General features: G+C 34.0%; 66 protein-coding genes, 4 long non-coding RNA genes, 4 other non-coding genes and 2 pseudogenes across 129 annotated transcripts; 38 read left to right on the top strand and 38 right to left on the bottom strand.

The window, feature by feature from the left end:
- Positions 1-8,633: 8,633 nt before the first annotated feature.
- On the bottom strand, positions 8,634-9,491 carry LOC107174317 (protein FAR-RED IMPAIRED RESPONSE 1-like). The gene has a single exon (XM_052439339.1). It carries the CDS (start codon positions 9,489-9,491, stop codon positions 8,634-8,636), a length of 858 nt encoding a protein of 285 aa, XP_052295299.1.
- A 19,984-nt stretch (positions 9,492-29,475) lies between these two features.
- On the bottom strand, positions 29,476-33,112 carry LOC102628762 (zinc finger CCCH domain-containing protein 11-like). Its single transcript, XM_052440232.1, has 8 exons — positions 32,719-33,112; positions 31,955-32,039; positions 31,675-31,815; positions 31,479-31,567; positions 30,522-30,710; positions 30,253-30,383; positions 30,073-30,175; positions 29,476-29,932 (listed from the first exon to the last, which is right to left on the bottom strand). The coding sequence occupies exons 1-8, from the start codon at positions 32,884-32,886 to the stop codon at positions 29,747-29,749; spliced, it is 1,092 nt and encodes a 363-aa protein (XP_052296192.1). The 5' UTR covers positions 32,887-33,112; the 3' UTR covers positions 29,476-29,746.
- A 973-nt stretch (positions 33,113-34,085) lies between these two features.
- Positions 34,086-37,580, top strand: LOC102628567 (uncharacterized protein YKR070W-like). Of its 2 annotated transcripts, none has more exons than XM_015532678.3 (12): positions 34,086-34,274; positions 34,354-34,457; positions 34,692-34,727; positions 34,950-35,023; positions 35,153-35,193; positions 35,533-35,604; positions 35,713-35,905; positions 36,247-36,342; positions 36,591-36,658; positions 36,898-37,079; positions 37,200-37,283; positions 37,398-37,580. In XM_015532678.3, exons 1-11 carry the CDS (start codon positions 34,156-34,158, stop codon positions 37,253-37,255), a joined length of 1,041 nt encoding a protein of 346 aa, XP_015388164.1. In that variant the 5' UTR covers positions 34,086-34,155; the 3' UTR covers positions 37,256-37,283; positions 37,398-37,580. The 2 variants fall into 2 exon arrangements, with proteins under 2 accessions (XP_015388164.1, XP_006485952.1); XM_006485889.4 differs by having other exon boundaries at positions 34,088-34,274; positions 36,898-37,090.
- Positions 37,581-38,512: 932 nt separating this feature from the next.
- LOC102628270 (BTB/POZ domain-containing protein At3g56230-like) lies at positions 38,513-40,761 on the bottom strand. The gene is made up of 3 exons (XM_006485888.4): positions 40,561-40,761; positions 39,953-40,156; positions 38,513-39,536 (listed from the first exon to the last, which is right to left on the bottom strand). The coding sequence occupies exons 1-3, from the start codon at positions 40,561-40,563 to the stop codon at positions 39,096-39,098; spliced, it is 648 nt and encodes a 215-aa protein (XP_006485951.1). The 5' UTR covers positions 40,564-40,761; the 3' UTR covers positions 38,513-39,095.
- Positions 40,762-41,289: 528 nt separating this feature from the next.
- Positions 41,290-46,118, top strand: LOC102629036 (uncharacterized protein YKR070W-like; annotated as a pseudogene).
- A 368-nt stretch (positions 46,119-46,486) lies between these two features.
- LOC102628862 (50S ribosomal protein L10, chloroplastic) lies at positions 46,487-48,367 on the bottom strand. Of its 3 annotated transcripts, none has more exons than XM_006485892.4 (2): positions 47,501-48,367; positions 46,487-46,837 (listed from the first exon to the last, which is right to left on the bottom strand). In XM_006485892.4, exon 1 carries the CDS (start codon positions 48,179-48,181, stop codon positions 47,519-47,521), a length of 663 nt encoding a protein of 220 aa, XP_006485955.1. In that variant the 5' UTR covers positions 48,182-48,367; the 3' UTR covers positions 46,487-46,837; positions 47,501-47,518. The 3 variants fall into 3 exon arrangements, with proteins under 3 accessions (XP_006485955.1, XP_006485953.1, XP_006485954.1); XM_006485890.4 differs by having other exon boundaries at positions 46,487-46,825; positions 47,501-48,366; XM_006485891.4 differs by lacking the exon at positions 46,487-46,837 and adding an exon at positions 46,844-46,983 and having other exon boundaries at positions 47,501-48,366.
- Positions 48,368-50,498: 2,131 nt separating this feature from the next.
- On the bottom strand, positions 50,499-54,142 carry LOC102629492 (leucine aminopeptidase). The gene is made up of 5 exons (XM_006485893.4): positions 53,102-54,142; positions 52,557-52,785; positions 51,883-52,116; positions 51,473-51,799; positions 50,499-50,959 (listed from the first exon to the last, which is right to left on the bottom strand). The coding sequence occupies exons 1-5, from the start codon at positions 53,872-53,874 to the stop codon at positions 50,660-50,662; spliced, it is 1,863 nt and encodes a 620-aa protein (XP_006485956.2). The 5' UTR covers positions 53,875-54,142; the 3' UTR covers positions 50,499-50,659.
- Positions 54,143-64,871: 10,729 nt separating this feature from the next.
- On the top strand, positions 64,872-68,857 carry LOC102629779 (protein TONNEAU 1a). Its single transcript, XM_006485894.4, has 8 exons — positions 64,872-65,139; positions 65,620-65,752; positions 66,509-66,597; positions 66,698-66,820; positions 67,574-67,701; positions 67,834-67,859; positions 67,942-68,101; positions 68,628-68,857. The coding sequence occupies exons 1-8, from the start codon at positions 65,053-65,055 to the stop codon at positions 68,677-68,679; spliced, it is 798 nt and encodes a 265-aa protein (XP_006485957.1). The 5' UTR covers positions 64,872-65,052; the 3' UTR covers positions 68,680-68,857.
- Positions 68,858-69,387: 530 nt separating this feature from the next.
- Positions 69,388-72,731, top strand: LOC102630068 (probable adenylate kinase 6, chloroplastic). The gene is made up of 4 exons (XM_006485895.3): positions 69,388-70,247; positions 70,980-71,120; positions 71,743-72,015; positions 72,290-72,731. The coding sequence occupies exons 1-4, from the start codon at positions 69,885-69,887 to the stop codon at positions 72,431-72,433; spliced, it is 921 nt and encodes a 306-aa protein (XP_006485958.1). The 5' UTR covers positions 69,388-69,884; the 3' UTR covers positions 72,434-72,731.
- Positions 72,732-92,152: 19,421 nt separating this feature from the next.
- Positions 92,153-105,427, top strand: LOC102630875 (two-component response regulator-like APRR3). 6 transcript variants are annotated; one of them, XM_025101492.2, is made up of 10 exons: positions 92,153-92,362; positions 93,498-94,002; positions 99,527-99,688; positions 99,800-99,933; positions 100,236-100,397; positions 103,168-103,255; positions 103,358-103,386; positions 103,495-103,811; positions 103,896-104,667; positions 104,867-105,427. In XM_025101492.2, the coding sequence occupies exons 2-10, from the start codon at positions 93,636-93,638 to the stop codon at positions 104,972-104,974; spliced, it is 2,139 nt and encodes a 712-aa protein (XP_024957260.1). In that variant the 5' UTR covers positions 92,153-92,362; positions 93,498-93,635; the 3' UTR covers positions 104,975-105,427. The 6 variants fall into 6 exon arrangements, with proteins under 6 accessions (XP_024957260.1, XP_015388187.1, XP_006485963.1 ...); XM_006485900.4 differs by having other exon boundaries at positions 92,154-92,362; positions 103,072-103,255; XM_015532701.3 differs by having other exon boundaries at positions 103,072-103,255; positions 103,358-103,811; positions 104,872-105,427.
- Positions 105,428-106,392: 965 nt separating this feature from the next.
- On the bottom strand, positions 106,393-108,474 carry LOC102630370 (elongator complex protein 6). Its single transcript, XM_015532702.3, has 5 exons — positions 108,171-108,474; positions 107,910-107,982; positions 107,377-107,582; positions 107,113-107,259; positions 106,393-106,865 (listed from the first exon to the last, which is right to left on the bottom strand). Exons 1-5 carry the CDS (start codon positions 108,402-108,404, stop codon positions 106,743-106,745), a joined length of 783 nt encoding a protein of 260 aa, XP_015388188.1. The 5' UTR covers positions 108,405-108,474; the 3' UTR covers positions 106,393-106,742.
- Positions 108,475-112,409: 3,935 nt separating this feature from the next.
- Positions 112,410-116,716, top strand: LOC102606674 (probable serine/threonine-protein kinase PBL7). Its single transcript, XM_006485901.4, has 5 exons — positions 112,410-112,618; positions 113,641-113,834; positions 114,578-114,767; positions 115,316-115,707; positions 116,034-116,716. Exons 1-5 carry the CDS (start codon positions 112,528-112,530, stop codon positions 116,295-116,297), a joined length of 1,131 nt encoding a protein of 376 aa, XP_006485964.1. The 5' UTR covers positions 112,410-112,527; the 3' UTR covers positions 116,298-116,716.
- Positions 116,717-117,109: 393 nt separating this feature from the next.
- LOC102606977 (uncharacterized) lies at positions 117,110-126,313 on the bottom strand. Of its 2 annotated transcripts, none has more exons than XM_006485902.4 (18): positions 125,915-126,313; positions 125,056-125,125; positions 124,059-124,682; positions 123,776-123,961; positions 123,545-123,658; positions 122,636-122,694; positions 122,223-122,289; positions 122,036-122,087; positions 121,843-121,935; positions 121,590-121,673; positions 121,052-121,476; positions 120,746-120,807; positions 119,487-119,556; positions 119,174-119,254; positions 118,969-119,070; positions 118,299-118,423; positions 117,817-117,934; positions 117,110-117,584 (listed from the first exon to the last, which is right to left on the bottom strand). In XM_006485902.4, the coding sequence occupies exons 1-18, from the start codon at positions 125,977-125,979 to the stop codon at positions 117,381-117,383; spliced, it is 2,601 nt and encodes an 866-aa protein (XP_006485965.1). In that variant the 5' UTR covers positions 125,980-126,313; the 3' UTR covers positions 117,110-117,380. The 2 variants fall into 2 exon arrangements, with proteins under 2 accessions (XP_006485965.1, XP_015388167.1); XM_015532681.3 differs by lacking the exon at positions 125,915-126,313 and adding an exon at positions 125,304-125,872.
- A 5,588-nt stretch (positions 126,314-131,901) lies between these two features.
- On the top strand, positions 131,902-134,918 carry LOC102607269 (hypothetical protein). Its single transcript, XM_006485903.4, has 7 exons — positions 131,902-132,573; positions 132,840-132,937; positions 133,031-133,081; positions 133,182-133,295; positions 133,823-133,879; positions 134,009-134,094; positions 134,217-134,918. Exons 1-7 carry the CDS (start codon positions 132,024-132,026, stop codon positions 134,335-134,337), a joined length of 1,077 nt encoding a protein of 358 aa, XP_006485966.1. The 5' UTR covers positions 131,902-132,023; the 3' UTR covers positions 134,338-134,918.
- A 282-nt stretch (positions 134,919-135,200) lies between these two features.
- LOC102607762 (glutathione S-transferase L3) lies at positions 135,201-137,881 on the bottom strand. Its single transcript, XM_006485905.3, has 10 exons — positions 137,599-137,881; positions 137,426-137,500; positions 137,270-137,330; positions 136,767-136,853; positions 136,465-136,563; positions 136,293-136,392; positions 136,132-136,208; positions 135,792-135,899; positions 135,575-135,655; positions 135,201-135,464 (listed from the first exon to the last, which is right to left on the bottom strand). Exons 1-10 carry the CDS (start codon positions 137,793-137,795, stop codon positions 135,453-135,455), a joined length of 897 nt encoding a protein of 298 aa, XP_006485968.1. The 5' UTR covers positions 137,796-137,881; the 3' UTR covers positions 135,201-135,452.
- A 2,875-nt stretch (positions 137,882-140,756) lies between these two features.
- On the bottom strand, positions 140,757-144,805 carry LOC102608068 (probable protein phosphatase 2C 38). 3 transcript variants are annotated; one of them, XM_015532736.3, is made up of 5 exons: positions 144,305-144,805; positions 143,330-143,831; positions 142,492-142,874; positions 141,643-141,879; positions 140,757-141,206 (listed from the first exon to the last, which is right to left on the bottom strand). In XM_015532736.3, the coding sequence occupies exons 2-5, from the start codon at positions 143,652-143,654 to the stop codon at positions 140,976-140,978; spliced, it is 1,176 nt and encodes a 391-aa protein (XP_015388222.1). In that variant the 5' UTR covers positions 143,655-143,831; positions 144,305-144,805; the 3' UTR covers positions 140,757-140,975. The 3 variants fall into 3 exon arrangements, with proteins under 3 accessions (XP_015388222.1, XP_015388223.1, XP_006485969.1); XM_015532737.3 differs by having other exon boundaries at positions 143,330-143,821; positions 144,305-144,804; XM_006485906.4 differs by having other exon boundaries at positions 142,492-142,859; positions 144,305-144,794.
- Positions 144,806-145,947: 1,142 nt separating this feature from the next.
- LOC102609030 (deaminated glutathione amidase, chloroplastic/cytosolic-like) lies at positions 145,948-150,482 on the top strand. Of its 2 annotated transcripts, none has more exons than XR_371457.3 (9): positions 145,948-146,320; positions 146,643-146,779; positions 146,893-147,021; positions 147,756-147,814; positions 148,984-149,096; positions 149,178-149,270; positions 149,485-149,652; positions 149,737-149,819; positions 149,922-150,482. XR_371457.3 is itself a non-coding variant. In XM_006485910.4 (9 exons), the coding sequence occupies exons 1-9, from the start codon at positions 146,225-146,227 to the stop codon at positions 149,961-149,963; spliced, it is 858 nt and encodes a 285-aa protein (XP_006485973.1). In that variant the 5' UTR covers positions 145,948-146,224; the 3' UTR covers positions 149,964-150,482. The 2 variants fall into 2 exon arrangements, 1 of the variants encoding a protein (XP_006485973.1); XM_006485910.4 differs by having other exon boundaries at positions 149,485-149,590.
- Positions 150,483-152,431: 1,949 nt separating this feature from the next.
- LOC102608740 (deaminated glutathione amidase, chloroplastic/cytosolic-like) lies at positions 152,432-156,156 on the top strand. The gene is made up of 9 exons (XM_006485909.4): positions 152,432-152,722; positions 153,102-153,238; positions 153,520-153,648; positions 154,379-154,437; positions 154,925-155,037; positions 155,119-155,211; positions 155,430-155,532; positions 155,673-155,755; positions 155,857-156,156. Exons 1-9 carry the CDS (start codon positions 152,462-152,464, stop codon positions 155,896-155,898), a joined length of 1,020 nt encoding a protein of 339 aa, XP_006485972.1. The 5' UTR covers positions 152,432-152,461; the 3' UTR covers positions 155,899-156,156.
- A 1,332-nt stretch (positions 156,157-157,488) lies between these two features.
- LOC102609587 (uncharacterized) lies at positions 157,489-163,457 on the bottom strand. Of its 3 annotated transcripts, none has more exons than XM_006485912.4 (5): positions 163,295-163,457; positions 161,147-161,628; positions 159,007-160,990; positions 158,599-158,805; positions 157,489-158,052 (listed from the first exon to the last, which is right to left on the bottom strand). In XM_006485912.4, exons 2-5 carry the CDS (start codon positions 161,521-161,523, stop codon positions 157,735-157,737), a joined length of 2,886 nt encoding a protein of 961 aa, XP_006485975.1. In that variant the 5' UTR covers positions 161,524-161,628; positions 163,295-163,457; the 3' UTR covers positions 157,489-157,734. The 3 variants fall into 3 exon arrangements, with proteins under 3 accessions (XP_006485975.1, XP_006485976.1, XP_024957256.1); XM_006485913.4 differs by lacking the exon at positions 163,295-163,457 and adding an exon at positions 163,030-163,188; XM_025101488.2 differs by lacking the exon at positions 163,295-163,457 and adding an exon at positions 162,948-163,022.
- A 4,712-nt stretch (positions 163,458-168,169) lies between these two features.
- LOC102610102 (protein MAEA homolog) lies at positions 168,170-171,876 on the top strand. Of its 2 annotated transcripts, XM_006485914.4 has the most exons (7): positions 168,171-168,657; positions 168,972-169,166; positions 169,516-169,638; positions 170,229-170,414; positions 170,883-171,016; positions 171,240-171,426; positions 171,498-171,876. In XM_006485914.4, exons 1-7 carry the CDS (start codon positions 168,334-168,336, stop codon positions 171,597-171,599), a joined length of 1,251 nt encoding a protein of 416 aa, XP_006485977.1. In that variant the 5' UTR covers positions 168,171-168,333; the 3' UTR covers positions 171,600-171,876. The 2 variants fall into 2 exon arrangements, with proteins under 2 accessions (XP_006485978.1, XP_006485977.1); XM_006485915.4 differs by lacking the exon at positions 168,972-169,166 and having other exon boundaries at positions 168,170-168,657.
- A 627-nt stretch (positions 171,877-172,503) lies between these two features.
- LOC102610618 (serine/arginine-rich splicing factor RS2Z33-like) lies at positions 172,504-175,851 on the bottom strand. Of its 3 annotated transcripts, none has more exons than XM_006485917.3 (7): positions 175,712-175,851; positions 175,170-175,281; positions 174,407-174,446; positions 174,112-174,207; positions 173,772-173,968; positions 173,604-173,687; positions 172,504-173,091 (listed from the first exon to the last, which is right to left on the bottom strand). In XM_006485917.3, exons 2-7 carry the CDS (start codon positions 175,274-175,276, stop codon positions 172,677-172,679), a joined length of 939 nt encoding a protein of 312 aa, XP_006485980.1. In that variant the 5' UTR covers positions 175,277-175,281; positions 175,712-175,851; the 3' UTR covers positions 172,504-172,676. The 3 variants fall into 3 exon arrangements, with proteins under 3 accessions (XP_006485980.1, XP_006485981.1, XP_006485982.1); XM_006485918.4 differs by having other exon boundaries at positions 173,604-173,684; XM_006485919.3 differs by having other exon boundaries at positions 174,407-174,654; positions 175,712-175,749.
- A 549-nt stretch (positions 175,852-176,400) lies between these two features.
- Positions 176,401-188,736, bottom strand: LOC102611704 (fructose-bisphosphate aldolase-lysine N-methyltransferase, chloroplastic). Of its 10 annotated transcripts, none has more exons than XM_006485921.4 (15): positions 188,482-188,736; positions 187,862-187,974; positions 187,373-187,436; positions 187,138-187,248; positions 186,898-186,957; positions 186,381-186,488; positions 186,183-186,252; positions 185,413-185,478; positions 185,248-185,315; positions 184,899-184,934; positions 179,117-179,200; positions 178,668-178,801; positions 177,944-178,032; positions 177,676-177,824; positions 176,401-177,126 (listed from the first exon to the last, which is right to left on the bottom strand). In XM_006485921.4, the coding sequence occupies exons 1-15, from the start codon at positions 188,581-188,583 to the stop codon at positions 176,983-176,985; spliced, it is 1,398 nt and encodes a 465-aa protein (XP_006485984.1). In that variant the 5' UTR covers positions 188,584-188,736; the 3' UTR covers positions 176,401-176,982. The 10 variants fall into 10 exon arrangements, with proteins under 10 accessions (XP_006485984.1, XP_052295387.1, XP_006485985.1 ...); XM_052439427.1 differs by having other exon boundaries at positions 186,393-186,488; XM_006485922.4 differs by having other exon boundaries at positions 185,248-185,328; positions 185,438-185,478; positions 188,482-188,735.
- A 3,044-nt stretch (positions 188,737-191,780) lies between these two features.
- LOC102613001 (uncharacterized) lies at positions 191,781-197,500 on the top strand. Its single transcript, XM_006485927.4, has 4 exons — positions 191,781-191,961; positions 192,811-192,889; positions 192,972-195,511; positions 195,616-197,500. The coding sequence occupies exons 2-4, from the start codon at positions 192,866-192,868 to the stop codon at positions 196,976-196,978; spliced, it is 3,927 nt and encodes a 1,308-aa protein (XP_006485990.1). The 5' UTR covers positions 191,781-191,961; positions 192,811-192,865; the 3' UTR covers positions 196,979-197,500.
- A 9,691-nt stretch (positions 197,501-207,191) lies between these two features.
- LOC102613299 (uncharacterized) lies at positions 207,192-209,405 on the top strand. The gene is made up of 3 exons (XR_008054304.1): positions 207,192-207,458; positions 208,770-208,830; positions 208,930-209,405. It is a non-coding gene; the product is annotated as an uncharacterized LOC102613299 (long non-coding RNA).
- Positions 209,406-210,040: 635 nt separating this feature from the next.
- On the bottom strand, positions 210,041-214,575 carry LOC102613487 (protein FAR1-RELATED SEQUENCE 5-like). Of its 2 annotated transcripts, XM_052440219.1 has the most exons (6): positions 213,575-214,575; positions 210,850-212,947; positions 210,697-210,771; positions 210,552-210,617; positions 210,402-210,470; positions 210,041-210,304 (listed from the first exon to the last, which is right to left on the bottom strand). In XM_052440219.1, exons 2-3 carry the CDS (start codon positions 212,183-212,185, stop codon positions 210,731-210,733), a joined length of 1,377 nt encoding a protein of 458 aa, XP_052296179.1. In that variant the 5' UTR covers positions 212,186-212,947; positions 213,575-214,575; the 3' UTR covers positions 210,041-210,304; positions 210,402-210,470; positions 210,552-210,617; positions 210,697-210,730. The 2 variants fall into 2 exon arrangements, with proteins under 2 accessions (XP_052296179.1, XP_052296180.1); XM_052440220.1 differs by lacking the exon at positions 210,552-210,617.
- On the bottom strand, positions 212,307-212,852 carry LOC112498920 (protein FAR1-RELATED SEQUENCE 4-like). Its single transcript, XM_052439338.1, has one exon. It carries the CDS (start codon positions 212,850-212,852, stop codon positions 212,307-212,309), a length of 546 nt encoding a protein of 181 aa, XP_052295298.1.
- A 2,328-nt stretch (positions 214,576-216,903) lies between the features above and the next one.
- Positions 216,904-226,425, top strand: LOC102613780 (SAC3 family protein A). 2 transcript variants are annotated; one of them, XM_006485929.4, is made up of 14 exons: positions 216,905-217,325; positions 217,444-217,530; positions 218,252-219,112; positions 220,372-220,806; positions 221,866-221,967; positions 222,688-222,785; positions 222,968-223,145; positions 223,335-223,829; positions 223,942-224,082; positions 224,191-224,250; positions 224,644-224,774; positions 225,203-225,336; positions 225,445-225,680; positions 225,891-226,425. In XM_006485929.4, exons 2-14 carry the CDS (start codon positions 217,456-217,458, stop codon positions 225,999-226,001), a joined length of 3,057 nt encoding a protein of 1,018 aa, XP_006485992.1. In that variant the 5' UTR covers positions 216,905-217,325; positions 217,444-217,455; the 3' UTR covers positions 226,002-226,425. The 2 variants fall into 2 exon arrangements, with proteins under 2 accessions (XP_052295447.1, XP_006485992.1); XM_052439487.1 differs by lacking the exon at positions 224,191-224,250 and having other exon boundaries at positions 216,904-217,325.
- Positions 226,426-228,779: 2,354 nt separating this feature from the next.
- On the bottom strand, positions 228,780-229,551 carry LOC102614085 (hypothetical protein). The gene has a single exon (XM_006485930.4). The coding sequence runs from the start codon at positions 229,493-229,495 to the stop codon at positions 228,908-228,910; it is 588 nt and encodes a 195-aa protein (XP_006485993.1). The 5' UTR covers positions 229,496-229,551; the 3' UTR covers positions 228,780-228,907.
- A 5,041-nt stretch (positions 229,552-234,592) lies between these two features.
- On the bottom strand, positions 234,593-237,235 carry LOC102614367 (ABC transporter G family member 6-like). The gene has a single exon (XM_006485931.4). The coding sequence runs from the start codon at positions 236,993-236,995 to the stop codon at positions 234,737-234,739; it is 2,259 nt and encodes a 752-aa protein (XP_006485994.1). The 5' UTR covers positions 236,996-237,235; the 3' UTR covers positions 234,593-234,736.
- A 5,929-nt stretch (positions 237,236-243,164) lies between these two features.
- LOC102614658 (protein RDM16) lies at positions 243,165-247,318 on the bottom strand. 3 transcript variants are annotated; one of them, XM_025101489.2, is made up of 7 exons: positions 246,643-246,833; positions 246,334-246,420; positions 246,133-246,256; positions 245,663-246,043; positions 245,368-245,562; positions 245,119-245,279; positions 243,165-244,356 (listed from the first exon to the last, which is right to left on the bottom strand). In XM_025101489.2, exons 1-7 carry the CDS (start codon positions 246,684-246,686, stop codon positions 243,480-243,482), a joined length of 1,869 nt encoding a protein of 622 aa, XP_024957257.1. In that variant the 5' UTR covers positions 246,687-246,833; the 3' UTR covers positions 243,165-243,479. The 3 variants fall into 3 exon arrangements, with proteins under 3 accessions (XP_024957257.1, XP_052295731.1, XP_006485995.2); XM_052439771.1 differs by having other exon boundaries at positions 246,133-246,251; positions 246,643-246,704; XM_006485932.3 differs by having other exon boundaries at positions 246,133-246,420; positions 246,643-247,318.
- Positions 247,319-248,593: 1,275 nt separating this feature from the next.
- Positions 248,594-251,900, bottom strand: LOC102614958 (receptor-like protein kinase HERK 1). 2 transcript variants are annotated; one of them, XM_006485934.4, is made up of 2 exons: positions 251,673-251,900; positions 248,594-251,390 (listed from the first exon to the last, which is right to left on the bottom strand). In XM_006485934.4, exon 2 carries the CDS (start codon positions 251,344-251,346, stop codon positions 248,884-248,886), a length of 2,463 nt encoding a protein of 820 aa, XP_006485997.1. In that variant the 5' UTR covers positions 251,347-251,390; positions 251,673-251,900; the 3' UTR covers positions 248,594-248,883. The 2 variants fall into 2 exon arrangements, with proteins under 2 accessions (XP_006485997.1, XP_006485996.1); XM_006485933.4 differs by having other exon boundaries at positions 251,608-251,899.
- Positions 251,901-253,627: 1,727 nt separating this feature from the next.
- Positions 253,628-255,374, bottom strand: LOC112498921 (probable LRR receptor-like serine/threonine-protein kinase At1g51860). Its single transcript, XM_052440339.1, has 3 exons — positions 255,151-255,374; positions 254,423-254,960; positions 253,628-254,329 (listed from the first exon to the last, which is right to left on the bottom strand). Exons 1-3 carry the CDS (start codon positions 255,209-255,211, stop codon positions 253,750-253,752), a joined length of 1,179 nt encoding a protein of 392 aa, XP_052296299.1. The 5' UTR covers positions 255,212-255,374; the 3' UTR covers positions 253,628-253,749.
- A 102-nt stretch (positions 255,375-255,476) lies between these two features.
- On the bottom strand, positions 255,477-257,841 carry CHI (chalcone--flavonone isomerase-like). Its single transcript, NM_001288937.1, has 4 exons — positions 257,719-257,841; positions 257,443-257,601; positions 255,972-256,192; positions 255,477-255,885 (listed from the first exon to the last, which is right to left on the bottom strand). Exons 1-4 carry the CDS (start codon positions 257,822-257,824, stop codon positions 255,703-255,705), a joined length of 669 nt encoding a protein of 222 aa, NP_001275866.1. The 5' UTR covers positions 257,825-257,841; the 3' UTR covers positions 255,477-255,702.
- A 4,138-nt stretch (positions 257,842-261,979) lies between these two features.
- Positions 261,980-270,592, top strand: LOC102615746 (COP1-interactive protein 1). The gene is made up of 18 exons (XM_006485936.4): positions 261,980-262,409; positions 262,996-263,217; positions 263,319-263,414; positions 263,761-263,813; positions 264,142-264,238; positions 264,612-264,685; positions 264,837-264,954; positions 266,102-266,212; positions 266,461-266,537; positions 267,224-267,290; positions 267,944-268,009; positions 268,621-268,728; positions 268,852-268,982; positions 269,153-269,219; positions 269,334-269,401; positions 269,474-269,567; positions 269,772-269,842; positions 269,956-270,592. Exons 1-18 carry the CDS (start codon positions 262,257-262,259, stop codon positions 270,335-270,337), a joined length of 2,055 nt encoding a protein of 684 aa, XP_006485999.1. The 5' UTR covers positions 261,980-262,256; the 3' UTR covers positions 270,338-270,592.
- A 2,540-nt stretch (positions 270,593-273,132) lies between these two features.
- Positions 273,133-274,558, top strand: LOC102616044 (probable membrane-associated kinase regulator 4). The gene has a single exon (XM_006485937.4). The coding sequence runs from the start codon at positions 273,279-273,281 to the stop codon at positions 274,374-274,376; it is 1,098 nt and encodes a 365-aa protein (XP_006486000.1). The 5' UTR covers positions 273,133-273,278; the 3' UTR covers positions 274,377-274,558.
- A 3,187-nt stretch (positions 274,559-277,745) lies between these two features.
- LOC107177993 (uncharacterized) lies at positions 277,746-279,660 on the top strand. The gene is made up of 2 exons (XR_001508872.3): positions 277,746-278,472; positions 279,348-279,660. It is a non-coding gene; the product is annotated as an uncharacterized LOC107177993 (long non-coding RNA).
- A 1,935-nt stretch (positions 279,661-281,595) lies between these two features.
- On the bottom strand, positions 281,596-285,665 carry LOC102616518 (ankyrin repeat-containing protein ITN1). Its single transcript, XM_006485938.3, has 4 exons — positions 285,411-285,665; positions 284,443-284,952; positions 283,536-283,945; positions 281,596-282,944 (listed from the first exon to the last, which is right to left on the bottom strand). The coding sequence occupies exons 1-4, from the start codon at positions 285,430-285,432 to the stop codon at positions 282,111-282,113; spliced, it is 1,776 nt and encodes a 591-aa protein (XP_006486001.1). The 5' UTR covers positions 285,433-285,665; the 3' UTR covers positions 281,596-282,110.
- A 1,210-nt stretch (positions 285,666-286,875) lies between these two features.
- On the bottom strand, positions 286,876-286,991 carry LOC112499092 (U5 spliceosomal RNA). The gene has a single exon (XR_003066618.1). It is a non-coding gene; the product is annotated as a U5 spliceosomal RNA (small nuclear RNA).
- A 489-nt stretch (positions 286,992-287,480) lies between these two features.
- LOC127901916 (uncharacterized) lies at positions 287,481-288,581 on the bottom strand. The gene is made up of 2 exons (XR_008054242.1): positions 288,375-288,581; positions 287,481-287,843 (listed from the first exon to the last, which is right to left on the bottom strand). It is a non-coding gene; the product is annotated as an uncharacterized LOC127901916 (long non-coding RNA).
- Positions 288,582-294,957: 6,376 nt separating this feature from the next.
- On the bottom strand, positions 294,958-296,931 carry LOC102616815 (3-ketoacyl-CoA synthase 19). Its single transcript, XM_006485939.4, has one exon. The coding sequence runs from the start codon at positions 296,597-296,599 to the stop codon at positions 295,217-295,219; it is 1,383 nt and encodes a 460-aa protein (XP_006486002.1). The 5' UTR covers positions 296,600-296,931; the 3' UTR covers positions 294,958-295,216.
- A 2,875-nt stretch (positions 296,932-299,806) lies between these two features.
- LOC102617115 (probable pectate lyase 4) lies at positions 299,807-303,593 on the top strand. 5 transcript variants are annotated; one of them, XM_006485941.4, is made up of 5 exons: positions 299,807-300,727; positions 301,148-301,499; positions 301,592-301,802; positions 301,926-301,994; positions 302,635-303,034. In XM_006485941.4, exons 1-5 carry the CDS (start codon positions 300,601-300,603, stop codon positions 302,686-302,688), a joined length of 813 nt encoding a protein of 270 aa, XP_006486004.1. In that variant the 5' UTR covers positions 299,807-300,600; the 3' UTR covers positions 302,689-303,034. The 5 variants fall into 5 exon arrangements, with proteins under 5 accessions (XP_006486004.1, XP_024957276.1, XP_006486003.1 ...); XM_025101508.2 differs by having other exon boundaries at positions 299,810-300,727; positions 302,598-303,034; XM_006485940.4 differs by lacking the exon at positions 302,635-303,034 and adding an exon at positions 303,120-303,593 and having other exon boundaries at positions 299,811-300,727.
- A 128-nt stretch (positions 303,594-303,721) lies between these two features.
- On the bottom strand, positions 303,722-305,943 carry LOC102618164 (exocyst complex component EXO70H1-like). The gene has a single exon (XM_006485945.4). It carries the CDS (start codon positions 305,717-305,719, stop codon positions 303,806-303,808), a length of 1,914 nt encoding a protein of 637 aa, XP_006486008.1. The 5' UTR covers positions 305,720-305,943; the 3' UTR covers positions 303,722-303,805.
- Positions 305,944-314,699: 8,756 nt separating this feature from the next.
- Positions 314,700-316,522, bottom strand: LOC102618448 (60S ribosomal protein L35). Its single transcript, XM_006485946.4, has 4 exons — positions 316,357-316,522; positions 316,103-316,238; positions 315,369-315,525; positions 314,700-314,989 (listed from the first exon to the last, which is right to left on the bottom strand). Exons 1-4 carry the CDS (start codon positions 316,358-316,360, stop codon positions 314,915-314,917), a joined length of 372 nt encoding a protein of 123 aa, XP_006486009.1. The 5' UTR covers positions 316,361-316,522; the 3' UTR covers positions 314,700-314,914.
- Positions 316,523-332,733: 16,211 nt separating this feature from the next.
- On the top strand, positions 332,734-336,049 carry LOC102618728 (caffeoylshikimate esterase-like). Its single transcript, XM_006485947.4, has 8 exons — positions 332,734-333,055; positions 333,172-333,207; positions 333,318-333,444; positions 333,571-333,717; positions 333,855-333,985; positions 335,094-335,231; positions 335,324-335,422; positions 335,536-336,049. The coding sequence occupies exons 1-8, from the start codon at positions 333,053-333,055 to the stop codon at positions 335,809-335,811; spliced, it is 957 nt and encodes a 318-aa protein (XP_006486010.1). The 5' UTR covers positions 332,734-333,052; the 3' UTR covers positions 335,812-336,049.
- A 1,111-nt stretch (positions 336,050-337,160) lies between these two features.
- Positions 337,161-340,051, top strand: LOC102629608 (caffeoylshikimate esterase-like). Its single transcript, XM_025100795.2, has 8 exons — positions 337,161-337,217; positions 338,378-338,443; positions 338,535-338,661; positions 338,747-338,893; positions 338,983-339,113; positions 339,235-339,372; positions 339,466-339,564; positions 339,659-340,051. Exons 1-8 carry the CDS (start codon positions 337,161-337,163, stop codon positions 339,887-339,889), a joined length of 996 nt encoding a protein of 331 aa, XP_024956563.1. The 3' UTR covers positions 339,890-340,051.
- Positions 340,052-340,168: 117 nt separating this feature from the next.
- On the bottom strand, positions 340,169-344,659 carry LOC102619030 (spliceosome-associated protein 130 A). The gene is made up of 3 exons (XM_006485948.4): positions 341,522-344,659; positions 340,792-341,283; positions 340,169-340,521 (listed from the first exon to the last, which is right to left on the bottom strand). The coding sequence occupies exons 1-3, from the start codon at positions 344,531-344,533 to the stop codon at positions 340,384-340,386; spliced, it is 3,642 nt and encodes a 1,213-aa protein (XP_006486011.1). The 5' UTR covers positions 344,534-344,659; the 3' UTR covers positions 340,169-340,383.
- Positions 344,660-347,545: 2,886 nt separating this feature from the next.
- Positions 347,546-348,280, top strand: LOC112498922 (dirigent protein 25-like). Its single transcript, XM_025100796.1, has one exon. It carries the CDS (start codon positions 347,546-347,548, stop codon positions 348,278-348,280), a length of 735 nt encoding a protein of 244 aa, XP_024956564.1.
- A 1,088-nt stretch (positions 348,281-349,368) lies between these two features.
- LOC102629890 (dirigent protein 9) lies at positions 349,369-350,946 on the top strand. The gene has a single exon (XM_006486431.3). The coding sequence runs from the start codon at positions 349,389-349,391 to the stop codon at positions 350,682-350,684; it is 1,296 nt and encodes a 431-aa protein (XP_006486494.2). The 5' UTR covers positions 349,369-349,388; the 3' UTR covers positions 350,685-350,946.
- Positions 350,947-351,958: 1,012 nt separating this feature from the next.
- On the bottom strand, positions 351,959-353,083 carry LOC102619332 (dirigent protein 25-like). The gene has a single exon (XM_006485949.4). The coding sequence runs from the start codon at positions 353,018-353,020 to the stop codon at positions 352,121-352,123; it is 900 nt and encodes a 299-aa protein (XP_006486012.2). The 5' UTR covers positions 353,021-353,083; the 3' UTR covers positions 351,959-352,120.
- A 9,399-nt stretch (positions 353,084-362,482) lies between these two features.
- On the top strand, positions 362,483-368,169 carry LOC102619621 (proline--tRNA ligase, cytoplasmic-like). 2 transcript variants are annotated; one of them, XM_006485950.4, is made up of 13 exons: positions 362,483-362,626; positions 362,977-363,055; positions 363,177-363,262; positions 363,905-363,997; positions 364,164-364,280; positions 364,833-365,020; positions 365,470-365,536; positions 365,856-365,978; positions 366,096-366,248; positions 366,451-366,735; positions 366,880-367,098; positions 367,470-367,563; positions 367,786-368,169. In XM_006485950.4, exons 2-13 carry the CDS (start codon positions 362,992-362,994, stop codon positions 367,848-367,850), a joined length of 1,554 nt encoding a protein of 517 aa, XP_006486013.1. In that variant the 5' UTR covers positions 362,483-362,626; positions 362,977-362,991; the 3' UTR covers positions 367,851-368,169. The 2 variants fall into 2 exon arrangements, with proteins under 2 accessions (XP_006486013.1, XP_006486014.1); XM_006485951.3 differs by lacking the exon at positions 362,483-362,626 and adding an exon at positions 362,749-362,833.
- A 1,717-nt stretch (positions 368,170-369,886) lies between these two features.
- On the top strand, positions 369,887-371,704 carry LOC112499013 (BTB/POZ domain-containing protein At3g56230-like). The gene is made up of 3 exons (XM_052439751.1): positions 369,887-370,003; positions 370,230-370,445; positions 370,895-371,704. The coding sequence occupies exons 2-3, from the start codon at positions 370,272-370,274 to the stop codon at positions 371,333-371,335; spliced, it is 615 nt and encodes a 204-aa protein (XP_052295711.1). The 5' UTR covers positions 369,887-370,003; positions 370,230-370,271; the 3' UTR covers positions 371,336-371,704.
- Positions 371,705-375,908: 4,204 nt separating this feature from the next.
- Positions 375,909-377,159, bottom strand: LOC127901761 (uncharacterized). The gene has a single exon (XM_052439337.1). It carries the CDS (start codon positions 377,157-377,159, stop codon positions 375,909-375,911), a length of 1,251 nt encoding a protein of 416 aa, XP_052295297.1.
- Positions 377,160-382,149: 4,990 nt separating this feature from the next.
- LOC102620103 (uncharacterized) lies at positions 382,150-387,455 on the bottom strand. 3 transcript variants are annotated; one of them, XM_006485954.4, is made up of 5 exons: positions 386,881-387,455; positions 386,035-386,123; positions 384,296-385,889; positions 383,292-383,478; positions 382,150-383,190 (listed from the first exon to the last, which is right to left on the bottom strand). In XM_006485954.4, exons 3-5 carry the CDS (start codon positions 385,826-385,828, stop codon positions 382,550-382,552), a joined length of 2,361 nt encoding a protein of 786 aa, XP_006486017.1. In that variant the 5' UTR covers positions 385,829-385,889; positions 386,035-386,123; positions 386,881-387,455; the 3' UTR covers positions 382,150-382,549. The 3 variants fall into 3 exon arrangements, with proteins under 3 accessions (XP_006486017.1, XP_006486015.1, XP_052295710.1); XM_006485952.4 differs by having other exon boundaries at positions 384,296-385,871; XM_052439750.1 differs by having other exon boundaries at positions 384,296-385,851.
- Positions 387,456-393,444: 5,989 nt separating this feature from the next.
- LOC107178001 (uncharacterized) lies at positions 393,445-395,625 on the bottom strand. The gene has a single exon (XM_052439336.1). It carries the CDS (start codon positions 395,623-395,625, stop codon positions 393,445-393,447), a length of 2,181 nt encoding a protein of 726 aa, XP_052295296.1.
- Positions 395,626-398,422: 2,797 nt separating this feature from the next.
- LOC102620936 (glutathione S-transferase DHAR2-like) lies at positions 398,423-401,413 on the top strand. Its single transcript, XM_006485956.2, has 6 exons — positions 398,423-398,620; positions 398,734-398,824; positions 399,342-399,485; positions 399,995-400,112; positions 400,213-400,356; positions 401,089-401,413. Exons 1-6 carry the CDS (start codon positions 398,563-398,565, stop codon positions 401,173-401,175), a joined length of 642 nt encoding a protein of 213 aa, XP_006486019.1. The 5' UTR covers positions 398,423-398,562; the 3' UTR covers positions 401,176-401,413.
- A 2,201-nt stretch (positions 401,414-403,614) lies between these two features.
- LOC127901760 (protein FAR1-RELATED SEQUENCE 5-like) lies at positions 403,615-406,493 on the top strand. Its single transcript, XM_052439335.1, has 2 exons — positions 403,615-403,837; positions 405,247-406,493. The coding sequence occupies exon 2, from the start codon at positions 405,468-405,470 to the stop codon at positions 406,491-406,493; it is 1,026 nt and encodes a 341-aa protein (XP_052295295.1). The 5' UTR covers positions 403,615-403,837; positions 405,247-405,467.
- Positions 406,494-406,597: 104 nt separating this feature from the next.
- LOC107178002 (protein FAR-RED ELONGATED HYPOCOTYL 3-like) lies at positions 406,598-407,805 on the top strand. The gene is made up of 3 exons (XM_052439334.1): positions 406,598-407,386; positions 407,536-407,616; positions 407,731-407,805. The coding sequence occupies exons 1-3, from the start codon at positions 406,598-406,600 to the stop codon at positions 407,803-407,805; spliced, it is 945 nt and encodes a 314-aa protein (XP_052295294.1).
- A 17,763-nt stretch (positions 407,806-425,568) lies between these two features.
- Positions 425,569-427,725, bottom strand: LOC102621417 (uncharacterized). The gene is made up of 3 exons (XM_006485957.3): positions 427,253-427,725; positions 427,025-427,130; positions 425,569-426,282 (listed from the first exon to the last, which is right to left on the bottom strand). The coding sequence occupies exons 1-3, from the start codon at positions 427,283-427,285 to the stop codon at positions 426,134-426,136; spliced, it is 288 nt and encodes a 95-aa protein (XP_006486020.1). The 5' UTR covers positions 427,286-427,725; the 3' UTR covers positions 425,569-426,133.
- A 6,186-nt stretch (positions 427,726-433,911) lies between these two features.
- LOC112499124 (U12 minor spliceosomal RNA) lies at positions 433,912-434,069 on the bottom strand. The gene has a single exon (XR_003066647.1). It is a non-coding gene; the product is annotated as a U12 minor spliceosomal RNA (small nuclear RNA).
- A 194-nt stretch (positions 434,070-434,263) lies between these two features.
- On the bottom strand, positions 434,264-442,356 carry LOC102621705 (probable sulfate transporter 4.2). The gene is made up of 17 exons (XM_006485958.4): positions 441,859-442,356; positions 440,705-440,753; positions 440,140-440,341; positions 439,391-439,559; positions 439,069-439,134; positions 438,880-438,987; positions 438,419-438,526; positions 438,261-438,326; positions 437,561-437,621; positions 437,285-437,412; positions 436,841-436,882; positions 436,413-436,529; positions 436,268-436,319; positions 435,538-435,676; positions 435,294-435,382; positions 434,939-435,015; positions 434,264-434,854 (listed from the first exon to the last, which is right to left on the bottom strand). Exons 1-17 carry the CDS (start codon positions 442,180-442,182, stop codon positions 434,537-434,539), a joined length of 2,115 nt encoding a protein of 704 aa, XP_006486021.1. The 5' UTR covers positions 442,183-442,356; the 3' UTR covers positions 434,264-434,536.
- Positions 442,357-445,008: 2,652 nt separating this feature from the next.
- Positions 445,009-449,173, bottom strand: LOC102622183 (metal tolerance protein 11). Of its 2 annotated transcripts, none has more exons than XM_006485959.4 (6): positions 448,641-449,173; positions 447,576-447,685; positions 447,235-447,480; positions 446,366-446,446; positions 445,999-446,232; positions 445,009-445,530 (listed from the first exon to the last, which is right to left on the bottom strand). In XM_006485959.4, exons 1-6 carry the CDS (start codon positions 448,804-448,806, stop codon positions 445,183-445,185), a joined length of 1,185 nt encoding a protein of 394 aa, XP_006486022.1. In that variant the 5' UTR covers positions 448,807-449,173; the 3' UTR covers positions 445,009-445,182. The 2 variants fall into 2 exon arrangements, with proteins under 2 accessions (XP_006486022.1, XP_024956976.1); XM_025101208.2 differs by lacking the exon at positions 448,641-449,173 and adding an exon at positions 448,215-448,353.
- Positions 449,174-452,776: 3,603 nt separating this feature from the next.
- TRNAH-GUG (transfer RNA histidin (anticodon GUG)) lies at positions 452,777-452,848 on the bottom strand. The gene has a single exon. It is a non-coding gene; the product is annotated as a tRNA-His (tRNA).
- Positions 452,849-454,029: 1,181 nt separating this feature from the next.
- On the top strand, positions 454,030-459,884 carry LOC102622485 (beta-hexosaminidase 1). Its single transcript, XM_006485960.4, has 15 exons — positions 454,030-454,600; positions 454,699-454,782; positions 455,085-455,120; positions 455,266-455,377; positions 455,474-455,544; positions 455,653-455,783; positions 456,310-456,326; positions 456,423-456,471; positions 456,890-456,990; positions 457,251-457,310; positions 457,391-457,424; positions 458,177-458,275; positions 458,587-458,646; positions 458,738-458,988; positions 459,390-459,884. Exons 1-15 carry the CDS (start codon positions 454,223-454,225, stop codon positions 459,563-459,565), a joined length of 1,659 nt encoding a protein of 552 aa, XP_006486023.1. The 5' UTR covers positions 454,030-454,222; the 3' UTR covers positions 459,566-459,884.
- A 150-nt stretch (positions 459,885-460,034) lies between these two features.
- On the top strand, positions 460,035-460,106 carry TRNAM-CAU (transfer RNA methionine (anticodon CAU)). The gene has a single exon. It is a non-coding gene; the product is annotated as a tRNA-Met (tRNA).
- A 4,385-nt stretch (positions 460,107-464,491) lies between these two features.
- On the top strand, positions 464,492-470,104 carry LOC102622782 (protein-tyrosine-phosphatase MKP1). 2 transcript variants are annotated; one of them, XM_006485961.4, is made up of 4 exons: positions 464,492-464,659; positions 465,036-467,830; positions 469,040-469,220; positions 469,909-470,104. In XM_006485961.4, the coding sequence occupies exons 2-3, from the start codon at positions 465,377-465,379 to the stop codon at positions 469,094-469,096; spliced, it is 2,511 nt and encodes an 836-aa protein (XP_006486024.1). In that variant the 5' UTR covers positions 464,492-464,659; positions 465,036-465,376; the 3' UTR covers positions 469,097-469,220; positions 469,909-470,104. The 2 variants fall into 2 exon arrangements, with proteins under 2 accessions (XP_006486024.1, XP_052295578.1); XM_052439618.1 differs by having other exon boundaries at positions 464,508-464,663.
- Positions 470,105-479,063: 8,959 nt separating this feature from the next.
- Positions 479,064-480,068, top strand: LOC102623092 (SKP1-like protein 1). The gene has a single exon (XM_006485962.3). It carries the CDS (start codon positions 479,379-479,381, stop codon positions 479,859-479,861), a length of 483 nt encoding a protein of 160 aa, XP_006486025.1. The 5' UTR covers positions 479,064-479,378; the 3' UTR covers positions 479,862-480,068.
- A 490-nt stretch (positions 480,069-480,558) lies between these two features.
- On the top strand, positions 480,559-481,939 carry LOC107178004 (hypothetical protein). The gene is made up of 2 exons (XM_015532622.2): positions 480,559-481,257; positions 481,559-481,939. The coding sequence occupies exons 1-2, from the start codon at positions 480,613-480,615 to the stop codon at positions 481,625-481,627; spliced, it is 714 nt and encodes a 237-aa protein (XP_015388108.1). The 5' UTR covers positions 480,559-480,612; the 3' UTR covers positions 481,628-481,939.
- Positions 481,940-482,983: 1,044 nt separating this feature from the next.
- Positions 482,984-484,058, top strand: LOC102623362 (SKP1-like protein 1A; annotated as a pseudogene).
- Positions 484,059-485,009: 951 nt separating this feature from the next.
- LOC102623666 (uncharacterized) lies at positions 485,010-486,780 on the bottom strand. 3 transcript variants are annotated; one of them, XM_006485965.4, is made up of 2 exons: positions 486,021-486,780; positions 485,010-485,177 (listed from the first exon to the last, which is right to left on the bottom strand). In XM_006485965.4, exon 1 carries the CDS (start codon positions 486,716-486,718, stop codon positions 486,071-486,073), a length of 648 nt encoding a protein of 215 aa, XP_006486028.1. In that variant the 5' UTR covers positions 486,719-486,780; the 3' UTR covers positions 485,010-485,177; positions 486,021-486,070. The 3 variants fall into 3 exon arrangements, with proteins under 3 accessions (XP_006486028.1, XP_006486027.1, XP_006486026.1); XM_006485964.4 differs by having other exon boundaries at positions 485,010-485,174; XM_006485963.4 differs by having other exon boundaries at positions 485,010-485,211; positions 486,021-486,779.
- A 4,887-nt stretch (positions 486,781-491,667) lies between these two features.
- On the top strand, positions 491,668-492,975 carry LOC102624804 (uncharacterized). The gene is made up of 2 exons (XM_006485966.4): positions 491,668-492,423; positions 492,531-492,975. The coding sequence occupies exons 1-2, from the start codon at positions 491,770-491,772 to the stop codon at positions 492,606-492,608; spliced, it is 732 nt and encodes a 243-aa protein (XP_006486029.1). The 5' UTR covers positions 491,668-491,769; the 3' UTR covers positions 492,609-492,975.
- A 2,672-nt stretch (positions 492,976-495,647) lies between these two features.
- Positions 495,648-511,963, top strand: LOC102625559 (uncharacterized). 10 transcript variants are annotated; one of them, XM_052439805.1, is made up of 4 exons: positions 495,648-495,795; positions 507,448-507,773; positions 507,931-507,990; positions 508,128-508,391. In XM_052439805.1, the coding sequence occupies exons 1-4, from the start codon at positions 495,712-495,714 to the stop codon at positions 508,141-508,143; spliced, it is 486 nt and encodes a 161-aa protein (XP_052295765.1). In that variant the 5' UTR covers positions 495,648-495,711; the 3' UTR covers positions 508,144-508,391. The 10 variants fall into 10 exon arrangements, with proteins under 10 accessions (XP_052295765.1, XP_052295760.1, XP_052295759.1 ...); XM_052439802.1 differs by lacking the exon at positions 495,648-495,795 and adding exons at positions 506,270-506,409; positions 506,793-506,969 and having other exon boundaries at positions 507,353-507,990; XM_006485969.4 differs by lacking the exon at positions 495,648-495,795 and adding exons at positions 506,271-506,409; positions 506,797-506,969 and having other exon boundaries at positions 507,353-507,990.
- On the bottom strand, positions 495,706-539,554 carry LOC127901815 (uncharacterized). 2 transcript variants are annotated; one of them, XR_008054171.1, is made up of 2 exons: positions 539,529-539,554; positions 495,706-496,041 (listed from the first exon to the last, which is right to left on the bottom strand). It is a non-coding gene; the product is annotated as an uncharacterized LOC127901815 (long non-coding RNA). The 2 variants fall into 2 exon arrangements; XR_008054170.1 differs by lacking the exon at positions 539,529-539,554 and adding an exon at positions 507,701-507,726.
- LOC102626127 (uncharacterized) lies at positions 530,169-531,445 on the top strand. Its single transcript, XM_006485971.4, has 2 exons — positions 530,169-530,987; positions 531,147-531,445. The coding sequence occupies exons 1-2, from the start codon at positions 530,367-530,369 to the stop codon at positions 531,240-531,242; spliced, it is 717 nt and encodes a 238-aa protein (XP_006486034.1). The 5' UTR covers positions 530,169-530,366; the 3' UTR covers positions 531,243-531,445.
- Positions 539,555-543,505: 3,951 nt separating the features above from the next.
- On the top strand, positions 543,506-545,297 carry LOC112498923 (uncharacterized). Its single transcript, XM_025100797.2, has 3 exons — positions 543,506-543,925; positions 544,550-544,725; positions 545,291-545,297. The coding sequence occupies exons 1-3, from the start codon at positions 543,506-543,508 to the stop codon at positions 545,295-545,297; spliced, it is 603 nt and encodes a 200-aa protein (XP_024956565.2).
- A 5,061-nt stretch (positions 545,298-550,358) lies between these two features.
- On the top strand, positions 550,359-551,973 carry LOC102626722 (uncharacterized). Its single transcript, XM_006485972.4, has 2 exons — positions 550,359-551,422; positions 551,571-551,973. Exons 1-2 carry the CDS (start codon positions 550,799-550,801, stop codon positions 551,703-551,705), a joined length of 759 nt encoding a protein of 252 aa, XP_006486035.1. The 5' UTR covers positions 550,359-550,798; the 3' UTR covers positions 551,706-551,973.
- A 10,883-nt stretch (positions 551,974-562,856) lies between these two features.
- LOC102627007 (two-component response regulator ARR10-like) lies at positions 562,857-566,306 on the top strand. Of its 4 annotated transcripts, XM_025101589.2 has the most exons (6): positions 563,300-563,446; positions 563,777-563,823; positions 563,927-564,079; positions 564,254-564,592; positions 564,694-564,770; positions 564,909-566,306. In XM_025101589.2, exons 3-6 carry the CDS (start codon positions 563,962-563,964, stop codon positions 566,097-566,099), a joined length of 1,725 nt encoding a protein of 574 aa, XP_024957357.1. In that variant the 5' UTR covers positions 563,300-563,446; positions 563,777-563,823; positions 563,927-563,961; the 3' UTR covers positions 566,100-566,306. The 4 variants fall into 4 exon arrangements, with proteins under 4 accessions (XP_006486037.1, XP_006486036.1, XP_024957357.1 ...); XM_006485974.3 differs by lacking the exon at positions 563,777-563,823 and having other exon boundaries at positions 562,857-563,446; positions 564,694-564,755; XM_006485973.3 differs by lacking the exon at positions 563,777-563,823 and having other exon boundaries at positions 562,857-563,446.
- The last annotated feature ends 1,259 nt before the right edge of the window (positions 566,307-567,565 follow it).

The raw sequence follows: 567,565 nt of genomic DNA, 5'->3' as shown, positions 1-567,565 counted from the left end.
TTGTTTAGAGACTAATAAAATAATAATTTTCTCCAATATTTCAAGATCACTGTCATAATAACTTAAATTATTATGACTCGTGTATTGTTAGATGATGATGATGATGATAATGATAATAATAATCTCGTGTGACACACATTGGACAATGAATTGTAGTATTTAAACTTTTTATATTAGTATTAATAAGATATAAATATATTGTCTAATGCATTAAACAACATAAGTATCTTATGCTTATGTCAGCATTCTAACTAACAGAAGTTGATTTCGTTTGTGAAAGATTTGATTATACCTCATTACTATTAACCTAATTTTTAATAATAGTAGTACATAAGGAAATGCATCTGGCTAGTAGGGAGTAGCTCTTCATTTTTAATAAATTATACAAACACCTAGGCTTCGTTTTGAGAGACGAGATGAGGAGGAATTAGATTAATTTGTGGGATTGCTATTAAAGTCCCACGTTTGGATTTGCTTATTGGTTTTAGATTACTTGTCCAATGATAAAATTTAAATTCAGAGTTCATGAGATACGTTCTCTCATGAGCAAAAACGAATTAATTTTTACCAAATTACTTGCACGACGGTTTGAGTTTGGATTGATAAGCTCTTTCAACGCAAACGAATTAATTAATTAATTAATTACTTGCAGGCTCGGTGAATCCGGTTATTGCCCTTCTCCTTAAAACCCCCCGTGGCACGATTTTATTAATTAAGTTTGTCATTTCTTTTTTTGTTAGATATTAAATTAAAAAAAAAAAAAACATACCGTAGCAAGACACAAATTTCTAATCTCATTTTCAGTCTAATAAAAAATACTGGAATCTTTTTAATCTTGTAGAATAATATGAAGAGTCGACTTCTTTCCTAAGTCCTAACTATTGAATTGAGTTACTAAGGACTTGTTTGTTAAATGTTTAAAGTTTAAAATTTTATTAATTTCGAATTATTTTTTATTTTTTTTAATTTATGTATGATTTTCAAACATTTATATTTTAATAGAAAAAGTACACATTTATTATACTTATCTGAATAGAAAAAGGTTTGAATGAGAAATAAATATTATATTTCAAAAATATCTTTATAAAATATATTTATTTCCTAAATAATAAAACCTAATCTTTTTTTTGTTTGATTTATAAGGACATAAATATCAAATAACCATGTTTAAGATTATTTATTTATTTATTTATTTATGAAAACAAACAAGATGTGACTTATTGGTTTAATTCTCTAATATTTCATTGATTCTTGAGAATACCAGAATAAAGGAACATCCTAAATTTAGGTTGATTCGAAAGAATATCATGAACCTGAAGGGTTAAGACTTGTTGATTTCACGGAATGTCGATAATTAATTAAACTCGAAAACTCACACAGAGCTTGGATAAGTAAAAATATTATTGAACTTAAACATAAAGTTTATTTCAAGAAATGATCAAATAACAAACAACCAAAGGCTACTTGTAAAAGATACAAAAAACACTTATTTATGATAATTACGACTTATTCTAATTTGACTAGAAAATTATTTTAATAAGATTTACATCTAAACTAAGAATACAACCTAAGTAAGCTATACCTAAACAATGAAAATCTAAATATATAAACCGAATTAAACTAAAATACATGCTAATTAAAATATTATAAAATTTCTATCTATCTTCAATTTCTTATTGTGCATCACTTTTATTCAGACAAAAACAAAATTAAATCATTTCAGATTTCAGACCTAAAAAAAAATTAAGAGTGTGAATCTATACAGCTAACAATCGGTGACCATTGATTTTGTTATATCCTGGCTCAAAGGGGGAACAAAAATTAGAGGATTTTTACGTCATTTATTGAAATGTAGTTGAAAATGAACAATAAAATAAAGAAAAATCAAAATAGGGGTGTGATGAGAAAAAGTGGGGGCGGCTGAATGCAGCTAAACGCTAAAACTAGGTTTCGAATTCCCAAATACTCGAACGCCTAACCCATCGACCGACCCACAGCGTTGAGCCGCCCCACACCACCACGAAGACAGCCGGCAGCCGTGCCAAGCCGCGCCACACTACCGTTCCTCACTCCCTCTAAATTCAAATATCATGGTAGGTATTATTTTCTAATCTAGTTTGTTGATTAAAATTTCATGGTAGTGATCTCAAGTTTTATGGTATATTCTGATTTTTTACTCTATAAAATAAATAGATGTTTGTTACAATGCCTCTAGTTATGACATGTAATTTTACGCTATTAGTACATCAACTTATCAATTCATATATGCAAATATTTATAATAATTTTCCTCCAATATAATATATTTTATTCTGAAGTATATTAAAAGTTATATTTTTCTGATCACATATATATATATATATATATATATATATGTGTGTGTGTTTTCCTTCTCTAATACATTGAAAATTACAATTTTTTTATCTGTTATTTATTGAGGTATGTGCTTTTTATTAGGGATCATTTGGCTCAAGTCTCACAAAGGCTACGAGGCCTTCGAATCAAAACTTTCTACTCCGGAGGCCATAAAAAAAGCATTGATCGATGTTGATGTCAGCATCATTGGGGTGCAAGCGGCATTGGAAAGACGACACTGGTGAAGAAGGTCGCGAGGCAAGCTATGGAAGACAAGCTCGACTTCTACGAAATTTGGAGACTCTCAGATATACTCAAGAGCATTCGAAGGGGTTCAAAGACCTAACAAAATACCTCTCACAGACCTCCATCAAGTACCCGATTTCATACTTTTGGCCTGCACGATATAATGTACGCGAGTGCTTCTCCAGCTTCTCCTTAGGCAAGCTCCCTGTGTAGAGAAAATCTAAAAGAGTCTTAACCTCTTTGCGAGTCTCGCGAAGCGTTCGTGTTCCATCCGAGAACTTATTTATTACTTTCTTGAAGTAGTTTGATCTTGCAGACTACATAACACATACAAACAATATCATTTTAGCAAATACATATAGGTCTAAACACAACGTATATATATATACTAAAACCAACCACAAGAGAAGAAGGAGGGGGGGGGGGGGGGGGGATCATCCTATCCTGCAAGCTTGTGCATTTTGTCAATCTAGAACAAGTACCAAAATTTGCTAAAATGTTTTCTGGGATTTAAAGAGTTAGAAAAAAAAAATTAATTGATTGAATTGAATTTAAATTGATTCTTAAATGCAATCCCAGTAAAAAGAGAGATTTTATTAGAATAAAAAATGGCGCTGATAGCTCCACGCAAAATGATAGCCATAAGACCAAAACCATTTATCAACTATGGCCATCACCGAATTCCTCGAAATTTTGATAAGGCATAAACAAACTGACGATAAAGCCTTCAAAAAACTGCAGCAAAAATGTCAGAAGAAGAATTACACGCAAGAACAAGATAATTGGTACATTTCACACAAAAAAAATCAAACATATACACTTTGGCGAAGAAAATCAAACAAAATATGAGTGTTCTCCTAATGTTGACACTCTTCAAACTTGCCTTACATATTATTGTTGGACTCTTGGATCAAGCAATTTTTCTAATATGATGATAATATCAGAGACAAGGGTCTCAAATTCAATTGTTCCTTGTGGTGGAAACTCTTTCGATTTAATCTTTAATTTTCTGGCTCACTTTCGAGCTCTTATCTTTCCATCCATCTACAAGTTTCTATTAAGTCCTAGACCATATTTCATGTGAGGGTTCTAGCTATTCGATTTTCTTAATAGATATTTGTCCCAAGCGTGAGGGTGGTCTGAAACTTTTAAGCTAAATAGTTGCTTTAACAGATACCATTCACAAACTGATTCAGACAACTCAATACTGATTGATAACATGACAAAATATATTAACGTAAACAAAATTGTGAAACTATTATTTCGTTTAATAGAAAGTACAAACAACAGATACCATTCACAAACTGATTCTCATATTCTTAGTTTTATGACATAGAAATATGAAATTTTCATGATGATAAACTCTCGAAAATTTTTGTGCTGCGTGCAATGACTACATAAACCTATTTTGTTGGATACCGATCACGTAAAGTTGATGAGACCTATACTTATTTGTTAGGAAAATGATAAACAAACTCAATGAAAACAAAGGGATGACAGAAACGCAAGTTTGAATTGCTGTTTCACTCGTTTCAAGCGTTGATTTTTGCTTCTTTTAATATTCCATGGACCCCACAAGAAATAAAAAAAAAAAGAGTTTGCTTCGTTTTACTCCCCCTCCCTTTTGCACAGACTCCCTAATCCCTAACCACTCATTTTACTCCCCCTCCATTGAGTTTGCTTCATTACCAAACATGAGTTTGCTTCGTTTTATCTCCATTGAGTTTGCTTCATTACCAGACATGAGTTTGCTTCGTTTTACTCCCCCTTTTACACACACTCCCCTCCATTGAGCAGGCTTCGTTCGTTACCAGCCCTTTTTTTTTTCTCGCCCAGCCCTAGATCTAGAACGGACATGATCGCCCAGCCCAGATCTACTACGACGTCGCTGTTTTGGAGACGTGTAGTTGTTGCTTGCTGCATCTGTAAGCATTTCTTTTTAATTTTTTTTATTTTTTTATGTCATGGATGATGAAATTTTGAGATTGACAGTGTTAGCATTTCTTTCGTAAGCTTTTTTTTTTAATTTTATAATTATAACTTTTTTTCTTGCACGATCGGACAAAGATGATAAGAAAAAGATAAATAATTGAAAATATTGTATTAAAAAAATTGGAAACATGGGTGAGTTGTTGTTGGTGGTGTTGGATTTGATTTTGTTTGCGTGTGTGAATGTGTACCGTAGCTCACATGGTATGGCCTCGTGTTCATTTAATTCGTTGCTTCAATGCTTCTTCTTCTTCTTCAGAGACACTGAACGTCATAGCCTCAGCCTCTGGTTTTCATTCTCACTCGTCTTCATAGATACTAACAGGGCATTTATTACTGCTCACTGCTCTGTTTTTGAGTCTCGACTATGTGAAAATTCATTTATTTGGTTATTATTGATCGTTGAGTTCCGACTTTGGATCTATGCACTTGGGTTTTCAAAAGGTTAACCAGATTTGCTTTTAAGTTATTTCATTTTTTTGTTTTTAACTCAGATCGGAATTTGTTTGCTGGATGTTGATGGTTTAGTTTGACAACCAAGATACTGTAGTTGCCAGTGGATTAAGATGATTTGTTTGTTGGATATTCATTTTCTCATTTTTTTGGTCTGAATTTGTTTGCTGGATATGTTTGCTGGATATTCATTTTCTCGTTTTCTTTTGGTGCAAGTTGCTGTGATCTGTCTCACTTACAGTTGCAGAAATTAGTTTCTTGGTTGATGCTGGCCTTCGTGCTTTGCTGTGAAGCTCCCATTCTTTTTCAGAAGGTTAAAATGTTACTCTTTTTTCCCTCCTGGTTTTGAAATTTTCTCTTATTGTTAGCAGTTGAAATTCTTAGCATAAAAGTCTAGAATATTGATCTAAATTTTTCCAATGTAGAATTCAAATGCCTACTCAAAGCTGTTATGTTGTTTTCAAAGGACGAAAGTCGGGAATATACAATTCTTGGCCTGAATGTCAGATGCAAGTAAATGGATTCAGAGGGAATTCTTATAAATCTTATACATCTTTGTTGGATGCCGAAATAGCCTACAATGATTACATAAAAAAGGCATGAAAAATTACCAGAGACATCCAATATGTTAGAAACTACAAAATTTCTTGTGGAAACACTCGAAAAGGGGGTGCAAACTGAAGTGCAAACTGAAGTGCCTACATGTGACAAAACTGTGCAAACTGATAACACAAGAAATGATTGTATTATTCTACCTATATTATCCATTGTATGTTGTATTTTAGGGATAATCGTTGCTATATGTATTTTGCATAAATGAAATTGTATCCCGTGTAATGTATAAATTTAAATATTTTAAATTAAATGATTGTTGTGTATGAATTGTTCCCACGGTTTCAAATTTCCTAAGTTTTTCCTCATTTGCTTGAATTGATGCTTCATGCAAAATATATAGTGTGACTTTTTGACTTTTTGACTTAATCAAATTAATTACCCCGGCTTAAAGGAAAGCGCGTGGATGAAACCTATCTAGGCTAGCAAATCTTTTAATCTCTTTAAATTATCTAATAAAACAGCGAGGCCACAACTATAGCAAAATTAAATAGAACAAAAGATGAAGAAAGATAAGAAATTGTATGAATTGAAAAGATTATTACCTAATTAACCTAACCTTTAAAGAGCTTATATATTGCCATGCAAACATATATACAGTTGAACTTTGCCAATTGGCATATATGCATGAACCATGTACTAACAATCAATTCAAAATTATTAAGTAAGGTATATATTAAAATAGACAGTGGTAAGAGCATATACATACATCCACGCTCCCTCTTTTAATCTGGTAAATGCATGCAAGTGACGATCAATTATCAGTAGGTAAAATTTCACCATCACAATCACATGCAACTATAGTATTATTAAGAGGAAAAATTATTACCTTAAACAATTCTAACATAATTTCAAAAATTAAAAGTTCAATTTAACACAACATTATTTCATCACTACAATTTCAAAGATTTAATGTCAAATCTAACATAATTTTAAAAATTTAAAGTTCAATTTAACACAACATTATTTCATCACTACAATTTAGAGCCAAAATACAAATCAAGTATCATCATTGTTATCTTTATTACGCTGCTGCTGCTGTAGTAACTGTTGGAAATTCTCACTTTGAGATCCTTGATAAGTCATCGAAGGAGAAGAATAATGCAACTGCGAAGTATACGGTGGGATTGGTTGCTATAATACATAAAAATAAACATCATATTACATTACAGAAATATTAAAATATATGTATTCATTAACGATTTGTAAACAACAACTTACTGTATGCCAATTATAAGGAAATGGCTGATAAATGTTGCTTCCACCGAATTGGGATTGGTACATAGGTACCTAATCAAATAATAAAATATATGTAAAATTCATATAAAAACCTTAAAACTAAAATTTAAATAATTTAATTCTTACATTATAATAGCCCATAGTGTCGCATTGGTTGAGATTTCCGTACATAGTACTTCCTTCTTGTAGCGTCTACATATGCGCAATCTTATACTTAATTACATATCCTCGAAATAAAAGAAAATTTTAAACGCATCAATTCACAAAATTTACCGTGGCTATGTTGCTCCCTTGTGTGGAGATTTCATTAGGCACATCATAAGATGATGGGGCAGTTTGTTGTAAATCCTACAAGATTATTAAAGACAATTAAACTAAGACCAAATTAATTATAAAATAGATATTTGTTTTTAATCATACCTTATTTTTTTGTGCGGACTTGTTCTTTTGAACGGATTTCTTTCGAATCGAAGATTCTTTCCTCAGGCAAGGTGGACGACCTTTACGACGTGTCACTACTGGATCATTTAGTGCAAGTTGAATATTGTTGCTGCCACAACTTACTTCGCCAATAACAGTTCTTTCCACACTCTCACTGTTAATTTGTTTGTTGCTGCTACAACTTGCTCCACCAGTATTAGTTTTTCCCACACTTTCACAACGAATTTGCTTAGGCAGATCATTCATTGCTTTCTCAATCCAATCCAACACCGTTTTATAGCTATTTTCATCATCAGAGGCTACGTCTGCAACCTCACTGAAAGCGTTACACATTTTTTCATATCTTTCTTGTTGGATGGTTAAATTTTGCACACCATAACAAACTTTCAGCTTACTATAACATCTCCTCACATCTTTTCTCCACCTTGATAAAATGTATCTTTCTGGAAGTAATTCAATTGAGTTACGTATCAGCACTGCAAGGGCATGTCTGCAAAGAATCCCCCTAAACTGGAATTTTGAACATATACAAGTAACTTTACACTCAACTTCTTCAAAAACAACCTCAAAGAAGCCTTTCCGACCTTGCCCAAATGATTCAATTATTTGATATATTGATCCCACAGAATCCGAGATATCACAATACATCAGAGCAGTCAATTCTTCTTGAAATTCTTTAAACTTGGAAATGGTGTACACTTATTCAACTTGCCTCTCCATCTCATATCTTGACACGCATGGTGTCCTTTTACTGAAACACTTGGCATCTGCTTGCCATTCTAATTCAGCTTTCCTCCTCAATGCATTTTCATATTGCTTTACAAACTGTTTCAGATTTGTTTTTGAGTTAACAAATCCATCGAAAAATGCATTCATACTTTCATTTCGCTGAGTTGTTGACATTCCTGCCCAAAAATAGCCTTTTAAATAGCATGGGACCCAACGATGCCTCTCTTCGTACAAACCATTTAACCAATCATTATCCCACAAATCATATTCTGTAATCATGCAATGCCAAGCTTCCTCAAACGCATCAGAATTCAGTGAATCATATACAACAGAGAGCAGGGAAGATATAATACCTTCACGTTCTTTGAAAGCCCCTAACTTCTCAGGCACCTTCTTCATTATGTGCCATAAACACCATCGGTGCCTAGTAGTAGGAAAAACATTTTCAATTGCCTTTTGCATTGCCCTGTCTTGATCTGTAATAATACCAAGGGGAGGAGAATCAGACATGCATGATAGCCACGCCTCAAATAACCACGTAAATGTCTCTGTATCCTCGCGTTAAATCAATCAGCATCTTAACAAAATAGACTGTCCATGGTGATTAACTCCAACAAAGGGCGCAAATGGCATGTCATACTTGTTGGTCAGATATGTAGTGTCAAATGTGATGACATCTCCAAAATATTTGTAAGCTGCCATACTCCGCGAATCTGCCCAAAACACATTCTTTAATCGATCCTCTTCATCTAAATCAATGCTAAAAAAAAATCCATTACATTCTGCTTGCTTTTTCTGGAAGTACTTTAAAAGTGCCATAGCATCTCCTTCCTCAAGTTGTAATCGTCTTGTTTTGTCAACAAAATTTCTACAATCTTTTTCTAAGAATGGCACATTTTCATATCCACCAGCTCCAACAATAATAGAATTGAAATTTTGGGCTATTCTAATTCCTGCACAATCATTCATTTCAATTCGCTTTTTAGCGCTTGTACTAATTCTGCGATTGCATGAGAAATACCTAGCTTTGTTTGGATTCAATCCATGGTTGTGCTGAAGATTTAAAGTTCGAAGAACCCATTTTCCATCTTCATTTAAACAACCTCCAATTTTTGCATCACAACCATTTTTCACATTCGGTTTCGGCTTCAATGCATTAGTAGATTTACTTTCTGACTTGCCGCTACGCCCACATGCAAATGTCGCATATTTTACAATTCCATCGGTCCCCTTCTTAGTACTTCGAACCTTCACAGGAAACCCCTCTTGTTTACCATAAGCTTTGTAAAATGCAAACATTTCTTCATGATTATCAAATAACATTCCAAGAGCTGGGTCACATTTGTTCGGTTCCACAATTTCATTTACATCGTTAGCTCTTGTTTCTTGCAACTCTTCAAATGCATGCTCATTTTCCAAATACTCCATTTCTACAAAATAATTAACATTTGTATTAAGAAACTTATATAACATTTTGTCCAGTAACGAAAATTCCTAACAATTTAAATAAATAAAACACATCCACAAATTTTTATAATTTATTCCATTATCTCCAACAATTTAAATTATAAAATCCTAACAACTTAAATATATAAAACACATCCGGAAATTGTTATAATTTATTCCATTATCTCCAACAATTTAAATTATAAAATCCTAACAACTTAAATATATAAAACACATTCGGAAATTGTTATAATTTATTTCATTATTTTCAGCAATTTAAATTTAAAAAAATCCTAACATATATAAAACACAGTTAGAAATTGTTATAATTTATTGTATTATTTCCAGTCATTTAAATTAAGAAAAATCCTAACATATATAAAACACATTCAAATATTGTTATAATTTATTTCATTATTTCCAACCATTTAAATTTAAAAAATCCTAACATATATAAAACACATTAAAAAATTATTATAATCTATTCCATTATTTCCAGCCATTTAAATTAAAAAAATCATAACAATTCATAACAATTTAAATATATAAAAAATAAAAATCTACGAATTTTTGCAATTTAAATTAAATATTCTAACCATTTAAACATCTCTCACCTCTATTTATAGATCTAGATCTAATTTATTCCTTGTGATAACTGAGATGCACAGACAAAATTTGTGAGATGCTGAGACGGAATTTGTGAGATGCAGAGACTGGAACTCGTTTGAATTTTGGCTTCCTGAACACAAAGAACTCTCGTACTCAAATGAGAGAAATTCACATACTCAAATGAGAGAAATGGAGAGAGACTATAGAACTAAAAAGTAATCTCTCTTTCATTTATTTTCGTTACTTTTCTTTATTTCTTTTGATTATTTTATTCTTTAAATTCAAAAAGTAACAGACAAAGGGACAAAAGCTGCTTCATTCACGTGCCCATTTTTGGTTTCCATTAATCCCACATGGCAATTTTTTTCTGTCGTCCTTTTGTCTTCATTTCGTTCAAATAGTAGAACTCTATTTGTTAACTCTTCAAAATTTGAGTAAAAGAAACTTTCTGTGAGCTTTTCAAAGTTGAGTATGAATAATTTCAAATGATTTTAACGTTTTGGGTAATAATAAAATTTACATGCTTTTTTCCAAATTAATAAATTTTGTGTGGACTATACCTTGACCTTAAAATGAAGAGCCTATCATTATCAACAAGGAGTAGAATAGTACAACTTCACCTTAGGCCGGCATTTAATTCTCCATTATAAAATGTTGACAATTAGCTATTTCTTGTATTTGAATTTTAGTTTTTTTTTTTGAGAAGAAAATAGACTTTCCATTAAGTAAAATTTTCAAAAATACAAACAGTATCATCCGGGTAAGAGTCCATGCAAACATTAGACGTTTCACTCTTAAGGGCATACTTAGCCAATCTATGAGCTAGTTCATTAGTGAATCTAGGGATGTGTTGAAAGGTAACCTTGTGAAAGTCACCTCTCATATCTTGAACTGTTGATATCACTAGCAAATTTCTGTTTTGCTCCCTTTCTTATGGTTGACCAAATCAGCAACCTCTTGACAGTCTGTCTTAATGATAATTGATGTCAATTGAGCTTCTTTGGCCACTTGAAGTCCCAGTTCTACAATCTCTGCTTCTGCAAACCGCACATCCCAGCTTAGTCGTGATGGTTTAACTGCAGCTGCCACCACTCTTCCTTTATCATCCTTAATAACAGCCCGCAAGCTATTTCTTGTGTTTGAATTTTAGTTTACCTCAATATTGTTAAGGTGTTTGTTAGTTTGAACTTAATTGACTTTCATACTTTTAATTTCATTATTAGACCTAATGTTAGTGTGGTTTTTCTAATATTATATTCAACACATATATTATTTAGTTTAACAATCACCATATTTTTATAGATGTGATGGAATTATATGGATAGCAAATTACATTTCTAGTTCCAAGAGTTATGATAATTTTTGTTTTCAGTGGTGCTCTTTATATTTGAATTAATTCATAAAAATTGACTAAAGTTTTTGTTTAATTTGGTGCAGAGTTTTTGTTTCCTTTTACTTAATCTGGTAAATAGGTAGTCATATAAAAAAAAAATTAATGTCCAGGGGTAAAATTATACTTTAAATCACTAATATGATATAAAGGGGTATAATTGTCTTTTAATTTTTAAATTAACATTTTCACTAACTTTTTTAATGGAATTTGGACCAATGCACACTCTCTCTTTCTTGATTTCGGATAACAATCTTAATAAAATATTTTATAACCTATATCTCTGCAATTTCAAAATTGAGAAAAAAGCTTAAGATAAACAAATATTTACTTGTGAAAAAAGGACTACTTTAGCTATTATGAAATAGATTTATGTCGCGTTTACTAAACTGAAATAAGAATGAGCTGGAATCAGAATGCGCAAAAATAAGAATGGTCTGGAATGAGAATCATAATAAGTTGTTTACTTGAACTATAGAAATCAGAATTGGAACGAGTTGCATTGTCATTAATGTATTTACTTTATCTTGGAATTTTGATCGAAATGAATTAGATTGTTATAAACTACTAAAAAGTCCTCAATAATAATGACAATAATATTAATTAAAATAATAAATTTTAATAATAAATAAATTTTAATAATGATAATATTAATAAAAATAATTGTTTGGGGGGAGAAGTAGAAGACCAAATAAAAATGTCACGTGTCAATATAGGGTTTATAGCTAAAGCCAATCAAAAGGATGTTGGACTACACTAGGTACCTCAGGTGCTCTAAGGGGTACCCAGGGTATGTCAATGAATGGTAAAAATGTTAGAAAAATATTATAAAAAATGTTAGGAGATCAAAGAGACATTATCCAAAAAAAAAATTAGTTGATTCTCCAGCAAAAAAATAAGGAATTAACGAGGAAATATTGTGCTGAAAAAGAAGAGACAACGAACTGTCATGCTCGCAGACAAGCTAAAAGGTTGTTATCAGGATAGATGAGACCACCTGTCCTCTCTTGCCATGCTTGCAAATCCCTAACAACTTTAGTAGAGGTACGCGAGACCACCCCTTTATGCCTAACACGTGATTATACCTCAAACTTGTGCTCCAAGCATATTTTAAATACCCAAGTAGGACACGTGTGAAGGATTAAAATATCTCTGATATGACAGTAAGGAACGATAATAAAATAACGTTAGGTGGCACGACAGTCGAGGTACATCTTATTAAATGCTCAAGTTTAATTTTTATCGTAACAACCAATACACACACCATAAGGGCTGAGGTTTCTTCCACCTCTAGCCACCATTACTGAGAGCTTGCAAGCTCTCTAACCTGAGATAACCTAACTATAAATTGAGCGTTGGAGTGTGGTCGCCGGCCACCCCAGCTCCACCTCTGACCTTTTTCTTGTTGTCTTGCAGGTTTAAGGCGACTTGTCAAGTTTTCTGCATCGAATTTAAACCTCTCAGTATATCCACCACCCTTTCATTCTTTCTTCATTCCTTGAAAACCAAAACAGTTCATACACCCCGAACAAGCGAGACACCCTACATCCCAACAAAAATAAATTCATTGTTCTTAGTTTAGCTTTGTGGTTTTCACTCACACACCCAAAAATCAACTAAAAAAAATAATGATATTAATTAATAATAATTAAAATAATAAATTTAATAATAATAATAAAATAATAAAAGTTAATAAAATTTTAACAATATTAATACTAATAAAATAATATATTTAAAAACATTAATAATAATAATAATAAAGGACCTATTTGCAAATAATTCAAATTTTCTAGGTATTTTCATAAATTCCGTAAGAATCAAAATACAAAAATGACAAAAGTTGATTAAGGGCAATTTGGAAATTATAAAAATTTAATGGGGGTAAAATAACAAATATAGGGAATTAGAGATTGATTCCTAAGTAAAATAGAAATGAAGAGAACCCAAATCCTACAAGATGGAATGTGAATGAACTACTACATGCCTTTGGTTGAGTCCTCTGGCAACAATACCAAAGCATTTTGGAAAACTTCCTAGAAAAATGACAAGCCTTCCAAACCAGCTCATGTATGGGAAGAAAGTTCCTTTGGCAACAACACTAAAGCATTCTGGAGAAGTGGATTGTTGCTCAACCCATGGAATCATGAGGAAATGGGATTGCCCTCTAAGTCTTATTGGGCCAGCCCAACATTCCTTGCTAGATGAAGATGAATGTTGTCCACCAGTGCAAGCCTTCTAAACCAGCTTATGTATGAAAAGAAAGACAGTTCAGTGAAGCTCAGCATCACTACCCATCTTTAAAGAAAGAAGTGCTAGCAGTATAAAATTTAATCAAGAAGTTCCATCAGCCACATAGTTGATTACCTAAAAATTACTGGATTTGCTTTAGAGAGGGTTATGAGTGTTGTACAGGGGCTACACTTTTCAATCCACAACCAAACATAGACCAAATCCATGAGTTTGTCTTCCAACCCACTTTATTCTTTCATTATGTCATTGATGAAGACACAAATTGGGAATATTATGTGATTTGTGATGCTATGCCACGAGCATATTATTCCTTCTGGTTACTCCTCAACATGTACCTCATGGCTATTATATTCCAACCTCATGTCATCCATAAAAGCCGAAGATACAACTATGGAAGGTGGTTCGATAGACTATTTGCTCCAATATATGAAGATCCCCTCATATTGAAGCTAATCAATGGGTATCAAATATCTCAAACTACTATAATCATAGTAAAGTTGAGAGATATTTGGGGACGAGACAAACCACTTATGGTTCGAGTTGTAGATCATGATCACACCAAAGACGACCATCATGCAATATGGAATGGATGCTTACACACAAGACCAGCATTGGGAGAAGTCTACAACATGTGGCCCCTGTACAACATTTATAGTATTCTCTCACCAAATACCATGACTACACCAAATTCACCATTACTTTGCACAGTATCAATCAAGGCAGTGAGAGCAATCTGCTTATTGTCTGAATACTTGGGTGAAATCTTGTAGGAGGTATTATCTCTCCTTGAGGACAGGCATAAGACAGTGTTTGTAGTGCCACATGGACACTATGAATGGAACGTATGATCATTAGCATCTGTTTGCAGAATGAGGTGTCAAATAAATTTTGGTCTAGAGAAAAATGGTGCACTAATACTTTAAAGAAACCAAGGGACTCTCTGGTAGTGTATTGGATCATCGAGTTCTGGACTCATTAGACCCTCTAAGCCTCATTGGGTCTGCCCAACATTCATTTTCATGCAGCCATTCTGAGATCATTGAAAAGCTCCTTGCAACCAGGGTTTTCTTTTCTTATTGTGGAACTTCTTCGAATAGTGCTGTGCAGATATTCCAAACAAATTTCGGTCTAGAGAAAAATACTTTGTCTCGCTCCCGTACAAAGAAGCTCAAGACCAGTCATGACAATCTCTCAAACATGTACTGTGTGATGTAATGTAAAGTAGTGATGAGTGGTTGGCAGAAGCGACAAATGCAATAAAAGAACTAAAGCAAAAGTGTCAGCCACGTCCACAACAAAATTATAGAAGACCAGAAAATATGTGCTCTCAAAACTAGGTTATTTGGTCAAGAGATACATAGAACATATTTCTTTGAAAGGTGTGGTGCTCTATTTTTAGGCCAAGGAGAGTCGTGTGTATGTTGGGCTTAAAACGTTGTAATGTGCGAAAGCTTGAAAAATACTACATAGGAAGGGTTGGTTTGTGTAGGTCAAGAGTGAAGTTTGGTTCCATTTGAACAACTACATATGCCCTTGGTTGAGTCCTACCTTAACTACTGATTGAAGGAAAGCATCATATGTCTTGCTTGCATGCACCACGAAGATCTACCTTGGGAATAAATCTCCTATTCCCCATTCCTAAATTTGGATGGGGCCCACGATTCTAATTCTGATTCATGTCTCTATTTTGCGAAGTAAACATTGTCAATGATTCCAATTCTAGATTCCAATTTCTTAATCCGTGGAGTAAACACTGCCTTAATACTTACTTTACATTAGGTTAATAAAATTTGTATGGATAAGAGAGCATGATAGAGTTCTTATCATTCTGCTCAAAATAAGTCACAACCCGCTTAATTCATAAACGATTTTTTAAATTAATTTTTGCATCAATTTGCTTATAAAAAAAATTGCATTAATTTGAGACTCAAATTATTAAACAGATTTAATTGAAGAATGACCAGTCTGAAGTTGTAAGAACATTTGTTCTTTCAAACTTTTACATACTCTCATTACCATTCTTAACTTTGAACCTCCACGCTTGGGGACTGACCTTTACTTCGATGGTAAAGTCGAATTAAAGATTCATGTTCTTTCTCCGAGTACTAGAACAAGCTTGAAATTAGTTAATCCATTCTGAACCTCGGAATCAATGATTACAAATACGCATTACAGCAATCATGGTCACCAATATTGAAAGCATGTTATCCAAAATCAAGAAAGAGTATGTGTCCAATATATCAATCCTTGGCACGCTACCATTGCGGTGCCTTCCAGGCTATGTTTCTTCACCTCACAACACTAATCCGAATGACTTCGATGCCCAAAAATGGCACGTTGGCCTCAACAACTTAGCCAAGATTCACCACAATCAGCTCAAGCTTGTGCTTTTTCAAGCATTACCACAACATGAGTCTTTACCAGATACTTCTTGTATGCTGACTATTACAATGTTTTCATGTAACTTCTTTGAAACAACAGCTCCAATGACCCCTAAAACTTTGTTTCAAGAAGATGGGTTTAATCTCACTCGCGAGGCAAACGAGTACATCGTTGGAAAGCTCATCAGTCAGAAGAACTTCATTTAGCTAGAGTTTTTTGTTCCGATAGTACTTGTTTATTTACTATTAATGTGCGGTATATTTAAAGGTATAATTGTTAAAGAAAACAAACTATAATTATGAAATAAAATTAATAGTTTATTGAAAATATAATTTTTAAATAATAATTTTGACAAAAATAGTAAGGATAATATAAAATTTTCATTATATGAGTGGTGAATCAATTGAACTTATCTTCTAAGCCATAACAACTAATATTTACCATATATTTGAGTATTGTACCTTTTAAGTAACAATTGCCTAAGCTCAATGCCAAATAGGACCTTCCTTGAACAAGCTGATATATCAACTATTGATTTAACTTGCTGCTAAAGAACCAAAACAACATTACTTTGTTTAGAACGGGCAAAATGGGTCACTAGTCGTGTTCGTGTTGTGTCGAATTTAGATCAACTCAAACATAATCCGTTTAATAATCGTGTCAAAATATTAAGACTATAACCTAACATAGAAAATAAACAACTTACTTAATAAGTTGCTTAATAATTGTATATTTAACAAGATTTACATAAAACATTTGCACGCCCTCATTTTTTTTTTCATGTGGATAGGCTTTTAAACCATGGGGTCTAAGAGAGTTATTTTTTAACTCTCTTAAACTGCACGATTTCAGAGCATGTCCGCATAAAAAAATGCGAACATCCGTACCCCTACACTCTACACATACAAGTCTATCAATATTTTACACATTTACATTATTCAAGTTCTAAATCTATATGGAATTTTATAAATGAAACACCATATATATGTTTATTCTTCCAAAAATAAAAAATAAAAAAGAAGGAAGAAGAAAGGATCATGTCCAATATCTGAGTTTTAATGATAAGAATTTACAAATTGATTTAGAATAGAAAATATAGTCATGTCATTAATCGGGTAAATATGTTAAGAATTTAAATCCTAATATGAATCTTAAAAAAAAATAATTGTATCGACTTGAACTCAGTCTATTTAATAATCGTGTCAAATTTAATTATTTATACTCATTTATTCGTGTCGTGTTCGTATTAGATAATTAAGTCTTGTCAAATTTTACCATTTTTAGTTCTGCTGATTGTGTTTTCAGATTCGAAATAACATCTCAAGATTTTAGCACAATTTCTTTTTGGCAATTAAGAGATGTGATTAAGGCAATATTTTCAAAATGGTTATGTTGTGGTGATGGCCATCGGGCCTGACCAGCCACTTGTGCGGGCTGGACTTTTTCCAAGCTTGGATTTAAAAAATAATAATTTTTAAATATTTATTAATGTTATAAAGACTAAATTTTTAAATGTTTATATTAATTTTTGGAGTGTGCCATAATATTTAATTCGTAAACGGATGCATTTAAAATTAAAAATGAGTGTAGTAATTAGAAGGATAAATACTCAATTAATGCTTATATTTTGAACTTAGTAACCATATAGTCCTTACATATTTTGAAAAATTACTTCAAGACACCCTTACTCTTAAGCATGTTGTACTCTTACCCTTATTTATTTTTTACAATAATACACTTGTTACAATATTCTTGAAATTAATTTATCATCTACTGAAAAAGCTAATGAGCAAATTAACTAATGATTATTTATTAATAAATTAATCAATAAATATCCTTCTAAAAGAACTAGTATTTTTGGTGCCCTTGCAACAATCTTGCTAATTTAAATTTTTTAAATTAATTAATACCAGTCAACTTTAAACAATATTTAATACCCTTACAACAATCTTACTAATAATTATTTGTAAACAAATTAATTTACAAAATTAATCTTAAAAATAAAATAATAACAACAAAATTTATATTAATTTTTATTTTACTTTTAAGGCTGATTTGACAAATTAATATTTTATTTTCTTTCATTAATATCCCCAAGAATATTGTTGCAAGAGTATTATTGTAAAAATAAAGAAAAAGTGAGGGTAAGAATATAATACATTTAACAGTAATAGTGTCTTGAGGTACTTTTAAAAATATAAGGACTAAACGGATACTTAAGTCAAAATATAGAGGCAAAATTAGTATTTATCCTAATTAAAATTCAAACAAAAAAATTAATACTAATAATTGGGCTTAAAAATTATTCTGACCTTCTCACGATTGGCCATGCTAAATTCAATTAGGTTCGAGCTTTTGTTAATTTGAAAAATAATCTAATATCAAGTAACATCAACTTAATTTATTTTTGGGGTACAAGCAACCGAGTGGTTTTTAGGGTGCATTTGGGATTAAAGTGTTGTAGCTTAAAAGCTACAGCTGCTATGGAAAAAAAAAACTGTAAATATGAAACAAAAGTTAATAATATATAGTAAATATAAAATTTAAATAATAATTTTGATAAAATTATTAAAGATATAATAGATTTTCCATTATACAAGTAAAAAATCATATCGACATAGCTTCTAAGTTACAGCAGTTAGTGTTTACCAAACACTTTAATGTTGTAACTTTTAAGTTACAGCTGACCAACCTCAATTCCAAACACATAATTAGTCTCTTTACTTAGATAGCCACCAGGCTTAACCTTTAAAAAAGTTATATTTAACATTTGTTAAACTTTCTACTTGTTACTTATTATTTTTTTCTTTTAAAGTAGCATTTCTTTTCATTTTTACTATAAGTTTATTTAAGGGTTTTATTTTTCTTATTTTTGGAACTGGACGATTACTAAGAATATATATAACAATTGTAATTATTAGGTTGATATTTGAGGCTAATTTATTTCCATAATTTGAGGAAGCCAAGAATTGAAAGTTTGTCCCAGTCTCAAATCTTATAATGGCCAACAACTTCCAACATGTTTTTTTATACTGACCCGAAATCACCTCTCCTTCTCTAAATCGAAAAGTAAAAGCCAAATATAGACATTACAACATTGCTCACAGCACTATAAAAAGCCCAACATATTTTGTACGATGTCATCATCATCATCACTGTCCATTTTCTTGCACAATATTTCCATTCAAGACTCAAGATGGCATGCATGAAAATCTCAGTTGGCATTCTCGCATTGTTGCTTGTGACTTTCGTTCTCAGCAGCGATGCTAAAAATCCTGCCGATGCTTCGGAATTGATTAGGAAAAAGCAGTACTTGTCTCCTCGTAGCTCTGTTGATGGTTCTGCTCCTGATGAATCCGGCAACCCACGTCACGTTGGGGTGTCTTCAAGACCTGAAACTCCTGATCCTTCTTCAGATTATTCATCATCACCATCACCGTCACCGTCACCGTCACCATCATCATACTAAATTGTTATACAAGTTCAATTTATGGTAATGGTATCGAAGTTCTTTATTGTATTGGAAGAGAATGGATGGTGAGACATGTAATAAATGAGCTCTCAAGTTTGTTAACTTGTGATTGAAGAAATCTAAGAATTTGTTTATGCTCTTATTCTGACTTTGATACATATATATGTATATTTGTGCATGGCTTGTATTCGTTGCATCCTCTTTAGTATGGGATTTGCTTTTCTCAACCATTTAATTGTTTTAAAGTGCGTGTACACACACACACACACACACACACACACACACACACACAAAGTTTCTAAAAATTTTAAACCATGGGGTTGACTGTTGAGCAATCACTTGGCCAAAATCAAGAACTATGCGTACGCTATTAAATAGAAATTAGAAATGGACAATTTTTTTAGTTATTTAATTGTATGTGAAGAATCATGATCTTATGCATCCCTGGGGGTTTGGTCGAATGGGTATTAAGTAATTTCATTTAGTTGAACTATTCGAATTCGAATCTTGGAAGAAGTAGGGATTAAATTTTACTTTGAACTTTATCTCCCACTATTTACCACTTTAATGTTATATAAAGAATCCTGATCATATCTTAACACATGAATTGAAATTGTCTATTTTGCTTCTTCATGAATTCCAATTGTTTCCTTTGCTTCCTTTCCAATTAGTGCCTGCTAATACATGCATGTGTGGTCTTCTTTTAATAAATGGAATTTGTATTATTCAATAATATATGTAATTCTTTATTTTAAGGGAAAAAAAAAAAAGACGGAGGTCCCAAGATTTAGTTAGATAGTTACATAGATCACCTTAATTTCGCAATTAATAACAGAGGTTCCTTTCTTGATTGTCATTTTCTTCAGCAAATTTTAAGAAAGCAATAGAGGGCCCTCAAAATGCCATGGGAATAAATACATTCAACTTCACACTTATGAAGCTGGCCATTTTAAAAGAATTTTCTGTATCAAAATTTATGTCTCGGTAACATCGTTCAACCATACAGTTCCGTTTTTAAATTGAAAAATAGCATATATGATGATGCTCCTCATCGTTAGTCTGGACCATTTAATGAAAGAAGCACCCAAGGTTTCGAATTAATTTGGTGGCCCAAAGGGTAAAAGAATTTGGAAGTGGCATTATATTAGAGCATCTCTAAAAAAAAATTTAAATAAATTTTTTTTTTCTTATTTGAAGAGGTTTATCAGTATTTAAAATTCTAAAAAACACTTTAATTAAAATTTTTCAAACAATAAATTATTCTCTCTCTTTAATTTTGTAGAGTTACTTTCTCTATTTTCAATTTACATTTTATTGAAAAAAAAAGAGAGAAGTATTTTAATCACCATTTATTTAAAAAAAAATAGTTATTTGATCAAAATAATATTAACTTATTTATATTTGAAAAGTCTTTTGAAAAATAATATATTTTTTCACTCTCTTTTTTAACACATAAATAAATAAATAGATATTTAAATAATAAAATTAATAGAGTCGTTTAGAGATGCTCCGGTCTTAGCATTGGCCCACTGTCTAGTTTCTAGTTTCTAGAATTCCAACTAAAACTTTAAGATTTATGAGGTCCAAATGCTTTTGTCACATCTCACATGCATTGACTGGTCTTGGAATGGAGTCCATCAAATTCTGTAACTTTAATGCTGTGTTTACTTTCTGGAGTGGGAGTGAGGAGTGTGGATTCCTCCCACTCCAGTGTTTACTTCACTAAATTGGGGATGAATTGGGAATCTCACTCCATGGGCCCCACCAATTTTTGGAGTGGGGAGTGGGAGTGAAACTCCCATTGGGGGAGGTGGGAATGAGAATCCACTACCACCTCTCCCTTTTCGACCCTTTTTTTAATAATTTAATTCAATTTAATGTTTTATAATTAATAAAATAAAATAAAATAATATTATATTTATTTGAATAATATTATTATATTTAACTAAATAATAATTTGCATTGATTCTAAGTTAAAATTATTTAAAAATAATATTATTATATTAATAGAGAATTAATAAATATAATATTATTATATTAATAGAGAATTAATAAATATAATATTATTATATTAATAGAGAATTAATAAATATAATATTATTATATTTATTTTAAAAATAATAGTACTATATTTATTTAATATTAATAATTAATAATAATAAATAGTTTATTCTAAGAAAATATTAATTTTGTACTAAATAATATTATATTATTATTTTATATAATAATAAATTTAATATAATTATATTAAATAAAATAAAATAATGTTTCATTTTATATTAAAATTAAAATTAATAAAAAAAATGTGATGTTCATAATTAAGAATATTAATAATTATTATAAATTTACAAATATAATAAAATAAATATTTATTCATTAAATATATTTTTTATTAGCTTTGTAATTAAAAACTATAATTCTTTAAATAAGGATAAAATTGTAATTTGAAATTATTTACTCCCAATCCAAGACAAAGTAAACACATAAATTGGATTCTGATCTTCATTCCATGCTTCCATTCCAGTGTAAGTAAACAACTTACTCTCACTCTCACTCCATACTCCCAATCCTAAGATTTCCACTTCTCAAAATTCCTACTCTAATCCAAAAAGTAAACACTACCTTAAAGACTTCCAATGGCTTTAGACTTTAAAAGTTTTAGCCACCTTCTCTCTCTCTTTTCAGTTTTGTATTCCAAAACCACCTCATATTTGTCAAATGGGCCTTTGTCGGCATTACAATTATTTGTGGAACGTTTTCACATAGCAAAGGCTAAGCTTGATGGTAAGAAAATTAATAAAATTAGTTTCATTGAATAGAGACTAATTGGCTGTGTGTGTGGTGTATAAATGAGAATGAGTAGGCAATTTTTCTAGTGAAACAGGCGACCTTGACTCTCTTTTCTAATAAACATTAAAAAAAAAAAAAAAGTTGGGGTGGCTTAGGATAATCAAGTTTCCAATTTAAAAAACAAAATCTTTTAAATGAAATGACTCATCCTATATCTTACTCTATGTGTCACTCATTGTCTAACTAACATGGGATAACTCGACTACTCAATAATCTATCCTCGAATAAAACTCAGCCGGTTTGGAAGCAGCACCTGCCCCGGTCCATAAGTTAGACATTGAGTACACCACATTCCGGTTTGGCTTTGATACTTAATTATTGTCAGTGAAGGTATCAAATTTGTATTCTATCCATACTATCAACTCTTGAATGTGAATATCTTCTAGACTTTTGACTGTAGCTTTTTTCCATAATTCCTACTGTGAGAGTGAGATGAGATGCTGCCAATAGCAAAAGTTCACAGAATGCCCTTGAAGCCATTATAATGTCCATATTAGTTGAATAAACGTTACAGCTGGATGTACAAGTCTTTGACAGAGAAAAGATTATAATATTTGGCAGGTTATTAGAATTTTAAGCTGTGTTCACACTTTGTAAAAGCCTTTGACCAATCCGGATAATTCTTATAAATAAATCCCACCAGAGTCACCTATCTTACTTAAAGTCCTTGTTTCGTTTCAGTGACTTTTGAAGTTTCCTTTTAATACTTTTCCTTCTCTTTAGAAACAGAGGACTCTGTTTCTAAACTTTCAAAGACAATGGAAAATGAAAGTGAAAATACGCCAGAAAGGCCTGAGATTAGAGTTCCTCCAAGGAGAGGTCTAATTAAAACCAAAATTTTTGCAGGATTAGTGAAGAAAGTAAAGGCTGCAGTTATGTTATTTGGACAAGGCAAAAAGAAAGAAGAAGCTGGAACTGCCTCATCAACTACACCAATTCAAAATGCTTATACCTCTGAAGGACATTCAGATTCCTGATCCAGTTGAAGAAGTAACATCGAGGGGTTTATTTCTGGAAGGAGATTGTCATATAGCATAAGTTGCATTGTTACTAATCGTTATAGGGAGTCTGTTTTGGCTTGTGTGCTCCTTTTTTTTTCTTTTTCTTTTTTTTTAATAATGTGAGATATTCATCTTTCATTGTCGAATTTGCTTGATTTTTCCAAGTCTTAGAATGGGGTCTGTATTGGGGTAATGGTGATCAAAAGTGTTGCAAGAACCTATCACTTGCTTTCATTGTGTTGCATAATGTACAGTGCATTTGGGGGAAAAAATAAAAACCTATGTTGCTTTTCAGTATTCTTTTGACAATACATAACCCAAAAAAAACTATTATTCAATTCTGAATATGATTATATTCTTATAGTTCTATTAATTCTTTTTTCCTTTAATCTCTTTTCTGTTTGTGTTTGTGCTGCCTTGCAGAATTACAAGTATCAAAGAATCTTCCCTACTTGGGCCGACCAATGAGAAATGTTGTGTGTTGTATATGCACCATATCAATCGATGTTATGTTGTGATAATTTTGGAAATGGTATAAAGTTTACGAAAGCAAAGGTGGTGGCCGGTGGGTGTGATTGGTTTTTTGTTGCAAGTTCTTTTCAATTTGATTTTAGGTCTCAAAGGCGATTACACTTTCATGATCTGAATACTGTTGCGGTTTGAAAAAGGAAAATGCCCATGATTTGAAGTAACTGTATAGAGATTCTAGTGGAATGCTTTCTCGTTACTCCCACATATTGATCACTTGTTACAAGATATTTGGGTTGGTAATTTATCATAATTACCTTTTGATTTGCCTTTGATTTTGAGGGCCAGCTTTTCCAATGATTCCATGTTAGTGTTTGGATTTATCTTTGATATCCATAACAGTGTGAACACTTTTTTTTTTTTAATACTGTTATACAGGACTGTAGGTATTACAATTAATATTTACAAACAGATTCTACAATTGAGACCTTCATCGTGGCATGTACTCCTCTGAAGCGCTGCCCAAATTCTTCAAACCCTCTCAAATATTCGAAGACTGTCCACTCTACTCCCATTTTGTGAGGAATAGAATAGCTCCACTCAATTATTTGATAATCGAGGAAGGATTGTAAATAAGCCCCATAAATACTTTCATGGAGGCTCGAACTTTTGCACTCATTATTCTAAGTGTAAGGGCTCTCCCACTGGACCAAAGGCCCATTGGTTAACAGTGTGAACACTTTGATAGAAAATGAAAAAAATGATTCACTACTATTATTAAAATGTTTTCTAGTAGTACTATGATTAGAAGTGATTCTAGACAAAGCCGCTTTAAAAACACTGTTTGAAACTCAACCTGTGTAGACAGTACGAAACACTAAATCAGTGAATCTCATAGGGCTCTGTGTCCCCAGCAACCTTAAACCATAAATTAACAGCAAGTGAATCAAATTCTTCGCGAATAGAATGCTACATATATATGTGATTCATGAGCCAAAGCAAATACCAAACATCCCTTAAACAATATCTGAAACTAGGTCATTTTGCCAGCTTTGGTGCCTTTTGTTTGATACTTTGATTATATTAGTCTGCACACAAATCCATGTTTCTTTTTGAAACTCCTAGCTTTTCACACACACACCCACACACACTTTATTGAATTTTAGTGAGAGAGTTGGCTCATATGCTAAGCCAAAGATGTCCTAAAGGCTAAAAGGGCCCCCACTAAAGATATATATAAGACCCCCACCATCTCACCTCTCTTTAGATACCACCTTCACTACTAGCTTTTCTTCATCTCCTCCTCCTCCTACTGATTCTTCACTTACTAAAAAATTTCAGTTAAGAGGTATGGAAAGCAATCAAATCAAGCAAGTGAAAAAAGGGAAAGTTAACTCACTCCCACCAAAGAGGGGGCAAATTAAAGTTAAAATAATTACAGAGTTGGTGGAGACAGTGGTGAATATAGCAGGCAAGCCTGGTAAAAAGAATGAAAGAGGTGGTGAGCATAGGGGGCAAGCAAGTGGTTACTCTTCTGACGATGAGAAAAATTAACCATGTTGAGAAGCTGAGTTGAGGGTTTCACCGCTACCCCTATAATTACTATTTCCTTTTTTGTTTTCCAAGTTTTTGTAAAAGTATATATATATATATATATGTATGCTTCAATGCAAATGAAGCTGGTTTCTTAGCCTTTTCGGTCCTGCGTTTGCATCATTTAAGCACTTGATGTTTTTTATATTATACATGTATCGAATTGAACATTTATCTTTAAATTTGCCCTTCGATCTTGAAGATTCTGCTGATTAATACAGTTTCTCCGCACAAGGAGAGAAAGAAAGAGGCGTGGTCGGAATAGAAATTGACCTACGTGAGACAAAACTTTGCAGAATAGACATCTGTCTGCATACAAGACAAATGTCAAAAATCTACAAGTAGCTTCTGCCTCTCGTGTTTTTTTTCTCGCTTATCTCAACAGTGGATTACACTGGCCTACAGCACAAGTGCTTCAGTGTCAAAAGTGCGACAGTATCTCTTATTCTGATATGATTCTAATGGACCCATTAGCCTTTCATTGAGGTTAACTTTATAGGTCATCTTTTCAGCAACCATGCATCACATCCCAAATTAACAATAATAATAATAAAAAGCCGTAGGGAGATATTTGATCATGTGCTACCAAAAATTGCAGGAATATGTGATCAAAAGTGCTAAATACTAGATACCCTTGATTGTTAATTATTATTTTCTAATTTTACATAGCAAAGTAGCAAAGCCTGAAGCCTGAAGGGTCTTAAGATATGTGTTAACATCATAGCTTTTCAAGTGGCCTAATGCAATGTATGTGTATCAAATATTATTTTTCCCCTCAAATGATTAATCCCATGTCAATTTCACTGCTTCTCGTCAATATTCCCTTAAAAGCTCACGTTTCCTTTTGCTCTTAAAATGATGTCCTATTTTTCAGTAATCCCATTTCAAAATCTCTCAATAATGATTTGGTTAGATATTGGCTGTCAAATATTTGAAAATTAGTTGAGCCAATCCAGTAAGAACCAATACCTCTTACTCTCTGTCATGTTCAAAAAGAAAAAAAGAAAAAAAGCAATTTGGCCTTTCACTTCCGGAAAACCATCAAATGAAGAAAGAATCAACAAAATTTCCAACGAAAGAGTTTGATTTTGACCAATCCTCCTCCGGTTCTCAAGTTGGATATCGAGTCAATATGTAATAATAATATAATCTTTTTGAGGGGTCCATTTCCTTCTGTTTCTTTCATGGGCAAAATTCAATTCTTCTCTTTATGACTGAAAGCAGAAAAGCATTTGGTATATCAGTAAATATATTTTTATTTCCCAAACGAGTGGGACTTATGCAGACATATTATAGTGTGTAAGCTTTGACCAAAGTGCCTCGTTAACTGGACTTGTGAGTGCACATATGTCTTCTACTAAAATAAATTATTATGAACCTGATGCGGCTGCTATTGCATGCGCAAATTGGGCAACTTGTCACCGAATCTTCTTTAACTCACACTGTAGTCTTGACATCATCTTGCTTGTATCATCCTGCTTGGTCATATCGCGTATCCTATGCTGTGCTTCACCCTTCATCTGCATTGGCAACCATCTGGAAACAATAATCAGCTGCTGATTATCATATGATCATGATCATGATCACCAAGATAAGATCATGATCATGATCATACGTCAGTTGGCAGTTGCTGCATATGCTTCAAATCTTTCTTCAATGACCGTGTCGAGATATAAATTAAATTAACCCCCTTGATTTTGTTTTGTCAAAAGGGTATATTTACATTGAACCCCCCCAATCTCCGTTGAAAGTTATTTAATATTTTATTATTTTGAGCATATCATAAATTAAAGTATACGAACAAAAAACTTAAGAGGGAGAATAACCCAAAAAGAAAAGAAAAAAGAAAAAACAACTTCTAAAAATTTAAATAGAATTTTCCAATAGGCAGTGGAAGAATTGGGAAACTATTGAAATAGTCATCGTTCATTATTTAAATTATGAGCATAATTTAAATAGATAAATATGAATATTATGACTATTGCAAGTTAATTTATAGTAAATTACTTCAAGTTTCTAGGGTATGTTAAGTGTTGACTCTTCAAAATCAAAAGGTGCTGTGCGTCACAATGGACTAATTGAATTACATTGATGTTGATTTGAATGGACTACTTTTTTTTTTGAGAGGTTACATGAACCTCAAGCTTAGGACATTATCTTAATCTAAACTGTCTCTTTAATTATTAATTAATCTCCTAAGTTTAAATTGTTTATTAGCCTGTGCATCTCCACGTCCAACTTTGTATAATAATATCATTAACTACATATGTGCAAAGGATATTGAATCATTGTATCAGTCAATATTCAACATCAAATTGGAAACTTGGAAACTTTTGTAAGAGTCAAAATTGAAGAGTCAACATGTTCCACACCACATCCCCATGGGCCATGGGGGATCCTTTGTACGTAATTATCAATGGAGTTAAACCACCAACCATAAATAAAATCTAAAGTAAATTCTTTCACAGCCTCACATCACATGGCATGTCTAATTGACTAGAATTCTATAGGTAAGTGGCAATTGAGGCTTACCCAGTGTTGGCATCATGTGGTCAACAGTCAACAAAACCCATCCTTTCTTTTATTTATTTCTAACATCTAACATCACGTGCACAAAAAAGAAAAAAAAAAAAAAGATGAACTGTATATAAAGTTACATAAATCATCTACTGTAAACTTGAATAATGAACAATAATTGAAGCCACTTCCCATATATTCTTCTCCTCTTAAAATGCATGTGTGAAAATCAATGGCATGCAGCATGGCTTGCATAAGTAGAATGGCGCTCAATCCATAAAAGGACCAATCATTATCGAAGGAAAAATCACTGGCGTGCCAAATGGCTTGGACTTCAAAATTGCGAAAATAAGGGGTTATTGAAGGGGATAAGGATTAGGGACTCAGTTAAGTTTTTTTTATGAGCATCAAATCAACGATCAAGATTTGTTCACTCAAATCTTGATCGTTAATTTAGTGCTCAGCCCAAGTTTAGATAAGCATCAAATACATCCTACTCCATTTGAGCGACTCGCCAAATTCAATTCCAAACCGATTTGAGGTGTTATGTTAAGAATTAAAAGAACTTAGATGAACCATAACACAGTATGTCGCATGTGTTCCTTTTTTTGTTATTGATAATTAGTATTTTACTATTGATAACTAGAGCTGACAAAATAGGTCACCGAGTCATGTTTGTATCGTGTCAGTTTCGTATCATGATAAATTTAGTTCAACCCAAATATAACTCATTTAATTATCATATTAAAATATTGAGATCTAAACCTGATATGTAAAATAAATGGGTTACCTAATAATCCACTTAATACCTATATATTTATCAAAATTTATATTAAACATTAGCAATAGATGGATTATCCAATAATCCCCTTAAGACCTATATCTTTATCAAAATTTATATTAAACATTAGCTTTTCTCTCTCTCTCACACACACACACACATGTACATACAACATAATATTACACATTTACACTATTAAAATTTTAAATCTATATAAAATTTTATTAAAACACTGTACATATGTCCACCCTTCAAATAAAAAAAGAAAAAAAATCATATTCAATATTTAAATTTTAATAACAAGAACCTAAAAATTAATTTAAAATAGAAAATATAATCACGTTATTAGTTGAATAAATGGGTCAACAATTTTAAATCTAACCCAACACAAAAAAAGAAAAAAAATTATGCTCACCCAAACCTAACCCATTAATAATCATGTCAAATTTGACGATTCATACCCATTTATTTGTGTTGTGTTCGTGTTGGGTAATCGAGTCGTATCAAATTTTGCTTGCTCTACTAATAACAACTTTCACATTGTATTTGCAACTTTTTTTTTTTCTACTACCAATTATGAAAAACTTGTTAGAAAAACAGTGACAGAAACATAACAAATATATGATGCAGCATAAGCTGACCCCAGATAACAATTCAACAAATCCATATCTTCCAAAGTTCAATTTCAGCAAACGATGATTCAACTAATCTTCTCACAACATCATTGCCAAGCCATCAAAATGAAAACCGCAAAAATCACATTTCAAGCACAAAACAAGTGCACATGATACAAAATTGAATCTTGAGTTAAAACATGGGTTATTTCAATTGATGACAGTCGATCAGAAAGCCAAACACATGCTCTCTTAATCCCTTGATAGATTTATGGTGGTTTGCCAGAAAGACTCTAATACCTTGCTCCCTCTAAGATGAAGCCTCGATACCTGGCTCACAGATTTGAATAGACGTTCTTGACAAACTTGCTTCGAGCTCATTTAACTCATCCAAGTCCAGTTCGTCGTCATCATCGTCATCAGGAAGGATCTCTTCGGAATCAGCCACTGCACCACTGGAATTGCTTGGTCCTGATGTAGCTGATTCATCCTTACCCTAAAGTTTCATGCAAGAGACACGACGATATATGAATGTAAATAAGCAATTCTACAAAGTTTTTCTTGCACCAAATGCCAAGATGAGCTGAAATCAAAACCACCAAAAGAGGCACAAAATTTAGATAGTAGACCAATTACCTTCTGTTCATTACTCTCAGCTTCTTCTTCTCTGTGGTATTCTTCAAATGCCTCAGCATCATCCACAAACAAGCTTGCATTTGATAGAAACAACTCACGGCCACTAAAATAAATGAAAAATCAAATTAATAGAATTTTAAATGATAATAATGGGAAAAAGTAAGATAAGCAAAACATTACCTCATACGGTCATTCTTGGCCCTCTCAGCTTGTTGCGCAGCCAAACCTGCATTTCTTTCTTCCATCTTTTTCTTCTTCCATTGCATAAACAACTCAGTAGTCATTGGTGTTGTTGACTTTAATTTTCCACGCTGAATTTTAGAGCAGATGTTCCATTATAAAAAGTATTAAGTTAGAAAAATAAATGATTGTGATTATGAAAAATATGTTCCTCAGGAAAGACTTGATACCAAAGCGAAATTTAACAAAACGAAAAGAAAGATCATAACCTGATCTTCAATCTCATCTTCAATAGGAAGCCTATCAGACTCTTCTTCAAGAAGTGCTTTCATTTGAGATTTTAAGATGTATCCTGGAGGAAGAGCGTGTCTGTAATGGCATTCTTTGCCACCATTTGGACAAACCCAAAACCAACCATACTGCTTTTTTTCCACCGCTTCAAGAAAGTATTTGCAAACCTGTATATGAGTTCACAACAATCAACAAATACAGACGTTTGATATATAAATCACTTTCATAAATGCTTAAACACAAACCCAAGTAGAAATTAGTGTTGGATAATCAGATAAAACAAAGGCGCTGCCTTTGTCAACGAGAGCCAATGATTGCTTTCCAACAACATAGAATATCTTAAAGATCATGACATTGATTTCATTAAGGAAAAAAAAAAAAACAAAGAAATTTTCCCGTCCCTGCCTGCATTTCATCATTTTGCAATTTCACCAATAAATAACATAATTATTTTAAAATTTCATGTCTTCTTTCCTGCCCTTCTCTACCAATCCATGGAGAGAGAGAGAGAGTTTCTACTCCATGCCTCGTGTAAATTATCTCTCCACTCCTACTAACAAAGAATTCAAGTAACATCCTGTAAAATTCGCAAATTCAACTCTCTCTCAATGTGTGATTAAAGGAATTGTTTGAAAACTTCTTATGATCATAAATCCAAACAGGAAGATTTGCATAGAGGGAGTCAAAAGATTTGACGGAAGGCAAAAGCATTATAAGGTTTGTAGCCACCCTAAATACTTAACCAGTTACGGCTAAATCTATTAGTCATAAGCTGTAACACTAGCCCACACCTCAATATGAATGCCAGGTTTGTACCAAAAGATAAAAGCACGAATAAACTACAAAAAATAAATTATTTACAAACAGATAGAGAGTCCAACTGTAAAATCAACATCATATAGGAAGAAAAGATTCAAAAGAATGGAATAACATACAATCTCAGTTGGTTTATTCTGGTTATACTCCATCTTTTTTGACTCAACAACCTTCTCCAGTGTCTCCTGGTCCCAATCCTCCATTGTTTCTTCAAACAACAAACCCAGGAAAAAGTCAAAATCACATTTATCTTCAAATTAAAGAATAAAAAAAATGAATTCAAAAACTGCAAGCACCTAAAAAATATAAACTTACCTCCATCACGCTTATCACTGTAAATATCTATCTTTTCACCCTTTCTCTGAATATTCAAATCATGCGAGAACTTGCATTTGAAACCCTTCTGACACTGTCCTGCCTTGAAAAACTCACATAGAATAGACTTGGGATCCACACCTGTAAAAAAATCCCACTTTCTAAGACTGCAAACATACCAACCAATATGCAACCACAAGTTTACTTATCAATAAACAATAAACCCCCCCCCCCCCCAAAACAAAAAAAAAAGAACTAATTATATGTAAATCATACATACCAACCGGTACTTTTGGTTGAGTAACAGCAACTTTGAACAAATCATTCAGCTCCTTCTCTCTTGCTTTCTCTTCCTCTTTCTTTTTCTGTTTATGAAGCAAGGCACAATGTGATTACATGATGTGCGATTACTAAATTAAAAGTTTTAGTTATTTTAACATTAATATTCATGAGTCGCTCTCTACAACCCGATTCCAGAGGTAGAACTATAGTCCACCTTAGTTCTGCAGGAATGCCTCCGCCTACTGCCTAAGCTAATGATTGCCGCAATATTGCAGCCACCCATTCACAACGTAACTCTCTTGGAATGCTTTATTATATCAATCTCAATTCTCAAATAGGATACATTTGTAACCATTGTGTGCTTCTGCTTAATTCTGAAAGCACAAGTAAATCATTTGGTAAACAACCACTTTTGCCAGGCAACTAATAATTTCATTCCACAGAAACTGTGGATTCAAGAACCCAACACCTTAATCCTAAGCATACCCTTTAAATATTTTGTTAATAAATTTACAATTATTCTTGCCTCAACAGCAAAGAACAAACCAAATGCTACCAATTAACAAAACCTCTAACAATTTCCTAGTAAACATTTGAGTAAAACTACAACTATAATCTAAACTACACAAACTCAGTTCATAGAAACTGACATCACATAACAAATATTTAATTTTTTTCTCTACATTACAATAATTTTATCAAAACTACAAATTATCAAATTGAGCTAAATTATCAATTTTTTTTTAAAAAAAAGAATGAGACCTTGACGGCGACTTTAGTCGGGTCGGGTCTGGGCTCAACCGATTGTTTGAGACTTTGAACGTATTTCTGAACATTTTTGCTCTTATTCTTGTTCTTCAGTCCGAACGTTTTATCTTCGACCACTTTCTGTTTCTTCGCTAAGTCGGCTTTTGACTGCTTCGGCGGCATCGTTTTTATTCGATTCAAAAAAAAAAAATTATTCACACTCCAATAAATTTGATTGGTTAAATTAAAATAACTCCGGGAGGATTGAAAAAAAAAAAAAATTGGCGTCCAAAATTGTATTTTTATATATTCTTTTCCCTCACTCTTCACAGAGTGAAAAGGGCATTAAGCGGATTTATGAGAGTGGTTTTGAATAAGGGTTTCTGATTTTCCGAAGGGATTTGCTGAGCGAGCGAACACGTTTAAGAAGGGTGTTTTTTTTTTCCCGGAATGACGAATTCGTCCTCGGTCGTTCACATCTTGGACGACGACATGTCGTTTATTACTTACGGGACTTCCGTTCTGAAAATTTCCCAAGGCGGGCTAGCTAATGGGTAATTTACAAATTCATCTTTCTAGTTTGCTAAAGTAACGAATATACCACTCGTCTCTAATTCCACTTTGGCAGACGTGGAATAATTTAAGGGCAACGTCATTATAATTATTGTTGCAATTATAAATCCATTTGTACAAAATGATGTGAAATTTTTTTTCATTGCCATATATTTCACAACATCATCAAAAGAATTTGTTAATAACAAATCAATTATCATTAAGTTATAGGTTGTTATTAAAAAAAATAATGGTTGTGGGATGATATAACTTAAGTAATATTTTTTAGAATAAAATAAAAATTATGAAAAAATGTATGGGCTAAAATAAAAATTTACATCTAAAAAAAAGATATAATTCTATAAAATTTATAGAATGAGTCTACGCAAGATAAGAACCGACTCTGCAACATCTACATCGAGAATTTAAGTATTGTATACGTTATTAGTCTATTCTTTATATTTTTATAGAGTAATAACAACTCTAAAGTTTCATAAAAATTCTATCCCCATGTTGAGACTGTGATTGTTTGATTTAAGTTATTTGTAAATTATAAAAAACTAATAAAAAAATAAATGTCACATCACTTAAAAAAGAAAAAAAATAAATATTAGCTGGAAACTGGAAAGCATATAGTATTATTGAGTAAAATTGGATGCAGAAATGAAACTGAGACAAACTGCAAAATTTAGACTTAATTGTTACTTCTGTAAACCACGGAGGCTAATTTGGTAATTCCAGTGGGAAAACGTTTACTTTGTCATACGACCGCGCGTGAACAGAAACGACCTGCCGTTTATAAACGATATAAGACCTGGCAACAGACAACACGACTACTCCGTTTCATCATTTCATAACCACGAACGCACTCTTGGCGCAAAATCACAGAGCCGGAGTAAAATGAGATTCCAAACGACAGCGTATAGAATTTCTCGGTTCAGAAACAAAGCTCCGTTCTTGTTTCAATCGAGTCAAGCCTCCCATTCATTGTGTCAGCTTCAACCAGAGCTCAAAAAACGGTGCGTTTCAAGTTCAAATTTTTTTAGTATATTTTGATTTAATTTGAAGCTTTTAAGTTCGATTGATATCATTTAGCAGGTGCTCTTTTGGAATTGCATTTGACATAGACGGAGTTGTACTTCGCGGCCGTGTTCCCATTGGCGGCTCGCCTCAAGCTTTGAGAAGATTGTACGGCCATTCTGGTATTAATTTTTACACGTACTCGCTGTGCTTGCTGTTTGAAATTTTGAATATTTATTTTGTCATAATTATGTTAAATGTGCTAAAAAATTTGTTTGAAATTTACAGAAAGTTGAGTGATGTTTAGTGATTTATTATGACGGTTTGAACGATTTACATGAATCTGCTGTCAATAACAAGAACTGTGAATTATGTAGTTTCAAGCATTCGTATGACGGTATATATGTTTTGTGCAGGTGCTTTGAAGGTTCCCTTTTTGTTCTTGACAAATGGTGAGCCATTTTATTGATCTCTCTCCCCCCCCCCCCCCCCCCCCAAATTATCATTTTTTCTGTATTGAATTATTTATGAACGAAATGAACCAAAAACCAATTGGAAAATAAGATAAATAAGATGCCATATGTCGAGGAATGCGTAGATTGTCAGGAGAACTCACCAACATATAATACACACTTAGCTACAAATTGACTATAATTATACTTCGACTTGAATAGGAGGTGGCATCCCAGAATCTAGACGAGCCTCAGAATTAAGTGAACTTCTTGGAGTTAATATTTTACCTTCTCAGGTAGTGTTTTGATATTTTATATTCTTGTGATATGGCGTCAATGTGAGAATTTACTTCCTGTTGTGTTATCTATGTACATCGCCTGACTGATGGAAAATTTGGCATAGTCATCTTTATGTCCTGTTGCAGGTTTTACAGGGTCACTCGCCTTTTAAGAATCTGTTGAAGAGGTATATGTACATGTGTTTATATTTTAAGCTGATACTTCCTACATAAGCATATAGGATTAATATAAATACTATATATCTGTGCTGGTGCACGTGCGTGTTAGATCAAACAATCACAGTTTATAGAGAAACAACTCTTCATCAAATAGATAGCCGAGGTCCTTGTTAGTTAAATTTGGTATGAAGAAATAGGCTTGAGACTTAAGAAATTTATTCATATGTTTACAGTTCTTCTCTTTATCATAATGAACTTCTTAGTTTTTTGTTCTTTTTATTGTTTCACATAATATTTAACTATTTTTATCATCTTATGTTTATGGTCAATTGTTATTCTTACTTCAGATTCGAGAATGAGCTCATTATTGCAACTGGCAAAGGAGAACCTGCATTGGTGATGTCAGAGTATGGTTTCAAGTAGGGCCTCTCTCATTCATGTGTTAATGTGGTGTTGACTATTCATTGTCAGGTTTTATTAGTTTGCAGATTGTATTACAAGATTTTTCTCTTTTATTTTCATGGCAGAAAAGTTCTCTCTTTGGATGAGTATGCATCTTACTTTGAGAACATTGATCCTGTATCTCAATATAAGAGATGGACAACAGGGCAAGTATCTAATAGGAATAGTCACTCACCGCCAGGATATAATATTTCTTCTGAAAGAGTGAAGGGAGCTTTTGTTGTCAGTGATCCTGTAGATTGGGGAAGAGATATTCAGGTATTATCTCATTCTGTTTGTATTCATGCTTGTTAGGCCAGTTAATTCATCTATGTAATTCCATGCAGAAGTTCCTGGGAATTACCCCTTCATGATTATTAGGTTTCGTTGATTTAATTCTGAATTAAAGTATTATTTTTAATATGCCATCAACTATGAATTTTATGAATGTTGTGTCGATCTTTTCTATGTTGGAGACTGAAAATGCATAAAAAGATATCATCTGAGAAAATTTTTGTGGCCATGTCTCCTGTGCTATATTTCATCCTAGTGAATATGAACATAATGTTGATCTTTTATATCCCTTCAAAAGCTCTTAGCTGATCTATCAATGGTGATAGGTTCTCTGTGATATCTTAAGATCCAGGGGTCTTCCTGGACAAGCAAATGGACAGCAACCACCTTTATATTTTGCTGCTGATGATCTTGAATACCAGGTTGGTTGTTGTGCTTCTTTATGGATGATCTTAAATCTCGGCAGAGGTCATAGCTTGATTCATTGGATCTGTAGTTTGAAACTCCAATACTAGTAATCTAGTAGTTTCTTCTGAATTTTATGGATCTTAGCTCAAGCATTCTCTTCACTGAGTTCTAGAAAAATAGGATTTAATTGTTTTCATTGTTCTTGCTTCTTATATTAGCTCAAAAGGTGACAATTGCCTGATCACATGAAGATATAATACAGGCTGCATTCCCTTCTGAACGCCTTGGAATGGGTGCTTTTAGAATTGCTCTTGAAAGCGTCTTCAATAGGTAATTTGACTCTTTCATGTCATTTAAATTGTTTGAAGTCTCTGGCTCTGCATTTATATGTTGCACCTGACTAAATGTCAAATTACACTGATCCGCTGTTTAGATGGCACAAGTCTTATTGAATTGAGCTTATAGAACTTTTTTTCCCCCCTCCCCCTTGTCTGCTTAATACTCATACACAACGAGAACCTTCACCATCCTTACAGTGAAAAGCTTTAATCTTTGGCGGCGCTTTGCAGAATCCACCATTCTCCGCTGGAGTATGTGTCATATGGGAAACCAAATCCTTTTGTTTTTAGGAACGCCGAAGCCATATTAAGCCAGTTTCTGCCATCCTATGTTGATGACAATGGAGATGCAGGATCACATTCTTTCAGAACCCTTTATATGATCGGTGACAATCCCATGGTTGATGTCGAAGGTGCAAAACAGGTTGTTATAGTTGTCAATTCCAATTGATTGTGTGCTTGCTTACCGTTGTTGACCTTTTAAACAATCTTTTATTCTGGCTTATTATGGAATGTTGCCTTTCAATTGGCAGGCAGGACATCCTTGGTTTTCTATCTTGACAAGGACCGGTGTTTTCAAGGGAGTTGATAACCACGCAGAGTTTCCAGCCAATCTGGTGAGTTGAGAGTGATCTTTTTATATATTTCTCTAATGATCAGATTGTTTGTATTATGGAGGATTTTTTCAAGCTTTATTTCATTTATCGTAAGACATGCTTTGCCGTGAGCAGGTCGTTGATACAGTTGAAGAGGCGGTGGAATATATTCTGACAAGGGAGCTTATTTCATAGTATTGAGAACTTTCCACTTGACAGTTGTCATTTTTTTGACATTTTGTGATTCCAATTGTAAAAACATACACAGCACATAGCAATTGGAGAATGCATCCTGAGAAATTTGGCGCGAAACATCAACTAGTGTAAATGTAAGCACCAGTAAGTATGGCAATTATCAGACGGCAAAACTCCGTGACCCAGATAGATCGTGCCCACAAAATTTACAATCCTCATTCAGAAATGAAATTTAACGAAAATAAATAAAGCAAAGCTGCCCATCCCCGACTCCATGAGTCATTTTCTTTTCAAAATAGACAAAGCCATCTTGTAAAAGCCACAGATAGAGAACAATTGGAAAAATGATTGTTGTTGATGACCTAGTATTCACACATGAGCCTTAGCATTCAGCAAGTGTCGAGCCGCAATTGGGAGCCGCAACAAACTGAATTTTTCACTTCAACCTGAACAAAAAGCTAATTTTTTTATGGATGTTGTTGGATCAGAGAAGAAAAATTATTGACACCAGTGAAGCTGATAACACTTAATCTCTTTTATCTCACCTATTCTATTTGAGCCGCTAGATTACAAGACTTTCAATCCAACGGCAGCTGTCAAAATAAGGGGGTTGCTTATCACCATGACAGACATAATAATCTAATACACCAAAATAGTAACAACACAACTTTATGATAATCCATAAATACTAATATTAAAAACAAACTAATCCAATATTTGTTTGCCATATTTTCCTCGTCCTTCAATTCTTCTCCAATAAAAAATTCTTCGATATTGCTTAATTTTAGGGTTTGCAAAATTTGTTTGCAATTTACATTTTGTTTTCTTTTATTATTATTATTATTTCATTTCATTTTAACTTTTTCAAGTTATGAAATCTTTTTCATAAGCCCTTAACCAAGTCCATTCACAGCGGGCGTAAGAAATTTAGGCCCACTCAGAGGGCCTCAAAATGCAGGCCGGACTTAAAACCCTTGGAGTTCAGAAGGGCCCTTGATCATCACACCACGGTGGTTATTACAAATCGCATTCATACAAGCAGTTGCAGTGGGACATGACATAAATACATCTATTATTTGTTGTTCTCCACTTTAAATAAAATTTCATTACAACTTACAAACAAAAAAACAACATCACACACAACACAGATCAAAACACAATAATCCGTTACAATAAATAATTGTAAGCATGAGAAGAACTTGTGCTTGATACACCTGATAACAAGATACAGCATCCAAACAGCATGCAAATGATTCGAGCCCCATTCCGGCATCACTTTGCTCTTTTTAAATAGTATCCACCCCACCGTTGGTCTTTCAAACCAGTACCAAGACAAATCCACTACAATGATTGAGCTGCACCCATCTTAACTTTCCAGATCTGTAACACTAAGACGACAAATGCTAAAGGAGAATGCTTATTCACTGAAAAGAAACACCAAAACAGACCATAACCATCACAAATCAGGATCTGGATAGAACACCTATCCCCACACCTGGAGGAGGAAAAATGACCATCACAGATCAAGATCTAGATAAAACAACCATCCTCACTCTGAAAGACAATTAATTGTTAATAAGACCAAGACAAGAATACAAACTTAGGTCATTATTCAATCCATTAACATCACACAAATCCTCATTTCTCCCACCCTAAAGATCTTTTGCTGTTCAAAAGTTCCCTTGTAATCAGCACGCTCAAATCCGGATACTTGGATGTAAAGTCTTCAAATTCTTTAGTGAAAGCTATGCGGTACATGTTTTTTACAATTACCCCCAATGCAGCAGCCATCAAAGCTTGACTTCTACGAACATCAGCGATACTCAGATACTCAAGAGCATTTGAAGGGTTCACAGACCTAAGAAAATACCTCTCACAGATCTCCATCAAGTACCCGATTTCATACTTTTGGGATGCACGATATAATGTACACGAGTGCTTCTCCAGCTTCTCCTCAGGCAAGCTCCCTGTGTAGAGAAAATCTAGAAGAGCCTTAAGCTCTTCGCTACTCTCAGGGAGCTTCCGAGTACCATCCGACAACTTATTTACAGATTTCTTGAAGTAGTTTGATCTTGCAGCCTACATAACACATACAAACAATATCATTTTAGAAAATATATATAGGTCTAAGACAATGTGTATATATATACACACTAAAACCAACCACAAAGGGGGGGAAATCATCCTATCCTGCAAGCATATGCATTTTGTTAATCTAGAACAATGTGCAAAAATTTGCTAAAAAGAAAATGCTCAACTCGGTGCTTGGATGTGCATTAGAGTTGGAAATTTCGAAGTCCAGATTCCTATGTTATATGGACATGGACAATGTTGCTCACCTTATGATCAGGTGGCATTGACTAGTCATACCATAATTTCAACACTGGTAACAAAATTGTGCTGTGTGCTCAATTGCTTATCATATAGTGATTGAAGTTGCTAACTAGCTATGAATATATAAAAGAGAAATATTAAAGAGAGAGAGAGAGATTTACGAGTAAGGCTTTGTGTGCAGGAACAGGAGGCTGTTTATCATCAGAAAAGAGTAGCATGTCATAGGGTGTCCGCTCTCTGAATAAAGCATCAAATTCACCAAGGAAGTCAATTTTCTTCTCCTTCATCATCTCCTCATCACCATCATCTTCTTGGTCTTTCATATCACAAAACCATGCTGATGTCTTTCCAAACGGCTGAGGGTCCTAACAAAAGGATAAACATACATCAACGTATACATAGGGTTTGATTTGAAATGTGAATCAGTCAATTATGATTTTTGCTGCTCGCGATGGTAAATTTCCTGATTATAATCATGTTCAGTTATAGCCGGGCAAAAAAAAAAATAAAACAGTAACAATCCTAGTGATAAGTCAATTTTGAACTTTTACAAACTGTATATCCATTATCCTAACTAACAGTGTAAGCAAGAACAGAAACGAACAATATTATTGAACCAAGGCAGCAAAATAATTGAGTGGAATCGTAACAAGCATCATCTTCTATTCTAATTCTAATTCTATAGCGAGCAAATTCAGAATTAATAGTCCGCGAAATTTGAAAATAATACCACGAAATTTTAATAAAAAAGTAGACCAGAAAATAAGACCATGATATTTGAATTTAGGGGAACAGTGGCGTGGCGTGGCTCAAATGCCGGCAGTCTTCCTGGTGGCGAGAGGCGGCTGTCGTCGCGTTGTTTGTTGGCGGTGATTCGGTCGATGGGTTTGGGCGGTTGTGAGTATTCGGGAATTTGGGAAATTAGGAGGTGTCGTTGTTGAGTTGCTCCTTTATATACATTTTCTCGCCTTAGATCCCTATTCTGATTTTTGTTTATTTTATTATTTATCTTCAAATTTTTTTTTAAAAAAAGAGGAATTTATCTTCGTCTTAAATTACTATACATAACTGCATCTTTCCAATATTTTTTTAAAAAATACTTAAATTATTATATATGACGTAAAAATCCTCTAAACTTTCTTTATCTTTTGATTAGGGAGCAGCAATATAACAACAGCTGTACTCTACTCTAGCTTTTGTCTTTTCTACTGTTAACAGCCATTAAATTTCATGGAGAACCCTACACTCATCTTTTTTTTTTTTGGTTATTTTTATACATATTATATAATTTTCTATCTAAATCCTTCATACTGTTAAGATTAAGTGTTCACCACAAAGGATACTTGTGTCCATACCACACTGGAAGAATATACATAACATGACATGTTAACTTTAATGAAAAAGGTTATCATTTTATTAATGATCTTAAGTTCAATCGTACCTCACAAATAAGACACATAGAAGTCTCAAACCTCATGATTCAATTTTATACAATAACATGTCAGGTTGATGACTTGCCAGCTGCAAATAACGTTTCTTCTCAACTGCAATCAAATTCGGATCAATTCGATTTGATCCAATCCGATTTAAATATATGTGGATCGGATTTGGATTGATCGTCAAATCTGATCGGACAGAAAATTTACAATCCAGTTGGATTTGATTCGGATAGGATTGGATTCGAATCAATTTGATCGGATCGGATGTGATCGGATTGGATCACATTGTGCCTTACACGTACTCGCTGTGCTTGCTGTTTGAAAATTTGAAAATTTATTTTTTCATAATTATGTTAAATGTGCTAAAAAAATTGTTTGAAATTTACAGAAAGTTGAGTGTTGTTTAGTGATTTATTATGACGGTTTGAACGATTTACATGAATCTATTGTCAATAACAAGAACTGTGAATTATGTAGTTTAAGAAAATTTAAGTGCTTAGTTTCTGGTTCAAGCATTCATATGACTGTATATATGTTTTGTGCAGGTGCTTTGAAGGATCCCTTCTTGTTCTTGAGTGTATATATGGTGAGCCATTTTATTGATCTCGTTCATTCCCCCCCCACCCAACCTTAATTTTATCATTTTTTTTCTGTATTGAATTATTTATGAACGAAATGAACCAAAAACCAATCGGGAAATAAGATAAATAAGATGCCATATGTCTAGGAATGCGTAGATTGTCAGGAGAACTCACCAAAATATAATGCACATTTAGCTACAAATTGACTATAATTATCCTTCGACTTGAATAGGAGGTGGCATCCCAGAATCTAGACGAGCCTCAGAATTAAGTGAACTTCTTGGAGTTAATATTTTACCTTCTCAGGTAGTGTTTTGATATTTTATATTCTTGTGATATGGCGTCAATGTGAGAATTTACTTCCTGTTGTGTTATCTATGTACATCGCCTGACTGATGGAAAATTTGGCATAGTCATCTTTATGTCCTGTTGCAGGTTTTACAGGGTCACTCGCCTTTTAAGAATCTGTTGAAGAGGTATATGTACATGTGTTTATATTTTAAGTTGATACTTCCTACATAAGCATATAGGATTAATATAAATACTATATATATGTGCCGGCGCACGTGCATGTTAGATCGAACAATCACAGTTTATAGAGAAACAACTCTTCATCCAATAGATAGCTGAGGTCCTTGTTAGTTAAATTTGGTATGAAGAAATAGGCTTAATACTTAAGAAATTTATTCATATGTTTACAATTCTTCTCTTTATCATGATGAACTTCTTAGTTTTTTGCTCTTTTTATTGTTTCCCATAATATTTAACTATTTTTATCATGTTGTGTTTATGGGCAATTGTTATTCTTACTTCAGATTCGAGAATGAGCTCATTATTGCAACTGGAAAAGGAGAACCTGCTTGGGTGATGTCAGAGTATGGTTTCAAGTAGGGCCTCTCTCATTCATGTGTTTATCTGGTGTTGACTATTCATTGTCAGGTTTTATTATTTTGCAAATTGTATTACAAGATTTTTCTTTTTTTATTTTCGTGGCAGAAATGTTCTCTCCTTGGATGAGCATGCATCTTACTTTGAGAACATTGATCCCGTATCTCAATATAAGAGATGGACAACAAGGCAGATATCTAATAGGAATAGTCACTCACTGCCAGTATATAATATTTCTTCTGAAGGAGTGAAGGGAGCTTTTGTCGTCAGTGATCCTGTAGATTGGGGAAGAGTTATTCAGGTATTATCTCATTCTGTTTGTATTCATGCTTGTTGAGCCAGTTAATTCATCTATGCATTCCATGCAGAAGTTCCTGGGTATTACCCCCTCAAGATTATTAGCTTTTGTTGATTTAATTCAGTATTAAAGTATTATTTTTCATATGCCATCAACTATGAATTTTATGAATGTTGTATCGATCTGTTCTGTGTTGGAGACTAAAAATGCATAAAAAGATGTCATCTGAGAAAATTTTTGTGGTCATGTCTCCTGTGCTATATATTTCATCCTGGTGCATACGACCATAATGTTGATCTTTTATATCCCTCCAAAAGCTCTTAACTGATCTATCAATGGTGATAGGTTCTCTGTGATATCTTATGATCCAGGGGTCTTCCCGGACAACCAAATGGACAGCAACCACCTTTATATTTTGCTGCTGATGATCTTGAATACCAGGGTGGTTGTTGTGCTTATTTATGGATGATCTTAAATCTCTGCGGAGGTCATAGCTTGATTCATTGGATCTGTAGTTTGAAACTCCAATACTATTAATCTTAGTAGTTTCTTCTGAATTTTATGGATCTTAGCTCAAGCATACTCTTCACTGAGATCTAAAAAAATAGGATTTAATTGTTTTCATTGTTCTTGCTTCTTATATTAGCTCAAAACGTGACAATTGCCTGATCACATGAAGATATAATACAGGCTGCCTTCCCTACTGAACGCCTTGGAATGGGTGCTTTTAGAATTGCTCTTGAAAGTGTCTTCAATAGGTAATTTGACTCTTTCATGTCATTTAAATTGTTTGAAGTCTCTGGCTCTGCATTTATATGTTGCACCTGACTAAATGTCAAATTACACTGATCCGCTGTTTAGATGGCACAAGTCTTATTGAATTGAGCTTATAGAACTTGATTTTTTTCCCCCCTTCTCTGCTTAATACTCATACACAACGAGAACCTTCACCATCCTTACAGTGAAAAGCTTTAATTTTTGGCGGCGCTTTGCAGAATCCACTGTTAACATATATGTTTTCATAATGTTGATTTTGATGATAACAAACAAGATTAAGAATGATTAATCTTTTAAGCTCAAATTATTTTTTATATATTTCAAATAAATCATTATTTTCATATTATAAATGTTTTATATTTAATGAAAAAATGATTTTATGAAAAATGATTGTTTAAATACATGAAATGTTTGTCATCATTAAAAAGGGAGAGATTGTTAACATATATGTTTCCATAATATTGATTTTGATGATAACAAATAAGATTAAAAATGATTAATCTTTTAAGCTCAAACTATTTAATATTCTTTTTAAATAAATCATTATTTTCACATTATAAATGTTTCATATTTAATGGAAAAAGGATTTTATGAAATTGGTTGTTTTTCAAAGTTTATGGTTTAATTGAAAGAATTTTGAAAACTTTAAAATAAACAAGTAGTGCTTGAAATTTCGGATTTGGACCTATTTGAAATTATTTAAATGTTTTTGGGCTATTTTATAATTTCATAAAATTTGGGCGAAGTCATAATTTCAGAAAGTTGTGGGATTGATAAAGCATTATTTAAAATTCTGAAATTGGACCTATTTGCAAACTTTTATAACATTTTGGGTCATACTATAGTTTTATAAAGCTTTGGGGTCAAACTATAAATTTCGAAAAATATTTTACTGTAGCAGTTACTGTAGCAAGCGGCTTACCGGATACTGATAAACGGTAGGCCGAATTCGGGGCAGTACGCACCAGAACGAAAACGGCTTACCGGATTCCGAATCCGGCAAGCCGGTTAGGCAAAATTTTGAATTTTGCCTTAACGGTAACATAAATCCGGCTTACCGGATTCCATAAAACGGCAAACCGGATAGCCCTGAATGTGAGTAACGGCTAGTTTTCGAGCTCAAGCTATAAGAACTCAAATCCAACTCATTTTGAAGCTCTCCAACAATCTCCAACAAGCAAGAACAAGTGCACACAACATATATTGAGCTTCAACTTCGTGAATCATCATTCATTAAATCATCTTTGTTCTTCAATTTGTATATTCACTCTTAAAGAGAGATTTATTGTTGTATTTATCATTTCTCACCAATTTGTGAGTGTACAAGTGTGGGAAACACTTGGGGTGAAGAGATTGGGGATATAATCTCTTGTTGTAAAGGTTAATTGACACCTTGGAAGTCAATTGTAAACATTTGAAGCCTTGGGAGGATTGGATAGTGAAATCCTCAAGCCGGGTGAGCTTGGAGGCGTGGACGTAGGCGGGGATAGCCGAACCACGTAAAAATCCTTGTATTCGTTTTCTCTTCCCTTACTCTTTTAATATTGTGTTTCATTGAATTTATTGTTTTCGAATTAATTAAGGCATTAGATTGAATTGTTGTGTGGTTTGCTTAGGATAATTTTTAAAATTCCAATTCACCCCCCCTCTTGGGTTGCCTAGCCAGTATTTCATCCACCATTGTCCGCTGGAGTATGTGTCATATGGGAAACCAAATCCTTTTGTTTTTAGGAACCCCGAAGCCATATTAAGCCAGTTTCTGCCATCCTATGTTGATGACAATGGAGATGCAGGATCACATTCTTTCAGAACCCTTTATATGATCGGTGACAATCCCATGGTTGATGTCAAAGGTGCAAAACAGGCTGTTATAGTTGTCAATTCCAATTGATTGTGTGCTTGCTTACCGTTGTTGACCTTTTAAACAATCTTTTATTCTGGCTTATTACGGAATGTTGCCTTTCAATTTGCAGGCAGGACATCCTTGGTTTTCTATCTTGACGAGACAGGCGTTTTCAAGGGAGTTGATAACCACGCAGAGTTTCCAGCCGATCTTGTGAGTTGAGACTGATCTTTTTAAATATTTCTCTAATGATCAGATTGTCTGTATATGGAGGATTTCAAGCTTTATTTCATTTATCGTAAGAGATGCTTTGCTGTGAACAGGTCGTTGATACAGTTGAAGAGGCGGTGGAATATATTCTGCCAAGGGAGCTTATTTCTTAGTATTGAGAACTTTCCACTTGACAGTTGTCATTTTTTTTGACATTTTGTGATTCTATTTGTAAAAACATACACAGCACATAGCAATTGGAGAATTCATCCTGAGAAATTTGGCGTGAAACATCAACCAGTGTAACCGTAAGCACCAGTAAGTACGGTAATTATTAGACGGCAGAATTCCGTGACCCAAATAGATCGCGCCCACAAAATTTACAATCCTCATTCAGAACTGAAATTTAACGGAAAATAAATTAAGCAAAGCTGCTCATCCCCAACTCCATGAATCATTTTCTTTTCAAAATAGACAAAGCCATCTTGTACAAGCCACAGACACAGAACAATTGGAAAAACGATTATTGTTGATGATCTAATATTCACAGCATCCAGCAAGACAAGTGCCGAGTGGCAAAGCCATTCAAGTCCATTTTATAGAAACGTCAGAGGAATTCGAGCATGCTTAACGAGAGAAAATTGGTGAAGGGTACGGTGTAAAAGAAAAAGTAATGATTGCCAATGACGAGTTCCATAACGTACAAATCTGAATATACAGATGCATAATGACAATCTTGGAGACTGCAAATCAACATAGTTCCTTCTTTTCTGCTTGCAAATGTTTTAATTCTACAAATACCGGGCAGCAGAGACATGACATACTGACTTAACACAAAAATATCTTCCCACCACAATAGTTATATTATGCTCTTCGGTGCCACTCTAATACTCCAATCAACATGAAAAGACCATGAGTCTCCTAGTAATTGACCAGTTGGAAAGAGGTAGCTCATTGATGCATATGCGGAAAAACTTGACCCTCCATCACGGAAAGACCTAGCATTACAACTGATATCATTAAGTGAACTCCATAAATTTGCAATAAAGTTTCCGAATGAGAAGACTTCAAATTTTACTCTATTTCATAGCTTCCTTTGCCCAAAAATAAATTCAGTCCAAATCACATGGAAATCAAAATTTTCTGCTGCATCAACCTAGATTAACAAAAGGGGTTTCCAGTTATACTTGCAGCAGCCTTACAAAAAGCTTGAAAAACCCAACAACACTAAGGTCGCAACATGCAACTTTAACAATTTCAAAATAAACTATGAAAACAAACTTCCAAGGTTACAAAAATAACAAACAAACAACTCAAACAAGACAATTAAGAAATACCTAACCAACTTTACGTGAAATTTGTTAATGAGCCTGAGACAAGAACCGATTAACTCTATGCTTTTGAGATCAAAAACCAGATCAACCAAAACGAAGGAATCATTAACAATTAACTTGCAATGCATTTCCAAACTGCTTTAAATTCTACACAATTGGCAATTAAACAACTTGCTTATATTCTCTAGATTTCCAAAACAACCCCCAAAAGAGCCCATGTAAGCATAATCGTATGGGATCCCCTATCTTAGAATTTGCCTAATCGTATTACTACAACAACATATTCAAATGAAAAATATAAATAAAACAAAGGAGCCTTAAATCAAAAGGCAAACTTACGATCACTCAAATCATTCACTATTGCCCACTCTCATCCTCCAACTTCTTCGCATACGCCTTCAAAACCATCAGCAAATCTCTAGCCGGAGCCTGCAAAGTCCCCACCAATCCAATAGCCGGCCCCTGCAATGCCCCCAACAACTTAGCATAAATCTCAGCTCTCGTGGGCATACTCTCCAAAGCTTTAAAATCACCAGGCGCATAAAACTTGCCTTCAAAAACCGCCCCAGCAAAATCATTTTCTTCCAATTTCTTCTCTTTCTGAAAGTTCCTGTACGGCTTAATAGCCGCAGGAATCTCCTCAGTGTGAACGAAAAGCCAAGCATTCATTCCACTCATGCAAGGCTTCAGAGCTTCCCATTGGGTCCCTTCAATGGCTTTATAGACAAGAGTGTTTTTAGCCACAATAAGCTTAGTGTTTTCTGGCAATGACCGTCTCAAATCTTGAAATTGCTTAACAGTGAAGCCTTTGTACTTGATAGCAGCAATTAAATGGCAATTTTCGAGATGGGTTTTGACAGTGTCAACTGTTTCTTCTTTCTTGGTCCTGGAAATGGCGGCCCTGATGTGGGTTGGTGGTGGTTTGCTGCGTTTTGAAGGGTGGAAATGGAAAAGTGGGTTAGTGCTTGGTTTTAGGGTTAGGTTTTGAGAGGAAGATAAAGAAAGGAGAGAAACTTCCATGGTGGAATTGAAAAAAAATAGAGGCTGCGGGAGAAGGATAAGTGCAGATCAGCAGACCAGAGGCTCAGCTGTCCTGTTTCTTGGAGGGCTTATCTTATCATTCTGATGCGTATATCAGTGTTAGTGAAAGAACAACCAATTTTCCGTTACATTTAACATTCCCCCCATTCTCCCAAAAAAAAAAATCACCCAATCTCAAATTGAATTAAGAATTTATTTGATGATGAAGGGCTGTGAGTAGCTGCTAACCATCCAGTGAAAATTTATGATCATTTAGTGAATATTATTAATTTATTATATTTATATAAGCCTTAGAACTTCTTTGTTAAACATTAGAAATTTAAAAATTAATTTTTAATGTCTATTTAAATTTATTTGTTTATTTTTTAAGTTATGTTTAATTTTCAGATATTTATATCTAAATAGAAAAAATAAACTTCTATAACTTGTATCTAAATAAGAAAATGTCTGAATATAAAATAAGAGTAATGATACAGCCACAAACTCTTGTACAAACTGATGTGGCATGATAAGATTGGTTGAATTAAATATCACTTGGCCCACATGATTTGTTTTTATTAATTTATATTTTCATTCAACCAATGAATTAATGCCACGTCAGTTTGTATAAAATAAGTTTGTCCAAGAGTTTGTGGCTGTATCATTACTCATAAAATAAATATTATATCCTAAAGATGTATCTATTAAACACACTTATTTCTTAAGCTATAAAACTTTAGTCCCTTTATTCGTTTCGACTTATAAGGAAATAAATGTCGAATAATTATATTTAAGATTTTTCTAACTCATAAAAATAAATAAGATGCTACTTATATTTAAATATTAAAAAAATAAATATGCCATTCAAACATTTGAATTTTAACCATTCAGATTTTAACTAAATTTAGATCTATTCAATTTTTTTTTAAAAAAATGCTGCATTAAGATATAGGTTTTTGTTTATAAATTAAAAAAAAAAGTTACGGGATTCTAGTTGTGGCAGTTATTAAAATGCCAACAATTAACTGTGGGCAATAGTTTCCAATTGGGCTTACCAGTAGCATTTACTTTTCGGATTGGATTGAAAATCCTAAAAAGTAAGAATCATGATATTGAGAGTGTAGAGTGGGAGTTAGAGTAAATTATTTACTTACATTGGAAAGAGAATATAAAATATTAATTATATTTCTATTTATGTGTTTATTTTTACTTGGATTGAGAGTGAATTGTTTCAAATTACAATTTTATCTTTAATTAAAGAATTGTACTTTTTATTTTAATTATAAAGTGAATAAAAAAATATATTTGCAGAATAAACTATTTATTTTATTACTAATTTTAATTATATAAATTAATAATTATTATTAATATTTGAATTATGTAAATCATAATTTTTTATTAATTTGAATTTTAATTATGTAAATTAATTTTTTTTATAAGAGCAACACATGAAATATTATTAATAATATAGTACAAAATTAATATTTTCTCATAATAAACTATTTATCATTATTAATTATTAACATTAAATAGATTTAATACTATTAAAATTAAATAAATATATAGTAATATTATTAATCCTCTATGAATATAATAATTTTTTTAAAACAATTTTAATTTAGATTAAATAAATAATTATTTTAACTAAATATGGTAATATTATATCTAAATAAGTTTAATAATATTCTCTTTAATAAATGTAATATTATTTAAATAAATATAATATTATTATTTTTAAGGAATTGTAACATTATTTTATTTTAATAAATATAATTATATTATATTTAATAAAGAAAATGTCAAAAAAATAAGATACGAGAATCCCACTCCAAACTTAAAAAATGAATAAAACTCACGTAATGAGATTCTTACTCCACCCCTTAAATAAGTAAACACTAGAGTGAGGAATTAATACTTCTCACTCTCACTTTAATAAATAAACACAACATAAATGTATCTTTTTATAATTCAAGAAAAACATTTCAGATATATTTTATTTTGTTGATAGTGTTTGAAGAGGAAAAAAAAAACTTTTGAAACTTCAAAGATAAATGCAACAATCTAACAAATAAATTAGTTAATTTTAACCTGAGGAGGTTTTAGAAAATCAATTTTATGTGTAAGTATCTCATTTATCTTTTCAACAATATTCTTTTTAACTATTTTAACAGCTGGAATAATACGAGTAATTATAAATTATTAAAGAAGTGGTAAAAACAATTTGTGCCCAGTAAAAGTGTCAACTTACTAGTAGTAAGAGTACATATTTGAAAATGGAGGAGAGTTCAGAAAGATCAAGTAGACAAAAGAATCAAACTTCCGAGCGTAAATATTTCCATAATCATTATTGGACAAGCCATATCAGCACACCATATCCCAAACATCTGATATATCCATAATCAGCAGTGATGATGAGTTATGCGTTTAGTCTACTGAATTAAACACATCACATGTTTGGTTCAAAACTAGGTTAGATCTTTACACGCCGTGCTTGGCAAAGATGGATTCAACAACTCCTTGAGCTATCGGGTGATAGGAATCACGAGCTTCAGCAAACACTCTCTTAGCCAAGATCTTCTCTTCATCCTTGCCAGCTCCTTGTACGAGAGCAATGTAAAGGGGACGAAGATACTTCATTCTCCCGACCTCCTTCAAAGTTTTCTCCACCTCACCATAGTAGTCTTTGCAGCTTGATGAAATGGCCAGTTGGAGAAATGCCACTTTCACTTCATAATCCTTTGATTCTGATAGCCTATATCGCTCATCCAAGGCTAAAACCTGCGTGATTAACCAAAATGATTAACATTACAGCAATTCGACAAAGGGCAGTCCATATTTTTTTATTCTTGGATACCTTCTCAATTACAAGGGATGATGAGGTTTGCAACTTGCAAATTTAAAGTTGGGTAAAGATATCAAAGGAAACAAAACCCAAAGAGAGGGGGAAAAAAAAAAGTAATTAAAACCCACTGGAAAAGTAAGGACTGAGGCTAACAATTTAAAGAAGTGGACAGTTATAAACTGCCGCCAAAAGCTTATTTAGTCACTCAGATCAACTCACCAAATGCACAACTACGTCAGCAAGCTCACCAAAACTCTTTAAGTTCTCAGAAGTTAAAAATTAAGTGAGCGACTTTCTAACATTCAAAATTGAGGTGCATGCTCAAATGAGACAATGCAGTGGATAATAAATCAGGTCCTATTTCGTAAATGAATTATAAATCTTACAAAAAAGTTCTCAGAAATGAGAAAACAAAAAGAGAAATGAACTCTTAAAAGCAGCTGCAGTACCTGAGAAGCTTCAGCAGATTTTGGCAGGTTCTCCAAATAGAGCTCCCATTCCTGCCCTTGCCAATCAGCAACTTCATCTTCCTTTGGTATCTTTCCAAGCTTAAATTCATTTGCCAATGATACAATTTTTGAATATAAACTGGAAACTGGTTCGTAGGCATCTGGAGGGATGCCAGTACCCTCAGTCCACAATTCTAAATCAATTTGTTTCTCTATTCCAGGGACATTTTCTTTCAGGAAGTTAAGAAATGTTTCAGTATCAATTGATTTGAACTTAAAAGTGGCAATATACTTTTTGATGAATTCATCAAATGCAGGCCTTCCAATCTAAGCATCAAACAGGAAACACATGTTAAAACACTCTTTATAACATATTAACTAGTGTTTGAGCGATATACAAATTAACAAACCTGTCGCTCAATGCGCCACAGAAATTGGAAACCTTTCTCATATGGAACTTGGGAATAAACATCATCCGGGTCCAACCCTTCTTGATTGGTTTTGAGCTTTGTGCACTCCAAGTTGTCCTTAAACCTCTCCATTTCTTCATTCAAACCTCTCCAACCAATCCCAATATTCAACACAGCCCTGTCCTCCCCTTGGACAACCTCGACAATTCTCCTCTCCGCATAAGTTGTGAAACCCTATGACCACAGATTAAAACTTCAGACAATTCAAAAATAACAAATAGCTCTCCCCATGCAGACTAGAACAAATAATAAATCCCAACATAATGTGAGTTTATAAAAATAAAAGCAAGTTACAAAATAACAAATCGCCATTCAATCCAATTCTTTTTCCCTCTGAAACCTCCTTGGTCAACCTATTCATCAAATACACACACACACACAAAATTTATAGATCTACAAATTTGTAGCTTTGGAAACAAAATACACCAATTAATCATTTTATTCATATTTAGTCAGATTGCACTTTGCCTATAAGATCAAAGCAGAAAATAGATAACCTCAAAAAATTTACCTACTCATTTAGACAAACATTTTCAAAGTCGCACACTTTAACAATGAAAATGTATAAAATCTAGCTTTGAGTTAGAATTACGGATATAAAGCAGAAAAGATACCTCATTCAACCAAAAATGCTCGTTGTTCTTGTTAGTTATCAAATTTCCTGTCCAACTATGCGCAAGCTCGTGGGCCACAACCTGTGCCCCACTTGCATCACCCTTGATCACAGTTGGCGTCAAGAACACCATCCTTGGATTCTCCATCCCGCCATACGGAAAACTTGGAGGCAACACCAACAAATCAAACCTCTCCCAATCATAATCCCCAAACAATCTCTCCCCTTGCCTAAAAAGTCAAAACAATTTAACAGCTTCACCATCAGAAAACCAAAATTAAAAAAAAATTAATAATAATAATATTATTATTATTATTATAATACACACATACATACATTTATACATTAGTACGTACGTATACATATATGTGTGTGTGTGAGAGAGAGAGACAAAAGAATAAACTAAAGACAAAAAATAAATAAATCGCAATACTACACATACAAAATAGTTAAAATAATAAATAAGAAAAAGAAAGTATTTATCATATAATGTCACATGCACATCAGATTATAAATGCACGAATGTAAATGAAAGTAATCATTTACCTTATCATCTCCTCAGTGCCGGCGAATTCCCGCGCCGCCGCGTCTAGTATGGAGGGAACAGACTCAGCGTAAACCCTAGTCCTGGGCCCCACTTCACGAAACCCTAACTCACCCACAGCAAAAGCAAACAAATAAGGCGGCACAGGCTGATTCATCTCGAATTCTTCAACGACACGGCCATCGGCACACCACAACGATTCGTAGTCGAAATCAAAACAGCTACTTCCAAACGCCTTCGTCTCGCCGGCAACAGGCGGGCGGCGATCCTCGTGTCTCGCGGCCATGACGGCGGACAGCTGGCGGGGGATGTTGATCAAGGCCTTGTAACGAACACGCGCCGCGGGGGTGTCCTGGCACGGGAACACCGACCGCGCGTGAATCGCCTGGCACTGTGTGTAGACGAAGGGGTGGAGTTTGTTGAAGGTCTGCGGCGGGGAGAGCCACTGGAGGGCGGAGGAAGACGGGGAGGTGGAGAAGACGATGAGTACAGAGGAGTGATCGGAGAGAGTGACGATGAGGTGGCGGCCTTTGATTGGGTCGTCGGTTGGGGAGAGAGTGAAGGGGAGTTGGGTTAGGGTTTGGGGGTCGAGTACTTGGTGGATGGTGAGGGAGCGGGTGTCCAGTGAGAGAGGGCCGGCGTGTGGGGAGGCGAGGGTAAGGATGGCGGCGGCGTGGATGGTGGATGAAGAGAAGTCGAAGTAGAGAGAGAGGGAGATGTGTGTGGTCAGCGGGTGAGTTGACTCGGTGAACGAGTGCGGGTCGATCGGTGCCATTGTTGTTATGGTGGAAATTGAGTTAACCCGGTCAGTGAGGGAGGACTGAGTGAGTGTTTTCTCGGGGGTTGATTGTTTGAGAGAGGAGATTGGAATTTAAGGAATCATGAACTTGGTGGGGGAATTTAAAACGAATTTCAAAAAGAAAAATAAGGGAATTGGTGCTTTGTGTTTTTTTTTTTTTTTTTTTAATTTATCTCTTTTGGAGGGAGAATCGAAGCAAGTTATTATCAACTGTTTAAGGAATAAGAAAACCTATGTAGTTCTGGCTTTTAAAAAATAGCCATGCAGTTAGTGTCCCCATATTCTGACTCATCGAATCAACGGTATTTATTTAATTTTTTAAAATGTTTTTTTTATTGTTGTTTAAATTATTTTAAAGTAGAGTTTTAAAGAATTAAGTAACGCATTTTGCTTCTATTAACTAGAACTTAAATTTTAGATTTTTTAGAATAAGTGCTTATTTGTCATGGCTTATCTAATAGAATTATAAGTACTTATTTAATCTCACAAATTTTTATTAAATTTTTTGTTGTTATTTGGTCGATTTTTTAGTAGAACTTTTAAAGTGTAAATAAATTATTTTATTTATACTAGCAAAAGTTTAAATTTAAAATTTTTGAGAGTAGAGGTTGAAATTTTTTTCTTAAATGTTAAAATATTTTCTACTTATTTGACAATATTATTTTATTCTTTTCATAACATAATTTTTTAAAAATTACCTATTAAAGTAATTTTATAATTTATTAATAAAAATTTTCATTGACAAACAAACAATTAAATTTTTTTAGGTAAAATCTCTACTTAAATAAGTTCTCCTTAAAAAACTATAGCAAATGGAGACTAAATTATAGCATAATTTATTTTAAAAAATTAATAGTCTAAAATACTCATTATTTTTTTTTACATTCTTATTTTATTCTTTTATAGCATAATTTTAAAAGCTTCCTTAGTAAAATAATTTTTAACTTTTAATAAAAGGTTTCACTAGCAACTATAGAATTATTATTATTATTTTGTAAAAGCTTGTTTATAAAAACTCCACTTGAATAAATTACATTTGAAAAACTATACTTAACAAAACCTATACTCGAAGCAATTCTTTTTTTTTTTTTTTTCATAATGGTTACGATCCATGTAAATATTTGTAATATATATGATTTATTGGAGCTCTAAATTTATACATATTTATTGTCACTTTCATTAAAGAAGAAAACTCTCAAAGTGGTGTACGAATACTAGTATGCTGGCACCACCCTTTCATCTCTCACCGCCGCCCATTTCATACCAATTCCTTATTGCTAGCCCTTATTTCTAACCATCACATACAACTAATCTAGTTACTGATAATCGGAATCATAAAGCACCATCGCTGCTAATTTGTTGTTTCCAACCAAATAGCTATCCTAAAGGATAAACCACCACCGCTATCGAGCTTACTGCTTCCAAGCCATCTAGATCTATCCATCGCTTCCCTTTTTCCAAGCAACAGTTCCTAAACTAGAGGCTTCTGGACAGGGAGGGATTTTCCCACTCCCTTTCCTGTTGGCATTATATTGTTTCTGTTTTTTCTTTAATTTTTTCTTATTTTTTTTTCCTATCCTTTTTCCTCTAATTTTCTTTCTTATAATGTTTATTTTGTTTTGTTATATTTGTTGTTGAATGTTAGTTGGTTATATTTTTATGGTTCCTTTTTTCGCTCTGAGAGGTGTTTTTGATGACTATTGATGGTGCCAACCTAGTGATTCGATTTGGGAGGGTACACAAATGTTGGAGGTTTTATTTGGCTTTCATGGTGGCGCGTCGAGTATTCCAATAATCGATGACGGGGGCTTGTCATGGGTTTATTTGGGAAATGACCTTAGGATCAACATGTGGTGGTTTTTGTTCTTGTTTTTAGTTTTTTGTTGTTATAATAATGTCACTGGTCACTAGATGGAGCTTAAATCTAGTGACTTTGTTGGGTTGTAATAGCTTTTCTTTAGTCTATTTGAATAATGATTTCACCTTAAAAACATGAGTTGAATAGTTAGACCAGCATAATTTTCTTATTAAGCTATGAGACCTACTGTGAAATTACTTTTCATTTGAAATTTAAAATTAAAGTTTGTAGTGAATAAGGCTAGAGCCTTAGGGCCTGTTTGGTATTATTTTTAAATTTGTATTTTCTGAGAATAAAAATAAAAATAAAAATAGTGTTTGACAGTTGCCGTATTTCGAATTTAAATATACGTATGATATCATTTTCTGTATCCTATATTTTAAAATTGAAAACAGTAATATGAGTTTGGTAGACACAGTTAAAAATTATAAAAACAGAGAATATGCGTTTGGTAATGTTTTTTTTTTTCAAAAACATTTTTTACTAATCATTTACATTATATTTATAGTCATAAAATAATTATTTAGCTAATACATACACAAATACAACAAAATAATTTAAACAAATTTATTATAAAAAAATTACATTATGATAAAGTTTAAGCATTAACATTAATTAAAAAAAGTTTGACATTGTCATTGTTTTTATACCATATAATTAAGATATATATTACAACACATGATTTAAACAAAATAATTATAAAAAATTACATGATAGACATTATGCATTACGTATGTAATCATGCCACATAAAAGCTGCAATTCCATTTCTTGTAGCATTCATCTCTGCGACACTTGCTGGAGATAAATCAATATTAGTAAGTGGCCTACTAGTGTCTCCTTCATCATTGGTAACCAAATCTTGCACATCAAAGTCCCCAAATAACCTATCACTTGCATTTTCTCGTCGAATAAAATTATGTAAAACGCAACATGCAATTGGAATTAGATGTTGCTTACGTAAACTATAATTATGCATATCCCTTAAAATTGAAAATCACGCTTTTAAAACATCAAAACATCGCTCAATTACATTACGCAATGATGAATGTCTATAATTAAACAATTCTTGGGGATCTCTAGGTGCTCGGCCTGATCCTCTATAATCACGTAAATGATATCTCTCACTTCTATATGGTGTCAAAAATCCCTTCATATTTATGTATCCAGAATCCACAACGTAGTAATATCCTAAAATATAGAAACAATAAAACATAACTTAATTAAAAAATAAAAGCCAAAGATATTATAACACACACACACACACACACACACATATATATATCAATATTCTTACCTTCTTCTGGAAGTGAAAACCCATATTCTGGTCTATTTAAGGCATCCATAAACACCCTGGAGTCATTGGCGGTACCTTCCCAGCTCGTATATACAAATGTAAATATCATGTCAAAAGAACGTGCACACATGATATTTTGAGTCACTTAAGTCTTTTTATCTCGATATGATATCTATTTCTATGCTGGTGACCTGCAGCAATGTGGGTTCCATCAATTGCACCAATACACTTATGTGAAAATATGAATTAATAATTTATTAACTAAATGTTAATGTCCATTAATATTGAAGTAACATGTATTGAATTTCTTACCTCAAAATATGGAAAAAAAATTGGATTGTTTCCAATCTCTAATGGCGTTTCCCCTTGAGGCTTTGGTTTTATAATGTGATTTACCAAGTAACAAAATGCTTTTAACACACGCTTAAAGTGTGTAAACACAGTTTCCACTGAACGTTGAAAACGCTCAAATACAACCCGCACAACACCACCATGGGACAATATATACAAGCACATTGCTACAGCCTCCTTGATACAAACATGTCTATCATTCTCTAATAATTGTAAATGTTCAAGTGTATAACATAATCGAATAAAAACTTCTTTATCCATTCGAAACATGTTATATATCCTGTTCGGATGACCATTTAACAACTCTTGAACAAATTCAATGCCAGACAATTGTCCTGTATAGCATTGCCTTCTAATAGCACGCTGTTGTTTCTCATAAATTTTTATAGCAATTGCTACCTCTAAAACAACTTCTTCAATATCTGTTAAACTGTCAATATTTTCATCTTCATTGTTGTTATTGTTCATTTTTTTTATCTGATAAAAAAAATTCTAGATTATATTTCAAGTATATGATAATTGAGCTAAAAAAATAAAAAGTTCAACTCACAAAAATAAAATAAAATAAAGTTCAACAAACACATTTCAAACTCATAAAAATAACATAAAGTTCGACAAATAAAAGTATTACAAAGTCCAAACTATAAAATAAACAAGCACACAATTCACAACCAATAACATCCAAATAACATCCAAGTTAATCACATTATATCTTAAAGAACAAACTATAAACTAGTTAACCAATATTTTTTTCTATGCTCAGGCATGCTCAGAAATGCTTTCCTCCACTCAATATTGGGCACTAGCTTATCCATCAATTTGTTGTATGTATCTCCATCAATGTCTCCCAATTTCTTCACAGCTTCAATAGACTCTTCAATAGACTACTTTTCAACACATTGAGAAGCCGACTCCGCACTTTTGCACTTAACCATCTTCATTCTAGCATTCATCACTGAACTAGCCATTTTAAAGTAACTGTCAAACTCACTCTTATTTTTTTTACCACGCTCAATTGAAGCTGCAATTGGCCGACGAGACCTTTTTTCTGTCCTAGTCTCGGAAAGAGGTTACATTGAATCGTCATCCTCAATATCAACATGAACTCCATGACCAAGAAAATTCTCTTCCAATTCATGATCCTCATCCGAGGACAATGGAACTTGGCTAGAGGAAAAATGCAAATGGCCAGAAGCTGTGGTGGTGTTGAATATCTCCCCTAAGGTTTGGTAGTACTCTAATCATTTTTTACGATATGCCTTCACTCCAGGCACTCTTTGTGGAAAAAAAATAAGTGTATAAAACCAAAAAATAATACTTTAATTTTATACGAAACTATTTAATATAATGTGAATATAATTTTACCTTAATATATTCAGCTCAAACAGCTTCCGATGCTGTGACCGTATTTGAAATAGGATCACAGCCAAAACCAGTATGAGCTACTAAGTCAGAAAACTCTCGATGTTTTTTGTGCAACCTATTAAACTTGGACTTAAATTGCCCTGCATTGAATCTTTTTTGGGATTGTTCAAATAACTCATCACTTATAGTGGTCCAAATTTTCTTAGTAAAGGTTGATGTTTGTAAATCACCCTTTTTAACATGGTCATGCACTATACGAATAAAAGCATTTTCGGTCCGGCTAGACCAATCGGCCTTATCCTCAACATCAACATCATGTGGATCCATATCTTGAAAAATTAAAAAAAATAACGCATATCAAATATTAATCAAATTCAACATAACCTGAAAGTAATTTCAGCAACATGTCATAGATTAGAAGCTGAATGTTACTCGAAAGATCATGGTGTGTATGTGCATGTCAGCATGTTTGTGTAGAAAAAGACAGCTTTCAAATGTGCAATGTTATTCCAAATTTGAAAATCCAAACATGTGCATGTGATTAGCTATTATCATAAGTTGAAAATGAAACAAGCCTATAAATTTTAATTTTAGCATTGCATATTACCTTTTTCTTAATCAATAAATTCCATTTTAAGACATTGACCTACACAATTCTTTCCAACTTTTGCTCAAACTCTAAACATCAATGTCAGTTTGCTCAACAATCCCACCACTTTATTAATGGAGAAAAATGGAAAATTGAAGAAACCTTATTACAAGCCCCATCCCAAATTCTAATAATCACAACTTCATAAAATGAATTAAAAAAAAAATCAAAGTAATTGCTTGTAATTAATTAATGACCGATTGAAAAGGGAATCTTGATAATGACCTATGAGCACTGCTCCCCCATTATGGCGTTATGCATCCAAAAACAAGAACATTATAATGCTCTTCATCTTTAAAATCTTCACTTAAAACCAGAGCATAAACTGGAAAACAAGATGATCAAGAAAACATTTTATAGAACGAGCTAAAGTTTTGCTTGGAAATTTTTTATGTAAAAACATCATCTACAAAATCACCTAAAATTGCTTCCCTAAGAAAACACTCATCAAGTGCTTATCAAAAAAGCGCTTTTGACCATGCCAAAAAGCACTCCCAAACATATTAGAAAACATGTCACTTGGAATGAACACATATCAAGCAACGAACGCACTCAAAATTGCCCAATTAATTTGTCAAAAAAACTAATTGAACATAGCAACATCCGATTTGTCTAATTGAACATGATATGGGTCCAAGCTAAACAAAAAGAATCACACTCAAAATTCACCCAAATAGAAAAAATAAAGAAATATACCAACAAGAGATGGAGCAAAGATGGCACCGAGTGAGTGGTTGCAGCAATCGAGTAGATTTCAGCAGACGATGCAGCAGATTGCAGCAAGCGCGCGTAGCTGGAGCAAAGACCAAGTGAAGAAAGCAGCTGCAACAGCCGAGATCAAGCAGCAGTAACGACAGACTTGAAGAGCAGCAACTAATTTGGGGTACATAGAGAGACAAATCAGTGATGGCAAACCGAGTCAGAGAGAGAGAAATGTGCTATAGATCTGGAGAAAGAGGAAGAAGAGAGAGAGACAGATCGGTGACGGCAGACCGAGTTAGAGAGAGAGATGTGCTGTTGATATGGAGAAAGAGGAAGAAGAGAATGATAACGAGAGGGGAGAGTTGAGATCATGGACTTTAGGAGCTGTTGATGAAGAGAAACGAGGCAAGGAAAATATTTGAGATTTGTTCTAGAGTTTGTTCTTTAGTCTAAATCGTAAATTCATTTGAAAACACCTTCAACACGTTTTCAACTTTACAACAAGGAAACTGAATCCGAATTCTTTATTTTATAATCCATTTTTGAGTTAAGCCCACCAAACGTGTTTTTCAATTGTATTTATAAAACAAGAATGAAAATAAAGGTTTGAAAACAGTACCAAACAAGCCCTTAGGTTCTTCTAAGTTTTGTATTTAAGCCTATTCAAATATTGTATCTCTCAATTTTATGAAGTATTAGTGGTTGCTTATTTTATATATAAAAAAAAAAACTTAGAAACTTATTATCTATCTGAGGGAAGATTAAGGCATGCTCGATACCAGTTTTTAGCCATTGTTTTCATTTTTGTTTTCATAATACATATACAATACATGTTTATTGGGTTGAATTTAAAAAATAGATTACAAAACATGAAATTCAGATTCACTTCTATAACTAATAAAGTGAAAAATATGTTAAACATATTCTCCATCTATTACAAACATAAACTCAAAAATAAAATAAAAAAACAATACCTAAAAGCTCGTTAACTCCTTATCTTAATCTTTATCTCTTCATCAACAACTCTCTTTCTCTCTTCTCATCTCTCCCGATCTAGTTATAGTAACGTTCCCCCCCCCCCTTCTCTCCCTCCCTCCCTCCATCCCTCCATCCCTCCCTCTTTATCTTCATCTGACAACACACTCTCCCCTTATCTCTCCCGATCTATTCTCTCTCGGTGTACCAATTGTTGTACTCTGTCTCTGCCACCGCTGTTACTTCATCTTAGCCGCTGCTGTTGTTCCGTCTTCATCGTAGTCGTTGCTACTCTATCCCGGCTGCCTCGACTGTTGCTGCTCTCTTGGCTGCGTCTCTTGGTCGTATTAAGAACATATATCAAAATTATATATATTCTACTACAAATTGACCAATTCAAATTAAGAACAATCTCGTGTCAAAATTTTTTAACTCATTTTTTCAAGGCACAACAAGGAATTTATAATCAATGCTATTTTATTATAACCAATTAATCAAATTGGCAAAATGAGTTTCTATTTTTTTGTTCCCAAGCTACAAACTATTTAAGTGATTTCGATTAAAAGTAAAGCTTTGAAATCTCTATTTCTCTCTAACAAGAAAATCCAAATTTTGCCTGAATCATTTTTATTAGTGTTAAAAATTGTATGTTTATTAAGGGATAAAAATGTTATTTTGTGCTATTAATATAATTTATATTTGTAATTGTCTAACATATTGTGAATTTCTAATTATTTTTCTAAATATTTGATTTTGTGTATTTTTGTGTGTTTATTAGGTAAAAATAATAATTTCATGCAAATTGAGGCTCCAAACAAATGTATGGATGTCAAATTTGGAATACGGAAGTTCGAGAAATTGTCATTGTTGAGGAGGAGCCGAGACGTTTGTTGTAAATTTTTATATTTTTACCATGGTAAATGTGGTAATTATAAAATTATAAGTTTTTATCATGTTAGATATGGTAATTGTTAGTGGAATTTGTTGGATATACTTGTGTGGATTAAGTTAGATTTATGTTTTATTAGTGAGATTATTATTGGGACAAATGTAAGGGTAAGATCTAATTAGATTTTTTTTATTTGTGTGGTGTAGATTTACCATGTATTAGTATAAATAGAGAGGGGGTGAACACACCTCTTCACACCTTCTCTTCTCTTCTTTCCCCCCAATTTTTTCTTTTCATATTTCTTTGTAATATATTTTCAATCAATAAATTAGTTTTATTTCAATTTTCAAATTACTTTTTTTTAATTATTTTTTTTTCAATTTTAATAATTTCCTTTATTTCAAAAATGTTTAACTAAATATTTATAGTTAAGGGAAAGTGAAATTTTTAGTAAAAAAATATGGTTAAATCAAATTCTATTTTTAATTTTATAAATTAAATTATTTTCTATTTAATTTTATCCATATTTTATATTTTGAAATTTTGATTTAGTGTAGACAAAAATGGAAATTTGGCACAATAAATTCTTAACATCTTAGTATAAAATATGGAAAATTGGTATTTTGATTTAGTGTAGACAAATTAAGTTTTGGCACATTAAATTCTTAATCCACAATAAAATAAATGGGAAAATAATTTTAATTTATACAATTAATCTTTTGGGAAATAAAATAAAAATAAAAAGAATTTGTTAAATTGTATTTATTACCAAGAGTGGATCCATAACCCTAACTAATTCAATTTTATACTTTTTCTTAAGTAAATTACATATTTATAAATTTTATTTTTATTTGGATAAACTTAAGTAAACAAATTAAATTCTTTTTCTGTGGATCGACCTTGGACTCACTGAGATATATTATAATTAAGCACTCTTATATCTGGGAGAAAATCAAACACTTTTAAGTCATGTCAATTTTCTCTCTGATAAAATGACATTTTTAGAGTGACAGTTGACAACAAACTCAAAATGTGCATCATCAACAAAATGGAATTTGCAATGAAACCACTACCATGGCAATGACAATGGTAAGACAACAATATCATATTTACATGCTCTAAAAAATAATTACTCAAATTACTTAAAAATTTACTCAAATTAGTTAAACAATTACTTTTTAACTATAAGTATGATTTAAATGTTTAGTGAAAACTATTTTTGAAAACAATACTACTGAAAACATATTATCTGTTTTTATCATTTTTAGTTATGTCTATCGAATGCATATTACTGTTTTCAGTTTTAAAATATAGGATATAGAAAATGACACCAAATGCATACTGAAATTCAAAATATAGCAACTGCAAAACACGATTTCATTCTCATTTCCGTTTTTAAAAAAATACAAATTCATAAACAATACCGAACATGCCCTAACTTGTTCCATTTGGTAATTTCACAAGAAATAAAATTGAAATTTTGGAAATGGGGGTACAAAAGGCTCTATAAGATTATGAAAGGAGAACCCAGTTGCAGTGTTTCCCAAGTGGGTCAAGCTTTAACAATTCAACGACTCTGTTGAGCTCTATTCACTATTGGCGTTAACATCCCTCGAAATCTCTTTTAAAACCCCCTTTTTATTGAAATCACTGAAATAACCTAATACAAATTAATTAATTTCTTATTTTAATGAAATTTTAATTATAGTTAGATAAATTATGCTTCTAACATATTTTTCACACCTACTCCCATCAGGCAACAACGATTCTGCATAACCTACTTAAGCATACATATTGATATATTATGTCAGTAAAGACTTAGTGGAGAAAATTATAAGAGTTTAGAGTTATGAAGATTGAAAATATATATAAGAAAAAATTTAAGATAAATATAATGTTTTATGATTAGTATGCAATTTGAAAAGAAATTTTTTTGGATAAAATTATATGAGTAGATATTTAATTTTAATATATAGATTTATATTTTATCAATTAAACAAATGTATTTTAGGAAATAATATTCAAAAAGGGGTGTTATAAGAATTTTAGGGTGTAAAAGGCTCCACTCTACAAAAAAAAAATCCAATTGATAATTGAGAAAGTAAATAGAATTAAGTATTTTTGACAAAAATATTACATAAATCTTTTTCATTTTTTTAGCACTTAGAATATCTTATTGATGTTATAATTTTAGTTATATATATTAAAATTTTTAACTAAGTGTCTATGATAGGGCATGTTTTGAGTTTTTATTGGCGGGGCTGTATTCTGAATCTGATAATCTCGTTAAAATTGAACGTCGATAAGTATCTTGTTGCACACCAATTCAATAAAAATAAATATGGATCTCTATTAGAAGTTTGTATTCATTTTCTCATATCAACTGTCGGAGGCCTATTAAAAAAAAACACTTGAAAACATATGGTAAACAGAGGTGAGACTTGTGCCTACACCCAAGAAAATACATTTACTCACCCATATTTTTGGAATGGAGAATACTATTAAGTTTATGAGAACCCAAAATAATTTAATTCATAGGTCTAATTAAGTGTCTTAAAGGTACTGTATTTCCTTGTTCGAGCTCTTTTAGATAGTTAAATTTTATTAATTTTAATTGAATTTCTGAACACATGAAATTACTCCAGGCCGGGGCGTACGTAGACGTGGCTAAGGTTACCATAGCGAAATAGACAATCAATAGTAAGGAAAGACAGTGACCGCGACCGCGGTCTGTAAGGGAAGATAGCTCAATTCTCAAAGGCTCAAAACATTATCTATTAATTTAATCCCAGCGAAATTCGAATTTTAAAAACAGTGGACCCACAACTCAACGGCGCAGATCCTACCTACAAAACCATCAAGGGGACCCCACTATTTCACCAACAAAAAAAAAACCCATAATTACACCCATCTCCTTTGCCGGAGAGTAATTTTACAAACAGAGCACCTCTCTGTAGTACTTCGTTGGTTTCTCCTCTATCAAAGTCTCAATTTCTCGTACACAAACAGCGGAAGCAAAAACTGAGAGAGAGAGAGAGAGAGAGAGAGAGAGAGAGAGCTTATTCAAAAATGGACGATTATACGCGAGAAATGATGGACCTCAAAACCCTAGTCACCAGAACGCTAGAGAAGAAAGGTGTCCTCGCTAAGATCCGGGTACGAATTTATCCAACTACCCCTTTTATCTTCTTCATTTCCCCTTAGTTATCGCGAATAATTGATTTAGAAAAAAGTGAAGAAATTCGAAATTAGTTCAGCTTCTGTTTTACGTCGGATCTGGTGCAATGCAGTAATTTTGATTTTTTTATTTTTATTTTTGTGCGTGTTTTAGATCTTATCTGCGTCGTGTGGTTAATTTTCTTAATAGGAAATTGAAGAGAAATTGGGGCTTTTGAAGTTAAAGTTAGATGGATTTATGGCTAGTTGGTGTTATCTTGAAGATCATAACTCTAACTAGATTGATGGGGTTATGCCCAAAATTTTAATTTTTTCGCTTCAATTTTCAGATAATTAAAGCTCATTTGAATTTTTGGGGTTTTCTTGCTGTTCGGTGAATATTGCTAATTGTAGCAAAGTCTTTCCCTTTAATTCAATTTTTGTGCCTTTTTAACTGACTCAAATCGGTCTGTTTCCTAGGCTGAACTCAGGGCCAGTGTCTTTGAGGCAATTGAAGAGGAGGATCGCGTAATTGAGAAAGATGAAGGTCTGCCTCCTGCATTATTGGGTAGCTGCAATGATCGTGCCAAACAACTTCATGCCTCTCCTTCAGGTCACCTCGTTAAAATGAATATTGGTCTCTATATTTCACAGTTGAAAGAGTTTCCCTTCTTAGGCTGGGAATTATTCTCTGCTCTTATTGGTTTGCTGTTTGTTTGGGTTTCTGGTTACTAATATTCTTTTTAATTTAGTGTTTAAACCTTCATTTCCTTTGTTGCATTCATTAGTAGGCTGGTTATGGGCCACCTCCAGAGTAACTTAGTATACCTTGAATGATAAAGATAAGATTAACAAATCAGTTTCGCCTTTCCTTTTATTAGTCCCCCCCCCCCCCCCCAAAAAAAAGAAAAAGAAAAAGAAAAAAGAAGCAAATTTAGATACTAAAATTATTTTTGTTGAAATTTTCTGTTTTCAAGAGTCTAGTGTCTTTGAGTACAACTAGAACTGATGATCTTGTGGACTGCTCTGATTCTTATAGCCATGTTCTTCTGGATGTTACTTCAGTATCAAGAATATTAGTATTATTGAGGCTTCACCAACTGCATTAGACAAGTATCTAACTAGATTGTACTTCTTTGACATGTCTAATGCTCTTTCATGTCAGTTCTCCATTGATTTTGTTTGTACTTAGCATTAAATAATTTAAATTGTTGTTAAAGCACTTAAATATTGCAGTGGTTATTTATATATATGAGCATGCGTGCTTCTGTGCAGTTATGATGTTGAGAGTGCATCAAGATCTTATTTCTTTTTTACATCTTCCTGCCATTGTCTAATTTTCTTTGCATATATGACTTTCGAAGTGCAGGAAGGCTGCTAACTGCTTTAATATGTGAGTACTTAGACTGGGCTCAACTAAACCACACAATGAAAGTATATCTGCCAGAGTGTAATTTGGTAATTAAGTAACTTTCAATCTATAGACTTAATTACGCTTACTTTTTAACAATAAGTTCTTGTTAAGTTGCTTATGTTTGGTTGATTGGTCACATTGCAGCAAAAAGATGCTTGGAAAGCTGAATTGAAAGAGTTTAGTAGCAAGAATGGTTACGATCTTAATAAAAATGGTGATAGTGCTCCTTTGCTGTTGGATGTTCTTGAAGGATTCTTGAAGTTTGAGGTATGGTATCAGATCCTTTTCTTGTTCTAGATTCTCCAAGCTTCAGATATCATGGAACTTGTCCTGAAATTTGAAGCCTTACATTATGATGGTATCTTTATCATTTGGGTTTCATTTACTCATTGGATTGGTTTCATCTACACGTTATATGTGCTATGTGCCTCTTGATTACTGTATGAATATGTGTTGTTTTTTATAAAAGCGTGTTCGGTTTGAGTTTGAGATATTATGCTGAGCAGTAAATGCTTTCTGTTCTAGTGAAATGCTGCAAACATTGCTGAGTGCAAAATTTGAGGCTGGCCATATGCTATATATTACCCTGTTAAAATTTTGTTATAACTCTGGAAGTATGGTAGTTGGGTTAGCAGACTCATTAGATAATAAGAAACCTTCACTATTTGCCTGTTCTTGCATTTTATATTGCTTGTTTTCATGTTATGAAAATCCAGGGAAATAAAGCTCCTTCTACGTTTTTTCACAAAGTTTAGTTGGAATGTTACATATGATTCGAAGCTTGTTTTAAAATTTTTCACAAAGTTTAGTTGGAATGTATTATATATGATTTCCCTCTAGAGCAGGTGTGGCTTTGTAGAACTGCAATGTTTAGACTGCATGCAAGCATGAATTATAATGAATAATATCTTGTTATGGGATTATGACCTATGCCATGTTATCTTACTTCATAATGAGATCTTTTCCACTTTTCGAGTATTTCCTTGCAATAAGGCGTGAATAAACATTATGTTTTCGCAGAATTCCTCCCAAGCAAGGATTACTGGAAGGAGACAACCTGACTCCGAGTCCATGTCCCATTTTGAGTCAAGGAACGCACGGAGACCTTCGTCCTCTTCTGTTGCTGGGGGCTTACCTCCATTGGGAAGGTGCTGGACAAAACCTCTCCTTTTCCCATTTTTTCATTTCTTTTACTTTTGTTTTTCAGTTTTTCCCTCTTTTTAATGCCTTTTATATGTGTATAATTGACATGTTTTGTTTTGTTGGAACACATCTAATAGGCCGATTCCTGCTTCCCAGGCTTCTGGTAAATTCTTAATTTTAGTGTATTATCTGTTCTATATTCTGGTTGCTTGCTGTTTATTAATGTAATTCTTTTTGCCTCTTAGATAGGAGAGCAGCAGGGTCTTCCATGTCTGCTTACAGGAAAGATGAGTACAATTGGAGATATGACAGCGATGAGCTTTCAGATGATGTAGTCCGAGCATCAGCTGCATTGGAAAACCTTCAGTTGGACAGAAAAGCTCGAAACCTAACTACGTCTTGGCGGTATGTATTTCACTCACTCTGATCCAAAATTTTCATTCTGATATTATTTATTTATTTAATTAATCGTTAGTTCTTCCAGGGCTGTGAGCTTAAGGATCTTCTGACAGATAGTTTAGCGTAGTCTTGCTAGCAGGGTTAGTTTCACAAGTTGAATTGCTCCATTTGCTTGCTACCACACAGGCAAGGCTCATGAAAGTGCATAGGTGTAGCTTATATGGGTTGCAGGTCTTTATAGGTTTACTTTTTAAAGTGGATTTTGTAATATTCGTGGCCTGTAATCGCTAACTTGTAGCGAAATCCTAACCTTAGGGCAAGGAGGTGGTTGGGTTTAGATGCCCTATCAAGATGGTTCTCCAGTTGGTGTCGTAATTTAACATCAGTGCTACCATCTGCTTGCTTTCTTATATATGGTTTCCTTGTCTGTTTTGTCCATGATAACCTCAACAATTATTGATCATTATATGTTTTTGCAAGGGTTCGACATAAACTTTTTTTTTTTAATTTTCAAGCGGGATTTTGGTTGCAGGCATGCTGGTGATGGAATGAGTGACGATGATGGGCGGCCCGATCATATGTAGCCAAAGAATGCCCGTTGTACTACCGCACGTGTAGTTTAGTGTGTATTTTTAATCTTCAGTTATCAATGTTTTGTAACCATCAAATCAAATGAGGGTAGTATTGTTTGTAAGGGTTTTTTTTTTTTTTCTAACACATTTTCTGATGTGATTTAGTTGTTTTATCTGGGCTTTCGCTGTGTTTTTTGTCTTTTCCTCACCCCCCCCCCCCCACCCCCACACACACACACAAAAAAACACGCCCACACCCACACCCGAACCCGACCCACCATCTGATCTGGGATCGTTAATTAAAAATCGATGATTGTTCCCTTTTAAGTCCTGATTTGATTTATAAATTGTTCTAAAAGGTTTGATTGGAAGAACAGATGGGATGGAAAATTCACCCAGCTCATTCATTGATATGTTTCACTTCATTGATTGATAGATAGCATCTGTAATTTGACCTGGTAAATGATAAGATTATCAACTGTTGATTTCTTTTTGTAGTAAGTACCCGTAGGGTGTTTGCAGCACCTGTCACAATTTTTGTTATTAGTAACAATTTTCATTCTTCTTTTAGGTTGTACCAACAAGCGTAAGACAAAAAAGATGTGATGTTGTTACCAATAACCTTAACCAAAAAATGCGAATGTGACGGGGGTAGGCGATAGCCGATGCCTAAGTTGATGTAGGCGGATTCATTCGGTATGGAGTCAGCCAGCTGGGCCGAAAGATGAACGAATATTCACTGGGAATATTGTTGGCTGCTGATTGCCCTTTGACTCACGCACTACTATAATTAGCGGATTTCACACCGTTGTGGCCTTCGACAAATGACTTGTACAAACGTAGTCAATGAGCCTTGCCCTAACCAAAAGCTTGCGTTGAAAGTACAGAACAGAAGCTGTCAAGTTGAGAAGAAAGAATCAAAGAAAGAAGATCCTCTAGAACAAATTGGAAATTGAAAAATTAAAGCGCTCGTGGGCAAATTCAAACGTCGATTTCGATTCACGTGTCTCTACTCCGCTCCTCGCTCGAAGGACCCAAGGCCAAAATACCAAAAAACTTAAAATAAATAAATAAATAAAAATCAAACCAGAGACCTTCAAAATTTCAAATCCAAACCGAAGCTTCCTCTTCTGGGTCAAGAAGAGACCCATTCAAAATCACCGCCATCTCTCTCTCTCTCTCTCTTTCTCTCTCTCTCTCACAGTGGAGAATACGACATGTCGGTATTAAGCCGTGTTTGGAGAGCGAGAGGCTCTACGGCGGCGACGACAACGACGACGTCTTTGCAGACACTAATATTCCTGTCTCGTGCGCTCTCAACTTCTTGTGAAAATACCGGAATCGACCCCAAAGCAAAAGCAGGAGCAGCGGCGGCGCTGCCGCTTAATAATAATAATAGTAAGAAGAAGAAAGAGGGGAAGGGCGAGGGCAAACATGTCCAGTGGGTTTTTCTGGGCTGCCCAGGCGTGGGCAAAGGTACTTATGCTTCTAGGCTGTCGAATTTGTTGGGAGTTCCTCACATCGCCACCGGTGATCTCGTTCGCGACGAGCTCGCTTCCTCGGGCCCACTCTCCTCTCAGGTCTCTTTCTCCCAATTGAGTTAGTTATTTGATTATGTGCAAGTTCTTCACAAATGAAATGATATATTCCAATTGACACAAAAAAAAAAAAGATTGACTGAAATTGCTAATCATAATTCAATTTAGTTAGTTAAAGTTGTTGGAGCTTCTAAACTTAGAGGGAAGGTAGGTCCCGAGTAAGGCAATCCTTGGCACTGCAGTTTTAAGTTAAAGTAAGCTGAAATAAAAGTTAAGTTAATAATGTGCAGTAAATATTGTTTTTAAGTAATAATTTTGACAAAAATAATTAAGATATCATAAGTTTTTATTTTAATTAGTTGGGAATCAAATTGATTTTGCTTTCAAGCCATATTAATTCTTGTTTATCAAAAAAAAAAAATTTAGTGCGATACCTTTTAAGCTTCAGTTGCCGAACCTTACTAAACAGGACCCAAGTGTCTTAGCTAAACCTAAAATCTAACCTGGCTTTAATAAATGTGAAATTTAGCTCCTACAATCCAAAATGATAATTTCAACTTCATTTTAGCACTATCTGTAGGATGCATTGTGTATTTAGTGGACCAATAAAATCTTTAGGCTATGTATAATGTGATTAAACCGTATCTTTGCATGGCAATGATGGATTGAGTTGATGCTTTTCAGGTTCAAAAACCAGCAATTTGAGGTTCCATGCTGTTTTTCATTTTCTTTTCTGGGTTCTGTTAACATGTATTTATTCTTCCTGTTTTGCAGCTCGATGAGATTGTTAGTCAGGGAAAGTTAGTTTCTGATGAAATTATAATAAATTTATTGTCCAAGCGTCTTGAAGCTGGAGAAGCTAAGGGTGAAGCTGGGTTTATTCTTGATGGTTTTCCTCGAACTGTAAGACAGGCGGTCGGTACTTCCTGGGATCAACTTCTGAGATATTGAAAATTAACTTGTCTATCTATATGCTAGTTTGCTGAATATAGTTTAAATGTCAAGAACTGACTGACAAAAATTGCAAATGAGTGATTTTTCTGCTAATATATGGATGCTGTGGTCAAATTAATCAATTGCAACACTTAATTGTCTGTCTTCAAGTAAACAAATACAAAAATATTCCCGATGTACTGCTATCGGCACTATTTTTCCCACAATTATTCGCTAATTTTAATGGCTGCGCCAGTAACTGTGTTGTAATGTACTGTTCAATTGTCTTCATATTTTCCTTAATTGTTTGTTAGCAACAAGTTAAGTAGGCTTAAAGTGGCTTCATCTAAACCTAAAACTTTGGTGGTATTATAGGAAAAATACATATATTTAGTCAACATATCCTGAATTCTGTGGATGCCATGAAGTAAACCTTTGGATTATTGAACATGCTTGACTAGTAACTTCTGATGGTAAAACACCATTGGCCAAGGCATATTAGATTTTGGAAATATCATTCTCTAGTCCCATTGTTTCTTCCCTTTTTGTGCCTCCGAGATCCAACCTGTATATATTTGTTTGTGTTTTGGTTGTTTCCTCCCAGGAAATATTGGAGGGAGTGACTGACATTGACTTGGTGATTAACCTAAAGCTTCGAGAGGAGGCATTGCTTGCAAAATGCCTCGGAAGAAGAATATGTAGTGAATGTGGAGGAAACTACAACGTTGCCTGTATTGACATCAAGGGTGAAAATGGGAACCCTGGAATGTACATGGGTCCACTTCTTCCCCCACCACATTGTGCATCAAAGCTTATCACTCGTTCTGATGACAAAGAAGAAGTTGTTAGAGAGCGACTTCGCATATATAATGAGAAGGTATTCTCCAATCTCCATTGTTCCATGATGCTTTTTAGTTCTTCATTCTTTAGGGATGTACTTGAATATTACTTAAGGCCACTTTTATGTATTCCAACATTTTGAAATATGCGCTATTAAGGCTAGACAACTAAACTATATAAGAGATGTCTTTCCGTTTACTTTTAATGTGCGATGCACTTAGCTACATGGCACATTTTCGATCAGAATATTAAGTAATCTACATTTTTGGTTCAATGGGTAACATGCTTGGTGAATTATCTGGAACCTGCAGAGTCGACCTGTGGAGGAGTTCTACCGTAGACGTGGCAAGCTATTAGAGTTTGATCTTCCAGGTGGAATTCCAGAATCATGGCCGAAGTTGCTTCAAGCTCTAAATCTTGAAGATCCCGAGGATAAGCAGTCTGCGGCAGCATGAGTTTTTAGAATTCTGTACTATATTATTTACAAGGTAAACTAGATCATTCTTTGCATGTATGGGATGTGCATGCGTATTTATTTTATGATTTGAAAGAGCAAAAAGAACATTTATTTGCAATAAGTGGAAAGAATTCTGCTTGTTTATGCGTAATCTCCCTTTTGGGGATCTCTAGATTACAGGGTATGATGTAATAGAGCAAAGATGATGTCTTGTTATTGTTGGTAATGATATCTTGGCTGACAGAGCTTTAGCTCGTTCATTTTATGTATGGAAAGTATTTATAGTTCCCATCCAATTGTTGTATATTTTGATTTTGAATCTGTGTATAAGGTGATTGTTGTAAGATTCCATATGCAGCAACGGATTAAAGAGAGTTTTTTGTTTGGTATCAAAATACCTCTTTGTTAACTTGTTATATAATTATACGAATCCTGAGAATGTGGAGTTTTCGGATGAAAGTACGGGGAAATTTTACACATTGCCTGTACATCAATTCTTCCTTTTAGGAGTATTCTTAGAAAAAGAAGGGGCTTCTTTTTCTATTGATGATTCAGTTTCATGGTTATGGTTTCACTTCTGCTCTTGAATATACAAGTCCATTTGGGTTTCTAGGCTAATTATATTGCTACTTCTGTATGTATCATGGTTCTCGTGCGGCTATTTACTGTCACCACCGCTGTCTATAAAATCTAATGAGGTTTCATGCTGTTGGTGGACTTGTAGTGCTAGCGAAGCTAGATGAACTCTTTTCCTTTTGCAGCCTCAAATGGTTGAAGTATGGATCAAGTTAATTCCATTAGTCATTGAGCTGCCAGTGGTGATGAAGAAAAGATTAGGTATTTCAGAGAACACATTGCCCTTTTTCTAACTCCTAAGATGGTGAAAAGCTGAAATGATTGAATGTTTATTTAAGTCTATCTCTTGTTAATGTGAACCTGAATCATTGATTAAATTTGGTAGAAATCTCGGAAATAAAATAAGAGCACTGTCTTTGCAAACAAGATATTTAGTCTCATTGATTTTTTTTTTTAAAAAAAAAACAAACAAACAATTTTTTCTCCCGGGTTCAGTTTGGGCCCAAATAGGGAATTAAGGGTGTTGTTGTCTAAATGGTGTTAATTAAAGTGAGATATTTACATGAATGAATTTTTAGCTGTATTCTTGGAATTGTTATTTATTAAGTGTAATTTGTAAGTGTAGTATGGCATGATTCTCCGAAGCATATAATAATCTTTTTTTTTTTCAAATGAATTTTTTAAGAAATTATTATATGAAAATTTCATATCTTGGTCACATTTCTTAAGCTTCTGCCATACAAGATATTTGATTCTGTAGAATGACTACTGATAAAGCTTGTCGGTCGCAGCACCCACATTCTCTTTTGAAAGCTCAATTATACTCTTAAAATTTATTGTTTCTAATTCGGAATTTATGATATATTATGTAATGTACATAAATATGATTAGCGAGGGAAAAAAAAAAAACTTGAGAGTGTAACTAAAAATTTAAGATTTGTAAAAGATATCTAAACATTGGTCGCATCTTTGACATGCCGGTCAATTCTAGCAAAGCAGAATCATCTTTCAGCCTAACGTTAGGTGGCCGGATAATTCGGCCATTGTGATATTTTTCTACAGTAAGGCAGAGCCACTGAAGGGAGCCGGAAAATGGCATGTCAAATTTGTCATCGGAAGAAAAATGGTGAGGTGGGTGGTGTGTTTCTCATTTGAGAGTTAGCATTCTGTCTATCACAATCATAAATGTTGAAATTGGGCCAACCGGCATGAGAGAAACGAGAGGGACTCCTCCTCATTTTTGGCTTTTATATATGTGATGTATAAAAATTTCCAAAATGGGAGCTTGATTTGATAATGACATGCACAAGGGCTAGGAGAGTAGGAGTAGAACAGCTGCATATATATGAGACAAAAGTCGGCTTCTCCATTTTGCTTTTCATTACAACAACAAGAAGAGGTTGTTTGTTTTTAGGTTTGAAGACTTAATATGATTCAATTTTAAATTATTCATGGAAAATATTAAAGTCGCAAATTTTTGGTATTAGATTATTTTCTACAAATTGACGTGACGAAATAATCTTGATTGGATGAAAACACAAAATAACTTTGGTAAATTGTGTGAGTCATGTGTTATTTTCATCTAATCATTGTTGTTATATGTGTGTATCAATTTGTAAAAATAATTTATGCTGTGTGTTTGTGACTTTAGCATTACTATATTTACAAGTGTGTGTGAAATCATTAATATTTATGTTTGTATTAGATGTTATAAATGATACAAATAACCATATTATTCATATTTATATTTTTAAATGCATTCTTACTTCAAACTACTAAAAGAAGGAAACTATATAAAATTACTTTTAGAAAAATATTTAAACACCTCATAAACTATTTCGTCTTAAAATATTACTTATTTGATGCATTAGTAATCTACATGAAACAAAAAATGCTTCCTAAAAAGGTTTTGCTGCTTCTTGTTTGTTGTGCTTTTGGATTTTGCTTTTTTTTTTATAACATTAAAAAAATTTGAATAAAAAGTCAGGGACTTATTAGCCCTTATTCACTCTCTAAAACTTAAAACAACTTGAATTTTGAGTGAAGCAAAACATCAAGAGCATAATTAAGACCATTTCTATTGTTGAAAGTTTTGAAACAAGATATTATTTGTCGAAGTTTAAAATACGATGCCAATATATAGTCCAAATTAAAAAAAAAAAACCCGAATCAATTAGGGTATATTTGGTAACTTTTTAATTAGTATTTTTGGCTCTTATTTTAAAAAGGAGAATGATGTTTTTGATGTGATGTTTTTAAAATGAAAATTTATTTGGTGGTTTGTTTTCAAAACAGAATATGAAAATAAAAACACAAAAATATATTTGGTTGTCTGTCTGAAAATGTAAAATAATAAAAATGTGTTTGGTTATTTTTCTGAAAATATAAAATTTTATAGAATTTTTTATAAAATAATTTTCTTCAATTTCTATACATTTTATATTTTGTTATTATGATTTTAATCAAAATGAAATCAAATTTCATACGGCAATAATAATTTTTAAAAAACTCTCTCATAATTTATTAAGTTTAAAAATTAAAATAAAATGAAAAAGTAAAATAATATATGTAGCATATAACAAAAAAAATTCATACTACAATTATATTTATTATAGACATTTAAGTAGTTCATTTGTGCTAATTATATTTTACAACCTAAAATATAAAGAATATAAGGGTACAAAATATTTGCATCCAAAGCATGCCTAAATATCTACATCTATCCCTTTCAACATGAAAGTTGTCACCTACAAATAAAGCAAAAAAAAAAAAAATAGCTATATGATATTTAATAATAACAACAATAATAATAATAATCATAGGATAAGAAACTCAAATATAATAGAAAATCATATAAAATTTTAATGAACAATAAAAAAATCATAAAAGAAAAAAGAAAGTAACTTGATCTTGGCTACATTTGAAGATAGGGGTGGGCAAACCCAATCCAACCTAATTGATCCAACCCAACCCAATTTAATTTTGACCGGTTGAGTGGATTATTATGAATTAATTGGGTCAATTTTTTCGAACCCAATCAATAATTGAGTTGGATTGGATCAATTATGATGAACCCATGTAACCCAACCCAACCCATATAAATAATAATAACAAGAAGAAGAAGATAATTTTCAATTGCAAAATTCTAAAAATTGAAACGACTAATCTATAATTTTAACCTCTTTTTATTTATTTTTTTATAAAAGAGATTATTTTGTTCTTATATCTACTGCTCACTATTTTGTTCTTGTATCTACTGCTCTAGACTCTAATTCCAAAACTAAGGTACTTTTCTGTTTTGTTCATTTTATATTCTTTTAGTTTTCTTTATCAAATACTAGATAGTGAATAAAATTTTCATAATATAATATTTTTATATTTAATTTCAATAAGTTTTATTTCAACTTCCATATCTTTTTTTTTATTTATTTTTTTAATATTAATTTAACTTTAAATTTTCAACCCAAATCAACCTAACCTAACCCAACCCAACTTGATAATTTAAGGGTTGGATTGAATTGGATTGAATATATTTATTTAATTGGGTTGGGTTGAGTTTATCTCAACCCATTCAATAATAAGTTGGGTTAGGTTTTTGCAAACCCTATCCAACTCAATCCATACCCACCCCTAGTTGAAGAGATAAAAGACTCTGAGTTTTTACAATTGAAGAAAAAAAAAGATAGAAATAAGGGTCCCTCTATGATGCTGTAATTATTTTACAGCATTAATAGTGTAAGCAATATTAACCATTAGATTTAATCAATAGTGTACATTATATTTATTAATAAAAAAATAACATAACCGGTTAACAGGGGTGAACTGTTGGATCGTGGAGTTGGTAGAAGTATGCGAAATTTCAATGACGACCCCTAGAGTTATAAAAATTCCCACATGTTTCACTTGAATAACATATTTCGTTTAATAACACAAAATTCAATCAAATATATGATTTCAATGAAATATATGAACATGCATATGAAACCCACATTCATAGAAATGTTTCATTAGACTTTTAAAGTTTATCTTACCTATGTATCCTAAACCATTCATGATCAACTTTTCGTAATTTTATTAAATAGAAATTTCAAGCAAAACAAGAAAGAGTGACAATATGTAATTAATTTGAAGATTTAATGTAAAACTCACAATTGTTAAAATAGTGCTTAAATTATGTCATTAATGTTATAAGATAATTTGATTATCATGTAACCAAACTAATTTCAAAATTTATTTTGAAAGCATGCAAAACTAATTTCAAAATCTATTTTGAGAGCATGCAAATGGATGTAGTCTCTACTATGTGATTTTTTTATTCTAATTTATGGCCATGGAAGAGAATTGGAAGATCCATATTTGTCCAATAGTGAAATATAAATAATAGCCCGTCAATTTCTCATGTAGTATATTTCATTGGCTTATTAGCTTACAAAACTATATGAAAGTGTTAAAAATTGGACTACTGCATGAAATATCATGTGATATATTTCATTTGACCTTAGATTAATTAAATGCCTATAAATGGTTTACAACATTAATCTAAAAATTAATTTTCACTGATATTTATATGTGACATATCAATTCATAATATATCAGGGTAATTACGATTTTAATTTCCCTTCTATTAATAAATAGGGGTAGATAGAAGTACTCAATATGTGTGTGTGGGTATCAATTCATGTCTTAATGAATACAAGAAAAATCACATCTACTAACTTAACATATGTCTTATATGTCTTTCTATAATAGTTTTTGTAAAATATATTTTATTTGCTATACTTTGGAAGACATGCAGTATATTATTTTATAATTCGTTTTGTAATTTACAGAAAACGTGTTTAACATGTTTTAACTTTTATTACTATCAAATAGATTCTGTTTAATACATTTTATAATTTGATTTAAGGTTTAGGCTCACCAAACATATATTACACCTGTACTATTAAAATGAAAATGAAAATAGGGGCTACAAAATGATACTGAACATACCTTAAGTTACTTGGAGTGTCAGTTTAGAAATAAGTATCACTGTAGGCTTAAATTTATGGAACAACTTTTCAAGACTGTTGGTCTTCCTCCATTAGCTTAATTTAGGTCTATATTTCTATTTTTTTAAATGGTGCAAGATGATGATGATGATGAAATTGTGCTATCTGTAATGATGCACCTTCGTATTCAATAAGAACCATATGCATATTCAACAGTGAAAATATGATAACTCTATCGTAATTTGATCATATTACAATACAATTGATTACTAAAAAACGTCTTTATATTTTTTATTACATTTTACATTAAAGTTGTGGCACATTATAAATGCAAAGCTTAATGTTTAATAACATAACACTTCAACAAAATCAACATCTTAAGTATGATGTATGATATAGAATATTGAAATAGTTATACCTAACACTCACAACAATTTATAAAAATTTATAGTGTTTTATTTACAATATCTTTTCTAATTATATATGTATTAATATCTATCTTAAAGTCAAATTTTAATCCATCGGAATAGATTAATAATAACTTAACATTAAAAAAATTCATTATACATGTTATTTTATTAATTATACTTATTTTAATATTTTATTTGTATCATATGATATTTATTATTATTTTTATCCTATTACTATATGTATATTTATTTAGGTTGTGTAAATCAAAACGTATAATAGTCATTTATGAAAATTAAGGGGTTTGTATTACCATTTATGAAACTAAGTGGATCTATATGACTATTTGAGCAAACCTTGGGATGTGTGTGGCTTTTTCTCAAATTAATATTAATTTAAAATTAAAAAAATATTTACCAACAACTTGTAGACTACGTGCTACATTTTCATTAATTATTTAATTATTCATTATATTAAATGGACGATTGAGATTAAAATACTTAAAACTAATGGTCCACATTAATCCCACTATCAATGCTGTAAAAATACATACAGTATCATAAAGAAATCCTAGAAATAATAATTACAGTTAAAGAGATAAGATAGAAGTAAATGGTTATAGGAGAAAGAATTGTTAATTAACTAAAAGTGGTTGGGACAGGGCACTACCTTTTTCCATAATCATTTTTATTTGTTCTCCAATTTTTTTTATTAACAAAAGTCAATAACGCCAAATTGGCATTCTTGACTTTTGTTCACAGAAGTAAAAGAACAAAAACATTTTATTCTTAGAATTTTAATGACTTTACCAAACATGTTTTTGTGTTTTTTTATTTAAATAACAAAAATTACCCAAAAAAGTTTACCAAACGTAGCCTTAATAACTACAGTTTAATTATTATTATTTTTTTTCAATCAAATCAGCAATCATTATATATGCATGAGATGGTATGTCATCAATGAATTTATATTTATTGGAAGTTTCCCCACTTCGTCATTTGTTTAGACACAAAAATTTAAATTTTTTGGTAGATTAAAAAGCATTTCTCGCTCTTTATACATTCGATATATGCGCCTTTCCTACTTGTACATGCATGTTTATACTCCGCTCAATGTGCTTTTTGGGAAGTGCTTTTAACTTAGCATCTTTAGGCTTGCTTTCCAAGTGTGTAGACATGCAGTGTTTAGTATCATGAGGAAAAGAATTCACAGTTGCTATTACATGCATTTATGATGCAACCGAAAAAAAAAATCTCTAATTAGTATTCACAATTATGCTTTTAATTTTACGTGAAAATTAGAAAGAATGCAAAACTAAGAAATTGAGATGCACTGTATAATAATTAAAATGTTATATTGGGGGAGGATCAACTAGATTTGGAAATTTACAAAAATAACCTAAATTGTTTTTGTAATTTTCACAATTGACCCTCCAAAAACTTTTCCTATCATAATTAGCCGCAACTTTTATTTTCCCTCTTTATCAAACCAAACGCAACCTTACGGCAAAAAGCAACGGCAAATAACGACGGCAAACGGTAAAATGAACTCCGATCAAATACAGTTGAATCCATCAGGATCCAACACCAATCCGACACGATTCTAACAAAGTGAAATATAGTCAACTTGATTTCATGTGATGAGAGAATTTCAGTGCGATTGTATGTAGGTGCGATAGGCACCTGTCGCACTGAATTTGTGCGACAAGCAACCTGTCGCAAAAATTTAGTGCGACAGACACTTGTCGCACCAAGAGAATTTGGTGCGATAGGCTACCTGTCGCATCAACTTCACGTTAAAAAAAAATTGTAGCTTGGTGCGACAGGCGCGCGCGACAGACCCGCCTATTGCTCAAATCATGTGCGATATGTGCGCTGTCACACCTGATCAAGCACGATGCCTCCCGGCACCAAGCTCGCGCCAACTTCAATCTTCACCTATGCATCACACCAACAACTTCACCCATGCCATCAATGTCATAAACACTTCAATTTTCACTCACCATCACCAACACAACAAGAAAACCACAACATAAAATAAGAATATAAAATAAAACATTCTTCAAAATCTAGGGTTTTTAAATTAACCTTTGATTTTAGATCTTGACTGAAATTTTGGTGATGTTGGCTGCCGAGGATGGACTCCGGGAAGCCGCCGGCAATGAGTAACCACCTTGGGAGAGAAATCGTTAGTTAGAGAGAGAGAGAGAGAGAGAGAGAGAGAGGAAGCTTGGTGAGAATGAGAGGGGTATTTTTGGCACTTGAGAGGGTTTTTGGCTAATGTTGATAGAAAAAAGTTTAGAGGGTTAAATGTGAAAATTACAAAAGTTTTTAGGTTATTTTTATAAATTTCCCACTAGATTTCTGTTAAGTTGACCCATGTTAATTTAAAAACAGGCCATACATGAATATAAAATATATATATATATATATATATATATATATATATATATATAGAGGATGGATGACCAGATTTTAGTGGTTAGATGTGATGTGGACTCGACTATATGAAATGAAAATAAATTTGTTGATGTTGTCCCAATTGACAGAAAATTCATCCAAATGGATTATTAATTAAATTATGTCGTCCCTCATTGACTATGAAAGAAGTGGTACATGGTATGTTACATACTATCAGGTCACTTTACGTATAAAGTTAATTTTTTGAATTGCATACTTAAATTATGTCCTAACTAGGTCTAACCCCAACAATCTTAACTCTCCATAGTTTATAGATGTATGTGCAAATGTGACACTTTTTTTTGAATTAATAAATATGACATTGGATATAACCAAAAAAAAAAATTACTTTTACTAAAGTTGGGGAAGTTGTAATTCATCATATAACAAATTTTGTACATGTACTTAATAACATTATTAAAGAAAGGGTCCAGCTACTTTGTCACGGTAATAAGTAATCATTTTATTTGTCATTTACAAAAACCGTCGTTGAATTGAAAGTCTTTGTAATCCAGCGGCTCAAATAGAATAGGTGAGATAAAAGAGATTAAGTGCTACCGGCTTTACCAATGTCAATACTTTTTCTTCTCTAATCCAACAAATTCTATTAAAAAAACTAGCTTTTGTTCAGGTTGAACTGAAAAATTCAATTTGTTGCTCCCAATTAGCATCAATTGTGTTCTTGAATTTACTTGCTTGAAAATCTCATGTTACTTTAAAGTTCCTTCAAACCCAATTTCGTGAATTTTAGTTTGAAAGAAATTAGGGTTGTATTTGAGAATAACATTAGTAAATGGAATGCCGTCATTTATCAACAATGAAGGAAAACGTGAATCGACCCTTTTTTGCATAATTGTACCCAACCGGAAGGGGATTTTGTCAAGATCCCATTGTAAGTGTAGAGATGCAAGAATGTGTAATGTGAAATTGAGGTACATTGTCCCAAAGAATTGCGTACTTAGGGGTTCATTATTGTGAATGTGAAATTTTTTTTTGTTGGATAGATTTCAGTATGCATGTTGAAGTGTGTCATGGCAACCGTTGAAATAGGTTTAGCTATCTTTACTATCTAAGTTATCCTGGTTATGTTGAAATAGATTGTAGAGTATAGATAATATAGCAATTATCAGTAAATAGATGGAATTTTAGTTGGTAATGATTATATGATATGTAATAATTAAGTTTGAAGTGAGTGGCCTGAAGCCATAAAAAAAGACAGTAAAACTTTAATGCAGGAATGGAATTGGAGACAATTCGTAAACGGAAGACATGTGATTCAGATAATTGTGAATGGTAAAGGATAGAAGGGACACAAAGTAGTTATGGATATATGAGTTTTTTGTGAGTTTGTGAAAAAAAACCCAAAAATTGCATCGATCAATTTTTTTTTTAACATACAAGATTGAACTTGTTTTTGCTAAACGAGATGTTTTCGTTGAAATCTTTAAATGTTCAATGGGGAATCTATACATCGGATGAAGGCAAAGGATAAAAGGGCATGCAAAGCCAGACATCTCTGTTGGAGTACAACCTTAACATTCCCAACAACAGCAGTTGAGACGATTCAATTAGTAAGTGGGATTACTTGTCCCAATTACCATAGTGTAAAACAAATGTAGTCATTTTGGTTTATTTTTCTATGTAGGCATTAAAACTGGTTTCAACAATATCAATAACCCCACTTATTATATCACTAAGATGTAGTTATGTTGGTTTGTTTATCTATGCAAGCTTTTAAAACTAGTTTTACCGATCTCAATAACCTCACTAACTATATCACTACCTTCTTATATGATTGATTTCATCTTCAATGCATGCTAATATTGTTTTGGCTTAAGTGCACAACCTTATCTCGTACACTTCAATTCGATGGTGATGTTGCTTATTTCCTAGGGATCTGCCATTGTCAGCAAAATTTAAGATTCCTTTTGTGTTGGATATTGCAAATGCCTGAGGTATGGATAACATTTTTGTTTGTTGTATCATGGGAATTCAATGTGGTATGTACTCTTAAATTTTGTATGTTTTCATATCATAATAACAATTTATGTATTGCCAAGAATATTGTGTCCAGATTTAATGCTTATATCAACCTTGACATTAGTCCATGTTAAACTTTTTCTTAGTCTACATTGCTCATGAATCCCAATGGTACTTGGGTTAATAAACTAATTATATCGTGTGGACAATTGTTAGGATTTGATATTATTGAGCTATAACATTATTTGTGATTGTTTCCTTGTTTCAAGCATTTTCTACTTTCAGGTTGTGCGTATGCACTAAATTACTATTGACATAATTGTTTTTGTAAGTGTACTTGAATGATCAAACTCCTTTTACCTTATGTGTTGTTGCAGAGACCTCATAGTGGGTTATTTTAGAACGTTTTTCCCTCTAATATTTCGATAATCATTTTCTAAGTCTCCAATATTTGATTGGTCATTTGTGAGAGGCTTTTCCATTATCTACAAATGATTCTTCATTACATTATAAGTATGGAGAAAGAAATGAGAAAAAAATATAATGGGTAAAAACATTAAGAAAGAGAGCAGAATAGTAAATTAAAATATATTATTATACTAGCAAATTACTTGACAACATTTATTAGAACTGAGTAACAGAGCGAACAAAATCTCTTAATGAAAATGGGGGCACCTTTTAAAGGTAATTTGACGATCTAATAAAAAGAAAAAGATAAAAAAAAAAGAGATAAGTTAATGTAACGGTGCCAACAACATAAAGATGCACCATTCTAAATAGTTTAACATCATAAACATATTCGGAAATTGAGATGCTAATCAATCTTTTCTTTTAGCCCACAAGTCAAAAGTGTCTAATTAAAATAAAGAATATCATTTGTGAATCTGTCACTTGCTTCTTTTGCTTGCTGTTGCAAGTTTCCTTCTCTACTGATGCTTGGCTACTTTATAATCTACAATTTCAGGGGATAAGGATGGATCAAGCACACAATTCTCACTTCTGTAAATAGTTGCTTGTAATTGCCACTAACTCTACAATCCACCTTCTAAAAATTCCTTCAATTTTTGCTACTGCTTTTATTAACATATTGATGTGTTCATAATTTATCTATTATTTTAATACTTCTTTAACTTAATTTTAGGTTAAATTATATCTTATTATATTAATTTTATCTTAATTTTTATATTTTGTTATTTTAGGTACAATATGGGATTAAAGAGGAATAAAATTGGAATATTCAGGAGGAAATCACCTTGAAGGAATTAAAAAGGGAAAGAAATAAAGAGAATTAATTGGAACAAGTCACAAAGGATCTAATTTAATTAATCATTAAGCATGCTTGTACGTGGGGCAGCATTTGAAGAATTAGTTTTCAAAGAAAATATGGCTTGCACGTGAACTTGGGCCTTTTGATTTAGAAATATAATGGCCTAAGATTGTAAAGGTGGGGTCGGCAATTTTAATCCTTTTCATTTAAGGATTTAAGAAGCCACAACATTATAAAAGGGCAAAGCCAAACGGAAGCAAATAAGGAGAAAGGCAGCCGCACAAGGAGAATGATAAGAGCCAAGAGAAAATAAAGAGAAGAGCAGCAGCCGCAAGTTTGGAGCAAAACCGAGAGCAGCAGGAATAATTTGGAGCAGGAGGAAGATGCATTAATTCTTAAGTTTTTCTTTTCCTCTTCTCTATTATCCTGTTTGAATGTTTTTAATTAAATTTATGGATTCTCTTTATATTCCCATGAACTAATTTATTTTACTAGGGCTACGATGTAGCCTAACTATGAAGATTTAATTCCATAAATCTATGTTATTTTTAATTAATTATTCTATGATTGAGTGTTCATTATTGTGCTTAATGCTTTTAAATATCTGGCCAATATTTGAATGATTTGAGGATACATAATGAGACCGAGAAGAGATTTATGTATTTTTGCTCTGTGCAATGGATACCATGAATTGAACGAAAGACAGAGATGTGCCAACGTGATTCGTGCAGTTTTATCTAAGAATTTCCATAGAACTTAATGAATCTTTGCATATTTAAATTCACATAGAGATATAGTGGGTTGATATGTGGAGATATTTTTGATATTACTCGAGAGAGGATATTGAATAAATTAGGGAAATTCACTGTCAACATGGGTAATAAACTTTAATAGCATAGATGGAGGATTAAATTAGATTGGTTATGGTGAAATCGAATGTCCTAGTGTTTTAATCTCTTGGTGATTTCTATTACTGCATGCGTCTTCATTTAATTTTTAATATTTTATTTTATTTAACTTTAATCTAAATTCGCCTAATCGGTTGTTCAAATAAAGCAGGGTTAGAATAATTTCGGTAACTAATAGGATATACAATTTCTGTGGGACGATACTCTACTCTTCATTATATTACTTGTGCCGACTAGTACACTTGCTAATTTACGCAACACATATCATCAGTAATATATTTGTCCAAATAGTGCTTTAGCAGCTTAAAGCATTCCTCTTCACCAGGCAAAGGGAATTCCAAGACTTTAACATTATGATGTGCCACAACTGAATCAACATCACCACTACAATTAGTGTTGAGCTTTACTCATGTATGTTTTGAATAAAAAAAGATGTCATTCAAAGTCACATCAACATATCCTCAGCTTCAACATGTAAATCTCACACATATGTATGAAAACAATACATGTGCAAATCTTCAAGTAAGAATTTTGTGATTTACCTAGCCGTGTAAATCCCTTTTGCAAGAGCAGTTGCTCCCTCAACATCAACAACCAGCTTATTTTGCTCAGTTAATATGGCTCGTAAACCCCCTGCACAAGGCACATACATACAAAGCAACAACCTTGTTTGTAATAACATTTGGTGACATCATAACAACATTAAGCATAGTATAACATATGTTCTCATTAAGCTAAAATATTGGAATATATTTTTTAGCAGTAGAACGGTATCGATTAGTAGAAGTGCAGGTGATAACATATATAATTATGTTTAAAGAAGGAGTGGGGTCGAGGGTGTGGGTTGTTAAAACAACAAGGTACCTAAGTAATTATTTGAAACCTTGTCTAATAAGAAATTACGCTATCAAACTAAAATCAATTAGGAGTTATTGTAATACCATAAAAACATTGGTTGTAAACATATCAATTATTTAAGCTTTCTTCACTTAAATTGATAACCCTAATATGATCAAAAGTAGTATTTATGGTAGCAATACGTTTTCCTCTTTCTGCATTTGCATGATCTACTTGCATTATCCTGATACACATCTTCGGCAAGCTTATACTTCTACCATTACTATCACCCTGATTGTTTCACGTTCTATCTTAGCCTTTGCCCTCTCTATCTTTCACTTTTGTGCTTTAACTTGTTCTTCGGTAGCTCATCCAACTTGCTCCTGCCTTATTAATGACTCTTCTTACTTTTTTTTTTCAACCTCTTCGTTTATAGCTCTATGATATTCATTATTAGCCTGTAACAAGTGCCAGTCAGATTTACAAACATGTCTGTAATAAAAATTACTAAGCCAACCCCAAAATATAAATGAAAACTTTGCAAATTAGTTCTTTCTCCAATCCAAAATGTTAGCATCCAATTAAAAAGAAAAATTAGTCTTAGCTTCAATAAACAAACAAACAAGAAGAGACAAAACAAGAAGATACCTTTTTGGCATTTACAACACACACATATTCGAAAGATAAAATAAGTAGAACTCCATGTAGGCTTCCTAATTTATGAAGAGACAAAACAAACAAAACTAGCTGCAAATGCTTATTAAAAATTTACAAGGGATTAAAATAGTAAAAATAATTTCTAATGAAAGAAAATTTCATTCACTCATTCTCCTCCTTCAAAGTTAAAAGTGCACGGTATGCACATTCCATGGCAAAAATTCTTCAACTTCACATGAAGAGATATTATTAATAACCTCACGAACAATCATCTATCATATATATATATATATATATAAGCACAATTATGTCGATCAAGATTTAGAAGTGACAAAATGAAACATCATTTTCAATATCACCTTCAAAATAAAATCGAAACTTTTTTTTATAATCAAGGATATGGTTCATGACGCATTGATATCTTTTCAAGGCATTTTATTGGTGCGTACAGTGAGTGTGGTCTCAAATTCAATTAAGAGTAGAGCTATTGGCACTCCTCCAAACTCCTTATAAAACACATTTTACTTGTATTTACAATTTTAACGTTAAAATTGAATTACATTTCCTCCACTTGTCTCGTTCTCAATTTTCATTCATAGAGTGAAAACAAATTTTGTTAAATTGATTTTTGAAATAATAATTTTGTTAAAAACAGTAAATATATATATTATACATTTTTCATAATATATATAGCAAGCAACATCTACATAATTCCAAATCCATGAGCATGCGAGTTGATATCACTGCATTTTTCTAACATTTAAGGCATACGAGCTATATCATAGTTTTATTATTACTATTGTAATTTTTTAAATAAACCTACGTGAAAAAAGGAAACTTTAGTGTAAAGATAACATAATAGCCTAGTTAGGGGAAGAAAATGACTGAATGATTTGTCTCTTAGAAGAAAAATACAGCTAACTTAAGGAAAAAAAATAGTGTTAAACCTATGCTGAAAGGAAAATACAATGTGAATGCTTTATTAGTCAAACCTATATACATAACTAGAAAAAACCATTAGCACCATGCGAGAAAAATCTCATAGTCCTGGCACGATGCACAATTTGATAGAAGCTCAAGGACTTGTCTTATTAAAAAAAGAAGTCCTATATAAAAAAGGTTAGTTAATGAGGTGGGGGTAAACTCAAATTTATAATATTAATTCAATAATTAAATTATTCTTGATTAATGTGAGATAATTTTTTTTTTTTAACAATCTGATCAGGTGCATTACAATCTAAATATCTAGTATTCCTGTCATTGGTAAGGTAGCTAGTGTGAGTCATTTGTGCATGACTTTATCTTTAATAACATATATAACCATATGAGTTTAACTCGCACTAAAAAATTAACTACCTTCACGAATTGAGGATTACCCCAACTTTATATTATTAGCCTGGAACTATTTTCAATTGTTGTGGGATATTTTCATGATAATTTAACCAAAGTAAAAAGCAATATGTCATTAGAATTAGAATGATATAATTTGAATATTTTCATATATATATATATATATATAATCATTCTCTAATGTAGATGTCTTCATTTTTTTTTCATACAGACACACTTTTAAGCTGTGTGATTTAATAGAGTCGGTTTTTAATGTTATTAAACTGCATTGCTTAACATCGTGTCCACATTAAAAAAAATGAGGGCAACTTCACCTGAGAATAATTATATAAATATACGTAGAGAGAGAGAGAGAGAGAGAGAGAGAGAGAGAGCATTCCACTTTGTTAAATTGAGGATGCCAACAAAAAATAAAAAATGTAAATTTTAATAAACTAACAGACAAAAAAATAGCTTTTAATATATTGAAATCTATATTTTTTTTATTTTAGTGAAATTCTCACTTTATTAAAATAAGGATGTCCTCACTAAACAAGGTCTCTATCCCCCCCCCCCCCTTTTTATATATATATTGTTGATCTAGTGTAGGATCTTAAACTTTACTAAAATTCGGGAACTATTAAATCATATGATTTAATCGTATAATATTATTATACTCTTAAACCATGTGTTTTGGTAACTTTCACATTCATTATATTATTAAACCATACGATTCAATAATTTTTCTAAACCTTAACAAATTCAATATCTTATATACACACACCCGCACGCACCACACATACGCACTTTTTTATATCGAAAGTCCAACTAAAATTAATGTTTAGTTGTCAATGAAATTCACGATGACTTTGAAAATTCCAAATTTGAACTACTTGTCGCAATAAGTTTTCGTAACAAGAAAATGACACCCCTACAAATAGAACAAAAATTATCAAAAGCAGATCGGAATGGATAAAGCTCAAGTGGCTATAATTGGAGATTCCAAAGAAGAAAAATAAAAAAAGATAAAGGGGGAATCAACACTTTTCGGCGCTTACCTCTTAGTAGATGTTTAAAGAGAGAAAAAAAATGAAGAACTGAAAAACCAAGGCCACAAATAGTGCATGAGATGCAACATGCAAGGGTTAACGTTTGAGCAATAAAGTAAAATCACTTTAAAGAAGCAAAGTCACAAATTGTTGAACTTTATGCCATTTCGACCTTTTTTTCCTTTCTTTTTTTTTTTAATCAATTTGAAGAATCAAATTGAGAGGTGAAAATATGAGAAACATGGCCACTCTTATGACTTCAGATTGCAGTTGCGAATGTACCACAAATTGGAAGAAACTAGAACACGTAAGGAATCGAATTTTATGGAAGCATGCATGATAGAAATTTGGCTCAATTAACCTTTTCTTTTTCTCTTCTTTTTTGAAATAATGATAGATTTTGAGGAAATAGTTGCAATATTATGTGCGAATATGTTAATTGCTGGTTTATCAACCGACCCACGTGAACAAAGTTTGAATCTCATACCTCTTATTTCCACCTGATAAATTTCATTCAATTAACCTTTTTCGTTTTTTGAAATAATCTTAAGTTTTGAGGAAATGACCCACAAAATTATATCCGCACATGATAATTGTTGGTTTATCTCCCTACCCATCTGAGCGAAGTTTAAATTTCAAATCTTTTATTTTCACTCAAGAGATTTTATCAACTGAATTAATTAGCATGCACAATAGCTAATCTTTTTTTTTTAATGATTTCACACCTCCAACCAGTGGAGTAGCCAAAAAAATCATATCACTAGGAGTAAATTTTATGATCGATATAAAATATGAATAAGAAAACATAAAACAGAAATCAAACTTTTTTATTATATATGTGTGTATGAATATTTCCATATAACTTTTAAAATTTAAAATTTTAGTACATTTTGAACCTACATTTGCTTATACCAAGTGCTGTTGTGCAGGAGCACTGTCGAATCAAGCTTGAAACTACATTTGCTTCTTTTATACTTACAAAAGTTTGAGTTATCAAAAGTATTCAATTGTCCAATTTAGAATTCTGGGAAAATTATAATTAATGATATTATACTATTACACCATATGATTTAATATTTTTTTCTGAATTTTAATAAAGTCTAAGATTATGAACTATAAGTTATTAAAATAAGGGATAAGCTAAAAAATAAAAAAAACATATATTTTAATATAATACATGACAAAATACACTACATTAGAGTATGTTCATATATATACATAGCTTCTCAGTCTCAAATGCTTAAATGTAAATTTGGTGCGAGTCACTATTACACCACATGGTGTTATAATATTTTTTTTCCAATTAACTATTACAATTTTTTCGATTAAGTGTCAATACAAATTGTATTAGTGCTTGTTTGGTATGATTTATTTAAGAGGCATAAGTGCTTATTTAATCGCATAAGCACTTTTTAAAATTTTTATAGTGTTTGGTTATTTTTTTTAGTAGAATTTTTTCAGCTTAAATAAGTTAATTTACCTCTACTAGCAAAAACTCAAAATTTGAGCTTTTGGGAGTAGAGGTTAGAAAGCTTTTCCAAAAAATATATAATATAAAAAATATCACACAGTTTAATGGTTCAAAAGTACTTTTTTTTATTGACAACCAAACACCTAATGACTTTTTGTTCAAAAGCTCTATTGGTATAAGCTCTACTGCTATAAGCTCTACTGTTATAAGCTTTATTTAATAAATTGTACCAAACGGAGCCTTAGTATATAATGAGAGCCCTATCGTCACTTAGTATCATTCCATCATTTATAATACAATAAAAATATGTTAGCAACTTATTCTCCATCTCTTTCCTATTTTCTCTCACTTTCTTTGTTTCTCATTAATCAAATACCCCTTTGAAAATAAATAGTAATATATAGGATGTTTATTAAAACATTTTTGTCTTTTTCGTTTTGCAAAAAGTCCTTGTTTAAGACGCATTTCAAAGTCATAAATTTGTAAAACTTTTTTAAAAATTTAGATGACGATGGAAAATCACATATTAAACACCAATGATTGTCTTTTACTGATTATTATTACTCAAAATCATATTGCCGTAGATGAAAAGTACATTCACAACTAACCGAACCACATTCGAGACATTTTGAAGATCATAATTTTTTCCTTACACATTCTTTTACCATCTATATCATTGCAAAACGTTGGACCAATTTATAGACCAATATCACGGCTAGCCAACCTTGATCCAAAATTATCAAATTTTTCAGTTTTTTTTTTTTTTTTTTTTGTGTCTAAAGAGAATATTTTTCTCTATATATTTTTCCTCCTGAATTTTTGTTATTTACCAAATACCGAAAGAAATGTGTAAATTGGTATTTGATAATGAAATCCATTAATCCCATAAAGTGAAAATATTGTATGAACTATTGTATGATGAATGATAAGCCTACAAAAGTTGCCTCTAGGAGTTTCTAGTCTCGCTGTTGTATCCCTTAAAGTTAAAGGAGCACGTGATAGCTACCGTTTATCAAACAAGATGACAAGAGGATATATATTGTGATCGAATTTTTATTTATTTATTTATTTATCATTTTCAAACATTTTCTTTCTCTAATAAATCATTCATTTGTCAACTAAGAGGATGTTATGATGGAATTTTTACTTCATTTATTATCTTGTTAATTCAAGTGAGAGTTGAACTCTTTTTAGTTTTAAATTAAACTAAAAATGTATTGTTAAAAAAAAATGTATTAAAAAAATTATAAGGAAAAAATTTCTTCCTAATACTCATGTTATTTCATTATCATTACTAATAAGATTGAGCAATACTATTCATTAGAATTTTTTTTTTTTAAAAAAAAAGAGAATTTCAACATAAAATACCAACGCAAGAGAATCCGGGTCACCCGCAATTTGACCCGGTTCGAATAAGTCAAGCGTCAGCGAAGATATTCTTTTCGCCGCGTGGCGACACTGTTGAACGTTATTTGACTGCCGTCAATCTCCGTCCACGTGATCTAAACCATGTTTTGCGTGGGGCTCATGCTGAGGTTGAGCGAAAACGACACCGTACTCTTTCCGTCTAATAAATCTAGTCTGGGCATCTTTAACTCCTCAAAGATTGCGCCACGTGTATCATTGGAGGATCGCCAAAATCCGTTACAAATTGTTCAGAGTCCAGCTTTAGATCCTCCGTCCAACTCATCAGAATTTTTCCTACGTGGCGTATCCGGTGTCACTACTTCACGCATTCACTTTTCCACGCCAGCAATTCGGGTGGCTGATACCTTTTTTTTTGGGGGGGCATACACCATTTTTTCCTTTAAACAATTGCTCGTCGTTTCTCAACCAGCGAAGCAAATTTTTTTTTTCTCTGTAATAATTATTATTTAAAAAAAAACCCTAAAAATAGAAAATGGCTTAAATTCCTGTTCGCATTTCGGATTTCTCTACTCTGAATTTGATCTTTTGACTGTTGGTAATTGAATCGAGCTCGTATGAATTGCAGAAGAGGTAAAGTTTTGTTCGTTTATTAATTTTGATTATTTTGTTTCGGCTTGTTTGATTGCCGAGAAAATTGAGAAGAAAACTTCATTTTTGAATTTCGCGGGCAATGATTTCCTCGCACAATGCGTTTTGATGAAAAATTAAATACATTGGAGTTCTAGTTTCCTTTGTTTCTACCATGAGACTTTCGAATTAAGCAAAAATCATTCTACCATCACTGAGTTGATTGGTTTGCTTTTAATAAAGCCAAATCACTCAAATTTAGTAATATTTTTTCTTCCTTTTTGGTCTCGGTTCCTTTTTCTGCAACTGAGTTAAAGACTAATTTGAATTTTGTTGACTCAATTGGTAATTTATTGCTGTTGAAGTCTTTTTGTTTATTTATATAAGAAATAAAGAGAAAATAAATATCCAACGTTATGTTCGGTAGTATTTTGGTTTCCAAGAACGTAAGTTCTTATTCTTGCTGAATTTTGCATTCCAAATGCGGTAAATTTGTTTAAATATTAAGCCATGTCTTTCTTTCTTTATGTATATGCATACTTCCTTGTTTAAATTTGAAGCCATATCTTTCTTTGGTTCTTTTTATTTTTTTATTTTTTTCAATTAACTCCCTTTGATTATCATGGAATCATTTTAATGGTTTGTTGTTGCGTTATTTATGCTTGCTGAGAAAATCAGGTGGTAAAAGATGTTATATCTCATAGTTGATGTTGTTTTTAGCTTTCAAAGAAAATAAATAGATTACTTTAGTTAGGCCAATTACTTAATCAGCATTTTTTTTATTAGTTTTATTTTCGTGGGTCTGAAAAAAATTAACGGTTTCTGCACATTTAATCAGCAAGTGATTCATGTCTATGTCTCTCTGAGAAATCTAAATTTTAATTTTACAAGGTAGATAAAATTATAGATTTTGATATGGACACCTGCATCTAGATTAGTGTTCTTCAAATGGTTAAGACTGTCGGATGAATGCTAGGCATGCAGTATTTAATTTTTCTATTATCTTGCTCACAGAAAATAAGTGGCTGGGTCAAGTTTTTGTTTGTTTGTTTTGTTTTAGTTTGAATGCACAGGGCTTTTTTCCGTTGTGATTTGGGTTTGAAATAATATCTGAAATTCCATATGTCTTCTTCTGTAGGACTTTGTTAGGTTCTCCTCTAATAAGTTGATATCATAAAGGAAACAGTATGTACAAGCTCTCTTGTGGAATAGAGGTGGTTTTCTCACCGACTCTGTCAAGTGCTTTCCACATTATTGGTCTTTTTGAATCTGGTTGATGGGGATAGTTCAAATGAACGGTAATGGCCCTGTGTCCAATGGGTTGGCAGAATTAAATCATCATATGCGAGATGACCATAAGCAAATAAGGGATGGGGTCACAGGGGAAGGGCAGGGGCTTTCAGAGGAAGATGAGTCACGAATTAATGAGGATGGGGAAGATGTCAATAATGGCTGGGTGGATGAAGTTCAGGCCCAGGCTCAGACAATGGCTGCCCTGCAGGGACAGCAGTCGCAGCCTGAGAGGCCTCTGGTTTGCTGGGAGAGGTTTTTACCGCTTAGATCTCTCAAGGTTCTACTGGTGGAAAGCGATGATTCAACTCGCCGAGTTGTCTGTGCATTACTTCGAAATTGTGGCTATGAAGGTCAGCACCTTTCCTGGTATAGAATTATCTGTATTTATCATTTAAAAACTGTAACTTATCCGGTTTTGCTCTGAATGTTAAAGTGGATAAAAATGATGTTTTTGCATGCTTTGCTCAGAGTTGAACTGGTTTTCGAATAGTGTTGTTCTTTGCTGTAGAGCTTGTTTTAATTGTTTCTTAATTCCTTAAGGGTGTTTACTTCTTGGATTGGGGAATTGGAATGATTAATTGTGTTTACGGCTGAAAACAATAAGGAATGGGAATGAATTTTGGGTGGGGCCCACAAATTTGGGAATGAGGAAGGGGAATAAATTACCAGTTTTACCTTAAAGAAAATTAGATATTCATTGAAAAATAATAATGACATTAATATTATTAATATTATTATTATAATAATTATTATTAGTAGTAGTAATGATAATAATAATAACAACAACATCAACAACAGCAGCAGCAACTAGTTTGTTCTAAAATTATAGTATTACGCTCAATATTGTAATACAACTCATTCCAATTGCTATTTCTACAACTCAAGTATAACAATTTATTTTGATTCTCATTTCCCATTTCGATTCCAATCCATTTCGATTCCAATCCATTTCGATTCTAATTCATTCTGATTCATTGCAAGTAAATGCATCATAACCGTATTTAAATTTTTGTACCTGTTTAGTTCATTTCTAGGTGGACTTCCTTTGTTCTCCCACAGAAAGGCAGCCTTTCTGTGCCGATATCTTTTATTCTTTCACAAGACTGCTGCATTTATGTTCTTATACAATATTTGATCCTTGGACGTGGTGGTTTGGATAAGCCTATGCTGACAGTTCTCTGAGTTTGTTAAAATACTCTCTCAAAGTTCTTTTTGCTACACTTCTGATAAACAGGGGTTGGGGGCAGAATTGGTATAAAAGTTAGGATCTAATAATGTCCACAGTGATGAGTTTAATGACCTTGTTCTTTTTCTTGAAAACGTTCATGAAGTAATTGTCATTACTACATTTTAGAGTGAAATATGATTTTTGACAGCGGATAAGTAGTAGTGTTACTTTTCTTTACTTAAGAAACATAAATCTCACTGTTTAAGTTTGTTTTGATTATAGAAGTTTGACTTTGTTAATGCTTGATTGCAGGCTTGTCATGAATCAATCCAAAAAGCTCTGAGTCTCAAATTTCCAATTTCTTCTACCAGATTCTTAGAAGCATGTTTAGCTGCACAATTAGGCTCTTTGCATTCTTCAATAGCTTATTCACATCCATTGTTTTGTTAGGGCTAAGATAAATGTGCCTTTTTTTTGGTGTGGGGCTGTTTGTCCATGAAAATAGACAGGAGAACAATCTATATAATGCTGAACATCTTTTTTGTGGTAAGATATAAGAAGTGTTTTATGTTTTAAATATTTTTTTATATCAATTAGATGTTTCCTTGATCATTGTTCTTGTATTCTGTTTGAACTTTTTTTAAAATAAATTTTAAGAGTGAGGTACTTCTTGGTTTTTGTTTTATTTATTTTTCTCATGGTTTATCTTGTGTATTTTCTTTGCCCATGAGTGTTATCTGTTTGTACAAAGATTTCATTAGTTATCAAAAGGTAAAAAGGGGAGAACGTTTATTTTTTATCTTTTCTAAAAGTCATCTTAGCGATACACAAACATATGTTTCAGTAAGATTATAAATACAATTTGTAAAATTTGAAATTAATAGTTTCCTTGATCATTGTTTTGTATTCTTTTTTATTTATTTTTAAATAAATTTAAAGAGTGAGGTACTTCTTGGTTTTTGTTTTGTTTATTTTTCTTATGGTTTATCTTTTGTATTTTCTCTGCACGTGAGTGGTATCTGTTTGTACAAAGATTTCATTAGTTATCAAAAGATAAAAAGGGGAGCACTTTTGTTTTTTTATCTTTTTCTAAAAGTCATCGTAACGATACACAAACATATGTTTCAGTAAGATTATGAATACAATTTGTAAAATTTGAAATTAATAGGTTCCATAATAATATATACATTTGTAAGTTACCTTTGTGATATGCTGTGAGAATATTTTTGTTCAGATTTCGGATCTAGTACTGATCTTTGTTGCTGACCTTTTAATAATCTTCTGTCATCTATGCATTTATATATGGTTAAGATTTAGTTACCTATATATTTTTATTCAGTAACTACCAATCACAACTTTTTCAAAGTCCAAATAGAATCAGATTAGCATTTAATCTAAATTATTGTGTTCAAATATGTATGACTAGCCTAAGCTAAAAACCATTTCTATTCTTTTTGGCATGCTGATCCTTTTAAGCCAAAAAGGAACGAGAGTTTTCGTATTCTTAAACCTGGATCTTAATAATCGAGAGAGAACTGGATAGAGTTAGTATTTAGCCTTTACTTTTGTTTCTCTAAAGTAGTGAATGTGAGAAGAAGAAGAAAATTCTTTTAAATCTCCTCAATTATTGCTCTCAAGACTAAAGTTCAGATAAGAGTGTTTGTTGAATTTGAAAGAGTGGTAGGCCAAAGCTCTGGAAGATTGTTACTGCATTTGGAGAGCTGTGAAAATATCACTGGGAAGGAGATTAGTGATGTAGCATTCTAAGAAGAACCATCTATGTTTATTATGAATTTTAGTCTTAGAAGATTCAAATCCGATCATGATGGTAGACCAAATGGTGAAGAGACGAGAAAAGGTTTATGGGAGCATGCTGGTACTTTTCCCCTAGATGTCCTTTTCTCTCTAAGAACCAAGATTTTGGGAGGAAAGGGAAGCTCTATAAATAAGGGATCTCAAGCAATGCAAGGGAGTTCTTCTTAACTTATCATGGGCAAATTCGAAGTTATGGTGCGGAAAAATGTGTTTGATCGAGTGAAAATGGGGATATAAAAGATGGTTAATGGTAAAAGATTTTGGCGCTAGCAAAAATTTTTAAGATAATCTAAGGACAAAGTTTCGTTCCTTTCTAGAGATAAATTTTTCTTTGGTTGTAACTTCATAAATGGGCAGCAAATCCAACTACTTTTTTTAAGGATAAAAGAACTGGAGGGATTAGAGAATTGAACAACCTAAAATCTTTTCTCAATAATGATAGATTGATTGATGTCTTGAGAAGCAAAAATTAGGGTAAGGTTGGGAATCATGAAGATTTTCTCTAGAAACATCTAAGACATAGAGAGCAATAAAGAAAGGGGGTTATAAGAGATGTTTGAAATAAGTTGGCCCAAATGTTACTTTGATTCAAAAGATTGAGGGAGAATCCTTTGATAGGATAGATGTTGGCTGCATTTGGAGTTCTAAATATAAGGAAGTGCAGTTCCTTGCCTGCTTGGCGAAGGTCAAGAGTCTTGGTTGTGGTTTGGAATACCAAATCGGTGGTGTTGTTAGATTGTGCAAAGGTGACTTCTCAATTTCCATTGTAATTTAGACCTGTGAAAGTGTATGATAGTGGTTAATTGGATTTTATGGTCCATGTAGACATAGGAAAGGCTTACATTTTGGGGAGAATTGGTAGATCCTTTTGGCTTCTGTTGTCCTTATGATGTTAGTGTTGATTTTAACTTTATCAGATTTATGTTAAAGAGATCTAATGGAGGTAGGGAGGGCACTTTTATGAAAAACATCAACTACTTTCTTAGGGTCATCAATCTAAAGATCCTTTTCCATTCAATACACATTTTACTTAGTCTAATTTAAGGAATAAGGTTTTCCTCACATAACAAAGCATGGGTTTGTTTAGTGTTTGATAGCATATTAAGGTTTAGGTTGGATGCAGTGAAGAAAGAGATGCAAAAGTAACAGAGAACATACCAGAAACTTATGATAGACTTCTAACTTTCTCAAATATCTTTAACCTCTACTTATAACGATTGTCGATTCTCAGGGACTTGTAAGATGACTTCTACGTGCCTTTAAAAAGATATTTTGGAAAGATATGATGACCTTATGCTTGTACTACTTTGGGCCTTAGAATTATTCAGGGTGGAAAGACTTGTTGAAAAAATGTTCTCTTCATTCTGTGCTTTTCTCAACTTGATTGTCCCCCTAATGATATAGGCTATTGTATACATTTTCTTCTAGAGTCTTCCTAAACAGATCTTTTCAATTAGGTATTTGTTTAGATGGATAAATATATTTCTTTGACTGTCTTTCTTTTAATTATAAACAGATTTCATTCATTAGTTATGCTTCCTCTTTCTCAGAAAAAGGAAAGATACTCCTTTGCTTGTATTCCTTATTCTATCTCCTCTTCCTTGATTTTGTTTCCTTTTATTAATAGTTCTTACAAAAACGCTTTCTCTAAGATTGATTGATGGTGATTCTAAATAACTTTTCCATCATACAACTGTTATTTTAGATTGTCCTAATTGGTGTATACGTTGTGATAGAAAGGGAAATCAATTCATCATTTTTTGTGAACTTGTGATTTGGCGTATTGTTTGTGAGTAAATTCTTGTGCGTAGTGGAGTTAGCTTGAGGTTTTGCCTGAATTAGCTTTTCATATTCTTAGTGTAGATGTTGGATGATTCCAAAATATGAGAAGGTGTTAAATTTTATAGAGATGTGCAATGAAAGCACTGCTATTGGCGATATAAAGAAAAAGAAATAAGATAATTTTCTTGGAAAAAGATGAGTTTGTAATACTTTGGACGAGTGAGTGTGTGTTAGTTCAATTGGTAAAACCTCTCGGGGTGGTACAATAGGTATGGGGTTCAAATTCTACTCACATGGGTGAGGAAGAGATTTGGTTGCCATCAAAAGATATTTTTTAGAAAAGGAATAAATACTTTGGATGAGAATAATATATTTCACCTCACCTAGCGATATAGATCCATTTTGTTTAAAAGAATTTTTAGAAGCTTTTTCTTTTAGAGGTTGAGATCCTTTTCTTCATTTTTCAATGAATGGTTTTGTTTTCCTTATTAAGGTGTTGTGAGCAAAGGATGGACGACAGCTCCCCTTTTTCATTATTTTGTATGATTTTTCTCTCATCAAATGGATTCATGTATGATTGTCTTTAAAACTGTATGATCTCTATTGTAACTATTACTGCAATTGTTAGTTTGCTAGGTGGTAAGAGTTGGGACAAGGTTCATTCAAGGGACAAACTATTTGTGATTTTGAAATAGCGTGATTTACATTATTATTTGACAAACTGGAATATGGGATTTAGTTTATTTGCAATCAAGGACAAAAATTCTTCTTGATACGTAATGAAACCTACTGTTAAACCTCAAATTTTGAGTGAATTACATTAACATCCTTGATGTCTTTATGAAGTATACCATTCCACCCTTGATGTCTTTATGAAGTCTAGTCTTCCACCCTCTCGTGCATAACCAGTTAGCAAGCTCATGACTCAGTACTGTAATACATAAATATCACTACATTTGTTATGTTTAAAAATTCATTGCTGATCTTACGGCATTTATTTTTAATGCCAATGCAGTTACTTAGAACACACTTTACTCGTTATTGTTGTTCTTTCATATTTATTTTGCTTTTTTAACTTATGAACTTATCAGATATTTCAATCATGGCAGTTATTGCTGTAGAAAATGGCCTTCAAGCATGGAAAATTTTAGAAGATCTGATGGATCAAATTGATCTTGTCTTAACTGAGGTACTCATGCCTTGCTTATCAGGCATTGGCCTTCTACGCAAGATTATGAACCACAAAACTTGCAAGAATATTCCAGTGATTAGTGAGTATATTTCTTATGCTTTTGCTTCTGTTTCAAATTAACATTGTTTTTCTGCTGTTTCTTTTAAAGATTGATACTTTTAACTGCTTCACTGATGGAGTTTTTTTGCAGTGATGTCATCTCATGATTCTATGAGTATCGTCTTTAAGTGTTTGTCCAAGGGTGCAGTTTACTTTTTAGTGAAGCCTATTCGAAAGAATGAGCTTCAAAATCTATGGCAGCATGTTTGGAGGAAATACCACAGCGTGAGTTGCTAATTGTTATTCCACTTTATGTATGAAACTGTACCATGGACCAATTTTGGACTCTAAACTTCAGGTCTGATCTGATATGAACATTCTTCTTAATTGATGAGTTGTCCAAACTAAGAAAAAGCATTCATTTTTGCTTGGATTGATGCTATCGACACATATTTCAACTTGGTATTTTGGATAATTCTTTGTTTTTGATGTTATCATCGTTTATTTACCATAACATTGATATAGGACCACATAGAAAGTGCAAAAGTTTGTCTTCCGTTTGTATTCACTGTTCGTCCTTTCATTAGTCTAGTGGTAGTGGAAGTGAAAGTTGTATAATGACTCAAAAATCCACCAAGTCAAAAAGTGCTGAAGGGTCAGATAACAACTCTGGCAGCAATGACGAGGACGATAAAGGAAGCATTGGTTTGAATATTCAGGATGGAAGTGACAATGGAAGTGGCACCCAGGTATTATATGTTTAATGTTTTTGTGATCTTTCATTTGCATGTTTATTAGCATCTTTCCAAACGTATAGGTTGTACTTTAGTTATGTTATCTTACTTCTCTTCATGTTGCTTTCAATTTTCCAAAAATGACATGATCTTTTTCCTAGTCTAATTTAGCAAACAGTAGCATTTTAACTTATTTATTCTTGGCTGCCTGAGTTTTTCTATCTGTATGCGTATATTTACATAATTGAGCTAAGGAACTAAATAGGAATTGGATTGTTTGGTTCATTCCCCTTAAAGTTTGTGGAACTTTTATCTTTTCATGGTATATTATAAAGAATTCATGTGATGCGTGTAGCATAGGAATCCAAGTCTTGGTTATCTATTTTACGAAATTTTTATTTTTAAAATCTTAGGATGAGTTAGATTTGGTTTTCTCTTTTAAAATTGAGTTGCTTTTTCATATATTATATTTCCATATGGCCACCATAATTTTACAGATCTTGATGTATTTTCTCTGCGGTTATTAAAACTCATTTTGAACTGCTTTTAGCTTTCTTCGATGGGAAACAACTAAAAATTTTAATGAATAAATAGAAAGAAAAGGATTATAAAAGTGAACCAGAGGTCCGCAATTTAAAATCTTCCCCATTGTGAAGAAATTAAAAACAATATAAAATTTAATCTCTTCGTAAATAAGCCTAAACATGGGACAAAAAAGAAAGCAAAAAACTCTGAAAGGACACTGAAAGGACAAAACTAACTCAAGATAGTATTCCACTCAAGCTAGCTAGATGATAAGAAACGAAGAATCTTCAAATTCTATTTCTTGTAAGAAACTTAAATCTTCCCCATTGAGAAGAAATTAAAAACAATATAAATTTTCATCTCTCGGTAAAAGAGCCTAAACATGAGGCCAAAAAAAAAAAAAATAAAGCAAATAAAAGCACGAAATTGTCTCTAGATTATTAGTTCCCAGTCAATCTAGCTAGATGATAAAGAATGAAGAATTTTGAAAATCCCAAGAAAGCAAAGCACATCGAGAAGTAAAGAAATGAATCCTCCATCGATATTTTCCTATTTTCCTCCACAAAAGTGCAGTTATTTCTTTCTTGCCATCACCCACAAGAGAGCTACAAATACACAAAGTTTTAGCCTTACTATTATATTTATACATTGCAAGAAGCTAAAGTTGGAAAAAAAGAAGTTTAGTTAAAAGTGCATAATTTAGCCCACAACCAAGAGGCAACAGCACAATGAAGAGGTGGTGGTTGGTTTCTTTATTCTTTCTCCTCATAAACCACCATGGAGGGGAAAGACACATCTAAGATTTCCTTCACATATCTCCTCAACATTAGTTTTCCTGGAGCTTTTCAAGCAAAGATTAATGTTAAGGAGGAACATTGGCTTGGAAAGCCATTCTAAATTGTTTGAAATCACTAGTAGAGTTGCTTCGCCAACCAAAAAATGTGTAACTTATAAGAAAGATTACCTGAGGAATCTTATTCCAAATACTGTTATCATCCTTAACCCTCATCAATGATAGAAGAGTCCATTAAATCTATAAGAACAGTGTGCACTTGACTTGCTAGTTTATTGAAATTTCACTTCAAATTGAAATTTGTACTACGGTTGCCCCCAGGGGCTTTCAAGCCTCTTTATTTTGCTAGCCACCCGGGTATGACTTTGAGGGAGGTAGAATTTAAAAGTTATATTTGGGCTTTGGCCAACCTCTTATCTTTTTAGAAAATAAGAAACCAAAAAAAAAAAAACTTACTCCAGTTCAAAGGGATCAATGACCATTCTATAGTTAATAGACACATTCTTGGAATGACATAATCCATACAAATGAGGAAATCACTCGCAAAGAGAGACGTCTAACGCAAATGTCTTCCCAAAATCAAATTTTCCCACCATGTCCCACTGGCCATCTGATACGACTTTGAAGAAATGAGATGTTCTTTGAGATGGCTTTCTATGGACCTCTATTAGATCTGAATTGGCTTCCTATGGACCTCTATTAGATCTGAATTGAACCAATATTGAGTCCCATTCATTGGAATGAAGTCCATATTTGCTTCTAATAACCTTATACCAAAGAGATACCTTATAATGGGAACCTCTATAGCAATTTACCTAGTGAGGCCTACTTCTCTTCTCTATGTTTCCAGTTCTAGTCACTTCTTTTCCTCAGTTTTGTAACCTTATCCTGTTTAAGAATATGAATTCCATTGTCTTCTCCATGAATATTTTATTAAAGTCCCTCATCAATTTCTCTAATCTTTGAGCAACCTTACTAGCAATCTTGAATAGACAGAAAATTAACTTGGTAAGGATGACAAAACCAAGTGAATCAAAATAATTTTGTTCCCTCTTGAACATAAGCACTCTTTCAACCTCTGAGCTTTTGTCAAATTTTTCTAACACCAGGTCAGAAAAGCTCAAGGATCTTGGGTTATCTCCTAGTGAGAGACCTATTTTAGAGGTCGACTCCCCAATGAGAATCCAACATTAATGGCAAACGATTGGACCTTGTCCCTTTATAAATGAACTGAAGAGACAACCCTTATATATATTAACCAAAACTTATGTATAATCTAAACTACCACACCATGGTTTTAGTCGCAAAACAATAATAATTCTAGTGTGTTAAGTTATAAAGTGGATGCATACTTACATTCTGCTTTTGCAGAGCTCATGGACGAAGAGGGCAGTAGAAGTTGACTGCCCCAAAGCAATGTCACCGTGGGAACAGTTAGCTGACCCTCCTGATAGCACTTGTGCGCAGGTTATTCACTCAAGGCCTGAAGCATGTGGAAACAGCTGGGTACCCATGACAGCAACAAAGGAGTGCAAAGGGTGGGATGATGAACTTGGTATGCACAGTTCTATTTGTGATTGAACTCTCACTGTGATATATCTCCTTTCATCCTCTTTTGTTCCCTTTGATTGAGATTGTAGTGAATTCCAATCTTTAGGAAATGTTGAAACGGACAAAGACTTGAAGGTAGGAGTACCTAGAATTTCAAATTTGCAGCTTGAACAGCCTACTGAAAATGGACCTAACACAATAGCAAGTAGCAACAAAGTGAAGTCTTCTGAAATTAATTCTCAGAAAGATGATGAGCCACAACAGACAAAAAAGCTGGAGCTCAACAGTGAGAAGCTGAATGCTGGTCTGAGAAAACAAGCTGCTGATATAGCAGGTGTCATCACTAATGGTAACGATTCTCCTATTGAGAGTGTAGTTTTTGACACCCCAAACGGTCTCTTCAAGGTCTCTGGAACGAAAGAAAAGCTCATCTATGACCATAATGAAATACCTTCCCTTGAGCTTAGTTTGAAGAGGTCGAGAGAAGATGGAGATACTGGAACCCATCGACATGACCGAAATGTTTTGAGGCATTCGGACCTGCACTCGGCTTTTTCAAGGTATAAGGAAATCCTGGATGTTAATAATATTATCTTTGTATGATAGAAACTCCAAATTTGACAGTTGAAGTTTCATGTCTGCAGATATAAATCTGCTTCAACTGCTAATCAGGCTTCCACAGGGAATGTAGGTAGCTGTTCTCCACTTGATAATAGTTCTGAGGCAGCAAAAACAAATTCAATACAAAACTGTCAATCAAATCTAAGCAGCACACCCCCCAGTCAGCATTCCAATGTCAGTAATAATAACAGTGACGTGGGTTTAACTACCAATGCTTCTTCCACCAATCCGACAGTTTTCAGTGACAAACCAGCACCTAACTCTACGATCAAAAGTCTCCTTCCATCTTCTGCCACCCAACCAGCACAGCCTATACAAGGTAAAGTTGATGGTGCAGTAGGCAGCATGGCCCAAGAGAGAGGCGTAAACCAGCAAGTCCAAGTGCAGCATCATCACCACCATTACCACCACTGCCACCACCACGTCCATAATGTGCCCCAGCAGCAACTGGCCAACCATGATATGTTGTTGAAAAAAATGGCGGCAAAAGCTCCCAATAATGGGTCATCCAATATCGTGAGTGCTCCCATTGAAGGCAATGCTGGTAATCACAGTTTGAATGGGAGCACCTCAGGAAGTAACCACGGAAGCAATGGACAGAGTGGGAGCTGCACTGCTTTGAATGCTGAAGTAGAAAATGTTGAAAGTGACAATGGGGTACCCATGAAAGGCAAACCTGCTGGTGGTGTAGGATATGGTAGCACAAGTGGAGTCATCAAAAACCGTTTTGCACAAAGAGAGGCTGCTCTGAACAAATTTCGTCAGAAGAGGAAACAGAGATGCTTTGAAAAGAAGGTAACTGGAATTTACTTTAAAATTGGCAACCATGAAGGAAATAATTTCTCCTTGCAAATATCAGAACTTCACTGACATGATCAAAATTGGTTTAATTTGTGAAGTCACGTATCTTGCTTTTGCATTATGTAACAGATCATGTTTACTGACAATTATTTATGAGAAATGGGAAGAAACATGTTCTTATCATTTGTTGCAGGTCAGATATCAGAGCAGGAAGAAGCTGGCAGAGCAAAGACCAAGAGTTCGAGGACAATTTGTTCAACAGGGGCCACTTGAAAATAAAGGCAACAGCACAGTTAGCTAACACCAACTTGACAGGGCGTGTGGATCTTTGTACATGAGAATAGCAAGTAGCAGCAAGTGTGGATAGGGGAGGGAGCATAAATCATCTATGGTGCAGAAAATTAGCTCAACTGCGTTTAAAGATGTTTCTGAAAAGACGCCCTTAACTGTACTTTATAATTTCAGACTATGAGGCTACCATTCTACCAGAACTACTATGCCTCCACAGAACCGGACCTTTAATAGGGTAGCCTTTTTGAATAAAAATTCTGCAATTCGGTGTGTGACTCAATTATTTCAAAACCATTCATCATGAGCAGATGCTTGGAAGACGTCATTTTCATCTCTCCAGCTCTTCTTAAGATGTTTGTGTGCAATTTTTGTTCCTTTTTTCTTCTGTTTTTGAATTCTTCCGCTTGATTGGTTTTCGAGGTAACTTGTCTAATAGACATCGGTCAAGTGCACAACTTTTTATCAGATATCGTCTTGAAATCTACAGTGATGAGCATGTGGCTGAAGATTCTTTATGTACAGTGTGCCTATATGGAAGATATAAGGATGAAGGATAAACAGTCCTTCAGGTTAAAAAAAATTGCAATACTATTGTTATAATGTATCTTGCTGCTGCGACCGGTATCATTCAAGTTTGAATGATGTTCTAAATGCAGCAATACAGGATTTCACACTGGAGATCACTCAATTATCCTCACCAATCTACAAAAGGAGAAGATCCGAACTGATCATATTTAGTTGGAAGATGCTTTCAGGAAGAAATTCTTTCAAGAAAAATATTGCATGCCAAGTAAAATTAACAGGAGCAACAATGGAAAGAAACTTTGCATGCGATAACCAAAATGAAGATAAGTTCTCACATTAGAGAGAAGCATACCTTGGCTTCAATGGCAAGTCATCACCATCAAATCACATAAGCAGCTTGCTGAATGCCAGCGAAAAGAACAAATTGAGGAATTGGCAAATGTCTTTTCTTACTGTTGATCTTTTCACCATTTTTCGCACATAAATAAAAGGTAGTAGTTTTTACGTGCATGTTACAATGCTTTCATTTTCCCGTTCTCTAAGTTTCTTGAGCATGGTGACAATGCAAAACTAATTTGAGCCACACAAAACTGAATCGAATTGGTGGTGGTCAACAGTCAGCTTGTATAACATGCCCGAGGAACGGGGTCCACCAAGGCATCGCTTTAATGACGTGGCAGAACTTTACACAACTTTTATGTCTTGGCCGATGTTATTGGATGCCTTTTGCAAGTCATTGTCTACGGGGATAAGCTTACAGTTCGGTCGCATGCATCATCCTAACAGTGCCGTTAACCACAGCGAGAGAGACCAAAACATTTGCTTTCCACGTGGCAACGAGAGATTCATCATATACACCCAATGAAGCAATCGAAAAACTTTCCGTTTTAAACAATGCTGTGCTTACCGAATCCCCACAATTATGACGTTCATCTATTCCATAAGACGGCAACAAATAATTTTCAAATTATAAAATTCATCATCCATTCAATAAATGGGTGACACATAAAGTATTCAAATTCCAAAACCCAAGCCTGCCATTAACACGGTAAGTTCTTCTGAACGATATCTCTTTTCACTACTATAACCCTTATCAATAGATATCACAAGCTTCTTCCTCCACAAAACAACATAAAGCCGCGTATAAAAAGGTTAGTGACCATGAAATTTCTGATTCCACAGACAGTAACTACATATCTGCCTATGGATCTGTATTAATCCATTTTCCATTGAGCATTGGAATTGTATGATTCTCAGACGCGGCTCCCAGGATAGAAATATTCAACACTGTTTTCCTTGACCTTGTAGTGAAAATTATGTATCTTGTTGCCTGAGCTCCCTAACCTGTGAGAAGTTCCCTTGTTTAAAACCGTCAACTGCAAGACAGAAATGTTATCGGAGTCTATGAAAAAATAAACAAATGCAGATTACAAAATATAAAACTGTAGCTGGGAAAATGTATATGCCTTCTCAAAATCAACATAAGACAATAGAATGTACTCATTCAATAGATTTTAATTTTTAACCGTGAACTAGGTATGAAACACCAGTAAACACTAATTTTCACAAGCTAAATTAATTTTTCTTCGTTCATTGAGAGCTAAAGTAATCAGACAACCACACCTGTCCATGCACATCAGTTGCCAAACCAGTGCTCAAAGGCTCTGCCTTAACCAAGATGTCCGCAAGATACTCCATCTGTAATATAAGTGTAGGCCTCTCCATACTTGAATAAATATCCTCATGATTAAGCATGATTAACGAACAATCCTGTGCCAGGAATAAAGTAAGAATAGAGAATAAGCAAAAAAGTAGCAGCACTTGACAAAATGAGAGTAAGCATGGGAATAAGTAAAAAAGCAGAAAATAGCTGCAACTATGCCTTACAAATTCGGATGTCAAAGAGTGGCAGTAATGCAGGAAGTCCAAGACATAATCAGATCCACCATTTGCAGCCACCTCCACGAGAGAAATATCATCCATCATAATAGTAACGTAGTCCTTCTTATCTCCCGGTAAGCCACATATAGTTTTCAGTATTTTCTCATACAGCAAAACAAGTCCACCTTCACTGGATTTTCCTTTATCTACATCTAATCATTCATCAACAGAAACGGAGATTCTGGTGAGATAAAATCACTTCAAAAATATTAGTCTTTCTTCTAAGTCCTATCACTTTGAAAACTCAGTCTGATAAATATCAAAAGATATTTTCTAAAAAAACTGATCAATATACTAAAAAACTCGTCTGCATTATACTAAACCTATGCTACCAACAACTACAACTATACCATGTTTTTCATATTAAAACAGGTTTATGAATTGTAAATGGCAGCAATTAACGCGATTCAACGAAAATAAAAACAACATAAACACGAACGTTAAGGTCCAGAAAGAACAATTTTACCTGATTTTCTCACCTGGGCACCGCAGCATAAGCATGTCAAAGAAAATGAATCTCTTGTTATCCCTTTGTGTCACTAGATTGCATCCCTAAGACACCACCATAAGCAAATAACATAAATGCCATTCACTAAAAAGTTTCACAACTCCATGCACTAGAGAATACCGATTAATAAGATTTAACATTCCTAGTACACGCGGGATTTAAGAGAAATTTCACAAACTAAAAAAGGAAAAAAAAAAACGGATTTTTAGACATCAAATGATAGAGAAATTACGAGTTTACGCAGGATTCGATCATAGTGAGAGAAAGGGTTGGCGAAGGCGACGAAGATGATAACATTTGATGAAGTCGGAGAGAGAGAGCGTTTTACGAGCTGGTGAAGCACGAACGAGCCGCTTGTCTCGACGCAGTCCTCGATTAACACAACTCGGCCGCTGAGTGGCCACGGCTCGCTCGGCCCGTCGAGCCCTAAAGCTCTGTCAAGGAGATTCAAATATTGATTCTCCATCTACGAGTGAGAGTGAATGTGAAATAGGGTTTAGGGTTTTCGATTTGGGAATTGGATGAGTTCAATTTATGTCTTTTATATTAATTTTATGGATGGCTAGTCGTTTGTTAATCGACGGCATCAGTGACGAGAAGCGTATATTTGTAATTTATGAAGGACTCGTCGTTTAGTATCTATATAGATAGACGCCATTGCGTTTATTTATGAATAAGTCCTTAACTACAAAATGACCAAATTATCCTCAGGGTTTTTGAAAAATTTAAAGCATTTTCCTTAAAGATATTTTGAGTGTAGCCTAATTAATTAATCAAATACAAATTAAGAATTATGAGAACATGCAACGCATTCAATTGGATGCTATGGAAATGAAGTTTTGGCATTTTTGAGAAATATTTGGCTGCCCCTACAGCTGTTTTATTTTATATATAGTTTTGTATACATGTGTACAAATTTTAAATACACCAAATTAAAAAAAAAAATTAAGAAAGAAAGAAAGAAAGAGTCTAGACCCTAGAGTCTATAATTGTTTGTTTTGTTGGATATTAGAGCCGCATCCCTTTGGCACCAGCTGGCACTCGCACCATCATTTTGTCTTTGAAAAGCCAAAATACATGGGATACATTTATCATATGATTGATTGATGATATATATATATATATATATAAATAAACAAATCTAACTATTATAAGTTGGATAAAATATATATATGTATATAATCGAGTCAATCGACGATTGAAATGGTGCGGGTGCCAGCTGGTTTGCTTTTATACACTAACCAAAACTTTTTTTATTTTATTTTATTTTATTTTATTTTATTTAATCAACTTATAATAGTTAGATTTGTTTATTGAGCCAACATTAACAACATATCTTTATCATTTTAATTTTTTTTTTCTTCTAAGCCATCTTTAGTAATAAGAGAAAGTGAAAATTATGAGATTTGTAAGTAATGAGAAATATAAGTAGATGACAAAAAATAGCGAGCAAATGGTAAGATAATATTTTAAAAAATAAATGTCTACAAAAAGTGATAAGCTTATCTCATTATAAAAAATTATTATTAGTAAACTATAAATTTTAATTATGACGATAAAGGTTCGAGTCTTTATATTCTGTAAGATTAATTTTCTTTTAAATATTTAAAAGTATATCCAATTTGTAAATGTAAAAGATTTCAATATTTTTATTTTACTATAAATATTAATTGATTATATTGAAATAGAAAAAAAAAACATTCAAGTTAGTTTTATATTTATTTATAGATTATGTTCAAACAAAATAAAGAGACCAAATTACAATCGATGATATTGGTAACCCTCTCTTCTAATAGAAAAATTAGGTTTGAGTTGGATTATTAACTATTACAACTTATCAAATGCAAGCAAATGGTAAGATAATACTAGAAAAGAAAAAAATAAATGTTAAAAAAAAGTGATGAGCTTATCTCATTATAAAAAATTATTATTAGTAAACTATAAATTTTAATTATGACGATAAAGGTTCTAGTCTTTATATTCTGTAAGATTAATTTTCTTTTAAATATTTAAAAGTATATCCAATTTGTAAATTTAAAAGATTTCAATATTTTTATTTTACTACAATTATTAATCGATTATATTGAAATGGAAAAAAAAAATTCAAGTTAGTTATATCTTTATTTATAGATTATGTTCAAACAAAATAAAGAGACAAAATTACATCGATGATATTGGTAACCCTCTCTTCTAATAGAAAAATTAAATTTGAGTTGGGTTATTAACTATTACAACTCATCAAATGTAAGCCACCATTAATGAAGACTTACCTTGTCAAAAATTAATAATTTATAAAATGATAAAAACTAGGGAACCACTACTCGTCGGTGTAGCTCTAATCTTAAAATCCTTAACATAATTCATTAGGTCAAAATATTTTTTTTAAAAATGTAGTAGGTTGTTAATTGGGCCCCACATATAGACAGGTGCACCATTCTTTGGTGTAACCGACAAGTACTCTAGATTCTCTTACTAAAAGCTATGTAATTGAAAATGCTAAAATGACGTTAAATTACGGCTTTTGCCGTTTTGCGTTTTACAAACATTTATGAAAAATATTTTTATTCCAATAAATTAAATTTTAATTAATATCCCCTTAAAACACGGATTGACGAAAACGGCTCTTTCAAAAGCCTCGATTTTACCGCCCAAAGGGGCAGCCAAAATAGGTTCTTTTCGCAATTCCAAATAATTATTTTAACCCAATTCTTAATTAAAAATAAAAAGATCCCTAGACATATTAAAATTAAATTGTTTAAATTAATTTTTTTAGTGTCACAGTAATATATTAATTTTCTTTAAATACAATTCATATTCATTCTTTAATACATTATAATTATTTAATAGTGTCATATTATTTATGATATAAATTTTATATTTTAATTTTGTAAGAATATATTAGTGATTTACTCCGTCCAGATTCATTGTATAATTGAATTTGAGATTAATGTTAAGGCAAGATTTGTTGGTTTTATTTATTTATTTTATTTCTAAAGCATATTCTTAATTTGGGCACTTTTCTTGAACGGTCTTAAGGTAAAATGGTATGTGAAAAGACAGATCTAGCCCCTAGTCTTTAGAACCAAGTGACGTGACGCCCGAGTGGAAGGCATTGTTCAGACAATTTTGATGCTTGGTTCGTAATAAAGGAATTTTCAGCAGACAAAACAAAAATTTATGTCTTTGGTATTGTACTTTCACGTATTTATGAATTTACCCCATTAACATGCGATTTTATGATATTTCATCTCTATTACTATCACTTGAAATCTTTGTTCTATTTAACCCTTCACATTTATAAGGATACCTTAATCATAGGAAGAGTGATTGAAATTGCATTTAGTATGAGTTGGACGTTTTAAATTCTGGGCAATAAATTAAAAATATTATAAAAATCTAGTGATATCCCAAATTAAATTACTCATTATGTCATAAAAAATTTAAAAGCAAATCATATTCATAATAAGAAGAAATTTTTTTTATAAGATGATAAAATATGATCTCTCGTTAAAAATAATAAGTAAAACAAGCCTTTACTAAAATTAAAAGAAGTTAGAAAATATGATTTAGTAGTTATTTGATTCAAAGAGTTGAAAATATATGTGCGGGTTTGTGGTTGTACCGCTGTAGTAAGATTACTTTCATGTTTTTAATGCGGATATCATTAAAAGACAAGAAAAATAAATAAATTTTAATATATTAAAAGACAAAAAATGGTATTTAAAGAATAATTTTTTCATCCTTTCGTGCAATAGAGTTGTGCAATTTTTGTCTTCTAGTGATATTTACATTTTAAAATCATACAAACGTTTCTCTTAGATGAATTGCACATTCAATAATCGATATCCATATTATATATGCAAGATTATTTTATTTAAAAATTAATAATAGCAAGGATATAAAGCTAATTATGATTTGTAAATGAAATGATTGTAAAAAATCATGCATTAGACCAATAGTTGTTTCATTAAATTATGTGAGTTAATTTTAAATTATTGTAATATCTTGTATAAATCTAGATATGATAAGCCGATGTATATTATAAAAATTAAATTGAATTATATTCAAAATAAAAACCATCATAAACTGAGTACTCAATTTGACTTATTTTTTGTTAAAATCAAATGAAACACTAATTGAAAGCATTAACTATTATAATGAAATTAAATGAAACACTAATTAAAAATATTATATATTATAACCATCGCAAATTTTTGTTATTTGTCCCAAAATTTTAATTATATATGTCAAAAATTTCATTGTACAAATAATTGTACCTTTCTAACAAAAAAATTAACAAACAATTTGTGACAAATAACAAAAACTTGTGACTATTATAATTTACAAAAAGAGGCAAATACAAAAATACAAACAGTTTAAGGTAGTAAATATAATTTTCCAAGACACAAGGACAGAACTGCAAATGAAAAGATATATACTAGAATAAGCCATCTGTAAGAAATTTAACAAACATACACACTCTCTCTCTCTCTCTCTCTTTATGTCCAAAGTGGGTGTTTGGTCTGCCTTTGTTCTCTCTTCGTAGGTGATACTGTTTTAAAGGTTTAGAGAGAAATTTATAATAAGCCATGGGTTGGTTTCCATGTGCTGGAAAATCAAGCAAAAATGCTAAGAAGAAGCATCATAACAAGCCTATTGATCAGATCCCATCAACTTCTGGTAATTATTTTTCTTTCTTTCTTTTTTTCATCAACAAGACTGAGCTAAATTTTATAGACGCCTTTACCCATCTTTTTTTATTTTTTATTTTCCAAATTTTCACTCTGTAACCCACTAATGTTTATGTCTTTTATGTAGTTCTTTGTCATGCATTTGTATCATATGGACATGCCACAGGTTCTTAATGTGTGTGTGTGTGTGTGTGTGTGTTAAGTGAATGTTTTGATCAGAGTTTTCTGGGATTGGAATAATGTTTTGATCTACTGTGTACATATTGTGGATGTGATTTAAAAAAAAATGTTATTAATTGATTCTGGTTTAATTATTGTTTAAGCCATCTGGGTATGTTTCCTAGTCTTATTGTGCCTAGGTAATGATTATTTTCTGGACATTTTCTAATTGTTGTGATTAGGATTTGTCTTGGGCATTTTAATTAGTTTATAAGTTGTAATTCTTTGGACACTTGTTGATGAAGCTGACTTCTGTTTGTTTTCTGTTAATTTCGGAGCAAAGAAGCTGGGCATGTTATTTATTTATTTATTTATTTTTTCGTGTGTCAATTCAACTCTTTTTTAATTGTTGCCTGTTTCATACTTTGGAAACCTGCATATCCCAAAGCCAAAGAGCTAGTTCTAAGTCAAGACAATAGGTTTAATTAATATTTGTTGTGCAACAGCGCAATTAGTTTACCTTGGGAAGTTAATATAGTCTTCTCTGTTCAGAAATTTTTTTTCTTTTAAATAAATGGCTTTTATGGAAGCACAATGTGGTATTAATTATGGATATTGCTTTTGTTTTGAGTAATAAAAAAGATCCAAGCTGCAAGCCTTCTTGGCCGTTTTTGTCTTTTGTGATTCTTGTTTGTTCATAAGCCTTTAATGATGGCGTAGTAACATTTCCTTTATGATGCAAGTGGATAAAACTTTTTAGCTTTGCTGACTCATTGGTGCTTTATTTTTGGGCATAACTGCATAATCTGTTTGGTATTATTAATTACAGTTTTTGTTCTCTCGTTGCTTTAGAAAAATTGAAGGTGAATTCTACTGTGGATGTAAAGAAGGAGGCCTCTAAGGATGGAGGATCTGATCATATTGCGGCACATACATTTACATTTCGTGAATTGGCAGCAGTAACAAAGAATTTCAGGGCAGATTGTCTGTTGGGTGAAGGAGGATTTGGCCGGGTATACAAAGGAAGACTGGAGAGTACTAATCAGGTTCGTTAACTTTATAAGAGTTTAATGGTTCCAAAAAATGTTTTACACAGTTATACTAGTTTATCTATCATCCTCTCTGTCGTGCTCCAGGTTATCTCGCCGTGCTTCTTTTATTCTGGATGGTAATTTGTATGTGATCCAAATTATGTGCATTTAAACTTACTGCTTATATTTCAACTCTCAGTAAACTTTTTACCGAAACCTCATTTATATCCTCTGCCAACTCTATTCTTCTCCTGCTCTTGTCAACTCCACCAAGGGTATATTGTCTAATATAATTTTTGAATGTTAATGGTTAATGTATCCAAACATGCTATGTTTACATGGAATTCCCAAGCAGATTCTTCATCTTAAATACAAAATGGTAAGAGTACAGATAGCTAAGATTATGAATGACGTCCAAATCAGCATTCAATTTTCATGTTTAACTTTTCAATATATCAATATACAAATGACTGTAAAATGTTGTGCCAGGTTTGAGAGGCTCACAAATCACAGAAAGGGGAATACTTAAGATCCCAATTATGAATTATTCATATTTTTTGCTAGAATAGAGAGAACTGAGGTTCTGTTTTTAATGTAGTAAAAACTTTGATAAGCTCAAAACTTACACGGTTAGTTTCTCTCAATAGAAAGAGTTTTAATTGATATTATTTATGTAGCATTTAATGTTTTTTAAATGATTTAACCGTATGATATAGTCTTGTGGTAAGACATAAACGATGTTGTTTGCTTTGCCATAGGTTGTAGCTATCAAGCAACTTGATCGTAATGGACTACAAGGGAACAGGGAATTCCTTGTCGAAGTGCTGATGTTAAGTCTACTTCACCATCCCAATCTTGTAAACTTAATTGGCTATTGTGCCGATGGGGATCAGAGACTGTTGGTCTATGAATACATGCCATTGGGATCATTGGAAGACCATCTACATGGTATGTATAGCATTAAGTCTCATTCATTTGGTAGTAAGAAGTACTGTTATTTGCATGTCCATATTTGTGGACTAGCATTTGGGCCTCTAAAAGTGTCTCATTCCACATAAATTTGGCGTTGCCTCGAAAAAGGTTTTAGCACAAGAATTACTATTTCTTTAAAAGGTTTCCATGGTTAAAGAAATCCTGCAGGTAAAATTTTTTTCAATCAATCTGATTTTATTGTCACGCTACACTTACAACGTTTGATACTCTTTTATATTAATAATCCAGTATTACAAAATGAATTGTGGTAAATTATAAAACAGATGATCCAGTTTTATCCAGTTCTAGTTCTATGCGTAGGAATTACAGGTAGCAATCAGTTGCCAATACTGCTGTTAAAAACAACACATTACAGTATATGATTCTTAAAAATTCATTCTAGTAATCTGAGGCAGAGGTCATAGAATCTATTTGCTTATTTCGTGATTCTGCTTTATCCAAGCTTCCATATGGCATCTTTTCCCCAATTCAGCAACTTCTCTTGTTGCTTGTTTGTGTCTCAGACCTACCACCAGATAAGAAACGATTGGACTGGACTACAAGAATGAGAATAGCTGCAGGTGCTGCAAAAGGCTTGGAGTATTTGCATGACAAAGCTAATCCCCCTGTTATATACCGCGATTTGAAATGCTCAAACATTTTACTTGGGGAAGGTTATCATCCAAAGCTATCTGATTTTGGTTTAGCTAAATTGGGTCCTGTTGGGGATAAGACTCATGTATCTACTAGAGTGATGGGAACGTATGGATATTGTGCACCAGAGTATGCTATGACTGGTCAGCTTACTCTGAAATCTGATGTTTATAGCTTTGGAGTTGTTCTTCTAGAGATTATTACCGGTAGAAAAGCCATTGACAATACAAGGGCTGCTGGAGAACACAATCTAGTTGCATGGGTAACAGTTCTGTCTTTTCTCTAATGACTTTGTTTTTGACATCATCTCTTATGAGACTGAAATAAATTCAATAAAATTCATGAATCGACAACCTATTGTAGTAAACTAACTTGCATCTTTTCCCTCTGTCACGAGAGGCACCAACAGCATTGTTTATCCTCTTCAGTGGTGAAGTTTGTGTAGTCAAATTACTTATAAATGTTTCTCCCTAGTAGATACCTTTTCTTGGCTAGCAGAATTTCCACAATGCATGAAAGTAGCGGTAGAGGAAGTAATTTGTTTCCCAAATATACGAATCCTTCGATAAAGTTGTTTTGATGTTGCAGGCCCGGCCCTTGTTTAAAGATAGGAGGAAATTCTCACAGATGGCTGACCCAACACTTCAAGGCCAATATCCAGTGAGGGGATTATATCAAGCTCTAGCTGTTGCTGCAATGTGTGTTCAGGAACAGCCTAATATGCGGCCGCTCATAGCTGATGTAGTCACCGCCCTTACCTATCTTGCTTGTCAAAAGTATGATCCTGAATCCCAGCCTGTCCAGAGCTCACGCACAGGCTCTTCAACTCCAAGAATCCGAAGGGAACAGTGAAGCAGTGAAACAGAATTATGCAATAGACTGGAATCGCACTAAGCCCATCACAAAAAACTGTTTCTATGCAGTTCGTGGCAGCACCACTCCAGGATGTTTTCTCTAAATGGGTATTTGTAGAGGTCCTTGCATTGAAGGTCGGCATTATACAGCTTTTAACTGTGCATGAGATGGTGCCTGCTTATCAAATTTTGCATTACTTCCAGATAGCAGGTTGAATGTTCAAACCCCCAGTGTGTGGCTAGGAGGGTGTTTTTTTTTTTTTTTCCTTGCCCCCCTTTCTTTGTTCCTTTCGCTTTCTAGCTCATTCTCTTGTCATATTTCCCAACAAATTCTTTTTGTATGTACTATTGACATTGGAGCTCTGTATCTAAATTCCTTCTACAAAGAAACCGGCTCTCGTTTAAGGAGTATAAATATATGTTTGTTGGTGTAGATGCCAACATATATATATATATATATATATATATGTTGGTAATTTATCAAGTGGTCGCCCCTTCTTTTTGACTTTAACTGGCGTGCACTTTCTTCTATTAGATGCAAGTACTACGTATGATTTATATATATGGGTTTAAAATTTAGATCAGACTCCTCCGATGTTTTGCCTAAAGAAGAACAAACAAAACATCAGAATAATTCTTTAAATCGTTCTTGGGCCTACATTTTTTGGGCCCGGGCCAAGACTGGCCAGACACGCAAACCTTATGGGCCTTAGTAAAACGACCGTGCCATTGTGGCACCTTCATACGGATGAGAGGTTAATAAGGTAACATAGGGACTGTACATATTGATATGAAAAATAAGAGAAAAGATTGTACAATTGCTTTACTATTGAACTCTTGTATTTTCTTACATTTTCTGCTCACCTAAAAACTATTTTTATTGCTACTTAACGAACAAAGGAACAATAAATGGATATGAACTTTATATTTGTTCACTAGTCAAAAATTACAGGCAAACACACTATTTCCTACGCTCAACCTCAGCTTTCACAGGAATATATCTACCAGGGCAATAAAATATAAGAATTGGGCCCGACGGCGGACATATGTGGATGCATCATTATAATAGACCTGTGTTTATCTACTCTTGTACTTCAACACCATCTGTTCCTTTCTGCTCGGTGGTGCTTGGAGTCGGTGCCCCGTTCAGAGGCTCGGTCCTTGGACCCTGTGTCTCGTTTGGTGCCTTGGTGCTTGGTGTATCATTCACAGACCTGGTACTTGGACTCTGTGCCTCGTTCACAGGCTTGACATCTGCTGGCCCATCAGTGCTATTAGCTTTTCCCTGTTGTATCCAATCAAATTTCAATCAGTTAAAAAACATGTAATAAGCCAAGGACATACGTTAAAAATGAGCAATATTTACCCTTTCATATGTTGAATCAATTTAAATGAACTAGCGCCATTATAATCTACTCTATCAATGGTCAGCAAGCCCATCCAGCACCATGAAATCGCATGCAACAATGTACTACAGCAGAGTAACAAATGCTATAGGCAGCATAAGAAAAACACACCTTATTACGGTCACGCCAACCAAGTCCAAATGGTCTAGCAAGTAAACTAATCTTTCTTCCAGGCACTTCTTGTGTGGGTTCTTGATTGCTCCGTGCTGATGAATCTGGATGTGGTGATCTACAAAGCACACTTGTAATTATTAGAAGACAGCTTTCAACCATAGAGGCAATATTCATGTATTACATTAAATGCCTGTAAACCAGTAATCTGCACTTTGTAAGTGAGCATCTTTCTGACATTTTGATCTCCGGGAAGCAAGGTTGGGGGTTTTGATATAAAGAGATCAAACAATTAAGATGTAAAAATAGGGAATGGCAAATTATAAAGGTAAGTAACAAAATACCATTGCAAATCATCAAATAGAATATAGAATATGATAAGAAGAAATATAAGGGATAGTGATGAGTTAAGTTTTGACAAGAAGAATAGAACTCCAGCAAGGCAAAAACAGTCAAGATACGGGAAAAGATTGATTACACACCGTGGAGAAGGCTGTGCTTTGATTTGGCCGGATTGGTATTGCAAGGTAGCTTCCAACATTGATTCAGCCATAACCACTCTCTTCTCCATTTCAGCAAGTGAAGCAATGGCCTCTTCATATTTTTCCTGCACAAATATATATTTTGTATCAGAAGGTTTTCTAATCTGCCAAGGAGACTAAAACATATCTACAAAATATTGCAAACAGCTTATATCAAAGCTGCAGTGCCATTAACTAGTTCACTAAATCATGTGAATGTTATTTCTATCAACCCACATGAAAACAAAACCACAATAGGTTGTGTCCAAAGAATATTTCAGAATGAGATCATGTTACAAGAAGCCAGCTAGATCAAGAGAGTTATTTCAGCTAGTACAACAAAGACAGATATGCCCAGTAAACAGCACTAAAGAAAGACTTGACTGTTTTTAACATTCAGTACAAGAAAGCAAAAGAAAGAGAGATAAATTATATTAAAAAGAATGACAGACCACAAAAGTAAAATGATGGATGGTAGAGAGTGTACAGAGCTGTAAAGCTCTTTGCTAATAGATATGACTCTGCATATTAGAATATAGCTGAATAGGATTCATATTGCGAACCCCAGATAAAAAATTTAACTGCTTTCCATCAAATAGCAAAGTCAGGATCTCCAAAAATAAAGAAATACCTGAAGCACTTGAGCAGCATATCTTTGAGCTGCTGCATCTTGTTCAGCAAATCTGCGAGCATCTTCTGTTACCTTTTGCTCTTGCTCTACCCGCATCAAGACCTTAAAAATTTTGAACCAGTCTCTAAATTATCATGACAGAACAGTCGCCAGATAAGTTTATTCTTCTTCAAGTAGACATTCTAAAGTGGACCAAAAACAATACCTGGATCATGGCACTTTCTTGTTCCTGTTTGTCAGCAAGGATCCTCCGAAGCTCAGAAACCTCCTGTTCTAACTGCTCAACCTGTTGATGACAAGAAGAAATTAAGTGTGCGATATAAATGTCTGATGGAAACTACCTACTAGATGGAAACTGTCTTAATGTGACTAATTTATACCAAATACATGAAATTATAACAACTGATTTAACTAATAAAAACACAATTACGATATCCAACCCCTCATCACAATACATGCATATATACGAGCAAGCAAGCACAAGTACTCCCACATGGATGCACAGGCATTGGACATACCCTCGCGCTTAATTGACGCCGATTATCCTGCTTGACCATCTCCATCAAAGCTGTCTCCAGCTCCTCAGCTCTGACAAAAAGTGGAAAGATACAAGAACATTAGTGATGTAAAACTAGAAACACTAATCTTGAATGATTTAAGAACAAAAGTATTCCGCTAATGAAAATTAAAGCAACTGCTAGATCAAATTCCAGTGACTGAAGAAACATTAGGGGACTGTTCTTTGTTACTAGAATAGAATGTCATCTAACGCAATAATCACTAGTCTTCTTGTTCAAGATTTTTTATACTCAGGATACATCGAGATGTCTGAATTTAAACTAAGTATAAGTACTTCTAATTGATGAGGTTGTTGAACTTTTTGAACTCGCAACTGCTACCTTATAATCTGCAACAGATTATGGTGTCCCCTCTTTCATTCCATAGAACACTCCATTACAGGCAGCAGCCACATGAAAGAAAGAGACAAGGGGAAAGGATTTGAAGGACAATAGTCAACTGGAACATATTTAACTGAAGGAAATCCATAATTCATTTGCAACAACTATTTCGTTCCAGATTGCACTAGTTTGAGGAGAAGAGAGTTTTTTTAACCCACTTTCAGCTGAAAAGAACGTGGAATGTAAGAATTCTGTTTCCTTACAAAGTGAATATCAAAGATTCAGGTAACCTTTATGCTGGGGCATCCAAATAGAATATCCTAGCTAGAGTGGAAGAATAAACAACTTTCATAGGGCTGATAACAGACTGCAGATGCAAATCATCAGGAGTTACCCATCTTTCACTCATTTTCCATCTCCAGGTTTTAACTCAATTTCAGCTGCAAAGTACTTGGGACTAAAAGAATTCCATTTCCTTATAGAGTGACTATCAAAGACTGAGTGATATAGAATATCTTAGCGGGCAAAGAGAATAAACGAGTTTCATGTGGCCAATTGCATACAAATACATATGCAGACCAAGGCAAAATTTCTTAGAAACTTGGTTTTGAATTGTGAAGAACTTGTACAACAGATCATATCGATTGAAGTATACAACAATGAACAGCTATCATATGAACAATTATCTGAGAATAGACAGGTATAGCAGCAACCATCAAAACAGAAGAACCTATGCACTCAATATATTGTCAGCCTCTGTACAAGGTTTCTGTTCCTTTTCTCCTTTTATTTTCACGAGAAACATAAACAAAGTATATAATGACTGGAGTGTACTTGCATCAATACAGGTTCTCATACAGCATTTAGAAGGCACCAACCTAAGTAAAGCAGATCTTTTCTCCTCCAGCAACCTGCATAATTCGACCTTTAACCATACCACCTGCAAGTAGAATGTAGACCAAGTATTACAAATCAGTGTATATTGTAATAGAAGCACTTTAGTTTACCATCTAATGCCAGCTATAAATGTACTGATCTCAGCTCAAAATTGTGTGTATCATATGGTATGTTATACTAAAACATCCTTCGCAGGTATTAGGACATGAATAATGGGATGTTTGATCTCATAACTCTAAAATGATGAAGATATTATGCTCAAAAGTAGGAGAAAGCATATAACAAACCTGCTCTTGAAGATCTGGAACCGAATCTATCTCCCCATCTCCTGTTAGGCTAATAAGAACCTCATCTGCATTTGTGGATCCAGATTCTGAACGAGATAGATTACCATTTGTCTGTGGATCATCCAGTTGTACTCCTTTATTTGGATCTATCAGCATTGATTTAGGGTCTTGCTTAAAATTATATAGTTTAGATGCTAGTCCCTGAGAATCCTTCCGAGCTAGAAGGCCCTTTGATCTTTCCTCAACAGCAGCTATTACAGCCGGTCGATGCTTGTTCCTCAACTCCTTTAATCTGTTTTCATTCACATTTTGGTAACCCATGCAAGCAGTCAATACAAGCTGACTGCTATCAAAAGTTGAGCCAGCCAGAGTCTGTAGCAAAGTAACTGCATCTCCAGCATCCTTAGTTGTAACTAATGCAGGGCCTACAAGAAACTGAGTGAAAGTAAGTTTCATAAAGTAAACTGGCCAAAAGGTTTCTGTTCATGTTTCATAGCACATGATATGATCCAAAAACTTGGAAGCTTTTACCCAGTACCATATAATTCCATCAAAGCAAGTGCGGTTCTGAAAAGCATGACCCTGTTTCCTTCAAAAAGAAGCACGTCCCAGATGCGAAGAACTGCAAAAGGGGGGAGTCCATCAGATTATATGGAAGAATGAACTTGCTAAAGTACAGCGATGCGAACTACATTACCAACATGCAAAAGTTAAACCAAGCCACATTTTTTTTTAAATTCCAATTTTATGATGAAAGGTTAATTCATGAAAGATACAGCATAAAACCTGACCACTTTCCCAGGGAAGCATGTTCATGAAAATAGAAAGGAACCACGGACCAGTAACCCATGCCACCTGTACTCCAAGGTAATCGAGATGATTGACTGCACCAGGTATTAGCGTGATGTCAGAAAACAACCATCCACTTTCATAAATAGAGAGTGCTTGAGAATATGCAAGAACAATGATAAAAGATAAACAAACCCAATTTAGGAAATCTCTCGCGCACCAACTCCTCAAAAACTAATTGGTCAACCTGACAAATAAAAAGATTCATCAGATACCCATCGGTAATTGAGTGATTTCTTCCACCTCATTAATGTTTTCTTTGAGGAAAAAGCACAAATACAGAAAACGGCTAAAAGGTAAATGGAGTCATTGGAAATGTTACCTGAGATTCTATCATTTCCTCCGAGTAATAGCCATCAAAATAGTCGTCAAGAATGCCCATCAGCGCCCTAAAAATTTTACAATAAATTAGAATCAGTTGAAGGCAATAATGAATTTATTTATCAGTTCAAAATCTTTCTTACCAACTGGTAAAAAATTTATAAAAAAAAGGGAATACTCATGATTTATGAACTTATAATTATAAGTTCAGTCCATATCAGATCATACAAGGATGTTGTTATTATTATTTTAGAAAAGCATATACAATAAAACAGCCGCTGCTATAAATATGATCCTAGGAATGCAAAAAACAAAAGAGAGGGAAATTTAGCATAACATCATCTATACTTCCAGCAAGAGACCAAAGAAGTTAATGATAAATTGAATATATATAAATGAAGTTCCTGAACCTACCAGAAGGCATTTTCTTCAGGCATCAGAAGTAGCAGCAAGGCAGCAAAGAAATTCATGGCCTGCACACAAAGAGAATAATTAGCTAGATAGTTACCAACAGTTTATTATAATGATTACACAGAACGCTTCTGAAGTAAAAAAGTTTTGTTACTGCACCAACTAAAGTAATTTTAAATTATTGTAAATGAAGAAATTTCCTTTAGCAGAATATAGAAGCTTCATGTCACATTGAAATCTTCAATTCATAATTCAAATTTTCAAATTTTCATAAAAGGAGCTGCACATCACTAATGATTATAATTTAAAAACATGTGGCTGCTATTTACTAACATCAATGATAAAGAACCAATACAAGCCTTGATTGGGATTTGCTAGTGCACACAACTGGGTCAGACAATCTCAAACAAGCTTCCACGTTTCAGAAAAAACCAGATACAAATATACTTAAATTCCATTAAGTCGTGCAATAAATCCCTTGTGATATGTATTCAACTTTACCAAGTGATATAATAAGCCTATTACTTGCTAGTGAACCACATCAATTGAAAAAACCCTCTTTACCAGCTAGTGCATGAACCGTATGTAAACTTTTTTTTTATAAGAAACGGTAATAACTTTATTTCTATTAAAAAGCCATAAAAAAGCACATATATACTTCATTTTATTCATTTCTCATGTCATGAAAATTAGGTAAAATTCAAATTACTTCAATTTTAATTTCAATTTCACCCTCAAAAAAAAAAATTGAATTAAAGTTGTCAGCATCATGCATGAGGTACACAATAAGAAGAAGCAATATCTTGCAAGTATCACAAAATTATAGAATGATTCCTTTCCCGTCTGGCCAATGACATTGAAAAACCATAAGCATGACATAAGGAAACACAATACCACTAGAAAACAAAATACCTGACAGTACCCAACAGAGGGATTATGACGAGCATAAGCTGTGAGTAACCGTCTCAAAGCATTTCTACCATCATTATCTAGAGCAGGATGACCCGGGAATGTTCGAGGCAAATCCTGCATTCGTATCCAATATGAAAGTTAGGGCAGTGGGGAGCCAGTATGGATAGTTTCAAATTAATGAACACAGCATGAAAGAACTGAATATACTGGGCACAGAAATTAGATATTGACCTTCTCAATTTGCCCCTTCCATTTCTCTGGCAGACATACAGAATCTTTGGTTGAGCTCTTGCTGTCGTTGTCGGACTGCGAGCTATGTTGTTCCATGTTATTGCCAAAATTACTTTCTGCAGAAAGTAGATCTTGATAGTACTTGTCCACTCGACGCGCCCTCACACCCACAAAGGCTTGCCAAAGCTGAGATTGTAAGAATCGAACAGTTAAAAAAATTATCATCTGAACCTAAACTTCACTGGAGGTAAGAGAGAGAGAGGACCAAAAGTACAATACATACCTCTCCTCGAAGTGCCATGGGCAGTCCCCCACGAACAAGGACCTCCAACTCTTCTTTCCAAGGGAATAAAGACTGTAGGGTAGTGGCATCAATGGCAACAGCGCCAGTGACAGAGGCACTCACACTATCATGTGAAGGACTATCTTGAGTCGGGTCTGACTTCTCCACATCATAAAACTCATCATCAGAATCCTCCTCTGAAGCTCCCTTCAAGGACTTAGACTCGTCGGAAGGAGGTGATGGCTTCCCTCTTCCAGTCTGTTCACCTTTGGGAATACTTCCTTTCTTCTTTACACGAACACTCATCATGTCTTCAATGGCACGGAGTGATGGTCTAATCTCAGACCATATTATAATCCTATGAGTTTTTTTCTCAGTGGTTGACAATATCTCCTCCTTTTCCGTGGCATTTTCAGAAGAACTATCTGAGCCAGGCTTCTTGACACTTGAATCGTCTACCTCAATAACCTTCTCCAGACTATCACCCACCTCCTCCCCCTTAGCTTCTGTGCGCAATGCGTTGTTATTTCCCTCTGTAGATAAACCATTTATAGGCAATTGAGCTGACTCAGATTGCCTTTCTAAGAAACTATTCCACCTATCTGATCTTTCTTCCTCTTCCTCCTAATATCATGCATTAAAAGCAAAAAATCAGTTATTTTCTTCTCAAAAATACAATTTTCTGAAAATTCAATTTGGTTTCTGAACAACAGGAGAAAATTATACTTTGCAATCAGAAACTCCCATCAAATATGACTCATTAAAACCAAATGGTTCACTCCCGTGTGCAAACATGTAATTGGTCTGCAACCCTCTGATGTTTTTCATTTTTTCGTTCATCAAACAAATCATTCACCCATTATTTCAAAGACCAAAATAAACATATCACTTGGAAATTTCTTTTCCGGTCTCTTCATCAAGAACGTCTCGACAATCAACAGAGACAATAAGATCATGAACTTGAAAACAACTACGTTAGAGTTGGAATGAAGAAAACCTTGTAAATATTAGCATACTCTCGGTATCTTTGTACATGCTGAGGTCTCACTGCAAATCCATAAACATCCCTGTCAAAACCAAAATAAATTTCTATTAAATCCCAAATTCAAAGAACCTTCTCATTGACAACATAACACTTCATGCTAAAATATTAATCAAATACTCATAACAGCATCAAGAAACCCAAACCATCAATGACAAGCCGAACAACAGAAAAGTTTTAAAACAGCAGCCAACACAAATTACCTGTCATCCGCCTCCAAAGATTGCTGATTCACAGTAGACAACAACATATTCCACTCAAAACCACAATTCTATTTCCCCAATCACTCGCCATTGCATAATACATTCACTTAAACTCAAGTTCACAATGAGAGCACCACATTTTCCACCCAAAAACCTAAATTAATCCTAATAAAATCCAATCAAATCGTGACCAATTCAAATCCAGATCAATCACCAGAAAGGGAGGGGGGGTTCTAATCAAGATTTCTCCAAGAATTGCACATTAAATGAGAATTCGTAAATGCGCGCATAATGCATCAATATGAACACAGTTGCGTATAAATCAACGTGATCGACGCATTTGAAATTTATTTTTTTAACTTACAAAAAGCGAATCCAATTCGGAAACGCAAAATCTGTCGCAAATTTTCAATAATTAAGCACGAATCAAAGTCAAAACAGTCAAAATCATCACATCACAGGATGACACGAACACGTAGCGATCGACCTGCGTGCTAAAACTAAAATAAATGCTTTGGAGATAAATAAATGAAAAATGAGAAAGAGGAGGGGGAGGACACGTGGCGAGAGGAGGTACTAGGTAGTACGGGAAAGGAGAAGAAGGATAATACCGCTTGTGTTCGAAAGCAAGGAGAGGGTGGTTAATGGCATTGGAATTGGAGGCAGCCGTCTTCATAGTCGTACTACGTGGATCGATTCGATTGGAGCGTGTGGTTGGAGTTCGTTGACGCGATGGATTGATGGATGGTGTAAGAGAGATCTCGCTCCCTTGATTTTCTGCAACTGAATTGAGAGAGAGAGAGAGAGAGAGATGGCTTGGTCTTGGACTCTTGGAGGCCTCGCTCTTCGAACTTGGTACAGATAGTGAAGACGAGAGAGTGATGTGGAAGGTGGTCACGTGGAAAGAGCGTGATTAGCGTTGCATTATTACATGATTCGGTGGATTCTTAGCACGGAGTTCCAAAATGGGGAAGAGCAAGAAGACGGAGTTTATAGTAAAGCACATTATTTTATTTTTCTTTTCTTTTCTTTTCTTTTTTTTTTCTTAACAGAAAAGAAAGAGATTGGATGATAAAATAATTATTACTATTTTCTTTTCTTTTTTTTCTTTTTTTTTTTAAACAATGTATTACTAGGACGGGACCAAGCCAGACAGTCTGTGTTCGTCATATCAATGATGTTGTCGTTGTGGCAAGTTGGTAGACACAATAAAGTTAAAGTTATATATGCATTTGACTTCAATTATAAAAAAAAAAAAACCAAAGGAACGATACAGTTAAAAATTCTATTATATAAATTATTTTATACAAATTAATATAACATTATATGAGTGATTGAATGAAATTATCACATATCTCACATAATTTATTTTTATTCAACTAATCATGTAATATTTGATTGATTTATACAAAAAATAGTTTAATCAATAGTTCGTAAATATGACATTATTATTAAATTAAAGAAAATAAAAAATATTACTCAAAATTTAAAAATATATTGAAAATTTTATGAGTGGCGAGGTATAACATATTGTACTATAATTGAACCTTTAAATAGATAGTTTTCACATCTGTTCTCAAATTTAGTGAAAAGAGATTCAATTTACTTTAATATGATGTGAGTGATTTTTTTTAATAGTTTAAATAAAGTATATTTTTTCTTAAAATATTTAAAATTTATTTTTAAGCTACTTTTATCATCGTTATATCAAGTAATAATAGTAACGGTGTAAACATTAAAAAAACAAATAAAGAAAGCCATTTTTAATAGTGATTAACAAGGTCGTCCACGAGACTATTAGTAAGTAATTCAAAATTTTCCAATTTTCATACAAAACTTAGGAGGAAAAATAAAATGTTAACGGCAGCAGGTGAAAGTATATATGGTCATTTTGTCATTCCATTAGTGTCGGCAAGGCCATTGAAAATGAAATTAAAAGGATACAAGAATTAATGAATGGATAATGATGCGTCTTTTTTATCATGCCCTTAGCCCCAGAATAAAAATATATAAACGGGTTAATTTTGTCCTGCCCCCAACTGTTTCAACATTTTTTGCCACGCATTCATATATTTCGAAAATACTCACTTCACACCCAATTTCGTTAATTTGACCGTTATGTTTAACGGAGCTATTTAAAATTTAAGTAAATATCCGAAATACCCCTTATCTTGAATTAGAGAAAAATAAAATGAGATAAAATATTAATTTAATAATTAATGTTTACATTAAAAAATTTTATTTAAAGACAATTAATAATAATTTCATTAATTAAATTATCAAATAAATTTAATTTATCATCATCAAATAATATTTAGGATATGAATTTTCAAATTTATCTTTTGACCGTTAGAATAAACGGTCAAATTAACAGAATTGGGTGTGGAGTGAGTATTTTCAAAACATATAGATGCGTGGCGAAAAATGTTGAAACAGTTGAATGTAGGACAAAATTAACCCTATATAAAAACCACCATGCCTCTTCATTACCCTCGCCATATCCATGAGCTGAACCCTAAACACGTAGGCCCACGTGTACATTATTATGACTAGACATTCAAAAGTTGTACCTTTTTGTCACCAAGTCACGACCTATCTTTCTTCAGAAATAAAAAATAAAAATCACGCCTATTTGACCAGTTAAAAGAAAAGAAAAGAAAAGAGAAAAAAAAATTGCACTTTTAAGATTTGCTCACGTCGGTGGTCATTCCCACTGTTTTTAAAGATGGATATTTCAAATTTATTTTATTAATGAATTTCATTTAGTCAGATGAAAATAAAAACTTTATTATTAATACACTATAATGTACAACAAAATTAGTGTACGGTGTATAATATTACCATCGTCGCCCCTTTGTCCAATTTGAGAGAAGAGTAGAGGTGGCTCTTTTCCTCGATGTTTTGTAAATGTTTTAACGTTTTACTTATAAGGTGGATACGAATCAATGTCAAATAATAATAAGATTATATAATATTATTATAATTCAATTTTTTTTCGTTAAGTGAATCCCTCTATTATAAACAAAAGCCACTTGTAATTGACACGTGGGGTGTTCAGATGTGGATTTAAAGTTTTTAAGCACTCAAAGAAAGTGTTAAGCACAAGTTGAATCATTAATACAATAACCTTCATCTTCATTCTACAATTAAGTTTGTTGTTTTGTGAAGACATTGAGATTTTTTTTTTTTTTTCACTTTGACGTGGCAACATTTTTCCACTAGTACTTAACTATACAAGTTATTCTTGTATTAAAAAAGAGTGTCTAAAGAGGCTATATATTGGGACCAATAATTCTTTAATTAATTTGGTTGACACCTCTTCTTTATTCTTAATGTAGTATACAGTATACACATAACCGACAAACCTATTTTAATAATCATATACATAACTGATAAACCCATTTTCATAATTAATCTATTGTTTTAAGCTTAATATAGAAAGACGACCAAAGTCTAAATTAAATTTTTAACTTCTATCTCCCTAAGATTTAAACTTGAATGGGCAAACAAAGAAACTGCTTGAAGATTATTAAGCCAAACCCGTGAAGTCAGGGAAGATAAAATAATGTCTAATAAAGTAAAGTCGAGAAATATAAGGATATATCAATACTCTCTTCTTCTTATTATTTTTTTGTAGATGTGACTAAGTAAAGTGCATAAATTATATTGTAAATTCTATGGATGGTAAAACCCAGTTCCTGCCTGGGTATGGCAATTCCCGGACTCTGTCTGGATATAATTTTTAGACACTCAAGTTGGATTTTTTATCTTAGATTTTTATGCCTACATTTTATGTTTTATAATATTATTTCTGTATATTTTTTTTATAATTTATTTTAATGATATTAGACATGAAAATATTAATTTTAAATGTTTAAAGTTAATATAATTATTTAAAATAGTATATATTTTATGATTTTTAATAAAATATGAGTTATGAGTAGGACCCGGGTTTATCAACTATCAATTGACACTTAGAACTAACTTGGTCTCATCCTCCAACTGAGTATTGCCTGGTCTGTAGGGATGATAATTTTTCCTGTTGGAGGATCCCATTCCGTTTGGGACGGGATTGAGACATATTTTTGTCCCAAAAAAAAAAATAAAGGGACCGAAATCGAACATTTTTTTTAATCTCATTTGCATAAACAGGACGGGACTAGGATTGACAAATCTTGTTCCATCTCATCTGATTGCCAGCTTTGTTGGTTTGGTCTATTACTATATTATTGAATTATTAGATATTTTAACACGACTGAAGTTAGTTACTGTCTAAATTTATAATTTTTGAAGCGTAAATCTTAATATTAATGTGCAATGAAAGCAAATGGGCAATTAAAAAAATTAGTATAAAATTCTATTCGAACATGCATGTAGTCGGAATAAAACTATTATTTGATTACATTCAAGATTTTTGCTACATTAAATTATGATGATTTTATCTCATTTGCATATACGGTACGGGATTTGCCCCGTCCTGTCCTATTGCCAACCCTACTAATATGGTCTCAGTCTAGTTGGGCAAGTATTTTTTAGACTTCTAAATTCATTATATTTTTTGTTATTCCTAACAGTAACAACAATTCTATGGTATTTTATGTACAATTTATGTATTTTATCATGTATCTTAAGAGAACTTTTTTTTTGACAACTAATATTTCATCATATATTTACATCGTACAATCAGATAACTAACAATAATTAGTGATATTTACAATCAGAAAAACAACTAGGATTACAATATTACATTAAAGCCTATAAAGTACTTATCTAGATAAATAAGCCTCATAAATATTTGAGGAATATATCTCTTCACTCGTATTTTGTAAGAGAGAAAAATTACAAATTAACTCCACTCAATGATACTTAATTGAGGGAGAATTTGAATTTATAAGGACTCAAATATGAAAGCAAGCGGTCCACCACTTGGCTAAAGGGCGAGTGGTTGTATTTTAGGAGAGCTTGTTATAGTAACTAAATGAAAATTTTATTATGAAAACTTTTTATATGTAGGGGCAGCTATAGTACATGCATGTATCTCATGCATGCATAAAAAAATTAATGCTAGATTAAATGGAGTGAATCCAATGGCTGAGATTCATCTTAGTGTTAAATAATAAAAATATTTGCAAGAAATGGAAACCTGTAAAACTGGTAACTTGAAACTTTGGACCAATAAATATGACATACATACCATTAATCTTGATATTAGGACCATTAAACTTGAAACCAAAGTAACTTAAAACTTTAGGCAATGAACATGAAACTTGGGTTCATTAACTTGAAATCCTGAAAATCATGCAATTAATGGACCAATAAACACGAAACACCTAGCATTAACTTGATATTAGGATCATTAAATTTGAAACCAAAGGAACTTGAAACTTAGACAATGAACGTGAAACTTGGGATTATTAACTTGCAACCCTGAAAATCCTGCAATTAGTGGACCAATAAACATGAAATACCTAATGTTAACTTGATATTGAGACCATTAAACTTGAAACCAAAAGAACTTGAAACTTAAGACAATGAACATGAAACTTAAGATCATTAACTTGCAACCCTGAAAATCCTGCAATTAATGGACCAATAAACACGAAACACTTATTGTTAACTTAATATTAGAACCATTAAACTTCAAACCAAATGAACTTGAAACTTAGGACAATGAACATGAAACTTGGAATCATTAACTTGCAACCCTGAAAATCCTGCAATTAATGGACCAATAAATACAAAACACCTATCATTAACTTGATATTGAGGCCATTAAACTTAAAACCAAAGGAACTTGAAATTAAGGGCAATAGACATGAAACTTGGAATCATTAACTTGCAACCCAGGAAATCCTGCAATTAATGGACAAATAAACAATAAACACGAAACACCTATCATTAACTTGATATTGGAACCATTAAACTTAAAACTAAAGGAATTTGAAACTGAGGGTAATGAACATGAAACTTGAGATTATTAACTTGCAACCCTGAAAATCGTGCAATTAATATACCAATAAACACGAAACACCTATTGTTAACTTGACACTGGGACCATTAAATTTAAAGTCAAATGAACTTAAAACTAAGGACAATGAATATGAAACTTGGAATCATTAACTCACAACCCTAAAATCGTGCAATTAGTGGACCAATAAATATGAAACACCTATCGTTAACTTGACACTGGGATCATTAAACTTGAAACTGTAGAAACTTGAAACTAATGGCAATGAGCGTGAAACTTGAGATCATTAACTTGTAATTCTAAAAATCATGCAATTAATGTATTAATAAATATAAAACACCTACCATTAACTTGATATTAATTCCATTACACTTAAAAGTAATTTTTTATTGTTATCTGACTTTTATTATTAAAATAATTATTATTTTATTTATTTATTATATTATTTCATAATTTTTTAATGGTGCTCCAAGTATTTTTTTTTTTTTAAATGTTTTGCTGCCAAATGGCTGCCAAACAATGGGAATCTTTTTTTAATTTTTTTTATTCCTTGCATGTATGTGATACATGCATGTATTATAGCAAAGGCCTTTATATGTTAGCTGGATGCACAGTGTAGCTCATACATCACGAATCAAAATGAAACCATCAATCACACAATTCCAAATCGCGAAATCAGGCCATTCCAATTCTCCGTTATAATTACAAAACAAACCAAAGAAAGCCCCCTCTTACCAAACCGACGCACCATCATGCCCATGATGATGTCGATGCCAGCTCTTAAATTAACAATGGCAGCTTCGCTCTCCGCTACCCCATACAAACAACTCGTTTTTCGCCACATCACCACCCGTAAAATATCTTCTCCAAAACTCTCCCCCTCTCCCTTTACCTCTCCCTCCGGGTGCAGGATACCCCCGTGCGCACTCCCCGTCCCTTCCCCCTCCGCGCACGTTAGCCCGCAACCCCGTAACAGCCTTAGCCTAAGCCTTCCCTTCTCTGGCTTCCGCTACCGTAGCCCCAAACTATATCTCTCTTCTCGCACCGGTGACACCACCACTCGATCCTCGACGAATAAAGCCGAAGTTACCGGGTCGGATCCGGAATCTCCTTCGGATCCCGGGTCGGGTCTCGTCGCTGACATGGATCATCAGGACAATGCTAAGGCCGTTAATGGCGGTTGGTATTGCGATCAAACGCCGTCACCATCAATTCAGCAACACCAACCGTCTAATAAGATTCTCACTTTGCCTACAATCTTAACGCTCGGCCGCGTAGCTGCCGTTCCGCTTCTCATTTGCAGTACGTTTCCCGTTTCGTGCTTTCTTTAATGTCGTTTTAATGAATCGATATTGATTAATAATATTTGTTTGTTGTATTATTTATTAATAAAATTCACAAAGAAACATGTGATTGATAATGCAACTCCAAGTAATTTCTATTTATGAATCCTTTAGTCACTGCAAAATGGTGATGTTTTTGAAATTTCGTTGTACGGCATAGTGTGATAACAATGACGTGATAGGCCTTGCTGCATTGATACTTATATAAGAACGATTTCTTCGTAGCTTTTTACGTGGATAGTTGGTGGGGGAGGACAGCGACAACGAGTATTTTTATTGCTGCAGCAGTCACAGATTGGCTCGATGGCTACATTGCTCGAAAGGTACACGCAAATTGGTCTTTTTATGCAAAATTAATGTAAGGTGTTTTGAGTTGTTTTAGATGAGTAATTTCAGTGCCATGATTGGTATGTCAGATGAGATTAGGCTCTACCTTTGGTGCATTTTTGGATCCAGTAGCCGATAAGGTATGGTCTTTTGAGCCAGTTGTGTTTATAAAGGATTTTTGGTTAAGTTGTGATAACCATTCAAGAATTCTTCTCTGATTTTAGTAACTTTTGAATACAGCTTATGGTTGCTGCTACATTGGTTCTACTGTGTACGAAACCTTTGGAATTGCCGGTGTTTGGGCAAGTGCCTTGGTTACTGACTGTACCTGCAATTGCAATTATTGGTAGAGAGGTAATGTATGTTATGGCTTATTTGTTGTTATCTCCATAGGCGTAAATGCTTATACCATGTGGTATAGTTAAGATGCATGTACTAGTTTTGGTAACTTAATGGATGTTAGGATTAGGCATGCATTTGTGTGTCATCATTCAAAGTTTGAGTGCTATTCTTTTATACTCTGTTTAATATTGATGCCCTAAACTCATCTTTGTCGCTTCCTTTTGGCGATTGATCCCTGAAGTCTCAATGTTGGTTCAATTTTAGTGGTTATGGTTGCATAGAAGAATGTGGTCTGTGTATTCAGTATTATTAATTTGCAGTAATGATCATTGTGTCCCTCATTCCTCTTGCAGCTTTTGGAAATTCACGATAACCCTTGTCGGTCTGTGTCTCTCTATATGCATGTGCCTCTATGCGGGTGCATGATTGTCTGTGGCGTGTGAGCATGCATGTGATACAATTATCTAATTTCTGCTATTTTATGGAAATCATGTGCGACACCACTCTATGTGTCTGACAAATCAGTTCCGTTTTCATAGATAACAATGTCTGCAGTCAGAGAATGGGCTGCTTCTCAGAATACTAGGCTTTTAGAGGTTTGTGCTTCCTCTCAGCACACTACTCTTACATTTCTAGGCTAATCTAAAACCTTTTTATCCTTCTTTAGCAAATGGTTGATTAGTAGCCATGAATAATGATAATGTCTATATTGGTGTCTCCTGCAGGCTGTCGCTGTAAATAACCTTGGCAAGTGGAAAACTGCAACACAGATGATTGCACTAACCATCCTTCTCACTACTCGAGATAGCAGGTTCATATTCTCCTTTTACGATTGACATGAAAGAGAATCCTCCAAAAATGATTTTCTTGATTTATGCTTTAAAGTTTCTTCATCTATATTTATTTCTTTCTTTTTCATTTTTTATTTTGCAGTATTGGAGGGCCATGGATTCTAGTATGTTCTGGAGTTGTTTTGCTTTATATCTCAGCAGGGCTTTCCGTATGGTCTTTAGTTGTGTATATGGGGAAGATATCGAAAGTATTGCTCAAGTAGTTCCATCAACCATCTGCTTTATGTTTGCAGACATATACTCGCCTAGAGTTTGTGCAGTTTGGCCTTGGTATTTCTAACCTTCTTTATTCTTGTCTTCACCCATTGAAGCAGAGTTCTTCAGATATGCAGATTAAGGGGGAGTCCTCCTTTTCCGAGTTAGGGCAGTTTTAAATAGCTGTAATTTGAGTTAACTTTGAGGAAGTGGTCACTGTCTGTGTTTCAGGGTGTCTTCAAAATCCCAACTTCCCTCTTTCAGGCTGTTCACCTGTCTCCTCTAATTTTTCTTTGATCTGATCCAATGGTTGGCTTCATCAATGAAGACAGTTTTGGAGACCTCTGAAATGTCCACTCCACGGCTGGATACTGACATTGAAAATGTGGCGCAAGAGTTCAAGGGATTTTGTTGTTGTTGTTGTTGAAATTTAGGAAGTATAAATATAAATTACTAGACCATTAAGCTAACAATTTTGGATTTATCTGTCGGATTGATTGGCAGTCGTTACTGTCGATAGGTTTTCCTCAATGGTATACAGTTTCATACTATCATTATATACAAATTCAAGGCTGATTATGATCCTCTACCGACTCTATCTCCAATTTTTTTTTTTTTTTACTTTATTTCGGCAGATTATTTACAGAATTCTAGAAATGAATATTACAAAAGCTAGATTTGATTCATTGAGATTTTTTAGATTTAATTGCATCAGGGCTATCAAATTACAAGTCTGAAATATAAACAGAGTCGAAGGTTTCTGTTAGCCCTAGAATTATTTACCTGGAGATGTCGGTTTTTGTCTCTGAAATTTTTGTGTTTTAAAACTTAGAAAACTTGTTTGGTTAAACGATGATTCAGAAACTGTTAATAAAGAAAATTAACTACAGTCATAATATAATGCAACATTTTCTGCACTGTAGTGTTGATTGATATACTAAATTACACGGTTCTTTTGCATAATTCTACAACTAGCTTTTCTGAAAATACATTGCAAGATCACCTATAATAACACTAGTAATAATCCACGCTTGAATTGAAAAGAATCTTGGAGCCACTGTAAGAACACGACGGCACGACTGATTATGCAATTTTGAGACAGATGAGAGTGAATAGCCGCAATTCAGATCTTAGCCTGCAGAAGTAGCGAATTTGGAAATAAGTTGGTTACTTTTTTCATCTACAAGTCTAGAACCATTTTAGAGCATCCAAATCTCATTTCATAATGTAATAAATAGGGAGTACCGCAAATCTTTTCTTGTAGGTTTCAACAAGCTCCTTAGGATCACGGCGGGTTTGATTGAAAGCCTCATTCTTGTTCATCTCCTACAGAGCATTTCAATTAACAATATGAGATATCAGTAAAAGATTATAACAGATTTCATTTACATTATTTCCATATGTTAACTATTACTTAATAAAATATTTGGCTATTCAATACATTTAAGCAAATTCGTTATACCTCAATCCAAGTAGCCAGTTTAGGCCTCCCTGCAGTGATGTCATACTTCTTTACTTCAAGTAAGAAAGGCAGATATCTTTCAATGAATGGAGCATAAGCTATATCTGCCTATAAACAAAAATCAAGCACAAATTAAATTTATTCTACCTTTAAAGTAATCAATAAATCTAGTAATGCAAAAAAGAATGGATTGCTGAAACTGCAGTGAAGTCTATCCTATTCTATATTGCATGAGGAGCTTACCACTGTGGTCTAGCTTTCCATGCTTTATGAATATAGGAATCAGTAAATGGCAAAAAGCTAGCAAAAGTGCCACAATGGGTATAGGATTTTCACTTACTAGGCTGAACTGGCCCAGAAGAAAAGGCCCATCATTGAACTTGGAGAGAGCCGTTTCAAAATAATCAAATGCAGTACCTAATACAGTTTTCCAATGTGTTACATGGGCTTAAGTTAGAATTTTTTTAAAAAAAATTCTATAGTAGTAAGTGAGAAACTCACTGGCTTCATTTCCATCTCCTTGGACCGAAGAACGCACGGTTTTATTGAATGTGTCAGTGTAGGAAAACAACTCTTCTGAAAATTCTCTCTTGGCAGGATCCTATGAAGCAAAAGTTATGCATTTGAAATAAAAATGCTGGAGACAAGCAATAATGTTCTCTTTAAATCTTACATCAGGGAAAAGAGAAGGCCCTTCGAAGTGACTGTCAATGTATTTCATCAAATTGAGACTCTCTCCTTTAACTTCATTATTATGTTCCAATGACGGCACCTGCATAAAGCATCAAATAAATGAATACAGAGAAGAAAAATGAAGCACTTGACAAGATTATCATGAAAATCAAATTAAGTTCGCAATTACTCTTGAGCAATTTCAATGCTAATCAAACAAAGTCATTAATTTCCCCACCATGATTTCCATGTTACAACCAAGGAACTCTCTGCTCTAGCATATTGCATTCCCATTAATCTCACCTTGTTCGCCGGATAGACTTTCTCCTTGTACCAATCAGGTCTGTTTTGCAAATCAATAGGAACCAATTTAATCTTCTCCTGCAATCCCTGCTTCCCACAAATCACAACAAAGAAATTCAGAATCCTTAGTTTCCAATGAAATTTTTTTATCTACTAAAGCCCTTAATTGCCAATTTAATCAACCTTGATGAATAGAAATGCCTATTCTTGTTTATCAGAACAAACTGCTGTAGTGTTCAAGCCCACCATCATTTTTTTTTCCGATTATTATTAGAGACATAATCAACTAAAATCTTCATTCAGCTTAAAGTCCTTCGACTATTCAACAGAGTTCCAGTTCAGTTGCCAATGTTACTACAAAGCAAAAACATGACTAACATACTAAAACCAGCAACATTTCCCTCCTTTGTCTTTATTTTTACTCAGTAACCAAAAGCATAATAACGATCCCAAAATCAATATACACCAGATAATTACTTAGCAATAGAAAATATACAAATCACCTTACAGTTCCTCGTAATCCACACACGCTGTGCATATGGACACGTGTACGATATATACAACCTTCAACTCAAAAAGGAAAAATTTTTTTTTTACAAAAGCATCAGCGCAATTAAAAAAAATAACGCAAATTTTTATTTTATTGTAAAGAACTGTACCTTGTGGTTCCGTCAAATAATGGAGGGGGTTCTGAAGTAGAATCAAGAGCTGGTGGCAAAACTTCTTTCACAACACTACCCCAAAAAAAATAAAAATAAAAAAAAAGATTCAACAGCTATAACCCAATTCTAATTTTCTATTTTAAGCACCAAAATCACATAAATTGAGTTACTTGGAAGCCATTGTCGCTGATACACAAGCAGCTATGGCATTCTTGTTCCGTAGGACAGAGGAGAGCGTGTTGTGATAATGCAAGCAAAGATTGGTTTGAGAAAATTTTCTGATATGGGGCAGCTTCGATGCTGTATTGGAGGAGAAGGAAGGCGAGAAAATGAGTGAAAGTGCATCAGCACAATTGCTTGTTGCCATTTTTGTGTTGGGTTTCAAGCCTTATGAACTTTGATGGTCGCCACCTCGCTTTGCCGTCATCCGAAATAAGGGGTACTATTCGTAAATGACACGTGTTAATTATTGATTTCTCACAATATGATTAATTTTATTAATTTTCACTTTATAATGTATTTTGGGTGCTTGGTAACTTACATTAACTCAATACTTACGAGATTTTCATAAATGACACGTGTTAATTATTGATTTCTTACAATATGATTAATTCTATTAATCCCACGAACTCTTGGATCAAAATACATTATAATTAAACTAATTGAGATTAAACTTTAAATGTTTAATTATTCTTGTTATTTTGGCTAATAAATTAATATAAAAACTTATATTTAATTGATAACATATAAAAATTATTAATTTTTATCAATAAATAATAATACTATCATATAAATTAGAAACTCCATGAGTTTAAATCCATAAAAACTTAGGTCTATCAAGAGTCCAAATTCATTTAATAATACCGTCTATGAAGTAGAATTTAAAATTTTGCACCGGTGAAAATGACTAAATGAGGTCCCCCTCTCATTTTATTAAGAGAAAAAACTTATGGGGAACCAAAGTAGGAGAGTCCTTCAATAAGATTAGATGTCCAATTTATGTTCTTTATTTAGTATCATTTTTTCTAGGGACAAAAGATTTAGCATCATTTTGTTAAGAGAAAATTCTGAAGTGTAATTGTCCCCTTTTTTTTACCAAATGAAGTATTGGCGAAAATGGAGGCGCAAAAATTGGAAAAAAAAAATCAAAATCGTAATATATTAGTTATAGTTCAATCCACGTAAATAGTAGATGGGTCCAGCTATGTATTTTTTTAAAAAAAAAAAATTATATTAGACATTGTTTAAATTACAAATTATATTATATGAGACTACATCTAATATTTATAATCAAATAATTATTGAGAATAGTTTATAGTAAATCTTATATAGTGTTGTCCAGAATTTTTTACATTATTTAATATTTGAAAAACATCAACTCCACTCACATTTCGAAATAAAAAATATTACCTTTACTCAAATTTAAAGAAAAAATTAAATCGCACTTTTGTGAGGGTTCAAACCACTAATAGTGCGTTTACTTCATGTAATGTGAATGAGTTGGAATGAGAATGGACTGTGAATGAGTTGAAATGAGAATGAACTAGAAATGGGAATGAGCTGAAATGAGAATAAGGAATGTGAATGAGATTTTAATGTTTACTCGACAAAAATAAATGAGAATTAGAATGTGCTGGAATGTTATTGATGTGTTTACTTAGCAAAATAAATGGGAACGAGGAATGAGAATGATAATCAATTTACCAAAATACCCATAATATTAATAATTAATAAAAATAATTAATTTATCATTATTGTTGTTATTATTATTATTATTATTTATTAATATTATCATTATTAACAGTTATTACTATTATTATTCTTATTATTAAATTTATTAACTTTATTATTTTAGTTACTATTAATTGTTGTTATTATTATTTTTATTAATATTATCATTATTAACATTTATTATTATTATTAATTTTATTTTTTTAATTAATATCATTTTTATAATAATATTTATACATGTATCTAGATAATGAAAATTACATTATTATTATTAATATTATTATTAACTTTATTATTTTAGTCATTATCATTATTGTTATTATTATTTTTATTAACAACAACAACAACAATAATGATAATATTGTTAATAATAATAAATTAATTATTTTTATTAATTATTATTTTTCATTAATTTTCTTGTTAATAATGATAATATTAATAAAAATAATTAATAATAACTAAAATAATAAAGTTAATAAAATTTAATAATAATAATAATAATAATAATTATGAATGACATTTAAAATAATAAAATTAATTGTGATTTGAATTAGAATAATTTACGAAATATGAAAAAATTATAGAGATACAAAAGTAAACATATATTTCATTCACATTCTCTCATTTTCATTCCCAACCTCCCACGAGAATAAGATTTTTATTCCTTATTCTCAAATTGTGTGAGACACACATTTTATTCCCATTACCAAATTATATTTTACTAAGTAAACATAAATTTTATTCTCATTTCCTAAACCCTCAAGTAAACACACCAAAACATAACTGGACCCAAACTACTCAAATTTGCCCTTGTGGATTTGGTCTAGCTATGTTCCTACAGTGGTAACATACATTTTTTTTTTGTTGTCTATTTCTGGGTTAATTATGCTGCAATCCATTCTTAAGAAAGTAAAGATCGATGGAACTTTTCGAATAGTAGTTAAAAGATAGTCCGATTGATTGACCTTTTACTATGTAACAAAGCTAAGGGTATTTTATCTTGCTGTAAATTGACATCCAATATGCTTCCATCGACAAATGATGAATAAAAATAAGTACAAATAAATAAATTGAAGAAAATTGATCTAAAAATATGATTCACACAGCAATGCAGATTCTTCTTTTTATCTAGACTCAAGTTTCAAAAGCCATTATTAAATCAATATTGTGCCTTTTTCATTTCCAACTCTTTTCAGCATTTCATGTAACCATTGCCAAAGAACAAGCACAATGTGCAATCGCTGCGAAGAATGGCAATTAAAGCAAATGTAAATGAAAATTTTGAGAGTTGCCAACTGCAGAAATTAAAGAAAAAAAAAACTCAAAATCAGAGAGCCAGAGCCAGTATCTGGAACAAAAATTACAGCATGATGTAGTTAGGTTTGAAACTACATGTTATAATTGTTCATTTTGAACTGTTCAAAACAGTTTGAAGAGATGCCATTACCATCCTTGCTCTCATGTCATCTTCTGAGGCAGTATAAAGCTATGACAACAAAGTAAGCCAAGATCCACATGTATTCTTAACGAAACAGGTTAGCGTAAGATCAAAGTTCCCAGTAGTAGCTTTTCAATCAACATGTCAAACAATGGCAAATTTCGACAAAGAATATTTTTTTAAGCGTTATCATCTGTCTAACAAATGTCTAAAATGTCCCTTATGGCATAACGAAAATAAGTTTTCAGACTGCGTGGCTATACATTAATTCTTTACATAAATCATTCTTTAATGGGAAAAAAAGAAAGAAAGAAAATTGCTCTTAATACAAATGAAGAATATAGAGATGAAGTAAGAGATACTTTCGAACCTCTTGAACTATGTGATGGCACTCCCACATATACCACCTCCTCCTCTAACCGAAATCAAGGGGCCATCCCAGGAGCTGCGACTGATCAGATAAGAATCAAGGAACAAAATAATCACTGTGATGTCATCATGAAAATGTCTCCTCACCCCACGATCAATTTTCTTCAAATCTGAGTAACGCATTTCTCTCTTTTTTGCTGCTTCATGAAGTGCAGCTTTTACAAGCTTCCTTGCAACACCCTGCACAAACATAGACACATTAGCACACATTTAGTTGCTTCTAAGTGATCATGATTCAACTTGATTTACAACCATTTCAATTGGGAACATGATACAGTACCACACTGTTCTAGAAAATACAAGCACTTCTACGAGAAACTTACACAACCAGCTTTCTGAGACAAGTAACCATATCAGACATCGCCGAAAAACAGTTAAGTAGTTGCACACATCATTAACACAAAAACAATCACCTTCAAATTTGTTTACCAGGAACAGCAAAAATGGAAATAGGCTACAAATTCTTATTACGTCACAAACTCAAAAAACAAAAGTGGATACTTGTTCTAAGAAGATTATCACCCATCCTGCCCCAACATTGACGCTAACTACACCCATTATAACAATAACTGGCAGAAATACACATGTAACTTGAAACTGTAAATAGAAACCCTACATTACGTGGACAGTTGTGGACAATGTCAACTGCCTCCTGATTGCTTAGGTGCTCCCATAGGCCATCTGATGCAAATATGAGAAACTGGTCTTCAGGGTAAAGTCTTTGCACTGATACCGTTGGCTCAGCTAGAAGGATTGGCTTATGGAAGGGCTCTGGCAATCTAAACTTGGGCAAAAGAGGCTCTCTGTTAAATTCTGCCTTCTTCAGATAGGCATCACCAATGGATCTTGAAATCTGCACAAATAAGAAAGGTCTGTCAACAGAGTAACTCACTATTTGGGCATGCGATCATCATGATAGTAATCCAGTATTTCGATGGGAAACTTATTCTGATGAATGCATCTGAAAAGACAACAAAAGAGTACTTAAAACATTTGAAGAAATTTAAGAATTTTGTTGTGGACAACTCATTTAAAAAGTCCAAATACTGCAGCTTCAGTGATATTGGGAAGAAAGGACTTGGGATCAATCTCAGTTTCATCTCCTCACAAGTAATAAAGCATTTAACTGAGATGAACTGAAACATAGACAACATAAGAAAAAATCTAGAGAGGAAAGAATGCATATCCAGAAATATATAGCAGTGTCACAAAATCACCTGAAAGTTTTCAGAAACTTATAGGAAATGGAAGTAATTAACAATTTATTAGTGATAAGATATTGAACTACCTCTGATGAAAAAACAGGTAGCATTCTCCTGATAAAAGAGTTACAAACAAGTCAAAAAGTACTCATTCAATGAAAACATATGCTATACAAAGATAGGCTTCAGAAATACAGAGAAGAAAATGGTGGTAAACAATCAAATATACAACACAAATAAATCAGAAAGCCTCATATAGTCACCTGTATGATACCCTTCACACGCCAAACTTTGTGCTTCAGAACAACAATCTGTGGATCATCGGGATGCAATGCACGCAGTTCCTCTCTCACAAATTCCATACTTGCATTATGCTCAGATGATAACTGAACAGCTTTGACCTCTTTAACATCATTTTCCATTCTTCCTAACACCACCCGAGAATCACCTGCGTTTGCAATGTATAGCAGTCCACTACAGATTATCCCTACCAAACAACATGACCCAGCAGAGGCAATCTGTGGTTTATTTAGCCATTGGTTCCTCACAAGAGAAAGGAATTCCTCTTCGGTTTCCAGAAATGCTCTAGTGATAACATCAGCAGATATCCCACAACTTTCAGATGTGAACTCTGCACCATGAATAGCTGTCAAAAGTCAGTACACATGTGCACCAGCAGCCTAAATATTTGGAATCAAAGCTATGGGAGGAAAAAAATTAATTGATCTTAGAAAAGAACAGACTAAAACTAAATATCAGTGCACAATTGATGGTCAAAAACACATTTACTTATTTTGTCAGTTTTCCACCGACTGTGATACTCAGTTTTCAATTACAGCATGGCAGGCACATAACACATTTGGTGCTAAAGTTTTTGTTGTTTATGCCCAAGGAATTTTGAAAAAAACACAAACACCTGTATATTTGCATTTATGACTCTAAAAGGTATGCAATAGAAGAATGAAATAATAAAACAATTAATTTACCAGACTGATGTAATGTGGTATCACAAAGACTCAATAATGTACTAGCAACTTCCATGAACCGAAACAGTACACTGAACAAACGTTCCTACATTGAGCAAGAGGGAGGAAAGCATACTCTTGATATTGTCAAAAAGGTGGTCATTCACAAATCGAGCAGCTTCTGGACCTCCATGGCCATCATAAATTCCAACAAAAGTCCCCTGAGGGCCTGATTCTAGGGAGCTCAATGGCCCAGATTCTAACTGGCTACAGTCTTCTAACTGATTATTTGCTTGAACTACTGCCATTGAGAATTCCCCACTGACATGATGTCCTGAATCCTTGTACCACAACAATCCATCAACTCTACCATTGTCTTCCCCATCGCTATTAGAATTTTCACCCTCAGTAGATGGCTTCCAACAGGGTGAAACAATTTTCATAAAAGTTGCCGATACCATAGCTCACATATTATCATCCAAATGATCCAGCAATCGAATTATTCATGAAATCAACATTAACAACTCGAAAAAAACCTGGTATCTCTTCTGATATCTTCCCAATGTTTAAAGACGCAACAGAAGTCTCAAAAGTCAAACACACATTGATAGATGCAGACAACATTAATCTGCAAAGGCCTCGAAAGTAAAACAATCATCACGCATAATACAAAAACATGACATCATCAGTCTATATATGTACTCTATTTTAAACAAGTTGATGAATACATATCAAAAAAAAAAAAAAAAAAAAAAAGAAAGGAAAAGAAAAGGAAAAAGAAGTTGAGCATAAACTTGATTGCAAACATTGAAATGCAATTACAGATTAAAAAATGAAATGGGTGTCTCCAGAAGACGCTTTATATGGAATTTAAACCAAAATCAAAATCCATAGACCATTAATCTCTAAAGATAAATACTTCAACTACACAAATGGATTCAACATAATAATAAAAATGCAGGTATCATTAATCTGCAACACAATACGAAAATTAATTTTCAAACTAGAAAGTCAAAATGTAAAAGATTAAGTCAAATAATTAATGTGCGTGTCATCAAATGTCATAATATGAACTCAAAAACAACAGAAATTACGATATTTTCTAACATACCTTGTCAATCCTAAAGTGGGAAAATTGTATGATCCTCCAATTTATATCTTCAACACAAAAGAGACCATCATTTGATTACGACTAAAACAAGAGCAACAAATAAACAAAAAAATCTAAAACCAAAAAAAAAAGGGAAAATGAAATCTGTCTTATCAAAAGGGCAGATCTAGAAAACAGAGATAATTATAAAAAAAATTTAAAAAATTGCGAAGCTGTGACTGATTGGTTCTATTGTTTTACAGACAAAAGAAAAACAAAGACTATGCAACAAGAAATCTTGGGCCTTGAGACACCCATGAATTTGATTCGATAAAAGATTTTATTGGCATTTTCTTTTGCTGGAAATTTTTTTTTTTTTTGGGTTCTGAATTTTTCTAATTTATTGGCTGGGGTTTTGACTTTGACCTTTAACAAACCAAAATTTTAGGCAAGCTTTGCTCCCCCTCCTCTCTCCTTAATATAGTAAAAATAAAAGGTTTTCCCTCTTTCCTATTGAGAAAAAATAAATTTATTAATTGAAAAAAAAAACATAAATAAAGTCGGGAGTGATTTTGCTGTTTGCGACAACAATGTTGTGGAATAATCTAATAGCTTATACGCGTAGTCTCCATTCTCCCAACGTGGATTAATTTTAGTTTCCTTTCCCTACATTTTTGCCTTTCATTTTCTTGTAGCGTAAAGTGCCTTATTAATCTTGTTCTCCACGAGAAAAAAAAAAAAAAAAGGCCATGTAAAAATTAAATAATTTTCAACAACATATTTTAAGGTAAAAATTGAATAGATGAATCGCGTATCTGATGAGTAACTTTATCTATAATCTATCATACGGTGATAGACACATGAAATGATGGTACGATTATTTATATATATTGTTAAATGTATAGGTTAATTATTACTTATAAAATTAATAATATAAATAAAAGTAAAGTATTGTGATTATGTAACAACCTCTTCATGAAGTTGAACATAAAAATTATATATGCCACATTTATTTATATATTTTAAGAGACGAGTGGGAATCTCTCTCTTATTTTAAAAATGAGTGGAGCTTATAGAGTGAGATTTCTATCCGTATGAGAGAATAGAGGAGCGTGGATTGCTTCCATTCTGATGTTTACTTATATATTTTAAGGAAGAAGTGTGAGTTCATTCCATAGACTCTATCTATTTTTGGGGTAGGGAGTGAGATTCTCACTCTCATCTCTTCTTTTTTTATCTTTATTTAATTAAACTTAATATAATATAATTTAATAAAATAAAATATATAATATCAAATTTATTTATATAATATTATTATATTTTTTAATATTAATAATTAATAATAATAAATAATTTATGATAAGAAAATATTATTTTTAGGATATTATTAGTAATAATATTTTATTTGTGTTGTTCTTATTAATAATTTTTAATTTTACATAATTAAAATTAATAAAAAATTATGATTTATATAATTAATAATATTATTAATTATTATTAATTTATAAATATAAAAAAATAAATATTTTATTTTTAAAATTTATATTAATTTTATTATTAAAAATTATAATTCTTTAAATAATAATAAAACTATAATTTAAAATTATTTACTCCTAAAGTAAACATATAAATCGAAACTTCAATTCCTCCTCAAAATTCAAAGGTCAAAGGTCAAGAAATGGAAATGCAAGCTTGAGGGGTCATCTCGTTTACCAGACAAAATAGTAGGCCCTTGAAAGCAACTGCATTTCTTCGATGGCAAAACGACATGTCATTTCGTTTCCACTTCTCGGCTTCACACTCAAGCGCAGCAGCACTCGCTCAGTAAAATCAGATTCTCGTCAGCTCACCAGCATCACGAGCACTTAAGCTGCAACGTGCTCAACTTCGTCAAACTCGGTGACAGTGAAGTCAAGTCCCGGCGAGTTCGAGTCGGTCATCATGGCAGGCGCTCACTCGGTACGGGTCGCTGTCGCTCAGATGACGTCGATCAACGATCTCGCCACCAATTTCGCTACCTGCTCTCGCCTCGTCAAAGTAATTGAAAGGGAAAAAAAAATGCATTCACTTCGAATTGCTTATAAAAATTTCGATTTTGTTTTTCGGAATTGCAACTTAATATCACTCAAGTGTTCCAGCTTGCCGCTTTACCTCTCGTTCGAATCTTTTTTTTTTTTGGAATAATTTTTAATATGAAAAAGTTCATTTTGTGCCTTATATCATCTCATTAGTTTCTGAATTCACCATTTAGAGCAGACTCGTGAAATAAAAACTGTTTATTATATTCCAACTTTGATTATGTATTTATTTTTGGTGTATGGTTTTATTTAACTAATTTTTAGAGTTTCCTTATCCAAAGGAAGCAGCTTCTGCTGGGACAAAACTTCTCTGCTTTCCTGAAAACTTCTCCTATGTGGGTGACAAGGATGCAGACAATATTAAAATTGCAGAACCTTTAGATGGACCAATAATGCAAGGATACTGCTCTCTAGCTAGGTGGCTTTTCGTTTCTTCACCATTTTAAATTCCTTAAAGAAATCCTTGTTTCAGCTCCGTCTGAAACTATTGAATGTTTCTGCTTATTGACCTTCTTGTATTGTCAATTGCAGAGAGTCCAGCATGTGGCTGTCGCTTGGAGGCTTCCAAGAAAAGGGATCTGATGACGCCCACTTGTGTAATACACATGTTCTGCTAGATGACGCTGGGAACATTAGAAGCACTTATAGGAAAATACACTTGTAAGATTGTCAACTTTTATATTTTCTTGAGATAATTGCAGTTGGTGGCAAAATTTATTTTGCTTATATTTTTTTCTGCTTCTGCATTGCGTCTACTAAAAAAATAGCATATTTCTGCTTCATATTGTGTCTATAGTTTACCTGCAACTTCATGGGATTTTTAGCTCAGTGAGTTTTTTGGATTCCGAGGACTATTATAAATATTTCTTTCAAACTTTAGAAACCATCTTCCTACCAAAAATGCACTGACATTCCCCTTCCAAATATGTGGTGTGGTGTTTCCCTTTTCTTTGGCAGTTTGTTTCTGGAAGATGGCCTTATCTGTGAAGTGAATAGAACTATGCCCAATTTCTTAAGTTAAGACTTTGTTTGCCGTGCTTGGCCCTCTTGCTATAGAAGGTATGCAAATGAGAGGAGTTTTCTTGTTAAAAGAACAGTCAACCAGTTGATAACAAATAAGAGAGTGAGACAGATGATGGAATTGTTGTGAGATTTTAATCTTACTCATAGGAAAAAGGTTAACAGAAGCCTTACAGGCATGCTAGGACATACTACCCTCCCTTCTTAGAAGATACTGGCCTTCTCCCATGTCTTATTCAGGGAAACAACAAGCTTGACTCTCAAAGAGAATGTGGCAGAATTGCTTCCCTTTTACTACTTCTTTGATCTTAGTGTGCCATGTTTATTATTCTTTCTTGGATGTGTTATGTCTCTCGGTGTTTATTTATCTGAAGGTTTGATGTGGACATTCCTGGTGCAAGGTCATACAAGGAAAGTAGTTTTACAAAGGCAGGTATACTGATCATCTTTATGTCTATACTTGTTGGCACTGACATACAAGGGTAGAACCAGGTCTTTTCACCATTTTGGGCGAAAATATAAATTTATTGTAAATATGTGTGAATGAGTATAAAGGAGTTAAAAACACATATATTAAGCAACGCGACATTAAAACTCTTAGTAAAATACATATATTTAATAAAAAAAATGATGACAATGCAACAAAATGTTTATTATGTAAAATTATAAAAATTGCACGATAAAAAAATTATCTATGAAATTCTTTTTTTTTTTAATTGATAAGGAACCTGACATATTTGAATAATTTTATATAATGAAAAAGAAAAAGAGAAAATATAATTGTGAAGGAAATAAACCATAAAATTATGAAAATATTGCTAATTGTTATTGTATGTCTATTTTGCTACTTCCTTATACTAGTGACATTTTTATTGACATACTCTTCTTTCAATTAGACCAAACCATGACATTTTTTATCGTAAGTTAAAGCAGTAATAACATTTTAGCCCCTAATGATTTCAATTTTTTTAAAATAAATACATTATTTTATCATTTTATAAAATAAGTCTCTAACTCCATTTTGAAAAAGAAAAGGTTGAATTTGGGACATACTTGAAAATAAAATAAAACCTCTATTAGTATATGAAAAATTGTATAAACTTAAGGGATATTTGTGAAATTTTCCTGCCTAGCCCATGCGTAGGTCCGCCTCTGCTCACATATCCTGACATCCCAATAGCCAGAGTACCATTTTTCCCCCTACAGCAAGCATATTGTATGCTCTTCTGTGTGTGATATACCTTTTAGTTTTGTAATCAAACAGTTTGTTCCCATAAGTTGTTGGGTTTATGCCGTTAATTATTGGTTTGCCACGCTTTTGTTAGAAAGTTTTGAGTAAATACTTTGACATTAGCATCTCTGCATCTGCAAGCTTGCAGACTTCTGATATGAATGAAAAGGGAGAAGGAAAACCAGTTTTTCGATTGATGAGTTCATTGTGTTTTCTGATTGATCTGGAAATGTTACGATCTCTTACTGTGTTCCATGCTTTTTGGTTTGGCTGAGAAAGAACACATTTGTGTTTGTATGGTTGGCCAACTTGAATGAATGAGATGTACTGTAATCAGCAGAAACATCATTCTAAATAGGTAGTATTTTCAGGTAAGGATATTGTTGAAATAGACAGCCCCGTTGGACGTTTGGATCCTACAGTTTGCTATGATTTGAGATTTCCAGAACTTTATCAGCAACTTAGGTTCCAACATGAAGCTCAGGTACAAGTGGATTTCTTGATATCTTGGTATAGTTGTTTTTTAAGCATCTAAATATTTGTCTGACTTCATTACATTATGTAGGTTCTATTGGTACCTTCAGCTTTCTCAAAAGTAACTAGTCAGGCGCACTGGGAGATTCTTCTTCGTGCACGTGCCATTGAGACTCAATGTTTTGTATGCAATCTATTTCACCTCAGCTTATCAAAATCAAGCTTTACTTCAAACTACAGTATTTTGGGCACATTCCATAATCCATGTCACCTCAATTTATATAAACTTACAAATTTTTGAATAGTTGCAGCTCACATCAAAGTTCACTTTATTAGCCATCTTCTTTGCTCGTGTTTTGTGGCACCTTTTTTGGTATGATATATGAATGCTTTTTCAGGTAATAGCTGCTGCTGCACAAGCTGGAAAGCATAATGATAAGACGGAGAGTTATGGTGACTTGTTGATAATTGACCCATGGGGAACAGTTGTTGGTCGATTACCTGGTGAGAACTGGCTAATTATTCCTAACATCTCCTAGTAAAAACTTAACCAAGAACTTGATAAGGTAAATTTTGTTAATTCTTTAGTATATATGCTGGAAGCTTTAGTAACATTAATTTCAAAATCTGCCCTTGTTTTCCCTTTTCAGATCGACTATCAACAGGTATTGCTATTGCTGATATCGATTTCTCATTGATAGATTCAGTGAGAGCAAAGATGCCAATTGCCAAGGTGTGTTATAATCTGAATTTGTAAGTGACCTGTTGAAAGGCAGAATGTAGTTGTATATGGTATTTCTTGATGCATAACATTCAAACCAATTTCCTGTCTCAGCATCGGAAACCAATTGATTTCTGGAAATCTGCTTCCCTGTGATTACAAAAGATGATCTAATCCCCTATTCCAAGATGGTATGTCTAAGCCACACCAAAGTCCTGTAGTTGAAAGGAGCAATGTGCCACTCAAGTTTTCCATCAAAGGAGGCTAAATTGGCGAGCTATGGTACACTCACTAATGACCCGCCCAATAAAAGGTGCACTCAGTAGCCGGGGCGTGCTCAGCAATAGGCCACCTAATACATTAACAAGACATGGTGCACTCAACGGCGAATAGCCCAAATCCACAAATCAAAGTGAGCCAGCCAGCCCTGATTCTAAAATTCTCTGCAACACTCACATTTTGTAAATATCTAGATAATTCTACACTAGTATATACTCTAGAATTTAGTAGATTTTTGGGCAAGTTGCGTGAATGGCCCTAGACCAAGGCAAGCCTTCTTATAAATAGGGTATGACACTTGCCATTTTGCACACCATATCAAGTACAAGCAACTCAAGTATACTTGCAAAGCTCTCTTATATTCTTTGTTTTGAGTAATAAAATTTTCTTTGACTATATTGCTCTATTTTCTCTCTAGCTTTCTCGCAAGCAACAAACTTGCCTAATAAGATTTCTCTCTTCAGTAGACATAATGTGTAAAATTTATGAACATGGGAGTTGATCACAATAAGAGAGATGACAGAAATAAATTGTTGGGAGAATTTAATCTTATTCAATGGAAAAAGGTTAGCGGGCATGCTAGCCTCCCTCCTTCCATGTCTTATTAGGGGAAACAACAAACCTGACTCCTAGAAAATGTGGCAGAATTGCTTGCTTGTTACTAAAGGATGGCAAAAATTCCCACGGGGACGGATACCCTCGGGGATTTTTCCCATTCGGGGAGGGTATATGGATAATTTCATACCCAATTTCTTATTCGGGGAAGGGATGGAGAAATTTTTTTACCCAATTTCTTATTCGAGAAGGGGACGGGGATGAGGTGGAATCCCCATCCCCTACCCATTTCTCCATTTTAATTTTTATTTTTATTTTTTAAAATTACTAGTAAATAAATAATAAATTTAAATAATAAAATTATAAATATTGGTAAAAATAAAAAATATCAAAATATTTATATTATTAAACTTTTAGGCCTAATTAACTAATTAAAGTCCTAAATTTTTATTTAGGACATTAAAAAAACTGGGTAAATTCTATTAGCCCAAAAATTTTGTTTTAATTTTAATATTCATTAAATGTTTTAACTTAAATCTATTTTTTATTTATTTTTAGATGTTATAATTGCCCACAATGAATCACAATTTTAATATCTAATTTAATCTAATCTAATCTAATTTAATATAATATTTGCTCTTGATTTGCTCCGACTTAACTATTGTGCTGTAAAGGGAATAGTCCATATTTATAAAGTGCCATGCCACCATTGAAAAAGTTAATTTTGAATCTAAATTCGATTTTATTTGTAACAATTTTATATTAGACTATTAATTTATTCATGATAGTTTGTAAAAGAAGTTTGTATCCCTTACATGCTACGTTACTTACTAATTTAATGTATGTGACTTTTATAATGGATATTAATGTAAGATATATTTCAAACTTTACTTTTATTTGAATTTTTTATTTTAATATGATTAACTCAAAATCAAAAACAAAAAATGTATTAATTATTCGGGGATCGGTGACCCCTGGGGATCCGCTGTTATTATTCGGGAAGGGGATGTGGATTCTCTCAAGTAATTCTAATGGGGACGGAGAGGGGACAGAGACATACGCAAAATATCATGGATGGGTACGGGGAGATTGGTCCCCTCCCCTCCCCTCCCCATTGCCATCCATGCTTGTTACTATTTCCTTAATCTTAGTGTGCCGTGTTATTTATTATTTCTTGTTGTTCTGTGCCATAATTGACTTATTAAAGATAGTTCTAGTAGATTTGTGATAATATTAATAAAATTCTGATTATAATATATCAGTTTATTAAAAAAATAATAAACATGGAAAAAAAATAAAGAAACTTCAAGAAAAAAATTTAGTGGGTGACTTTATTTATTATGTATTGATTGGTTAGACCTGAAATTAATTGTAAAACTCCTTACATTTCGTGTTAAATGCGTTGATTAAATAAATAATGTCACGTCATAATATCATTTCCTAAAATATTACCCTTAATAATAATAATAATAATAATAAAAGTATCTTGATTCATTTGGATTAAGTTGAACATAAAATATATATAGAAATATATTAAAAATATAATTTTTTATTTTATAAATTCATTGTTATTTGTTTAACTTACTCTATGTCATGCATCACACAAATGCACTTGATAGGTCAAAGAAAATAAAAAATTGTTGACGAACGTCAAAGGTAAAGAGAATAAAAGTAAAAAACACGGATCGATATGTAAATTATTAATTAAATATTTGGAAATGTACAAAATAAACATAATATCAGGGTCTAAGTTACCATGACAAAAGTCACAAAACAATGGCCCTTTGAAAGCAACTGCATTTCTCTAATAGCAAAACGACATGTCATTTCGTTTCCACGTCGCACACAGCACTCCGCTCGGTAAAATCAGATCATCTTCAACTCACCAGCAACACCACAAGCACATATTGGCAAAGCGCTGCGGCTCAACTTCCTCGAACTCAGTGTCAGTAAAGTCACGTGCCGGAGAGTTAGACTCAGTCACCATGGCAGGCGCTAGCTCAGTCCGAGTCGCCGTTGCTCAGATGACGTCGATCAACGACCTCGCCGCCAATTTCGCTACCTGCTCTCGCCTCGTCAAAGTAATCGAAAATATATATATATATATATATACACATTCATTCGCTTCGAATTATTTATAAAAGTTTCGATTTTATTTTTCGGAATTGCAACTTAATATCACTTAAGTGTTTCAGCTTGCTGCTTTACCTCTCGTTAGAATCCATTTTTTTCTTTTTCGGATAATTTTTAATATGGAAAACTTCATATTGTGCCTTATGTCATCTTATTAGATTCAGAATATACCATTTAGAGCAGTTATATCATCTCATTAGATTCAGAATATACCATTTAGTGCAGACTTGTGAAATAAAAACTTTTTATTGTATTCCGACTTTGATTTTGTAGTTATATTTGGTGTATGGTTTATTCAACTAATTTTTGGAGTTTGTATATCCAAAGGAAGCAGCTTCTGCTGGGGCAAAACTGCTGTGCCTTCCCGAAAATTTCTCTTACGTCGGTGACAAGGATGGGGACAGTCTTAAAGTTGCCGAAACTTTAGATGGGCCAATAATGCAAGGATACTGCTCTCTAGCTAGGTGGCTTTTTGTTCCTTCTTCATTTTTGTTAGTTGAGAAATTCTCTGTTTCAGTTCAATCTCCTCTGTTAAATAATTGGACGTCCCAATTTTTCACTTCCTTGGTTGATCAGTCACCTTTGCTAATTTATGTTCACTTTTTCTGATATCACCCTTTTTTTTTTTATATTTGAAATCATGCTGTTACACGGGGTCACTTGTTATGGCGTTATTTGTTGGATGCCTATGCTTGGCAAGGCCTTTTTATTCCTCTTGTTGACTTTCTTGCTTTATCCACTGCAGAGAGTCCCGCGTGTGGCTGTCGCTTGGTGGCTTCCAAGAAAAGGGATCTGATGATGCACACTTGTGTAACACACATGTTCTGGTAGATGACGCTGGGAACATTAGAAGCACATATAGGAAAATGCACTTGTAAGATAGTCGACTTTGGGTTTAATTGAGATCGTTGCAATTGGTGATAAAATTTCTTCTTCTTACATTTTCTTTGCTTCTGTAACCCATCTACTAAATATAGCACGTTTCCCTTTCAAATTTTGTTTATAGTTTACATGCAACTTTACAGGATTTTTTGCTTACTGACTTTTCCGCATTCCTAGGAATGATATACCTTGATCAGGTACTTAAGATAATTGCTTAAAAGGGATAGATAAACCATCTTCCTAACAAAAATGTCCTGACATTCCACTCCCTCCCCAAATTTGTGGTATTTTCCCTCTTTCTATTGATTTTTTTTTTAATATTTTTCCTGAAAGAGGGTCTTATATGTGAAGTGAATAGAACTATACCCCATTTCTTATTGCTGTGCTTGGCCCTCTTGCTATAGATTGTTATGCAAATGAGAGGAATTTTCTCGTTAAAAGATCAGTCAACCAGTTGATCACAATCAGAGAGATTACCCATTAAATTGTGGGGAGATTTTAAACTTACTCAAAGGGAAAAGATTACCAGAAGCCTTACATGCACAATAGGACAAATATGCAGCAGAGTTGCTTCCCTTTTACTATTTCCTTGATCTAAATGTGCCATGTTAATTATTCTTTCTTGGTTGTATTATGCTTATCTATGTTTATTTATTTCTCCTTATCATGGTATAAGACCATCAGTTTGATAGTTTGAACAAAATTTTCCCTTGTTTTTGAAGGTTTGATGTGGACATTCCTGGTGGAAGGTCATACAAGGAAAGTAGTTTTACGGAGGCAGGTAAGTTGTTCACCTATACGTCTAATCGGAAATACTAAGTATATTCGCCGGCACTCACATATCCTGACATCCCAATAGCGACTTTTGTCCAACAAGCATACTGTACCTTCTTCTGTGCGTCATATACCATTTAGTTTTGTAATCCAAGATTCTGTTCTCATAAACTGTTGGCTTGATGCTGTTATATATTTGATTTGCTACGATTTGTTAGAAAGTTTTAAGTAAATACTTTGACACTGTCTCTGTAACTGCAAGCTTGCCAACTTATGAAAGAAAAGGGTGAAAGGAAACTGGTTTTGCGATTGATGAATTCAATATTTTGTATTTTCTGGTTGATCTTGAAATGTTATGATGTTGTACTTGGGGTTGTGTTCCCTGCTTTTTGGCTGAGAAAGAACATATTTGCACTTGCATGGTTGGCCAACTTGAATGAATTAGATGTTCTCTAGTCAGCATAAACATCAGTTTAAATAGGTAATATTTTCAGGAAAGGATATTGTTGCAGTAGACAGCCCGGTTGGACGTTTGGGTCCAACAGTTTGCTATGATCTGAGATTTCCAGAACTTTATCAGCAACTTAGGTTCCAACATGAAGCTCAGGTACAAGTGGATTTCTTAACATCTGGGTTTAGTTGTTTTTTCAGCATCTAAATATTTGTCTGACTTCATTACATTATCTAGGTTCTATTGGTGCCTTCAGCTTTCACAAAAGTAACTGGTCAGGCACATTGGGAGATTCTTCTTCGTGCACGTGCTATTGAGACTCAATGTTATGTATGGAATCTATTTTCTGCTTACCAAAATCAAGCTTTACTTCAAACTAAATTGTTTTGGCCACATTCCACAATCTGCCTCTCCTCAATTTATATAAATATACAAATTTTTGAATAGTTGCAGCGCACATCAAAGTTCATTTTTTATTAACCCATCTTATTAGCTATCTTATGTTTTGTGGCGCCTTTTTTGGAATGACAAGATGAATGTATTATCAGGTGATAGCTGCTGCTCAAGCTGGAAAGCATAACGATAAGAGGGAGAGTTATGGTGACTCATTGATAATTGACCCATGGGGAACAGTTATTGGTCGACTACCTGGTGAGAACGGGCTAACTATTCCAAACATATCTTAGTAAAAACTTGGCTATGAACTTGATAAGTTTTGGTGATAATTCAGTATATATGCTGGAAACTTTAGTAACATTACTTTCAAAATCTGCCTTCGTTTCCCTTTTCAGATCGACTATCAACAGGTATTGCTGTTGCTGATATTGATTTCTCATTGATAGATTCAGTGAGAGCAAAGATGCCAATTGCTAAGGTGAGCCGTAATCTAAATGTGTAACCTGTAGAAAGGCAGAATGTAGTTGTAACGGTATTTCTTTATGTATGCATAACATTCAATCCAATTTCCTGTCTCAGCATCGGAAATCAATTGATTTCTGGAAGTCTGCTTCTCTGTGATTTCAAAAGATGATTTCAATCCCCTTGTTGCCCAGACCAGACGGTATGTCAAAGCCATGCCAAATTTGTCATGTAGTTGAAAGGAGCAATGCTACCCCTTCTCTTTTGCCTCAAGGGGAAGAATTCTTTTATGTATAATAAGTTCCTAAAGTTGAAAATTTGACGCAGTATAGGAAATTTGGATGTACTTATTATATTCACAATGTTGTTATATTCCAGCTCCCTGTAAATTGATATTAATTACTTTAACTTCACCAACCACAATGTGCAAGATACATGAATATGGGAGTTTATTTGATACACTAGTTTGAAAAAAACAAACAATTTGTGATCATAATTTCATTCTGGAGGTTTTACAAAGACTAAAAAGACAACAGGAAATACAGAGGCAACGTTGACAATAATCAGAATTGTGCATACTTGAAGTACAGTAAATTAATTAACAATTTAGCAGAACTCATCTGGCAGATAAAGCAAAGTATATGTCTGCAGAACTCTGCAATTACATTAGCTTGGAGTAGATCATCACTCTCTGTAAGCAGTTGAAAGATGCACAATCTTTTATTTTAAAAGAAGTGAGCATCTTGCCTTTTCTGAAAAGCAACCCATGGACGTTGCTGCAATTTGCCTTTGCAGAATAGAATCTAAAACTAAAGAAGCTGCAACAGCTTTACTATAAATGTATGCAGCAAATGGAAACCAAGTAACAACAGCCAAGAAAACAACGCTAAAATTCCCATTGAAGAAAGATCAAATTCTGATAAATTTCATATTATTCGTCAACATCATTTCTCCCCAAGCAGAAGCAAACCAACCCACAAACCATGCAGGCCAAGCTTCCCAAGGAAACTGCACGTACTGAATACAGATTGAGACAACATGTGCACCTTCTGCGGAAACCACAGATCGTATAAGCGTTAGATTCAGTGACTCAGCAGGAGACTTGATCATAATCAAACATTTAAAGGATCCCAAGTTGTTATATGGTCCAAAAGAGAAAAACTGGTGGGTTCCAAAGATGCAGCAGAAGCAGCTTTGAGGCAAGAGGAGCACGCATGAAGCGAAGTGTGAGTGCTTTGCATCTTAAAAGAGTTGGATCAGACGAATGGAGGCCTGGTTGGGCTAAGGTTCTTCACCAAGAAGAGAGTGGGAGACCAGTGCCTGTTTCTTAACTTCATATTTCAGATCTTTTGTGCCTGAAAATGTGTGGTATGGCTTTGATTATTGTCATTCTAATATTGGTTTTATGCCTCATGTTGCAACTTTTGGTGAAGAGAACTAGTCTTGTGCCAATTTGAAAGATTGATAATATTAATGGCATAGTAAGCCTTCCCAATACTGTGTTATGTCATCCATTATTCATTAGAGAATCCCAATTTTTTATGTTCTTTCGCGCTATGATTAAGGATATATAAATTTTGCAAAGTATGCATTACCATTTCCAATTTGCATAATCACACAATTTTTTTAACCTAGCTGGTCATTCCTAATACTCAGCTTTTCTTTGCAAAAAATCAAACGTAATCGAATTACAAAAGAGAAAAAAGAGATTCAAAAAATGGGAAAGGAGAGACACAGAAGAGACGAACACAATTGCAAACTTGGAACTATATGGATCATATCAGACAGTAACTGATTACATACAATTTATAAGAACTGCTGTGTTCTGAAAGAATCATGGTGTTGGACTGCTGGTGTATTCCTTTACACTCCCTGTTCATCATCTTTTTACTAGAATAGGAAAAAAAAAGATAAAAGAAAATGATAAAAAAGAAAATGATAAAAAAGAAAATAGCCACCTCAAGAACACATTCAAAAGTATTTAGTGCCCGGCAATCATTTCAGCAGAAATTCTTGCATATTATCTGGGCTGGCAAGGAGATCAAACGGTTTGCTGCCTATGGTGTCTTTGAGTATTGTAATTTGACCTTCTTTCAGAAGAAGGTCTTCGTCCAGGACTTCTATCTTTTTCTTCAATACGTTAACCTCCGAGTTCAGTAACATATTCTTCTCACTGTATTGTTTCACTTCCTCCCACATCATGTCTCTCTCCTCTGAAACTTTAGGCAGTATCCCCTTCATGATTTTTAATTCCTTTGCAGAATCTTGGAGGTCTATTTGAAGCTGGTTTATGCTCTCGTCCTTCTTCAACATCTGCTAGAAACAAATAAGTTTGAGAATGGCACAATGTAGATTTCAGCGGTCAGTGAAATAAAGACATTTTGGAAATAGAAGTTCACATGCCCCAATCAAAACATGTACAGCAATTCTGTTACCTGCATCATCAAAAATAACTGAAAGTTTCAAACATCTATAAGAATTCTATACACCCCCCCTGCAAACTTTTAGTACCACTGAACTTTATAACCTACAATTTATATTCAGCACCATTGACCTGACTTTATCCACATTTCAACAAGCCACAACATACAATAGCATCCCTGTATTTAGGTTAAGATATACGCCAATCTAGTCATATTGCAGAACTACATATTAGCGAATTAAAGCACAATGTAAGTGTGTAACTTTAAAAGTGCTAGAAAGTTAATTCACAGAGAATCATATCCCACAGTTGAAGTAAACCTACCAGATAAATTCTCAAGTATTAACATATGTTCAAGTGAACACACAAAGACACAGAGACATGCCATCAACGATGTTGAAGTTCAAAATTTCAGTGGTCAAAATGATAAAGGTTACCTGTAGCTCAAGATCCTTCAACTTATGGGTGACACAAGAAAGGTTGTCCAGGGCATTTTGGACTTCACATCGGAGAATGTCGTTACCTCTAACAGCTGTTGCAAGTTCAGCTTGCAACTGCTCGACTTCCAGCTCTTTAGAGTACAGCTTCTCTCGCAGTAGACTTGTTAATAAAGTTTCTGCTTTGAGCTCAGATCTCATAATTTCCTACGCAAGGAAAAAGAAAACATCAATGATCTGATTAACATCAGATCTCATAATTGCCTTAATATTATAAATTATGGAATAGAGTGCAAGCTGAACTTAATGAACATATTTGAAGGTAATAAAAGACTGAAAATGATTCATCAGCATCCTTGATTCACGAAAACCAAATTTAAAGACAGATTTCAAGATTTCAGAACTTACCCCTGCAGTCTGATCATTTAGCTTCCCAGACAAATTGACATCCTCATGCAGTGACTGGGATTTTGAAGCAACCAAACTTGACTTCTCATGCAGCAATGCAGACATAGTCTGTAGACTCGTTATTAGGCTTTCAATTTTACGCTTAAATCCCTGAACCTTCATGTCAGATTCAATGATGAATTGACCATCTAAACCATTTTTGATAAATTCTATACCCTGCTTGGTTTCCGAAAGTTGGCCTGCTTTCCCCTTGATAAATTCCAGCAGCTGAGAACATAATTGCGTGCTCTCATTTAGCATCGATATTCCTTGATTTTGCAAGCAGCATATACGAGTCCACAATTCTTTATCTAGCTTCATGGTTAAAGCAGCACTTTCTTTCCCATTGCCTTTTAAGCGGTTTAACAAGCTTATATTCTCATGCCTAAGAGAATCAACCTCAACCCTATAAGATTCGATCTCCCTTCTCAATGACAGTTCTACTCCTGTTAACCTCATTTGCTCCCTTTGCAACAAGGCCACATGCTTATCATACTTATCCAATGCTGGCTTCTTCTCAATTTGATCACTAAATCCATCTCGCAATCCAGCAATTGTCTTCTCTTGTTCACTGCATGTTCTTAGCAATCTTGTGATAGATTTTTGCAAATCCTTACACTCCATCTCCTTCTCTTCAAAATTTCTTTTAATGCAATATAAATCAGCTTCAGCTGCTCTAAACTTCTCCCCTAATTCAGAAAGATTTTGTCTTAGATCTCCATTCTCTTCAGTATACTGTTCAGCCCTTCTTGTCAGGTCCTTAAGTTGTTGCTCGGAATGTGTTATCATGCTTCTGCTCTCTGCTTCCCTCTCATTAAAAGTAGAGACTTCCCTCTGGAGGGAGACATTCTGCTCCGCTAGCTCTCTAACCCGCTCCCGAAGCCTCTGCTCTTCCATTTGATATTTCTCAAGCTTGAATGACCAGTCACTTGACCTTCTGTCCAACTCCTTCTCCAATCCTGATTGCAACTCAACCTTTTCCCTTTCTAGTCTTCTTGTTCTTGACTCCAGATCTGCCTTCACCATCCTAAGTTCTTCCTTTGCAGAAGCTCTTTCTACAATTCTTGACTGCAGAAGACCAGAAACCTCAAGTGCCAAACTCATCTTCTCCTCAGTTAAAATTCTAATGGTCTGAATCATTGCTGGCACGTCAAACCCAGTATCATGAAGAAAAGTTTCATGCTCGAGTTCTTCAGAAAGAACCATGACCCTCCCTTCAGCTTCTTTAGACCTTCTCCGTAATTCCACATCTTCATCCTCCTCAGTTTCAATTGAGTTCAAACCTTCACAATGATCCCCATAGAAATAGTTTTGCTTCTGCAGACCTGATAAATCATCCTTCTCACATCCATTCTTAACAGTTTCAAAGGGATCATCTAATGAATAACTTTTTCGAGCAATCACATCTGAATTTGAATCAGAATATCTATTTGTTGAACCACAATAGATGTCTTCAATGGTGATTGGTATATCCTGGTCAACATCCTTTGAACTTGATCTGGGAAGAACATAGGTCTGGGCTAATCTTTCAACCACATTCTTTGCAAGACTGCGAGGTGATTCATGGCCAAATCCATTCTCTACCCAATCCCTAGATGAGAAACGGAGACGGGTCCCTTTGGCTTCCCTAAACGAATGAGACTTTGGTTTACCTTTGACACTGTCCACTGGTGAAGTGGGAGCTGTATACTGAACTCGTGGGGGGAGCCTCCCACCGCCGTTTCCATTCCCATTTCCAATATAGTTTCTCTGAGAGGAACTGTTTGTGGGCCTGCTTCTTTCCTGATGCTGTTCTCCATCAATGTAGCGGTCCAAAATCTTAGTCGAGACATTACTAGACGAACCAGAAGAACATGACCTCTCCGATCCATAAGCATTTGAAATAGATGTCACTTCAAATCGCTTTTCCCTGCATTGCCTCTCTGGAGTGGGAGCCCTACTTTGTCTAGCATAGCCGTAAATGGGCAAAATGAGACTCAGGAAGTGATTTCAATAGAAATTGGGAAATACAAGTTATGTACATAATTTCTAATCAGTTTTATAAGAGGACACTGTAACAACAAATTCTTACTGTTAAAAAGACATATATCAAATGCCTTACCGAGATGAACGATTGCATTGCTGATGTCGAGCACTAGTAGAACTACTAGAAGGAGATATACTTTGATCACCAGAGCAAGAGAAGTTCTTTTGGTCAAGCCCATCTACAAGAAATGCTGCTGATGACAATGAGCGACACCTTCTAAGACTTGAACTGCTATTGCAGCCCTGGCTATCAGATATTTGCTTCCTGGACTTGGAAAACAGGCCCCTGGGGCTGCGAAAATTGTTCTCAGACTTGTCATCAGCTTGATGTTTCACTCCATAACCACTTCGCAGTGGGTTCTCCCAGTAAATTTCTTTCTCTGTTGATGGTGGAGAAACTGAGTTGTTGTTTCCACTGTTAGAGGAAGATCTGAAAAAGAATAGCTTCTTCATTTGTAATCTTCAAAAACAACTGCTAGCTATAGTTCATGAAGATATAAAGTTTTCTCAATCTTGATCTGTTATAACAAGTTCTGGAAGTGATGGGATCTCACTAACCTGAAATTAAAATACAACCAAATGAAATTAAAAAATAGGAGGAAAGGACAATAGCATAATCAAACATGATTAAAATCACTTAAGAAAGAGAACAAGTAAAAGGCAAATAAAGAAAAATAGATTTTGGTTTTTATACCAGTACATACAGCTCATATCAAGTTCATTACATTGAGCTTAAAAATCTAATTGAATGACAGGGAAGCATGCAACAATGTGATAATAATTATGAAAGGAACCTGAAGAACATTAAGTTTTCCAATAGAGAATCAAGTTGCCGTTAATATCTCGGTTCAAAGAAGAAACCCCCAGAAATAAAAGTCATATCAAGCTAAATTAAGTATCAAAAGTTTGAAACAATAAATAAATGGCAATATTTGCCAAGCAGAAAAGCTATCAACCTCATGCTTGTGATTGATAAACCGGAAAAATTATTAAATCACAAATATACAGATCCAAATAGATGAAATTGATAGGTGTTAAAAGTGTCTATACATAATCAAGAAGTTATATCCCTTTGTCAAGTGAAAATGGAAAAGGAAAAAAAAAAAAAAGAATCATGAGTAAATAATAGAGTAACTCAATGTACTTTCTGTGAGAATCATATTTCTTATAATTTTTTTCTTTTTCAAAAAAATATAATAAATAATGTATTGCAGGTTTTACTTTAAAAAAAAAAATCAATAACAGAGCAAAGCTTTCAGACCTCCGATAGCTTTAGTAACTCTACTCTTTCCCAGCAGCTAGTTCAACAAATAAACTAAAAATACAGTTAAAATATTATAAAAAAATAGAAATATTTTATAAAAACATGCATGTCAGAGCTTCTGTTACGATCCAATCTTTACACAGAACCCATAAAAGATTAAATTGTTGCGAAAGACCACATTACCCTCATCATTTTCATCAGTTTCTTAAACCCTAAAACCCCCTTTTTTTTTAATCAGTATCAGACAACCACAAGCAAAAGTAATAAACAAACAAACAAATTAAAACACTTTTAACAACGTCACAATCTGACATAAAAAGGAAAAAAGGATGATTATCACAAACATTTTATAATTCATCATTGTCAAGACAACAGAATGTATATGATGATATGAAGCTACAAATATTGCCAAGAAAACAAGGGGAAAAAAATTAAACACCAATTGAATTACTAAAGTTTTGATCTTTTTAAATAATTCTAATAAAAAATAAAAAAAAGGATAGTTGGTTTCCTGTTTGGCTGCTCAGAAACTGAAAGAAATGAAAATTCCCAAACGCTATCTGTTTGGTTGCTTAGAAAATCTAATAAAAACAGATACTTTTTTTTTTTTTACCATTTCCTACAGAATTTTCTTGGCAACCAAACAGGCTTCAATAAAAAGATAAAGATGATGAAAGAAAGAGAGAGTAACTCACAAAATTTCTTTCCTTCTCAAACGGTCAAAAAATTTCGCTTCACTTACTAAAGATAATGAATTAACAAGTGATTGAAGAATCACATGAATTTCGTTTTTTAAAATTTAAATTATGGAATTATTAATTTACCATTAACGGTCAGATACAGTCTTTAACAATATTCGAAATTTAAAAAAATAATAATTAAAATCCAACTCATCAAACCGAAATTCAAGGGAAATTACATTAATTGAAGACAGTGAAGAGTGAGTATGAAAAATCTTACTCAGTCTTCGAACTAACGGCGTCAAAAGCCGGCGGCTGGACAGTAACGGCGGATATGCTGCCGTCAAGCGGAATTTTTGGAGAGTGTGTGAGGAGTGTGAAGAATGTTTTATGTGTGCTTTGGAGAGGCAAAATTAGTAGTCTAATGATGAGTCTTGAGAGTTTCCTTTGGTGTTCTTGCAAAATGAAGAAATATGTGAGGGTAATTTCGTCCAATAATGTGCTTTTTAAATTTTTCGTTGCGCGGATGGAGCGGGGGGTAGCGAGGTGCGATTTAGTGCAGTCGAGTGTAGGGGATTTTCAGTGGGTCCCAAGTTCGGGAAAGAGCGGTAGCGTGGGTCCAATATTCCACTTTGATTAACGATTGTCAAAAATTGAAATTTCATGGTCCCATGATTTTTTTTTTCTTGGGATGAAATTCAAAGTAATTTCAGAAATTCGATTTCGGAACTTTGATTATTCAACCATTTTTGTTGCTTTTGATTAGTAAACCTAAATACTATACAATTGACCTATGTAGATAGATAATGATTCTTAGAACGCAAACTAAGGAGTAATACAACAGTAAATAGGATTTAAATTTAGAGATAACTTTTTTTTTTGTCGTCGTTTTAGAAAACTAATTGGTAGTTATTAGATTATAATATATATTAGAAATTGAATTTGAATTTTAACCCTAAATTCTTGTCAATAACCTCTTAGTCAGTGACTGTTTGATATGTCTTATCTACTAATCATGAGTGCTTATTTAATCTTATAAGTTCTTATCAAAATTTTTATTGATATTTGATTATTTTTTAAGTAGAGTTTTCAAATACAAGTCATTTTGGTTTTACTAGCAAAAGTTTAAATTTTGGATTTTTATAAATATAAGTTGATTTTTTAAAAAAATATTAAATTATCTAAAATATTATTTATTAATTTGACAATCTTATTTTATTGTTTTTATAATATAACTTTAAAAAAATTACTTATTAAAGTAATTTTATAATTTTTAATAAAAACTCTCACTGACAATCAACACAATTAAATTTTTTTGAGTAAAAACTCTATTAACAAAATTTCTCTTTAAGTAAGCTCTACTTAAAAAGTTATACTGAACGGAACCTTAGATTGTTTAGCATCTCCTCTCTTTAATTCTAAAAAGAAGGGTTGATTGTTTACCAATAATTGTGGCAACATTTTTTTTCATTTTTCATCCTGAACTTTAGTGGGCTCCAACTATATATTGAATTTTGATTGAATATTAATTTACGTGTGACAGAAGATTATTAAAATCAGCACTTGATCCTAGATAAGACACGTCTCATTTTCTCCTGAAAATTATGCTATTTTCATGATGTACAAAAAAAAAAAAAGTGGTGGCATTTTGTCTATTAATCGATGACAAATAATCATATGTGCTATGCAAGACAATAAATAGAGAAAAATTTACACGGGATATTCGCAATGAGACCATCTAATAAATGTACAACACGTATATTAATTTTTACTTTTCTCTCTATTATAATTGATGTATTTTAAAACGAATGTATATATGTTAAGATATTATTGAATCGTATGAATTGATGTCCGGGTTACATAAGTTTTTCTCTAAAAATTTTTTTTTTCACTTTTAATTTTTATGAAAGGTCAAAGGAGCCGGGCTCTTTAGCTCAGTATGACATTGTCCCTAGTCGCTTCTTGTAATCATGAGCACGGCCGATTGACAACTTTGAGTGATAGTTGCTTTTCCGCAAGCACTTGGTGAGCAAAGCAAATAGCTAGTACAATTGCCAGTGTTGCAGCCGCTTCTCAATCCATTTTGTGTAGACGAAAAAGCACTTTGATAAAAGCAAAAGCACACCAAAAAAAAAAGGAGCAACATGCATGTCGCCGCCATTTTCATAGCTTTTTAATCTTGTCTAACAATGAGCACATGCTTTCGTAAATCCTACTTATCCTCTAGAAACAGTGACTGTTTTGGTGAAGTCAACATCTGATAACATCGTTGAATAAGGCATGTATATGTTAAAGCAGTAAAGTTAGAGATGCCAAAATATAAAAAGAAAATGTCTAGAACTTGGGGGGTTTAAATGTAACACTTTTAAACTTTTCGTGTCCAAAGTAGAAAAATACTCTTTTTAAGTTACACAACTCTATTTGAAATATTATTTATAGTGGGCCGTGGGCCTTGGGGCTGCGGCCTTGTATGCCTTGTGGTAGCTGTGTTAATAATTATTTAATCTTGTCCAGTGACACGACACAATTCAATAATCTATTTGATACCTATTTAACATAATTTATATCAAATTTTGCACACTCATTTATCACAAATTACACTCTTTTATATTTCTAAATAATATTATGTATTGATATCATAAAAAATGCTACATCATATAAATGTTAATCTTTTATAAAAGTAGAAAATAAAAAGAGAATCATATTTAATATTTGAGTTTTAATAACAAGATTTTGCAAATTAAATTAGAATTGAAAACATAATTATAATTTAAATTCTACAAATATGAATTATTTGTGGTTAACTATTTAATAATCATGTCATTAATCGAGTAAATTAGTCAAGAAATTGAATGTAACTTGACACAAATCAAACCCGTTTAATAATTGTGTCAATTTTCATGATCCAAACCTATTTATTCGTGTCGTGTTCATGTCGGATAAACGAGTCATATCAAATTTTAATAATCATGTTATTAATAATGTAAATTAGCCAAGAAATTGAATCTAATTTGACACAAAAAAAAATCACGTGGACCCAAACAAACCCATTTGATAATTGTAACAATTTTCATGATCCAAAGTTTTAAAATTATTTACTCGCATCGTGTTCATATCGGATAAACAAATCATGTCAAATTTTACTAGTTGAAGATCAAAACACACATAATCTCTATTACAATAAATAGTTGTGGAGACTAATAAAATGTTTCGAGCTCCATTCGGAGTATCCCACTATCCCTTTCATCTTTTGAAATATTCTCCACAATCACAGGTTGAAAATAAATCTACTGTAATGATTGATCTGCACTATGTAACTTTTAAGATCTAGACTTGGTAAATTACAAATTTGAAAGAAGAATGCATATTCATTAAAAAGAAACACGATTACACCATGACTTTCGCAAATCCAGGAGCGGAGGCTTACGGAGACCCGAGGAGACTACGGCACCTGCAAACTTTTTTTAAAAAAATTTGAGTTTTTAAATGAAATATTATTTATAAACTTTATTTATATGATAAAATTATAGTTTTGAATTTTGTAAAATAAAGTCGAAGATCCCTCGAGATCTACTCCCAACTCTGCCCCTGCAGAAATTAAAAAAAAATAAATGGAGCAAGAATTTTTGTATGTCCCCAAAATCAAAAAAGGATGACGTCGGAAAGGTATTTTAGTTATCCGAGGGAAATAAAAAAAAAAAAAAAATCAGTCACATATCCAAATCTTGATGAACAAATATCCTCACGCTACAAGAAAAGTAATTGTTAACCAGACCATGATAAAAGTAAAAACACTGTTTCATCGATCAATGCATTAACATCGACAATATCATTTTAGCAAATGCATATATATATTTTAACAAAAATTTTATATAGAGGTGTTCTTGTCATATTTGTATTTTGTCTTATTTAAATTAATATAGATACAATCCATTTACTAGAGTAGATTTTATTTTTTAAAGTTCAGATTTCTACATAATACAAATATGGACAATGATGCACACCTTATATATATGATGAGCGGCCTTGTCAAGAGGCGTTAACTAGTTGTACCATAACTTTAATACTAGTTGCAAAATTGTGTGACGTGTGCGCTCAATTGCTCACCTTATACTGATGGAAGTTGTTTAATGTTTACTAGCTATTAATAAATAAAGGAGAAGTAGTATTAAAGAGAGAGAGACGATCGCAAGTAAGGCTTTATGTACAGGCACGGTTGGCCCGTCATCTTGAGCAATGAGTAGTAAGTACATCGTGGGGAGTTTGGTCTCTGAATGAAGCACCAACTCCACCGAGTAATGCAATTCTCTTATCATCCATCACCTCATCACCTTCTTTGGTCTTTCATTCCAAACCATTTTGTGCAAATTATGTGTCATAACTAGAACCAATGAGTAGAATCGTAACAAGCATCATCTATTCTAATTTCGTAGAGTGCATATTAGTTTCAGAATATACCTTGAAATTTGAAAATAATACTATGAAGTTTTGATTAATGTACGAGATTAAAGAATAATACCTGAATTCAAAAGGACTGGTGGCGTGGCGCGGCTACTGGTTGTCTTCGTGATGACGTGGGGCGGTTGTCGTCGTGCTCGTTATTGGCGGCTTGCCGCTTTGAGTCGGTCGACGGCTTTGGGGTAACTTTAGTTGCATTTTACGTAAAGAGTAGCGCTATACATGCCTCAACTTTGCTCTCAGAAGACCCTTATTTTGATTTTGGTTTATTTCATTATTTACCTCTTAAAAATTATTTATTTGACATTTTCCTTTTTATTTTGATTTTGTTTTTGTTTTTGTTTTTGAAACATATTTTGGTTAAAAACATTATTTCGTATGACATTATTTTTTTAATTTTTTAATTTAACAAATCTAAAGCCAAAACAAATATTTAATTTGTGTTGTCTCAATCAATAGGAAAAAAATTAAGTAAATTAAGCAAATTTAACAGTTCACTAATGTCATTGTAAATAAAATAAGTCAATGAAATTATAGAATGTTATTTCCCATAATAATAATTGAAGGTTGTATTTTTTCAACTAAATACAGTATTTTTATTTTTGTTTAAAATAAATCCAAAACAAAAAGAAAGCGCTCTATCCAAGTACACTTTTTGACAGAAAGCATATATAAATCTCGTGTAGCACAGGAACTGCCAGACAACCCCCCCCACCGAATTCCCAAACGACGCCGTTTGTCTCCTGAATTCTAATTTCTTTCTCAATCAGCAACTTGAAAGTTCTCTCCCTTACACTTCACTCTTTCTGGAAAAAAAAAAATCCCCAAATCTCAGCAAAAATTCATCGAATTTTACTCGCAATGGAAATGGATTCGCTCCCAAACGGAAACTCAGCCGCCGCCTCTCCACCGCAGAACCCCACCCCAGCCGCCGCAGGTGGCATGACGCCGTTTCCGAAACTGACTCAATTAACCGAAGCTCTAAAACTCGAGCACCAATTTCTAAGAGTTCCCTTCGAGCACTACAAGAAGACTATACGAACCGACCACCGTGCCGTCGAGAAAGAAATTACGTCCGTTATTTCCAACGTCGCTGACGTTTCCGATTCCGAAAACTTCTCCAAAGACGACGCCGTAAATCACCTCACCTCTCTCGTTTCAAGACTCCAAGGGCTCAAACGCAAGGTCAGTTTCCTAATTAGATTCAAAAACAATATAATTCGATAATTGAATTGTTTAAGCAATTATATCAGTTAATTGAAGGTGATTTGGTTACATTGATTAGTGAATTAGCAAATGACTAGAAATTTAAGATTGAAAAATCATAATTTTATAGTATAATAAAATCTAATCGAAATCCTTTCACTAAATAGATTATTATTTATTGATTTTGAACTATCTTTATCCAATTATCAACTGATCAAATCGACGTAAATTGATGAATAAGGCATACAAGTTCATACTTGCTCAGTGATTGAAATGTATTTGGATCCTCTCAGCTGGAAGAGGGAAGTCGAACAGAGCATTTGCAGGCACAGAAATGCCGGGCTCGACTCAATCACTTAGAATCCGCGGATGCTGAAAATTTAGCAGAATGGAATAACACACGAGTGAAACGGATTCTTGTAGACTACATGTTGCGGATGTCATATTATGAAACTGCTGAGAAGTTGGCTGAAAGTAGTAATATACAGGTTATATTACATGCTTGTCCCTTTTGCAAGCTGCTTGTGTGCAGATATCTTTTTTTTTTTTTTTTGACTGGATTTGTGATATTTCGAACTTATTTTTACTCGAAACTGAAAATTCCCATCATATTATAATTAACACCAATCAGAGGTTTTGGGGTTTGATCTATTTTCCAGCATAGGTAGGATAGATCTCTTGTTTGTCTCATCTGTAAATGAGTTTTGGTATTTTCTATTTGCATGGGTCAGAAATCTGATCAAAGGTACTGCAGTATGACTTAATTGATTATGTTTGTATATGGTATCATTGGTTATATCTTGTGTGCTGGCATCTAAATTGATCTTCGCATGCCAGGATCTTGTTGATATTGAGGTATTCCAAGAAGCAAAAAAGGTTATTGATGCTCTTCAAAATAAGGAGGTAGCCCCTGCTTTAGCCTGGTGTTCTGATAATAAATCAAGGTTGAAGAAGTCTAAGGTACCTGCTGCAATTTTTTGGTTCATAATTGTCGTATAAAAGAGCTTCTCAAATAGAAGTATCCGTTCTTCAAATCTTTTTCATATTGGCTGCTGATTCTTGAAATCACAGGATAGAGAACTCAACTCGTTATCATTTGACTTTTATAACATGTTTGATTAATAGCTGTATATGATTATTCCATTATGAGATAAGAATTGAAACAAAGAGCATTATTTGGATTGGAAACCTTCTTTCCTCACTGCAAGTTTTATCATGTCTTATGCATGGTGCATTAGATGTCATATAAATTTAGCCTAGAGAGGTGGAATTTTGAATGGCGCAAGACGTGAAAGGTTAAAAGTATTCTCAGAGACAATGAAAAACTTCGCAGAGCTATATTCTTGAGGTTTTTTATGAAATGATTGAACTTTGATTTCTGTTAAATCTTTGGTTAATTGTAGTAATGCCAAAATGATGAAAAAATACACATAACTCTATTCTTTAGGTTGTTTATGAAAAGATGAAGCTTTGATTTCTGTTAAATCTTTTGCTAATTGTAGCAATACTGATTATCAAACGTACCTCTTTTAAAATTCTTTTTGTGGCAGAGCAAATTTGAATTTCAGTTGAGACTGCAAGAGTTCATAGAGTTAGTAAGAGGCGAAAACAACTTGCGTGCCATTACATATGCTCGAAAGTACCTTGCACCATGGGGAGCTACCCATATGAAAGAATTGCAGCGGGTTATGGCAACCTTGGCTTTTAAGAGTAATACTGAGTGCACCACATACAAGGTGAATTTTATCTCTAGGAATAAATCTTCTTTGTGTGCTGCATGCACATGATTATACTGTATCATGATACTTGGTCAATGTTTTGTCTCTTAAGATAAACTTGCCACTACTCTGTTTTGCTTATCTAGTTTTGATCTCTGGTCTTGCTATGAAGGAGTTGTCCTTCCTTTCTCACTTATAGCTTCTCCCCAATATGAAGGCTGGCATATAGTACAATAACTTCAGACTCTGTTTAATACCAATCTGAAAATTCTTGTTTGCTCATACATGCATTTGTTCATGCATATATGAATAAATGCCTAAGTATGTACTTGCCTACATAAATAAAGTGGTTTTTTAACTAATTCACAGAGATTATCAGACTTCCATTCCTTGATAACTCTGTGGATGTTCTTGTTTTTATTTTGCTGGCCTACAGTTATGGGTTAGACTGGTATACTTAATTGCTTTCTGTTCTTTTGCTTCCAGGCTTTGTTTGAACCAAAGCAATGGGATTTCTTGGTCGACCAATTTAAACAGGAATTCTGCAAGTTATATGGCATGACACTAGAGCCATTATTAAATATTTATCTGCAAGCTGGCTTATCTGCCCTAAACACTCCGTATCCTTATTCTGTGATATGTGAATATTTCTGTTGGTTGCATCTTTAACGTTAATAAGGTAGTTAGCAGCGTAAGTGTTGTTACAATCAGAGTAAGTTATAAATCTAGGAGGCATACCTACTTAAAGGACACTATACCAATCATTGAACCATGTAGCTTTGTGCTCAAGTTAAATCATAAATCATCTTAAACATCTATGTACATTGCCTTGACATGATTTAGATACTGTTATGAAGATGATTGTACCAAGGAGGACCCCCTGTCACAGGAGAGCTTCCGAAAGCTAGCATCACCATTGCCATACTCTAAGCAGCATCACTCGAAGCTTGTTTGCTACATAACTAAAGAGCTAATGGACACAGAGAACCCACCTCAAGTCTTGCCTAATGGCTATGTTTATAGCACTAAGGTTTGCATTTTTCTGGTTATAATTATGTAAGCTTATAGTCATCGATCTAACATATTTCTCTGGTGTGGCAGGCTCTTGAAGAAATGGCCAAGAAAAACAATGGTAAAATAACCTGTCCTAGGACAGGCTTGGTATGCAATTATTCGGATTTGGTTAAGGCCTATATATCATAGATCGGCAGTCCCAGGAATCTTCATAAATTAAAGAGCCTTGAATGTTGTCTGGATTCCCTAAGCTTAACTGTGGATACCTCTTGCCTGAAAGAACTTTCACTCGGGTAAGTCTTCTGACACCTTGGTGTTGGTGTTGGAGACTTGCCGTTTGTAAATACGCTAAACCAAAAGCAATTTCCTTTCAATGTGTTTGTCTGTTATGCAAGCAAACAAATAAAATGAACAGCTTTAATTTGGTAGCTGCTGAAATGAGCATTGATTTTTTGTATAGTGATCACTCTGATGTTGCTTCTTGACCTGCTTGTGGTGTTTTAGTTTATTAACACACTAGATGCCGTCTCCTTTGATGTTAGCTTACCCTGCATTGATAAATTACACCGTGGTGCTTACTTGCCATCAGAATAGTTTAGTGGTCTATTCTAGGGCGAGTTGGACTCTGCAGTCAATTGAATAACCCACTATTCCTCTAGACCCTTCAAGCTGCTGCCTATTTCATTTTTAGTTGCATGATCGTAGGATAGGTGTAGTAAGTGCGTTTCGATGATGGTGATACAGGAAACACTCTTATTTGAGAAAACGATAAAACAGTTCTGCAATATCAGGTAAGACTATTGACTGAAATAGATCCACCACTACTTTAGACTTGGATGTTAAAATAACTGTCAATGGGTCGAATTTTACTTCGGTACTAGTGTATTACTAGAACAGAGTAATTGCCTATTAGATCAATGATGACAGTCGTACAATTTTCCCATCTTCACTGTCCCTAAGAGTCCCAGTGGCCACAGAAGTTCCATCACACATTATGACAATCAAGTGTCTCCGGCATAAGTTTTCTTCTGAGAATAGAAACTACTGCATACTAGAGCAGCAGTCATCAAAATGGGATCTTATGCTTCCCAAATTGCAAATAAACCAACATGAATTTACGAACAGTTCCAACATAATAAAAAATTAAAATCTCAAGCAAGTTCATAAAAATATTCAAATTTAAAACTCTAAATACAAAACAGTACTTAATAATTTGTTCCAAACAACTTCTGAGGAGTCGATCACAACATGAAACCTAACCCGCACTTAATTTGATTCGCTGCCTCTAGGGTCCCCATGATTATCATCATCATCAATTGGGCTCCTATCATCCCTAGGGACTGGACTAAGGCTGCGGCTGCGGCTTCGGCTGCGGCCATTCTCTTCGGGAGGGCTCCTGTAATTCCTATCCTCAGGGCCATCGGCATCGTCTACAGGGCTTCTGCTCTTTCCCCTTGGACTGCCACTGTACTCTGATCCATTAGCCTGCCTCCGGTCCCTTGGGGATGGGCTACGTTGATCTTGTGGACTTCTTTCATCTGGGGTTGGACTACGCTTCCTACCTTTAGATGATGGTGGTGAATTTCTGCGACGCTTAGGGCTCCTACTGTCTCGGGGGCTCCTTGTTCTTCTCTCAAAACGTTCAACACTCCTATCTCTCTTGACAGGCGATCGTGATCGGCTGAAAAATTGCAAATTGATACAATGAGTAAATAAATAAAATTAAACAAGAAACAGTAAACAGTAACAAAAATTCAAAAAAGAGAGCTCACAACTTCCAAGTTTTACCATGCATAGGGTATTTTTAATCATAATTAAATTGGAAAAACACAAAAAGCAGTATAAAAATTCAAGACTTGAAGAATCAGTAGCACACTAGCTTAGAAAAGCTAAATTTTTCAGTAACAAAAATTCAAAAAAGGGAGCTCACAACTTCAAGTTTTACCATGCATAGGGTATTTTTAATCATATTTAAATTGGAAAAACACAAAAAGCAGTATAAAAATTCAAGACTTGAAGAATCAGTAGCACACTAGCTTAGAAAAGCTAAATTTTTCAGCTGGCTTTTGTTGTGGTGGGACCTCCTGTAAATTCAACACTCAAAAGAAAAGAATAAGCAAACTGCAACTGTTTCATCACTTGTTGATCTATATAAAAGGAGAATAATCTCATTACAAATAAGGGATGATATACCTGTCGCTGCGGCCTCTACTGTAACTACGGCTCCTGCTTCTACCACGACGAGGACTTGGAGAACGTGAATAACTCCGAGGCCTCCTGAACCATAATTGTTTTCTGTATAAGCTAAAAAATGTGCATGAAGAAAGCAAATTTTCATACTGCAGGTGGACATACACATACCTTAACTTCTTTGGACTGTTTTGACAATTTCGTTCTATGTGGCCTCGTTCACCACAGCGATAACACTTATTCTTCCAGTCTCCAGCCTTGCAGTCTCGAGCCCAATGGCCATCAATCCCACAATTGAAGCAGCGCCCAGATCCAGGAGGAGGGCCTCGACCAAGATACTCACGAGATCCACCAGGACCACGTGGCCCCTATGCGAAAGAAAACACTGTCAGCATTTACAAAACCCATAATGAGGTGAGACATTTTAATACTTTCTCTTATTTCACTTCCAATGTACTCCTACACCAAACACTTTGCAGTTCTCTTAAAAAAAAAGGCTTAAAATAACTACCCCTCTTGCAAATTCCACAATGATACGGCTTCCATCAACATCCCGACCATTTAAGCTATATCTTGCATCGTCAGCATCACGAGGGTCGCTAAATTCCTGTTTTTAAGGGCCAGAGAAAAGAAAACGAAGGACAAGATCATATTTGCATGACACATGAATTGGGCCCAAAAAAAAGAAATAGAAAAAAACACAAATGCATAGTCTTATGTGTATACACTTTGTGAGGATGTGTGCATGTGGGCATGTGCTCATGCGCGAGTGAGAAAGAAAGATAAAAGGAGGAAGAAATACGTACAACAAAGGCGAAGTCACGCTTCATATCCACATCGCGAATTCTGCGTAAACAGGTGCCAGAAACAGTAAGGCCATCATGACACAAGTATCGATGGGTTGATACTTCGCCCCTCACAGATGAACTAAACACCACTTTGAGATTGTTGCCATTTCGATAAAAACAGGCATTAACACTATAGAAAGACTCGCCAAATCCACCAAGGTCAACCTCTCACCATAGACCTCCAGGTTAGGCAAAAGCCCAGAAACCTTCAACAAGATCATTCAAGTTAAACCACACAAGACACGTGGAGGGCTGCAGCTTTCTCACACATATATTGAAATGATATTGAATGTCAAGCACTTAAAGAGCTTGGCAAAGGCTTTATTGGCTTCCAGGCACAACTTATTGCCACTAAACCCCAGAACCTAAGTCAAGGACCATTAAATTTACGCACATAAGACCAGAAAAGACCCTATTAGAAGACCAATTTATATATACTTTTTTGGCCATACATTGTAAAGAATAGTGCAACAAAAATTATGAAGAAAATACACATCACTAACTATCATACAGGAGCCCAAAGCGCCAACAAAACATAAAACAAAGAAAAATTTGAACTGTAAGGCACTCTATGGAAGAACACCAAAAAAAAATAAAAAAAATAAAAGAAAATTAAACTTGGTAGTTTGGTACAGACAGTGAATACAAGCTGCCACGTTATGGACTCACTCCAATCCAAAATTACATGAATAAAAACCAAATTAAAGAACTATCAAATTACCTCCCATATCTGCTGAAGATCTCCTCAAGATCACGTGATCTTGTCCGTGAAGCCAAGCGTCCAACATAGAGACGCGTACCACCGTACCGGTCATCATAACGAGGCATTTTTTCTGCATTAAATTATATCAAATCATACTCAATTACTACCTAGCCAATTCACACAAAAACAAACACAAACACAGCCACTTTCACAATTTAATAACGCCCTCAAACAAGTATTATATCACCTAATAGATAGGTTCATATGCTGATCTAAAAATTCAGGAATTCTAGAATAATTAAAGGTACAAATAATTTCACAGTCAATCAGCTTTTATAGACTCAATTAAATCCTCGTAAACAATTTCACATATAGCTGTTAACGAACCCTGAAAACCGAAAAAAACATGAAGAAATAATTAAATATTTAATCTTGAAACAAATCAAGTAATAAAAGTAGATAATCGATCAAAGAAGATTGGGTATAGCACCGAACGAACTGTAGTTAAAACGAATGAGAGAGAGAGAGAGAGAGAGAGAGAGAGAGAGAGAGAGGCGCACCTGCTGAGGGCGAGAGAGTTAAGAAGAAGAAACCCTAGATTTCGATTCGAATGCGGGCAGCTTCTCTCTCTCCTTGATTTATAGTGAAATGATGGAGCGGAGCGATCGGTGTGTGAAGGATAAGTCAAATTATTCTTACCATTAATGCCCCTTCAATTTGGTCCTCACTACGTTGTGGACCCAACAGGGGCTGGGGCAGATTTCTATGTGCCTCTTTGATGCTGTATTTTTTATAATTTGACTTTTAAAATTTTGACAAAAATTTATATGGTAATTTTATGCAATTCGATATTACGAATTAAAGTAAAAAAGTAGCATTAAAAAAAAAATTTCTAGTTAAAATAGCTCAACCCTACACATTAATTAAAAAAAAAATACACACAAGAGTGAAAATAACAGATTGGTGAGCATAAAGATAAGGATCCCTCTAAGTTACATGCATGTACCTTACAACCTTCTCACATGAATAGTGAGTGGACCCACATCATTCACTATTCATGTGAGAGGGGCGTAAGGTACATGCATGTAACTTAACATTAACCTAAAAATAAATAAAATTAGTTCAAAAAATTGTGTGAGAAAACTTGCATAAATAATTCATATACATGTGACACTTGTCTCACATTTTAGTATTACACTATGTCTGCCAAAATAACTGATATAAAATGCACTCACCTAAGTTCAATTAATAAAAAGTAACTGAATGAGATTTTACTTTATCATCCAAACTTTAAAAAAATATATATCAATATAGGAACATCCATACAAGCAACATTGATTATTTTGTTGTCACTCCCTCACTTTTATCATTCGGTAGAAGTTTGTATTTTTTATTTTCCATGGCTAAAATTTGGATGTTCAAATTGAGAAAACGGCTCGAAAATCATCCGACCAAACCTCTAGGCCGTGCAAGCAATTTGTATGCTTACTATGCAACAAGTATTTCGAAGATTGTTTAACTTGAGAAGGAAGTGCGACAAAAGAACATCAACAGATCCTTCTTGTTCTTCATAAAGTTGAATAGGGGCATTTGCTTCCTCAACGAAATAGATGAACCCACTCAAGAATGCAGAACTAGAAGAGCAAAGATAAGACTCTCACTTTCCGCATTTGCCAACCATCACTAGCGTGGGCACTTGTTTATATTCTGCTTGCAGTTTTAATCAGATTCCTGCCTATCAGTATCTGACAACATAGAAATACAACACTCTTCCTTTTGCCTTTGCTCCTGTGGATATGCAATCAGTTTATCATCAGCAATCATGGCCTGCTCATGCCAAGGTTGCACAGTAATTCTCCAGCCATGCAGAAGCAGATTTGAGGATCCGAAGTTCACCAATAAGGAGATCTCGAGCCATTTGCTTCCGAAAAGCAAGTCTTTTACAAATTGAAGGAGAAGTAACAGGCTCCAGCAACTGTGTGATGTGAACACACTAAACATCTCAGAAGTCAAAAGAAATGAAACAATGTTTTCACAAAGACAGGCAAAACTTTATTCCATTCGCTTTTTAATTTATTTGGTGCAAGAGAGATCCTACCAAAATTTTGTTAATATTCTCTCTGCAACTTCACCACACAAATGAACATAACTACTATTAATCAGATAGGTTTTATCTTATTTCTGGTATAATAAGAATCATATATATTCATTGGTTTAATATGTCCACCTTGTACCTCTTCATATATCACAATTACTAATCACGATAACTCATTTAACACATCTACCCATTTTTAGAAAGTAGTATGACACCTTAAAAAATTTGATAACAGTTGTACAAATCATGTTGAATGCCTGTGTCAAATCATATGTTGAAAATTCCAGGAGAATTAGTAGCAAATTATCTCCCTTTGGTTCATAATAAACTTTGTGGTAAGACAATAGAGTTTAATTCTCCAAATTGTTTACTGAAATTAGAAAAAGTAGCCTCAACCAATGAATCAGTTAAAATTTGTGCAGTACCTACCTCAATAGAAGCACTATATTCCTTGGTTAATTGAATGATATGTGATAATAAGATCTGATGTGCTAGGATCTCTTGGCAGCTGTTTCGGAAAGGACGCCGGGCTAAGCGGCCATCATTTTGTGCAGCTTCCGTGGCCAAATCACACAGTTCTGAATATTTTACAACCAAGAAACAGTAAGTGGAGAGTTGCATGGCCTAAGAGAAATACCAGTTCTAGTTCTGAAAGATATTAAACTACATATAACAAAAGTATTAAGATTTAAGTAACCTTGAGGGGAAGTGCAACATAAAACACGAGCAAACGCACGTAGTGATTGTGGAAGACCCTTCCCTCTACCTCTAGCAGATCTGACTTCCCTATTGAATAATGAAGTCATCAGAGAAGAAAATTTACAGCGATGACATGGTTAGCCAAGACATGGTTAGCCAAGGCACATCCCATTGCGGCATTGATGAAGATATAAGAAATCTAGAAAACTCAGAATGACCTGGGCATTAATAATATAGGTTTATAAATTTACTACTTTAACACAATTGAAAAAAAAGGTAGTTATTAGAAGATCTTGCAGAAGGATAAAGTTGTAAGCCTTTTAAATGACCTCATGAAATGCAGAATTAAAAGAAGTATTAAGACCATCATGTACATCCAGTCATCAAAGGAACATCCTAAGCAGGATTCTAAATGATATCCCAGTGGCCCCCTTCACAATGTGTCAACGTAGATGCTTCCCAATATGTTATTTGAGTTGACTTTTCCCAAATTAAGGTCTTTCGCAAACTTTGTAGCATCAGTCCAGTGCAAATCTTCAGTAGTACGTAGCAGCACACCTCATGGGCACTTCAGACACGGTAAATCGAAAACTCTTCCCTTTTTTTTAACCCCATTTTTTCCCTCAACTAAAGCTCTACTATATTTCTATGCAACTTAGTTTCATTAATATGTAATCTGAATATCAAATAAACTTATACAGAACAAAGTACTAGCTACCAACTTGATTGTGAAAGAATCATTGGAAGACTTGAAGCCATTGACATCTCTGGCTCTTGGCAGGCAATGACTTTGCAAAACTTCCAACTTCACTTCAAGTAGAGGATCGTGATCAGGTACTTTTATCTGGATCTGAACCTGGCAGTTTGTGAACATCATTTGATAAAGCTTACACCCAGAGTAACATGCATAAAACAAGCCTTTAGACACATCTGTATATCCCATGCATACACAGTAATGCATAGCAAATGCGAAGAGAGACTAAAAGATGCAATAAAGGCAATCAGTACTTAAAAAAAAAGGGGCTAAAGAACCACCTGCTCTTAATCAAACAAAGAGGTACCAGATAATATTGGTAGATAAGTATGGCTTGCAAGCAAAACCATCTGGTTTGTATAATAACCATTCCTTTTGCAAACAGGAACCAAAGCAAAACTGAAACTCAAAACTAACCTCATCGTGGCTGTTGTATGGAAGGGAAAAACCAAAATCCAATAGCAAGGTTGAATTTGAGAATTTTCCATATGTTATCCATACCTGGACAAGTGTACCAAGTGAACTTCACAATTATGACATGGATCAAAGGTTTAAACCCCAGAGCATCACTTTACACATTTTAATGGATATTTTCTCTACACTGAAACATGTATAAAAAGTGTGTACGTGCCATTTCCCACAATCTATGTAGGGACTTCACAAACTGTCTGTTGAAAATAAAGATTCAAAGTTAGGATTTATTTGTAATCTAGGCTATTTTAGGAATAAGTTAAATTATAATGGGAAGATTCATTAGGATTCTTTCCAGATTTTGTTTCCTATTATTTAGGAAAGGATAGATGTAGTCTCCTATTTTCTCTCCTATTTTGCTGTATATATTCCCTGTACATACTGTTCTGGAGTGTAAGAAAAAGAGGAACCAATTCATAGTTTTCTTCATGGTATCAGAGCTAGGCTCTAAACCCTAGTTCTCCTATCAGCCGCCATTTCCTTCTTCTCCTCTACCACCTTTTTTTTTTTTCAACAGTATCCACCTTTCTTCCTCTCCCATCAGTTGTATTCTCTGTAGCAAAATACGGGATGGCTTCCTCATCATCCTCCGTTACAGTATCACAGTCTAAAGGAAACGTGGAGACTGCAACTCATGGTGGAATTGATTCTTCACCGATCTTAATTACCAGTCATAAATTGAACGGCCACAATTATCTCCAGTGGTCACAATCTGTCATGATGTTCATATGTGGCAAGGGTAAGGATGAATATCTCACGGGTGAGGCGGCCATGCCAGAGGTGTCAGACCCTAGTTTCAAAAGGTGGAAATCAGAGAACAACATGATCATGTCATGGCTTATCAATTCCATGAACAATGATATTGGTGAGAATTTTCTTCTGTTTGGGACTGCAAAGGACATATGGGATGCTGCAAAGGAAACCTATTCTAGCTCTGAGAACACATCAGAGTTATTCCAGATTGAAACCATCCTCCATGACTTCCGCCAAGGAGAACAATCTGTCACTCAGTACTTTAATACTCTGACTAGGCATTGGCAACACCTTGATCTATTTGAAACATACCCTTGGAAGTGCACCGACGATACAACCTTATACAAGAAGATTGTGGAACAGAAGAGAACGTTTAAATTTCTCCTCGGACTCAATAAAGATCTTGATCAGGTTAGGAGCCGTGTGCTCGGGACAAAGCCTCTACCACGCCCTCGTGAAGCCTTTTCTGAAGTTAGGCGTGAAGAAAGTAGGAAAAAGGTGATGATGGGGTCATCAGAACCAACACTGGACGCCTCTGCACTTGCTGCCCGTGCATCCAACTCTATAGGGGTTAGTGAAAATCGTACAAAGAAAGAAAGACCATGGTGCGATCACTGTCGTAAGGCAGGCCACTATAAGGAGAGTTGCTGGAAAATTTATGGCAAACCTGCTGATTGGAAACCTCGTTCCAAAGGTGACCCTGAATCTCGTGCTCATGCAGCATCCACCACGGACAATCAGGCCGTACCCGAGCCAAATCCATTCAGCAAGGAGCAAATGGAGATTCTTCAAAAGCTTTTCGATCAAGCCACTTTGAACTCCAATGCAGGGACAAGTCTAGTGGCTCAGAAAGAGACTCATTCAGCATTTGCAGCCACTAATGGAACAAGCAAACCCTGGATAATTGACACTGGTGCTTCTGATCACATGACTGGAGATGCCTCAATGTTGCAGGATTATAAAGCTAGCATCAACAGCACTTCAGTTCGGATCGCAGATGGCTCTCACACAAAAATAGCAGGGACAGGTTCTATCAGACTCACTAAGGAGTTACACCTTAATTCTGTACTTTATGTGCCTAATTTGGCTTGCAATTTACTTTCAATCAGTAAATTCACTCATGATCAGAATTGTGTAACTAAATTCTATCCAAATATGTGTGTTTTTCAGGACTTGGATTCGGGGAAGACGATTGGCAGTGCTGAGCTATGTTCTGGACTCTATCTACTCAAAAGCGATCAATCCTCCTTCATAAAAGATTCGAGAGCAAACTGTGCCAAGTCCAATAATCTGTCAACTAGTTATCCTCACTCTATTGTTAGTCCAAATGTCAATAACGATAGTGAAATTGTTCTGTTACACTATCGATTAGGTCATCCTAGTTTCATGTATCTCGCAAAAATTTTTCCCAATCTATTCATCAATAAAAACCCTTTATCCTTTCATTGTGAAATTTGTCAATTTGCAAAACATACTCGAAATGTCTATTCAAGTGTTAAGTATAAGCCTTCTCGTCCATTTGCTTTAATTCACAGTGATGTGTGGGGTCCCTCAAGAATTAAAAATGTTTCTGGGGCTCGCTGGTTTTTGTCATTTGTGGATGATCATACTCGTCTCACTTGGGTGTTTCTCATGAAAAACAAATCCGAAGTTAGTCAAATCTTCCAAAACTTTAACGCCATGATTCAAACCCAATTCAATACAAAAATCCAAGTCCTTAAAACCGACAATGCCAAGGAATATTTCAAAGACTCCCTCAACTCATATCTTCTCCATCACGGCATTCTTCACATCAGTTCTTGTGTTGACACCCCGCAACAAAATGGGGTCGCTGAACGCAAAAACAGACACCTTCTTGAAGTGGCTCGCTGTCTTTTGTTCTCATCTCATGTTCCTAATTTTTTCTGGGGTGAAGCTGTTCTCACTGCAGCCTACTTAATCAACCGAATGCCTTCTAGAGTCTTGGGGTTTCATTGCCCAAGAAAAGTTCTTCTCAATTTCTTTCCACACACTAGGATTGTTTCAGCAGATTTACCACAAAAAATATTCGGTTGCACAGCATATGTCCATGTTCACTCTCAACACAGGACTAAACTTGATTCCCGATCTCTCAAGTGTATATTTTTAGGCTATTCTCCACATAAAAAAGGATACAAATGCTATTCTCCTCACACCAGAAAAATATACATTTCCAGAGATGTAACATTTGTTGAAAACCTGCCTTTCTATTCCAAAACTGCTGTTCAGGGAGAGAGTACGAGCGAACATCAGCCTTGGGAATCTTCTTGGCAATCTTGGCTGGAAACCCCTCATGAAAACCCTCATAACTCAACCACCACACATGATCAATCTATCCAACAGCCACAATCAGCAATCCTCCCAACATCTTCACAACCTTTTGAGTCATCTGAGTCCTCCCAACCACAATCAGCCGAGTCACCCCGTCATCCATCAGCTCATCAACTACAGCCTCTAATCTCACCTCGTCCACAGCTTGCTGTTGATAATCTCAATGTTTATAGGAGGAGAAGAACTAGAGAGCAGATAGAGCACGGAACTCAGCCACATGTCCAAGAAACTGAACCAAATCTAAGCTCTTGTGAAGACAACACAGGTATGGATAGTCTTGCCTCGGTTGAGTTCATGGTTCCAAGTGTTGATGATTCTAATAAATCAATTGCAGAAAGAAAGGGGGTTCGAAGTTGCACCACTCATCCAATTGCCAAATATGTCTCATATGATGGTTTGTCCTCATCATACCGAGCCTTTGTTTCTTCTTTAGATAATCTACATGTTCCCAACAATATACAAGAGGCTCTCGGTCATCCTGAGTGGAAGAGAGCTGTTCATGAAGAAATACATGCTCTTGAGAAAAATGATACATGGGCTATAATAGATCTTCCTGCAGGGAAACGACCAGTTGGATGTAAGTGGATTTTTACTGTTAAATACAAGGCAGATGGAAGTGTTGAGAGGCTCAAAGCTCGTCTTGTAGCTAAAGGGTTCACACAGTCATATGGGATTGATTATCTTGAAACCTTTGCTCCAGTTGCGAAGCTCAACACCATCAGAATCTTGCTCTCCTTAGCAGTAAATCTAGATTGGTACTTATACCAACTAGATATAAAAAATGCGTTTCTCAATGGCGATCTTGAAGAAGAAGTGTTTATGGAAGTTCCCCAGGGTCTTGATCTGAAACTTACTGGAAATAAAGTGTGCAAGCTCAAGAAATCTTTGTATGGGCTTAAACAATCCCCTCGAGCATGGTTTGATAGATTTGCGAAGGCAGTTGTGAGACTTGGTTACACTCAGTGTCAGGCAGATCACACTCTATTCCTCCGAACATCACAAGCAAAGAAGATCTCTCTCCTAATCGTATATGTTGATGACATCATTCTCTCAGGAAATGATGAGGAAGAACTGCAGAAGTTGAAGAAACAGCTAGCTCAGGAATTTGAAGTTAAAGATCTAGGGAATCTGAAATATTTTCTTGGGATGGAGGTGGCAAGATCTAGAAAGGGAATTGTTGTCTCCCAGAGGAAATACACCCTGGACCTACTAAAGGAGACTGGTATGATTGGGTGCAAACCAGTAGATACTCCTATGGATCCCTACAAGAAACTAGGCTCAGTTGAGAATAGTGTCCCAGTCAATAGGGAGAGATATCAAAGGCTGGTTGGTCGTTTAATCTATCTCTCACATACTCGTCCGGACATAGGCTTTGCTGTTAGTGCTGTGAGCCAATTCATGCACAATCCTACAGAGGAACACATGGATGCAGTCTTTAGAATTTTGAAGTATCTAAAGATGACACCTGGAAAAGGATTGTTTTTCAAGAAATCATAATATAGGAATATTGAGATCTACTCCGATGCAGACTGGGCTGGAGACGTCACAAATAGAAGATCAACATCTGCTTACTGTTCCTATGTTTGGGGAAATCTAGTAACCTGGAGGAGTAAGAAACAATCAGTTGTAGCTAGGAGTAGTGCAGAAGCAGAGTTCAGAGCTTTGGCAAATGGAATCTGTGAAGGAATTTGGATAAAGCGTGTACTCAAGGAACTCGGTGTGTGCAGCCCTTCATCCATTCTAATGAGGTGTGACAATCAAGCAGCAATCAGCATCGCAAAAAACCCAGTGCATCATGATCGAACCAAACATGTCGAGATTGATAGGCACTTCATCTCAGAGAAGGTCACTAGTGGAAGTGTGGAACTAAAGTACATTCCAACTAGACAACAAATTGCAGACATCCTTACTAAAGCACTGCCAAGACCTAACTTTGAAGACTTAAGTAACAAGCTGGGTTTGTATGATATACACACACCAGCTTGAGGGGGAGTGTTGAAAATAAAGATTCAAAGTTAGGATTTATTTGTAATCTAGGCTATTTTAGGAATAAGTTAAATTATAATGGGAAGATTCATTAGGATTCTTTCCAGATTTTGTTTCCTATTATTTAGGAAAGGATAGATGTAGTCTCCTATTTTCTCTCCTATTTTGCTGTATATATTCCCTGTACATACTGTTCTGGAGTGTAAGAAAAAGAGGAACCAATTCATAGTTTTCTTCACTGTCCAAGGACATAACATATATATATATATATATTCTTGAATCAATAACAAATATAAATATTTTTAAGCAGCAATTTCTATCTGCATACAACGATTAGATATGCAGATGCCAACCTTTAAGATGAAAGAAAAGCCATTGATGAGCCACTAAACATCAAAATTATTAATCAATGTAAAGAAAAAATTTTCAGGCTCTTGTGTTAACCAGATGGCCACATAAATGTTTACAGCTATATCCAGACAACACTAGAAGGCAGACAAGCAGGGGAAAAAAAAAACACAAGAAACTGAGTATACACATCTAATACACACATATAAACAGAAGAAACAGAAGTAAGTTCCGGAGAGTAATCATAAAATTATTTTAATAGAAGAAAAGAATCATCAAAACTGCATATGACCTCTTCTTTAGGAGCATAATCTCTATCTGCAATAACCTGCACTGACAAATTCAAAGAATTAATATTAGAAATAGACATTTCCTTCAAGCCTACCAAATTTTACAAAATTACCTACAATAATGAAGACTTCCTACTTTATTAGGAGCAGAAATAAGAGCAATGGTTAATGAGAACAAGCATCTTGTCCAGACCTATTCTGTTTTAAGTTTTAAATCAAGCTTTCCTATTGATTTTAAAAATAAAGAACAATTTATCAAACATTAGAGACCATATAGAACAGAGTTCTATTCTACTATTTGTCTCCTTCATTACAGAGCTGGAAAAACTAAGAGAAAAAGAGAGAATATACCTCTGACAATTGTTTATCCTCATCATGCAACACAACTGCTTCTGAAAGCCCATCGTGATTCAAAAAATCTGCAAATGGAATCTATAAAATAATTTAATAATTCTAAGAATTGAGCAAAATAAGGAAAAAAGAATACAAATGAAGTGAACATCGAAAGTTCTATACAGATGGCATTTTTATAATATGATACCAGTGATTCCCCTTTTGTGCTTCTCCATGCTCGAGACTCGACTGGTACATTCACACCAAACTAATCAAGATAACTTATTATATTTTTAGATTCAAGAGTTTATTTTTAATTCAGGAGTTCAGATTACAAACCAGAAATATAGGAAAATAAAGATAAAAGCAAGTAGAACTTCTAACACAATAAGCTATAAAATAAAAAACAATAAAAAATAGTCAATTCCAAAAATTTTTGCATATCATTTGCAAAGTGAACAGATTATTCCATAAAGTTAGAATCTGAAACAGTATAGGATTTTCAAGCTGCAAGAAACTAAAGTGGTATCACATATTATGCTATCAAACTTTCTTCAGTTACCGGTTATTTACAAAAGGATGGAGGATTTAGATGCAAATTATTGGCAGTGGTTTCACAACAGCCTCAAATCTCATAACAGTGACTTATGTATGAAAAGAAAAGAGTGAACCAAGATGCATTATATTCTATCAATATTATAGAGGTTGATAACTTCAGTAGCAAACTGAATGCGTAAACACATAAAAATTATCATATGAGACAAAGCCAGATCGATATTTCAATATATTGTCCATTTTTATGACAGAGTAGATTCATGGTAAAATTTTGACATTGAAGAAGAAGAAAATAGCCTCCAAATAGATTCAGGAAGGTAGCCTCCTTTTTTCAAATTGGAAGCTGACAATAACTCAAGAAGATAACAACAGATTATGATTCAAATAGAATTGCTAACCTAAAGCATATGCATGCATGAAATCCTTCAGTTTGATATGATCAAAAACTTCAGGGAAGCATTCAAGAGCCTGAAATTGTAAAGATACCGTATCATAATTGCAAATTCCAAGGGAAAAAAGCAATTAAAACTATAATATCAATCAAACTACTATACATATGAGTTATAATTATTCCAGTGGAGAACATATGTACTCACTGGTTTAGTTACCAGAAATTCACTTTCGATTTGATCTTTTTTTGTAACTGTTTCTTCAAATAATGAGCTAGGACAAATCAAATCTAACTCATCTTTGCTCCAAAATATCTGCAAAGATTTGGTAGCAAGCGTTTAGCTTATCTTGTGAACTACTTTCTTCAGTACTTAAAACCATATATCAGATACATGAAAGGGTAATTTTGCAAAGATCTTTTTGTACAATGCATAAAAGTTTGGTTTTCTGACAGAAAAGAAGAAAGATGATGGTTAGAACAAATTGTTGAGTCAAGTAGCCTTTAAAAGACAAACAGTTTTGTATGTGTAAATCAGAAATTAAGCAGCATTAACTACCATACTCTTTAAAACTTAACATTTTCAATAATATTATACATATAAGAGGAATAATTATCAAAATTCATTGTCTTATATTTATTGGTGCTTCAATAGTCAAAATGTTTGTGGCTTATCAATATTAAAGGAAAGAAACATTCATAAATTTATAAGAAAAGAAAATTACTGTGTTATGCATCTCCTCCAGCTGAGGAAGTCTGCTAATGTAAGGGGCCCATTCTGAATCCTGCCTCATAAGAAAAGTAAATAAGTCATTCAGTTTCAGATTTTCTCGCATTTCACTGTATAAGCTGAAAAAAGCTAAACAAAACAAACCACATCCTAACCTCAAGCAGATATGCAAAATAATGAAAATTGCAGAATTATTCATCAATAACTTTTTTCAAATCAAGATGGATAATATTACCTTACCCATTTTCTGTTCAAATAAAATGACAATAGCAAGCTTAGCAACATTGCTGATTTCATCATCTAACAAAGATTTGATCTTCGGATGGAGATTATCTGGGGTTAATTGCTGAAATCAAGTAAGAAATACATAAATAACAGTTTAAAATGCTGACTACTTTGAACTACACTTTAGAAAGTAGGTTAAGGACATCAAAGACTAGTTTGGGATAAGTTTAGCAAGAGAAGCATACTGCAGCATAAGGAACTTTCAATATACAATCTCCAGTTCGAAGCTTCTCAGAAGCAAACAGTGATCTGCATTCAGATTCAAACATTAATAATAATAAATATAAAATTAGAAAAGGAAGAAAGGAAAAATGACTTAGCATATGCCAATGAGATGACAAAAGCACGAGAAAGGAGGAAGAACAAACACACACTCATTGTCATAATCATGAAACAATCAGACTCAAGGCTTCTTTAAATTTTCTCCTGTTCAATTATAAACAACCTATCCTAGGAACAAAATAAAAAGGTGATATGCCCCACTAACCACAAAAATGGTGTTTGAGAACTTCCTTAACTTCCATTACACACTGAAAGCACCTCAAATTAAAACTAAACAGTGAACAGACATTTGGATCTTCGGAACTATGCTACCATGTTCCAATTTAAATAAAAGTTATAAGCAGGCATAATTATGACTTATGAGTATTTGCAACAAAGAAGTGTATAACAACCTCCCGTATACAGATTTCCCAATTGAAAGCACTGATAAAATCTCAACCCCAGCTTTTCTCTCCAACCATGGCAAAAAATCACCATCATATTCGTCATCTATGGAATGCAATACCTGACAAAAATCTCATAAATTAACGGGTAAATAAAACGCAACAACTTACCTAAAGTGAGATCATTTAACAGTTAACAATCATCACCGCATTCCTCATCAATGGACGTTAACTCGTAAGTATCTATTATATGTTTATGCTGTTTCCTTTTCTTTCACAGAATCGATGAAAAAAATAATTGAAAAAATTGTTCAATTACACTTACCTCACACTATTTTCGAGCTAAATAAAAAACTTATCAGGAGAGAGTTTAGCTAACATGAGCTTGGATCCTAAATCAAAATTTAATAGAGTTCGCATTTATGTACGTACGTTGCTATGTGTTTATGCGTACGACGTCAAGGTTTTTCAAGTGAAAACGAAAAATACAAAGCCCAAACATGGCTGCATGCAATTTAAAGCTAACAAAACAACATGTAACGTGATGATTTAAATTCTCTTTTCTTTTCTTGCATTTCCTCAGCAACCAAACAGAAAGGAAGTAAGATAGTTCTGTGAATTCAGCTAACCTTGGATTCAGATGAGGATGAGAAAGTGAGTTTGGCCTTGGCACAGTGGGGGCGTCGATGTCGAAAGCACCATGCGCCTGTGAGTCTAGCACCTACTAGCATTTGCAGAGAATAGTTAATTGACTGATGCGAGGCTTAGGACTTCGTACTATATCCAGATTCCAGCGTCCGCACAAAAATTAAAAATGTTCATAAAACGAATATGAGCACTTTGCCATGAGCTCTTGCGCTTTTTTAAAACGAAGTAGTCCAAATAAATAAATAAATAGAACTTCTACATTATAGATTGCCTTAGATTGTACAATGTATAAAATATACTCTACTATGCTTGTTAAGGGGTGAAGCCCAATTCTGTGCATATGGGCTGACAGAAGAAAGTTTGAAACCAAATAAATGAATACAGATGTTTGCCCGGGTCAAACCCCAAACTTGAGAAAACGATGCCGTTTTAAGAATTAATTTTTGTTAAGATAAATGAGCTACTTTCTTCACGCAACGATGCCGTTTTGAGGATCAATTTTTGGCTTTAACTTCATCCAATAGGATAGAAGCAAAGAAAACATGAATTAGGCCAAGACAAAAACTTGATGCTTTAATTCAATAAACAAAAATAATAAAAATTAAAGCAAATAATTTTGTCTTTTAGTTCCAGGAATGAAGTTCATCACCACACCAACAATACAAACTCTTCATCTCAAGCACTTGAATTAGTCAAATGTCTTTGAGAAGAAATATCATAAAGCACACATGAGGACGTCTTGAAACTTATCAGCAAACCTTCAATTTTATTATTCGGCGTAGCTCACTTGAGAAATTTCAAATTATTGCCTGTGCTCATTCGCTCTTATCCTGATTTGGTTTGTGAATTAGATGAAGAAGGTCGAAGTATATTTCACATTGCAGTTATGCACCGTCATGCATAGACTTTCAAACTAATATATTTCTCATTAAGATTTTATTTGTCAAAAATCTTAGCCAGCACAGCACCGCTGCAGCGACAATGGCGACAACAATGAGTTTCTTGTTGAGACCCCTCTGCATATCCACAATGCTCTCAAAATACCAACTCCGTAAACCCCACCTCACTTCTATCCCCAACCGTCGGCTCTTCTTCTCTCATAATTTCTCCTCTCTGGCTCTCACACACACAACAGTCACTACTAAAGCCTTCACCCCAACTCTCTCTTCCCCACAACCGCAGGACCAACAAGAAGAGCAAGAGAATTGGTCCTCAACTTGTACTTGAGGACCAATTTAACGGTGCGTTTTTGCTTAATAGCACGGTGCGTTTAGTTCGGGTTTGACCCGGGGCAAACATCATTTTCCAAATGAATAAGGTGATAAGATCTTTAGGTATTTGTTTTTTATCTGAAATTTAAATAGATCTAAATTAATATGAATTCTTAGTAGAGCTGAATATTTGAATCTAAATCACATATTTATTTTTTATCTGAATAGCTAAAAATAAATATTAGGTTGTTTTCTTTTTTAATTTAAAATTTTTAAAAACTAATATTTTTACATTTATACACTTACAAATTATAATGTTAAACAAATAATAAACATCTCAAAGAATATAAATAAGGTAACAAATTATCATAACATAAATTATATTCAACTGAGTACAACTCTTTAATATTTTATATCAGATATATTAACCAATTTTATTATAGTTTGTGATGTTTTTATATGAAAAATATTCATAAAAAATTATGAAGATAAATAATGCTAATTTGAACCAAATAAAAAGATAAAAATAATTATAGTGTAGCACTATATATTATCACAAGTTATATACAAAAGGGTAATAATGGTAATTACTAAGTTTTATTAGCTAAAGATGAAAATTAATTAATTAAATAGGGATATTTTGAAAAATATCTTTTAATGATAGCATTCAAACTTTTTATATTAAGTAAAAAGCTATAAAAAATTAACTTAATGACTTAATTGCTGAAAATTTTCATTAAGTTGAAAAAACAAACATCCCCTAACTCAACTAATAAATTATTAAATCAAAAATTTTATTTTTACTGTTGAGAAATTCAACATTCAAGTAACCATGAAAGGTTAATTCATGTGAGAGATTCTAAGTCATATTAAAACAATTTTAATCTATATTAAGGTAACAATGAGGGCAATACAATAAGAGACGATATACTAAATAATGCCGCATTTATTAAATGATATTAATAGTCCCATTTGGTACCGCTGCTCCGAATTTATATTTCTCCTCAAATATTAGTGTGGGACAACTGAATATGAGTGATATATCATTCAGCTGCTGGATGGTCAAATAAAAAATTACTCAAATAATTTAAGCTAAGAAAAGTGTAGAATTGTTGATTTATATGGATGATAGGTTAAAAAAGTTTTAGCACAAGTAAATTAGTCAATTAGAATTTCAAACTTGTAATAAGACAAAAAAAATAAAAATAGAAAAAACAAAAAGCAAAGCAGTGGCCAGTGAGATGATGACGGACTTGAGCCTTATCACAAATAGGATAAGAAACTCAAACCCAATATGAGGCAATGGATTTTAAGCCCACTATACCAGTGCCTCACCAAGGCAATTTGGCCAATGAATTAAACTATTAGCACCGCTCAACTGACCTTATAAATCCACGTTCATATTTAAGGACAAATATTTAGCTTGTTCCAATCGTCTTGTGGTGAAAAGAATCTTAAGTGTGAGAAAATAATTACAAATTAAAAGATTTTATATAAACAGAAAGCATAGTTTATTTAGATAAAGGTATTTTTGATATGAAGTGAAGTATAATTGAAATAGGGGTTTTTGAGTTGGCTTGTTCAAAGGGTTCTAATGGTCCTACTCCCAAAAGAGATAACCCAAAAACGATTAACAAGGGACTTTAGCTTCTAGTTTTCCAAATAATCCATCTTAAGTTTAATAAATACAAAATTCAAGGACCTTAATGAAATCCAAAAAGTAAATCCAATCATGCGTGCGTTTTTGCTTTTGCCTTTCGCTATCTACGAAACGAAACGAACCGAACCAAACCAAAGGAAAGTAGAGGCAGCTACGTAACCTCTTTCGCTTCCACTAAGAAGCAAAGCCAAAGCCACACCGCGTGGGACCCACCTCACATGAAAGATTCTGACTACGGGACAAGTGTTCACACGTGTCGAGAAATTAGTTGATTGTTTGGTGGGGCAAAACACGATAAAAGAAAAGACTCCACCGAAGCGCGCACAGCACGACGCAACACAACACGACACAAACACAGACCAAAAAGTCAATCAAATTGCCCATCAAAATCAATTTACTCTATAAAATAACACTACCAAAGCCATTATTTGAGTGCCCATTTGCAGAGTCCTAACCCTAAAGCAATTCAAAGCTCATACGCTAATCAGATTCTCTCTCTCTCTCTCTCACTCTGTCATTGTAGTAGTTTCCTTCAACCGAGCGCGAAATTTCCTAATTTTGCCCAGTTTTCTCCTATAACGCTCTCTCAGGTAATTTTCCCATTCAGATTTTATCTAAGCAGTCTTTGTATTCACCGATCATTTTGGAGTATTATTACTTATCGATTTTGGTAAGTTTTTGTTTGGTCACCGTTGCGTGTTCTCTTTTTATTTTCTTTTAGTAGTTTCCAGTAAATGTTTCATTTTTTCTGGTTTTCTTTATTCAATTTAATTTCATTTAATCTGATTGATTCCAGTTTCCTTGAAAAAATAAAATTTAATATGTGTTTTAGGTCAATTGGCTGTGGAACTTCACTTCAAATTTTTAGAGTTGTTGTGGATGTTTGTTTTCTTTGCAAATTTTATGTTATTGTCTTGTGTTCTGATCTGGATTTGTGTTCAAGTTTTATGATTAACCACTTTGTTTTTATATTCAACAGCGTTGACCAGTAGTAGTTTAAAGTTAATTAGCATTTAATGATAGACACTTAAAAGGGATTGATTGCTGTCTTGGATAAATTCCGATCACATCTTATTCATTTGGACCATTAGGTATCATTTACTGGATATTAATTGTGAATTTTCTACCGAGTGTTGTTAGTGATGACACTTTTGCCTTAATCGTGTTTTTTTAACTCTTTTCGATAAGTGGGTATATATTTCTTTTTGAATTTGAGTGGTTTGTTCGAGCAATTTATGGAAAAAAAAAAGAAAAAATTGGCTTTATTCCTTTTGTGCATGGGTGCTTACTAACTGTTATTACATACTTGAGTTTGGTTAGGGTCTGTTTGAAACTGCCTAATCTTAAGTGCAAGCAGTACTTGTTCAATTATTCTGTTTATATCCTTTTTTTAAAAAAATGGATGGGATTTGAAAGTTGGCCTTTAATTTGTGTTCCAGGACTTGATTTTTGATATAAAAGCAAGACGTTTATACCCATAGCATGTTATGAAGTATGCCAGTTTCTGGAAATGAAGAGGTGTTCCTTCTTCCGTAGAAATTAGTGCTGAGTGGATTACAGAACTAAATATGTTTACTGATAATTAATTTTCTCTCACTAGATTGCGTTGAAACCAGTTGCCAGAATGTCTAGTAATTATGCTGCAGGTGTTCCTATCAAGAAAAGAAGATTTCCAATAATCAGACCTCCTTCTCCCACCCCTGAAGAACAATCTTCAATACCATTGGGAAATGAGTCGGTGCAAAAAGAAGATTCCAGCCAGTCTCAGGGGTCAGTTTTATCAAATGCTATTATTCCAGAAAGTTCACCTGCTTTATCCGATGCCAAAAAGGATTCTCTACACGAAAAAGTCAAAGGTAATACTGATGAAACCAATGTTAACATGGTTGAGAGCATTGCTAGCAGTGTCAGAGTCAAGGTTGAAGATCCAAGCCCTACTATAGCGCACCCTGCTTCTAGGGCTGATATTGACGGCAATGAGAAGCTTGTGGCTGCCCAGAAAATTGCAAAAACTGAGTTGAACTTATCACCTGGTGGAACTCCTGCACTTAACACAAGGGAGGATGTATCTAGTGAAGGAAAGGTGGAGAGAGAGAGTGATTCAAAACTATCAAAAACTTCTGGAATTACTGAGTTGTCATTAGGTATAAATGAACATCTATTTTCAAGTATGGTAGGTCAAAATGGTGCAGGCAGTTGTCGGTATAAAGAGAAGGGAGAGCCAGTTTTGTTGAGTTTGTCTTCGAGCAAGGGTGAAAGTAGTAATCAGTGGAAAAGTAATACTTTTGAGTTGAACACTGGTGGTGCTAATAAGTGTACCAACAGATCCAATTGGGACTTGAACACGACCATGGATGCATGGGATGGTTTCACGGTTGATCGAGTTTCAGGTCAAAAAGTTGCGGGTGGGTTTAATTCAATTACTGGCACACGTGATATAAAGCCTTTGATTTCCTCCGTTGGGATGGTTGGTGGTAGCATTGGTTCAGGAAAGCAAATCCTTGGAGAGAGTGAGAGCAGATCCAATGCTGCCACACTGCCTGATCTGTCTAGCTACCATTGCAATTCTGAGGATAGTCTTCATTTAGGGCTCAGTCCACCCTCTCTTCTATCAAACGTCAATGAAAAGCCTTCCAGATCATCAGCTCTGCTGAATTCGGGTGGCAATATTTCTGACTCGTGCTTGCGCCAAGCATTTGTGCTGAGTGGCAATTTGAGCAAGGTTAACATTAAGACAGTCAAATCAGAACCTCAAGATGAGAGCACCAAACATGATTTTAAGGGTGCTACAGCTATTCCTAAGGAAATAGATTTTAGAGCAGTGAAATCTGAATTAGTTGAGAGATGCAATCCTGAAGCCTTGAAGCCTTCAACTAGCACCGTGAGATCAGTTGATTCGAGGTCCATAAAACCTGAACCCGTTCATGAGGGTATGCAGGAAACACTCAAGAAAATAGAGGGGACATCAAACCATTTGGGTAAAATGATGCTAAATGGTCAGAATATTATAGTAAAAACTACTAGCTCTGCTGACTTGTCTATAAGCAGTGGTGATCTATCAAACAGTTTAGGTCATCCTTCAAGCAATGAGAGATCTCAGTGTAGTGAGGAGGTGCCTCAGGATAAAGATGAAAGTGCTAAGTTGCTTGCTACAGATACAATGTCTGCATCTGTGGGTCATGATATTAATGAAGCAAATGTTTCTGGAATTGTAGATTCTACAATAGCTGAAGACAAAATTGTCGATGATCCTGGACAATGCAGATTGAAAAATACGAATGTGGGCCCCACTCCCCCTGATTCAATGGGAAATGGTGAGGGTTCAGCAAGTGATGATGAAAAAATAAATCTGTCAGGTGATATGCTCGAAGAAGATTCTTATGGTTCTGATTATGAGTCTGACGGTAATCTTGATTTAGGAACAGCTATGGATACAGAACAAGATGGGATCAGAGAGGAAGACTTTGAAGATGGTGAAGTTCGAGAACCACTGGCTGATACTACTATGGAGGAACCCACTTGTGAAAAAAGAGAAGTAGAGCCGTTTAATAGTGATGATTCTCATAAAGAACAAATGAGTTATGTGGGACTTCCAAGTGATGATCATCCCACATCATCTTATGTTGAGAATAAAGACAGCAAGACAGAAGAGCCCAGTGAAGCAAATTACAATATTGTAAACAAATTTTCTGAAACAGCTCATGATGAGAAGAAGCCAAATGAGGATGCAGATGATAAAGATCATGTTTTGCAAGAATCACAGGCAGTTGAGATGCCAACCAATGGAGTTGCAAATTGCCCAAGGAGTGAGGAGACTGAACAGTCAACTGATCAAGCTCCAGGTTCGAGCCAAGGAAATTCGGCGACTGTTGTTCAAGGATCGGATGAGGATACTAAAAACACTGATGTAATTGATAAGAACATTTCAGCTTTGCCCAAGGTGGAAACATCTTCGAATGTTGATGATGCAACTAAGGATGCCAACAGTGGAGGTCAAAAGAGCCGTATAATAAACTTGCGAGCTTCAATTTCATCCTCTCCTGGTGAAACAAGGACTATTTCGGCCAGATCTTTGCCAGCTAGGGCTGGAAGGGTACCTGATGTGGCACTCGAGGAGGATAAATTATGTCCCAGAGGGAGGTGATTATTATTATTATTTTATGTTCCCCCTTGTTTTCGTTGTTCCTTTTTTACATTGAGTGATGAGTTATTGTCTTATTCTTGTTTTGGACTCCGTTTTGCAGAGATGAAATCTACACTGGTGATTCCCGTAAATTGTCAAGAGATAGGCATCAAGATCAATCATCTAGAAACTCTAGATTTAATTTTATGCGTGGCAGAGGGAGAATTTCCAGTAGGATAGACACTGTGCGTGGTAATTGGGATTCTGAACGAGACTTTGCTCCTGAATTTTATAATGGTCCGGCAGAGTTTCGTATTCCCAGGCACAAATACGCATCGCAGACTGATATTGAATTTAATAGCTATAATGGTGGGCTCAGTGGTGCTTTTGCAGGTACTTGTAGGGGAGGGAGGAAGCCTTTGAACGATGGGGCGCCAGTTTTTCGTCCAAGGAGGCGATCCCCAGGAGGGAGAGGGGGGCCTCCTGTACGTGGCATTGAAATGGATATGGTTCACAGAATTCCAAGAAATATTAGCCCAAGTAGATGCATTGGCGAAGGTAGTTCTGAATTGGTTGGATTGAGGCATGGTGAGGAGTTCATGAGGGGTTTACCTAATGACAACTCAAATCCCATATATGCACACCCCCAAGCTTCATTTGAGGGAATAGACAGTCAGTTTGTCCGAAGTAACAGGAATTTCTTATCCGTACAAAGAAGGGGCCTTCCCAGAATTCGTTCAAAATCTCCAGTTGCTTCTAGGACTCACGCACCTCGTACATGGTCTCCTCGGAGAAGATCCCCGGATGGTTTTGGTGGACATTCTGAGTTTCCCAACCAAAGATCTCCTCCAATGTTTAGGATGGAGAGGATGAGGTCTCCTGATCGTTCTTGTTTCCCTGCAGAAATGGTAGTTAGAAGGCATGGTTCTCCGTATATGTCTAGACAATCTAATGAGTTGAGGGATATGGATTCTGGTCGAGATCTTGGTCATCCAAGGTCTGTCATTCCTGATCGGAGTCCATCCGGAAGGGTATTACTCAGAAACCCTAGGGGACTTGACATGTTGGATCCCCGTGAAAGGACAGCTAATGATGATTTTTTTGGTAGACCCATGCGTTCTGGCCGATATCAGGAGCTTGGTGCTGATGGAACTAATGAGGAGAGAAGAAGATTGAGTGAGAGACGGGGACCTGTCCGTCCTTTTAGGCCTCCTTTTAATGGTGCCGAGGGCGAGGATTTTCATTTAAATGCAGAAAATGGCCCTAGGCCTTTTAGGTTCCATCCAGAGGATGATTCAGATTTTCACAATAGAGGTAATCTGAGGGAAAGAGAATTTGATAGAAGGATTAAGAATCCACCTGGGAATGCACCTAGGAGAACCAGAAACATTGAAGAGCAGGAACAGAATTTTAGGCATCCTGGGCATTTATGGCGTGATGAAAGGTTTGATGACATGTCAAGGATAAAGAGGAAAAGATTTTGAAGTGACATGCTATGAGTAAGGATGCTGGACACATACTAGGAGACAATAAATTATGGTAATTTCTAGCCCTCAGGATATTGTATTCCCCAAACCTCAAGACAAGATGCTGTTCATTTTTCATCTCAGATAAGTTGTGAGAGCAATCAAATACATCTACTTGCATTGGTCCAGGACTGGATGGCTGCAGTGAGTTATTGCATGTATATATAGTTTGTTTCTTCTAGTCCCATGGTGGCTAATGATTTCTTGAAACTTAGTTCTGGTACTTATTCTACAATTTCGGATTTCAACTGCAGTTCTTTAAGTCTCATTTGAGGAAGTTCTGTATTTGTCATAAACTATGGTGGCACATTATATATGTTAAGGGTCATTTGCTGCGGTCAGCATCTGTAAATCTTCAGTGGATATCGTTCTTAACTCCAATATTGCATCTTGTCTTGGCTGGCAGAACATGTATGCTGGAGGAATTATTGAAACTTTGAACTAATTTGTGAGCCATCAATAAAGTCAAATTGCCTAGTATTCGCTATGCTTCTTGACATTCTTATTATCGTGTTGTTCATGAACCTTCCAATTTCTGCTTTTGAGGTATGCTTATACTCATTTCCGAATGTGAGGAGAGAGAATACAGTTATGGCACCAAGCTTTCATAAAGTAATTTTCTTATGATCTATCTTCATAATCAGTAAGAATTTGCTGGCTTAAATATGGATTGTACATATTTCTTAACTGGTGTCTTTGTTGAATTTGCACGATGTTTGGTGGCTGAGGTGCAGCATATCAAATCTTCCGTGTTTTTCTTTTGCCATAAGTGGTGGTGCTTAAGCATTTTCATCCAACTTTTTCTCTGTATTTGAGGCTTTTGGTCATATGATTTAGTTTATGGAAGGTCTATGAACTCCAAAGATGTAATTGGTGAGTGGTTGTTTCCTGAGTAGACTGTTCTCTTGCATTTCCCGGATTCTTGAATCATGGTTGCCACATATTACTTGTACTGAAGTTCCGGTCGTCAGTGCTGATGATTTCTGTGCTTTCTGGAGCTGTATGGTCTTGCACTAACCGATAATCAAGTCTTGTCCTGATTTTGTATGTTGCAAGTATAGTCAGAATGGTTTCTGTTTTCAGATGCCTATGTGAATGGATTACTGGGAACTCTGGTGTGACCCTTTTTTCAATTTATATGTGGATATGCACCTGAGATAGACTGGAAGACTAACTCTGAAGATACTAGTGATCTGAGCAATTCGAATGAAGGTACTGCATTGGCAATGCATAAAGTGGCTGCTATGGATGAGGTAGTGAACCTTCCCCTTGCTGGGCTTGAGAGTCATTGTAGACATAATGGATAGTCTCTTTTTGGTGCTAGAGAAATGATGGTTGCACGATTGCTCAGCATGGAACATGCAGCAATTGCTAAGTGTTCCTGCTAAGCATGGAACGCGCAGAAAATCAGAGGTGGTATGAACTTGATGGGGATCAATAAGTCTATTACTATTACAGTTGTCGATTGATTCTGTATGAGATATTCTTGTTATTTTCCTGAGATAATCTTTGAGCATAGTAAAAACTCAAAGCTACTCCATGGTAGCTACTGATAATGGTTGGTAGTTTAAATCAAAGCTGGTTTTTTTAAATCATTGGCGAAATCGTTGACTTTCTTGTTAGGGATTAGTTTTTCATTTTGCCATTGAGAGGAAATTAGGTAAACAGTGGAGGAGCAGTAGAGGATCGGGTCTCAGGAATCAGGATGGTTTGAACTTCTTTGAAGTGAAAAAGGTGTCAACTTAAACCTATTATCATCTAATAAACTACAGCAGTAAGAATCAAGTTGACTCTTTCACATCTATAGTGAATCTTCGCATCCCATTTTTCCCTTCGTTTCAATTGATGTGAAAGTTTGCACAGTTCGAGTTAGCCTGGAGCAAGGCCGATCCAAAGTTCCGCTCTTCCCTCCTTAGTGAAAGAACTGTAATTGTATACCAATTTGATTGGTGTATGGTTTCGACAACAATAATTTGAATTTCTTATGATTTTTTTAATTGAAATCTTGATTGCTTTTCCTTGATCTCCTTTCATGCTCGTGTCACGGAAAATTCCAGCACAATTGAGTCATCATGAAGATCATTACCATTTTTCGCAAGCCAATCTAATATTTTAGGTGCTGGGACTCGTTGCTTTTTGTGGACGAAATGTAAGTCCTTGTGCTTACTTGTCATTTAACTGGTCCAACTTGAGCATGAATCATTTAAAAACATCTCACTTTACAGCTCATATGACGCTGATTTTACACAATGCAGTTAAAATCAATCCTCATATATTACCAAGCAAAATAACAGAGAATCTATGAGTAAATTTCATTACATAATTAATTTGTCAAAATTTTAATAACAGGCTGAATGTATAGAGATCTAAATCTACAAATCTATGCATGAGAGAATCATAAACGTAAAACAACGTTTACTCTACGACCCAACATGGGAATAGTCGAGAAAAATCAGTAAGTTATCTCCTACTTTTCTTCTAATCCGGCGGGTGTTGCTGATACAATTGAAAAACCAAACCACTCGCTTAGGCTTACAAGTGAACAAGAAATACATAATCCAACAGGGCGAAATCTACGACGGCAACTGGTTGCATGTAGCCCAAACTTACGGCCAGGAAGGTTGCCAATGTCCTGACATTTTACAAACAAAATATGATAAGAGATTACAATACACATTGTTTCCTTCGGCGTTGCCTCATTTGCTTTGCTTCTTCACTTCACTATGGAGGGTAACTCCCATTCCTGTCAATGTGTAACATTATACAGGTTTTTTCAATGATACCTTCGCATAAAAGTGCCCTTCTCTTCTGACTTCATAGATAGACAACTACGTTAACTTTCTTCTGATTACCCAAAAACAAGGTATTGAATAAGCTTGATAAAGGGGATAGAATTTATAGTTCATCAGTCAGATTTATATAACTTCTAGTCTAAATAGTTATTATGTTTATGTTCAGCAAATTTCATATACAAGGGACACACACCCTGCTCCATTGCATTGCACATACTTCTAGGAAGATATTGAAGGAGAATTCATTAGCAAGACTGACCATAAAGATTCTAAAAGAGTCCCATCATCTACTTTCTCGTTAACAAATAACATAAGCTTATAGACAGCACAAATTCCCTTTACGTTTCATAGATAATTTCAGAAAATTGAAAGAATAGACTGCAACGCCAAAACTAGAATATTGCCTTTAGGACTTGGCAACCGACCACCATCAAAAATAGCATAAAAGTTCAGCAAATTGATGCAATTATCTGGTAGCCCTATTCCATCGAACAAGAATTGGACAGTAACAGAATAAGATAATCACAGTGACAACTAAGTGAAGTTCCAGTTTTCTTATGATATTACGACATCAACAAAGTTCCCAAATGCCTTAACACATACACGACTACTCAATGTAATACAATGTATAGAACAAACAAACCACTAAAAAACTGCACTCAACTGAACCATGTTCCTAACTCTTCAGTTGACATCCCCTTGTAGTTTGTGTACGCATGTTTCCCTTTCACTACATAATAAGCTACATTAATATGTTACACTGCAACTTCTGTAATTACACTGTTAATGCAGAGGCAGATTTTTAGCTATAAAGAAGCATAACAATATTGGAAATTTGGAAAAGGAAATTGAATCATTAATATGGGACACGGTGAAGGATCGTGAGCATTAATGTGTAGGGGCATCGTTATCATGCAGTTGATATTGGAGGGTGCTGCTGTCAATGATCAGAGTCTTGGCAAGGATTCATCAAAGAGATACATAGTTGGTAATTGCAAGAACATTTATTTTTCTGGCCAGGAATCCAAAAAACAATAGTATAACTCGTAGAAGAACAACTGCACACGCTACACAAATCAAAGCACAATACTACATTACCGTAATTAGTTGTGCCCATCACAGGAACCGGAGCACGCCGCTCCTCACCGCCAAGAAACAGCACCCGTTCCTATGGAGGCACACCTAGTACCGAAACGAATCTACTGCAACGATTAATCTACACATACTAGGAGAACCAGAAACATCGAAGAGCAGGAAGGGAAGTTTAGGCATCCTGGGCACGTATGCCGTGATGAAGGGTTTGATGACATGTCAAGAATAAAGAGGAGAAGATTTTGAAGCGGCAAATGCTATGAACAAGGAAGCTGGACACATACTAGGAGACAATAAATTATGGTAATTTCCAGCCCTATCAGGATATTGTATTCCCCCAAACCCCAAGACAAGATGCTGTTCATTTTTCATCTCAGACAAATTGTGATAGGTCCCAATAAAAAACGTTCAACAATGGCTAAGTTTATATTGTTCTACTTACGGTGAGAACGACCAAGAATAGTACTTTGAGATAATTTTCTGTATAATCTTTTTATTAATTGTTGGAGCTTATTTGTAGTAGTTAATACAAACACTACTAAGGATTTGTAGCCACAATTCACTGTTAAAATCAATTTAAATAACTGAGCAATCTTAAATAACAAACTAGAAACAGAAATAGAATCCCACTTAATTTGATTCTCCACACGATCCGCAACGTGGCTTGACATGGTAATTTCCTTGCCTTGCTCCAACAAACAACTACTCTTTAATCCATACGTAAATCAGTCTGGCATGGTATTGCATGCAACATGCATGACCGCATGCATGGCTCGTATATGTAGTTAAACTTATGAACCTTTGTTGACCTCCGTGGCTCCCTTTCCTTATCAATACCCTCCCCTTGAAGTGGACCCTTGTCCTCAAGGGTCATGTGTGGAAATTGTTGCTGTAGCAATGCCGTGTCTTCCCAGGTTGTTCTCCTTTGTCTTCTTCTCCAAGTAGTTCCTCTGCAACTTCTTCACAAGTGATCTCGTTGGTGTTGTTGTAGCTCTCGAGAAGTAGAAATTGAGGCCCTTGACATTTATGACCCGTAGTGAACCGTTCGTTGTAAGTGAAACACAGTCCCTGTGCTCGTCGTCGTTGCATTTCATCCCTTGGTAATCTTTTGATAGGTGCGGTTGGTGGTGCTCGAGTAGGTGACGGTGCGCGGTTGGAGGGTGGTTGCCACAAGAATTTCTTTTGTCTTGATAGTTAATCATCCTTCATGCGGGCCAAGCTGATTGTTTCCTTCAGTGTTCTTGGTTTGAACATGCGAATTTCCTCGAATATCTCTGGCTTTAATCCTCCCATGAATGTACCCACAAGGGCTTTCTGTGTCCAGCCATGAACTCGGTTGCCAAGCCTTTCAAATTTCCTTTGGTAATCACGAAGGGAACCTGTTTGTCTCACTCTAGACAAGGCTTCATCAAAATCTTCACATTCTGTAGGACCAAAACGAGCCCAAAGTTCTTCTGTAAAAATTTTCCATGTCACCACTCGTTCTTCTTCGCGGTAAGCTTGTCGTAGCCATTGCCACCATTGGTTGGCTTCTCCCTCAAGGTGGAAGGATGCTAACGATACTTTCTGGTCATCCGTTGTGTCTTGGTATTCGAAGAACTGCGTCACTCGATTAAACCACTCGGTTGGATCATCTCCAGAGTAGCGTGGAAATTCTAATTTCGGCATTCTGGATGAAAGGTGTTGTCGTCCACCTTCATTCTTCTCATGGTTTGGGCGTGATGAGTCAATTTGATCATGAGTACTGTGACTTGATGCTCCTTTGGATGCCATAATTGTTTCGGTCAATTTGTTGAGTGTTTCTTCCAAGTGTTGTAACTTGCTACTCATTCCAATCTCCATTCGTTGCAAGCCATCCTGCAAACTGCCAAGTTCAGCTTCCAAGAGTTTGATTCTCTCTTTGTTAGTTGCCATTGTTAACCCCGCTCTGATACCAATTGATAGGTCCCAATAAAAAACGTTCAACAATGGCAAAGTTTACGTTGTTCTACTTACGGTGAGAACGACCAAGAATAGTACTTTGAGATAATTTTCTGCATAATCCTTTTATTAATTGCTGGAGCTTATTTATAGTAGTTAATACAAACACTACTAAGGATTTGTAGCCACAATTCACGGCTAAAATCAATTTAAATAACTGAGCAATCTTAAATAACAAACTAGAAACAGAAATAGAATCCCACTTAATTTGATTCTCCACACGATCCGCAACGTGGCTTGACGTGGTAATTTCCTTGCCTTGCTCCAACAAACAACTACTCTAAAATCCATATGTAAATAAGTCTGGCATGGTATTGCATGCAACATGCATGACCGCATGCATGGCTCGTATATGTAGTTAAACTTATGAACCTTTGTTGACCTCCGTGGCTCCCTTTCCTTATCAAATTGTGAGAGCAATAACAAAGACATCTACTTGCAATGGTCCAGGACTGGATGTCTGCAGTGAGTTATCATGTATATATAGTTTGTTTTCTCTAGTCCCATGATGGCTAATGATTTCTTGAAACTTAGCTCTGGTACTTATTCTACAATTTCGGATTTCAACTGCAGTTCTTTAAGTACCATTTGAGGAAGTTCTGTATTTGTCATAAATTACGGTGGCACATTATGTATGTTAAGGGTCATTTACTGCAGTCAGCATCTGTAAATCTTCAGTGGATATCCTTCTAACTCCAATGTTGCATTTAGTCTTGGCTGGCGGAACATGTATGCTGGAGGAACTATTGAAACTTTGAACTAATTTGTGAGATATCAATAAAGTCAAATTGCCTAGTATTCGCTATGCTTCTTGACATTCTTATTATCGTGTTGTTCATGAACCTTCCAATTTCTGCATTCGAGGTATGCTTATACTCATTTCCGAATGTGAGGAGAGAGAAAATAGCTATGGCACCGAGCTTTCATAAAATAATTTTCTTATGGTCTATCTTCATAATCGGTTAGAATTTGCAGGCTTACATGTAGATTGTATATATTTCTTGAGTGGTGTCTCTGTTGAATTTGCATGATGTCTGGTGGTTGGGGTGCAACATATGAAATCTTCCATGTTTTTCTTTTGCCATAAGTGGTGGTGCTTAAGCATTTTCACCCAACTTTTTCTCTGTATTTGAGGCTTTTGGTGATATGATTTAGTTTCTGGAAGGGCTATGAACTCCAAATATGGTAATTGGTGAGAAGTTGTTTCCTGAGTAGACTGTTCTCTTATATTTCCTGGATTCTGGAATCATGGTTGTCATATATTACTTGTACTGAAGGTCCAGTTGTCAATGCTGATGATTTCTATGCTTTCTGGAGCTGTATGGTCATGCAATAACCGATAATCAAGTCTTGTCCTGATATTGTATTTTGGAAGTATTGTGGTCAAAGTGGTTTCTTCTTTCAGATGCGTAAGTGAGTGGATTGCGGGCTACTTTCCTTCGATCTAGGAACTCTGGGATGACCCCTTTTTCATTTTATATGTGGAGATGGACCTGAGATAGACTAGAAGACTAACTCTGAATATACTAGTGATCTGATTAAGGAAAACGAAGGTACTTTCACTGGCAACACATAAGGTGGCTGCTATGGAGGAGCTAACGAACCTTTTCCTTGCTGAACTTGAGAAACGTTGTATTGTCTCTTTTCGGTGGTAGTGAAATGATGGTTGCACGATTGCAAAGCCTGGAAGATGCAGAAAAGCAGAGGCGCTACAAACTTGATGAATTGAAATCTGCTGAGAGACACTCAAGTTCCGGAAGGTATTCAAGTGATCGGAAAGAGATAAATATTGAACCAGAGTCGATTAGATTGTCAGTTCTGGAAGGAGTGGTGCAGAACTAGGAGATAGAGTTGGAGAAATTCTAGAATAGCTCTAAGGTACTATATTAGTCATACAGGAAGCAAATGTGACATGTGTATCCTAGAATTCCTTGGTAGAGTCGACCTTATGATTATGATATCCTCATACTTCCATCGGATTCCTATAGTGTGTGGATCACCATTATGTTATTTCCGCATCTTATACTTTCTTCTGTTTTCGCTGGGTTTATGAATGTGTTGGAAGCTTGGCAATGCTTGTAAATGAGTTTGGTGTTTATGAGTAATAGAATGAATAGATGTCAATCCCTTCATCACAGCAAGATCAATTCAAGCCTTGAGTTACGCACGTAGTTTATGGCTTAACCATTGTAATTTATATATTCACGGGATTCTTGATTTATTCTTTCCTTAACTAATGTACAAGACATGTATATATTCCTTCACTGTGAAATGAATAGTAAGCAACTTTCTTACAAACATTTGCATCAGTTAATTTTTTCTTAATGAGTTTGATGTAAATTAATAATACTGTTCGATCTTTAAGTTTTTAACGAATTAAAGACAAATATTTTACTGAATTCATATTCTTTTTCAGCATTAATTGTAGAAATTATTGAATTATATTTGTTATTATTGGTATCAAATAATAATAATAATAATTTGGTGCCAAAATAAATTTAAAATATTTCAATTCACGCCCGATTAAATTTGAATTCCTACCAAATTAAAATACTTATTATTTTAGATGATTACTATTTAATTAAATATTTAATTTTATATGATAAATTGAAGTCATGCCTAGACAATATTATTAAATTTTACTTTTAGAATGCTTTTTCAAAACTTATATTGTCCTCATTACCCATTTCATTATTTACCTTTTTTTTTCTTTATACCCAATAAAATATTCCTATTATCTAAATTTTTTTATTAACTTTTATTTCCTTTCATAATCTGATTTAATATGTGTTTGTTCTTAACTTCAATGCGCAAATTAAATTTTTTTCCCGAACCCATGAAAGCTTGTGGATTAAATAAAGTGAAGATCAGAAAGTAAATTTTAAGCAAATACTTTGATTTTCTTTGGTTTTGAATGCTAATGAAACATGTTTGGGCTCACATATTTTGGGGATTAAGGAATAGGGACTTGATTTTCATAGGGGGTTGGAGATTAAGTTCCCATCCTTTGAATTGCCCTTACCCCCTGTTAAATTTTTATAATTTCTAAATTGCCCTCGATTAGTTTATGTCATTTTTGTATTTTGGTCCCTACAAATTTACAAAAATACCTAAAAATTTTGCATATTTGAAAATAAGTCATTCATTATTTATTATTAGTAATATAACAACAACAACAACAATAATAAAATTTATTATTATTATTATAGATATAAAAAATACAAAGTACAACAATTAACAAAGGGTATTTTAGTAATTTACTATCAAGATAATGAAATAAAGAGCTTCTCTGAGAGCTTGTGTTGAATAGTAATTTGAAATGATATCTATTATTTTTAGATACTAGTTTGTGTTTTTTTTTATGGACTTGTGTATTTTATAATTAAATTTGAAATTTTTTTGTTGGATTGATGTCAAAATTTTAATTTTTCGTTCACATTGATTAAATTTAGAATTAAGTATATTATGTGGAATTTTAGGTTATTATTGTAATTTTTTATATTGAACATTTGTGATTTTAAATATGAAAACTCACAAAAAAATCCATCGGTACCCGGTACCATTACGAGTTTTGTAATTATCAAAACCCATAGTAGGTGGGTTTTCTCAAAACCTGCAGCGGGATGCGGATGACTTTAGTAATTTATGTTGTGTGTGGAATGCGAAATAAAGCACACCAAATAATTATAGAAAAATAAAAGACACAAGAATTACGTAGTTCGACAATATGTCTACGTCCACGGGAGTAAGAGAAAAATAATTGTATTATTAACAATTATTTGAGTACAAATTTGAGTAAAGAAATCTCACTTTTCCAGAACCCAAATATACATAATACTCACACACACACACTCTCCAATTGCTGACACTTTCAAAACTCTCAAAAGCTTAGAAACTTATAAGTTTAACAAATTTTTGGGATGCTTAACAAATGAAAAACTCCCTCTATTTATAAAAAGTATTTTGCACTATTACAAATTCGGCGCTCACCAATAATTTATCAAATTGTCAAAGTTGTTGTAAATTTGTCAAACTGTCACATGCTTCACCAACTCATTTGGCTTCATTTTCCATGATTCCATCCACATGCTTCCAACATTGCGGCTAGAAGGTTATGCATGTCAAAAAGTTATTTTGACTTTTCAACAATTTAAATTTGAGAAATGCTAAACGTCGGGAATGCTGAGAAAACGCTGAGAGAAACGGCAGCTTGTGCTGTCGTTTCGTGTTCTCTCAGCTCCCCACTGAGAAAACTCCTGCCCACGTGAAAAAAGACTTTAACTTTAAGTTACTTTTGTCAAAAGCTGTCATTGGCCCCACATTCCATCACTTTTGCCAAGTGATGTCTTCCCCCACGTGAATGTCTTTGTTCTCTCCTTGCTCATGACTAAGCAAAGCTACATTTGAGTTCTCCTTAAGCTAAAGTCTCAGCGTTGCTCCTTCACTCGGTTCATTTCTCTTTCGTTGTCCTTCACATCACAAACCATAACTTCAGCTCATCCAATCAGTGAATCAGTGGCCATTTCTTCAGCTCGTTCATTTTCCGATCTAGATCTTAAAGCAACACCCAGTTGGTAATTATCTCAGCTTAAAGAATAATTTTTTATTTGTTTATTATTTTTTGTTATATCATAATAATAGATATATACCTGCATTTATTAATTAAATGATAATGTGTTTAATTTAGAATTCTTTAGAAATTTTTTTATTTAAATGATATGTTTGATTTAGAATTTTTTAATTTAAATTTTGTTTGAACATAGAATTATTTTTAATTTAAATTGTGTTTGATTTATAATTTATTTAATTTAAATTGTTAGAACTTTAATAGATTAAATTATTACTGCAAAAATTTATAATAATTTATTCTTAATTTAATTGTTGTTTCCACATTGAATTTATTTATTTAAATTGTGTTCGATTTATCATTTTTTATTTAAAATGTGTTCGATTTATTTTTTATTTAAATTGTATTCGATATATTTTTTTATTTAAATTTTGCTTGTATTATTTTGTAAAAGGTTGCGAGCACGCTTACTGGTTTGGTCTAATCAAATCTCTCACCTTTTTGTTGTGTTATTCGGAATGGAATTTATGCATCACGAATTCTGTTATTATGCCCTATCTTCCTGTGAAGATTACTTATTAGCGCCTTTCATAAGTTAAGAGTGTTTAGGAACATCTGAAATAGGCCTTGGATTCGAGGTCACAAATCTTAACTTTCTTGCTGTTACTATAGCTCTTCTCTCTCTCTCTCACCCTTCGTACTCGTCATATGTGTGTATTTATGTATCTAGTATTTAAATCATTTTAGTGGATGATAGAAGAATTTGCAATCAAAATAAATTTTCAGTGAATAAATAAATCAAAATAAATTAAGTTAAATGCAGTTAGAATTGAGAAAATATGATTTATGTAAGCATATATGGAGTGTGGACTTGGCTTTGATGCAAGTATATGTTTAAGTTGAGCTTAGGCCCTGTAGTTGTTAGTTGTTGAATAATTCTCTGGTCAAGCATCATGATGAGTGTTTATTGGAGTTTCTCTGCTATAATACTGTGTCTGTTGCATATGTAACTTTGATAGAGCTTGCCTTGGGGGCATTCTTTGAATTGTTTTCTTCTTCGGTAATCGATGCTGCAATATTTGATGATGGTAAATGAGTATCAGCATGTAGTATGTACACACGAGTGAAGTATGCTTTTAGTTTTGTTTGTTTTGGAACTGTGACATATATGAAGGCTCGTTGATCATCTTCATATTATAGGTTAGAGTTCTATGCAGGACTATGAGTTAATATGTGGGGTTTTCGGCTTACCATCTCTTGTATGATTAATGGACGTTTATGGTAGCATTAATGGACGTTCTTTCTTTGTTCTGTGCAGTGCAACTTGCATCCTTCGATGGGCCTCGTATGTTAGGAATCCAACCTGCCCTTGATGGCAGGTAACAATCACTAAACCCTTTGAAGTTGTTTTGTTGGTATATGTATTGCACATGTTGAAAATAATTTTGTTGGTAATAATTTTTTGTTTTTTGTGGCAGTTAAAGTAGTGTAATTAACAATGTCATCTAGCACAAATGAAAGTCGAAATTCACTGCAAGTATGTAATGAATGCGGTGGTCAAATAGAGTTGTTCACATCACATACTACAAAAAATCCAAATCGCAAATTTTGGAAATGTAGAGTATGTAAAAACTTTCAATGGGCAGAAGATCGTAAGTTTAGTAATGAGAAGATTGACTTGTTAGTGGAAGAAGTTAGAAAGTTAACATTGGAAATTGAGCGTTTATCCGATAAATTTCGATTATTGCATAAAGAACTTGAGCATACGCAACTTCGAAGTAAATATGGACTGAGTTAGTATTTCATTAAAATGTTTATGATTATTGTGTTATGCTTTATATTAAAGTTTTATTTATAAGTTGTTTTAATTTGTACAATTATTTATTTTGTATGGTTTGTAGACATATATAATTGTACTGTTCCTCTAAATATAAGATTCAAGTTATTGTTATAAGTTTTTTATTGCCATTATTGTATTGATTTATGTCATGGAAAATTGCATATAGTATCCTCATGGAACCCAATAATAATAATAATAATAATAATAAAGATTGAAAATGAAAGAATTAATTATATGATGACGATACCAAAAAGCAAGATGGTTATAATTAAGTATATGGCCACGAACATGAATGAACTGCTTCAAGTTTTGATGTAAAGCAAAAGCATGCTCGCTTTAATTTGGTCATCGTATATAAAATCAAGACTGATTTTAATTACAATTTGAAATTGCCTACAACATGAATAATGATTCTGTCAAATTTGAGGTAAATTTATGTTCTTAAATGTTAATATGCACTTGGGAGCTGCTGTAGGTGTGCCGGAAGTGGGTGGTGCTTGGTCTACATATATTAATGGCCATATATATGCATCTCTTTAGTGGCCAGAAACTTACCCACCAAATTAATATTGGCATGCCGACATATCAAAAAAACTTTATAACAATGCATTAATAAATTGTTTGGGTTTGCTCTTTAATTCTATGTGCCAAATAAGATACCTAACAAGTAAATACAAATTTTATAGTTGTAATGTATGTGACACACACACACACATATATCCAGACAAATTCAAATCATAACAAAAATATCCTTGAAATTGTCTATATTTGCCCGTACTTAATGTCAACAACAACAACTCCATAAAGATGGTTCACTTGTCAAGAAGCAATTTAGAAAAAAAAAAGTATTGTAATTAGTTTGATTTAACCAAATTCAAACATCAATCACATCCATTGTTGTTTTCATTATGTTGTTGATGTAGCAAATGTTGGAAACTTCCACTTTCAGATCCTTCGTATGTCATCGAATGAGAAGGATAATGTGGTTGCAAAGCATACGGCGGGAGTGGTTGCTGTAATACATGAAAATTTAAAACCTGATATAAGATTTTTGAAATTAAAAAATATAAGTGTAGACTAACAAATTGTGATTTTTAGATAAAAGCTTACTTGTTGCCAATTATAAGGAAATGGTTGATAAATATTGTGCACACCACCTTGAGTAGGGTATATAGGTACCTACACAAATGAAAAAAAAATATATGTATAATCGACATTAAAAATTAAAAATTACAATTTCTTCACGAATTAAATTATTACATTATAGTAGCCTGAAGTCCTATATTGGTTGAAATTTGTATTAACAGCACTTTGTTCCTGTGATGTCTATATATGTTCAACAATATTGTTAGTTATGTATATTTAAAATAAAAGAAAACTTGAACATAAAAATTCATAAACTTACCACACCCACGTTGCTCTGCTGTGTGGAGAATTGATTAGGCACTTGAGAAGATAATGATGCATCTTCTTCTAAATCCTATAATTATAACAACCAATTTAACATAAAAATTCAACAAGTAAATTTAATAAAATTTAACATAAAAAACCAACCAACCATATTTCTTTCTGCAGTTTTTTTTCTTTTGGGTCGATTTCTTTCGAATTATAGATTCCTTCCTCAAAGAAGGAGGACGACCTTTATGGTGAGTTGCTACTGGATCATTGATTACATGTTCAATATTGTTGCTGCTGCAACTTCCTTCGCCTATATCAGTCGTTGGTGAAATAGTCGTTTCGACACTTGCACACCGAATTTGCTTGGGCAAGTCTTTCAGTGCCTTATTAATCCAATCCAATACAGATTTGTAACTACTTTCATCATCAGCAGCTATGTCTGCAACCTCACTGAAAGCATTACACATTTTGTCATACATCTCCTGCTGAATTGTCAAATGCTGCCCATCGTAACTAACTTTCACCTTGCTGTAAGATCTCATCACATCTCTTCTCCACCTTGCCAAAATGTACATTTCCGGAAGTACTTCAACACCGTTACGTATCAACACTGTAAGGGCATGTCTACAAAGAATTCCCCGAAATTGAAACTTTGAACAGATACAGTTAACTTCACGGACGGCTTCTTCAAAAACAACCTCAAAATTTTTGTTCTTATCTTGCCCAAATGATTCACTGATTTCATATATTGATCCCACACAATTAATTGTGTCACAATACATCAGTGCAGTTAATTCTTGTTGGAATTCTTTAAACTTAGAAATAGTATACACCTCTTCAACTTGCTTTTCCATCTCATATCTTGATACACAAGGAGTTTTTTTGCTGAAACACTTGGCATCTGCTTGCCATTCTAATTCAACTTTCCTTCTCAATGCATTTTCGTACTGCTTCACAAATTGCTTCAAATTTGTTTTTGCGTTAACAAATCCATCAAAAAATGCATTCATGCTTTCACTTCGTTGAGTTGTTGACATTCCTGCCCAAAAGCAGTCGTTCAAATAACATGGAACCCAACGATACCACTCCTCATATAAACCGTTCAACCAATCATTATCCCATAAATTATACACCGTCATCATGTCATGCCAAGCCTCATCAAACATATTCGGACTCAGTGAATCATAAACAGCAGAAAGCAACGAAGAAATAATACCTTCACGTTCTTTAAAAGCTCTTAACTTCTCAAGTACCTTCTTCATTATATGCCACAAACACCATCGATGCCTAGTCGTAGGAAAAACATTTGTGATTGCCTTTTGCATTGCTTTGTCTTGGTCTGTAATGATACCAATGGGAGGAGAATTAGACATGCATGATAGCCATGCCTCAAATAACCACGTAAATGTCTCGGTATCCTCGTGTGAAATCAATCCACATCCTAACAAAATAGACTGACCATGATGATTAACTCCAACAAAAGGAGCGAATGGCATGTCATACTTGTTGGTGAGATATGTGGTGTCAAATGTGATGACGTCTCCAAAATATTTCTAAGCAGCCCTACTCCTCCGATCTACCCAAAATACATTCCTTAATCGATCATGCTCATCCAAATCAATACTGAAAAAAAAAACCATTGCATTCTGCTTGCTTGTTTTGGAAGTACTTTAGAATTGCCATAGCATCTCCTTCTCGAAGTTGTAATCGCCTACCTTTGTCAACAAGATTTCTACAATCTTTTTTTAGAAATGACACGTTTTCATATGCACCAGCTTCAACAACAATAGAATTGAAATTCTTGGCAATGTTAATTCCTGCACAATCATTCATTTCAATACGCTTTCTTGCACTTGCACTAATGTTGCGGTTACAAGGAAAATATCTAGCTTTGTCCGGACTCAATCCATGATTGTGTTCAAGGTTTAAAGTTCGAAGAATCCATTTTCCATCTTCATTTACACAACCTCCAATTCTAGCATCACAACCAGTTTTTGCAATAGGTTTTGGCTTCAGTACATCAGTAGATTTAGTTTCTGACTTGCCACTACGACTACATGCAAACGTCGCGTACCTTATAATTCCATCGCTCCATTTCTTACTAGTTAACTTTTTAATAGGAAACCCTTTTTGTTTACCATAGGCTTTGTAAAATTGCCACATTTCCTCATGGCTATCAAATAACATCCCAAGAGTCGGCTCATATTTTTCCGATTACGCATCTTCGACTCCATCTTCATGTTCCAAATTATCCATTTCTACAAAATAATTAATATTCGTATTAAGCAAAATGTAAGATCAATTTATACAAACACCATCCAGCAATAATTTAATCCATTAAAATTCTAAAAATTAAAAAAATGATAAATCGAACACAATTTAAATAAAAAATAATAAATCGAACACAATTTAAATAAAAAAATAAATCGAACACAATTTAAATAAAAAATAAATCGAACACAATTTAAATAAAAAAATAAATCGAATACAATTTAAATAAAAAATAAATCGAACACATTTTAAATAAAAAATGATAAATCGAACACAATTTAAATAAATAAATTCAATGTGGAAACAACAATTAAATTAAGAATAAATTATTATAAATTTTTGCAGTAATAATTTAATCCATTAAAGTTCTAACAATTTAAATTAAATAAATTATAAATCAAACACAATTTAAATTAAAAATAATTCTATGTTCAAACAAAATTTAAATTAAAAAATTCTAAATCAAACATATCATTTAAATAAAAAAATTTCTAAAAAATTCTAAATTAAACACATTATCATTTAATTAATAAATGCAAGTATATATCTATTATTATGATATAACAAAAAATAATAAACAAATAAAAAATTATTCTTTAAGCTGAAATAATTACCAACTGGGTGTTGCTTTAAGATCTAGATCGGAAAATGAACGAGCTGAAGAAATGGCCACTGATTCACTGATTGGATGAGCTAAAGTTATGGTTTGTGATGTGAAGGACAACGAAAGAGAAATGAACCGAGTGAAGGAGCAACGCTGAGACTTTAGCTTAAGGAGAACTCAAATGTAGCTTTGCTTAGTCATGAGCAAGGAGAGAACAAAGACATTCACGTGGGGGAAGACATCACTTGGCAAAAGTGATGGAATGTGGGGCCAATGACAGCTTTTGACAAAAGTAACTTAAAGTTAAAGTCCTTTTTCACGTGGATTCTCAGTGGGGAGCTGAGAGAACACGAAACGACAGCACAAGCTGCCGTTTCTCTCAGCGTTCTCTCAGCATTCCCGACGTTTAGCATTTCTCTTTAAATTTTGTATGGGTACGAGTTTGGTAATAAAATCCTGCTGCGAGTATTGTCCATTGCGATCCCAATGCCTAAGTATTCTTCTGGCATCCATAAAACATGCTCTTTTAATCTGCATTTGTGTGACTCTTCTGTTGGCACCCATAAACATCCCCTTGTAATCAGCACACTCAAATGAGGAAACTCAGATGCAGATTCTTCATATTTATCAGAGAAAACTAACTCCTCCACTTTTTTGACAATGAAGTTAAGGGCAGCATCCCTCAATTCATCAAGTTGATAATTATATCCGATTCTCAGAAAATCAATAGCATTTGATGACTGAAAATCACGAGCATTTGATGACTGGAAAGACGCAGGCATATGGTGCAAGCAAACCTCACGCAAGTACTCAATTTCATAATTATCTCCTGCAGCAAATAATCCAACCACGTGTTTCTGCAGCTTCTCCCTAGGCAAGCTCCCTGTGTAAAGAAAATCTACAAGAGCCTTAAGCACTTCACCTTCCTCGGCGACTTCCATTGTAGTCATTCCACCAGTTGACGAAATCGGCAAAAGTTTTCCATCTAGACAGTCCTTCAAGATGCTTGATCTCGCAGCCTACATAACACACAACAGCAATATCAATTCATCAAATACATTAAGGCTTTAGCACAATTTTATATAGAGGTGTCAATTTGTAACGTCGTGACTTATTTAAACTAACATGGATACGACCCATTTATTAGAGTTGATGACTTCAAGGTCTAAGTTTCTACGTAATACAGATGGGGACAATAATGCACATCTTATAACGAGCAATATTGTCACAAGGGGTTGACTAGTTATACAATAACTTCGACACTAGTTACAAACTGTGCTGCGTACGTGCTCAATTTCTCACCATATTGTGATTGAAGTTGTTTTCTAGCTATTAATATATAAAAGAGAAATGTTATCTTCAGGAATGAGTTGTTTGTTCCCTGAATGAGGCATGAAATCCACCGAGGAATGCAATTCTCTTATTATTCATCGCCATTGCAGATTCTGATGTAGGGATCGGGAACACCGCAACAAAAGCGGGAGTTTCGGTAGCGCTAGTTCTTGTTTAGGTAGTGTTAGATTACTTCTTGTTCATTACGATCAGCATACCATTAACACTATACGCGGTTTGTTCGTGCGTCTGGTTCGAAGTTGTTCACCGGTTTTGTCTTTTGATGATTTAGCTTCTTCCGAACGCTTTCCCGGCTGTTAACTAAGTGAAAAGTGATCGACAGTTTGCACGTTTTTCATCAAATGTTAGTCTTTCAATTGTCTAATAATTGAAATGGCAAGAAATCATGAGAAAATTTGCCTTTTTGTGTAGCCCCTCAGGTAATTATTAAGATTTGAGATCTTCTTTGGCTGCATGCATGCATGGGGTTATTAGTTAAAGTAGCCACTTAGGGATCCACAAACATGGCATCTTTGGTTTAATTTACTGTAGTTGTTAGGGTTTTTATGGGCGGCTAAAAGCAATTAAAGTGACACCGGAACCCAGAGAAGCTATAAGTCATTTCTCACATAGTGAATAAAAGATTGAATTAATTATTTCTTAGCTGTAGAATAGTGTCAAATTCGTTTTTGAGTCAAAATAATCTACCACAGGTTACTTTTTCTTATTTTATTAAGATATTGTTAATGATAGAGACCTAATATGCATCCATTAAAAGAATCAAAGTATAGTTGTAACTGTTGTATTTTCTCATGTTAATTTTGGAAGCTCAAAATATAGTTAAATTAATGAAGAAATCTTAGTTGAGCTGTTAAATTAATGAATTCAAATTGTTATTTGTGAGATAACGGTGGATTCCATCATATTAAATTTGAATTTATCTACAAGATTCTCTATCGCTTAAGTGACAAACTTAGAATGAATTATCTGATTATATACATCCACAGAATACTTTTATGAAATTTATCATCACGTCTCATAAAATATGAGAACACGTTAGCACACCACCATTCAATTGTATGTCGTTGCATACTCTTATTTCTAAATTCAAAATCATCATTAAGACATTGTGTAGATTACGTTAGTACACAATTTGACAGTCTCGTGTTGATGTGTGCTAACTTCAAGGTATGAATAGCACCATCAACAATAATAAAAATCCCAACATTATTATTGTATCTTCTAAAAAAAAAAAATATTACTATTGTATGAAACAGAGTTTAAAAAAATTAATAAAACCTTCCTTATCGTTAAAATTATTTTTAAAAAAAAAGACGTGACTACCGTATCCTATATTTTAAGCCCTTCAAATGATAAGATTTTAATTGATAAATATCTGGCACTATTAATACTATGAGGTATGAGAATTGTAATTGAAACTCTTTTTTTCTATTGTATTAAATCATCTGGTATCCGAATACTATATTGGGTGTCAACTAATTTAGATTCGAGTTGGGTAGGACCACTAGAACGGCAAAACTTTCCTAACAAATATTTAACGCAGCTGCATTCCCAATCATCGAACCGGCAAAACTCTCCTAACAAATATTTATGTGCTTGTTGGTTAATTGAAACTCTTTTGATATTATTGTTGTGGCTTTTATGTGTTCATTGTGTCTCTACTTCACTTAATTTTTTAGGTTAAGTGGTTCACTAATATGGTAATTCAGGTCAATGCCTCATTTTTTTTTCCCCTCAAATACATCTTTTAAACTTTCTTTAGACTTCATAATTTGATGAATTTTAAACTCGTAACTTGCTCTATTTTCTCATTGGAACACTTGTGTAATTGTTCGCCCTTTTTAGCAATTTTATGTACGGAGAGATGATGGTCTGATTTTCAAATTAATGCTAAAAAACTTCGTAAAAATAAATAAAGCGCTCATTATTTTTATTTATGTACTTGCGGGCGCTTAAAAATAATAATAATAAGGGCTTATTTTTTAGTTTCTTTAACAACAACAAAACCCGGTTTGTTTACCCGAGTACAAAATTATCTTCGCCTACCGCCGACGTAGCCAAACGCAACCCAACAGCAAACATACAACTCTTCTGTCCGATAGCGATACAAAAATTTTATTTATTTGCGTTTTTATTTTTATTTAATTTTAATTAATGTTTATTGCCGATTTTCTCTTTCAAATCGGCCGTTTCTTTTCTCGTCATCTCGCTCTCTCTTGACTCTCTTCTACTTCTTTCTTCGTTCACTATTTCTTTTTTGGCTTTTGAGTTAATTAAATTTCACTAATAATATTAGCAAATTCTTTTTTTTTTTAATTCCATTTTTTTTATTATTTTATGCACTCGATCTTGCAAACAAAGCTTCTCCTGCTCCTTCGTTTCGATCCGCGTGTTTCGTTTTTTCGAAGGTTAGATATTTCCCAGCTTCCTGATTATTCTAATTAGGGTTTTATGCTATTTTGTTTTAGTAATTAATTAACTTGAATTTGTTGCCGATTATACTCTCAACTCTGATTATATAATTAGGAGGCTTAGGTGATGATGATGATGAATCAGAATCAACAAGGCAGCACTCAGAACATAGCATCTTCAGTGGACCCCAATTCGGTCGAGGTAATTTTTTATGGATTTAAATTTAATTAAATGGGTTGTTGATATTTAGCATTGGCTGTAATGAATTGGATTTTTAGGCATCTGATATTTAGTAGGATCAAAGTTTGTTTGATTGAATTATGAATTTATTAGAATTGGATTATAATGCATTTTTGTGGATGTGATGAATTGGGTTTGAGGTTTTTGTCTTTGTCTTGCAAGTTTGAGGCTCTGTTGCTGTATGTTTGGAAGGAAAAGTGGTTTAGTTTGGTGAAGTGAATTGATTTGGATTTATAGTCAGCATTTGTGGTTGGGTTGAGTTAGGAAGTTTTGATTGTATGGAAAGTTTTTTCGTACCCTAGCGATCTTATATTATAGTACTGATTAAGTGATTGTAAACACATGGTTTTTATCTTAGACAAGTTTTCGTTTCAGTTGGGATCAGAGAATCTAATGTTAACATAAGGGTGATGGTTGCATATGCTGTAATCTGTGTGGATTTATGTTTAGGCAGAAGCCTTGTCGTATAGTGGTCTCAATTGATTGTTCAGAAACCATTTTCCGTTTTATGTTGGCTACTTGGATTACTAAGCTTGTTATTTTGTTGTTTCTTTTCATTATGTGTCAGGTACTTTTAAAACTCTTATGAAATCTGCTATTGGCTGAATTTCTTCCATTTGAAATTGTATTTTGGTTGAAATTTGCACTTTTATTTGTTTAACATTTTCTTTTTTGTTTTCAGAATCGATATGTTGTTGATGCAAGTCAATCGCAAGCATCTTCATATTTCCCCTCAACAACTGGATCAGGAGCAGTTTCATGGGTCACACATGGGGTGAATAATCAATCCACAGAGAATGGAAATCTTTCGAATGCCAGTTATCATCATGAACAGCACACTGAATCACATGTGAAAAGTCTTCAAGATGGACTCAATGCGACATCCCTCACAAGTTCATCAAATTTAGGAACAACCAATGTTGCACAAGATTACAGTGGCTACACTTCATACCCCAATTCTAGTGATCCTTATGCTTATGGAAGCACAGCATACCCAGGTTACTATAGCAGCTATCAGCAGCAGCCTAACCATTCATATCCTCAGCCTGTAGGAGCATATCAAAATTCAGGTGCTCCTTATCAGCCTATTTCTTCGTTTCAGAATTCAGGGTCTTATGTTGGGCCTGCAAGTTATTCGGCCACTTATTACAGTCCTGGTGATTATCAGACAGCTGGAGGTTACCCAAGTAGCGGTTACAGTCATCAGACCACCTCATGGAATGAAGGCAACTACACAAATTATACTTCTCATCAATATTCAAACTACACTTCAGACACGAGTGGCGCTTATAGTTCTGGCACTGCACCTGCAACTTCACTGCAGTATCAACAACAGTATAAACAATGGGCAGATTATTATAGTCAAACAGAAGTTAGTTGTGCTCCCGGGACAGAAAACTTATCGGTTGCTAGTACATCTAATCAGGTGTTACAACCTCCTGGTGTTACAGCTGGATATCCTACTGCACACAGCCAGCCTGCTCCTATTTACCACCAGTCTTGGCAGCAGGACTCCAGTTCATCTCATGTGTCTTCATTGCAGGTTTGAACTACCATTCATATGAGCTGTAGAAGTAATTTGACCTTGTGCACTGCCATAAGGAGTTTCTTTATTATGATAATTATATTTATATTTTGGGACAATGTGAACTGATGAAATAAACATAAAAATTTGGGTATATGACTACTATTGATGATAGATCATATTTTGAATCTATGGTATGATTCTATCTTTTTCTTTTTCTTTGATTGTTCTATCTTAATATGGGTACCATTAGCATTTTCATATTTCTTTGTGCTTTTCCCCTCCGCCTTTCTTCCTCCTTTAATATGTGCTTTCGGATAGGGCACTTTGGTTGAAGACCTATTTCTCTTCAAAATGTTAATATCACTTCTTCATTAAACTTTCTCTTTTTGTTTTTCCCTTGCTTTTTCTAATCATTTCATTTGGAGCTTATGCGTTTATATTCCCTTTATCAAAATATATATATTTATATATTTGTATATATGTTTTTTAAAGGAAATGATAGAATCATGTTAAGATTATTGTAATAAAACAATGGTGTAAGAGATTTGGATGTACAGCAGTGCGATAAAAATATCCGGCTATTGAGGTGAACTTTTGATGGCTGCAAGAATTTATAGGCTGCTTAAGCGATAAATGTGCTTTTTCACTGAATGGCTAGCCAGTGGTGGGGTACGGAATATTTGTGGTATATGATAGAGTAGACGACAATGGTAAAACTTATGCTGTATGAAAGAGCTAATTGTATCAGTAGTAGAAATGGTCTATTATTATAATTATTTCACGCAAAGTAAATGTTAAATTCTATGGTTGCTGCATATATATGCTGAATAAGTGAGGGTATGCATGATGCTGGTAGTCTCATATTCTTGTGCGTCATATGATTACAATGACTATATTTTCCATGAGGAGAGGTCGGGATTGTGGATCTCTCTTTCAGTGTAATGTCAACCATTTGGAGATGAATGTAACCAACCCATATGAGATGTATGGCACATGTTATGTAAACCTTATTCATCACATATGTGTTCTTGAGTTTGATAAACGTTTGTTGATCAGACTTATTTTCATTCAGTTTTGTTGAAGATTTTTTAGGAATGTCCCCCAATTAGTTAAACAATTTCGCAATTGATTTGATATATCTCTGAAATTAGAAGGCAACAATATTCAATCTCAACTAATGTATATTTGAATTATTGTCCTTGTTTAGTATTTTAATGGACAATTGGATTGGTTAGATAGACTAAATTGTCATCATAATGCGTTTTCCTTTTCAGCCGGCTGCAACAAGTAATGGTTCTCACGATAGTTATTGGAAACATGGGACTCCAAGTTTTCAAAATCGTCAAGTCAGTCCTGTACAACCACACTATTCTAAGCCTTTGGAACAAAAAACTTCTTACAATAACTTTCAGGATCAACACAAAGCTGCATGCCCTCAGGGGCCCAGTTCGCAGTATGCTATTGGTCAACAGATGGCCCCTAGTTATCAATCGCCGCCTGTGCAAACTTCTCCACAGTTAGATAATCGAAGGGTAAGCAAACTGCAGATTCCAACTAATCCTAGAATTGCTTCAAATTTGGCCTTAGGTTTACCAAAAACCGATAAGGATAGCTCTACAGCCAATGCAGCAGCAAAACCGGCTTATATCGGTGTTTCACTTGCAAAGTCAAACGAAAAGGTTGTGTCTCATGCTGATTCTAGGGTTGAGGTAAGACTCATATTTTGGTTATTTTCTTGCTCCTCCTAACTAACAGTCACAAAATATTTTTCAATGTTGGCTTTGGAGTGTGAAATGAGCCTTGAATACATGTGCATTTTGGCTCTTGTTATGGTTAACTTTTTGGAAGCATTGAGTTCACTGTTGCTTTATTTGTCTAAATTTGTGCAACTTGATTATCAACTGCTGATGTATTTTTATTCATTTTGTTATACTTCAATTGAATCACTTGTGGCTACTTTTTTTTTTCTTTAATAATCGGTATTTAGTTCTTAATTTGTAATAAGTTGAAATTCAACGGTTGGGACTCACAGGTAGTTAAATTATTAGTTACTTCCAGAACTTGTGGAAGCCAAAAAGGGCTGTTAGCAAGTAGAAATGACATGTTGCCACAAGTTTTCTGTGAATTACTTGTGTTATTATTTTGGGTTAATTTTTCCAAACACCCATTAAAATAGACATATTTCACACACCCAGAATTACAGAGAATAGGCTATCAGTTTTAAATCCCCAATCCATTAAATTTTGTTATTAGCAACCGCAGAAGAGCAAATACAACTTTGGACATTTGAATAAATTAAATTACAAAAAAACCCTATAATGACATAAAATTTAAAAATAAAAACAAATTAAACCCTAAAACCAATCAAGCCCTAAGAGACTAAGAGGAGGTGGCAATGTGTTGATGTAAAATACATCAATTTAGTGGATTTGTGGAAAACATTAACCCTATTATTTCTATGGAGATAAGTTTTGTATGCATGCAGTACACTGTCAAACATATGGTTTGAGTTTTCTGGCATAAACATCAATTTGATAGTTAGAGATCATTTTTTCAGACTGACTGGGATACCAGAATGTTTATCTGATGTTTCAGTCAGAGGCCTTCTGGAAATCCAAGTGAAATCTGTTTGTATCAGGCATTTCTCATCCTTTGCTTTTCATAATACAATTATGTTGGGCAGTTTTTCATATTGTCCTTTTTGATGAAATCGATGATTTATGATTGCTGGTTCATGCAGCAATTGATGACTTTATTCTTGCTTGCAGCCTGGTACCTTTCCCAAGTCACTATGTGGTTATGTTGAAAGAGCTTTGGCTCGCTGTAAGGGTGATGCAGAAATAGCAGCTTCCCAAGCTGTGATGGGGGAGGTGAGTCTTCTTCTAATTTAAACTTAACTCCATTTTTGGTGACCCTGAAGAACCAGAAACATGCTAACTCAGAAAGCTTTTTGAGGAAGCAGTTGTTCAGTTATAAGCACAATGTTGTGAACTCCATCGCCCCAATAATTCTTTTGGCCTGATTTTAATTTTGTTGTTGATCATTTTGGGTTGAAGGATAACTGCAGATATTACAAGTAGAAAGATATTGACTTTCAAAAAGAAAAACTTCTTAGGAAGATAGCGACAGTCAAAAAGAAAATAATGAGAATAATGTGTCAGAGTTTTGAGAAGCATTATTAATTGAAAAAAGAGTTTAGAAATGACAAATTCTGTAATCTACAACCAGTAACCTGTAGTTATGATGAGAAACTGTAGTGTGCATCGATGATACTTTATTTTAAGATATATAATGATTAATTAAAGGCAGATGCTATATAAGAATGTGTGCACTCATAGGAAATTCTAAAATACCTCAAATTTTTGTCATCCATTCTTCATCATTATGTTGTACAGAGATGGAATCTTGTAAAAGCTGTGGTAAGTGAAGCATTTTGCTTTTGAGTTGGCTTCCTTCTTGTTTTGATGGGCTTGTCATAACTTTTTATTCATGGATGCGTACATATCTATTTGTGTTTGTTGTACTTCACTGTCATTCACTGATATCTAAATTTAATAACATTATCCAGATTTTCCCTTTTCTTGTTTCAGATTATTAAAAAAGCAAATTCTGATGGAACACTGTTCTCACGAGACTGGGATGTGGAGCCTCTTTTTCCTAAGCCTACTACAGAAGCAGTCACTAAGGAGTATGTGCTTTCTTATCTGCCCTCTCCCATCCCCAAGTTAAAAATTGCTTCTTTTAGCTTGAACATTGAGATTAACATCTTGCTTTCTCTTGACCTCTTTTGGCTGCTGCATTATAAAAGTGTGCTGCTATTAAACTTAGTGATCTGTTTTTTATTTGGATATATTATTTGCCCTGCTGCAGTTTACCAACTTCAACTCCTCTTTCTGCATTATCAAAGAATAAGAGAAGTCCAAGTAGACGAACCAAAAGCAGATGGGAGCCTTTACCAGAGGAGAAACCGATTGACAAATTAGCTTCTTCCACTAATGAAATTGTAAAATTTAGTGGCTGGATCCATGCCAATGAAAAGGATAGAAAGGTATCACTTGATTCACCTCTGATTTTTTGGTGTGGAGTGTGGACTTCGTATGACAATAGTGTGAGAACTCCTTTGTTGTCGTTCAGCGCAAAGAAGGAAAAAAAGAAAAGAGGATGTCAATGTCACTGTGTACTTGCATATATTTGTGTTTGACTCTAATTTGATTCATTTTAATTGAATTTACTGCAGCATATAAGCGGCAGCGTGAGCAAGGAGGATAGGCTAAATAATATTAAGTTTCACCTATCAGAGCAGAAATCTGCGAGTAAAAGTTTCCAGAGGCCAGTTAAGAGGCAGCGTCTTTCTGCTGATGGTTTTAAAACTGAAGACAATGGTGACGCATCAAGTGATAGTGATAAGGAACAGAGTTTAACTTCGTATTATTCTGGTGCAATAGCGTTGGCTAATTCACCAGAGGAAAGAATGAGACGTGAAAATCGCTCTAAGCGTTTCGACAGAGGACAAGGGAATCGATCAGAAACTAACCGCTTCAAAGGAAAAAATGCTGGTACTGGAAACTTGTATGTGAGGAGGGCAAGTGCCTTGTTAATTAGTAAAAGCTTTGATGATGGTGGCAGCAGGGCTGTAGAAGACATTGACTGGGATGCACTGACTGTTAAAGGGACCTGCCAGGAAATTGAGAAACGTTATCTGCGCCTTACTTCTGCACCTGATCCTTCCACTGTAATAACATTATCTTCTTTTTATTGTTGGTTTTCTAGGCATTCTGAATTGAACCAAAGTTTATTATTGATGAATCACTGATAATATTTGTGTCATGTGTTTTTCCCCTCAGGTGAGACCAGAAGAAGTGCTAGAAAAAGCTCTGCAAATGGTTCAGAACTCTCAGAAGAACTATCTTTATAAATGTGATCAGTTGAAATCTATTCGTCAAGATTTGACTGTGCAACGAATACGAAATCAGCTAACGGCTAAGGTATATATGAATACCTGCATGTATTCTTCTCATCCCCTCTGGTATTCTTAGTACTATGATAATTTTATTTTCAATATTTATACTGTGTCTCATATGATTCCCTTTCAGGTTTATGAAACTCATGCTCGATTGGCAATAGAAAATGGGGACTTACCTGAATACAATCAGGTTGTTGCCGTACTGTTGCTCTAAATTTTCTTCTTCGTGTGCCTTTTTTCTGTTTTGCAGCTACAAAATATAATTATATAATAATAATCTCAACTTTACACAGGAAGATGTGCTACAACATATCTGGAATTTTCTATTTTTCTGCTGAAATTATTATACTAGTTATTAGCTGTTATTCTTCACAGAGTAGAATCTCAATTCATGTATTTGGATGGTGGTTTAGAAGTCCCCTTCCTAGAAATATATTTAAAAAAGAAAAAAAGAAAAAAAAGATGGTCATTGATTTGTTTTGCAGGAACATTTGCCAGTTGTGAAAATGTGGAACTTTTAATGAAAAGTTTTCATATTTACATAGGATCATCGTTGTCTTGACTTTGGTTCGTTTTGATTCAGTGCCAATCACAGTTAAAAATCCTTTATGCTGAAGGAATTGAGGGATGCTGTATGGAGTTTTCTGCTTACCACTTACTCTGTGTTATCCTGCACTCCAACAATAAGAGAGAGCTCTTATCATTAATGTCAAGGTTAGCATCATATTCACTAATGTCACAAGAAGACTGCTTCTATTGATGTTATTATGTTTGCTATCTTGCCTGATTCCATATATGTATTATGTGGTTTTGCAATCAATAATTGTTTGTTAATTCCATCTTTAGAATGGAATGGCTTTTTTTTTTTTCATCTTTTTAATAATTATCTGAGACTTGGATCCATCTCTCTGCAGAAGTCTCTTTATGTTCAACTTGTATCCACTGTTCATGTGCATTTTGTTATGAGGTCAAAGTCAAAGTTACTCTGTAACTTTTTTGAATAGTTTGTTGATTGTTAAATGTAATTGTTCTTTTATTCTGGCATGCATGCATCAACTGCTTGTCACGTGCGGAGTTAAAAATAATAGAAGATTGTGTTGAGTTCAATGCTAATATGAAATCTCAATTTGTTAAATTGCCAGATTATCAGATAAGGCAAAGCAAGATAAAGCTGTTAAACATGCTCTAGCAGTTCGTGCTGCTGTCTCTTCAGGAAATTACATTATGTTCTTCAGACTATACAAGACGGCTCCTAACTTGAACACCTGCCTTATGGGTGTGTATATATCACTGAGATATATTCAGCTTTGTGTGTATATCTTGTGGTCAATTATATGAGAAGGCTAAAGTGTTATCATTTACTTAATTTTTGTCCTCCTTGCAGATCTGTATGTAGAAAAGATGCGATTTAAGGCTGTGAGTTGCATGTCCCGGTCATATCGCCCTACGGTACCCGTTTCATATGTTGCTCAAGTTCTAGGCTTCACAGGTGTGTCACCAACAAATGAAGAATGTGAAGAGAGGGACTCAGACGGACTAGAGGAGTGTGTGGAATGGTTAAAGGCACATGGCGCATCCCTCGTCACTGATGCTAATGGAGAGGTGCAACTTGATGCAAAGGTACACTTAATCCAGCCTTACTATAACTAGATGAAAAAAATTTCAAGCCCACCAAAATAGGTTGGCATAAACTTATAATAAGTTGGCAGTCTCTGTTGATGATCCCAAAATAGAAGTTATATGTTGCTTTTGGGTGTGCGTGGCCTTCTTTCTCTTGCTTTTGTTGTTTTTCTGGCTGTGAATTAAAGATGTGCTTATCTTTACATGTAGGCATCGTCATCTACTCTGTTTATGCCAGAACCAGAAGATGCCGTGTCCCATGGCGATGCCAATCTTGCAGTTAATGACTTTTTGGCGCGGGCATCCTCTCAGCCGAGTTGATTGTAGTTAAGTCTTTGTGACAGCGCTGGTAAGAAAAGAATGAACATTAATGCTGCCCACAATATTCTGATCTAGCCGAAAGGTCAGGGAATGTTGTCCCAACTGGCTGGAACCTGCGGGGTGGATTTGTTTGTAACTTTTAGGGAAGGTATAGATCGCAGAGCTGTATATTGAAAAATACTAAAAACTAGAATCCAGAATCCCCTTCTATGAATGGCAGGGAAGGGGCCTGATCCAGCATTTGTAGCAATTGAGTAGATTCCATTTTTTGGATGTGGAATTCTTTTCTTTTTGACGTAACACTGTCACACTAATGTACTCAAGCAAGATGAAAATAAGCTAAGTTGATCTGTATGTTTTAGAGATATGATTAATTGCTAAGAAATTTTTAAGGTCCAATTTGAAGTCGGTTCGTTTCTTCGTTTGCCTTGTCTCATCTTTACATACTAGTGCCGTGTAACCTCTTCGACATCTTTCATATGCAGTGAAATTTTGATTGGTAAATTAACAGCATTGAGATTATGGAAAATTCAAATTTATTATTCTGATTAATATTAAGATATTAATAAATTAATAATTATCAATTTATCAATAAATTAGTAATTAATTAATTTATAAAGATAATATACGTTCATAATAGAAATTTTTATGAAATATAAACATCATATAATTAGAGAATTTAGTGGTTCTTTCAAATTGTGTGATATGATTTAGATTTGATCTTAATCAGTCACTTTGGTTGAATTGTATGGCGAGATTATGATTACATCATAGCTCACCAAATATGAATTTTCTATAGATAATATATTAAGCTCCCCTCTCTCTTATTTTTCATAATATAAAAATAAAACAATGATTTCTTATTCAAAAGGGGTGAAGAAAACAACTATACCAATAAAATGAATAAATTATTATACCAATATAAAAAAAAGAAAGATATATCATAGATATTTAGCTTCAAATTAATTAATTTATGTATTAATTAGGTTTTAAAAAATAAGATTTCTAAAAAAAAATTATGTAATAAACTTATCAAATTATTGATATTAATTTAACGAGGTTGTTCTATAATTAGGGCCATTAGCCCATTAACTTTGGACTTCGTTTAACATAAAAAAAAATTCTACGATCATGGAGTCTTTCTTCAAAGGTTATCTCTCTCTGAAAGAGAACTCAGAATGAAAGTTAGTAGCCCTCAGGGCAACGAAATCGCTCTAAATTGGGCGCTTTATAATATGAGTTATTTATGAGAGTTGGTAAGTCATTATAAGCAGCAGGAGTAGTAGGTGATTAAGGAATTAATAGAGCAGTAGTTAAAATCAGGGCCTCATGGAAACAGAGGAACTGATTCGTAAGTGCAAAGCAATCACACTCGAAGAAGACAAGACGAGTAGAGTTGCCATTGGCGAAATTATGAAAGGCAAAGGGAAAAAGCTAGTAGCCGGATGTTTGCTGGGGAAAGTTTTGCATCCAAGAGGAGTTCAACAGAGAGGGGCTTAAGTCTGCGCTGCGGCAAGTTTGGAGAACAGCTGAGGGATTCAGAGTTGAAAGCCTGGGAAGCAAAACATTCGTGTTCAAATTTGCCTCCGAAGCAGATAAGAGACGAGTTCTCTCTGGAGGTCCTTGGCATTTTGAACGCGCATTGATAGTTCTAAAAGAACCGAGTGGCATAGGAGAAATAACAAAGCAAGTATTTACGCACTCAGCCTTTTGGGTGCAATTACATAATATTCCAGTCGGATGCATGGAGCAAGAAACGGTAAGAATGCTGGGGGGAACCATTGGTACTGTGGAAGATATTGATGCAGATGAAGAAGGGGAGTGCATTGGCCAATACGCAAGAGTACGAATCTCAATCGATATCACACAACCATTGAAAAAGATAATCTATGTGGAGCAGGAAGGGGAAGAGGACATCCCGATCCCAGTGGTATATGAGAGGCTATCAGATTTCTGCTTCTGCTGTGGCCGGATAGGGCACCCATATAAGGAGTGTGATAAGTACGAAGGGCAGCCAAAGGATAAACTCGCCTATGGAGTGTGGATGCAGGCAGTCCATTTGTACGGGAGACCCAAAGCCAACAGAAGTCATGAAAAAGGGCAAAAGGCTACCGGTACATCATCCAACCACTCAACAAAGACGGGGTACAAAGACCAAAGGAGTAATTCACCGGCTAAACCTCAACAGATCTCCCCATGGAACATGGCCGACGTAACCGGAACAGATCTAAGCACGAACCAAGACGATGAACACGTGGCAGTTACTCAGGGCGGCATTCAGAAGGAGGTAGGTGAAGATCAATTAATGCCTAGTTCGATAGAATCAAGAGAGCAGCCAATAGGCTGCAGAAAGTTATCTGTGACAGCTGTCAATTAGAAACAATTCAGAATGCAGAATGGAGAAGCGGGAAGAGCAGGTGAAAAAAGGAGGGAATGTGAAAACTTAACCAGGTAAAGAAATTTGGCCATTGTGGGTTTGGAGCAAAAGCGGGAGCCCAAGAGAGTGGAGAAGAGGACGAAGGTGTGGATAATGGGCCAGAGGTAGTTTGCTTAAAGCCCAAAGGAAAGAATTGGAAGCGCCAAGCCCGGATTAAAAGTGGAAAAAATGGATCGAAACTGGAAACATGTCTTTGTAAAAGGCCGAGGCATGACAAATTGACAATAATGGGTTAAGCCCATATAAAAAAAAAAAATTCTTGTGACTTTGGTTATTGCGTTATATATAAATAGAGATTTTAATCCTCAATAAGTCATATATCTAAGTAATTCCCACCCTCATTTTCACTTGCCAAAACATTTTTTTCTCATTTAAAAAATTCACCCAATATAACATTAACGAAAAAGAACAAACAATAGCCAAAAAAAAAACTCAATTTTAAATGATTACATTTTTTTCCCACTAAAATTTATTTCTTTTCAACAGCCGATTCCGGCCACACACTTACCCTCTCTTTCTCATACTTAACAAACAAAGCACTCACCGCCGCCACAAAATAAACCTGAATCAACACAATAGCCGGCGTGTGATAATTTATCACCCCTTTTCCTGTCGCCAGCTCCACCGCCACCAGCGCCGTTAACCCCAAAATCGCAATCCGCCCATTGATCCTCTCGCTATACGAGCTGAACCCAAAATCCACTTTCAACCCGCCCGACATCGGCTCATTTAGTGGTACCGGCGGCAGGTACATCGATGACCCCGATTTCGCCGTCGACCCTTTTTTGGATTTTCGGGCTTCGGCTTTCTTACCGGTTCCGCTCCGGTATCGGATTCGAAGTTTGGATAGGCGGTTCTCGAACTTGTCGTCCGGGTCGGGTTGGCTTGTTTCCGGTTCTGCTGGGGTTTCGGAATCGGTGGCGCGTGTGGTGAATGTGGAGGTGTAGGTGTACGTGGAGGGTTTATGCCCGTGGGGGTCTAAGAGTGGGGGGGCGCGTGATGAGGGGAATGGGTTTGTGGAGAATTGGAGAGAAGAAGAAGCTGATATGGAAGCCATTTTTGTGTCTGTTCTGTTTTTTCAGTTAGATAAGGTTCTTTTTTTTCCTTTTGAAAGAAAATATTTCTATTTCAAAAATATGCATAATTTATAGTCCTTAAATAATTTTATTATGGGGCTGTGATCTGTCTACGTGGCAGTAATCAGTGGCGGGTGGGGATTGGGCTCGATTTGATGACGATTCTTTCTAGCAAATGTTGATTTTGAGTAGGTGCATTGAACACGGCCCAATTCACCCAATTAGCGAAATTAGCTGTAATTGGTCTATTAACGACATTTAGGTAGAGTTTATTTTTTGAAATGGAGCGTCAATCCTAAGGAGTGAGAATTGTAAAATTGAAAGTGTAAAGTGAGAGCAAAAATAGAGTATCTACTTAGACTGTAATAAAAGTGTGGATTGTTGATTAGAATCCAAAAAATATGTTTATTTTATCTTAAATTAGGAGTGAATTGTCATAAATGATAATTCTACTCTTATGTAAAGAGTATGTAGCTTTTAATTAGAAAATTAATAAGAAAATAAATTTGTATAATAACTTATTTATTTATTATTAATTTTAATTGTATGAAATAATAATAATTTTAATACTTTTAATGAGGTAAAAATAAAAATTTTCATGAATTTTATTCTAATTATTTAAAACTAAAAGTTCTTGATTATTCATATGTAACTTTTTAGATTAGTAAAAGGGCATTTTTGGAAATCAAAAGAGTGAGAAGTGGAATTCTCACCTCCACGGATGAGATCCATAGAGTGGGATTCTCACTCCCACTCTTAAATGAGCATATAAACACTCGAATGAGAAGACTTCACATTCCTCTCTCCCACTTCAATAAGTAACACACCCTTAGCCTTTAAGTAATTGGAGTTAAATAAAAAATTTAGGAAACAAATAAAAAAGAAAATGTTTGTTCTAAAAAGAGTACAAAATCTATAATAGATTAAAATTATCATTGCACCACCTTTGTTTTGTTTTTTGTTCATCCAACTACCACAAAATTCTAATATATTATTTGCACCACATTTCTTTTTAAATTTGTATCAATTAGCCACTTTTGCACTAACACCATTAAAAAATTTAAATGAAATGATAATTTTACCCTTAAATAAATTAAAAAAGCATTTTATTTTATAAAAACTTTGAAAAATAAAAAAATTATAATTATAAAAATAATTACCAAATTTTGGGATTTATTTCTTTAATAAATAGATGCAGTTTTTTAATAAAATTTTGAAAAATTATAATTTTTTAATAAAATAAATATTAAAATTTTACAAAATCTAAATTTAATAAAAATTAGCTGAGCACTTCTATTTGAATTTTTTTTATTAAATTTAGGGGTATTTTTATAATTATAATTTTTTTATTTTTCAAATCTCTTATAAGATAAAATGATCTTTTAATTTATTTAGGTCAAAATTTTCATTTCATTTTAATTATTTAACGGTGTTGGTGCAAAAGTGGCTAATTAATACAAATTAAAAAAGAAATGTGGTGCAAAAAACATGTTAGAATTTTACGGTGGTTGGATGAACATAAAACAAAATAGAGGTGGTGCAGTGATAATTTTCCATTAAAAAAATTTCTTATAATGAATCTTTTTTATATATAATAAAAAAAACTTTTTGACCTATACTGATACTATGCTATGTTCTTGTACTAATTATAGTACATCTATCACTAGTGAGAGAATATTTATGAATGGATCAAGAATAAATGTAAGGAAAACAAGATATTATGAGCAGAACATAATTAACATGAATTCAGGATAGTTAGTAATTTAATTTATTCGATATTTTTTTATAAATGGTTATAGATACATTACATTCACTCGTATTTATTCTTACTTAAAAAAATATAGTAAACATACGAATTACTTTTCATTTCTTCCAAAAGAAATGATAAAAATATACCTATTATATTTTTGAGGACGATATTGAGATATTTGGATTGAAGAAGAGTTTATTATATGAGGTCGGGAAAATTGATGAACTAATTACAACCTTTTCTTTGTATTGCAAAATACAAATTTAATGTGCAAGATATTCATTTGTTAGAGTTAAACCCAAGTATTCTTTCAATATTTTTTTTCCCTAAATCAAAGCCCAAGTCACTCTTGAACTTTTTAACCTTATTTTTACAATGGGAAATTTGTGAAGACCTTATACAGCAATTCTAGTCTGAAAACTTCAATGGTATTCTCTTTCAATGACAAGAAACAAACAAACAAAATTTCTGGCATATATATGGAAGTAAATATTTCAAAAACTTTCTGGTTATATGCAAGAAAATATTTTCTTACTAATGCACATAATAGACTCAAATTGAACTATATAAACATAACCCGATTGTATGCTGAGTAGCCTCTTTCTTTCTTTCTTTTCTTTTTTTTTTTATTTTATTTTTAAGCCAAACCAATTAAACATATTTATTGAGAATTGAACTCTTTAACTTTTGGCTTCCACTGTAAAAGGCCAAAGTCTCGAACCAGCGGGAGTATCTGTAGAGGTAATAGTGTTATTCTTATTAATTGAATCATATAAACCTCAAAATTCAACCTAGCGAGTTTTTTTTTTTTTTTTAAATTAATAACCTAGAACACATTACTACCCTTTTGTGTACGAGTTAATATCAACTGAAAATACTAGTTACCCAATTTTTTTTTTTTATTTTGTGTAAACGTGTGTGGTGTAACTGGTGTTTTTATTTTTCTCTTCAACACGAATCATCAAAATGAGCACCCCTCTTGCTTCTAAACTTGTAGTCATTTCCGGATATGGTTTCACTCTAACTCTCCAAGGCCTCAAGTTCTGGCAAAAGATTTCAGAAATGGAGTATTCTTCTATATCTAATCTTTACTCTTCTTGTTGCGACACCCGATGGCCTTAAGATATGGCAACTTTGTCAAAATCTGGTATTTCGTGCACATTTTCAAGAGGCTTTTAGCGAGCAAGAATGGAAAATCTTGTAACTTGACCAATTTGCAATTATGGGTGCTACAATCCGAAGCCTTAAGATATTGCTCAAAAGTCTTTGAAATTTTAGCTAATATTAATGGCTGCAGCTCGCAAGTAAATGGACACGACGAGCACATGCATGCCAAAGAAGAGGAAGACACGGCAATTGATTTGAACTTTGATTTTCGGGCCTATGCGTGGCTGTAAGCTTTTATTTTCTACATGAAACCAAATTTTGTACATGTCTTTTCATACAACAAAATAATCTTACCAAAAACAATATTATTAACGTATACAAGTTAAGTTTCGTCGAGTATCATGCTTGAGACTCTTGTATATACAATATTTCATTTTCATCTTTTTCCCTTTGAAAACCAAGATTTGAGTGTAACAATAGCAAATAGAAAAGATACTGAAAATAATTATTGATTTGTTGAACATATGCGGTGAAATTTAAATCCTAATGTTTCTTAAAATGGGCTTAATGACAAACTTAAATACAACATTAATAATTTGAAACTAATGAAAACATGCACTTTAAGAAATCAAATTACTTTTGTTACTTATAATAATATTTGGTTGTTTGAACTAAAAAAAAATTATGCATCTTAAAGATCATATATATAGAGTCATTATCTAATAAAGGATCCCTTAATTTATTAAGTTAAGAAATATTAAACTAAAAAGATAATCAAAACACACATTTGAATGCAATACATTTGTTATGTAGTGTATTGGAGTGTGTGTCTTTCTTATTTTTAACTTATTCTTAACTTAATTCCTTCATTCCAACACACACACACATGCATGTATATGTATGTACGTATAGTCATTCTCTAATGAAAACATCCTTAGTTTATTAAAATAAGAATATCATTAAAATATTAAAAAAAAAACAAATTTTAATATATTAAAAATTATATTTTTTTAACTATTTAATGACATTCTCATTTTAATATGGTGAGGATAGCTCACTATACATATATGGGATGTTATGCTGATTAAAGCAATGATTTTAGCTTGTCAGAGCTGAATCTCGTGAAAACTTATCAAATATATGTGATGATAATTAATAATGATGGAGAGTAGCTGCTTTTGGTTCAACCACACGAGTTAATGAAAACTGAAAAGCCGAAAAAAGTACACGTAACAATGAAAACACATGCAATGCCTGTGTTTCATAATATATGGCCATTTTGAGTGATCAACTGAGCCAAGAAATCTGCTACCAAACTTTGTGAATGAATGAGCTACAACGGCATAATCGTGTACAATTTTATAACTTAAAAGAGTTTCCCATATAGACTCTTCAGGTATTTAACAATAACAATAAATTAATTGATTGTGTCAAAATTATTTGACCATCTAAAAGAATCATTATCTTCATTCTTCATTCTTCAGCTTATTAAGAACTTTATATATATATAACATTGATTCAAATGCAATATTTTTTTTTCTTTTAACATATTGGAGTTTGTTCTTTTAGTATATTAGAATTTATGTTTTTTTTTTCTTGTCTTTTAACTTTGTCCTCGTAAATTTTTCATACCTAAACATGACTATATATGTGTGTGTATAAAATTCTTTATTCTAATCCCTATATGGTTTCTAATATACAGTATAATTTTATAATATATTCCATATTCAAGAAATTAGGTGATTTCTATTTACATAATCATCTTGTTTAACTAAATTTATTACTTTACTAATTTATTTTTTTATTTATTAGTAGCATCCTCACTTTATTAAAATGAGCATAACCTTATCAAAGAATTATACATATCTTAACACATGCAACTGGGTGCAAATGCAAACAATCAAACAATTAATGAAACATTATTGAACAACATTTGACCTTACAAAATAAACAATAAGAAACAAGATAAGTCAAAGTTAGGCTAACTCTATACGTATTTTTACATAATCACTCACTCATAAGAAGCAAAACAAGTAGGTGTTAGTTAGGTATAGCTTTTCCTCAAATATATATACCATCTGCATATTAAGTTTCTCGATTTTCAAAACTATTAATGGATCAACAATAAGTTTCATTCAATTCATACAAATTCTTCAAAAAATAAAAATTAACATTGAATGAATGAGTAAGTATTTAATCATGAACAGAATATATCTTATCAACATACAGAAAGATTATCACAGTAATTAAAAATATAACAGTTTTACAGCGGAATTAGTCCATACTCAAAATTATTTATAAAAAAAAATTGCACACAACAGAAAATTTTACATGAAGGCCACTTAAGATTTTTCAGTGTAATTAATTACCTTCTCTTATTTTTGCTGCCAAGCAACAAAGAGAAGTAAAAGAGAAACCTGAAGAAGAATCCCCAGGCCACCGTGATCCACAAGCAACTCCACTTGCTCAATTGATTAACGGCTTCCTTGTCCAATATATCTACGCCGGTGGTCAAGCACGTGGACGTCGTAATCCTCATGTTCAATGTCCTGCTCAATGTCTCCAACAACCTCACTTTCATGGCAGTCGGGACAGCCGCGAGCGGTGTGTTGTCGAAAATCTGAACACCGCGGACGAAGCACTTTACCGGGTTACCAAACTCACTCTGCAACACGGCTTCATAAGGGTACTTAACCAGTGACAAGTAGTGGAACCAAATCCAATAGGGCGGGATTCGGTCCCGGGTGATGAAGAAGCCACTGAACAGCAAGAAGTAGGCTAAAATGGCCACAACGATAGTGTAGCCCAGCATAACGTGAGGAACGACACCGGATAGGAACGTAACGAAAGAGTTACCAGCCCAAAACGAAGCGAACATCATCAAGAAGTAGAAAAAGAAGCCACCGTCGAGACCCACAGCCCAGAAAGTTATGGCCGAGAATGCAAACGAGAGGAAGACAAGAGCCGGAAGTGATGTCAACGTGTGAGATAGGACATAAGAGGACCTCCGGTAGGCGTTGTGAGCTGTCTCTCTCATGAAAATGTAACGCTCTTGGAGGAAAACCGGGAGGGCGTCGGCACACGTGTAGAAAGTTGTTGACATGGCGAATGCGAAGAACCCTAGTCGTTCTTGAACCCCTTTAGGGGAGCTGTCGAGCTGCCAAAAGATGGTGGCTAGGATGAACCCGGTGACTATGACCGCTCCAGCTCGGATGCCGAACAGCTCCGGCATCCGACGCGAATTTGTGACGGATCTTTGAGACAACACAACCATCTCTTTCCATGCGGGATTGGCAAAATTTGGCACCATTGACGTGGGGCTGCTGGCGTCATTGTTTGTTGCGCCGGACACTAACTTGCCTCTTGATATACTCGCACTTATGGCTTCTTTTAGCGACAGGCCTTGTGAGTCCGAGTGCGCGTTCGTGTTTCTTGATTGCTTCATATTCTGCCACGTTTTGTTGAACTCGACCAGGCTCTTGGTCCCACCGGGCGACCCCTCGAGTTCTCGTATCAAGTCTAGGGCAAACTCGGTCCGGTTCTCGTTCTCGGGTATCGGGTGGCCGAACTCGTCGAAGAAGTGGGGCAGGTTCATCGGGGAGCCGCTGTAGACGGTCTGCCCACGGGATAAGAATATCATCCGGTCTAACAACCCGAGAATACGGTAACTCGGCTGGTGGATCGACATAATTACGATACTGCCACTCTGAGCGATTCTCTGCAGCACCTTCACGACCATGTAAGCACTCGTGGAGTCCAACCCCGAGGTTGGCTCGTCGAGGAACAACAAGATTGGGTCGTGAATTATGTCGATTCCAATCGAGACACGACGTCGTTCGCCGCCCGACACTCCCCTGTGTCCTTCGTCTCCTATAACTGTCTTTGCCGCGTTCCTTAAGCCGAGCTGATCGATCAGAGCTTGGACGCGAATCTTCTTCTTCGACTTCGACAGTGTACGTGGCAGCCGAAACTCGGCAGCGAACATCAGCGTCTCCTCGACGGTGAGCATCGGGAACAGAAGGTCGTCTTGCATGACGTAAGCTGATATCACCTTCAGCATCCTCGACTCCAACACTTCGCCGTTTAGCTTGATGGTACCTTTCAAGCTCTCTTTCGCTATACGATTCGCCAGCGCGTCGATTAGAGTCGACTTCCCGGAGCCGCTAGCCCCAAGGACCGCCATGATTTCTCCGTCGCGCGCCTCGCCGGAGATGTCGTTCAACAGAGTCTTTGTTTTGGAGAACAAGTTCTCGCCTGGAACGGGATCCGTCGCTGTGACGGCGCCGAGGGGATGAGGTTGACGGCGGAACACTGCGGGGAGAGTGATGGACTTGCGGCGAGCTTTGACGCTGTAAGTCAGGTTGTTGAAGGACAAAACGAAAGGCAGTGATCTTGTTTCGACGCTGCTTGTGTCGCTGACGTCGAGAATCTGATGGACCGGAGTCTCGTCGCCGGTTTGCTCCTTCCGTACGTCCCCGACTCGCTTGAGCAACTGGCCGAGCGTGGGCGACACGCCGGATGCGGATCGCGTGATGTGGGTCAGCTCCATTGAGTTTGTACTGAAGAACGGTAAAGTGTCTCTTGCGGGCGATGTATTATTCTCCGCAACAACGCGATTAGACATTTTGTGATTTGTGAATTTAGAAACTTTTTCAAGTATTTATAGGAGATAACGATTAACGGCGGTGATTGACGTTAACGGCGTGATTGCATGTGTTACCCTGGTTTATAGGGGAGGCTGTTGTTGTTTGTGAGGGGTTAACGGCATTTCTCACGAGACGGGTAGTGGTGAATGATACGGTGGCGTTTCGTAGAGGAAATTGAAGAGAAAGGGCTGTGTATTTGTGTTTTGTTGGGGTTTGTGGGACTTTGTGTATGTATATATAGAAATGAATGTATAAATGTAAAAAGCTGAGTTTTAGTTTTAGGGTTTTAAGGGGTATTATATTTCAATTGAAAATTATTTTTAATTACTTATTAGAAATTAATTTTACTGTTGTATGGATAGAAAGGTGAGAGAATGGTCACCTAAATCTCCTAATTTTGTATCATGCCTATACGTCTTTTTGTTTCTTGGAGAAGAGAAGAGTAAAAGTGGGGCACGTGGGTAGACGCGATTGATTCTGTTATTGACACGTGGCGAAATGGGGCTGTTTGAACTTTTGATTTCATGAAATTAGGTTGGACGTTGATCTACTGTGTGGGCTGTGGCGTAGCTTGCTTGGTTTTAGCGTAGTTCACTAAAAATTGCCGTCTCTATTTCAGTTTCATGGCATAAATTATTATAATTATCTGCGATAATAACACATCTATTATTTATTTGTGCAAGTTATCACATTCACTTAAAATCTTTTTTCTCCTCAATCTAGATTTAGGTTGATAGCATTATTATGTACAAATATATGTTTAAAATATCAAATTCGTTAATATCATGCTTTGAAAACACAAACTAATTGGAACAGAAACTTCTATTAGAATAAAATAGGAGTAGAAGTAGCTTTAGTCCATAAGAAAGTTTCTTGGGCAGTTGCATTTATTGGAGCTTGAAGGATTTTCATAAATAATTAATTAATAATACAATAAAATCAATAGGCTATTTATGGAGTGATTAAATTTAAATTCTTAATGTGGACTTTCAAGGGCCTACATTGTCATGCAGGTTACGGTTGGGAACTTAGCTGCTTTAATTAAAATTATTTGAATAATGGTGATAAATTAAATTCAATGTGGTACCGGTTGTTCAATTGTTCTTGCAAGTAATCTCTTTTTTTCTGTTTTAGGGTTTTCTTTGGGTCATCAAGTTTGGAATTGCTCATATTCTACGGTGAATTTCTTATATATGCAACTTAGCTTGAGCCATGAGTATATAAACTTGCAAATAATTAGGATTATACAAGTAATTACAAGTCAAAGTTTGTAATTAATTGACAAAAAAATGGTTGCAAATTTTTCCCTCCACGAAATTTGAAAAGCTCTTAAATAGCTACCAAAAACACCATAATAAAAGTCCATAAGTTTATCAATTTACGGTATATACATGTAATGCAAGACAGCAGCGTTTCTGTAAAATTAATCAAACAAAGGGTTGCTTACCCATAAAAGCATGATTTAGGAAAAAAAAATCAATTTTAATTACTTTGACACCATCAAGTCTTTTAGTTAAGGAAGTTATAGATTTCTTGTTTGGTAAATTAACCACCGATGCTTTAATCTTTTCCAAACAAAGGATTGATAGTTTTATTACACCAACATTTTTGTTCTTTTGTTCTATAAAATTCAAGAAGCATAAGAAAATCAGTTTCCCTTGTTGTAATTAAACAAAATTTATCCCATTTAGTTCCATCAAAACTTTATACAAACTTAAAAGTGACAATGCGGTACTAAAGTTTGAAAGAGCAATATAATGAGAAAAATGGTAAAGTTAGAGCCAATAATTAATACTTTATCAAACTATTTCGTTGCCAAGTTGATTTATTCAAGGACTCATGAGGATGTGAATTTACCAGCCTTACCATAAATAATAAAATCGACAATTCTTGTTTCTTAATGTCTTATACTTGTTTTCTGGTAATTTGGATAGGTATAATTAAGATATCAAGAGTTATATATACATTAATAGTGCGTTTACTTCCCGGATTGGGAAATCGGAATCCATAATCGGAATGATTGACAGTGTTTACTTCGCAAAATAGAGTCGAGAATCGGAATCAGAATCGCGAGGCCCACCACAATTTGGGAATAAGGAATGGGAGACCATTCCCAAGGGGAGGTGGGAATGAGTCTCCCATTCCCGAGAATGACAATTTTGCCCTCCCCCAAAATTGAAAATGCCCATATTGTCCTCATTTATAATTAATTAATATATTATTATAAATAATTAATTAATATATTATAATTAATTAATATATTGTTAACAATAATTATTAATAATTATAGTTTTTGAATAAATAATCACAATAATTCATATATTATGATTATAATTAATTCATTTATTATTATTAATTATTATATTAATTAATCTATTAATATATTACTAACACTAATTATTAGTAATGATAAATAATCAAAATAATTAATATATTATTAATAATTAATTAATATACAACTATAATAATTATATTAATAATTAATTAATATAATTGTTACTGATAATTAATATATTAATATATTATTAACAATAATTATTAATAATTATATTTTCTTATAAATAATCACAATAATTTATTATATTATTAATAATTAACTAATTAATTAATATACTACTATAATTACTATTAATATAATTATTATAACTGGTTAAAATATTATTAATTAATTAATTAATATAATTGTTACTGTTATTTAATATATTATTAACAATAATTATTAATAATTATAATTAATCAATTAATATATAATTTTAATAATTATTAATATAATTATTTTAATTAATTCATATATTATTATTAATTAGTTAATATACTATTATAATAATTATTAATATAATTATGACTATTAATTAATATATTATTATATTATTAACAATAATGTATTAATAATTATAGTTGTTGAATAAATAATCACAATAATTAATATATTTTAATAATTATTATTAATATAATTATTATAATTAATTAGTATATCATTATAATTAATTAATTAAATTTTTTTTACAATTAATTAATATATTAATATATTATTCACAATAATTATTAATAATAATAGTTTTTGAATAATTAATCACAATAATTAATATATTTTTATAATAATAATAATTATTATTATAATTAATTAGTATATCATTATAATTAATTAATTAAAATTTTGTAATTAATTAATATATTATTCACAATAATTAATAATAATAATAATTTTTGAATAAATAATGACTATAATTAAAATATAAAATAATAATTATGATAATAATTCATTAAGTACTTTTTGGTAATTTGTTACATTCTAACTCATTCCGATTCTAATTCCAAAATAAAATAAACACATCAATGAGATTTTAGCCCATTCCGATTCCGATTACTATAGGTCAAGTAAACAACTTATTCTAATTCTCATTTCCCTTTCTCATTCTGATTCCAACTCATTCCGATTACTGACAAGTAAACGCAGCATAAGGGTGTCTTTGACACATTTATTATAATTGCATTATAAATATTATATTACGCTATATTTAACTATGTTGTAATGAAATAATATACTAGTTGCCCGAATATGAACACTCACATGCTTCTTTGGAGAAGTCAAGGCTAGGTAGCTGAAAATATTAAATGCCGTTTCCCTCGGTGTGAAAGCACTCATTTATTCACTGAAAGTGAGTCGATAACAAAGATCTAACTCATTTAATAAAGATATCTTTTGTCAATTTTAAACTTTTGATTTGAATGTTTGTGTCGAGTTATTTATACATCCCAAGTGGAGCTCGAGTATATACATCATGGATACCTTTGATGAATATGCTAATTGAAAGTATCAATCTTAACGTCTACTATGAACTAACTATCAATCTTAATGTCTACTATGGACTAACTTTTAATCCACTACTACATTTTAATGAAATTTATTTTGTTTCTTTGTTTAAATGATAACGATGACGATAATGCTGTGGATCCAACAAATATTTATAAGCTATAACCTTTGCCTATTGTGTTTGAAAATTAGCCCAATATAATTATTCTCAATCAATGTGAGATTTTTATGCATAACATCTATAATACGTGTAGATGAATCTTTTTGCCTAGTCTGAAGATAGTATCTTAAATCAATGTGAAACTTTGTAGGAAAATCAAAAGGTAGTATGAATCCTCCCTCGTACATCCAGTGCTTGTGTTAGCCTTTTTATATACCATATAGAAATTCATTGTCAAATTTATTTTTAAAAGTTAAAACTTATAAGTTACAAGCTATATTGTCACGCACTTAACCCATGAATTATTCGCAGTTGATGTGATTATCATCTCAACGTCCGTTTCATCCAATATATTTCTATATATACTAGTATAAGCATGAGTCTTCTTCTACTACCGTAGAAGCTTGAATGAATTTTTCTCTTTAACTGATTCTTTGTGCATATTAAAAAGTGATTGGTCCAAACTAATGTTTACGAAAAATCGGGGACGAGAGTGGCAGTTGAGGTCCAAAATAATTTTATCCAGGCTGAAGGTTTTATATAATATAAGTGATCAGATTGGCTAACCAAACTAGTATGGCAAGCTATGAAGAAAAACGTTGTAAAACTTTGAACGTTAAATTAAATGTGACAATGAAAGTATGAAACTATTAATTGAAAAGGTTATCTTGTTAAACTATCTTTGCGACGAGTGAGGTAACCAAGAAAGCACTTAAGTAGATAAGCACTTTTGGCAGATAATAGACTCTTCTTGGTAGTTCATGTTAGATAGACGACCATCTCCTCACCGACTTGTAAGCTAACTCACACCTGTATTTGGGGGCTGTGAGTGAGTCAAAATTGAAAAGTCTCGAAGTCAAAACAGAAAATGGTACATGAAATCATAAATCATGTGCATGTGACTTGCATGGACATCGGCTTATGAGGGCATATGGGCCCATCTCATCACTTGTAAGCTGTTTAGTCAAAATTTGCCTCTTTTATTTGAATTTCTAAAGATAAGAGACTGTTTTTGATTGCTGTCCTTGCCGAAAAGTTAATTTACGTAGAACTTAGAACTCACAAATGGACTTGTCACATTTGTGGGCAAGGAAAAATAAGCTCAAATTTTCCTTTGATTGCTGTTGCGGTTGTCATTGTAACTTTCTGTTACAGAATTTTCTTTTTGTCCATACTGTATTAACTTGACTAAATTTAAGAACCCACTTCGGAATGCACCTAAAAATCATACCAGTTTTTAAAGAAATGAGTTAGATATTATGGAATAGTTCTAGAGAAACTTATAATTCAATTTATCCCAACCAATAAGTTGATTTTCATGATGCTAAAAGATAAGATAGGATCTGAAAATTTTTGCAAGTAATTGATTTTTTCACCAAGAGTAACATGGTCTCATATCTCTGTCGAGAAGCTGGAGCAAGGGTACTATAAATTAACTACAGAAAGCAAAGACTTCCGTAGTATGTTGTACGTGTAACGTGAAGTGATGTAATTGTAGCCTAACAGATAACATGGAGCTAATCATGTCTTATTTTTCGGATGGTTACCAGGTCATCCCTTAAAGACTAAATCTCACAACATCTCACTTTATGTTGGTCATTAATTTCTTTTAGATTATCTCAAGTCATGGAACCTCTGGTCAAACATTTTAGATCATCACACATACATGTGAGAGCAAGGGTAACCAAGCCCATAATGTGTAACAAGTGTTAAACAGAATAATAGTTGACACTTCAAAAGGATTATTCTTGAACATGACATGTTCCAACCTGTAGAGGGTTCTTGAACAAGAGCTTCACTGCAGGTGATGATACTGATCAAAATCCCCTCTCCAGTCTCCACCCACATAAATAGAAATTGAACTTCATCTCTTTTATATTAATTTAAGAGGTCCACTAATAGGAATCAAACTAATTAGCACACATAAAAATCCCCTACTAAATTTTTTAAAAAAGGTTTTATAACCAAAATTATGACAAGAGTGAGGCACTATGAAACTGTTTTTAAGATATTATAATACAATCATAATTCTATCGAAAAAAATTGCTCAGGTGAAAACTACCCAACTCAGAGTTGGTTCTATCTATGGCAGACTAGTAGCAAAGGATATCAATGTAAGTGGAACAACAATACAATGGCAGAAACAAGACAAAACCCAAAAAGGGGGAAAAAATGGCATAATGTACTATTATAAAAATACCATTCATTCTAAATCCACGCAGTTGATGGCCATTTCAGTCTACACCCATGAAAACTAACAAAATGATCCAGATTCTTCATGGGACTAATTTACAGATCTAATCCACATGATTAACTAATAAAAACCAGCATTTCCAAGTGACTTAGGGTTGAAACACCAAATCCATTTTATGCGGAAAATAAAAAGAAAAAAAATCATCACCAAATAAATTCTCGCATCAATGCAGCTGAAATCTTGCCAAAATATCTCTTGATGTCCATGAGGCACATTCCAAAAAGCAGCATCGCTTTAAATTTCATCATTGAAGTTGACAGCGAGATCCCAGTAATGTGCAACGCCGGCATCAGCAAAAACCTTCTTGGCAGCAGCTTCAGTCATGCACTCATGCACAAAAAACCTGTTAAAACTCGGTCTTGCGACATTACCCTGCCACACCAGCACACACTTGTTGACAGGTTTATCAGTAGTCTCATCTTCATCTTCATCCTCTTCTTTTACAGCTTTAGCCCAGTCTATGCGCCTAAGCATAAGCTTCCCATATCTCTTAATGGATTTGCTTCCACCTTCAACAACCACAACATTAATTCCCTCACATATCACAGCACATCCAGTTAAACGGTTCTCATGGGCATTGACATCCACTTTAAAGCGGGTCTTCGGGTGGGAAAGGTCATTGATCTTGTAAACTGAAACAATTGTCTCCACTGAACTAGGGTCATCAAATAACTTTCTTTCTTTTTTCTCTCGGCGCTCCGCAGGAGTGAGCTTGCGAGCAATATTCCTGTCAATATGAGCTTGTTCACGCTCAGCAGCAGCGCTACGAATCTCTTTTTCCAGTCTTGTGGGATCCTGGGTTGCTTCAGAGCCAAGGACCTTCATCAAATTGCTCATTTTTACTTTAGGTTTAGGAGGTTCAATCAGGCCTTGTCTTATCATCTCCTGTCTATCTTTTTCCCTGGCCAGACGCCTCTGTGTACGGAGTTTCTTCTGCTCTTTCTTGGTTAGCTTTAGCGGTTGAGGTGGAGGGGGAGCTGGCTCAGCAGGAGGCTCAATAGGACGGGGATGTTCAACATAGATAGTGATCTTCTCCCTCTTTAATTTATCTTCAATTGTAACATCATCAGATATGTCAGCATAAGAACCAGTAAGCAACAAAGGTGCATCCCTGAAATTCAGTAAAACATTCATAATCAGACTCCTAAGAGGAGCATTTCATATACATAATACAAAATTTGGAGGTGGCAAAGAAGAAAGGATAGAGAGTACAAACAAGAACGACTTTCCCCTTGGTTCATATAAAACTAAAACCTTGATTTTAGACATCAAGAAACTATGGTTAGATGTTATAGCCATAATTACACCAAATCCCATTCCACTTTCCAAACATTAGTCTGTTTCTAAAGTTTAACAGAAATAAGTCCAGGACAGTTCTTATTATATAATCCTCTGCTACAAGTGCTCATCTCAAACAACCATTTATTCCCATTACTGGTAGGTGATTCTAACAAGGCAACACTCCAGGATTGATATCTCTAGTTGTTTATCTTTGGTTTCGCACATCCCCCTCACCATCCTCACCAGGATTGTTACTACAGCCTACTGCCTATCTAAAAAGTTTCTGTACGTCAAAGTATCTGTGAACCAAATTTGTTCAACTCTACAATGTCTCAAAATCCTTTGGTACGTGCGTCTTGTTAAAAAAATGAGGACCATAGCCCATTCATATAATCTAATAATCAGGAAACCTGTAATTAAAAAACAAGAGGTTGTAAGGGGGATTTGAACCTCTTGACCTCTTGGTTAGAAACCACAAATCATATTGTTGCATCCACCCCATGGATTTACCAAGTACACTATACTAAAGAATAACACTTATTCAATAAAACATTCAACATTTTACTCCAAAAATAAAAGCATATCAACTTACCACCACTCTATTTCAGGAATTGGGTCCTTAGGTTTTTCCTTGGTAATGACTCTTTCGGCTACCTCTATCAAATTCGGATTTATATCAGTCCCTCCTTTAGCTTTAGCTAACTGTGCTTGCTTTGCCTGTCGCTCTTTTGCTCCCGCTTCTCCAAATTGACTCTGTGACAAACAAATGGAATGCATATATGAAATAAATAAGAAATGATCTAATAAGGGAAAAGAGCAGGAAAAAGTGCAGAAAAATTACCTTGACCCTAAGTATCTCAGCCTCTTTTGACCATTTTCCTTCCTCTACAAACTGGAAAGTCATCCGTTTGGGTCTCAAAAGCTTACTTTTATTTATACCCATCCTTGGGTCAAAATGAGGATTCACATTTGGATCCACTTCCAGCTCAGGTTTAAGAATCTGAAATGCATCTTTCTTTTGCTTGTTGATGTTGACCTGGAAAGTTTAGATGAATCAGCTTAAAAGCACTAACAAGATCAAACCACCCAAATAAGTTCACTATAAGATAATTGTTTTCAAATGTCAGAAAGCAAACCTTCAGAGTACTTAGGTTGCTTGGTTTAGTCCTGTTCACTACATTTCCATGCTCATCTATTTCCCTACCAAGTGCATCCACACGAAGAACAGGAGCCTTGGTAGGCTTCTGAGGCACGGCAGCATCCACCGGCGGCTGTCCAGGAAAACAGTTTATAATAGGAGCAAATTCAGGGTCCTGACGAAATCCCATCTTAGCAGCAAGTTCCTGAGCCCTTTTAACAGCTTCAATATTGGTAATATTAGCAAGGCCGGGAAAAGCAGGCACTGAACTTGTAGGTGGCTGAACAGAAGCTGCTGCCGCAGCCGCAGCCGCATCAGAAGCAGTAGCTGCCGGTCCCTGAACTTTTCCACTACCATCTGAACTTGACCCCTTGCTCAACTGCATAAACAAAAATAAAACCACTTAATGGATGATAAAAATAAATACAGCTGAAAAACACAAAAATTCTTCACAACAAAGATTCTTACCGTTGGTATCTTCTTCAATTTTTCTGACAATTCCTTCTGCATTTGTAAAGCTTTCTTAGCTTTTGCTAAAGCATCTAGTGATAGACTTCCACTTTTCCCAGCAGCTGAAGATGTCCCATCTGTACTAGATTTTCCATGAACCTCATGAGACCTGGTAATACTAACTCCCTTATTTTCATTTGTGGTAGAAATTGAAGATACCTTAGTAGGAAAGGGAGGATGACCGGCAGCCATAGTAGTATCAGGCGAAGTCCTCGATGCCATAGTAATTGATTCAACAGCGGCACCCTGTTAATAAACAACAAGTCAATTGACAACAGCACGAGCTTGGATATGTGAAAATTAACAAATGTGCTACACATGTATCCAAATCATGACAGAAGCCCTAAGGTACACTTCATGTAGAGTAGAGCAATAATTCACTACATAGCACAGTGAACTACACAGGAGATAAATCATTAAGTAGAAAATATCAACAATTAAATTAGAATTTGAAAAAAAAAAACTCACATTAGAATTTGCAGAGCCGCCGGCATTGGTAGAATCATGGCCATTGACTTCTTGCTTCAAATAAATCTCAGAAACATTGGCATTACCGGAAATACCCCCGTCATCCTCTTCTTCTTTTACGAAATTGTCCTCGAACCTTCTCTTCTTCTCCCTCTTCTCATCCAAAACCCTAGCATTCTTCTTCTCTCCTCTCTCCTCACTCTCGTCCCTCGCTTTCCTCTTCTTCTTAACCTCGCTCGCCACGTCATCACCATCGTCAAATTCCTCGCGCTTCACTTCGCGAGATCTATCTCGGTCGCGCCTGGAATCGCGCTCTTCGTGGGATTTTTCGCGCTTAAAATCTCGGTCACGCTCGCGATCGTCGTGCGACTTCTCGCGCTTGAAATCTCGTTCGTCGATCGATTTCTCGCGGTCGCGGGATCTCTCTCGTTCGTCGCGCCTAGAAGATTTGTGATCCGACGATCGGTGGTGGTGATGGTCACGGTGTTTATCGTCTCTGTCTCTGTGTCGATGCCTGTGTTCTCCATCACGGTCACGGTGGTGGTCATGTGAGCGTTTGGAGGATTTGTCTTTATCCATGGCTAGGGTTTTTGTCTCCAGAGGTTTCCTATTCGAGATAGAGAGTGCGTCACACAGAAATAGTTGAGGCGAGAATGAATGATTGGAATATCGCATCATCGAACAGTGCTGTGGATTCACGGTTTGTTTTGTTGAACCGGGCGGTTTGGTCGTAGCGAGGCAACCGTGACCTCATTAACATCACCATGGAAATTTTGTGCTAGCGTATTTATTTTGTCAAAAGGATTTTTTTTTTCTTTTTTGTATTTAAAAAAAAAAGTGATTTCTTTAGTTTACGTTTAATTTTTCTTAAGAAATAAGTTGATGCACATTTCAAATTCAATTATGATGTATCACATAGTTGAGTTGGCATCTACGTGGCACAAGGGATTGGTTGAAAAGTATAAGTAAATAATAAAATTCTTACAATTTATTATACGGCATTTAAAAATTATAGTTAAAATGGAAATCTTAAATTAATGGCAAATAATCTAGAGAGAAAAATAATTTATTTGGTTTAAAATTTCATTGAATGGAATATACCATTTTTTTTTTAATCCGGGTGATGACCCTTCATCCAAAAAATACACACCATCGCCAAAAAACAATTAGTCTAGAATGAACTCCGAATTTTAATTAATTTTAATGAAAACGTTAGTTTTTATAATTTAGATAGAAATGTCATTGCCAATCATGGAAAGAAAACTTAAAAAGAAATTCATATGCAGTCAAACTCGTACGCTAAGTATTTTCTTTTTCTTGAAGCTTTTGAAACTATTATTTATTTTACTTTAGAGTTTAGGGCTATTTTCCTTTAACTATCACAGAAATTGTAAAATATTAAACGAATACAAGAATTATTGGTCTATTATTTTCCTATAAAATCTTTCATTTCACTACATTTTTATCAACACTGTTAGTCCGATACTAATGTCGTGCTGACATTATAGAGGCAAAAATGATCTTGCAATCAAAACCAATATAAAATTATAAAACATACTTTAAATTTACAAAGGCAATATAGTTAATATTGGATTTAAATACAGCCACAACTCATTCATCAAAGAAAAAAATTCAGCCAATTGGTAGTCGCACGCCGACGCTGACACTGACGATGCCTTCAATCCCAACTGACAGCTTGAGTTTAACAGTTGAAGGATAAGAACCCTTTAGTTTATAACGTTTAGTTGAAATAATAAAATCAGATTTTGAAGGTGAAAACATTCTTAATGTTGATTGGCGAGAGACTATTCATGTGCTTCTCCATATAGCCTTGCCAATGCCAACTGCTTCAAGCTTGAAGCACTTGTAAACGAGGCTTTTTGCAAAACCGCTTAGTGTATGGCATAAACGTTCTGCTAGTGGGAAAACAACTCTGCCCAATCTCACTCCAGAATTTCAATGGCTTTTTCTTTGTTAAGCTTACATTTCATATGTGAACAGGCAGTGCTGGGATCAAAACTCAAAAGCCAGCAGTGATGATAAATTACACAAACACAAAAGCAGGCGAACAATGCAGTATTTTGTGTATGCTCTAGAACACTAGATTAAACAAACACATTGCAAAAGCTTTGCATACCGAGAAATCAGCTGATATGCTTCATACATACAAGCAAAGGTACATGACTTTGAATCCGAGCCCGTACAATATGTGTGAAACAACTCTTGAATACACGAGGTTCATTACATCTCCCTCATTTCCTCTCTCACCATTTGGGCAAAAACTTTACTCATTGAAACGCCAGCAAGGTCACCTACACTTGCCGTACTAAATTCTGTGTTTGATAGGCCGGTTTGCGAATGCGAGTGATTATTTGGTGAAGATGTCTCACCTTTAGGACTGGATTTTCCTTCATCTCCTTGGAGCTGAAGTGCATACTCCAAGTTCCACAAGACATCTCCCATTGAAGGCCGATCAATGCCACATTGTGCTAAGCATTTCTCAGCTATCTCAACAAACTTATTCAAGGAGTCCGGTTTTATTTGACCAGTGAGGGTAGGATCTACAATGTCCTCCAGTTGTCCTGTCTCTTGGCACTTCATTGCCCATTCGACCAAATTCACCTTTTCTCGCGGAAGTGATGGATCAATAACAGGTCTCCCACACAGGATTTCAAACATAACCACCCCAAATGAGTACACATCTGATTTTTCAGTCAGTTGTTGCTTTGTCAAGTACTCTGGATCAAGATATCCAAAGCTGCCCTTCACTGCTGTGCTGACATGAGTCTGATCAAGGTCAGGGCCAATTTTTGAGAGCCCAAAATCAGCAACCTTGGCCATGAGATTTTCATCTAGTAGAATGTTAGCAGACTTGACATCACGGTGAATAATTGCCTTTGTCGAGCCAGTATGAAGATAGTGAAGTCCTCTGGCAGCTCCAATGCATATCTCCAGCCTTTTTCTCCAGCTTAAGCTGGGAAAATTTGAGGCATACAGATGGTCCTTGAGAGTACCGTTTTCCATGTACTCATAGATTATAATCATCTCGTTCCGTTCATCACAGTACCCAATCAAAGATACCAAATGACGGTGACGAAACTGAGACAGCATTTCAATTTCAGTCCTGAATTCTGCAAGACCCTGATGTGATTGAGTACCTCCCCTCTTCACTGCCACCTTCGTCTCATCTCTCAAAACTCCCCTGTAGACCTTCCCAAAACCGCCAATCCCAATCACCAAACTTTCACTAAAATTATCAGTAGCCTCTTGGATTGCCACAAAAGGGAAGCGATACCCAATTTTTGAGCTGGAAAAGATGGCAGAAATATGACCTTCTTTCACGGCAAATTGCTCGTCTGCTTTCAAATGACCGCGTGCTAGCCTATTTCTTCTTCTGCACAACAGTACGAGAACCAAAGCCAAACCAACAGAGATACAAGACCCAGAAGCAACGCCCACTATAAGACCGACTCTTGTCTTGGAACTTTTAGGTGAAGTGGATTCGGCGACATCAAAGTCTCCCCTAGAATTGTTTATCTTCATGATCTCCAACCCATTAAGAATGGCATTTGGGAAAGCGTCAACCAAAGTAGAGCGACCAATACTTACATGGAGTTTGGGGTTATCACTTTCTCTCGTGATGAAATCCATGTAATAAGGGTTGCCAGCAGCATATGAAGGTAGCTTATGAAGATCAAAATCCAGTTGTGCAGACCTTGAATTGATATAAACATTGAACGCAAGCGACGAAATATTGTTAAAATATATATCACAAAAGTGAAACCGGACTAGAAATTCAAAACCAGGATCCACATCGAAGTTCCATGTGACATTTACATTAGAATTAGGATCAGAACCAGAGTTCACTATGGTGGCAGTGCCGTAGACATCACGGGGGGCAATATTCTCAGTTACGGAGTCAGTGAAATTGACAATTGAGGTATTCGACACAAACATTACTAGATTACTGTGTTTCAAATATGCATCATCAGAAACCCAACGCCGCCACAAAACATCATTTTGTGGAGGCACATCCTTACCACCCATATTAACCCTTGCAACAGTCTCTAAGGCCTGCCTCTGTAGACTTTGGTTACCAGTACTACTACCTTGAGGGTCAATGGTTTTAGCACTTTGTGGAATGAGCTCATCAGGAAGCGAAATTACTTCCAAAGCATTTATGAAGGCGAATGAATTAGCAAAGGGTGTAAAACTGAGAACAAGCCTATCAGAAGCTATGTTCAACGAGTACTCCTTGACTGAAGAACCCTCTTGTGATTGGTAATCTTTGATAAGGGTAAAGCTTTGAGAAGAAACAGAGAACTTTGCAGTACTCATGTTGTAGGTTTCATGAACAAATGGGAAGAAATGAAGGCGAATAAAGTGCCTCGCTTGTTTTTTGATCGAAAACGAGTAATTGGACGGTCCAGTGAATATTCTAGCAGTGTGATACAAACGCGAATAGTTGCCAGATGAAATAGAATTCAAGCTAGCATTGATCGAAATGTTTTGTGGGGATGACAGATTAGTGAAAGTAGAAGTATGATCAGCTGCAAACACTCGATTACCAGCCGATGTATTTGTGAACGATCCACAGTCTATAAGATAATTATCTACAGGATCAAACGCCGTCGAAACAGAAACTAGACAAAGAACTGATGAAAGCCATAGGAGCAACTCAAAACTCCTAACATTCACCATCATCAAGACTCAGAAAGAAAGGATTTGAGGCAAAACTGTGATTAAAACTGCAAAAAGAAAAATGGAAACAAATGAGCCAAAGGTCAGAAATTTAACCTGAAACAGCTAAACAATTGACTAAGCTGGGATTATGCAAACTAAACAGAGATAGAACTAAACAGATTTGAGGAAGAAGATAAGAGAAAAAGGTCAAGACAAGAGCAATCCGATTGATAATAACAGGAAAAGAATAAAAGTAAACAAAAGGGTCAGCTGGACAATCACCTGAAATATTAAAATGAATGAAGAAATTAAGAAGAACCCAAATGGCAAAAGCCAGCAACACTTACAAGCCCAAAGACTGACGAATGGATGATGATGATAAAAAGAAGCCAGCCAACCAGCCAGCAAGGCCATTAACTTGTTTTTCTTCTTCTTGTTGTTTCCATAAGTAAATGAAAAACACTATGATAAAGCAACTCATGCAGCAACACGTTGCGAGAGTAACTTTAAATAAGCTGAAAACGACTTGAGAAATTGTCCTTGTGACTTTCTGTTCCGTCCCTGTGTGCCAACATTTTGCTTTGACAAATAAAAAAAAAAAAACACACAAAACACAAAAGCAAGAAAACAAAAAAGAAGTGAGAAAGATTATTACAGTGTACGAAAATGTTGATAAGCGAGTCAAAGTGGTTCGAACGACAAAAGCATAATTGGAGACAGCTTGCTATGTGAAGTGGGGTGTGGGTGGCTAGAAGCTTCTTCATGTGAAACTGTGCGTTATTGACGCACGTTTGGTTCATTGATAAATAGCTTGCGTGGATTTGGTTATGCCTTGTTTGGGGATATAAATAACCCTTTCACGATCACCCCCAAACCAATCTTTAAAGAAAGATTTTGGGGATATAAATAAAGTAATTAATTATTAATTTGTTTTTTAGTGATAATGGGAAAGCAAACACGGCCTTATTCTGTCTTCAATTTTATTGTGAGAAGGTTCGTTGCATGCCTCCGCTTCGTAGGGAATAATCGGTGAGCAGACAAATTGAATGAGCAGACGACACTAATTGATTGATGATATCTTGTCCCTGTCACCTTACGCGTTTTCTCCAACAACTCATCTCTGTTCGCAATTGACCGGGCCGGCAGGTATCCCGTGCGGCCGATAGACCCTTCACTTTTTCAAACTTGCAGCCAATGGGATTGTGACACGTTTCTAAGATTGAGTGCTTGTTTGGGCTTTGCAAAAATTAAAATGGGTTCGTGATCTTGGTGTTTGTTTCTCCCGACCCAGACCCGTAGATCCATCCTATATCGTAAGGCTAAAAGCCTAGAATGCCGTACAATTTGAACTTTGAACGCAAATTTTTAAATCTCTTTTGTTTCGAGCATATGACACGTCACAGAAAATTATCTCTCCTCTCTTTTTATATTCATACAAGTGGTTGTCGAACATCGTCTATCATATGATACATTATATAATTTTATCTATGATTATATAAATGGTTTTGATATTATAGTTTAGTCAAACAGCTCTACGTTATATAGTATTTCTCACTAGAATATGAGCAATGTCGTCATGTATCTTGACTATATCAAGAGGTTTTTTTTATCAATTAAACACGAGCACTAATAAACAACTTTGAGGTTTCATCAGAGTCTAAAATGTGTTATTTTCTACTATGAATTTTTTCATTTCTTGTAACAAAACCTTTTAGACACTCAATCGCTCAAGTTGACATGTTAAAATACTCTGTGAGTAGTTAATTATTTGTCTAAAACTCACCTAAACCATAATTTGACTTGATCGATTTTGTCAAACTTTCTAGGTATTTGACATTATTATGGTCTAATTAGAAAAGATCAAACGTGTTTAATTTAGTAGTGAATGAAACTACTAGCCCCTGCAAACAAATAAAAGCATAATAAAAGTCAGATTTAGGTGAACTTGAAAGATAAAAGAGTTTTCAATTGTGGCTGGCAAGGGTTATGTTAACCTTGGGTCCCATATTTTCTGAGGTGATAATTTGAGTCACGACACAAAATTAGTAAATTTTAATTGAGATAAAATGACAAGATTAGAAATCTTGTCAAATTTGTGTTACACATTTAACAATCGTGTCATATTTGTGATCATATTTTTATTCACGATCAAATCTATTCAAAGATAAAGATGTGTCGTGTTTTCAATTATCATATTCGTGTTTTGGCATAATTAATAAATATGTTCATGTGTTGTATTTTTATGGACAAAGTATTTATATTATTCCATACTTTTACACTGCTAAATGGGATAGAATAACACAAATTATTGGTCATATATAATATCTTTCACATTCTACAATGTTACAACCATCTTTATATATATTTCTTTACTCTTATCAAAAGTGCAATGGAATATATGATACTTACACAAAAATATTATTGTCACTGTGTATTTATTAGTGCAATGACCGCTAGAATCAAAATGAAATACGAAGAAATGAGACGATTCTGTGTGCCGCCGGTCGTGTTGTTTCCATGAGCCGGATCAAGATCAATCCTTGAAAACACTTCCATTGCGCTGATCATAGCTGCCAGCGTGGACGAATTTGCGGGGACGAGCGTGATATTGACTTTGGGGCCCACGACGCTGACGGGATACAATGTTACCACCTTGCATTTGTTGACTTCAGCTGCCACCGTGTACCTCTTCCTACCGTCGATGTATATATCAATGATCCTCGTATCGTTTGATGAAGGTCTTTTCGCCTGTTCTGTGAAGTAGAATACGAAATAAGCCGTTTGTGGGGTCACTTGATTAGTCGGGAGATCAACGGACAAGATTATCGGAGTGGAGGTGTTGGATGATGCGATGGACTCGCTCATCACCGAATTAGGAGGTTCATTTTCCGGTATTGGAAAGGCGGTGGAATCTGGTAAGGTAGGGACTACAATGCAGTTGGGTGGAACAGCACCTTGTGTCCATATCCTGTTATATTTTTCCTCCGAAAGAATCCCCGAGTACCTGCCAATTATAATTTAAAAACTACAAAAAAATATAAAAATAAAATATTTTAAATTTCTCAAAAATGAAATTTCATTTTTATGTAAACCTCACCTTACTTCGTTGCCACCGTAATTGATCCTATTGATTAATGAAAATGTGAAATTGGACTCCATTTGTGGATATAAATTAACCCATAATGGTACAATCTCTAACGAAGAAATAAAAGGAATTTCGTTTTTTCTTATCTGTCTCATACAAACGTTAATAGATCCTGAGCCATGGGTCGCATGTAGGGCCTCAAAATATATTGGCCGTCCGATCGACGAAGTGTTGACTGTTGACCATTTCTTGTTATATATGTAAAGATCGAATGTTGGAAAATTAGAGAGACCATCATAATTGCCGTAGTAGAACCCTGCACGGATCAGATATCGTAAGGTTTGTGCAAATAGGGGTAATGTGTAACAATTTTGGTCTGCTTGATTGGGAAAGAATCTGACGGTGGACATTTCTTCCAGAGTTTGTCGTTCTGGGACCCGCTTGTTGATCCCAAATTTGGTGAGGTCTTCGTCTGTGCCCCATAGGAGAAGATTGGGCCCTATACGAGGGACATCACTGCCACAGTCCACATTCAACCATCCGATTGTAGCTGAAGAATATCAGAAATTAAATTGATTTAAAATTTTGGAACAAGTAAATCATTATGTACCTGAAATTAAGGTGTCAAATTCAACCCTTTTTCTATTTATGTGCGTGTACTTAAATCGAACACTTAAAAGATAGGAAGCAAAACAGGAGGAAACAGAGTGTTAAAAGCGAAATGAACATCGAGAACTTACTTTGACAAGAAGTTGTACGGAATTGAAAGGCCAGGAGAAGTATCCATAATACGGTCATCATGCAGAGCTAAGGCGACGATGTTCACAGGATTGGCCAACTGTCAGAGCCAAATTTTCAATTCTTTATAATCATCTTAACACAAGGAGAAGGAAACTCGCCTTTATATCCTTACCCCTTGGTTTTGATAAGAATCATCGACAACAAATCATTGTAAGCATCCTCCTTCAACAATTTTTTCACTTTAAAATATATATTTTGTCATTTACAGTAGTGGCTAAGTGGCTTCCCATTTTTGTAAACATTGAATTATTAATTTTTTTTTTTTATTGGTAAAGAGTCTGTATATTCAAACCAGTACAAAGAACAGGAAAAAGTTGGTCAGGGACATCAGCATTCGAAAATTAACTCAGAATTTGGGAGCTCTAGCTCTCACAAAGGCAACACAACTGAGAGTCCATAGGAAAGGACACTAATTTAACATTAAAGAAAAAAAAGTTTGCCAATTTAACAACTCTGCCTTCGCTTATTATTTGGCAAACTTTTCAACTTCTTCATTTCATCTTATCACTAGTTACATTCAACAGTGCTGATAGTCTTTCAGCCAAACTCTTCTTTGCTGCAGGAGAAACACCATTCTTGCCGATCATCGACTCCAGTACTGCCTCAGAAAGCAGATTACTCTCTATTACCGCAACACCATCTTTCGGTATTGAACCGTCTTTGGAGAAGCTGATCTGTTATATATTACAAAGGAATTACTAAATAAAGGAAACACATAAGATTAATTATGCAAGGCATGTCGAAGTTAATTATTACTTACAGTCAATGATCCTGGTGATTGAGTAAAGAGAATTGAGGATCCTGGTGGGAAAATTTCATCCTTGAAGACCTCAGTGAATTTTTCAATAGCTTTGGCTTCAGCATCAGTGTAAATTCCAAAAAATTTCCATATGGCAATGCAATTTTCGGCAACCTTCTCTGAGTATTGTGCGCCAGTTAATGGCAAGATCATTGTCACCTTCATGAATTTCTCAAAGGGACCTACAAAGAGATAGCAAAACACAATTCAGAACTATGGATTAGATAAATGCGTTATATATATATATTTGCAATGTTGTAGATTTTTTCTTTTTTTGGTTTCTCGCCAATCATCCACATGTAAAAATATATGATCAGATAGCTCCCAGCACACTTATGTCTAATTCACTTCAAATGCGAATTAGAGATTTCACATTCAGTAAGAGCAGGCTTGAATACAGTAGAAATATAAATATACAAATGGTCTTATGAACTTATGAAGCCAGGCACTACTGGTTAGAGCTGCGTTTAAGGTAGCACAAATACTTCCTACAGGAGAAAAATTATGGAAAATAGACATTTTAAATACTAATTTTGAGGTTTTTTTAAAATAATTTAATTTTAAAAAACCTCAGTTTATCAAACAGTGGTGTTTCTTTCTGATATATTATAAACTAAATTATAGAGATTCAAAATTTACCTAATATGGCATATGACCTGTTATAATTATACCAAATTAGTATTTATCATCGCACTTCCGGACGTTATATATATTTTACACTCCTTCTCTAGTACATGCGCCCCTTATTTTATTTTTTTCATGTAGATAAGCTTTTAAGCCAGTTAGTTTAATAGATTTTAATGCTATTAACCGCACAGCTTTATAATATATTTAAAAATTACTTCATTAAACCACACAGTTTAACTGCGTGTCTACATAAAAAAAGATGGGATGCCCTGAAAATGATTATATATATACATAGAGAGAGGTCAGTATCTAACACATCAGTTAAGATATAGATTTTGAATCCGGACTTAATAAACTAAACATTACTTTTATCATTACTCAAATAAAAACCAATTTTTCCGAAGAAAAAAATTTAATTCATATTTAAAAAATTCTAATCACACAATATCATTAAAAATAATTCAGTTCATCATTAAGGAATTGTTCTGATGGCCTGCTGGTTTTACTTTCTAATTCTATGCAGCGAAGTGAATTCAAGTTTATTATAATCAATTATTTTCCACATTAATTAACTAATAATTATTTTGAAGAATACTAAAGAGTTTATACATTTCTTTTTTCCTCTTGCGTTACGTGTAATAATAATAAATTAACAATACAGGTGCATTAAATATTTAAATTCACACTATCCGTATGGGAATCCTTTCCCGTCATAAACGCTGCTTAAAGAGTAGTCAACGTCAGTACTACACTCAAAATCTAAAACAGAATCCAACAGAAGACACCAACGGCGAAAATCCGTTACCTGTGACGACGTCTCTGAAGAACTCAACGGATTCCGTCAACTCCTCTGCAGTCTTCCCCTTCCATTTGCCGGCGAGTAACGGCACGGCGTCATCCTCCAAGTACACTCCTATCGCCGTGAACTTCACGAACTTCCCTTCAATCTCCAATCCTCTCTCCCCTGCCACGTCAGCGTCAAGAGCACCGAGACGTTAAAAACAAGTGAAATACAATGATGAAACAAAAGTCAAATCATACAATCCGCCGGTGGTGCGCAGGATACTAGCATACTACTAACCTGCGCCGCCGAGGAAATGCGACTTTGTTGATCCTGGAGGTTGCACGGACGGCGTGAAAGTGACGTTCTCGACCTGCAGTTCGGTGACGGACGGTGAGGGATTCATCGGTGACAGCCTTTTTGATTAATTTCAGTGTGTGTTTTTTTTTATTGGTGTCGAAAGCAGAGCGCGTAGTGGCAGCATTTATAATGAGGAAAAACGGGTTGGTATGGCGGGTAACTTAAAGGATGTGGGTGGGAGCACGTGCGCTGATGACGGAGGTCATGTGGCACTTGCATTGCCTCTCAATCTCATGATTTTCCGTCGATGTATAACTGAGGTTCACTTGTATGTTAAATATGTTTGAATTTGGGGGAAAAAAATATTATAATTTTATAATTAATTTTAAAAGATTTTACCGAGGATTTTGCCAAATTCCCAAATTTTATATTTTGGAGAACAAAGAATATTTATGATTATTTTTTTAATTGATGCAACGACAAAATTTCGAGGGGACGTGCTGAGTTTGGTGAAACATGTGGCTTGGAAAATTTGTGCCTTTTTTAAGTGTTTTTTTAACTGTTTATGGCCCCTCCTGGTTTTGTCCATTCAAAGATTGTTTTTCCCTCAAAGATGAACTGAGAGGGTCGAAAATCTGAATGACTTTTAAGAATTAAGGGATAATTTATTTTTTAATAGTTTAAAGTTTGAAATTTTATTAATTTTAAAAAAAAATTTAAGAAAAAATATGAATTAAAATAAATACTATATTTTTAAAATATACCTATTAAATATACGTAATTCATAAACTATAAAATTTAGTCTCTTTTTTTTTTATTTGTAATGACATAAATGTCAAATAACTATATTCTATATATTTTTTATTTATAAAAATGAATAAAATATTATTCATATTAAGATATTCAAAAAAATAAAAACAAACATGTTTTTCAAACATTTAAATTCAAATCCATTTAGTTTTTTTTTTATAAAAAAAAAAGCTATCGAAGTCTTTTTATGTTATCAAAATCTTTTTATTTTATCCATTAGAATTATGTTTATAATGAAAATTTTAAATTCAAAGATGTCATTCATATTTAGATATTGAAGAAACAATAATAAACATGTCATTCAGACATTTGAATTTAAATCCATTGAGATTTTAAAAAAAAAAAGCCACTTTATTGTAACAATTAGAATTATATTTAGAATGAAATTTGAGTCTTTATTTTCTGAAACTCAAAGATGTCATTTATATTAAGATATTTAAAAAACAAAATCAAATATGTCATTTAGGCATTTGAATTCAAATCCATTGAGATTAAAAAAAAAAAGCCCTATCGAAGTCTTTTTATTTTATTAATTAGAAGTATGTTTAGAATGAAATTTGAGTCCTTATTTTTTTTAGAATTATGTTTAGAATTTGTCTATTCAAAGATGATTTGAGAGGGTCGAAAAACCAAATGACTTTCAAGGATCTTTTAGGTTTTATCTTTAAGTAAAAGAATTGAGGAACGATTTATTTATTAAACGTTTAAAGTCTAAAATTTTATTATTTTTATATTTTTAAATTCATTTATTTATTTTAAAAAAGATATGAATGAAACGTAATAAATATTACAATATAAAAATATCTCTATTAAATATACTTATTTTATAAAATATAAAACCTAATCTCTTTTTTATTTATAGTGACATAAATGTCAAATAACCACATTTATATATTTTTTATTTATAAAATAAATAAAATGGCGTTCATATTTAGATATTAAAAAATAAAAACAAACATGTTATTCAGACATTTGAATTCAAATCAATTGAGTTTTTTTAAAAGCACTATTAAAATCTTTATATTTTATCAATTGGAATCAATGAAATCTGAGTGTTGTTATTATTATTATTATTATTATTATTATTATTATTATTATTATTATTATTATTATTATTATTATTATTATTCATGTGGGATTCACTTTTAAGCTGATGAGTTACGTTATTAAATATAAAGGTCATGTTAATGTTTAATTATTTTTTAAACAAAACACTTATTTGTCAGCTAATATCTTTTTAGAATCACGTATAGAATTAAAATTTTAGTTTTCCCCTTGGAACAGGAACATGATCCTCTCCTTATCTGAGCACTACTGAACTTTTAATGATTTTTTACCATTTTTTTTTTAGTGGTAGTAGATGAATAAGATTTAACTTTTTTATTTTTTTATTTATTAACAATCAATCAATAATTGAGTTATTTACTCGTGACATTATCAGATTAAGAGAGAATTTTGACCCCCTCTTCCCCCCTAATTACGTTGGATTCCTTTTCGGGTGATGAGTTTATTTATTAAATAAAACACTTCTTTCTCAGATAAAGTATTAAAAACTTCATTTTGAGTAGAGCCTGTTTTATTTAACATGCAAGGTTGCAAGTTCCCTTTGAAATATTTTTTACCTTATCATTTAGAGCCTGTTTTATTTAACATGCAAGGTTGCAAGTTCCCTTTGAAATATTTTTTACCTTATCATTTTGTACTATATTTTCATAGTAATAGTTTTGCAGTTTTCGATATTTCATCATTCATGTAAATCATGGTCATTGGCAATACATCTTTGTTTTATCACTTATTTGGAAAGCATTGTGTGAAGCCACAAGAAACTAGATTCCCGGTTTTTTGAAAGACTAGCAAAACAATTTGCCAACCAATAATTAATATTTGATTAAACTTTTGTAATCTCATTCACTGTATGAATTTTTCGACCATTGAACACTTTATTAAGACTAATTTTAGAGTCTCGAAATAATTTTTTAGTAGAGCGGTGACAAAATTAAAATTTTGGCTCACCAAAACTAAAATAAATATATGACAAAACTTGCGACAATATCAAATATAATTAAGTTCAATCCTATTTTTTCAATTCAATCTAATTTAGTTCAGTCTGAAGCACCAAATGTACTCACAAAATAGCAATTTCTTTTTATAACATGTTGCCTTTCTTGAACATAACTAAACAAATGGTAACATAAATTACAAATACCATTGTATAAGTTCAATTTCTTCCCTAAAAAATTGATATTGACCCCCCCTCCCCCCGGCGGGGTGAAAAAAAGAATCTCTGAGACAAGTGGTTTATATAAAATATAATTATCTCGTTAGGTAATTAAGTTGGTAAACACTCGTAATCGAGAAAGAAACTTTTCTTGTTTGACATTTTAGCAATTTTTCGATGAGTTGCTCCATATTAGCGCGGAATATAAGTAATCCGAATTCAATAAAAGTATTTTCTAAATATTAAAAAGCTTTTGGTGTCTATATTATTATTATTATTATTATTTTAACAATGTGTTATGTAACTATATTGAGATTGAGGTTTTCAAGCATCTCTATGTACATTGTGAAAAGTAATATATTCCTTGTTCTTTGGAGTATTTTTGAATTTGATTTACATGCTCCTCAACAGACTTTATTTTTATTTGTTTTATTTTTTTATTTTAATAGAGTAAAAATTTATTTAGTCTCTGTATTTTAATATTAGTATATATTTAATCCCTATATTTTTTAAAATACATCGAAACATCTGTGCCGTTAAAATATTGATACATCTACCGTTACTTTTTATTTCTTTTGGCTTACTTTTACAATATTATCCTTTTATAATAATTTTTTTGTTTGGATATGAATAAAAAGAAAATAATTAAATTACCAATTTAACCCTAAAAAATTATATTAATTTTTAACTGTCAAAAATTGTATGCAAAATACCAAGTGTGCAAATGATGCTTGCAAAAAAAATAATATAATTTTTTTCTAGGGTTAAATTGATAATTTAATTATTTTATTTTTATTAATGTCCAAACAAAAAATTATTATAAAATGGTAATATTGTAAAAGTAAGTAAAAAAATAAAAAAATAACGGTATGGTTATCAATACTTTAACGACAATGATGTTTTAAGGTATTTTTAAAAATATAAAGACTAAATGAACACTAATATTAAAATATAGGGACTAAATGAGTTTTTACCCATTTTAATCTACACAAGGATAAAAAAATCTTACTCATTGAACATTGTTTGGAACGAGAATTTCATTAGGATAAAAATAGGTTCTTTCTCGATTGAAATAAAGTCGTGCTTAGTTGAAAATTCAGACTTAATGGTTTAAAAATGAACCAATGGCGTGGACCCCGAAATTATCTTGAAATCATTTTCACATTTTAAAACCTGAAAAATAGACAAGTAGGTGGTCCGGTTTAAAAATTAAAACCGAAGCAAAACGACACCTCACTGAAGGAAAAACGACGTGGCCAATCTCACCCGATCTACGCTGACTCTGCCGCGCTTCTCTTCTTCAACCCCTAAACCCCCAACTCTCCAAACAAACTAACAAACAGAGAATCCATCAATTATCCGTTCATCCCTTCTCCTTGTAATTTATCCGCTACAACATAAACCAAAACCTCACCTTTTTTATTTTATTTTTCATTTTAATTTGAAAATTGTAATTTCAATCCATCAAAATAATAATAAAATTTAAAAAAATTAGGGAAGAGCGAAAACGATGTCGTCGTGGTGGAGGAATGCGGTGAACAAAGCCGTGGAGGTCGGTAACAAGAACAATCTGACGCGCACCGTCAAGAACTACGCCGACAACGTCGTTCATCAGGCCGGCCAGGCCGTCGCTGAAGGAGCTAAAATCTTGCAAGATCGCATTGTAATTACGTTTTCATTATTTCTTTGTTTCGCTCTCAATTCGAGCTCGATTTTAGCTTTGATCATGGCTTTTCAGGAGAAATAGCTGGCTCGAATTGCTTAAACGCACCGCTTTAGGTTTCTGTTGATTAAATTTTGATATGCTTTTATTTGGAGCTATGTGTCTGGTTCTACGCTTGATAAGCTTCATCTTCTTAGACAATACCAAAAAACATTTGTATTTGTTTTGAGTTTTGCATAAAATGGGTCACATATGGTAAATATTTTGTATATTTGAAGCTTATTACCAACCGTTTTAGGGTCTGTTTGGGATTGAGTTGATATAGCTTTTGAGTAAAGGAGGAATCCGCCAGTCTAGGGGGTTGCATTATGAAATGGAATCACTAGCTGATAAGAATTGCTTAGTGTTATAGCATCAAAGCTGAAAGTTGTTTATGAATATATTGCTTGCTTTGCATTCATAATGAAGCTGAAGCATGATGGTTTCAAATAGCACTCAGTTTATGGTAATTTTTGAAGTTCGTTTGCATTGAATTGAAGTTTACAATCTAGTGTATGAAACTTGTGTTAGTTGTTTGCAAATTCAGGGGGTACGGAGTTTCAAAAGTGTGAACCAAACAATAAGACGATTGGAGGAAGCCGCGCTTTCCTGTAGGGGACCAGAAAGGGTAATGTTGCTGAGAAGATGGTTGACTGTGCTGAAAGAAGTTGAGAAATTATATGGACTTCTTTCAGAGGATAAAGAGAAGTTGCAGGAGCAACTTGATGCATTTGATGAAGCAAAGGATGGCCCGAGAAAGCCGTCTCTGGTGAGTTATCCTGTTTTTGATAGCCTGTTCTTACATTTCCCATTTTGCTTCAGTAAATGATGTCTTTTTTCACCCCTCTCACATTTTGTTATTACGGATAGGTCCTATATTATGATGCTGATTTTGGGGGTGAACCATTAAATTTCCGTGATGTTTTTCTTCAGAGTCAGGCTCTGGAGGCCATAACAGTATCTATGGTAAGCTAAAATAAGCTGAATGGCTTGTGCACACTTGCCTTGACATGTCCTTTCTACTTGAAATTAGGTGAAAAAGTAATAGCTTAATCAAATCCTTTGATTTAATTGTGGATATGATATGCTATGAAGCATTGATGCACAATTTTTTGCAAGTGTTGTATTTGTTGAGTATTCTTAGGGTGAATTTTCAGGAATTAGCAACTTGAAATATATTTACCTTGATGTCACATCATCCTTTCAATGCAATCATGCAACCATAATATCATTGTGATTTTAATTCAGTTTCTTCATTTTCTGGATTTTTTACTGGTGGTTGACCACAGTTTAACTCTTTCTAATGATTCAGATTCTCGAAGCACCAAATGAAGAGGAAATTTCTTTACTCTTGGAGATGTTTGGGTGAGTTGTTTGCTGTCACAAGAATTATTATTCCCTGATTTTGATTTGGAAGTCATAGTGTGTATTTAAGGTGGCTCTGGAATAAAAGTTAACATTTTCGTTGTTAATAGATGATGGTAAAAATTTCAATACTTTTGGAGAATTTGCTATCGGTTAGTTTCGGCATGATGATGCTATACTTTCTTTCATTTCTGAGTTTGTTCACATCTAGTTGGATATTTTATTATGCCTCTTGATGTATGTATGAAATAAGTTGTGAGTAGCCAGTTATTGGAGTCAGCCAGCCTGAATTGGATGTGGTTTATTTTTCTTTACACTGTGCTTGTAGGCTTTGCCTTACTGGAGGAAAAGAGGTTCATCATGCTATCACCAGCAGTATACAGGATCTAGCTACAGCCATCTCAAAATACCAAGATGAAGTATTGGTAAAGCCCTTAAATATCATATCCAGAAATTATTTAATTAGGAATTAGGTGGGTGCTTAGTTAATGAACGTGTGATTATTGCATGATGAACATCCAATATAAATGAATTTAGCATCCCTAAGTTCAACAAGATCTCTGAAAAATTTCTCTCATTTCTGTACTTGGGTTGAAACTAAATTAATACTGTTGCTCAGATACTTTGTGGGCATCTTTTGGGCCTTGGGAAGATCTACCACTCAATTTAATCACATCATGGCTCCCTTACATAATCTATACATGGGAATTTTTTTTTTTCTATCTTTGGCTTAACAGTGAAGATTTCTTATTTGACCTCCTTTTGTGCTTCTCCCTTCTCATGGTGTTAAATATATAGGTGAAACGGGAGGAATTGCTTCAATTTGCGCAAACCGCCATTACGGGGTTGAAAATGAATTCTGATATTGAAAGGTATTTATGAAAAAAGGAATTTCATTTCTTGCGAATCATTCATTTCCTATGTGTCTTTTCAGCTCTTGTGCATTACATTGTGGTTTCAGGTATCAGTCTGAGCTTTGATTGGTTTTTCCTTACCTCTTTTTATGTTATTTTTTGGTTACAGGATAGATGCTGAAGCCTCCGATCTAAAGAAAAGACTTGAAGGAATGAAGGCTTTGCAGAACTCTTCAAATGAAGATCTTGAGCAAGCATCCGAAAAGACAACTAAGGCAACAATAGAGGTGAGTTTGGTTATTGTGGTAGCCTGTTTTTGTCTCCTTTTTCTGGTCTGAATATTATTTTGCTAAATGATGATGTTACATCCTTGTTAATTTGTATGGTATTTCTTAATTTATTACTATTTATTTTTAATTTTAAGAGATTTAGTATATTCAAGATGGAAATTAAAGATTACAAAGTGGACCATGTGTCCTCAAGTATAATCATAATGAGAGAAAAGGGAAGGTAAAAAATCAGCACGAAGTGCATCCTAGGCCCTAGCCCCAAAGAAACCATCCTTCGCCAAACAAATAATATCCTATACAAAAACATTCTTGGGATGCTAGGTGAGGCCAAAATACTTTTGAATAGCAAAATTCAGTCCATAATTGTACTGAGTTATCTAGTAGAGCATTATAGGATATTTTGTACTTTCGTTGATTATTTGGCTTTTGACTGTTCAGTTATATTATGTTGTTTTGTTCAGAATAATGACTGTCTTTCTTCATGTGGATTTTCCTCTATGAAGCCCCAAGGCAATCTTTTATTAGGAAACTGACCTTCCTTTAAACTTATTTAATTTTTATGTCAAGCTTTTTGAGAAATTATGGGTAAATCTTTAAAGAAAAACCAGTGAAGTGTGTTTGCAATGTCGTAGACATGAGAAAGTAAACAGATTCTCCTGTTGATGGGATTCATAGTCATTTTAAATTTCTACCTGCAATCTGAAGTTAGTTGAGATAAGATAATATTGAAGAGAAAATTTTGGTTTCACTGTATGTAATGATATTTCTATGCTAGCATACATTTTGAAGCTTTCATGGTGCATAAGCATTTGCCAGTCTTCTATATCCTGCTTGTGACTGGAGCTCATCCAGTTTATGCTGTTAGATTGATGAATAACAGAATGCTCAAATTCCATGGAACCTCCTCATATTTTAGACCAATCTTGCAAAGTACATTTAATGCTTTTAAGCAATAGAAAGTATCCATGCATGTATTGAAAATCACCTGTAATTTTCAAATGTTTTGTTGAGGTCCAAATTAATGGAATCTAGTTTGAGGTTCTTGTTGTTTACATATGTATATGTTTGGTGGAGCATTTCTCAACCCTTTAATTGACTGGAAAGTTAATAAACCATGAATCTGACCATATGTTCTTTGTAATAGGCTCTAAAAGAGGCACTTGCACAAATTAGAGTTTGTACCAGATTGGAAAGGCTTTTGCTGAAAAAGAAATTGTTAAGCTATGGAGACTCTCCTGAGGTACATGCTCAAAAGGTGTGTTTCTTTGTTACTATTGTATTGTTCCTTGCTAATTTTTTTAACAACTATGTTTATTCTTGGTTCCTTGTTTTCTGTTTTCAATATAATTCACATGTTTGTCGATTGTTATTAATATGCCATGTTATCTTGCCCATTGAAACCTATGTTTGTGGAGAAGGACACGAATGCCTATCTTGGCAAATGCTGAATTTCACTTGATGGGATAAAATCACTGTTACCTATTTTATCTTTTTATGAAGCAGGTTGATAAGTTGAAGGTTCTATCAGAGTCTCTTTCTAATTCCTCTGTTAAAGCTGAGAAGCGCATTTCAGATCACAGGTATCATTTTGTACTTAATTTGTCATAAGAAATAACAACTCCCAGTTATTGCCAAATTTTGTGGAGTGAAGCATTTTTGCTAGGTTTCATGTACAATTGAAAGAAATGGGACAGTGCAAGGGAGGTGGTTAACAAATGCATAACCTTTGCAACCCACTTGGTGTGCTTGTACTTTTCATAATCTATGTCCAACTTTAAGTTATAAAAAAGATTACCTTAGCTTTCCCCTTTGAGTTGTGTGATGTGTTAAAATTACTATAGAAATGTTTGATTGATCTTTGTTAAGTTTAGTTGTTAAGTTATGGGGTTGTACTGAGTAATGTGTTCTTCTAAATGGAAGTTGTTTGGCTCAAAGAAAAGGTGGCTATTATTGTGATATTTAGCTTTTAATTTGTCTTTCTATTGGATATTGGGTACCTACTTGTTCTAAGAGTGGACCTATCTTTGGCACTTTTCAATGCGTTTTAACTTGCATGTCCATAGTGACCTTTTGATTATGTTCGGACTCGTATTTTCAGGTTATTTATCTTCTATGATAGCAAGGTTAGCATTGGATAACAAGATATTGTACTAAAATGGTTCTGTCATTATCAAGGAAGATGTCTGGGTTGGCGTCCAAATAATCACATAAGCATTCTATGATGGTTAATCTTGTGAAACTTAATATTTCACATTATGATTGGCAGATCACAAAAGGAGGAAGCATTAAAAGTTCGTGTCGTCAAGGCAAATGAATCTAGCGAAAAAGAGAAGGTAATCTGCTACGGCATTGATGCTTTCTTGGTCTTTCCTCTCAGCAACTACAGAATTAAGATGATAGGATAAGTTTTACTCTTTTTCAACTTTAGTTTATAGTGACACAAATTTTGGGTACAATGAGTTGTCTTTGGAAGATGCTGCCGCCATGTAGTGTGAATTAAGTGTTTGTAGGAAGCTAGCTTAATAATTGGTTGGATATTTTAATTTGAGAGGGAATTTATTTTATGTTCCAAGAAAATAATAAGGTACATTTTTTTTTGGGGACTTGTCTTCTGATTTCTTCCATCTCTTAAATTGATGCTGCTTTGCCTTTTATTTTAATGGTTAGTTTTAGCATGGCCTTTTGCTGTTTAGGTAATGTGGTTATTATCACTGAAATCTTTTGTGTCCGGAAAAACATTCTGCAGGCGTTTACATAGGAGATCGGGAAAAATTCCTGACTACTTAATCCATTTAGTCTATTAAAATTTTTCTTACTTCCATTTGTTTCTTGCTTAATGGTACTGCACAGTCATATATTTGGTGCATATTATATATAGGGATTACCATTTATAATTTACTGATACAGTGATACTCTAATGAGAATTTGATGATCATTTGACTGTTGTTGGGGAATGTTGAGCTTTTGTTTTGGCGTTTGGTTCCAGGAAATAGGAGCTGAGATCTCAGAACTTGTAAAACAAAGAGATCATCTTGAAGCTGAATTGAAAAAGGTCCCTTTGCGCTGTTTTTACATTTTTCAAATTATTATATGTGGTTGTCTTGAGTATGATATATCTATCCTTCTTGGGAGACGCTCTCATCATTTTTATTCCAATAATAATACAATTTCATGACATCTTTTCCTACTTGTCTGCATTCTGCGTTTACTAATGTAACCAAATGTTTTGCCATATGACAAATGTTTACTAAAGCACCCCGTTAAAAGTTTTGGGTATGAGAATAAGCAGTTCCACCTCATTATACAAGAAAATGTTTTTGTTTTTCATCTGCTGCTGCTTGAAATGCATTGTGGTAAGCAGGTGCTCTATAAATATTGTTTTTTCTAATTGTAGTATGATCTCATATGAAACAGTCTGATTGATATGGGTGGAAAAATCATTTATACCACTTTTAAACTTTCTTGGATTTAACAACTTCAGTCTGCATTTACTTTATTTATGTATAAAATCTATGGCATTTGTGGCCTTTACACCATTTCCTTTCCAAGCAGATGTTAAAATCACTGTAGCAAGTTTATGAGGCTTCATTGGCCTTGTGTCTCTTCACTTAGTTCAGTTAGTTCAGTTGTTGTAAACATTTTAAACTGGCCAATGCGGTGTAGGTTAATCTTTCCCTGGCAGCTGCTCAAGCGAGGCTTCGCAATGCCCAGGAAGAGAGGGAACAATTTGATGAAGCTAATGATCAGATTGTTGAGCACTTGAAAACAAAGGTTTCGATCTACTGATGTGATTCTTTCTGAATTCTGATTAAAGTGTTTAAAAATTGCTCTATAGTATATTCTTCATTTTTCATTATCTGAAGTATCATTTTTCATTTTTCCTGTACTTTGTAGGAAGATGAGCTCTTGAAATCCATTGCTGCCTGTAGGGTAGAATCAGATGTTCTTAGTACATGGATTAATTTTTTGGAAGATTCATGGGTCCTCCAGTGCTCGCAGATGGAGCTGAAAGAAAAGCAGGTCAGGTACGTGCTTCAATTTTGTGTTTCCAATAGTGCCCTCTAATTTTTAGTTAGCACCCTTTGAGTTTCAAGGATGGAAGTTATGAGTTGTGCTTGTAATGCTTTCTCGTAATGAGTTCATTGTAGTACATGAACTGTTTGGTTATTACTTGTTGCTTCTTTGCAATTTCAAGTGAGGAGTTGGAGAAACATGAGGACTATTTTGTGAACTTAGCCATATCTCTTCTCTCCGCTTACAAGGTATTGATATACTTCTTAGGTTTATCTAAGAATGCACCTATTTTTCTGAACAATTTTCTCTTCATCTCTCTCACCTGTTTCCCTTTGGATGCAATTATGTATCTTTTTTTGCAGAAAGAGTTGGGGCCTTCCATATCTCGAATTGGGAAATTTGTAGAGAACCTGAAGAATTTGAGTGAAGGGTAATTTTTTTCATTGAGATTATCCTCACCTATTTTGATGCAGTTTATTAACTTTGTTACCCCATGAGACAGGTCAGAGAATGCATCCAGTGGGGATGATGAGCATTCAAAAGAATTAAACCCTAGGAAAAATCTTGAGGAGGAATATCTAGACTATGAAGCCAAGGTACAGATAATGTTTAAATTCAGCCTTGATTTCAATTGTTCTTATTTTAAGCTATCAAGTTCCTGATCTACTTTAGTGAGAAAAAAGAATTTAATTTATAATTGCTAAGAATATGCTCAATTGCTGGCCTTAAATAATTGGTGCAGTCACCTGGTTCGGCTGACATGTTTATTTGTGTGTGTTGATTTTATTGCCTTTATTCAGATCATAACCACCTTCAGTGTGGTGGATAACATGAAAGAGCAATTTTATGCTCAACGTGGAGCAAATTCCAGGTTTGATATTCTGGCTGTGTGCTAGTGCTTTTTCCTTATACATCGTTGTTTGCGGTGCTTATATTCCCTTTCAATTTAAGTACTCAATTAGCTGTCGTCCCTTTCTGATCCAGGAAAGATGATCCAAGGGTTAAAGAGCTATTTGGTGATATTGAAAAGTTAAGACTGGAATTTGAATCTATTGAGAGGCCAAATTTAGAATTGGAGAATCCTAGCCCAAAGACTGGCACTTCATCCAGTGAGATGTCACCCAAAAGTCCTTCCAGTCCTCCTCCTACACAGAGAACTACGACTCAAAAACCTGATATAAGTGAGCGTCGTGGGAAACCTGTTCACAAAGGAGAGCAGGCACTCGACCCTGAAGCAGAGTTGGCAAAGTTGGAGTCTGAGTTTGGAAAAGTTGGCCAAGACTACTCAGCTGAGGAAATTGGCGACTGGGAGTTTGATGAGCTCGAACGAGAATTCAAAACCGGTGATTCTGCACCAAGCAAATAGCTCAATTCACACTGCCAAATTAATAATTCTTGATATTAAAACCTGTTAACAAGCAACAAAAATGTGTTATATATAAATCGGTATCTGACCTCTTGAAAAGCTCCTTTTTAGTAGATCAGGGGTTTTTTGTAACTTCGTTGTAAAACTGGATGGTGTGTCTTATTTATTGATTCTTCTGTAAATTCTCAAATCTTGCTTTGTTGTATTATGAAGTTAATTAAACAAATGAATCAAAGGCTTTGTTTGGATGTTCAAGTTGGATCTTCTCTGAACTTTTAACGGTTAAAAGATTCGGTGTGAATATGATAACTATTCTTTGCTTTGAAGATGAAGATGACCCCTCATGCTTTCTTGTCGAGGAATGATGGAACCAAGAAGAAATTGTGTGGTTCAGAATTTTATATCTTTCAATTGAAATGCTTGGTGATTGTGAACCCAAAAGAAAACATTTTGGGACTTATTGAAGTGTTTTCCTGATATGGAAGTTGAAAATTTTCATCTTTAGAGAAACACAATGATTATTCACTACCTTCTATGCCTTCAACTCAAGGGTACAGAAGCTAGTGGGCTGGGAACCCCTTCATCCAAAATTTCTTCAAAAGTCAAGTTTCTAAGATGACTCAACAAAATATTTTGCTTGGAATTGTTTATGAGCTGTTGCTTTTTCTGCTTTTGTTAATGCTGGTGGGTTACCCAGCAAAAAATTTCGCCCACAGAGGTTCTACTTGTTGATCCTTCAACCAAGCAAAGAATTCTTGCACCCTGATTTTCTGGGGTAGTGGGTCATTTTGATTGATACATTTATGGCTATCTTTTGCCCGTACTTTTTTCTGTTTCCTGAAAGAAATTTATGCCCCAGCAAGATCTTCATCCAATATCTCAGTGCAGAAACCGGATATTGTAATGTGATAGTTACAAGTAGAACTTTTAAAATAGAAGGTGGCTAATGAATTTTTGTTTTGTATTATTGAAATGGTTTAGATGTGGAGAATGAGAAAATTCTTGTGCATATTGTTATTGTACCACACATTAACACACTTTTCTTAAGAAGAACATAAAAAGTAGAATGGGTGTTTATACTTTCAGCTTTTGATTTTTTGGCCGTCCGTAACACAGTCCAAGGATTCATGGAATTCATTTCTTCAGAAAAATTCAAAGCTAAACATCAATGGCATGTGGCATCCATAAAACTACATTTCCAACAGTACACATGTATGCAAAGTGCACAAAGAAACCAAAGTTGAAAATCTAACATGTTATAGATGATTAAACAACTATGTAACGTCTCATCGAACAAGGGTACCTTGAATATGGCTAAAAAGACTTGAAATTATCAGTTCCATTTGTGTTTTCTTATGCATGTTTTCTTATGAAAACTGATACAAGGACCGGTTTGGATTTTGAAAAAGGAGGGAACCACTTTTTGGCTTTACAATTAGTGGTAAAAAATGAGATAAGAGGAAAGAAACTAAAAGATGGAGAGTGTGTTAAAAGAGAAGACAAAAAAATAAGTCTTGAGCTTTGCAGAATGCAGACATTCCATCCCCAATTCCCTTATCCCACCAAGATTTGTCGGTTCATGTGTTGTTTTCTTGTAAGTTATGCAGTCAACAGTTCATTTCACCTCTCTTATCTTTCCAATTATGTCACTTTAGTGCACAAGACATGTAAGGTGAAAACTATGACAGCAATTGACCAAAAAAAGATGCATGCACACGAATGATCGGTATATATCGGCTTATATGAGACAGTCATTTGGAAACTTTCTATAAAATATCTGGAAGAGAAACTAAGAAAAACAGACCCAGGAATCCAGTAAAAAGCAGTTTCACCTAAGTGAAGTCTAAAGTGATTCCTTGGCTATTATTATTTTACTTAGCAGAAAGGCACCCTTTTTGGATTTTTTTTTGTTTTGGTTAGTCATGGCGCACAGAAATGGAACATAGTGAGTATTATTAATGCATTGAGAATGCAGAAAACCGGGTTTTGAGATCTGGGTTGCATTCAATTTTATGTCTTTTTTGGTTTATTCCGCAGACGATACGAGAATTATCTATTAGTTTTCATGTGCACGCTCTTGTTTTCAAGCAATTGAACTATTGAAATAGAAAATGTTATCAGAATGTGGGGGCTTGTATCCCTCTAGACTCTTGGTGAGATAGGCTCCTATGACCTATTTCAAATATAATAGGCACTTCTTTCTAACACAGTTCATAGCATTTGCTAGGGTTTAAAGTAATCTCTTGCAACATTATGGTGCTACCTTAAACATTAAAATGTGCACGAGTTTCTGGTAACAGTATTTACACAGCTCAGCTGAACAAGGCCTCACTCATCCTTCGTAGCTGCATAGGTGAATACGTAGATCATAAACCCTTTAATCATTTACGAGATGATAGTCATACCATATGAATTCATTTTGATTAAAGTTTTACCCCCAAAAAATTAAATTCGGTACTTTTGATTAGAATCAATGGATTAGTAGTAGTACTGGTCTAAACAATTAATCAAGTCTTAATGATGTCAGCCACATTGCTTTAGAAGAAACCTGAGTCCCCATTAGAGAAAGATCAACATGTTTTAAGTGCATAATTTCACTTTCAAAATACTTTTATCATTCTATGGGGCCTGTTTCAGTATTTGTAAATGTGAAAAGCAAAGAGAAATGAACCACAAAAATTAATTTAAGTTCCAAGAAAAAAGAAAAAGAAAAATACTGCAGAAATGGGTCAGTGCTGGGCCATTAGAAAAATTCCCATAATGATCTGTATTTTATATTTGGAAGCATTCAACATTCTGTCTATTAACCAACATCCACTCTTTCTTTTAAAAGAGTGCAATTCCCTTGATTCCTTTATCACAAAGCTGAAAGCTCAAGCTCTACCATAAGAGAAAAGAGAGATCTTATCATAACAATATAGTGAGTTTCAAGCTACCAGCAATGGCTGTGAATTTGCTATCATGTGATCCTGCTGATGATGACTATATCGACATAGAAGTTAGCTCATATTCTAACTTCTTTAGCCATTCCAAAAGCTCTCCTCCTCATTCTGGAGAGTTTGAGTTCCAAATGAATTCAAGTTGCCTAGAGAAAGAACCGACAACTTCTCCGGCTGATGAGCTCTTCTACAAAGGAAAGCTCCTTCCTCTTCACCTCCCTCCGCGTCTGCAAATGGTCGAAAAGCTCCTGGAGAACTCAACTTGTGCTTATGATAATAGTAAAGATATGTTCGAAGATTTCTATAGCACTCCTTTGATGACAAATGCGGCCACAACACCAACTACAACTAGTACTCCATTTGAATCCTGCAATATCTCACCTGCCGAATCCTGTCAGGTTAGTCAAGAGCTGAATCCGAATGAGTACTTGTTTGAGTATTCATCTGAAGTGAGTGGATTCATTGGTGACAATCCGAAGAAGTCCTGGACCAAAAAGCTGAAGCTGATCAAGCAGTCCTCACTTGGTTCAAAGCTGAAGGCTTCCAGGGCTTACCTCAAGTCTTTGTTTGGTAAATCCGGTTGCTCTGATGAGTCCTGCACAGCTGCCACAAAAGTTGCTGACGAGGGTACAGCTTCAAAAGTTAAGGAGACTCTTAATGTTAATAACTACGCAAATATGGCAAAGAAGAATCCGTTTGGACAAATTCATAAGGGCAACAGCCAAAGTTCAGCTTCTCTAACGAGGAGCTTTGACAAAGAAAGGATCACTGAGAGTAGTAGCAGCTGCCATAGGAGATCATTCTCAATGGTCATCAAACGGCATTCGACAAACAAGTCTTCATCATCTTCATCATCTTCTGGCTCGTCCTCTTCTTCAAGCTCAAATGACTCCAATGCTTTTAATGAGCTGCAACTTCTCAAGAGATGCAGTAGCAGTGTTTATTCAGAGACTGAGAGTTCTATTCAGGGAGCAATTGCTCATTGCAAGCAGTCTCAGGCTCAGCAGCTGGTCCATTCAAGAAAGACTCTTGGTGATGTTGGTTTTCACTCACTGTCAGCTTTTGAAGATCAAGAAAGAGCAGACCTTTACTGGGGATAAAGAGAAATTAACAAAGAGTGAAAACAAGTACACGGTTCATAAATTTTGATTGGTTTCTCATGTGTTCCTTTTTCAGTGTTCAGATCCATAGCATGAATTAATCCATGATTGTCCTGAATTGTTTAGACATGATCATATTCTGTAAATGTTTCTGCTGAAAATACCCAATAAAGTTCTTTCTCTTTAACACAGTAAGTGCTTATGGATTAAGTACTTCTCAAAAGTCACTTGCAACCTTCAAATCAGAAATCTAACAATCAACAATCTAAGTTGACAAGTCTTTTTATCTTACACAAACCACATAATAATAATAATTGGTAGTCATTTTCTAAGAAAGGAGATTGTGACGCATTGTTCCTCAAGTCAATTGGAATTCTCTTCCTACTCATCCATTCAGCTATAATACATGTCTCATCACTCCATAGGTTTTTAACTTCAACCTTTCAAGGACGCTAAACTTTGACAAGCAGAAAATCCTGAAACTAATTAATCAAGGTGTGATTTACTTTATATTCCTATCTTTCACTGCAAATAAAGGAAACTGTTTCAGTAATATATTGCCTTCATTGTAATTTTCAGCTTTACAGTACAAGATATGGTACAATAATAGAAACATTTTGACAAGTTTCCCCTGAAAACTACTGATGACTCTTGGCTGTGGGCCAGATTTTGATTTGTCAAACAAAAGGGTACATGATGTTTTGCAGACTACTCAGTAGAGAGGCTATTGGCAGATTCCATAACAATAATGAAATGAATGATTATGAATTGTATAAAAAGAATTTCCAAGCCAAGTATCCATGATTTCACATAGTTATTCGGAACAAGTCACGGCATTGTTCACGTAAACCCACAAGCTTGTTTCCAAACGATAACAATAAAATTAAAGATTGTATAAACATGCAATCTTAGGCCACAAATTAACAAAAAACTTCAATGACAAGGAAACAAAATGGATGAAACTATAAAAAAAAAATGGTATCTTGAAAATTTATAATAATATTTTGATAATAGCAGAACAATTAGTTTTTTAATCAGGGATCCCTGACTTTAATAAACTCATGTATTAACTAAAAGACACAAAAAATTAGATTTTAATACATTACATGACAAAATACATTGCATTAGAGTCTGTATTTATTTTATCTTTTAGTTAATCCCTGACTTTATTAAAATCAGAAATTCTTGATTTTAAAACTACTCATAGCAGAACTTCAGTTAAAGAGTGAAAAATATATACATACGAAATTTTTTTAAAAAGTACTTACTAGCACATAATATAAACGATGTTGTAACATTGCTTACCTGTGAAGTTATGATGAATCTTTACTTGTTATCAATTGAAAGAGCAAACGTGGCTCCCCTGAATTAAATATATAATTACAAAAGTAACTTGAATTAGGCAAAGACAATCATCATTATGTTGCAACCAATCATCGGATAACAGAATTAATCATGAAATATGATAACAAAAACCCACATGTCTGCCTCTTAGAGCCACTAAAGGACGGCTGCTTAAGTTCAGAATAATAATTAACCTGATCACCAAAGAAAGTGTTAATTTTAGCTAAGCAATAAAAAAACGAATCAACCAGGCACTTGTACATGCTCTGACGGTTGAATCAAGGATTAAATATTAAGGAAATGAAATCTTGTAAATGCAGACAAACAGTCTTTAAAGTGGCTGCTTTTTTGCGCCCCCCCCCCCCCCCTTTTTTTTTTCTTGGTGGGTAGATTTTTATAGTGGGATGTCATCAACCTTAAACTAAGTAAACCTGTCTGTTAGAAATTTGACAGGATTAGACTCAAAGAAAGCAGTGAAAGAAACTAAAAAGGCTACATTGATGTTGTTCGGCACTAAGAGGAAACTGATAGCCTTATAACCAGAATGCCTTTTTCCCCACCCAACTTTCATGGATTTCCAAGAAAAAGAGGGGGGGAAAAAAAAGAGGCTCACGTACCAGCTCAGCTGGGATACTCAATTACATCAGTTTGTTAATAAAAGTTTTTTCAAATGGCCCCGGATTTAGAATTCCAGATTGGGGAATTCTAAAAGCTTTTGTAGTTTGTTAATAAAAGCTTTTTCAAATGGCCCCGGATTTAGAATTCCGGATGGGGGAAGGAGATACTCAAGAGATGCGTGTGTAGTAATGATTTAGTGAGCAATGTTGCTCGTATTATGATATCCAACATTGTCACGTAGTGCTGCTTGGTTAATTCACTTCAGAACTTTAACATTATTTACAAGGGACTTTAAAATGTAATACGTATTCAATTGCTCATTATATGGTGGGCGAAGTTTCTAACCGGTCATTTTCTGTATTTATGTAAATTTGATTGACATCGACAATTTGCTTTAGATATTCTGTTGTTGATGTATGCGTTTGAGAATTATTCTATCTCTTATAATTGAATATCTCACTTCCATGATTGTTGTACCTGATTTTAGTATAATGTGCTTTGCCAGTGACTTGTACTCTATGCAAAAATATCCCAATTTTTTTTCTTTTTTTAAGCGAATAAAAAAGAAACAAGCATTGTGCAGCTAAACATTGACATGCCTAAGAAGAAAGGGAAAAATCATTAGCAAGAGCCTTTGCCTTGCTTAGAAGCATGCGAAAGTGATTTGACAAGCTAATGGGCTTCAAGATGCAACGGTACTGTGACGTTTATTAAGCAAAAATGAAATGTCAAATGAGGTGCAGACAGCAAAATGACTGCAACAAGAATTCTATCGTAGAGCAACTGGAAAAATGTTCAACTGGGAACTGCGTGTCAAATCAAACAGAAAAGAAACTGTTTTGGTTTCTTTCTTCATGAGCCAGCATACGAAAAGCCCACTCCATTTTAGGACTTCTTTTTGGATAAGGCATTTCAGTTCCCCATAAGCCCAATGGAACATCTCAGTCAAGAACGCTATTTTAACCATCTCATCTGTTTCTGTGTTCATACCCACCGGGGGCGGCGCCCCCACCCCTCATGGTTACAGATTAGTGGGGTGCATTAATATCAGTCAAAAAATGAATATTATAATAAAAATGTTATATCAAAAATAAAATAAATGGCTTGGACGTATTTTCCTACTAGGTAGAAGTAATACAAATTTATTAACTTTGTAATTCAGTTAACAGAGTGTACACATGCCGGACATATAATTCATCATGTGGCAGTGAGATGATCTCATTTGTAATCACTAACCATATGTTAGTTTGTGATAATATCACGTCATATGACAAATCAATTAAAATACAAATTTTAATGTTTTATGCATAATTATATATATATATATATATATATATATATATATAGCATTATTGTAAAATATTAGTTATAAGCAAAATTATTTGTGGTTGTATCGTCTAACAAATATTTAGTTGATAAAAAAAAAACGAATTTATGTCTCGGCATTATAGCACTATTTTTCTTGCCATTGTTTGAGAGGCAATCACGAAAATGAAAGAAAAATGAAAAAAAAAAAAAAGAAGCACCATGTTTAGGGATGGCAACCAAACCCGGACCCGGACTGAACCCGAAAAATTTGGTCTGGGTTCAACCTGTACCGGAGTAATTTTTATCCGAAATTCGGATCAGTTTTTAACAACCCGCATATTTTCGGGTCCGGATCCAATTTCAGGTGAACCCGCAAATCCGGAATTCAGACCCGGATATTATTTATTTTAATATTAATTTTTATCCACAAATTCGTAAATATAAATAGAAAAAAAAATAGCAAAAGTGAACCCTAGATCTCTCAATCTCTCTTGTTCCTCTCTCGAAATTTCTCCTTCAATTGAAGTACTGAACTCTACTGTAAATCTGTAATTTCTCCTCTCAATCTCTCAAGTCTCATCCGTAATCCGTTCCTCTCTCAATCTCTCTCACCCGTGAGCCGTGACTCGTTCCTCAGTCCTCAGTCCTCACTTAATCTCTCTCACTCTCTCTTCAACTCTCCTTCACGGTGAGGCTTTGTTCGTTTCATCACTCATCAGCAGCATCACACGTCTCATCTCTCACTCTGTTGCGGCCAGCAAAAGGGTTGAAATCCACCTCAGTCGCGGCTGGGTTCGTTTGTGGTTTCTTGGATCCATTTCTTTTGGTAAGCAAAAAGTTAGTTCTTTGTTATTTATTTAGTTCATCAAAAGTTTGCAACTTTTTTTGTTACTGATGCATTTAGGTACTTCTTTTACTTGATTTGTATTAATTAATTATGTTTTAGTTTGTGGTTGTGGGGTTGTGTTAATAAAAAAGTGGTATTGGACTTGATTTGGATTAATTAATTATGTTTTAGTTCGTGATTGTGGGGTTGTGTTAACAAAAAGTTGGTACTGGAGGAAAAAAAACTGCATCTTTTTTTGCTTTGGCCTCATCCCTTTTGATTCATTATTCATCTTATCTTTTGGACATTCGAGGGCTGAGGATATTTTGTTTTGTTTTGCCGAGTTGAGCTTCGGCTGGGTTATTTTCTGACAGAGCATGGACAAAATGAAAATACATAATGTTAAATTTGGTTTAAACTAAAAGTAACACGAACCAATCTTTATCTGGATCTTGAACTGGGCAGAAAGGTAGACTCTGAGAGAGTTTTTGATTTGTTTTACAGTTCAAATGATTAATAGGCTTTTGCCAGATAGCAATATCGCCTTTCTCTTTTATTTTTTCCCAGCAAAGGCTTTTAGCTACATTTTCAATAACAGTTTGTTCCTTATTCAAATCCTCTTTTGTTCTTTGCCAGCCTCTCGCATGCTTCTTCCAATTAATCGGAGGGCCAGATAAAATCCAGTACCCTCCAATTCATGATTAATAATGTTCTTGATAAGAATTCAAAGTTAATGTTCTGTAATTTTCTTGATTAATAATGTCTCTTCAAAATCTTAATCTTATGAATTCTTGATTAATAATGTCCTGTATTATCAATTTATCACTAATTGGTTGTGTTGTTCATTATGTTTATAATTTACACATTTTTTGTAGATGGAATTCCAGAGGAAGCAATAGTTTCTGCAGAGCATTTGATTGATGAAAGTTGGATGATTGAGCAACAGTCAAATGAAGTGGATGATTCAGAGTTTAGTCTTTATTACTAGTGGCTGGAAATTTGAGTTTTAAATTGTAGAATTGTGTTATGTATTTGTATTTGTGGATATTTATTACTTTAAAACTTTGAATTTTAGATTTTATATTGTGTTGTATTTGTTTTAGAACTTGGATGTGTTATTTGTTCTGTTTTTTTGCCCTTTGTCCAGCAAGTTTTGTTGAACCAAAGTGAAGTAACTTGGTTCTGGTAGTATGGTTCTGGATGTGTTATATGTTCTATTTTTTTTCTCTTTATCCAGCAAATTTTGTTGAACCAATTCTAGGAAGAATATTGTAATGTATTTTACTGTAATGTGTTTTTTCATGTAATACATTAAAACATTAAAACTTCTCCTGTTAAATTAAGCAATCGGGTCTAAAAAAAAATAAAAATAAAGCAATCCGGGTTCAAAACCCGGAATTCGGAAACCCGGACCGGATCCAGATTAAAAAAACCTAGTTTAATGCGGGTCTGGATCCGGAACAGTCAAACCTAAACCCGGACCTAGAAATTGCCATCCCTGTCCATGTTACTAAATTAATATTATCTGCTACATGTGATGTGATATGGTATCTTTTAATTTTATATTATTAGTTTGGGTTCCCCTAACTTACGTTGAATGTAAGTTACGGTGTGAAATTTTATCTAGCCCCCTACGCTCTATATTATTTATATTTTATTCATGAATATTATAAACTTCTTGAAATGTAAAATTTCGTTTAACCCCTTATACTCAATTTTATTTTATTGAAACTATAGAGTATGAATTCGCCCCCATAATTTTAAATTCTCAAAATAACTTTCATTTAATTAAAAAATATAATTATTTTTAAATAAATTATAATTATAATTATAATTTTATTATAATCATAAATATTTTTTTAAATAGATTATTGTTATTATTAATAACAAGAATAAAAAGCATTATAAATTGTTAATAATAATAATAATAATAATAATAATAATAATAATAATAATAATAATAATAATTAATGATTATCTAACTAGTAGTAAATGTATTGCTAATGCTATCTTCGACTTTAAATACTCATTATCGGATTTCAAGAGACCAATGAATGACAATTTCTGTCAAAATTTTAAGCTTGACCCAATAAAAATAATTTTGCATTTAAAAAATAGAAGCAAGAAAAATGTGTTTACATCCTCGAAGGTGTAACAACTTAGCAAAAAGCACTTAAAAATGACCGTTTAATAATGGGATGCCTACGAAACCATTATTTATCAAAGTAACAAAAAATCCTAAAAGTACTTGAAATTAAAAAGTATGGAAATATAAAAGAGTCTCCTACATAAATATAGACTCAATGTTTATTCCATTTCATTATAATCATAAATATGTTAATTATCATTAATTATTATTATTATTACTAACAATATAATAAAAAATATTATTAATTATTGTTAATAGATTAATTAATTATAATATTTTTTATTATCGTTATTAATAATAACAATAATCTATTAAAAAAGTATTTATGATTATAATAAAATTATAATTATAATTCATTTAACAATAATTATATTTTTTAATTAAATGGAGGTTATTTTGAGAATTTAAAATTATGGGGGTGAATTCATACTCTATGGTTTCAATAAAATTAAATTGAGTATAAGGGGTTAAACGAAATTTTACATTTCAAGAAGTTTATAATATTCATGAATAAAATATAAATAATATAGAACATAAGGAGCTAGATGAAATTTCACAGGCTGACCGTAACTTACATTCGACGTAAGTTAGGCGGGCCCTATTAGTTCTATTATCACAGCCAAGAATGCTTCTTTCAATCTCTCAATTAATTATTTAAAAAAAATCAAACCAGATTCTCGAAACCATTGGCCAGAATCATGCTTTACTACTAACCCAATGATTTTTTGGTCTGCCTGCCGTGGATTACTAGGTGACTGTTGTTATTGATGAAGAGCAATTGGGTTGATAATATTTATTATACATTAATAATTTTCTAACAAAAAGAAACACATTCTGTACTCCAATAATTGTTCTTCAATTCTTAATGAACAGCCGCCTTGGTGGAGCCCTTTTGCCACGTGATTGCAACATTTTTGCATGTTCAATTTCTCTCGTCCAAGTTAAATGTATTGGACAGAAAATTAGTCTTTGAGTCAACCAAGCAATGTTCTTTGTTTTACACTCAGAAAAGTCCAGCAGATAAATTACAATGTAACACGCTAGGTGTCATTTTAAGGTTAGCTACAGAACCTTAGAGAAATAGCACCTCTTTGCAAGCAAGCTGCAGCTTCATCTCTCGTAGCCCGATTCTAGCATGCGGCTCAAAATGATACCAACAATGCACCAGAGATTCAGGCAAGACCACCGCCATTTTTATGACCACCAGCCTGGGCCACAATGGCATTCTCAGAACTGATACCTCTCTGGTGCTTAGTTAGATATATTAAGAGAAACAAACTTAAAAAAAGTACGAATATTTCCTTCATTCTCCTTTTTCCGGCTAACATAATGTGCTTAGAGATTAGACAAAAAGCACGCCGCGAAAGTGATCGCATCAAAAGTATCCAGCTGTATTAGGCAGGGATGCCTGAATACTTCTTTACATACTTGTTCAGGATACAATTTTCTAAGTCTCTACAATCGGAATAATGTTGCAGACACACTCACATCAAAGGGCATAAATTCGATCAATTTCTGAATTGGAGTAGTCAGAGGGATACCATGAGTTGGATCCACTCCTCATCCTTGCATTCTTCTCCCTCTTCCTAATTGATCGAACCCTCTTAGACTTCACCACATAATAAGTCATGGTGCCGAGGACTCCAGCCATTATCAGTCCCCCAACAACTGTAACCAAAATTGCAGCCCACTCGTGTCTGCGGCCAACCACTATGTAAGAGGAGGCAATAAATGCCACGGAGGTGCACACCGAAGCTAACCACATCAACTTGTTAATAACCTCCACCACCCGTTTCTCTGCTTTTGTCTCACCTCTGACCAGAGTGATTTGGACAACAACAACAGCTAAAGATGTAAAGAGTGCTATTGCATTAAAAATGAAGAAGATTTTGAAAGAGGCACGACGGACGACTACAGCCACCCCGTGATCATCATCCCCGCCAGGCACAGTAAATATAGCTGCAAAAGCAACCGTGGCAAATAGTACAGCCACCACAGTCACTGAATTGGTGGCATTGTTGATGCCTTCGCGATGGAGTTTCCTGAGCTCTTTAGAAATGTTATGAACATTTTTGTTCGTTCTTCTGGTTTGTTCAAGCTGTGTATGAACATCTTTCTTGATTTGAGTCACGGTTTTTCTCAACTCATCCCTTGGCTGGTTCAATTCATTAGCTCTGACAGCACCACAGCGAGCAAGGCAGTCCTTTATTTCTGAAGCTTCTTCTGAGGAGGGAAGCCCTTCAGCTATGTCGAGAGCTGTTTTGTGGTCTCTGGTTAGTGCATTAACATTGGTGTCAGGGAGGGATAACAACTCAGTCACTATCTGCAAGGAAAAGGGGAAAAATCATGCAAAACTTCCTGAAACCAAATAGTATTCCATACCAATGTTGATAAGTAAATTGTACTTTGACACAAAGTACCGGCATATAAGATTGGATAGTTCATCTTAGGTGTATTAACAAACTGAAACCTAAAACCATCTAACAGTAGAGATCAAATCATGATAATATTAAGGGAAATATAGGATTTGTTAAAATTTGATAAAATTCAAGCTTAAGAGAAAAATAGAAGATGCAAATGATTAAATTGGAAGGCACCTAGTCCAATTAGATGTATCAAGGTAACTGAAGACAAACTTTACTCCTTTGGCCTGGTGGACTGATTCAACTTTATTTAACAACACAACTGCAACTTCAGCATACATTGTAGACTATTAAAGAGAAATGATAATCGTTAACCATTCAGAAGATAGCACACTGTAGACTATCAAATTGGAAGGTACAGCAGTCCAATTTGATATGCAGATGATGGACCTCTTCCAGAATAATTGCACCAAAAAAGAAAAAAAGAGGCTGAGAATCAATGACACCATTTCTAGTTTTAAAGGAAAGGAAAAAAATGAGAAAATTTATACCTCTGTTCGTTTTTTCCTGGTGGCTACATGTAATGCTGTGTTACCAAACTTATCAGGAAGCATTACAATAGCAGCATCTGCCTCGAGAAGCAATTTCACCACCTCACAGCTCTGCCCTTTTACAGCCATGTGCAGTGCAGTCTGCCCTTTCTTGTCAGTCCTTCGAGCCAGTTGCGGATCTTTGCTGAGTAATGCTTTAACAACATCTACATGGCCTTGTCGGGCAGCAAAATGCAATGCATTTTTCCCATTGGATCTAGAAATTTCTAACAAGCCACCATCCTTTGATAATAGTTCATTGACAACAGCCGTATGCCCCCTAGTAGCAGCAGATACAAGAGGAGTTGCATTTGAAGGGCCGGTTGTTTGGCTTAAGCTGGGATCATGATCAAGTAACACTTGGACAATGGCTGCAACAAATGAGTAATTATTAGTGTGAGACTCTTCGAAGTTTACGAAACCAAAACTAGAAATATCACCATTTTACTATGAAATGTAAGACATCTCATGCCATCACATTCTTAAATGATATTTCACACAGAACTTTGACTCTATGTCATTGCTAAGAAGGTACTTGGTGGGTTAAATGCTAAATAGCAGCTAATCATACTAATTAAGTACATCAAAAAGAAAGAAAAAAAAAAGGAAGCCTTCTTTTTAGAGGCCCTTGAAACCATGATCAAAGATTCTCAATTTAAATTCATCTTGAAATTATCATGAAATAGCCTTGCAGTATCCACCTTAATAATTGCATTAACACATATCTAAGAAAATGTTCTAGTTCATGGCAACAACAATCTTTAAAGTAAACAAAGGAAGTAGCTTCACAGTTCACATGCCATATCTTCCATTTTCCAACACTGAAAACTTAACAAAATCAGATGAAACATAAATTTAAAATCAGTACCATGATGCCCTTTGACTGCAGCAATATGCAATGGATCAAACCCGGACCGATTCTTCCTTGTAAGACCTTCTTTGGTCGAATACTTCAACAGCTCATTAAGAACCTCAATATGCCCTTTATCTGCAGCTGTAAATAAGGCAGTCTCTCCCAACTCATTCACCTCATTCACAACCGATGACCTTATCTCTGCAACTTCAGTATCAAATTCAGCCCCACTTAAGTTCCCCACCATTTGTGAATCTATGCCATAAAGAATCTGTTTCACTGCCCCCAAATCTCCTCGCTGAGCTGCCAAATGCAGCTCCGTATCATTATGACGACCCGTCACTTGTTTAACATACTTCTTTTTCCCAGCTTGGTCTATGCGTTTGCCTGAGTTGGACAACACCAAAGCCGGTGCTGTTGCTGAAGACGGTGAAGGGGAAGGTGACGGTGTTAGTGATGACTCACCAATTGATTTTTGGCTTAATTGTGGAGATATTATTCCCTTTTCAAGGTCTCTCTCAGCTCCTAAAAACAATAATCATATAAATTAATCAGAACTCATTCAAGCAAAATACTCAAGAACCTCTTAATCTTAAATCAATCACAAGTACGAAAAATATTCTTTAGCTCAAGCTAATCAGCCATAAAAATCTAACAAGTACCCAGAAATTTCTTCAGCTCAAACTGATCAATCACAAAAGATAACAAATACCCAGAAATTGTTGAGCTCCAAGAAGCTTCTGATCAATTAATTACAGAATCATAAACGCAGATCCCACAAGAACAAGTTTAAGTTTTATGAGAAAAAAGAAATTTTTTAGGTCAAAACTTCATTAAACTAAAGTCTTCCCTTTTATTTAGACTGAAACAGAGGGACGAGATACTATATAGATTCATTAGCTAGATTCATGCTACCAAAGACTAGAACTAAAAGACCCTTAAATCTATTATAAAAAGAAAAAAAAAGCATGTAAACAAAGTACCTTCTACAATAGATGAGGCCATGGTTGATTAGAAAGAGAAAAATTTAGATATCATTCAAGATAGAAGAGAAATGAGAAGGTTCAAGAGAAGTGTAAGAGTGAGAGGGAGATAAGATGAAGGCAAAAGGACATGAAAAATAGAAAAAAGAAACAGAGGAAAGTGGGAGGAAGGGTGGTGGAAATGGAGGATGAAGTGGTTGGCTTGGCTTGTCCTCAGTATGAGAAATGGCTTTTTGTTTTGTATTTTTCCTGCGAGTGCAATGTGCAAAGAGCCAGTGGCTTACTTTCCGTGTCATTTAGACAACCAGTTTAGTCCACAACATTTGGCCCAGTTGACCCACGGCTCTTAAAAAAAATGAAGAACTAGGAGCATATTTCTCCTCCGATTATTTGTGAGAGTTGATTTTTAAATTAATATTTGTTGGATTTTAAATTGAATGTATATGAAATTTCAGCAGCGTTTAAATTCTAATATATATGTAGAATTGTAATAAATTAAAAAAAAGTTATTATTATGAAATAATTATAATTTATGTGAATATTTATGAATGCAACCTTTTCATTTCTCCATAAATATTATTCAACTTTTTTATAACTCTCATTATCTTCATAATTTAAGAATTTTTATCTATTATATTTATAATGTATTGTATCATTATAATAAGAGGCATTTACTTCTTATTTGTGTATACTTGAAAATGAATAAAAGCGATATGTAGATAATTATTGTGTCCATTGTTGACTCTCTCTCTCTCTCTCTCTTATAGTAATGTACTTCCTAATTGATAAATAATTTAACAATTATATAATTATTAGTAATTACTCTTCGACATGCTAGTATTTATAAATTTAGAATTGCTAGAATTTGTTTTTATTAACAAATAATAACAACAAAAGTTAACAACTGAGTGTTTTGGTCTTTAATTTTTATTGTTTAATAAGTATTAAATTTTCTCTTTATACATGGGAGCAAGTTTCAAATTCGAGACTTTATGTTCTGTTTAAGATGTTTAGTAGTAAAATTAATTAGTACCCTCAGAAATAAAAATGATTTATTCACGTAAAATTGTAAGTGGTTAGGGTAAAGATTAATATTTTAAGGACCTACAAGATTTAGCAAGGAACATAAAAGGTTCGGCATTTTATAGCATCGAATTGATTATTTCGTGTATAACTATAAAACAAGCAAATTATTTTAGTAAGCTAGGGCTCTAGTTTTGTGTACTTTTAGTATTGATTTTGTTTCATCATAGTCATATGTTTTTTTTTTTCGAGAATAACATTCCAAGGCCTAGAGGCACGGGGAATGTGCTAAAAAATTTTGGGCCTTCCCGGAATTTCCCCCAACATTTTTCGACCCAAATTTGAAACGAATTCTTGACCCAGTTTTTAGGCCCACCCAACCTTTTACTTTAATGGCTGCACAGCCTCAAGAAAATACACCACGGACCATAATCGCCACGAAAGGTTCCAGGGAAACAGCCATCCAAGAATAGGCGAGTGCCGCTTTAAGCGACAAGCACACGGTATTCTTTAGTAAAAGGCGAAAGAATAGTTCGCTCTGCGCTCAGCGCTCAGCGCACGGCTCAGGCTAACAGCCGTTCTTTATAAGGAGATGGGCTTGGCTGATTCTTGCTGTTTTAAACCCATAATAAAGCTCAGAGTCTCGCCTCGTCCCATCTCCCTCTCGTACTACTCTTCAACAACTCGAATTCTTCAACGCAATGCAGTATTTTATTTTTATGCCAAGTGATGATTATATATGTGAAAGTGTGATGGATTAGCATTTTCAAAGTGCTTATCCACTTTAGCAATTTTATTTTGGTTTCTTGGAATTAGATTTCATAAACGTTAAAGCAAGCCAGAAACGGTACAAGCTACTTCACGACACCGTCGACTGATTTAGTATATGAGATCTTCGTACAGGTATTTACAATTGAAATATGTTAATTCATTCATTACAAAAAGTCAGAATTTCGTAATACTACAATACCCTAAATTGAACCAACATCATAATTTAACACCTCGAGAGAATTGTTTCATAACCTTACAAGAAAAAAAAATCAAGAATTCACTACCAAAATTAGCCTTAAATTAAAACACAAAACGAAAACAAACCAACCGAGAGCACAAAAGAAGAAGAAAGCATGAAAATTCAGGAACATGCAGGCACACAATGTGACAATTAAATGGCTGATCAAGAAAATAAGAAATGATGGAGTACAACCCTTCGCCAATCATTTTCTCAACCAAAATAGAGCAAGCGTCAACAAGCACGCCCTCATAAGTCTCGAAAACAAGCTCGTCAACAAGCACGCCCTCATAAGTCTCGAAAACAAGCTCGCCAACTATGACTACTTGCAGTTTAATACGTTAGCTATCCAATTCATCAACTGAACCAGCAACCAGCATCAAATTTGCCAAAGCCACAATCTACACAATACACATTGTCAATCACAAAGATAATTTAAAAACAACTTTTTATAATAATAATTATGAATAATAATAAAAATTAAAATCAGAAGCGACAACAGAGACAGAAGAGATGACAGCTAACAACTCAAGAATGTCGAAAAGCTACGATGTCAGAACAATACTGACAACGTCAGTTGTCGGCGGCGTGTGGGGGTGTGTGAGTGAGACTGTGAAAGTGAGTGAGTGGGGCTGGATAGCTACGGCTGGGGGCTGTGCATTTGTGCCGTCGTTGTGGAAGTAGATGAGAAGAGAGGAATTACCAAAGATTAAGAATGGGAAATCTGAAATTTATCTTATGAATTACTTAATTGGGTTCATTTTTAATCCAGCTATGAAATCAAAAAAAGATTTAACACGATTTTAAAAAATATCATAAATGTTTTAACACAATGATAACATTTAGTTGATTTTTGACGAAATACAAAAAGCTCAAGTTTATCAAACTCAAGCAAATCAAAATTTATTGTGCCTTGAACTATGAAACCATACCTTGAGTTTTAGTTTCCTCTAATGTCCAAAGTGATTTGTTGGTGCTATCTATTAGAGTGATTTGATGGTGCTCTTATATTGTTGGTGCTAACTGTAAAGGTGAGGTGCTTTTATATTATTAAGATGTATACGATCGAGAATGCATTTCAATACGGCATCAAACATATTTGGCATGATAAGTGGAAGGTGAGCTAACAAAATAATTTTAACATGAACGTATCTTAACATAAATTATAAAAATCTTCAAAATCAGATTTTTTTTTTCTTTTTCTCAACCATAAAAGTAACTTTCAACTATGCTTTGGTCTGAGCATTTGCAGATTAAAATTTGGCGTACGCCGATTAAAAGTGGTGATCGTTGAGGACAAGAGTTATTCTTTAGTAAAAGGCGAAAGATAAAAAGAAACGGTGGCTTTTCTCCAATCATTTAATAAAAATGGTTTTTTTAAAATAAAAAAAATTAGGTCGAACCCACTAAAATAAAGTCAACATTAAAACTCTATCATACATTTTTGATACACACAAAATTTGTCATAAGTATATCATAAATTCTTGATAGAAGAAATTTCTATCATAAATCTATTGTGAAATCTTGATAGACTCAAAATCTATCACAAAGCTGTCATATGTTCATGACACAAGGTTTTTTTTCATAATCTATCACAAAGTGACGGCCATCTATTGTTAGTTTCTTGCAGTCCAATAAAACTTGGCATATACCGCTTAAAAAGTCATTTATACTTTTTAACTAGGTGTTTCTCTATTATATTTTAATATCAGGGATAAATAAGATATTAAAACTTTGTAGAAGACCCATTTAATGGTCTCACATTGGAAGAAAATAATTTTATAACTTGAGGTACTCTCAACTTTTGAGTTTTGAGTACAAGTTATGCTGCTATTACGCGAGAGTCTTGCTTTTTCTTAAATTTTAATATTTTTTAATATTGTTAGTACATTTGTATGTTGGTATCACATTGACGGGCAAAATTATGTTGCAACAGTGGTACCGTACCACTGTTGCAACCAGCCATTGGATCTATAGTTGTACAGTTGTATTAGTTAGATCCAATGACTAAAAGCAACAGTGGTACCGTACCACTGTTGCAACATAGCTAGACCCCACGTTGACAAAATTTTAAGTCTTCAATGTGATCGTTAATTTTCACGTGAGTTATTTTGTATTTTGTTGTAACCGCAAGCTGTCTATGTTGCTTGGTCATATTTAGAGTTTGCGTGTATTAGTTCTTGTATTTTGTTGTAAGTGAAGCTGGCAACATAATTTGGTTCATTTAGAGATACAGTTCAAGGACTAAGGTATTGGTGGAGTCAACATCACATGACACGCACGAGGAGTTTATTTTCCTGGCTATGACGACTAGGGCAAAGAAAGAAGACATCGGCGTGTATTAGATATAGGGACCACGTGAAGCTTATTATGAAGAGGATACACATAGAAGTTATTTTCAAAAGATTGGATGATGATCATCTTGTTGATAAGGCAAGATTAAATGATTTTCATTTTTAAAAGTTAAATGTTTGAAAATCGAAGATGAACTCGCTTATTGGATAGATTCATTCCGATCCTTAGCGTGTGGGTCATCTACCAAAGAAGAAGTTGTAACCCATTCAGACATTTGAAGACTACAGAGCAAATATTGTGATATGTTTCTTTGTTATTTGTGCTTGTTATAACAGAGTAGACTTCAAGTCTTTATCGTTCTTTGTCTCTATTGTACAAGCAAAGTTTCTTCACATATTTGATCTCTTCGGGAGAGGAGACCATTTGTTGTAGTGGAGGGATTCTACACAGAGGCAGCAAGCAGTTCGGTGTGGTGAAGTGATTTCACAGAAACACAGCAAACAAAAAGACTAATGGTGCTGGCTGAATATTCATTAGGATGGTTACAATAAGATGGCAGCAAGACAGTAAAGAGGGAGTTTGAACATTGGATAAGTATCCAATAGGTAGTATTCATAGATCTCTTTATGAATTATTCAAATTATAGGCGTGACCCTGCGAAAATAGGATTTTGAACTCAAAACCACGTAAAATCCTTTTGTTTTCTTTATTTTCCGCACTTTTAATATCCTTGTTATAACTACTGAATTAATATTTAATTAAGGTTGATAAAACTATGAAATCTGATCTTTCAAATATCTTGAAATTAAATTATTTTGGATTAAAAATTAAATTTAGGTAGACAAATTCATAGTCATAAAACTTAAGTAGAACTATACAAACATTACACAAATTTATTATTTTCAGTGATCACAAGATATTGACATGTTTTAGAGACTTTTCTAATTTGCCAATCTAATCTTTAATGTTACATATTACATCGCATTCAAACGTTGGCAAACCAATGATAAAAACTTTTGGTATCTGGCTAGTACTGATTGGTTGATGACATAATTATTACAGCATGTGATCTTAAGGAAGGTGGTTCAGCAATCTTTTTCCTGTAATTAAAACCTTTATTATGATATTTGAGAGAGAAGATGATCAAATTAGTATATGCTTTTATTCCATTAGAGACTCAATCACATTCATTATAAAGTGATGCTATGTTTACTTAGTTAAAAAGTAATGCATAGTTTATCTCCCAATTAATGTGTCGCTAATGTAAATTTATTATTTGAATTAAAAATGACAGGACTTAGTAATTATGTATCGGTTGAATTAATTAGATAATGACATATCATTTATCACATTAGTTAGAATATAAATTAAGTATCGTAACTAAGTAAATATAACATTATTATAATGAATCTTGGGTGTTCTCTTTATATAATTATAGCACACTTAGGCCTTGCTCAACTTCACATGCATGCACTAAAGTCAAAGGGTTAGTATTCTTGCCATTAAGTTGGAACAGGACTGAAATTAAGATGATTTTATGTTACTTTTCAAATGAATTCAAGATCATTTCACTTGGAGCTAAATGTTATTTTTTTTTTTTAAAAAAAAAGGCAGTTGTTCCACTAGTTTAAAGGTGTGGGACATTCTGTTGTTGAACTTTACACTAAAAAGCCTGCTTGGCACATATTTGTTATAATTAACAGAGTGGACTTTCAAGTCTTTATTGTTCCATGTCTATTTTGCAGGAAAAGCATCTTAACATATTTGATCTCTTTGTGAGAGGCGTTCATTTGTGGTAGTGGGAGGATTGTACATGGAGGCAGCAAGCAGTTTGGCGTGGTGAATAGATTTCACAAAAGCACAGCAACCAAGAAAACATATGCTGCTGGCTGAATATTCATTAGGATGGTTACAGAAAGGTGGCGGCAAGATAGTAAGAAAGAGTCCGAACATGGCATAAAGTATCCAATAGATTGTATCCACAGATCTCCGAATGAATTATTCAAATTACAGGCGTGGTCCTGTGGGTGTTGGAATTTAAGGTTCAAACCACATAAAAGCCTTTTGTTTTAATATCGTTGTTACAACTATTTAATTAAAATTAATAAAACTATCAAATCCGTTCTTTCAAATATATTGAAATCAAATTATCTGAATTAAAAATAAAATTTAGGTTGATAAATTCATTGTCATAAAAGTTAAGTAAAATTATACAAATATTACACAAATTAATTTATTATTTTCGGCGACATGACATTGACATGTTACAAAGACTTTTCTAATTGTCCTCATCTAGTTTTCTACGAAACATCGATCTGTACATTTCATATCATTCAATGCGATCTAATCTTTAATGCTAAATATTATATTGCATTTAAATTTTAGGAAACTAATGATAAAAAGTTTTGGTATTTCCGCTAGTATTGATTGGCTGATGACATAATTATTACAACTTGTTGGTAGCTCTTGAGTCTTGAGGAAGGCGGTTCAGCGATTTTCTTCGTGTAATTAAAGCATGATAATTAAGAAAGAAGAGGATCAAATCAGTATATGCTTTTAATCAATTAGGTATTCAGTGATATTCATTATAAAGTGATGCTACATTTACTTAGTTTGTATTTCAACTGATCTATCATTAATATAAATTTATTATTTAAATTAAAAATGATAAACTTAATGATTATTTATCACTTGAACCAATCAAATAGTTACACATTATTTACTACATCATTTAAAATATAAATAAGTATCTTAACTAAATAGATATAATGTTATTGTTCATTATATAGGATCATAGAAACTTGTGTGTTCTCTTTGTGTGTTTATATTATGGATCATGATCCTCTCATGATCTGATCTTTATCTGAGTAAATTTTATTAATATGATTGGTGGTTAATAAATTAAAAAAAAATAATAAAATCCTAATAATCCATTAACACTAAAATACACGTAGCACGAGATCTATAAAAGATCAAGAGTGCTCAGATCATGAGATGATCTTTATCCTTATATTATACTCAGGTCTCACTCAACTTCACATGCATGCACTGAAGTCAAAGGGTTAGTTTTCTTACCGATAAATTGGAATGGAACTAAAATTGAAATAACTTTATGTTACTTTTCAAGATCAATACATATGAGATTCCACGTTAGATTAGCTAATGATAGTTGGACTCATGGTGATTAATGTTGAAAAATATTTAAAATAAAAATTTATGTTTCCCTGTTTTCAATATCCCTCTAATATTTTTTAATTTCAAAGAAAGAGACAAATCATTAATGTTTTTGTTTCTCTCTCTCACTTCATTATCTCATGCATATTCTTTTGTTCTCTCTCCAATCTTATCTCCATCTAGCGGCTGCTATCTTTAAGAACTTGTGGAGAAGAAGATTTTCAGTGATGAAATTATTTTACGTGGATTAGATATAGATTTACTCTTAAAATATTGAGACAATACTTTTATTTTATTAATGGCTGCTGTTCTGTTCTGCTATAATTAAAATTCTGCAACTATTGATTCTCTCATCACCATATCTTTGCGATTGTTTTAACAATATATTTGGCAAGATTAAGGCATAATTTTTGCTTACTCTTTATTTTGTAAAAACATCAGTAAAGCCACGCTGTAACTAGCTATTCTTGCTAATTAAAACATATGACGAATGCCTTTTCCATGGAAATGTTCACTACACCTCAAACAGGTTTTATTTTATTTTATTTTTCAAGAAAATATTTATCACTTTTTATTGGGGGCAAGAAATTCTAACTCTCTTCGATTTTTCATTTTTATAAAAGAATAACGTTATCAGTGGGTTTAATGGAAATTGAGAGGCCATAGAGCTTGCTATTTGATCCTGTGATAATGTTACGTCATTGTAAGATAAACAACTTTAAAAATATATAGTAAGAAAATCCAAATGAACTAGTAAAAAAAGATAGAATATTGTTCATTAAAATTCATTAATAATATGAATAATAATAAGTTTAATAAATTTAGAATAAATCCAACACAACCTTTCCGGCAAAGAGAAGGGAGCTGCAGTGTCCATTGAAGGAGTAGCAGACATTGCAAAATCAACTTCTTCATCGTCGAGCATAAAGAAATCTGCTGCTGCTTCAGTGGTAGTGACATCTTCATCATAAAAATTCTTTTTCTTCTCCACAAGGTTTAAAAGATGGTAGCCACTAGAATGGAGATGAAGATTGGAGAGAGAACAAAAGAATATGCATGATAAATATGAAGTGAGAGAGAGAGAGAGAAATATCAACATTAATGATTTGTCTCTTTTTTTGAAATTCAAAAATATAAGAAGAATATTGAAAAGAGGGAAACATAAATTTTTATTTTAAGCAATTTTCAACGTTAATCATCATGTGTCCAACTATCATTAGCTAGTAATTTCACATTGATTATGAGGATAAAACTGTGGTGCAACTGTGGTACCATGCCACAGTTGCACCTAACCGTTGAATTTCCACTTATTCAAGTGAATCCCACTTATTTGAGTGGATCCAACGGATGGTCCAACTGTAGTACGGTACCATAATTACACTGTAGCCTGACCTTGATTATGATGTGAAATTTCAGATATATTGCACCAATTTAAAGATGTGTTATATCTTTTGTTGAAGTTTACACTAAATTTCCTCTCATATAAGTTTGGTCATTGATGATAGTGTGTGGTTAAAGATTTTTTTTTTGTTCCGTAAAAAAAAGAAAAAGAAAAAATTGAATGAGGCGACCGAGGTGATTAATCAGAAGTAGCCAGCCTGGAGAGTCAATGAATAAATAAATAATACGCCAGAATCTTTAATTGATTAGATGTCCATATTTGGTGGAACTTTGAATTTGAACAGAGTACTGCTCCATGATTTCAATATTTCAGATTTAGCAACCTTGAACTGTAAAGCATGAAAAAATGATCAAATAATTAATTTTGGGTTGATCACCAGCAGAGACAGTGCTCTCACAAGCAGAAACATGGTTAGTACGAATGCGGAAGCAAATAAGGCAAGTAGGTAATGGCAACTAGCTGGAAAATAGATAAACATAATTTTGAAATTATTTGTGTTAAATTTTTTACACAAATTTTAAGTCATTAATTTCAAACAATTCAATGATGGATGGATAATCATTATTAAATGTTACTTGACTTTCAATATTTACTATTGAATTGCTTGAAATCTATGATGTGTTTATTTGAACTGGGCACTATAATTCAAATTCAATATATAATTCATTGATAAATCTAATAATAGTTACAAATACATGAGATCTCCCATGCATTAATAACTTTACATTGAGGTACTACAACTTTATTGTAGCAGTAAATGCAGGAATCAGAGTACGTACGATTCGATAAAATACATTTGCAGCATCTCTTACTTAAACTTAACATCAAAACAGAACAGAAGAAGCAGATACAGAACTTGAAGCTTCTTTAAAAAACTTTTAACCTTTTTTTTTTTTTTTTGAATTAAAGCCTAACGAAGCTCAAATACTCATCATTGAGCCAGCTATACCTCTCCTGGAAAGGATTTGCAAGCGATTTCGGAGGGTACCGGTCAATGCAATCTTTCCAAACATTAGGATCCTCCAGGTCTTTCATAACTTCCCAGACACAGTTGTTGCATTTAAAACCAGCTCCAAGGCTAATCATCAGGATTCTGTCACCTTTTTTAAGTCTCTTTTTAGCTTCCATGTAGCCTAAAACATACCACAGGCCACCGGCTGATGTGTTTCCGAATCGATGAAGCGCCATTCTTGCTGGCTCAAGATCGTATTCATCCAATTCCAAGCCCTTTCCAGTCCCATCAATCACAGCTCTTCCTCCAGGATGTAAGCAGAAATGCTCAATTCCAGCTTTCAGGTTCAACCCTGCTCCGAGTACTGCTTCAGGTTTAGTACTAGAAGTGCTTTTTCTGATTCTGTTTTCATAATAGGATTGGATTACATACCGAAATTGCTCTCTGAGAGGCAATATTTTCGGAACAAGAACCTGGAGATTCATTGTGAAAGCCAGAGCTGCAGCTTTTGTTAGCTGTTTCGTGAGGCGAAAGCCGGGGTGCCCTTGTTGATCTTCAACTTGCATACAGCATTCATAAGCTTCATCGTTTGAGCCAAAATGGGTTCTCACTAAACAGTTCAACTTCAAGATTGCTTTGTGCTTTAACGCTATGTTGTTCGTCAAAAGCATTGAGCACCCACCTGAGCGGAACAAAATATTCGAAAGCATCATAGATTTTTCTCTGCCGCAGTACCAGTTAGGTCCCATGGACTCTGTGCTCACAACAATTGCAAGCTTGTTTTTGTAGGTTCTGAAGAGCTGCTGCACAAGATCAACGGCTACCACGCTTGCACTGCAGCCCATTCCGGATAAATTGAAGGCCTTAATATCGTTCCTCAGGTTGTAGCGATTTATAATTCGAGATGTAAGAGAAGGAGCAGGAGAAAATAGCGACACATTCACGACAAGAACGTCAATTTCAGATGGAGAAATATCTGTTCTTGCAAAGAGCTTGTCAAGTGTGTCAAAAATGATTTCATCCATTTCTGAAAATGCCTCAGCTAAAGAAGGTGACTCTTCTCTGCCTTCAACGACGTTTCTTGGGCCGTAAGTTTCCTCTCCGATGCCTGAGCTGACCATGTTCTTTAACAGAAACCTGTATTCTTCAAGCCCCAGTTTCTTGTTTCTCCAAACAACTCTTGCACAGGATTCAGTGTCAAGCCTCCTGGTTTCATCACATGGCTTGTAGCACTCATAAGCAAGCATATAGCAGCATTGGCCTCTTTTCTGAAGAACCCACTTATACAAGTGAAAAATGATATAAAAAAGAGGTAACAAGTACAATAATGCCATGATAAAAGAAAAAAAAATAACTCAATTGACAAAGAGAGAAGGGAGGGAAAGAAAAAAAGAAAATCTCTAGACTTCCCTGTCTTTCTTTACGTAGGAAGTCGAATTTGAACTTTTTTATGAGACAAATTTTATGCAACATATAGTTTCTATTTATAATCAATAAACTCATATCTGCTTCAATTTACCCCTTAATAATTGAATTAGAAATCTTTAACATCATTATGCTGATGTGGTACACCAGTCGCTCAAAATATAGTTGGGAGATTAGTATCCATCATATATGAAAAGTGCAATTAATTTTTTTCACGTGAAATGTCGGTCGTCCGGCGAAGAATTTTCTTCCATACACACACAATCTCAAGGTATCAAGCTCTGGTTTTGTAGCTTTCAGTAGTGATTTTCTGTGTACATTTATGTACGTAGTAATGCATGGAGTCCTTTATCAACTACTGAACGCCTTGTTTAAAATTATAATGAAAATAGACCACATAAAGTCAATGTGAAGTATATGCATGTACTTTGGGGAGAAAAATTGTGTTTAAATTTTGGTGTATCTCTCCTGAAATAATAATATTCAAAATACTCTCAAATTATTATTGTAAATCTTAACTTACTTCTATTTTTATAAAGAAAATGAAAAAAATTGTTTATATCGTTTGGATAATCCGAAATTTTCTCTGAAAATAATCATTAAATGCAATACTTTAGGGTGAAAGTAAAAATATAAAGCGAATTGCAATAAATTGATAGGGAAAGTTTTTTTTTTTTTTAATTTTATATGAGACTATTGCTCAGATTACAATTTATATTACATGATAATATAACTGATATTTACAAATCAGACTATGACTGGGACCAACTTACATCAATACTAATAGAGCGCTGCTCAAATTTTAACCCTCTCAAATATTTGAAGAATGTCTACTCCTCACTATTAGAGAAGAGAACAGACTGCCTTCACTCAAATTTAATTAAAGAAAAAAATACCCCACAATACATTGTGGGGGTTCGAACTGCTGCCCTCTAATGGAGGGCAGCAGCCCTACCACTCGGCCAATTGATAGGGAAAGTTGAGAGTTGATATTAAGTTTCTTCTTCATTTTCTTTTTTATTTTTTCCTGAAAAATTAATCACAAGCAGTTCCGCTAAGGCTGTACAATATATGAAACTTTCTAGCTAGTAAAAGACGTTCCGCAGAGACTCAACCACCACAATAAATGGATCCGGACAGTGTTTCAAATGCATGTCAGTGTTATAAATCACATCACTCGACCTCTTCTGATAATAGACAAGTGCAAATTCGTGTTAATCTAAATTCAAGGTAACATAAATATGATATGATATGAACACGATATATTAACAAAAATTGCATGCAATTCATTATTCAACTCTTTTTCACACAGCGTTAGCGAATAAGACTTGCGCACCCAAAATTTGACCTTATCTTTTTTCAAGATTCAGACATTTTTTATGTAGCGGTTAAACGAATAAAATTACTGTATTTATATACTACTTACGTTAATTAAGAGATATTAAACCTCCATTATTCACGCCCACACCATTTGAAATTATAAAATAAATAAATAAATTTTTCTAATAAATATCGTGTACTAGATGACTAATTTAAATATTGTAATATTCTTGAAATTTTATGTTTTATTTCTGAAAAAAAATACTTTCTACTCTATACAAACTAATCCTAATTGTATAAAATCTTTAGGGATAATATATTTTCCTAGTTGCCCGGTATACTTATGAACACGACAGAATATGACACATGCAACATTTGTCACAGTAAACTCAAGTGACTTCGGGTACGTTTGGGATTGAGATTGGGCATGTGTAGATTAAAAGCTGCAGCATTAAAGTGTTTAGCAAACACTAGCTGCTATAACTTATAAGTTATGTTGATATGATTTTTCACTCGTATAATAAAAAATCTATTATATTTTTAATAATTTTATTAAAATTATTATTTAAAATTTAATATTCACTACATATTATTAACTTTTGTTTGATAGTTAAAATTTTTTTTCCACAGTCGTTGTAACTTAAAAGTTGTAGCACCTTAATCTCAAATGAGACCTTCATTCTTTTATTTGATTTTCCACTAATATTGAATAAAGCCCCTTTTTCTATGAATAAAGCCCCTTTTTCTATAAAAAAAAAATTAAAGCAAAACCTAAGGGAATGAAAGGCTGGAAGTAGAATACAAATACAAATATTTATTACGGAAAACGAAGTTTCTATAGGTCTTGTTCATATTTTATTTATGTTAATTGAAATTTATCTTATTTTCTTGGGAACTCAGGTCTAAGTTCCAATTTTTTGTCACTTTATTTGAGTAAGTATAACTTTATTATATAAAAATAAGTTGTGTTTGCCTGTTCTAATAAATTCACATTTATTTAAGTTAGGTGTAAAAGACAGTTATTTTTATTATCATTAATACAATTTTTCTCTTTAAGAAAATTAAGTTTTGTTTCTATCGCTTTCCTTCTCTACTCAATAGTTCTACCAAAACTAGTTCTGATCAACACAATGGCGATGAGGGAGCTTGATAGTCTAAAAATTAGCTTCGAAATTGAAAAAAAGTTACCACCCACATGTAACACAAGACTACTATAAAAAAAGTTACCTTCCCTCAAATTTGGAAAAGGGAGGTGAGACCAAATGAAGAGGTGGTTCTTGATATATCTAAATCTATAGAGTTCATCTATTCTACTAATATATATGTATACTCTTTATAGTAGTCTTGTGTTATAATGATCTAAAATGAATAAATCAAAAATTTTTGACTGGATGTATTATAAGATAGGTTATGGTTATGTTGGAACTAATTTACAGTAGAGTACGAATTTCAGCCACACACGCAAAGTGATAAGTGATAAAAAAACTCATTATAATTTTAATCTTATGGTTACGAAGGAGTGTTCTATCTTAAAACGATTCTAACATAGCCGAACCCTATAAGATATATGCAACTTGGGGCATTCCTGGAGAGGGGTTTGAATTGGGTTAGTGTAGTTAGATTTGAGTGTGTAATATGCAATTTCATGCTGATAAATATGTTAAAAAGAAAAAAGAAAAAAGAAAAAGAAAAAGAAAAAAAAAGAAAAATTTCTTATCAATATGTGTTGATACTGAAATCTGGTCGTCCTTTACTTTGCCCGGCCAAATTATCTCAACAACGTTTATACTGACAATGACTGAAATAGTGCACTCCCAACGCCTTCTCAATTACACGAACCCCAGAGACTCAAATCAACCACCCTCTTCCTTCGTGACCTACGCTCATAGAAACAAATCAGAGGTGCCGGTGATTTTTCCGGCGAAAATCATCCGATACTTAAGTCAGTATGCAGGGTTTTCGGGAAAAATATATAGTTTAGGCTTATGCAAACTAATAACCGTTGAATCAAAGAAAAACACCTTAGAGGCTTTTAATGAGGTTGAATTCTCATAACAATTTGTCAGAGTTTTCCCCCCTCCTTTTTTTGGTATCCCCTTCTCAATCTATTTTCCCAACTTTTATAGGCAATCACTCCGTATTCCTAGAACATTTCTCACGTCTGTCATACTCGGGGGATCAAGAGCCCTAACGAGTCTCAACAATCAAACGTGGGCGTCGTGTTCTCCCTATTGATTTGGGACATGGCGAATCGTGTCCCTCTTTTTAAATAACAAGTTTCTGGTCGATACGAGTTTTTGATCGGTCGTTACGTGCTTCATGGAGAAGACGTCACCAGAAATCTATTCACACCATTCAGCCGACCAGATTGGCCCCGGCTAGGAAATGGGGATATGCTCGACAGGCGCTTTTTTATTACCCAACTGTATATAAAAGATATTTGTTTACCCGTGATAAAGAATTATGACGTATAAAAGTTATGCTGACGTGTTCAGCCGGACCCGCGTTTTTCTCGCGAACCGAAACAAGAAGCAAGAGATTTCTCCTTTTTTACCCCGTAAAGCCTGGATAAAGCGGAGTAACAACAGAAATGGTGACGCTTCCGTACGCTCAAGTGGATTCTTGCCTGAGAGCATTGGCCGGCCAGGCCGAGGGTTTCGGTCGGTTCGCCATCGGTGGGCTTCACGGCCTGGTCTACTTCGTCACCAATTTATCCGGTTCTCTCTCTCTCTCTCGCACTCTTACACGTGTCATTCTCATCTCAGTGTGTCCATTTTGCAGATCTGTTATTCAGTCGCTTTTCCAATTTAGATTTTTCTGTAGTTCGGATTTGGATTGTTCATGTATTAATATTTTACTTTATTAAGTGATTATGATTTTCAATTATGCGTTTTAGAAATTTAGAGAAGCATTGGAATTTTTTTTTTTAATCAAATCCTTTTTTTAATTAATTTTTTTTATACTGTTGCTCAAAGTTTGTAAATGGGTTGATTTGGACTTTAGTATATTTGGAACTCCAATTTAAACATTTACTGCGTGAATACTTGAAAAGCAGTGTTTTTGATGTTTTGTATCAAGTGATTGTGTTAGAATATACGTGTTGGATTGTCTGTGACTGTGTATGTGCCTGTTTATAGATGATGGTCCGGGATCGCTTCGTGAGGGATGCCGGAGAAAAGAACCGTTATGGATTGTTTTTGAAGTTTCGGGTACTATTCATCTTTCATCTTACTTGAGTGTGTCGTCTTATAAGACGATTGATGGCCGCGGGCAGAGGATTAAACTCACGGGGAAGGGGTTAAGATTGAAGGAATGTGAACATGTTATTATATGCAATCTTGAGTTTGAAGGTGGTAGAGGACATGATGTTGATGGCATTCAAATTAAGCCGAATTCTAGGCACATATGGATAGATCGGTGCAGCCTTCGTGATTATGATGATGGACTTATTGACATTACCAGGCAAAGCACAGATATTACTGTTTCTAGGTTAGTCCCCGCTCATTGGCTAATGAGAGTTAATAGTGTGATTAATACTGGTTCCTGAATCCTGACCAGTTATTTTGACTTTGGCGTGCTAGATGTTACTTCACACAACATGACAAGACAATGCTTATTGGAGCAGACCCTTCTCATGTCGGAGATAGATGCATCCGAGTTACCATTCACCATTGTCTTTTTGATGGGACACGCCAAAGACATCCACGCCTTAGATTTGGGAAGGTTCACCTGTACAATAATTACACTAGGAACTGGGGCATTTATGCTGTTTGTGCAAGTGTGGAATCCCAGGTAAATAATCCACCCGGGTTTTTAAGAAAGCATATGCAATGTTATTAATCTAGAATGCTATTTTGCTCTTAGTTAATATCAAAATTATAATCTTAAATTTTTTGTCACTTCTTTGTTTACCAGATATACTCCCAATGCAATATATATGAAGCAGGACAAAAGAAAAGGACTTTTGAATATTATACAGAGAAGGTTAAATTCACATTCTTTTACCTTATTTGTTATGTTCTTTGTAAACATTTTAGGTCTCTGTGTGTGAACATATTGAGCACTAACTGAGGATAGTGATGCAGACAAATTGCAGATTTAGCATCTCAATTATTCTACCTGATGAACTCAACCAGTTTATTAAAGTTTCATATCTCACTTTGACTTTATGGTGAAGGATTAGCATATGTTTCTTCGTTATTAATGGCATAAGGAGTTGGGTAGCAAATTTGAGTCAAATGGTAACTAAGCATTTTGTTTCAAGTTCAAGCTTAAATTTCTACTAGCTGCTGTATTATGCAATAGCATTCCTAGAAGCAACAAGAAAGGAAGTTGTTTGATTGTATTAAACTGGTTTGATTGGCCAAACTATCCGACTGTTTTACTATCTTTTCTGATACTGACTAAACATAATCCATGAGATAAAAAATATGCAAATTTTAGTACAATTGAGGAGGTGTTATTACCAGCAGTCCAGTATACCATATGACTGTAGAAGTACCACTAAGTAGTGTCTCTGTAGGGATAGGTTTAATGAGTTTGTTTCTCAACTGAACATTTACCTCATTTTGCAATATATCTCTGTAGATGCAATCCATAAGTTCTTTATAGTATCAGCATGCAGATAATTGAAGCAGAACCTGTAATATTCCCTTTAAATCAGAAGTGCAATGGATAGTGATCAATGATGAATGTGTCCTTACACATCAAGAGCACCAGTTGTGTTAGCGTACTATCACATGGAAGGTGCCATCACTTGCAGGAGATCTTACTCTTGTTGCGGTACCTGAAATTTAACAATTTTGTCCGTTACTGTCTGCTTTCATCTTCTGTGAAAGCTTACAATAAACAGAGGGAAAAAAATTGTTATCTTAATGAAACATGAATCCTGTGCTTCATGTATACTTCATACGTGGGTAGTACTCCTATCGGAATAGACTAAGAACATATTGTATTATGGTCTTTTGTAATTCTTGTCTACATCTTTTATTAAATGTTCTTAAAAAACTCAAGACATTCCTGTTTATAGTTGTTGCTGAAAATAATTGTTTTACCCCACTGGAAGTGACTTGATTTGTTCGAACTGCTGCCTTTGGGATGTATTTGTAGGCAGCGGACAAGCTTGAGGCAAAGTCTGGCTTGATACGATCAGAAGGAGACATATTCCTGAAAGGAGCACAAGCACAATTATTGACAGGGGTAGGGGAAGAATGTGTATTCCATCCGAGTGAATACTATCCAACGTGGACTATGGAAGCACCCTCAGACTCTCTTAAACAAATTCTTCAAATCTGTACAGGCTGGCAATCGATTCCTAGACCAGCAGATGTGATGATAGCTAATTAGCTTTTCAATATCTTCATTGTGCCCACTGCATGCATGATGATATATATATGTCCTGCTTTGTTGCTTTTATTTTTCTCTCAGTAGAAGGGGAGAAAAAAAAAAAAGATATTGAACTTCCAAGGGTTATAATTGGCTGCCTCTTTTGGTTAAAATAATATCTTCCGTTGGCCACAACTCCAAATATGAAATTACTGGGTTGCTTTGGGAATTAGATTAAATTCTTTGTCATGTTCAGAATTTTTCTTTCTTCTCTCTGTTTCTGAGATTTTAAATGAGTCCTATTATAGTTTTCTTTAAAGTACCTAAGTCACACATAAAGTTTTGAGAAACTGGTTCCTTTGCCAAATACTTTTAACAACTTGAAAGAACTGAAAACGCTAGTATCAATTATAACATTCACTTATATTGGCCCGAGAGCTTACATTTTTGATATCATGTGCACCAACTGTTTACTTTTGATGGGGTATGCATCCTTTTGGGCTGCGTGGTGAAGATATTGAAGAAAAACTACCTAAAATGGAAGAACTATGAAACAGGTCTGACAATTGATTTTCTAAGTCATCAGGTCCAAATCTCACCAACAATTCCAAAAATTTTTCCCCACTTAGTATCACCCGATATTCATCATAGAATTCTCTATATGCTGGTGCAAGTTTCTTTGCTATTGAGGCTTTCAATTCATCTCTTAGTTTCCTATTTGGTACAATCCATGATGTTTGTTTCACATATGCTTCTTCAAAAGCTGCACTGAACCTCCGGAAACAGTCCTTTGCCACTTCAGGTGGTACAGGTGAAGAACTTCTCTCTGGCAAAGATGAGAAGACTTTGTTCCAAGCCATGGTTTCGTAGTTCAAAGCATATTGTTTGAGCTTCTTGGCATGCGTACAAAGCCAGTCATCACCAAGAAGGTGCTTCAGGACAGATGTTCGAACCTTCTCGATGATGAACTGAAGATTGTTGGCTAGGAAGAGATATGACAAAGCTACATCTTTGTATAGTGCTGCTTTTCTATCAAGCTTGCACAAAAGAACCAGTATGAGCCAAGCTAGGTGGAGTGAGACTGCTGATCCTCGACTGTTGTGGGAGGATGGACTCTCAAAATAAGATTCTGGAAATGATGAAGTGCATGGCGGGGGATGATCAGCCACAATGTCAGCAAGAATGTTACCATGTTCTCCCAGTGAAGTTATGTAACTCATGACTGATCGAGTTAACTGGTGAATCCCTCCACCAACAGCTTGTGTTTTTGAAGAATCCTTGTGAAGTGTTGATTCGAAGTCAGATATAATAGCTCGAACAGAGTCTCCGAGCTTGTGCATTGATGACAGAGCTTGCAATTTAACGGCTGAGGTTGCTTCAGAGTTGAATATCAATTCTATCTCTGGAAAGAGTACATTAAGCATATTGTGAAGTTCCATCAGCTGGAAAATTCTTTCTGCCGATTTCTTGCTCTTTGCAACTAGTTCAGGAAATTTGAATAGATTTAATGCTTCTTCTTGGGTTATATCACAGAAGCAAGCCTCTCTGATTTTGTCAGATGCTGAAAAGACATGATCACAGAAAAATTTTTCTCCGCTGAAGAGTGTTTTGACTGCAATCTTCACTGCAGTCAGCCAGTTTTTGATCATATGTTCTAATGCTTCCCAGTTCATTTTCTGAACATGAGAAGCCTTGAAATGCTCAATTCCCAGCTGATGCAGCCCTTCATCAACAATTGATTTCCTTGCCAGTTTATAAATCTTTATACACTCCTTGCCATAGCCACAACCAATCATAACGTCAGCAATTGCCTTTAAATCCGCCATTGCAAGCTGTGAAATTCTCCCCATCTCAGTCAATGTCTCACCAGTTCTTCTCAACTCATCATCATCTACTGATCCGTTCTCATCCTCATCGCCCACATAGCTTGATGACCCGTCTGAGGATCGCCCTAATGAAATTGAATCAGCGTCAAGTTCATCTCGATATCTTGACAATGTCTGATAAAACTCATGCTCAAGCCTTTTCATGGCAGTTTGCATGAGGTTTTGTGCAAGCACAAGCTTGTCAGAAGTTGAATGCTCAGAGACTGAATAATGCATGGCACAGCGCAAGTCCTTGACACATTTCAAGAACTCTTTGGCCTCTTTTCTGTTGTGGAGAAACAAAGAGGTGAGTTTGGTGATTGAGGGAGAGTTCATATCCCATTTTTTGATCATTGTCGCTGCATTTGCTATGTTCTCTTCCACCATTGCTTCAGAGAATGTGTGTGAGAATGCGGGAGAGGAAGGAGTTGATGGTGTACGGGGGCTTGAAAATGAAGACAAAGAAGAGAGCGTTTTATGAGATGAGAAGAAGTGAATTGACATTCCTTTCCCTGGCATGTTTTATTTGATTAATGAGACAAAGAGAATTGCAAAATGCAGAGTGCAACGCAGGTTAGTTGTTTCATGGTTTTGTTTTGCTTGTGCTTTGATGGGGGTTTTATAGAGAAAGCCACCGAGTTTTCAGTTAAAGAAGATGGGCTTTTTTTTTTTTGGTCTTCTTTTCTGGATAAATGTTATTTTCCATTTTTCCTGTATGAGAAAAAAAGAATAAGAAAAATCAAAGGTTTATATGGGTTGACAGACCAAAAATGTAAAAAATTACGTTTAAATGTGTTGCTGAACCAAGAAGAATCATTGACTGACCAAACTTTATCTGTGACTGCCCGTTTACAAGACATGTAAATTCCATAAGGATACAGAATTATGCTATGCAACCACTCAGGTCTTGTTTAAAATTGATATGCCGTAATTTTTAAGTTACAGTTGCTGTAAAAAAAAATTATAATTATGAAATAAAAATTAATAATATGTAATAATATAAATTATAAATTATAATTTTGATAAAATTATTAAAGATATAATACATTTTCTAGTATACAAGTGAAAAATCATATCAACATAATTTTTAAACTACAACAATTAGTGTTTACTAAATACTTTAATGTTATATTTTTAAGTTACAATTGTCCAACCTCAATTCCAAACGCACCCTTAATGGTGTTGAATCTGTGGTTGTCATTGCGAGCAAAGTCACCCAACACTTCGTTCGCAGATCAAATCCTAAACTGTTTCAAGAATGGTAATTTCTTAATTCATATTTCCCAAGCAAGGTCTGTTTCGGAAACGACCTGGAAAGAATGTGTTAGACATAAAAGCCGGCCTGTCACTTTCAGCAAGTCTTCCCTTCTGGTATTTCTAAACTAATCCAGTGACTTGACCCGCCAAAATTAATCACGCAGAACTATTAAACTTCTAGTTTTTATTTGCCTTCATTGTCAACGATCGAAATGTTATATTTCTTTCCTGGCAAATTCGGTTGAATTTTGGTGTCTTTTTGTGCAAGATTAGGCGTATGTTTAGAGAGGGAGGGCGATTCCGTTTCTTGACATTTTTAAAACTAAAATTTGAAGTTTATGACAAAAATTAAATGAGGTGTAATGAAAAAGTGCGAACTTGTAACGGAAAGTGGAATTTATAATGATCAAGGTTTTGAACAAATAGTAATTTGACTGGGGGTGGCATTTGTATTTGTTCTTTCGATACCTTTTGAGATAAGATAATTGATCAAAATAAAAAATTATATGTTAATGTCTGTTTAGTATAATTTATCTAATGGTTATAAATATTTATTTAATATCATAAGTTTTTTTTAAATATTTTGTTATTGTTTCGTTGTTTTTTGGGGTCCAACTATGTTGCAACAGTGGTACTGTACCACTGTTGCTTTCAGCCATTAGATCTTGCTAATACAAGTATACAACTATAGATCCAATAGCCGGTTGCAACTGTGGTACCATACCACTGTTGCAACATAGTTTTGCCCTGTTTTTTGAGTGGACATTTTGAAAATTAAATAAATTATTTTATCTCTATTAGAAAAAAAGTTCAAATTTTAGGATTTTGATAGTACAATTTGAATTTTTTTAAATATTAAAATAGTTAAAATATATTTTACTTATTTGACAATCTTGTTTCATTCCTTTCATAATATAACTTTAAAAAATTCTCTATTAAAATAATTTTAAATTTTTGATAAAAACTCCCATTGACAACTAAACAATTAATTTTTTTTGGGTGAAATCTTCACTTTTAAAAACTCTTCTAATAAAAACTCTATTTAGATAAACTTTATTTAAAAAGTTATACCAAATCGAGTCTCAGCTCAAAGAAGAAAGCAAATCCTATGGTTGTTTATATTACAACCATAATAACTTCAAATTTAATTCAAAATGAAAACTATGATTTTAAACATATTCGTTCTCTAACTAATTGGGATTCTGTCCCGTGGTTGAGAGTGACAAAATCAACTATGACTTCAAACTGATGTCAGCCTGAAACATCAATGCATGATGAGCTAATAGGGAGGATTAGGGTTTGTCTCCTTGACGTTGTCAATTTGCATTATCGATATTCTTTTATTTCTTCTGTTATCATTGTTTCATTTTTCTCATTTCATAGTTGCAATTGTCGCGTCAATAATTTGATGTTTAGTCTGTACAAGCTTACAAAAATTTCCAATTAAAAAATTTAGAGGCTGATATGCTCTAGTATCTAACTTTGACCAATAAGCTAAATAATCTGTTAAAAAATAATGAAACGGTTTATCTGTGATGATAAGAATGTTGATCTGGTCTAGATAAGGGTATGTAACTATGCAACTCATAGAAATATTGGCAATACTTTGATGGAGACAAATACGAACGAGTCTATTATATTCGAGATTCTTTGAAAATTATGAGTCCATAATCTGTTGTTATGAAAAATCTGTGAAGTTTACAAAGTCTGAAACTTCAATATAAAATCTGTAATTTGCCACGAAGGGGCTTGGCGGATGTATTGCGAAGCATTAAACTATTTGGTATAACTTTTCAGTTTTCTCCACTCTTACCTTATTCTTACAAAAAAGAAATAAAAAATAACACTGGAACTGAAACAATGACTTGAAAATAATATAAAATTTAGAATTTGATACGTATAACAGCGAATCACATCTTATATGCACATATATATTCTTTTATTAAAAAAGAAGTAATCTTTTTCTTAAAAAAATACCAATACCTAATTTGTAGAATAAATATTGAATTTTTTTTTTGTTTGAACCACGAGGTGATCTTGAGTGGGCCTCAACTGTGGGAGGCATCTTTAAGTTCGTACCACAACCCAGACTAATCACCGCTCGCACCGGATCGGCCTGTAAAGGGTAAGTGCTGGCCAAAGTGGTGACTCCATACGAAAGCAGGGCTTGAACCCCTAACCTCTCTTAAGGAGTGAGAGCGCCGAACCACTCACATCAACCAATTTTGGTTAATAAATATTGAACTTTTATAAGTTGTTTGTTGCGGTATTATTGAAATTAAAAGATTAAGAAGCTTTTTACAGTTTCAACCGTATTAATTTAGCATAAATCTTCCGAAAAACTAGGATAATAATACTCTAAAACGAGCACGATTTAGCATGATTAAATATACATCCATTGCTTTTGTTTTAATTTAATCACAAATTGCATGTTATGTTAGTGATTGCTTTGATGTGGAACCGACCGTGTTCTACTGTTCTTACCAAGTGAAATCATAGCCAATATCATAAATATTTCTTCAAACTACTGCAATCCCACTAACATTCATTAAAAGTTGATGCATACACACTATAAATTCGAGCTACATCTTTTAGATAACCCCTCCACTATCAAATTTGACATGTCCTAATTGACGGGTAATAGAATTTTCTATACAGATCAACTTTTATGATTTAAGAGAGGCTCAAGATTACTTAAAATCAGTATTAGAGGGTCCAAAATTTTTCAGTAATCTAATAGAAGATTGAAAAAACTAATTGTCTCAACTCTCCAACCCAAGACGTTATACGTGAGAAGGAGATTGTTAAAATTTTCCCATATCAATTAGTTTATGGAAAACCTCACTCCATCTAATTTTTAGGATTGAAAGAAGCCCAAGATCACCTAAAATATTACATGTCTTTATAGGTAACTATTTTTTTTTTTTTAAATTGTTTACTCATAATGTTAACCGTTCAGCACTTCGGTTCCCTTAACACCAAGTTAACCCTCAAGACATGGTAGCCTTTTGTGTTAAGCTCGAGTTAAAATCTTAACAAGAATTTGAAGAACTCATTACCCTTTCTTCTTACTTGCTTTCACCTTTGTAATCTGAACAAAAATCCCATTAAAAGAATCAAATTAACTTAACACTTGTATCACGTTGTTTCATAGACCTACAGAAAAACTAGTCATAACTATTTTCTTTCTTTCTTTTTTTTTTTTTTGGATAGAGATAACTATTTTCTAATATCAAATAAAATTGATGAAATGACTATCAAGATTCATCACGTACATTGACCACTTTTTGCAGATTTTAATCGATGCTTTTAATTCTTGCTTATTTCAGGGTTGAAACAGGTGGCCGATAAAAAAATCACTCACCCAAAACTACTTAACAATATCAAAAATATTTTGCATCCGGAAATGTATTCTGAACAATCTTTCACTCTGTATATAATGGCCTAGAAAAAAAACTTAAGAAATCAGATTTTATTATGCATACCCTTCCAAACGGAAATAAAAAAATTCTCACATAAAATCTCCTACGAACATATTCACGTGTTTCCTTGTTTAACCGACCTTTCACTTTCTTATAACTTGAGCACCAAACAAATCCAGAAAAAGTATTCACATAAAATTTGCATGAACATGTCCCTTTTTTTTTTTCCGGAGTGAAAAAATATACATATTTTAAGATCATGGTTACTTATTCCTGATTTTGTTGTGCAGTTGGCCCATCGTTGGATTAGAAGCAATGAAATATAGTGGCATGAAGCAATACACCATCTCATAGTTAGCAAGTTAATTTATAAAAAAAAAAAAAAGAGTAATGAGGTGAAAACTCTTGATTAGCAAGAGCAACAACAAACTAATAACAACGGCTATTTATTTAAAATCTGAGAGTTAAAAAATATTGAAAAAACCTGAGATTCATAATTTCCGGAAACTATTAGTGCTGGATTAATGAAATGGTACAGTGCGTGTTTTAGTATTTAAGTATTTCACCTTCAACCTCAAAAGATTTCACAAACAAACTCGTGTTTCTTCCATTTTTCCAAAAGGAAATACGATGTCTTAGGGTTATTGTAGCCCACAGCTGGGAACTGTCATTTGGCTAAATAGTCGATAAAGATCAATAAAATCCGATCATTTGAACGTATCTAAGTTGTAGAGTAGGGATATTGTAGTCACAACCGATAAAATGATTTGAGCTATTTATTGTTACTTTTTTTAATCTATATTTTGCAATGTTTTGATGTATTTTTTTTTTCCTATTTGCAACAATAATGATTTTAAAGACAAAAGAAATGAAATTGAACTAGATTATTATTCTACAAAAGGAAGAAAAAGAGGTCAACGGATGAAGAAGATTAATATCATTCGCTCTGCATTTACTGCCCCGCCGTGTTTCTTGAATCATCCTAAATGGCTCAATTGTGAGACCACGCAAGCTCACCTTTGACTTTAGTTTGCTCGTTTAATGTGAGTTGAAAATTTAAAGTGCTGAAGCTTTAGAAATCAGAACCAGGGGGGATGATCTTCTCAGTCATCACATACTAAAAATATTTTAAAATATATATATCTGTGAAGAGTTGTGTCTTATTTACTAGATGATTAAATCACGTCTCTTGTAAGTTATAATTACACATAAGTTTGATCATGCTAGTTCACATGTGTGATGTTAATGGTTTCAAAATGGGTAGTGCACAATTTTCAATTTTATTTTTGGACAGTTTTCGGACCCATTTGTATATCTAGAAATTTATTCAAAATTGTCAAACCATTAACTAATTGCAGTAGGAAGTTTATTAATGAAATGCCTTTATTATACATGCTCTTTAGTCATGCATTCCAAAATCATGTGGCTGAAAATAGAAATAGACTTCAAAGAAATTCGGTCTAAAAAACTGTACATTGTTTTATTTATTTATTTATTTATTTATTGTAAATATATAAAAGTCAGCAATAAAATGATATTGGAGGTAGGTGTTGAATATGACTTGGTAGAAAATCACAAGTCTTGTAGTTCAAATGGGACACAAAATCATGGGTAGCCGCTATTTACAATCAAAATTCTATTCTTTGAAGATACAAATCACGACTTCATTTTGGTCTAAATCTAAATTTGGGACCAAAATTAGCCACTGCAGTAATTGCAAGCAACTATTTCAGACCATGGTATAAAATAAATAATTATGAAGTATTTCAACTGGGATCATGAAAATTCTTTTTCGTCTATTTCAATAATTATCCTATTGTAGACAAAAGATTATGAACCTGTTTGGGTTAGCATTTGCTTTTGCTTCTACTTAAAAGTAGAAGATAAGTAAAAGTTATTACTTATTTTTGCTGTTTGGATGACCATAGTAAAAAAAACTTTTTTTTTTTTAATAAGAAGCTCTTTTTGAAGTGTTTGGATGCCCATCTAAAAAAGACTTTTTAATCATTATAAAGTTATTAATACTTTTAAATATTTGAGTCTAACAAATACTTATTAAATTTAAAAGTCAATGACAAATAAAATAATTATTTAATCAATCTAGTTAGATTTTTACAAATTAAAGTACTTTTTTCTTTATAAAAAAAAAAGATGAACAAAAATAATTAGATTAAATTTATCTAAGCATAAATTCCCTCACAATATTTTCACGAACTACTCCCATTTCACTTGCTTCATTTTCATCAACATTAATGTTAGTTGATGATTCTTCCTTTTAACAACTAGATGAAAGTACTTAATTTTTTATGATAGTAAAAATATTGAGAACCAGTCTTGATAAGCAAATAAAATAAATAATTATGAAGTATTGGTTCTACCTTTTAACAGATACTCTGATAGTTGGTTTAACGACTAATGGGTTGACAGAAATAATAATATTGATCCAGAAATGGTTGATTAATCTTAATATTTAGTCAGATTAGTTTGGATCCCATGCTTGATCTTCAAGCTATCTCAAAGTCCGGCAAATGCTTCAAATAAATTATAAAATCAAATTCAAAGAAGTTTTCATTTTTGTCGTTAGGACTCGGTCCAGAGGATTTGGAAACCACAGATCCAATTCGTATAAGAATTTGAAAAATAATACAATATTAATTAAAGATAGATAGGCAAACCATTTCTTTAACAAATTTCTTTTCTTTTTTTTTTAAAAAAGGACCATGTAGAATAATTTGAATTAGTCAAGATAATATAGGATGAATGATTTTAGGGAAATTATTATGGTACCACTTTTTTTTGCCTTATATTCATCTAACCACCACAAAAATCTACCATGTTCTCTACACAACATTTCTTTCGAAATTTGTATCAATTAACCACTTTTGCACTAACATCATTAAATAATTTAAATGAAATGTCAATTTTACTTCTAAATAAATTAAAAGATCATTTTATCCTGTAAAAGCTTTGAAAATAAAAATATATATAATTATAAAAATACCCCTACATTTAATAAAGAAATAAATCCAAAAATTAGAATTTTTATTTTTTAAAAAATTATTTTAATAAACAATTATAATTATAAAAATAATTTCAAAATTTTGGAATTTAATAAAAATCCCCTAAATTATTAAAATTTTGGGATTTATTTTTAATAAATAAATGCAGTTATTTTTATTAAAATTTTACAAAATTATAAAATTTTAATAAAAATAATTATTAAAATTTTGCAAAATCTAAATTTAATAAAAATCAACTGAGCACCTCTATTTTGGATTTATTTTTTTTAAATTTAGGGGTATTTTTTAAAATTTTCAAAGCTTTTTAAAAGATGAAATGGCCGTTTAATTTATTTAGGAGTAAAATTATCATTTCGTTTAAATTATTTAATGGTGTTAGTGCAAAAGTGGCTAATTGATGCAAATTTTTTAAAAAAAAATGGTGTAGAGAACATGTTAGAATTTTGTGGTGGTTGGATGAATATAAGGCACAAAAAATATGGTGCAATGATAATTTCCCATGATTTTAATTAAACTAATACTGAGTGCTTATGTAATGGTTAAGTAGATGTAATGCTATAATTTTTTTTTATATTTATTAAATATATACACACGCACACTACAAGAAATTTGAACCCAAGACTTAAATCTTAGTAAGGCTGTGATGTAGCAAAAAGTATAATAAAAACCGGCAATAGATTGATGGGAAAAAAAAAAAAGTTTCAGTACTCTGTTTAATATAAGGTTGCCCAGAATAATGGAATAAATTAGAATTAACGTGATTCTAAGAATACATGTAAATCTAGGTTGTTAGATCTTATTAATTCCACAGAATGCCGAAAAATAGTAGAAGTTCAGAACTCATACAAAGTGTGAAACTAAAATTCAATATTAACCACACTTTGATTTTAAAGTTATGAAAGACATATATTTATAATGATTTAAACCTAAAACTCTTGCCTAAAATAGACTCCATTTTTTGATATATTATGAAATAATCAGCTTTATAAATGATTTGGTTATATTGGTTATATGTTCGATAAATTTAGATTATAATATAATCAATTATCATATAATTTAGCATGTATATTTAGAAAAAAAAATCAATTATAAAAGGAAACAAGTACGTTGAAATGACAAAATGGACAAATGTTAATATTTGGTCATAGTAAAAGTTTATTTCAATGTAAATTATTCAATAAACAATAGTATTATTTCTTTCAAATCTTCTATTTATATTTTCTATAAATCATTATCATTAAATACCAATTCAAATTGTTCTAATTTTGTTTAATAAATTGAAGTATATTTTAATAGAATAAATATTGATATCCAGAATAAAATTTTTTCTATATTTCAACATTGTCTCGGCGATGGGTTGCCGGCTTCAGAGTCGTCGAGGTTAATAGAAATATTCATCGTCTATCCACATGAAAAGATGCTATCAGAACGATAATTTCTTGATGTACTCAATAATGGCACGCACTTATGTTGGCATTGGAGGCTTGGTGGAGGAACATGAGCTTACAAAGTGTGCGGTGAAATAGTTAGGCGTCTAGCCAATGGTGGCTAATCACAGTACAAGACCACTTGAATTTTAGTGAAAACTAGATGGCTTATCTGGTTGTATTTTATGGGAATTAATTACCAAGCATGCTAAGAAATTGACCAAATATGAAAACCTAATCGCACTACAGATGAGTTTCAGACTAGGGATCCTTTCCACAATCACTGACATTCTAAAGGCAATGCACTACATTACCCAGCAAGAAATAAAACAAAGAATTTACCAACAAATGTAGATAAATAAGAACACTCAAGAACAGAAATCCTATCTTGACTGCTATTCCATCACAATCTAGCACATCTTGTTTAGGTTGAGATGCACCCTTCAAGTTTTACACACATAAGATTGAACAAAAGCAAATTTAAGTGAACAAAAATGATATTTGAAAAGGTAACAAAAGTAAAAATTTGTCAACAAAATAGGTTCGTAACTGCAAGATACCAAGATACTCCTAGAAAAAGATTCTAGCCTACACCTTAATGGCGTACTTCCTCATGGGAAAGTACATCTCCCTCTTCTTCTCCCGCTCGGTCTTCAGTGAAGCCTGGGCACAGAAAACAGAAACAATGTTTAGGAACAACCTTGCTCGTACATAGGCATGTTAAAAAACAGTAGTGGATGCATGTAATAAGCAGGGTCGGGCAAAAATGAGAAAGGTTAGCAGGATTTCAACAAGTGTTAGTATCATAAAGAAATCCTCATCTACAATTAAAAGTTTAAAACAGAAAAAACCACCCATGTAGAGACTTGAAAATACTAGATACTGAAATGATTTAATGACTCATGTACATTCATTGGTCACCAGTAATAGACCAAACCCATAAGTAGTAAATAATACAAAAACCATGAAATAGCATCAACAACACAATTTCAAAACAATACAACTAAAAAAAAAATTAAAAAATGAGTAGTAGAAACAGTACCTGGTGCTTGGTAAGCCTTCTCCTGATAGCCCGGGTCTTCTTGGGACGCAGATCAAGGGGCAAGAACTTCTTATTCTTGTATGCCTCCCTCAATGCAGCCTTCTGCTTTTGTGAAATGACAGTCAACACTTGTGCGATCGATAACCTCACCACCTTGCTGCATCCACAACACAATCCAACAAAAATTTAATGATAGTTATACCCCAACCAAAAATGGCAAGTAATGAAGAAAATATAAAATTTAGGAGAATATGAAGACATATGAGTCATCAATTGATAAAATATTCCAAAATTTCATGCTCAAGCCAAATCTTAGCTGCACATGCTTCATAAATATATCACTCTACCCAAAAAATCATGCTCAAGCATACAACTCAATTCATGTATGAACAACTACATGTTACATTGGAATAGTTTTCATCAATTTAATAAAAATAATCCTAATTTTTTTGGAAAGCAAATCAGCAAAACAATTTTTAACTTTACTCGGCTAAATCAACACTAAAGCACAACTAAGCCAACTGAAATATGAATAAAACGATAACGAAAAAATCTTTCAACCTAACAGAACTTTAAAAGCGAAAAGTAAACATTACCCAGACCTTAAAACAACACAAAAAAGCAATTCAAATGCATAAACCAACACGATCAATGTAATAAATAATCTAACTAGACAAATATACAAACAAGAACAGTGAGCGAGAGAGCGAGACAGTGAGAGAGAGAAAGTATACATCTTGGATAGCTTGTTAGGGGCACCGCCGGTGACCTTAGCAACGCGAAGGAGGGCGAGCTCAGCCTTGAGTTCCTTCAACTGGTTCAAAAGATCCACCTTCGATTTCTGCCTCAGCTCATGCACCTTGATCCTAGCTGTCATTTAATTTACCCGTTTTTATTGTTTTAGGAAAAAAAAAACCCCCCAAAACACAATTTCAAAAAACGCAACAATACAACAACCAATCGATAGTTCTTTGAGTTCGTGGCTTACCCATTGCTACGTTTGGTGTCTCTGCTCCTGCAACGGCGGCTTCCTCTGCTTATGCGTATGGTTATGAAAACCCTAAAATTGAACCAGCGGGGGATTTAGGTTTATATATAAAGCTGGGCTCAATATGGACCGGGTCCGGTTGTGCTGGTCTTTCCGGTTTAGTCTGATATGTAAATAAGTGATTCTTAAGCTTTTCTCATTACACCCCTTAATCTTCAACAACGCACCATTATTTGCTGGGTTGAATCCTGACCATGGGTCGAACCAGGCCGGGCTACTTCGGGTTTCTTTCATTGAGTTTGAATAGAGTAGAAATATTTGACCTCTCAGTGTAACTCACCATAACTCACCAGCCTCTACATTTTGATAAATATTATTTATTCTATAATTTTTAATATTGAAAAATAAAAGAATAATTAAAAATAAATATTATTTCTTCTCTCCCAATAAATTAACTTTGGGTAAGATTATTTAACGTCGGGAGAGATTATTTATATTTTAAAATATACTTTGGACACTCATATTTTCATAATTTACTATTAAGGACCCTATTTTTATTTTTTTAATTAAAAATCATAACTCAATTTACCATTAAGCACCATTCAATATTAAAAAATAAAAGAATAATTAAAAAATAAATATTTTTTCTTCTCTTCCAAGGTTTCAATAAATAAACTTCTGGTGAGACGATTTGCATTCTAAAATATATTTTAGACGCTCATATTTTCATAATTTATCATTTAAGACACTATTTTCATATTTTTTTAATTACAAGAAAGCCCATAACTCAATTTACAATTAAGGACCATTCAATATAAATAAATATAACAACAATACTACTTTCTAACACCCATTTATTGTAAAACTATTACATCTCAAACCCTATAAAACATTCTTCCTCAACATCAAATCTAATTCATCATTCAAAAGTTTATTTTAACAAATAATAGAGCAGAAATCAAAAAACAATGACTTTGGTATTGGGGGGTGGTGAAGGGAAGAAAAAGCAGTTGTCCGAAACTTAAAAAGGAAATTGTTGTTATTAAAAGAGACAACAAACTAGAATTTTATTTGAAAAAAAAAAGTAAGGAAAATTATCATGTATATATCCTATAGATACTCTGTTATCAAAAATACTACAACACTTTGAGGATGTATCAATCATCCACCATAAATTGACAAAATGTATCTGCCATCCACCAAACCGTTACTTGCCGTTTAAATAGGATAACGCCAGAGGGGTAATTTGGTCTTTTCATAGGATACAAGTGATAATTTAAGGGTATACAAGTGATAATAAAATAATTTAAGGGTATAAAAGTGATAATTTTCAAGGGTAAAATCGTCAATTCACTATTATTCCGTTAACTTTCAAACGGCAGTTAACGGTTTGGTGGTCGGCATATAGCTTTTGTCAATTTAGAGTGGATGATTGATACACCCTCAAAGTGTTGTAGTATTTTTTATAACAGAACATTTATAGGGTATACGAATGATAATATCCCAAAAAGTAATAGTAAACAGGTGCAGGGGAGAAAAAAAACATGATGCATGTGTAGAAGATAAAAATCATTAATTAGTATTTTATGCATAAGCATGGGCATCAAGGGATATTGGTTTATGGTATAAAAAAAAAAAGAGTAGAAATGAATGCAGTAGAGGACTATTTTGGTATTTATGAGGGTGTTCAGAGTAAAAAATAATTTCTCAAAGTTTATTAATGAGGGTACATAATAATAAAATGTTAAAAGTATATTATATAGTGCAAATAGCCTCATGCATTAACTTCTCATCTGGCACATTTCTCTCTCTCTTTTTATTTTTAACAAGCCCTTATACACACCGGATAAATTTCAACCAACACCGTACTATACTTGTAAAGAGAGTTCAAAGAGCCATATTAGCAGTTCCTGGAACTATATTATTCATCAATTTTTTATAATAATATTTTTTTTGTTTGAGTACTTCATATCTTTGAATATATATATGTGTGTGTGTGTGTGTGTGTGTGTGTGTGTGTGTGTGTGGATCCCCATATCTTACATGCATATAAGATACAACCCCCTTACATGAACAGTACGAAGGTCCCACACATACATTGTTCATGTGAGGGGAATGTATCTTACATGCATGTAAGATAGGGATAGCCTATATACATTCTCATTAACGTCACTACTTTGGATTGTTGTTTTCGATGAAATGCATGGATGCAAGGCTTGCTAGTTGCTTGGAAACTGAGATGACAAAGCTCTTAGTTCATGATATGATGATGATGAAGGAATGTCGTCTGATTGCTGTGATGATTGGGAGGGAGAGATGGATCTCTTCTCAATAAAATAACGGAATTCAACTCTTCTCAATACTGTAATAAATTATTTGATTATTTCAAACCCAAAGTTACGCTAAATTATCTCAATTAACTTTTATTTTATTAGTTGACTATCTCGATCGACTGCTTCCAAGCTGGCTTGTTTTCCACGGCATATTAAGTCTTCGTTAGTCATTACAATTCAATGCTTGCACATGTTAATTATTTGATAATTCCATGCAAATCCAAGCATACAATTCAATAGAAACCCAATCACACCCTTAAATTATTTAAAGGGAAATTATAGAGCCCTCCTCCTCCTTTGGTTTATCCCATTATCAAAAATACTAAAAAGTTTGAATTTATTTATTTTCATCTTATGTTTTTAATTAGTATCAGCCATCCACCAAAATGATAGAAAAATTCATACAAAATTACCACTATAGCCATTTGTGTTTGTTTCTGTATTGTCATTTCATAAGTGCAATTCAATTTTTTCAGTAGATGACTAATACAAATTGTTGCTTTGGATGAAATGGATGGATGCAAAGCTTGCTTGGAAACTAAGAGGACTGCTCTGTCAGAAATCAAAAACTTCTTCATAGCAGCCAGTGATATTGGATATGATGACGAAGTTCTTAGTTCATGGTTTGATGATAATGAAGGAATGTTGTCTGATGATGATTGGGAGGGAGCGATGAATCTCTTTTCAATAAAATAACGGAATTGAATTCTTCTCAATACTGGATAAATTATTTGATTATTTCAAACCCAAACTTGCGCTTAAATTAACTTTTATTTTATTAGTTGACCATCTTAATCAATGTTGACTATCTCGATCAACTGCTTTCAAGCTAGCTTGTTTTCCCCGGAGTATTAATGAAGCGTTTTTCCTCATCGTTCCAGGCCTTATAAGTCTTCGTTAGTCATTACAATTCAATGCTTGCATATATTATTTGATAATTCAATGCAAATCCAAGCATACAATTCAACAGAAACCCAATCACACCCTTAAATTTGTATTTTTCATCTTATGTTTTTAATTTGTATCAACCATCCACCAAAAGGACAGAAAAATCTATACAAAAATACCACTATTACCATTTGTATTTGCTTATGTATTGTCATTTCATAAGTGTAATTCTATTTTTTTTAATAGATGACTAATACGAATTGCGCTTTTATTACGCTTAAATTCTTAAAATTATCTCAATTAACTTTTATTTTGTTAGTTGACTAGCTCAATCAATTGTTGACTATCTCGATCAACTGGCTCCAAGTTGGCTTGTCTTCCACGAAGTATTAATGAAGCATTTTTCCAAATTGGTCCAAGCCTTATAAGTCTTCGTTAGTCATTACAATTCAATGCTTGCACATGTTAATTATTTGATAATTCCATGCAAATCCAAGCATACAATTCAATAGAAACCCAATCACACCCTTAAATTATTTAAAGGGAAATTATAAAGCTCTCCTCCTCCTTTGGTTTATCCCGTTATCAAAAATACTAAAAAATTTAAATTTATTTATTTTTCATCTCATGTTTTTAATTTGTATCAGCCATCCATCAAAAGGATAGAAAAATTCATACAAAATTACCACTATAGCCATTTGTGTTTGTTTTTGTATTGTCATTTCATAAGTGCAATTCTATTTTTTCAGTAGATGACTAATACGAATTGCAAACTTAAGGCGAAAAATGAATAAATGCTAAACTTAGGACGGATAGTTGATAATTTTGCTTATTTAAATTCTTAATCAACTTTTGTTTTATAGCATCGGCAGTCTCCTTCAATTGGTAGAGGAAAAATAGCAGTCAGCCACTTGTTTGTTGCTTAATTTGAAAGTCAATGATCAGCTTTAATTTTCCCCGTAGTTGTAATAATATATGGGAAATTAGCTAAATTGAACCTCTGTACATCTGTCCCAAGTTCATATGAAATTTCTGTTTTTGTAATTTCAAGTGATTGTAATAGTAGTAGAGTTGCAGATTGAGAGCAATCGAAACATAATTTCCTTATTAAGGCTTATCAATATACGAGGATCCTGTAATCTTTTAATCAAAGAAATTATAATTATGAGTAAACTGAACATGCTAATTTTAATCATAAAGGAAAACAACTGGGAAATAAGAGTAAATAAAATTACCAATTCTTGGGAATGTCCTTCTTTTCTTTCATATATTTCTACATTTTCATGATCTGTATTGTTTTTTTCCTACAAAAAACAACAATTAATTTTTTTTAACATTACATATATTGCCTACAAATTGAACCTAGCATAGGTAGATAATACCTTTTTGTCCTTCTTCAATTCTTGTTCTAGTTCCAATTTCTCATCAGGGGTGAAGAGCTTTGACACAGTAAAATTCTCAAGTCCCTTTTTCAAATTGTAATCATTCATTTTCAGTTTATAAATAAAATCTTTTCCACAAAGGCTTTGAATTTCTGCAAGGACATCCCTACTATATAAAGGTAGTCTATTAAACAACTTGTGGGCTGATGTATCAAGTAACTTCTCAGCTACATGATTGAATAAAACAAAAGTTGTCTCTATTATTTTATTCATGACTTTTATATGTATTTTGTACCTACATTAGAATAATGAATTAGAGTGAAAAACTAACAACATAATAAGCAATTTAAAAAAATTAATATTATTTTCTTACATCACAAGAGAATAGTCACGTTCCTTTTTGCAAGTGCCACACATATAAATACCGTTTGTAGGTATGCCCTTTTTTATGCATGTTTTGCATGAAACATAGTACCATCCAAAGGAGTTGTCTATTTCTCTATTCTTGCCCCGCACAGTAACAATATATTCCTACAATTAAACAATAAGCATTTACAAAAATAATAAGGACATTCCAACATTTAGGAACAAATAACACAAATGGATGAGAAAGAAAAAAGAAAAATAAAAAAACCACCTTCAGTTGAAAACTCCAATCAGCCTCAAACAGTTCTTTAATGCACATCGTGTTGTGGAACATCTCTTCCTCAAAAGTAATCTTATTCACATTCGAACTTTCAATAACTTGCACAACGTTGGAGACGGTAGAATATCTTTCAATTAATGATGCTACATAATCTATTTGAAGATTTATGTAGATTTTGCTTGCACTTATGGCAAAGAAACTAACCTCACATGTTTAGAGCAAATGTAACCTAAAACGAAACTTGAACAAAATCCAAATTTGTGTATAATATTAAGATAGCCACATTGCATTTGAAAATGTTAATTAGTGGGATTTAAATAAAATAATCACCTTGGAATTTTTTAATGGTTGTAGAAGTTACTATCACAATACAAGGACCCTCATCTTTCTTGTACAAATTTGAATCAAATATCTCCCCTAACTTTCCCAATAAAGTAATATTTGTTGTTACCGAGCTATCCATAAAAATTAACAAAAGTTAATAATGTAAAGAGAAACAATAACTAAAAAATAACATAAATAACTAAAAAAAACAATAACTAAAAAATATAAAGTCATAGTTTTCTTGATTATATTCAACTGACTAATCTGTTAGAACTTTTATATCTCTTTTTTTTCCAACTAGCTCCAACGATCTCGATATCACCCACACCACATAAACTTCCGATAACATCTGTAATATTATGGAAAAATAACATAAACATGTTAAAACATAAGGATTAATAATTTCTAATATACACTTAAAGATTAACAAACATTAATAATTAAAAAAATACATGAGAGGATTGTGTTATCATTCACACGTAAATCAATCAAATTCGGAGATACCAATTGGAATCCATTGATCGGAATCTTGACAGTTCATTCTTCTAACCTCTTAAGAGAAGTTATAATCAAAAAAATAATCTTATACTAATTTGAAAGTAGTATGTACTCGCCTGTAATTGAAACAACTTTTAAATTCTTGATATTGTACAAAGAACCCTCACTCAACATGTGCTTAAACATTGTCACTAAATTTTTCCTAATTGTTGCATGCATTAGATTTTCCTACAAAAAAAAAAAAAAACACATACTACATTAAGTGTGAAACAATTGGGAAAAAATGAGAGAAAACAATGGAAGAATGAATTTTTTATACAACCTTTTCATCAATAAAAATCATGTCAACACTAATCAATTCTCCATTCTTTTTAGTATTAGTAGACTCCCACATCCTACAAAGCCTAACCCTTATCATCCAACTATCTTTATTATTGTTCAACTCATGAGGAAAATAATACTCCATAAAGCACACAATACCAAGAATTCAAATAAATCAAACAATAAAAATACAAGTATTTTTCTAAAGAGGATGTTGATTAAATAAATAAATAAAACCTAAACATAACAAATGTTAAATATTTAATGTTTAGAGAGCTTGAAGAAGCCAAAATGCACTCAACAAAATGTTGCATAATTAAATATGAGATTATGACATTAAAATTAGGACCTAGTGGCATTCTTGAGGGGAAGATGAAAAAACCGCTCTTCCTATGTTAATTAATTGAACTCATGAAGAAAAGAGTATTCCATGAAACACACAATACCAAAAATTCAAATAAATCAAACAATAAAAATACAAGTATTTTTCTAAAGAGGATGTTGATTAAATAAATAAATAACATAAACATAATAAATCTTAAATATTTAGTGTTTAGAGAGTTTGAAGAAGCCAAAAGGCACTAAATAAAATGTTGTATAATTAAATATGGGATTATGACATTGAAATTAGGCCCTAGTGGCATTGTTGAGGGAAGATGAACCTCTCTTCATATGTTAATTAATTGATATATTTTAAGCCACTAAAGTTTAATTGCTAGCATAATAAAATAAATGAATGTTTCAAAATACTTTTAATTAATTATTATTAATGGTTATATATTGTTGGATTTAAATAGAAAGAGGAAGAAACATGTACAAAGAATATCCACAAGTATTTTAAATATTTTAGATAATAGAGGATATAAAAATATGAGGTTGAGGGAAGATGAAAGAACTTTTCTGCCTATATTAATTAGTTGATGTATTTTAAGCCACTAAAGTTTAATTGCTAGCATAATAAAATTTGAAGGAGCCAAAAGGCACTCAACAAAAGGTTGCATAATTAAATATGAGATTATGACATTAAAATTAGACCCTAGTGACATTGTTGAGGGAAGATGAAAGAACCTCTCTTCTTATATTAATTAATTGATGTATTTCAAGCCACTAAAGTTTAATTGCTAGCATAATAAAATAAATGAATGTTTCAAAAGACTTATAATTAATTATTATTAATGGTTACATATTGTTGGATTTAAATAGAAAGAGGAAGAAACATGTACAAAGAATATCCACCAATATTTTAGATATTTTAGATAATAGAAAATATAAAAAGATGAGGAATGGTGATGCCACATCAGCTCTTCTAGTCCCAGCTTTATATATATATATATAGATTGGTTCACAATTTGGATCAAATTTCAAATTGAAATTTAATAAAATCTTAGATTATCACACAAAATTAAAATCAATATCATCGCTAACAAGCGGTTCATAAAATTTTAAAATCCAATATTAAAACTCATCATATGTTGTTCAAGGTGATAGAATAATAGTAAAGAAGATAGGTGGTTGTGGTAGTAATAATGAACTTGTTGTCAACAAAAATAGGTACTGGGGTAATTGTTATGCTAGCAAAAGAGGGGGACAGAGAGAATAAATAAAATAAAATAAAAAATTTTAAATTTTAATAAGGATAATTCTAAAAAATATTAAGATAAATTAAAAAACATAAGACAAGTGAGATAATTTGAGGGTGTCAAATATTATATATTACTCTTGCTTCAAGCAATCATCGTCAAATCAAGTCTGACCCTTACCCAACCCACCGTTGATTACTGTCACGTAGACATAACCACGGCCACACAATAAAACTATTTAAAGACTATATTATACACACCCACACACACAAAGATATAATTAAAAAAAAAAGGAACCTTATCTAATTTATTTTACTAAATTTGCTTTGATTTCTATATGAAGAAATATATGTATATATCAACTATTTCTTTTAATTTTTTTTATAATATACAATAAGAAGTCTTTTGAGTGTCTGAATCATACAAAATAGAATAGCATGCTCGTGCCAATGAAAGCTAGCGATATCATTTGGTCTGAGATCTCAAATTTTAGTTGAGTTTACATACTATGCTTTTTAGTCCAGTTGGACGTAAAAAGTTTTGGATCCAGTTAAATTGGATCAACTTTACGGTGGAACATTGATGATGACCGCACGATCATATAAATAATTATTAAATTTATACTTACCATTATGATTTGATGGTCATCATCAGTGCTCCGCCGTAAAATTAATCCAACTCAACGACAGCCAAAAGTTTTTAGTAGAATTTCAAATTTAACTATGTTTCCGTAAATTTTATCACCAAAAAAACGATTAGTACATAAAATTTCTTCCAACCCCCTTCAACTTTGAAAGTTTACATATCATCCCTCAATTTCAAACACTTTACAATTTAATGTCGTCTTAAAATTAATTTTTGTAACATTTTGGCCCGTAAACGAATACTTCACATTCATCATTAACGATTGTTGTGCGGGTCGCAGTCGAGCAAGAAATATACATCTCTTTCTAGAAGAAGAAAAAGGAGGAATCTCCTAGAAATATCGAAGGACCTTGAATGTGAATTTTAGCTAGCGCATATATTTTGACTAACAACAATCAGCAATAATTCCATATGGTTGGTAATTATTAACAATAAAGAATTAGATTTTCACTTATTAAAATACTTGGTTTATGATTTTTTCCTATGCTCCATTATCTACTTGGTTTATGATTTTTTCCTATGCTCCATTATCCATTTTTCCAAACTAGTTACCAAAATCATAGTCACCCCACTTCGTAATGTTGTCGATCCATATCTTTTAAAATTTAGATTCGGAATTTTACAACGTTATAAAATTTTTTTACGTTTTTTATTTTTCAATAATTTATACTATTGTAAAATTTTTTTACAATATTGTAAAACTTCATTTCAAAAACTGAAGGGCGCTTATATCTAAAAATAATTATATAAAGCATTATGTTTGTCGATTAATACTTTTCAAACAAGGGTTAGTCATAAATGTTCGTGGTAATAATTTATAATAAAAAATCTATCTTAACCTCTTTCATCAATACATATAATTTGTGGAAATACTTTCAAATATTAAAAACAAATTATTTTTTTTCTCACTAAAGCACTAATAACCCTCCCAATTTCTGTTTATTACCATTTATTACAAAAACAAATACTTCATCTCATCATCAATGTGATGGTATTATTCTTAATTGAAAAGTAACTACTGATTTCCAATGTTAATAACTTGTGTTATTCTATCTTACAATATCATACTACACACTATGATATTTACCATCAATGTATATTTTTTTTCCCCCAAATTGTTTTTCAACTTCAATGGCCTTGTAAGGAGAGAGTGGAATAAATATATATAGATGGATGAGTACTGTATGCAGCCACAAAGATGATGATTTGTGCTAGTATCCTCCTTTGCTCTTATCCAATTGGGTTTTGTTATTGCACCCGTGCATGTATCAGAGGTTACGTCGCCCAGTCAAGTTGCGACGCTTTAAATTTATTATCCCCAACCACAAGTGACGGATTAATGGTGTCCGTTTGAACAAAGACAAACAAATGACAGGTTCAATGAGTTTAATAATTTTGACTCATGAATTAGATTTTTCGTTTGCACTGACTGTATATTTTATTCGCCAATAACAGTTTATTTGTACACAATTTAACAAAGTCTTCACAGGTTGCTAGCTCCTTTCAAGCTTTCAATCCATATCAACAATGGCGTTCTAGACTTTTAGGTCGCTTTTGAGCAACGTCGGCTTTGGGGCGATGTTGACAAATAATATCATGAATTTTAACATCATTTAAATGAAATAAGATTATGGGTTGAAAAAACAAAATGAATCCGGATTTTTCCATGACGTGTACTTTCTTGATCAAATAAATTAAAAAAAAGTATAAAAATAGATAAATCTATTGTAATATTATACAATCTTTAAAAGATTCAAAGAGTGTTTAAATCTTCATTTCCCATTATATAGTTATAGAACGATTTTAGTGCCACTCATTTGATTCGATTTTTCAATTCTTTTATAAAAAGGCTCATTTGAAGAGAAATTTGCATGCCCGATTGTTAGGAACTCATCTTTTTTTTTTTTTTGAATACTGTTATACATGACTGTAGGTATTATAATTAATATTTACAAACAGATTCTACAATTGGGACCTTTTTCGTGGCATGTATTGTAATACTTACAAACAGATTCTACAATTGGGACCTTCTTCGTGGCATGTACTCCTTCAAACCCTCTCAAATATTCGAGGGATGTCCACTCTACTCACATTTCGTGAGGAATAGACTGGCTCCACTCAATTATTTGATAATTGAGGAAAGATTGTAAATAAGCCCCATAAATGCTTTTATGAAGGCTCGAACCCTTGCACTCATTATTCTAAGTGCAAGGATTCTCTCACTGGACCAAAGGCCCATTGGTACTCGAATCTCATCTTGATTTAAGTAATTTTGATTATTTTTTTCATAATTGGAGGATAAAATGCATTTTTGAACTCGAATGAAATGAGTGATAATGCAGCTATTGATTTTTTGGGTCAAAGTTGGGCTGCCAAAAAAAAAAAGGTTACATCACCCACAAGTGGTGACACTTGAAATTGAATGTGAGTAACCTTAAATCCTGGTTGTCTCTTTTCGAGAGAAGTGAAATTTGGCGTATACATTAACTACTTGTATTCTGGTCTTGTGTAGGGAAAAAAAATACAACACTGTTGATCGGTTGTTAATATAAAAAGTATGTGAAAAAAAAAAAGAAACGAAAATTAACCATAAACAAAAATTAATAATAGATTATTAGATAAGTACGTATTCATAGATTATGCAATGAGTTAGCTCATAATTCCCCTCTAAAATTGGCTTTATTAACTAAGAACAAGTGCATACGCAGACGAAAGCTCTAATTGGATTTGGAATTGATCTATTTGTCAAGGATTTTTCCCCTCGACGCAATGAATTTAATCGTTTATCAATATTGCTCTTTTAATCCTGTGAAAGCTCTAGTTAATTTAAAATAATGTTAATAATTAATAATAATCAAAGGTTTTGGCATTTAAAACATAATGAATCCAATGGATAATATAAGTAAAAGAAACCACACGTTAGCTACCCATATAATAAGATTCAAATTACTTGTTTTCCATGAAGCGAGTGTCCCGCTCCATGTAGTTTGGGTAATTTTTAACCCACCCCAAATAAATTGACATTTTGTACCGCGTTCTCAAAAAGTTTGACTTGTTGCACCGCGTCCTCAATTTTGTTATTTTCTCAGTTAAGTTTAACGGTGAAGGGATAAAATTAGAAGTTTATTCCTTAAATTAATTTTAATGGGAATTCTCTTTATTGCAATTGAAATAAAAATCTGAAAAATTAAAGGAAAAATAATAGTGGTGACAATGTACATGTAACAAGAAATTTTTTTTATTGCAATTGAAATAAAAACCTTTAAAAAAATTAAATGAGCTAAAAATTTTATTTTTTTTATATAGAGGGTCATTTTTATCATTCAATCAAAAGTTAGATGGAACCGTTAGAAATAACTGAAAAATTAATGGAATTAGAGACACAGTGCAACACGTTATTTTTTTTAGTGCGCGGTGCAAAATGTTAATTTATTTAAGGGTAGGAAATTTCCCATGTAGTTTTGTGAGAAGAAATTTACAACAGAAATCAAGCAATCAAATCATGACAAGAAGACAAAATATAATAAAAAGGATGTAAAAAGTTTCCCCCATATATAGGCCCCTGCCCACGCAAATTAATGCTGGCCATGAATTGATCAATTTTGGCCGTGAGAGATGAAGACAATGTTGATGATAAGTCCATCAACCCACGGACACTTATATGCTCTGTTTGCGTGGCCTAATGATTTTGGACATGGATGGCAGAAATTTCCATGGGGACAGGAGCCTTGGGGAGTTTTCTTATTTGGGAAGGATATGAGGATGATTTTATGTCTAATTGCTTATTCGGGAAAGGGACGTGGACGATTTTTACCCAATTACTTATTCAGGGAAGGGATGGGGATGTGGTGGAATCCCCATCCCCTCTCCATTTTCCCATTTCTCTATTTTAATTTTTTATTTTTTTAGAATTATTAGTCAATAAATAATAAATTTTAAATTGTAAAATATTGAATATTTGTGTAAATAAAAAATATCAAAATATTTATACAAATAATATAAATATTAGTTAATATAAAATGTTTAATATAATTTAAACTTAACTACAACCAAAAGCCCACAAGCTCATAACTCACAAATCAAACTCTAAATCACTTTCTTACAGTTTTGCTTCTCCTTTCCAAATTATTCGTGCAGTACTAACTACTAAGCACCCAACTCGTCTTCATCTTATCATAGCCTAGTAGCACGTTGCATTGTCAGTGGGCGAGTAGCCTAACTCATCGCAACGTCAACTAGCATCCACACATGCAGCTTTATTGCGTCATATAGGTGATCAGCAAGTATCATTACTCATGGACAACAATCATGTCAATATTGTATAAAAATCACATTATTTGAATTTTGTTTTGAAAATCATTATTTGAATATTATATATACCAAAAGTTTGAAGGAGTAGAATGAAACATAAGGCCCATTCATGATCATTTTTATTTTATTTTATATATTTTTAGGTTAATATGATTAAATTAAGTTTGAAAACTAAAAAAAAATATCAGTTATTCGGGGATCGGGGATCCCTATTATTATTTGGGGAGGAGACGGAATACCCTGAAGCAATTATGACGGAGATGTGAAGGGGATAGGGACATATGCAGAACATCGGGGATGGGTCCGGAGATGTTGGTGCCCTCCCCTCCCCTCCCCATTGCCATCCCTAATTTGGAAGCCTGCCTAGACAAGTACCTACTGAGAACTTGCAATCAATAATAAATAATTTTTGTCAATTTCCTATGAAACACATGAAATAATATTTCATATTGAGATGCTACAATAATTAAATGTTTCCACGATTTAGTTGTTTCAAAAATATGACGGGGTAGGTATTAGCTAGGCAGTGCGAAAATTAGAAACTTGATAAAATTTCATTGACTTTAATCTCATTCCCTTGACATTGATTGATCGATATATGACATACACAGTAGTTTAGAGTGAAAAAAAAGATATATTAATTGAGGTTTTAGTTACCTTACATAATAATGTAAGATACATAATTTTTTCACAATTATTGGATGAAAATCTAATTGCTGTGGAAAAAACAAGATTTTGATATCTTATATTTTCACAGCGGTTGGATTTTTATCAAACGATTGTACAAAAGTTATATATCTTATATTATTATATAAGATAACAAGATCCATTAATTGATGGGTAACAGCGGAGATGAGAAAATTTAGTGCGGAGACCAACTTAGAGTTTGTTTGGAATTGAGATGTCATAGTTTAAACTGTGAAAAGAAAAGCTATAAGTGTAATTATAAAACAAAAATTAATATTATATAATGAATATAATTTTTTAATAATAAATTAATAAAAATATACTATTTTTCATCGTACAAGTAAAAAATCATATAAAGATATCTTGAAAGTTACAATAGTTATTATTTGTCAAATACTTTAGTACTATAAATTTTAAGTTACAGCTGCATAATCTCAATTCCAAACATACCATTATTCTTCGGTTCTAAAAAATCAATCAGGTCAAGATCTTCCCCATTCTTTGGTTTGGTTTATTTTGCAGAAAGGATGAGTAAAGTTTACTATTTATTATTATTGCTTCTAGATTATCAATTGACTGTAGATTTTTAATATACGACAAATTGACGAAGAAGTAAAAGGAGCAGCGGCTGCCCGTGAAATTACTTCATTTAAAAAAAAAAAGGCAAACAAAGAGTTTGGTCAAAGCTGCCGTCTCAAATTGATTTAACGCGCTTCAGATTGAAAATCGTATCGCCAGTCACTTCCCAATTTCTTTTACACGTTTTTCACGCTCGTTTTTGTAAAAGCTGTGTACTTAATTAATTTATCCTTATTACACTAATATATGCTAAATTTGGTTATTGGAATTGAAAACTTCAATTTTATTTTCAAAAACCACACTCACTAATTGGTAATTAATAAAGTGATTAAAAAAATGTGATCCATTCGGAGAAAAAAATAATAATTCTGATGGAACATGTGGCAAATATATATGAATTGTAATTGCTTCGCGAATAATAAACTTTATTCTATTATCAGTCACACAATTGGAAGAGGAATTCTTAAGAAAACTTTTGTTTCTTGTAGATTCTTTTATGGGTTAATTTTGAATTATCTTGTGAATTGATTATTTTTAAATAATTTTTTATTTTTGAAAACTTTACTTTATCCTTTATTTTTGTTAAGAATTATCAATTTTGTTAAGAACATTAAAAAAATATATTATCAACTCACCCCTATTTTTCTCTTATCTCTTAAATAAAAAATAAGAGTAACTCTAAATTTTTAAAAGTAAGGAAGGTGATTTAAAAATAATCAATTTATGAGGAGAATAATCCAACTTAATCTTATTTGATTTCTTAACTTCTCTAATATTCTTTCCTTTCCCATGTGGCCATGTCCTTGTTTTGTTTTTTTTTTTTTTGTTTTTAAATATAAATGTAAGTTTGTTTTCAAAGCGATACCTTCACTCTCTAAATTGTTAGATTTGTTCAAATGAACGGCTAGGTATTTTAAAGTATTAAAAAAAATAAGATACTTCTGATGTAATAGTTACGTTTAAGATTTTATCTCATTTAAAATTAGATTTATTCAATATGTGTTAAAAAATAATCAATAAATAATAAATAAATAATATACTATCAATGCCTATGTAACAATCATTGACCAAGTTCATCAAATTGAGAGAGTCATTAATGTAGTGGGATATCAAAAAGTCCACTTTACATAATTATATATTAGAAAGCATGAACTCAGCATGAAATAGACATGCCGAAATACAATATAACAAATTGACTATCGAAATTAGTTATATGTCCCTTCCTTCACATATCCTCTCAGGATTTGACAGATCTTATTATAAAATTAACAAACAATATTAATTTAATCAATATGATTTAACGAATTTTGAACTTGATCAACAAGCTAATTAATCTGAATTATCCCATTGGCCTTTAAATTTCAAGTGGGGTTGCAGCAATGCTGAGCACATGAACAGCACCGGCCAGTTAACCAGCAAATTTTTATATCAATTTTTTTTTTTTGGGGTTATTAAGCTGAACGTCTAAATTTTCCTTTACGTGTTTACGTATTGGATTAAAATTCTCTCATAATCTGATATTTTACTGAATAAAAATATATGTGGATGATTGGTAATATAAAGAGACACAAGCGATAAAACTAATAAAAAAAGATATTATCATTTTACTACCGACTGACATATCATGTCAGTACCATAATTTATCGAAAAATATATTTTACTATCAAACATTTGCATCGTTATCAATTCACTATTATTCCGTTAAGAACGTTAAAAATTTGTTGGTGTCTTACTAATGTCATAAGGGCATCAAAGACATTTTCAGTTGTAAGAGTAAAATTATCTGTTAATTTGATAGATAAATTATCATTTTACTACCAAATTTTTAGTGAAATTATCATTTTATTACCAAAGTTATTCTGACATATAATACTTAAATTACAACGGGTAAAATTATCTTTTAAATTCTTGGGAGTAAAATTGACTTTTAACTCAATTTCTGTTAAACATTAATGTTTTCTTAACGAAATAGTAGTGGATTGATAATGAAGTAAATGTTTGGTAGTAAAATGCATTTTTCGACAAATCATGGTACTGACATGATATGTTAGAATAACGTTAGTAATAAAATGATAATTTATCTAATAAAAAATATTAAGTTGGGTAAAAGTGTCATCAAACCTTATTATTATTTGACATAATAAATGTACAAAGTTATCAAAGTGTGCTAACGTTTCCCTTCCCTGTTATTATAAGAATCCATACACTAGCGGAATTTTCTCATCAGATTTCATTCCTCTTTCCTATTTCGTAGCAACCTTCTCTTTCTTTTTTCCAACTTTCCTCTGCAGACTCAGTTTCGATTTTGAAATTCTTTGCTACCATCTTTTATTTCTTTAACAACTCAGCTTTTTCTCCCTTTCTTCTTCCTTCTCTATAATTCTATCAGAAATTTAAAAAATTCGAAAGGAAAAGAAACAACGACCCAGTTTCTGTTTTTTTTTTAATATCATCTGGAGATTTAAAAAATCTCTGTGTCTGGTTTATATCTGCTGTCCTTCAATGGTTTGTTCATCTTCTTTCTCTATTCTTTATTCTTGTTTGTTTTTCATTTTTTATTTATTTATAAGTTTAACGGTCTCTAATACTTTTCTTTCTGGGTTTTGAATATGTATTTACAGGCTTCTGAAATTGATCACAATATCAAATATGATGAGGTTGGTGTCCTCATTTTTGTTTTTACAGAATTAGATTGATTTTTTAATTTATTTATATAACCCTTTAGTTTGGCTAATTTATAATTTTAATTTTTTTTTTACTTTTACAGGAATTTATCTTGAATTCTCGAGGAGTAAAGCTCTTTACATGTAGCTGGATTCCGCAGAACCAAGAACCAAAGGCTTTGATTTTCATATGCCATGGCTATGCAATGGAGTGCAGCATCGGAATGAACAGTAAGTATATATTTATTTTGACTTTGTCAAAATTTAATTAATCAACTTAATTATCCTTCTGTAAACTTGATTATGAATGCTAGTTAACAAGTGTCATTTAATTGTGGGGAAAAAAAAATTCATCAGGTACCGCTATTAGGCTAGCTAATGAAGGCTATGCATGTTACGGAATTGATTATCAAGGCCATGGAAAGTCAGCTGGGTTGAGTGGTTACATCAACAACTTTGATGATCTTGTTGATGATTGCTTGAATCATTTTACAAGCATCTGTGGTAATTAAAATCCAATCCTATCATCTTTTTAACTAAAGGGCACATCTAAAATTCTTCAAATACCTCCTCAGTTTATTCATGAACATAATTTTTTTTTTTTTGGACTTTATTTATTTTGTTTGTATCTGTTTCTTCAGAAAAGGAAGAGAATAAGGAAAAAATGAGATATTTACTGGGAGAGTCAATGGGGGGAGCAATGGTTCTCCTGTTACACAGGAAAAAGCCAGATTATTTTGATGGTGCGGTATTGGTGGCTCCTATGTGTAAGGCAAGTACTAATTATTAATTATTGTCAAGTCCAAGTGTGTGTTTCTTATTGAAGCAGCTTCTGTGTGCGCCTATTATTTTGTTCATCTTCTTTTTGTTTGTTTGATTCTCTTTGATGTGTGGTGCACGTTTGTTTGGTAGCCTGGAAAAAAAATATGGGGTCCTGGAAAGTTGGATCCAGTGCACCCTATTTACTTTCTCTCTCTGGTCTTCACTTTTTTTTTTTAAACTGGAAATTTTCTTGGGAAAATAAACAGCGCCTGTTTAAAAAATGGCACAATCTTTTAGCTTAGTGGGTAGGTGAGTGACTGAGTGAGCCCCATGTTTTTGTTTTTTTTTTTATCATTTTCTACTAGACTATATAGAAAAATAAATTATTCTTCAGAGTTGTTATGCAAAAAAATTCTTCTACTCTTTATAGTGTTTTTTTTAATTTGAAGATATGAAATAGTTTCTAATAGCTGATGAAGCAAATAAATATAAGACAATTGGCATTCACAAGTTTAAAAAATAGATGTATATGTAATTTGAATAATAATTCTTAAAGAATATTTACAATAACGTCTCTCACTGTCTGGGAAAAGCCTCGAGCTGTTTATTATACACTTCCAAATTTTTCGTTGACGACTTTAAAATTTTTGCATATTTATATAATATATCCCAAGTTCATTAGAAATAAAAATTTGGGGCCAGCAACGAAAAATTTGAGGTTTTCAATGGAAAGCTGTACCATATTGTATTCATTCTATATATACTTTTTTGTCATCTTTACTTTAGATTTTTTTTTTTATATTATTAACCAGTTCATCTTATTATGTATCAATACATTGACTAGTTATTTTAGTACCAGAGCTTCAGTGACATGTAAAGTAGCAGTTAGCTTCCTTCTTAATCAAGCTCACACCTCTGACTTTTATCTGGGCCATTCAAATTTAAACAGCTACAAATCGACTTTTATGCATATGATCTTGCTCAAAAGCTGGGTCAAGAATGGGATCATTTGGACACGTGTAATTTAATTTAGTTCTGCCCTCAGATTTCATGTTATTTAAAAAACAAAAACAGAGTGTTTACTTGAATTTAATTAATGTCACATTATTTACGTGCAGATTGCTGAAAATGTGAAGCCACATCCTCTTGTTATCTCTGTCCTCACCAAGCTTTGCAAATTTATTCCAACTTGGAAAATCATCCCGAGTCAAGATATCGTTGATGTTGCATTTAAATTACCTGAGAAAAGAAAAGAGGTAAAGAAATAATCGTAGCAATAACAACCTCTTTTAATTTAGAATTTGTATACAATTCTTTGTTTAATAATTAATCTTAAGTCAATTTACAGATTAGAGCAAATCCGTATTGTTACAAAGGGCGTCCCCGATTGAAAACCGGTTACGAACTTATGAGGGTCAGTATGGATCTTGAGAATAGACTTGACGAGGTATGTTCTAAAATTTTTAACACGAAAGCGTGACTTTTAATCCACAACTGTTGTGAATTAATGGTCAAGAAAAAAATTTATGTTTACTAAATCCTTTTAACTGTCATTCTCAGGTTTCAATACCGTTTATAGTTCTCCACGGCGAAGAGGATAAAGTGACGGATAAAGCTGTTAGCATTCAATTATTCAAAGTGGCATCGAGCTCTGACAAGACCATGAAGCTTTACGAGGGGATGTGGCACGGTTTGCTTTACGGGGAGCCAGAGGAGAACACACAGATTGTGTTCAGGGACATTTTGAATTGGTTAGATGAGAGGGTTGCCACGGGCAATTCAAGAATAGAGATGGAACTAAAACATAACAATGATGATTTGATAAGTCTGAAGTGAGTTGAACTATTGAAGCAAAAGGAAATCGTATGTGTTCACTAGCCCAGTTGAGTTTCAATTGGATGATAGGTGAAAGTGGAGATGTAGATATAGAAATTGTATATCTTGTGCCATTGCTCTGGCTTTTCTGTGTTTTGAATGGATGTATGTTGATACATCGGAAGAATTCTAGACTTTATCGGTTGGAGGATGGGTTGAAGTGAGAAAAGAAAATAAAAACTAAGATGGGTTTGAGGTTGGTTGCTTCTTTAGATGCTTGTATGTTGACGAAATCTTGTGATTGAATGCAAAAATCATACAAAAGTTCGTCAGTGGGGGCTTTTTATTCCGATCCTTTCCACTACATTGTCAACGTAAAATTAGAGAACTGAAGGGCATCGTTATGGTGAGTGACATGCCACGTGTCCAGTTCTCATGGGTAGAGTTGTGCAGTGAGACTCACAACTTTCTAAAGAGAGCTGGAAACACGTCCATCAGATCAAAATCATATACCATCATTAAATATATACTGGCACATATTACCATGCGTATACAATACTTTTATGACATTAAAAAAAAAATTGTATGAGCAGTATCAAGGAAAAGTATAACCACACCTCAATGGTTCAGTGAAATAGTTATAGAGACTCTTATGTTTTAGAAATAATTATAAAGACCCCTTTTAGAACTCACAACCTCCCTTTGTTACTCATTTAGTTAGAAGCTTGAATATGAAAATTGTCTTCTAGATCATGGAATGTTATTAAAACTTCATGTTCAAGAAATAAGATTACAAATCATTATCTTTTTTTACCAAACAAAATAAAGCAATTAATCAAATTTCAATTTATTCTTTTTTTTTTTTGAAAAGAAAGTAAACATTTCATTCCTTAGGAAACAACACAATTCATTACATTCTGCACTTCAGCTGGAAATGTATCAACCCAGACATCAGTGGAAGAATTCCTTAGAGCAAACTTTGCTAAGGCATGGGCATAAGTATTACAGGTTCTAGGGATAAAAGAAAATTGGACTTTATTCTACTTTTCAAACTGGGATCAAAATTGATGCTTAAAATTGAAGTTAATGATAAGTGAAAATGGCCTAGCAAGGATAAGCCATCCTATCATCGGAAAACAAAGGGTAAATAGGGCCAGTTTGGTAATATACACTCATTTAGAAGCTTGAATATGAAAATTGTCTTCTAGATCATGGAATGTTATTGAAACTTCATGTTCAAGAAATAAGATTACAAATCATTATGTTTTTTTACCAAACAAAATAAAGCAATTAATCAAATTTCAATTTATTCTACTTTTCAAAATAGGATCAAAATTGATGCTTAAAACTGAAGTTAATGATAAGTGAAAATGGTCACGCCCACAAGGATAAACCATCCTATCATGGGAAAACAAAGGGTAAAAGGGGTTAGTTTAGTAATATATAACTTTTAAAATAGTTACTATTAGTTGTACTATACAAATAATCAATTGTGAAAAAAATCAGTTAAACGTTTAATAAAATTCACTTTTAAAAATGTTATAAGTTTTAAAAATAGTCGTAAATGTTTAGTAAATTTCACTGTTAAATTGCTGTAAAAATATAAATGATTATATTAGATATAATGTTAGAATAAAATTTATTTAAAAATGTGTAAGCATATATATAATTTTTTTATTGTGTACATATAATAATTGATAACTAAATTAAATATTTTATATTATTAATTTTACCAAATACCAAAATTAACTTATTATAGCATTTCAAATGGACCCTTAATTATAGCATTTAGAAATTCATTAGTGCAAATTGCGAACAAAGGGAAATGAAGTCAAATTGTTGGCAACAAATTTACTAAAAGTTCCTATTACAATTTACAACTGAGTACCCTTTATGTTTCTTTGTTCATTTCTTCTTTTTTCTATTTTAAGAGAGATTTTAAGGCCTTCTAAGTTCTAATCTAAATGGAGTGTCTGAATATTTTTCTTTTATTTTCTACACTTATATGTAAACCAGAGATAAACTGATTTTTTAATCATAAATTATTATAAATGTACAATTCATGAAAAGTAAGAAATCAATCAAGTTTTAGATATTGCTAACACGCGACACCTCTATATCATTATATCACCATGCAATAATATATCAGTAAGTGGTGATAATATTATGGTTACGACACCATTTAAGACTCTTGAAAAGTCATGTGACTCCGTATATTTCTCGTTATCATTCATATAAATAATAGTAGAGATAAAATTTCTCAGTATATATTCTACTTTTACCTCTTTCCTAATTTGGGTCTAAAATCATTGCCTTGGATAATTTTGTAAACCATTTTAAAAATTAACTACCGTTAATAACTTTCTTTGAACTTTTTTTTTCATCCTTTTTGACTCCGATAATCCAGGCACATTTTTATCCATTTGCATTCTCATATAAATAAATTTCTGAACACCTTCTGCTTGATCCCTGATCATTTATGATCAATTTTCTCTTCTTAATTCATATAACAAGAATTCTGAGGACTTCTCTTCATGGTATTTTTTAATGTAATCATTAAATGCTTTGATGTTTATGTCATTTTCAGATTCTTATTGTTGGTTTGTTCGATGTTTTACAGGCTGAGAGAACTGAAAGTGTCAGATATGAAGAGGTAAATAGACTGCAAATTAATTTAATTTTTTCTTACTTTGATTGTTTTACAACTTTTTTTAAACTAACATTCAAGTTAATTTTTTTTCAAGGATTTTACCGAAAACTCGCGGGGATTAAAGCTTTTCACATGCAGATGGCTTCCAATCAATCAAGAACCAAAAGCATTGATCTTCATTTGCCATGGCTATGCCATGGAGTGTAGCATCACCATGGACAGTCTGTATTTACATCTTTACACTTAATAATAATAATAATAAATTCAATAATTTAATTATAATAGGTGCAAAATTTTAATCTGCAGGCACTGCAACACGGCTTGTAAATGTGGGATATGGAGTGTATGGGATGGATTGTGAAGGTCATGGAAAATCAGATGGCTTGCAAGCCTATATAGAAAATTTTGATAATCTTGTAGACGACTATGACAATCATTTCACTAGCATTTGTGGTGAGTTAATTTAACAATATTTAATCAAATTCATTACTGTAACATAGTTTTCAAGTTCTTATTAATTTTCTTGTGTATTGCATTGATAGAGAGGGGAGAAAATAAAGGGAAGATGAAATTCTTGTTAGGAGAGTCCATGGGAGGAGCAATGGCTCTTCTTTTACACAGAAAGAAGCCTGATTACTGGAGTGGTGCTATCTTGGCTGCACCCATGTGCAAGGTAGGTAATCTCTCTCGTACTTGCCATGTACGTGCATTAACTTATGCTCTCAGGATACATGTTATTGGATGATCAAGAATTTGCATTACATTTTGTTTCACATCTATAAATATATATACAGATTGCAAATGACATGAAGCCACATCCTGTTATGATCAGCATTTTGAGCACCCTTTGCAAGTGGCTTCCAAAATGGAAAGCAATCAAAGGTCAGGATATCATCGAGATTGCGTTTAAAGAGGCTGCCGTTAGAGAGCAGGTGCATGCATGTATCATCTTTAATCGTTGTCATTTTTTTTATCATTAAGTTTGATTATGCATTCTTGAATTTGTTTTGCTTAATTCTGAACAGGTTAGAGCAAATAAATATTGCTACAAAGGGCCACCTCGGATGAAAACTGGCTATGAGCTTTTCAGAATTAGCTTGGATCTGGAAAAGAGGCTTCAGGAGGTTTGTTTCATCACACATTTGCATTACATGTATACCATGTGTTTTTTACATTACCATTAAGCTTTCTTGATTTTTCCGGTCAATTACATTACAGGTTTCGCTGCCGTTTTTGGTTCTTCATGGAGAGGAAGACAAGGTGACAGATCAAAGCGCAAGCAAGGAATTGTTTGAAGTGGCTTCGAGCAAGGATAAGGATCTCAAATTGTATCCAGGAATGTGGCATGGTTTACTCTATGGAGAGCCACTAGAGAATATTAACATTGTGTTTAGAGACATTATCAATTGGTTAGATAAGAGAGTTTCTTCCGGAAATTCAGAAATGTAGAGAGCTTCTCTAGCTATTCTTTCTGCTTGTACAGTCAAGTTTATGTGGCCTTCCCCCCCACCCCATTTTAATTAGGGAAAAATTGGAGATGGTTTCTTTGAGATCATTAGATTAGAATGATTCAAAGATGGGTATCGACACTCTACAAGTTTGTACATTGAAGTTGATACTACCTTAAGAAATTCGTTGTAATTTTACGTAAAAATGATTTAAAAAATGTTATTTCTTAGATAAAATCTTGTATGCATTAGATGAGTATGACTGCCTCTTTGAAAGACGTAAAGGAATTGAAGCATTTGTAATCATTCAAGGAAGGACACTTGAACAGGTTCCGGCATTAGTTAAGAGTACCAAGTAGCAGTACAGAGGAACACAGAAAAATTTCAACAATACAAGCTAAAATCCTACTTTAGCAAATCACAAGATTGCTGCCCGTATATACAACAAATAAAATAACAACAATAAACGCTACATCCAAATAGTTTCTTCTTCTCTCAAACGATCTTGTTTCTGATTTCTTCAAGTTTCTTGAGGATCTCTCCAGGAGTCCTATCCAATTCATCGGCAATTTTTCTTTGCAAATCTAAAGACAGGGTTGGGAACTGCTCACATAGATCCCCATCAATCACGTCCTGCAAAATTACTTCATACCATCAGAAACCTTACAAGAGAGCAAATATTCATACCACATAAACCATGTAATAACATTTTTTTTTTACAGTAGTTCACAACTAAAGCATTTCCAGGATAAATGCACGTTGCTGGCACAGAATAGATCATTTTCAAATATTTCTTCTTAATAATTCACTAAGGAATGCAACACCAAACATTTCAAATGTAATCATCAAAATCTACAACAGCAATAATGTGTTCATATCAGAGGATAAAGCCGTAAAGTTTACCTTAACAGGGAAATAAGCTGATCTGTAAGCCATGTGATCACGACCACATAAAGGTGGATGTTCCTGCCTCATATGCATCTCAAGGTGAGAAAAGAAGTCAACGTCATCACGGGATGAAAATGCAAGCATAGCTCCCAAGCTACCCATCACTGTTCCATAAATGACACTCTCCCCACCACCTGGAACCAGGGATGCCTTCTGCAAGGATGTGACCACATCACCAACATGAAACTGTACTATCTCCTCCATCTTGTTGGGAGCTCCGTTAAGCTTCCCCTGCTCCCACTTTATCTTCCCACCAGTCGGATCTTCTTCTATCTCATCAGAAACATCCTGTGGTAGTCGCACAAAATAGATATTACCAAACTTGTCGGCACCGGCCATGGTGTCAAAATCTATGTGATGTGCTGCAGTGAGCCATCTTGGAACAGAATCGTCAGCAAAAATATAGAGTTGATTCTCATCCCGTCTATACTTGCAGAAATGGAATGACTGCAAGGCACAGCAGTTGAAGAAAAAAGAATCAGTGAACAATTCAATTTACATGTAGACCACCGTCAGCAGACCATTACCAAGCGACATAAGACAGAGTCATTAGATGATCCATTAACAGGAATTGAAATGAATCATCCAAAAACCACATGCATGACAGTATACATATATGGAACATACAACAATGTGAAATATAGAGGGAAAAAAAAATTGAATTTAAATCAATCAGGAAACATACCTCTTGGATGTCACCTACATAGATTCGATCACGATAGGTGTTAATTGAGACAATAGTGTTAGGAAACAGCTTATTCTCACATTTTCTAAGCAATCTCTTCTTCCCCAAGTCATACAATCTCAGCACAGGGCCTATTCCAGCAAGTAATCTACCCTGAAACTGGCATAAAGCAAGAGGAATGCCCTCTACTTGTGTCTTGTGCAGTAGTTCAAGGGATTTCCCCTCTTCCACAAACCTATAAATATGAATATAACCAGCAACAATGTTTCTTTTGGGCCAAAACTGCAGTCCCTTAGCTGTACCAACAGCCAAGAGAGTTCCATGCTCCTTATCATGAAAATTCACAGTACAAATGCTGAAGGCAGCCTCATTGTCCTGAAGTTCTAGTAGGCAAGTAGTATTAGCTGATCTTGGATCAAGAACTCTAATGCAAGAAACCCACTTGTCTGATTCTGCCTTCGGATAACCATATTGCTCATCGGAGAGGGGATCATACTTATTCTCATCGTCACCATTCTCCATCTGGTCCATATTACCATTTCCATTTTCCCCCATTCCAGCAGCCTCAAAGCACTCCTTTTTCGCAGCTTCACGCTCTTCCGCAGTGAGTGCTCCTTGATCAGTCTCAATAATTACCATCAATTTCTTCTTAGGTTGAAGAACAAATCTTCTTGGTGTGTACCTTAAAGGAAGAGCTGTTTCATTAAAGGTTTCTCCTAGTCGCTCAATGGTAAAAACCCTCAATGCATTCCCAGCAACAGAAACAACACCCTCCACACACTGATCAGATGAAAATGAGGCAGCGTATTCAAGAGTCTCATAAGATAAAGGTGTTAAAAGGAACCGTCCTCGATGAATATAACCAAGCCATGGTCGACTAGACAAGCAAAGCATCGCAGCCCGGCCTCCCACAACAACAGAAAAGAGCTTTGGGGGTCTCAATCCCAAGAATCTGGAACGCGAATCTGAAAGCTGACCTGTCACCATATCTACCACTGTTCTAAACAGAACCCCATTCTGCAAACCAGCATTGAGGAAAAGACTAGCAGGATGATCAGCACCATCCTCTCCACCAACCGATGCCTGCACTTCAAGGAAAAGGAGCGACTCTGGAGGTGATGACACACTTTGGACACTCAGTATCTGCATACAGTCATCAGGATCCAATGATAAGATACGTATTGTATTGTCATACGAACCCACAGCAAGGAAACGGGATCTCTTCCTTCCTTCAGGAACTGAAGCAATATCCAAACATGCCACATCTCCAGACATTTCATGCTTCTCCACTTCCAACAGTTGTCCGGTCATATCTACTTCGAAGTAAATAAGCTCCCCTCCACTCAGTGCAATAACCACCTGAAGTCTATTGGAACCAACCTTAACAATTGTCCTCTTTCCTGGAGTTCTCCACTCATTAATACGACCATCTTCCCTAATATGCCTAATACCACTGGGATGAACTTGCATCAGAGAGTCATCACCTATTAGTGAAACAGCAAGTGAAGGGGTGGTATCAAGAAACCCGCTATCACTAACTTCTTCAACAGTTTCACCAATTGAAAGCACAAGAGTGGCATTGTTGAAAGAAACAACAATGTATGCGTCAAACTCATCATTAACATTCTTTTTCACAGTCCAAACAGCACTTGGGACACCAGGAAGCTGCGACACAGCCATCTCACTCACAGCCAAACCTGGCCTCAGTATCCTAAGAGACGAACGAGGACCACGTCCACATAATGTAAATATCTGGGGCGCTTCCTCCTCAAACAAATTCGCAATCCTCATATCCATTATTGGCATCAGACTTTCAACTTGCTCAATCCTCACAAGATTCTTCAACCCTCTAGGCTGAAAAAACACGGGCTGAAATCCTTCTTCAGTCTCCATCAACGTAGAAGATGAGGCCTCTACATCAGGGTCAGCCCCAATTGCTTGAAACTGATACAAAGCATGGTTCCCAAACTCAGAAGCAGCAAACAAATACCCTGACTTCAACACACACATTGATGCAGTCACCGGAATAGTATCAAAATACTTAATCTTCAACTCACTAACATGCTCATTATCATGCTCCAAAGTAACCTTAAATATATCCCCATACTCAGTCTGCAACAAAAAGAAAAACAATGTTTTCTGCCTATGAGTCGCGGCTGAAACAATCAAAACCCCACGTTCGGCTGGCAAATCCGCTCGTCTAGGAATCACAGCCCTAACATCCGGATGACCCTGATTCTTATAAATAACAAAATTCTCAGCACAAACCAAAACTCCACTAGGCCCATCCCCTCCTCCAGGCACCGTAACTAACATATTAGCCCCATTATCCACTGGTTCTGACCATTTCCTGGAAACATGATTAAGCCCTAAATCTAGCTCATAAAATGTCAAATTCTTCTGTGCCTCGCTTGCAGCCTGCCCAGTAGAATCCTGGTCAGCCTCAGAGTAATCCAACTCAATGGCAGCGAAAATAGGGTTATCAAACCCGCAATCAATTCCGCATATTGAATAAACTATCGTGTGTGATTTATGTGCTTCTAAAGGCGAAGAGATTGTTAACCTAGCAGCAGTGTCTCTATTCAAAACATAAACTAATTTTTGCTTTTCACAAGCACCAATCATAACGGCTCGACCCTTGGGGTCAACGGCCAAGTACTGACCCGGAACGATCCGACGGCAACCCGACTTCCCGAAAGTCTCTTGATGAATTTTATCGAAGACATTCTTTGACGGATTGTATTCAAGGATTACGATCCGACCCGAGTCCGAACCGACGACGATGTAGTCTTTTTGCGAGCCGGTAAGGCGGAACTGGGCAAGGGAGCGAATAGCGCCAAAGATTTCGGTGGAGACGAGGGTTTCGATCCTGCCGGAGTTTTCGGGGCGGAGAAGCTCGAGGACCTTGCCGCGGGCGACGACGATTTCGGGGGTTTTGGTGCCGGAGAAGTTGCCGTTAATGGCGGCTATTATGCCGGTAGGTTGCTGGAGGGTGAGACTGTAGAGGTACATGGTAGTGGTGGGGTTAGGCTTAGGCTTAGGCTTAGGGTTAGGGTTTTGAGAGTAGAAGGAGAGGGTTTTGTGGGAAAACGAGTGAAGGTTAGTGAAGAAGCTTCAAGTCGGTTAATTTACTGCCGGGCGCAAATTTTTTTTTTTTCCTTTTATCTTTTTTTTTTCCTACAATATTTTCTCAAACTAGATTTAGATGTAAACAAAAGAAAGATTTAATTTATTAATTTTGAAGCAAAATATTTATTAATTCAATAAGATTGGATTTATTATAAAAAACAAAGAATTAATTCAATAAATCTAATCTTATTGAATTAATAAATATTTTGCTTCAAAATTAATAAATTAAATCTTTCTTTTTTTACATCTTATTTTAGAAAATATATTAAAAAAGAAAATTTTGCTTTTACAGTAAATTAACCAACTTAAGAATTTAGATCAAGTGCTAAGTTGAATCTATATTCAACTCTCCATAATCTTTTATCACATGTGCATAGGGATGACAAAATTATTCATCAACTCGCCAACCCACCCATTGCCGATAATTTTGTGGGTTGCGAGCGGGTTTAGGGATGGCAATTGTACCCGCAAACCCGCCCAAACCCGCCCGCCAAAACCCGCCCGTTGCGGGTAATTTTACCTGTTGCGGGTGGGTTTAGTATTATAAATTAAAACCCGCACATGGATGCGGGTGGGTTTGGTAGTAACCTTATATCCGGTGGATACCCGCATGGATATCCACCAAACCTGCAATATTTTTTTCAAATATTTTTAGTTTAATTTTAATCTAAAAATGTATAAAGAAAATAATGTCATTAATTAAATTACCAAATAGCCAAAGGCTCAAAGTTGTGTATGTGTGTATGTGGCCTATATCCTATTCTAAAGTCATAATCTAAAGAAAACTAAAGGCATTTTTCTTCGAATTAGTATTTGAAAATATTAATCTTAATTATTATTATAGGCATTGTGTTGAATGGGTGCTTATGGTGGTGAATGAAATGAATATCTTCTCTTGGAGCTTGTTTTAAATGATAATATGAAATGTAATTATTATTTTTAGATACTAGTTTGTGTTTTTTAAATGGATTTGTGTAATTTATACTTAAATTTGAGAATTTGTGTTGAATTGATGTGGAAATTTTAATTTTTCATTTACATTATTTAAATATAAAATTGAGTATGTTATATGGAATTTGAGGTTATTATTATAAATTTATATATTAAACATTTGTGATTTTAAATACGGAAACCCGCAAAAAATCCACCGGATATGGTTTGGTAATTGTTAAAACCCGCTGCGGGTGGGTTTTTGTAAAAAAATTAAAACCCGCTGCGGGTTGCGGGTGGGTTTGGTAATTTAAATTTTATGTAGGTTTGGGTTTGGTAATGGCAAACCCGCTGCGGGCGGTGCCCATTGCCATCCCTAAGCGGGTTTGATATTTCAAATTTAAATCCATGCGGGTTGCGGATAAGTTTGGTATTGAAAAAAAATTCTCTGGATACCAGCGGGGTATCCACTAACCACATTCTTTATTTTAATTATTTATATTTATATTTTAATAAAAAAATTATATTAAAAAATTTGATCATAAATATATTTAAAGTTAAAGTTTCTAATTCCTAAACCTAACTTATCTCATTGCAACATATATACAATAAGCTTTTAATAAGTAAAAAAATTATAATTTTTATTACTAATAAATTTTACTTTCATTGATTTTTTTTGTTTTGTCTTAACGATAATTGTATAAAATTCACTTGTTAATATTATTGATAATACTTGTATATTGATTAAAAGATGAAGCAATGCATTGATATTGTGATAATGATTTGCCTATAATAGAAATATTTTTGGGTTAGATTAATAAATTTTGTTTTTTAATGTTGAAATCTTAATTTCTTATTTACATTGATAAAATCGAGAATTGAAGATTGTTTGCGGATTTTTTAGGCTATTATTATATAATTTAAGTTTTTGTGCATTATTAAAAGTATTTTTTTATATTTGTGATTTTAAATGAAAAAATCCGCAAAAATTCCGCTGTGGGTTGCTGATGAGTTTGATAATTGTTAAAACCCGCAACATGTGGGTTTTTCTAAAAAAATAAAAAACCCATTGTGGGTTTCATACAGATTTGGTAATTTAATATTTCGTGAGTGTGGGTTTGGTAATGACAAACCCACAGTGAGTGGTGCTCATTGCCCTCCCTACATGTGCCTGTATGGTAATATATGATTGAGATTTAATTAGTTTTATATTCTTATCCAATAATTACCAATCATATGTATGTAAGTTTTATATTTCTTATACAATAACTACCAATTATATATTTCTAAAAAAATTAACAAAAAGATTAACTCAATATTGGATTTAAATCCTTAAGTTGATTAATGATTATATTATGGTTTGAGTCATTAACCCGTATTTTGAAACAGAACACTTATTAGACAAATAACAACATCTCTTTAATTTATAACTGATTATACTTCTAAATTTTTACTTCATTTGATGTGTTACCCCAATCAATCACCAAATTCTAAATAAAAAGACGTCAATATCATATTATTTTTAATACAAATTTTATAATCTAGTTTTTTTCTTTTCTATTAATTATTTTATCGTAAATTTAAGAATTTTAACCTCTTCATAATTTCGCTTCTTGAATTTTTAGTTGCATCTCTCAACATTATCCTATCGGTTTTAAGAGTATCCGAGATTTTAAAAGTACACTAATCTTCAAAAACGAATAAAAAATGCTTAGGGATCTCAAATTAATGAATGTTAACGACAAGATCGCAAAATTAAAAAGTAAAATTGTTGAAGAAGAAAGTCGGTGTAATTGGGTAAACAAATACAATACAATGTGCTAGGGATTGCATGCCCATAGCCTTATCATCATATAGCAGACTAGATTACTAACCACCCCATCTAAACCAAAATCTTCTATTCTCTTTAATCTATAATTGAACAGAACAACAGCTAACTAAAATAAAGCAATTTCCATATCAAAAATGGCCAACAAGCTCCCATCCTCCATAGCCTTGTTACTCTTGTTATTGTTTATGATCAACAGTCAATCATCCTCAGCTAGAAACCTTGGCAACACAACTCCGAGCCATCACCACGACCATCACAACAACCGTCACAAAATCACATTCCTTATCAAAGATGTGCTCAATATCAATGTCACCACCAAATCAAAACCTGCAACTACTAAAGTCACCAGTCAGCTGCCATTCCCTAAACCATTAGGCCTTTTTCCTCCCATCGATGGAATCCCGATATACGAATCCAACCCCTCAGTTCCGGTCCCCGGATTGTCAACTCAAACACTTGATGTGTCTAACTTTGGTCTGTTTTTTCCACCTAGAGCTACTCTTCAGGAGTTGGAATTTGGGACACTGATGGCTATTGATGAGGACTTGTTTGGAAGCTCAGGATCTCGCTCACAAGAAGTACTTGGAACAGCACAAGGGATATATGTTGCTAGTTCTGAAGATGGGACTAGTCATATGATGGCTATGACTGCAAGTTTTGCTAATGGTAGTGAGTTCAAGGATAGCCTGAGATTTTTCGGGGTGCATCGGAAAGATGGAGCTGAGTCTCATATTGCTGTTATCGGTGGCACAGGAAAATATGATGGCGCAAATGGATATGCAACTGTTAAGGCTGTATCCGCAGGGTCAGCTGCTGGCCTAGAACAGGATGCTAACAAGTTCTTAATGTTCAATGTTTATCTGAGTTAGTAAGATCATTGTTAGCCAGTTAATATTAATATGTTCGAAAGATTGTGATTGTCAACCACTTATCCCTCCTTTAAAGAGAAATAGAATGTGACTTCACATTTTTGGAAATATAGCAATTAAGTACTAAAACAGAAAAAAAAAATTTCCAGGAATTTCAGTACGAATTGATTGCCAATCTGTCATCATGAAAAATTCGATCCTTGTGGAGAATTTGCACCATCAAAACCTCTGCAATCTGTTAAATTGAACTTCAGAAAATTAATCCATTAGTTTGACTTCAATATTCTTTATTAGCAAACATCAAGTGCAATGCCCTGAACTTCAGCACTGCACAGTTCAGCTTTTAAACACGCTATTGAGAAACCCAGATACAAAGATGCAAGACATGATGGAAGAAAGAGCAAACTTTTGAACTTAAAAATGATGATAGTAATAATAATTTGCTTAAAAACTTGATGATATGCAAAAGATAAGACTCTATCTGCATTGAAGTTTATGATGAAATAATTTGAAATGCTTTATCTTCAACAAATAGCAGGGTACACATAGAATCCCTGTTCTTTTTTTTCTTTTTTTTTTTAATTTAAATTTTCCCTTCTTTCTTGCAGCAGCTAATGTACACTACAGAAGCAGGGAACCAATTTGTATCTATAAAGCGTTAAAAATTTCTAGCAAGAGTTATTTATTATTTATTTTTTTCATTTTCATCACGTATTCAAAATCTCACAATTTCTTTTTCTTGAGTATTTCGTTTCTTCCACATATATAAAAAAAAAGTTAAAATCACGTTTTGAGGTTATGTTCACCAATTACTATAGAATAACATTGGACACAAATTGGGTCCATTTCCTTGCAAAACTTTGATAATTGATAGTTTGGCTTGATTTGGTACTGCATCTTGCATACGAGAGTTGACATTAAAATTTCAGAGACAACTAAACCACTCTAAAAAACCTGAAAGAAAAGTACAAGAAAAAGAAAACAAAAACCTGAAGGAATTTCTATGCCAAATGTCAGGTTTTAGTCTTCAGAATCTTTTCATTCTAATGCCATCATCTTTTACGAATTAGGTTGCTCTTCAACTAGAGCACAGCCCACAAAATTGGGTATGCAACAACTCCATACATCAACTCCATTTTTTCTTTCGCTAATCAAAGTTATATATACAGCACCAGATTTCTCCTTTCGCCATCAACAAATTGTGTATCATATCTGTTTCTTAAAATCCTTCTCTCGATCATACTCTTTCTTCACAATGGCTAAAGCTTACATATTCACATCAAAAGCAATCAAGGCAACCATCTCCCTCTTGTTCCTAGGCATCGCTCTTAGATGTGCAAATTCAGCAAGAATCCTTGCTGAGGTGGATCCTCAGCCCCCGGTCATTGTTGACTCACCTGAACCAACCAATCCAGTGGCGACAACTGTTCCTCCAACCACCACATTGCCTAGTGGCCAGTTTCCAGCCACCGCCGCCCCTGATGCCACGCCAGATGATGACTCCGATGCACCGGGGGCTGAAGCCCCCACTAAGGTGATCCCGCCAATTGATAATGATGATGATGCGGCAGCACCTGTGGATGACGTGGCACCATTACCTGCAGTTCCCACCACCTCATCACCAAGCGGACCAGCGTCACCAGCTGTTGCCGCTAGCGCCACGGTGGCAAGTCCAGGCCCACAAACCCCACCATTGTGCTTTTTTATGCATGATATACTAGGTGGATCCCACCCATCAGCCAGGGTGGTGACAGGGATCATTGCCGACACAGAGATCAACGGCATCCCTTTCTCCAAGTCCAACGACAACTTCTTCCCAGTCCAAGGGGGGACCCCGCTTTTAACCCAAAACAACCTCAACGACATCATAAATCCCGACAACGTCCCCTTCCTAACAGGCCTTAACGGGGCACAACCCAGCACTGTGTTACAAGACACAGGCACCAGCAACATTGTCAATGGCGACGACAACCAACCTTTTGTCTCCGCCGGGCAGCTCCCCAGCGGAGTCACGCTGCAGAAGCTCATGTTCGGCACGATGACCGTGATCGACGACGAACTAACCGAAGGGCACGAGCTGGGGTCAGGTGTCATTGGCAAGGCACAAGGATTTTACTTAGCCAGCTCTCTTGATGGAACAAGTCAAACAATTGCATTGACTGCATTGCTGCATGGAGAAGAACATGATCACGATCATCATGATGTTCTGGATACTATTAGCTTCTTTGGGGTTTATCGGACGGCGTCGCATGAGTCTCAGGTTGCAGTGATTGGTGGGAGTGGGAAGTATGAGAATGCTAAGGGGTACGCAACTGTTGAAACGATTCATCAGGAGGATCAGCATACAACGGACGGTGTGGATACCATTGTCAAGTTCAGTGTTTATCTTACCGATGCTGAGTAGTGCGTGTTTGTTCGAATGTTGTGTGGATTTTATGAGTGTTTAATTATATATTAATTGTTGTGTCTTATAATGAAGTATCTGAAATTGAAGTATCTAATGATGTTGTGGTTAACATATAGTTCAATGGCCCTCCTGGGTTATGAATCAATTGATCTTCTGGAGGATATGTTCAATTTGTTGATGGGGTGCTTGGAAAATTGGCTTCACATTTTGTATAAACATATGATAATACAATTTAGCATATGGTTTAATTAAAAGCCACATGACTTCAATATCAAACACGACCTTCTATTAATTTTGTGAAATCTCGTGAATTTAGCATGTCGATGTAAATTCTGCTTTGACTTGGAATTCTAGGGCTTGATTTAAGTGAACCATTAAGATGTCTCCGATTTTAATTTGAGAAACTCAGTTGTTTACTGTTTGCAATTCTTGTTCATTAAACGTTGTTGCTCGGTATGTTCTATTAACGAGTGATTATCACTATGGAAAAAAACAAATCTGAGTTTATAGTTCATAAGAGAGATGATAAAATATATGTGATCGATGTTTTCAATTTAATCAACTACGGATATATATATATTAACATAAGGAGGCTTGAAGAATTTAAGGATCAAGGGCAGGGTCATTTCTAAGCCAATTGCTATTGCAAGTTTGCAACAGAAGAGGACGAGTAGAAACGAAGTACTGAAGGCCAAGTTCAAGTAAATTAAAGATGCTGTATCAAAATTTTACGGACTTTGTTATATCCCCAGTGAATCCTTATTTTTCTTAATTCAAAAGAAATTGAAGATTTTTTTTAATAAAAAAAATTAAATCTCTATTCATAAGTGGGTTTGAATCTTATAACTCTTTTACAACAACAAAAATATTTTACTAGCTGAACTAACTGGTATTGAAAAGTAGATCAAGAATTCGTATGTATAACTTGATGGAGCATGATTCCAGAAAGATTGTTTGATTATATATTAAGTTTCTTTTCCTATATTATTTTCTTCAAATTATTAAAAACTGAGGAAAGAGATTGACTATCAAATAATCTATTAATTAAAGCAATTACAGTGCAATGAGTACTAAACTGTATACATACATATTTTCATTTTTTTATAAAATGCACAATAACATGTGCAGCAAGTGAATCGTTCTTATTAATCATATTTCGATTTACTACAGATTTTTATAGGTTTGAGATTAATTTGATGTACTGTTTATATATGTGAAACTTGTTAACCGTCCGTCATATATATATATAATTAAATTACATTATATGCAATGCATATGATCAAGTTTCGAATGAAGATTTCATTCAATATCTTCTCAAATTCACATTTCAGGAAACACTTTCACCATTGCAGATAAAGAGAAACAAACTACAAATTTTTTCGTGTGTTACATGCACACATTACGAACACACACACACCACTGAATTAATTATTTCAATAACTTATATAAACAACAAATTCCAGCAGCGTCTCAATTCCATCAGTTTCTTGCTGCCTAGTCTCTGGTATAGTCTTGACAATAGCAAAACCCTTTGCATTAACATACTTCCCGGTACCGCCCATAATCGCCAGCTGAGACTCCGACACAGCTGTCCGATGAACCCCGAAGAAGCTCAGGCTATCAACATAGTGTCCTTCCGCGAACATAGTCGTAAATGCCATGGTGTGGCTAGTCCCATCAACAGAGCTAGCAACATAAAACCCTTGTGCCTTGCCCAAAAATGCTGACCTTAGCTCGTGCCCTTCGGTTAGCTCATCGTCAATCACAGTCATTGTGCCGAACATCAGCTTTTGCAGCACCGACCCGGACGGAAGCTGGCCTCCAGTGGCAGCAGGGAAGTTGATTCCATTGGCGTTGAAATTGTTGCCATTGTTTTGTACAACATTTTGTGTGATGCCACTCAGGCCTGTGAGGAACGGTACGTTGTTGTTGTTTATAAGACCATTGTTGCCATTACTTTGGGGTACCCCAGTGTTAATAGCGAGGTTTGCACCGTTAGGCTTGGCGAAAGCGACTTGGCCGCTGACAGCCGGGTTGTTGACGATGCCGGTGATCGCGAGAGCCGAAGGGTTGGACCCACCGAGAATGTCATGCATGAAGAAGATGAGGGTGTGGTCGTGGTCGTGGTCGTGGCCGGGGTCAGGTTTAGCACCTGTAGTGGTAGCAGTGGCTGTAGTGGCCACAGTGGGATTAAGTTGTGTAGTGGAAACAGGTGTCGTGATGGGATCGGAAGAGGCCAGGGGCTCTGGTTGCTCTTCGAGAACTCGAGCTGATGTGGCGGATAACATGGCAATCATCAATAGGACAAGGAACATTAGTTTGTGGGTTTCCATGCTATGAATTGTGAGTGTGATGATGAATCAACAGGATTCGGACTTAGAGAATTTCTTTCGTTTTGGGATTTGGAGGATGGATATATTGGAGGGTGTGGGAGTGATTGTATATATAGAATGAGGTTTAAACTAGGAGTTGGTGAGATGGAGTGGGTGCTTCTGGTGACTTTGTGAAGTAGAGAAAGCGGAAGTGGAGGAATATTTTGAATAGCGGTAGGGTTTAGCTGCACCTAAACTAGATGTGATAAAAAAATCATTTCATAATTATATGTTTTGACTATGTATACAGAAATCACTAATATATATAGTCTGTTTTCAAGTAATAAATATTTGTTTAGGTCTCAAGGTTTCCAGAAAACTGTAAAATACCGATTTATTTATACCATGAAAATTTAAAACTAATTGCTTTTATTTTTATTTTTTGATTAAATCTAATTGCTTTTATTCTTCAGCTGTAAATTGTGTTTGGATTGTTCTGTATAATAGTGATTTCTGTATAATTATTACTAAACCAAAAAAAAAAAAACAAATGTTTGGGTTGCTCAATATATAGTGTATTTGCATCCAATTTTTTATGCGTTTATCTTGACTGTATGATAATTTTTGCCAACTACAGAAAAATCGTATGACAAGTATAGAAGTACAATTCTTCCTTCCTCATGCCAAATAATAATAATAATAATAATACAAAAAATAAGTTGACAATCATATTGATTAATATATTCTTTTTGTGGATAAAAAGAAGTTAAGATAACATTTACGACCAACTAATATTAACAATTAAGAGAGTCTTATGTAGTGCAGTTGCATTGTTCTTTCACTATAAACACACTAATATTTTTATGATTGATTGAAAAATACACATACGAAGAAATACTTATTAGATAACATATCAAAAAAACAAAAAGATTTTTCTGGCACTAGATTATATTTTTATTTTTATATTCGTTGAAAATTGGTCGTGTGTTCGTATATAAACTTTGACAAAAAAAAATAATAATAATTAAACTTTTAGGCTATCACAATTAACGTTATTAGCCCTAATTTTGAGTAAAGAAAATCATTTTCCTCTTTCCTTTCTATCTTTTGATCTCCATAATTTCTTTCTTCTTCTTTGGACTTTCTCGGATTCTCCATTCGTTTTTAATCTTTTGCTTCCACAACTTTATTCTATCTTGTAATCTTTGATGTTTTCATTATTTTTGAAACACAGTTTTATCACGCACCTCTTATAGCCAGCTCAATCCAACATACAAAGTCTTGAGCATCTCCTGAGAATATTAGACTTTTTTTATTAATTCGATGTTGGGTTCTAAATTTTGCCATCAACCAAACCAAAAAAACAAAAAAAAAATCCCTTAAAATTTGTTTGAATTCTAAAAAAGTATATTAAATTATTATAAAATATTGGGAAAAAATTAATTCATTAGCTTACTTGAGGATTATAATTTGAAGATGAAAATTTGAAAGCCATAGTTGATAAACTAGCACCAGCAGAATCCTGTTTGTCCTTGGCAATTCTCAATAGTCTAGGTCGACGTATTTAGATATAACTTTTATCATTAGTGGTCTTCAGGATTTTGATGTTTAGAAGCAGAGTCTATGCGCGGCAGCAAGTGAGAAAATATTTTATTGTACTAATAATTTCTCAACAGGAACCATTATTTTGTTTTATTTATTTCATTTCATCATGAAGGAAGCATTTGACAAAGGTTCGAGAAGCAAACAAAAAATGTAAGAGCCTAACCACGTCTCAAAATAAAGATTTCATAGCCTAACAAGTAACCCTACTCATCTAATCAATTCTATCCCATTCAAGACTAAAATTTTGTTTTGTTCATGTCTCAGTTCCCAAATTCATGTATCAATTCCAGAATTCCATGAAGTAGATTTCTGTATTCATGGCCTTGTTTTTCATTTGAAATATAATATATATGAAATTAATTGAAGTTTGAATAGATCTTAATCCTGTAAATTTAAATAATCCATTATTTTTCAAAAAAATTTCACCTCTAAACAAAATATATGAAAGATACCTAAAAAATAATATTTGAAAAGAAAGATAAGGGTTAATAATGTAAATAACTAAATAATATATAGTTTATTATGAAAATAGAAAGAAATGGATTTCATGCAATCTAATGGTAAATATTGAAAGTTAAAGTAGCATTTAATGGTACTAATTCAGCAATTATTAGATTGCACAACAAAAAAGATTTGAAATAACTATTAAAATTTTGGAAAATTATCCACTAACCAATTGATTTTTTACTCAAAAATATACTTTTTTTTTTGCAACAATTTACTTGAAGTTTACAAAATATATCACTGCTCCACTCCCCTCATAACACCATCAGGGTCTTTAATGAAATATTAGTCAAATAATAATTTGCCCATAAAACCAAAAATGACTACTTTGTCCAGCATAAAAATAGGACTTTTTAGTCCAAGAGGGGTAATTACCAAAAAAATCTTTAAAATAAAAAATAATAACCAAATAAAAAGTATTTGAAATAAACAATAAATAAATTAGATAATTGAAGTTACTTATGAAAATAAATAATTATCAAATAAAAAATCTTGCAAATAAATAATAAATAAATTCATGGTTGGACAAAGTACTTTTTCCAAAGAAAAATTTAAAAAATTAAGTAGATTCACGCACAAAAGATAAGAAAATGAGCGTGATTTTGCATCTGCTTAACTCTTCACAAGCAAAGCTAGAATACCATATGAGCACTTTATTCAGTACACTAGTAAAGCTTTCAGAAAGCGAATCAACATCTAATTGGAGGAAGCGCTGGAGGGCTGTTCGATAAGCTTCTTGTCCCTTTTCTCCATCGTCAAATCCCACATGTTATTACCGATGTGCTTCAGGTGTTCGTAAGCGACTTTGTGGATGTGATACTGAGCATTTCCTGCAATTGTTAACATTACTGCTATGATGCCCAACAGCAATAAACCTTCATATATTAGCCATGACTTGATTTGGTTTTCTGAAATCTTGATTTGGGTATATGTTTTGTGTTTTTATCTCTTTTTTTTCGGTTTGATTTGGGTATTAGGGGTAACAGCAACACACCAGTAGTTGGTGGTCATTTTTGTCAATGGAATATGTTGTCCTTTTTGTGCGTTCGGTTCAAAGGACAATTTTAACTCTCTGATGTCAACAATATTTTAACAAGGTAATGATGCATGGGAGCAGAGCAATGATACACTTTGTAAATCTCAAGTGGAATTTTATAAAAAAAAATATATATATGTATTTTTTTTAAAAATGAAAAAACATGTAGTCAATGGATAATTGTCTTAAAATTTTTAAGTAATAAATTTTAGTTGAAATAGACTAACACTTTTAATAAACATATAAATAGGAGGTGAATCAACAGTAGTATAATTTTACATTAGTTTAGACATTTGGATTAAAATCTTATTAATAGTTAGATTAAATGGTGTTAGTCTTTTTAGATCTTATTATTTATGTACATTTTCTCTCTCCTCGCATCCGTTTTTTCTTCTCCAACATTTTGTAATATCTTTCACTCTCTGCCGCCAACATTTTCTCTCCTCTTTGCTACCATTTTCGTTTCCTCACTTATTATTTGTTTTGTATTTAATCTCTCCTAAAATTTGGTAGCTTAGAAGATATTAATAGATTTATTCTGAGATTTCATAGATTCAGATTCAAAGATGTATAACACATATATATACGCCACAAAAGATAGTAATTAAAATCACTTATTTATTTATAATTTCTTTGGATAAAATAATATTACTTATGTTAATTTCATTTAAGTCTTATTTGAGTAACTATGAAATAAAAGTTAATATATTTAATAAATACAATCTTTAAATAATTATTATACATAGGAAAATGATAAACAAGAGAGAGAAAGCACATTTATATTTTATTGATGATTATTATTATCATTGTCATTATTATTATTACTACTATTATTATCATCATCATCAGTATTATTGTTACTATAATAATAGATAATCATAGTACTAAGGACAATAACTAATCAATGACATTTTGGTAACTTGTAATAGTCCATTCTAATTCTAAGATAAAATAAGCACTCAAATTGAAACACACGCTATTCTAAATTTCATGTGCAACAAATATGAAAAAAAAAGATAAAAATGAAGTTTGTGGATTTCAATTCTACAATATTAGAAGACAATGGTGTATTTCTATAACTGAAGCTTATTATCTTATTATTTTACTATAATCATAATTATAGTTTTAACTGTAATTAATAGTTATAGTTTTAATTGAAATTGTTATTTTAATTACTATTAAAATTAGTAACTCATTTATTGGATTGTAGATAAGTAATTTTATAAATTAAAAAACTCATCATCTAATAGGTGAGTGGCTTACAGAAATTGGGACTGAAATTATAACTCAATAGTTGCGATCGCTTGCATTTCTCTCTGTGTGTGTTTATTTTAACAATTACAATTGTAATAATTATTATTCCATGCAACTATTAAAAACCGTACAATTGCTTACTTTTATTAAAATCATTTAGAATTCAACACCACAAATGACGTGTCGTTCTTCAAAGAATAAATAAGATGACATGACGTCTACAAAATAAGGATAAGAAATACAAGTCATTTTTTAAAAAAATAAATAAATGACGATACATAAATAGAATGCGCCGGCACATAATATTTATGCATGTCAATTGTTGTAATAAAATGGATGACGCACCATTCGTCCATAATTTTTCTAGAAGTCAAGTTGTTTCTACACAAAATTATAAATGATGAATCATTTAGTACCTGTGTGGCAACTAAAATATTTTTAATATTTTATTATTAGCATTGTCATTGTTATTATTATTACCATCATCATCATGATCATTATCATCATAATTATTGTTGTTGTTACTACAATAATAGATAATAATAATACTAAGAACAATAATTAAATAATGACATTTTGGTAACTTGAAACGGTACATTCTGATTCCAAGACAAAATAAGCATCCTAATGGAGATACAACCTATTCTAATTACATATGCAACAAATATGGGAAAAAAAAGTAAAAATGAAGTTTGTGGATTTCAAGTCTGTAATATTACAATACAATGGTGTATTTCTCTGACTGAAGTTCATTATCTTGTTATTTTACTATAATCATAATTGTAGTTTTAATTGTTATTATAATTGTTATTATAATTACTATTAAAATTGGGTATCTCATGTACTAGAATGCAGATAAGTAATTTTATAAATTAAAAATTTATCATCTAATAGATAAGTGGTCCACAGAAGTTGGGACTGAAATTAGAACTCAAATGTTGTGATCACTCCCATTTCTCTGTGTTTGTGTGTGTGTGTTTTTTTTAATTTAACTTTTACAATTACAATCCATGCAACTGTTAGAAACAGTAAAAATCGCTTACTTTTATTAAAATCCTTTTGAAATTAATTATGCATGCGATGCATCATTCTTCAAGAAATAATAACAGTGACAAGATGTCTCTATAGTAACGATAACAACAATAGGTAGTTTTTGTTGAAAACATTAACGATGATGCATATTTACACATCGGTTGTAATAACAAGATGGATGACACATCGTTCGTCTCTAATCTTATTGGATGTTAACAAAACTATAAACGACGAATCATCTAGTACTTGTATGCTGATTAAAATATTTTTAATATTTTATTATTATCATTGTCGTCGTCATCATCGTTATTATTATTATTGTTGTTGTCGTTGTCGTCATTATCATCATCATCATCATCACATTGTTGTTACTATAATAATAACAACAACAACAACAACAATAATAATAATACGGACAATAAGTAACTTAGGATATTTTGGTAATTTATAATGATCCATTCCAACACCCAAACAAAGTAAGCACCCCAATGAGAACACGGTCTATTCGAATTTATATGCAACAAATATAAAAAAAATGAAAATGAAGTTTGTGGATTTCAAGTCTACAATATTAAAATACAATTGTGTATCTGTATGATCGAAGCTTATTATCTTATGATTTTACTATAATCATAATTATAGTTTTAATTGTAATTAATAGTTGTAGTTGTAATTAGAATTGTTGTTATAATTACTATTGAAATTGGGTAACTTATCTATTGGATAATGCGTAAGTATTTTTATGAATTACAAAATTCACCACCTGATTAGATGAGTGGACTACAAAAGTTAGAACTGAAATAAGAACTTACATTTTGTGATCACTTGCATTTCTCTGTGAGAGAGAGTGTGTGTGTGTGTGTGTTTTTTTTTTTTTAACAATTACAATTATAGTTTGTATTCTTACCTAGACATCACTTGATAAATTCGGTCCCGGATTTTATTAAAAAAAATTATAAAATATATATTATTTTAAATATTTATATTTATGTGACTCATCTATTACACGTGTCTAAAGTTTTAAACACTTAAAATTTATATTTTCATGTCAAATTTTATTAAAATAAATTTAAAACTTATAAAATTACAAAAAAAATATACATATATAATATTTAAAAAAATACAAATTTAGGTACTCGGATTAAACCCCGGCCGGATATTTAAAAATTGTGCCGGGTCTGGGCATTGTGATACCCGGACCCGTTTTTGCCAACCCTAGTTCTGACTTCTGTGTTTACACTTTGCTAACCCACCTAGATTTCTGGCAGGGGGCGGCTGAAATGCCTGCATTTTTTTTCATTTATTTAAGGGTCCCTCTAGGATGCTGTAATTTTTTTTTACAGCATGAATAATGTTTAAATTGTGTATCATTGGATTAAATCTAATGGTATACAATATTTTTGCTAAAGCAAAAAATAAAAATAATGGTAAGCACTTTGTTAACCATTTAAGACGTGGAGAAATTTTTGTAAAGTCACTGTGACCACCCTTAGAGTTTGAAGCAATTTCACTTAAATAACATATTTTATTTTAAATTACTTTTCAACTCTCCTTTAAATTTGTATTGTGATAATTTTTTATAAATAAATCTTCAAAAATCTATTACCATTAAGTATAAAATATAATATGAAGTAGGTTATTTAACATAAATCAAATAAATAAATTACAATTACAAAATTTATAAATGATATAATACTAATAAATAACACAACTAAGTACATATACTCAAGTAAACGTCATAGTTACATCAATAAACTCATTGGTGAGATTGCTTGTAACTTAAAAACTATTTAATCACTCATGTTTTAATAAAATTTAAAATCGCATATTAAAATGCTCATTATTTTATATAATACTAAGACCATTGTATAATTGATCATAAAGTATATATTATTTTTGTTTATCTTATAATTAATATTCTTACATGATAGGAATTTCAATTTTGACAAGGCTATATATTTTCATTTTATTTTCAAATATCACTTTGTTAATTTCATAAAAGTTAAATCTAATATATATTCCTAATGAGCCTTAGTTTATGAATCATGAAAGATTTATTTTACTGACATCCTTTGATTGTAATTATAAAATTTTATGTTACTAAGAGTCATTATTTTTATTACGGTAATTACTAGTGACAATGAATAAAATATTACCTCCAATAATATTTACGTGGAAAAAAATAGGAAAGAAAATCTTTTTTATATTTTTATTTACATGGTAGAAAATTATCCAAGCCTTATAAAATTTAACTTTAATAAGCTTGTTTTCATTTTATTTTCAAATGTCACTTAGTTAATTTCATAAAAGTTTAATCTAACAGATATTCCTAATTAACTTTAGTTTATGAATCATGAAAAATTATTTTATTATTATTCTTTGATTGTAATTATAAATTTTTTATGTTACTAAGAGTCATTGCTTTTATTATGATAAGTAATAGTGACAATAAATAAAATATTGCATCCAATAATATTTAATGACAAAATGAGAAAAAAATTCATTGCATGTTTTTATATTTCCATTTTAAAGACATGGATTGGGATACTTGAACTTAAAATTTTGACACAATATTTGAGCCATTAATGTTTTATAGTCTAATGGTTAATATTAAAAGTCAAAACAACATTTTATATTGTCATATCCTCCGCAATTGAATTGCATGAAATTAATAGTTTAATTTTTTGTTAAAAATTTAAATTAAAATATTTCTCACTATATATTTATATAGCCATATATATATTTTTTTCATTGGTGAATAAAATATTTCTCATTTGTTGTGACTCATAATATTACTAATAAAATATATAAAAATATTTTATTACAATAACTTCTATTATCATTATTGTTTAGGTATTAATGGTTTGTAATTAAATTCAGACAATACAAATTATTATAAGACTTTATGTAATATCTTTATATAAAGTATTATTGAAATAACATTACTTATTAATTACATTTTTTAATGCTATTAAATATATTTCTAATACTAAATGTAAAAGTGAAAAAAATGTAAAATTGTAAAGTAAGAGGATTAATACATAATAATTTTAATTCCAAAATTATTTGTATTTCTTTCATTTTTTGATGATTTAAAATATTTATCGATTGATTAGATAAAAAATAATTTAAAATATGAAAAAATATCACAACTTGCAGATTACTTGTTACATAATTACTTATCCATTAAAATTAAATTAAGGGTAAAGATTCTAATATTAAATCTAATGATCCCATTATTGATTGTGGGATTTTTATCCATTATAATATAAATTTTCTTTTATCAATTAATTAAAAATAAAAAATATATATTTACTTGCAACATGAAGATTACATGTTATGATTTAAATAACTAATTTTTTATTCATTATGTCAAATGAATGGTAAACATGAAAACCCTAACATCTAAGAGTCCACAACAATCCTATTATCAATGCTGTAAAAACTCATACAATATTATAGAGAAATCCTAAATAAAAAGCTTAGAGAATAGATATATTAAATTAGTGTTAAAAATAATATATACTTCATAATCAATTATACAACGGTCCTTAATAATAAATAAAATAATGAATATTTTGATATAAGATATTAAATTTTATTAAAATATGTGTGATTAAGTTTTTTTAGATTACAAGCAATCTCACCAATGAGTTTATTGATGTACTTATGACATTTACTTAAGTATATATATTTAGTTATGTTATTTACTAGTGTTATATTATATATAATTAATTTTACAATTGTAACTTATTTATTTGATTTGTGTTAAATAACATACTTCATATTATATTTTATACTTAATGGTAATAGATTTTGAAAGATTTATTTAAAAAAAATTATCACAATATAAATTTAAAGGAGAGTTAAAAAGTAATTTTAAATAAAATATGTTATTTAAGTGAAATTACTTCAAACTCTAAGGGTGGTCACAATTATTTTTCAAAATTTCTCCAAGGTTAACCATCTGTTTACTATTATTTTTATTTTTATTTTTAATACAAATATTATATACCATTAAATTTAATCTAATGATACACAATTAAAATATTATTAATGCTGTAAAAAAAATTACAACATCATAGAAAAACCCTTTATTTAATTAAAAACAAAACAACTGATCTGAAAGCTCAGCGGCAAAGAACAGAACAAAAAGCAGCACACGCTCGCCGCACCCCACGCAGTTACCACCGTTTGTGAGTTTTATTGTTTTTGTAATAATTTCTATGAACTTTTATTTATGTATGACTTGAAGTAGACTATCAATACGATTAATGGAATGAATGGATTATTGGAATATGTAGCATTTTGAGCTCATCTTTGGCATTTTGTAATGTCTGGCGTGTCGGTGCTTTGAAGATTGTTTTTTTCTGATCCAATTAATTGATAGAAGTTATTCGAAGGTTTTCTTCGGATAAGTTTGGCTTTTGGGTTTATGTATTTTGCTGTTTGGTGATTAGCTAAAGTCTAGTTATGTATGAGTCGATTTAGTTTGGTTAGCAGTTCAGTACTTGTATCTGAATGGATGTTCATGTATTGTGTTCAGGATTTAGTTTAGAAAATGGCTGGTGGTCAGGAGAAAAAGCCTATAGCTAAAGCAAAGCCTAAAGCTGATGCGGGCGGTGGTAAGTACTACTGTTAAGGTTCACGAGTGTATGACATTTATGTATTTTGTGCTTGCTGATGCATGTCCGATATCTGTCTGATTTGAGTATTCTCCTAATTCTGTGTTGTTAACTTTTGTAGGAGGTAAGAAGAAGGAGTTGAAGAAAGAAACTGGCTTAGGTCTCTCCTACAAGAAAGATGATAACTTTGGTGAATGGTATTCAGAGGTATGTTTAAGGTGTTTAGTTTTGTACTTTTGAGTTCCTCCAATGATTGTACGTAAGCATATTTCATTGGTTTTAATTATCCTATCAATCACTCATGTTTTTTGGGGGAAAAAAAAAGTATCCTAGCCACTCATCATCTAAAGTAGATCATTTTTTGATATGTAGAGCATCAATATTTGAAAATTTCTGTGGTCAATGCTTGATAGAAATTTGTTAGCAATTTGTTTGGTCAATACTTGATTGAAATTCTGTACTCCTAGTACCGAAATGGAAAAAGATGTTAAAGAAAGAATTCCATTCTGTGGCAGAAGTTAGGAGTTCTCTGAAATAGTTGGCAAAACGGTTTTATCATTTGTACATAAACTCTTGTAGGTAATGTTTAGTGGCTGTTGACTCTAGAGAGATGGTCATCCCTGAATTGGGTTGTATCACCCCTCTTGGTTTATTGCTTCTTTGTCATTTTTTTTGGCTGACCACATATGTTCTGATTCACCTCTACCTTGAGATCTATAATCATGCAGGCATGTGCGTTGGGGTTGCTGGTCCAATGCTTTTGCTATTCACTGAGTTTTGTATTTATAGAGTTCATATACTTGCTTGAAAGCATTGAATCTTAAAATTATTCCTATTCAATCTCTGTAGGTAGTTGTCAATGGTGAAATGATTGAATACTATGATATTTCTGGTTGTTATATCATGAGGCCTTGGGCAATTTCAATTTGGGAGACCATGCAGGTAAGTTTGAAGCTCATTTCTAAGTCCATTAATGTTTATTCTTTTATATCGATACTCTTCCATTCATGAAACTGTTGTTTTGGTTGGAGTATCTGGTTTATTGTGCTTAATAAAGATTTAGATTGAATATCTGTATGATTGACTAATTAATGGTTTCAATATGCAGAAATTCTTTGATGCAGAAATCAAAAAAATGAAAATTCAGAATTGTTACTTTCCTCTCTTCGTATCCCCCACTGTTTTACAAAAGGAGAAGGATCACATTGAGGGATTTGCTCCAGAGGTAAGAGTTTGAGTTCTTTTGCACGATGGTAATATGAAATTTTGGTAACATCTTTTGTGTAGAATTTCATCTATGTGATTCGTATGTCATTTTTCATCTGTCATTTTTAAACTCCTTGGTTACTCTTTTGGAAAATGTTCACTTTAATGTGGAGTGTGACTTACACAGTTACTCTTCCCTTCAGGAACATGTTGGAATGTTCCTTAAATATCTGGGTTGTCTGCTATTGGAAGGAGTACTAGTGATCTAGGTTATAAACATGCATCTCTTGTTTGTGTTGCATGCAAACATTTTATAGAGTTTGTTTTCATTAGAAACTGATCCATATATTTCTTCCCACTTCTACTTTTGTGTTTAGTAAGTAGTATTGTGTTAGCTGCTTTTAGATTGGAGGTGTTTGGTTAAAGAAAACTCCTATTCTATATTGTTTATTAGCTTTTCTTTTAAGAACAATGGAGTTCATTCCTTTACTATATTTTTCTGAAGAGTAATTTGAAAAATGCTATATGGCAAAGGAAAGAAGTATGAACACTGGGATAATTTGTTTTCCAGGTTGCGTGGGTGACAAAATCAGGCGAATCTGATTTAGAGGTTCCTATTGCAATTCGCCCAACTAGTGAAACTGTGATGTATCCCTACTTTTCGAAGTGGATAAGGGGGCATCGTGACTTGCCATTGAAACTTAACCAGTGGTGCAATGTTGTCCGTTGGGAATTCAGCAATCCTACCCCATTTATCAGGTTAGTTTATGTTAATCAGGTTGCTTTCTAGTGTCATCCATTTGATTTTATTTTCAGCATGTTTATAGAAATTGGTTCTGTATTGATGATGAGATGTCTTTGCTTTTAATCAGCAATTTTACTCTAAAGGCTTCAAGTATTCCAAGTTTGCTGGTGATGTGGATCCTTATGGTGTGCTTGCTTATTATTTTTAGTCAGTTTTTTTTTTTTTGGGTAGAATAGTGCATCCCTTTTATTTGTAATGGAAGATGTTTAATATTTATACACTCTATAACCACAACAATTTTGTAAATCTTCTTTCGTTTTTGTTTCGTTTTTTATCTCTTGTTTTGCATATTAGCGTTGATCAAGTATTCATGCAATGGCCTGATGACATTTTTAAGAACCTCCTGGATGAAAACTTCTAGAATCTGGTTAGTTATTTATTGGGCATATTTTTCTTGTTGTAGGAGTCGTGAATTTCTCTGGCAGGAAGGGCATACTGCTTTTGCAACCAAGTCAGAAGCAGATGATGAGGTATGATAGCATACTTGGGGAACTTTTTGCACATAAGCTCTAAAACGCTGATGAAATCTAGATGTACCATATATAGTGTAAAACCTCTATGTATATTCTGGAGGTGGACTAAATTTTATTTTCTTATCTACATTTTTAGTTGTGCCCGTACATGTATTTTAACATTATAATATGGAGAAAATCACTTATGTTTTTAACTGCATTAAATGTCAGCAGCAGCATTGCTTCCTTTCTGCTTTTTCCCTTCATGCCTCTTAGAAGTTCAATTCATGTTGGACATGGCATTTTGTTTGTTGTGGTTAATTGCTGTTGTTTTCAGGTCCTTCAGATATTGGAACTCTACAGGCGTATTTATGAAGAATTCTTGGCTGTTCCTGTTATAAAGGGCAAAAAGAGTGAACTAGAAAAGTTTGCAGGTGGGCTTTACACAACAACTGTCGAGGTAACTAATAATTAACATGCAAACTTTAGTTATCCTGCTCCAAAGATTTAACAAGGTCGAGCCATCTGCATTCATCAATGTGCCTGGGTTGAAAATGTGTATGTTTCGCTGTGCCAGGCATTTATCCCAAACACTGGTCGTGGTATACAAGGTGCAACCTCACATTGCTTGGGGCAAAATTTTTCAAAAATGTTTGAGATAATCTTTGAAAATGAGAAGGGAGAGAAGGCTATGGCCTGGCAGAATTCCTGGGCCTATACTACTCGAACAGTAAGCTTTTGTATATGTTATTTGTTTGAGTTTGATTATTTTCATTTAATGTTTGGTACTTCTAATATTTAGTCTTTTGCATTATTTATTATCTTTGTTTTGAATAGTTCTATGTATTTTAACCTGAAGAAAGTGAATATTTAATATTATGTTCCTTCATCTCTTCAATAACTATTTATTAACGAGTTCAAAATTTGTACAGATTGGGGTCATGGTGATGGTTCATGGGGATGACAAGGGCTTGATGCTGCCACCCAAAGTTGCATCTGTGCAAGTAATTGTCATTCCTGTGCCTTACAAAGATGCTGATACTCAAGGAATTTTTGATGCATGCACTGCAACTGTTGAAAAATTGTGTGAGGCAGGTATTCGTGCTAATTCTGACTTTAGAGACAACTACTCACCTGGATGGAAGTACTCACACTGGGAAATGAAAGGTGTCCCCCTTAGGATTGAAATAGGACCAAAAGACTTGGCAAATGATCAGGTAAGGACAGCCTTTGTTGTTCTCTATGTTTACTTGCACTTCCTTCGATGTTCATTATTTCCTGATATTGCCGCACATATTGCCTTTTCCGTTGCTGGTATGATTGATGAACTGGAAATTTATGCATATCGATTCAATCCACAGGTACGTGCTGTTCGCCGTGACAACGGAGCAAAAATTGATCTGCCTAGGGGCTCCTTGGTCGAGAGAGTAAAAGAACTTCTTGAGGAGGTTCAAGAAAGCTTGTTTGTTGCTGCAAAACAAAGACGAGATGCTTGCATTCAAATTGTAAAAACTTGGGATGAATTTGTGGAGGCTCTTGGCCAAAGGAAAATGATCTTGGCTCCATGGTGTGATGAGGAGGTACGTCAAATTAGAATCGGAACTGGTTATCCTGTGAAACTATAGATGTTGCTTCCTTTAACATTGAACCAGAAGTTCTAAACTTCTAATTGTTACTTATGTTTTATCTTCCAGCAATTCCTTTACCTCATGGTGCTTATTCATTTCATTATTTGATGAGAGCTTTCTTTTAATTGGAGCTTGATCTTTTATAAGAAATTTGCACTTAAATCACACGTGCAATTAAATTTTTCTGTTCATATTGCAGTTAACTCTGTGTTATAATGAATTATTGTTCTGAATATGCCCGCTCTTGGGGCAGGGAGTGCATATTTTTCCCAATTTTTGTGTTGTCTGTTAATCATTTTTCTTTCTCTGTGTCGTTTCTGTAGGAGGTGGAGAAAGATGTGAAAGCACGTACCAAGGGTGAGATGGGAGCAGCTAAGACCCTTTGTTCCCCATTGGAGCAGCCGGAAGTCCCTGAAGGTACTGTCAGTTGGAATTGAAATCTGTTTAAGTACTACGGGGCAGATATTGTTTCTCTTTTAAGTTGAATACAACTAAAACAGAGGGCTTCTGTTATTCTTTAGCGAATTTCCAGAAAAGTTGAAACAAGACTTGTGCGTTCATTTTAATAGTTCATGTTCTCATATTTTCTTAATATTTGAATTTATTAATTTATTGATTTGTTTTTTCAAAATTTGGTAGGCACTCTATGTTTTGCTTCTGGGAAGCCTGCAAAGAAGTGGACCTATTGGGGCAGGAGTTACTAGATTTTGACTCTCGGAAAGCTGACATAACATTTTAATCTATACTAGTTTGAGGTGTGTCTGATTTCTTTAGTGTTGGAGCATCTGGATTGAACTGCAGAAGTTGCAATAGGATAACTTTTTATTTTCACTGGGATTGATCATTGATGAGACACTCACATTCAGTTTTGTTTTCTTAGATTGTATTTTTTTTCATTATGTGGCTTTCATTTGAATAATTGTTCTAGCCATGAGCAAACGGGTGACTCCATGATTGTGGGATTTTGCCACTATCATGTCATATGCCAAATTCCTCCCCACCACTGGTATCCTTTCAGCTCAATTTTGTTGTTGAATTATACTTTTTGTTGATTTCATGTGATAAAACTTGTATATTTTGCAGAAATTCCCTAGTGGCAGATTTGATGCTATTGGATTAAATTCATTTGAAAGCATAAAATCTAAGAATCCACAAATCAGCATGAGATATTGAGATGATTATGTTAAAACAAATGCAACTGCAAATAGAATAATAGATATCATAACAAAAGATCATAAATATTAAAATCTATGAACAATACATGTCCAGGACAGCCCATCACTAAACAATTCATGCTCAGGCTTCGGTGAAGACATAAAATACCAGTAGAATCATCAAATAGAATAGTTATTGAATGCAAATAAAAACAACCCAAAGAACCACTTTAGAAGAAATCTCTAGAATTCTCCCGTTTCTAATAATGCTCGGAATCCAAATATTTGAGTCTCAATACTGTGTGTCATTCATCTATTGAATGATTAATTTCATAACTTGTATTAGATCATCCAATAGATGAATACTACATCAGTTGTGACATTAAAGAGGAACTCAGACACTGGGATATCTAGCATTGCTCCTCCTGCATTATAGATAACTCATAGGGTATGTTTGGCGGGCGGGTCTACAAGGGTCTGTCTTGTAATATAAATTCAGACCCGTGTTTGGCTGCAAAAAACAATTGCATGGTTTGGAAAGATTGTGCGGCAATTGAGGTGCAAGTAAGACCCGCCTACCCATGCGTGTCTAAATTGCACATCTCTTTTTTCTATTTTAACTATTATTTATATTAGTTATTAAATTCAATACAAATCAAATATAATATTTCTTTAACATATTAATTTATGTTTAATTAATAAATAAGAAAAGATGCTGAAATCTACTGCAGATAATTATACTTTTATTAATAAATCTAAATAATAAATTAACTTAATATTAAAATATTATTAAATTCATATAATATTTATTTAAAAAATAAATAAATAATAGCTATTTAATATTATTAAATAATAAAAATATATAATACATTCCATACTCTACCAAACGTGATACTATATTATTTAATACATTCCAATACAATACATTTTATTATAATCCAGTATAGTCCAATACAATGCGGCACACCAAATGTACCCATAAGGACTTATTTGTAAATGAAGACTGAACAGGAACAATTCTGGATGTCATTGTCCGCTGATATTGTAACTCTGGCTGCAGCTTGTGGCATACCGGTGCCTTCAGCTTTTCGGCAAAATTGAAGCAACCAAAACAAAAGGGCATTAAGGATTTTTTGTCAAATAAATCTATTGAACAAAAGGAAAATACAGCATGTGAACTTATTCGATCAGTGAAGATTGAAACTCTGGAACGAGAGAAAAAAAAAACTTACCACAAATTGGAGTCAATGCTATAATCAGATTCTAATTGGATATACCTGCTTATCCAACTGCTTCAATGGAAAATACAGTAATTTTTCAATTGGAAAGTAACAGTCCGTATCAAATCAGTTTAAAAAAAATAACTGATAATTTAATGCCAGATCAATTTGGAAAAGAAAAAAAAGAGAGAGAGAGAGAGAGAATGGAGATATATATTAAGAATTAAATATAACAACTCTTCCGGAATACGCACAAACCCCCAAACAATCAACACGACGACAGCCGGCATTCGAGCTACGCCACCCCACCGTTTCCCTAAATTGAAATATCATGGTATTATTTTCAAACTTTCGTGGACTGTTAATTCTGAACTTGGGCGCTATAGAATTAGACTTAGGATAGATGATGCTTGTTTCGAATCCGCTCGATTATTTTGCTGCCTTTGTTCAATAATATTGCTCGTTTCTATTGTTGCTTACACGGTTAGTTTATTGTTAGTTAGGATAATGGATATACAATTTGTAAAAATTCGAAATTGATTTACCGCTAGTATTACTATCGTTTTAGATTTTTTTCGGCCATAGCTGAACATGATTATAATCAGGAAATTTTACTTTCGCAAGGCAACGAGAATCATAATTGTTACGCTGATTCACATTCCAAATAAAACCCTATGTATATGTTGATGTATGTTTATCCTTTTGTCAGGACCCTCGGCCGTTCCGAAAGGCATCGGCACGGTTCTGTGATATGAAAGAACAAGAAGATGATGATAATGATGATGATGATGGGGAGATGCTGAATAAGAAGAAACTCGAATTCCTCGGTGGATTTGATGCTTCTTTCAGAGAGCAGACACCCTATGACATGCTACTCTTTTCTGACGATAAGCAGCCTCCTCTTCCTGCGCACAAAGCCATACTCGTAATTCTGCCATACTCGTAATTCTGCCATACTCGTAATTCTTTCTCTGTCTTTAATATTTCTCTTTTATATATTCATAGCTAGTTAGCAACTTCAATCACTATATGATGAGCAATTGAGCACGCAGCACAATTTTGTTACCAGTGTTGAAATTTTTGTATAACAAGTCAATGCCACCTCATCATAAGGTGAGCAACATTGTCCATGTCCATATGACATAGGAATCTGGACTCTGAAATTTTCAACTCTGATGAATATGCAAGCATCGAATTGAGCATTTTCTTTTTAGCAAATTTTTGCACTAGATTAACAAAATGCATATGCTTGCAGGGTAGGATGAATTTTTTTTTTTTTTTTGCCCCCTTGTGATTGGTTTTAGTGTATATATATACATTGTGTTAGACCTATATGTATTTGCTAAAATGATACTGTTTGTATGTGTTATGTAGTCTGCAAGATCAAACTACTTCAAGAAAGTAATAAATAAGTTGTCGGATGGTACTCGGAAGCTCCCTGAGAATCGCGAAGAGCTTAAGCTTCTTCTAGATTTTCTCTACACAGGGAGCTTGCCTGAGGAGAAGCTGGAGAAGCACTCGCGTACATTATATCGTGCATCCCAAAAGTATGAAATCGGCTACTTGATGGAGATCTGTGAGAGGTATTTTCTCAGGTCTTTGAACCCTTCAAATGCTCTTGAGTATCTGAGTATCGCAGATGTTCGCCGAAATCAAGCTTTGATGGCTGCTGCATTGGGCTTAATTGTAAAAAATATGGACGGCATAGCTTTCACTAAAGAATATGAAGACTTTGCATCCAAGTATCCGGATTTGAGCGTGCTGATTACAAGGGAACTTTTGAACAGCAAAACATCTTTGGGGTGGGTGAAATGAGGGTTTGTGTGATGTTAATGCATTGAACCATGACCTAATTTTGTATTCTTGTCTTGGTCTTATTAACAATTAATTTTCTTTGAGAGTGACGATGGTTGTTTTATCAAGATCTTGATCTGTGATGGTCCTTTTTCCTCCTCCTGGTGTGGGGATTGGTGTTCCATCCGGATCTTGGTGTGTTTTTTTAGTTTCTTTGAGCCATTACATTACACTATGGGGCAGATATTGTTTCTCTCCAAGTTGCATAAATACTTAAATAAAACTAAAACAAAGGGCTTCTTTTATTCTATGTTGAATTTCCTTAACAGTTGAAAGGAGACTTGCGCAATATTACATGCTCCCATATTTTCCAAAAACGTTTATTTATTGATTCTCCGAAAGCTGATGTAAAATTTACCCTTTATTTATTTGAAATGAGTCTGACTTCTTTAGTGTCCGCGCATCTGGATTGAACTACGGAAGTGCAATATGATAAATATCTTTCATATAATTTTTACAAGTATTGATCTTTGATCAGACATTGGCACCTAGTTTTGTTCTCTTAGGGCTGTTTGTTTGTTTGTTTGTTTTTTTTGACTTAATGACTTAATTGATTTTAATTAGTTAAGTCATTAAGTCTTTTTGTTTTTTCAACTTAATGAAAATTTTCAGCCATTAAGTCATTAAACTATTAAACTAATTTTTTTTAGCTTTTTGGTTAATCTAAAAAGTCTTAATAATATCATTAAAAGATATTCTCCAAAATATTCTTATATAATTAATTATTTTTTATCTTTACGTGAATTAAATTTTATAATTAGCATTATTACGATAATATATAATGGTAGACTATAATTATTTTTATCTTTTTATTTTCTTCACATTAGCATTATTTATCTTCATAATTTTTTATGAATATTTTTCATATAAAAACATCATAAACTATAATAAAATTGATTAACATATATAATATAGAATATTAAAGAGTTGTATTCAATTGAATATGATTTATGTTATGATAATTTATTATCTTATTTATATTCTTTGAGATGTTTATTATTTGTTTAGCATTTATAATTTGTAAGGGCATAAATTTAAAAATATTAGTTTTTAGATTTTTTAAATTAAAAAAATAACTTAATATTTAATTTTTAACAATTCAGATACAAAAAAAAAACACATAATTCAGATTCAGATATTCAAAATTTAGATTAATTCAAGTCTATTCACATTTTAGACAAAAAAAAAAGAAACAAATGCCACCTTAGTTTGCATATTTTCATTATCCGGCTTTTATTTGGATAATCTTCAAGCCGTAGGCAAACGGTGAGTATAGAGTCAGGATTATGCAATTTTCTCAACTATCTTGTCGTATCCCATGCAAATTCTTGTCGCCACTGATATCCTTTCAGCTCATTTTCATTCTCGGATTATATACTTTTGTTAATTTCATGTGATTAAACTTCTTATGTACTCTGTAGAAATTCCCAAGCGGTGGATTTGGTGCTATTGGATTAAATTCATTTGAAAGAATAAATCTTGAATTTGAGCATCTTACGATGCAGAAGCTTTTCCGGTGCTGGCATCGGATCATCCTCCAGCTCGGTATTACAAAAGCTCAAGTGGGTTACACTTTAAGGAAATTGGCTTTCGACCAAAAGAATATGCGAGTGCTCAGGCATCTGGCATTCATTCTCAAGCTTCAATGACTCAAGGCAACTCAACTTGCCAAGGCTTCTAGACAGCCCAGAGTGATAATAACCTTTTTTTTCCCAAATTCTTCAAACCCTCGAATAAGCGCTACCCAAATTCTTCAAACCCTCTCAAATATTCGAAGGCTATCCACTCCACTCACATTTCGTGATGGATAGACTAGCTCCACTCAATTATTTGATAATTGAGGGAGGATTGTAAATAACCCCCATAAATACTTTTATGGAAGTTCGAACTCTTGCACTCAACATTGTAAATGCAAGGACTCTTCCACTGAACCAAAGGCTCATTGGTAGAGTGATAATAACTTAAATCTCCACTTATTCGGAGACTTTGAAGATTAGGTATTCTGCCCAAAATATCCGGGGTACAATCTCTGGCATGTAAGGCTGATATGAAAGTGCGACTCTCCAGAGAGTTGCAATATTTACCTGGATGCGCAGGCAGACTGATGTAACCAAAATTTAGATGCCTCAGTTTTCGCATCTTCCAAAATTCATCCGGCACACATTCTATGAACCTCAATGGCATGTCTAGAGTGTAAAGGCTCGGACGATAGCATAATGATGAAGGAAGGCTTTTAAGGGAAGGAATATCCAACATCAGATGCTTCAAAAAATGTAGATTTTCAAATCCGTTCGAATTTGAACTTTTTGCAAATATTGTCCCCATCCACGGGGGCAAGATGGCCTCTCCGTGGGCTAATTTGCAGCAAGGAATGGAGGTACGTGTCAGAAGAATGCTCTAACGAAATGAAATGCTCAAACGAAATGAAACCAGACATTACAAATTCGAGAAAAGAAACCCGCTTAAAATTTTTCCATGATTCAGTAGCTTCTAGTAGTTGTCTCTCAGTTACTTCACGACAAAATTCCACTTGTTCAGCAATTGCTAATAGCAAAACCCATGTAAAAGGACTAGGAACAGAGCATTCTTTGGCTGTACCTCAGCAGTCGACTCACAATTGTCTGGTATAAAAGCTTCAGCTATCCACAACTGATACAATTGTCTGGTCTAGACCTCAAATGATTCAGGAAAGATAGAAAATTATAGCCAGCACAGCTTCAAGTGTGAAGGTAACGTCCACAAACTGTACATTAGAGGATAATCTAAGTGCTCCTCCACCTCCTGCTTAATACTCTCTAATGGCTTACTTCCATAGTATAAAATAACCAAAGGCCACCCATCGTACCTAGCTCTTAATTTTCCTTTAGGGGGCACTAAATCAAGACGAATCTTCTCACCATTTTCCAATCGGCAGGAGCTGGGACTGACAACATCAATTAGGGCTGTGAGAATTCTACTTCCATTTTGATGTCCGGGAGAGCTTCCTTAAGAAAATCCCATATCTCACCACACATCCTGAACCACAATCAAATACCTCTTGTTTTTGAGGTAATAGTGAAGAGTGTTTTTCTTCATTTCGAAATCTTTATCCAAAAATTCACTCAGCGCAGATAGAGGCATTAAAGACTTCATTATGGCATCCACATCATGTCAAAACTGAGCTGATAATACTCCGAAGCACAACAATCAAAATAATTCTTCATATGACTGCTTTTATAAGCCTCTCCAATGAAAGCAGTTCTACCAAATCCCATGGTATCAATAATTGCAACCAGTGAAAGCTGAGACTGTCCCTCTATCAATAGATACAGCAACTCTTCCATCTTATCCTCCAAATCCAAATCACCTTGTTATCCCAAGAAAGTCCACGAAATTTATCTATCATTTGATTCGGCTATGTCATTGAGATTGAATGGGCTGGGTGGAGCTTATTGCGCTAGCTACAGTGATCTTAAACTGGAGTGGTGAAAGATCATCACATAACTCCTCGGAGCAAGAACGGCCACTTTTACTTCCACCCATTTGCATTTGCTAATGTGTTAATGACTTTCTCGCATTTACGGACCAAGTAATTGATTTCTCTCATAAACAATTCAGCGACAAAACTTCCTGGAGGAAGCTCAATTAGTTCATATTGATGGTCTGTTAGAAAATAAGCAATGATTTCAATATCTCTACGAAGGTTCTGAATATATTCCTTAGCTGCTGCATCCAGCACCATTACTTCTTCTTCACCAGCTAACAGCCTCCTCGACCTCTCCGAAAAACATCTCAAGTTGGCCTCCATAGTTCCCCCTTTCCACTAGCAAATAGAGGTAGAGCACTGCATGCTCATTTGATAAAATCACCATAATCACTTGTTCCTTTATGAATGACATCTACTTTTGAATAAACAGTTATCTATTAAGATTAAAGAAACTACTAAAGTCTTTGTTTTAAAATTGTCATGTTAGATTAAGTTTGGCATGCCATATTAGATTGAACTAATTATTAGGATTAAATTGAATTAGATTTGATTGGATTAGATTGAATTATATAATATTGTATTATGTGTGGTATAGTATCGGATTGAACTATGTTAAATTATATTTGAATGAAATTAAATAACATTTAAGTTGACATTCAAATATAAATATGAACTATTGATGAATATTTAATAATAAAGCAATTATTAAAATTAATTTAAAGGACAACTAATAAAAAATCAATTAGATATTAGGCAATTATAATTATAGTAAACAAAATATAAATTTAATTTAAAAATTATTTTAATGTTTAATTTAATTTTTTAAACATATTTTAAATATTTTTTATTTTATGAAAATCTTACCAAATAATATATACAAAAGCAACTAATTAGTGGTATTATTAATTTTCATGATTAATTTTAATATAGTGATTATTAAATTAAATATTACATTAGATATGGTTAATTAAATAAATAATTATTCTTAAAATTAATCCTAACTAAAACCCAAGTGTAAATTGGGATTGCTACTCCCATGATTTTATAACTAAATTCAAATTTAGTGCCCTAATCTAATCTGAAGTGAAGCTTGTCAAACATAGGATAAATAATTGATCCTATGTTTGGAATGTGATTGACAACAACATTCTGGAAGTTCTTCATCTGGTTTTGGATTGCTAGAACTGTCCAAAAAATTTCTGATCTGCTGCCCTTGGTGTTGTTCACTAGCTGAACCACCTCTAAACAATCAGACTCAATAATCAAAGAGGATACATCCGCACTTCTTGTCAGCTGAAGGCCCCAAAGCACCGCCTCTGCTTCAGCCAAGCTAACTGACCCCTTTAGGAGGTTCTGATTTACCCCAGCCACAACTATCTTTCCATTAGAGTCTCTAATCACAGCCCTCACTCCTGCACTCAGATTCTGTGAATTAATAGCAACATCCACGTTAACTTTAAAAACATTCTCTGGGGGGGGGGGGAGCCACTCATGCTGTTTCTCTTTTCTGAAGATAGAGATGTGAGCTTGCTGAGGCTTCCTAACTCTCTGAAATGCTGTCAATACAGACTCCGCTTTAGCAGTTGAGATAATAGGATTAATCTCCCTGCCATCGAAGATACATTTGTTTCTAGCATACCAGGCAGACCAACACAGAGCTACCATTAATTCCAGATTTGATTTCCTCAGCTCCTTAGCCATATTTTGCAGAGTGCTAAAAATGTCCTGAGAATTAGCTTCTAAGCTAGGGGCTGAAAAGGGGGATTGGAGCCAAATCTTTCTTGCTGCCTTGCACTCCAAGAGAGCATGGCTGATAGTCTCAACACTTATTTTGCATCGCTTACAAGTTGGCTCCTCCACTACCTTTCTTTTCCACAGATTTTCCGCCGATGGAAGTAGATTATTTGAGTCCCTCCACATGAAAATTTTAAGCTCCTCAGGCTGCTCCAGTGTCCAAAGGGCACTCCAGTACTTGTTGGAAGCCTCTGTGCAGCTGGTGGAATCTGAAAATTTTGATCTCAATGCTAGCTGGTACCCACTATTGACAGAGTAGTTCCCTCTTTTGTCGTAATGCCAAAGCACTTCATCTTCTGCTTTCTCAGCTGGGAGGGAAATCTTGAGGATCTCTGCTATGTCTGCATCCATGAAGTGCTGTCGAAGCTTTATTTCATCCCATTGATTATCAACCTTAATTAAGTCTGCAACAACTGAGCTTACAGGCAATGATGGAGGGAAGATAGGTCTGAAGGTCTCTGGTCTTGGCAGCCAGTTATCCAAGAAAATTGCTATCTTCTTGCCATTACCTATCCGCCATCTCATACCTTCTTAATCACATGCCTACCCTACATGATGCTTCTCCAAATATACGAGGCATTGGCTCCTTCCTTCGCACATAGAAAGCTGGAATTCCTGAAATATCTTGCTTGAAGGACTCTTGAGACTAGCGAATTTGGGTACTGCAGTAACCTCCATGCTTGCTTAGCTACCAATGCTTGATTGAAGCAAGTGAACTCTCGAAATCCTAGCCCCCCTCTAATCTTTGTCTGGCTGAGCTTCTCCTATTTCCGCCAATGGATTCCGCGCTTATCCCCTTTCGAGCCCCACCAGAACTTCGCTATAGCTCGCTGAATATCATCACAAAAGCCTCTTGGGAGCTTGAAAACACTCATTGCATACGCCGGAATTGCTTGGGCTGCTGCTTTGATCAGAACTTCCTTCCCCCCACTAGACAACATTTTATGCTGCCATCCTGCAATCTTGCTCAACACTTTCAGTTTGATGTCGTTAAAGAACCCCATCTTCTTTCTCCCAAGCATTGATGGAAGACCGAGGTATTTCTCGTGCTTTGAGACTATATTTAGATTAAAGATACCCCTTATAGCAGCCCTTTGATGCTCTGGAATTTTGCCACTGAAGAATAATGAGGATTTCTGGAAATTAAAAATCTGCCCTGATGCTGCAGTATATTTATCAAAAATTCCTTTTAAATGCCTGCATTCAGCCACTGATGCACGAGAGAAGACCAAGCTGTCGTCTGCAAACAGCAGGTGAGTAATTGAAACTTCCCGCGCAAATTTGAGACCTCGAATTAGCTGGTTTTGTTCTGCCAAAACCAACAAATTGGAGAGAGCCTCTGCACAAAGGATAAAAAGGTATGGGGATAGTGGGCAGCCCTGTCGCAAGCCTCTTTCCAGCTGGATCATTCCTTTTGGCACACCATTAATAAGCACCGAGAATGAAGTAGAAGTAACACATCTCATTATCAAAGCTACCCAATTACTAGGAAACCCCATCTTTAACATAGTTTGTTCCAAAAAAGGCCACTCAACTCTGTCATAAGCCTTACTTATGTCCAATTTTAAAGCCACAAGTTCGTTCTTCTTCCCTTTGCTATGCCTTATTTTATGAAGACATTCATAACCAATAATGACATTGTCGGTAGTGAGCCTATTGGGGATGAATGCACTTTGCATAGGGGAGATGATTTGGGAAAGGATCGGCTTCATTCTATTTACAATGGCCTTACCTACAACTCTATAAATAACATTACAGAGGCTGATAGGTCTATAATCACTCACTTTCCTAGGATGTGCAATTTTTGGAATCAAAGAAATAAAAGTGTGATTGAGGGTAGATGGGTTACCTTGCTCATTAAGGACATTAAGGCACGTTGAGATCACTCCGTTACGGACAGATTTCTAATGCTTCTAAAAGAAGGCAGCTGGAAGACCATCAGGCCCTGGGGCCTTTGTGGGACACAGGTTGGCAAGGGCTTCCTCAACGTCTTCAGCAGTGAACGACGTCTCCAGCTGAACATTCATCTCCGGAGTTACTTTTGCAGTCATGCCTTAAAGGGTTGCTTGGATTTGGCTCGGAGTCGGGCTGGAAGTAGTGAATAGCTCTTGGAAATGGCTGCAAATCTCCTCATCTATTTCATCCCTTTCCTTCAACCAAATGCCTTGGTCGTTTTCAATCCCCCACACCTTGTTCTTCCTTTTGCGGGCAGATGCTTTAGCGTGAAAATACTTCGTGTTCTTATCCCCTTCTCTAAGCCAGTTAGCCCTCGAACGCTGTTTCCAGTAAATCTCCTCATCAACTAGCATAAAGTTAATATGACTTTCCAATCTCCTAATTTCCTAGCCATCATCCAGCTTTGAATTCCCTCTCATAGCATCCTGGAGGCTCTGCATCAGCTTTTCTTACTTTCTTTGCCTACCATTAAATTCGATTTTGCTCCAAAGTTTTAGCTGGGCCAAGGAAGATTTGGCTGTTCGCTGAAATTGCTGAACAAGGGATTCCCAAGCTCTAGCCCCATACCGACTCCACTCTTCCTGGACTATACTCCTACAGCATTCGTGGGAGCTCCACATATCCTCATAATAATCTCGGGGGAATGATTTGCCCGCATTTCTCGAATTTTTGCTTCGCTCATAGAATTCTAGAATGATTGGGCAGTAGTCCGAAGACTAGTTCACAAGATTTATGCCTACAGATTCTTGGAAATTAATCCCCTAATCTTTACTACACAGAAATCGGTCCAATCTCTCCTCAATAAAATGATCTCCGTATCTTTTGTTTGACCACGTATAGGGATATCCCTTACACCCCATATCCTGCAAATTGCAGCTTTGCACAGCTTCCCTAAACTCGGCAACCCTATTCAGGTTTCTCTCATTGCCTCCGGTTTTCTCATGCATATGCATTATCTCATTGAAATCACCAAAACAACACCAAGGATAGGAAAATAAGCTGGCTAACCTTTTCATGAGAGTCCAAGTATTATGCTTCTGGCTGAGCTCAGGATGGCCGTAGATCCCAGTGCATCTCCACCTCAAACCACTTTCACTACTCACTATTGCATCTATATGATGTGGGCTGTACGAGGTAATGCTAACATTAACATCTGCACTCCAAAGCAAGGCTAGACCTCCCCCCATGCCCGTTCTATCTACTGCAAAACAATTCTCGAAGTTAAAATCTCTACAAATCGATTCAACCTGCCTAGCCAACATCTTGGTTTCACAACAGAAGAAAATTTGAGGCCGGTGCAGGTGGAGAATTTTTTTGGAGCTAGGTGCGTTCGAGGCTTCCCCAGACCTTGAACGTTCCAACTTAAGAGTTTCATGGTTGTCGGCGGGCTTGAAATTCAGCACCCGCCAATACTTCTTCTTCCATAGCTGCCACATATTCCCCTTTATCTGATATCTCTTCTATTATTTGTAGCTGTCGGGCTGTTCTGTTTGAGCTAATGTGGGTGCTGTAGTCTGAGTTTATTGCTAAGCTTGTGTGGTTTCCCACGTGTGATTGTTTTGGTGGACTGAGCACTCTTTTTTTTTTTTTTTGTGGGCTGAGCTGATGGTCATCACTGCTAGGTCTTTTTGCTCCTATTAACCCATGATTCTTCGCTCCTTTTGCTATGGGAATTCTTGCCTTAAGTTTCTATTTTCTCGCTTTGGGCTTCGTGTTGGTCTTGCTTGGCCCACTATCCATTTCTTCCACATCAAATCTGGCATTCTCTTCAATATGCTTCCTTTTATCTTTGACTATTTCCAAGCCTGTTTTATCCACAGGATTTTCGTTCTCCTTCAAAATCTTTTCTCCCGCCTTTGTACTTTCATAGTTATAGTGGCTATCATTACTTGCCACCCTATTCTTCACCTCGTCGATGTCACAGCCCATACTCTGACTCCCCATTTGCTGATTTTTCGTCTCTGAAGAGGTCAACATTAAATGTGCTTTGTCAGATATCAACAGGTTTCTTGTATCCTCTGGTTCTGCTCCATCTCTTATTTCCTGATCCGAATTGTTCAATTTTGACCCGTCTTGATCAATCGGGTTGTTTGAGCTTGGACTGGTCGTTGCTTGCACATTTTCTTTGGGATTGGATTGCTCTCGATTGCCTTTCTCCCTACTACGTTTTTGCTTTATCCTGTCAGCTTGTGTAACAGCTCGCATCCAACCACCATAAGGCAAGTCCTCCTTTTGTTGTCCTTTGTATCTCAAGCATTCCCTGTACTGGTGACCAATATGCGCACAACAAAAGAAAAAATCCGGAAGTTTTTCATACAAAATTGGCATTGGAGTTTTGCCATCCGCTTGTTGTAGGAATACAATCTTTTTTAGAGGCTGTGAAATATCAATGGATATCCTGGCTCTAGCAAACTGCCCAATACATTCCCCAGCTTCGTCTGTCTCCACTTCCTTGACTGTACCAATTTTTTCTCCCAGCTTTTGGATGGCCTCCTTGTTCATACACATTATTGGTATGTTATGAAGCTGAACCCAAAATGTGGCATGTGTAAAAGATTGATTTTTGATATCTCCAATCCCTGTTGGTTTGGTCAAAACTATCAATGCTCTGTCGAAATGCCACGGCCCTCCCATGAGCACCCTTTTCTTTTCTTCTTCAGAGGCGAACTTGAACAGGAAAATATTATCCCCCATACTTTCTATTTTAACCTCTATGACAGTTCTCCAAGCCATTTGCATTGCAGCTTTCAAGCCCTCCTTGTTTATACTTCTTGATGTTAGCACTTTGCCTACTACACAATTTGTAGTTACCTCCTCTCCCTTTATCTTCATCCGCCCCATGAATGTTACTATGTCTGCCTCCTCTTCTTTTGAAACACTCGCCTGACACTTGCGTAATAATTCCTCAGCATCCATTAGATGCTGTGATTCTATGAATAAGTCTTCTCACCAAATTTCTAACCACCGAAATTAAATGTGTTGCATAAATAATATTGTAGAGAACACCCAACTAGTGGGTGATTGAGAAAGCCACAAGGGCTTCAGTCATCTTTCATTCCTATACTTTTTCAGAGAAAAAGTACTGTGGAAGAGAGAAAGTTGTATGCAACCTCAACTCTAGACCTGAGAGAACCAAGAAACAGCCAGGCTGGATGAAGGGCTACACCACATGAACCATGACAGCAAGGATGGATGGATAATTCTTCTTAGCTATTATTTGAATTATGTTATTATAATTTAGATATTTTACAATTGCCAGCTCATGTTTGTTTTTATCCTTAGAATGTCCTAGAGGAGTCACGAGATATATATCTAAAAAGGAATATTGTGTAAGACACTGTTGATTAATGAAAATTCCTTCTCTTTCTGATCTCTGTCTTATTCTCTTTTTTTCTTATTCTGGAGCCGTCACTCGCTCGAAGAGTGCTCAATCATTGGTACCTTTTTTGATTTCTAGCAGTAAAGTGTATCATTATTTTGTGCCAAGAAATGGAGGCATGAATGAATAGTTTAAAAAGCGAAATGAATAATTAGGCATAATGTGAAAAAGAGAAAGTAGTTTTACAAAAACATGACACTTATTCTTTTTTCTTGTTTTTTTTCTTTTTTTTCCCCTTCTTGAATGCATAAACATGAATATGGATACAATGATTCCAAGCCTCAACAGATCAAAATTTTCCTATTTACAGTATATATGTGTTTGCCAGAAAAGAAAATTCCTATCACTCATGCCATCTTGTGGTTCTGATCCTATGTGATTTGGATGGCTACAAAAATTGAAACACACGCTTACAAAACCTACTCATTACTCATGCTATCTTGTGGTTCTGATCCTATATGATTTGAATGGCTACAAAAATTGAAACACACGCCTACAAAAACTTGCCTGTGGTTCTAATGGACTCAAAAATGTGCATGCATGTCTGCTGAAAAACAGCGAAAACTAGAAATTCTATGAATCAAAAACTCTCCATGCTAACAACCTCTGTGGCCAGCTGATCAACCAAAGCATCCTCTATTTCTCTGACAATTACCTCAATACTGTCTCCCAACTCTAACCAGCCATCATCCTTTCCCATCATTTTCCCAGATGAATCTTTGTTTGCTTGCTTCTTCTTATAATCAAGTAAAGTCCACAGATTTTCTTCAATCGTGTCAAGGCTTTTCCCAAAGCAAATTCTCGTGGATAGAGGTTTTGTCCAGTGGCACCCCATGCTTGGCTGGAGAATACCCATAAGCTCTGAATTTATACGATCAAACAGAAGCCTTCGCTCTGACCTCTTCCATGATATGTGCTCACCATACTTCTTCTCTAGCATCTCAAACACAGCAGCGCTTATTGGGCATTCTGGGGAATCCCAGGTGTCATAACTCATGCCTGAGTTCCTAACATGAAAACCTGCTTCGGTAAAGACATCAACCAGGTAAGAGAAATCTCTGCCTGCTTCAATGCTGAATGGTCTCATGAACAGTTCACTTTTCACAGCATTGTTGATAGAACCTCGCTCAAAATCATCATCACTTGACACATTCATTCCATCTCCTTCAGAGCATGTTTCTGAGGACTCTGATCTCAAAAGTTCAAGTAGCAGCAGCAAATCTAGTATGTACAGAAAAAGGAACGTCGTTTAAGAAACTTGAAAATCTAACTAGGTGAGAATATAAAATGAAGATAGAAAACAAAAGAATTGATGTCATTACCATGCAAGTTCGCATCAACATTTTGAACGCATGCAGAGTTAGATAAAGTCTCTTCCTCAAATGGTGGTTCAAACACTGAATTTGGACTAAACTGATAAGCCTCCTCTGAGTTCACAAGAGATTCAGGGTCTATGCAAGAGCAGAATGAAGAACCAGCATCCTCTTTAAATATTCCAATTGAAATATCCTGCAGGATAAGAACAAAACTGAATGAGCAAGAGACTTAACCTTCTACTTAGGTCAAAAATGCACAGCCACTGGAACACACACACACACACAAATGATCAGCCAGAAAAGTCCTTGAAAAGACAAAGGACAGGAAACCAATTTTTTGCTTACTTGAAATCCAGGGTAAAAAGCTACAATCAAAAGTTGTACTAAGCATAACTGTATGGCCTAAAATTAAGTCAACACAAGTGTTCTTGTCTTGTGCACCTTAAGCACAAAAACTATACATACTTAATGAAAATTGAGACAGGAACAAATTTGGTTGTGGAATTTACAAAACTCGAGGGATGCCAGGCTTGCGAGAGTTGACCTCATAAAAAAGTCACCATACAACTTGTTTTAGAAAATTGTGAACTACGGAATACTAGAGGATATCCTTACTAAAAGCAAAACCAAAAGAAGATTAGATGCATAAACATTTCTTTGCAAGAAGAAAGAATACATGTAAACAGATACACTTGAGCATATAAGCATGGGCATAGATAAGCCTAAATCTAAGTGCAAATTTAAGACTTGAGATTTATCAGCCAACTAACGGTTAAAAAGACAGAAAGAGCAATACCAAACTATGTATTTTTGCATATAATGACTGTAAATCCGGTCTAACCGACTTATCAGCAATCGACGTGGGAACTTTCAAACAGTTATAAAAATTATTCCAGAACCAGTATCCAAAGAAAGTAAGATAGCAACAAACTATATAAAAGGGTCCAGAGATTAGATCAGATAAAACATCAAACCTGTTTCCAGAAATTAGATCAGATAAAACATCAAACCTGTTGAGTAGAAGCATGTGGAACTTGAGAAGAAAAGTGGCCATCCTCCACCACAGTTTCAGAAGACCGACCTTCAACCACAGTTGCTGTATCAGTCACCATATCAGCAATCATATTAACAGTGACAACACTATCTACTGATGACTTAGTAACCACTGAACTCTGCTCAGAGAGATCTTTTTCCACAAGCAGCTTCTTCTGCTCCTGAACATCCCTACCTTCATGTATTTTGCATCCATGTTCAGAACCCTCTTTCTGATTATGGCTTTGCTTCCTGAACCTGTGCCTTAACCTATTAGCTGATTCTAGTGGCCTCATAAACAAGTTGCTGCGAAGACCATCCTGACTGCTATGGGCACGCTCACCAAGCCTGAAATCCAACTTACCTGAATTTGATTCAATCATCTCACCCAGAGTCCTGCTCCCACTAGCCGCTTCAACTTCTTGAAACTTTTTAGTTGTTCCAAATCCTTCTAAGATATCTTTCCTTGCTTCCCTATCCACATATGACCTATCTGAATGGTAAAGCGATGGTTTCTGATGGTTCTTCCAATCACAAAAATTAAGGGATGTAAATGTCTTCAACTCAGTCTCTTTTACAAATGTATCATTATCTCTGCTACCTGGTTTTGATACCTTCATAAACAGATTGTTTTTGCCCTGCTCTGTCTGTCCAGAAATTTTTCCGCAAATTCCAAACCTCAATCTAACAGGTTCCACATCTTCGGTCACATTCTTCCTTTCTTTCTCTTCAATGTATAAAGTCCCTTTTTCAGGACTGGGAAACTCTTTATGCTTCCTACTGATTGAATGACAATCCCTACAAGAGCTGCGTGGGGGAAAATATCTTGCAGCATTCTCTTTCTTTCCATGATTCGGTTTCAAAACAACAATCCTGGTAGGGAGAGTATCTGACTCCTTTTGTGATTTCAAAAACTTGTATCCATTACCAGGAACATGTTCTCCACAGGCACATGTTACACGACCAGTTTCAAGTTCTCGAAGCAGTTTGGCACTTCCCTGATCAGTTTCCCCCCTGGATATGCTGCATATGTCGGTCATTCCAGTGTCAGAAGCATTTGATGACTTCAAGACTGTTAAATGGCGCGGTTGCAAATGGTATGGGATGCCATGTAAATTACAGAGACGGTCGGTGATCAAAGAATCTGGTTCCTTGAGATATTTCATGAAAAGGTCTATTTTAGAATCCACAACTCCCTGAGCATCGCCAACTTCCTTCGCATCTGACAAACTCAAGCTAAATTTCCCCTTTTCAACTGGCAGATTACATTGCTCCTCTCTCTTCAGTTTTCCATGTAATGTATCCTTAATTTCTTTCTTCTCTTCAGCAACCAACCTAAATGAATGGCGTTCATGGGATGAACGCTTCCCTCTTTCAGCTACAGAATTAACTCTTCTCAAGTAATTCTCAGAAAGCACTTTTTGCTTTTTATGGAGAGGCTGATGAGGTGACAACTCATCAAGACCCATTAATCTTGCAAGAACACTCGGAGTACATTGTCTAGATTCCATCTCTGCTTACATTTATTGAGATACTGTAAATGCAAGACCACACCTGCTAAATCAGATAACACTACATGAAGAAAGTGTAAGCAAGCAATTTTTTATATCCAAACCAAAGCCCTTTAACCATTTGTGTATCTTTCCATTTTGGCTATCCAGTATTCCAGAAAAATACAGCATCCAATTAAACCATAACCCCAGAAAGAGTTTCTTACCAAATCTTCTTTGGTAGTAGAAAAAAAGTGACAACTAAAGTCGGATGCCAAATCTGAAGCATTTCTTAGTTTCGAAACCTCCCTGCTTCCTGGAGAAGGTTCCATCATAATCAAATGAACAAGCAAACATATCACTCACTATATGTGGAAAATAAGAATTGCTTATACTACATGACAAAAACAAAAAGTAAAGGGGAAAAAAAGGGAATGAGGTAGTCCTAGGTAATAACCTTCAAGCAGCATTGAAAATTGAATTCAGAAACAAAGAGAATCAAAAAAGAGAATGCAAACAAAAAAAGATGCTTATTACCGAAAAAGCCTTCTACTGCAATCATCAAAACCTAGAGTATAAAATCTATCATCTTAAAAGAGAATAATAAGGAAAGAAAATATGAAAATAAAGAAAAAAGAACAACACCCCATAAGCCACTAACAAGTTTCTAGAAACGCCTATGCGAACAGAACCAAAATCATTAAAACAACCCCCCTTGGCATGCAATTATCGCAATAACAGCTTAGAAATAAGTGTAAAGTGCATCAAATGAATGGAATATATAGCATCATCAATGAATGGGAATAAAATTAAAAACAGAACTGCTCCATAATATCAGACAAAAATAATAACAATAATAATAGCCCCCAAAACTGAAAGACAATGATTTTGATGTCCACTATACCAAGACCATCACTATTCGATACCGCTACAAAACAATTGAAAACAAGACCCCAACTTTGATAACAACAAAAGCAACAATCAAAACCCAAGAACGTCATCAATCTTTATATAAACCCAAAAAAAAAAAAAAAGACTAGAAATGATTCGAGAAAGAGTGATAAGAAACTTACTTTTTTTAGAAGATCTTTGCTTTCACTGGGTACCCATAAAGCGATTGCTTCATAACATGCAAGCTAATCTCTTCTTTGATAATAATTATCATTTATCAACAATCCAACAGTAATAATAAATGATATTTAAACAGAGGTATGTTTAAAAATTAATTTGTTTTCTTATTTATCAAGCAAGAGAAGACACGCCGACAAATTGACAGTAATTACAAGTCAACCCACTTGATTTCTTTTCAATCTTGACATGCTAAAAATGAAATGGTCGGCAACAACATCAATAACAAGGAGGATGAGGTTACGGTGTAATTATGGTATTATGGTATAGTTGCATTCAGTCGTTGGGTTTACTTGAATTGGTAGGGTTTATTAATATCTAACGACTGAATATAACTGTGATATGATACTACAGTTGCACCACAGATTTCTCCCAATAACAAATGATAAACAAAAAATATAATATGGGTTATCACTTCTATTGTTTAAAAGAAATGGAATTAAAGAACTGAAAAGAAAAAAAAAGTAATGCAAAGTGAGAAAGAAAATAAGAAACGGTGTGATAATGATGATGCTGTGATTGATGAAGAAACTGGAGAGAGGTTGTGTCTGTTTGAATCGGGAGATGATTTAATAATCTTTTTATTATCTTACTTTTATTCTTTTTTTAATTTTGTTTATTTATAATTATATTCCTGGCGAAATTACGCGCGAATAAACGTCATGTTTCGCGTGGTTGGCGCCAGTTAGAAAAATACCGTTTTTTGTATTGGGAAAGGAACGGATAATTGGATATTGCCACTCGAGTTTTTGGCTACGTCCAGTATCGGTTGCTGCCTTGTTGGGTCAAAATGCCGAAGGAGATATTGGAGATAGTGAAATAAGGGTTGGAAATAGAGGATTTTTGTGTGATTCGAATATTTTAATAATTGAAGATTCGGATTCAGGTGACGAACTTGCATGTTGGGTAAAATTATAATTTAGAATAATTGGGAGTCTCCTCGGCTATAGGGTTCGAGCGTCAAGGTACTTAAAAGAAAATAAATGGGTTGGATCACCATGAGTTTAGTGGGCCGAACCCAAATGTTCCACGACATTTGGGTTTGGGCTATGCCTCCTCACGACAGGTTTCTAAGCCCATGTAGTTTTTGATCATTTGTCATAACCTTGATATGACCTCCGAAAGCGCCCTTCACTTCGTGTGCCGGAATATAGAAAATTAATAATACTGTGCATACTCAATTGAGATACATGATTTATATTCCAATTAATATGGTAAATGAAGTGATAATTTACATGACACAATATTATCTTTTCTGCCATCGCCTAGTTGCTACAAGTTGTGTTTATAAAAGATTTAAAACTTTGGAAGTTGAAACATTGCAAGTAATGAAAGAAAAATGTTTTCTCTTTTTTTTTTTTTATACATTGGAGCGTAGTAAAAATTAGGCTAAAATAGAACAGGAAATAGACGTCCCATATATATAATTACATAATCAATAATCAAGCCCCGCAGGGGGGTTTTCAAAAACATAAAGACCAAGGGATAAGGAACCAACAAGTTTTGCCATGGAATCTGCAGTAAAATTGACTTCCCAATTTATATGCTTTATGTTAATGAGCCATTGTCTGTTTATCAGATCCTTGACGGCAGTTATGAGAGAAAAGTGTGCATTAGGCAATTTTCTCTTATTATTAAATTAACTAGTCTTAGTAACCACTCGGCCAAAGTAAAGTAGACACCCCCCCGAGGTGAAATTTGAGCAATACTTTATAAGCATTTATGTAAACTAATTTAAATAATAATCTAATTATAAATATTAATAATAATCTCATATAAATATAAGTTAGAGTCTGATTCTAATAGTGAGTTAAAAAAATAACTATTCTTAGTCGGTATTATTCACTTGAGTTACATAGAGTACTAATTATCAATAGAGTTGTAGAGAAAGACAATGGACTCAATTTACTCATTCTTCACGTGACCAAGACCCAGTCATGAAAGGCAAGAAATTTCCTTTGATAAAGACTGAGAGTGACAAGTGGTCCACCTTAAGAGGAAAAAAGAAAAAGAAAAATGTAAAAGTCCTTTGTATTTATTTCTTTATTTTCTTTTGATACGAATCTCACAAACGATAAGGAGACAAGACAAAGTAATAAAGCAAATGGAAGTGAATTGATTCACACACAACACAAGAATCTAATGTGAGATAATGCTAACTATTGAATTGAAGTTACAAGGTCGTCAATCACGAAAGATCATAAATTTTGTTCAATAAAGAATGAATATAACAAGTAGTCCACCTTAAGAGAAAATAAGAAAAAAAAAAAAAGCAGAAGGACTTTTTATTATTTTTCTTTTTTATTTATTTTCTTTGGATGCGACCCTCACAAAAATTAAGGGAGAAAAGCTGTAAAGTTATAAAGCGAATGGACGCAAGACAGAGACGTTGCCTTATAAACCCACTTACGTACATCCTCATTTTGTGGTCGAGAAATATGCGTACAAACCAAAATAGGAAAATTTACAGTAATAACTAAAAAAGTTTTGCTTTTTTTCATTTTAACCTCCCATAAATATTTCTATCAACATTAGTCATTAAACAATCTTTGAGACCAAAATACCCCTCCCTCATCTCTCCCTCAACACTCCCTTTCACTCATCTCTCCCAAACCGATCCAACTCCCATCATCGGCGGCGACATCAACCCTCGTCGGCGGCGGCTCCATCTCTCACCAGCATCCGATCTACGATCTACAACCTTCAACAAAACTTAGGTTAGTCATTTTTCTAATTTTCATTAATTTAAAATGAGATTTTAGAATAATAATAGTTATAGCTTGAGAATAATAGTGGTGGTGATGATGTTTGTGGTGGTTGGTGGTGTTTGGGAGTATTGTTTTCGATTTTGGAGTGATTGCGCTTAATTTTGGGGGTGGGGAGGGAGGGGGCAGGGCGCGCACGCTGTCGCACCATTTTTTTGGTGCGACAAGCAAGCCTGTCGCACCAAAAATTAGTATTTTTTTTTACGAGTGAATTTTTTTTTTCTGTAAATATAATGTAATAATTTTATAAATATTACAGATACATGGCGAAATCAGAATCACCGGATATCGAAGTAGGCAAGATGTATTTTCGTTATGCCGATCACTTTCCTGGTCGAATTTCGAGCATGTGTATGTTATCTTCGGTCGTAAAAGCCATCGAGGAAAAATTAACGAAGCGGCAGTTATTCATGTTCAAAAAGAATATATTTGGGCATTTCTTGGAGTGTCGAAGTTTTCCATTTAGTGGGGTGATTTTGCACAATCTTTTACTTCGGCAAGTGGCCCATGAAGAAGATAGTCGTGAAGATCAGTTATGGTTTCAAATTGGTAAGCATTTGATTCGCTTGTCAATTGTCGAATGGTGCTTGGTTACTGGACTTTCATTTGGTGTTGATACCAATCAAAAAAATGATGAAATGGAGTAGAGGCTACGGAATACGTATTTTGGTGGTGTGCATCGTAAGATTAATGTGAAGCAATTCGATGCAGTATTTAAGGAGTTGAAATTTGAGGAAATGGACGATATGGACGCATTAAAGATTGCGCTGTTTTATTTTGCAGACAGAGTACTAAATGCAAGAAAAAATCATTGTCAAGTCAATTTCGATTGGCTTGACCAAGTTGATGATATACAGTACTTCCAAAAGCGTCCATGGGGTCTATTGTCGTGGGAAATGATTTACGAGAGTCTTGACAATGCACTGTTCGAGAAAAATGAGAAATTTAAGAAGACTCGGTTGAAAAATCCAGATCATAATATTGAAAAATACAATCTTTACGGCTTTACGTCTGGGGTTCAGGTGTGTTTTTTTTCTGCGATATTAATAAGTTTTATAGTATTAAATATTTGATAGTTGTTTTATTTGATTATTCACTTTGGTTGTTGTAGGCTTGGATTTACGAAGCAATCGGAGGGTTGCCATCAACATGGGTCGTCAAAACGAAGAATAAGATTCCCCGCATTCTGCAATGGAAGCCCATGGCGTCTTCGAGAATCAACTTTGTGGAGGTTTATTCGTTCTTTAACGACGAATCTCGTCTTGTAAGTAATATGTATTACTTATTTTTTTAACTTTACTAAATTTAAGTTACGTATACTTACTCAATTGAATTTATGGCAGGGGGACGTTTTACAAACTCTTGAGCTAAGTTCAAAGGAGAGTAGCAGAAAATATTGGCTCTCTGTGAAGGATTACGTGCCAAGCATTCCAGACTGGGTTCATAAGGTCGGTATACTCTAAGTACTAAAAATTTTTTAATCGAAATATTTGACTTTTGATTTACTAATTTTAAATGATACTTTATACAGCACCAATCCTCAATCAACGCGATGTCGTCGGTTACAAGGCAATCAGACGAGCATGACGATCATGACGACATACCAAACCCAATACCAGAGCAGCGTCATGACACTTCTGAGGATGAGGTGGCTGTTGATGACCACCAGCATTAAACAGACAACTCTGATGACGCACGGGATTCTGAGGTTATAAATAATATACGATATTTTTCCTTTATAAATTATTAATTTTTTATTGTTATTCTAAAGTTTTATTTTTTTTCTTTTGTAATAGTCGAGGACAAAGCAGTTTAATGATTACATACAACGACGGCTGGATAAGATTGATCGTAACGTGTATGAAATAAAGTCAGAATTAAAAGATTTTAAAGAAACCGTTGTTGGCTTCATCGAAACATTTTCTAAACGTCCAAATAAGGATTCTCCCCCTGCACGCTCGTATGCGGTGAGCAAATTTAAATTTAATAATTATGTTCGTTTAACTTTTAATTTAATAGTTGTTTAATATGTTCTTCTTGGCGAATGGACAGGCCCCGGATGACTATGGAGTGTATACTGACGTGGGCAATGAAAATTTGTCTACGCCCACGTCATTGTATAGTTTCTACGGGGATGTTAGTGGGGAGAGCGTGCAGGTGTTCACTGAGGTGCCTCCGGGCGTTAGTAAGTTTGGCCGCGCGTACATACCGTCGTATGTTTATAACAGTCCTTACATGATTCCTCCGGTCAGGCGAGGACAGCACGTCCGGCCTTTACCTCGACCCCAAATCATGGAGCATGCGATTGACATGAGTACGAGTGTGGATGTAAATCCACTTAGAGGATTGGAGGACTCTAATCTGTTTGCTGAGTTTGATCGATGGTTCACTGGTGATAGCAGAGTCCGCCGGAGAGTCCAGCACCTGCGGTCATTCTTTGAAATAATTTTGGGTACAGCTTCGATGGGATGGTTAGGCGATGAGGTATTTTTATTTTCGAAGTTATGTATACTGTTGTGGCTTTGTTTCACCAAAATTTTTCTTTTTAATCGTTATATTTCTGTTTCTCAACAGCATATTCACGAATATCTCCGCTTGATTAGCGAGAAATAACGGCAGTATCCAAATGCCTTACTCCAACGTGTCACACATACTGACACATTTTTTTGGATAACGTGCTGACAAAACTTATAAATACTATTTAAATTTTTTTTTAATTATTGCCTTTAAGTTTTGTTAATTTATGCATTTCTTGGTTATCTATGTACTAGGTGTTCTTGAATCAGTTATGGAACAACGGGGATTGTGCGGTCGATTCATTAGTATTCGACGACCGCATGAATAGTTATCTTTGTGGGCGACAGCACACAATGTCCAAATCAATGACGGATGTCGATATGGTATGTATTTTATTGCATTTTATATACAAGTTGTCGATTTTTCTTAGTTGTTTTTCAATTTCATATATAACGAACATGTTTTTGAATTTTTACGTACAGTTACTCATCCCTGTTAACTTGGACGGCGAGCATTGGGTACTGGCACTAGTAGACTTTCGGAAAAACAAAGTCTGGATTTATGACTCATTACTCACATGCCGCGACGACAAAAGATACAGGTTGAAATTCAAGCCACTTGAAGTTATCTTCCCTCGATGGTTGGAATATGTTGGGTTCTACAACATTCGACCTGAGTTGCGGAGTGCCGACCCCTGGAAAGTTATCGCAGTTAGGAGCGCGCTACAACAGGAGCCCGAAACTGGCGATTGCGGTGTTTTTGTATTGATGGTTACGATGTATTTAATGTTCGGGCTTGGATTGGAGTTTAACGCTAGTCATGTCGAATACTTTAGAAAGAAGATTGCAGTTGACATATTTAATGACGATATTGTATTGTAAACCGTTGTAGTAATTTGAATTTTTAAACTTGATTTTTTTTTTAAATTTGCGCACTTAAGTTTATATAATTTTAATGCTCACATTTTAATATTTTAAAATAAAAGAAAGTTTTATGACATATAAGTGTACAATACATAAAACATAATAACAACTAACTTCGAGTCGACGCAATGGGATTCTTACATCGCTTACAATTATGGCCCAGTTCATGACACCGCCCGCATCTTAGAGTCCGCCTGTTAACGTCCTCGCCAACCGAGGGTATTCTGAGCTCTTTACGACGGCCAGGTGGTGGTGCCTCAACTGGTGGGTATACTTGCATCTCCTGAATTTCATCTGGAATTTCTCAATCAGCCACATCACCAACTGGCTCTACTGGTTGTGCATAAGCCATCGCCAACGATTCTGTAGTGTAAAAGTACGAGCATAGGTTAATAAAATCCACCCGGTGTGTTAGACACGTCGCAATTGCATGAGCACATACAAGCTGATCAAGCTGAAACACTCTGCATGTGCAAGTTCTCTGTTGCAAGTCAACCAAACCTTCCTTAAGCCCACCGCCTACCACTTGAAATCGATGCGGAGACACCGGCCGAACTATCATTCTTTCAGCTATAGTTCTCCTCTCGGTGACTATTTCATCCGCCCATGTTGTTAGCCGAGTAGTCATTGATTCAGCCACAATTTTTCTATCATAGAACCATTGCTGCATTGTTTTCCTAAAGTGATCAACAAGATGAGTAACAGGAAATTTTCGAGGTTCCCGCATGAAAGAATTAACACTCTCCGCGATGTTGGTGGTAAGTATGCTGTACCTCCTACCTTCAAACTGAGACCTTGCCCAATTGCACGTACCGACATTATTTTCTAGGTAATCAGCCGCACCCGAGTGGATCATCCACAACCCTTCAAGTTGTCTCTTAAATTCCTCGTGGCCATATGCTTTTGCTGCATTAATAAAGGCAGGCTCAAATTGATCCCAAAGAACTTTGGGCATTCTAAATTGAGACTTAATGTGACCTTTGACGTGGTAAAAACAAACGCCATGAGTTGCATTGTGAAATACTTTAAGAACGGCTCTCCTTATGGCAGTGCATCGATTAGAGATAATTACCAACTCAGGTCTATCGCCAATCACTCCGTGTAACTTCATCATAAACCATTCCCAAGCATCATTTTTTTCTGAATCCATGATCCCAATGGCTAACGGATACAATTGATTGTTACCATCAAGACATGTTGCCACGAACATGCTTCCACGATATAGTCCCTTCAGATGAGTACCATCTACAGCAATGACAGGCCGAATGTACTGCATAAAGCCCTTGATGGAAGATCCAAGTGCTACAAAATAGTACAAGAAATTACCATCTCCATCCTGCTCGAGGTGAGTGACTGTACCCTCATTAGCTGTAGTTAGTACGTGAGAGTATTTAGGGAGCAAGTTGTATGACTCTGCAGGGTTGCCTCGAACTATTTCAAGACCAACTTCTCTCGCCCGATATGCCTGCTGGTATGTTAACTGAACACTGTATTCCTGTTGCATATCTGCTCTTATGTCATTCGGAGTATAAATCTTCTTGTCTTGAATATATTTTTCTGCGATAATATAACCGACAACCCGGCTCCTTACTTGATGACGTCCATCAACCAATACCTCATCATGACAAGTGTGTACATTGTCAATTCTCTTCACCACCCAAGGAACATTTTGCTCGTTCGAACATCTAGTTGCTCGAATACGCCATTTACATGATTCTGAACAACAGTGAGCCTCGAAACGTGTCATAGTAGACCGTGCAATCTTGAAATCAAACTTATCTCTAAAAGCAACCTTGCGTAGTTGTAATATAAACTCATTCTTCTCAGCAAATAGCTTACCCACACTGATATCATCTGAATCACAACTGCTAACAAAGCTTGGAGCAACCATGTTCGAAGGCAAAGTTGGAGCAAGACTTGTAAGGGGGTCAATTCGCCTTCTCGATCGCACCATAGAAGGACTATGTCTATTACCTCTGTTATTCACAGGAGTATTGTCTTCACACTCATCGTCGTGTTGAAACGACAGAACATTCGAAGGACCGGCTCCTCCATCATCACCATCATTATTGAAATGAGTGCCCCTCGTATTATTAGAAGGTTCTGCACAAACATTATCCCCCTCTGTCTCATGATGAAAATCATCATTGTCCCAAAAATCATTGTTATGATACGGAGAATACCGTTGCTCCAACGACGTTGTTATTGGAAATACCGTTGCTCCAACATCCTCTAACGTAACGTCGTTATCATCAATGTTGTCATAATTGTCGTGGATTGGAGAGTAATATTGCTGCAACGATATTGTCTTTGGCAACACCTCTTCATCATTATCGGGGCCAGACATATTTGCTCTAAACGAAGTTTCTGTATCGACATATGGCTCAATACCTTCGCTCGGAACTCGAGGTGATGTGGTCACGAATATAGGAATGCATCCAAAATTGGCTACGTCGGATGCCATATGCAACACAACCCTCACCATTTCATCATCAAATATATCCATGGGCAGTGCACATATACGATATAATGTGTTACTAGACCTCAAAGTTGTCTTCATTGTAATACTATATTCATTAGGGTTTATTTGTAACACCTCGTATACTCTTGCCAATAACTGATCAAACAGACAATTTTTCTCAACCAAAAAAGCTCGATTTTTACCATTCACATACTCCATACGGCCATCCTCTAATGTCTCCCACCAACCATCGTAACACAATTCAAGTACAACTGAATCCATTAAGCCTGAAATTATAAAAAAAAATTAATTGGATCCGGATCAAATTAATACAGTTTTAATGAATCTCCAAGGCTTGGTGCGACAGGCAGCCTGTTGCCAGAAATTTTTGGTGCGACAGGCACCCTGTCGCCAGATTCACCCACGACTCAGTTCAGCAAGTTCAGAAAATAACTCATACCACTAAGTGATGCCGATTAGTGTTGGATTCGGATAGATTATGGTCGGATTGCACCTTTACTGTTGTCTTTTGCCGTCGACGTTGGTTGATGATTAAGCTGCGTTTGGTTTGACGATATGGGAGAAAGATTGTTGCTTTTGGTCTGTAAAGAAGGGTAATTTGGGGAGAAAGGCTTGTGTTTGGCTAATGTTGATAGAAAAAAGTTGAGAGGGTTAGTTGTGAAAATAACAAAATATTTATGGCTATTTTCGTAAATTTCCCACCAAAATATCATATGAATTTGCGAGATAAATAAACTTATTCTTCCCAAGGAAGTCGACAATTAGATCAATACAATTTGTAAGGCACCAACAACTGAATTTCTTATAACACGGATTTCAATTAGTAATCGATAATTAGGTATAAAAGAAGAAAATAATATAATTATGAAGTAAAAATTTATAATAATTTGTGTATTTAGAGTCAATTATTGGTAAAATTCTAGGCATTTTATGAGGATAAGATTTTTGTAAATGTTGGGGACTTAGCATAAGATTTTTAGGTATCTAACTCAAAAGATTAGCCCTTTAGGTGGAGTGATATACCTCTTTATAAACTGAAGTATCTCTCCTTTACTAGCCAATGTGAGACACAGCTCAACAATCCCCCCTCTGACGAAACCACCGTCGGACTCTGGTCCTTTCGTCCGACACACCTGAGTTGTTCCACCACCACATTCCAGCTACTAGGGTTTAACTCTGATACCACTTGTTTGTGAGACTTAGCATAAGATTTCTCGGTATCCACCACAAAAGACTAACATTTTAGGTGGAGTGATCTACCTCCTTATAAATCCAAGTATCTCCCTTTTACTAGCCAATGTGAAATACAACTTAACAGTAAAGACACTAAATTGAATTCTGATTGTAAAAGAATTAATTATTAATAACTAGTCAAAATTTACCATTTTATTGAATGTGGAGATCTTCATTTGAGAATTTCTATTGATCACTATACATAAATTAAGACTATGATAATCGATTGATGTAGAGAGAACATTGTGCATGATGGATGAGCAAATTACAATTAAGTATCCGAGGTTGACACTAGTTTGCAACATTTCTTCTAAAATGCTTGTTTTGTAAGTACGAACGTGGAATTGAAGCCTGATGTTTGGCGCCCTCCAAAACCTCCTTGGTATAAGCTTAATTCTGATGCAACTGTGGACAAGGAAGGCGGTTTTCGCTGGCCTGGGATGCCTTATCAGAAATTGTGAAGGCGCTGTCATGGCTGCTGCAACATCAAAGAAGCCTTGCTTAGGAGATGTGGAAATTGCTGAGGTTTTAGCGATTTTAGAAGGTCTGAAGCTGGCTGCAGAAGTTACTCTTTCTCCTCTAGTTATTGAGTCCGATTCCAATAGTGTTACCAATTTCATATTCAAGGGTATCTCCAGTAGAGGAGAGTTGAATTTGATCATTTGTGAAATTAGAGTTTTAATAGATCAGGATAATTAATATAGGGTGGTTTATACTTCTAGATCCTGTAAATTAGTGACTCATGATTTAGCGAAAATGCCTTTGGCTAATTCAGAATCTCGGGGTGTAGATTGAGGAGGTTCCGAAAGAGATAGATGTATTATTGTAATTGTTTGGCTTTCTTTTAGCAATGAAATAATTTCTCATTAAAAAAAAACGTGGAATTGAAGCAGCCTAGTAATCAGCCACGTTGATGGTGTAAATGATGGAAGATGAATCATTGCGATGGGAGGTGTCGTGAACGTGGAAGGCATTTACACATTTGGAGAGGAATAATTTGGTGCACAAATTAATTTGCACACTTTATACTTACAAGCATATTGAGATCTAGAAACAGAGGATTCACAGTTTCAATAATTTATTTGGCATTCTATTTCTACGAAGAAATTAGTACTTTTACTTAAATATATACTTATTTGTACACAACCACAAACTCGGGTGGCAAATAAAATACTTAAATTAGTACTTTTAATAAGAAATTAACAGATTAAGATTCAGTATAGAGTTGTGTTTTTACTCGGCACTGAATTATTAATTAATATTTATTTTTAATTTAAATTTTTTATTTTACTTATCAAATAACTACCGAAAAAATAACTCAACACTGAATTCTTATCTAAATAAGCGATCAAGTCTCATATGTAATAATATAACATGTATTTAGATCAAGTTTATTTATATTCAAATTGCATTGTAATAAAAATGAGTAAGTTAAGATATTTAAAATTAACAACCACTAGATAATTGCCACGTAATATTATTATTTATCATTGGGACTTGCGTTACACGAACACAAATGCTGATAAATTTTCTACAACAAAAATGCTGGAACATTCTGGAGAATTATTACGCCTTTTACAATAAAAAGAATAACAGGTGATTATTTCTCTCAGTATTATTTAGCACGCTCTGGATCATTATTTTTTTCGTTGTCGGGTTTTCACTAACAGCAACAGACACTCTCTCTGATCACTCAATTCCGCAAAAATGGCCGTGGAGATTTGTGTGAAAGCCGCTGTTGGCGCTCCTGATATTCTCGGGGACTGTACGTCCTTTTTTTTTTTCTCATTTTTCCCCTCTTTCAGATCATGTCAATGAAATTTTTGTTTGAAATTTTTGTTGATCTGTGTTATCCTTTTTTTTTTTCCGGTTCTTTAGGCCCATTTTCCCAAAGAGCTTTGCTTACTTTGGAGGAAAAGAAAGTTCCATACAAGCGTCACCTGATCAATATCAGTGACAAGCCTCAATGGTATGTAAAAAATATATCATCAAGCTCTTTTGGTAACAGAAACTATGCATTACGCATTTTACAACTCTAATACAACAGCGAGAAAATAAAATTATTTCTTTTTTAAAGTTTATTGATGGGTATAATCGAAAACTAATTTTACACGAATGTTAAAAGGATCCTGTGTCATGTGAGTTTGGAAAAGAAAGGCAGGTTTTTGTGTGGTGTGATAGCTTCTGCCGAAGGCCTAAGCAATTGGGTTGTTGTGATATTTGGTTAAGGGATTGATCTTATACTCCAATGCACAGTTAAACTAATAAAGTAATCTTTTAAAATAAAAAAAAATTAATATTCACTCCAGTTCAGAGGATTCCATATTTGATTCTTTTCTGCAAGAGTTTGGGAAAGAAAGAGAGGCTTTTTGTGTGCTGTGATGGGTTCTGTCAAATGTTTAAGCAAATGGGCTGTTGTGATTTTTTAGGTAAGCGATTGATTTCTTTCTTACTATTTATTTTAATTTCATAATGGGTTGTGATAGGTTTATGGAGATAAGCCCAGAAGGGAAAGTACCTGTGGTAAAGTTTGATGACAAGTGGGTGGCTGACTCTGATGTGATTGTTAGAATTGTTGAGGAGAAGTATCCTGAGCCTTCTCTTACCAATCCTCCTGAATTTGCCTCTCTGTAATGCTCTGAAAACTCTCTTATTTTTTTCCTTTGCCTATTTGCAAAAGGTTCGATTTGAGGTTGTCATTTTCTACTAGTGTTTTAAGCAACAAGGCTGTTTGGTTATTGTTTCTTGGATTGATTACATTTTGTCTGTTGGGTTTGTTTAGATCATTTTGCACTTATTTTCTGCTAATTTAAATGGTACCTTAGTATTTTCTTGTTTCTTCTCGTTTTCTATGGAAAATGTTTCCTTGAATTTGGACAGTAAATATCTTTTGTGTCTCTTTTGTTTTGACTTATGATAGAACCTGTAGAAATCGTAAATTGCATGTCCAGTTAGCTAAGTGCCAAAATTTGATCATAATTTTCTATTTCTTTCTTTGAAAATTTTATTGTTAATGTTTTTATATTTATACTTTTTTCATTTTTCCATAATAGCTGCTTCCTTGTTTTTTGCTCTTATATGCTTATTGTAATTTCTACGGATTTTATTTAAATTGATTGTTTTCTCTGCGGTATTTTAGTGGATCAAAGATATTCCCATCTTTTGTCAATTTCTTGAAGAGCAAGGACCCAAATGATGGGACAGAGCAAGCTTTGCTGGAGGAATTGAAAGCATTGGATGAGCATCTTAAGACCCATGTACGGACAAATTTGAAACACAGATATCCCTTTTGACATATTTGATTATCATTTCATTTTGTGCGATAAGTTAACCCTAATTTGAATGAGCTGGAATCAGGGAGGTCCATTCATTGCTGGAGAGAAGGTCACTGCTGTAGATTTGAGCTTGGCACCAAAGCTGTACCACCTTCAGGTAGCTCTTGAACATTTCAAGCAGTGGACTGTCCCTGAGAGCTTGGCTCATGTCCATGGGTACATGAAGGTGTGAATTTGAGCTCTTCATTAGTGCTTTCTTTCTGCTTTCTATTCTTTTTTTCTTGAATTAATGATCAACAATTTATTGGTGGGACCCTTGCCAATGTGATTTCCTGTGCTAGGAGAAGCTTCATTTCTAACAGATTTTATTTCCCTTTTCTGCATCGGTATACTAATTCTCTGCTGCTGTTGGTACATTTGTTGCTAAGGATTATAACTCTTAGTTTAAAATATGACGAATGATATCTAGCAGCCTTGCTTCTGAGTAAAGGAGCGTTTTCAGATATGGGATTATATTGAGAACGTAACACACCTCTTCCTACATAACATTTGTGCCCTACAACAAAGATGCATAAGAATACAAGTCTAGGGCCTATTGATTGTGACTCAAAATGAGAGGTTACAATAGCAAATCATATTGTCATCTTGTGTGGATACAACTTTGTGGATGTGCATTGTTTCGTCGGCATTCAATCCACAAGTCGCTGCATGCCTGAAATTGCTGTGCATTTGCAAGTGAATCACTTCTTAAACTTGCTGCATACTCTCCTATACAGATCAACATAGCAAAGTCACGGATGGTCTTATATGTCCACTCTGATCCCAGTTTGATAGAGAATCTGTTTTTATTTTAATTGATTCTGCCAGAAATCATTTGGATGTTTAATTGCAATACATGATTGCAGTTTCATTAATGTTAGAATCTAATATATACATTGTATGACATTTTATCTTGCAGAAGCTTTTTGCCCTGGAATCCTTTCAGAAGACTAAGGCTGAAAAGCAATACGTGATTGCAGGATGGGCGCCGAAGGTCAATGCATGAACTAGTTCTAAGCTATGCGGTGTTTGAAATCTAGCTAATGAAATGCGAGTAATGTATGTGTGAGACTTGGAGCATAATTAGAATGTTCACTGGGGGTTTGTATCATCCAATAAAGGTAGCTACAATGATATTTGCTATTTGTTATAATGAAACCTCCTGGTTGAATGGTATTTACTCTTTAGTTCCTGGATATCTCCTGCGGGTATTAAATGATTTAAATCCATTGGATTTTGTCAAATCCAAGTTCCATTTATTATTTATGTTTATGTTTATGTTTATTTTTATTTTTTTAGGTAAGCAATCTGTCATATATTAGATTTTATATTTTGGATTCAATTCAAGCCAATTTTTTATTAAAATTTAAGATAATTCAAACCAATAAAAAAGCTCCAATCTAATTTAATTCTATCCGATCAATTTGATTAAAATAAAAATTTATGAATAAATAAGTGAATTTTTTTTTGAATAAGTATGTCAGATGTTTTTGGGCTCTTTGATAACGTTGGGCTTTCAGAATATTTAACTGAAAACTAATTCCACCACCGGAATTCGAACTCGAAGTCAATTTGCCAAATAAATGGAATAATATCAAATTTAAGGATTTCTTTATGATGTTGTATTTATTTTTACAGTATTGATAGTGGGATTAATGTGGATCTTTAGATATAAGAGTTTTAATCTGAATCATTTATTTAATATAATGGATAATTAGATAATTAATTAAAATATAGCAGGTAACTTACAGGTTACAGATAAATATTAATTTTTTAATTTTAAATCAATATTAATTTCGGAAAAAACCACCCACACCCCTAAGATTTGCTAAAATAATTATACATGTTCCTTTAGTTTCATAAATAGTCACATAGACCCTCTTAATTTCGTAAATGACTATTATACCTTTTGACTAAATCAATCTAAATAAATATAAATATAGTAATAGGATAAAAATAATAAATAAAAATCATATGATACAAATAAAGTGTTACAATAAATATAATTGATAAAATAACATGTACAATAAAAATTTTGTTAATATTAAGTTATTATTAGTCTATCCTGACGAATGAACTAAAATCTATTAATCCAAAAATTGATCTTAAGATTGATATTAATATAGACATAATTAAATAAGATATTGATAATTTTATAAATTATTGTGAATGTTAGGTATAATCAATTAATTTTATTAGTATGTCAAGTAGATTTTAATATTAGTAAAAAGAATATGACAAACTAATAATAAAAGAATATGAAAAATAATAATGTTAAAAATAAAATTTTTAAAATTGAAAATATTTTATAAAATTTTATCTTATGTTATTTATTATATTTTTTAATTTAAGGAGTTTTGTATGACCATTTAAATAAAATTTAGAGGCGTGAGTGGTCTTTTTCCTATTAATTTTGTAGCCTATTTGAAGTACTATATCATTTTATATCATACATCACACTTCAAATGTTGATTTTATTAAGGTGTTATGTTATTAAAAATTAAACTTAGCATTTATAATGTACTACAACTTTAATGTAAAATGTAATAAAAAATATAAAGACATTTTTGAGTAGTCAATTTTAGTTTTCTTTTACAAAATAGTATTATAAAAGACAACTGGTAAAATGTAATAAAAATGGTATGGAAAAAAAGTTAGTAGAGGTGATTTTCTTTATTAAAACATATGACGTAATACACAAACGCATACATATTCAGTACTTCTATTTATCCTTATTTATTGATAGGTGGGAAATTAAAATCGTATTTACCCTAATGTATTATGAATTGATATGTGAAATATAAATATTATTAAAAGTTAATTCGCAAACTGATGAAGTAAACCATCCTTTATGAACATTTGATACATTAATCTAAGGTCAAATGAGATATATCACATGATATTTCATATAGTAGTCCAATTTTCAACATTTGCATATGGTTTTATAAGCTAGTAAACCAATAAAATATACCATGAGAAATCAAAGGCTATTCCATGGCCATGCATTAGAATAAAATAATCTAACAGTACATACTATATCCGATCGATAGATTTTGAAATTAGTTTGATTACATGATAATCGAGTTATCTTATAACATTAAGGATATGATTTAAGTAATATTTTAGCAATTTTGAGTTTCACATTGAATTTTCAAATTAATTAAATGTTGAAACCCTTTCATGTTTGGCCTGAAATTACAACTTGATAAAATTACAAAAAACCAATAATGAATGGCGTAGGATACATAGTAAAATAAATTTTAAAATGTATTTAAACGTTCGTATGAATTTTGTGGAATTAAATAAAATATGTTGTTCAAGTGAAATTATGAGAATATTTAAAATTATAGGGGTGGGCACTGAAATTTCTCCGAATTGAGCCAACCCCATGATACAGACGGTTTTGTTTTGACAAGTACGATTTGTTAGCCACTTTGACTGTTGGTAGAATAAGTTCCGGCAAAACACAATTCAAACTCATCTTTGCAAAGAATAAACAGTATCTCATCAAGGATCAAATCTAAGCGGAGTTTTTGTTCAATCAGTCGGACTAAATTCGAGTAGAGTTCTTAGTCAATTAATCAAGTTGTTCAGTTTTGAAAAAAAATTATATTCAAGGTAAATCTGGGAGCTATCATTACAAAAAGCGATAGATATTGATGAACAAGGTTAGTACTGATATGTTCTTTGTAATTTGATATTTAGAATTTTTATGATTCTTTTGTTGTTGTGTAGAGAAATGGTCATGACGAGATTTTGGCTATGTAACCATGTAATGACCAATGCTTTAAAATCAAACACTTGTTCGATTATTTGTCCAAATCAAAAAAAAAAAAAAAAGGCACGCAGAAACATAAGAGAACTGAGAATATGATGTCTGCCAGTCGTGCTTCTTGGAGAAAGAGGCTGAAAAAAAGAACTAATACAGCATTGAAGTTGGTTGTTTCGATACTTCTGAGCAGTTTGTATTGTTTAAATCATATCTTAATGTAGAAAAATTGAAATTGAACATTGTAAAATTATTTGAACTTCTAACAAATAGAGCTTTCTAGGGGGATATAGCTTCTAATTTTTTTCCAGAGGAATTGATATCATTTAATTCAGAAACTTCTGGTCTTGTGTAGTTTGAAGACAGCTGTGACCTTTGTGCACTAAATCCTGAATATCTCTAAGATGAGAAGTCCGAATTTGATTCTGTAAATTTCTTCCACAACTAGATACATTTATCTATCCAAACATATATATTATGTAATGTCATATATTCTAGATCAATACAGTTAAATCATGGAATTTGGCTGATAATCAGAGGCTTGGTTGCTTCAGTGATTCTGAGCAGTCAGCATTCTTTAAGCCATATCTTCATGTAGAAAACTTCAAATAGAAAACCGTAAAATTATTTGAACTCCTGCAAAAATAACTCTTTCTATAGACATATATTTTGTAATTTTAGGCATTTTTAATTGATATCAGTTAATTTAGAAACTTCTGGCCCTGTGTAGTTTGAAGACAGCTGTGACCTTTGTGCACTAAATCCTGAATATCTCTAAGATGAGAAGTCCGAATTTGATTCTGTAAATTTCTTCCATAACTAGATTCATTTATCTATCCAAGCATATATATTATGTAATGTCATATATTCTAGATCAATACAGTTAAATCATGGAAGTTGGCTGATAATCAGAGGCTTGGTTGCTTCGGTGATTCTGAGCAGTCAGCATTCTTTAAGCCATATCTTCATGTAGAAAACTTCAAATAGAAAACCGTAAAATTATTTGAACTCCTGAGGAATAAAGCTTTCTGGACATACATAGTTTGTAATTTTATTCCTTTTTAATTGATATCAGTTAATGCAGAAACTTCGGGTCTTGTGTAGTTTCAAGACAGTTGTGACCTTTGTGCACTAAATCGTGAATATCTTTAAGAAGCGAAGTCAAAATTTGATTCTGTAAATTTCTTCTGTAACTAGACACATTTATCTATCAAAAAATATATAGTATGCAATCTCATATATTCTAGATCAGTACAGTTTAATCATGCAAGTTTGCTGATAACAAAATATTCAATATTGTTTTTGCAGTTATCAACCAAAATTCAAAAGAAGCAGAGTTTGACATTCCTTCATCACATGACATTCTTTCAACAGATAGGGCAACCATTCTGCCAAGTGTAGATGATTCCTCATGTTCCATTTTTTTTAATGGTAAGCACCTGCAACAACTCACTAGAGAAGATGTAATTGGAAGTCAATTTGAGACACTTACAGATGCTGAGAATTTTTACAATAATTACTCGAAAGTAATGGGCTTCAGCATTCGTAAGAATGATATAAGGTATGATAATGATGGTCAAACCAATGTGAGATGTTGGGTTTGTAATAGGGAGGGCGAGCGTGCTAAAAAGTATGTTGAAAGGAAGGATAGAATTCGGGAACCGAGGGCTGTTACGAGAGCCAAATGTCCAGCTGCTTTTAGAGTGAAGATGAATAAGAAGGTTGGTACTTGGGTTGTTAATCGGTTTATCCCTGAACGCTCACATGAGTTGGCAATGAATTATGAGATTAAGTTCCTTCGATCCCATCAATTAGTTAAAGATTGTGACATGGCTCAAGCTACTGCGATGAAAACTGTTGGTATAAAGACTAGTCAAATTATGGATTTTTTAGTCAACCAAGCTGGGGGTTATGACAATGTGGGCTTCACACTGGAGGATTTGTATAATTCATTAGATGTTGAACGTCGGTCTATGATGCTTGAAACAGATTCAGAATCGGCGCTGGCATACTTAAAAGGAAAAACTGATATGGATCCGAATTTCTTCTGTAAATACTCTGTAGATGAGGAGAATAGACTTTCAAACTTGTTTTGGGCTGATTCTATTTCTCGTTTAGATTATCACCACTTTGGGGATGTGTTAGCTTTTGATAGTACGTACAAGACAAATGAATATGGTAAGCCATTAGTCATGTTAGTGGGAGTTAATAATCATTATGCAGCATGTTTTTTTGGATGTGCATTACTTGTGGATGAGACAATTGAGACATATATGTGGGTGTTGGAAACATTTTTGTCTGCCATGAATAATAAAAAGCCTATTTCTGTGGTGACTGATGGAGATCGAGCAATGAGGAAGGCGATTAAAAAGGTGATTCCTGAAGCTCGTCATCGTTTGTGTGTTTGGCATTTACAGAGGAATGCACAATCTAATGTACGTAATAAACCTAATTTTATAAAAGTATTTACAAAGTGTATTTTTGAATTTCTTACACCTGAAGAGTTTGATAAATTATGGTGGAGGAAGAAGGTTTGCAAAATAATAATTGGGTGAACAAAATTTATACAAAACGACATAGATGGGCAGAAACATTCTTACGGGGTCATTTCTTTGCTGACAGGCGTACTACACAACGGTGCGAGGGACTGAATGCATATATGAATAGATTTCTTCAACAGAAGTTAAAGCTGCAAGAATTTATTCGACAAGTTGATCGAGCCTTGTCACACACCAGATACAAAGAATTGGAGCAGGCATTTAAAACAAAGCATTCTAGTTCTTTGATGAGTACCCATCTTGAAAGCTTAGAGAAGCATGCTGAGAGCATTTACACTCGGAATTTATTTTTCATGGTTCGTGATCAGATTCGCAAGGAAGCTCAATTCATGGTGTCAACCTATGTGACTGTTCTGGATAGGCAAGTGTACCAATTGACTAAATTTGGACAAGCGGATAAGAGGTGGACTGTTGTGTACTACCCAAATGATCAGAATTTCGAGTGTAAATGCATGGAATTTCAATCATCTAGCATTCCGTGTTGTCATTTATTTTGTGTGCTGAAGTCCTTACATCTTTCTGAGATACCTAATTCATTGTTTAATAGAAGATGGAGCAAAGATGCAAAAGTAGTTGAGTGTCCACCAAAGTCATTGAATGATCAATCTAGGGATATCCTAAAAATGATTAGGTACGGGTCACTAAGTACCGAGTTCAATGAGATTTGTTACTATGCCTCGATGACAGATGCTGGATACTTGAAATTAAAGGGTCTTATCACACAACTTAAGTCTGAAATGTTAGAGTTGAGTGGGAATTTTGAAAAGAAAAGAGGTAGATGGTCCAGTGAGAAGAGAAATGCTGCTATTATAAAAGATCCATTAAGTGTGAAGACGAAAGGTGCTCCTAGTGCAAGATTTAATAAAGGCGTCAATTTGAAAAAAATGTGGGTATTGCAAATTACCTGGACACAATAGACGCAAATGTCCAGTACTTAATGAGGTATATTTATATTAGGATAATTCTTACAAAGGTTGAATATTTTAGCTGTTAATCTAAATTTATTTTTATTGATGCATTTTTGTTTGGCATAATATAGGTTGGAAAAGAAGGTGATGAGAAGCGGAAGAATATTACAGCTCATGAAGTCAATTCAAATGCTTCATTTGATATTAATTTGGTAAAGTAATTATTAATGCCAATAGCCAAATAATTTTTTTTAATAAAGCTGTTTATTTTAAGATGTACGGTTTTAGTGCTAATAAAGTGTGTTCATTTGTTTCTGCTTGTTTAGGAGAATGAACCTGCAGATAAGAATGTTGTTGAGGAGAAATTGCAAGAAGAGGATGATTTTTTTTTTGCAGATTAATGAATGATTAGTATCTGATAATTTTATAATAGCTGATATTTTTTTTATTCATTCAGAAAAATCTCTATTCAAGAATTAGATGATCATGAGCTTGTTGATCAAATGCTGTTTTGATAGTTTTTTAACTTCTAAACACTGTAATAATGTCTTTTGAATGATGCTGGAATTACAACTTTCATTTATAACTTTGAACTACTTCATGAGCACGAATATAAACTCATAATCTCATTTCCCATTTTCTCTTATATGTTCATTTGCAATTATAAATTTGTACTTTACCAAACTATAGATTGCCCATGTATAGCTAGCTATAAATAAGTTTTATTGTCAAGAAAGAAATCATTATTCCAGTAGTACACATGAGTGTTCAATGGTGCATGCAATTTCTGTTGGTTACTTAAAAGCATAACAGTTGCTAACACCATGCTCAAGTTGGTCCACAAAGGTTCAATTAAACAGGGTTAATGTGTCTATCAAAAGCTTAGTTGTTTCTTTTATCTCTATGATAATATTCTTTTGTCATTCTGAAAGCAAATTCCACTTGACCACTTCTCAAAAGGGATGTGTGTGGTTTAATTAAGTGGTCCCTTAAAGTGCATCCGAAATCTAACCACCATTTATATTCTATTGGTTTCTTCACTAACAAAATAAGTCAATTTTTAGATCTTGTGCTATCCCAAGCTCCAGATTACTCGCATTCAAGAACTGACAAGATTGAACCAAATCAATTCCCAACCATAGTCAAAATGGACCATTCAAGATTGCTTGCAAAGTTCCAATCATTGTGTGCTCCTTCGCCAATTGACACAGAAAGCCGGTCTGTTGAATTATCTTTCAAGATTCATTTTAAGAAGAAAATTTGATAATTTTTTTCCGCAAAATTTTCATAAAAGATATTGGAATGGATATTTGACATTTCAGATTTTTAGTTAACGACTTACCGTCATTCACTTGTAGGTTGAACTTAAAACACACACAAAAAAAAAAAAGCAGACTATTATTTTTTGAAAGTTTTTAATTGGAAGAGACCATAAACTCAAAAGCTAACAAAACTTAATGAGTAATCCAAATAAAAACTTTACATCGAATACAAAGGTCAATCAAAGGGGACAAAAAATATTGAAAGTAACAAGACACAAATTTTTCATAAAGAGTAATCCAAAAACTTAAAAACTAAAAAAGAAAATTAAGTAATCCAAATAAAAACTTTACATTGAATATAAAATTCAATTGAGGGGACAAAAAAATTAAAAGCGACAAAATACAAATTACGTCCAATACCAAATTTATTAAACCTCTACTAGGCAGATCAATTGGATTTTCTTCCTGGTTTCTTCAAATATTCTCTAGTACCAATTACAGTTCTAACTTTATTAATTGAACAATTTTTTTTTCTGAGAAGCAACTTTAGTTCTAACTTTACTAGTTGCAATAACATTCGTCTTAGGACCACGGAATGATAGTGCTTTTTGTGTAACACTATCTCTTACTTCATTTGCATCACCATTTACAAGGAGTAGCGCAAGACGAAATCTTTCTTCATCCGATTCATACTACATATAATAGAATTAATAACAATTTAATATTGATTAAAGTATTGTGCAAACTAAGAAATATAAATTGTATGATTAAGTTACCTTATAAGTTGGGAATAACATCTCACATGGAGTCTCCATAAATTTCATCACATACAAGCCACAATCATTTCCATTTGGTTGAATTGGCACATTATTTGGATATAAAATGTCAAAGTCAGCGAAATACCAATCAGAAGGAAAGTTAAAGGCTATATCACAAAACAAGACTAGGTCCAATGCATGTAACTGCAATAATAATAATGATAGTTAATATATATTGCATCTAGTAATTTCATATAAACAAATAAAAAATTTGAACTTACATTTTGCTTAACGATTTCTTGACGATGATTTGGTTCTATGTCAGAATTAGGCAAAGAATCCCAAATCTCACCAATCTTATCTTTTATATTCATTATCGCAAGATACCAATGTTTTGCAAGCCCGTCATAAAGAGGAACATATATCTATGGAACAATACAGAAATTTTGTACTAATCATTACACACTTCAAATGATAATAATAAAACATATGATATTTTAGTAAATAACTTTTTACTTTTTGAACATATGATAATATTCCTAACCTTTTCACATCTTTTGAGTGCACCCATGTAAAATTCACAAATGTTATGTTTACGAACTGAAATTTCGATCTCTGATCTATCAATGGTTGAGACACCTGACACATTCGCCACGATTTGCTACAAAATTCATAAATTAATAATTATATGAAGATGGTAAGATATAACTTTAAAAAAAAATCTAAATTTTTAGTAAAAACATATTATACATTTGTAACAGCAAAATATATAACATACCCCAAAAAGAATTGGTAAAAACCAATTTCGAGTCTCATAATCTTGCTTCAAACTCTCCTTTCTAGTTAAGTACTCGGCATAGCAACTTATGATCTATGTATAAAATAATCACAATATCATTATTAAAACATTCACTACCAAATGAAAAATAAATTATAAATTAAATACATATAATCTTATTACGCTCTGAATATTATACACACACACACACACACACACACATAGTATACCTCATCAAATATCCAAACATTAGGAGCTAAAGAAGACATTAAGAAGCGGGTAACAATATGTCGCTTTGTCATTACAATTTTCTCTCTGTATAAATTATACACTCACATTAATAATAAATTAAAACAAATAAGAACATCAAAATACAAACGTATAAAATATGATTATATTCAATACTTCCATACCTTTTATCTAGTTGTTCATGAAAAATATACTGTAAAATATACCATTCTTCCTCCGAAAAAGAAGCTTCATGTTTGGATAAACCAAACTCCTTGTTGCGGCGGCCTTTTTTTTTGGTGAAATTTTCGTAAGGAGATTTTTTATAACGACTGGGCTTTTGAGGACGCACCTTTTTATCCTCAACTGCATCTACTTCGACCGATGATACCAAATCCACAAAATCAATTGCATCCATGGCTTTATCCTACATGCATAAGAACATGAATTTTATTATTTTTTTTTTGTTTAATGAATGTGCTAGTACAAATAATTTTTGAAAAAAAATGTAGAATAATAGTTTGTTATTATACCTTTTTAACAACATTGTTGAAGATTTGGTTCTCTTTCAGTTTCCTATATGCAAATAAGTTTTTCAATGATAAATTTTCATCACATGCGTCTTCAATCTTGTCCTTAATCTTTGCGATCTTCACCCCAAACTCATCTCCCTTTCCCACGAAATTTTGACCACTTGATTCATTTGTACCATTTTGAACATCTTTACTAGAATAGTTCATCTTTTCCTTCCATGAGTGTGATTACATATGAGTTATATTATGTTCAAGTGCTTCAACTACACTATACATTTTTTGTACCAATGCATAAGTATTTAAATTGTTCCTCTTCAGCTCACCAAGTTCATACCTGACAGCGGCAAGATTAAAAGTCATCCCATCAATTTTTTCATTAAGCTTTGTCAATTCCTTCTCATGGTTGCAATTTCGAAAGTTTGCTTCACCCTCTCCGTTTGTTTTAATGCTTTTATGGAGCCCTCCATCATCTTTTTTTTCCATCTGCATTTTAATGTTAATATTTAGTCAATCATGTAACATCAAGTATATCCATAAAATTATGATACTAACAAATAAAATATCAACAAACAAAAATGAAGATTTTAACATCAATATTTTCATATTGGGCTTGTCTTTAATTTTTAGAATTTAAAGACCGACATTTAAATTTCAATTGTAAGATATTAATAGTCAGCTGAATTCACTCCTCAAAATAATATAAATTCGTAAAGTGCAACGGAAAGATCTCTTGGCGATATAATACTCCAACAGATACAAGGTAGACAACTAGACTGGCCAAATTCTGAATGTTGAGACTTTGAAAGATTGAATTTTCTCTTGTTGCCTTCATTGAGAAAATGACAGAGAATTAAAACAGAGAAAGTTCATTCCCACCGCATAAAGCCTAAGAGAGGCAAAATTATTAATCTGACTTTGGAATCTTTAGGTCTTCACAAAAGGACATATAACAAACTTGAAAAAATAATAATAATAATTGCCCCTTCAGTTCTAAAAAGTATTGTGCTTCTAATCTTATTTCACATGCTTCAACTGTAGTAATTAGTTGCTTTCCATGTAATCAACAAAACCCCAAAAAAATGACACTAGAAACTGTGGTTTTGATCATATGTGGTAAAGTGAATTGAACTTCCCAGCAAGGGCTTCAATCTAAAAAGCACATGAGCCATTCTTTGTGATTAATTAATTACAACTTAATTACTTAATTATTTCTCTTGCATATGTAATTAGTTGACTTTATTCTGGCCGTAATGAATGCCATGAGTTGTAAGAATTATTAACCTTCTTATAGGCCCCATAGATGATTGTATAAATAATACTACTAAACTTTCTTCAAATTAAGTTCATTAATTTCATATTTGTGCCCTATATTTATGCTTCCAAATGGATAATTTTCTTGAGAATTTTCAACATTCTCAGTTATTTCTTGTCTAGTATTATTCTAACAACTAAGAAGAATAAGAAAATCTTTTAAATAAGATAAATGAATTTGTCAAAATCAATCTATCATCAAACAAATACATATCTACTTGCCTAGTTGCCTTGTGAATTAATTAATCCTGCATGCTTTTTAGCACTATAATAGCGTAGTCACATAATCTACCACCAAATATACTATTTATGCTTAGAGTTAATATCAATTAACAACAAGGTTATTATGATCACTCTTTGGTGACAATAAAACACCAAAAATGCAGGTGTCATTATATATCTAAATATAGACTATATATATAACAATAAGCTAATAGTAAACTCTTTCCTAAATTAAAAAAGCTAGAAAGTTAAATGATTAAAGGAATTCGCAGCTGGCATAAATATGGAACTCTAAGTTTATCTATACATGATGAAACTTGAAAAAATCCAAACTTATAGCAAAATTGCAACATGGCCGACCAACTAACTTTTCATTACCAAAAGATATATGAAAGAAAACAGCACATGACATTAAAGATTCTGTATCTTACTTGCATTGCACCTTGCGTTATGGTTCTCTCCCCTTTTACTTTTTCTCTATGGCTGGCAATCTGTGAGCCGCACGAACCTCTAAGCCGCCTGTAAAGGCACGTTATAGAATGATTGTAAGTAGCGTAGGACAGACCTTAAACCATAGCTGCAGATACTCAAGGCAATAAATTGGCAATACAATAAAAATAGAGCTGTTACGTTATTAAAAAATTTTGATTTGAAAATACAATTAAAACTATAAAATGGATTCAAGAATAACTTACCGAAATATTTATTAAGAGAAATTTATCGAATCTCTTTCATCTAATCATTAGGAGACAAAGATAATCTTAAAGAATCCAATTATAAAAATATGAACGTGAGAGATAAAGAGGGATTGTATTTTACTGTATCTCTATTTCTTTTTTATTTTAAATTTAAAATTAACTATTTTATAGGTTTGTTAACCGGTTAACACAATTTTCAAATAATGAAAAATTTTCATTAATAAAAATAATATATACCGTTGATTAGATCTAACGGTCTATATTGCTTACACTATTGATACCGTAAAAAAAATTACGGCATCATAGAGGGACCCCAAATTTAATAAGTGTATCAAATATTAATTTGGGTTTTTGATAACATTAGGCCTCCAAAATTAATGTAACTATAGAGATTCGGACCGTAGAATTTGCCAAACGGTATATTTAATGTCAAAATTTAACATAAATATATTATTTGTATAAAAAAAAATCAAGAGTGGTGATATTTGACCCCCTCATTATATCTCACCAACCCCCACTAATTACTTTTATATTAATATTTATTTTATCCTTAAATGAAATGACTTAAAAGGATAAATAGTTTTGAAGTACACCCACATAATAATTTTTATTAATAATTAATAAAATTAGTCTAATTTTTTAAACCCTAATTTCTTATAACTTTTTAATTTTTTTGGTGAGAATTGATTAAACCCTAATTATAATCAATAATATTCTTAGCCAACAATTGCTTTGTTAAATGTTCAGTCAAATCTTCTTAGAACAATCCTTGAGAAATGGAAATTCCCTACAAGCATCATAGATGAAACAAAAGGCCATAAGGATGGTCCTTATATTACCTGATTATTGGTTTAGTGGCATTTAATGAAACCATCTCCTTATCATTGCTACGGAAGTATTGTTTGTAGCATATGAGCCTTTATTACCTAATTATTGCATGATCCCATAAACCCAACAAAGCGCGACAACTGAACCTGTAAGTCTTGGAGTGAAAGTTCTGCCGAGTGACCCATGGTTGATTGTCTTCTTCTTCTAGTAAAGGGAAAAGCGAGTTCGTTTAAAATTTGTATAAAACCCTAGAATCTAACTTTTAAAATTGTTATCTCTTTTCATATATTGTATACTCTCTGCTTTTGTAACTATGGAAGAAATTAGTTTGCAGTACTCACTAGCGGATGAAGAAGAAGTAAGTTTAAAGTTTTTTTCCCTTTAATTTTTGTATTCTATTTATTTTCAGCACCCTAATAATTTTATGTTTTTGACAAATTTTAGGATGAAAAACCTATTAATCATGGAAACAATGTCACAAGAGAATCGGACATTGTAGATGATTGTGCTTGTGTTTTCACCACTAACAAGGTAGATAGCTAAATTTCACTTTTTAATTTTTTATTACTAATTAATATTATTCAAACCTTTCTAATTGGATATACTATAATTTTGTTTTGATTAGGTTTTTAATAGCAGAAAAGAATTAATTGAGTAAACGCGAAATGCTGGCAAGAGAAATGGATATTTCATTATAATAAAAAAGTCAGATGTAAGTGCACATGATAGAAATCCAAGAATAATTTTCGCTTGTGAAAGAAGTGGTGCTTACAAGTGTGTTTCTAGTCAAGGTCAAAAGCCAAAATGTCCTAAGGCAACTGGAACAAAAAAAATGCAATTGTCCATTCAGATTAAAAGGGTAATATTTGGCAAATGACAATTGTTGGGTTTTGAAAGTGATATGTGCAGAACATAACCATCCTGCAGCAAAACATCTTGAGAGGCACTCATATGCAGGCAGACTTACTGAAAAAGAGAACAACTTATTGATTGATATGTCAAAAAGTAATGCAAGGCCAAAGGATATACTATATACGATAAAGCAAAGAGATATATATAATGCTACTACTATGAGGTCTATTTACAATGCAAGACATAGATACAAGGTTAAAGAACTAGCCGGTAGGTCAAAGATGCAACTACTCATGAGCAAATTGACTGAGCATAACTACATTGAGTGGTATTGAAGTGATGCTGATACAGACAGTGTTAAGGACTTATTTTGGGCTCATCCTTTTGCAATTGACCTATTACGAGCATTTCCACATGTGTTAATTATGGATTGCACATACAAGACCAACAAGTATGATTTTCCATTACTAGAGGTGGTTGATGTCACCTCAACTGAGATGACATTTTCAGTATGTTTTGCAAATATTGAACGCGAGCGGGAGGATAACTACAGTTCGGCACTGGATAAATTGAAAGGTTTTATGGATAATAATATGTTGCCGAGTGTAATTGTGACAGATAGAGAGGTAACACTAATGAATGCTATTCAAAATATTTTCCCAACTGCAACTCATCTTCTGTGCAAATGGCATATCTCAAAAAACATTTTAGCTAATTGTAAGAAGTTATTTGAGACTAATGAGGTATGGGAATCTTTCATTACTAGTTGGAATATATTAGCACTATCTGCCACAAAAGACCATTATATGCTACACCTAAGACTTTTGGAGAGTGAATTTGTTAGCTATCAAGAAGCTATTAATTATGTGAAAAACACATGGCTGGATAAGTACAAGGAAAAATTTGTTGTAGCTTGGACTGATTCAATGATGCATTTAGGAAATACGACCTCAAACAGGTAAATATTCATTAAAATATATTCTTATATTTAATTTTATTATTGAAAAAATAACTTTTTTTTGGTATTTTCTTAACAGGGTTAAGACATCTCATTCAGCATTAAAAAGGCAACTACAATCATCGCGAGGAACTTTTGAGAGGTTATGGACTAAAATCCATGCTTTCGTAGAGCTGTAGCATACAGAGATAAAACAATGCAACATGATTTCAAACCTTCAATTTTCAAGGAATTGCGAGGATTTGTTTCACGAAATGCGCTCAACAGGATAGATTGTGAGTCTAAACAAGCTGATTATATTGGTCTAGATCCATTGGCTTGTGGATGTGTAGTTCGACGCACTCATAGAATTCCATGTGCACATGAGATTGCAAAGTATAAGCGTGAAGGAAGACCTATTCCTTTGTCTTCTATACATCCACATTGGAAGAAACTAGACTTATTACCTACTACCAAAGCTGAAACTACAGATTTAAGTTGTTCAACTGAGATGGAGATGATTTTGAAGCGTTTTAATAATAATGATTACACTGGAAAGTTATAGATTTTGAAGAAGTTGAAAGAACTAGCAAATCCAGCATCAACTTATCTTATTGAGCCAAAAGCTAAAGCAAGAACACGAGGTCAACCTTCTTCAAAGGCAGATAATTCTACTCGTCGAGATCCATCCAAATTTGAACATGTATTATCTGCACTGAATAGTCATTCTCCACATTTATCTTCAAGTAAGATTTCTGTACAATCTAAACTACGACAAAGAAAAAAGGTGCATCAGTCTCAACTTCCTAAGCATTCTTCTTTCATTAATTCATTTCCACAAGGATTGTGGCCATATATACATCATGTTAAAAGTGTTGTTGCAGATGGTAATTGTGGCTTTCGTGTTGTGGCTGATTTAATTGGTTTGGGTGAGGATAATTGGATTCAAGTGAGGAGTGACTTAATTGATGAATTAAAAAGCCACTTTGATGACTATACCCAAATATTTAAGTATGCAAGTAGATCTGATGAGATTCTACAATCACTTTCATATTTTGAAAGCAATCCATCAAATGATTATTGGATGACCTTCCCTGAAGCAGGATATCTTATCGCTTATAAATATAATGTTGTGCTGATATTCTTATCTCAACTTCAGTGTCTTACTTTTCTTCCACTCAGATCAACTCCATTACCACGGCTCTCTCAAAAGATTATTGCAATTGGATTCATTAACAACTCTCATTTCATACAGATAGATTTTTAGACTTTTTGTTAATAATTATTATTTCATACCACGACCCTCTAAGAAAAGAAAAAAAAAATATTTTTTTAACACTTGTTAACCATGATTTTTTCAATATTTTGCTTTTTTATTATAGGTATTCATGAATCCAGGTTCACCGATGCCACCAATAGCAAGTAGTTGGTTAAAATATCATTCTTTTGTAGCAGAAGGATGGGCAACTCCATATGATAGGAACATTATTGCTTTTAAAGATTTAGTACCTAATGTAGCAACCAAAGACACAATTGACTTGGATGATCAACAAGTGTTTCCATTATTTATTGTTTTTTTAAATGATTTGGGCAAGTTATTTTGTAATAAGTATTTAAGTTCATATATTATTTAGAAACTATAATTTTATCTAGAGAAACTGCAACATCTTATTAACACTAAGAGGGGATACAGAGCCACTAGTTGAATGTAGTCCCCAACTACCCATTGTTACAATATTTGGAGTTAGAGCTATGAAAATTAGTTTATTTGCGCTATTAGATATCATGTCGATGTTTTAATTGCCTGGTTTTCTCAAATCGTTAAAACCGATTGTTATTAGAAAGGAATTAATGGGGAAAGGAAAGTCATGAAAAGTTCTTATGTTGTGTTAACTAAAGCGAGGCAGTTGTTGCTTTGGAGAAGTTTGTACTATCTGCTGAGTATTTCATTAAGAGGAAGCTATATCTGGATGTTTTTTTTCTTCTTTTGAGAAGAGCTATATCTGAATGTTGATATATGAATAAATAAGATTTAATTGGTTTTTACTTTTGTTATTTCTTGCAAGTGTAAATGGGTTAAAAAACTATTAAATATGTGATATGAGCAAGGAAATTACCATCAGAAGGGTTACTTGAGAATTACAATAGCTGCTTTTGAACCTAATTCTAATTTGATAGATTCATAATGCATGCTTATTAAGAAGTTTGGTCACTTTGGTGGTCAAAATCTGCTCGGCAGTTGCAAAACTTCATATATTGTATATAGAAAAAAAACAGTAATGATCATTTTTGCAGAGAATGAAACTAATAATTTTATTCATTCAGTATAAATGACAAACACTTGGAAGACTATTCACAACTATGATGAAATGCATAAATTCTCCAATTTGTAAACAAAAAACAACCAGTCAAGATACTCAAAGAACCGGAAAAGCCAATACAAATTGAAACTAACTACAATTTTTAAATATATAATTTCTTGAATTTGTAAACACCACATGTCCGCATGCTGAAGAAGGTAGTTGCACTTGCTGGAAATTCTAACTAGAATTATCATGTCTCCCCCCTTGGCTAATTCTTGTATTTCTATACTCATTTTGGGCTTAATAGACTTAGCATGATAATTTGATTTTTCAGGATTGACTGGGCATGGTTCGTGGTCCAATCCTTACTGGAATTATTAAATTCTTTTCCATTGTTACAATGGCGATTATGAGAATATTTTTCTTTTTTAAAATAATTTTATAAGTTTTATAGATTGGTGCATGAAGTAAGATAAAAATTATAATAAAGGTAAATTAGGAATTAAGTGGGGTATATTGAGAGATAAAAATTAATTTAAATTTTTAACGCAGTTAATTGAAAAGTGGGGGTTTGTGAGATATAATTAGGGGGTTAAATCTCACCACTCAAAAGTAAAAAATCAAATATTAATTTATGTTTTTGGGCTTTTCTATATAGCATTGGGTTTCCAAAATACTAAATTGAAATTTTTTTATAGATAGATTTACTTTTATTAAATGATACAGTCATAATTTGATAAGGAAATAAACTCTTCCAAACACAATTATCACCACTAGCTAAAGCTATCTTAACTAGAGCATGGGCAATTGCATTATAATCTCTTGGAATATGTTGAATTTTAACCTTCTTGTTGACTCACTGTATCTTGTTCTAAACTTCAACAATATTCCAAAAAATTTCAGTTCTACTGCTCTTCTTGTGTAATACAAAATCAAATACCTCTTGGCATTGGTTTTTACAACTAATGGAAGCAAGTTTGCCTCATTTGCAATATGAATCCCAAGGTTTATAGCTACTGCTTTTGTTTGAGCTACATATCCATAGAACATTGTTTGGTTACTAGCTGCAATTATCACTGTTCTCTCATCATCTCTGATCATCACCCCAAGGCCTGCTTGATGTTTATCTTTATTAATTGCTACATCAACATTCAATTTGAAGTACCTTTGTGGAGGAGGAATCTAACTTGATCTTCTATTTAGTGCAGTTCTTGCCATTTTAACTCTTGCTTACGTCTTAACAACAGCTTCAGCTTTGGCTGCAGAAGTTTGGGGATCTTATTCTTTATTTTCAACAAAAAAAAAAACACTCCTTCTATACCGTGTTTTCCATCATAAAACAATTATCAATCTCATCTCCTCTTTTCTTCTCCTTTTTGTGTATCTCTTATATCATGCCTAGCAAATATTCGTTGATAAATAACTGCACTTCTTCAATAAAATGAGTCAACTTCCACATTTGTTTTGCTACTTTACAGTCCATGACAACATGATTAATATTATCAGCCTTCATTTTACATCTCAGGCATGTTAGATCTTGTAATACTTTTCTTTTCCATAAATTTTTTGCCGTTGAATGCAAATTCTTTGCAGCTCTTCACATAAAAGTCTTGATTTTCTTTGGTAGCTCAATAGAGTAGATCACATTTTACTGTCCAAGGGTGTTGCTAGAGCAGCTTGGTAATTCAGGATACTTAATTTTTTATAGTTATTTGATAATCACCCTTAATCGAGTAATGACCCTTCTTATTATAATGCCACAAGATTTGATCTGGCTGTGGGCTGTTTGAGAGTTGGATTTTTAGGTTCTTTTCTGCATCCTTGGAATTAAAGTGCTAGTGAATCAATATTTCTTTCTATTACTGATTGTCATCAATTAGCTTTGCTACTGTGTAATCAACATCTAAAGTTGCAATTGAGATGGGCTTGAAAGTTTGTGGTCTTGGTATCCATGGATTTATATACTTTAACACTCTTACCTAATTCGATTCTCTATCTCATCCTTCTATGAATGATTTGTCTCCCCCAAAAACATGCTTTTCAAAATGAAGAATGGTTTGGATCTCAACTTAGCTTGTAAAAAATCAACATCCTTGAAGTATCTTGCTTGTAATATTCTTGTCATCAAAGACTCTGGATATTGGATTATCCGCCGGCTTTACTTAGCAATCAAGGCTTGATTAAAGCTAGCAAAATCTCTAAATCCAAGACCTCCTCTACCTTTTGCTTGACATAGTCTCTCCTACTTTGCCCAATGAATTCTTTTCTGATCCTTCTTTTCTCCCCATTGAAATCTTGAAATTGCTTTTTGAATATCCTCAAATAAAATCGTAGGAAGTTTGAAGACACTCATTGTATATGTTGGTACAGCTTGAGTCGTTACTTTAATTAAGATCTCATTGTCTTCACTTGAAAACAACTTACTTTAACAACTTGAGATTTTGCTCAAAATCCCATATTTATCGTGAAGCAAATTCGGCGGCAGATTTTATGGCGAATATAGCACACTCACACCCTCATGGTTTGCATTTATTTTCTAGCCCGCCTGTGGGTATTTACTCAATTATTTTACAAGACTTATTTGGGGTGTCTCAACCCCGCCTTGTTCCCGCTTAGCTCGCTTGCTTGAGCCCCTTTTAATCAAAAAAAAAAAAAAGAAACTGGCTTTCTTTTTACCAATCATAGAAGACAATCCTAAGTATTTTTCATGCTTCAATACAAAAATAAGCTGAAAAATGTCTTTGATTGTGGTTATCTGGCTAGCTAAAGTGTTTCCATTGAAGAACATGGATGATTTTTCAAAATTAAAAATTTGATTAGATGCAACTGCACAATAATAAAAAATTTTACTTCAAATTCTTGGACTCTCCCATTATTGCTCCACTGAAAAACAGACTATCATCAGCAAATAAGAGATGAATGATAGAGATCTCTGTATTGAACTTAAGTCCCTAGATGAATTCTTATTTTCTGCTTGAATCAACAAATTGAAAAATGCTTCTGCACAAATGATGAACAAGTATGGGGATAATAGACAAACTTGTCTTAAGTCCCTTTCTAGCTTAATCAAGCCTTTAGTACACCATTAATTAGCATAGAAAAAGATGAGGTAGAGATACAATTATAATCAATTCAGCCCGGGTTTTAGAGAAGCCTAACTGATGCATGATATGCTCTAAGAAACTTAATTCCACTATATCATAGGTCTTACTTATGTCTAGTTTTATAACTAACCTATTATTCTTATCCTTAATCTAATTTTGTGTAAACATTCATGTCCTATAATGATATTGTCTGTGATGAGTTTATTTGATATGAATGCACTTTGATTTAGAGATTTTACAACATGCAAGATTTGTTTCAGTTTATTAGCTATAAATTTAGCTATAATTCTATATATAACATTGTATAAACTAATAGGTCTCTATTTTGTTACATCTCTTGGTTTCTCTACGTTTGGAATAAAGGCAATGTAAGTATAATTGAAATGAGCTAGATTACCTTTCTTGTCGAGAATGTGTAAACATGTTGCTATGACACCTTATTTAACAGATTTCCAGTGTTTTTGAAAGAAAGTTACAAGGAAACCATATAGTCCTGGTACTTTAGTTGGACACATTTGAATGAGTGCCTCTTTGATTTCCTCATTTTTGAATAGTCTGCTCAGCTCTTCATTCACCTATGTAGTCACTTTTCTCAGTATGTATTTCAAGGCTACCTACTTTTATTGTCATAATGGGTTTGTTATAATGAAAAGGTTTGCAAAGTGTTTGCAAAATCTTCTCTCTATTACCTCTACTTCTCACCAATTTCTATTTTCATCTAACACTCCATATTTTGTTCTGTCGCTTTCTTATTGTAGCCTTGGCATGAAAATAAACTTTATATTTATGTACCCTTCTGGCAACCAATCAACTCTAAATCTTTGCTTTTAATATATTTCTTCATCGATTAGCATATTGTCAATTAGTTTCTCTAACATTTTGATTTTATCCCTATTGATATAGTGATCATAACTTCTCCTTATGTTTTTCAACTCATTAATTAACTTCTTCACATTTTTTTCCCTTCCCACCATTTCTTTCTCACTGTGTCTTGACATTTTTCGTTTAGGCTCCACATATCTTAATAGTGCATCCTCGGGAAAGTTCTTTTGTTATAACTAGCTTTTTTTCCTCTTTCCACCACTTCCACAATGACATGATAATGGTTTGAGCTCCAGGTTTCAATGTGTTAAACATGCAATAAAACTTATTACCCCAATTGTTGCAGCAAAATGTTCTATCTAGTCTTTCTTTAATAATATATGGGCCAAATCTTCTATTACACCAGGTAAAAATGTACCCTCTAAATCTAGATCAATCAGACCACTATCATTTACATGCAATATTTCATTAAAGTCCATAAAACAAAGCCAAGGTAGTTATGACAGACCTGATAACCTCCTAATTAATTCCCAAGTGTGCATGTTGGTTTTTTCCCTCTATTTTGGGTTGTCGTACACACTAGTGCATCTCCAATAGCTACCGTCATTACTTTAAACTACAACCTCTATATGGTGCTTGCTGTAAGATTTGATCTTTATTACTATATTTTCATTCCACATCATTCCCAACCCCATTCCTTACCACAAGTACTTATTGCAAAGTAGTTTAGAAAGTTTAAAACTGGTGTCTTACTGTTGCCCCATCAATTTTGTTTTACACGAGCAAAATTTTGGTGTTTACTCATAGAGGACCATTTTGATTTCTCAAAATACCCGATCCTTCCCCAATCCCCAAAGATTCTGACCAATGAGCCTTATGGTTGTCGGTGGGGATAGCAACTAGCCTCCGCCGTTAATTCCTCTGTGATTGTAGTGGAGAGTTCCATATCATCTCAACTTGGAGCTTCCCACCTCAATTTGATTTTGGCTTGGGGAGAATTAAAGTTGTATTTAGTAACTGTCAGCTTGCTTGAATAAATATTTTGCTTCTCTTTGATTTTAGGCTTGGCCAACCCATTTCACAATTTTGTCTTTTTGTTAAAACTGACTTGCTGTTGGAGTTTTGCATATCTTCAAATTGCCTTGTTTGATGCCTCTATTTTCTTCTTCTCGACTTAACTTGGTTCTTTCCAGACCCATCATTTATTTCCTCTACGTTTACTTCATCTTGACCCATTTCTTGGCGCACAACATTGTCGCCCTCTTTTATTACATTTCCTGCATTTTTCTTTTCTTTTTTTTTTATATTTTTTCTGAAATTCTTATGTTTTCCCTCTTTTTCTTCTTCTCCTATTTTTCCCGTTTTTAATTTCTAATCCCTAAAATCTTTTCGACCTTCAGCTGTATTTCCTAGCCTTAAGCTGTTTTTTTTTCTTCCTCAATGTGTCTTTATCCTTCATTAAATGCTCTTAAGCTACTAGGTTCACGATACCTATTCTGTAATGTGTCTCCTAATCCAATTTGCATTGTTATGGTTCAACTAAACTTTGACCTAGTTATTTTGGTTCACTTAACAATGGCTAAGTACGCTACCTTAATCTCGTGAACTTATGACCACCCTCCTGGATTTTCATCTCCTCCTCATTACATTCTTGTACCCCATCGTTCTTTTGCTCTGTTCTATTTTATCTTTTCCACCTAAGTCAGTGTTTTCAGCCATGGTCCATAATCAAGATCCTTTTTTTTTATTGCCCTTGTACTTAGCACATTCTTTGTTTGAATGTCCATGGCATCCACAAAAGTAACAAAAATTTGAAAGTTTCTCATACTCCACTGCAACTGGAATTTTTTCCCATCTTCAGTTTCAATAAATAGAACTTTCTTCAGGGGCTTGGTAATATCAACTAAGATTATCATTCTTATAACTTGCCCCATACAATCAACGGTCCTATAAGTGTCCATTTCTTGAACCTTGCCTATAAGTTTCCCAATTCCCGTATAAATTTCTTCATCCATACACATAATAGGAACATTTTTAATTTGCACCAAAATGTTGTGTGTGTGAAGAGTGTGCTATAATTTCTCCAATGCCATCTGGTTCTTTGAGCATAACAGTGCTTGATTAAAGTGCCATGGTCCTTTTGTGAGAATTCTCTTTTTATTTGCTTCATTCCCTAAACTTCAAGATAAAAATATTATCCCTGAGATTTTCAATCTTCACTTCTTTTTTGTTTGTCACACCAAGTTTAAAGTAGCTCTCAACTCCTCTACGTTTACTCCTCTTATATGTAGCACCTTACCAACTAGACATCCAGCCACTATTTGGACCCCCTTTTCCTTTATTTTTCCTTCAAAAGAGAATTTATTTTCTTCTGCCTCCTCCAAGATATTGACTTGCACCTTCGAATTAACTCCTCTGTCTCCATTAAAATTTTGCATATCTACCAACCAAACCTTACTTGATGCAGTTATGACACCTTGTTTGTTTGCAATCATAGAATAATCCATTCCTTAGATGCTTTGAAAAAAATTAAGAAAGAGTGAAAACCACTAAACTATTATTAAGCATGGTTTTAAAGAAAAAGAACACTCAATAAGAGCGATTCAACTAGCCATAAAGGCTCAGTTATAACTTCTATTCTCTAAGATTTCTCAGGGAGAGAAAACTCATGAGAGAGAAGACATATTCCTTTCAGGGTGTTATTACATTACAAATATAGAAACCTACTAAATTGTAAATTAATTCACTGTCGGGATTCCAACTCAAAATTTAATTCACCAAATTAATGGTGCAAATGCAAAATTTGCCAAAATGCTATGGTGGATTCAATGTTAAAATCTGAAACATATATTACTTATATAACAAAGACAGAAATTGAATAAGTGTATTAAATCTTAAAATTTTTGGTTTTTGGTACTTTTGATAACATTGGGCTTCCAAAATACCAAATTGAAAATTAATTCCACTGCCGGGATTCAAACTCAAAATGCGATTCACCAAATTAATGGCGCAAATGCAGAATTTACCAAAGTGCTACAGTATATTTAATATTAAAATTTGAAATAGATAATATTTATATAACATATACAAAATATGACTAAGTGTATCAAATCTTAAAATTTTGGTTTTTGGTATTTTTGATATCATTGGGGTAAGTTAATGGCGTAGTGCAAGATTTGCCAATGTAACGATGTCGAGTACCACCCAAGACTTTCCCCAAGAGTAGTAATTCATCAATCTTTAGTTAATTCCTTTTAATCCTTGACTATCATTCAATTAATGAAACACATTTTTCCATATGAAGGGAAAGCTGATAAAAAATTTACAAGAAAGTTATTTCCTTTTAATCCTCGATTATCGTCCGATGAAACACATTTCACAGTATGAAATGAAAGTCATGGTAAGTAATTTACAAGAAAGTTAATTCCTTTTAGTCCTCGACTATCGTCCAGCGACACACATTTCACCGTATGAATTAAAAGCTGGTAAGAAATTTAAAAGATGATACTCGACGAACGGCTTACACAATTAAAACCGGTAATTAGCATCGCCTTCATCAATTGCTAAAAGCAAAAGTACATGATTGCGACGATATATATAGCAAACACAAAGATGCTGAGTCCCCACACCACTATATCTTGCTTCATTTACTATTAACACTTGCTGAATGACCAAATGACTAATAACATCACATGCCATTCTCTGTCCACTTACCCAACACAAAGACAAATATAACCTTGTACCACGACGCAACAGGAAGATTCCAGGTGTCATTAGCATCGCATCACCATACCAACCAAAACATGTTCATATAAACGCACAAATAGCTTCATATGAACACAATCCGCACATCCAATCAAATTTCACCACATTGATGTCAATTCGGAATTACAGGATGACCATTTTGTTTGATTGGTTCAATATAAGTACAACATTAAGCTTGAGCTAAAGGGACCAACATTGGCCAGAGTTGTTACGATTTTGGCTGAATTAATTATTTGAGAGCGAGAGAGGATATATACATATATATTTCTATACCTATATATCGTTTTCAAAGAGTTATTCGCTAGGGGAATTAAGTTTAATCTTGGTCTTAGTCGTTTTGAGATTTGGAGGAATTAGTGGAGATCATCTTCTGGATCATTTGATTCGTCTCTTCCTCGGACATTCGATCTTCTTTGCTTTGAGATTGCGCGTATGCCTCGAAGAACTCTTTGTTTTCTTTCTCTAATTCATTCCAAACTGCATGCAAATTATTAGTATTAATTAGCCCTTTAAATTACAACAGATTAAAGTTTATGATTAGAAAAATCTGCGGCAGTGTCCATGCACAGTCACTTCAAGGGCATATATAGCAAGACTGATAAGCCGCTCTATCAACAAAAAGATTGAAATCCCTCTTAAGGACTAGAAATCTGTATGACTTCTCTTACATGTTTTGAGTAAAGTGGACATGCTCCCCAAATATTAGTAGGCGCGTAGAAGTCTACAGTTTCACCAGATTACGCTTTCGATTGTATCATTTTCTTTTTTTTTTGGCCCAAAAAAAAAAAAAAACCATGCACATACAAAAACCTTAAACTTGACATATCCGTCTTAGGTCATAATTTTATATATGGATAGTGAATAACATTAAACGCAAAAACGTGATCATGAAGCAAACTAAAATTAGGCGAAGACGCTTGGTCACAAAGCAAAGTAAGGCGAAAATCCAAAATCTTCTAATTATAGTTCTTCATTACTGTTTTAAAGATGGGCTTCTATCAGCTTGATCTGTTTTGCATGACAGCTTTGATAGAATACGTACGAGTGATCACTATGATCAAGTCGAAAAAGGTAATTAATTACTTAACTATATCCAACCCTATTAAATTAAAGGAACTTGTTTAAGCAAAACATCTGATCCTGCGTGATTATATATATATATGTTCAACGCATGATCATGACAACACGAGAGCAAGAAAAATTAGAAAGTAATTATTACCAGTGGAGGTGATGACAGGTTTGATATTTGCATGTTTAGAGAGAGCTTCCATGCATTCTTCTTTTGTCATGCGGAATATCAAACACTTCTCTATCAAGTGCTGCACCTATTAATTACACCAAAATCATGAACATCACGTGTAATCAAAACTTAGGATAACCCGATAAAACATATAAACACGAAAAAAGATCAATTAAATCATTAATTAATCAACTAAAGTAAAGTTACCATGTGTATGTAAGAAGCAGAAGACTCCCCCATGATACTCTCGCAGCTAGTCCAAATTATATAAAGCGAGAGATCAAATAAAAAATGTATGTAGAGATATATAAGGGTAAAAGAGAGAGATCAGAAAATATATGATAAGGGGTTTGGTTTGATGCAAGTTGCATGATCGTACATGTAATGCAGGGAGCAATATATAAGAAAAAAAGTGAGAGATGATCATTCATCGGTGCATTATGCAAAGTGTGAGATGGTGGTGGTGGTGGGATAGATGGGTTTTGCAGTCCCACGTGGGAGATAAATGCTAATTGGTTGAGAAGGGATTAGAGGAGATTTGTAAATGACAATTGTTTTGTACTCTTGTTGGATTCCTCATTGCTCATTAGGGTTTCATCCTTCTCCACTCCACGTGATCTGCGGGTCCTCCATTTCCCCAAACAGACAAATTTTCATTGCCCAGTTGGCTTACTCCAACACTAGCTTTTGATACTCTTTCCTTTGCCTATGTCAGATACTTCCATTCTCTTCTCAGCTATCAACCCAAATGCTAACTTGCATATATAACCTATTTAGTTTTGATAATTAATCAATTAATTAATTTTCTATGATATGATATTTTTCTCTTTTCGAAAGAATACAAAATTTGTCCATACTTTTCTTTCATATGGATTGAAGTGATTTGTCGACAGACACTAGCTAGCAATAATAATAATAATAATTCTCTAGAACTAGAAGAGAATTCAATAAATGCATGTATCGATAACTAGCAGTCATGCTCATGACTGTCATATCTTTGCGTTATGATTTATAGAGAAGGACCACTTGGATTCCTTTTAACCAATTTTCAGGATCTCTCTAGTTTTGTTATTTACTTTCCAATTACTGATCATGGCTTCTTCTTTTTTTTTTTCTTTTGTCGATTTACTTGATTATTCTATGATTTAACCCAAAAAAGCAAAAAAGAAGTTGGCAAATTAATGGAAATCTTGAAGAGCTGATGAGCATCAAACGATGTTGCACATGCACCTGTCGCTAGAACAAAACTTAATCTCCAGAAATACATAAATACATTTCTTTGACAAATCAAAAATCATTTCTTGTTCCTATAGTTTTTGACAGGTTTGTCTTTTTTATCCAAGTGCATCGTGCAGCACTATCACCATATTCCCTTAAGGCAAAAATTAAAAAAGAAAAGAAAAAGAAAAATCATTCTTGAGTTCCAATGGCGGCATAAGAAACAAAGAACTATGCGCGATAGATGACAATCTTGATCAGGTCTCAAACTTGAATACTCCTAGCTAGCTAATTATGTATCATCTAGCAGGAATCAAATGAGATCATGATTTGAATCAAAGGACCTTCTCGATCAAGTATCACCATATTCCTTTAAGGCAAGGATCATAGCCATTATGATAAACAAATATTGGCAGAGCTAAGTTTTGGTTCGATGTGCGGGGCTAGAATGAAGAAACTACGAATCTTCGGGTGGTCATGATTAAGAATCTCTAAATTGAGGGGCACAAACATAAAATTGTCCAAGAAGTAGGCTAAATATCAATTGGGACCTTCTGTCCAAATTTTTCGACCCCATTAAGTCTGTCCTCATGCCAGTATTTTTGTTTTTTGGGAGGGGGGGGGGGGGGGGGGGAGTACGACCGCGTGACGGTCGACCAATTTTATTTGCATAAAGACAAAATCAATTCAAACTAATGATTTGTTTTGTAATTAAAAATGTTTTCGTCTCGAGTAATTTTATATAAATTGATGTGTTTACATTAAATATATTATTTTAGTGTTTTCTTAAGTTTTTTTTTTGTTTTATTACACTATTTTTATCTTAATTTTGAATATATATTTTTATCATAAGTGCATTTGGGAAAAAAGTGGAAATTATATTTTTATATTTTTTAGTACTACGATGTAGTCTAACTATAAATATTTAATTATATAAATGTATGTTATTTTTAGTTTATTATTTCATGATTTAGTGTTCATTTTTGTGCATGATATTTTTTTAAATATCTAACCAATATTTCAATTATTTAAGGATACTTAATAAGATCAAGAGAAGATTTATATATTTTTGCTTTACATAATAAATGCCATGAATTACATGGGAGATAGAGGTGTGCTAACCTGATTCTTGCAGCTTTATAAATTTCATAGAACTTTGAACTTATTGTATATTTAAATTCATATAGAGTTGTAGTTGGTTAATATGTGGGGTTATTTTTTTATATTACTCGAAAGATGATATTGAATAGTTTAAGAAAATTCACTGTCAATAGGAGTAATAATCATACATGAATGATTAAATTGGATTGATTGTAATGAAATTGGATGTCATAGTGTTCTAATCTCTTGATAATTTTTGTTATTGCTTACATCCGTATTTAAACTTTAGTTGCTTTATTTTATTTTTTTTCTCAACTCTAGTCATCTTAATCATTCATTTGAATAAATTAAGGTCATAATAATTTTAATAGCTAATAGTATATGTAATTTATGTGGAACGATACTCTACTCATTATTTTTATATTAATTATGCCAAGTAATACATTTACTAATTTATGCAACACAAATATCACATCTCCAATTACATATGTATATTTGCATGCCCTCCTCATCCTTATCTTTATTTTAGTGCATGTTTGTTATAGCTATTTAATAATCATAAGTACTTATTTAATTTCATAAACTTCTCCTAATTTTTTTTAATGTTGTTTGGTAACTTTTTTAGTAGAGCTTTTGAAAATTAAATAAGATATTTTACCTCTATTAGTAAAAACTCAAATTTTAGATTTTTAAAAGTAGAGGTTGAATTTTTTTTAAATATTAAAATATTATTTATTTATTTGACAAACTTATTTCATTCTTTTTGTAACATAACCTTAAAAAATTTACCTAATAAATTAATTTTACAATTTTAATAAAAACTCTCATTTACAACCAAACAATTAAAATTTTTTCAATAAAATCTTCCCTATTAGTAAAAGTTCTACTAATAATTTTTACTAAATGGAACTTTAATAAAGTGCATGGACACGTGTCTAATAAAATCATATCATGTATAAATCACGAGCACACAAAAAGATGTATTTTTAAAAAAAAAATTAAGAAAAGAGGGAACAATATTACATTAAGGTTGTCAAATCAATGCAACTTGATACAAATTTAAAAACAAAAAAAAGGACATATACTACATGTAACTCATAAAATGAGGTGGTGACCTTATCCAATGGTATTCTACCACATGACAAAACATTGGTTCTAAAATGAGATCACCAATAGGTCCTGTTAAAAGACCTATTAAATTTTATATTTAAAAAATTAATGAAATTTACTATGGGTCCCACAATTCTACCACATGACAGAGCACTGTTAGGTGGGTAGTGAGTTCATCTCATTTCTCTCCCATATTGGAGATATCACTATTGATTGAGCTTGATGACTTGTCAAATGTGCATTGGCTTGGAATCATGGGAAGCTCATGAGTTTAATCACCATTCGTTCAGTTTTCATGTTCAGGACAAGCACACTCTCTGCCGTGTACATCAAAAGTCATCTGTAATTTTGATGTCATTTGAGGCATGAGAAGACCACCAAGCATGAAAAAAGAATATACAGAAAGTGATAAAAACTGACCTTTCAAAAAAAAAAGTGATGGAAAATGTGCAAATAAACATATGGACTGTAGTAGCAGCAGCCTCTCTAGCTAGTGAATTATTGTTCGTCCTTCCATAGGAGGAGTTAATATTCAATATACTGTTAGTGTTAACATAAAGTTTTCAGTGTAATTATCAAGGCAGCAACCAAAGTTGATGTTATGGAAGTAGGAGGTTAAGGTGTATTTTTGGTGGGGTAATTTTTAAAAATCTCCCCTGAGGTTTGGGCTTGTTACAAGTAGATGGTGAGAATCTGTTTATTTGTAAAAAATCCCCTACCGTCAGTTAATTTTAACATTGACCGTTAGTTGACTATGCAAAGACAATATTGCCCTTAACAATAGTTTATAGACTGACATAATTAAAAAAAAATCTAAAATTATTGGCGCGAAAAGCACAAACTCTATTTTTTGACAATTTTATCCTTGTCAATTCCAAAGATTTACAATATCATAGGTAAAGATTATGACTATTTCATTTTCAAGTTTTTAATTTTATCTTTCTTGTAGGAACTTTAAGGAAATATCAATAATTTAAAGAGAATTTTTCAAGTTTTTAATTTTATCTTTTTTGTAGGAACTTTAAGAAAATATCAATAATTTAAAGAGGATAAAATAGCTAACAATTTTAGTTTTTTTTTAGTCATTTCTATCTACAAACTATTGTTAAGGATAATATTGTCTTTATACAGTCAACTAACGGTCAATGTTAAAATTAACTGACGGTAGGAGGTTTTTTATAAATAAATTAATTCTCGCCATCTACTTGTAACAAGCTCAAATCTCAGGGGAGGTTTTTAAAAATTACCTATTTTTAGTGGAGTGTTTACAGCCACATAAAATAGGAAAACGTGCTTGGGGGCAATAATTTTTAGCTTTTTTTTTTTGGGTGAGAATGAGTTATGAATCTTATTAAGATACATAATGAGTTAATGTAAATTATTTTGAATAAATCAAATGTAAGTAATCATTAAATATTTTTAAATTATTAGACGCGATTTTTGATTTTATGTAAATTATATTGTTATGCCATTTAGCCACCCGCCCGTGAGTTGCACCTATTTTACAAAAATTTAGAAGCAAAGTAGGAAACGTTACCTCGATGTTTTCTAAAGATTATAATATTCTTTAGGCCCCACCGCATAGTAAATTCATCCTTTACTTTTTATGTCCAATCAAATCAGGTGGGTCCTAGAAAAAAAAAATAAAATATTATAGCCTATTTACGATGGAAAATGATGATATCACAAAGCTAAGCACAAAGCTTTCCATAAAATGGTTCGTTTTGTACAAAATATAAAAGCCATTCACACGTGCAAACAACAACACCACACACGCATGCAACAAATCATGCAGCAATGTTCCTCCCATCTCTCTCTCTCGTCTCCCTCCTTTCTCCCCCACCACACAGCAACATTTTTCTCTCTCCCGTGTGCACACAAGCTCGATATCAGCTCTGTTCTCCCTCACGAGGCAGCAACTGTGACAACTCTCTCGTCTCTCGCTTGAAGCATCTAGCTGGCTCCCTGGGCTCTGATCTCCCTCACTCTCTCGGCTCCGATTTCCCTCACTCTCTCTGCTCCGATCTTCCTCACTCTCTCGGCTCCGTTGTCTTCATTCTCTCGATCTTAGCTGCATCGCTCTCTAACCCCCAACACAATCGGCTTAATTGATTAAAGATTAATTTGTAATTAAAGATGCAGACTGCTTAATTGTTAAAGATTAATTAATATGTTTTTGAGACTTCATAGATTTTTTGAATGGTTATTATTCTGGTTAAGGATATCGTGATCTTCAAATTATTTACACAGAGCATATATTAATTTGGTGATTAATGTTGATTGCTTTGCTTATGGTTGCTTGAATTTTGTTCTTACATGAGAGACCTTCTCAGTTTGGTTTGATTGGGTTCTTCAAAATTGCTTATGATTGCCAAGGACTGCAGCAATTGTTCCTCTGAATGGGAACCTTTGTATCATTCGTAACATCATCAGCATTAGTATGGTTGCTGCACTGTGGTGTGGTGTGGGATAAAAGAGGGAGAATGAGAGCGAGAGAGAGAGAGACGGGAGAAACATTGTTGCACTCTTTGTTCGGTGCGTGTGTGGTGTTGCTACTTGTAAGTGTAAATGGCTTTTATACTTTATACAAAACGAACCGTTTTGTGCAAAACTTTGTGCTTAGCTTTGTGAGAATATCGGTGCTGATTTACGATACATATGCAAAATTACTATTTTCATTATTTGTTTATTATTTTTTTAAAATATATTATTATTAATTTTAAAGAAACTACTAAATATTTTTTTAATGTATTTCCAAATTCTAATTTTAAAATAAATTATTAAACGCGTTTTCAAATTCATGAAAAACCAATCATAATTATATTATAACATAAATACAGAAACAACCCTTTAAAACAATACTAAATGCACCCTAAAGATTCTAATTTGATATTTTTAGGTTTAGTTAAAATTAAAACAATGGTGATTGCTACTATAATATAATATTACTTTAGGTTTCAGCGAACGAATAATCATTTGAGTCATTTTCTTTTGGAAAAATACATACAAAAAATGGGACAATAATCAGTCCACTGATTAGTGAATCCTATAAGAGATGCTTAGAATTAGCTTCTTTCTCTTCTTCTATCTCCCATCTAATTATATTCTCATTCACTAGACCAAAATGCTTATTCATCTCCCTTTCACATTCATTAATAGCTGGGACATCTAGGATTATCAAGATATGTATCAGTAATTTTGTTATTCATTCATGGGGTTCTAGCAATCCATACCACCCCTTTCATTTTTAAAGAAAATCATAATACAAGGCCTCAATCAGGACACTAATTGAATGAAGAATAGCTATCAGCTCATCCAATCATTTAAGTTTTCGTCAAGATTTGTAGACTCAATTTCATAATTTCTAACCGTCACTTTACCGTTAGTAACATGAGAAAATTTTGATACTGGGCTTTGGGGGTGGGGTTAACCAATTTTGGGAGGCCCGCCCAAGCGAGTTCTGCGAAAGTAAGCAGCGTCAACGCTCGGGCCAGCCTATTACCCCTCCATAAATTCCTGCGCACAGTTTTTGCAATGGCGCGGCGACCGGCTCTCACCGCTCGCTTTGTTTTCCTTACTCATTAGTTTAAGGCAAGTTCTAGGGTCGCACCAATTCCATTATTTATACCGCCTTACCCTCACGGGCTTCTCGCTCGTATCCGATGTGGGACAATTTAGCTTCTAACAGCAATATCAAATTGGAGGGGCTGATATAATCACTTAATTAATTGACTATGTAACAGAATTAATTACCGAGATAAAACAGTTAATGAAAGAAGAGAACATTACTAATTACAAAATCTTGTTTGATAAAGAATAGGGTATTATCAGATCTGTTGCTAATAATACATACTCACGAGTCCTAACAAATGGGGGATGGACCAATTACGTACAAGAAATCGAAGTCTATATTTGCAGCATATGGCATTACATTTTACACTAAGGAAGACTAACTACAAGAAACAATCAAATTTTAATGGCTGCAGCCGGACAAAAGACATTTACGTGCCTTGCTAAAAATTGGCATCATTTTATGTTTGAGGGAGAAGCAAGAATGCAAATTCACGTCTTGCGTGATAGTAGGGGCTCCAACTTAGGGTCCGTGTTCTTGAAATCTGGAGGCCTTTGAGCACCCGACTCTAGCTCAGCAATTGATAAATCTTCCCCACGAGATTTGAGTAATCTCTGGAGAAAACTTAGATTGTCATCAGGTAAAGGATTAGGTGCATTAGCAGTTTCTTTCAAGCTCTGTACATGCTGGAGGCAAACTTGAACGGCATCATGGGCTCTCACAAAGTACCACTCCTTGCCAATCAGATCAACAACACCCGATTTGGACAAAGTCAGGAGAACCTCATGATTCAGATTGGAAATGGCAATCTGTAAAACAAACCCAATGATTCACACAATTTTTCTAAAATAAGGCTCTTGAACAACATGTAGTCATAAAGTGCGATACTCAACCTGAATGCCCCTTGATTTGTATTCTTGATACAAGTCTTTCAAGGCCTGAACAGCACTAGAATCGATATAGGTAACAGCTGCATTAAAGTTTAAGAACATTGATATATAAAGAAAAGGATTTAAGAAGTTTCATGGATGACACAAAACTTAATCACATTTTCCATTAGAACCAGATATATGCTTCTCTATGACATGAAAATCTTAAAACAGCCATAAAAATTCTTCATAACTAAAATAAGATTGCTAATATTTAGAAGTAAAGATCTAGCACCGTGTTTGAGCACAATCATAGAGAAAGATATAAATATGTGCTTCTCTACGACCAGACACGAAGGATAGGAGAAGTACAACTTACGTGCCATCTCTAAGATCACAAAGTAAATTCTTTCAACTTCCGGTCCACGCCTTGTCGATCTATCAACATCAACTTCATATTCCCGTAGCCTGAGAAGACATTTGGATGAACTTAATTTTATTTTATTTATTTGGAAAGAATCTGACAGACAATATCCCAAAATAATAATAATAATAATAAAAGATGCGAGATGACAAGTCCAGTTGTTTGGATTTTGTTGATTTTGGTTAGCATAAATCTTCACCTGTCTTTTATGAAACTTATATTTGCAAAGTAGATAGGTGCATCTATGCGAACAATTACTATTCCGTGGTAAGTATATGCTTCTGGGTATTGCTGAGTGTTTCTGTAGACAGTAGTGCCTGGAAGACGTCCCAAGATAGCTGTAGCATACACCAAATATAAAATAAGCAGCTGCTCAAGGAAAAAGCATATTCTACGGTCTCAAACATCAAGCTGAAGGTGAGTATTAACAGAATCAGGGCATTGTCAAACTAGTAAATCTTTAGTTTCATCTAAAATAGAACACAGAGTGAAGGCACTACAGCATCTAATTTTACATAATTTCAATCTGTCCAATATAAACCCAAGATATCCATTGGTAAAAAGGACATCATAGGTTAAACTTTAAGCCAAAAGAGTGTAGGAATGGAAAGGAAAGGAAACGAAAGCCAGGATTACTGTAGCTGGTCCTCATAGAGATGAGGTATGAAATGCAATTTGCAGAATCATTATACAGATAATGATTTATGATAATACCATCAATTACTACAATCATGGAAAACTTTGACAAAGATGATAACAATGACGATGGACCAACCAGAAAATCTGCAAACTCAAGGCAGAACCAGATAAAAGGATTGAGATGGAAATAAAATAATAAATAAAAGGCAGTATGCATGACAGATGATGCAGAAGATTATAACTATTCCCATGGTCCATGTAGTAACATGCATAAACAACCTTCCACTTACCAATATGAGGATTTGCTGACTCATGAATGACGAAAGCAAGTGAAGCACCAACCTATAAATTCAGTCAATTAAGAGTTAGATGATCTCTTTTCAATACACGGATATGTTCATGATTCCACTTTACATAACTGCTTTGAATTCTTACCCCAACAAGGACGCCAATCTCAATACCAAGGAATAAAGTTGTAATGCTAGTAATGGTCCAAAGCAGAAAATCCTTTTTATCTACATGCCACAAAAAGATAGCCTCATCATAATCCACCTGAAATGACAAACATTCAAAATAACATCGTTGCACTCAATACACTTCACCAGTAGGTATCATGAAAGTACATCCGAGCAAGAGACTAAAATGCTGATAATAAAAACATAAAAATTCTATTACTTCAATACTAATTTGTGTAAATTGTTCAACTTTCACGTATGATTTTCATTACCGATTGGGCATATAAATCTGTTCTTATTGAATTGATCTTATATATCTCATAGGTAATTAATTGTATGGTCTAACATTGCAAAGCATAAGTGAACCTATTAGAATCAACCTTCAGCACTTAAGTTTAGCAAACTTACCAGTCCCATCACAGCAGAGACTACTATTGCAGCCAAGGCACACTGCAAGGTGATGAAGATAATAAATTGTGTAATTAGCATTTCAAACTAATATGATCATAATTAATTACTCGATATTAAAAACATGTGAAGATAACTGAAATAAGAAATATCAGCAGCAAAATCCCATCAGTTTAAAGCTTTCCAATTTCCTAGATCAGGATCTTTTTTAAGAAAAACAAAAAACATTGCACGACTAGAAAATAAATCGCCTCCCTATGCCTATCTATGTGAGTGCAGTTTAAACCCCAAACCTCTTGTAACATCTCAAGAGATTTTACTAGCTGCACTAATTGACAACAACCATTTCGTAGACCTAGAAAAGCTGATAAATTAATGTAATAAGTAGAAAATGGTGCTTTAACCAAGATCCTGTCAAGCAAATAAACCAACCTGGTAACTAACCTGTGGTATGTGTTCAAACAATGGGGTCATGAATAAAAGGGCACAGGCCATTATTATGCCTGTTATAACTCCTGATAAGCCAGTTTTTGCTCCACTTTCATGATTAACTGCAGACCTAGAAAAGGAACCTAGTAGCATGTTCAAAAAATAACCTGTCCTTCAGTAGCATATTTTAGCACATATGAACATGAAAAAGATCTTTGATGACTAGACTGGAATTTGAACCAAATACATTTAACCTTGTTTACAGCACTAGAGAACTCAGTAAAGTCTCACCTGTTGTGGGATATGCTGAAAAGAAAGAACCCAGTATATTGGCTACACCAAGACCAAACAACTGTTCAAAAAAAGGAGAGATGGTAAGAAATAATGCGCTTAAGATGTAGTAGACATGCTCTTTTGGTAGTGGGATTTCTGGGTTTATGAGTTCATAACTCTCCTATATTAAAAACTTACCCAGAAAAATAAAAAGCATATCCCATTCAAGTTATATATATTTCCTAACTAGCATACACAGCATAGAAGTCCATAGTGCTCAGGACTACTGTTAATATTAACAGAAAGAAGCCAAAACACTCTGATCCCAACTGATACACTCAGAACTAACAGTTACGAGATCTAACTCACAAAGACACCTAAGGGACAGGTTTCAATTTTCAATCATGACAAACTCCCAATCCCAACCTACATAACGGTAGTCAAATTGGTCATTGCTAAATGCAACAGAAGGTTGAAAACTGGAGGCAAAATAAGATTCTATATTGTTTACTTTATACTGGCACCTTCATTTACATACCTATAACCAATAATTAATCAAATCAAACATGTTATGCACCATTAGTCAATACTAAAATGCATGCATGCCCCTCAAGAGGGCGCCAAGCAGGGATTAAACTATTCTGATAATGAATTGGAGACTGTGATATAAAACGATTATCAACAGGCAATGGAACTTTCCTTTCATTACAAAACATACCTCTTGATTTGAATCCAACTCATACCCGTTCTTCGCAGCCAATGCTTTGGCAATCCCCACAGATTCCTACCATCAGAAGCAATGGAACTGGATTGTTAGTTGCAGCTCGAATCAATGAAATAAGATATTATACACAAAATGACCCATAAAATCCTTACCAAGATAGCTACACCAGTAATGAGAATTGCAGTAGGAATTAAAGACATTGCACACTCAAAACTTTTAGGGATTGAAAAGTTTGGGAGCCCCTGAGGTATATCTCCTACCTGAAACATACCCAGCATCCTTTATCAGCTACGGCTATGATTGAATTAGATAATTTTACTTTGATAGATGGCACTTCAAAAAATAAAAACAGAAAGAAAAATCTAAGTAATGGAAACTGGGCCAACAAATATATGTAAGAGAGGGCTGTGTACATGTTTCAATTCTGTATCAGTGACATCTGTTAAACTACGACCAATTGGAGAGAAAATATTTCTGGACTTTAACTGATGATAAACTAGATCAGAATTCTTAGGTGGCAGATTCTGATTAACTAACCCAATAGCAAAAATATAGATAATTTTTAGTGTAAAATTCAATAGGTTAGAGAGAACTTCATTAATGTCATTCTCACCAAAGTAATGGATGGTGGATGATATATTTTCACAATGGTTGTACCCAAAACAACTCCTGTCAAGGGACCTGCTGCTCGTAGGAACCTCAAGTACTTCCTTGATTTTCCCTAACCATCAAAACAAGAATTTAGTCAAAGAAAACCCACCGCAAAAACAAAAATAAAAGGAACAGGGAAAAGGTTTCATACCAATTGCTTCATGATCAGAAGTATAGCAAGAATGATAGATCCCACTAGAAAAGGGGGCCACGAAAACTACAAAAGGAAAACACCACCTGTGGTTAAAGGAGGGAATGAATGAGTGGTAGCACAAGGCAAGAGACAGAAAAGAAACCAGCGGATCACGCGTAGGATAATCCAAAACTGAGATTGCATACCGTTCTGTAATAAAAAGGTAAAACACTGCTCAAGTGCAACCAGTTTGGCACATACAAAGGTTTGAATCATGAAACTATAGCAGACAGTATCAACAAGCGTTCAGATAAATCAGGAGACATGTACAGAAGAATACCTTATCTGCTCCTAATATTATGCTCTTGATCAATGGCACAATCTTACTACTACGTGCAACATCATATCCCAAAAAGTACTTTGCTTGAGACAGTGCAATTACAATGGCTGAAGCAGTGGTAAAGCCAGAGATCACAGCATGGCTGATGAAACGGATAAGCCATCCAAGCCTTGGGGGGAAAAAAGGAGAATGGATACATGATCAGCTATTTTAAAGACAATACAGAACCAACAACAGAAAAAATAAATCAAAAAAATGAAAAAATCACGAATGAGAAAATGGGGTTACAAAGGAAAGAAGAAAATGGAATTACAGAGGAAAGAAGTTCAATGACCACGGCAAATGGTTCTCTAAAGTGATAACACAGAAATATGTTGTCTATCTACTGACAGTGCTATAAAAATATTAGAAGTGGCTTCTCTATGGAGCTGAATTATTACTCAAATTTTTTTTTTCTTTTTTTCAGTGATATGACTGTGCAAACTAAGAATGTCGACCTTATAACATGTTTTGCCATCAAAACAAAAGGACTCTGCATATTTCAAATTTAATAAGGTTCAGAGACTACTTCTCCAAAAATTAGAACAAGTAATTTTGTATACTTGGCCAATCACCTATCACAGATGTCTTGGCAGGAGATACACACATGGAATACTCATTCACAAACGTGCACAAACATTGAGAGGTAGAAGTGAAATACATAACAAATTTGTGACTACTTACGCACAGATAAAGATGAGTGCTAGTACCTCAAGAGACCCATAATGGATTCAAATATTCCAACCATGAGAGCCAATAATATTGCAAGTTCTGTGTATAACTCATCAGATGAATCAGCAATTCCACCTAAGACATTTGAGACCAGGAGAGAAACCAAAGCTACTGGACCAATTGCAAGCTGGCGAGAAGACCCGAATATGGCATACACAAATATCGGCACAAAACCTGAGTCTGACGATGTGACAAGATATATTGATGTTCAGTAAGAATCACAGGAACTATTTGGCAGTAATATTATGCCAGAAAACATCAGTGCAAGTAGGGGTTCTGATGGCACCACCAAATATTTGACATTGATCAAAAGCGATTATCTGGAAATTACAGCATGCTGATTCTAGAATCTTTATCTTTTACCCAAAATGCAAACCTATGCATCATACAGAATTAGCTCTACATCTGAAGACCGGTAGTCATTGTAACTCACTTAAATTTTCTACCGAAAAAGTACATTACGTCTGACTTAGAAAATTGAACGGTTTCCGTACAAAAGGCAAATAATGACTTAAGTTAACAAAAGTATTGTGCTCAACTTACATAGCCCATAAATCGGTTGAAGCCCAGCTAACTTTGCATAAGACATTGCCTGGTCATTTACAACAAGCAGTCAAAACACAGAACCCACAAATTCATCTGCTTAATCAAGTCCAGCAGTTAAAATAACTTATTCAACAGCCAAACTCCTTCCAGCAGAAATTTTTTTGTAATAACAACAAAAGCAATAGCACAAGATACTGAGCGATGCAATAAATTCCAAAGAGGCAGTACAGGACAAAAAGGCCATAATGACAAATTCAGTCATGATAGTCAAGCATGCCTGCTCAACAGCAGATTAGAAATGAGTGCAAAACATAAATTACAATTTTAACAAATTCGGAATATGGGTTGTCTCTAATCATTTCCACGCAGATTTGGAGACTATTAAAACTAAAATTTTGTGACAATCCAAATGCATAAAACAGTAATAAAATTACGTAATGGGACCAACTACAGAGCCTAATTTTATATTACCAATCAAATTATAAGTAGTTGGCAGCAGGAATAGTAGAAAAGAAAAGTCTAATCCTTGATTACGATAGGTGTAAGTAATTTAACAATCCCAAGCATTTGATATGGACCAATAAATAGTGATTGAAGACTAGAACACAAATCTATTCAATCACTTGAAGTTACGCTCTTGGCTAAACTGCCAACCTATCATTTTAATACCAAAGCCAAATCGTCATACCTTTCGATTTTCAAATTTCGCTTTCTGGAATGTGAAAAATAAAGGAAAAATCTAATGCACCCAATTAAAGCTAAGTGATTGACGTTAAGGTAAATCAATCAAAACGAGTAAAAGATCCATTTCGTCATACTAAATGCTATAATATTTTATCCACCAAACTCCGTGGCAAAACGAGAGCGTTGAAAAGGTAGAACAAGTTGAAAACTTGTTTGGTTGCCAGGAAAGTAACTAAAATGAAAGAAAATTTGATCCTCTTGTATCACTTAAAAATTAAAGCTGAGCCATGCAAAGAAGTAAATAATATTTAATTAGTTTCTTTTCTTTTTTTTTTCTTTTTCGGGCGTTTCTCGGCAACCAAACAGAAACTGGAAAACAGAAAAAAAGAAATTAAACCAACCAAAAATTAAAAAAGAAGAAGAAGAAGAAGGAAGTAATATGAACACAAGATAGAGAGTAGAATCACCTGCGGCACTAGCATGATACCAACGGTGGTCCCGGCCATGAGATCGACTTGAAAATACTCACGCCACTTGTACGTTCTAATCCAGCGAGAACAGGGGAGCAACGTTTCAATCCACTGAATCCACGTCATGCGTTTAAAATTCCCTATCCGTTTAGAGACCAAAGCGCCAAACGACGACGCAGCGGAGCAGGACGACGTCGTTTCCGGATGCTGCAGCGGTATCACCTTGACGGGCCGCGCCGCGGGCATGCTGACGTAGGAGGAGGAGCGTTGTGAAGAAGAGGAGAGGTTTTGGGAGCTGGGCGATGCGTAGGTTATCTCCATACGCACCGTCGGCGTAATTAAGGAAATAATGATGAGCTTATGCCATCGGTCGCCACTTCATTAAATATCGAAATTTATTTTAAAATTACAGAAGCCGTGTGGGCTGGTGGGGACCAGTCTGTTTTTGAAAAGATGATGGAAACGTGAAGCCATTGGGCATATTCGCCTTGCTTTGATTGGTGGGTGTGTGTGTTTGTTTGTTATGGTTCGTTAATTGCTAGAAAAGAATTTGGCGGGCAGAGCTGGTTTCACTTTTCTTCCTTTCTTTATTCATTTTGTTCATTTATTATTGCTTTATTTTACCATGTAGTTTTTTTTTTTTAATATTTCATTACATTTTCACAAATATTACAATTAAAAAAAAATCACGAACCCAACCCAAAAATCAGGTTCGAAATCGAAGTATGCTAATATTAAAAATAAGGAGAAATCTATGTATAATTTTAACATTATTAAAAAAAAAAAAATCCTTTGACAAAGTTAAAAAAGAAGAAGATAAGATTATCTTTTTTAAAGCATAAAGCAGTGGCTGAGCTGCAACACTTCAAGCCCCGGTGAAAGTATTGTGACGGATAAATTTTTTTTTTTAATTATATAAATAATTATACAAAGATATTTTTTTTTTCTCAAAATGAGAGGGGAATAGTCATTTTTCAAATATTTAAGAGGGTTAAAATTTAAATTTTTTATTTTAATAATTATTTAATTATAAATATATTAATAAATATTTTCATGTGAGTTGTAATTGTAGGCATTAATTCTTTGTAATAAAAACATAAAGCAATAAAGCACTCAAAACATTTTTAAAACTTTGCTAGTACTTGATTATTATTGTTTTTTGACCTGTAGAAGCACTGTTTTTCACGTGGGTATTTCAGATAGCTTCCTGTTCTTGGTTAACGATTCATGTTTCTTTCTAATTACCGTCATATGCGGCTATGGTTGGGAGCAACAATACAGGAAAATGAATGGAGAAGCAGTAATGACTATGAATACATTTGGCTGATCATGGACGTGATTGTGGAGATGTTCAAATTCCTTGAATCTTAGGGGGCGATGCGATTGTACTCGCATAGACGTCAGCACTTTTAAATTGATGTTATTTGACCCGGCACCGCGCGCAACATTGACCCATGACCTTTTCGAGATGACCAAAGGCCATTAATAATTTGCAATATTAGGTCAATAACATGACGATAAAAATGGAGAAGTCTATGTTACAGATTCTGTAACATACATCCCCCACTCCATGCACTCCACGTGTCCCAGCATTTGGAAACAAAGCAAGCAAATGGCGCCATTGGGGGGCTGGCTATCCTGGTCTGTATGTTACAGAATCTGTACCGTAGCTAGCTCCCCGATAAAATATATATTATTGTTGTGAGATTTATCAAATCAACATGAAGGCTGTTCATCTTCGGGCTAAGAAACAAAAATGGTATTTGTCAAACAAGTCCTTGCTATTGACTGGGTATGATCCGTTGTAGCTACGGATGGTAATGGGCACCGTCCGCAGTGGGTTTGTCATTATCAAATCCAAACCCGCATAAAATTTAAATTATTAAATCCACCCGCAACCCGCAGCGGGTTTTAACAATTACCAAATCCGTAATAGTATCCGGCGGATTTTTTACGGGTTTCCGTATTTAAAATCACAAATGTTTAATATATAAATTTATAATAATAACTTCAAATTCCATATAACATACTCAATTTTATATTTAAACAATGTAAATGAAAAATTAAAATTTCCACATCAATTCAACACAAATTCTCAAATTTAAGTATAAATTACACAAATCTATTTAAAAAACACAAACTAGTATCTAAAAATAATAATTACACTTCATATTATCATTTAAAATAAGCTCCAAGAGAAGATATTCATTTCATTCACCATCATAAGCACCCATCCAACACAATGCCTATAATAATAATTAAAATTAATATTTTCAAATACTAATTCGAAGGGAAATGCCTTTAGTTTTCTTTAGGTTATGACTTTAGAATAAGAGATGGGTCACAACTTTGAGCCTTTGGCTATTTGGTAATTTGATTAATGACATTATTTTCTTTATACATTTTTAGATTAAAATTAAATTAAAAAAATTTGGAAAAAATAATTCGGGTTTGGTGGATATCCATGCGGGTATCCACCGGATATAACGTTAATACCAAACCCACCCGCATCCATGTGCGGGTTTTCATTTATAATATTAAACCCACCCGCAACGGATAAAATTACCTGCAATTGACGGGTTTTGGCGGGTGGATTTGAACGGGTTTGTGGGTACAATTGTCATCCCTAGTTGTAGCCCAACTGAGATTTTATTTGGGAGTTTTTATTTTATTACTATTGTTAATAATATATTAATTATGGGTCATGCCAAATTACATTTACAATCCAGCAAATTAGAAGGTGACCCCACCAAATGGCCCCATATGTTAGTCATATTTGCGCTGATTTAACTGACTCTTAAATTATTGTAAGCTTAACCCAAAAAAACCTATTAATTATGTGGTTTCAGGAAAGAGAGGAAAAAATAAATGATTTTGACTAAAGATGGATTGATATTGAAAGTGCAGCGGATACCTTTTTTTTTTTGGGCTTAGTAACCATAATCTGGCTTTAGAACGGAAAATTAGAAACCAACCTGAATTGCAAAAGAAATCTTTTTAACGTCAGGCGAAAAAGGGGAAAAGAAAAAGTCACGTCACATTGGGCTAAACAGCCCAAACTTAACAAGCACATTACTAATTCATCACTCCCATCAACAGAGCCCAAGAGCCATTTTAGACTACTCTTACCTCCCCAGAACTCTCTGCTGATCGTGTAATAGAACTTAAATTACTAAAATATGTGTAAATAATCTTGTCAATGACAATCTATCTTTCACAAGGCTTGATTTTCGTGGATAATTAATAATTGGACTTGTAGGGTGGGAACAAAAAGCACCAACAAGATGATAATAAATACAACATCAGAATATTCTACAGTTCCTAGTAGTGTGCTTGAGCATGCTCAGGTCTGTGAGTGTACTCGTAATCAAGATGAACAAAGGCGCGCTCAATCTCTGGCAGAAGCTCGAGCTTCTCCTGCAAGGACTCACCGATGTCATGGGCCTCTTGCAAGGGCATGCTTGCTGGCAGCACAATGTCAACCTCCACAAAGTAGTGAGACCCAAATGTGTAAGCTCGGACTGTGTCAATATGTCTTATGGACTTGTGGTGGTTCCAGCAGAGGTATGTGAGCTTTTGTAGATACTCTGGAGCAGCTGATCTTCCAACAAGGGAGTTCACATTTTCCAACACTGTCATTGACCATGTGCGGATGGTGTACAAGGCCAGCTGCAGCAAGTTAAATACATGTACACATAAATATGGAGTTTGGCAAAACCTGGTGTGATATCATACTTGTATTGTGATTGTGAATTTGAAAATTATTCAACCTAGCATTTTGTGGAACTCTAAATCCTTGATAATTTCAATCACCCTTATTCAAAAGATCCAAAAAGGTTCACTGGTCAGAGGAATCAAGTCTCTTACATAATTATGAAATCCTCTGGTACAATAGCCATGATCTCAAAGGGCAACATACAGGAAAGTCTATGAATATCACAATGTGCTGAGTCAAATTTACTAGATCTAATTCAAATTCCAATGCAATAGATAGAAGTGCTGATGATAGATGAGTATATGATAATGTTAAATTTTTAAGTAGATCCGTCAGCATCAGCATTCCTCAATTCCCCACATGAACACAAGCAAATGAACACATGCACATGAAAACACAAGAGAGTTTGAGATTTGACTCACAATAATAGCTCCAACGGGATCCATCCAGTCATCAATGTAATTAGCAAGAAGTACAGCTACGAGGCCAATGATGTTGGTGATAACATCAAAAAAGTGATCCTGGGCATAAGCTTTGACAATCTCATTAGTAAAGGCACGGCAATACACAACCAGAAGAAGTTTTACTAGGGTCACCGAAAGCATGATGCCCACGACCCATTGCTCTTGTTCTTTTGTCAAGTTGAATTGATCCTCCTGTTGTGTCAGAGTATGAGAAACGGTCATCTTTCAAGTACATGCAGTAGGCTCTATTCTCAATAAACAAACATTATCTTAAAAGATCTTAGAGGAACTTCAACACAGTCGAAATTAATTAAGGAACACTTACATTAGATACCAAAGTGCGCAATGACTCTAAGATAATCTGCAGTCCAAGGGTTGCCATGACAGATGCAAACACCAGAATCCCCTGCACATCATTGACAAATTACAAATTATAAGTAATAAATAAAATTCCTAGGATCACTTGCAAAAACAAATTAAAGCACTAAAAATTTCCTAAGCTTCATAATACTTCAAATATCAAAATATGTCCTTAACAACTTGACACAACCAAATTTTAATGCCTACACTAGGACAGAGAGGACGACACTTAATCATGAATAATCTAATTTTAGTTCACAATCCACAAAATGCCAAAACTAGAAGACTTCTCCAGTCTTTCTCTGCAAAGAAGTTTTAGTTCATAAGCCAAAATTTGCATAAGAGGAATAAATAAGATCATAAAACTCAGTTCATAACAGCTGCATGGTTATCAATCTCAGATCAAATGCTGCTTCTGTCCATCTTTTTTTAACCATTTTATTTCATATGTGGAGGCAAGTATTTTGCCTCTTACGGCAGCTATTTTAAAGGAGTTATTTTCACATAAATCCATCAAAAAGTAGAGCATGTTCAAAGGTGATACTCAAAAGAGATTTAAGTATTTGAATTAGGGGTGGTATCACTATCTATATCTGATGACCGCAAGGGGAAAAAAAAGAGGTGGAAATTAGTTGGCTCAAACTGTTACCAGCATAGATTATTTTGGATTCTAACAGAAAACATCAATAGACAACAAAATCAAATTACATGCTTAGAACTAAAATATGCAAGAAAACCAGAGACTCAATAATTTTTAATGCATATTAAGTGTGTCGTGATTTATAAATTAATCTTAAAATATGAAAGCCATTATACAATTTAAAATGGACTAACCAATGGCTGCATCCTTTTCTTTCCAATAGGGTATTGGTACGGGTTTGGTGTTTGCATGGAGAATGCAGTAAACCACAGGATGAATCCCGATAGAAGATCAAGAAGGGAGTCTAATGTGGATGCAATGATGGCCAATGAACCACTTTTGACAGAAGCATAAACTTTAGCAGCAAAAAGAACCATGTTGGCAACATTTGATATTCTAATGGCCAGTGTCTCACTTCTAGCCAAATTTTCCCGCTCTTCCTGCAATCATAATTAGAAACTTCAATTTAAACAATTGAGATACAGCATCATAAGTAAATTAAAAAAGAGAGAGAGAGAGAAATGGCAATATAAACCTTTGTCATTCCAGGAACAAAACCTCGTTCTGCTAAGGCATCCATTTCATTAAATCCCTCAAGCATCTGTACCTGCTGTTGATAGTATTCAGCCACGTTATCTTCTGGACCTGAATCCAAGAAACATAACAATTATTTCTAAAATAACTGAGACAGGGTTAACCCATATTTCACTTAACCATGCATGACTTATAACAAGGAACAACAGAAAGATAGTACACCGTATAAGTTCCAAAATTCTGTTCTCATCGGTCAGCTTTCACATCAGTATCCAACACTAATATTAAAACTTCAAAGTAACCAGAAACAGCAAAAGAAATCTAGTTACTGTAACTGATCAGTAATTGTAATTAAAGGAGAAAGAATTCTGCATCACTCAATGAATTAATCTCGGTATTTCCAGGTTATTACTAACTAATTTTGGGGTTTAAATAGTTTTGTAAACAAATACAGAAGAAAGAATAAATAAATAATCACAATCATACTAGAAGCTCAGATATGCTGTGTTTTAACGTGAGGCACCATACATAAACAATTTTTTCTATATCCAAAAAGAAAAATTCAACCATTTGCGGTCAAAACCGAAAACAATAAGACAATCCACACAGAAGCACAAGATGCGAACTTAAAAGTTTCTACCTCCTAACAAGACCAAAAGCTGCAAAACAAGCCACTCAATAGAGAAACTAAGACTCCCAAAATTTAACAAACAGAAGTCTTCCATAGGGACCTCAAAATTCAAGCAAACACAGCAAATCACACACCTTCTCTAGTTTGCGGCTTTAACTGCCTGTAGTTTGTGCTTCAGCCGGTTTTTAAAGCTAAAATTAATTTTTAATTTTTTCAGTCAATTATATTCCAATTCTTACCGATCACACAAATTATACTTCAAGAATCGAATAAATACTCCACTAAGAAGAAAGAAAACATTAATAACAAACAACAAACTTTAAGAATTTATTTTTCAAAAGATAACGTATATTAAGAAGACACTAATAAAACAAAATTCGCTACTGAATATTGCCCATTCAAGCAGGAATCGAAAAAAAGAAATTTGTTAATGACCTAAAACTCCCAGGCAGTCATGGAGGCCACGTGGAGGTTTCTTCTCTGTGCGTTCAGGCGATACCTGAAAGCCGTCGAAGTTCAAACGCCACGACCGGTCAACATTGCCTTGCTGCGCCAGCAGCGACGTCTCCTCGTCGCTTTCACGTGCGACCGGTTCCACCATTTTTCGGGTCACCCTAAGAAGTGAAACAACCTATATGTAATGAGCTGAAAACGGTGGCGTTCTCGGAATACTGAAATCCGTTGTGGTGTTGTGCGTGTTATCAGGCATTCACCAGCAGAAGAAATTGAGTGTGCGAGAGAGTTGGAGGAACATAAGCGTGAAGAGGCAGAAAAGTTTAAATAAGGGAACAGTTAATGTGGTTTACGTGGCGGATATTGATTGGTTGGTGAGAAGAACACGTGATGGGTTGTGTGTAGGTGCTGGTTTACGTGTGGAGACGAGAAACACGTGTACGGTCGAGATACGGCACGATGGGTACAAGACGAGAAGTAGGTATATCTCTTATCTAGTGAGAGAGCGGGCAAAGTTCGGATGGGAAATGAGGAGGAATCACTTGAGGGAGAACGATCTGGTCCAGATGATTCTTTGCGGTGGGTCCCACTTTATGGTCCGGTTCTTATGTGCGAGAATTTTATGTTGCACCTGAGGAGCATGAACGGCAATGGATTGTCACCTTTGTAAATTAAACTCTTGTTCTTAAAAAAAAAACGTTAATTTATTTTGAGAGATGAAATGTCGATGTTGCAATCAAAATTTTGTATTCAAAATGACATATTATTTTAACTAATGATTGTTACGTATCAAGAGAAATTTTAGAATATTGTCTCTCAGATATTATATCAATCATTCAATAAATAAATAAAATTTTTATGTGTGTGTATTTATTTTAAAGAATCAGCATATAATTGATGGTTATATAAAATTCAATTACATATCTTATATGCATTTTAAAAATTCCTCCACAAATTGGATACTAGTTATTTTATTATTATCATAAGCAAAGTAACTTTATTAAATCAATAAATGAATGATACGATATGTTATGTGCCGTATCAATGAATATATAAACATGTATCTCAACTTTCTAAATATGTATATTAAGAGCCAATTACAGTACCTTTAAGGATACGATATCCTATAATTTAACTACCATTAGATGCATATAAAATCAATAAAAGTCGAGAATTTTAATAAGCTAAGCCTTGACATGTCCAATATTTAAATATAGTATCCTTAGTGCTGTCGCGGACTCACCAACCCAGTGTGGGAACTAATTCACTTCAGACGCGCAAGGGCTTGGAGTGGAAAGCTGTCGAGTGAGATATTTGAAGAAGTGTAGAATTATTGAATGAATAAATAATTAAGATAGTTAGGGAGGCCAAGCCAATGATCAAAGGCGACGTTGCGAGCTTAAGTGAGCGCGAGAGTAGGCGATAGATTCTGGTCTCACGGATAAAAAGAGATACGGATGCGCATAGGCATGGTGGCTGACTGGCTGTCGTGGGGGATGATTAGATTATCATAGAAAGAAAGGGACTTGTCACGGTTAGTGGGATTCGTGGGCCCACCGGTGGTAAAATCTCTATTACTCATTATTATATAATAATTAATCGTTGCTTATTTTGACCAAATGCACTAACAAACAAAACATGCATTTGGCAAGTTAATTCCAAGTAGAATTTGCAACCTATCTACGGTATGTGTTTGCAAAAAAAAAAAAAAACAAAAACATAAGGATTAATACTAAGCATTGTCCACTTGTTAATTAATTATCATAGAAGTTAGGAAAATTATAACTTGTATATTTTTAAAAAAATATTTTTATTAAATATACTACAACACTTTTAATGTATATAAGTGGTTCATCTTAAGTTAATAAAACGTATCTACCTTTCACTAAACCATTAGTCGTGATATGAAAGTAATAGAATTGTAGTAAATAGATGATTTTGCCATCGAAATTCAAATTAAGATAAAAGAAAAATTATCATTTGTTTACGCTTAAATTGTCATATTATCACTTGTATATCATTAGATTATCATTTATATTCTTTATTTCCGTATGAAAAGATCAGATTACCCTTTTAATGTTATCACATTTAAACGAAAACTAACGATTTAATGAACGATAGATACATTTTGTCAACTAAAGATGGACGACTGATATACCCTAAAAATATTGTGGTGTGTTTGATAACATAATAAATTAAGGGTATAAAAATGATAATTTTTCTAAAAATTAAAAAGAAAACACTTGTCGCTAAAAATCATGGGATCTCCAAATTTGTAGTTTGGAGTAAATATTTTACCAATTTGAGAGCAGACAAGGAACTGAAAAATGGGTTCAAATGTCTTAAGTTGTGAAAGATAGGTTCATCACCCATTAGACTGTTTGATGACAAATGAAATATTACCATTACCCGGAGAAATTTGTACAAAATATGATCAGCAATGATTGCATGTCTGGATATTTTCATCACTCATTTGAAAAACAAAAGAAAACCCATACAATTTGATTAAATATTTGTTTGCCCTTATCTTCTACATTCCAATATAAAAATTTGATCCAACGCTTTTTGAAACTCACGTGGCGCTTGAGCCTCCGAAACAGCCCGCGCATCAATGAAAGAAAATGGGGACCTCACAGAATTGTGGCCGATACCAAATGGGGACACTCATCACTTTTTGTGGCCTAAATTAATAAGTGCTTCGTTAAAATTTTATTTCTTTCAAAAGCAATGCTTCATTAAATTATAAGAATTGATGAAAGCGACCGAGATTTTTCTCTCGGTTTAGTGACTTATCATTTGTTCTTCAAAATATCGGTCGGCATGACGTAAGGAATATTGAAAGTTGTTGTCATCCCATAAATGTTGTCTGATCAAATTTAGTTGACTAATCGATTTTGTTTTCTTCGAAAAATAAATGTTTCAATGCCACGGCTTATTAGAGGTGAACTTTTCTCTTTTTTTTTTTTTGTTTTAAAGTGAATTATATATGATTCTTTATATAAATACGGATTGATTAGGAGATAAAAAGTTTATTCGACAAAGCATAAATAAATAGAGGAGAACCATATAAAAATTTTACACATGGCTAAGTTAATAATTATCACTGAAAGATGCTAATGTAGTCATAAACTCGGATCAGGCCACAGTTACATCTAGCCGTTGGATATAGTTGGATTGGTGGGGTCCACTGACATCCAACGATTAGATACAACTGTGGCACAGTGCTACAGTTGCACCTAAGGTTCTCCCCATAAACTCACACTACTTTGGGGAAAAGGATCTAGTGCTCCATCAATCAATTCAAATCCACCACCACAATACCGAATATAGAATAACTTTATACTAAATAATAGAAACCGGGATAAAAAAAAAAGTGTGAAAGATAAGGTGAATAAGAAACGTCAATAAAAAATAACAAAAACTATTGATATGAAGATCTTGATGGAATAATGAAAATGAAGAAGATGTATGAGAAGAATTAAAAGTAGGAGGGAACACTTGGTTTGGTTTTTTGGACCGAATTAAAATTTTAAGTTTTGTTTGATCTAGTTTATTAAATCATTCATATTTAGTTCAAATTAGATAAATCAAATGTTTTTAATGTATGATGTGGCTTGTTTTGGTCCTGTTTGGCCATTTTAATTTATAAGCTATTAATTATCAAAATTTGTTAAAAGGAGGATAAATCAAAGTGGATCCCAACCTAATGCAAGTAAATACTCAAGTCAAACCCATTACTGGTTGGTTCCACTAAAATCTTTTGTGTTTGGTTTGAATTGGATTTGAAACCTTCCGGTCTGAATCTAAAGTGCCCACTCTGACTCACAAAATTCGAACCCATCACTTCTATTTGACTTATTAAAATTCACCAACCCATTTGATTGCCGACCAATAATGATCTCTAACGATTGTTTAATTGGAATGAAAAATTATACCAAATTCTGTACTAATTTTTTAATTGAAACAAAAAAGTACAGAAGAAAGCATTGGGCTCTCGTCGAAAAGTATAGAAGAAAGCATTGGATTCCCATCAAGATCCCAAATTGTTTTAATTTTCAAGTTCAGATTGTCTTAAATTATTTTAGTTAAAATATGAAAATAAAATTAAAAAAATGACATGTGGCTGCTGGGATTCGAGCCCAGGTCTCTACGGCCACAACGTAGAATTCTAACCACTAAACTACAGCCACAAGTTGGCGTATGCGTCACGAATTAATATATATAACAATTAAATAAAGGGCGACAAACATCTATTCGCAATATTTATTTATCTTTTATTTGTTGACAAATTTGAGGGAATGAATTATTTATACCCAAACTCTTCAATCCTTTTACAAAATTGTATTTGTAAAGCAGCCGAAATTCACAACAAAAACGATCTATGTTCATATTGATTTTTCATGAAACACCAATTCAAGTAGTTTGACTGTACATACATATGTTTAATAAAACTTTTAGTCCCAATTATATGATGTAAAAAGGATGGAAGAGAGAGATTTTTCCTAGAAGTGTGATTCATGATGCATCGAAGTGGGTTTGAACTTTGAATTGGAGAGGAGAAAAAGTGAGGGGCACGGCAGATTCACTTGAAAAATTATAATCTGGGCTTCACTTTGAAAGCCCAGTTTCACACCTTTAAGAAAAAGTGGTAAGGGCCGAGCCCACATTGCCCAAAACAACAAAGTTCTTCAAGGTGCATTTTGCATTTAGTCAATATCTTGCAGACTAGTTTTGTGCTTCTTCGTAAAGTTGTTCAACATAGGAATCTGAGATTTTTTTTGCTCCAAATACGGAGTCGTATAATACAATACCGATATCAAGTACCCAAGTATATTGTATTTAGGGTGCGTTTGTTATTGATGTTGGATAGCTATAGCTTAAAAGATACAGTACTAAAATATTTGGTAAACACTAACTGCTGTAGTTTTAAAGTTATGTTGCTATGATTTTTCATTTGTATAATGAAAAATCTATTATATTTTTAATAATTTTATGAAAATTATTATTTAAAATTTACATTTATTATATATTATTAACTTTTGTTTTATAATTATAATTTTTTTTTTCACAGCAAGTTATAGTTTAAAAGGTACAATACTTCAATCCCAAACCCACCCTGGGGAAACCAAGATTTCAGTCCTAAGGGGACCATAATTATGAAACAACAAACTTAGGGAGGCCATAACATCAAAATTATAAATTTAAAGGCTTGCAAGTTACTGATGAGTCAAATTTCAACAAACGCCTTAATCTTCTGTGAAATGTTTAATTTTTGTATTTTTTTCTTTCCCACTGTTGACCCAAACTGGCCAGGACCCAATTGCACTTCCCACTCATGATTTGTGCACATTCGCAATCATTTTCATCACCGCAAATTCATGATGTTTACCGCCATTACGGCTAAAAGAACAGCTTAAAAGAGTAAAAACTGTAACTACTTTTTGTCCTGTCTTTATGAGTTCATTCACCTGACTAACTGGTATCTCTCCTCCACTTTCGCTTCGCTGCAGCTGTTCATCAGATCACTTTGGTTTTCCAAAGGAATCTCCGTAAACCAAACCACAATGTTGCTCAAATCCCAAGAACATCTCTCAGTTCTCAAAGTTATAATCATCACCGCACTTCTCATCATTTTCACTTCCTCCCTTTCTGTCTCCACCGACGTGGACGATTCCCTCGCTTACATCTGGCCTTTGCCAGCGCAATTCACTTCCGGTAACGACACGCTCTCCGTTGACCCAGCTCTTTATCTCTCCGTTTCGGGAAAAGGGTCGGGCTCGAAGATTGTTAAAGAAGCGTTCGAGAGATACAAAGCTATTATTTTCGAGCACGAAGTCGAAGGGGTTAATTCCCATTCTGTGTTTAATAATTTTAGAAAGAGGAGATCGTGGGGTTTTGATATTGGAACATTGAAGATTGTTGTTCATTCGGATAATGAAGACGTGGGTTTGTTTTGTTTTCGCTTTTTGTTTATTTATTTTTTGTGCTAAATTTTTTGACTTTTTATTCTTCGGGGATTTTTGTTTTTGTGCGTGAGCAGTTGCAGCTTGGTGTTGATGAGAGTTACACTTTGTTGGTGGCTAAGAATGAGGGGCTGTCAATTATTGGAGAGGCAACAATAGAGGTCATTTTTCTTTTTAGTTGTGTTTCTTGTATAGTGAATTTGCTCTTAAATCGATGGTCTCGTGGATACTGCCATTACGACTTGTTTAGTGTGTGCTTCGGATGGAGGCACTGTGGATTAAAATCATTATCTGCCAAGTTAAGGGGGATATTTACTAAACAATTTAGGCCTCAACGTATCAATTGTGTGATTAAAATGAATGATAGAAAAAAGATGTATGTGTAATTGTAGGTTTTTGAAGTTCACTAAGCTTATCAAGGATATCGATGTATAGTTCTGTTTGGATTTTATTTTCCTTGCAGGCAAATACAGTTTATGGTGCTCTGCGAGGATTGGAGGTATGTATGACTATTGTCTAATTACATGTCCGACTAGGCAAGAAAAGCTGTAAACATGTTTTCCAGTACCCTTTGTTATTGCTTGGAGTCATATTGATTCCTTTTTCTCTCTTCTTATTTTTCATTTTGTTCTGTATTGTTCTAGACATTCAGCCAATTGTGTTCTTTTGACTATGATACTAAATCCGTACTAGTATATAAAGCACCGTGGTACATCCAAGACAAACCAAGATTTGCATTTCGTGGCCTTCTGATTGGTAATCTTTAATTTTCTGTTCATGTAGAATGTAAAGTTGCAAAGCTTCTGCTTTTTTCTTGTATGTGTAGTACTTATTTTCTTTGCATCTGTGTAGATACATCAAGGCACTATTTACCAGTAGATGTCATTAAGCAGATAATTGAATCTATGTCATATGCAAAACTTGTAAGATATGCTTCTACCCTGTCTCTTATTATATGTATTTCATAATTTGGATTTCAGCACTGAACCATCTAATCTCGTGTATAAATTTTGTGATGTTGAATTCAGTAGAATGTCCTTCATTGGCATATCATAGACGAGCAGTCATTTCCTCTTGAAGTGCCTACATATCCAAATTTGTGGAAGGGCGCATATTCAAAGTGGGAGCGCTACACGGTTGAGGATGCCCATGAAATTGTCGGGTAAGATTTTTACATCCTATCCAACTCCTGGATTATTTACAGGCTTTTAAAGATTATAAAAGCCTTAGATCAAGTATTTATCTTAGTCAAACTTCAAAGACTTAAAAATATCACGTTCCTCATGATCCCAATATAAATTGATATTTTGATTGTTGATTTCTGTAATTTATTAATTTCATTGGATGCTCCTTGTGTTGAATACTAGTTGGTGGACAGCTAGTACTTTCTTTTATTTTAAATTAAAGCACCCTGAACTTTGACAGCTAAAATAATTTAAAAAGATATGATGACTATGATAAAATTAAGTGGTGAGAAACTGTAATAAGATATTTTAGCTTCCAAAATTATATGATATAAATATGTATAGCTTTTTCAAAAAATATATTCAGTTTACTTTTATTTTTTCCAGCCCTAAAGGTATGTCTGGATCCATGTTCTGATTTATTTGGTAATCTTTATATAACTATATAAAGTTAATATAAATAACTAATTTTGTCTCTTTTCATGTTTCATGTGCTAAATGAAGTTTCGCCAAGATGAGAGGTGCACTTCATTTTTAAGAGTTTGTTGTATTTCCTTGGCTTTAAACGTACTTTTGTTTCTTTATTTTCTATAATTATATTACATTGTTTATGGCAGGCATCAATGTTATGGCAGAAGTAGATGTCCCTGGTCATGCCGAATCATGGTAAGACACTTGTTAACACTACTACTATCCGGCTGCTGATTACTTCGGCCTCAAATTATCATCCTGACTTTCTGTGGATAAAAGAAGAATTATTAAGATTTGCTTCTTTTTTGTAGTTGTTCTTCAGTTTCAAAATCATTTAACTTTTTGAGGTGCAAAATCATCTGTCACTTTTTTTTTTTTTTTTTTGGTGGTGGGTGTTTTTATATCATTAGAGAGTTGTAAAGTTTCGTAAATTTTTATTGATGTATTTCCCGGTTAATACTATTATCTGAAAGTGCAAGACAGGTTTAAAAGTGTTTGGTTCTGAAGCATCGGTAGGTGGAAGTTGTGTTGACTTGCAGCATTGTTGACTCATAGCACTGCTGAACTAATATACTATCTCTTAATGCATGAAATTTCAATTGATTCTGTGAAGGGGAGCTGGATACCCTAACCTTTGGCCTTCTCCATCCTGTAGAGAGCCACTTGATGTTTCCAAAAATTTTACTTTTGAAGTGATTTCCGGCATTCTATCAGGTTAAGATTTCTTTTTAAGTGACTTTCTGTTTGTGCGATCCAATTATTTGATAAAAAATAAATTTTCATTACCAGCACAATTGATTAGAAATGTTGCCAGTGTGCTTGATAGTCATGCTTGCAGATTCTAGAAAGAGCAAGTTAGCTACTATTCATCTGTGAGCTTGATAAATATATAGCATTGAGACCATTAAATGTTTGGGTTTGTCTGGATATATTACTTTATTTATAGTAATGTGATTTTTTTTTTTCAACCATAGATTTGAGAAAAATTTTCCCATTTGAGCTGTTTCACTTGGGTGGTGACGAGGTGAACACGGGTTAGTATTACTCTCTTGGTGTTACATTCATGCTTGTGTGTATTCTGATGATTTATTTGAAATTTTGCAATGTTTGATAGATTGCTGGAGCTCTACTCCACATGTGAAGAAATGGTATGAGCCCTAACACTTTTGGCTGATTATCTTTCACTTGTTACATAATGACTCGATAAATTTTTTATAACCTGACTGCCATATTAGTCCCTGGGGTACCAAAGATTCTGTGAGCAAATGGATACACTATATATTGATTCCTTGCTCCTTTTCCTGTGAATCCTATCTGATCACAAACTTTTTTTTTAAGTTTACACTATTACATTTACTTCTGTTGTGGTAAACCTTTTAGAGATATACTAGACTTTCTTTCTGTTGTTTGTTGTAACTTACACTCATAAGAGTTTTAGCCATTTATCTCTTATTGTTCATCTCTATGATCTCCACTGTTTCATGTTTACATGGATGTACAAAGAGAATATCATAAAAAGATAATATCCGTACTGTTCAACTTTCTTGGGATTGGAGATCAGTTTCGATGGGATTTTGATGTCAATATATTTTAGAAATTAAAATGGTTCTCAGAATTTGATTGATTCCTTAATAGTTTTTGGTTCACCATCCATAAGGTAATTTAGACACTGAATGGTGGTTCTCAGTTTGTGGTTTGAAGTCAGACTTAACTTTGTGTTATTGAGCCTGCAAAAATTGTTCAGTGTCTATACAAGAACAAACAATTTCATGAGCCATTAATTAATCAGCAGCAAGGCTAAACCATCATTGGTTTTTCTTTTGTTCGAATTCTGAATGAATGGGATTTTTACTCAACAATCTTTTATGTTTGCTCACTGTACTGATCTATCTAATTGCAGGCTTCGCGATCACAAAATGACTGCCAAGGAGGCATATCAATATTTTGTACTGACAGCTCAAAAAATAGCAATATCAAAAAATTGGACCCCTGTCAACTGGTTTGTCCTCTTCTGTGCCAATGAAATTGCTAGTAGCATTTTTAAGTTTACTTTGCCCTTGGATTTTCATTCATAATGAGTTCTCTGGCTGGATCTAAACTGTTAATGGAATCTGGGCATCTGCAAAAGAAAAAAAATATGGAAATGATTTTTAAATATGTGCATAATATGAACAATATTCCTCACGAAAGTATTTCCAAAGAAATAAGAGGTTTCTCCACAGAATGGTCTATATCCCAGTTATAAGTGTCCAAATCGTGTCACGCCTAGAAAATGGAAGTCTTGGACACTTCTGATTATTTTTCTTTCAGGGAGGAAACCTTCAATTCATTTGCGTCAAACCTTAATCCACGGACGGTTGTGCATAACTGGTGAGTTATTGTCACGTTTGTATAAAATGTATCACAGTCAATTCTGGCAAGTATGACTTTCAAGCTAATACCAGTTTATTTGTTGCTGAAGGTTGGGAGGTGGTGTCTGTCCGAAAGCTGTTGCAAAAGGTTTTAGATGCATTTACAGCAATCAAGGTTTTTGGTATCTTGACCATCTTGATGTTCCTTGGGATGAAGTCTACACTGCTGAACCGCTAGAGGGAATATCCGATCCTTCAAACCAAGAGCTTGTGCTTGGAGGGGAAGTTTGCATGTGGGGTGAGACAGCCGATACCTCAGATATTCACCAAACAATATGGCCTCGCGCTGCTGCAGCTGCAGGTATGATTGCACAATGAAATTGAATCCTTCATTAGAAGTCAAAACCTTACCAAACGGCAAGTTCGATATATTGAGGGTAGTGAGGATGTAAACTTTTTTAAAGCTGTACTCGTTTTTCTTTCTTAGGGTGTCAGTTTGATACTGAAGAGCACATTTCAAATACAACTACTGACTTACAGTTACCAAGTGGGTAATGTAATTGGTTAGATATATTGCATTGAAGAGGTCTGTGAATCAATCCTCCTCAACCAACCCTGGAGAGTATTTAGAGAAATAGATTTTACCTTCACTTTTAGTGATGTCCTTTCCAATTTTACCTTCACTTTTGGTAGAAGATTTATACTGGTTGAGGTCATTTATTATAAGTTTGTCTCACTTGCTCCCACTTTTGCTTCCTGCAGAGCGCTTGTGGAGTAGGAGGGAGGCGATTTCCTCTGGAAATATTACATTAACTGCATTACCACGACTGCACTACTTCAGATGCCTTTTAAATAGGCGTGGGGTTCAAGCTGCTCCAGTCTTGAATAAGTATGCGAGAGAACCTCCAATTGGCCCTGGATCATGCTATGTGCAATAAATCTTTCCTTTGTCAGATTGGTCCAAGTTTATGGATCTGAAGCTGCATTCTGCATGCCTACACGCGAGGAATATGTGTGTTCACAGCAACCCGGGCCTGTACTGTAGTCGATTGGCGTTAATGTTCGAGTAAAATGCATGTCAATCTGGCCACAGGATTTGGTTATGACTGCCGTTTTAATAAGTTATTGCATCAGTTGTTTCAATCTCATTTACCATTTCCTCTCTCGACAATATCAATGCTTCCAGTCTCAATAACAAGCCAGCAAAGACTGAAAAGTGAAAAGTTAAATCAGTTGATGATCCTGTCTTAATTGTTAGCAAGCAGTCTTCATCTTGACTTTGACTTCCAGTTTTTGTTTCTTGATTGTGTCTTCCCAAACTCTAATTTGACGGCCGGAGGGTGATTTTATTCGTATGAAAATTTTTAAAATTGATAAATAAAATAGATTGGGCATCATCTAGCAACAATCAGAGTGGCGCAGCGGAAGCGTGGTGGGCCCATAACCCACAGGTCCCAGGATCGAAACCTGGCTCTGATATAAGAGTGGCTTCCGTGCTTTTTATTTTTATTTTTAAATTTTTTTAACTATATTTTTTGTTGCTTCAATTTGCAGGATAACTTGTCCAATAATTTAGAAAAAAAAAAAAGGAAAAGAAAATCATTAATAGGAATTGTTCTTCTTCATATTAACTTTTATTTTACATTTCATGTGCCAGAGTCTATCCAAATTCTTGATGAAAATTCAGAACATGAAACAAAACTAAGAGAGCAGTGTGAACGAAGTTGTTTGATTGCCCAAGTTGATCCACACGGCTCCGGCTTTAGTCTTTTCCCATGTGCTGTGTTGTTGTCTTACTCTTACTTACTACTTTCATATATAGGAACTGAAGCACTTTCAATTCAAAGTAGCTTGTGAACAAAAGTGCTTTTTTTTTTTTTGGTGCGTTACCATTGGTTGATAATGAGTTCAAGATAGACTTTATTTGGTGAAAAATGAAAATTTCATTGTCATGGGTGACTCATGAGGAGAATCCATGTTTCTCATTTTTGTGAAACAGTTCCTTAAGAATAAAAACTGGCAAATGTAACTGTCATTAGGTTTGAAGATGGTGGTATCTTACGCTTCTTGTTTGATTAATGCAACATGGGTTTGGTTTGGTGAGTTAGGTTAGGTCACATTCCTAAATTAGGAAATATTTTCTAGTGTTTTTGGCACAATAAGGTTCTTTTCTTCTTCTTTTTTTGCCCCCTCTTTCTGATTTGAGATAATGGAGGGGACCTTTCACATTTGTGTCACTGTTTGATGCAATAGTAGATGAGCAAATGTACTAAACTAACTTTTTACATTAAAAAATTTGATTAAAAAAAAAAGAAAGAAAATACACAAACAAAAATAATCTATTTACCTCTGGAATAGCATAGATAACTTTATTAGTCTCTGAGTTGGCCCAATTATTATTTTATACTGCATTCTTTTCGCATATGGTTCAAGTCAAAACTTTTGTAGTTATCTGGCATAATTAGACCCTGCTTGGACTATTAACAACCACGTAATTATGACTAATTATTATTTAATACAAATATAATTCCCAGATAGCTTCACCATCACAAAAAAGTCTCTTCTCCTGATCATGACATTGTTAATCTCGCATTTGTCCTTAATGTATCATCTCCAAGCACTTTCTCTCCTTTTCTCTTTCATTGGCTTTCGCTAATTCCCACACACTTTCTTCTAAATCCAGTTCCAGACACCAATGGGTCTTTGGTCCAATGGGAGAAGCCTTGCACTTACAATGTTGAGTGCAAGGGTTCGAGCCTCCATAAGAGCATTATGGAGGTTAGTTTCAGTTCTTCCTCAATTATCAATTAATTGAGTGGAGACAGTCTCTCCCTTACGAAATGTGAGTGGAGACAGTCTCTCCCTTACGAAATGTGAGTGGAGCAGGCACCCCTCGAATATTAGAGAGAGTTTAAAATATCTGGGCATATACTTCAGTGTGTCAATGTATGATGGTGGTCCCAGTTATATAGTATGATTGTAAATATTAATTGTAATGTCTGATGTAATGTCAGTAATATCTGTGTATAACAGACTTTAATATCTGTGTATAACAGACTTCAAAAAAAAAAAAAAATCTAGTTCCAGACTATATCAACATATAGAAACCAAACCATATGGTCACTTTTTGTTATGTAGTGGCAAAATTCGTTTAAGCAAAAATTCTACCTGTGTCTAAGCACTCTTTATTTTTTTTCCCTATTATTTATTAGGGAAATGGAGACTATGCCATATTCTTTGACATAATTATGTAAAAAGAAGATACTCTGATGTCAAGATCATACAACTAAAGAAGCTTTTTCGGTCACGATTTGATTCCAATACAATTACTTGGTGTCTTTGTGAAGGAATAATAAATCCGTTTATTTTATAATTTGTGTTTATCAAATGTGCATTAGATAAAAAGAAGTTCAAACCAATTTTCTTTCTTGATAAATAAGGTGAGATCTTCTTCTTAATATTTGAAATTATATCTAATTTGTGTGTGTGTGTGTGTGTTTGCTTTTAAATTTATATTTAAAAGTACTGTGAATTTTAAAAACAATCGTTTATATTTAGCAAACCTTACTTTTGAACTGTTGTGTAAATATAAATTACTAAAATAGATATAATATTAAATAAAATTTGTTTACATATTTATAAATTTTGTATATAAAATATTTGTTTATTGTGTATTTATAATAATTGATAACTAAAATAAAGTTTTTGTTTTATTATTTTAATATAATTGGTAATAATAATAACTCTTTAATTTAATAATTTTATTTTCTAATTAAATAAGGATAATTTTTTATTTTTATAATATATGTGCAGACATATATCAAATTGAAATTAAGTACAAAATTGATTCTTAAAATTAGATTTTAAAAATCTACTACTTTCTTTCTTTACAGAATCTGTTTGTAAAATAGAGTGATTTTACCAATTTTTTTAAATACCAAAAATAAAATTAACTTTTAACTTTTTAAAATTACATTTGAGTCTCTAAAAAATAATTCCTAACGAGATGTTGCATCATAATAAGTTATTTGAGCAGTATCTTGACAGATTGTAAATTAAGTATGGATTTACAGGTTCCTAGCAAAATATCTATAATGAATCATATTATGAGCTATCTAACTAACGCTCCACCATAACAGATGGTTGAATCATAATAAAGTTATTTAACTAACATTTAAGTAGTGTTTGTTTTTTTGTCTGAAATCTAAATGAGTTTGAATTTTTCTAAAGTCTGAATAAGTCTGAATACAAAAACTTGAATGACATGTTTATTTTTCTTTTTATAATATATGAATATAAGTAGCATCTTGTTTGTTTTTATAATAAAAAAAATCTTAAACTTAGTTGTTTGACATTTATATCCTTGTAAATTAAAAAAAAAAGAGGATTAGATTTTATAATTTAGAAAATAAATTATTTTACAGAAATATTTTTAGAATATAATATTTGCTTGTCATTATGATATTTTTCTATTCAAATAAAAGTCACAAAAGTTTACATTTTCTATTCAGATGTAAATATCTGAAAATCAAATAGAAATTCCAAAAACCAAACAAGCAAATTTTAGAAAAGGTCTGAAATTAATAAAATTTCAGATTCCAGATATTTAACAAACAACTTCTTAGACATATTATAGGTTAATTAGGGTTCCGAACATTTTGAGAAAATGTTTGAGTAACATTATGATTGAGCTATCTAAATTTAATAGAACCATCCTTGTATGAGTATCTCATAACAGTAGCTAGGGCTGGGCAAAATCGGGTTCGGATCAACTCGATCGGATTTCGGGTTGATCGGATCGAACAAAAACTCATCCGAATTCAACCCGAATTGACAACCCGACCCGATTGGATAAAAAAATCAGGTTTAATTCGGTTCGGATCGGGTTCGGTTAACAATTCCTAATCAATGATTTAACATATGTTATATAATCTATTACACATTACAACTGTTCGTATTTGAACTAAACTCAAAACAAAAATTCGGGCTGCCGCTTGTGGATTTCGAATGGAACTTGGAGGAGAAACTCGGTGATGAAGTGTGTGGAGGCGCGGAGACAGCAGATCGGTAGGTGGTAGCAGCAGATCTAGTTGCGGTCCTCGCGGAGCAGTAGATCGACTGGTGGTTGGCGTCGGCGGTGATTGTGGCAAGCATGTGTTGGCTGCGGCTGTGTGTGTGTGTGTGTGTGTGTTTCTACTTGGCGTTGGCGGTGTTGAGTGTTGACTTGAGGGTGGGGCAGTGACCCATGAGGCGTGAGGGAGGGGAGCAAAGGTTGGTGTGTGCTGTGTGGTCTCTCGTTGAGGCTTGAGGGGGAGGCCGTGAGGCGTGAGGGAGGGGAGTGAGGCTGCTGGGTGCGTTGAGTGTGTGGTCTATTGTTTTTGTGCCTCTATCTCTACTGGTTTTGTGCCTCCATCTTTATGATGTGTGCCGTATACGTGTGTGGTGTGTGAGGCTGTGTAGCGTGTGGTCTGTTGCCCTGTGCTCTGTGGCGTCACTGGTGCTTGACTGCTTGTTGCTGGATGCATGTGTGCTGTAATCAGTGAGGGTTGTTTACTTTCTTCTTTAAGCCAACCCGTTCGGGTTGTCGGATTGGATCGGATTTCACCCGATCCGATTATGATTCGATCGGGTTGGCAACATTTCATCTGATCGGGTATTATGATCAATCCGATCCGATCCGAACTCAATTTATTTCGAATCGGATCGGGTCGGATCGGTTATTTTGCCCACCCCTAACAGTAGCCATGATCGTAGAATAGAAATTAAAAAAAAATAAATAAAAGTACGTGGAGAGAGCAAAATGTGAGAGTGCGCGGAAAACAAAAAGGGAATATGGCTCACGCAGTCCGTTGGAGTCAAAATACAAAGAAAGAAACCATTGAAAAGAAAAAAAAGACCATAAGATTACCGTTTTAACCCTTTCATTTTTCCCCACTTCCAATCTTCCTTCTATCATCCTTCACTCACTCTCCTCTTTTGTTCTCACAAATCATCCACCTCCTGTTCATGGCATCTTCTGCGTAACTCACTGCGTAAGTCACAAATCCAATCACTCTCCTCCTTTCTACTTGTAGCAACATACATACATGCATGTATTAGCCGTATATGTTGTTTACGCATCAGAGGAATACAGATGGAAAAAAAAAAAAGGAACTACTGGGTTTCAGTCATTTGGGTTTTTATTGATAATGTTTTTGTTCTCTTAGTTTTATTGATGATGGGACGAGATTCAAAGATTTAAGCTTAATTTTTTCTTTTGATTTGTGGGTTTCTTATTAAAACTTGAGTTATTGTATGTTCTGTTGATTTTGTGCCATTTTTTTTTCATTTTTTGAACTGGTTTGGTGATTAATTGCTGATTTTGATGGATAAATGTTTGATTTATTGTTTAAACTTTTCATTGTGCAGTGGCAGCTTTCAGAGTTTGTGCTTGATCTGATATGGGTTCTCGCACTTGGGTTAATTATAATATGTTTAGTCCTCTGTTAAGTCAACCTATTGATGAGGGGTTTCTATTATAAGCTTCTGGGCGTGCTTAAATTTTACATTGAGCTCTTAAAACGGGGATGGTTAAATGTTAGGGTTTTGTCAGATATCTGGGGTTGGCGTGAATTTCGGTAATTGAGTTTCTTAATGTTGAAGTTGGCATGGTGAACAGTATAGGATTTTATCGTGTATATGGGTTTGGCTTGAATTTGCGCAATTGATTTGGAATTTCTCACCCCCCTCAAACTTGTGATTTATTGAGCATGTTGGAGAAAGAGGATGACCTGGGTAATCCTAGGGGTAGTTGCCAGCTTCCTGGCTCTCGGAAGATGTTTTGGCGATCAGCCTCATGGTCGTCCTCTCGTACTGCCTCTCAAAACCCCGAAACTGAAGAGAGAGATCTAGCTGATCCGAGTGGTAGCAATATTGTAAACAGTAATGGGCGCCGGTTTCCTGTCCCATTAACTCCACGTTCCCAACAGAATTCAAAGGCACGTTCTTGTTTGCCACCCTTGCAGCCATTATCTATTGCACGTCGGAGCTTAGATGAGTGGCCAAAGGCGAGTTCTGATGATGTTGGTGAGTGGCATCAGCCCCCCACTCCAAGTGGGAACAAGAGCGGTGAGAGACTGAAACTTGATTTATCATCTATTCAGAGAAACTCAGATAAGAATGGTGGGCTGGTGAAGAGGGATAAGATTGCTTTCTTTGATAAAGAATGTTCGAAGGTAGCAGAACATATATATCTTGGAGGGGATGCTGTCGCTAGGGACAGGGATATATTGAAACAGCACGGGATTACCCATATTTTGAACTGTGTGGGCTTTGTATGTCCTGAGTATTTTAAAGCTGATTTTGTCTACAGAACACTGTGGTTGCAGGATAGTCCGTCTGAGGATATCACCAGCATTTTGTATGATGTTTTTGATTATTTTGAAGATGTGAGAGAAAAAGGTGGAAGGGTTTTTGTTCATTGTTGTCAGGGCGTGTCACGGTCCACATCATTGGTAATTGCATATCTAATGTGGAGAGAAGGGCAGAGTTTTGATGATGCTTTTCAATATGTAAAGGCAGCTAGAGGCATTGCTGACCCAAATATGGGTTTTGCTTGCCAGCTGTTACAGTGCCAAAAAAGAGTTCATGCATTCCCCCTTAGCCCCAGTTCATTGTTGAGGATGTACAGGATTGCCCCACACTCCCCATATGATCCTCTGCACCTAGTCCCAAAAATGTTGAATGATCCTACACCATTGGCTCTGGATTCTAGAGGTGCGTTTATTGTTCATATACCCGCTGCAATATATATTTGGATCGGTAAGCATTGTGAGTCTATCATGGAAAGGGATGCTAGAGGAGCCGTTTGTCAACTTGTGCGGTATGAGAGAGCACAAGGACGTATTGTCATCATCAAGGAAGGGGAGGAACCAGGTTATTTTTGGGATGCTTTCTCAAACTTTTTACCTTTGATGGATAAGTCTCGAAATGGAGTGGAGATTAGGGAATCAACTATTAAGATGGTGCCTGGTGAGAGGAAAGTGAACTCATATGATGTTGATTATGAAATTTTCCGCAAAGCTATTATGGGAGGTTTTGTTCCTCCATTTTCATCTTCAGAGAATGAGCACGAAACTCATCTTCCTGCCAGAGAAAGTAGTTGGAGTGCTCTAAGGCGTAAGTTTGCCTCAGGTGATATGAAGGAGTTTGTCTCAGTGCCCAAAATATCTCTATGTCGAGTTTATTCTGAATCTATGATGTTAGTACATTCGTCATCACCGTCATCATCAACATCTTCATTGTTATCTTCGTCTTCTTCTCCCCCTTATCTCTCCCCAGATTCAGTCTGTTCTGATTCAAGTACTAGTTCAAAGTGTTCCTCAGAATCCTCTATGGATTCTCCTTCAGCAGCATCTTGTTCTCTTCCAGTGTCTTCAACTTTGTCTATTTTTTCTAACCTGTCTCTTCATTCATTTAAAAACTCTAGTGAAGATAACAAACCAGAAACTTGTGGTTCTCAGCCTCCTTTGTCACCTGTTAAAAGAATTTCACCATCCCTTGCAGAGCGTAGAGGTAGCTTGTCAAAGTCTTTGAAGCTGCCAGTGATGACTAGTAATGTAAGGGCAAACAGTAGCCTAGATCTTTTGGCCAGTCAAGAAGATGTTGCAAGCAGAAGTGACAATACGTATACTTTGTGTAATTCTGATAGTATAGATATTGTTTTTAAGAGCAAGAGTGCTATTAGAAATGGAGAGGAAGATGCAACTCAAATGTGCAAACTGAAGATATCTCCAAGTAGTGTAGATACTGCTGAATTGTGTCATAAAGTATCCTCCTCTGCAAACAATTGTGTTGATTCTGGGAGAAATTATTCTTGGAGAGAAGGCCTTAAAGCCAATAGGCTGGATGAAAGTGTTCCAGATCATTGTAATCAAATGCAACCTTTGATATATCGCTGGCCCACTTTTGAAAGGGTTGGAAAATTTGACTCGAGTGCTTTGAATTCTAAATCTGCTTTTGCAATTTTTTCTCCTAGTAGAGACTCAGGGAAGAGTGCAGCTAGGGTTCTTTATTTCTGGGTCGGAAGATCTTTCTGTCATGGTGAAAGCCCGATTCAGTTAGACAACAACAAAGAGTTAGGGAATATAGAAGGTAGTGACCAGAATCAATTTGGTTATGACATTCTGACTAGGATGGGTTTGCCGAAGGACACCCCAATAAAGGTATGGAGTCTACATTTCAAGTATTTACTGTTTTGTGTTGTGTATAAGATTAATTCATCTTGCTTTATTTGTTACTTCAGTTGATTATGTATGTTACATAACATACATTGAAGATAAATCGTAGATAAAGGTGGCAATTTTGTTCTATTCCATCATTGCTGTCTTGCTGTACTTCCCAACATGTTGCGTTGCGTCCCGTCAATAACAATGTTTATTTTCATGTTGCAATTTTGGAGTCAGTTTTCTGTTGATGGGGACGCCTCATTCAATATGGTTAAAGTTTGGCTCAAAAATAGTTTCATTTGCATGAAGCCATGCGTACCCGAAGTACTATAATAAGAAATGAACACTAAATAAGAAAACTGTAAAGGGTATAAAATGCTGAGGACTCTCATACTTTAGAGCTTGATGTTCCTTCTCTTCTGCCTACAGCCATCTGAGTAAATTATTTATGTATGCAATATTTTGGACTGTATTGATTATTTCTGAGGTGCTTTAGAGGAAACAAATGCAAATTTAAATGAGATGCTTTTCCATTAACAAGGAAAAATTATAAGGAGAATATATTCTGTTTCTCAGTGTCTTTTTATCTCCAACATGGTTGACTTTCTTTTTATCATCTCAATTCGTTCATTTTCACACTTTTTTTTTTTTTGGCTAAGAAACAAAAGATTAAATAAAACTATAAGAAATATGTACAAGGATTAGGAGGACTACAAATCCACAAAATAAGGACGAGAAGTCCCAAAATAAACAAAACACTTAGAAACTGCAAAGATAAAAATATCCCAAAACCCAAAAACACTAGCTCACTAAGAGTGCATCCCTGTTAAGATATAGAAGCTTCCCAATTTCACACTGTTTACATTCATCATTGAACATTTTAGTTTTGCCCCATCAGGGTTTCTGCACTTTTAGTAATCATACTTTGTTACTTTTTGCTCTGGCACCTATTATTGCTTATCAGTAAACATGAGCATGAGCTTCTTGCTTTACCTGTTCAGTTAAGGTATATAGATGTACATGGTATATGAGTTTACAAAATGGAAAAGAGTCGGAACGCTTGTTATTTTGTTGCTACTTTATATTTTCCTGTGATATTCTGTGTTATGTTCACTTGTGATAAGCTACCAGTACAAATGCTGATTAATTTTTGCAGTTTTATACTCCTGTTCTTAATGTGAGTGTTTAATGTTTGCTACTGAATAGATTATTAAAGAAGATGAAGAGCCAAGGGAGTTTCTTGCATTGTTAAGTACGCCGTAGCACCATGAAGTTCGAAGTAGATTCTTCAACCCATTGGCTTATACTTTTTCAATTTCTTCGGCTAGATAATTTTGCACAGCTCCTTAATTCTGCATCAAAATGAACTCCTCTGGGCAAAACACTGGTATGGAACCCCGTTTCTAATTGTTTATCTTATTAAATTTAGATGCTATTTCTGGGAGTCTAATAGGATGGTAATGAACATGATTCTCGTCTGACTATTGAGTAGTGAATGATCTTTTGCTGCATCCAAGGAATTAAGAAATTCCTGTTTTTGAGCAACTAGTATTTCTGAAAGAAGACGATGAACCTTCTGAGAGAAAGAGGAAATCATTTTAACGCTGCAGCAGGTTGCTAACTGAACTGAATAGATTTTGGTGAAAGATGGCTACTATACCTTTAGGCCAGTCAGGATTTAGTTATGATCCATTTCTATCAGAAAAGTTTTACCCTTTTAGAACAGTTTAACTTTTGATCTTAAATCATATTTTAGCAAGTGCAATCTGCCACCACCCAGGAGTAAAATAAGGAATTTTCTAAGATTTCAGCTATCACATGGTAACCCAAACAAAACACAATTGTTTGTCTTGATTGGGATGCTTCAAAGAACTGCCAAGAGGAAATGTGCTCAGATTTTTTACTTTTTAAGGAATCAATTTCAAACAATTTTAGGCATTACTTGTTTCCTTGATTCATTCTTCCTAGATGGATTTAATGTGTTAATGGCATGAATACATTTCTTTAATGGAACTCTTGTTCTTTCGTCAAAAAACCAATAAATTTGACTAGTCTATTTCTTATGATGTTTGCAGGTTTGCTTCCTTTGTGGCTATTCATCCGGTTGTACAGTAATGTAGCATCTTCGTAACCGACACAGCAAACATTCTTGTATATTTCCTTTATATGCATTTTTTTTTAAAATCCTTTTTCTCTAATTTACATTTGAAATTTACTTGTTTTTTTAATTATGAGGATATGCAGCTTAATCCTCTTCCCTTTCCCTTTCAATCTTTGCACATTGTTACTAGGCTTTTGTTTGGGACTGAGGTGGTGTAGTTGTTACTCCATTGGATGGGAGGTGGTGTAGTTGTTACTCCATTGGATGGGTGTTTATGAAAAAAGAAAATATCGCTTCCTAACCTAAAGTGGGTGTTTATTGGGGGGGCAAAAAAATTAATAATGAACTGTTGTTTTAAAATTAATATACAAACACGCTCTGAGCTATTATTCTTCAATTATTTCTCGATTTTATTACTCTCACTAATAATTAGAAGACCAAAAATTTCTCCCCTACAAAATTGTAAAAAGGCACTATCTGGACAAGTAATTTTATGTGAACTAGATAGTATAATTATTGTTCTCAAGAGCACTAGAAATGGAGTGTTTGTAAACGATCACCTTGCCTAGTGGAGCATCTATTGCCGAGTCATGTAACGTTACAAGAGCACTCTTACGTTAACAATTGTGATTAATCTGTAATAAATTTGACTTGAATGTTTTGAATTCTAACCGCAATTTTCTGAACCATTAGTAAAAGTAGGCACGTAATCATAACAAGTTTCAAGTTTGTAATATATGAATTATAATGGACAAAATAAGATTACCCATTAATGAAAAAAAATAATAATTTAAAAGATGGGAAATGATAAAATACGACTTATTGTTTTCATAAATTAATCATTTCCATACCCATACATTTCATAACTACTATGTTAACTCTCAGACGCTTGTGTATGTTTTGTTATTTTACCTCTAATACGGTAAAAACCAAAAATTTATCGATAACAATTTGTAAGAGTAAATTAGTAAAAGACAAAAAAAGTCGAACGTTAGCAAATTTTTTGAATCATTCGATTCTTGCTGCCCAAATGGCTCATAACCAAACCGACATATTTTGGTTCGGTTCTATTCAAACCGAACCGAATGCCATCTTAATAGATTATAGATAGTGTGTGTTCTTTTATCTTAACCATATATATATATATATATATATTGCTTCATTTATAATCAGTGAAATATTAAGCTCTATGGTCAACATTAGATACCTTCTGTTTGCCTTATTACTAACGTTTGTATATCATTAAATTGCTAATTGAATGAGGTAAGGTAAAAAGCCAAATTTTAGAATCTAAAACGACCGCTACATTTTCTTATGTTCAACTTTTTCGGTAGTTTTTTATGATCTTAAACTTCCCAAACAAAAGTAATTACTACCAGACTATGCATGGGCATTGGAAACACACAAAATTTTAGTTACAAGAGCTGCCAAAGTAACTAGGTATTTTAATTATTGTCTTTACGCATGGTCATTTAGAACAAATTAACTTAATCGCAAATCAAGGATTTTATTAGTTTCCAGTAAATGCACATGGGGAACCAACAAATTGGCATGCAGCTAGCTAATTGCCAACTTTTCCTTGGAATATTAAAGGTTGATCATCAGTTTTAGAACATGTCTATAAATATGGGAGATTGTCAATTTTCCCGCTACAGTAATTAATATATATCATTTCCCCTCTTACTGTTTTTATAATGGCCAAAAACCCCATGATAGCATAAATTTACAATATTACCCTTATTTTTAACTACTCTTTTATTTATATTTATTATAAATTAAATAAATTACATGAATAAAAACTAAATAAAAAATTAAGCATAAAAAACAAGAAATATATGTTTGATATGAAAAAAAATAATAATAAAATTTTTTTCTTGTACTTATTTATTTTGTGAAAATTTTCTTATAATAAATATATAAGAAAGTTATTATAAAATGATAAAAAAAATTATTATAAGAAAATTTGAATGACAAATAAAAATTTATTATAAGATAAATAATAAAATATTTTGCCTATACTTTTTACATTTAATTTTAAAATATTACAAAATGTTTATTATAAAAAATGTTCACAAAATAAATAATTACAAGAAAAAAATTTTATTATTAATTTTTTTCTCATATCAAAACATATATTTCTTGTTTTTAATATTTAATTTTTTTTATTTAGTTTATATTCATGTAATTTATTTAATTTATAATAAATATAAATAAAAAGAGTAGTTAAAAATAAGGGTAATATTGTAAACTTATGCTATCAAGGGGGTTTTTGGCCATTATAAAAACAACAAGGGGGGAAATGGTATATGTTGATTACTGTAGAGGGAAAATTGGCAATCCCCTTATAAATATACACGAAATATTAATTATTAGTGAACTTTACAAGCAATTTTAGGTTATGTTATCTACCACACACAAACTGCCACTAAGATACCCCTGCATCAACATTAAATTTGTTTGGTGGGGAAGCGGCTTGTCAAACATTAAGAACACCCTGCGACTACTACCAAATAACATGAGAAAACCTGAAATAAAAAAGAACGGTAAGAGGAGTCGGAAGTTTTTCCGGTGATAACCCTCCGACGCTCAAATTAGTTTATGCATTTACGGAAAAATAAAATGTCATTTCTAGTTTTTATGAATAAATAATCTTAAGTAAATGGAATATAAAAATAAAAAATGAGAAAGAAAGTTGAACCTCTCCTAACATGATTTTCTTGTGTTTTTATAAACATCCACCCCTCAGATCGTGGTAATAAATAACCATTAATAAATTAAATTCATGCCCTGATTTTTTGAAGGAGATCTGTAGCAGTTATTTTGACTGAGTCTTGCTTCCTGGTGACTTGGTCCAATGTCTCCTCAAACCCATCTGCTCGAGGTCACCAGAATTGCCACCTAATCAAGATAGCCTGCTCAAGATCATAAGATTTACCTCCTGGTCGAGGTGGTCTGCTCATTGTCTCAAAATTACCTCATATTAGCCTATCAACCATCTGCTCACTTTTTATTTCGAGGAGATAATGGTCACCCTATTTTATTCCCCAAACACCAGTCCATTAATTTCTAGTATTGAGAGTGAAACGAATTAAGACTGAAAACTCTAAAGTTTATAATTTTTTAGAAACTTAAAACTTTAAGCAACTTATTTTGCTTCCTCTGTTGACTGCGCTAAGGGTGAATAGGTATCGTCAGTTTAAGGCTTTATGTCTTATCTAGAGCAAGTTTCAAGACTTTTAACCTTTAATTGACTTAAGGAATTTTAAGCCACTCTTATCAGTTTAAGGTCTTATACCTTATTTGAAATAGGCTTTTAACCTTGTACTAACTTAAGTAACTTTAAACAACTCTCGTCAATTTAAGGTTTTGTGCCTTATCTAGAGCATGTTTGAAGGCTTTTAACTTTTTACCAATTTAAGTAATTTTAAAAAAGAAAAGAAAAAGAATGAATGTATTTTTTTTTTAATTACTGTGTTGCCTTCTATTTGCCTTCCTTGCTTCTAATCTAGCTTACTCAGCATATCATTTTATAAGCTTAACAAGACATTTAGATTTTCTATAACTCATGAAAATTGTGAGTAGAGAAATAACATAACTAATTTAGACATTCGAATTTAGTACGATTGTGTTTTTTCATCCGGTTGAGAATGCTACTCATATCTCTGAGTGCAGATATGAGATGAGAATTGACCAGATTATTAATAGACAGCAGGTCCTTATACGAGCTGAAGTTGACCAAAGCTATCTCAACTCGCAGTTTCGACCTCTCATTTATCTCGTAGACTATGCTCCAAGAAACTGAAATATAACAGATTAGATAAACAACAAAAATTGTAAAAGGATATACAATGGATAGTGAACAACTTGGAGTGAAAAACGAGAAGGAACGCGAAATTCTCTTTTGGATATACGGGCTACTTGACTCTAATTATTCCCAGTAAAAAAAACTTATTCTTTCAGTTACCCCCTGAAGTAGGAAGATTAACAATGGGTTTTCTTTGCTTTAAACTGCTTGTGAAGTAGTACCATCCAACATCTTTTGGGCTGCTCTTTAGCTGGTACAAATTCTTTATTTCTTCCACGGAGGGCTCACCCCTTTCGTACCTCTAATAAGGGACATACAACCCAGAGAGAACTCTTTATCCATTGGGGTTAAGCTGACTAGAAGATATGCTTAATCTTCCTAATATCTTGGAAAAATAAGGTTGGAGAGGTAATCTAACCGCAAGTTTAAAGCATTTTAAGTAAATGGTGACATATCCCTTTGGGGGTCGACTAGAGGTATTAACTTTACCAGGTATCCTTAGTTCAACATCATCTGGAATGCCATATACTGCTCTAAGGCTTTCCAATTCCTCTTGGGTGGTCTCACAATTCATAAAGTCAATAAAATAAGACTAAGCTTCAACCCTGTAACTAGTTTTGGCTTCCTTTGCCGGCCGAGGTTCCTCAGAGGAACTCCCTTCACTGGCCTCATCTTCACCAGCACTTAGTGTTCTACTAGTACCGAGATTTTCACCAGAACTAGTTTCTTCCCCATCAACCTCTTCATGAGGACTATCTGCCCTAGATGAAAAAGAGATTTATGGGGACATTCTCTTAGGAATCCCTCTAAACCTAGATAAACTGAACTCTTCTACGGGAGTTTGTAGATTAGGGTTTTGCCTCTTAGACCGATCATGCAATACACTCGGTTCCTCTCTACTATCAAGGTCTATCGTCCAGTGCTTTCCTTTAGGCATTGTAACAAGAAAAACCAAAAACCCAAACAAAAAGGAAAAACAGTGACACACAAAATATCCAAGTGAGATTAAGGCAATGAGTTTAGGAAACAATACCTAGAAATATGTGAATTGGTGTGACAAGTGCGGCATTTGTGGCAACAAGGGGGAAACTCTTATCAAGAGATTAAAAGTAAAACTAAGTCGAAGCAGAAGAGATAAAAGAAAGGGAAGAGAAAGAAAGGGGAAATTCAAAATTTATAAAAAAAAGGGAAAAGGCGTTTGAAATGACGTCGCGATAATTTGAAAGGACATGCCGGTTTGAAGAGATGCGCTAAGAAACCCAAAAGCCACCACTCGAAGCTTAAACACTTGGCCCAGATTTAGCCATGTCACATCTATTTAATGCAACAAGATTGAAAATCAGGTCATTGCTTCCTGACTAAGTTTATAGTTTCTAGTCTTGTTTCGTTTTACTCCAAATACTAGAAACAGGGGAACTGATGTTTGAGGAATAGAAAGAAAGTCACTTAGAATGAGGAGAAGGTTCCAGTGTATTGCGAGGAGACCAAAATCATGTTGCATGGTTTTGGTTTATAACTTAGGTCAAAGACCTTTACTCAAAAGTTCATCCGTAACGTCTCGGCACGTTCTACTATAACGTTTAAAGCATGATTAGACGTTATAATGGCAGCTCAATAACTATGCAAAAGGACATATTAACTCTTATATTCAGGTGACACAATTAATTTGATAACGGCCTCGCATTGAAAAAACAATCGATACTTGCGGTTGTCTATAAGAATCGAGAAGGATCCTTAAAAGTGGGTCTTTTTCCAGCTAAGAGAAGATGAGATTAAAGAGAAAATACTTAAGTCGTAAGTGTGCGAGATTACTGTTTTTTTAAAAAGAAAAACTCAATTACTGACTTGAGCGTTAGGGAATTTTTGCTGGAAATTTTTTTTGGCACCCCTGACATTTTTCTATTGTTGTAGATTAAAAGAAGTATCAATACAACTTAGATCTCACTATAGCAGCAAGAGACAATGTCCCATCAAAAGCAAATTAAAGCGTTAACGAGACAATCTGGTCGCCATCATCAGGTCGACCAGATTTCAGCATCAATAAAAGCCTTGAAAATCTGAATGAAACATGCGTTCAGAAAAATGAAAACAAAAACTTGGTGCTGAATCCTATATCTCCGTTAAATGTGACTGAAATCCCTCTCTTTCTTTCTGATCATGAATTAACCACTCGAAAGTGTTACACATGTAATGGCTATAATACTGGTCACCACTGTATGGCTGACGTTCCAAACTAGACTTGTCCTTGTTATTGCAAGGGGAAAATGACCAAAGAGTGGTCTTATGTTAATTTGTCCGACAACTGCGAGCACGGGGACAGTGACCGATGGCAGTGGGTTTGTAAAAGGGGTGGTGACTTATATGATGACCATGGATAATTAGAAGGTTTCACCTATGTCCACTATTTCTTCCATTACTTTGTTGGACAAATTTAATGTTAAGGATGTGGGTGGACTTGAGGAGAAGGTTGTCAATTTGAGTGTGAATGAGGGATACAAACCTTTATATCATTTATTGATGTTACTAGTACTCCATACATATTTGTGATATGTGTACAATATTTTCAATTTAATTTGTTGTTATTGGTAGGGTTTGAAGCTGTTGAAGGCATCTCTGGACTGCAGAACAGTTTTAACTAGTGTTTTCCTTGGGGGAACTAATGTTTGAATGATAAAGGGGGATAGCCATGATGCTTGAAGCATATCGTTTTGCTCTAGAGATTGAAATAAGCCGGTTATGTTTTTGACATATGAACAATTATTAATGTTTATTGTCTGAACTTTTCTGGATCGACTGTGTCTATTTTACTATTAGTATTTCTCCTTTGTAAAAGTTATGATAAACTTGTATGCTAAGTTGATTTCCTAAATTCATACTTGGAAAGATTAATCATTCTACCTTATTAATTAGATGTTGCTAATATTCTTTTGAATATTATATATCCCAATAAATAGTATAATGTTCAATTAGAGACCAACGATTGGGCTGTTGTGGTATTGCAAATGAATAAGTTTTTAAAGCTACACCAGATATTAACGTGTAACATAAAGTGATAGACTTAAAATTCCGAGTAAACGAATATTTTATACACAAAAAGAGGTCTATAATATTGATACTTAAGAAAATGTGCTTCGCTTGGTACATTAGGTCTGGTAATTAGCTTTAATGTGTTTGTATGTATATGCATGTATATTTACAATTACTAGCCATAAACACACGGCAAAATAGCCATGGCAGGGACTTCAAATGTGAGGTTGAAGCTTCTCATTGGCACAAACGCTCGTGAAACTTCTATTTGTTGAAGCTGGCAAAAGCACTGTTGATTTTTCCTACCTTTTTTTCTTTGCCTGTTGGCACTGCTGTGAAGCTGCAGTTAAGAAAGAAAAACATGGTGGGTTGCCTTAGTAACCTTTATGGTAGCATTGGCAATCTCAACGAAACATACACGCAACAAAATCAAATCAAGAACTCGGTGTTGAATCCCAAATCATTTTAACATAATGTTGCTGAAATCCCTCTTTTGTTCTCTGATCATGAATCAAACACGTCAAATACTCCAAAGGTTTTACGTATGTCCTTACTAATACAGTTTGTTTTTGTTTATTGATGGCCTAGGTTTGAGGTTGGAAATGAGGGAAGTTATGAAGAGCAAAGTTTTGAAGATAAATTTGGAATCCAAATGTTAGACTACTCAAAATATTCCTCTGTACTTTATTATATGGGTAGTAAATGTCTCTAAATATTGTTAACGATGTTCACTGAAACGAGATATGTTTTTGAAATTGAGAACAAAAATCATGAAAATATTTTTTTTTTCAGTTTTCGGAAGGAAAAATTAATTAATAACGTATGCATAATTAATGCGGCATGAACAACTCCTTGTTTTCTACCAAATTGATCTATTTGCATTCATGTACGTAACTAATGAAGTCATGGTTACGCCTTTTCCTATATATTTTGTACATGATATTGATGAATTATTAGAAACAGATTTAATTTAGTGCATGTTTAAAAACACACTGAGCACTGAGCAGCAATGGCAGCGTCAAAAGTGAGGTTGAAGCTTCTTATAGACAAGAAGGGTTGCAAAGTTCTATTTGCTGAAGCTGGCAAAGACTTTGTAGAGTTTCTATTTTACCTTCTTTCATTGCCTGTTGGCACCATTGTTAAGCTCTTAAGAGAGAAATATATGGTTGGTTGCCTAAGTAGCCTTTATCAAAGCATTGAAACTCTAAGCGAAACGTCTATGCAACAAAACAGACACAAGAATTCTGTGTTGAATCCTAGATCTCCATTTGACTTCTCCGAGATCCCTTTCTTACTGTCTCGTCAAGAATCTAACACTCGAAAGTTTTATTCGTGTCCTAATATTGGTAATCAAAATAATCAACCCACCGTTTTTGGTTATAGTAATCACGATGGTGGTTGCTTCACTACTGATCACTTTTACGTAGCTGATGTTCTGAATTTGGTTAGTCCTGGTTTCAATGCTACCATGAGCTGTGAGTTGTCATACATTTCTCCGGTGGTGGGATTCAAACAATGTTGCGGCGGTGGCTGAGGGTGCTTTTTTTAAAGGGGTTGGTGACTAATTAAATGATAATGGATAATTTGGAGGTGATGCCTATGTCTACTATTTGTTCTCTTACTTTGCTTAACAAATTTAACGTCAAAGATGTGGGCGGACTTGAGGAGAAAGTTGTCGATGTGGGCATGAACGAGTTATGCATGTTGATTATCCATTTATGGCCCTTTAATTGACAAAAAACATGAGCGATTCTAACAAAGGGATCCACACTGAGAGATCCCTTGCCTGATAATTTCTATATTATCTGTAAAATCTAAGAAGAAATTCTTGTTTGATATGATTGTTCACCTTGGTCTGATATATATATGCTTGTTCTGTCTATTTCAATTTTTGTAGGGTTTGAGGCTGCTTAAGGCATCTTTGGAGTGCAAGACTGTTTTAACAAGTGTTTTCCTTGGTAATTAATAAATACCTAATTGGAATTGTCAATGTGGGAGCTAGAGCCATATCCCATATATTTGAAGCTTTTCTAATTTTGGATGTTGAAAGAGGGTCCTATTAACAAGTTTGTAAAGCTGTTTGTGTTCTGTTTTTATTCTTGTTTTCTGTTTTTGGCTACTGCGTTCCTTTTATCAGTAAACATTTTCAACTTTTTTTGACTGTTTCGGATGGTAACAATCTTGTTGGAAGGTTTAATCATCGACACATCTATGTTTATTCAGAATGGCCTATCTAATTCTATTTAGTTTATATTTCTTGAAAACGTAAATCTGATGACAAAAATATTATATCATAGTGAAGCTTGAATCTGAAAATGAAGCTGCTGAAGGTATCATTACCGCATTAGAATGTCCCTCAGTAGTACATACATAAACGTTTTCCTAAACCGAAAGGGTTTGTATGGAAATACTTGTCCGACAAAAATACTGCTTCCCACAACCACTATTAACAAGGAGATCAGAATCCATTTTCCATACGGTAATCGTATTTATACAAATCCTATATAAACGCTAGCCTAGTGGCTTCCCAATTCAGTCATCATCATTAATCAGTTCCTAACAAATCAATAAATTTCTCTATCAAAATCCTTTCAAATTCCAATAACAATAAGATGTCGTCGTCGTCGGAGAATAATAGTAAGAAGATGATAATTCTGAAGAGTTCGGACGGGGAGACGTTCGAGGTGGAGGAGACGGTGGCGTTGCAGTCGCAGACGATCAGGCACATGGTGGAGGACGACTGTGCGGACAGCGTGATCCCGCTGCCGAACGTGACGGGCACGATTCTCTCCATGGTCGTAGAATACTGCAAGAAGCACGTGGAGGCGGCGGCGGCAGCAGCGGGGGGTGACAATGACGTCAAGAACTGGGACCGTGATTTCGTGAAGGTTGACCAAGAGACCCTCTTAGACCTACTCCTGGCAGCGAACTATCTGAACATCAAGGACCTGCTGGAGCTGACCTGCCAAGCTACCGCCGACATGATAAAGGACAAGTCTCCTGAGGAGGTCCGCAGGATATTCCACATCAATAACGACTTCACTCCTCAGGAAGAACAAGAGATTCGGAGGGAGAACCAATGGGCTTTTGAGTGACTTATACATTTATCACTGCTTATAGCTGGGCTCATTAATTAATTAACTAATTAGTGATAGAGTATTAGAGTGGTTTTTTTAGGTGTTGTAGTTTTCTTTTTCCAGTGAATTTGTTGTTGCTAATGCTACCTCGATCTTATCTTTAGTCAACCTTGTTTTTATTGTCATAATAACAGAAATAAATTCAATATGACTCAGACTGGAATGGAAGAGAGAATCATTGAAGCTAAGAAAGCTGCTTTAATTATTAATTATTTGGTACTTAAGATAACTGCTTGTCTAAGCGTAATTAAGCCCAAACAGAACGTTAATACAAAGCATTATTATTCTTCAAATGGCCCACTCAGGTTGCTTTGATCCGTAGGCTTTTTTTCTCATCTTTTTACATCTTAATTAAATTCGCGCTCCAAAAAAATAAAAAATTAAGCAATTCTAACGACGATTCGACTTAATATATCGGATGACGAAAAGAAACTTGAAAATTTATGATAGATTGAATCTTGAAGTGAACAAATATCGAAATTGTGTTTCAAACTTCGAATATATTTACATAAGGTTCAATGGCTCTTGGTTTTTGTAACCAACGGTCCTTTCAGTATTCGATGAAATAAATGAATCCATCCTCCGTTAAGAATTTTTATTTCACCCAATCTTCCTTTTCCATGTTAACAGTGGCAGCTTCCACAGCTACTATATATATATACAAGGCAACGAGAACAAATTTTACGAGCAATCTAATTAGCCTATATCCATGGCACCTTCAAAAGTGAGCGTTAAGCTTCTTATAGAAACGAAGGGTAGGAAAGTACTATTTGCCGAAGCTGGCAAAGACTTCGTAGATTTTCTCTTCTACCTTCTTTCTTTGCCTCTTGGCTCTGTCGTTAAGCTCGTAAGAGAGGAAAGCATGTGTGGTTGCCTTAGTGACCTTTATGAAAGCATTGAAAATCTGAATGAAGCATATGTTCAGGAAAATCAAAACAAGAAGTCGGTGTTGAATCCAACGTCTCAATTGCGTGTCAGCGGAATCCCTCTCTTGCTATCTGATCATCGTGAATCAACCACTCGAGAGTTTTACACATGTCCTAGCTCTCGTGGAGTTGGTCCTAACTTTCATGGAGGTGGTCATAACTATATGTCTGATGTTAAAAACATGACTTGTCCTAGTTGCCAAGCAAAAATGACCAATGTGTGGTCTTATGTTTCTCCGACAGCTGCGAGCACGGGGACGGTGGCTGAGGGTGGTGGCTTTGTAAAAGGGGTAGTGACTTACATGATAATGGATAATCTGGAGGTGACGCCTATGTCTACTATTTCTTCTCTTACTTTATTAAATAAGTTCAAAGTTAAGGATGTGGGAGCTCTTGAGGAAAAGGTTGTTAATTTGGGTGCGGATGAGGTATGTCAATCCTTATTGTCTAGTTCTAAAAACAAAAATCATTCTCAGACTAGGAGCGGGTGCTCACATTTTCTAAAATGCGGATTTAAGGTTCTATTGTCAAATGTCCTACACATTAATTGTAAGTTGTTGAAAAATTATTTTACAACAGTGTGAAAGTATTTGATAATGGTATGAAATTTCAAACGCATATTTAACAAAAAAACCGGGCACTCGTGTTAGAGAAGGACTACTAAAAACAATAAATAAAATATGTAATTTGAGTCTGTGTATTTACTCTGTTTTGTTGTTATAATGTCAGGTCTTGAAGCTGCTGAAGGCGTCTTTGGAATGCAAGACTGTTCTCTCAACTGTTTTCCTTGGGAATTGAAATTGGAATCGTCGATTTGGGAGAATCTGTGGTAGCATATGTACTGAGTTTTTACGACATATAAATAAGAAATGTTTCTTTCAAACTGGCATGTGGTGGAAATAATAATATCGTAATATTTCATCAACAGTTTTGAAAACGATCATCCTTTTGTCAAGGCTACGGTTATGTACTGATTATTCTCCGATCACAAGCAGCAATAGAAGTAGGCTACATAAGTTTAAAAGCCAAATTGGAATATCTGTTAAGTACCATTGTGCATTCTATAATATTGTGGCCAAATATGTATCCGTTTTCAGTCAAGTTCCTATTGGACTGAATCGAGCGATCCAAAATTTCTCTCACAGCATGCATGAGGCCATTGAGGACCGTCAAATAGAATGGGGATTTTGAATGATGTCCTCTTGTTCAATGCAGAAGTCATTCAACTGCACAAATCCTTCTATCAAGATTTAAAATCTTGTAACTCTGTAATCTCAAGGGGAAAATCGTTAATTACTGATAGAATCTTTCTTTTTCTAGTGAATTTGTTAATGCTGCTTTTCTTAATGAATCTCGCTGAGCCTTAACTTATTTAATTATCCCAATAAAAAGATTAATAATAAATAAAGATAATTTGACTAATATTTTAATGAAGAAATTTTGAATAAAGTGTGTATTGGAAATGGTATGGTAAACAACCAAGCAATTTTTGATAGCTGGGGACATTGTAAAAACTGATTGGCCGATTACATCTTGTTCATGGTGAGAACAGTTTGATTAAACGATTTGCTATCTATAATTTTTTTTTTCTATGTTCTATTAATATATTCGAAAACAATAATGCTTCTGTAAAGGCCAAGGTTTTATGTAACAATGCTGAGGATCCTTGGGTTCATTGTATCGTTTGTATTATACACTTCTTGCAATGGGATATAGCTTAAATTAGAGTCTATTTGAAGATGCTGAAGGAATCTTTGGAAGGTAAGACTATTTTAACAAGTGTTTTTATAAGGAATTAATATCAGTATCAGAGAATTAATAGATGTGACCATTTTAAGACTTCAATCTCATTCATTTCCTACGTATATACATACATAGAAGGTATAAAATTATTTTATCTAATTAAAATCCATAAATATTGGCAGCAATTTTATTGTTCAGTTGAAACACACTGAGGTGGTTATTAAAAAAAAAAGTTATAGAAAAGATTAGGGTCTTAAGTAAAATTTTTTAATTTTTCACAATTTAATCCTCATTAGTTCACAGCTCTTTATTTTGGCTTCCTAAGTTTGAATTTTCTTCTTAGTTATGAACCAAAATCTTGGTTCTAGCATACGGAAATGAATATTAAATGTATTAAGTCAGGAAAAAGAAAGTGACTTGAATTTTATTCACACTCATTTGGTTTTGCTATAAATATTTTACTTAATGAATACAATTATTATAAGCTATGAACAATTCCTAGACGCAGGGGGTTTGCTGTAGAGACTAGAGAAATACTTGTCCGAAAAAGATAGTGCTTCCCAGGACCATCGTGGACAAGGAATTCAGAATCCTTTCTCCGACACGGTATCGTGTCCATATAAACGCCACCCTATTCCCTTCCCCTTCACTCATCGTCATCAGTTGCCAACAAATCTCTCTGTCTCTGTGTGTGTGTGTGTGTCTCTCTCTCTCTCTCAAAATTCTTGTCAAAAACGATGTCGTCGTCGTCGGACAATACTGGCAAGAAGATGATAATTCTGAAGAGTTCGGATGGGGAGGCGTTCGAGGTGGAGTAGGCCGTGATGCTGGAGTCGCAGACGATCAAGCACATGGTGGAGGACGGCTGTGCGGACAGCGTGATCCCGCTGCTGAACGTGAGGGGCACCATTCTCTCGATGGTGATAGAGTACTTGAAGAAGCACGTGGAGGCCAAGACGACGGAGGATGATCTCAAGAACTGGGACGTTGACTTTGCGAAGCTTGGGCAAGATACGCTCTTTGACCTACTAATGGCGGCCAACTACCTGGACATCAAGAGCTTGCTGGACTTGCTCTGCCAAACTGTCGCGGACATGATCAAGGGCAAGTCTCCTGAAGAGATCCGGCAGACCTTCCGCATCCAGGATGACTTCACTCCTGAGGAAGAAGAAGAGATTCGGACGGAGACCCCACGGGCTTTCTAGTGATTTCAAGGATATAATGATAAGAGTGAATGGTCTTTGATGTTAATCTTTATGTGCGAACACCGTCCTGTCTTTCCTTAATTTTCTAGTCAATTTATTGGTCAGCGCACTCACTCGAATGACAACTTTTTGATTAAACGGTTTGTTATCAATAATGTCTCCAATTTCAATAAAATTATTATTTTTTTCTCTTTTTTCTATCTTCTATTAATAATAACTCTGAGAACAGTAATGCTTACAATTCCATATGCAGCATGCATACGACAATGAAAATAATATTTGATCTACAGGATGGTTAAATCTTTAAGTCTAACAAAATGATGTCGAAATTGTGGTTCATTGTATTATTTAGAATATTGAATATGAAGGTTCAGTGGTCCTTGCCTTCTTGCTCCATCTGTATGATCATCAATACATCAAACACAGGCAACTATTCCTCTCCCATATTAACATTGGCAGCTTCAAAAGCTACTGTAAACACATAGACCATATATACATGAACAAATTTTACCAGAAATCTAACTAGACTATAGCCATGGCAGCTTCTAAAGTGAGCGTTAAGCTTCTTATAGACACAAAGGGTCGAAAACTGTATTTGCTGAAGCTGGCAAAGACTTTTGCATATTTTCTCTTCTACCTTCTTTCTTTGCCTGTTGACAGTGTTTTGAGCAATTGACATTGGAAATTTGGAATCATTGATTTGCAAGAGCTAGAAGAAACTCCTTAGCATATTCATATAATTTATGGGAACTTGATCTAGTGCGCGCCACATTGGACGACACAGTGAGCACCCTAAGGCCCAATGACCCCCATTTACAACTCGCCATGTGTACGATGATGCACACTAGATCAGATCTCATAATTTATGACAGCCATCTATACTGAGTTTTCCCTATAAATATACTCATTGTGAAACAAGTACTGTTCCTAACCTGTATGTGGTGGAAATAATAAAGCTGTACTTCAAATTTCTACTTGGTAACAGCTTCGGATGGTAACATTTTGATATATCTTATCTTCTCCATCTATGATCATCTTGTATTTTGGTCTGTACCATTGACTAGCTACAGAATATTGAAAGGTATGGTATGTCATATGTAATGATGTCTTGTTCAGTGCAGAAGTCATCCCATTACATGAAATTTTATGTGAAGATTCTAATTTTCGAACTCTGTAATCACAGGAGGAAAATTATCTACTAAAAAACTTTTTAGACCATACAATCACCACAATAAAGATATCAAAATCATACCTTTCATATTTTGAAAACAAAGGTATAAACAATGGTAAAGGGAATCTAAAAGCATAAAAACCTAATAAGCTATGGTGCTTCCTTTGTTCATCTGCAGAATGTTTGTCATCATCTGCTCTGCTGCTTCTCCTTCATCAGTAGGTATCTTCTTCAACCATAACAGATAGAAAGTTGTTTTATCCCTTGAATATTAAGATGGGAAAAGGAACCAAAAAAAAAAAAAAAGCCAGTAGAGTCAAGAAATCCGAGGGAAGATTTCTAATTCAACAATAATAGGGCACATCATGTCATTACCAAATTATCAACCACCAATCATGTCAAATCCAAGGGAAATTTCAACCTCAATTTAGGGTCAAGATGTTAAATCCTAATTTGAAAGCAAATTTCAAAGACTATACTAATGAATTGGTAATGAATTTGGATATCATCAATACATGATTACCATTCCCACTAGCAAATAACAGAGTTATTATCATGGGTGCACAAAATTGTTCTCCGCTAAACTACTTGAAACATAGAAATTATTTTAAGCTCACTCTGCTATCACTAGTAGGAGCACCATGACATAGGATATGATCAGGATTGAGGTCAAGCTGAATGAAATCACTAGTCCTTTATAAATATTGGCTGCCAAGCGAATGGTTGCCAAACAATTTACTGTTAGGCTTTCAAAATTAAGGAAAAACGCAACGTTTACCTGGAGGCTATGGAGAGTACTTGCTATCTAGCATCTACAAAATTCAATCACTAAAGAATATAACCCCAATAGCCCCTTGGAACTTCGTATACATAAATGTATGATCTATCTACCCACTACATACCCTGAATTCCCCTCAAACCAACAAATTCTGCAATAACAAAACTCAAGTTGGAAACCAAAGGCCTAACCTGATTTCACAAATGGTAATGTAATCGTTTTGCAGTGATAACACAAGGCATCTAACGCGCAAACAACATAGCTCAATACATAAACTGAAACATATACACATACCTCAAAGAGAAAATCAAACTTGAGATACCCAAATGAACCCCCTCGCAATCCTAACACTTCCGACTTAAAACCTCCTTCCATCCCCCGACTCTTCTCACACTATCCTGCACATTTTTTAATTTCATTTTTTCCTCATCCCCATGCATATTCAACGTCATTGTTGTAACGTCATCATACCACGAGCCGGGCAAACTATTCATCAGAACCACCGCTTGCAATTCATCCGGAACCCCAACTCCCTCCCGTTCCAAATCAATAGCCATCCCTATCATCTTCACAACGTGCATATTCGCCGACATGGCGGCGGTGCCTTCCCCCATCTTGTGACCCACATAGCGTTTGAGCAAAGAGATGCGCTTGGCCATGGAGGGTTTCGTGAAAAGCGAAGTCAGAGCGTCTAACAATGACTTGGCCGTCTCGTGGTCGTGGAACGACAAGAAGAGGCTGTCGTGAAGAGTGCCGAGAATGATGTGCCGAGCGGTCAGGTCGTCGTCGAGGAACTTCTGGTTGGCTTCCGGGTCGGATTCTTTGTCAGGTATGGGCTGTTCTAAAACGTACTTGACCTTGTTGTCGAAGAAGACGGCGTCCAGTTCGCGCCTCCAGAAGGAAAAGTTGGTGCCCTTGGGGTCGAGACGCCATCTCGATTTAAGTTCGGGGAGTAGCATTTCCGAGAGTGAGAGAGAGAAATCTGCCATCATCTTTGCTTCACAAAGAATCGCCGAGAAACAGTACTCGAGCAATGTTCAACTTTTGGTCACAAAACAACGGTATTTAATGCTCCTTTTTTTTTTTTTTTTAAGAATTTTTTTCTTTTTTATTTATTAAATATATAATTCTTATAAACTTAATTATTTTATTTTTTAAAATTAATATATATACACACGCGCGCACACACGTATATGTTTTAAAACACTGATATAATCATAATACTAAGGATATTTAACAATTAAAGTTATGAGATTACTTTTGATGTTATCTATTATGACATTATTTAAATTTTTACCTTCTAAAGAAATATCTACTCCACCAAAGGATGTTGGGTCCTTCTATAGACTTGGTTGAATGATCAATTCTCTAGCGTTTGACACACTGTATTGTATTATGTTGTATTACATTATTTTAATGTTGGTGTATTATATTATGATGTATTGCATTAACACTGTATTATAATAATACTATATAATATTTGGTACTACACTGTACTGTATTAATTTTTAGTGATTAATTTAAATTAAAAGATTACATTAATATATTTAAATTGTATTAATATTTTATATTATTATTTATACTATTATTAATTTAAAATATTATTTATTGAAATTTATTCATATTTAAATATTTATTATTAGGTATAATAAATTATAAATTTATTAATAATTATAATGTAAAAATAAAAAAATATTTTATTAAATTAAAAATTATATTTATTTATTATTATTATTTTATTAATAAGCAAAAGCAAAAGTTAAAGCAAAGGAAAGTCAAAGCAAAAGCACGTGAAAAGTGAAAACGTTAGAGGACAAAAAAAAAAGTAAGCGGCAGTTGCCGCATTAGCTTAATTAGCTTAAACCCGATTTAGAGTTGGGTTTAGCTAATGCGGCGCCCAATAATGTAGTGTTGCTGTAGTCTTTTATCTACTAAACATGGGCCTGTATAAATTTAATGTAATGAGGAACTTTAATACATCAACCAAACACACCCTAAGTGCTATATCTGTCATACTAGTATGGAGCTGTTCCAGATCATTGATGTTTTTTAACTAAACAACCGATGTTTTGGCTCATTTTATTTTTTGCTTTATGATTGAAGAATTTTCCTAAACTATCCTATTATCTTTGAGATTGTCTCATAGAAATAAATGAAAATTTTATTTAAGAATCTATTTGAAAAATTATATCAAATGAATCTCATGAAACTATTGATCAAGGTACAACATATTACATAATATTATAATTAATATTTACAATCACATTACAATCACATAATTATTGGGACTGAGACTAATTTACATCAAATCTCCTCTCTAATATTAATTGGTATAACACTGCTAAGATTTTAACTCTCTTTAATATTCGAAGGATTTCAACTTTCACTCAATAGATGAGAAAGAAAATTTACTTTAACCTTACTTAAAGAAATTTAAATTAAACCCCCACAATACTTCTATGAGAATTCGAACCACTTCCCTCACAAGTGGCTCTAGCCACTGGGCCTTAGCCTATTGGCTGTTAACGATAAATTTTTTGATTGCTTAAATTTGGGTTGTTTTGCTGATCAGCTTGGTATCTTTGTTCATCTGTCCAACAAAGTTCAGTAAAAGCACTCGATACAATTTTTATTGTGAAAAGCAGAAATCATTCTTTCAACAAACAAAATTAAAATAGAATAAAAGATCTTTGCGCCGCCTTCAAAATTGATCTGAAGAATTTGATGGACAATGGACAATGGACAACCCTCTCGTTTGAACTTTGAAGATGAACAAAGGCACATAATATCACAAAACTAGTTAGTTGCAGGTTGTAGGTTCAACAAGGAATTTGCTGTATATACTTGTAAAGCCAATCAAAAAAATAAAAAGGAAAGACATCTTGTGCTCAAAATAAAAAGTTTCCAGCCTGAAAATCATTCTAACAGTTAAAGAAGCTTTTCCTGTTTGTTTACTCAGAAAGCAAAGGAAAAATACAGAGAAAATTATGTAGCTAGAATGAATCTAAAACCATCTTATTAATCTATATTTGGTTCAATATACAAAAGTATTTATACTACTCACTGGAACCTTCCATATAAAACAAACACGTGAACTCAATACAGCTCAGCTTAACAAACTTTTAGAGGGAAATAACTAAACAGAGCAACGCTTGAATAACAACTTGCTAACGGCTTGCCAGCGTGGCTGCTGACTCAGTATAATCGTACTCTTAACACTAACTAAGCAATATTTTTGGTAAAGTACTCAAAATATATTCCAAAGATGATCGAAGCACCATGTACCCTTGGTCTGGTTGTTCTCCTTCACCAATAGGCACCACCCTGAAACAAAAGAACATATAAAATAATATTCAGCACTTCAATAATGAAAATGAAATAAATATGGCAATAAAGTAGATCAAAAGCATATCAGATGCAACAAGTCTAATAACGTTATTCCGTAACAAGAGTATGGAAAGGTTAATTGGTGCCAGGATCTAAATCTGATATCATCAATACAGTAATGGCCAGAATCCATGGTCTGTTAAGCTTGCAATCATCGGCACTAAAATACATAAACATTATCAAAATGTGGTGGGATGATCACTACCATAAGTATATCGAGATAGAAGTATGGGCATGGTATAGTGAAACTTATCAATAAATCTAAACTTCCCTCCACGACTCTTCCATAACTCTTGAGAGTCCATATTTGCACAGTCTACCTACCCAGCTGGTACTTGATGATGATTACAATATTTAACACCTGAACCAATCCATCACAAACTAGATAAAATGACCCCAGAATGTCATAATTGATAAACCAGAACAAAGAATCTACTCGAGTCTAGGCTCTATCTGCACAACCCATACACGGCATTCAACATATCAAACACCACAATAGTCCTCCCAATCGTGTAAAATCACAAAAAAAATAATTAAAGGATCATAAATTACACATACATTTAACATCTATACCTCATAGCTAATTGGGACAATTAGATTTGCGATGGCCGAACTCTCCACAGCCATGACAGTTCCCTCTAAAGGATCCTCTTCTAGAACTCTTAGCACTTCTAGCACCATCATCATCGTCGTCATAATCCTCAGGACTTGCCTTACGATACTCTTTCCATCCTCCAATTGCTCTCACTTTATCCTCCACATCTTCCAAACTCAACTCCTTGGCATCCGAATCAATACTCACCACCATCCTCTCAACAGCATCCTCCCATGAATCCGGCAAATTGTTAATCAAAACAACAGCTTGAAACTCGTCCGGAATCTTAACCCCCTCCAACTCCAACTCCTTAGCCATAGCCCTCATATTCAAAACATGTTCCCTCACAGGCATGTCATCAAACATCTTGCGGCCCAGATACTGCCGCAGCAATATCATCCGCCTCGTCATCGAGGGTTGAGTGGAAGCAGAAGTTAGGGCATCTAACAAAGACTTGGCCGAGTCGTGACGTTCGTAGTGGTGCAGACGTGAGGAGTCATCGAGACGGAAAAGGATGATGCCCTGAGCTTTCGAGTCGTCGTCGATGTGGGCAAATGGGTCTTTTTCTTTGTCGGGGATGGGGTCGGTGAAGACGTACTTGAGTTTTTTGTCGGCGAGGACGAAGTCCAGTTTGTGCCTCCAAATGCGGAAGGCGGTGGCCATGCTGCCGAGCTCGAGACGACCTGTCGTTTTGAGCTCTGGGTATACTAGATCAGAGAGCGATCCACTTGCCATTGTCGCAGCGTGCTCAAATTTTTTGGTTCCGTGATGGCGTGATCAGTTAGAGAGAGGAGGAAATGAGCGAGAGGCTATGAGTGCCATTACCCAATTTTATTAATGAGAAATATGGATGACAAAAATTCCCAGGGACGGGTACTCTCCGGATTTTTTTCCATTCGAAGTGGGTATGAACATAATTTCACATTTAATTTTTTATTTAGAAAAGAGGTTTAGAAATTTTTTTACCTAATTTTTTATTTAGGGAGAGGCCGAAGATGAGGTGGAATCCCTATCCCCTACTCATTTTTTTATTTTAATTTTTTAAAATTACTAGTAAATAAATAATAAAATTTAAATTATAAATATTGATAAAAATAAAAAATATCAAAATATTTATATTATTAAATTTTTAAGCCTAATTAATTAATTAAAGTCCTAAATTTTTATTTAGGACATTAAAAAGATCGAATAGATTCTATTAGTCCAAAATTTTTTAATTTTAATATTCTTTAAATATTTTAAACTTAAATCTATTTTTTATTTATTTTTAGATGTTATAATTGCCCACAGCGAATCACAATTTTAATATCTAATCCAATCTAATCTAATATTTGCTCTTGATTTGCTCCGATTTAACTATTGTGTTGTAAAAGAAATAGTCCACATTTATAAAATGTCCATGCCACCATTGAAAAATTTAATTTTGAATCTAAATTCGATTTTATTTGTAACAATTTTGTATTAGACTATTAATTTATTCATGATAGTTTGTAAAAGAAATTTGTATCCCTTGCATGCTGCATTACTTACTAATTTAATATATGTGACTTTTGTAATAGATATTAATGTAAGATATATTTTGAACTTTACTTTTATTTGAATTTTTTATTTTAATATGAATAACTCAAAATCAAAAAAAAAATATTAGTTATTCGATGATCGGGGATCCTCAGGGATTCCCTGTTATTATTCGGAGAGAGGATGTGAATTTTTTCAAGCAATTCTAACGGGGACGGGGAGGGGACGAGGACACACACAAAATATCGGGATGAATACAGGGAGATTGATCCCCTCCCCTCCCCTCCCCATTGCCATCCCTAATGAGAAAGGACTTAAGTGTCGCAGAAGCAAAACTCGTAGGTTTCATCCTAAATTTATAGACCTATGTGTCAAAATTGTAATTTTTCTAAAGTCAAGTGCGTTGACCATAAAAAACTACCGCCCAACAGGCTTGCAGCCAGCAGCAGCATTCTAACTTTGCTTATAAATCTCTAACCTCCCTCAATGTAATATATGCGGAATAATAATACAGATTGAAAGTGACACACAGAAGCACAAGGCATGGCAACCCCAAAGGTAACTCTGAAGCTTCTAATCAACAAAATGGAACGCAAGGTCGTTTTCGCAGAAGCCAACAAAGACTTCGTAGATTTCCTCTTCTACATACTCTCATTGCCCGTCGGCTCAATCGTTAAGCTATTGGAAAACAAAACGACGACGACGGGCTGTCTTGGTGATCTTTATCAGAGCATTGAAGCTCTGAGTGAAACCTACATGCAGCCAAACCAAGACAAGAACTCGGTGCTGAATCCCAAATTTCCCAAATCCCTCACTGAAATTCCTCTTTTGCTGCCTGATAACAATAGCTATGAATCGAAGCCTCTGAAATTTTTCACGTGCTCTAGGATTGAAAGTACCTTCAGTGGTTATAGTCGTCACTTGTATCTGGCTGATAATCCGTTCAGTTCCTGTCCTATTTGCCGGCAGACCATGAGTAGTGAGATGACTTTTGTTTCTCAAGTGGCGAGCACAAGCACGGCGGCTGCGGTGGCTACTAAGAGAGGGTTTGTTAAAGATATGGTCACTTACATGGTGATGGATAATTTAGAGGTGATGCCCATGTCTACTATTTCATGCATCGCTTGGCTCAACAAGTTTAATGTTGGGGATTTGGGTTCGCTTGAGGAGAAAGTTGTCAATTTTGGCCTTGATGAGGTAATTTGATCATCATTTTCCATTTGTATTTTTTTCCTTTTTTTTTTGGTGGATAATGGGTTTAGTTATCTGATTTTTTTTTTAATTTCTTCGTGGGAATTGGTTAGGGTTTGAAGCTGCTTAAGGCATCTATGGAATGCAAGAATGTTTTGACAAGTGTTTTCCTTGGGAACAAGGGAGCTTGAGATTTCAAGACAGTAACTTTCTTTGAACTGCTTTGGATGGTATATATTTCTAGTATGCTCTGTATTATTCTGTTCTGTTATTACATCTAGTTTTTTAAAATGAATAAAAAATTGTGTAGTGTTGTTTTTAGTGCTCTGTTTGTCATAAAAGTTGCCGCCGGCAGCTGAGCTGATCGGTGTTCTGTTACTTTGATCAATGCTCAACAAATTGAATGTAAAGGACGTGGGAGTGCTTTAGGAGCATCGATGGGATGAGAGGCTTGTGTATGACCTAAAAGTTGTGAATGTTTTAAGTGTGTATGTGATGTTATGGCGACACTATGGAGTCCTTAATGAATGCAGATGTCGAACTCATGTTTCCTATTTACTTTCATGATTGGTTTTTTTCAATTGTGCATGTAGCAAGATTTTATTCGCGATAAGAGTCTTACTTTTTGTTAGGTAATTTCATTATCGAACATTAGGTGATGAATTCATTTTTTTTAAAAAAATTTTTTTGGTGTCGTGCTCTGAAGGATGCTTAAAACTTCAGACTTTCATCATTTAGCATGTTGAGTCCTTGGCTAATTTCAGAGAATTCAGTGGGGATCAGGTAATGATCTTACTTTCACCGTGCAGCAGTTTACAGAGTGAATTCTAGATGCATTTGCAGTAACGCTCAAGATGAGAGAAGGTTAAGAAATAAGAATTCTAACTTTGAAGGTTCAGCAATAAATCAAAATGAATTTTGGCTATTAATTAGCAAAACCAGCATGGCTGTCGAATTGACTTTGTGATGTATTTTTCTCAATATCAAACATTAAATCTAGTCTATTTTCCTTAAAAAAATTATTGACATTTGAAGTTGCTTCATTTATTATTATTTTTTTCTAAAGAAAAATTTGGAGGTTTTTAACTTCTAGCAGGATACTAGGAGTATGAGTCCCTCTCTCTCTAAATATTCTTTAATAAATCCAGATTTCTCACAATAACTTGAGAATTTTGGATCATTTTAACTATTTGAGTGAATCTAGGCCTGAACATTGGTAACATTTTCTCTACTTCATGCAAACTAGAACAATTAGCCGTGGCAGCCTCCAAACTGAGTTTGAAGCTTCTTATTGACACGAAGGTTCAGAAAGCGCTTTTTGCAGAAGCTGGCAAAGACTCTGTAGATCTCCTTCCCTAGATTTTCTCACTGCCCATTGGCTTTATCAGTTTATCGTTAAGCTTGTGAAGAACAAACACTTGATGATGTTTATCAAAGCATTGCAAATTAAACTATACCAATATATTTATTCGGAGTAAAGAGAGTCTGGTGACCAGCTTAATTAATATTACTGTATTTTACAGCTTAGCAATGTCTCCGTAGGCTTTCCGAAGTCCTCAAGCTGCTGCTTTAGATTTTGTTCAAGGTGTGGTTTTGTACGTTCTGTTGGATAATTCGGAAATGATGCCTGTGTCTTATGCATACTATGTCTTCTATTACTTTGCTCAACAAATTGAATATTAAGGATGTGGGCGTGTTTTTACGAGAAAGCATATGTTGAATCAACTCGTATTGTTTCCAGATTACTTTCATGATGGGTTAATTTTAGCTGTGCACTCTGGAAAGATTTTATTCAAGAGACAAGTCATACTTTCTATAAAGTAATTGCATCATCGAACCTTTGGGTGATGAATTTCTTTTTCTTTTTTCTTCATTTTGGTGTCGAGGTCTAAAGGATATGCTTAAGACTTAAGACTCTCCCTTTTTGAAACTGACTGAGAAAAAACGCCCACGAAGAAAAAAACATAGTTAAAGTGTTCTTTCTTAAAAGATTTAGCAAAATCAGTAACAATTCAGCAATTAATTAAAATGAATTTTGGCAATTAATTTGCAAAATCAGAATCCATGTCAGCTTCACACATTCCTCCAGAATTGGCAGACAATATTTAGTTATCATATTTTAATTTGCCTTTTTATTTAATGCTCCATCATTTTGATATTTTGAACTCCTTTGGGGTGGGATTGCAATTATTTCAAGTGTGCTCTTTATTGTTTTTTTTAATTGTTCTTTTAGTAAATCTAATAAGTAAAAATAATTTAGTATCACACTTCTTGGTGTTTTAGCAAAAAATGAAGGAACACTTGAAAACGCAAAATTATGACACTCTTTGATATTAATTTACAATGGTTAATAGTTGTGCTACCATTCACGATTTGTTAATTATAATAATTTTATATTTAAAACTTAAAAGTTCAGATCATGAGAAAATCTGTTTTGGTTGGATAATATTCCATTACCAAGATTTAATTCAAACTCCGCTAACAAACATAATATACAAACAATGAAACAAAATCGGGAAAAGAACCTGGTAGTCACACATCAATGTTGAAGAACAGTATGTATGATGGTCCAATTATTAGGTTGTTCCACGAAATAAATTGGAAAAATGGAAGCAGGGTTCGGGAAATTAAAATAAACACGATTTTGATATTCAGTGAATTAATTAAAACTGTGTTCCGTTAAAACAAGGTGACTTGCAAAAGAAGCTTTGTTTTGGAAATTCTTGGTGTTCTTTTTCGATAAGCAAGCTGACGCAGAACAAAAGCAACAAAAGCAAGAGTCGGCGAAATCAATCAAAGTAAAAGACAGCAATCGATCGACAAAAGCAAGACAAAGGAAGACAAAGGAAGCAATGGTAACAAATAAAATAAAGTGAAACAAAAAAGAAAGGCAGGACAAATCACCGGAAGCCAGCACAATAGGCAATCACAAAAGTCATAAAAAGAACGCCGTAACAGTCACTTTCTTAGCAGCTTTCGTACGTTGTTAAGGTAAAAATTTGCAAATCACGTTTCGATTAAAAGCATTTCAATAATTTTGTAAAACAGTACCGCCCGCACAGAAAGCCTCCCAAAAGCTAAATGGAACAAAATAATTACAAGGCCCAGTGCCCACGTTATATATCCATCTTTCGGCCGTCCATTACTAGTGCATGCCCGCACTTTGTTTTACTCTCGGAAAGTGACTTTAATTAGGAAGCACTTTCGCATCCTAACGAGAGTAAGTAATCCACGTATAATATGCAAGTGATATTTAATTAATTGTCTATTTGTTTTTCTTCAGAAACGTCAACCATGGCAATGGCAACAACATCAACATCAAATACTGAAACAACGAAGGTGAAATTGAAGTTAATGATTGATAAACGAGCAAACAAGGTCTTGTTTGCCGAAGCTAAGATTTTGTGAATATCCTGTTCAATGTCCTTTACATGCCACTTGGTAGTGTCGCCAGGCTCGTCATGGATGCTGGTTCAAGTGGCTGCACGGGAAACATATACAAGAGTCTTGAAAACCTGACTGATGATCATCCAATAAACCACCAAACCAAAACTGAGCTCTTGAAACCCCTTCTAAAATGGGGGAAAGCGTCTCTGCTCTTGCAGCCCCAAGCTTGTCCGCGACCTGGACCTGTGGAGAGAAAGTTGTACGGTTGTGGAAACAATCACTTGTATGTGACAACTCAAGTTAACACCAGGTGTCCCCAATGTTCTCATCCTCAGACTCATGAAAAGATGACGAAATTGAACATAGCTTCGCAGATTGTGCAGAAATCTGTTTTTTACATGGTAACTGATGATTTATCAGTGACACCAGCGTCAGTAATATCTGCTACTGGCCTGCTACAGGGCAAAATCAAGGATATTGGTGCCCTGGAGGAGAGAGTTGTCGATATTGGCCCGGATGAGGTAAGGAGTTAGTCTCTGGTATCTTTTACTCGATTGAATTTTGACTTCATTATCTCAACTTTTCAATTTGAAAGCATAAGCTACGTACTAATGTATCTATTTTGGGCTAAATAAAGATTGGTTTTCATACCTCTCAGGTTTTGGAGCTGTTGAATGCTTCAATGCAAACAAATGAACCTTCTTCCTTCGTTATGAAGAAAAAGTTTTTGGGTTGAAAATGATATGACTCATAAAAACAACTGTGGTGTCATGATAGCTATAAGTTGTCATTATATATCCGTTAGGTTTGTTCATAATAAACCTAGTACATATTTCGTGTTTGTGCATTGTTCTTGACGTTACAAAAGTATGTGATGAATTAATGATGTTAATATATTATGCTTAAACTTTATTTATTTTTTCACTTTCTGAGAAGATGATGGGGTCAATTGAGCGTAACACGATCATTTTCCAGTTCTTTACTCATACTCTAATCAATGAACACGTAGATTTCCGGTTTTTAATTGCTCGTTTCCACTTTTCTTAAACATCGTAAATTACTAGAACTCCCAGAGGGAACCCAACATTGGCAGTCGGCAAAAATCTTCCTCATCCATGGTGATTAGTCTTGATAGCTTGTAAATTAGGCTGTGAAAACATTCTAATAATTATCATTAGAAAGACCAAATTGCTAAACTGTGTTCGATATTATGGAACAATTATAATTTGTAAATATCACTCTCTACAGCTTCGAAAATAAATCACCGATGGTCAAGTTATACATTGCTAATGGAACTAGTGGAGTCAAGTATTGGGAAAATTACATACGGCTCCTTTCCTAAGTTACGGATTTAGGAAAGCGTGGACCCTTTTTAGTTTTTAGTTCTTATTTATTTATTTATTTATTTATTTCTTTACAACAACTAATTAATATGAATATATGATGATGAAAACAGGATTTTGATATTCAGTGATGATCACGAATGACATTAAAATTGTAAAACAAGGAGAATTCTAAAAGGTTCATCTGTTTTCGAAATAAGCTTTAATTATGAATTAATTCTTGGTGGTTCCTCTTGACAAAGAGATTCATAACTAGAATAATTCAATACACATTTAATTCATTAATATGATCAAATTTATATCTAGGATCAAATTATTATCCAATCTGGACAATCAATTGAACCAATGCAGATGAGATCTCTTCGATTGGATGAGGAAATTACTTTTTGACCATTTAATGATATGCGATCCACTATTTCTCAAATATAAAAGGCGAAATGCGGTGTAATTGAAAGTATATGGCAAGGAAGAAGGTTGTTGGGAATTCAAAAATCCCATCAGAAGATTGTAGATTCATACAGAGTTCTGACATATAGAGTATATGTATATAAACACATATATATACGCGTAAGTTTTATATAGTTCTGTTTGCAAGTGTCCATGCATGATTAGCATCATGTGGGATCAATTACTATGAAGAAGAAGAATAATTTACTTTGTGTTATTATTATTATATTATAATTAATAAAAACTATAGTCTCTCTCTCTGTTTTTTTTTTTTCAATATTCTTTAATAAATCCAGATTTCTCATAATATCTTGAGAATTTTTTATCATTTTAAGTATTTGAGTGAATCTACGCCTGAATATTGGTAACAATTTCTCTACTACATACAACCTAGAACAATTAGCCATGGCAGCCTCCAAACTGAGTTTGAAGCTTCTTATAGGTTCAGAAATCGCTTTTCGCAGAAGCTGGCAAAGACTTTGTAGATTTCCTTTTCTAGATTTTCTCACTGCCCATTGGCTCTATAGTTAAGCTTGTGAAGAACAAGCACTTGATCCTACATGCAATCAAACCAAAACAAGAACTTAGTGCTAATCCCAAATCTCCAATATGTCCCACTGAAATCACTCTTTTGCTTTCTGATGATAAAAATGTTGTACCAAATGCTAGGAAATTTTGCACGTGCTCTAATGTTGGTTATAGTCGTCACTTTCATGCTGCTGATGCTCCAAACAGGTCTTGTCCTAGTTGCAATATGAGAATGAACAGTGGGATTGCTTTTGTTTATCCCGCGGAGGGTGCAAGCGCTGCGGCTGCCGTGGCTGAGCCTGAGAGAGGGTTTGTTAAAGAGGCGGTCGCTTGCATGGTGATGGATAATTGAGGTGACGCCCATGTCCGCTATTTCTTGCATCACTTTCCTTAACAAGTTTAATAGTAGAGAGTTGGGTTCACTTGAGGAGAAAGTTGTCAATTTTGGCCTTGATGAGGTATGTTGATAATCAGTTCTGGTCTTAGGAACTTACATTTCATTAAAAATATTTAATGTTGAGAATTTGCATGGGGAACTCAAAACTACCCTGCAAATTAAACTATACCAAATAATAACCAACAAAGTGTTGGCTCCACTGGTAATGGAGTTCTCTTAAGTGACTTGACTAGGTTTGCTCCCTAGTTCGAATCGCAGGGAAGTCGCATTTGTTGGGAGAACCTGTGCCTCTCGATTTGAGCGGGGACTTCTAATCTAGGTTGTGGTACAGGCTTAAAGGTGCCTCCCACAGTTGTTGCCCTCTCCAGGATATCTCGTGGTCAAAAATTAAAAAAAAAAAAAACTATACCAAATATTTTTATTGGGAGTAAACAGAGTCTGGTGACCAGCTTAATTAATATTACTGTATTTTACAGCTTAGCAGTGTCCCTGAAGGCTTTCCAAAGTCCTCAAGCTGCTGCTTGAGTTTTTGTTAAAGATGTGGTTATGTACTGCTGATGGATAATTCGGAAATGATGCCTATGTCTTATGTATACTATGTCTTCTATATTACTTTGCTCAAATGCTCAACAAATTGAATATTTAGGATGTGGGTGTGTTTTTAGGAGAAAGCTTGTGTTGAATGAACTCGTGTTGTTTCTAAATTACTTTCATGACTGGTTAATTTTAACTGTGCATCTAGAAAGATTTTATTCGAACGACAAGTCATACTTTCAGTAATGTAATTGGATCATTGAACCCTTAGGTGATAAATTTCTTTTTTCTTCTTTTTGGTGTCCAGGTCTAAAGGATGCTTAAGACTTAAGGCTCTCCCTTTTTGAAACTGACTGAGAAAAAACGCTCACGAAGGAAAAATGTTAGGAATTAGAATTGATTAATCCTAATTCTACACCCCAAGAAACTTCCCCACACTGATCTTGTCCTTTAAAGAATGAATTTCGAACTCAATCAGAAACAAAGTAAAAGTGATTTGACAGAAACAAATAGAAAAGAAAGGAACTGCACACAAAAGGAATTATAGAGGTTCGGCTAAGCAGCCTACACATCCTCTTGAGAAACAGAAGCCATAGCCATTTTATTGATGCTCAACAGATTACAAGCTTAATAGAGAGTGTTACAAAGAACTTAATTCCTCTAAGCTGAGCCTTAGGAACCTTATATACTGCTCTGGAAGGATCCAGAATGGGATGCCACTCGCCAGCTAATGATCTGGGTTTGCTGAAACAAACCCAGAAAAATTCCCGCCAAAACTAACTGTCATTAACAGCCCCTACGCTTAAAACGACAATTGGAGCTGCCGTTTAATGGTAGCATGAATCGTAATTACATGTGCAGATCAAGTGCATTACTAATGCTTCTTGTATGACAGCAAGTTGATGTCGTATGAGGAGCACAATCTCTTGGACGACTTGTCGTCTATCAACCCGTTTCAGCACCGACAATTATGACTGCAAATTTATACTCTGTGATATTAATTTACAATGGTTAATAGTTGTGCTACCATTCACGATTTGTTAATTATACGTAATTTTATATTTAAAATTTAAAAGTTCAGATCATGAGAAAACCTGTTTTGGTTAAATAATACTCCCATTACCAAGATTTAATTCAAACTCCGCTAACAAACATAATATACAAACAATGAAACAAAATCGGGAAAAGCACCTGGCAGTCACACATCAGTGTCGAAGAACAGAATGTATAATGGTCCAATTATTAGGTTGTTCCACGGAATAAATTTGAAAAATGGAGGCAGGGTTGGGGAAATTAAAATAAACACGATTTTGATATTCAGTGAATGAATTAAAACTGAGTTCCGTTAAAACAAGGTGACTTGCAAAAGAAGCTTTGTTTTAGAAATAAGCTGGTTCATGAATTCTTGGTGTTCTTTTTCGATAAGCAAGCTGACGCAGAACAAAAGCAAAAAAAGCAAGAGTCACCAACATCAATCAAAGTAAAAGACAGAAATCGATCGAAAAAAGCAAGACAAAGGAAGCAATGGCAAAGAATAAAATAAAGTGAAACAAAGAAGGAAAGCAAGACAAATCACCGGCAGCCAGCACAATAGGCAAGTCACAAAAGTAATAAAAAGAATGCCATAGCAGCCGCGTTCTTATTAGCTTTCATACGTTGTTAAGGTAAAGATTTGCATATCACGTTTCGATTAAAAGCATTTCAATGATTTTGTAAAACAATACTGCCCGCACGGAAAGCCTCCCAAAAGCTAAATGGGATGCTTTACGGTACAAAATAATTACAAGTTTGCTGCCTAGTGCCCACGTCATATATCCATCTTTCGGAGCTCCACTGCTGGTGGGTGAAAACTCCCACTTTGTTTTACCTTTGGAAAGTGACTTTAATTAGGAAGCACTTCCGCATCCTAAGGAGAGTAACACCTATATAGAAGTGATATTTAATTAATTACCTATTTGTTTTTCTCCAGAAACATCAACCATGGCAATGGCAACAACAGCAACATCAAATACTGAAACAACGACGGTGAAATTGAAGTTAATGATTGATAAACGAGCTAACAAGGTCTTGTTTGCCGAAGCTGAGAAAGATTTTGTGGATATCCTGTTCAATGTCCTTTATATGCCATTTGGTAGTGTCGCCAGGCTCCTCACGGATGCTGGTTTTGGCGGCTGCATAGGAAACCTAAACCAGAGTCTTGAAAACCTCACTGATGAGCACCTAATACACGACCAAACCAAAGCTGAGCTCTTGAAACCCCTTTCAAAATGGGGGAAAGCATCTCTGCTCTTGCAGCCCCAAGCTTGTCCGGGACCTGTACCTGGGAAGAGAAAGTTGTACATTTGTGGAAACCATCACCCGTATGTGACAAATGAAGAAAACACCAGGTGTCCCCAGTGTACCCAACCTAGTGCTTTTGGTTCTGTTAACAGTGCAATGAATATAATGAATTATGAAGTGCAGCAGTTGAATATTGTTTCGGATACTGATGGCGGAGTTGTGAAGAAAGCTTTTGCTTACATGGTAACTGATGATTTATCAGTGACACCGGCGTCAGTGATATCTGCCACTGGCCTGCTGCAGGGCAAAATTAAGGATATTGGTGCCCTGGAGGAGAGAGTTGTCGATATTGGCCCTGATGAGGTAAGGAGTAGTTCTTCTCTGGCATCTTTTACTCGATTGAATTTTGACTTCATTGTCTCAACTTTTCAATTTGAAAGCATAAGCTAGGTACTAATGTATATATTTTGGGCTAAGTTGAGCATGGTTTTTATACATCTCAGGTTCTGGAGCTGTTGAATGCTTCAATGCAAACAAATGAAGCTCTCACTACCGTCTTCCTTCCTTATGAAGAAAAAGTTTATGGGTTGAAAATGATATGACTCATAAAAACAACTGTGGTGTCATGATAGCTATACGTTGTCATTATATATCCGTTTGGTTTATTCATAATAAACCTAGTATGTATATATATACATGTATTTCTTGTTTGTGCGTTGTTCTTGACGGTACAAAAGTATGTGATGAATTAATGATGTTCATATATTATGCTTAAACTTGGTTGTTGATTTTTTTTTTCCCTATTTTTTTTAGGAGGATGATGGGGTAAATTGAGCGTAACACAATCATTTTTCAGTTATTAACTCATACTTTAATTAATGAACATGTACATTCCAATTTTTGCTCGTTTCCACTATTCTTAAATATCGTAAATTACTAGAACGCCCGCAGGGCAGCCATCATTGGCGATCGGCAAAAATCTTCTTCATCCATGGTGATTAGTCTTGTCAGCTTGTAAATTAGGCCTTAAAAACATACAAATAATTATCATTAGACAGACCAAATTGTTAACTTGTGTTCGAAAATGAATCACCGATGGTCAAGTTATACATTGTTGGAACTAATGGAGTCAGAATTGGGGAAATTACATATGGCTTCTTTCCTAAGTTACAGTTTGATGATAATTCGTTCAGTTCCTGTCCTATTTGCCTGCAGACCATCAGTGGTAGGGGTGGGCACGGTTCGGTTCGGTTCGGTTCGGTTCGAAATTAAGTAGAACCGATTTAAATCGGTTATTTTATAAAAAGAACCGAATAAGAACCGAACTCAATAAGAACCGAACTCAAACGGTTCTTTTCGGATCGGTTCGGTTCGGTTCGGTTTTTTCGGTTCTTGGCCTATTGAGCTTATTTTGAATTTTTAATTTTTTAGTCCATTGGGCCTCATGAATGTAATAATTTTTTTCAACAATTAATTTATCCTAATTTTATTACAAATATTAACAATAAATACAAAGTATTCAAAACACATTTTATCACTAATATCTTACTAACTATTAATAAGATACTCCCAAAATATGAAATATTAAAATTTCAAAATACATAAACAAACTCCAATACTCCATCTATATAAACATAATCATAATGTTATAAAGAGAAATAACACATGTTTGATTTGAATAAAATCATGTTTGATTTGAATAAAATTATTAACACATGTTTGATTTGAATAAAATAAAAAAATAATTCGGTTTTTCGGTTCGGTTTTTCGGTTCAGCTAAGTGAACCGAATACCGAACCGACATTTCGGTTTTTTTTACAAACGGTATATTCGGTTTTTTTAAAAAATAAAAACCGAACCGAATTAGAAAAAACCGTCGGTTCGGTTCGGTTTTTTTAACACTACGGTTTTTTTGCCCACCCCTAATCAGTGGCGAAGCTAGCATTATTTTTTTGGGTGGGCCAGATTTAAAAAAAAAATGAAATTTACTTCTAAAAAAATTTGTGTTATACAAATGAAATTAAGCACACTACATAAGCAAAAATCTAACCATAAAACTATAAAAATATAATGTAAATAAGAAAAACATTATCGATGAAGCTGTGTCCTGCGATTCTTCAAAAACGAAAATTTATCTATTATTGCATCTGAGTCGATATTGTCTGCAATTTCTCTTTCGATGTAAATAACCATACAATATGAAAGAAACTCATTCTCCATTTTGTTTTGATGTGTTGTTTTAATTAGTTTCATGGCAGAAAATGCTCTCTCTGTTGTTGCTGTTGAAACAGGAAGGATTAACACTAAACGAATTAATCTATCTAATAAGAAATAAATCTATGACTTTCTAGTCTCAATTAATCTTCGACACAATTCAAAAAGGGAAGTAATATTCTGAAACTCTTGAAGAGAGTGTATATCAATCTCAAAGCATTATAATTGTCTTCTCAAAGCCTGTAGCTCAATTTTAGTGAAATCTTGAGGATAAAATCTTTCAACAAGACTGCAAATTTCTTCAATTTTAAATGATTTAAATGCATCAATAGGATTTAAAACTAAACTAAGAGTGAAAAGTTCCAAAGAGTTCCAAAGTCTGTTTAGTGAATTTATTATTCAACTTTATCAATTGAAAATCTATCACAACATTAAATATATCATAATGATAATAATGCTCAACTGTAATATAATCATTCTGCTGACAAGAACGTCCTCTGCCTTTCATATGGCGAGCTTTCAAATCAGGCATATCTATCTCATTCTTTTCACAAAATAGAACTACATTCTTAATAAAAGTTTCCCAACCATTGTCTCGCAGCCTTTGAAGAAGTTTTTTCGTAGTTGAGACTAAGTGCACAACATTTAAAATATCTTGAGATTTCACTTGTAATGCTTGACAAAGTAAATCACCAATCCCCAAAACTTTATTTAATAAATGCAAAATGAACACAAAATTAAAAAAATGTCATTGATTCGCACACAACTTTAGCCTCTCCACGTATGCTATTATTAGGCCCACACTCTACCAACTTCCCAAGAACTTTACGAACAACACTAAATAGATCAAGCGACCTGCTGACAGAACGGAAATGAGAGCTCCAGCGAGTAGCTCCAGGTCGTTGCAAAGTATGAATTTGATTGGCCCCTGTACAAGTTTGAACTTCTTATGAAGTTATCAAATCTATTATTTCTTCTTCCCAAACAATTTTAACTCAGAAAGTTGTTTAGCAGATGAAGTCAGAACATTTACAATTGAACCCAATGTTGAAAAGAAAAGCCATACATCTGGCACATCATTAGATGCTGCAACTAAAGCAAGTTGCAGTTGATGTGCAAAACAGTGTATATAATATGCATATGGGCAGTCTTTCAAAAATAATGCTTGTAATCCATTCCATGCACCCCGCATGTTACTAGCACTATCATATCCTTACCCTCAGATATCTTCAACTAAAAGATCATATCGTGCAAGAACATTACATATTTCTTTTTTTAGTGTTACCGCTGTAGTTTCCATGACATTGACAACTTCAAAAAAATGTTCTCGAATATACCCATCACAATCAACATACCTTAAAATAATAGTCATTTACTCTTTATCAAATTCATCAAGTGCTTTGTCTACTAAAATACAAAACTTACCATCTCTAAGTTCCTTGCGTATCTTGTTTCGCACTTTGTTTGCAAGAATATTTAAAAGCTCTTTTTGAATGTCAGACAATGTATACTTAGCTTATGATGGAGCATTTTCCAAGACAACTTGAAGCAATTTCTTTACTACACTCCGCTGAATGCTTTATCAACTCTATGAAATTTCCCTGATTTTTTGAATTAACTGATTCATTATGAATTCTAAAAGCACATGCTTGCTTTGCAAAACATTTAATAGCAATAATTGAGGTCTTCAATCGTAGCTTATTCTCCAAAACTTGTTGTGAAGTTTGGGCATTAATTAGTCTATCAATGTATTGAATTGAGTTCCTCAAACAACCCCAACTCTGCATACTTTTATTATGATGAGAAGACGAACCCCATCATGCTGTAAAAAGGGACATTTTTTTTTTCCATTGTTGACTCTCTTCCAACTAGAAAACCATTCAATAACGAATTTTGGGTTGCTCGATGGAATTTCATAAAAAAGAAAGCATGGAAAACAAAATGCACTATCTTTTACCTCAGAATACTCAAGCCATGGAAATTTTTTAAACTAGTGATACTGAAACCTACGTTCTTGCATGCCATTATTAGTTAGTGGATAATCTCATAGTTTAGGTTGATAAGGTCCCATTTTGATGTACTTCCTTCGAATATCATCATATTGATTTATTGAATATGTCCCTATTTGATGGCGTAATCCAGGATCACGGTCCATATAAGTATTTCTAGTTTCTTCAACTTCAACCCTTTGAAACTTAGAAGTATGTTGCTCACTGGAATCTTGAGCATTAAGTTGACATAAAGACTTGGTGGATGATTGATTTTCACCTACTCTCTTAAGAAAAGAATGTAGAGTTTTTCTTGCTTTGTTTAACATTGAATCTACAATATAATACAATAGAAAATTATTATTTATTTTATAAAAAAATTGATAAAATGGCAAGTTAAAAGCTAATTAAAAAAAGTCAGCATTCAAAATTAATTGTTTTACTATTTTATTTACTCATTCTCTGTATGCCATCATTATTTTATAATTCCAAGAAGATGAATCAGCAGCTTCCACTTTATATGCTATCATTACCATTTGTCATATTCTAATATTCTAGTAGTCCATTATCACATTTTATTATTTTATAATTTTAAAAAGATGAATCACATAATCAACAACTTCCACAATTCCACTTCGTATGACAATATGCCATCATTATCATAAATCATATTCTATTCTGTAAATTAAATTTTAAAAGGCAAAGTGATTTGTACCAGGCACTGTATCAAGAGACTGGGCATTCTGTGTTGGGACTTCAGGTGCGGCGAGAGATTCAGCCTACGAGTGCAGGCCTTGCGACATCGGCTCGGCATCACTCATGAGGTAGCGGGTGGGCTTCAATTTGAGCACAGGAGATTGGGTATTCAGCAGCGGTAAGAGACTCGAGCAATTGAATTTTGGTGAATTTAATCAGGTTCAGTTGGATACTTGTCGAGTTTTATGAATTGTGATGTGGGGAAAATAAAGAATCCTATAATTATTAGATTTTTTCTTATATTTTTATAAATATTAAAAAAGTAAATTTATAAATTATAATTAATTTTTTTTTTCAAAAAGCTTACTCGGGCTGCAGCCCGCATTAGCCTACCTCTGCATACCATGACTAGTGAGATAAATTAAAATAAACACGATTTTGATATTCAGTGAATGAATTAAAACTGAGTTCCGTTAAAACAAGGTGACTTGCAAAAGAAGCTCTCTTTGTTTTTTTAGAAATAATCTGTTTCATGACTTCTTGGGGTTCTTTTTCGATAAGCAAGCTGACGCAGAACAAAAGCAACAAAAGCAACAAAAGCAAGAGCCACCAAAATCAATCAAAGTAAAAGACAGCAATGGATCGACAAAAGCAAGAAAAAGGAAGCAATGGTAACGAATAAAATAAAGTGAAACAAAGAAGAAAAGCAAGACAAATCACCGGCAGGCAGCACAATAGGTAAGTCACAAAAGTAATAATAAAAAGAATGCCATAACAGTCGCGTTCTTATTAGCTTTCTTACGTTGCTAAGGTAAAGATTTGCACATCACGCTTTGGTTAAAAGCATTTCAATAATTTTGTAAAACAGTACTGCCTGCACAGAAAACCTCCAAAAGCTAAATGTGATGCTTTACCGTACAAAATAGTTACAAGTTTGCTGGCCAGTTGCCACGTTACATATCCATCTTTCGGAGCTCCACCACTAGTGGGTGCATGCTCCCACTTTGTTTTACTTTTGGAAAGTGACTTTAATTAGGAAGCACTTCCGCATCCTAAGGAGAGTAAGTAATCCACGTATATAGAAGTGATATTTAATTAATTACCTATTTGTTTTTCTTCAGAAACCTCAACCACGGCAATGGCAACAACAGCAACATCAAATACTGAAACAACGACGGTGAAATTGAAGTTAATGATTGATAAACGAGCTAACAAGGTCTTGTTTGCCGAAGCTGAGAAAGATTTTGTGGATATCCTGTTCAATGTCCTTTATATGCCACTTGGTAGTGTCGCCAGGCTCGTCACGGATGCTGGTTTGGGTGGCTGCACAGGAAGCCAGCTGTACCGAAGTCTTGAAAACCTGCCTGAAGATTACCTAATACACCATCAAACCAAAGTTGAGCTCTTGAAACCCCTTTTAAAATGGGGGAAAGCATCTCTGCTCTTGCAGCCCCAAGCTTGTCCGCGACCTGTACCTGTGGAGAGAAAGTTGTACAACTGTGGAAACAATCACCGCTGTGTGACAAATGAAGTAAATACCAGGTGTCCCCAATGTTCTTCGAGTCAGTGTTATGAAGTGCAGCAGTCGATTGTTTCGGATATTGAGGGCGGAGTTGTGAAGAAATCTTTTGCTTGCATAATAACTAATGATTTATCAATAACACCAGCGTCAATGATATCTGCCACTGGCCTGCTGCAGGGCAAAATTGAGGATATTGGTGCCCTGGAGGAGAGAGTTGTCGATGTTGGCCCTGATGAGGTAAGGAATTCTTCTCTGGCATCTCTTACGCGATTGAATTTTGACTTCATTACCTCAAATTTTCAATTTGAAAGCATAAGCTACGTACTAACGTATATATTTTGGGCTAAATTGAGCATGGTTTTTGTACATCTCAGGTTGTGGAGCTGTTGAATGCTTCAATGCAAACAAATGAAGCTCTCACTAGCGTCTTCCTTCCTCAAAAAGAATAAGTTTTTGGGTTGAAAATGATATGACTCATAAAAGAGCTGTGGTGTCATGATAGGTACAAGTTGTCATTATATATCCGTTTGGTTTATATATAATAATAAACCCGGTATTTATTTCTTGTTTGTGCATTGTTCTTGACGATACAAAAGAATGTGATGAATTAATGATGTTAATATATTATGCTTAGACTTTGTTGTTGTTTTTTTTTTTTTTTTCAATTTCTAAGAAGATGACGGGACAATTGAGCGTAACGCGATCATTTTCCAGTTCTTAACTCATACTTTAATCAATGAACATGTGGATTTCCATTTTTTCCTCCTTTCCATTATGTTGCAATTCGTGTTATCAAGAGATCAATCAACGCCAAATTGTAGCCCAAGATCTTTAGATCAAACCAAACAAGTTGCTCACGAAATTTGATCAGGATTAAGTCTAATCAACCGGATGGACAGATGAAAATCTAAATTGAGTAGAGAAAGAAACAAGAACAAAAACGAATTAACGTGGTTCAGCTGATTTGCATCAGCCTACATCCATGGAGAAACAACATGATCAGCTTTTATTGATTATCAAGAAGAACTACAGAGCTTTACAGAGCACATTACATAGATCAAGAAGTCTCTCGAAATGATCCCAACTTCTCTCTATATAGCTCACAGCCCTCTCCTGTTTTTTACATTAGAACCAGCTGTTTTAACAGCTCTGCAACTGATTTCACGAAGCCCCGAAAGAAGCTCACGCGATATGCACGTGAAATAACAGCCTTTAACGACTCGGCTTGAGCACGTGTAAGGCTTGTGACTTATTGAAGTCGAAACGGCATTTCGAGAAGTCGTTTAAAAGAGCAACAATAAAACCCATCGAAACGCTGCTTTCCACGTCGTTTCACTTATACAAAGCCATCCCCAAAACGCAATAATCCCATGTCGTATTGGTCAATTCTGATTTGCTTCACCAGACACTGGGCACATTTTTCTTAAATATCGTAAATAACTAGAACGCCCAGAGGGAAGCCAACAATATTGGCAATCGGCAAAAATCTTCCTTATCCATGGTGATTACTGATTAGGCTTTAAAAACATTCTAATAATTATCATTAGACAGACCAAATTGTTAACAGTGTTCCATATCATGGAGCAATTATAATTTGTAAATAGCACTCTCTACAACTTCGAAAATGAACCACCGATGGTTAAGTTATAAGTTATTGGAGCTAATGGAGTCAGTACTGGGGAAATTATGCATGGCTTCTTTTCTAAGTTACAGTTTTAGGAAAGCAAGAACCCTTTTTAGTATCTGATTTTGTTTTATTTGTTTCTCTATAACATCAAATTAATATGATGATGGAAACAGGACTTTGATATTCAGCGATGATCATGAATGGCATTAAAATTGTAAAACAAGGAGAATTCTAAAAGGTTTTGACAAAGAAATTCATAGCTAGAATAATTACTTTTTGACCATTTAATGATATATGATCCACTATTTCTCAAATATAAAAGGCGAAATGTGGTGTAAATGAAAGTATATGGCAAGGAAGAAGGTTGTTGGGAATTCAAAAATCCCATCAAAAGATTGTAGATTCATATATAAGTTAGATTCATACAGAGTTCTGACATATAGAGTATATGTATATATACACATATATATACACGTAAGTTTTATATAGTTCTCTTTGCAAGCGTCCATGCATGATTAGTATCATTTAGGATGAATTAGTATAAAGAAGAATAATAATTTACTTTGGGTTATTATTATTAAGTTATAATTAATACAAACTTTACTTTGATCTTCAAGTGGATGTGTGTTGCTTAAACAACCAACATACAGAACCGAAGTTCTGATCTTACACACAAATACAGCCACACAAATACAGTTTACACACAAATGGTCGATGGACCATGGCTATAAATAGCCAAACTCACTTTGTTAATCTGGCATCCTTTTTCTTTGAAGAAGAAACAATAATACTTAAAAAGCATCTTCTCTCAAATTCATTTTTAAAGCTTTAACTTTCTGTTCAGTTTTATAAGCCTACCTATATTTAGTTCCCATACTTTCTCCATTTGCAATTATTAGACTACTTCCCCCATAGATCCATTATATTTCTTTCTTTTCTTTCCTTTGTTTTTTTTTTTTCCTTTTTAATATCTTGTCATGCATAATATATTTGAGGAGTTTTAACACTCATATCAACCTAGCTCCCTGAAACATAAAGCACAGAAAAAGTTAATATTAATAATTGAGAACTTTACTTACATAAAGCACAGAAAAAGTTAATATTAATAATTGAGAACTTTACTTTTATAAATTTGTAAAAATTAATAAATGAGAACTTATCTTTTCAGCGAAATCGACAAAAGTAAATGACCAAGAACAAAAGCAACAAAATAAGCAATTGGCAGAAGCGAAACGAAGAAAGCAATTGTAACAAACAAAGTGAAATAAATAGGAAAAGCAAGACAAATCACTGGAAGCCAGCACAAAAGAAAAGTCACAAAAGTCATCAAAAGCATGCTATGAGAGTCAAGTTATTATTACCTTTCTTTACTTTTGGAAAGTGCCCTTGGCAAGGACTTTTGCATCCTAAAGGGAGTAAGTAAACCACGTAAGTGAATTTTATCTACCAAGTAGTTGCTGTGTTACAGGTTCTCTAGAGACTTGTTTCTTTTCTTCGGCAGCATCAACCATGGAAACGGTAACAGCAACATCAAACAATGAAACGAAGAAGGTGAAATTGAAGTTAATAATTGACAAACCAGCTAACAAGGTCCAGTTCGCCGAAGCCGAAAAAGATTTTGTGGATATCCTATTCAATCTCCTTTATATGCCATTTGGTAGTGTCATCAGGCTCCTCAGGGATGCTGGTATGGTTGGCTGCACGGGAAACCTTTACCAGAGTCTTGAAAACCTGAGTGAAGCTCTCCTGATACCCAATCAGACAAACGTTGAACTCTTAAAGCCCCTTCTAAAATGGGAAAAAGAATCATTGCTCTTGCTGCAAGCTTGTCCGCAACCCGTGGAGAGAAAGTTATACGGTTGTCCATACTATCATAGTTATGTGACCAACCAAATGGACACCCGGTGTCCCCAATGTTCCAATTATCTGAATAATGCATTGCCACAAGTGAACATGGTTCCGGGTAGTGAGGGCGGGATTGTAAAGAAATCAGTCGCTTTCACTGTAACAGATGATTTATCAGTGACACCAGGGTCAATGATATCAGGCATTGGCCTACTACAAGGCAAACTTAAGGATGCTATTGGCGCCCTTGAGGAGAGAGTTGTCGATATTGGCCCTGATGAGGTAAGGAGTGCTTCTCGAGTTAGCATTTTTATCTTGTTCGAATTTTGATTCCAATAACATAAAATTTTAATTTGAAAGCATAATTGAGCTACCATGTTGCTCCTCTCACCCTACCAATGATATAGGCTTTGGGCTAAATCATATGGTTTTTGTAACTCTCAGGTTTTGGAGTTGTTCAATGCTTCATTTCAGACAAATGAAGCTCTCTCTACCGTCTTCCTTCCTCATGAAGAAAGAGTACATGGGATGAAGATTATATGACTCACAAAAATAAAATACGCTGTGAGCACCTTGTTACGAAATTAAGCTATAAGTCGAGGTTTACATATCCGTTTGGTTTGTTTATTACAAACCCAGTATATGTTCTTGTTTCTGCGTTTTTCTTGATGTTACAAAACTATGTGATGAATTGATGATGTTAACGTATTATGAATCCACCGATAGAGTTAAGCATCATTGGAACTACTGGAGGCCGTACTAGTATTGGGGAGATTATATGGTTCCTTTTCTAAGTTTCAGTTTTAGGAAAGCATGAAACCCTTTTAGTTTTTGTGTTATTAATTTATTTTTTCTTAACATCAAATTAATCTGATGATGAAAACAGCATTTTCAAATTCAGTTTTGATCATTTTAATCACTATCTTATTGAGTTTATGTATTTAGGTATATTATTTCCATTTTAATTGTAATTTAAACTTTTATGTCTGAGTTAATTTAAGGAAATATAGAGAATTTTGTCATTATTTTTGCACACAAAGACAAAAGAAAGCAAATTCTGTGGGGGGGGGGGGGGATGCAAAACAAACCAGAAAAGAAAGAAGTATATATCGCCGGAAGTCAGCACAAAAGGAAAGTCACACAAGTCATCAAACGCAAGCTATAACATTCAAGTTATTACTGGCATTCGTTTAAGGTAAAGATTTGCATATCACATTGGTTCAAAGCATTTCGATCTTGTTAAAGCAAATAAAACCACCCAAAAGCTAAATGGGATGCTTCACTTTACAATTGATGCTCTCGGATTCGGAAGCAAACTCGGCACACGGAGCAGCCTATTTATAGTCTAAGCTTGAGATCGAAATTGTGCTCTGCTTTTGATCATCATCTTCATTAGCAAAATAATAATAATTTTCGCTGCCAACTTTGTTTTACTTTTGCAAAGTGACTTATTAACAAGCGCTTTCGCATCCTAAAGAGAGTAACTAATCCACATAAGTGATATTTAATTGCCGAGTAGTTACAATCTTAGAAGTTCGCAAAAGAATTATTTCTTTTTCTTGAGAAACATCGGCCATGGCAACAGAAAAACCCTGTGGCTGATAAATTTTTGCTACTAGATAATCGAAATATTTCTCACACTCAATGTGGCTGATCTGTTTGACTATCACCTAGATGATGAGGCGTTGTACAAGCCAAACTCGAAGACGAGTTTTTTTCTAAGTGAGGAGGACTGATGTAGGATGGTTGCGTGTTACAAACGAGATATCTTTCAGAGGGCTTCAGCTACATGTGTCTGTTTTTTGCACATAATATAATGTTTCAAATCTTGCATGAGATGAACCAAACCTAGAACTCTTGCACCATTCTTCCCAATGATCAAGCCGGAAATTCTACTTCATTATTGGTTATTTTCCAATTATAAGATATTTTCCTAATTTTCTTACTGAAGGTGCCTAGTAATGATAGACACTTGTGAAGATGACCCTACATCTTGAAAGGTGGGTTTGTCTCTCAATCTCCTACTAATCTTGGTAAGAGAATGCTTATTAATCTACTTCTCATCATTATGCCTAGAAAATGGGACTATAAAAGAATTGTATTATTACATGACATTATCGTTTTATTAAAAGTAGTGATATGAAGCAAAATCACTAGAGAATATATATGCTTATCATAGTGCATCAAACGAGTGCGCTCAATTTAGCAAGAGCACACCTAAAATAACAAAGCATGCACCTAAGGTAAGGGTGGAAAAGAAGTCTAATATCATATGTGAAAAATTTTGAATGCATGGTGACAGCTTTTGGAGGAGGATGGTTAGGTTTTTCATTTTCTCTAACCCTGTCAAGAGAGATGGAATTGGGTTTACTATAAAAGATCCAAAAGATTCAAGTGACATCTCATGTATGTGATTGCTGATAACTCTATGAAATGAGAGTTATCATGACACTTTTAGATTTAAATCAAGATTACTTAGAGAGTAAATGATATGTTTTCATTGCATTTTTTTGTTATATTTTGCATAAACATTCATATTAGTTTATTCTTAATAAATTTTGTTTGATTTAGAATAATTTGTGCTTAAATCATATGCATAATTGTAGGTGACCGGAAGCTCAAATTTCAAAAAAGGAATGCTACTGTAATAGGCTTGCAAAAGATGAAAAGAACTTGGCTATAGAAGAATTGAAACAAATCTGGAACAGTGCAGTTGCTGTAGCAATCGTTGTTGTAGCAATATTGTCATTGCTGTAGCAATCCTAGAACAACGACAGAGAGAATTTTACAGAATATTACGATCTGCAGTTTCCTAATCGGGAAGATACGCGACCTAAGCTTCCGTTTACCCTAATTTTCAACTATAAAATGAGCACACATAATAAGAAAAGAGGAGGGCGTCAATCATGACTGAAAGAAGAACATGAAAGAAACAAAGAAGAAGATTGAAGAGAAGGACACAAGTCTGCACCAAGAACAAAATCTGTAGAATATTTGGGATTCAACTTTTCTCATTCGATTCTTGTTCTTCTTCTTTATTCTTTGGTTGAAAATATGTATCTGATGGCTGGAACTTCATCGTTTGTTTTTCTTTTACAAGTTATGAGCTGAATTTAATTGTAGTTAAGTGACAAATTATATATATGGGTTTTTGACTGTTCACATGAGTTGCTACACATCTACTGTAGCATTTTACTCTAATAAATAATATTACACTCATTATTTCGGTTGACCTCTCACTTAATGACACAAGTTAAGAGAAAGCCACTACATGACCTGTCTGAGTGGAACATATTATAGTAATATTTGGTCTTAAATTGAGTTTCCTGGATCGAGTCTCAACTTGAATCCTAAAAGGGTTGTGCTTGATTTAAGATTTGTAATGAACTAGATATAGGGATTAACCTTGTAGGGTAAAGAGAATCTAAGTTTGTAATGTCATATTTTATGTTGACATAACAACTGGTCACTGTTAGGTTGCATAAATATATGAGATATCCAACATGCGACGGCTAAGGATGCATGAGAATTCAGCCCAGTGCTGTAGCATATGCTGTAGCAACTGAACTTAATAGGCACTAAACAGTCAATCCCATTAAGAGAATTTGCTCACTCAACTACCACTTGTTCATTGATTCAACCTTGTGTTTAACGTGAATTTTAGTTTTATTATCTCTACATTTTATGTTGGCATTATTACTATTTTTAGTCAATTGATTTTTTTTTTTAGTTAGAAAAGAGATTACATTGTTGAGATTGCTGTAGCAGCTCTAGTAGCATCAATCTGTGGAGATGATCTTGGTTACTCATCACTTTATTACTTGTTGTGTACACTTACACATTGACACCAATAACACTTGAGCTAAAAAATCTACAACAATTACCTACTTCATCAATACTCTAGTCAAGGTCGGTAGAAGTAGAAGAAGGGAAAAAATAGGTAGGGCTAAAATTTACAACAAGGGGTGATTGGTTATTTACGAGCTTATAGTCATTGTCTTCAACAGGGTATTCACAAAAGACAGGGTTATAGGAATCCTCAGAGTCTGAAGACATTGCTTATGTGTTAACTAAAGATGTCAAGCGAAGAATTAAGAAATAATCAATACACACCAAGGATTTGAGTGATCTAAACTTAAAAAAAAAAAATAGATGACTTTTGCATGGGAGAAAAACCTTCAATATTGGTGAGTATATATATGGGAATCTAGTTAGCTCTTTTCAACTTTAAAAGTAAGTTTCGGGAAACTATTATCAGGAGAAAACAAGACAGTGTACGCATAAAAAAAAAAAGAAGAGAGAGAGAGAGAGAGAGAGAGACCAGTGCTCACCAAGAACTCAAGTGATCTACACTTAGAAAAGAAAAAAAGAGACGACTCCTTCAATAGTGGTCAGTATATATATTTGTAAATACATATAGACACACACACACACACACACACACACACACACACACACACACACACACACACACACACACACACATGTATATTTTCTTTAAAAGTCAAGTTTCGAAGAGTAGGGGACAATTGTTGTCAGAAGAAAACAAGACAACATGCACATAAGGCATATAAGAAGTATGTTGGAGAAAATAAGAAAGCATGCATGCAAGAAGCATAATATAAGTAAGATGTCATAGAACCAAAGTAATTTGAGCAAGAAAAGAGCTACATGACATATGCAAGATGTCATGGAGCCAAAATAATTTGAGCAAGAAAGAAGCTACATGACATAAACCAGATGTTATGGAACCAAAATAATTAAAACAAGAGAGCAAGCATGCTTCTGCATGCAAAAAAGCGTGATCAAAATGTAAAACCTGAAATTTGTTCCATTTTTTCATATACATATCTTATAGAATAGAGTATTTTATACTTATAATATGTAAGTGAATGATTAAAATTTCATTTTGATTTCTTTTCTTTTACATGTATTTTATATAATATATTATTTTATGTTAGTACTTATATTGAATGATTAAAGTTTAGTTAATTAGATAAAGTGGTGGGGTGGAGTAATTATATTGAATGATTAAGTTTGGTTGTATTTTAATTTCATGTATTTTTTTTTTTTGTGTGGCTCTTATGTGCCTTGATATTGTATAAATACCCCCCCTCATTTGTATTTAAAAATTTTCCAAGAAGTGTTTGAGCAAAGGCTTTAAGTTTCAAAGGTATAGTCTTGAGTGAATTTCTTCTTAGAGAAGTAAGTATTTATAATCTTTAAATTTCTATTTTTATGTATGATTCTATGTAATTAATTGAATGATCTTGTGTGGTATATTGATAAAATTGTGAAAGCATGATCATGGATTGATTTATGTTGTTATTAAGTGAAAATAATGTTATCATGTATATGTATTATCCTAAAATTGTGGACAATTAATATAGATTAAATGCTTTATAACTGCTATTTTCATTGATTTTATGTTAGTTTTTTAACTAGATATCTTTATCTTTCTATCCATATAATTATTGTTCAAAAACTCATTGTATGTTAATTGTTTTGATTTTTTTGAACTTGGAGCACTAGTATTGGAAAATTCTGACTTCCAGTAATAGTTCCCACTTCTATAACTTATTTCATAAATCATAATTCAAATGAACTTTAAACATTATGTGATTTGTATTTTGATAGGCATATATGTCTAGTTTCAGTATGTTAAAACTTGTAATTCTTAACCTTATATTAAAATCATTAAAATTCATAGAGTTGGATTGACATAATCCTAGAAACTATCCCCAAAATTGTGAAGGTTGATATTGAAGTTAGTTTAGGTTACTTTCTCATCACTAAATACCTTATAAATTTTATTTCTAATTCCACTATTTCCTCTAATCCTCAAAGTTTGAATTGCTATTTTGATACATGTATAATTGAAGTTATAAATTTTTGAATCAGCATACCTTTGTTTATATCGCCATTAGACAGTTTTGATGTTTTTGTGGAAAAATAAATTTTTAGGGGTCATTTTATACTCGAATTAATTTTGTGAAATTTTATATTGGATGCCAATATGTTTATAATAGTTTTTTTTGCTAATATTTATGATTTTTCTAACATACTTATAGCTAATTAGAAATTGATGCACAAATTAGCAACTGTACCAGTTCGTACAAGTAATATAATGAAAAGTAGAGTATCGTCTCACAGAGATTGTATATCCTATTAGCTATCGAAATTATTCTAACCCTAATTTATTTGAACAATCGAATAAGCGGATTTAGATTAAAAAATAAAATAAAATAAATATGCAAGCAGTAATAGAAATCACTAAGAGATTAAGACATTAGGACATTTGATTTCACCATAACCAATCCAATTTAATCCTCCATCTATGCTATTAAAGTTTATTACCCATGTTGATAGTGAATTTTCCTAATCTATTCAATATAATCTCTCGAGTAATATTAAAAATACCTTCACATATCAACCTATTATATCGCTATGTGAATTTAAATATGCAAAGATTCATTAAACTCTATGGAAATTCTTAGAAAAACTGCATGAATCACGTTGGCACATCTCTATCTTTCGTTCAATTCATTGCATCCATTACATAGAGCAAAAATACTTAAATCTCCTCTCGGTCTCATTATGTATCCTTAAATCATTTAAATATTAGCTGGATATTTAAAAGTATTAAACACAATAATGAACACTCAACCATGTAATAATAAACTAAAAATAAAATAGATTTATGAAATTAAATTTTCATAGTTAGGCTACATCGTAGCCCTAGCAAAATAAATTAGTTAATGAGAATATAAAGAGAATCCATGAATTTAATTGGGAACATTCAAAAAAGACAATTGAGAAAAGAGAAAGAAAAACTCAAGAATTAATGCGTCTTCCTCCTCCAAATTATTCTTGCTACTCTCGACTTTTGCTTAAAAGTGCGGCTGCTGCTTCCTTTCTTCTTTCTTCGGCTTGTGGTTCTTGTGGCTGCTCCCACCTCTCGGTTTTTTTCTCTTCCTTTTATATTGCTCAGCCCCTGAATCCTTAAATCAAAAGGATTTTAAAACAAAACAAATCTAGCCCACCTTTTAAGCCCATGCACGTGAATCATTTAAATTGTCAATTAATTCTTTAATGCTCCCCACATGCATGCATGCTTAATGGTTAATTAAATCTTCCTTGATTTATTTATTTTTATTTATTTTCCTTTTTTCTTCCACCACTAGTGATTGTTTTCATTATACTCCAATTTGTTTCTTCTTTTCGCTTCGTTTCACTTAAATATTCCCAATATTCATACAATGATAAAATACAAAAAGTAAGATAAAAATTAATATATAATATAATTTAACATAAAATTAAGTTATAGAAGTATTAAAATAATATAAAAATTATTACCACACTAGAAATCAACTCCTATAAGATGGTCGAATGTAGTTTGGTAAATTGATATACTTGAGTTGGAGTTAATGATTTAAGGATGTTGTGTATCCTATTAAAGCCAGAATTGTATATGATATTAATAAGAATCTCATCTTGATAATTATAGGCCAAGAATGAACTCGTGTGTTTGGGTTATTGTTAGTTGCTTCGGATCGAAATAAGTTAATTCATGTATAGTATTTGTTATATATATGTAATTATGTATGACAAGAATATTGTTGTTCATATATTTTAGCAATTTGTTGTTTAAAGTATTTTATTATCATTGTTTATAATAATGAGTTACATTTTGGTTTAAAGTTTATTTAAATTTTTTTAGATTTGTTTTTAAAATGTCTTTAAAATACTTGTGTTCTATAAATTGTTTTCCTTAAAAATAATTTGCAAAGTTTTGCCAATTAAATCTCTTATAACAGTTTTTATTGATCTATTATTGAATGATTGATATTGAATGATTGATATTGAAAGATTGAAAATTATTTTAAGGTTTTGGTTTATTGTCTATAGTTACCGTTACTGATATGATTGAACAACTAACCGCATTGCGTGCACTTATTGACGATTATTGCAGGGTAAAGTACCCCAATTGAACTACTGGGCAAGTCACTGGGATTACAGATGACATACTAAACTACTAGCCGGGTCACCAAGAATACATGTGACACCATGAGGCATGAGCAAACTGAACAAATGGAATTTTATTGATAAATGATTTCTTAAATGATTTATTTATTAAAAATGATTATCATGTTATGGCTTAATTGATTATAATTTTTATTTTACATATGTATTAGATTATAAAATGATTACTAATTTCTCATTTATGACACTTCATAATAATTATTATGCATTTTATCGTATTAGTAACCTTACATATGAGTTTACTTGCCGAGTTAACGGCTCACCCCTTATTTGTAATATTTTGCAGATTAATTTTAGAGATGTGGGCCTTTTGGTTTAGAGAAAATGATTTGTTAGTTGAACACTTTAGTCATTTTCGTGATGAATAAAGTATCATTACTTTAGTTTTTACTTAGAGATGAATTTGGTATTGAAGGATAATTGTTATATTTATTGTTTTAGAGATTATGTTTCGGCTATGGACATTATTGGATATTATTGATTTTCTTTTGGAAATAGTAATAAGATTTAATGTTAAGAGGCTTCATTCCAAATTCCTATTCCAATTCTTGGGTGAATTTAGAGTGTCACACAAAATGTCATAGAGCCAAAGTTATTTGAGCAAGAAATGAGCTACATGATATAAGTAAGATATCATGAGACTTGTTAGAAAATCGATGGGTGAAGCAGGGCCACAACTAAAATGAAATTAGAAGAAAAATGAAAATAAGCACACATAGAGGACACCAAAAATTATGTGATTCGACTATTAGTTTACGTCCACGAGTGAAGACAGAAGGAAAATATTTCACTAGTGAAATCAAGATTACGAATATTGTAATATTTTTGACTCACTACCCAGTATCCCAATACACCCAATCTCTCACTCACTAATCACTCAACTCTCACTTGACTTTTTCTCTTCTCAAAATGGATCTGAAAAAGAAGAGAAGAATTGGACGTTGAAATGAGGAGAAGCATCCTCCTTTTACAGTCAAAATTTAGCTACTATGCATTTTATTATTTTAATTATTATTATTATTATTATTTTCTTTTAAAACTATCCGGCTCCCTCTTTCTTCTTCAAATATATTAGCTTCATTTTTTTCTTTTTCTTTTTTCAAAAGAAGCTGTTGCCAAACCATTTTCCCTTCAAATATTTACAGCTTCTAGATTGGTGGGCTTCTAGAATTTAGCACGCCAACTTTGACATTCTCCTACTTGGAGATTTGATTGAGAACCAATCAATCTCCACACCATCCTTTATACTTCGATGTTGTCACATTACTTGCGTTTTTGCTAGGCCACATGAGGATCTACTCCATACAAACTTGTCAGCATTGATTGGCTTGGTCATAACATCTGCTAGGTTCTCTTTTGTATAGATTTTCTGTAAATCCACACTTTCATCTTCCATTACTTCTCGAACAAAGTAATATTATACTTTTATGTGCTTTGTTATGGAATGAAATGTTGGATTCCTTGCAATGTGCAAGACACTCTCATTGTCACAAAACACACGAATTTTCTCTTGTTTGTGCCCGAGCTCCTCCAATAACCTTTGCATCCAAATAGCTTCCTTGCAAGCTTGTGTAGCTGCCATATTTTACTTCTGTTGTAGATAAGATCACAACGGTCTGCGGTTTCAAAATTCAACTTATAGCTGCTCCCACAAGTGTAAACACATAGCCAGTAGTATATTTTCTTTTATCAAGGTCTCTTGAAAAATATGAATCCACATAACCTCTAACAGTAAACTCTGATCTTCCATAACATAATATAACATCTGATTCACCATGTATCGACTGACTGCTCCCACTGCTTGTGCAATGTCCGATCTTGTACAAATCATAGTGAACATTAAACTTCCCACTGCTAATGCATACGGTACTCGAGACATATCATTCATCTTTGCTTCATTGCTAGGACACATACTTGAGGATAACTTGAAATTAATAGGAAGTAGAGTAGAAATTGACTTACAATCTTGCATATTGAAGTGCTTTAAGATTTTTTTTCAAGTAATTCTTATGAGAAAGTCAAATCTTCATGTTATTTCTGTCCTGGTGAATTTACATCCCTAGAATCTTGTTTGCTGGTCCCAAATCCTTCATTTTAAACTTCCTAGCTAACTGTGTCTTTAATTCTTTAACGGCTTGTTACCAATATGTTAACCACATACAAAAGCAAAATGATGAAATCATTATCCTTAAACCTCATATAATATGCACAATAGTCTGAACTAAATCTATTTATCCAAGGCTCATGATGAAGGAATCAAATCTCTTATACCAATACCTTGGCACCTGTTTGAGATCGTATAAAGATTTGTTCAACTTGCGAACCAAGTTCTCTTTGCCTACTTAAGTAAAACCTTCTGGTTAGAGCATATAAATCTCTTCTTCAAGTTTTTTTTATGAAGAAATGTAGTTTTCACATCTAATTACTCTAAATGTAGGTCAAATATAACACACATTGCCAAGACTACTTTGACTGTCGTAAGTCGAACTACCAGAAAAAATATCTCATTGAAGTCAATACCTTCTTTCTGAGCATATCCTTTTACCACCAATCTTACACGATACCGCTCTACTTGGTCATTGCTATCACGCTTGATCTTATAGGCTCATTTATTTCCCATGACTTTTCTTTCGCGCGGTAGTAGTACAAGTTCCTATGTCTTATTTTTGTGTAGATCTTTAATTTCTTTCTATATTGCTGTCATCGACAAAGGAACATCTGGACTGTTTAAAGCTTCATGAAAAGTTAATGGCTTTCCATCCTCTGTTAGAAGACAGTATACAATATTGATCTCTGTAACATATTCCAAGTGCCACACTGGCGATCATCTCTCACGAGTTGACTGACAAACTTTTAGAGCCTCGAACTCGACTAGTTCCTATTCCTCGTGCTCTGATGTTGCTTCAAAAGAATCTGAATCTTCTATTCCTAAATTACTTTTCACATATACTAATACACCCTCTGACTTTTTTTTACAATGCTATCGTCCCCATCTTTTCGATGCAATTGATCTTTTATAAAGATAACATCTCTACCAATGATAATCTTGTGGCAGTATGATCCTACAGATGATACCCCTCCACTCCATCAGCATACCTCAATAAGACACATCTTTTAGATTTTAGATCCAGCTTTTCTTCTTTCTTGGGTATTATACATTACATACACAGGACATTCAAATGCATGTAAATGAGAGTAATCAACTGAATTTCCTGTCCACATCTCCATCGGTATTTTTAAGTCAAATGCTATTGATAGAGATCGATTAACCATGTAATAGACAATTTTGGCTACTTCTACCTAGAATGAGTTGAGTACACCAGCAGTTCTCAACATAACTCTTATTTTTTCTGTAAGAGTCTTGTTTATCCGCTCTGTCATTCCATTTTGTTGAAGAATGTATGCCACTGTGAATTGTCTTTAGATACCTTCTTGCTTACAGTATGCAAGAAACTCGCCATCTGTATACTTTCCACCGTTATCTGTCCTCAAGTACTTTATCTTTTTCCCGTATTCAAGTTCAACCCGCACTTTGAATTCTTTGAACACTGAAAAACACATCTTACTTTTTATTGATTGGATACACTTAACATCTTCTAGAATAATCATCAATAAAAGTCACCAAGTACTTTGTACCTCCCATTGATATGTCTGGTAATTCCCAAACATCAAAATAGACTAAGTCTATAATGCATTTACTTTTGGCAATATATCTGCCGAACTTCAATCTATATTGCTCACTTACAACACAATACTCACAAAATGATAAATTGAATGATTTGAGCCCCGAAAGCAACTTTCGTTCAGAGAGAATCTCTAAACCTTGTTCTGACATGTGGCCAAGTTTAAGGTGCACATCATCGCTGATTCTTCTTCATTTGATGGACACACACATTAACTTCCTGGAGTATTTCTCATTTGAGCATGAATAGATTAACACCAGTCTTTTCCTCTTTCATCAAAATAAGTGAGCCTTTGGCAATCTTCATAATCTCATTTTCAACATGGGTTTTACACGCAAAACTATCTATTTGTCCCAACGATAATAGATTTTTCTTCAGACTGCTGACATACTGTACCTCTTCAATTGTATGAATTGTACCATTAAATATTTTTATTTTGACAGTACCAATACCAGCTATCTCCAAAACATGATCATCACTCATGTATACAGATCCTTCTTAGATAGGTTTATATGTGTGGAACCATTTTCTCCGAGAGGTCATGTGCCAGGTAGCTCATGAGTCTATAAGCCAAACTTCATATAGTCGTTTTCTGCCTTCTAGAGCGGTTGTTGCTGTAGAGAATTTTGCAATCATCGGAGATACTTGCCACACACCCCTGAGCATTTGATGACTCAGGATCTTTACTCTTTCTTCTTTTCTGGTTGTTCCAAAACTCTTTTTTTATATGCCCTTTTTTGCCATAATTATAGCATTTGATATTCTTCTGACTTATTGACTTTAATCTACCATGATTGTGACTCCCACGGGGCCACATTCTATTGATCTCCCTTTCGTCATCGATAATGCTTCTGCTTATTGTGAACTTACTTACCGGTCTTATTTATTTTTTCACCTGCTCTTCTTATTTAATACTGAGGCTGCAACATCGTTGAAGACTAGGCTTGGATTTGTTCTTCAGATTGATGATGAGTGGATCATTCGAATATAGTAGACTCTAAAGTAGAAGCTCTGCACGTTCATTTTCCTCTATTTTATGACCTAGCGTTGTGAGTTGTGGAAAAAAGAGTCTTTAAGATGTTGATATTGTCAGTCACTGATGTAGATTTTGCCATTCAAAGAATATAAAGTCTTCTCTTCAAGAAGATCTTGTTGTGTAGCGACTTGGCCTTATACAGTGTAACGCCCAATTTTATTTATTTATTTATCCTCTTTTGCCCTTATTAAATTGAGTAGGATAGTTATTTTTGAGTGTTTGTGTGTGAGTAAAATTTATCGGATTGTTTTAAATAAGTTACGTAAATTATTAGTTTTTTAAAAAATATTTATTAATTACCAAGTATTTAAGAGAAAACCATCTTTTTAAGAAGCTGTTTTTTATTTTTACACCGTTACAAACCCTAGAAAGAAAAGAAGGAAATATAAGTCTTTGGAGAAGGAAAAGAAAGTTTTATCACTTCTTTTCTTAGTGTTTGCCTTAAGGTATTAAGTATTTTTTCGACTTATATGATTTATTTTTATGGAATTGTTTGCCTTTAATTACTTGTAGTATGATTTGGGTAATATATGTGTGTTTGTAATGTTGTGATGATATGAACAGTCTCTATTCCTTGCTTGAAATCGTTTTCTTTATTTAGAATCACGTGAATATCTTACATATCATGGAACTAGACATCCTAGGCTTTCCATTGATAGGTTTTGTGTTGAAATCGTCTGAGTATGCAAATTGTTATGGGTTTTCGAAGTTGGGTTACTGGTGCTGGAAAATTCCGATTTTCAGCAGCGGTTCTCAACTCTGGAAAATTTTCTATAAGGTTACACATCCTTTAAAATTATGCCGATTTTTGTGCCAACAGATCTATGTCTCCTATGCTTGCATGTTTAATTTCGTAGTTTTATTCTTTATGGTTGAATTACTAAAAATCGTAACATATTGCTGCTGCAAATCTGGAAACTGTTTTCCAGAATTTCAGAAGCTGAAACGTGTAACAGTTGGGCTAGTTTATGAATATTACAGGCCATGTTAGGATTTTATAATGAAATTTCAATCTTTCCTCTGTCTTTAAAAACTGGAATCGCGATTTTTGGGCATGTAAAATAAAAGATACGAATTTTTGAAATTCTGTTTTCAAATCTGGAATTTTCTGGACGGGTTAAATGTTCTCGGAAATAAAACGTTTTAAAATAGTTTCAGGAGTCCAAAAATTATGAATTTTTAATTATATGCTTTTTGAATGTGTCTTCTGTAATTAGAAAAAAGAAGCATATTATTTCGAGTACCAAAGAATATTTTATGAATTTTCTAAGTGGAAAAGGTCTGTTTTGGTCAGTGCTGGACAGTTTTTGTTACTTTGGTGAAAAGTCAAAATTCTGACTCGATTTGGACTTGTGCTGATTTTTTGTGAAATGTTTTATGCAATGCTATGCATGTTCATAGTGCCTCTGTAAATTTTCATGGTTTTCCGACATGTGTATAGGTTATTAAAAATCAGCATGTGCAGGATACTCATAAGTATAGGATATGTTTAGAATATATATAAGTATTAAGGTAGTATTAGTGTCTATGATTTAAGGATGATTGAGATTATGTTTAAGATTAGAGATGATATTGATAAGAATATTTTTATGATGATTATAGGACGAGGGTGAGCTCGTTAGTTGTTCTTGAGGTATTGAATTGATTGCTACGGATCGAGGTAAGTAGATTCATGCATGATATGCTCTATAATAAATGCAATTTATGTTACAAAAATTATGTTTAAATGGAAATTTTTACAAAACTGATTTCTAAAATATTTAAATGAATTTTGTAAAATAAAAACGCTTCTAAATGAATTTATATAAATGTATTTTAAAATGAATTTTTCTTAAGAAATTAGTTTTCTTAAACAAAATGTTTTCTTAAAGAATTTTCTAAAAGAATTAAATGATCAAAGAAAGGTTCTTAAATGTTTTAGAAAACTTTAAATGCTACTTATGAAAAAATGTAAGGTGGATTCAAAATGTTTTGGCTCATAGTCCGTAGTAATGTATATGATGTTAATGTTATGATGTTATGAAATGTTATGGCCAGCTTGCTGGTATGATGATGATCTTGTGCACAAGGATGTTACGAACAATGTGGGGTATAGTACCCTAAATGAGGAACAATGCAGGGTATAACACCCTAAATGATGAATGATGAATGATGAATGATGATGACTACGAGGCATGAGCTACCAATGTTTACGCTTTAATGTTTTTATAAATGTTTTAATGTTTTTATATGAATCCACCCCTTATGCTAAATGAAGATGTTGTTATAAAATGTTTAACGATACATGACAAAAGTTTTCAAATATTGTGCATGGATTTGCTTACCGAGTTTACGGCTCACCCCTCGTCTCTAATATTTTGCAGATTGATTAGAAATGTGGCGTGGGTGCTTAGATGGAGAATTTTTCTTAGTGGATCTTTGGAGTTGCTTTAAAGATTAAATTTGGCTAGACTTTTTATTTTGGATTAGAGACTTTACTTTGGAGGCTTTATTTCATATGTTTTATGTAAGGATTCAGTTGGAGTATGAATAATGATTGTTTATCTTGAGATTTATTAATAAGAATGAATGATGTGAGGTTTCATTCCAATTTTACCCTTGTGTTTTCATGGGTAATTTTTGGGGTGTTACATACAGTCTTATGAGAGTATCCCAAATTTCATTTGCTGACTTTTTCTCTGCCACACTTGATAACACCTCATCCACAAGTGCCAAGTATAGATCAACAATAGCATTGTCGTCCATCTAATTCTACTTGTTATCATTAGTTATCTCCGTGGGTCTTTCTCCAATTGCTACCAAGCAATTATTTTTCCTCAAAATAGTTTTCATCTTTATTTTCCACAACGAGAAATTATTCCCGTTAAACTTCTCAATTTTGTATTTTACCGCTATCACTTTTCACCACGATCTACCTTTGATAGAATCGGCTCCTACCGTTTTGCATGAACAGTAACCGTATACGTGAACAATGTCATATATGTGAACATTATACTCAACTTCAGAAATGCAACCAGCAACTCTGATACCACTGTTAGAAAATCGATAGGTGAAGCAGGGCCACAACTAAAATGAAATTGGAAGAAAAATAAAAATAAGCATAGACAGAAGATACCGAAAATTACGTGGTTCGGCTATTAGCCTACATCCACGGGCGAAGATAAAAGGAAAATATTTCACTAATGAAATGAGGATTAAAAATATTGTAATATTTTTTACTCACTACCCAATACCCCAATACACACAATCTCTTACTCACTAATCACTCAACTTTCACTTGGTTTTTTTCTCCTCTCAAAATAGATCTGAAAAAGAAGAGAAGAATTGGACACATAAATGAGGAGGAGCATCCTCTTTTTATAGCCAAAATTTGGCTACTGCACTCTATTATTTTATTTTTTTTTCTTTTCAAATTATGTTGCCCTTTCTTTCTTCTTCAAATATTTCAATTTTATTTTTCTTCTTCTCATTCTTTTTTAAAAGAAGTTGTTGCCAAACCATTTTTCCTTCAAACATTTACAACTTCTACATTGGTGGGCTTCTAGAATTTGGCACGCCAACTTTGACAAATCCAAAGAAAGCGCGGTTGGGTGAATTTGGATTGTCCCACAAAATGTCATAGACTCAAAGTTATTTGAGCAATAAAGGAGCTCCATGATATAAGTAAGATATCATGAAGTCAAAGAAAGCCCAGTTGCAGAAGAAAAATGCAGGACACATTATCTAAACCCAAAAGAAAAATTTAAAATTTTCAAAAACTCAATTTGAGAAGGAAATAAATATAGACTTCAGATAAAACTCTAATTAAGAGGTAACAATATATTAGAATAAGGAGTTTTCAAGGATTTAGGATACCTAAATTATATTATAAATAAGAAGCTTTTAATGCATAGAGAGCAAAAGGCAAATAACTAAAAAAAAAAAAAAAACTTTGTTGTAATTTTTATACAATAACGAAAGTTGCTCTTTCTATTTCCGTAGACATAAGTGGTGTGCACAATCTTTAATGGTATGGGTATCAATGTGCAAGTATACACTAAGTAATATACTAATGAGTATTCAAATCATTTCCACATAAATTGATGTTATCAGACTTGTTACAGTAATCTTAACAGTGCAATTTTGTTCTAAATTAAAATAAGACAATTTATGAAACTAATAAACTAATTAAAATGTAATAAAGAAAATTATCACGTCAAACACAAAGATATAACCAATGGGAATAGAGTAGTTGAGTGAATAAACTCACTTAATGACATTGACTATTTTTTCAATTACAGTACCGTTGATACAACATCTACTACAGCACTGGGCAGAATCTCTCATGCATCATTAGCTGTCGTCTGTTGGATATCTTATATCTAATGCAACTTAACAGTGACCAATTGTTATACCAATATTAAATATAACATTAAACGATCTAGACTCCATTTAGTCTACAAGGTAAATCTCTATGTCTAGTTTATCATTAATTTTAGATCAAGCACGACCCTATTCAAATCAAGATTTACTCAACTTGGTAAATACAATCTAAAACCAAGTATTGTCTTAATGAGATCCACTAGTTAGACATTGTTTTGTCTCTTTCTTAACTAGTGTCCACTAAATGGATGGTCAGCCGAAATAAAAAATTAAAATAAATACAATTAACACAAAATGTTATAGCATACACAAAGTAACATGTGTATACAAGTCAAATATCCATTAAGATCGTTTATTACTCACCTACAACCAAATTCAGTTCATAATTTGTAATAAAACAATGAAGAAAATAGTTTCAACCATCAAATACATCCCGATAGATAAAAAAAAAAAGATAATAAAAAGAACTGATTTCCATTGATCTCTGCAATTTCTCCTATGTCAGCCTTCAATCTATCTCTTGATTTTTGTTTTTCTTTTGTTTTCTTTGCGGTTTTTCCCTTAGGTGATGACTCTTTCTTTTCCTTTGCAAGCGTGCTTCTTTTATAGCTGAGAATTAGGGAAACCTGAAGTGTAGGGCTTCCATTTTTTGGAAACTTCAAATTGCAATCTTTTAGTTGATATGCGCGAAATCTTCTCTGTCATTGCTCCAAGATTGCTACAGTAACAATGCTACAGCAACGGCTACCGCATCTTACTTGAAATTTAAGCTTCTGGTCACCTACAATTATGCATATTATTTAAGCACAAATTATTTTAAAACAAACTAAATTTATTTAAAATAAACTAAAATGGATGCTTATGCAAAATATAACTAAAATACAATAAAAACATATCATTTACTCTCTAAGTATTATTGATTTAAGTATAAAAGTGTCATGATAACTCGCATTTTATAGAATTATCAGTAAGCCAAGCATTGAACTAAATAAATTGTCTGTGTTTTATTTTTTATATCGTCCCACTTATTTAATTTTCTAATCGATCAAAATCAATGTCGACACTTATAAAATAATCTAAGATGTACAATTATCGGTTAAATAAACCCTGACGGTGCAGGTTCTAAAAGTTTTTCTTATTGTGATTATTTTGTCTCTCTCCACTTCACTATTTATTGTGGAACTATTTATCTTTATTGTACAAAAATTTAATTAATATTGCATTGCAGAACTCTTGTTCTGTTCATGCAACATACAAACCGAAGTTCTGATCTTCCACCTCTTATACACAAATAGGACCATGGCTATAAACAGCCAACCTCACCTTGTATGTAATAAGTATACACACACATTTATTTAGTTCTTATACTTTTCTCATTTTGATATTATTAAAATACTCCCACATAAATCCATTACATTTCTTTCTTTTCTCACTTTTTCTTGTTTATACCTTGTCATTCACAATACATTTGAGGAATTTTAACACTCATGTCTACCTAGCTACCTCAAAACCAAAGCACAGAAAATAGTTAATAATTGAGAACTTTTCTGTCAGATATTTATGAAAGTTAATAATTGAGAGCTTTTCTTTTCAGCGAAATCAACGGAGGCTAAAGACCAAGAACAAAAGCAAGAAAATGACAGCAATTGACAGAAGAAAAACAAAGAGAGCAATTGTGACAAAGTAAAACAAATAAGAAAAGAAAAACAAATCACCGAAAGCCAGCGCAAAAGGGTTGTCACCAAAGTCATCAAAAGCATGCTGTAACAGTCGAGTTATTATTACTTATTAGCTTTCTTTACTTTTTGGAAAGTGACCTTAGCAAGAACGTTTGCATCCTAAAGAGAGTAGATAATCCGCATAGGCGAATAAGATTGCCAAGAAGTTGCTGTGTTAGAGGTTCGCTAGACTTATTTCTTTTCTTCAGCAGCATCCACATAAGTGAATTTTACTACCAAGTAGTCGCTGTGTTACAGGTTCGCTAAAGACTTATTTTTTTCCTTCAGCAGCATCGACCATGGCAACGGCAGCAACAAGATCAACATCAAACACGGAAACGAAGATGAAATTGAAGTTAATGATTGACAAACCAGCTAACAAGGTCCTGTTTGCCGAAGCCGAAAAAGATTTTGTGGATCTCCTATTCAATCTCCTTTATATGCCATTTGGTAGTGTAATCAGGCTCCTCAGGAATGCTGGCATGGTTGGCTGCACAGGAAACCCTTGCCAGAGTCTTGAAAACCTGCGTGAAGCTCTCTTGATACCCAATCAGAACAAAGTTGAGCTCTTAAAGCCGCTTCTAAAATGGGAAAAAGAATCTGCGCTCTTGCAGCCCCAAGCTTGCCCGCAACCTATGGAGAGAAAGTTTTACGCTTGCCAAAACCGTCATCATTGTGTGACAAATCAAATAGACACCCCGTGTCCCCATTGTTGTGGTTATTCTCTGCGTTCTGAGTTGCGGCAGGTGAACATGGTTCTGGAGGGCGGAATAGTAAAGAAATCAGTCGCTTTCACGGTATCAGATGATTTATCAGTGATACCAGGGTCAATGATATCAGGCATTGGCCTGCTACAAGGCAAACTTAAGGATGCTATTGGCGCCCTTGAGGAGAGAGTTGTGGATATTGGCCCTGATGAGGTAAGGAGTTCTTGAGTTAGAATCTTTATCTTGTTCGAATTTTGAGTTCAATAACAGAAAATTTTAATTTGAAAGCATAATTAAGCTACCATGTTGCTCTTTTCTCCCAACCACTGATATTGGTTTTGGGCTAAAGCATATGGTTTTTGTAACTCTCAGGTTTTGGAGCTGTTGAAAGCTTCATTGCAGACAAATGAAGCTCTCTCTACCGTCTTCCTTCCTCGTGAAGAAAGAGTTATTGGGATGAATGATTAGTGTTAAAAATTGTATGTTTATTAAGGGATAAAAATGTTATTTTGTGCTATTAATGTAATTTATATTTGTAATTGTCTAACATATTGTGAATTTCTAATTATTTTCTAAATATTTGATTTTGTGTGTTTATGAGGTAAAAATAATAATTTTATGTAATTTGAGGCTCCAAACAAATGTATGGATGTCAAATTTGGATTCCGGAAGTTCGAGAAATTATGTCATTGTCGAGGAGCCGTGACTTTTGTTGTAAAAACGGTAAATGTGGTAATTGCAAAATTATAAATTTTTATCATGTTAGGTATGGTAATTTTTAGTGGAATGTGTTGGATATGCTTGAGTGGATAAGTTAGGTTTATGTTTTATTAGTGGGATTATTAGTGGGACAAATGTAAGGTTAAGATGTAATTAGATTTTTTTTTATTTGTGTGGTGTGGATTTATCATGTATTAGTATAAATAGAGAGGGTGAACACACCTCTACATACCCTCTCTTCTCTTCTTTCCCCCAAAATCTTCTTCTTATCTCTTTTTATAATATATTTTCAATCAATAAAATTAGTTTTGTTTTAATTTTTAAATTCCTTTTTTAATTATGTGTTTTTCAATTGTAATAATTTTCTTTATTTCAAAAATGTTTAACTAAATATTCATAGTTAGGGGAAGGTGAAATTCTTAGTAAAAAAATATGGTTTAATCAAATTTTATTTTTTATTTTATAAATTAAATTGTTTTCTATTTAATTTTATCCATATTTTATATTTTGAAATTTTGATTTAGTGTAGATAAAAATAGGAATTTGGCACAATAAATTCTTAATATCTTAGTATAAAATATGGAAAAATGGTATTTTGATTTAGTGTAGACAAATTAAGTTTTGGCACATTAAATTCTTAATCCACAATAAAATAAATGAGAAAATAATTTTAATTTATACAATTAATCTTTTGGGAAATAAAAATAAAAATAAAAAGAATTTATTAAATTGTATTTATTACTAAGAGTGGATTCATAACTCTAACTAATTTATTTTATACTTTTTGTTAAATAAATTACATATTTATAAATTTTATTTTTATTTGGATAAACTTAAGTAAACAAATTAAATCTTTTCTCTGCGGATCAACCTCGGACTCACCGAAATATATTATAACTAGGCACTCTTATATTTGTGAGAAAATTAAACACTTTTAAGTCGTGTCAATGAAGATTAGATGACTCACAAAAAAATAAAATGCGCTGAGGGTATTTTGTTATGACATTAAGCTATAAGTCGAGCTTTATATATCCGTTTGGTTTGTTTATTACAAACCCAGTATACATTCTTGTTTCTGCGTTTTTCTTGATGTTACAAAACTATGTGATGAATTGATAATGTTAATATATTATGAATCCACCAATTTATGTTAAACATTATTGGAACTACTGGAGGCCTTACTGGTGTTGGTAAGATTATATGGCTCCTCTTCTAAGTTACAGTTTCGGAAAAGCATGAACTCTTTTAGTCTTTGTGTTATTTGTTTCTCTTTAACATGAAATTATTCTGATGATGAAAACAGGAGTCCGAAATTCGGTGATTATCATGAATGACATTAAAATTGTGTTCTGTTAAAACAAAGTGGAATCTAAAAGTTTTATTTGTTTTAGAGATAAGCTTTATGACCTAATTCTTGGTGGTCCTTTTAGCAAAAAGAATCTGATGTAGAAGAAATTAGAATTTCATCATTTTAGGTGTTTTTGAAATTTTCCATTTTAATCTCATTATGCATTTAGGTACTTTATTTCAATTTTAATTGTCGTTTATACTTTTATATCTGAGTTAATTTAAGGAAATTGATCAAATATTTAGAGAGGCCTTGTGATTCTTTTTATACCGAAGATAAAAGAAAGACATATATATCACCGGAAGTCATATATAAAAGAAAGCAATTCTAACAAATAAAGCAAAACAAAAAAGAAAAGAAAGATATATATATCACCGGAAGTCAGCACAAAAGGAAAGACACAAAAGTCAGCAAAAGCATGCTATAACATTCAAGTTATTACTAGCTTTCGTTTAAGGTAAAGATTTGCATATCACATATTGGTTCAAACTTCAAAGCATTTCAATGTTGTTAAAGCAAAGAAAACATCCCAAAAGCTAAGTGGGATGCTTCACTCTACAATTGATGCTCTCGGATTCGGAAGAAAACTCGGCATATGGAGCAGCCTATGTATAGTCTAAGCTTGAGATCGAGATTGTGCTCTGCATTTGATCATCACCTTCATTAGCAAAATAATAATAAATTTTTGCTACCAAATTTGTTTTACTTTTGCGAAGTGACTTATTACCAAGCGCTTTCGTATCCTAAAGAGAGTAACTAATCCACTTAAGTGATATTTAATTGCCGAGTGGTTACTGTGCTACAGTTCGCTAAAGAATTATTTCTTTTTCTTCCGAAACATCAACCATGGCAACAGCAACAACATCATCAGATTCTGAAACCACGAAGGTGAAATTAAAGTTAATTATTGACAAGCGAGATAACAAGGTCCTGTTTGCCGAAGCTGAAAAAGATTTTGTGGATATTCTGTTCAACCTTCTTTACATGCCATTTGGTACTGTCACCAGGCTTCTCAGGGATGCTCGCATGGTTGGCTGCACAAGAAACCTGTACCAGAGTCTTGGAAATTTGAGTGAAGCGCTGTTATGCCGCTGGTGAACACACCGAACAGCAAGGTTTCCACACTTTTCAAGCAAGTGCAAGCTCCCAGAATTTTAAAGAAACGAGTGAATGGCAAGAGAGAATAGAGAGGAAAATTCAGAGAAGAAGAAGAAACTAAGTCCAGAATTTTTATATCCCATCAAATACAACCATGGAAATACTTATAGCAGCAAGAATATGCTCACAGCTGTCAAAACTAAATAACAACCTTTCTCTATAACAAAAATTATTCTCTAAATAGCTAAGGCCGTTAGAAACCAAGTCCTCTGCTCATATATGCTCAGTGTGTGTAATCCTTGAACCATTTGGGAGGCTTCCTTACGAGACTTGGCTTGATGTTATCTTGGGGTCGGTTTTGGATAGCCTCACTTGAGTTTGCCTGGGCCTTTTCCTCGCTATTGATAGAGCTAGCTGAGTTGGGCTTGTCTAACTGTAATATTGGGGTTGTATCACCCTCCACTCCTTGAGGAATCACCTTGTCCTCAAGGTGAAAATTCGGGTACTGCTTAGTGAATTCGGAAAGAGCTTCCCATGTTGCATTCTCAGGAGCACAATCCTGCCACTGCACTAAAATTTGGGATTGTGGGATGCCATGAACCAACACTTGACGTTGAGCACAAATAGCAATGGGAACAGACATAGGCTGGTTATTGTAAGACTCGCTAGGTAGTGAGTGAACTTGTGAGGCATCCTGACCATGAAACGGCTTGAGAAGTGAGATGTGAAAGACTGGATGAATCTTAGAATCATGAGGTAAATCCAAGCGATAGGCCACAGCGCCAATACGCTCCATTACTCGAAAAGGACCATAATATCGCTTCGCTAGCTTGTTGGATAATCTGTTTGCAACTGATATTTGCCGATAAGGCTGCAACTTAACCAAAACTTGATCCCCGACCCGAAGCTCTAGCTCACGGCGATGAGCATTAGCCTTTTGCTGCATTCTATGTTGAGCTGCTCGCAAGTTGGTTTTCAAGGCTATCAGGAGGGCATCACGTTCCAGCAGCAATTCATCAAGTGCTTGGATTAAAGTAGAGCTCCCGGTATAGGAAGGAATTACAGGTGGCTCACGACCATACAAGGCCTTAAAAGGAGACATTTGGATGCTTGTATGAAAGCTAGTGTTGTAAGAAAACTCAGCCCAGCCTAAATAATCGAACCACGATGTCGGTTTCGCTTATGTGAATACTCGCAAATACTGCTCGAGTCCTCGATTAACAACCTCTGACTGGCCATCCGTTTGAGGATGATATGTTGTATTATGCTTCAATGTGGTACCACTTAACTCAAAGAGTTTCTTCCAAAAGCTACTAAGAAAGATAGAGTCACGATCTGAAATTATTGTACGAGGAAAACTATGGTGCTTAACAACCATATCAGTGAATAAAACGGCTGTTTTGCTTGCTGTAAAGTGTGTGGGTAGAGCACCAAAATGAGCTGATTTTGTCAATCGGTCAACAACGACTAAGATAACAGTGAACCCATGGGAAGATGGTAAACCTGTAATGAAGTCCATGGTAACTTCCTCCCAAACTAGTGAAGGTATAGGCAAGGGTTGAAGGAGTCCAGTTGGTGCCTGAGTAGAGTATTTTGTTTGCTGACACAATAAACAAGAGGCAACAAATAACTCCACATCCTTGCGCATATTTGGCCAATAAAAGAGTGTGGATAGACGAACTAATGTCCGCTTGACTCCGGCATGACCTGCAACTGGTGTGGCATGAAATTCTTGTAATAAAGAAGGCTTCAAAATAGAGTGAGAGCTGATGAAGAACCTGTTTTTGAACCGTAGGATTCCATCCGAGACCGAATATGGATACATTAAAGAACCAGAGGAATACTTCTGATGGAGAGCTAAGAGATCCGGTAAGGACTGATTTTCCGCACAAAGAATAGAGAGGAATTCAGGAATAGGACAGCTAGTGAGTAACAGAGTAGCAGTAGAATGGCCATATACTTTAGGGACATCAACTTCATGTACCCTGGATAAGGCATCAGCTGCACTATTAGTTCGACCCGGCTTATATTCAATCCTGAAATGATACCCCAGTAATTTACGAACATAAAATTGTTGCTCTAGAGTTTGGATAACCTGCTGAAGGAGCTCTCGAATACTTTTCTGGTCAGTTTGAATAATAAAGAAATGTCCTAACAAGTATTGTCTCCACTTATGTACTGCTTCGGCAATGGCATGAAGTTCTTTGATATAAGTAAAAGCGACAAGCATGCGAGGACCCAATTTTTGGCTAAAATAAGCAATAGGATGATCAGCTTGCATCAGTACGGCTCCAATACCAACATTCGAGGCATTCGTTTCAATAACAAAATCCAATTGAAAATCTGGCAAGCGAAGGACTGGTGCTGCACTCATGGCTTGTTTTAAGGCAGCGAAGGCCGTGTCAGCTGCGGAGGACCAATGGAAACAATCCTTCCGTAATAAATCTGTGAGAAGGGCAGCAATGGAAGCATATCCTTTAATAAAGCGACGATAATAGCCTGTGAGACCCAAGAATCCTCGCAATTGTTTTGTGGTAGACGGCGTAGGCCAATTAGACATGACCACCAACTTGCGAGGATCGGCCTTAACTCCAGAAGAGGAAACAATATGGCCGAGATATTCAATGTTATCCTGGCAAAAAAAACACTTTGAGAGCTTCACAAAAAAATGATTAGTATGAAGACAATCAAATACTCTATGTAAATGCTCAAAATGGTCTTCTAGAGAAGTGTTGTACACTAAGATATCGTCAAAGAAAACGATCACAAACTTACGAAGATAAGGAGCAAAGAGCCTATTCATTGTCGCTTGAAAGGTGGAAGGGGCATTAGAGAGTCCAAAAGGCATGACAAGGAACTCAAAATGCCCATCATGAGTCTGAAAGGCTGTTTTATAAATATCTCTATCACATACTCGTATTTGATGGTACCCCGCTCGCAAATCCAGCTTACTGAAAATACAAGCACCACCAAGCTCGTCTAATAACTCATCAATAGTTGGTATTGGAAATTTGTCTTTAATTGTTACTGCGTTCAAGGCTCGGTAATCTACACAAAAACGATATGAGCCATCTTTCTTTTTAACCAGCAACACAGGTGAAGAGAATGGGCTATGACTTGGGCGAATAATGCCTTGATCAAGCATTTCTTTAATAAGTCTCTCCATTTCGGCCTTTTGGAAGTGAGGATAACGGTATGGGCGAACATTGACAGGTTTAGTATTTGGGAGAAGATGAATGTGATGGTCAATAAGTCTATGAGGAGGTAGGGAAGATGGAGTGTGAAATAATTGCTCATATTGATGAAGAAGGGCAAGTACAGGGGAAGGCAAATCGGGTGGGAAGTCAAACTTAGCAGCAGTGGTTGGAACAGAGAAGGTATCCTGCGCGTCTGTAGTAGTATGCAACTGGAAAAATTCAAAGAGACCGTGGATTTGATCATGGGACATGAGGGCTTGTAATTGATGAAAAGAAATCGATCTTGGAGACAAGGAGAGATCACCTCGCAGGAAGACAGGAGAGCCATTATAGAAAAATTCCATTGACAATGCCGCATAGTCATGAGAGACTTTGCCAAGCAGCTGCAACCATTGAATTCCGAGGACAATATCCGGTCCCTCAATAGGAAGAACATAAAGGTCGATGTAGAAAACATGGCCTTGCATAGATAAGGCGACTTGGGAACAAACATATCGACAAACTAAAGAATCACCATTACCGATATATACCCGGAATGTGGTAGTGTCTTGTACTGCTAACCCCAAAACTTCAGCCACAGCAGGTTTAATAAAATTATGAGTGCTACCACTATCGATAAGTACTTGCACGGGCTGTTGATTAATTTCACCAATGAGTCGTAGAGAGCGAGGAGTATTTTGGCCCGCTAAGGCATTTAAACTAGAGATATCACCAACTATAATAGTTTCCTCAACAACATCTGAGATCTCAGAATTAATTGGTGGACCCATCGCCTCGTCAACATCCTCTGTTCCTAAAAGAAGCAGAAACTTACTACGGCATCTATGAGAGTTGCTCTACTTCTGCTCGCAATTGTAGCAGAGTCTTTTCTCCCTTTTTTCACGAAGTTCTTAAGGAGAAAGACGCTTAATAGGGAGAGATGGCGTTGGTAAAAGTGGAGGTAAAGTGGACGGGGCAGGTTGAGGTGGGTTGATGGCAGGGGCACTTGCAGGACTGTGATTGGTTGTAGTAGGGTGAAAGGATGGTGTGGTGGTTTTGTGGGTCCACTTAGACCAAGGTCTAGACGTAACTTTACTCTCATCTCCACGTGCTTCAAATATACGAGCCAGTGCAAATGCCTCCATCAACGAGGAAGGCCGTGACAGCAACAGCTCACGACGAATATCCACTCGCAACCCCGTGATAAAAAATGAGATAAGGAGAGGCTCGGAAATACCAGTGACTTTATTCATGAGGTCCTCAAACTCAGTTTGAAATTCTGCCACACTTGATTTCTGAGTAAGTTTGGATAGATTACCTTGGTGGTCCTCGTACAGGGAAGCTCCGAAACGAAACTTCAGATTTTGAAGAAAATCCTTCCAACTAGTAAGAAGATCATTCGCCTTCATCCATTGGTACCAAGCCGAAGCGCGACCTTCCAAATGAAAAGACACGATGCGGAGACGAAGAGCTTCGGATGTGCCATGGAAATCAAAATACTCATTGATGCGAAAAGCCCAACCGTTTGGGTCAGTTCCATCAAATTTTGGGACCTCGAGTTTCATTGTTCGCAAGAGAGGATTGGAGTCATGGGTGCCCGATGAACCATCAGATATATGTGGAAATGGGGGTGGATTCGAATGTCCATTTGTTGGACCCGAAGGTAACCCCTTGATCTGAGAACGCAAGTCCTCCAAGCAAGAATCCACAGTAAGCATGTATTGTTGCAGCGTGTGATGAACTGCAACCGTTTGGCTATCAAGTTTTGTTTGTAAAGCTTTAATGGCATCTAGATTCTCCGAATCAGCCATGATGAGCAAATAGCAATGAAAGCACCAATGTTATGCCGCTGGTGAACACACCGAACAGCAAGGTTTCCACACTTTTCAAGCAAGTGCAAGCTCCCAGAATTTTAAAGAAACGAGTGAATGGCAAGAGAGAATAGAGAGGAAATTTCAGAGAAGAAGAAGAAACTAAGTCCAAAATTTTTATATCCCATCAAATACAACCATGGAAATACTTATAGCAGCAAGAATATGCTCACAGCTGTCAAAACTAAATAACAACCTCTCTCTATAACAAAAATTATTCTCTAAATAGCTAAGGCCGTTAGAAACTGAGTCCTCTGCTCATATATGCTCAGTGTGTGTAATCCTTGAACCATTTGGGAGGCTTCCTTACGCGACTTGGCTTGATGTTATCTTGGGGTCGGTTTTGGATAGCCTCACTTGAGTTTGCCTGGGCCTTTTCCTCGCTATTGATAGAGCTAGCTGAGTTGGGCTTGTCTAACTGTAATATTGGGGTTGTATCAAGCGCTCCTGATAACCAATCACAGCAAAGTTGAGCTCTTGAAACCCCTTTTAAAATGGGAAAAGGCATCTGTGCTCTTGCAGCCCCAAGCTTGTCCGCCACCTGTACCTGTGGAGAGAAAGTTGTACAAATGTGCAAACAATCACCCGCATGTGACAAATCAAGTAAACAAGCCGTGACCCCAATGTTCTTGGCCTCAGAGTTATGAATTGCGGCAGTCGAACATAGTTTCGGAGAGTGAGAGCGGAATTGTAAAGAAATCTATTGCTTACACAGTAGCAGATGATTTTATCAGTGATACCAGGGTCAATGATTTTAGGCATTGGTCTGCTGCGGGGCAATATTAAGGATACTGGTGCCCTGAAGGAGAGAGTTGTCGATATTGGCCCTGATGAGGTAACGAGTTCTTCTCTGGCATCTTTTTTACTCGATTGAATTTTGACTTCATTATCTCAAATTTTTAATTTGAAAGCATAAGCTACGTACTAATGTTTATTTTGGGCTAAATTAAGCATGGTTTTCATACGTCTCAGGTTCTGGAGCTGTTGAGTGCTTCAATGCAAACAAATGCTCTCACTACCGTCTTCCTTCCTCAAGAAGAAGAAGTTTCTGGGATGAAGATTATAGACCCAGTTGGGCTCCAAGTCCCAGCACCTTCGGGATGAAGATTATATGACTTATAAAAATTAACTGTGATGGGAGTAGTTTGTCACGACAGCAATAACTTGTCATTATAGATTTCTCGTTTCTGCATTGTTCTTGATGTTACAAAACTCTACGATGAATTAATCATGTTAGTATGTTGTGCTTAAACTATGTTGTTTGTTTACTTGTTAAGATGACGGTGGGGTAAATTGAGCGTCAACACGATCATTTTCCTGTTGTTAATTCATACTTAGTCAATGGCAATCTATTATTCCAATTTCTTCTCATTTCGACTATTCATAAATAACTTACTAGCATGCGCAGTTGCGCACAGGAAAACCAACACTGGCAATCGTAAAAAATCTTCCTCATCCAAGGTGATTAATCTTGTCAGCTTATGTCCTATATGTACAACATAAAGTCCCTAAAATTAGGCTTTTGTTTTGGAAATAATGTAATTAAGCTTCATGAATTCTTGATGGTCCTTTGAAAAAGAGATTCATAACTAGAATAACTAAATACGCAATTAATTCATTAGTATGATCAAACGTATCTAGGATAAATATCTGATCACATCTAGATAATCAATTGAACCTATATACGAGTGCGACTGATCTCCTCGAATAGATAGAAGCAATTATGAAGCTATAAGTTACTTCATGGTAACAGATAATTTATCAGTGACGGCAGGGTCAATGATAACTGGTATTGAACTGCTACAAGGCAAAGTTTAGAATATTGGTGCCTTCGGAGACAGAGTTGCTGCGATTGGCACTGATGACTCAAGGAAAATAATATAATTGGTCAGTTTCTGGCATATTGTTTGAATTTTGGTTTCAGTAACACAAACTTAGCCTTACAACAATGATATAGATTCTGTGCTGAAGCATGGGTTTTATTACCTCTCAGGTTCTGGAACGGTTAAAGGCTTCAATGCAAGCAAATGCAGCTCTCACCCCTGTCTTCCTCATGAAGAAAGAGCTCATAGGATGAAGCTGTGACTCAATAGATCTTAACTATAAGTTGTCATTATCCGCTTGGTTAATTTTTTTATGATAATCCAAGAATTTATTGTTTCTGCATTGCTCTTGACGTTACAAACTCTGCGATGAATTGATGATGTATAATTATGCTTACTTGTTGAGGTCGAACGATCATAACCCAGTAAATAAGAACCCCCAACTGCAACGTTTCCAAATGACATGCGATCAAAGCAGCCTGATAACGCTGCTTGTGGATTATTTGGTGTCATAAATGAAGTCCGATCAGACCCCACAAATGGAACTTCAATTAGCTGAGTGAGTGGAGCGTGGTGGTGGTTTCCAGATCAGCATTGTGACGTTGGCTCAGAGGAGATATACTGCTGTGCGCTCTGATTTCATGCGATTGATATTGAAATACAATGCGACTTTGATATACCGCACGTCATAAGAAAGCAACACGTGTCTGGGGCTCATAAGCCTATTGGATCATTGCTAGAATTCTAAGTATCAAAAAAGAAATTAAAATCATTGCATTTTTTTTTAAACTAACAGTAAGGTGGCGTTTGTTTTTTTGTTTGAAATCTGAATATATCTGAATTAGTCTGAATTCTGAATAGATCTGAATATCTGAATCTAAATAATATGTTTTTTTTTTCATCTGAATCTCGAAAAATAAGTATTAAGTTGTTTGTTTTTTCAACTTAAAAAATTAAAAATATATACTTTTACATTTGTATCTTTATTAAATTTGAATGTCAAATAAATAATATATTAAATACCACAATATTTTAACATTTATAAGTAAAACTAATGATGAGATTATTATGTGGGGTAAATGTCTATGGGTGAGTTTTGGGATAGACATGAAAAATAAATTATAAAACAAGGATATTTTTTACATTAGCAAGTAATTGACTTAATTTAGATTTCTCCATTAAGTAAAAAGGTAAAAAAATTAGCTTATTTTATTAAGTCAAAGTTATCTAAAAAGTCTCATTAAGTTATAAAAACAAATATCTCTAATTAACTTAATTAATTAAGTTAAATCACTTTAAGTCATTAAGTTAAAAAATAAACGCCACCTAAATCTATCTAAATTTAGAGATATTATCATTTTAACACCTAATATTTTCTTAAATATCACTCTACCACTAAAGTTTTTTAAAAATTATTTTTTTTCACTTATTATTTCAATTTTTATAATTTTACCGTCAAATCGTTAACTCCGTTAATAAAATGACATATTCCTTAAATAGTTAAATTCATTTATCAGTTTTGCTCATATGTAGATAGAGTCAAATTTTTGGGTTGTGCACCTCGTGCTGATCAAGACTAGTTAACGTAATATTAGTGGAATTGTATGTAAGACTAAAAAAAAATTGATTAAAGCAACAATTGCTCCCTCAATTTAAATAGTTTTGCATTTTAAAATTTTGCGAAAGTATGTAAATTAATTGACGGAACGATTTCACTGTAGAATAGAAAACCTCTAATCTAAATGTTGGGATTTTTTAACCTGTAAAAGACAACGTTGGACTTAACAAAGTAATGAATGCACTTTAAAATTGAAATACATGATTGTGTAATTGTGTTTCACTAGCCATTAATTAATTAATTAAGACAAATAAGACTGAAATTAAGGAAACCAAAATTCAACCTAAGGAACCTTCGCTGGAGGACGTAAACAACTTCCCAAGAATTGAAAAATAATTGGTAACATAATTACGCATTGAAGGCCTAATAATTAATCAAATCCTTTTAGATATTTTGATCCTAATCTATCTCATTGTTTCCCTTTCTCCATATTTCTCTTAATTCTGTTTAAAATTTGAACTATCTTTTAAACTAATTCCCTTGCATTTACTAATCATAGCTTTGTCATCAAACAATTTTTGCATAAAACACATTATTTTTAGCTGCTCCACCAAGATCCCATCATCAACATCTTGACCGTGAGTTAGTAGAAATAGAACCAACGGTGGATGATCAAGTGGACGAACATAAGAATTAAACGATATATGAAAATGGACGGCTGAGATGTTAGATTGCACTAATAATGTGTTTCATTAAATATCCATTAGCATAGCTCCATGATCTCCTATTTGGTATTTCCTTATATAGAGGGGAGAGTGAACGGGATTGAAAGCTTTATTGAAACGAAATCATGAAAAAGCTCTGCTTTTTCTTACAATAATAACATAAGATAAGCAATTAACAAATATAGATTTATGTTCTCTTGTTGGAGCTGAAAATTGAAAAACACTCTCTCAACTCCGTTTCTGAACATCACCTTCATTGCTCATTTGTACAGCTTTCACTCAGTTTCTTCTTTTGGTTATCTCTTATTCAACTTTTTCTTTTTTCTTTTTTTTTGTAATCTATTGTTTTTCCATCTGGGTTTTGTGTAAAAGCGTCAAAGAACAATGCTTGAGTAATTTTCAACACTCAAAAATGAAACTTTTATTTTTTGGGGGCAGTGATCTCTGTTTTCAGCTATGTCGTTGCTCTGTTTTTTCATCTGGGAGTTTGAAGTTAAGGATTGATAAACGAGCTAACAAGGTCTTGTTTGCCGAAGCTGAGAAAGATTTTGTGGATATCCTGTTCAATGTCCTTCATATGCCACTTGGTAGTGTCGTCAGACTCGTCACGGATGCTGGTTTGGGTGGCTGCACAGGAAGCCTGTACCGAAGTCTTGAAAACCTGCCTGAAGATTACCTAATACACCATCAAACCAAAGTTGAGCTCTTGAAACCCCTTTTAAAATGGGGGAAAGCATCTCTGCTCTTGCAGCCCCAAGCTTGTCCGCGACCTGTACTTGTGGAGAGAAAGTTGTACAACTGTGCAAACAATCACCGGTGTGTGACAAATGAAGTAAATACTAGGTGTCTCCAATGTGATGCTTGTTTAAAGTCATGGTTGGCACCACCATTTTAGATGGGCGGTGCCAAACCATCAACAAAGTCCTCACGCGGCCCGTCATTTTAGGTGATGCCGAATGGTTTGAAGAAGAAAAAGAAGAAAGAAGAACAAAAGAAGAAAAAATAAGCCGAAAGATTTGAAAGGAAAAATAATAAAATATTAATAATATTATTTTAATTTGAAAAAGGAGAGGAAATGAAGCCTATAAATAGAAGACTTCATTTTCCCTCTCCATATCCATTCTTCTTTAATTTATTTTTTCTCTTAAGAGTGAGTAGAGAGTTGAGAGTGTTAAGAGTTTTAAACTCTTGTCTAGTGATTTGAGAGATTAGGTGTATTGAAGTTCTGGGTAGTGAGTCAAAATATTACAATACTTAAAATCCTCATTTTGCTAGTGAAATATTTTTTTTCTGTCTTCGCCCGTAGACGTATGCTAAAAGCCGAATCATGTAATTTCTGGTGTCCTTTTTTGTGCTTGTTATTATGATTTCATTTTAGCTTTGGCCGTGCTTCACCCACTAATTTCCTAACAATGCTTCTTATTATGATTCTGCTAAAATGCGACATGAAATGCAGCAGTGGAAGATTGTTTGGGATATTGAGGGTGGAGTTGTGAAGAGATCTTCTGCTTGCATGATAACTGATGATTTATCAATAACACCAGCATCAGTGATATCTGCCACTGGCCTGCATGGCAAAATTAAGGATATTGGTGCCCTGGAGGAGAGAGTTGTCGATATTGGCCCGATGAGGTAAGGAGTTCTTCTCTGGCATCTCATACTCGATTGAATTTTGTCTTCATTATCTCAAATTTTCAATTTGAAAGCATAATGTCACGGGATGAGTGTTTTGCGCAGCTAACCCGTGCGGCACTTAGACAACTTTGCCGAATGTTGCTAAGTAAGCCTAGAGATTCTCGAACAAGAGAAGAGAGCAATTGAGCCAAAGAAACTTGTATTGCACAAAGAGAGATACAATGCTTGTTGGATGCAAATGCTTAATGCCATCCCATATTTATAGGGGAGGCTTTGCCTAACTTTGCCTAACTTCACCTAACTTCACCTAACTTTGCCAAACTTGGTCAAACTCATGTGCTGGAATTGTATAAAGTATTCTAGAATATTTACATGTTCACATGTGCTAGAGTTGCCTAGAACCTTCCGGAATTGGGCCAAGCTAGCACTCTTGGCCTTGTGTTGGCTCTCTAGCCCGAAATTGTGGGCAATTGGGCTAGCGAATTGGGCGGTCCGCAACAATAAGCTACGTACTAATGTATATATTTTGGGCTAAATTGAGCATGGTTTTTGTACATCTCAGGTTCTAGAGCTGTTGAATGCTTCAATGCAAACAAATGAAGCTCGCACTACCGTCTTCCTTCCTCAAAAAGAATAAGTTTTTGGGTTGAAAATGATATTGACTCATAAAACAACTGTGGTGTCATGATAGCTACGTGTTGTCATTATATATCCGTTTGGTTTATTTATAATAATAAACCTAGTATATATTTCTTGTTTTATTTGTTTTTCTATAACACCAAATTAATATGATGATGAAAACAGGACTTTGATATTCAGTGATGATCATGAATGACATTAAAATTGTAAAACAAGGTGAATTCTAAAAGGTGTTTTCGAAATAAGCTTTAATTATGAATTAATTCTTGGTGGGTCCTTTTGACAAAGAGATTCATAACTAGAATAATTAAATACACATTTAATTCATTAATATGATCAAATTTATATCTAGGATAGAGTCAATTGAATCAATACGCTTGGTAAAAGTCGGGTCCGGTCCGAGTTTTGGTGTTGCTCGGAATCGGACCGGATGAGTGAAACGCAAGACCGGACCCGACTTAAAACTCGGTTTTCCTGGGTGCTGGCCGGGCTCAAGCCTGGCACCCCCGAGCCCGAGTTTTTGATCCAGGTTTAGCCCGCATGTGATAACTTCAATTTTTTCTTTTATTTCTCTAACAATGCAAATTTTTAAAAAGAAAATAGTCAAATACAAATATATAACATACTAACAATGTAAATTTTACACAAATAATAAAAATTATTTCAATTTACTTTCTAATACCTAAAAATTCATTCAGTTTCTAACCTAAACTCATTCAATCTATATAAAAAAAATTGAATTTAACATTTAACAACACAATAAATCTAAATAACATCCAACATATCATAAATTAATAATTATATATTTATATATAATATATTTATATTTTCTTTTGTTTAATTTATTAAGAAACCAGGTCCGGATTTTGGGTTTTTGGTGTTGAGCCCGGACCCGGGCTGGAAATGTTCGGGTTTGAGAATTTCAAACCCGAGTCCCCTTTTTTTTATGTATGCGGTCCGGGTTTTGTCCGAGTCCAATTCAGACGGGCATTTTTGACACCCCTAATATAGATGAGATCTCTTCGATTGGATGAGGAAATTACTTTTTGACCCTTTAATGATATGTGATTCACTATTTCTCAAATATAAAAGGTGAAACGTGGTGTAATTGAAAGTATAACGCAAGGAAGAAGGTTGTTGGGAATTCAAAAATCCCATCAGAAGATTGTAGATTCATACAGAGTTGTGACATATAGAGTATACGTATATATACACGTATTATATTATAATTTATATAGTTCTGTTTGCAAGCGTCCATGCATGATTAGTATCATGCATGTAGGATCAATTAGATAAAGAAGAATAATAATCTACTTTGTGTTATTATTATTATATTATAATTAATAAAAACTTTACTTTGATCTCCAAGTGGATGTACGCTGGTTAAACAACCAACATACAGAACCGAAGTTCTGATCTTACACACAAATACAGCTTACGCACAAATGGTCGATGGATCATGGCTATAAATAGCCGAGCTCACTTTGTAAATTTGGCATCCTTTTCTTTGAAGAAGAAACAATAATACTTAAACAGCATCTTCTTTCAAATTCATTTTTATAGCGTTAATTTTCTGTTCAATTTTATAAGCTACCTATTTTTAGTTCCCGTACTTTCACCTTTTGCAATTATTAGAATACTTCCCACGTAGATCCATAGCATTTCTTTCTTTTCTTTCTTTTCGTTTTTTTTTTCCTTTTTTATATCTTGTCATGCATAATATATTTGAGGAATTTTAAGACTCATGTCTACCTAGCTACCTGAAACATAAAGCACAGAAAAAGTTAATAATTGAGAACTTTACTTTTAGAAATTTGTGAAAGTTAATAAGTGAGAACTTATCTTTTCAGCGAAATCGACAAAAGCAAAGGACCAAGAACAACAGCAAGAAAATGAGCAATTGGCAAAAGCGAGACAAAGCAAGCAATTGTAACAAATAAAAGTGAAATAACTAAGAAAAGCAGGACAAATCACCGGAAGCCAGCACAAAAGAAAAGTCACACAAGTCATCAAAAGCATGCTGTAACAGTAGAGTGTTATTAGCTTTCTTTACTTTTTGGAAAGTGACCTTAGCAAGAACTTTCGCATCCTAAAGAGAGTATATAATCCACACTAGTGGATTTTAATTACTAAGAAGTTGTGTTACAGATTCGCTGAAGACTTATTTCATTTCTTCAGCAGCATCGACCATGGCAACGGCAACAACAACATCAAACACTGAAACAGAGAAGGTGAAATTGAAGTTAATGATTGACAAACCAGCTAACAAGGTCGTGTTTGCCGAAGCCGAAAAAGATTTTGTGGATATCCTGTTCAATCTCCTTTATATGCCGTTTGGTAGTGTCATCAGGCTCCTCAGGAATGCTGGCATGGTTGGCTGCACGGGAAACCTTTACCAGAGTCTTGAAAATCTGAGTGAAGTTTTCGTGATACCCAATCAGAACAAAGTTCAGCTCTTAAAGCCCCTTTTAAAATGGCAAAAAGAATCTGAGCTCTTGCAGCCCTAAGCTTGTCGAAACCCGTGAAGAGAAAGCTTTACGGTTGCAGAGACTGTCATCGTATTGTGACAGATCAAATAAAGACCTCGTGTCCCGAAGGTTTGATAGTGACCCGGTTCGTTACGAATTGCGGCAGGTGATGGTTTCGGAGAGTGAGGACGGAATTGTAAAGAATTCAGTCACTTACACGGTAACAGATGATTTATCAGTGACACCAGGGTCAATGATATTAGGCATTGGCCTGCTACAAGGCAAACTTAAAGATGTTATTGGCGCCCTGGAGCAGAGAGTTGTCGACATTGGCCCTGATGAGGTAAGGAGTTCTTTACCAGTTAGCATCTTTATCTTGTTCGAATTTTGATTTCAATAACACAAAATTTTAATTTGAAAGCATAATTGAGCTACCATGCTGCTCTTTTCACCCTACTAAAGCATATGGTTTTTATAACACTCAGGTTCTGGAGCGGTTGAAAGCTTCATTGCAGACAAATGAAGCTCTGTCTACCGTCTATCTTCCTCATGAAGAAAGAGTGCTTGGGATGAAGATCATATGACTCACAAAAATTAAATGCGGTGGGACTAGTTTGCCATGAGATTAAGCTATAAGTCGAGCTTTATATATCCGTTTGGTTTATTTATGACAAACCTAGTATATATTCTTGTTTCTGCGTTTTTCTTGATGTTACAAAACTATGTGGGGAATTGATGATGTTAATATATATTATGAATCCACCGATAGACTTAAACATTATTGGAACTACTGGTGGCCATACTAGTATTGGGGGAGATTATATGGCTCCTTTTCTAGGTTTCAGTTTTAGGAAAGCAAGAACTCTGTTTAGTTTTTGTGTTATTTGTTTCTCTTTAACATCAAATTAGTGTGATGATGAAAGCAGGATTTTGAATTTCAGTGGTGATCATGAATGACATTAAAATTGTGTTGTGTGTTAAAACAAAGTGAAATCCAAAAGTTTTATTTGTTTTAGAAATAACCTTTATGAATTCTTGGTGGTCCCTTGAGCAAAGAGAATCTGATGTAAAAGAAATTAGAATTTCATCATTTTAGGTGTTTTTGAAATTTTCCATTTTAATCACTGTCTTACTAAGTATATGTATTTATGTGTTTCATTTCTATTTTAATTGTAATTTATACTTTTATATCTATGTTAATTTAAGGAAATTGATTTAGGCTCCGTTTGGTATAGCTTATTAAATAGAGCTTATAATAGTAGAGCTTATAGCAGTAGAGCTTATACCAATAGAGCTTTTGGACAAAAAGTCATTGGGTGTTTGGTTGTCAATAAAAAAAGCACTTTTGAACCATTAAACTGTGTGATATTTTTTATATTATATATTTTTAGAAAAGCTCTCTAACCTCTACTCCCAAAAGCTCAAATTTTGGGCTTTTGCTAGTAGAGGTAAATTAGCTTATTTAAGCTAAAAAAACTCTACTAAAAAAATAACCAAACACCATAAAAAATTTTAAAAAGTGCTTATACTATTAAATAAGCACTTATGGCTCTTAAATAAGCCATACCAAACAGGCACTTATAGTGTGTTTACTAAATGGGAATCAAAGGAATTAGAATGAATGAGCTGTAATGGGAATGGGAAATGAGAGTCAGAATAAGTTGTTTACTTGAACTGTGAAAACCGGAATTGGAATGAGCTGGATTGCCATTAATGTGTTTGCTTTGTCTTCAAATAAGAATCGGAATGAATTAGATTTTACAAATTACTAAAAAGTCTTTAATTAATTATTTTATAATTATTATTTTATATTTTAATTATTGTGATATTTGTTCAAAAATTATTATTATTATTATTATTAATTATTGTTAATAATATATGAATATAGTAATTAATTATAAATTTTTCATCATTAATAATGATGATGATGATGATAGATAACAATAATAACTAAAATGAATAAATTTTTATAATAACGATAACAATTACTACAAAATGAGATGATGGTAATAATAATAATAAAAAATAATAATAGATTATTATTATTATTACTACCACCACTGCTACATCTAAAACTAGCATTATTATTATTACTACTACTAGTACTACTACTATTATAATTTATTAATATTAGTGTAAATTAATTTTTATTATTATTACTGGTATTTATATTTTTCATTTAAAGGGGGTATTTTGAAAATTTTGAAATGTTAATAAGGGTAGAATGAGAATACTAAGGAATGGGAATTGATTCCCACCCGCCTGGGAATCAATCCCATTCCTCATTCCCATATTTGAGTGAGCCTCGTGATTTCGATTACTAACTCTATTTTGCAAAATAAAAGCCATCAATTATTTTGATTCTAAATTTTAATTTCCTAACCCTAAAAGTTAACGCACCATTAATATATAAAGAGGTCTTGTTATTATTTTTATACACAAAACAAAAGAAAGCAATTCTAACAAAGAAACCAAAACAAAGAAGAAAAAGAAAAACATATATGTCACCGGAAGTCAGCACAGAAGGAATGTCACAAAAGTCATCAAAAGAATGCTGCAACATTCAAGTTATTACTAGCTTTCGTTTAAGGTGAAGATTTGCATAACAACATATTGGTTCAAAGCATTTCAATGTTGTTAAAGCAAAGAAAACCTCCCGAAAGCTAAATGGGATGCTTCACTCCACAATTGATGCTCTCGAATTTGGAAGCAAACTCGGCACATGGAGCAGCCTATTTATAGTCTAAGCTTGAGGGATTGTGCTCTGCTTTTGATCATCATCTTCATTAGAAAAAATAATATTACTTTTCGCTGCTAACTTACTTTTGCAAAGTAACTTATTTGCAGGCGCTTTGGCATCCTAAAGAGAGTAACTAATCCACACAAGTGATATTTAATTACGAGTAGTTACTGTCTTACAAGTTCGCTAAAGAATTGTTTCTTGTTCTTCAGAAACATCAGCCATGGCAACAGCAACAACAACATCAAACACTGAAACCACGAAAGTGAAATTGAAGTTAATTATTGACAAGCGAGCTAACAAGGTCCTGTTTGCCGAAGCTGAAAAAGATTTTGTGGATAGTCTGTTCAACCTCCTTTACATGCCATTTGGTACTGTCACCAGGCTCCTCAGGGATGCTGTCACGGTTGGCTGCACAGGAAACCTGTACCAGAGTCTTGAAAACCTGAGTGAAGCTGTCCTGATAACCAATCACAGCAAAGTTGAGCTCTTGAAACCCCTTTTAAAATGGGAAAAACCATCTGTGCTCTTGCAGCCCCAGGCTTGTCCGCCACCAGTACCTGTGGAGAGAAAGTTGTACAATTGTGGAAACAATCACCGGTATGTGACAAATCAAGCAAACAAACCGTGTCCGCAATGTTATTCGTCTCAATCTTATGAAGTGCGGCAGTCGAACATGGTTTCGGAGAGTGAGAGCGGAATTGTGAAGAAATCTATTGCTTACACGGTAACAGATGATTTATCAGTGACACCAGGGTCAATGATTTTAGGCATTGGTCTGTTACAGGGCAGTATTAAGGATACTGGTGCCCTGAAGGAGAAAGTTGTCGATATTGGCCCTGATGAGGTAAGGAGTTCTTCTTTGGCATCTTTTACTCGTTTGAATTTTGACTTCATTATCTCAAATATTTAATTTGAAAGCATAAGCTGCGTACTGATGTATATATTTTAGGCTAAATTAAGTATGCATTTTTTTTTTTTTTTTTACCTCTCAGGTTCTGGAGCTGTTGAATGCTTCAATGCAAACAAATGAAGCTCTAACTACCGTCTTCCTTCCTCGTGAAGAAAAAGTTTCTGGGATGAAGATTATGGCCCCAATTGGGCCCCAAATCCCAGCACCTTCGGGATGAAGATTATATGACTTATAAAAATTAACCGTGGTGGGAGTAGTCTGTCATGAAAGCAATAAGTTGTCACTATAGATTTCTCGTTTCTGCATCGTTCTCGATGTTCCAAAACTCTGCGATAAATTAATCATACTAGTATGTTATGCTTAAACTATGTTGTTTGTTTACTTGTTGAGATGACGATGGGGTAAATTGAGCGTCAACACGATCATTTTCCTGCTGTTAATTGATACTTACTCAATGACAATATATTGTTCCAATCTTTTCCGCATTTCGACTATTCATAAAATTTATAAATTACCAGCATGTGCACAGGAAAACCAACACTGGCAATCGGCAAAAATCATCCTCAGCCATGGTGATTAATCTTGTCAGCTTATGTCCCATATGTACAACACAAATTCTTTAGAATTTGACTTTTGCTTTGGAAATAATATAATTGAGCTTCATGAATTCTTGGTGGTTCTCTGAAAAAGAGATTCATAACTAGAGTAACTAAGTACACATTTGATTCATTAAATATGATCAAATGTATCTGGGATAAATATCTTATCAGATCTAGATAATCAATTGAACCTATATTCAAGTACGACTGATCTCTTTTAATAGATTGAAACAATTGTTAAGCTATTAGTTACTTCATGGTAACAGATAATTTATCAGTGACACCAGGTTCAATGATAACTGGCATTGAACTGCTACAAGCTAGGCAAAGTTGAGGATATTGGTGCCTTCGGAAAGCAGAGTTGTTGAGATTGGTGATGAACATAATTTATATACATATTTTACCCTTAATTATATAATTGTAAGTTATTTTTATTTGTTATTTTTAACTAATTAAATTGTTTTATTGAATAGGGAATTAATTGGAGATTAAGAATGAAAAGTGCATAAAGAATAACAAGTTTGGGAAAGCATCAATTAAAGTCGTGACACAATTAAAAGTTTATAGCATGTGAAGCCAAGGGTAATTTGCACTAAAAAAAAAATTCAATTTTTCAAGTGACCTGGACGTGCATGGCATTGTAATGCATGGAAAGCAACTTAAAGGGACCCCACTTGGCTTTCATAAGTGGAAAAAGGAATTCTAGTGCAAGTTTAATTGGTGAGCACGTGAGTGAGAGCAAAGAAAATTAAAAGGCCAAGCCTTTTGGCTTAAGAAATAACAAGGTCGGTGGGGCCTGTCAAAAGCAGCCAGCCATCTAGATGGTTTGAAGCAGCCATCTAGATGGTCAGCAACAAGTTGTTCAAAGAAGAAGAAGAAGAATTTGGCAGCAGCAAATTTGGAATGAAGAAAATGGAAAAAGAAGAAATTTAAAGAAGAAAATGGGGAGCACGATTTTGACAAGAAAAAGAATAATTATTATTTTAATAGCCAATTTTGGCTATAAAATGAGAGAGCTCCCATTTTCGATTTGTGCATTCAATTCCATTCAGAGAGCAACGTAAGGAGTTGAGAGAGAGTTCAAGAGCTTGCATTTATAAGCTCTTGTTACAGTGATAGAGAGAGTTTGGGTGTATTGGGGTTTTGGGTAGTGAGCTAAAATACTACAATACTTGTAACTCCTTTTCACTAGTAAAATATTTCATTCTGTCTTCGCCCGTGGACGTAGGCTAAAAGCCGAACCACGTAATTTTCTTGTGTCCTCTAGTGTGCTTGTTCTTTATTTTTCTACCAATTTCACTTTAGCTGCGTGTCTGCTTCATCTACCAATTTCCTAACAGTGGTATCAGAGCTATTGGTTGTATTTTTGGAGTCAGGAATTGTTCACGTATTCACGTATACGGCGTACGACACTATTCACGTATACGGCATACGACACTATTCACGTATACGGCGTACGGCACTATTCACGTATACGGCGTACGGCACTATTCACGTGAAACGGTGGAAGCGATCCAAAAATTTTGCGGTGCAAAGCAGGGAATAGTGGTGTGAGTAAAGCAACTGTGTGGTTCTGTACATGTCTAGGAAAGTTCTGTCACAAAGGCGATAAGAGCTTAAAGAGTCTGGGTTTTAAGTGGGACCATTGTGACCCCTCCAGTCTTTCCTGGGAACTTTCCTGGTGTGCATTCTCACACATACTCACAACTATTCAAGGTGGTACACTAGCTTGTGTACAGTATTTATCAATAAAATGGCGGCAAAGTATGAAATTGAGAAATTTAACGGAAATAATTTTTCGTTGTGGAAAATGAAGATGAAAGCTGTATTGAGGAAAAATAATTGCTTGGCAGCAATTGGAGAAAGGCCCATGGAGATAACTGATGACAAGTGGAACGAGGTAGACGGCAATGCCATTTCTGATCTACACTTGGCACTTGCGGATGGAGTATTATCCAGTGTGGCAGAGAAAAATACGGCGAAGGAAATATGGGATACTCTCACAAAATTGTACGAGGCCAAGTCACTACACAACAAAATCTTCTTGAAGAGAAAACTCTATACTCTTCGAATGACAGAATCTACAATGGTGACCGACCACATCAACACCTTGAAGACTCTATTTTCCCAACTCACAACGTTGGGTCATAATATAGAGGAAAATGAACGTGCAGAGCTTCTACTTCAAAGTCTACCAGATTCGTATGATCAACTCATCATCAACCTGACGAACAACAATCCAGTGGAGGGTCTAGTTTTCGACGATGTTGCAGCCTCCGTATTAAATGAGGAGAGCAGGCGAAAAAACAAGGAAAACAAACAAGCAAGTTCGCAGCAAGCGGAGGCGCTATCGGTGACGAGAGGAAGATCAACAGAACGTGGCCCCAGTGGGAGTCAAAATCATGGTAGATCAAAATCCAGAAGTAAGAAGAATGTTAAATGCTACAACTGTGGCAAGAAAGGGCATGTCAAGAAAGAGTGTTGGAGTAACCAGAAGAGAAAAGAGGGCAAAGAACCTGAGTCATCAAATGCTCAGGGGTGTGTAACAAGTACCTCGGATGATGGCGAAATACTCTACAGTGAGGCAACAACTGTTTCAGAAGGCAGAAAACGACTTTCTGATGTCTGGCTTATAGACTCAGGAGCTACCTGGCACATGACCTCTAGGAGAGAATGGTTCTACACATATGAACCTATCTTAGGAGGATCTGTATATATGGGTAACGATCATGCCTTGGAGATCGCTGGTATTGGTACTATCAAAATAAAAATGTTTGATGGTACAATTCGCACAATTGGGGAGGTACGACATGTCAACGGCCTAAAGAAAAATCTATTGTCTTTGGGACAAATTGATAGTCATGGGTGCAAAACTCATGTGGAGAATGGAATTATGAAGATCGTTAAAGGCGCGCTTGTATTGATGAAGGCAGAGAAGATCGATGCTAATCTATTCATGCTTAAAGGAGAAACACTACAGGAGGCTGATGCGTGTGTCGCGTCAAATGGAGAAGAATCAACGATGATGTGGCATCTCAAACTCGGCCACATGTCAGAACAAGGCTTGAAGATTCTCTTTGAGCAAAAATTGCTTCCGGGGCTCAAATCGGTAAGTTTACCATTTTGCGAGCATTGTGTTATAAGTAAGCAGCATAGATTAAAATTCAATAGATCTATTGCTAGAAGTAAATGCATTCTAGACTTGATTCATTCTGATGTTTGGGAATCACCGGATATATCCATGGGAGGTGCAAAGTACATGGTGACTTTCATTGATGATTATTCCAGAAGATGTTGGGTGTATCCAATTAAGAAAAAGTCAGATGTATTTCCTGTGTTTAAAGAATACATAGCGCGGGTGGAACTTGAATCTAGTAAAAAGATCAAGTGCTTGAGGACAGATAATGGTGGAGAATATACAGACGGCGAGTTTCTTGCTTTCTGTAAGCAAGAAGGTATTCAGAGACAGTTCACGGTGGCATACACTCCTCAACAAAATGGAGTGGCAGAACGGATGAACAGAACTCTTACAGAAAGAATAAGAGCTATGTTGAGGACTGCTGGTCTACCCAATTCATTCTGGGTAGAAGCAGCCAAAACTGCCTGTTATATAGTAAATCGGTCGCCATCTACAGCTATTGGGTTGAAGACGGCGATGGAGATGTGGACTGGAAAGCCAGCTGATTATTCCTACCTACATGCATTTGGATGTCCTGTGTACGTGATGTACAATGCCCAAGAAAGAACAAAGCTGGATGCAAAATCTAGAAGATGTATCTTCTTGGGGTATGCTGATGGAGTAAAGGGGTATCGTCTGTGGGACCCCACTGCCCACAAGATCGTCATTAGCAGAGATGTTATTTTTGTAGAAGATCAACTGCAAAGAAAAGATGAAGATAATGGCACTGTAAAAGAAAAGTCAGAGACTGTGCCGGTATATGTCGAAAATAATCCAGAAGATTCAGATTCTTCTGAAGCAGCATCAGAGCACGAGGAACAAGAACCAGTTGAGTCCGAGGCTCCAGAAGTTCGTCGGTCAACTCGTAAGAGACGACCGCCAACGTGGCACTCGGAGTATGTCACAGAGATCAACGTTGCATACTGTCTTCTAACAGAGGATTGAGAGCCTTCAACTTTCCATGAAGCTTTAAACAGCTCAGATGTTGCTTTGTGGATGACAGCAATGCAGGAAGAAATTGAAGCTCTACACAAGAACAAGACATGGGAACTTGTACCACTACCACGTGGAAGAAAAGCCATTGGACACAAATGGGTCTACAAGATCAAACGTGATGGCAATGACCAAGTGGAGCGGTATCGTGCGAGACTGGTAGTGAAAGGATATGCTCAGAAAGAAGGTATTGACTTCAACGAGATATTTTCTCCGGTGGTTCGACTCACAACAGTCAGAATAGTCTTGACAATGTGTGCTACATTTGACCTACATCTAGAGCAGTTAGATGTTAAAACTGCATTTCTTCATGGAGAACTTGAAGAAGAAATTTATATGCTCCAACCAGAAGGTTTTGCAGAAAAAGGAAAGGAGAACTTGGTTTGCAGGTTGAACAAATCTCTATACGGTCTCAAACAGGCGCCGAGGTGTTGGTATAAGAGATTTGATTCCTTCATCATGAGCCTTGGATACAACAGACTCAGTTCAGATCATTGTACATATTACAAGAGGTTTGAAGATAATGATTTCATCATTTTACTGTTGTATGTGGATGACATGTTGGTAGCAGGTCCCAACAAAGATCGAATCCAAGAATTGAAGGCACAGTTGGCTAGGGAGTTTGAAATGAAGGACTTGGGACCAGCAAACAAGATTCTAGGGATGCAAATTCACCGAGACAGAAATAACAGGAAGATTTGGCTCTCACAGAAGAATTATTTGAAGAAAATCTTGCGGCGCTTCAACATGCAAGATTGTAAGTCAATTTCTACCCCACTTCCTGTTAATTTCAAATTTTCCTCAAGTATGTGTCCTAGCAATGAAGCAGAGAGGAAGGAGATGTCTCGAGTACCGTATGCATCAGCAGTGGGAAGTTTAATGTTCGCTATGATATGTACAAGACCGGACATTGCACAAGCAGTGGGAGCAGTCAGTTGATACATGGCGAATCCTGGTGGAGAGCATTGGATAACTGTGAAGAGGATTCTAAGATACATCAGAGGAACCTCAGATGTTGCATTATGTTATGGAGGATCAGAGTTTACTGTCAGAGGTTATGTGGATTCAGATTTTGCAGGAGATCTTGATAAAAGAAAATCCACTACTGGTTATGTGTTTACACTTGCGGGAGCAGCTGTAAGCTGGGTTTCGAAACTGCAGACCGTTGTGGCTTTATCTACAACAGAAGCAGAATACATGGCAGCTACACAAGCTTGCAAGGAAGCTATCTGGATACAAAGATTATTGGAGGAGCTCGGGCACAAACAACAGAAAATTCATGTGTTTTGTGACAGTCAGAGTGCCTTGCACATTGCAAGGAATCCAGCTTTTCATTTCAGGACAAAGCACATAGGAGTTCAGTATCACTTCGTTCGAGAAGTAGTGGAAGATGGAAGTGTGGATTTACAGAAAATCCATACTAAAGAGAACCTAGCAGATGTTTTGACCAAGCCGATAAATACTGATAAGTTTATCTGGAGTAGATCCTCTTGTGGCCTAGCAGAAACGTAGGCAACATGTTTATGGCGAAGCAGAAAGGATGGTGTGGAGATTGATTGCTTCTCAATCTAATCTCCAAGTGGGAGAAATGTCAAAAGCAGCCAGCCATCTAGATGGTTTGAAGCAGCCATCTAGATGGTCAGCAACAAGTTGTTCAAAGAAGAAGAAGAAGAATTTGGCAGCAGCAAATTTGGAATGAAGAAAATGGAAAGAGAAGAAATTTAAAGAAGAAAATGGGGAGCACGATTTTGACAAGAAAAAGAATAATTATTATTTTAATAGCCAATTTTGGCTATAAAATGAGAGAGCTCCCATTTTCGATTTGTGCATTCAATTCCATTCAGAGAGCAACGTAAGGAGTTGAGAGAGAGTTCAAGAGCTTGCATTTATAAGCTCTTGTTACAGTGATAGAGAGAGTTTGGGTGTATTGGGGTTTTGGGTAGTGAGCTAAAATACTACAATACTTGTAACTCCTTTTCACTAGTAAAATATTTCATTCTGTCTTCGCCCGTGGACGTAGGCTAAAAGCCGAACCACGTAATTTTCTTGTGTCCTCTAGTGTGCTTGTTCTTTATTTTTCTACCAATTTCACTTTAGCTGCGTGTCTGCTTCATCTACCAATTTCCTAACAGGGCCTATTTTAAAGAGTAATATAAAAGCAAGCTTTTGGCTTTTGGAGAGGGGAGAAGCCGCGAGAGGAAGAAAAAGGAGGCAAATGCGATTCGGCATAGAGGAAAAGGAAGAGCTGCAGTAGTTTACTTTTCCCATGTCTGATTTTATTAATTTTGTTGCTCCTTTTTTAAATATGTTTAGTTAATTTTCTTATACTGAAATTAATGATGAAACTCTATTTAATAAAATAATTTTTTTTATTTAATTAATTTCCTATATATATTCTTTGATAATTATGGTTTTTATTTCACATGATTAGTTGGATGTTATTAAAATCTTTTCATCAATTATGTCATACATTGTTGATTGTTAGTATTAATATTCAATTAAATTTATGCTTGGATCTATAAGGTTTATACATGATTATCTTTGATTCTATGTCTTTCATTAAATTATTTACATAGAGTGTTTAGGGAAACTTTGACTCTTTGTTATTCAATATGTTTACATAAGATACTTAAATGTCATACTATTAAACAGAAAAAGAACTACACAAGATTAATTTTATTTGGGCTTAATTGTGATATTAATGAGATGATATAGATTGATTTCGAGTTGTCACTCTAAATTTGGGAATTAATTAATAATTAAGTAATTACTAGTTGAATAGTGGTGGATTCCGAAACCTTAGTAATTTTTATCTTATTGAATTCTCCTTTATTTTAATTGCTTCCTTAGTTTAATTGGTTTAATTTTCTTAGAAACTCAATTTGGTCAACTAGGTTAGAATTAATATTAATTTTAAATTTAAATTAGACTTTTCAATTTATAACAATCTCTGTGGGATCGACCTCGTTACCACTACTTTATTTCTAAAATCGTGCGCTTACGAGTATATTAAAAATTTTCACAACAATTGGCGCTGACGACGCAAGGAAAATAATAGAATTGGTTACATTCAGGCTTATTTATATTGTTTTAATTTTGATTTCAGTAGCACAAACTTAGCCTTACAACAATGATATTGATTTTGTGCTGAAGCATGGGTTTTGTTACCTCTCACGTTCTGGAACTGCCGAAGGCTTGAATGCAGACAAATGCAGCTCTCACTACTATCTTCCTCATAAAGAAAGAGCTCATAGGAGTGAAGCTGTGACTCATAAATCTTAACTATGATATGTCCTTATCCGTTTGGTCAATTTATTTATAATAATCCAAGAATTTCTTGTTTTCTGCATTGCTCTTGATGTTACAAACTCTGCGATGAATTGATGATGGTTAGTTATGCTTAAACTATGTTGTTGTTGAGATCGAATGATCTTAACCCAGTATAAAAAAAACCCCCAACTGCAGCGTTTCCAACTGACATGGGATCACAGCAGCCTGATAACGCTGCTTGTGGATTATTTAGTGTCATAAATGAAGTCCGATCAGACCTCACAAATGGAATTTCAATTAGCTGAGCGAGTGGAGCGTGGGGGTGGTTTCCAGATTAGCATTGTGACGTTAGCTCAAAGGAGATATACTGCTGTGTTCTCTGAATTCATGTGATTGATATTGAAATATAATGTGGCTTTGATATACCGCAGGTCATAAGAAAGCAACACGTTTCTGGGGCTCATGAGCCTATTGGATTATTCCTAGAATTCTAAGAGACAAAAAAAGAAATTAAAATTAAAAAAATTAACTAACAATAAATCTATTTAAATTTACAGATATTATTATTTTACCATCTAATATTTTTTGAAAGGGTTGGGCTATTTGCACTCTAAATATTTCTTTCAACACTCTATTACTTTACACACTCAGACACTAATCATAAAAGATTAAGTTTTACTTTGTACACTCTTTAAAATTTTAAAAATATCCTTACTTAAACTATTTAAATTATTTAACTTTATTTACTTAAAACACTAATAAAACTATTCAGCACACCAATTTTAAAAGATTTAACATGTACTTACAACAATATAATTAATTTAAGTTGTAAAAAAATTATTTAATAATTTTAGTTATTAATTTTAGTTATTAATTTTTTAGTCATTTATGTTCAATGTTGAATTTCACACCCAAAATAACTTGGAATGAGAATATAATAAAAAAATTATATTCCATTGATACTACCCAAAAAAAAAGAAGTCATAGGGATGAAGAAGATGAGAAGAAGGGATGAAGCAGAAAAAAGAGAAGAGGAAGACGTAGAGACGAAGAATATGAGAAGAATGGCGAAAGCCAAAAAGAAAGTTCGTTCACAATACTTTTTTATTTTATTTTTAAAAAATAAAATTTATCATAAATACTATGTAATTAATTTTTTTAATATTGATTTCCTTATTATTCATCTAAATGTTAATTCAGATATTGAAAACAAAAGTTTTAGGGTTTAAAGTATGATAATTAAAAATAAATAATGAGTGTATTATATGTATGTTCAAAATAACTATATAATATTGACTTACAATAAATTGTCCTTAATAGTAATTCATAGTATAAGTATTTTTGTAATATAGATTTTTATTAAAATTAGAGTGTCCAAAGTAATTTTTTGAGTGCAAATAGCTCCACCCTTTCTGAAATATCACTTTACTACTAAATTTTTTTTAAAATTACTTGTTCCACTTATTGTTTCAGTTTTTATTATTTTACAACCAAACTATTAACAGAATTAACCTTGATAATAAATTGCTGATGTCGCATGAATATCTTAGAAATTTCACAGCATACAAATATTTACAATAATATTATAGATATATAAAATAATTTATTAATAAAATATTACTTTTTTATATAATTAATTTGGAGGGTTAAATTACACTTATATAGTTTAGGGACAAAATATACTTTTAATATAGTTTCGGTTAATTTTAATGATTTGGTGGTAAAATAATAAAAACTAAAATAGTAAGTGAAAAAAATAATTATCAAAAAAATTTAGTGATAAAGTTATATGTAAAAAATTATTAGATAGTGAAATGACATATTCCTTAAATTTATTTATAAGTTTTGCTCACATGCCGGTAGATTTATCCATTTCTTGGAGCGGCTTACTCTAATGTCAAGTCGATTTTTTTGGTCGTGTACCTCATGTTGATCAAGACTAGTTGACAGATTTTTAATTGCAATATTAGTAGAATTGTATGTAATATTAAAAAACATGATTGAAGCAATAATTGCTCCCTCAATTCAAGTAGTTTTTTTTTTTTATTTTAAAATTTTGCGAAAGTATGTAAAAGTAATGGACGGAACGATTTCACTGTAGAGTAGAAAACCTTTAAGTGTTGGAATTTTTGAACCTGTAGAAAGATAATGTTGGACTTAACAAAGTGATGAATGCACTTGGAAATTGATACACATGATTTTGTTTCACTAGCCATTAATTAATTGATTAAGACAAATAAGGTGACGTTTGTTTTTTAACTTAATAATTTAAAGTGACTTAATTTAATTAATTAAGTTAATTAGAGGTGTTTGTTTTTATAATTTAATGAGACTTTTTAGATAATTTTGACTTAATAAAATAAGCTAATTTTTTTGGCTTTTTACTTAATAGAGAAATCTGAATTAAGTCAATTATTTGCTAATGTAAAAAATATCCATGTTTTATAATTTATTTTTCATGTCTATCCCTAAACTCACCAATAGATATTTACCCCACATAAAAATATCCTTGTTTTTTTTCTTATATTATATACGATAAAATTTGAAATTTATAGTATTTTATATATTAAAATTCTGAAATAATTATTTATTCACTTGAATATAGTTTTACTTATAAATGTTAAAATATTATGGTATTTAATATATTATTTATTTGACATTCAAATTTAATAAGGATACAAATGTAAAAGTACATATTTTCAGCTTTTTAAGTTGAAAAAAACAAACAACTTAATACTTATTTTTTGAGATTCAGATGAAAAAATAAACATATCATTTAGATTCAGACATTCAAACCTATTCAGAATTCAGATTAATTCAGATCTATTCAGATTTTAGATAAAAAAACAAATGCCACCTAAGTCTCAAAGGAAACCAAAATTCAACCTAAGGAACCTTCGCTGGAGGATGTAAATAACTTCCCAGGAATTGAAAAATAATTGGTAATATAATTACCTAATAATTATTCAAATCTTTTTAGATATTTTCATCCTAATCTTATCTCATATTTCCCCTTTTTGCATATTTCTCTTAATTCTATTTAAAATTTGAAATACTTTGTAAACTAATTCCCTTACATTTACTAATCATAGCTTCGACAGCAAACAATTTTTACATAAAACGCATTCTTTGTAGCTGCTCCACCAAGATCCTATCATCAACATCTTGACCGTAAATTAGTTGGAATCGTGTCGAACCAACGGTGGATGATCAAGTGGACGATTATGAGAATCAAACGATATATGAAAGTGGACGGCTGAGATGTTAGATTGCACTAATAATATTTTTCAATAACTATACATTAGCATAGCTTATGATCTTCTTTTTGCTATTTCCATATACGGAGGGGAGGGTGAGCGAGTTTGAAAGCTTTATTGAAATTGAAACGAAATCATGTAAAAGCAGAGCTTTTTGTTACAATAATAACATACCATAAGCAATTAACATATATAGATTTATGTTTTCTTGTTGGGGCTGAAAGTTGAAAACACTCTCTCAACTCTGTTTCTGAACATCACCATCACTCAGTTTCTTCTTTTGGTTATCTCTTATTCAACTTTTACTTTTTTTGTTTGGAATCTATTGTTTTTCCATCTGGGTTTTGTGTAAAAGCCTCAAAGAACAACGCTTGAGTAATTTTCAACACTCAAAAATCAAACTTTTTTTTGCGCCGGGGGGGGGGGGGGGGGGGGGGGGTGTAGTGATCGCTGTTTTCGGCTCTGTCTTTGCTCTGTTTTTTCATCTGGGATTTTGAAGTTGTTTAATTCACAATGACTGCTGAGGAAAAAGGGGGTTCTTCGAGTGATGAAGATGGAGTCATAGACAAGTTTCCAATTGGTATGCGAGTGCTTGCTGTTGATGACGACCAGACTTGCCTTAAAATTTTGGAAAAATTCCTGCGTGAATGCCAGTATGAAGGTCTGTTCTTTTTTTTTTATGTGTTTGTTTGTTTGGTTTTTTTTTTTCTTTTTCCCGAGTTCAATAGAACGCGGCGTTTATTTTGGAATTGTTGTTTATTGAATTTTGTATGATTTTTCTGTATGCATAAATTCAGTTGCGTTGTTGGATACTCGGTTGTACGTTTTTTTTTTTTTTTTGTGTTCGCAGTTTCAATTTATAATTTCAATGGTTCTACTAATTGAGATTTTTTGTCCTAATTTTGGTGAAATATTTGAAAATTTGGGTTTATGGGGTTTTGATTGTAGTCTTTTTTTTTTGTGGATTTAATTGGCTGTTGAAAACGGTTAGACACTATTCATCATACGTGATTGTGCTTTTGACTTTTGATTAATAAGGTAAATTTCGATCGATCTGCTTTAATGATGATTTGTAATTGTTGTCTCTGAAATAATATTTAAATTTGCTTATTTCTTATCTCATTTTTTTTGTTTTTTGCAGTTACAGTAACCAATCGGGCTATCACAGCACTGAAAATGTTGCGGGAAAACAGAAACAATTTTGATTTGGTTATCAGTGATGTTTATATGCCAGACATGGATGGCTTTAAGCTTCTTGAACTTGTGGGGCTTGAGATGGACCTACCTGTCGTAAGTAAGCATGAAAGCTCTTTGTTACTTTATCACATTTATTGATCTTTGCTTTTCTTTTCACATTGTCTCAATTTGTATCAATTAATTTCTTTAGTAGTTTTTGTTTCCGGGAACTTTTGTGCCACTAGTAGTTTTAGGTGGTTAATGTAGGAGACTTATTGAAATTTTGGTTCAGTGTTGTCAGCATATAGCGATACCAAGCTTGTGATGAAGGGGATTAATCATGGAGCTTGTGACTACTTGTTGAAACCTGTTCGAATGGAGGAGCTGAAGAACACATGGCAACATGTAATCAGGAGAAAGAAAGTTGATCCTAAGGACCAAAACAGGTCACCACACGAATTTGAAAAATCCTATAGGAAAAGGAAGGATCAAGACGGGGATGAGGATGAAGATGGTGATGATGATGGTCACGAAAATGAGAACTCGACAACCCAGAAGAAGCCTCGGGTTGTTTGGACCACAGAGTTGCATACGAAGTTTATTGGAGCTGTTAATCTGTTGGGACTTGACAGTAAGTGTTCCTATGAAGAAGTATATTATTCTGATATCTCAATTCTCATTCTTGAGGTATTTTTAATTTTCTTTTCCTTTTTGTCTTTCCATCATGGGCAGAGGCTGTCCCAAAGAAAATTCTTGACCTGATGAATGTTGAAGGGCTTACAAGGGAGAATGTGGCAAGTCATCTGCAGGCACTGATGTTTCCTTTTCACTAATTGTTTTCGGATACTCTTTTATGATCCTCCACCTTGTTTTACTTGTGGGCTTTCGCAAATTTGTAGAATTAACCAATGCTCTCCTCAACTTACTTTTCTTCTTTTGTGTTGCAGAAATTTAGGCTTTCCCTGAAAAGACTTGGTAATAAAACACTGGAAGCTGGGATGGTTGCTTCAGTAGGGAGTAAAGATTCGTCTTATTTACGTATTGGTGCACTGGACGGATTTGGGGGTTCACACTCGGTGAATAGTCCAGGAAGGCTTTCAAGTTCTGCACTATCTTCATCATATGTTCCCGGCAGCATGATTGGTAGGTTGAACTCAAGTGCTGGTCTAAGCATGCATGGAATTGCTTCTTCTGGCATGATAAAACCAGGTCTTTCCCAATCTTTCAACACCTCCTTCAATACTATTGGGAAAAACCAGCAAGCAATGTTTCCCGCAAACCGAAATTCAAATTTGGTTCAAGGGGTCCAGACTTCATTGGAGCCTAACCAGATGCCACAAAGCGAGTCTACCACCCACATTGGAGATTTTAATCACATTAATAGTCCAACAGCCTTTACAGCTGCCACTGGATTCATAGATGCTAGAGTGGCTGTTGGTAGCTCAAGCAGCTCTGTATCTACTTCCTTGAGCAACCTTATGATGTTACAAGCAAACCCGCATCAGGCTCAGAGTAGAGATGCATATGGAAATCAATCTTCTCTCACTGTGGCTTCACTGAATCAGGCATATTTTGATGTGGGAGTCCATGATTCTTCTAACTTTCTTGATCATGGTCGATGTCAAGAAAGTTGGCAGGATGCAGTTCAATTATCAAAGTCGTCATCAATTTCTTTGCCATTGGGTGAACCTTTTATTCTTGATCAAGTACCTCCTAATAACTTAGATAACATTTTATCTTCAAACTGCTATCTGGATATTTCTTCTTCCATTGCCAATTCCACATATTTGGAGAATTCCAGGGGAGATTTGTCTTACCAGCCAGGCATGATCGGCAATGAAATCCAAAATTACGCATCGAAGCAGTGGATGGAACATAAACAGGATTACAACCAGAACATAGATCATCCAGTTAGCAATGTGAACTCTCTACTTTGTAGCAATTATACTATGGGTCCCTTTAGCTCGAGCATGAACCAAAGCAATTCTCCTTACGTTGCTCAGCATACTGGTGTAGAAAAAGCTTCATTGGACACAAATTTGAGGTCAAATGATGACTTCCTCTTAGAGCAAAGCGCGTGCCATGATGGTTTCATGCAAAATAACTATGATCCCATATATGATGAGTGCAATGATTAAATGAGTAAGTTAGATATCGTGCTCACTTGTACATTTTCTCTTTTGACACCTTAAATATTAAGGGTGGAAAAACTTGCACATGTTTTATCTATATCTTTAACGAAATCCCTCAATCCAGTGGTGTATGCCATGCAGGATCAAATAAAACAATTTTAATGGATTGAGAGCTAGGATTTGATGCTTGGGCTTTTCCATTTCATTCTTCCTCTTGTTCATTCTTATGGTAGAATACTGGCTCGAGAATTTTCATCTTCATTTCTTTTCTTTTCTTTCATTTATTAAATGAATATAATATTAATACTACTCCAGTTAGCTACCTTTCTGACTCCCTGTTGCCTTCCATACGAAGGGATGGCTCTGCCGCTTACTGAAATCCATCTTTTCAGTTAGGGATCAGATCGGGAAAAAAAAAAAAAAAGAATAAGGGCAAAATAACACTTTTGTTGATATTCAGTTTCAATCCTTAAAAAAAGGAAAACAAAAAAAAAACCAAAGCATTCTTCACATTCAACTTTTTGAAGGGAATCTATAAAAAAAAAATGATTTTTTTTTAAGGGTAAATATATATAAATGCAGGTTGATTAGTACATTTTCCTGTCTTATTTTAAGGCTAGTCTAGCATCTCAAGATTTAGCTAAGGGTTGAGATTTAACTTCAAATTTTTAAGATAGTGATGCACTTTAATTGACAAACTAGGAAATAGAACCGCTCTTCGTGCGCTTTTTAAAAAAGAATTTAGTATTATCATTTTTTCTTATTTTGCACTTGATGAAACTGATAAAAAATATAAATTGATTTTTTTTTTTAAGATGAGGCAACCTTATAAAACTAATGTTATTTATAAAAGTTAATTTTTTTTATTAACTTTAAAAATATATATTAATGTGTATAGTGTAAGCGTACAGACCTTATATCTTTTGTAGTTGTTGATAAGTTCTAAATTATATTCAACTTACTAATCTATTAGAACTTTTATATCTTTTTTTTTCCAACCAGCTCCAACGATCTCAATATCACCCACACCACATAAACTTCCAACAACATCTATAATATTATAGAAAAATAACATAAACATGTTAAAACATAAAGATCAATAATTTCTAATATACACTTAAAGATTAACAAACATTAATAATTAAAAAAAATACATGAGAGGATTATGTTACCATTCACACGTATATCAATCAAATTCAAAGATATGAATTAGAATCTATTGATCGGAATCTTAACAGTTCCTTCTTCTAACCTCTTAAGCAAAGTTATAACCAAGAAAATAATCTTATATTGATTTGAAAATGGTCTGTAATCGCCTGTAGTTGAAACAACTTTCAAATTCTTGACACTGTACAAAGAATCCTAACTCAACATGTGCCTAAACTTTATCACTAAGTTTTTCCTGATTATTGCATGCATTAGATTTTCCTACCCAAAAAAAAAATGTTACATTAAGTGTAAAACAATTAGGA

Source organism: Citrus sinensis, chromosome 4 (genome assembly GCF_022201045.2).
Source record: "Citrus sinensis cultivar Valencia sweet orange chromosome 4, DVS_A1.0, whole genome shotgun sequence".
In the NCBI taxonomy this organism is placed as follows: Eukaryota; Viridiplantae; Streptophyta; class Magnoliopsida; order Sapindales; family Rutaceae; genus Citrus; species Citrus sinensis.
Note: the sequence above shows the minus strand (reverse complement) of the source record. Positions and strands in the feature narration are given on the sequence as shown.

Coding starts and splice junctions, on each gene's coding strand:
- LOC107174317 (XM_052439339.1), bottom strand. CDS start 9,491: ATGGAGTATTTGGAAAATGAGCATGCATTTGAAGAGTTGCAAGAAACA.
- LOC102628762 (XM_052440232.1), bottom strand. CDS start 32,886: ATGCCGCCGAAGCAGTCAAAAGCCGACTTAGCGAAGAAACAGAAAGTG. Junction 30,176..30,252: donor GCCAAGAATGACCGTATGAG/GTAATGTTTTGC, acceptor CATTTATTTTAG/TGGCCGTGAGTTGTTTCTAT. Junction 29,933..30,072: donor CTGAGAGTAATGAACAGAAG/GTAATTGGTCTA, acceptor ATGAAACTTTAG/GGTAAGGATGAATCAGCTAC.
- LOC102628567 (XM_006485889.4), top strand. CDS start 34,156: ATGAGATTCCAAACGACAGCGTATAGAATTTCTCGGTTCAGAAACAAA. Junction 34,458..34,691: donor AAGATTGTACGGCCATTCTG/GTATTAATTTTT, acceptor TGTTTTGTGCAG/GTGCTTTGAAGGTTCCCTTT. Junction 35,605..35,712: donor ATGTCAGAGTATGGTTTCAA/GTAGGGCCTCTC, acceptor TTTTCATGGCAG/AAAAGTTCTCTCTTTGGATG.
- LOC102628270 (XM_006485888.4), bottom strand. Junction 39,537..39,952: donor CTGCACACAAAGCCTTACTC/GTAAATCTCTCT, acceptor TGTGTTATGTAG/GCTGCAAGATCAAACTACTT.
- LOC102628862 (XM_006485892.4), bottom strand. CDS start 48,181: ATGGAAGTTTCTCTCCTTTCTTTATCTTCCTCTCAAAACCTAACCCTA.
- LOC102629492 (XM_006485893.4), bottom strand. CDS start 53,874: ATGGCACCGATCGACCCGCACTCGTTCACCGAGTCAACTCACCCGCTG. Junction 52,786..53,101: donor GGCACTGAGGAGATGATAAG/GTAAATGATTAC, acceptor TTGACTTTTTAG/GCAAGGGGAGAGATTGTTTG. Junction 50,960..51,472: donor AATCTGCTGAAGCTTCTCAG/GTACTGCAGCTG, acceptor TTAATCACGCAG/GTTTTAGCCTTGGATGAGCG.
- LOC102629779 (XM_006485894.4), top strand. CDS start 65,053: ATGGACGATTATACGCGAGAAATGATGGACCTCAAAACCCTAGTCACC. Junction 65,753..66,508: donor ACTTCATGCCTCTCCTTCAG/GTCACCTCGTTA, acceptor TTCGAAGTGCAG/GAAGGCTGCTAACTGCTTTA. Junction 67,702..67,833: donor GGCTTACCTCCATTGGGAAG/GTGCTGGACAAA, acceptor CACATCTAATAG/GCCGATTCCTGCTTCCCAGG.
- LOC102630068 (XM_006485895.3), top strand. CDS start 69,885: ATGTCGGTATTAAGCCGTGTTTGGAGAGCGAGAGGCTCTACGGCGGCG. Junction 70,248..70,979: donor CGGGCCCACTCTCCTCTCAG/GTCTCTTTCTCC, acceptor CCTGTTTTGCAG/CTCGATGAGATTGTTAGTCA. Junction 71,121..71,742: donor CTCGAACTGTAAGACAGGCG/GTCGGTACTTCC, acceptor GTTTCCTCCCAG/GAAATATTGGAGGGAGTGAC.
- LOC102630875 (XM_006485898.4), top strand. CDS start 93,636: ATGGGGATAGTTCAAATGAACGGTAATGGCCCTGTGTCCAATGGGTTG. Junction 99,934..100,235: donor TTTGGAGGAAATACCACAGC/GTGAGTTGCTAA, acceptor TCCTTTCATTAG/TCTAGTGGTAGTGGAAGTGA. Junction 103,812..103,895: donor CTGCACTCGGCTTTTTCAAG/GTATAAGGAAAT, acceptor TCATGTCTGCAG/ATATAAATCTGCTTCAACTG.
- LOC102630370 (XM_015532702.3), bottom strand. CDS start 108,404: ATGGAGAATCAATATTTGAATCTCCTTGACAGAGCTTTAGGGCTCGAC. Junction 107,260..107,376: donor ACTCTTTGACATCCGAATTT/GTAAGGCATAGT, acceptor TTCCTGGCACAG/GATTGTTCGTTAATCATGCT. Junction 106,866..107,112: donor CAACTGATGTGCATGGACAG/GTGTGGTTGTCT, acceptor TCTGTCTTGCAG/TTGACGGTTTTAAACAAGGG.
- LOC102606674 (XM_006485901.4), top strand. CDS start 112,528: ATGGGTTGGTTTCCATGTGCTGGAAAATCAAGCAAAAATGCTAAGAAG. Junction 112,619..113,640: donor TCAGATCCCATCAACTTCTG/GTAATTATTTTT, acceptor TCGTTGCTTTAG/AAAAATTGAAGGTGAATTCT. Junction 113,835..114,577: donor GACTGGAGAGTACTAATCAG/GTTCGTTAACTT, acceptor GCTTTGCCATAG/GTTGTAGCTATCAAGCAACT.
- LOC102606977 (XM_006485902.4), bottom strand. CDS start 125,979: ATGAAGACGGCTGCCTCCAATTCCAATGCCATTAACCACCCTCTCCTT. Junction 121,936..122,035: donor CGAGAGATTTCCTAAATTGG/GTTTGTTTATCT, acceptor TACCTGGTGCAG/TCAATCATCTCGATTACCTT. Junction 120,808..121,051: donor TTCCAGATCTTCAAGAGCAG/GTTTGTTATATG, acceptor TTCTACTTGCAG/GTGGTATGGTTAAAGGTCGA.
- LOC102607269 (XM_006485903.4), top strand. CDS start 132,024: ATGCCCATGATGATGTCGATGCCAGCTCTTAAATTAACAATGGCAGCT. Junction 133,296..133,822: donor TTGCAATTATTGGTAGAGAG/GTAATGTATGTT, acceptor CCGTTTTCATAG/ATAACAATGTCTGCAGTCAG. Junction 134,095..134,216: donor CTCACTACTCGAGATAGCAG/GTTCATATTCTC, acceptor TTTATTTTGCAG/TATTGGAGGGCCATGGATTC.
- LOC102607762 (XM_006485905.3), bottom strand. CDS start 137,795: ATGGCAACAAGCAATTGTGCTGATGCACTTTCACTCATTTTCTCGCCT. Junction 137,501..137,598: donor TCAGCGACAATGGCTTCCAA/GTAACTCAATTT, acceptor TTTTTGGGGTAG/TGTTGTGAAAGAAGTTTTGC. Junction 135,900..136,131: donor TTCTGGGCCAGTTCAGCCTA/GTAAGTGAAAAT, acceptor TTTTGTTTATAG/GCAGATATAGCTTATGCTCC.
- LOC102608068 (XM_015532736.3), bottom strand. CDS start 143,654: ATGGTATCGGCAACTTTTATGAAAATTGTTTCACCCTGTTGGAAGCCA. Junction 141,880..142,491: donor GTGTGAAGGGTATCATACAG/GTGACTATATGA, acceptor TTATTTGTGCAG/ATTTCAAGATCCATTGGTGA. Junction 141,207..141,642: donor TCCACAACTGTCCACGTAAT/GTAGGGTTTCTA, acceptor ATGTTTGTGCAG/GGTGTTGCAAGGAAGCTTGT.
- LOC102609030 (XM_006485910.4), top strand. CDS start 146,225: ATGGCAGGCGCTCACTCGGTACGGGTCGCTGTCGCTCAGATGACGTCG. Junction 149,271..149,484: donor CCATTGAGACTCAATGTTTT/GTATGCAATCTA, acceptor ATGCTTTTTCAG/GTAATAGCTGCTGCTGCACA. Junction 149,820..149,921: donor CAAAGATGCCAATTGCCAAG/GTGTGTTATAAT, acceptor TTCCTGTCTCAG/CATCGGAAACCAATTGATTT.
- LOC102608740 (XM_006485909.4), top strand. CDS start 152,462: ATGTCATTTCGTTTCCACGTCGCACACAGCACTCCGCTCGGTAAAATC. Junction 152,723..153,101: donor CCTGCTCTCGCCTCGTCAAA/GTAATCGAAAAT, acceptor GTATATCCAAAG/GAAGCAGCTTCTGCTGGGGC. Junction 155,038..155,118: donor GGTTCCAACATGAAGCTCAG/GTACAAGTGGAT, acceptor TACATTATCTAG/GTTCTATTGGTGCCTTCAGC.
- LOC102609587 (XM_006485912.4), bottom strand. CDS start 161,523: ATGAAGAAGCTATTCTTTTTCAGATCTTCCTCTAACAGTGGAAACAAC. Junction 160,991..161,146: donor CAATGCAATCGTTCATCTCG/GTAAGGCATTTG, acceptor CGGCTATGCTAG/ACAAAGTAGGGCTCCCACTC. Junction 158,806..159,006: donor TAAATGATCAGACTGCAGGG/GTAAGTTCTGAA, acceptor TTCCTTGCGTAG/GAAATTATGAGATCTGAGCT.
- LOC102610102 (XM_006485914.4), top strand. CDS start 168,334: ATGGAAATGGATTCGCTCCCAAACGGAAACTCAGCCGCCGCCTCTCCA. Junction 168,658..168,971: donor TCCAAGGGCTCAAACGCAAG/GTCAGTTTCCTA, acceptor GGATCCTCTCAG/CTGGAAGAGGGAAGTCGAAC. Junction 169,639..170,228: donor CAAGGTTGAAGAAGTCTAAG/GTACCTGCTGCA, acceptor TTTTTGTGGCAG/AGCAAATTTGAATTTCAGTT.
- LOC102610618 (XM_006485917.3), bottom strand. CDS start 175,276: ATGCCTCGTTATGATGACCGGTACGGTGGTACGCGTCTCTATGTTGGA. Junction 174,447..175,169: donor ATCTTCAGCAGATATGGGAG/GTAATTTGATAG, acceptor CTGTTTACGCAG/AATTCGCGATGTGGATATGA. Junction 173,969..174,111: donor TTGTGGAATTTGCAAGAGGG/GTAGTTATTTTA, acceptor TCTTTCGCATAG/GGGCCACGTGGTCCTGGTGG.
- LOC102611704 (XM_006485921.4), bottom strand. CDS start 188,583: ATGCTAGTAGGTGCTAGACTCACAGGCGCATGGTGCTTTCGACATCGA. Junction 187,249..187,372: donor TGAAAGTTCCTTATGCTGCA/GTATGCTTCTCT, acceptor ACTTGATTTCAG/CAATTAACCCCAGATAATCT. Junction 178,033..178,667: donor AATGATTCTTTCACAATCAA/GTTGGTAGCTAG, acceptor ATTATTCAATAG/GGAAGTCAGATCTGCTAGAG.
- LOC102613001 (XM_006485927.4), top strand. CDS start 192,866: ATGCCAGTTTCTGGAAATGAAGAG. Junction 192,890..192,971: donor CAGTTTCTGGAAATGAAGAG/GTGTTCCTTCTT, acceptor TTCTCTCACTAG/ATTGCGTTGAAACCAGTTGC. Junction 195,512..195,615: donor AAATTATGTCCCAGAGGGAG/GTGATTATTATT, acceptor TCCGTTTTGCAG/AGATGAAATCTACACTGGTG.
- LOC102613487 (XM_052440219.1), bottom strand. CDS start 212,185: ATGCCATTCGCTCCTTTTGTTGGAGTTAATCATCATGGTCAGTCTATT. Junction 210,772..210,849: donor AAACTGCAGAAAGAAATATG/GTTGGTTGGTTT, acceptor TTATAATTATAG/GATTTAGAAGAAGATGCATC.
- LOC112498920 (XM_052439338.1), bottom strand. CDS start 212,852: ATGTGGCAATTTTACAAAGCCTATGGTAAACAAAAAGGGTTTCCTATT.
- LOC102613780 (XM_006485929.4), top strand. CDS start 217,456: ATGATGATGATGAATCAGAATCAACAAGGCAGCACTCAGAACATAGCA. Junction 219,113..220,371: donor CTCATGTGTCTTCATTGCAG/GTTTGAACTACC, acceptor TTTCCTTTTCAG/CCGGCTGCAACAAGTAATGG. Junction 225,681..225,890: donor AGGTGCAACTTGATGCAAAG/GTACACTTAATC, acceptor CTTTACATGTAG/GCATCGTCATCTACTCTGTT.
- LOC102614085 (XM_006485930.4), bottom strand. CDS start 229,495: ATGGCTTCCATATCAGCTTCTTCTTCTCTCCAATTCTCCACAAACCCA.
- LOC102614367 (XM_006485931.4), bottom strand. CDS start 236,995: ATGTCTAATCGCGTTGTTGCGGAGAATAATACATCGCCCGCAAGAGAC.
- LOC102614658 (XM_006485932.3), bottom strand. CDS start 247,317: ATGCGATATTCCAATCATTCATTCTCGCCTCAACTATTTCTGTGTGAC. Junction 246,044..246,132: donor AATTGAAGAAGATACCAACG/GTAAGAATCTTT, acceptor TTGTTTATGCAG/TTGAGCAAGGGGTCAAGTTC. Junction 245,280..245,367: donor CTGAGATACTTAGGGTCAAG/GTAATTTTTCTG, acceptor TGTTTGTCACAG/AGTCAATTTGGAGAAGCGGG.
- LOC102614958 (XM_006485934.4), bottom strand. CDS start 251,346: ATGATGGTGAATGTTAGGAGTTTTGAGTTGCTCCTATGGCTTTCATCA.
- LOC112498921 (XM_052440339.1), bottom strand. CDS start 255,211: ATGATGACCGTATTATGGATACTTCTCCTGGCCTTTCAATTCCGTACA. Junction 254,961..255,150: donor CCGTACAACTTCTTGTCAAA/GTAAGTTCTCGA, acceptor GATATTCTTCAG/CTACAATCGGATGGTTGAAT. Junction 254,330..254,422: donor TACGGTGGCAACGAAGTAAG/GTGAGGTTTACA, acceptor TATAATTGGCAG/GTACTCGGGGATTCTTTCGG.
- CHI (NM_001288937.1), bottom strand. CDS start 257,824: ATGAATCCCTCACCGTCCGTCACCGAACTGCAGGTCGAGAACGTCACT. Junction 257,602..257,718: donor GCATTTCCTCGGCGGCGCAG/GTTAGTAGTATG, acceptor CTGACGTGGCAG/GGGAGAGAGGATTGGAGATT. Junction 256,193..257,442: donor CTTCAGAGACGTCGTCACAG/GTAACGGATTTT, acceptor ATCTCTTTGTAG/GTCCCTTTGAGAAATTCATG.
- LOC102615746 (XM_006485936.4), top strand. CDS start 262,257: ATGTCGTCGTGGTGGAGGAATGCGGTGAACAAAGCCGTGGAGGTCGGT. Junction 263,415..263,760: donor AGGCCATAACAGTATCTATG/GTAAGCTAAAAT, acceptor CTAATGATTCAG/ATTCTCGAAGCACCAAATGA. Junction 268,010..268,620: donor TTGAAGCTGAATTGAAAAAG/GTCCCTTTGCGC, acceptor AATGCGGTGTAG/GTTAATCTTTCCCTGGCAGC.
- LOC102616044 (XM_006485937.4), top strand. CDS start 273,279: ATGGCTGTGAATTTGCTATCATGTGATCCTGCTGATGATGACTATATC.
- LOC102616518 (XM_006485938.3), bottom strand. CDS start 285,432: ATGGCCTCATCTATTGTAGAAG. Junction 284,953..285,410: donor GGCCTCATCTATTGTAGAAG/GTACTTTGTTTA, acceptor TATTGTTTTTAG/GAGCTGAGAGAGACCTTGAA. Junction 283,946..284,442: donor TGCAGTCAAAGGGCATCATG/GTACTGATTTTA, acceptor CATTTGTTGCAG/CCATTGTCCAAGTGTTACTT.
- LOC102616815 (XM_006485939.4), bottom strand. CDS start 296,599: ATGGCATTATTGTACTTGTTACCTCTTTTTTATATCATTTTTCACTTG.
- LOC102617115 (XM_006485940.4), top strand. CDS start 300,601: ATGGTGACGCTTCCGTACGCTCAAGTGGATTCTTGCCTGAGAGCATTG. Junction 301,500..301,591: donor ACAGATATTACTGTTTCTAG/GTTAGTCCCCGC, acceptor TTGGCGTGCTAG/ATGTTACTTCACACAACATG. Junction 301,995..303,119: donor TTGAATATTATACAGAGAAG/GTTAAATTCACA, acceptor ATGTATTTGTAG/GCAGCGGACAAGCTTGAGGC.
- LOC102618164 (XM_006485945.4), bottom strand. CDS start 305,719: ATGCCAGGGAAAGGAATGTCAATTCACTTCTTCTCATCTCATAAAACG.
- LOC102618448 (XM_006485946.4), bottom strand. Junction 315,526..316,102: donor CCTAACAAGCTATCCAAGAT/GTATACTTTCTC, acceptor TTGTGGATGCAG/CAAGGTGGTGAGGTTATCGA. Junction 314,990..315,368: donor GAAGGCTTACCAAGCACCAG/GTACTGTTTCTA, acceptor TTCTGTGCCCAG/GCTTCACTGAAGACCGAGCG.
- LOC102618728 (XM_006485947.4), top strand. Junction 333,445..333,570: donor GTGCAGCATCGGAATGAACA/GTAAGTATATAT, acceptor AAAATTCATCAG/GTACCGCTATTAGGCTAGCT. Junction 335,423..335,535: donor TTGAGAATAGACTTGACGAG/GTATGTTCTAAA, acceptor TGTCATTCTCAG/GTTTCAATACCGTTTATAGT.
- LOC102629608 (XM_025100795.2), top strand. CDS start 337,161: ATGGTCACGCCCACAAGGATAAACCATCCTATCATGGGAAAACAAAGG. Junction 339,114..339,234: donor TGGCTGCACCCATGTGCAAG/GTAGGTAATCTC, acceptor ATATATATACAG/ATTGCAAATGACATGAAGCC. Junction 339,565..339,658: donor TGGAAAAGAGGCTTCAGGAG/GTTTGTTTCATC, acceptor ATTACATTACAG/GTTTCGCTGCCGTTTTTGGT.
- LOC102619030 (XM_006485948.4), bottom strand. CDS start 344,533: ATGTACCTCTACAGTCTCACCCTCCAGCAACCTACCGGCATAATAGCC. Junction 341,284..341,521: donor ATGTAGGTGACATCCAAGAG/GTATGTTTCCTG, acceptor TGTGCCTTGCAG/TCATTCCATTTCTGCAAGTA. Junction 340,522..340,791: donor CAGCTTATTTCCCTGTTAAG/GTAAACTTTACG, acceptor GTAATTTTGCAG/GACGTGATTGATGGGGATCT.
- LOC112498922 (XM_025100796.1), top strand. CDS start 347,546: ATGGCCAACAAGCTCCCATCCTCCATAGCCTTGTTACTCTTGTTATTG.
- LOC102629890 (XM_006486431.3), top strand. CDS start 349,389: ATGCAACAACTCCATACATCAACTCCATTTTTTCTTTCGCTAATCAAA.
- LOC102619332 (XM_006485949.4), bottom strand. CDS start 353,020: ATGGAAACCCACAAACTAATGTTCCTTGTCCTATTGATGATTGCCATG.
- LOC102619621 (XM_006485950.4), top strand. CDS start 362,992: ATGGCTGGTGGTCAGGAGAAAAAGCCTATAGCTAAAGCAAAGCCTAAA. Junction 363,056..363,176: donor TAAAGCTGATGCGGGCGGTG/GTAAGTACTACT, acceptor TAACTTTTGTAG/GAGGTAAGAAGAAGGAGTTG. Junction 363,998..364,163: donor CAATTTGGGAGACCATGCAG/GTAAGTTTGAAG, acceptor TTCAATATGCAG/AAATTCTTTGATGCAGAAAT.
- LOC112499013 (XM_052439751.1), top strand. CDS start 370,272: ATGAAAGAACAAGAAGATGATGATAATGATGATGATGATGGGGAGATG. Junction 370,446..370,894: donor CTGCGCACAAAGCCATACTC/GTAATTCTGCCA, acceptor TGTGTTATGTAG/TCTGCAAGATCAAACTACTT.
- LOC127901761 (XM_052439337.1), bottom strand. CDS start 377,159: ATGAGATGGCGGATAGGTAATGGCAAGAAGATAGCAATTTTCTTGGAT.
- LOC102620103 (XM_006485954.4), bottom strand. CDS start 385,828: ATGGAATCTAGACAATGTACTCCGAGTGTTCTTGCAAGATTAATGGGT. Junction 383,479..384,295: donor CACATGCTTCTACTCAACAG/GTTTGATGTTTT, acceptor CTTATCCTGCAG/GATATTTCAATTGGAATATT. Junction 383,191..383,291: donor TGTTGATGCGAACTTGCATG/GTAATGACATCA, acceptor TGTACATACTAG/ATTTGCTGCTGCTACTTGAA.
- LOC107178001 (XM_052439336.1), bottom strand. CDS start 395,625: ATGGTGAGGGTTGTGTTGCATATGGCATCCGACGTAGCCAATTTTGGA.
- LOC102620936 (XM_006485956.2), top strand. CDS start 398,563: ATGGCCGTGGAGATTTGTGTGAAAGCCGCTGTTGGCGCTCCTGATATT. Junction 399,486..399,994: donor CCTCCTGAATTTGCCTCTCT/GTAATGCTCTGA, acceptor GCGGTATTTTAG/TGGATCAAAGATATTCCCAT. Junction 400,113..400,212: donor ATGAGCATCTTAAGACCCAT/GTACGGACAAAT, acceptor AGCTGGAATCAG/GGAGGTCCATTCATTGCTGG.
- LOC127901760 (XM_052439335.1), top strand. CDS start 405,468: ATGGGCTTCAGCATTCGTAAGAATGATATAAGGTATGATAATGATGGT.
- LOC107178002 (XM_052439334.1), top strand. CDS start 406,598: ATGAATAGATTTCTTCAACAGAAGTTAAAGCTGCAAGAATTTATTCGA. Junction 407,387..407,535: donor TCAATTTGAAAAAAATGTGG/GTATTGCAAATT, acceptor GGCATAATATAG/GTTGGAAAAGAAGGTGATGA. Junction 407,617..407,730: donor CTTCATTTGATATTAATTTG/GTAAAGTAATTA, acceptor CTGCTTGTTTAG/GAGAATGAACCTGCAGATAA.
- LOC102621417 (XM_006485957.3), bottom strand. CDS start 427,285: ATGGGGGAGTCTTCTGCTTCTTACATACACATG. Junction 427,131..427,252: donor CTGCTTCTTACATACACATG/GTAACTTTACTT, acceptor TGTAATTAATAG/GTGCAGCACTTGATAGAGAA. Junction 426,283..427,024: donor ACCTGTCATCACCTCCACTG/GTAATAATTACT, acceptor ATTTGCATGCAG/TTTGGAATGAATTAGAGAAA.
- LOC102621705 (XM_006485958.4), bottom strand. CDS start 442,182: ATGGAGATAACCTACGCATCGCCCAGCTCCCAAAACCTCTCCTCTTCT. Junction 439,560..440,139: donor TCCATTATGGGTCTCTTGAG/GTACTAGCACTC, acceptor TTTCCCCCCAAG/GCTTGGATGGCTTATCCGTT. Junction 436,883..437,284: donor TGTTTGAACACATACCACAG/GTTAGTTACCAG, acceptor ATCACCTTGCAG/TGTGCCTTGGCTGCAATAGT.
- LOC102622183 (XM_006485959.4), bottom strand. CDS start 448,806: ATGGTGGAACCGGTCGCACGTGAAAGCGACGAGGAGACGTCGCTGCTG. Junction 447,481..447,575: donor TTGTTCCTGGAATGACAAAG/GTTTATATTGCC, acceptor TTATGATTGCAG/GAAGAGCGGGAAAATTTGGC. Junction 446,447..447,234: donor AGAAAAGGATGCAGCCATTG/GTTAGTCCATTT, acceptor AATGATGTGCAG/GGGATTCTGGTGTTTGCATC.
- LOC102622485 (XM_006485960.4), top strand. CDS start 454,223: ATGTTGCTCAAATCCCAAGAACATCTCTCAGTTCTCAAAGTTATAATC. Junction 457,311..457,390: donor TGGTGACGAGGTGAACACGG/GTTAGTATTACT, acceptor AATGTTTGATAG/ATTGCTGGAGCTCTACTCCA. Junction 458,276..458,586: donor AATTGGACCCCTGTCAACTG/GTTTGTCCTCTT, acceptor TTTTTCTTTCAG/GGAGGAAACCTTCAATTCAT.
- LOC102622782 (XM_006485961.4), top strand. CDS start 465,377: ATGTTGGAGAAAGAGGATGACCTGGGTAATCCTAGGGGTAGTTGCCAG. Junction 467,831..469,039: donor CGAAGGACACCCCAATAAAG/GTATGGAGTCTA, acceptor GCTACTGAATAG/ATTATTAAAGAAGATGAAGA.
- LOC102623092 (XM_006485962.3), top strand. CDS start 479,379: ATGTCGTCGTCGTCGGAGAATAATAGTAAGAAGATGATAATTCTGAAG.
- LOC107178004 (XM_015532622.2), top strand. CDS start 480,613: ATGGCACCTTCAAAAGTGAGCGTTAAGCTTCTTATAGAAACGAAGGGT. Junction 481,258..481,558: donor TTAATTTGGGTGCGGATGAG/GTATGTCAATCC, acceptor TTATAATGTCAG/GTCTTGAAGCTGCTGAAGGC.
- LOC102623666 (XM_006485965.4), bottom strand. CDS start 486,718: ATGATGGCAGATTTCTCTCTCTCACTCTCGGAAATGCTACTCCCCGAA.
- LOC102624804 (XM_006485966.4), top strand. CDS start 491,770: ATGGCAACCCCAAAGGTAACTCTGAAGCTTCTAATCAACAAAATGGAA. Junction 492,424..492,530: donor TCAATTTTGGCCTTGATGAG/GTAATTTGATCA, acceptor GGAATTGGTTAG/GGTTTGAAGCTGCTTAAGGC.
- LOC102625559 (XM_052439798.1), top strand. CDS start 501,034: ATGGCAATGGCAACAACAGCAACATCAAATACTGAAACAACGACGGTG. Junction 501,697..511,669: donor TCGATATTGGCCCTGATGAG/GTAAGGAGTAGT, acceptor TGTAACTCTCAG/GTTTTGGAGTTGTTCAATGC.
- LOC102626127 (XM_006485971.4), top strand. CDS start 530,367: ATGGCAACGGCAGCAACAAGATCAACATCAAACACGGAAACGAAGATG. Junction 530,988..531,146: donor TGGATATTGGCCCTGATGAG/GTAAGGAGTTCT, acceptor TGTAACTCTCAG/GTTTTGGAGCTGTTGAAAGC.
- LOC112498923 (XM_025100797.2), top strand. CDS start 543,506: ATGAAACTTTTATTTTTTGGGGGCAGTGATCTCTGTTTTCAGCTATGT. Junction 543,926..544,549: donor ACCGGTGTGTGACAAATGAA/GTAAATACTAGG, acceptor CATGAAATGCAG/CAGTGGAAGATTGTTTGGGA.
- LOC102626722 (XM_006485972.4), top strand. CDS start 550,799: ATGGCAACAGCAACAACAACATCAAACACTGAAACCACGAAAGTGAAA. Junction 551,423..551,570: donor TCGATATTGGCCCTGATGAG/GTAAGGAGTTCT, acceptor TTTACCTCTCAG/GTTCTGGAGCTGTTGAATGC.
- LOC102627007 (XM_006485973.3), top strand. CDS start 563,299: ATGACTGCTGAGGAAAAAGGGGGTTCTTCGAGTGATGAAGATGGAGTC. Junction 563,447..563,926: donor GCGTGAATGCCAGTATGAAG/GTCTGTTCTTTT, acceptor TGTTTTTTGCAG/TTACAGTAACCAATCGGGCT. Junction 564,593..564,693: donor TAATCTGTTGGGACTTGACA/GTAAGTGTTCCT, acceptor CATCATGGGCAG/AGGCTGTCCCAAAGAAAATT.